This window comes from Eumetopias jubatus, unplaced genomic scaffold (genome assembly GCF_037043125.1).
Source record: "Eumetopias jubatus isolate StellerSeaLion01/CBP00866 unplaced genomic scaffold, mEumJub1_p1.0 scaffold_3, whole genome shotgun sequence".
NCBI lineage: Eukaryota > Metazoa > Chordata > Mammalia > Carnivora > Otariidae > Eumetopias > Eumetopias jubatus.
The window spans coordinates 187734332-188311047 of NW_028274809.1; the positions used below are offsets into that span (position 1 = coordinate 187734332).

Below are 576716 nucleotides of genomic sequence, written 5' to 3' on the forward strand. Positions count from 1 at the left end.
ATGACCTGAGCTGAAATCAGGGGTTAGACTGAGCCACCCAGACACCCCTACACTTGATTTTCTAATGTAAGATAGCATGAAGCAGATGATATTTACATGAATTTCTTAAAGACATCCTTTAGAATACAACCTAAAGAAAAGAAAGAACCCAGAATGTTATTCTTTAAAGTATTTTTATTTGCTTCTTATTTAATATGCATAAAATATCACTTCCCCAGGAACCAAATCAGATTTAGAACTGAGGTTTCTAGATTTGAAAATAGTGCCCTCTACATTATTATTATTTAACAGGTATGAAGAGCAGCTGTACTAGCAATTTTCAAAATAGTCTCTTTTACCAATGAAAGGCATCTCATATGTAAGTGGACAGAAAATAGGTAAATAAAACAAATATTCCCTGCATCCAAGGGGAAAATGTGATGGTGCAACGTAGAAAAGACATAAATGATGGTTGTCTACAGAGTGGCAGACTGCTGTTGAGGTAGGATTTAAGAAGAAATAATATGATAGCCAAAATACCACAGCAGCCAAGAGGGCAATCTCAGATGCAGGTATTCACAAGAAACTGAAGGAGGGGTTTCCACCATGGCTCTCTAAGTCCAAGCGGCTGCTCTGTGTGGTGGTAGTGTGAGAATAAAAATAACCAGTTAATGAAGATTTTGCACTTGAAATTATAGATCCTGGATCTGCAGATTCTCAGTAATTTTTTTTCAAATCTGCAATTATCATGTTAAATCTGATACATGTCAAGATGAAATGCTGACCAGCCCAGAAAGTTTCTGGTAATATGCTACAAGCTTCAATTGACTGAAAGGTAATGGAATAACATTTAAAAAACACAATTTGAGGATCACCAATAATAACTCACTCCCAGTGGGTTTACAGCTGAAGACCTTGTGTTCCAGCCTCCAGCATCCAGAAACCAACAAAAGTATTAAATGGAGCAGGCTTGTGATAACATCTTTCTACCACCCACCCTACCAGTGCCCCATCTAGTAAAAAATGCAATTCTCTGAGCAATAACTATGGATAAAAACTATATTATATTTTACCCAGGGAGGGGAAATTCCTGCCAGTATGTGTAGAAACAAATTTAGAGAGAGAGAAACCTCTGAAGGTAAACATTAGGTCTTTAACTTTCTTTGTTTCAAATGTCAGATATCTTAGAAGCTCAGATCTCCTGCAGCTCTAGGAGATTCCTGCAGACACTGGGAATTGACTGAGGAGCTATGGATACTGAACTGTGGCCTGGTTCATGTGTGCCAAGAGGGACTTAGATCATCAGGATTGTCCAAGGAAATATGCATGCTGTAGGTTAGTGAACAAAGGACCTGAATAGATACTCATTTTTTTTCCTGAATAACAACAGTATATAATAAGAAGCATTTTTAAAAAAGAGAGACGAGAAGGCCATGCCAAAAATTCTAGACAGATGTCTGAAAAAAGGGAATGCATTGCAGACTCCAGAGGAAAGTCTTAAAAGTAGGCAGGCTTGATAAGCAGTTGAGAGCTTGTTTGAGGTTCTAGCAGGGAGCACAGCTATATTCATATACCCTTGACCGAGGAACGGTCCTCCTCTATCGGGGAAGGTCATCCTCTTCGACTGAGCGCACAGCTTCGGGAGGGACGCACGTGGAGCAGTGAGGGAGTAGAGGGACACCCACCTAGCCAGCCAGATCGGCCAAATCAACCCTGGCGATCAATGGGGTGACAGATGTCGCAGCCAGATCGCCCTCACATCCACTGGATGAAACTGAAAAGTAGTTTCAGAAAACTGGACTACTGAAAACTAGTCCAAAAAGGAACACAAACAAAAAAGTAAAATCTTAAAAAAGGCCCAGTAATGAGTAATTAACAATATCAGTGTCAACACTTTATATTTCCAGTTGACTTTTATTTCAATTATAGATTTACAAAAGGAATTTCTTTCCTCCCCTAAAATGTTTACTTTTTCTAATTTTTGTTCTTCTTAACATAGAAAACTGACATGGTAACATGGATAATTTGAAATCTTTCTTAAAATTAACATTGAGTTATGATATTTTAGAAAGTATATAGCTAATGGAAATATTAAAAGATTCAGAATAGGGGTGTATAAAACAGATATGGGTCAATACTAGGTCTTATTTATAGTAAAACATAGCTCAACATTTCAAGAAAACAAGCATTGTACAGTATCGCTGCTTCAGAACACTGATCAACAAAGGAAATGTAGTAAACCTAATAATGCTAGACCCAGATAGGTTTAGAAATATGTTGAACACTACACAGCTCAGGGGCTGCAGAACGAAGGTTAGAATCCATCAGAGCCACCCCTTGGGTCTATATAGGTCTCAAGGCAAGTATGTCTTTGGCGACCCTGCCTATATGCACCTGATTTAAAAAAATATATATTTCAAAAAGATATTGAACATCACTAATTGTTAGGGAAATACAAATGAAAACCACAAAGAGAAATCATTTCACACCCATTAAGGTGGCTAATATAAAAAGACCAAACAAAAACAAACAAAACAAAAAACACCAAAAATGGAAAAGAACCAGTGTTGGTGAGGATATGGAGAAATTGGCAAACTTGTGCATAGTTACTGGGAAGGTAAAATAGTGCAGCCACTATAGAACACAGTGTGGGGTCCCTCAAAAAACTACAGAGAATCACCAGCTTGTGGGTAAATGCCCCAAAGAAGAGAAAACAGAGACATGAATAGATACTTGCATGCTCCCGTTCATAACAGCATTATTTACAACAGCCAAAAGGTGAAAGCAACCCAAATGTCCATTGACAGCTGCACAGATAAAGAAAATGTGATCTATCCATACAACTGAATGTGGTTCAGCCTCGAAAGGGAAGGAAATTTGGAAAACTTGAAGACATGATGCTACGTAAAATAAGCCAGTCACCAAAGGACAAAGAGTGTACGATTCCATTACATGAGGTACTGAGAGTCATCAAATTCATGGAAGCAGAGAGTAGAAAGGTGGCTGCCAGGGCTGGAGGGAGGGGAAAATCAGGACTTCGTATTTAATGTGGACAGAGTTTCCAGTTGCAAAGGTACAAATCTCGGGAGATGGATGGTGGTGATGGCTGCCCCACCATGTGGGTGGACCTGATGACACACTAAGTTAAAATGTAAATTTTATTTTACGTCTATTTTACCACAATAAAAAAGTTAAAAATGCATGGGCCATGTGAGACCTAGTGGCTTAATGTGAACACTTATAGCAATGGGTAGAGAAGAGGGGATTATGTATTTGCTTATTATCCAACCACCTTGTCTTCCTTGTCTGAACCGTCTCTTAGTGTTCTTCACCACCAAGAACAAGCCAGTGCCTGGCTGATTTTGATCATTCCTCATGACACTGCCTCGTCCACCAGGCTGCCTATGAATACCAGCTTTCAGTGACTCACTCATCTCTACTCGTTTGTTTGTTTGTTTGTTTTTGCTATATACCAATAGACTTTAATGTAATGAAGAGGAACATCACATAATCATAAAACATTTTTAAACAAGCAGTTTTAACGTTCTTCATCTGTATGTACCTAATGACCACAAAATAAGCAAAGCAGGAATCAACAGAAACACGAGGAAATACTGATAAATCAACAAGAGCAGGAGATTTTAACGTGCCTCTCTCAAAAATTAAGACTGCAAAAAATAGCTTGTAATACAAAATTTTAAGTATGACTATAAAATTCTAAATGTATCAGATATCCAAAATGTAAAACCTAGAACTCCACAAGTCCTAGGAAAAAATATGGATGAATTTCTTATATAAAAGGTAAGAGTAAGGAGAGCTTCCTGGACAAAGATTCAAAAATCCAATTTTTTGCTACAACTCAAAATTTAAAATTGGATTACATAAAGATTATAAATTAAAACTTTGCATGGCCAAAGAAATATCAACATAAACAAGTTAAAATGCAATAGTGACAAAAATGTTTTGCAACTTACCCACAAAAGTTTATAAGGAGCTTCTAAACACTGAGAAGGAAAGCATTAGGAAGCCAATAGAAAAAATGGTCATAGTTTATAAATAAAATGTGACTGACCCTTAGTCATCGAAAAACATGCAAATTCATTCATACATAGAGAATAATAAATTAAAATTGGACTAGGGTACCATTTCTCACGTATATTGTCAAATATTCAGAAGTACAACTTATTCTCTGCTGCCAACATGTCATGAAACAGGTACTTTTATACCTTGCTAACGGGAATTCAACACAGCACAACTCTTATAAATGTTTGGTAATGTTACACACAAATTCACACACACACACTTTCTGGTGCAGAAGTCATTTCTACATTGGATTCTATCCCAAAGATACACTGACAGAAAGAAAAAATGGTATCAGAAGAGAGTTAGTAGTTGTGCAATCATTTGTAACAGCAAAAGGCCAAGCAGGACCTAATGTCCAGTCGTGAAGAATTGGTCGAATAAACATGGTTCATCCATACCATAGAGTATGTAGATCTGGAAAGGGAATGAAGAAAATCTGTATTACTGATAGGAAATTATCTCCAGGATATATCTGTTGGAGAAAAAATCAAGTAGAAAACACTGAGTGAAATAACTTTTATGAAAAAGTAGAAATATATAACTATAGAAATGTTTATTTTCTCAAAAAGAAACAATGGAAGGATACATCAAAACCTAATGAAAGTGGTCACCTGGACAAATGGAGAGGGCATGAAAAGGAGAATTAAAGATGAGAATGTTTTTTAAGTTTTTATTATAATTCCACTTAATTAACATACAGTGTTGTGTTCTTTTCAGGTGTACAATATGGTGATTCAGTGACCCACTCAACTTTGATGATGACCACAATCCAAGTCCCAACCCAGAGTACTTCACAAGTGCGATCAATATTTCTTCTTCTGGTAGTATTACATTTCCAGGTTAACATTTCACATTCTATGGTAGAAACATAGGACAATAAATCTTCCAACCATGTCTCTCTGGAACTCCTTGGACTGTAACCACTATATTCCTAGATTGTCTCTTTCAGTGATTTTTTTAAACTTTTTCTTTAATTGAAGTCTAGTTAACGCACAATGTTACATTAATTTCAGGTGTACAGTACAGTGATTCGACAAGTCCGTATGTTACACTCTGATCGCCAGAAGTGTAGCGACCATCTGACGGACCTTTGAATGATGATTCCACCTCTGCCTGCCACACATCACCACCAGCCAGAAGGATAGTGAGGAGCTTGTAGGTGGAAGGAGAGCAGTCTCATTTATGCAGAAAATGGCAAGCTTTCATCAGGCCTGGCGTAAGACCACCCCACTCAGCATGACATCACCCCATCGACTGAAGTAAGAGAAGGCTTTTGGGAAGGCCCATTGATATTGTAGACAGCCATCTCAAAAGCCCTTAGAGGAGATGAATTCAGTCATCCAGGTGTGCCTGACATGTAGGGTTGAGCCAGCGTACAGTGTGGGTCACCCCCTGGGGCCCGCAGGTTAGCAAAGCCTGTGGACACCCACACTGGCCTTGAGTGTTATAAGCCAGAGATGGTTCCATGGTTGGCACCCGGGGGTAAGAATCAACACTCAGGCACATTGAAGGGTCATGGTGGATGGCTGCTGTCCCAATGCTCTGAACTTGCCCTGTGTCAACCTGTGTAACCAGTCATCCCAAATCAGCAATACTTCTGTGACCTGATCCTGTGAAAGAAATAGAAAGGCTGCTGGTGGGATCACTTGCATCCGCGTGAGGCAGTGGGGCTAGGAGGACCCCCAAGGAGCAAGCCCCAGGGTTCCTCGGGCATCTGGTTCAATCTGCCTACTAGATGAGTGTGCTCCAAAGGGGAGAGACAGGGACCATGGGCTCCATCCATCTGCTGGCCCCATTCACCATACACAACACTCCCGAGATTCTAGTTTGGCTGCTTCAGTCCGTGTAAAAGCAGTTTTGAAATGCATCAGTTTTGCCTTCTTAGGTTCCCTCATATAGCTCTGGTCAACGTGAGACCATTGTTCAGTTATTTACAAACCAACTAAACAGCACAACAAACTGTGCATTTATGATTAGACCCTAAAAATAAACTCTGCCCTTTCAATGATCTGAATTACAATGCGTATCTATATCTGTATTTTAAAACGGTCATTTCAACATATACAATACTTCTTTCCACAGACAAATGCACTTCCAATGAAGTTTTGATTTTATATTTGCATTTTTAAAAAGACTTTTAAAATGAGGAAGCAAGAACATGTTTGTATTTATCTCAAAACCTTCCACTTCAGTGGCATTTCTACTCTTAGATACCAGTTCAGGCAGAATGTGTCATCTTACTGATTTAAGTTTAGTTATTTGATGATAACACCGATTCTTTTCAGGAGGCAAATACCTTTATCAAAAAAATTATAAAATATTGCCTTTTTCCTAGTCATTAAAGATGTTTGCCTCTTGCAAGTATAAAAGAAACTTGCTGCATAAAATGTGCTGTTTGTAACCCCCCCCCACTTTCATTATTTTGTCATGAACTCTGCCTTGAACAGCTCAGCCCAGTCGAGGTCAGAGCCCCTCCTGGGGTTTGGAGAGAGCCCCCTTTGGGCATAAGTTGAAGCGCTCTCCTAATACACACTGCCTTTGTTGGGTCTAAAAGCATTGAGCTCCAGTACAGAAAGCTCATTACATCTACGGTGAGCAAGCAGCCTTGCTCTGAGACTCCCAGGCTGGGTCACAGTCATTGTAAACATGTGTACATCTGAGTCCTCCATAAGCTTTTCTCCACAAGGGATGCCATTTGGTAAGGATTAAAATTCTGTCTTCGTGAACATTATTGACATCCAGTCATAATAATTTCACCAGAGGTGATATATGCCATGTTCAAAAATCTTGAATTCCAAGGATCTCTGTGCACTAAGATTCAGACATTTTCCGTGAAATCTTAAGCTGTGTTTTCAGATAGTAGGTGGGCATTGAAAAGTCATTTAAGCTCAGCAGTGATGGCTAAAATCACAAAAAACATGATTATGATGGGTGAGACAGATAGATAGAGAATACCTGGATACCCACCTGTTTCTTGAACAATAGGGTACCATTTTTCAATATGTACCTTGTGAGTATGTGTATACATATGTATACACTGTCATATATGCAATCTCTGTATATACCTGAAAATTATATAATTCGAATCAATAAAATGTCAAAATGTGAATTTCATTTTCAGGCAACCTTCATAAATTTAGCTTTTGGAAACTGATATTAGAGTCATTCGTACATGTGGGAAATTTGGAGAAAGGTTTCAGCAGAGCAGACATCAGTTCTGGACGAAAACGTTACTGGGTTGCAAGTGATTGGCAGGACACACTCTGTTGGGCGTTTTGAAGAGAGTACATTCTAGCAATGATAAATGCTTCTGGGCACTTCATCCGCGTCTTTGCTCCAAAGTCACAGGCAGAGGTCTCTGGGTCAGAAGCTATAGAGATGTTCTCTTGTCTCATCGAATTCTGCCTATATTGCTGCACTGATCCAGGTATTTGTTGTTGTTAATAAAATAGCATATGTCATACTGAAATAGGTACTGAATTCTCTTTATAAAGTGGCGATGCATTTTCTTATTATGGATTTTTATATTTGTGGTCTTTGTTCTAGTTTATTCAAAAAGTGTCCAAATTTCGTATTTCTCACTTGCTTGTAAATAAAGCAGAGCTAAGGGTGTTATAGAAATACATGAATTTGATTATGTCGGTATATTTAATGATGATAAGAAGATGTCGTTTCGTGAACTAAATGTTTGGATCTATATAATAATATAGATAGTCTATATTTACTTGTACCCCAGTTAATCAGGGTAAGGGTTAATTAATCTTCTTTAAATTTCTAATCCCATTATTGAAATTCCGAGTATTAGCCAAATATGTTCAAAACAATAAAGATCAATGAAACTTTCTATGATTTTGTAAGTTCGTCCAACATTTCCAAATACTGGTTTTTATGACAGTTAGTCACCAAACGAACCCAACATCTTTCTCCAGGAAGAGAAACTCAACCATAAGGTAGCTAGAAGTTTTGAGGCAAATCACAATACCCACTTTGCCTCTCTAAAACATCCCATCTCAAAAACTCTTCCCAGGTAAAACTGATCACATCCAAGTTCCGCTAGGTGGTCAGTCTGCGGAGTTCGGAAGTTCTAAGGAGTTTCTGGTGATAGGGGAAGGGTGATGCGGAGAACTGTGGAGGGGAGCACAGGGGAGTGAATGTATATAACGTGTGTGTATATATATTTATAGACATCCATGTCCACATACGCATCCACACACATACACATCCACGAAAACATATGCACATGCACACACTCACATACACATACATTACAGGTAAAAGTGTATGTGGGGATGGAGACATAGGTGGAGATAGGTATAGGTTCCTCACACCTCTCAGCACTTTAGCACTAGTTTGCAGAGCAAGCAGTAAAAGTTAATGGTCCAAGACTGATTCCCTGCAGCTTGGCCTCCCAGCATCAGCCTCCTCTAAACCTCCCTGGAAACTAGCTCTGGCCCCGTACAAGGGACAGACATCAACCTTGGTCAATTGCAGACTCCAGACCCTAATCTCACCTGGGCTTCTTCTGTGTCCCACCGTCCACAGAAGAAGCTAGTGTTTTCTGAAACTTCAGTATTGCCCTGGCCAGTTCTCCAGTCACTTACCATGTCATATAGCTAAGGCAACAAGGCAGACAGACGCCTGCACTGGGTCATGCCAATGGAGGGGCCTGGAGTTCCCGCTGACATGAACATGGATCTAACAGTATGAGCCGGAAGACAAGATTCTTTTTCTGTTTTTTTTTTTTTTTAACTTATTTGACAGCGAGAGACAGCGAGAGAGGGAACATAAGCAGAGGGTGCAGGAAAGGGAGAAGCAACTCCAAAGTACTCATCACCACAACTACCCATGCTCTCTCACCCGCCTTTCAAACGGCAGCATGGCCTAAAAGCAAGTGGAAAGCATTTTTGTCTTTTAGAAAATAATCTAAAGTCTCTTTTTAACTATAATCCCTGGCAAAGTACCAGCACATGGCTGTTCAAAAGATGGTTTGGTATGAATGAATCAATCAATGAATCAATGCATCAAATGAGGGAGGCACGAAAACACTCTAATCGAATTGAAGCCCCTATAACAACCGTCAGTCAGGTAATATAGACTATACATCCTAACGCTCAGACTAAAAAAAACACAATTTCAAGTTTGTTTTTTTCTAAGACGCTATTGCAAAAATATCTCTTTTCATACAATTATGCAGAGTGAAACACCCTCTATAAAACCCTTGCTTAATGAGTTTTTTGCTGGATCTCTTTTGGTGGCAATGCCATGCACATGCCCACAGATGGGTATAGTTTACCCTCAAATTACCCAATGGTCTGTGGGTTCTCTGTGAGCAGAGACATTGTCTTATTTTAATATATTTTTTAAAGATTTTATTTATTTATTTGAGAGAGAGAGAATGAGAGAGAGAGAGCACGAGAGGGAAGAGGGTCAGAGGGAGAAGCAGACTCCCCGCTGAGCAGGGAGCCCGATGCGGGACTCGATCCCGGGACCCCAGGATCATGCCCTGAGCCGAAGGCAGTCACTTAACCAACTGAGCCACCCAGGCGCCCTGTCTTATTTTAATATTATTTCTTTGATTCCTACAGAGTCACTGGCTTCAGTCTGGAGTTAGTAGAAGTTCCTTTTTTCAAATGGACTAAAACTAAATAAAATCCTACAACCAAAATTTCTAAGTTTTTAATGCAGAACCTCATAAAAATAAAGAGAAAATGGAAGATAAATGGGGCCATAAAAATTATATTCCAAATGGGTATTTTGTCTACATGCTTCTTAAAGATAGGGACCTCATCTGATTTATTTCTGTAGCTTTGGGCCCTAGTCCCGAGTCCTGCATCAGCTACCCCATTATTTGTTTGGAATATTTATTAATATATTTAAACATTTTATTAATAAAGAAATAAGGAATGATTCTGTGTTCTCGTTTAGGCCTAAGCAATGAGATCTCGGTTTCTGTGTCGAGATTAACGTATCTCAAATTAGAGTAGAATGTCATAAATTGAGAAATATTCTTGACATTTCCAAGATTTGGTAAACTCGCAGGACTGTCAATATGGGTTCATATGGGACCAGTAGACGTTCTGGATTAAGCTACAAAGGTCTGTGATAGCCAGGAAAAAAATTAAAGGCCTTTGTTTTTTATTTAAGTAGCTTAGCCTCTCTGCAGGTGGAAATAGCAGCCGATTCTTACATAATCCTTACAAACTTAACTGAAAAGATACAATATTCTTGTGCACAAAATAGAAAAAAAAAAAAATGGGGGAGGACTTCCCAGCCCCCTGCAGGAAAATGTAGTGACTGGCATCATTGTGTCTTAACAATCCTGGAGCTCATCGTTTCCCATCAGGAATCCCCCGCGGAGTCTCTGGCTCCTTTTTCTTCCATCACTGATGGCCTTCTCAAGCTGCTTCCCCATGAACAGAAAGAAACGTTGTATCGTATGCAGAGAGCAAATCTGTGTTCTTAAAATCCAGGAAAGGGCAGTTTTTCTGATCTACACGTCCAGATAAAGTACCATGCTCGGTAAGCTTGGTGTCATTTTCTATTTTTCTTTTTAAAGAGTTTTTATTTATCCTTTTTCTTGGCATGAAAATTCATGGTGCCTACTGCCGGAGCCGCACAGACTCGCATGCTGGACCACCTCGTGCATCGAAGTGCTGAACTCATAACAAGAGAGTTTTTGCGGGTTTTTGAGGTCTTGGAACACCTTCCAACATGCAAAGAGGGTGCACCATTTAGTTTGAGACAAAGGCAGCAGAGTTTAGGACATGCCCTCTAGAGGCGCCTGCCCTCGGACGATGACAATCTTAAAGCAATCAGCTTTTACTAAACCTACAGGGATTGTTGTGTATGCATAGAAGAGAGGGTGGTTGGTCTATAACCATCTGGGCTAGAGTGGAACTTTTTCCTGGCACTGGGGGCCACCAAAACTGCAGACTAGGAAGTGACAAAGACTTTCAGCATCTCCGTCTCCCTAACCCTGCCCTTCTCCAGCGACCTCCTCCCCTCTGCCCCATCTCTTCCCACCTGCCAGAAAGAATGCAAATCTCACCTCAAAGCCATGACAGATTTCTCTGGGCAGGCTAACCAAATCATGGGAAAGTGCTTTTTTGTTGTTGGATATTTAAGGAGACTTGGGAGGGTAAACTGAACCCAGAGGAGGAGAATGAATTAGAAATGTTATGCTTTTAATTTTAATAAAGCATCTTGTGTCTGGATCTACAAACACAATGTTCATTTCTGAGGCTAAGAAGCACGGCTGCTGGGTGCCTTTTGTTTTGCGAGGTCAGTCACCTTTCCCTCTCTTGCAGACAATACCATATGTACAAGATTCCACTCCTACAAATGTACCCCACAGGAAAATCAATGCTTTTTCAGTCATGCCAACCTAGTTATTTTTCTTTAATGATTTTGGGCTAACTACACACAGTGGACAATGTTCACTAGAAATAGATTAACTCAGCCTTTCAGGGGATGTGAGCTGGCTTCCAATGTTGGTCATGAAGACAAAAGCCAGCCAGACAAAAGCTTCTCCCCTCGCTTTTCGGGGCTTTGATGCTGCTTTTCAGCCCTTCTGTGCCGTGACAACCTCATCGCTGGTGATTGATCTGAGAACCTGTGCAGTTGGATTCCTTGAAACATTTTGTCTTGGTGTCCCTGGCATCTACTTTGCATTCAGGTCCTGTATCTGTGACTTCATCATATCCATGTCCTGCCACCAGATACAGAAGGGCTTTGTTAGGCCTCTCTTCATGCGGGAGGAGGTTTTCCTAGAGGTTGCTTCTTGTTCTCAAACATGAAAATGTGTGAAGCATAAAACTCCAGCTGTGAATACTTACCTCCCTGCAGTGTTAAAAAGTTCAATATACAAAACACCTGGTTTCAAGTAAAATGTACATCAAGATATACGGCAGAGAGACAGATTTAATATACCCCATAGGGCCTTGAGGCGGTTTTTAAATTAAAGACACAACACACTTTCTTTTTTTTTTTTTTTTTCAGATGCGGTTTTACTATTTTACAAATAATGAACCAATAAACATCACACAGTTGAAGGGACAGTTGTAAGAACAGTGGAAAAGACCATTGTCATGTAAATGAGAATCCAGCTCTGAGTTACCTAGACACTTTGTAAATGTGTTCCTGGTCAGTAAAATTCTTTGTACCAGTGATAAATGTGGCCAAAAGCCTCAGTGATTTAAATTCAGTAGGAAAGTGTAGCTCTTTAACTTCCTGGGCCTGCTTAATGTTTAGCATGACTGTAACTTACTTACTAGGAGAGAAAAGTGGTAGAGGCGCCCTTTTAATGGGAGGCGCCCTTTTAATGGGAGGCACCCCCGTGGCTCCTACCTTCTGAGCACCCGAAAAGTGTGAGAAATTATTATTAAGGACCTTAAACCCTCCAAAAATTAAACTTCACGTTTTTGAGATGAAAAATAAAACAAAACAAAACAAAAACTATGGAAAAATATTGCGATTGGAAAAATGAAGATGACAGGACACATTTTTGTACGACTGCTACAAGCTGTTAATAGGAGAAAATATATCCTTCGTGTTATTCTTCTTGGTCTGAATTTCCCATTTCAAGGAAAAAAAAAGAGCAAAGTGGCTGTCCCCAGCAAGTCTGGGGAGCGTGGGCGTCTGGAGACACACAAGGACTCATCTCAGTGCATACGGTCTCCTTCGAAGAATGTGCCAGAAGCTCCAGCGGCAGCGGTTCTCGCTTCCCCTCCGTCTCCTTCACACCCGTGCACCCCCCTCTGGCTTCTCCCGCCTGCTCCTTTGGCCTAGACATCCGAGAACTGTCAGTGTCAGGGCCCGCCCAGCTTCCCACTATAATCACTGGGCAGTGATGCGCGTCACTCCCCATAGTCCACGTTAGAAACGATGGAAAGAAGGGGCCTCGCTTCAGTCCTGTATGTGATTCGGCGGCCGCCGAGATGCAGGTGTTAGAAAGCTCAGACCCTGCGGCTCCCGCTGAGTTCACGATCCCACGGCTGCCTCCGCTCCCCAGGGGCCCCGGGAAATACCCGTGCTGCGGGGTCCGTATCTGTGAACAGGGCAACCAACGGAGCACTCTCCTCACGCTTTGAAGAGGATGAGATCATTTCAAAGAGGAAACAAAGGTTTACAACAGTTCCTGTCACAGAATAAAACAGAACTCTTAGCTACCTCACCATCACCATCACAATCATCACCATCACCATCATCATCATCATCATCACCATCATCATCATCATCATGTTGCTTTTAGCAGACTTTTTGATTCTAGGGGATGTACACACCCTACCAACAACGCTTGGTTCTATTTTAATCTTTTGCTGAGCTTTTATTTAAAATATTTGACTGAAATGAGAAGAGATTGGTATTTTGTATAAAATACCGATTCAGCCATTTAGATACTCTCCTTTTGAACCAACAAAGCTTCGCCGGATTTGGAAGTTTGCATATCCAGGTGCCAGGATCGGTTCTAGTTTTAGTTTAGCACGGATAAAACTGATGTATCATTTAGCATCTCCAACTCGAAATGCCTAGTCAGAACCTCCTATGCTGTGTTGTCCTCATAAAAAGAACCAACACCCCTCCTCACTTTTCCATTTGCCAGAGTTAGGTCATCTTGCCAAAGAAAATAGAGGCCATTGGCTGGGCGGGCTCTTGATGTGTTGCGACCTGCATCAGCAACCTCTTTCCCTCTTATGAAACTAAAGACATTTCTTCTTCTTCTTCTTCTTCTTCTTCTTCTTCTTCTTCTTCTTCTTCTTCTTCTTCTTCTTCTTCTTCTTCTTCTTCTTTTTTGCTTAAGGCCAGTCTAAGAACATATGTTTCGATACTCTGTAGTCTCCATGTTTCCACCCTGCTTTTTCTCAACACAGCCAGTCATCTTGGTAGTCAGAGAACAACTTCTTATCTGCTGAGAACTTTCCAGCGACTCCATCGCGTTCAGAATAAACATCAAAGGCCTTCTCATGACCTGCAGAGCCCTAGAGCCACCGTTCCCAAGATGTGTTCCCTGGAGGAGCGGCATCTGATCCCCAAGGAACTTGCTAGAAATGCCTATCCTTGGGCTGCACGTCAGATGCGGAATCAGAATTTCCAGGGGCTGAGAAAGCTGTTCTTTTACTAGTCCTCCCGGTGATTCTGACACTTGTCTCATCCTTTATTCTGTTCTAAACTCAGAGCTCTCCTTCATTTTTATCAAACAGCCCAGTCATGTTTCCACCTCGGGGCATGTGTACTTTGTGTTTGCTCTGCTTCACACACCATTCACCCACTTTGACGCATGCCTTCATGCCTTGCCTTCTAAATGGATTGACTCAGATGTCACCTTCCCAGCTAGGGTTTTCTCAAACCGTCTATTTTAAATTTCATCTTCCCCATCTATATGCATTCTATCTTCCTTCCTTGTTACAATTTTTTTGTCCATAGCATTTATTGTCTTATCAAATACATTTTACTTATCATTTTTTATTTTTTTAAAGATTTTATTCATTTATTTGACAGAGAGAGACACAGCGAGAGAGGGAACACAAGCAGGGGGAGTGGGAGAGGGAGAAGTGGGCTTCTCGCCGATCAGGGAGCCCAATGCAGGGCTCGATCCCAGGACCCTGGGACCATGACCTGAGCCAAAGGCAGATGCTTAACAACTGAGCCACCAAGGTGCCCTTTACTTATCATTTTTGCCTCGTGGCACTACCACAGGAAGGAACGCCTCTCCTTCTGGTGTCATTTTCAGCACAGTTCCCAAGTCTAACCCCATGGCCTGGAACAGTGGAAAGTCTGTCCCAAGACTTTGGTTTTGTAGGTCTTATCTGAACTTCACCTTGTGGACAGCTCAGATTTTCTTTACACCAGGGCACGTGTATCTGTAGCTTTTGCCATAGCAACAAATAATCCCCAAATCTTAAGGTCTTAAAACAGTCCTGTTTTTCTTGGTCAGGGTCCCACGGGGACTCTGGGGAAGGTGCAGTTCTGTTAGGATCTGCTGGGTGTTACTGGATTCGGCTCAGCTCATTGCCCCATATCTTTTTACTCTGCGACCTTAGATGAAGGAGAACACTCAAGGAGCAGGGTGAGGTAGAGGGTACTTGCCCTGTCTCTAAAAGGTTCTGCTAAGATGGGACAAATATCCAGTCCCATCCCACTGGTTAAAGCTAGAGGCATGGCCAACACCAAAATCTATGATAAAATGAACATATTCCTTCAATGAGACTGGGTAGCAAGGAGAGGGAGAGGAAAATTTGGAAACAAATAATATAATCTACCACACTGTGGAATCCCTCCAAAGGTGAGGTAATCTTTCTTGGATTTCAGAGAGTTGCAGTATTTTTGAAGGAAAAAGACACAGTACTGGAGAGAATCATCGTGTTTTGAATACAGACAGGCTGGCAGGATACACAGGGAAATGGGAGCTTTTCCCTGTAAAGTTATGGGGACTTTCTTCCGTCAGGTAAGATTATGGGAAAGAAAGTATATCCTCGCTTTTCATTACAACACAGGTAAGGCTTGCTTAAAATTGTGGACAAAACCATATATTTTACTTTTGTAATTATTATTTTCATTGTGATAAAATACAGAGTTTAGCATTTTGTTGTGGTAGAACATAGATAGTTTACCAATATGTGTAAAGTTTACCATTTGAACTCTGTTCATGTGTAATTAATTCAGAAGCGTCATACATCTTCAGAATACTTTGCAACTATAACCTCTTCTAGTTTTAGATTTTTCTCATCAATCCAAATGAAAACCTCATATCTATTCAGCGGTCACCTGCATCCTCTTACCCTAGCTCCTGAAAACCATCCATCTGTTTTCTGTCTCTGTGGGTTTGCCTGTTCTGGGCATTTCATATAAATGGAATCCTATAATATATGGCCTCTTGCCTCTAGCTTCTCTCACTTAGCAGAATGTTATCAAAATTCATCCATTCTGTAGCCTGTATCAAGACTTCGTTCTCTTTACAGCTGAATAATATTCCATCGTATGGATGGACCACCAGTTGTTTATCTGTTCATCTGCTGATGACATTTGGGTTGTTTCCAACTGCTGGCTATGGTGAAGAGTGCTGCTGAACATTTGTGTGCTTATATTTGTTGCAGTACCTGATTTCAATTTTGGGAGGTTCTACACTTAGAAGTGGATATAATTTTTTAATGGGAATCGAGATAAGTTAAATGGATCTGGTAGGGCAATATTTTAGATGATGACAAAGTTTTTTTTTTTTTTTTTTAAACCACATTTTTCTTGTACCATTTTTCTTGTTGCCCATATTCCACCCCCCCGGCCCCCACACACCAATCTGTTCTTTGCTTTAGGAAGAGTACATATATAGCCTAGAATAAAGAGTTACAGAATAGATTCCTTTTTTATTTGAGCCAAACATTTCAAATGCTAGAGTCAGGCTCTTGAGATAAAATATCTTTGACATTCAGAAGATATATGTTTCAAATATCAGCACTGAAAACATGATGAAGTGGGGCATAGGAAGTATCTGTAAACAAGAGATTGGAAAGAACGTATATGAGAAGCCCATCTAGTCTCCCCACCGCCTCCCATCCCAGTTCCACTAACCTTGGGGTAGGGATAATGAAAAGGCGAACTTCAGTTAAGTTTTGGGAAAATCTCTGAAGATAAAGGACCCATACCTTGATTCTCTGGAAAGCAGAGTGATGTAGACATCTGGCTTCCACATGGAGCTGGCATGGTGAAAGCCAGTGGATTGGTGCCTTGTTTAAGGGGGTGGGCCTGAGCACATCCTCTAAGGCGCCCTGCCTAGGGTCAGGGTCACACCCTGAAGTGGCCTGGTAAGGGTTGGAAGAAACCAGCACAAACCTAGTGACTGGAGACCAAAGTGGGACTTCAGACATCAGATACCATTGGGAAGAAATGCTGGCTCATGACCTTCAGAGAACTCCATCATAGAAGTCAGGAAAAATGCCTGGGGCTTGCATGTTCCTTACAGAGTACAAACCAGTGTTTTAAGCACTTAAAATGTATTAAATAATTTAATATGATTACCAACACTATGGAACAGATACTGTTATTATAATGCTGCTATAGATGCTAGAAATTAAGGCATAATTAGGGGACAAAACTTGTCCAAGGTAGCCCAGATAGAAGAAAGACCTGAAATGATGTGTAAACAGCTCCCACCTTCCATTCTTATCCCTGGAGAAGGAAATGGGTTGGGGGATGTCAGATGAGTTGAAGCATCTGAGGCTGGATTTTACCTTGAATTGCAAGATTAAGTATTTTGCCATCAGTGGATATTTCCTTATTTATTTATTTATTTATTTATTTATTTATTTTTAAAGATTTTATTTATTTATTTGACAGAGAGACAGCGAGAGCAGGAATACAAGCAGGGGGAGTGGGAGAGGGTGAAGCAGGCTCCCCACTGAGCAGGGAACCCAATGAGGGGCTCAATCCCCGGACCCTGGGATCATGACCTGAGCAGAAGGCAGACACTTAATGACTGAGCCACCCAGGCGCCCCACCATCAGTGAACATTTAGACTTATCCACCGCACGGCTATCCACCTACCTCTCCATCCATCTATCTCTTATTACTTATCAAGTCCTACATTTGTTTCACTGCCTAGAGCAGTGCTGGCTTCAGCATAAGCATTGGAAAATGTGCTTGAGGAATCAACAAATAAAATCAAGGAGTTTATTTATTTATTTTTTTAATTTACCAAGATGCCTACACAGATCATTACATTCATGAGTTTTAAAGTAATTGATATAGGAGCAATGTAAATTAGCATTCTCTGGACTTTAACATGTCTTTGAAATTTCAATTGACTCAAAGGTTGAGGAATGTAGTTGAACAACAGTCGGTGTGAAAGCAACAGATTTTACTTGCTTAAAATTTCCAGTTTGGCAGAATACTGAATCACAGAATGTTATATCTAGAAGGCATCAATACTGTCCTTAAATAGATGAAAAAACTTCTGATGTACAATTTTAAGATAGTTCCCATTGCTAAATAATTACAACAAAGGTTTGAATAGGACACTGGTCATACAATTGTAAGGTCCCTGATCTATTCTTGGAGAGCTGGTATGTCCTTAAAATTAGTATAGCCTTCATGTTTTGTTTTCTTCAATCTTCCTCATAAAAGTAAAGTGTTAAATAGGCCAAGAGGAAAAAAAAAATCCTTAGACAGCCTGGCACTCCTGTAACTTTATTTTAAATGATTAGGCATGTAATCCCTCTCTACCCAGCCATTGTAAGCTAAGGAATTTTATTAGACCAGGACTATATATTTCTATTACATTAAATTAGACTAGTTGTTTATAAGGCTAAATAGGGCATGATTATGAAAGCCTCATGTTGTTCTATGAATCACAGCTTGGGTTTCTAACTAGTAATCTTAAGTTTAGCTTGCATTTACTCTAGCATCTATTTCCCTAAGTTCTGTCTTAGGTAGAGGAGATACAGTATTTATATTTTGAATGATATCCCACCTTTAAAAGTGGGACAAATTAGCCCTTGCATGAAGTAGAATGATTTGCCTATTCTCACCCTGACAATTAGTAGTGCATCTAGAAACCACTTTCAATAGCTCAATTACCAGGTTAATATTAAAATCATAAAAAGAACCCACACGAGACATTCTAATTCAATTTCATCTATAACTTGGGGGTGGTGAGACCAGGGCAGAGGTTTTGCTGCATGCTTTTTATATACAGCATCCATATCAATTTTGAAGAACAGTGTTTGAAGGCACATTTGGGAGGGGTGGGGGGAGTGGCGGTGGGTTCTGCCCAAATGGGACTGCAGAAGGATAAAGGTGAGGTAGAGAAGTCCTTTGTGTACTTCCGGTCTACACGATGGGTCTCTTGGGACAGGTTGTTTTCTGTTTTCACCTTTACCTTCTCTACATCTTAGTTCTTCCAACAGGATGTGCAGTGGGTTCTGTAACATAGAGTACACAGACGTTCTGAGCCTAGCAACACTCTCTAAAACGGTGACCGTCTCGTGAACTCGTTTCTCTGTAAGTGACAGCAGAGGCGGGCTCTACAGAAAAGACTCCAGTAGCCCATTCCAGGGAAAATACATTCCCTCATAGCTTGGTTTGCTCTGGGAAGAAATGTACAAAATCTGGGCAGAATATATTTTAGAATCAGTGCACCACACTGGCAGCCCATTCACAAACACTGCAGGCACCTTGACGCTTCCCAAAGCTGCTAAAAACACAAATTGGATTATGCCATCGTTGTCATTTAAACTCACAGTGGAAATAGTCGGATAAATATCAACCTGCCACTGGGCTGCTTAATTGTTCTATTTTGCCAGGAGCCAACATGATAAGGTACAGTTTATTCAATATAACATGATGGACAAACAAATACTGAACAGGTCCTGATTAAAATCTGTTGCCAAATAACAATACAGTTTCAATAGCAGTGGCAGCTGAACACCAACGTAAGGACTGCACGGATAGCTGAATGTGAAGAAAGAAATGGCTTGAATTTGAGCTCACAGTAGCTCAATACACTAAAATCACCTTACCGTGCATTCTGCTAGAAAAGTAAGAAGAAAAAGATTAGAATACAGTTGGCTAGAATTTGGTTCACGAGATGGGGAAACGTTGCAGCTTAGTAATTATTTCCATGGATACAGACTATGGGGAGGTGCATGCAGAAGGTCTTTGCAGGAGAACCACCTAGAAGAAATTGAAGAAGGCAGAAATGGACAGAGGGCAAAGTTCCTATGCAATATGGTTGCAGCTGGGCCTCCAAGAAGCTGTGGAACCTAGGTAAACCTTAAGAATTGTCCCACAATTGCTCAAAGGGGCTGGAGTCTTAAATCCCCCTATCTGCCAGTCGCTGGCCACGGGCTACCCCCTTGGAAGGGGTATAAACTTGGGAAAGGTATTCCCTGTGGCTGAAGGTGATTCCCAGGGAGAGGTGCATCTGCACTCTCTCTGAAGCCAATATCCACAGCATGTGGGAGACAGATATGGTGGTCCTGAATGGGGTGTCTGGGCAGAGTCTCACAGTGTATGCTTCTTATCCATATAAACTACCTTATAAAGGTGATAGGCGCAGAGTGAGACTTTACCCACTTGCCCGTAATCCACTAAGTCCAATCAGAACACAAATGGTTGAAAGGCAGAGTGTGAAGTTTAACACAGGATGGTGTGGAGGACCAGGGCTCTCTCACAAAGGTGTTCACTACCTGGTAAATGCTGACCTTCACTCCCTCTTTTCATAAGTAGACCAAACCTCTATGGCTAATGTAAACCATCTTTTTGACCTGTGATTCTATATTCTGGCTCATTAATAAACCACCAGTGGTGCACCTTTGTATATACATCTTCCATAATGTGTCGCCTGCAGGACATATCACAAGGTCATGCTTCATATTCTTAAGTTTGGAGTTCAGGTGAGATTCCTCCCTAAACCACTCAGACATTTCCCTTGTGCTCAACCCTGGTATGACCAGCACCTTGAGTCTATGCTCAGTCAACCATACAATATAGACACCATGGAGAAACCTACATTCCAGGCTGAATTCTTTAGCTTTTCTTTTGGTTTAAAGAGGAAGGACGTGCATTCCAAATGATCTCTGGACCAGAAAGCCTGGAACACAGATCATTTTAAACACAGCAGCTGCCTAGATCCTAGCCGCAGGAGTGCTGGTATTGAGACTGTCTGGCATATGAGGTTTTGAGGTTGAGATGAGATCTGGAGGTTTGGGGAGTAAGTTTGAGCATAATAACACTTGGGACGTCCCTTTGGATGCAAGCTGTAGTTTGAATTAACTGCATTAGTCATTTTGCATTTTGCTTTCCCACAAAGACATATTTGCATACTTTGGAATGAAAACAACATATCTAATCTCATATCAAACTCGGTAAGCTGTTACCATATGTAATATGTATGCCTGGGTACATATCAGTGGCCACAAAACTTGCTAACTTTCCAAGGCACATATAAGTTTCAGATGCATTAGAGCCCCATCATGGAGACTGGGCAGCAGTTGTGGTTGGTGCCTCCTGACGGTGATGACAAGTGTACATATGAAGTGGGGGGAGGGGGTTGGGTTGCTAGTGGTCGTGAACTTCTTGAAGACCAGGCTGTGCTTTATTCATCATTTATTCCTGCCACTGCACACAATATATGGGGAATAGCAGGAATGCTGTATTTTGTACTAAATAAACAGAATATTTCTTCTGAACTTTTGTTGGTTCCCCTTTAAAATGATTCAAGTCCTTGGGAAAACATGACGACTCTAAGGGTATTGAGAGCCAGATACCATACAAGGCTATGCACCTGTGAATATGCAATAAATCTTGGTTGACCGGTTGACTAGTGTATACAATACTTCTATGGTTCTCCTAAAGATCAAGCAAAGGACTCAATAATCTTGCAAGGTCTCTTCCAGTCTAATAATTCTGCTTTTGTCTTTCTAGTCACAGATGAAAGATGATACCAACAGCTATAATATTGCCTGTCTCAACATGTGACCTTTAATAAATGATGCATGGCACATTATGCTTTCTACCTTAAGCACACGTATAGATGGCCCTTTCAGTGGGAACTGTGGCCATGATGCCATTTTGACACCATGGGTCAGGTGCTTCACCTCACAGGCTTGCTAGAACTTTGAACGAAAGTGCAGTCTTAGACCCAATTGCTTCAGGCTAGGTCTGTGGTTGCTACTGCTCGGAAATCACAGCTCCTCCCAGGGCTGCATTTTCTTACATTAAACCTTAATGAGTGACAACAGGATCATTTAAGAAGTGAAAGGTCCGTGGGATTTGGTAGTTAAGAGAGGCAGCACCAAATGCTTCTTTTTCTTGTGGAATCTGTGCCTGCTCGCAGAATACCAATAAATTATTTTTTAAATCAGCAATCAATGATCCACAATCTCATCATCCAGAGGCTATCTTCCTCTGTTCACAATAAAGCATATTGCCTTATAATTATTTACATATACAACACGTGTGAGTTTCATAGTTGGTATCCTGTGTGTCAAATTTCATATCTTGATCGTTCACTTTATCATATCCTACACATTTTTGCCAACATTTTGGGTGTTGTGAAGGATTTTCTCCATCACAACTAGTCTTCTGGAAGACATGCTTTGCTTGCATTTCTACACCATTGTTCATTCTTCAACTCATTTCTGAAGTCGTCCCCACTCCCGTGAAACTGGCAAGTCCTCTATGCCCTGCAGGACACATTCAGTCGTTTACTTGAATTTTCCGATCACTCCCATCGTCATAGCACATGAGATAGTGCCCCTGAACCCCTGAATAAGCTAGCCTTTTCTTTTCCTTAATCTTTTTATGCTTGCTCCTTAATGTTGGTGGATCTCCAGGATTTCTTCTAGCTAATCTTTTTTCTATGTGACGTTGCTTCTGTTGAGGCCGACACTCTTTATCTTCCTCTTGTCTCCTTCTCCTGACACCAGTGTTTCCAAATGCCTGTGCTGCAGGTCATCCCCCCCGAGTCCCAGTCAGACTGATATTTATTGAGTTCTTGCCACTTGTCATGCATGGTTGTATTCCTTAGGAATTGGAAGGTAAGTAAGACATGATGCCTGTCCTATTCTGTGGCCAAAAGATGCAATTTCACCATCCTGCTGGATGTATGGCACTTAAAACTCAAAAGGTACCAATCAGACTGCATTATTTCCAAATGCAAAACTGTATCACACTCCTGTATTCCCTACCTGGATTAAGGAACTCCTCATGCACCGGGGCACTAAAGATCGCGCCCTCCTGTATTCCCTACCTGGATTAAGGAACTCTTCATGCACCCGGGCACTAAAGATCGCGCCCTCCGTAGACCCACTCTCTCCATTCCAGTGAGCTCGCAATTTCTCTTATGTCCATCTTTCTCTTCAACTTAACTCTCAGTATCTGATTATCTCTCTCCAGGATTGCTGCAATACAATTCTAAATGCCCTATCTTCTTCCTGCTTTGCTCCCAGGAATGTTTACTTCAAATTGCTAACTGAGTGAGACTCGCTATAAAAATGGTCACTTACCCACTTTTAAAAAGATGAACAAAAATAATGATGGCAAAATAATGGTAACTTCCCATCACCCAATAAATGATTCACAACTGCCTATTGAGCTAAGTATGAAGTAAAATTAACTGTAAGTGAATGAGTTTTTCTAACTATACCTTAGCACTAAGTGGTTTTAATAAATATTTCTATCTTTGAGAATTCAAGTCATATAGCTGTATGTGAAAACATGCTATTAAATTCTCTTTAGTCAGGTTAACCACCCTAAGGGAGATATTGTTTGAAGTGGCAGGTTTGCATAGCGGCTAAGATTTTATACTGAACCGGAATGACAAATCTGAATCCCAAGTTTGCCACTACCTAGCTATATAACTTTATTTTATTTATTTTTTTAAAGATTTTCTTTATTTAGGAGATTTATGAGAAAAAGAGAGGGAGAGCATGTGCACACATGAGTGGGGGCGGGGCAAAAGGAGAGGGAGAGAGAGAGAGAAAAGCAGAGGCCCTCGCAGGGCTCCAACTCACCACCCTGAGATCAGGACCTGAGCCGAAACCAAGAGTCGGAGGCTTAACCAATTGAGCCACCCAGGGGACCCTAATATAACTTTAAACAATTGATTTAACCCCTCTGTTCTTGAGTTTCCTCACTGCTAAGATAATGATGGTAGACATAAAATAATGACCTACATAATCAGATTTTTAGATGAATTAAACAAGTTAATACATGAAGGCAGCTTAGTTATGAGTCTTGCACATAGTAGGGCACAATACATTTGATTCCTCTTATACCCGGTGATCATTATAGAATTCATGAGTATGTATCAGGGAGCCTTGAAACTGCAGATGGGATGGAAGAAAATACCAACATCCTCTCAACAGACATACCTAAAGATATTTAGGATTCTTCTTGCTAATATTTAATATAGGTATAATTGACCTTTGAGAAATGCTACATTACCTAACATTGCGTCATTAACTAATACTAAAAAAGGAGGTATGGGCATCAAGCTCTAAAGGGCTGAGTTCACACCCTTCTTTACCATTTTCCTTTTTTTTTTTAAGATTTTATTTATTCATTCATTTCTTTATTTATTTGAGAAAGAGAGAGTTGGAAAGGAAGCCCGGGCCAGGGGAGGGGCAGAGGGAGAGAGCGAAGCTCAAGCTGACTCTGTGCTGAGTGCAGAGCCTGCTGCAGGCCTCGATCCCATGACTCTGAGATCATGATCTGAGCTGAAACCAAGGGTCCAACGCTCAGCCGACTGAGCCACCCAGGCACCCTATTCTTTATTCTTTTCTATCTCTAGCCTGGTTACTTAGGCTCTCCCGCCTCTGTGTTCTCATCTATAAGAGAGAGAGAATATCCACTTCAAACACTCCACACCTCGATTAAAGATAGTGAAAGCAAAGCCCATAATTCAAAGTCAGCACTAAATAAATGGCAGTTTCTGTTATCATTTTAGATAGAAGACAGTTTCTCTCATTGAGATCTGAAATTATAAAAAAAAAAAAAGACAACAGGCTATACAAATAAATAATGTGGCCGTGTTTTGGAACATTTGAGATGATGTCTAAACTTAACTGTTACTCAACTCAGGAAAGAGCAAAAAGACAAGTGGTCGCTTAAAACGTAGCTTAGACTCACTCACTTGTCTAAGATATTTTCAGGTGTTTATGATCTGGAGGACTGATAGCCCTGGATAGAAGGAGTTGAATTCTGCTGTTAGGGTTTTCCAATTTCACACCACCTTTGAGGGCTGTTAAGTTTGCTCTGCTCACCTTACAGGCTTCAAATAGTAGAATCTCTCAGGCAAAGATCTGGGGGGTTCCAAGCCAGATCTCAGCATTCACAGGGGAATAAGATATGTTTAGACAATATAAAGAATTTTATTATTTATTTATTTATTTATTTATTTGACAGAGAGAGACACAGCGAGAGAGGGAACACAAGCAGGGGGAGTGGGAGAGGGAGAAGCAGGCTTCCCGCCGAGCAGGGAGCCCGATGCGGGGCTCGATCCCAGGACCCCGGGATCATGACCGGAGCCGAAGGCAGATGCTTAACCAACTGAGCCACCCAGGTGCCCCAAGAATTTGGTTTGATTTAGTCCTGAATTTGGCGTTTCAGATTTAAAAAGAGAGAGGTGAGCATCCTATCAGTGTGAGCAGGTGTTGACCATGTCCCTTTCTCCATTTATTTGGTTTTCTCCCTTCCAAAGAAAAACATTGTGGATGACCATGTAGTTCATGTCAGTAGACTTCACCTCCCTTTAAGGGTCTGCTACAAGATAATAATCAGATGGTAACTTCTGATGAAGCAAAATATGTCTCTGAAGCCTTCCTTTTCATGACACTGATGTCATCAGGAAGACTTTCACAAATCCACTGACTTCTGTGAAATTAAGTTCAGAATAACTTCAGACTCTGACATGACCCTGGTCATGAATAAAGGAAATCTTGGGAAAGACTGGGGGCATTTGGTAGCTGAAACTGTCTAAAATCACATGATGGCATATGATTTAAGTTTATATTGCTTTACTACTTGAGAGTATTAGATTCTTCAGTGAAAAGATCCTCTTTATGATCTTAATTAAAAGTCCAAATACAGGGGCGCCTGGCTGGCTCAGTCCGGGAACCGTCTGCCTTCGGCTCAGGTCATGATCCCAGGGTCCTGGGATCGAGCCCCGCATCGGGCTGCCAGCTCTGCGGGAAGCCTGCTGCTCCCTCTCCCACTCCCCCTGCTTGTGTTCCCTCTCTCCCTGTGTCTCTCTCTGTCAGATAAATAAATAAAATCTTAAAAAAAAAAGTCCAAATACTGAAATGTATAACTGAGCAATAAGTCAATCTGAAATGGAAAACCATACTTGCTAAGATTGGGATTCACCTGAGACCAGACACGAGGTCTTTCATGGTATCTGCCAATAAAGCTCCTTCGAGCATTGTTTCCTCCCTACAGGCCTGGCTGCTAGCGGCACTGCACCCCACCTCACCTGTAAGCTGGGGGCGGGGATGGGGTGGGAGTGGGGCGTGGGGGTGGGGAAACTTTCAGCCAATCAAATTCCAGACAACTGTTTGTTCTCTCTACCTTCCCTAACACCATTGTGCATTTTTCTCCCCATCTACCAATTCCTTCTGTAGTATTTTAAAATTGCATTATACTTATAATGCTTTTCAAGATTCATTTATTTATTTTGGGGAGGGGCAGAGGGAGAGAATCTCCAGCAAGCTCCCCGCTGAGCACGGAGCCCTATGTGGGGGCGGATCCCAGGACCCAAGCCCAAACGAAGAGTCCAATGCTTGACTGACAGCGCCACCCAGGTGGCCCGATAGCATTACAGTTTCTGACTACATACGTGATAAAGTGAAGTAATTCACAGCTGTCTGTGGATTTCTCAAAGACAATTCTGGATAATTTAGACGAAGATGGTTTTGTTTTCACCAGCCCAGACTTGAAAAAAAAAAAAATCTTACATGGTTAATGCAGAATTCAAATAATAATAACCACACCACGTAGGCTGAGCCGATAACCTTGGGTGGTTTAGAAGAAAAGCAGAGGTCACAGGCTCTGGGTTGGAAGGCACTCTGGGAGTCTGAAGCCCCCTCCCTCTCCCCAAGCCTGCTGCACAGCGGGGCCAGCGGTTGCCTCGGCTTCCTTTTTCCAGCCTCTTGTCATTGAGTTAGTGCCTGGGTCTCAGCCCTCTAAATATGCTTCTTTCAATTTGTGCCGCTCACGCTGACGGCCAAGGCCATTTTCACTGATTCTACCGGCAACACTGACAGGCACATTCAGACATGGAAAGTGGATCTTAAGAGGAAAAGCCCTCAGTCCACGCCCAGCATTATCAGCCTTACACAAATTAAGTTCATGAAAGCTGGCATGACACAGGCACTCATTATTTCATGCTAAGGTAGCACAAAGTCCTACTTTCCTGGAGCTTTTACTGCCATTAGAGTCCAAGCTAACGAATGCCACCACTATCTTATTTCCGGTACAATTACTGCATTTTGATAAAATACACGCGGGGTTCTTTCCCAGAAAAAGGCCGTGTCAATAATTCAGCCTCATACTAATCAAAAGCAATTCTGGACAGAAAACATTCATTTTATGAATATAGGAATTTCCCCTATTATATTTGAGACAGAGTGTGGCAGGGGCATCCAGTGGAGCTGCAGGGCAAATCTTGAAAGTAATTTACTGACCATAAAAGAAAGTCTTAATTAGAAAATAAGGTTCATTTAGATAACTTTACTATGGAGTGAATGATGATGGCAAATGAGTGGGTTTTACTTTCATGTGCTTTATATTCTTTCCTTTCCTGGAATTAGGATTAACAAACATGTCTCCTTTCCTGTGTATTTTCCAGTGGTTCTTGAAAGAATTATTGGGTACTTTTTATGCCACTTAATTTTTTTTAAATTTTTTATTGTTATGTTAATCACCATATATTACATAATTTGTTTTGGTGTACTGTTCCATGATTCATTGTTTGTTCGTAACACCCAGTGCTCCATGCAGAATGTGCCCTCCTCAATACCCATCACCAGGCTAACCCATTCCCCCACCCTCCTCCCCTCCAGAAACCTCAGTTTGTTTTTCAGAGTCCATCGTCTCTCCTGGTTCGTCTCCCCCTCTGACTTACTCCCCTTCATTCTTCCTCTCCTGCTATCTTCTTCTTTTTCTTTTTTCTTAAAATATGTTGCGTTATTTGTTTCAGAAGTACAGATCTGTGATTCAACAGTCTTACACAATTCACAGCGCTCACCGTAGCACATATCTTCCCCAATGTCCATCACCCAGCCACCCCATCCCTCCCACCCCCAACCACTCCAGCAACCCTCAGTTTGTTCCTGAGATTAAGAATTCCTCATATCAGTGAGGTCATATGATACACGTCTTTCTCTGATTGACTTATTTCACTCATATGCCACTTAATTTATAACTGTCTTCAAATTGTAAGAATTTATACAGGCATATTTATACTAACATTTATTAGATATAAAAGAGGAAACAAATGCTCCAGAAGCTTTTTAGAGAGAAGCATTAAGGGATATCAGTACTAGTCTTTGCAATGAATGCTTCTGGATGTTTTACCATTTTATTTTGCTATCCTAAAGACAAATTTCAATTACTAAGGTAGGGTAGCTTCCTTCCATCAGATGGAACATTGCCTTTCTTTTTCTTTTTTTTTCCTGTATAATTTTTGGGAAGAACCAAGAGGGAATAATAATTAGTTCGCATTTATTCTCAAAATCTGAAAAGCATTTTTGTGCTTGTATTTCCTGTAAAAAATCCTTACTACTTAATACTGTATTCAATTTGCTGGTCAATGTTATCAGCTAATTTCCAATTAGTAACTCAATTCATGTTCACACTAATCCTTAAATGAATACTATTAGGACCATCATAGTCATACCCATTTAATGGATGAGAAGATCAGGCACAGAAAGCCTCACTACCTTGCCTAGCCTATGTTCACCCAGCTAATGAGCAGGAGGGCTGAACTGGAACCCATGCAGTATAACAACAAATTCATTTTTAATCCTTATTCAATGCCGATTTTTTTTTTTTTGTTTGGTGCTGACTCACTGTGATACAATAATATGTAACAAGGGAAAATTCCATGTCATCTTCTCCTTTTTAACAATAAAATAAGAGACTAAGAGGGGTTAAGTAATAAACTAGTTATTACAGAGTCAAAGTAGAGTTTGTCTAAATTCCGTAGTTTTTCCCCATAGCACCATATTACACCAGTGCTTGTGGCTTGGTCAGCCACACATATGATTACTGTATAATTATTTTGACTATCAGAAAAGTATTACTTAATATATTTTTATATACACTTCTACACTCCTTTAATAGTAGTAGGTTTTTAGAGGAGTTCTATTTCAAAATAAGGGAAAAAAATCCTGAAATATAATTAAGAATAAATCATTGGTATATTGGCATACTAAATGTGTGTGAATGAATTTAGTGTTTCTATTATGGGCAAAAAACGTGTGAATCACTAGAGGAAGATTCTTGAGTTAGATTTTTATGTTGAGCCCTGTCACTATTAATTGGTATCAACTGGGAAAAAACCTAAAACCAAAAACCAAAACAAAACAAAACCCAGAAGATTCCTTTCAACCATATTGGTTGTCAAGATGAATAATGTTCTCAGCAGAAATAAAACATTTTTTTATTTAAGTGTTTTAACAAAATTATGTACAAACACACACAAGAAATTCATAAGCAGTTAAATGAGAAAAACAACTTGCCAAATAGTACAATTCCACTGTGTGTGTGTGTGTGTGTGTGTGTGTGTTTACAGATATGTGTAAAAAATGATATCTGGAAGATTGACTAGTAGTCATTATTTCCACTGATTAAGTTTATATCATATACCTTGGTAATTTCTGCAATATTTGACCATTTTATGATGAAGGACACATTATCTTTCTAACAAGAAAAATAACTATATAATAAATAATTATGTATATACACATTTTACCAATCCAACACTGTGAAACACAGAAAGAAATAACCCTAAGCATTTTGTATAGGAATTAATACAGGCATGTACAGTAGGAGACATTAACATCAAGATTAACTAAAATTCAAGATGGATTTTTTTCTTTTGCCATATTTTCCAAATCCATTTCTTTTTCTGTTTTCAAGATTTATTTATTTATTTTAGAGAGAGAGAGATAGGGAGCATGCGAGCAGGTAGAGGGATAGAGGGGAAGAGGGGCAGAAGGGCAGAGGAAGAGGGAGAGGGAGAGGGACAGAATCTCAAGCAGACTCCCCGCTGAATATAGAGCCCGATGTAGGGCTTGATCTCATGACCCTGAGATCATGACTTGAGCTGAAACAAAGGGTCGGATGCTCAACCCACTGAGCCACCTAAGCACCCCCAAATCTATTTCTTCAGAGCACTACATGGTTTGTTAAAATTGTAGATAACTTTGGTTGCTGTTGTTGGGTAAAAAATATTTAACAGAACAAAGAAGAAAATCATCATACTAAAGAAGTAGTGGGTAGTACATTACAAAACTAATAAGATTAGAAGAAAAATAAAATCAAGAGAACTGTATAAAGACTTGCAGGAATTTCATTTTTGTTTGCATAAATACAACGAAATTCCACACTCACTTTATATTATAACATGAAAAAAATTAGCTGACATATAACTTCACCATATTTAGGAATCATAACAGTGAGACTTGAAGACATATTATTCTAATGAGAATTAAACTATTGTAAATATGAAGTATTTGACTAATTATAATAGCAAGCTTGTGTTGACATTTTCCTATTTAGTTTATGGCACAAAGTTACCTTTATATATTGAACATCCACATCTATAATCCAATTGTTTCTCCTTCCATATGGCTTATGCAAGGAGAGTAAAAACCCAGCCAAATGAGTACTGAGTTCATCACTGCATCAGTCAGGGGTTCTTAAAGGCATCAGAGCCCTGAGAAGTGTTGTGGGAAAAGAATACAAGGATTAGACCCTACACAATAGTTGGGAGACATGGAATAGTCGGGAACTGGAATGTAGGTAAGATCAGAGCAGGAGTCCTCTGTAGTCATCAGAGAATCCAATTATGCCCCAAACTGAGACCAAGAAGGGAAACTCAAGGGCTACATCTGGGAAGCTGAGACATCTGTGTGATCAAGACTCTGGGTCTAGAACCAAGTATATAATCATGGAGTTGAGATCACTACTGCCCAACAGGCTCAGTAGACAGGAGGAAGAGCCATACTTAGACCAGAAAAGAATAAGAAGCTGCTGGAACCCATGAGGCATTTCTGTGTTCCCTGACATCTGACTACAACAACCTCTAGGAAGCAGTGATGATTACTTGACTGCCTCCTTCCAAATTCATGTCGTTCCTCTTTTGAGCAACTTTTACTTGGAACCATGTGTGCCTAGCCTAACTAAATCCATGCCATCTGAACCACCACAGTCTGAGAGTACAGTTATATTGATAGCTGCTAATGAATCACACCTTCTAGTTCCAACTCCTCTTTACCAGCACGCCCAACAGTGATTCTAGCATGCTCATGTCATTCTCTTGGGACAATGGGCCATTAGCAAGCCTGATGCCTGCAGAGGCTTGATGAGTGTTGACTCCCTGGAACATGCATTCTTGGAACCCAGCTGCCGTGTAAGGATCCTAGGATACTGTCTCTGAAAGTCAAGGACCATGTGGTAAGAAAGCCCTTGATTCCACTGAGAAAGAGATCCAGCCTTCACAGCGTCCCAGCTGAACTTGGATCTGAGAAAATCTACCCAATGGAAACAATAACCACACTTATGAGTCCAGGCAGGACTGACAGAAGACTCACCCAGATAGCCCACAGAGTCGAAAGAAAAAGTCCTTAAATTGTCATTTGTTGTGAAATAAGAGGCAACTGAATCGATTACCGAACTAAGGTGAATTCTTCCATTGCTGATAAAAAATAAAATAAATATTAATTTTATCCCTGTCACAACAAGAAACTTTTTAAAAAGGCACAGAACTCAATTTACTAAAAAGGAGTCTTTAATTGAGGCTTAGCTGTGCCATTCAAATTATTGAATGGGTGACCCTTCAATGACTTTTCAACACAATGTGTGCCAAATCCTCTAGTAAGACCCAGTGTCACCATAACGGGAATGATTAACAGTTTTTGAGTATTTACTATGTGCCAGGTTCTGTATAAAGTGTTTTACTTAGTGAATTCTCACAACTTCACATTTCAAGGATGGTAAATATCCCTCAGTAAAAACAGAAGCAGAAATGTGAAGGAACTCACCCTAAGACACAGCTGGATTGACAGAGTAGTGGACCATGGTGGAGTCTGCACTCTTCACCCCCATACTGGAACTTCCGACCATGCCATGTCCTTAGATGTAGGGGACATCTCAGCTCTGGATCAATGCAGAAGCACAGGTGTTGAAGTCCTTTTACTTGCCAGTGGCACAGCATGTTTACCTGGGCATGAAAGGCTTATTCTGACCCCACCAGTACCTCTGGAAGTTCCTTCAAGGAACCAGAAGGAGTTAGTATAGGGAGTCCATCACAAGACTCTGTGTCATCTCTTCTTAGATGATGACAGGCTGGCTGGGCAGAGAGCTGGGGTTCTGCTCCAGCTCTATCGACCTTGTGAACATGTAAAAGTACAGAACAATCCGAAACGCTCCCAGGTCTCATTTATTTGGTTTGTACCTTGAAGTTCGTTGTTTTTCTCCTAATGAACTTTGCCGTTGATACCATCAGCGTTCCAGGAGTTAGAATGCTCTATCTTGGGTTCAAATGTAACAATAAGGAAAATAGAAATTAAGTAGTATCCTGCCTTTGGTCTCTAGAAAGCTAAATCGTTTGTTGGAGAAGCTTCAATACATGAAAGAAATATCTGTGGCTGAGAACTGGATTCTGAGCCTCTCATGGAGGCCTGACAGATCCCATGGGTTAAAAAGGAAAGAAATGGATGGAGATGAAGAAAACATAGAAGTTCTTTGCTTCAAATAGATGACCCATGCCCTGATACCAGGTGGACCTTTGGGTGAGGGGTTGGGGATGTGGAAGAAAGTCTCAAAAATGGAAAAGAGTTCATAGGAAATCCATGTAAAATGTGTCTTAGACCTCCTCAGAGAGCACCACAGCCTGTTATAATTACAAAACAGGGGAATAAACCTTACATATGATATTAAAGCATCTGCTGATTACAAGCAAACTGAAAGCAGGAACAGGTCAACAGAGCCCAGCATGGAGTGTTTCATGAGGAACTGGTTAACATGAGGGATTCTTAGCAAGTGTCTTCTTAGGCCAACACACAAGACCAAATGGCAGACCCACCTCATGTGTCTGTTTGAATGCGAACTCAACATGCAAACAGAGCTTATTTAAATAGAAATAAAGAAGTGTTATTTCTCTATTTCCTTAATGCTTTAGTTGTAGACATCACATCGTTTCTTATCTGCTATAGTCAGTGTACAGTTATGTACCCCACTCTACAAGGCAGTGAGTAGTTGAACAGATGGTGTAAGGTTAGCCTGTAAGAACAGAGGGCTGGATTATTTTCCTCAGGAGGGAGTTAGTGATGTGAGAGGAAAGCAGAGAAGAAGCAATTAGAGAGAGAAAAATAATTATCTATCTATCATCTATCTATCTATCATCTTAGGAAAATATGGTGTCAGGAAAACCAACAGAAGTCAAAAGCTTAGAAAGATTGGAATTTGAAGAAAGGGACTTATCCAATAATGTTAAATAAAGGAAAGTTTTAAATGGTTTAAGAAGAGACAATGTTTAAAAGATTGATTAAAAATGTTAAAAAGCTATAAGGTATGAAAAGAAGTCTAGGTTATCTGGTTATTCAGTGTTTCAGTCCCTTCAGCCTGCTATAACAAAATCCACAGCCTGAGTGGCTTACAAAAAATAGAACTGTATTCCTCACAGTCCTGGAGGCTGGAGGTCCCAGAGCAGGACAGCTTGTCTGGATGAAGACCCTGCACTGGGTTGACTTCTTCTTGTGCCCTCACAGGTGGGAGGGTAAGGGAGTTCTGTGGGGGCCTCTTTCATAAAAGCACTAATCCCACTCATAAAAGCTCTACCTTCATGACCTAATCACCCCCAAAGGCTCCACCTCCTAATCTCATCACCTTGAGGGTGAGGATTCTACCATATGGACTTTGGAAGGACACAAACTTCAAGTCTATAGCACTGAGATATCTGAATTCACAGTATGATAAACAGGAAAGATTTGACAAGCCATTGCAAAAAGGAATATGAGCTAAGGGAATGGTCACAATGAATATAAAAACACATGTTTAAGGGTGTGACTATTAAAGACATGACAAAATAGGATAGCCATTTGAAAGGGAGCATATCAATGGATTTTTAAGTGGAAGAGTTAGAAGGAAGAATGCATGAGGAGATTGGCACAAAAAATACTGGACAGAGAATACATTAAGTATGGGAATCATATACTTCAGGAAGCAAAAAGGGATGGGATTACTTGAAAGATGAGAAGAGACATCTCTTTTTCAGAACTCTTGCAGAAGTACGCAAAAGGGTGTGGAAATAAGTTACATAAAAGGAAAAGGTGGTGGGAAATTGGTAAACCAAACACCAGCTGTTCTTAAATTTGTAATAAAAAGACAGAAGCAAGAATACAGATCAATCCGTGGTGGCAAGTAACCGTGAATGCAAGTAAGAGGAATGTACTTAGAATAACTTTCATGCAAAATGGGGAAGAATGTGGGCAGGCTTAATGCCTGCCATATAGCAAAAAATAAATTAGTATTTACTGAATAGAAAAATTACAAATGAAAATGATTGCCAAACATAACTTTTTTTTTTTAAGTCCAAATCTCCTGTGACTATGGCTCATTGTTTATGGGAAAATCTTCAGTATCTGGCTCAGTGTTGCTTGATTACAAGGTGCAAGTTCTTTATCCACAAAATAGACATAAAAGCCCACATTTCCCAGGGTTGTTATGGGAGTTAATTAATGTTTATAATACCCTCTAGGATACAGAATCTAAAATCTGCTACTCACATAAGAACTCCAAAGACTCTGAAATACCTACTGAAAGCCCACTTGCCCACAATAAATGACAGCAATGATCTAACAGATGGAGAAATTTATATCTAGTTCTATATACTCCTACCTTATAAATTTGTATTTTTTTAACCATGAAATTTAAGGTATTGACAGATAATAATATAACCAAATTCTATGAAGACGGGTCTCCAGAACCAATGAAACTGGCAAGTTGACTCACTCAGGGCAAGTGAATGTTGGAACGTTTCATAATGCCAAAAACAGACGTGCCATGGGACTATGAAAAAAAACTAAATACTCCTAAATACTTAAAAGGCAACTTATGTTCATGAAGAAAAATAACTGTCACTTAGGAAATAACTTCTCATTATTATTATTACTATTATACTGTGAATCTAAGGGGATTAATCCATAAAGGTAAAAAAAAAATAACATACTTGTCATGCTATAACTACTTCTTTTGTCCATGATAAGTTTTGTGTTGTTAAATCCACCTAGAGCAAAGTTCTCCCTCAATCCTGCTTCTAGAGAGAAGGCATGTAAGCTTTGGCTGCTTTGAAAATCAAATTCTTCTAAACAAAACCATGATTTACAGTAATTGGTTATGATCCATTTTGTCAGTCCCATAAAACTGTTGTCAACCCTTGCTGGAGTCATCCTTTGTGAATGGGAGGAAACTACTTAAAATGCCTGCAATATTCCAAGAAACTTCAAATGCGGAGAGGGGAATTCGGAGAGCATCTCAGGCACTGGGGAAGTATGAGTGACCCCCTGCCTCCATAATTGTGTGACCACAAAGAAGGGAAAAACCATCCAAGTAAGATTACTGCAGAATCTTGGACTTAAACATAGGCTACCTTAATCGCTATTTCAAGAGATTAAGGACTGCTTCCCCAATTCTCAGATCTTTGTGGAATTGAAGCCAGAAATCGAAATGAAAATACAGCTTTTGCCTCTTTCTAACCTTTGAGTTTGGATGATCTGTTACTTGCAGCTTCAGTTTGCTCCTCTAGACAGCGAGCTGGTATTTGCCTTGCCAGGAGGCGAAGAGTGCTTTCAGTGGGAGAACGTGTGAAACCCGCACAATCGTGAAAGTGCTCAGTGTCTGTTTAGCTGTAACAGTTTGAAGGAAATGGGGACTGGTGGTCAGTTACAATTCAAAGCATTTTAGAAACCGGGGAGGTAGAAATAAATACATACCAAAGTTTTGTACCCAATACAAAAGTAGGTATACAACCATGGGCCAGTTAGTTTTCACCAACTTATAAAAAAGTATTGACAGGTAGAGCTTTGGAGTCATCAGTCTGATAGAATAAGAAGCAGCTGAACACAGTGACAATAAACATCTTTTCTTGAACCCGTTAGAGACCTGAAGTCCCAGGACAAACCGCACCCTGAAATCTGATTGGTGAGGTCAGCTTACCTGAATAGAGGTTGCTGGAGACACAACCTGGACGGAAGACCTGAAGGGCAGGGCTGATGAACTACAGAAGCCGAGATTATTGTTTTAAAGACTCAAATGATATAAGGAAAAAAAATAGATTATCTTAGAAAAGTTTGAGATTCTCGGGCGCCTGGGTGGCTCAGTTGGTTAAGCGACTGCCTTCGGCTCAGGTCATGATCCCAGGGTCCTGGGATCGAGTCCCACATCAGGCTCCCCCTGCTCTGCGGGGAGCCTGCTTCTCCCTCTGCCTCTGCCTCCCACTCCCCCTGCTTGTGCTCTCTCTCTCTCTCTCTCTCTGTCGAATAAATAAATAAAATCTTTAAAAAAAAAAAAAAAGAAAAAGAAAAGTTTGAGATTCTCTAAGGACTGAGTGCTAAGGGAGGACTAAACGCTTTCATGGGTTTGCAGCAAGAATCTTGCCAGGCTCTTTGAGTGAAGAATGGAGAAAAATCTCCTTTTGGCTCTGATGGGGGAGGGTAAAGTAGCCCTTATGAAATATGCTCATAGAGTTTTCCAGAACTATGGTCCAAGTGCAGGAAAAGAATTTACCTGGGGGGCAGGGGAGAAGGGAGAAGTCAGTGACCTCACTGCAGGCCCTCCAGCCTTCCTGTCTCACCTATGGGAAGGGTGGGAAAGCTGAACACAACACTTTGAGGGTCAAGTGTCAGGAGCACAAGCCCACAAACAGACTGAAAATCAATAATGAGTTTATAGAACAATTCCTTCTGCACATTTTACCACCACACCAGGAGTATATTTGCAGCTAGAAGTGGTGTGAGATATGGATGCTCTCTGGCCAGGAGGACATAGGGGAGCCCAAAGTCAACACAGGAGACAGAAACAAGGACATCAGAGGGATCTAAAGACTGGCACCTATAGCTCCAGCACAGATCCTGTGACATGCCTCACAGTATAATGGCTTAAGAAATCAAGTATGGCTGAAAAATGTAGTCCTAAATTTGCTACTGGCAAAATAGAGGGCGGTCTGAATCATAGCAATGTTGTTTGAACTCTATGAGAGTGATTTCAAAAAATCTAAGCAGAATCACATTCACCTTTTAGAATATGTCTGCAGCAGCTCTTTAGGAAATGAATTGGTAGTCGTTAAGACTGGTGAGCTGGGTGCGCGGTGAAAGAAGACGAAAGCCTCAACCGGGCCAGCGGTGAGCAGGGTAGGGTGGACAGAAGCACCTAGTAAAGAAGTCTATGGATGAGGTTAGTGTAGTCAGGAATACTGGCATCAAATTGGAGGGGTTCTGGTTTGGGCTACCATATGCATGATGGCACCAGTGTGCCTAGAAGGAAGTTTAAAAAGAAAAACTGATTTGGAAGAAAATATGATGGTTTCAATTCCAGATCTAGTGAGTTCTGGTACCCTCCAAAACAATCCCATAGAGATGCCCAGGGGGCCACTGAATACATATTTCCAGAATTCAGAATTTTCAGTGATAGCAATATGGAACATTGGTGATAATAAAACCATGCAAGATGATGACATTGCTCAAGAAAATTTTGTAGAATTGTATACTGACATTTAATTGTTGGACATGGGAAGTCAAAAGAAGAATTTAGAAACACTGCCCTACATAGAAAGCAAATAAGCAAATATGATGACAGGGATGCTTGGAAAACAGAATTTTATGTATGGAACTTCAAGGATTATAAAGACTCAAATGACATCAGGGAAAAAAATAGATTATCTTAGCAAAGTTTGAGAGTATTGCACTACCAACTTCCTATTTTTGCTAAAAATGTAATGAAAACTAAAATGACTTCTTCCATTGTTTCACTAATGCTCTGTCCTTTTAGAATACTTGACAATTTCACAAGCCAGTGAATGCCAAAAATGCAATGCTGACACACTCCATTCTTGGATATGTTCCCTTCCTCAGCGACAATACAAATTTTTCCATCAAAATGCTTCGATTCAATATTCAGAAGTTCATCTACAAAGATGCAAGAGATCATTTTAATTGAGAAACTAGGGTAGAGCTGTCAAAAATACAAAAAAGTAATAGAAGAAAGCGAGTTAGATTTTGTTAGCGTTCGAGTGATGGGTAGTGAGAGACTGCATGCTGAGATTGATGGGTGAGGATTAGCACACATTGCAGCTGCTCTTGTACAATGTGACTTTGACATTCCTCCATGCCCCACTCCTCTTGAATCCAGGAGGGCCTACCGACTGCTTGTAACCAGTACAACACAACAGCATTGCCTCTGTGTGATGCACGGGGCTAGGTTACACAAAGCGATGCAGCTTTCGCCCAGTTCCCTGGACCACTAGTTCTTAGAGCTCCAAGCAAGAAATCATGGGATTCCCTGAGGCCACCATGCTGTAAGGAAGCCAAGCTGCCTGAGGGTGCAACATGAGGGAGTGCTGTTCAATCATCCTAGTCTTCAGTTCGTCCCAGCCATGATGAAGGACCTGCGAGTGAACAAGCTTCTGGGAGATTCCCAAACCCCAAATTCCCAGCAGTGTGGTGTTCTAGATGAGCCTCAGGTGTGAAGGAGGGACAAGCCATCCCCACTGTCACTTCCTAATTCCTCACCCTCAGGATCTGTAAGGATGTTCATTTCATTGTTGTTCATTTCATTGCCTGTCAGTTACAAATAGACTCTTTTTACCTGCTCTCTGGTAATGGGGACAGGTTCTTCCTAGGCTCATCGATTAGTTGCTCAATTTGGCTTAAGTTCTACACGTCTGTGCACTAAAAATCCCTTCCTCACTGAACCCTCCAGGACCCCCGTTCTGACATTCCAAGGAACCTTGTTCATAGCTGTATGCTAATACTGACCTCCCTGAGTTTTAAGTTTATTTTTCCTTCTGATTGCCTAGATATAAATCAAGGATTTATTTATCTATTTATTTTTTTTAAGATTTTATTTATTTATTTGAGAGAGAGAGAGAATGAGAGAGAGAGAGCACGAGATGGGGGAGGGCCAGAGGGAGAAGCAGATTCCCCGCTGAGCAGGGAGCCCCATGTGTGAGTGGATCCCGACTCTCCAGGATCATGACCTGAGCTGAAGGCAGTTACCCAATCAACTGAGCCACCCAGGTGCCCCTAAATCAAGGAAGGATTAACACAGCATCTGACACCTAGCTCAATACATTTTGTTGGAAGAAGAATGAATGAAGTCCAAAGAATGAAAGAACTTTTATTTATTTCCCATTGCAAGGGCCACACACCAAAACCAATGAGCCCTAAGGACAATTCTGGTTAAAGGAGGACATAGGATTGCCACTATGTTATCAGATTGTGATTCATATAGTTACTACAATGCATGCATTGACACACATGGAATGTGAAAATAAAGTACTCACCATCTACATATGGAGTATCTGTTTTGTTTATATGTGTCTTATGTTGGAGTTAGTAAGCAAATTCAACTTCAGATCATACTTTTTTAATGGAAATAAGAAAGTATAACAAACCAGGACATCCTGATATCTGCAGTTCTCTAAAAACTATTCAAAACATGTTATAAGAGTGACCCCTTCCATGTGAATCATAAATTGAAAAATTTTAAAGCAGAAGTTCTTTGTTTAATTGATATAAAAACATGTCTTAGGAGAACTTATTGGGAGATATTAAAAATGTAAAGTCTCAGTATTTTAGAGCAAAAATATTAGACATCAAGTGCCTTTCTTTTCTTTTCTTTTTTTTTCTTTCTCTTTTCTTTTCTCTTCTCTTCTCTTCTCTTCTCTTCTCTTCTCTTCTCTTCTCTTTTCTTTTCTTTGTGTTATCACTCTGTCCTACGCAAGTTGGCCAGGTGAAACGGAAAGATGACATGCTTATTTTTAAGTCGTAAAAACCAGATTAGACCCCTGATTCTCCAACAGAGCAGTAATGTGGTACCAGAAATCGAATTTAAACATTCCAGCTTTTTTGTTGCCTCATGTGACAGCTGGTATCATAACACTGCTTGAAGGGGGTTGTTTTGAGATGGAAGGGGACACCACAGGTCATGGGGTCAGTGCCTGGTGTAGAGGAGACACTCCTGAAATCAAAGAATTAGTACCAGCCTGAGGGGTAACGAGGTGCATAGATCTTGAAGCAGACATCTCCCATCCAAGTACTAACCAGGCCTGACCCTGCTAGCTTCTGAGATCAGACGACATCCGCCGTAGACTAGAAGCAGACTTCTAATGCCACTGGGAAAATGAATGATGAGATTTACCCTTCTCACCCCATACATTTGATTAAAATAATGATTAAATAACAACTGTATATCGTAAAGCTTAAGAATAGAAGCTGGTCTCCTCTACTAAACACAATATTATTATACACAGTAATACTATTTCACAATAAAAGGACACAGGCTCAGAGGCTTAAGTTGAACTTTCCCCCTATATAAATACTATACATATAATTAAAATAATATTAACGATCATACAGATAATTCTAGTTTGAAAGGACGTATGTATAAGGCACCACCTAAATCACTCTGAGTTCTTCACAAAGGTTTTATAGTCACAACCTTGGCTTCTGCCCACCACTATGTGTGGCTGATAGTGGATTCATCCTCTGTCCAGAAGTCGTTTCTTAATTTCAGCATAATCTGCCATCTGGAGGGGCTAGGAATGAGGAACAGTTTTATTTCCAAACCCAGCAAACCCTGGCAACTTCACATTTACCAATTCCTTTTCCAGATTACCTCTCTCCTCCAACATTTATCAAAGGCCGTGAGATGAAGCCAAGTGGTTCTCAGATCACTGTCCTGCCTGAAAATCTCTTCTCTAGATCCTAGACTTAAGAATTTTTTTAAATTTTTTATGTCACTCAAGGCAGTGGTGTTACAAAACTTTCTGCTACTATATAACAAGGGTTTCCTTTTCACTAGCTTTTAATATCATTTTCTGATTTTCCTTCATGTGTGTCCCAAAAGCCTCCTTGAGACCCACCAGGTTTCAGCTCACACCATCTCCAAGACTCCCTCATGAACAGTGTCCCTAATACCCTCCTTGTTTCTGTCCACTGCCCTGTCCCCGAGCTAATGGCCCCATGCTTGGCTTCTTACTGCAGGAGCTTCCTTCTTGGTTCCAAAGTATGTTTCAATTCACCTTAAACCAGTGGCTTTGAACATCAAAAATCATTTTATCACTCACTAATCTGCTATGTGGGCCAGACTTGGGGAAGCTACCTTGTTTCTGTCCCATGAGGAACCAGCAAGAGAAGCTGGAAGGCTGGAGATGGCTTGACCTGAGGGACTGAAATCATCCAAGTTGCTCGTGCATGCCTGACAATTCACTCTGGATGTGGGCTGGGACTTCAGACGGGGCTAGGTATTAGTCAGCATACCCTGCTATAACAAAATACCATGGACTGTTTCACCTAAGCAATGCACACTTATTTCTCACAGTTCTGCATGCTGTGAGAGACTCCTGCAAGGGGCTGATGGTGAAAACCCTGGACGTCGATGCCACCTATGAGATCGCCAAGAGATCCCACAACTGGCTGAAGCTGAAGAAGGACTACCTCAATGGTGTGGGCGACACCCTGGACCTCGTGGTGATCGCGCTGGGAAGTTCAAGGTCAAGGTTCCAGCAGATTTGGCTCCTAGTGTGAGTCCTCTTCCTGGCTTGCAGATAGGGGCTTTCTCTCTGTGCCCCCTCATGGCAGGGAGAGGAAGCTCTGATGTCTCTCCCTCTTCCTACAAGGGCCCTAACCTCACCATGGGGGTCCCGCATCACGACCCCGGCTAAATCTAATTAACACCCAAAGTCCCACCTCCAAATACCATCATATTAAAGATGAGGGCTTCAACATATGGATTTGGGAAGACACAATCATTCAGTCCACAACAGGCTGTCAGCCAGAACACTCATGTATAGTCTCTATCCAAGCTGCTGTTTGGTTTTCTCCCCGCGTGATGATGGGGTTCTAAAAATGAGCATCTCAAGAAAACACAGTGGAAGGGCACGGCCTAGCTCTGCTCTGACTGGTTCTGCATCACCTTCACCAAGCTCTCTAATTTGGGGCACCCTAAATGTCACTCAGGTTCAGAGGGATGGAATTCACTCGCTCAAAGACAGCAGGGCAACACCACATGGTAAGAAGAACATGTGGAATGGGGCCTAGTGTGGCACCCACTTTGGAAAGTACAATCTACCACAGTTGCCGAGGTCCCCTTTACCTATAGTGAGAAATGCTGAACCCCAAAACAGCCTAAGAATTTCTAAGAAAAAGCTCCCTCCTACAAATATAAAAACACCGTCTCCTTATCGGAGAGCTTTAATTTATCTTGAAAAATAAATAAATATAGAAAGAAAAAATCAAAGAAGTGGCAACACGTGTCTTATAGGATTTCAGAATTGCTAGAGGCCACTGTGTGTCTCCTATTCTCCCCCTTCCAGAACAGGAGTGTTGAAAGTCCTTATTCTGTGCCTGGGTTGCCATTGAACACTAGGTGTGTGGTCAGGGAACTGGGTAGGGAACTTGTCTCTGTAGTTCACAGGTCTTCAGACTGGAAGGACATCGTCAAATAGCAGTATGGAGGAACTGGACCCGAGGAGCATCCTCCACACCTGCAGAGGACCTAGATGGTGCCATGGGAGAGTTCACAGTGATATCAGGAGGGCATGAGCCTGCAGGTTCTTGGGGGAGGGTTCAAACGTATTTTGCATGTGAGAAGGAAATGGATAGTTGTGGTCCTAGGACCGGCTGTGACCAATTGTATTTTCCAAAGAGGTCCTCCACAAGATTTCCCGCCTCACATGCTTTTCTTAACATGCTCATTGGCATTACTCCCGTCAAGTGGTGGGTTCTCTGTCCCTTCCCCTTGAACCTGGGTGGAACGCTGTGAGTAGAGCAGAAGGGATACTAGTGGCTTCCAAGGCTGGCATAAGAAAGTCATACTCATCCCCTTTATCTCTTTGGGATACTCACTTGGGAAGCTGACAAATGTGCTGTCAGGAAGCCAAGTAGTCACATGATAAGACCATGTGCACGTGTCCCAGCCGACAACCCCAGCTGAAATCCCAGCTGATTATCCAGCCCCCGCTGTCAGGCCAAGTGATCTGTACAGTGATTCTAGTCCCAGCCGTCAAATAACTCCGGCCCTCGGGCCGGCCCAGCTGATGCTGAGCTGTCTACATGGAGCCCTGACCACACTGCAGAATTGCCGGCAAACTAATCATTGTTGCTTTCATGTTCTTGAGCTCTGGGGTGTCCTGTTCTGCTGCACTACACAGCTAGAACAAACACAAAGGGGCTTCCTCGCATCCTCCCCGCTGACCTGAAACTCTCGAATTCCTATTGACATTATTATCCGGTATATTTTGATTAAGTAAACTATTGTTTCATAGTCTCCGGCAGCAGGATTGCCAACTTCAAACCAAAAGCAATTAATTTAAGTAAAAATAAGAATGGCGTGTCAGGGGGAGGGCATGCTTGAGTCCATTGGTTCATTCTATCTAATCTCAAAACCTTATTTTATCACGACTGACTCCAAAAACACATGCACCTGCACAACATGATCCTCAAGCATAGACTGCCAACTCGGATTTGTCCTATTGGCCTTATTATACAATCATATTACCAGTGTCATTTGGAAATGCTGACGCTAGAGGTAAGGCCTTCCTTTGCCATGTATAATCTTTACTTCCATACAAAATCTAGCCGAGAAGACTTTGTATGGTTCATTTTACATCATTTTTCCCTGAGGGAATTAATGTCAAAACATATATTTAAAAATAAATGGTAGAAACACAAAGTATAAGTAGTATAATCTATTTTAAAAGAAATATATATAGTGCTTGCTTCAGCAGCACATATACTAAAAGAAATATATATATATACACACACAATATATATATAACATAATGTATTATTTCATATATATGTGTATATATATATATATATATATATCATGTTCTTATTCTGGCTGTCAAATTTTGTTTCTTTTTTTTCCCTTTCTCTTCATCCATTCTTTCAGCTCCCAAGCATTTCCAAAAATTGTTGCATTTCAGATCATAACTCCAGCTGCATACTTTTCTGCTTTACTAATCTACAGACATCACTTACTTGATAACACTTCACACAGCTGTCTACCCCAGGCTTAAATGACTTTCTGATTTCTGAACAAGAAGTAGCTACACAAATAATGGCTCTGGGCCAAGGTCTTTGGCAGCATGGTTTTATCCACCAGGCCTGGCACAGAGCAAACTTAAGAAAAATGGCTTTTTAATTTCTATTAAGTGTCTACATTTTTATCCTATCAAGTGACAAAGAATACAATTAAAGACTTGTTATATGGCATGTCACACACATATCTTAGTTTTTTTTTTTTTTTTTTAATCTCATTTCACTTCCCTTGGGGGTTTATCATAGAGGCAAGCTTTTCTTTCTTTTTTTCTTCTTCATTTTTCTTTTGTTTCCTTTTTCTTTCCCTCTCACTCCAGAATTTTGGCAACATTTTCTCCTCCTTTTTGTTACAATCAAAATACACCTAGTCCTTCAGGAGGCTTTTAATTGTTATCAGCTCGAAAAAGCTATCAGAAACCTGGAGCTAATGCCCCCTGATATGGTGAGTCTCAACTGTGTTAGCCCTTTTAACATAGCCTCTGCCTCCTTTCTAGTACATCTTGTAAGGGAAGTTGTTAACTGAAAAAATAACGGGCTGAACAATTAAAATGTCATTAATTAAAATGTGCATTCAGAAAGCCAATAACAATGATAAATAATAAAATAATAGCAGCAACACAAAAAATTGATAAGAATCAAAGACCCTAATGGAGCTGGAATCACAGAAGATGTAACTACTCACCACTTTGTTCACCATTACGCAAACAACTCAATAAACAAGAATTGAAGCCTTTCTACCAAACATGCTGACAAAACATACCAGCCAATAAATGTTTGAGAAAAAAAGAAAAAACAAAAAACACCTTATTAGTGAAAAAAGATAGAACGAGAACAAAAATATCTTTTATAGACATTTTTCTGCCTTGGGAAGAGAAAAGGTGGTGCTTATTCAGAATCCGTTACCTTTTTGTCAGCTTGTGATGATTTGGCCACATTTGACTCTGAAAAGGGAAAATAGATTTCACGTGAAGGATACAAGATGACTCCAGGTTAGATCAGAGACAAAAGTGGACCATCAGAGGAGGTGGATAGTTAATTCCTAGCCTGCTCCATTAAGTTTTGCCAAATCTTACCACTGCAATAATACATCAGGTTTTTTTAATTCTCTTTTTGCCAGGTTCATTATAAACTGTACTAATAAATATGCTGGAAAGTGCATTTAATGGTAAAATGAATAATGGCAAATACCTCTGATAACCTCTTATACCACAAACCTTTTTATTAACATTTTTTTTAAATTTAAATAAAACCTAGAAAAAGAATTCACTGGAACTTTGCAAATGAACTTGAAAAAAGTATTATTTTTTTCCAAAATGAGTAGGCTGAATCTCAAAGTGCAGTTTAAAATCAGTCCATTGCATTCTCAATAATATCTTAAATATGGGGCAATTATAGTTCTCTCTTAAATCTCCTGACTTCTAGCAACGGGAATATTAAGCAAAATTGTAGATAGGTCTCAAAATTGGATTGCACTTTATCTTGCTCTCTAGACCAAAACCAAGATGAGCTGAGCTTGCCAATCACAGTCTCCTCTGCATATGAGATTATTTTATCAAAATAAGGGAAGAAAAGGAAACAATATGTCTTTTCAAGGACTAGAAACTATGCAAATAGCTTTCAACTGCCCCTTTATGATGGAAATGCAAAGGAAGGGAGCCCTGTGGGAGGGGCGCTGGTGATGCTGTATTATTCCCATTCAGGGGTGATCTTTCCAACCCGACTCTGTCCGTGTGTGACAGGGACACTGCTGTCTCACAGCCCTTTCCTTTCACAAGGGCTTGGTGAATATCACTTTCCTCTGTTGGCATCCTTCTTTGAAATTGCAAGCAACTTTAGTGTAAAACATACCCAAATCTGGCCCTTTTTTTTTTCCTGCCACTTTTTACTTTATGAATAAATGAAAAAAAAAATACTCCTAGGCACCTGGGTGGCTCAGTCAGTGAAGCGTCTGCCTTCTGCTCAGCGCATGCTCTCAGGGTCCTGGAATCGAGTTCCGCATCGGGCTCCCTGCTCAGCGGGGAGTTTGCTTCTCCCTCTCCTTCTGCCATTTGCCCTGCTTGTGCTCTCGATCTCTCTAAAAAAATAAACAAAATCTTAAAAACAAAAAAGAAAGAAAGAAGTACTCCTCAGTCCATACTACATGCCTCAAACCAGACTGGAAAGCAGGTAATCCTGCCCTAATCTCACTTGAAAATCTTTTTTTTTTCCAAGACAATATTACCACATTTGCCTACTCCTCAAAAATTATCCCTCCCTTGTACTCTAGTTGTGGGATAAATAAACATGGAACCTTGTGTTTTGTCTCACAATCCAGGACAGTGAATCTCTATTCTTCACCTTTGGGCATTTTGCTTTATAGCTTGTCACAAGAAGCTGTTATTTTATTGATGTGTTTATTTTTCATCAACTTGTATGTAAGCTGTATGAGGGCAGGGAGCTTTTTCTAATTCATAGCTGCATCCCTGTAAATTAGACCAATGCCTGACAGACAGTAAATAGTCAATGAACAATTATAGGTTTAGTGGAACAATGAATTATTGAAAGAATAGATGTACTAAACTCATAATTCATATTAGTCGAATAAGGTATAATGCAATGCCTCAAGATTCCAGGTCTCAAATGTCTTAGAATAAGTATTTTAAGAATATTGCCAATAAACAAAGGAATTAACATGTTTTGATATATCACCTTTAAAGAAAACCCCAGATAATATAAATATTATTCCTAATGCTCACACTGATGAGACACTGTGATTGGATGGATTTGATAGAAAAATATACATCCACAATCTTCAGTCTTTGGTCTCACCAGCCATTGTTCAAAGGAATCCTGTAAATTTGTCTGTGCCTAGGAGGTCCAAATTTAAACTTATTCATTAAATATTAGAATGTGAATTATAATAATAAAAATGTTAAAATTATCGTTTGATGACCCAGAATTCAGGTAAGTAAAGGCTGACTTTCACAGCAGGTAGTAAACTGTTATTATGAGAAGTTGAACAAGATGAAACTTTATAAATTATACTCAAGTAGAGTTTTGACCAGTTCATACAGTTCAGAGCTCCTCTTGAAAATTGTAAACTCAAATGTTTTACTGTGATGGAAATCCCTTCAGAATGTTCCCCAAACCACTGGATTGATTAAATTAGTATTTCCACCTGGTTTGTCATTCAGATTTTTTTTTTTATTTTTTATTTTTTTTTTGAAGATTTTATTTATTTGAGAGAGACGGAGAGAGCATGAGCTGGGGGAAGGGCAGAGGGAGAAGGAAAAACTGGCTTCCCGCTGAGCACAGAGCCCCACCTGAGGCTTGATCCCTGGACCCTGAGATCATTACCTGAGCTGAGGGCAGATGCTTAACGGACTGAGCCACCCAGGCACCCCCCTTAATTCAGTTTTTAAAAAACTTTCTTGATGGCCAGATTAAAAATATTCATTTTTCTAAAATCCATGTTACTTCCCATACATTTACTATGATAAGCTGTTTATCACCAGGACAGAGACAAAACAAACAAACTATCCTTTAAATATATTCAGAATTTGGGACACCTGGGTGGCTCAGTGGGTTAAGCATCTGCCTTTGACTCAGGTCATGGTCCCAGGGTCCTGGGATCCAGTCCTGCATTGGACTCCTTGCTCAGCGGGGAGCCTGCTTCTCCCTCTGACTACTGCTCCCCCTGCTTGTGCTCTCTCTCTCTCTAACAAATAAATAAATAAAAATTATATACATATATGTTTTTTTCTGAATTTTAAGAAATGCATTAGGGGAAAAAAATAAAGTGTATTTTGAACTGAAAGGAAAATAATTTAAAACTCCAATCTTAGTTAATTTAAAAAACAAAAAAAAATAACATTTACTGCACATGCATTTAAAAAATCTAAACAGACCCATGAATAATGGAATTTATATTGAAAACATCAGCAAATCTAGGTTCCTACTTTGCACTAAATAAACAGAGAGCATCCAAGTAAAATCCGGATAGGCTCCAGGGACCGGGACTTACGAATGAATATTTACACAAATCTTTCCAAGATTATTTAGGGGGGAAAGAAAAACAGAATAAAAGAATCAACTCCAAAGTTTTCTTTTAGCCCAAAGATCCATGTTATTCAAGTTCTGACAATGTTACAGCGAGGTCTGACCAGGCAGCTAACTGTGATTGAAAGACAGGTCTCCCTAATTAGCCATGAAGAAAGTCCTTGTGGAGGGAAGGAGATAGCTTTTTCTTTCCATAGCATGAAATTATAGACCTCAGGTCATCCAAATGACATCTTTTATTACTGCTGAATATAGAAATATGCTGTAATACAGAAGGTGCCCCTGGAGAGCTGAGTTATGGATTATTCTACCTCGGAAGAAGGCAGCCACACACTTTAAAGCATCACTCCAGCTTAAAACCAACAAGACTACATTACTTCTCCAGCTGGTACCAGCAAACACTGTGACTGTGGGCTTTATACACGTTCTTTTGTTATTGACCCAAATTCCCAGGGTTGATTTGTCTTCACGGTTATTTTAAGTCACACATGGAATCTACACTCACTGTACATAACTTGTCAGCTCAACTAAAAAGGTGTTTCACAAAATAGTACGGCACTCGTTAAGAGGCAGTATGGTCTTAAAAATGAAGCAACACATTTTTTTTTAAGTCCATTAAAAATAACATGAAGGAACTCACCGAACAGTCCTGGAACAGAGCAAGTTACATTCTTCTTTTGGTACCAACTTCATTTATCAAGTCTGGGCAGTTCTGATATATGCCATAAATGGTAGCCAAATCAAGTTCTGGAATTACTCACAAGGGCACACACGAGGGGAGAGACTCAATGTCATGAGAATTGTTGCCTTTGGAGGAGAAATTCCCATGACTCAGTTTTGATATTGTATGAAATTCAATCAACAGCATTTATCCAAAAACTTTGGTAATTTAAGATAAGGAAAATAGTAATTTACAGCCATTGTTTTTAACTGATTCCTAAGTATTCTCGTAATTCTCCCAGTGATGCACTTGTTTCTAAAAGTATGAAATCTTCATTTTAGTTAACACAAACAGGTGACAACAGTTGCATCTGTTTTAATAAAAATAAAGCAGTAAATGTTCTTTTTAAAGATTTCATTTATTGATTTTAGAGAGAGCGCAAGTAGGGTTAGGAGCAGAGAGAGAGGGGGAGAGAGAGAGAAACAGAGTCCCCACTGAGCACCAAGCCCCATGTGGGGCTTCATCTCAAGATCCTGAGATCATGACCTGAGCTGAAATCAGGAGTTAAGACACGTAACAGACTGAGCCACTCAGGCGTCCCAAGCGGCAAACATTTTTAATTTAATTTTCCCTAATGGCAGAGAAATAAAATGTAGTAGGGAAAAAATAATTCAGGAACAAATTCTAATGGAGGATCTAAACTGAACTTGGAAATAGAGAAAACTCACATGCATTTCTTGGACATGGGGCACACGAAGCATGTTGGAGATCATTGTAGGGAACTTGGAACTTAGGCTGTTGGTAAGTTCAGACATGACTATCACTCTGGCAATATTTTTTCTTTTGGCTTAATGAACTTAGACACACACGTTAGTAAGCAATGTCCTATTCAATTTATGCAGCAATGTAATATAAGTAAGTCCTTAATTGGAGCCACCCTTTGATAATGAGATCATGGTAATAAAATATCATCAATAGGGGCCAATGATAATTAACTATCTCAATCAAAGAAGAATGGATTGATTTTCATTAGACATGTTTTTCTAGACTGGAGTGGGCTAGGAAGAGAGAAGTTTCCCTCATAATTTTCCAATATTCTTTCCTAACATTACCTTACCCATCCCCATATTTTATTTTTTTCTAAAATAAAAAATATTTTTATATTATCTATAAAAAATTATTTATATTATTTATATTATCTATAAAAAATAAAAACATTATCTATAAAAAATATTTTATTTTTTTCTAACGCTATATGCTTGGGTAAGAGTGCAAAATATGAATGACTTTTCTTCCTTCTATACACAGAATTCCAACACACTCTGAACATTGGGTGCATGAATTAAAGTGTATTAAAGTTAGTTTTACAGATGAGAAAATTGAGATTTCAAGAGAGATTAAGAAAACTTCCTAACTTCTGAAAGCTAAAAAATGATGGAGTTGTGCTCAGGAGGTCTTCCCTTCCCTACTATTCATACAGAATCCTGTGTATAGGATGGCAAGAGAGGAGGTGCTGTCAGTGCTAATGGTAGTACTCATAAAAAGTCTGACATCCGTAGTACCAGCAAAATGATGCTCTCTCTTCTTAGCGCCTTAGCATCTGTCCTGAGGTGCATAGTCTCATTCCCACAGTCACAGCTACTCTGCAAGACTGTCCTATTTTACAGAGTACTGGAGGCTCAGAAAGGCGAAGCCAAGGGGCCATGTTCCCAATGTTACCTTGAATCTAAACTCATGTTTCCACCATTACGAAATAACTAGTCAAAGAAATGATTTCACAGAATCGCCAATTAAACTGGTTCAGCATTTCACGGCATTTTTTCCCGGTTTTTTTTGCCATTATTTTTAATGGTGAATTACTGAATGATCTCTAAGTAAGTGGACAAATGGTTTAATACAATTTCTTTATTGACACCCAAAACCCCATTCAGCCATTCTGACTAATTGAGTTTTTGGAACAGATCTGAAGAGTTGTTCATTAAGTGTCTTGGCTATTGGTTAATAAAAATTACATCATAGACTGCTTATTGAATCACATGTGAAGCAATCTGCATTGTTCACATTTGGGACCAGATAATTTTTTATTGTGGGGGACCATCCTGTGCATTGCAGGATACTGAGCAGCATCCCTAGCCTCTACCTGCTAGATGGCATATGTTCCCAAATCGCCTTCCTCTGGCAACCCCTGGGTTGCATTCCTGTCAGTCCTGTGATGCAAATGAAAACTGCAGAACCTAGAATATTTCGAACTCACTTTCTCCATTTCCAAGTTAGGACTGGGTTTTCTTGGGATCGAGTCACACTGACAGCATGTCTAGCACTACCACGAAGTTGTGGCGTCTCAGAGAAATTTGCCTCTCTTTCTTTGACCGCTGATCGAATTCAGTTAATCTTTTAGAGAGTCAGAAATCATAGGCTAAGACCATATTTCATTTATCTTTTTTTATCTACCTGGGCTTTACGCTGAGATTTGCACAAAGTGGATGTTTAATCTATTTTTTTTTTTTAATTCACGGTGGTAAAGTTAAACTGCATATATGGTTATGACCTGATGGGGAACACGTTAGAAACAGGTTATCAATTTTAAGCAACAGATGAAAATCAAGATGCCAATAAAGCCACGAGGTGCTTTTGAAGGAATATTATCTCCAAATGTGTCTGATTTAAGGAACAGGTGCACTGCTCATTCAAATTCTTAAATGGAAATCTCTTGCTTTGGAAAATCATAATAAAATGAAGGGGAGAGAGAAAAGAAAAGAGACGGGACAGGAAAGCATATACCAACATGATACAGTTGAATACAAGATGTGTAAGATATGGACTATCTCACTATTTTTTAACTTCACGGTTTTCTACTTGAATCAATATTTTTCCACTTGCTCTCTAATATATTCAGTAGCATGTGGCCAAAATGGACCTTACCTGAATTGCTTGCAAGAGGGAAACTTACCTAAAATGTAAATAAAATAGTCATTAAACGTCCCATTCTGGGCATCATTATTAGGTCCCGATTTTTTTAAAAGATCATTTGAGGGGCTCAGTCAGTTAAGCGTCTGTCTGCCTTTGACTCGGGTCATGATCTCAGGGCCCCAGGTCAGCTCCCTGCTCAGCGGGGATCCTGCGTCTCTCTCTCTCCCTCTGCTCCTCCCCCTCCTTGTGCTCTCTCGCTCTCTTTCTCTCTGTCAAATAAATAAATAGAATCTTAAAAAAAATAAATAAATAAAGGTCCTTTGAGCGTAAGCTATGCAGCTGTATGCTCCTTTCGGCTTCTTTCTCATGGATGACTCAGCACTTAGTGATTTCAACAATCACAAAGCAGTTGGAGCAGCTACCTCTGAAATACCTCTCTTTCTCCCACATTGGCTTTGGAAGAGTCTGTGGCTGCTAGCTGTAAGGACCACTTCCATTTCTTCACTCCCTAGTTCATTTCAGGACAGGAGCAGAAGTCCAAATGCCTCTCTGGACCCTTGTGAAAATTAAGCTGCCTGAGAACAAGAAAAAGCTTGACTCTCTTCGTATTAAAAAATACTAAAGTATTTTTTTTTTAAGATTTTATTTATTTTTTTGACAGAGAGAGACCCAGCGAGAGAGGGAACACAAGCAGGGGGAGTGGGAGAGGGAGAGGCGGGCTTCCTGCTCAGCAGGGAACCTGATGCGGGACTCGATCCCAGGACCCTGGGATTATGACCTGAGCCGAAGGCAGACGCTTAACAACTGAGCCACCCAGCTGCCCCAAATACTAAGCTATTTTAAAAGGTGCAAAACCTCAGTGGGAATTAAACTTGAAATGTTATCTGTATGTTGATGGAAAATAAGCAGACTTAGAACTTTAGTTATAATTATGCAACTATAGAATCATTCTCTGCACTAAAGACCCATCTCTTGATCCCACTTTTTGTTTTAGATTACTATTGAACTTTTAGATTTTAGAGCCTAATAATAAAGTTGAAAGAGCTAAAGAAAACACATTGTATCTTATCTGGAAACAAAGGAGACTGTTTTTACATATCAGCAAGTAGAAGTTTGTGGCCTAAGGAAACCATGTATGTGCTAAGCACACATGGAGATAGATATCCAAATTTAATTTAAATACTTGGCAAGTGCCAGCAATCACTGCCTGGCTGATACACACTTCAGATGTCTCCTGGTCTGCTCTGTGTCATTCTTCTATATGTTCAGACTGAGTCCAGCAAAAATGGTTTACAACCAGCATACACACAGCATCCACAATATTCCTTCATTTATTAAAAATAGCAGTGAACCTCTGGGAGCTGTCTCATGGTAGCAGAATCTTGCTGATATTAAGGGAAAAAAGACATTTTTGGTTTGATGGTTTGTAAAAAGAAAAAAAAAGGCATAATTTGATTTGGCATACCCAATCTAGCTATGCCCTTAATAGTTTTTTTTTCTGCAGTATGCATTTTTTTTCTATATAGTTTCCCTTTTTCACATAAATAAAACTAAATTGGCATCAGTAAGCATTTTTAAATTACTGGAAAGACCATAGTTTAGGTAGTGGTGACAAGAGAGTTTCATAGGCTTTCCAAATATTATATTTAAAAATGACATTTGGATCAGATTTTATCTGTTTTAAAACTAAAATTACAAGATAGCACCTATATTTAAGTGTTTAAGACCACTAACATGGCCACACTTTATGCTTCCAGGTTAATTAGTTTTTATATGCACCTCAGAACATAGTTCTTCCTGTCATCCCTATGCAAATATCTGAAACACTAGCAAATATGTCATTTATTAGCAAAGTTGTAACTCTGCAGTGGTCTTTCTTTACGATTTAGCTCTACACATGTTTGTGCATGTAAAATTAGTACAGGTGAATACACTAATACATCACATGTGTGCCATGGTCCATTAAGCATCAAGCGAGGATGACATCCATCTGCCCAGCATATGATATTCACGTGCGCACATGTCGGAAGGAGCACCAAATGGGTCTCGCCATGATGGCCAAGTATGGAAGACAGCTTTTGTTTTCAGTTTGGAGTGATTCCTGTAACTCCCTTTTACATTTATGACAAATACTTGGAGCAGTTTTTAGATCTCTTAGCCATAACATTTTGACACAAAATATTCAATTACTCCTCTTTTACTCTTTTGATTATTTACATTTGAGATGCCTCTGAGATCGTGAAGCAAGTTGATAGCAGACAGTTACCATTAGTGACTATAGACGTGTGGAAATCAAGGTCTTTTCTATCTCATACAACCAAAACCAAAGAAGGAAAGATTTAAAGGCTTGCCAAAAATATTTAATACAGAGACAGGCACTGCTTAGTGTGGGAATTATCACAGGGGGAGTGTCTGGGGAGGTTCTGAAGGGCAGAAAAGCACCATGAACAGATAATGTTGAGAATTATTTCAAAATATCAGCCATGGTTAAGGCAATGGCGTTTTCTTAAATGTCTCTCACATTTTGGGAGCATTTATCATGTTCCTGAAAGGTAAGTAATAGAAAGAATATGTCAAGATTTTAACTTTGCAGAAAATGATATTTTGCTTCAGTTTTGCACCCTGTATTTCCTTAGATAAAAATTAGCCAAAGCTGGAAAGTTCACATTTGGAAAGCTTGGAAAGTCTCTTAGAGAAAAATCAGAATCATATTTTTAATTCCGAATTCATTGAAATACGTACTTGCTGTTTAAGGAAAACAAAACTAGGAGATTTGAAGTACAATCAGCTCAGAAGTTGAGCTTCAAAACAGGAGTAAATGTTACCCAGATAAGGTAATGGGAGTCTTAGTAGGTAGGAACATTCCAGAGCTGCATCCATCTAAAAATGAGTTCTTGTTATTACAGGAGTAACTTTAACTCCAAGACTGTTAAGTCCAGTTTTAGATGATACCAAAATGTAAGAAGCTGCAGTTTAAAAATTAATGGACCAAGTACTTTTCAAAAATGAAAATCCTGTAAGAATCAGTCCTCCAGTCTTCGTTTGTAAGGAAAGGTGATCAAAAGTTTCCCTGGCCTCCATATCATCAGGAAAATGCAGAGGTTTACAAATCAGCGATGAGTCCTAGCTACGCACCTTACTTTTCTCAAGAGTGCTTCTGTCTGCCCTCTCCCAGCTCCCACCCTCTAAGAACACAAGACCAGGACTGTTTAATTCTTGCTCTTCGGGATCTTAAAACTTCAATATTCTAAGGACAGAGCCTTCAACATCACCTGAAGGGGATCATCAATTTAGACTGAAGCTATTTAGCTGTTGTGGGTCTTTCAACAACAGCAACGACAAAAAGGGTTAAGAATGTCTGAGTTCCTGCTTATACTAAATAAATATTAAAATATTTGGCATAAAATCTATACCAAATCAATATCTTGATAAGATTCTTAGGAAAGTATATAAATGGAATAGTACAAACTTACCTTGGCATTAAACTTAAAATCTCATTAATTCCTCAAAATGGAAAATCAAGACTCTTCCGGTCGTGTTGTGCATTGTTTGATGATGTGAGTCTCTGGGAAAGGCAAAACCAGGAAGACAATAAAAAGATCAGTGGTTTCAGGAGAGTAGGGAGCAATGGCGAGGCAGAGCCCAGAGGAGTTTTAGGGCAGTGACAGTACTCTGTGTGGTATTACAATGAGGGATATCCAAACCCACAGAAGGTACAACACCGAGAGGAGTGAATCCTAAGGTAAGCTATCAGCTTTGAGTAGTTGTGAAGTGTCAGTGTAGGTTCATCTGTAGTAAAAGATGTTCCACCCTGGTGAATAATGTCGCTAATGGAGGAGCCCACGCACATGGGAAATCTCTGCACCTTCTTAATTTTGTTGGAAACTCAAAACTGCTCTTAAAAAATAAAGTCTTAAGAAAGAAGGAATAAGTGTCTTAGAAAACTATGGTACACTAAAGGACAAATGATCAGGGAACAGGAAGTACTGCCTTTAAAAAAGAAAAGAGAGGGGGCGCCTGGGTGGCTCAGTTGGTTAAGTGTCTGCCTTCGGCTCAGGTCATGATCCCGGGGTCCGGGGATTGAGCCCCACATCCAGCTCCCTGCTCAGCGGGGAGCCTGCTTCTCCCTCTCCCACTCTCCCTGCTTGTGCTCTCTCTCTCTCTCTCTCTCTCTCTCTCTCTCTGTCAAATAAATAAAATCTCTAAATAGAGAGAGAGAGAGAAGACAGGGGAAAGGATAACACAGCCAGAGAGTAATCTGACCTCATTAAAAGATGGCCATAACAATATTTTCATAAAGGAATTGAACCTGAAGGAAACACAATACAATTTTAACAATTAGCAGTCCAAGAGCACAATTAAAACTGCGTTATCAGTTTTCATTGTATGAAAACACTAATACCAAACATCAAAAAGTCACATAAACTATTAATAAAACACTTAAACAGACTGGGGTGGGCAGTAGAAACAAGGGTATCTATGGCAGCTCATTCTAGAGGGCTGGCTCATTTCTCTCAGAGGGCCACTCAAATCAGTTCTATAAAGAATCACTTAGTTCCCTATCACAGATCATGTACGTAACCACATGATACCTTTTAAATAAATAGGGTGCTTCTGTGTCATTATTCGCGTTGTGTAGCAGCAATCTAAAACCAAGAGGGCAAAAGAAAGAACCGGGAAGAAACATTCCCATAAAAAGAATACTATATCATGATGTCACATGTGTTATCTTCCCCAAAATGCACTCGTGTAACACTGGAGGCAGAGGTCATGGGCAGAAAGAATGGGGCTTCGGGTGGGTGAGAGGGCCACAGAGCTGGTCCTCTCCCTGCGGAGCGTTGTCCAGAGTCAGCTTACCGATTGTCATGTTCTTAGGTTCCACGTGATGGGAATGGATACCAATCACTGAACTCATTTAAGTGGCAGTCGGTAAGTATAGGGGACAAATACCTGAGAGAAAGTTGTAAAGTTGTTTCCTCCGGTAGCTGCTGGAGGAGAGTTAAAAGAAGTTAATATGAGGTGTAAGAAGAAAATAAGCGTTGCTCATTGCTGTTAGTTTTTCTCGTTACCATGTCAACGCTGACTGTACATCTACATTAAAAATGCATTCTTTAAAAAAAATAAAAATAAAAATGCATTCTTTTTAAAAAAAGATTGTATTTATTTATTTGAGAGAGAGAGAGAGAGAGAGCAGGAACGGTGGGGAGAGGCAGAGGAAGATGCAGACTCCACACTGAGCAGGGACCTCTATGTGGTACTAGACCCCCGGACCCCGGGATCGTGCTCTGAGCCTAAGGCAGGCCCTTAACCGACTGAGCCACCCAGGCGCCCCTAAAAACGCATTCTTAATCACATCAGATATTCTACCTGACCAAAAAGTTTAATTTGTAATGTGGGTTACTGTGATTCTTAGCATTTCTAGAGGTCCACAGCAGAGAACTTTATATTCTTGTGCTCTACATCAAGCAGAAAAAATATATACGCATACCTATATATTCATATGCCATGTGCCAAGTAAAAATGCACACATCTAGATTCCGTTCTCAGATTTGCATGAAATATATAGACATAGACATTCTTGCCTTTTAATAGTATCTTTTGCCTTATTATTTCAAACACCAATGGTTTTAATTTTTTCTCTACCTCACTATCTTAAAATCCAAATTATTCATCCCCATTCTGATTTATTGTTTCTGTATTTTCTCATTAAGAAAATCAGAGGAAAGAGAAAAATGGAAGAGAAATAAGAGGAAGAGAAAAAAACTGAACACCTGAACATCCCTAACTATGTTCTTGGGCTATTTACCATGTATCCCACAAAGTATTGCAGCATATAGCTTGCAAAGATATTTTGTCCAAATTCAGTAAGATTTTGTTTAATATTTATGAGTGGTACTTTAAATTTTATAATTGAGACTTTTAAGAAACCACAATGCTTAAGAAGAAAGCCTAAACTACCTGTAGCTTTGTAAATAACCTCTACGGTACATATGCAAACAAGCCTTCCTATATGGAGGAAAATAATAAACCAGACGATGTTTTCTAAAGAACGACAGAAAAATGTGTTATTAGACACCTATTTTAATGAGTTCAATTACTCACCTACCCTGGATCTCTCTACTGTTAGAGATCAAACTATTCTAGATCTTAAAGGGTATTACTTTGCTTTCCTAATTCATAGCTGTTTCCTATCCGATTGCCAGGTTTTTTAAATAAAGGGATTGTGAGAATTTCCACACTGTTTTGGAAGCAGATGTAATCAGGCTTCTCCTCCAGCATCTAAAAGGTGGCCTATAACCTAATTGGAAACTCTTGCATAGAGGAATTTCCTTTAAATAGTAACGAGTGGAGTATCTTTTTTTTTCCCCCTTGAACAGCTGTAGAGTGTTAGCAAGAATAGTTTCAATTTATTTTCCCAAAATTTGTGCTAAGTGCTAATCAGATTACAAATTCAAATGATAAAATCAAGCTAAAGGGGAAACTTAAAAAAATACAAGAGCAGCCTAAGCAGTGAACAAATAGCCTTAACCTTAAAATTATTATTTTTATAACGTGTACAAAGAGAATATTCACTCTTTCCCTGAATCACAGTTGCCAGAGCCATACCTCTCAAATGGAGGTTAGACAACGTGGTCTAATTAATTCCATAGCTGTTGGTTGCAAAAACTATCAGACTATAGGTAATGCATTGATTTGACTTTACTTTTAAAGACAACAACTAAAAATTTAAGACAAAAAGGAAGCTTGTGTTGTATGGTAGTTGATTACTTTGGGAATTTACCAGTAGAATAATTTTGCTATTTTCAGCTTGTTGTTAAGTGCTTCTTCCCTGAATGCCTAGGTAGGCACAGAAAATACCTTTTAAAGCTTGGGATATTGCCATTTCCTGTAAATGTAGCCACATATTGGTGTGAGGTCTAAAAGTCTGTTTCTTTTACACTTTGACGGCTTACATTACGTGAGTCATACTAAAACCAATAGAAAAGCAAAGGAAGGAGAGGGACTTCTGGTCACCCTCTTTCCTCCCCTGAAGCCCATTAGAGGCTGCCTGAGTTCCCAGCAAGGACATCTGAGCCTTAGGCATCATCTTCTATAAAGAACAGTCTGTCTTATTAGATGGAGAAAGGGCATAGATATGGCCCAATGTTCTTGCTTTCTAACCGACTTCCTTGTGCATATTCCATGACCTTGTTACGGCTGTAACTTCACTCGTTTCTCAGTAGGTACGAGGGAGGCTGGTTACTGCTGTTTGCCATTATGGATGCTACTGCATCAGTACTTCCCAATTCCCATAAGAATACCTATGCACCTATGGAGCCTCTCTTACCAAGCGGAACTGGGCATGGGAACCAGGCATCCTCAGGAAACCCCACGGCACCTGTTCCTTCTTCATCCAGCATAACTCCAAACTCTGTGGTTCCCAATACCCACTATGCTTTCTTTCTCCCTTTCCGTTCTTCTTCTTTGAATATTCACCTAGGAATTATTTTTATATCTTGTCTTCTCAAGACTGAGCAAGCTACCCTAAGCCCAATCTAAGTCAGTTACAGTTAGGTTCCCTTTCTTCTCTCGTTTCATGTTGAATATCAGTTTTGCTACAAGTACTATCACTGATTATACTCACCCTATTTGAATATGTTGTATATACTTATTCTACTCAAACACATAGTATTGCTAAATATATTGACATTATTTGTTTATCAATTGCCTATAATATGCTAGTCATTGTTTGAAGACCTCTGGCTTGACTTTTAATGTTGACATCTCCAGGATCTAGCATTGAGTAAAGCACCTAAAAGATGCTCAGGAAATATTTGCAGAATGAGCTAAGACATATTTGGTTGCCAGAAGCCCTGTGTGGTTTCTAGCAATGGTTTCTTCTTCTTTAGGTAAGATTCAGACCCTCTTTCCCTTTTTCCCAGGTCTTTGAGAGTTGGGATTTTGAAGATGATCATCCAAGGACACTGGTTGTTTTCTTTGTCTTTTATTCTGGTAGTTTTACCACTTCCTACTCTTTATTTTATATTTTTATTTTGGAGTTACTTTTTTATTTTAATACTGATTCCGAAGTGGCTATAATAGAGCCCAGAGGAAAAGCATTTGTTTACCAGCTTGTTTCCCAGATTCATATTAGCACTATTATCTCAGAGATGCCCTCCTGAGAGAACGAAAAAACATTTTCTCAATAGGACTCAAGTCATCAAAGTCAAGAATCTATAACCAACACACTACTAATGAGAAGGGAAGCAATTAATTCACATGCATTGACACTTATATTTGAATATATCATGGAATTATATTGTAGTGCTCCTAACTGCTAAATTACATTTATTTTAATGCTAAACTGCCTAAGACCTTTTAGGGAGATCAGAATCAGTGGTAGGTTATGCAACTACTCTAAAATTAAAGGCTTGCTTCAGATAATCCAAATGCTGGTAAATGATAGCTAAATTGCTCTCATTCATCACCCCTAAAGACCTAGTATATTAAAATAGCATGTGGAGGCTGTGAATCTCAGTCCAAATCATAGATGTATAAGAATATTCCATTTTTCTGTATTCTATTGGATCAACTTAATTTTGAGGTTCATCAAGTACTGTTCTTAATTTCAGAGTCTTATAAAGTGCAAAAGTGTGTGTGTGTGTGTGTGTGTGTGTGTGTGTTTTAGCCCATAGGCAGGTGAGGACTGTGGTCATGGGTGTCCTGTTCAGAATAACATCACAATAATATTCACTTCCCCTTACCTTATGTTTCCCTGATGTCTTACAGCTTTTGTCTCTTTCTGTGCCATACTGAGGGCCAAAAGCTTTTTGTGAGGTTCTGCCTGCTCCGATTACCTAGTCACGATCCTCCTTGGCCACCAACAATAAGCCATAGATCCCCACTGCTCAGTGCTCTTTCCTTTCCCCTTGCTTGAGGAATATCTCTCACTCGAATCTGCTGATTCCAAGTCAACCTGTTTTTCCCAGCAAACTGCATTTTTTCTGTGCTAGCTCTTCAAACGCTGTAAGTGCACCTATAGGCTTAGGTTTTAGAAATACACACGGAAAAAAATGTGGGCAGTTTTTGTCCGTCTGAAGAAAGAATAGACAGAAATGCTAAACGAAGAAGTTAATGCCTCGAAGCACTATTCGTCCACAATTCGAATGGAAAGCGGACATTTACCTATCTGGTCTAAGTGCGGCCTTCAGTTATGCTGCTTCCTGCTCTGAGTTTCACAGGCAACCAGACTAGAGTATTTCAATTACTAGAACTTAAAGTGTGGGGAAGAGTAGTTCCAGAAACAGAAGGGAAAACAGCAAAGCAAAAATGTGCTCCAACTCTGCCCTGTTAATTAAAATATAGCAATCTTTATGACTAATGTCTAATATAACTGTTTAAAGTATGATGTAATTTGACCCAAGATCAAGTACTAATTTCCTAATAAGAGGAAGTTTGTCCCTAAATCCGAAATCAATGGATGGATCCGAAATTGGATCACAAGGACACCTGATAAGATACGAATGGATGAGTGAAAGAAAAATCATCATTGCCAGCCAAATAACTAAAAATATATTCTCCACAACAACGGGCAATAGGCCCATAGCATCGTCTTACTAAAATAATGGCACATTTTATTATATTGTATTTATTTTATATCTATTATATATAGTATTTATTATATAAGATGTAAATGAAGATCTCAAATGTCTTAAAACTTCTTAAAGCATGTATTGGGCTAATCAAAACCCTACAAATTAAAACTATCTGCAATCCTGGTTAGATCACCTACTGTGATGTTATTTTATGCATCAGTTTTCTGATCTATAGAAGGGTTAATAAAAGAAACTGCTTAGAGTGGGTAAGGTTAAATTAGCTAATACAAGTACTGTGTTTAAGAACAGTAAGTTCTGTATGAAAGTTGGCTATTAGCCAAACCAGCTTACAAACAGTCTGAGAAAAACAATGGATATTACGGAGCCCTTGTATAAATAAAAAAGGAGGCGGAAACCATCCTCAGCCTGAGCAGTAGCTGGAGCAGCAATCAAATCCTTTAAAGGAAGCATGGTGCCATTGTTCTGTGGCTAGAATCGCATGAGCTGAGACTTCTCTACATGTGTGTCTAATCGTGGCTGTTTTCACCCAACCCAAATGTTGAGCTCCCACTGAAAAGAAACACACTCGGCAATTCACCATTTTGAAAGTTATTATTTGGAGGAGGGAGTTAATGGAAAATGACATTCTAATATACCTAGTTGTGGGACCAGAAATCCTTTCCTAATCAAACATCTTCCCCTTCACCCTGAGAAAAGAAACATTCATGAATTGTATGCAATGCTCTACATTCTCCTTGAAGATCGGGGAAGAGGCAGAGATGCACACTCCTGACCTAAGAAGGTGAGACATGCTTCACCAGCACCTGGACTGCTGACTTTCTGTCTTCTCTCTTTCCTTTCTCTTCCCTCTACGTAGCTGGTCGTGAAAGTGTGTGCAGTTGGAGCCCTGGTGGTTTTTCCATCACCCCTCCCTCAAATAAAAAATGTGTCTTGTTGAATTTTTGAGAAGTCCTCCCTGACTCCCTTGCTCGGCCTGGGCCTCCGAGCTCAGATTGTGTGGAGAAGCCACTGTATGATAGAACCAGGATTGGTGTGGTGCCTGGCATTGGGCTAGAAAGAGAATTTGCATCTCAAGCTCTGGATGCCAACAATTAAACCCTCAAATGATGCAGACCATTGCAATTTGTGGTGGGTATAGTTTCCGTTAAATTGAGTGCTTGGAAATATTTTTCCCTCACCTAATGAGTTTAAAAAGAATGTGTTATTTGCTATCACAGCTACTTATGATCAGATGAAGCCACTAGCTTTATAAAACCTTTTGCCAAAATGGGAAGAACTACAAGAGGTAAATAATTGTGTGGGTCATAAATAAGAAAACACATCTAAGGTATTAAGGCGGGTGTTAGCTATGAGAGTCCAATAATGTTAATGGAAAACATACCAGCACATTCCCTCCATTTGGGAGAATGTCCTTTGCCATGTTTGGAATTCTTTCAAAAATGTGGAGGCAAACACTTAAAGAGTTTAGGGGCTGTTTTTATTTTTGCCAAAGTGTGACTTTTAATTGCCCCAGAATGCAAAACGGTTGTTCCAAAAACAACACGGAGTTTTAGAACACTTGTCTGTTTCTATAAAAAAAAGTAATATTTTGATCAAATGAAGATCTACTTGAATTAATTAAATTTACCATTTATATCATCTTAACATATACACACTGCACTTTAGAAAAAGTTATACGGAAATTGCACTAAACCAAGTGAAATAAATGTTTGCTGTTAAGAATAAATTTCACATTTTACCCGCAGCATAATACAGTTGCTGTGCAATTTGGGGTGGTGGATACACAGCTCACATAAGGATTTCTAGGCCCTACTTCGGTCCTGGCCTCTCTTTTGTGGAAGGAAAATAGTAAAAAAATGTACAGATGGAAGGAAATTTCAGGTATCAAGTATCAAATAGGAACATAAGAACTTACACAACAATAGTCCCCGTGTAAAGCACTTTTATTCTGTTTTCATTTGTAGGAAATTTTTACTTATACAATGTTGGATTCTCATACTATAACTTAAGCCTCATCTGCCTTCTTCATATATCTATAAACAACAACAGGTACTGTCCCATTTTCTCACTGAAACATGGGGCCTAACTACCTGTAGTTACAAACATGCCTGTCTTCCTCGGCACCGTCATATGTGTCTTTCCCTCTCAATGCCCCTAGCAGCCCCTAGACCCTCTCCTGGAAGCAATGTTCAAGGCTCACCAGCAGGTTTTCCTCTTCTCTAAAACCATGGTCTCCTCTGCATACCCAAGCACTGATGTGTGCTTTCTCGCCGTTTCCACCTCCATCTGCCCTGTGATTAATTACATGTCATTACTGTCTTGTCCCTGAGTGACAGAGTGACTCCTGTGAAGGCAGGTGCTTCTTCTTCCTCACCTGAATAGATAGCCCCTATGCCAAATGCACCATCTGTTCAGCATCTGGAATGTGGTAGATGCTCAGTAAATGTTTACTGTAATAGTGAACAATCAGGGCACGAGCTAAGACATTTCCAAACTAAGAAAGAAGGCTGAATTAGAATATCTATACCTACTTAACCTTCCAAGAGAAAATTTACATTTCAAACACGAACTATTTCATCCGTGCTCTAGGAATCTCACTTCTTAGTCATTCTCAAATGTAAAATATGACTTTTGGTTTTTCCTTCTACTCTAAGTCATTAAGCAGGAAGTAAATTCAGGCACTCAAGTATTATTTTTTTTTATTTTTTAAAGAGTCTATTATTTATTTAGAGAGAGCGCACAGACGGAGGGGAGGGACAGAGGCAGAGGGAGAAAGAATCTCAAGCAGACTTGAGGCTCAATCTCATACCTTGAGACCATGACCTGAGCCCAATTCAAGAGTCAGACACTTAACCGACTGAGCCACCCAGGCGCCCCTCAAGTATTATTCTTGTTTCTAAGATCTACTCTCAGGCTGACCAAACTGGAACTTCTGCTTGATTAGCATCTTTTAGGTGTCGAGACTTACATAAATTCTATCCATATTTTTCTCAATCAGTGAGCACTCTGTACATATTTAATGAACAGCACCTAAGGGTAACTTGGTGTTTTTTAGTACAGAAGATGCCAAACATTTGTCTTCCACATAGCTCAATGCAACTGTGACAATAAATGACTTGGAGCCTCGTCCCGCTGTGAACCCTGCGCCATTCCCTGGTCCCTCCTTCAAGCATTTGCACACAGATTTCATGGACTTAATGAAATTTTTAAAGAGAAGCTTGGCTTGCCTTTCATCACAAGATGTTAGATTTTTTGATGCTGTGTGTCTGCACAAAGATTGGCTTTTCATGTGCATAGTAGGAAATTAAACCAGACATTCACCACCTTTGACTTTCTTAGAGCCACAGTTTGGTGCCGCAAGTTGCTCATATTCTGAAATGAATTACATTCCCAACTGTTGAAGAGTAAAGGGTCCCCTGGAGACAGGAGGGGGAAATTGCAAGTTTCTCCATGGGCTCCCCAGGGACACTTCCCTTTACTGCAGTCAGCAGAGAATAGACTGATCACAGAAAATAAGGTATTTCATTTCTTTTTTTGGGTCTTTTTACCCGTTTCCCTGGGGGCCTTAGCAATCTGAATGAGTCTCCTTGCTGTCAGGGTCAGCCAGGGCCCAAGAGCCCAGAGGCTGCTAAGAGGATGTCACCCCTCCTAACTCAAGACTCAATTTTTCCTTTGGATGGCCCAGAGGGTCCCTAACTTCCCATGTGCAAGTACAATCAGAAGAGACTCCTGCAAAATGGTGACCAGCTCTAGCATCCACCGCTATATCTAAAAAACAACACTTAGGATAAACTCAAATGGGCCAATACTAACCACTTCGAGTCTCACAATTCCCCAGTCTGTGACTCTCTTCTACTGCCATTTAGAGTGCAGAAGTAATGATATTTCCTTAGGATTGAGCATCATAGAGCCTGCAGCACCTCCCTGGCTGTTCTGTGTACTTGGCATAAAACAGGCCATCGACATTCTCTTGCAATGTTTTTCCCCAGTCACTCTTTTTCTATTATTCATGGTATCCATACTTCCCATTATTTGTGTGTTCGCTGAAAAATCTCAAAGTTTCCCCCAGAACTGATCAGTGGATCTGATGCTGGAATTTGGGGTGGGGGGGTGGGCAGCAGGAGCACTATAACAAAACTAGCAGAGCTGAGGACACTCTTCCCCATCTCTCCCGTCCCCACACACTCCGAGGCGGGCTGGGTCTGGGCCCATTTCTGTTCACCTCCTGCCCCCTGAATGGTGAGAACCTGCTCCTTCATAGTTCAACTTCTGGACTGGGCGACGGGGGGCCAACAGGCGAGATCTAGTTTCGCCATCCCTTCATCCGGAGTTTAGTACCACACCCAGAAAGCCTCCCGTTTGTTCTGCAGACACTGGAGAAGGTGTTCTTAAAACAGCAATGCCTCATGGCTACTGCTAACTACCAGAGACATTTTCCCGGATGACTGTCACACAGGAATACCTTAAGAACAGAAGCTCAGTGAGGACGAGGCCCCTGGTCCCACTCTGGCTGAGCCAAGCACGCTCATAAAATTGTTCTGAGTTCTAAGCATTTGCCAGGCCCCATCTTGCAAAGGACCAATGATCTTGTAGAGGAATAACTCTGATCTTATTGTTTTTCACTCTCTCTCTCTATGTTTTTTTTTTCAAACTTCCCTTCCCTTTTGCGAAATTTTTATCTATCCCTGTGTTACATCCATTTTGACAAAGTCGCTGAAGGCCTTGCCCTTCACGTGGCTGGCATGGCGTCCAGCACTCTGCAGTCAGCGAGTATCCTGACAGATGCCAATGGCATCTGCTCATATGGAACCGAGATGGTTTCCAGGGTTAGCTTCCTAAAGCATTGTTTTGTTCCAAAAAAAAAAAAAAAAAAACAAAAAGAAAAGAAAAAAAAGAAAAACAGATCATTTTTAAGTTTCAAAATAAACATTCTCAGGTCAACAGAGAATCATAATTTCCCTGGCTGATTCCCATACAACATTTGTGCATGTGCATTGCTTGTGTACTTTTCTTGTTTACATTTGAATTTCTAGAGATAATTTTTGGGAGGCAATACAAATAGGACTGTATGTCCTCAAATTCAATGCCCGCCATTTATATTTGGTGATACTTTGAAAATTTTCTGAGTGCTCACCTTATTAGGCTCAAATTTAATTCTAGAATAACTTCCAGTTCACAACAGAAGCGAGAAGTGTGTCTTCTCCTTTTCTACTTGGTACCTAAGTTTCTCAGAGGGCCCGATCTTCCCCAGTACACATTCTCCCCAGTCCCGCCCCCTGCATCCGTGCGGCGCCCCAGCGGACGGTGCTCAGCTTCCTGTGGCTACTGTGATAATCCCCACAAACCTGGGGGCTTAAAACGACAGAAATTTCCTCTTCCAGAGTCTGGGGGTCGGAAGCCCCAAAATCAGCATCTCTGAGCTGAAATCATGATTTCACAAAGCCAACACTCCTTCCGGAGGCTCCAGGGAGAATCTGCCCCTTGCTTCTTCCCGCTTCCGGAGGCTGCTGACAGTCCGAACCTCTGTGTCCACATCACCTTCTCCTCTGCCTCTCTTAGGGGATAGCATTAAGGACCTCACTGGACAATCGCGGCTCATCTCCCCATCTCAAGATGCCTAATCACATCTGCAAGGACCTTTTTTCCAAATAAGGTACCATTTGCAGGTTCAAGGGATGAGGGTTTGATCTCTTCGGGGGGACGTTATTCAGCTTATTATAGAGGTGTAAAGAAAGAGAGTAGAAACTAAAGTGGCGATTTACAAAAACCTCCTTGGGACCCTGAACGCATTGGCTGTATTACTGCCAGATCTGTTTGTAATGCAGGAGACAATGCCTGTGATCCTGGCAGCGACCGTTTTGGCGTCGGCAGGAGAGGTTTCAGATCCGCACATCAGACACGAGAAGCCTCAGAACAGCTATCAGGGGGCATTAACAAGTCTCCTATGGACAGCGGCAGCCATAATTAGGCTGGGTATTGGCAATGGTGCCTCTTTTGTCGGACCACACAGTGGCAAAGGCATAATTGGTAGATATGAGTGGCACAGCTTCCAACTCAGGCTTCGGAATGAAGAGCACACATTATGACAGTGATTCAGAAGAAGCAAGGGAAAATAGGAAACGCAAAACACAAAACAAGAGAAAACGAGCTAGCGGAACACTGAAGAGACTTCTCAAACACACATGGTCTAAGGAGGAGGCTTCCAAAACTATCCGAAAGGATTTTGAAGGAACCTAGAATTCCAGCAGCAGAGATCCCAGAGCTGGAAAAAGGATATTTGATACTGTTTGCCCCACGGGCCAGGCCAGTTTGGGAAACACAAGTTATGTAACTATTGTTCTGTTCCTTTGTTTCTAGATGGTTCACTATCAGCCATGTCACGTCGTACGAGGGATTTCTGTGTAGACCATACATGTTCATGATGTCCTTAGCGCACATAATTTAGATTAACTCACTGTGCTGTCATGCTCTAAATCGAGAAAGTTTCCCCATGGGCAACCCATTGGCTTGGCACCAACAAACCCACATGAAAAGAGGTTCAGATACATTTGATTTTCTCAGAAGGGATTTCGAGGATCCTCTGAGTCATCATTGTGCCTCTCCACTCAGCTAGAGTTTCACTGCAGTGAGCTGGGGACCATGCACTTTTCCTCACTTGTGGACGAGACCCAGTGGGGTACTGCCTTTTCTTGTCGGTCCTGGGCACTCGGATGCTCTGGACCTTCACAGAGTCATTGATTCTACACTCGTGGAGGGCTCACAGATAATGACTTAAGGTTCTATGATAAAAAATGGTCTTCTCCTTACGTTGCAAGGTCTTTCGTGAAGTATGATACCCTCTACACAGTACGAAATCCAACCCAAGAATGAGATCATAACATTTGAATTTTTACCCCCAGAGCCTTGCCTATAATAGGTGCTCAACACACGTCTTTAAAAAGGAACAACTGGATATATATGGTCATGTGAATTACTGATTAGTAGGCAAGCCTCTGGAACTGGAAAATCCTAAACCCAATTTTTAGTTCCCCAAAGATGGAAATAAATGACAATTCGGGTAAAACTTTCTAAATGTTTCATCTCGACTCTCATCACAACTAAATCGTATATAATAACATAAAGATCCCCACACAAACTGCTAAACTGCCCTTTGAGATCTCTTTTTCTTAATGGGGAAGGCCCCTCTCTCTTAGCTTTCTTTTTTCTCACTGGAGCCCTTGCCAAGGAAAACAGATCAAATGTGGCCAGTCAGCAATGAAGGTGGGTTGCCAAGAGTAGAATTACGAGAACCAAACTGGGAACTCATTTGGAGACGCATGGCGAGTGGGCAGCTCCCCAAAGAAGAGAAGTAGAAAGATGTGGGAGCTACCACAAAAGGCAGAACGAGGGTCAAGGTTACTAGGAAAGCACAATGCAATTGGATCCCAGCGGACTGAGATTTGGAGCTAAGGAATTCCAGGGGCGTGGTCTTAGGACACGCATGTTACATCTTCACTGAGAAGGCAGGCCTGTCCCAGTACATGTATTATCCCTGTTACTGAGCAGAGGAACCCAGCCAGCTTGGGATACTACCTACCTCCTGCTTATTTATGACTAAATGATCTGAGCACAGGAAACGTGAGCTTTGCCACCCCCACGTAGCAAAGGGTAACATTTTCCTGGCAACATTTCCCCTAGAAGATGCTGGACCCACATACAATCATGCTTTGTCATTCCACTTGTATCCCAGAACAACAACAACAACAAAAACATAACTGAATAACACAAAACTTTTGCTTTTCTTTTTCCCTCTAAGAGACAAGGAAGAGGCTTTGGGTTCATGTGCTTAAAGGAGAAGAATCTGGGTTAATGATAAAGCATAGAGTGGTGTCAGCTCTACCCCTGCATCATGTGCCCCTCGAAACAAAGTAACTGCCCATTGCAGGGAAGTCTCCAAGAGGCCGCCGCTCTATTATATCAAGATAACATACTGTGTTCCTGAAGCACATGCTCAAGTGGGAAGAGTTTTTGGCTTCCGCAGCTTGTAGGGGGATGTAGGCTGAAACTTGCTTAAGGAATAAGCTGGTAATAGAGATAACACTACAGGATTAAATGATTTTCTTAACTACTTTTTTGCAGATACACAATACATTAAAAATCCCTCACATGTTTGCATAAAAATGACATACAATCAATTTACCTGAAATTTTTCGTGTTACCTTAAGGAACGCTTTCTTTCAAAAGGCTTCCCTCTGACCGCTGTCTCATAATGGTCGTGATATTGACATGTCCAATTAAAATCACAGTTGTCTGCTGTAAAAATAACAGTTAGATTTGGATCTGAAGCCGATCAGGGGGAGCGTAAATCCCATAGCTCTCCATGATGCAGGTATTATGTTTCCTTAGGGACTCACAAGGACTGCCAGCACCAGGCAACATGAAACACGCCCGGAAGAAGGCAGCCTCACATCCCTGCAGAGGGCCTGGTGGGGTAGGTAAGTGAAGTCTCCAGCAATACAAGTCCATCAGGCAGCGAGCTAGGAACGTCCTCGCAGTCCACCTATGGGGCACACATCTCCCTAATGCATTGAAAGTTGGTGTCTTTTTAATTCCAATATTCTTTAACCTCTGTAGATATCATTTTGCCCAATTGGAGATCTAGGAAACCTTCGAAGGAAGAATCTAGGAAAAAAAAAAAAAAAACTAGCTAATTAGCAGCTGACTGTTGGCTTGTGGAATTATTCTTATTGCCCTGGTAGAGAGTAATAATCTGAGACTAGACACCATATATTTTTCATGTATTCCATCATGGAGTTAAAACTTGATTGGCAAATTTGATTTCTGTGGGTTTTCCGATGGCCAAATGTTACACTACTGAATTTTGTTGACTTCTCTGCACTAACTAGAGTCGATTGCGCTCGGCTTGGCATTCAAGACTTTCCTCCAAACTGCTCAGCTCTCTCTGTGCTTGCCTCCCACTCCAGCTGTGCTTGAACTTGCGGACACACACAATCCTTGTCCCTGTACGATGCTGGTCCTATACTCATAATGCTTCCATCAGCCTCTGATGTCTTTCTGTATCTCACTAACAATTCAGCTCAATTGGGCATACGTGTATTGATCCCCAGGCCCATTATGGTGTGTGACTCATAGAGAGTGCGCATTTGTGTTTGTAAATAAATGATGAAATGGCTATGTACAAATGTTCTCTTAAGTGCTGCAGAGCATAGAATGATACAAAGGATATGATCTTTAACCTTAAGGAAATCACAAGCTAGACAGTAAAATAATACTGTAAACAACTATTAAAGATGCATGAAATAAGTTCCATAATCATGAAGATGACACACGAGGCTGGTCTGAAAAAAAAAAAAATGTTGCTGGGACTTCAGGGAAGGCTTTCTAAGACCCTGGCATTTTATTTTGGGGCATTGCTATTTAAATATAGGGAAAGGCATAGCTGGCTTCAGCAAAGCTCTGAGGGGTGCTTTATGGCATGAAAGTGTGAGGCAGGTACTGAGAACATTCAAGAGCTGGTTGATTGCAACTCCATCCTCAAAGCTCATGGCAAATCTCATTTCATCGTAAAGCTTTTCCTAAGTCCACACGCACTGCCCGTGCCCTCCCTATACTCCCCACGCTCGTGTGTTTATTTGAGATGTATCAGTCAGGTCAGGCAAACTGCGGTGCAGTAACTTGTCCACCGGAAGTCCCAGTGGCTTCACCCAGTGAAGGTCATGGCCTGCGAAGGCTCTAGCGCCATCTTAGGAGACCAGCTGGACATAATCTTCGCTGACTCTGAGGGCCTCCATGGAGGCCTCTGGTCGACCCTCTGCATTGTCCACCTACAAAGAGGGAGAATGCAGAAGACAGGCCTTGCAGAGATGCCCATGACTTCCACCACATTCTATGGCTGTGACGACCACATCGCCCCCGGAGTTGGGTGGGCCTGGGAAAGGCAGTGTTCCTGGGCACAAAGGAAGAATCTGGAAAAGGTCTGTGGGATACGCAATATTGTGTGTGCCACACTGAGTAGGTACTTAATTCACTCGGCACCAGTGACATACCTAAGTGTATTTGCCACCAGAGCAGATCAAGTCAAAATATCAACTGTCCTTCACGTGAGTATCTGAAAATATTATGAACAATAGATCAGTATTTCTCGTTCTATTTAATATTTCTGTTTGATCATTCTTATCCATGAGGAATTTCATAACTTTAAAAATATTAATATAGTTATATTGACAAAAATTCCTATTTAAAGTTATACAAGATGACCATAAAGAAAGTCTGGAAACAAAAGTATATAATTTGACAAACAGCCACTGATATCCTATTACATTACATGGTACATTCAGTATTTCCTCCTTAGAAAATGCAATTTGATGTTGGATGCAAAATTTTAATGAACATGGTACATCAATACAGCATTTCTATCAATATATAAAAATGTATCTGATGTGTTACTTCAGTAATGTTTTTTTCTGATTTTCAGTGAATGAGCTTGTGCTTCTGGTATATTTCACTAGAAGTAAGCAAAGAGACTTTAATCTGTAAAATCAATCTATCAACCAATATTAATAAAAATCTTAAAATTCACATGTTTTATGACTCTATGACCATGCTGTATATATTTTTATTACTGCCACAAAATATTCTGAGGTTATTTTAAGGTTTTAAGTTTAAGGTTATTATCAATTATTAAGATTAAATTTGCAACATCTGTTTAAGTCGGTTTTCAGAAACCCTGGGGGAAAAGCAAAGATCTAGGGGCACACAAGCATGGTGGGGCTGTCAGACCCATTCCATACTCTTAACTATCATATTGCTCTTCTCAACATGGCTCGGTCTGAGAACCCGTGAGACTTAGGCACCCTTCTGGCTTCCCCTCCTCAATTCCTTCGCAGTTGTCCTCCTCTGTCTACAGAGGAGCGGCATACTTTCACCTTTACTGGGTATTTATGCTCTTTTGTGCTCCCACCCATCAGCACAAGAAGAGGATTACTAGGCTAGTCCACTGACCCAGGAGGTAGATAAAACAAATTGAGCATATCCCACGCCCTCCCCGGATGTCCTAGCCTTTGATGGAGGAAGGAAATTAACTATAAAACACTGGCGACTTAGGACCCAGGTCCGATACATACCAACATAGAATGCTCCTTAGTAACTTACTCGGGGCTCTACCTTTATCTAAAGGTAGCAAGCGCCGGCCCCAAGTGAACGGCAATGAGAAGTACTTTTCCTGTTAAGTGTTAATCCTGTGAAAAGTATTGGGAAAAAATAAGAGTCCAAGCTATTTTTAACTGCCAGATACATATAAACATAATGAAAAATAAGCCGCCAGAGGAATAAAAACATGTGGGTCGTGGGATTATTAAAAATGGAAAAAATATCCATTTTGCTAAGATCAATTTAGTTTAATTGTCTGACCCTCTTTGATGCCTCACCACTGAGAGAAGACACTAATGTGACTGAGGTGCACACATTCCTACTCTGGAGGCAGAAAAATGGTCAAGAATCACTATTAAAAAAATCACAGGTTATGTAAGGCTCACAGCCAAGTTTTTAGTGGACAACCTGAAGTAGCTGGGAGCATAGGAGTAGCCGCACAAAATGCCCAATGAGGCAACTCCTCCATGCCTTCCCCAGCCCCTGAAGCTTTCGAATAACCTAAGAAATGATCCCGAAGTGCATCTGTAATATAATAAATCAAGGGTCTGAAAGCTAGAAGCCATGGGCCAAGCCTGTTCACAGCCTGTGTCTGTAAATGTTTCATTAGAACACAGCCACACCTGATGTTTCCATGTTATTTGTGGATTCTTTTGTAGATCAGCAGAGTAGCTGCAACAGACACGGGATGGCCCACAAAACCTAAAATATTTGCTATTTGTCCCTTTTCATAATACCTTCGCCAACCACTATTAAACTATAATTGCTCCACTCTGACATGCGTGCTTTAAAAGGCTTTGCAAAAAAACTATACTTTGGTCAATTTCCTCCTATATATAATTAAGTATATTTTGGAAACCAGTGACTCCCTCCTCCATACACTTCTAGTCTCAAAGCAGATGAATAAGTAAAACTTAAATTCCACATCGAAGTACTCTAGCTTATGGACTATCAGCTGGATGTTCCTTAATGCTGTCTCCAAAATAATGTGTGTGCTCTGACATGCTTACAGTGAACTGTGTCACATATAGATCCTACAACATTCTTTCCAAACAGGACAGAGAGAAAATCATCGATGTGCCATGAATCACTCTTAAATCCCATCAACAGATATGTAGCAAATGAGATGTGCTAGACCCATGAAATCCACATTGAAATAAAAGTAATTTTTTTTTTTTTTCTGTTCTCCTGAAGAATAAGCACTGCAACTTACCCAGTAAATCTGAAGTTACAACCATGCTCAGAGATGCCATGGAGCAGTACGTGGGGCTTTCAGGATGACGATGACAGGCAGCCTTGACATAGTGGATGAAATCTGATGAAAAGGAGGGGCGTAGGTCCCAAAATCAGAGTTCAAGCCTGAAGCCGGCAAGGAGCAGGGGAGGGAAGTATGCACAGGAGCACACAAAAGAGGGAAGATCAGGAGCCCACAGAATAAAGAAGGTAGCAAGGGCAGGCACCAAATCGAAAGGCTCAAGGCCTTGTCTTTAGTTCTGAGGAAAGCCTCCCAGCACAGTCTCTTGAACATTAATGAGAGCAAACCTCAGTGCTTCTCTCTTGACAGGTAATGGAGACATTTACAGACACAGAACACTAAGGATAGGTAGGCAATGGGTTGTTGGCAGCATTACTTCAATTAAAAAAATAACTTACTTTGAAGTCAAATACTTTAAAAAGAAAAGCCAAATTGAAACATGAACTAGAAACCTCTAAAACATACTTTTTTGAAATGATCCATATTAACAATATTCTAGGTGCCACAGGTGGCATGATCGAAGATAAACAACACACACTTTGCGTCTGATAGGCTGTGGTTAAAAAGGCAAACTGGTCTCCATATACATGTGTGTCTAGGTTCCAGGAGCTCAAGGACCATGTCTGAATCTCGGACATAGCCCAGTGCTCAGCAAAGGGCTAGCCACATGGTAAGTGCTTGGGAAAATTTTTCAATGGTTCAGTAGACAAGCTCTTTACATCATTTCCTAATAGGCAGTAAATTCCAGAGCCAGTAGTCAAACCCAGCGAAACAACTACCTTACCTCTTTGTCTGTGATGGAAAATAAAATGTCCATCATGCCTGGCTGGCTCAGTTCATGGGGCTGTATTAGGACCAAAGGAGATGTTATTATACGAGAATGCATTTTGTAAAGTATGAGCCACAGCAAAAACATAAGTGAGAGATGGAGATATAATAAATTTGTATCACTCCTTTCAAGTTAGAGTCAATATTCTCTAGCAATAGGAAACTACAAAGGAGAGCCATCCTAAGACAGAGTTTCCCCCCCTTTTTATCTAGGGATGTTCTGAAACCTCTAGCGTACTATTTCTTAAGAGTTCACCATTGTGTATTATAGGTTCGTGGTTGTTGACTTTTTCATTTTAATTTAAACCCAGGAGAGCAGGGGATCCTGTGTGCCTCAGTCGTTAAGCGTCTGCCTTCGGCTCAGGTCATGGTCCCAGGGTCCTGGGATCGAGCCCCGCATCAGGCTCCCTGCTCGGCGGGAAGCCTGCTTCTCCTTCTGACCCTCCCCCTGCTTGTGTCCCTTTCTCGTTGTGTCTCTCTCTGTCAAATAAATAAAATCTTAAAAAAAAAAATAAACCCAGGAGAGCATTATATTTTATTCAACCAGATCCCAACAAACTTCAAAAATTACTTTCCCTCCCCCAACCTATTCAAGCATTCAGCAAAAAAGAAGAGCATTTGCAGTTTGGGAACCTGCAATTCATATTTTTTCTGTCTCTGCCACAAGATAAAAACATCCACGAACTTCCTGGAGTCCGTTGTGATCAATAAACATCCGATGTCTGAGAGCATCACAAATACTGGAAGGGATTTTTCAGTTGTCCTCCAGATTTCACTAAAAGTTTCTCTGTGTGAGGCTCTAGTCAGTATACAGAGACTAATGCTGACACTTTGGAAGAAGTGTCTGATCGACTGCGGAGGAAATGTCTCAACTTCCCCATCCAAAACCTCATAATATTTCTGTTTCTTATTCTTTCCAGTTCTATAATTCTTAATTAGCCAATGATGCAGAATTTGAATATTAAGGAATTTAAAGTACTCCTAAGTAGCCAGAAACACACACACACACACACACACACACACACACACACACACACACACACATACACTTGATAAACTATAGATGCACCTTTTCATTTTGGAGTTGTTTTCAGATCCAATTGCACAATTTTTTGCACCTGCCGGTTTTGGGGTCACAGTCTCACGTGGGCATTGTCATTGTCACATGGTAGAGGCCACATCTCATATGTACTACATGATCCATACCTTCATTTCAGACTTTAACATCCACACAACTGGGCATCTTGTTAAAATACAGCGGTGGGTTGGACGGGCCCGGAGTAGGACCCAAGAGTCTGCATTTCTAACAAGTCCCAGGTGACGCTGATGCTGTTGGTCCACAGATCACACTTCTAGAAGGAAAGACCCACATCAATCTCCACATCAGACCCACATCTGTTCACTTTTGACTCTTCGACCTGAGCTGAGTTCTCCCTGGGAGCTACTGTTTGGCCTCTTCTGAGCTCTGAGTTCCATTCTGTTTGCTACATCACGTGAAGGAGTCTAATGATAATGCTGTTGTCTAGATTTGCCTAGAGTAGATTTGAAGGGTTTATTGCTTTTAACTGTTTTTCTGTATTTTTATTATGTTCTACTTTACTAATTTTATCATAAATAATATTTTCAAAATGCAATCATAAAACAACTAGCTAATGAAAAGAAATCCTATTAAAATAGCCCAGTGTCTGCGCCTACCAAAGTATATCACTTATGGAGTTCTTGTTTTGACATAATAAAAATCAAAAATTGAACCTAGCTATCTCAACTAAGTGAATTAATGTACTGGAAAGATGCCGGGAAAGGAAAGAATTGGTGTGACTTGGGACCAGATGGCAGGAAGTGCAGGTGAGGTCTCGGGCTGGCCCGTGGGTGGTTGTTTCTCCCTCTGCAGGGTCTCTCTAAGCTCTATAGTATTTTACAATCTTTGTGGCACTACCTCAAGACACAGAGTCCTGGTACTAAGCTTCTGATCGACAGGGTTTAAGTCAAGAGCTTACCTCCCTTCCCCGGCTAAGATCAGAGGAAATGTGGCTCTGGTGTGGGCAGCAGACCCAGGAAGCTGATTTCCTGCTGAGACCACACAAAACATGGGATACCCTCCCCCTCAAAAAAGGGGGGCTGTCAGATGAAGGGAGTGAATGTGGATACCCACCAGTGCAAAAAATTGACAAATGTTGCCATACACAGGTAATCAGATGTTGTATTAAAGTATGCAATGTCGTCACACAATTGTCATTAAATATCTCAGAAAACATACAATGTTAAAAAAAAAGAAAGTCAATTGTAGACACCTGCTTAAATATTACAGGAGGCAGGTTTTCATGGTTAAAGAAAACTACCTAATGTAAGACCTCTAATTCGTTGTTTTTTATTTTGTTACAATTACAAAACATACAAATGCTCCATTTTCTTCTGAGACTTTTTCTCCTTCACAATTATCCTGTTGGGTGAGAGGTGGATGCTGAGAGCATTTGCCTCCTTTTATAGCAAGTTCTACTCAGTTCGAGTCTGTTCAATGAGCATTGTGTTTTTTTCCCCCTTTCTAGTGACTATTAAAGAAAAGAACAAGGGAAAGGTGGCTAATTCAGAAAATCCTATCACTTCCATGACATGGACATTCCATTTGTACATGAACGGCAAACAGTGCCGTCGTTTCTGTTTAGAAGAAATAAAAATTGAATATATGTATTTGTATTGTTGGTAGTTTCCTCCTTAAACAGAAACACTTTGGTTGTCTTTACCATGTCTAGTTATTTAAATTATTTTTTAATGTGGCAAAGGCCTTGGAATTAATCAGCCCCATCTGCATACACAAAAGACATGACAGAGGGAACAAAAACGTCTGAGGACAAAACTAAGCTTCCTTTCACAGGCAGTGGGGGAAATTAGTGTCATCACTAGGTTGAAGACATAAAGAGATTCAAAATTAAAAATCCTTTGAACGCTTCCAACAAGATTCCTATAATCAGCTGAAAGATAAGTAATGATCAAAGCCCTTTAAAACAGTATTGTTCACTCCATTAGAACTGTTTAAATGTACCCTACTATTCACCAGAAATTATACAAGATTACTGCAGAAGCTATGCTATTGTTTCAGCAAGGCACCCAGATGTTTTAAGGATGGCTTCCCCCACCAACATAAGGTTAAAAGCCAAGATTCAAAAACAGCTGCTGTTATAAACCTTAATTACCAGGAACATCCCCCCACATAGGTGCTCAATTGCTCTGACAAATTGATTTATCCTGGAGAGAGCAGGCTGGAGGTGGTGTTTGCGGACCCAGGGAGGCGGATGGGACGATGGCGACTTCTTTCCTACATGGAGCCAAATTTTGGCCACTTCTTCCAACAAATCCTTCCAAAGCGTTCAGTAACTTTGTATCTGGGATATGTTAACCTCCTAAAGATTGCTTTTTCATTTAGTCCATATTATCCCAGCTCCAGGGTGATGGGTGAAAAGAGATAAGCACATTTCTACACACCTCCTTACCACTGTTATTTTATGCACTTGCCTGGGGATATCACACACAGCAGTGCCATGTTGGGATCTGAGAACATTCCTAAGCAGGAGTCCAGAATAATGAACATTTGACAGATTTACTAACTCTTTACTCTTACTCCCTGATGCACTGTGAGCTTTTAATAACAACTTTATTATTGCTTTTATTGATAGCAATTTGGAAGGGACATCTTCTGTCTCCATCCTTAAACACTTTGAAGGTTTCACATGACATGGTTTATCATCACTAACTGAAGATGGTGAGAGAATCAGCAAGGTTTTAGAAACTGATTTCTACCAGGCATTTTGGAAAAACATACAGCAACTTCCATTTCATGTTCTAGGCAATATCGGCTTAAATGCTGCGGCCTCCACCGAGTCCAGGAATGCACAGAGAGAGGGACATGTTACGAGCTACATATGAGCTCTGAAGGTGTGTGAACCAAATCAAAGTTAAGTAGGCAAGGGTTAAAATACGGTGCTTTTATTTTTTTAATTATTTTGAATTTTTTGAATTTTTTGGATTTAATTTTATTATGTTATGTTAATCACCATACATTACATCATTAGTTTTTGATGTAGTGTTCCATGATTCATTGTTTGTGCATAACACCCAGTGCTCCACGCAGAGCGTGCCCTCTTTAATACCCATCACCAGGCTAACCCATCCCCCCACCCCCCTCCCCTCTAGAACCCTCAGTTCGTTTCTCAGAGCCCATCGTCTCTCATGGTTCGTCTCCCCCTCTGATATGCCCCCCTTCATTTTTCTCTTCCTACTATCTTCTTCTTCTTCTTTTTTTTTTTAACATATAATGTATTATTTGTTTCAGAGGTACAAGTCTGTGATTCAACAGTCTTGCACAATTCACAGCACTCACCATAGCACATACCCTCCCCAATGTCTATCACCCAGCCGCCCCATCCCTCCCACCCCCCACCACTCCAGCAACCCTCAGTTTGTTTCCTGAGATTAAGAATTCCTCATATCAGTGAGATCATATGATACATGTCTTTCTCTGATTGACTTATTTCACTTAGCATAATACCCTCTAGTTACATCCACATTGTAGCAAACAGCAAGATTTCATTTTTTTGATGGCTGCATAATATTCCATTGTATATAAACACCACATCTTCTTTATCCATTCATCTGTTGACGGACATCTTGGCTCTTTCCATAGTTTGTCTATGCAGATGATATGATACTTTATGTGGAAAATCCAAAAGACTCCACCCCAAAACTGCTAGAGCTCATACAAGAATTCAGTAAAGCAGCAGGATATAAAATCAACGCACAGAAATCAGTTGCATTTATATACACCAAAAACAAGACAGAAGAATGAGAAATTAAGGAATCGATCCCATTTACAATTGCACCCAAAACCATAAGATACCTAGGAATAAATCTAACCGAAGAGGCAAAGAATCTGTACTCAGAAAACTATAAAATACTCATGAAAGAGACTGAAGAAGACACAAAGAAATGGAAAAATGTTCCATGCTCATGGATTGGAAGAACAAATATTGTGAAGATGTCAATGTCACCTAGAGCAGTCTACACATTTAATGCAATCCCTATCAAAATACCATCAACTTTGTTCAAAGAAATGGAACAAATAATCCTAAAATTTGTATGGAACCAGAAAAGACCCCAAATAGCCAGAGGAATGTTGAAAAAAAAAGTATATGGTGCTTTTAGTGTCAAACTGTAAACGTCTAGTCCAGTTTTGAATGATTGAGCTCTAGATATTTTTCACCCTCCTACTTTATTCTCAACCCCCAAATAGCACATCATAGGTGAAGTGAGGCCAAAATGAGCAACACTGCTGTCCTTAGAAGACACTGAAATTTGAGAACACAAGTAATGTTGGGGAAAATGGCAACGTGCAACATCACTGGGTTTGCCTTGGAGTCACAGAAAATAGCTGTCTGAGATTCTCGTATACATATATTTAACAATTACACGACAAAACAGAAACACACTGCATCCAGCCATGACTTGTGGTCTTCATTCCTCCACGTCCCTGCATGTGAACTCCACGCGAATTGCAGGATGGCAGTGTTGATCTTTTGTACTCCGAGACAGTGATTCCTGGACACGAGTTGCATCAAAATAATCTTCAGGAGTTGTTAACCCTAATAACCACAGTAATTATAATAATCATAACTTGCATTCACTGAGCACCCGGTAAGTACTCTGCTAACCACTTCTCAAGTATACCCTCTTTCAAGGACACAAAAGTTTTAGAAAATCAGAATCACTAGAGGTGAGGCCCTGGCATCGCCCAGATGATTTCAATTTATACCAGGCTTTGAAAACAACTGTGAGAAAGGGACATTACTCTCCAACTAAGTTCCCAGACCCGGGGGATGACTACTTATTGGTGAACAGAGGGTTTAAGATGCCTCAAGGAAAACCTGACCCATCTCCCCTAAAACCCACAGGAGCTTTTAAGTAAGTCAGAGAAGAGATTCCAAAATTTCTTTGGAAGGCCTTAATTTTTTTTTTTTTTTCCTGCTATGACTCTGGACTCCCACACTTCTCTGCCATTATGTTGTATTCTCAAGTTCCTTGGTAATTAGATACACTGGCCCAAGTTGATATCCAGTACCATGTTGATCCCAAACAGGCCTTGTGGTTAGCATGCTTGTTACGTTCGAAGATTCCAGGGTGTTTACTGTTACTTGTGGAGTTCTTTGCACTAAGTAAGGAGTAAGCTTTGGATGAAGACCTGTAGATTCCCAGTTCCTGACAAAATACTTCTTAAAATCATTTTAAGAAACCATGATCTTTTTTTTTATTAAAATGTTTTATTTTTATTTATTCATGAGAGTCAGAGAGAGAGAGAGAAGCAGAGGGAGAAGCAGGCTCACCACAGAGCAAGGAGCCCGATGCAGGACTCGATCCCAGGACCCCGGGATCATGACCTGAGCCGAAGGCAGACGCTTAACCATCTGAGCCACCCAGGCGCCCAAGGAACCATGATCTTATAGGCCCTTACATTAATGTCCTTCCACTTGGAATGGCTTTTCATTAGTTGAGCCCGTGAGCTGGTGAAATCTAAGTCACTGCTCCTGGGTCTTGAATCCTCTTATTATATTTTATAAATGAAATGTTAAATATCCAGAGGAGCCAGATTAGAGTATGACTTCCTCAAGGGCAGGCAATGCTTTTATGTATTTTTGTTTCACTTAAATATAGCATATGGAGTTTCGTTATAGTTGAAGAATCTAATATGCAATTAAAAAAATAGTTAATGAGTTAACTCTGGCAGTGGCTTCTTCCTACACTTACAGCACGATAAGCTGCATATAACACACGGTAGGAAAGATGCGTTCTCCATGAATGCCTTAACAACTAGACTTGAAAACAACCCATGGAATGAGCAGGTTTGCTCAGTGGCATTGCTCTTTCTATGAGAGTCACAAGTAATTTCTAGTCTTTTATTTCACTGAAACATATCAACAACTTTGAATAACAATAAAATGATTGACTTTGATGTGCACCCTAAGTAACGTGAAGACAGCTAATCAAAGAGCTTTTACATAACCTACCAAGTAATTTGGTGAAACCACTATGGTGAAAGCTAAAATTCTTTGAAGTAGAAAGTCCCTACCTGAAATTGAGGTGAAATGTAAAGGGTTAACCAGGACTGACTTTAAAACCACTTTTCCATGGGTAACATTGCCAAAAGCGAAAAGAACTGCTATTTTGCATGAAGTAAGTAATACATTTCATTGGAAGAGAGTTAAAGCGTTTTCGATATTTACTCTACATGACAAGCTATAGGCAATGTGGAGGGAGCTGGATTTTATTATATGCTTTTCACATTAGGCCCTAAAATTTTGATTCTGAATCTTCAAATATACACTTAAGATATCTTCATGATAGAAGAGAAAGACATAATAAAATCTGCTTAAAGCATGCCCTATCAAAATGATTGCTGCTGGCCGGGCATTTTCCCCATTATTCCATTTTAACTTAACCATGTCAGACTTGCACCTCCTAGCCATATTGGCAGGGGTACCTTAATGAGGTAAAAAGGAAAAGAAAAAAAAAAAAAAAGGAAAAGAAAGAAGGAAGAAAGAAGGGAATGAGCTAATGAGCTAGATGGCTTTGGTAGCCCTGACCTGAAAATGCTTTTTTCTGTATAGATTTGTTTTAATGAATACCGTGTCAACCTGCCCTTATTCACCTTTCTGTGAATCTTGTGTTTGAATATATCAGATAACAGCATTGGCGGTGCAATTTGCCCGTAAAAGTTTGAAAGGCAAACTCTCCCATTTGTGACATCATTCAAACTGCCACACAAGCATTGTGTTCAGAGTTACAGATAATATAACTTGAATTTTTTTCCTCCACAATGCATTTTGGAAAGAAAGAAAGAAAAACAAAACAAAACAAGGAAGAGCTTAATGAGAGATTCATCCCAGGATGAGGTCACCATTTGATGACTTGGATCCAACTCCAACCACACCTAGGTACGGTGAACTCCAACCCTTACCTTATGCTTGTGTGCATTTATTTTAATCAATTTTCTAAGGAACAAGAAACATCTGTCTTTTTGAGCCTCTTCCCAGCACCAATCCCTTGGACAGATGTTTTCCAAACACGTTGTCTGTGAACATTTAAAGGAATACTATATTTGCATAAACTCTGGGAATTCCAAGCTTCGTGCTTTCCATACTGTTTCAGTTTTTTAAATCAATATTTTTTTGTTCTGTACCCATCATTTTGTTTTACTCCTCATAAAGCAGACATTGTGTGCACACATCTGTTAAATCTGGGCTGCATTTATTACAGTTCTGTTCTTCCAGAAACAGGAAGGATTAATTACCACAGACTGGCTCTAGAAGCACCCCCGTGTTTCTTAACACACAAAATTAATTCAGAGTTGACAAAACTCTTTCAGACACAGCCTGCTTCCTGCTGATGACGCTTTATTAGCATATTCTTCCCAGAAAAAAAAATGCCTCATAGACCCTTTTTACCTCTCCTCGGAGTTCAATTTGTAGAGCACTGAGTGACAGGCAGCAAAATGGCTTGAATATATCTAAGGCAAGTTGCCAAAATTCTCTTGATAGCTGCACTTTGGAGCCTTTGTTCTGAGCACATTAAAGTCACAGAAGGTCCATGTACTGGAGACTGTGGGGCAGGCAGGATGTTCTCTGTAAGACAAAACAGCAGGTGATAAATGACATTAAATAACAGTGAGAATTTACCACAGACTAAATTAACTACTAGAGTGAAATGTTCTCAGCTCTAAGGCTATATTAACAGTGAATTTATAATTAGGCGATTATCATTCTTTTTAGTGTTTGAGGAAGTCTATATGTAAAAATGATGAAGACAGCTCTATTTGACTCTGGAGACACACTGCTGGAAGTGGTTCTGAAAACGCAAGAGAATAATTCTTCTTTCAGGCCGTATAAAGTCATTTGTAAAAATAAGTGCTTGGAAGTGAATTAGATTGCTGGATATCTACACACACGTGAGCATGTGCGCATGCGCTTACACACACACACACACACACACACACACACACACACACACATATGCACACACGCACATTTAAAAACTGCAGTGTCAAAGAACAGACTGCCAGGAAATCAAACTCTCCTAAATATAGTCTTGTTGGTGATCTCAAAATCAATGTGAGGTTGATTACTGGCATGAGAATTTTTAAGGTGCACATTAAGTTTTTCTCTTTCCATCAAAGATTGTATCCTCAAAAATACCCCACTCCTTTTCTAAACCTTAAGGAATTCCTTTATGACCCTTGTCATATTTGTGGCCTTATAAGAGCATTTCACCTTGGATTTTAACCTAAAGCCTCTAAGAATCTGAAGGATTGTAATACAATCTTTCAAAAAACAAAAAAAAGTCAGGGAGGGAGAATGAACTGTTAAATTTGTCATTGACTGGGTTCTCCTAAAATCACCACATGGCAATAGCTTTGTCAAATACCCTTAAACAAATTAATAAAAATAGAAAACTACAGTAATCTTCAAACTTCTTAAAACCATTCTTCTTTACACAGTATTTTTCTCTCCCAGACCTATGCTTATGTCCGAGGAATAGCGTTCATAGTTTCCGGCCTATCCATAAGAATCCCTTCCTAAAAAAAGGAACGAGTTCCAAATGGTGCCAGGAGCACATATGTGTCTTTGGTAGAATTCTCACCATGTAACATCTTGTGCACTTTCCACGAGGATTTCTCTTAAAGCTAGAACACTTCATTTTTGGCAACCGAGCCCCGTATGTCTAGACACATTACAGTGCTTGGTTACAATTGTATTTCCATAATAAACTAGTATCCATTCATTCATAACTTTCCCCCCAAAATTCTCCTTTTGGGCTTTAAACTCTCCAGGCTTAGCCTCAGCCAAAAGGTGAATATTTGGAAAGTTTCTGCTAAATCCATTTTATCAGATATTGACTTATATGACTCAAAAAATCATTTTCCATATGTCTACAAGAATTATTACCCAAGAAAGTAACCCATGAGGAGCTGGCTTCTAGAATTTAAGTCTTGAATGTGATGAATCTTTTGTGAAACAAACTCAAAAGCTGGAAGGAAAGATTCCAATTTCAAACCAAAATTGCCCTTATATGTATGCTTATTCCATTAAAGCAAAAACACTCATAAACACAACTCCACTTTTTCAGTTCTTGTGGACACGTCCGCATATGTGCATCCATTTCTACTTATTGTCTTGAAAGCATTATTAGTGAACTCCCAACTAAACTATGAGAAGTTCACAGCAAGCTGTACGTCTTCTGCATATAGGGGCTCTAGCGTGGATGTATTTTCTAATAGCATCTTAAGGTCCCCAGACAGCATTGGTCATGTGCACTGCTTTGCATCCAATCTCTCTCCGTGTCACGCAGAAGTGGGTGAGCTGTTTGTGCAGGTTACTGTTACATGGATGATTTTTTAATCTGTACTAATTTGAGTTATTCATTTTTCCTTTTTGACATCATTTATAACAGTTTTTTTTTAATTGAGATCAAATGACCTATAACATCATAGAAAGTTTGTAAATATATCACATGTGTGAAATAACTAAACATAGAATTTGAGCTTATTTGCTCATTCTGACCCATTTACTCTCTTTCAATTCCATCTGCTTCTTTGGTCACCCAGTGTACTGAGATTCTCAAGGGACTGCCTTTCATAATGGATTAATTAATAAGCACTAACTCAATGGTTTAATGAATCAGCCCTTCCAAAATTGTTTTTATTTAAAAGAATACTCACAAAAGCAAGGTAAACAATCAAACTAACAGTAGAATTTGAGGCACTTGGCTCCTGGACAAGGGTGAGGTTTTGTTCAAAGCAAACCCTTATATATTACTCATTTTTACTTCCCTGCGCCTCAGTTGCCTCTTCCCCCGAATAGGAAAAATAACAGTGTCTACCTATTTGGCTAATCATGAAACTTAAACAAGACCATGCATAGAGTTCTGAACTTCAAAGAGTTCTGAATAAACCTGTCCTCTGAAAATATGAGTTACCATCTATACTACTGTCATTATTCTGATTACCAAAGATGACTAAAAGAGCCCTGAAAATGTCCATTCTAAGCCTAAATCCAGTACTGACAATCATAGAAGTTGATCTCCCCACTTTTAAATGAATGACAATTCTGAAATGTAGATAAATATCCATTCTTATGATCTGGGTAAAATGTTTTAGTACAAGAACAGACATCTAGAATCCCTTTTCAAACTTACTGAAACAGACATTCACCACCAACACATGTCAGTTACTACAAAAGGCCGCATATTGCCATTGTAATGGCAAGTCTCAAGTGATCCCTTATGGATCCTTTATGGATCCCTTATGATCCAAACCAGTGTGTCCTCGGAGTGCATGTAGTAGAGCGGGTCTGGCATCACTAACCCACCCAATAGCTTATACCATCTACTCTAACAAACCATTTTCACTCTCCTCAATGCCCTACAGTTGTAGGTTCTTGAATCAAGGACCATGAGATATCCATTTAAAAGATTAGTCAAAGTATGCTTTCAGTATTTAAATGACCAATTGCTGCATGGTTTTATCTATAAAGAGAGGCTACAGGCAACATGACCTTAGATGCCTTTTAAGAACTTTGCATCTTTTGTCAAACTGAAAAGAACAGCCCGAAAGTTAAGAAAAAACATAATTTGGTGATGTCGAGGGAACTTAATTGATTTTTATTCTTTTTTTATGTGTATCACAATATAGCAAAGGTACTATGTAGATTTTATTTATTTTTTTTTTTTTGGCGTTCCCAGAATACAAACAGAAAAGAAATACCTTCTAAGACTATTTCATGGTAAGTTCCAAATAAGCTATTTTATAATGACTCACAGGATCATGAACCAAGATAGACAGGTATAACTTCACTGAAATATAGTAATTAAAAAACTGACCCATATCATACAGTGCAAGGCAGCAAAGTATCAAAAAACAAACAACCAAATATTGCAGGCCTTCCTTCTAAAATCAATCTTCTTTCTAACACCTGGTCAGTATGCATGTTTTCCTTTCTTTACTTTTATTATCAAAGGCAATTTCTACTCCTATGCTTAAACCCAAAATATAATTGAGTAAAAATTACACATAAAATGCATATTCTTGTTCTTTCTTAAAAGGTCAGTAATAACTTCATATTTCAATAACATTTACATAACACCTACTAGTTTATGAAGCATTCCTCTGCTCAAGAAATCCCTTCATCATCACCAGAACCCATAATGTATTCATTAATACCTTCATTTTACAACTGAGGTTAAGTGGCTTACCCAAACTCCTGCTTCTATAAATTACCAGAGACAAGAGGCAGACCCGGATCTTTAGGTCACAAATTCCACCATATCACATTCCTCTGTGGACCATTATTTTAAGCTACAAGTGACTGTACCTTTGAAATAACTCTTAAAAACAAACTATAGAGATTTCACAGTGTGTCAGGCAGCTCTGTGCTGTTTATGTGCATTATTTTAATTAATATTCAGAACAACGATCTGAGTTATGAGCTTTATTTGCAGCCTCATACAGGTAAGAAATTTCTCAAAATTATAAAACTTGCAAATGCCACAGTGGGAATAAAACCCCTATGTCTCTGACCCTAGATTCTGTTCACTTAGTCACGATCTTGGAGAATTATGTGAAATTGTTTTAAACGTGTTTTTCATGGGTCTTCATGGAAAATATGTTACTAAATTCTTGAAATGAAGGTGATATGAAGATACTGTACTTTGTTGACTGCTGAGCGCATGGTGTTGTTGAGGTTTATCTTCTGGGCTCATAGCCTCAAGGATCCTAGTGAGGCAGGAAGTCAGATGTGGGGATAAGGAATCCAAAGAGGGAACAGAATGACCATGGAGATGTCACACACTATATAAAAATTAGCTTGGAGCTAGTGTGAGGCTCTGCAGACAGGATCTGTAAGAAGATGGAGTCTAAGTCATTGAGTCTCTGCAGCGAGGACATCATTCTGCCGGTACCTATTTGGGAGTAAGTGCCGTGGTGAGGAAGAACACAAGACAAACATAGGCGAGGCTGTGGAGAACGATTCTAAAGTGTCGTGATCCTATTGAGTGGGATGGGGAAGAAAGTATGAGCAATGAACGAACGAGAGTTTGAGAAGTGAGACATCTTGGCCAGAAATAAGGCAAGGTCATGGATATACTTGGAGTCAAGTAATGTTAAGTAGTGGGGAATGAAACGGAGGGTTTTATGATCATTTATCCCTCTGGATTGGATCATGCGTAAGAGTAGGATTAGCTCAAAGTCAGAAAGGCTTGAAGCCAGAAAGCCAGAGCACCGCGAGAAAGACATTTCATTAATCTAAATATATTAGTTAGCCAGGGTCTAGACAAGGACTTTATGGATAAGAAAGTAAAGAAAGCGGTAATTTAACACAACAGAAATTGTAATGGCCATAACAGATTTAAGATAAGAAGCATCAAATTTAAATCCCATTTGCATTGGGAAAAGTGTAATACATTTTAATAATAAATAAAAACCATAGCAGTTCATTCCTTTTTTTTTTTTTTTTTTTTTTTTTTTTACCAGTCTGCCTCCCGCCTCCCTTGTGGGGATTACACAAAAAGTAAGATGGATGAAATCTCTTACGACTTCTATTCCCGTGGCATAAAGATAGTCTCTTTGCCGTGTCGGTGATGAACTTAACTTCCAAAAAGTGTAAGGGAATAAAAAGGAAGAAGGGATTTTATCAAATTTGTTCACAATGCTGACTGATGAAGATACGGATTTCTAATGTGCATGTCAGCTCTGCATTCTACAAGCTCGACCGTAGCATATTGCCTGGCAGGACAAATCGTACTTCGTAAATCATTTCAAAAGCAATTCAAAATTGCAATAAAGTCATGAATTTCGTAGTGTCCTCCTCCCGACTTATTTTTTCAGCATTCAGATGAGCATTTGGGGGCTTTAGGGGCTTTTTAATGTCTGCATTTCAGAGCGCCGACAGACTCCCAACCTTGGTGCTCAGCCACGAGGGCAGCTTACGTCACACACCGTCTTCTATCGGTTGCGCTCTGCGTGCAAAGCCCTCGCCATGCTCTTCCTGACGTTGGTTCTCCGCACTTAAACCTTTCAATTTCTGACATGACTACACACACAAGAACATGTTAAACGCCGGTATGCTGCTGTCCTCTGCTGCACACAGCCCTCCTCTTCAAGGTCTACAGGTCTTTGGTGAGGTTGGGGCGTGCATTTCCGCCCCAGGAGTTCCAGAGCACCTGCTGCACATCCGGGGCCCCTGCGGCTCATGCGGGTCAAGGTTGGGCCTCTGGCGCACGTGATCTCTAGAGTTCGCAAAGATACGTGGAGTCCCCTAACTTTATACGTATACTTTCCTCTGAGAAATCCCACAGAATTTCAAAGGAAATAATTTAGTCAATGTCATCTAAATTAAAGATAGTAAAACCAAGTATCAAAACAAATGGACAATAATAACAATTTTATATAATTTTGACCTGAGTATGAAGGTCAAAATACTCCTTTATCCCCCCAGACATGGATGACACAATATTATGTATCTATTTCTGCAAAAGGAGAGCATGAGAAGACAGTGACGATGTCAATGTCAAACAAGAATAGAAGAAATATCAAAATTATATATTTTTCTTAAAAAAATGGTTTTCTAAAAAAATGCAATTTTGAAAATCACATTGAGAAACTTGAACTGCAAAGAAAATATAAAACTTCAAGTTTATCAAATTATTTGCACATGAAATTTTATCATCTTAAATTATTACTACTACTTATTTTTAATTGTAAATATAGGAAAAAGTACTCAAATGCTCTTTGTGTGCTGTTGTCCCCTTAATCCTTAATTCTGTATGACACATTAAAAAAAAAAAAAAGGAATTGGTGTGTCGGATCAAACCTACAGTTCAGAAAACCTAGACATGAATTTTAGGATTCCTTTTGAATAGTGCATTACTAAATCCTTAGAAAAGGTATTATTTTCAGCTTCACCTGAGAAAACAAAATCTAAAAGAATTCAGAAAGCTTGGCCAACGTCACACAGCAGGATGGTGGAAGACATCAGGGGGAACACAGGTGTCTGAGTTCCTGTGTCTATATTCACGCACAGGGACTCCCGCTCGAAAAAGGCGGGACTCCCTTCCTACTGCCGAGCTTGGGAGAGGGGACCAGACACACAGGCTCAGCCTCTGCTGGGCTCTCCACCATGTCTCCATGAAGTAACAGTCAAGTTTGTTTTTTACGATGTGATAAATTCAGTGGGTCGGCTGTTGTCCAGAACTGTCGGGAATGGAGTGAGGTAGTCTGAGGATTTGAAGGCATACGTGTTAGGAGGCCAGTAGGGCCACAGAGCCCAAGCCTTATTCTCCAATATAACTTTTATTAGCGATAGCTCAGCTGTTTTAATCCTAGATCTCTGATCTCCTATGTCAATCTCTGGATTGGCTATAATCTTGGGAGGAAAGAAGAATTTGAGGGACTGGCTGCCTTCCCGAACCTTTCACAGACTTCAATAATAGAGCTGAGACTCAACCCAGGTTTTGTGATTCCAAGTGAAGGGACACTTAGGGAACCCTTGCTGTCATTCTGTAATTAGGAGTGAAATAAACTGTAAATATGAAGGGGAGCTCTGGGGAAAATGGTGATATGGGCACAGGAGCCCGTTCCATCCCTGTCTTTGCCAATCCTTCCCAGAAATAAAAGCCACAGTGAGATGGGAGGCCTTGCAGGACTGTTTTGAACACTAGGCAGGGAGAGTTAAGGGGCTTGGAAAGTGGATAAAGATGGAAAGAAGTGGGTGAAATGAGAAATGAGCAGAGCATAGGACAAAAGGCAAAGCACATGAAGAAGTGATTTTCAAGGATTAAGAGTCAATGACCTCACACATCCAAAAATTATAGCCCGTCCTGGTATATAAATGAACTACAATTAGGATAATATTAAGATATTATTTCCTCTACCTATTAAACAGCAAAGATTCTAAAGAGAGTGGGAGATCAGAGAGACAACATGCACTGGTCATGCTACTTAGTTACATATTAAAAGCCTTAAAATGTGCATATGTTCTGATTAATTTCCACTTTCAAAATGCATCTTACAGAAACAATCTAAATATGAAGTATGTATATATATATATGTAAAATATTATATAATATTAATATATATTTAAGGGACTTAAAAATTGTCAACAGGAAAAATTGAAATAATCTCCATTATGCACTTAACTTAAGCATGTAGAAGTATATGCATATGATAGAACGTGATAGTTCTTAAAAACTGTTGTAAAATAGTAGCTATTACTACTGGAAATATTTATAATAGACAGGTATAAAAAATTGAATTGTGATGTAATGCATTCTTTAGCATTATTTTTCAAAACCAACTTGAAGCACAATCATATACAGAGAACAAGAGATCTAGTATAAGAAAGAGAAGAAAAAAGCATCTATTATTAACATTTTTTCTTCCAGCAAGTAGCGTTTCAGTTAACTTTTTAAAATTATTTGATTTTCTTTCACTTTTCTGGGTTTTCTCAGTACTCGGTACTGACAATTTTTTTTTGTATAATTAGATATATATTTTCCCTTTTAAAGTTTAATAACTTTAAACTTAGTTGCCTGTCCAGTATCTATTCATTCATAACTTCTTCCTTACTAATAGATCCTTATTATTTTGTATAAAGTTGCAATGTACCCAATTTAAAATATGTATCTGCCCAGAATCTCTTGCAGATAAGGTTTGCCAAAATGTGTGAACATTGATATGTTAATATAAGTAACTGCTTACCTATGTCTTTTCGGCTTTTGCATTTTGTCCTTTGCTCTCCTTAACCTTCTTCCTATCAGAAATACAAGCATGATGGCTGGAGACATAGCAGCCATATTGCGAACATGAGGATAACAAGCCCTAAGCTAGGCAAGATAATAGAAGAAATTTGTGTCCTTGATAACTTCATCAAGCCATTGCACAAGCTCTGTACTACCTACATTTGTGTTTCTTTTACGTGAGGAAAAAAAAAATATCTCTCTACTTTGCAAAGTACTCTGGACCAATTCTCTTCGTATGTAACCAAAAGTAATCTTAACTGACAGAAAGCAAGAGAAGGAAAATTTTAATTTGCATTCAACTCTGAGTTGTAAATGATGATGGTAGAAAACTCCTAAGTTTAGAGACATTTGAAAGAAGGAGTTAAGAAAGATGAAAAGATTCCAGAAGATCTCCAGACTGGGGAATTTCTCCCACCATCTTCACCATATTTCAATACTTTGGGTATCAAAAATAGTTGAAGAACATGCATTAGTGTTCTATTCAATGTCAACCTCAGACTTGGGTTTCCCTTAAGAGCCGACTGTCAAACATTATGCAATTGCATATATTTTATTTCTGTTCCAAGGATTAAAAATAGGAATTTTCATGTAGTAAGACATCTTATGTCAAGTGACTTTAACAGTAACATTATATATTACCAAATAGAATTTTCAGATTTAAAAGTAGCATCATGAATAAAATACTGTCAAGAGAAAAGGGAATTTTGACCACTGAACACACTGCATCCCTGGAATATCTGTAGGACTCAAGCAAATAGGATTCATGGCTTTGATCTTTCTCAAGACTTAATCTGCCTCTATATGTAATTCTAACCCTGGGTCATTTCAAATGTAACCCCTGTTCCAAAAATCTCTATTTCTTTTTTCATACTTTACTGGAGTATTAAAACTAGCTTTTGGCATTGTCAGTATTTAGTAGACCCTTGTAGACATGACTAAAACACCCAGCCCTAGAAGCTATTCCATTAAAATGCAGCATTTTTCTAAATGATGGTTCAATGAACCATAACAAAATAGAACCTCCCCTCTCTGGAAGTGATCAGACAGGTTCAAAAGAATATTTGATGATATGCCAAGCCAGCACATTGCTGCGATTATAGAAGCAATGCCCACACCCAAAACAGCCAGACTTTTCTTCTCAGTTATAGACCAGCTGCCACCCATAGTGAGCCTGATTTAGCACAAGATCAAAAATCCCAACTCCCTCTACATGGGTTCAGTGACATTTCACTGTGGCACAGGATCCAGGTAAAACCATTTAAAAAAGTGATTTGGGACCATGTCAAGAAGAAATTGACACCTAGGGCCATATTTTTCCATATCATTAGACATTTTCTTACATTACACTGAGCTATCCATATAGAAATCTCACCGAAGTGTTGAAAATAAGCTGCCTGCTTCATAATTCATTTATACATTCATCCACTGAGCAAATATCTATTGAGCAAATATAATTAAAATGTGAGGATTGAAATGTTATACCAAGTTTTTTATCATGCTTCTGATGCTAACATCATGTTTTGTTGTTTTTATTGTTCCTTCAAACACCTTTTGTTCCTCTAAATGCCATCATATACCTGTTTTGTGAAACTAAGGTGAAGCTAGCTATGTTTTTACTTCATTCAATCCCATATGTTTCATGTTATCAGTACTTTAGGCACCTAAGCTGTATTTTCTATTTTATGTATTGTAGAACAACAAAGCCTTAAATTCTTCTGCATGTGCTAATCAATCTGTAGCACCATATCTAAGCTATTATGCAAGGATGTGATATATAATTAATGGAATAATAGAATATCAGTCAGGATGGACTTTCAAGGTAATCCAGATGAAAGCACTATCTTACAGCATAGCAAAAAAGCAGTGCTTTCAACTGCTGGATGGATAACATAGTTCTCAGAAAAGTAGTCATGATGCTGCATTGAAATCTACACCTGATGGTTCCTGTTCTGCCTTCAAGAGCCACAGAAAAGTCTAAATGTTTTTTCACGTAACACCCTGAAATATTTTGAAAGTAGCTCCTTCCAAACCTGTCAATCCTTCCCCACCCCAGTCTTGACCAATTTACCTCCTTTCAAGAAATACCTCCTCAGTTCTTTCAAATGATCCTCATAGAGGAGGATCATCTAGCCAATCTTTATCCTTCTTCTCGGGATGTGTTTGAATTAGTCTGCCAATCTTCCTCTTGAAGAACAAATGCAGCTTGTGGGTGGGATGTGCTAACATCTTGGAAGAGCAGGAACAATCCTGTCTTCCTCACTGACTCCTTGTTCCTCACATTGGCATTTCTTGGCCTTCAAAACTCTGTTGTCTCAGATTGAGCCTTCAGTCAATTAAGACTTAGATCTTTCTTATAAGGGCTGGTATTGCTCCATACTTAACCCATCTATAACTGGAGTATACCTTCTGGACTTAGTGTGGAGTGCAATAATTATATATAGTATATTGCATTTCCTTAGGTTGATTCTATTCTCTACCTTTTCAAGATCTTCTCAGTTTCTGAAATGTTTTAATGTGAGTCTAATAATTTCATGACTGCTAAAAAAAAAAAATCCCCAAAATACCTAAGACTATATCTGATTAGGGGAGATAGTCTTAGGTTAGGATTTAATCCCCTTACCTGATTTTTCCAGGTTCAATTCCAGATGAGAAGTTGCAGTTCTGAATTGTACTTCTATGGTCTGAGACGCCAGCCCCTTTCCACCTTCCTGTCAGGCTTAAAAAAAAAAAAAAAAAAAATCAAAGTCACATTTTTTTATAGTGAACCAGAGACCACGTTACCTACTAGGAAAGCTTCAGTTGGTGTGAGAGTCAAAGGAGGTAGTATTTGCTGAACCTTATTGAAAAATTTAAGCTTTAAGCAATTATAAGTTAACTGTCTTTCTAGGAAAGTGATCTGCTTCCTGTAAGATGTTTCTCAGCCTTTATATTTTAGGACATATACTATTAATTATCACTATATTTAAAGTTTTTATCACATCTCAGAAGTAAACCCATACTTATATGCTCAACTAATCTACAACAAAGGAGGAAAGAATATACAGTGGAAAAAAGACAGTCTCTTCAGCGAATGGTGGGGGGAAAGCTGGACAGCTACATGCAAAAGAATGAAGCTGGACCACTTTCTTACACCATACACAAAAAAAAAATAAACTCAAAATGGACCTAAATGGACCTAAAAGACCTAAATGTGAGAACTCAAACCATAAAAATCCTAGAGGAAAACACAGGCAATAATTTCTTTGACATCGGCCGTAAAAAGTTTTTCTAGATATGTCTCTTCAGGCAAGGGAAACTAGAGCAAAATTAAAACTATTGGGGCTACACCAAAATAAAAGCTTTTGTACAGCAAAGTGAGAAGGCAACCTAATGAATTTATTCAGTAGAATAAATGACAAGATAGTTTCAAATGACATATACAATAAGGGGTTAATATCCGAAATATATAAAGAACTTAAAAAATTCAACACCAAAAAAAATCTGATTAAAAAATGGGCAGAGGATCTAAGTAGACATTTTTTTTTTCCCAAAGAAGACAGACAAATGGCCAACAGACACATGAAAAGACACTCAACATCACTAATTATCAGGGAAATGCAAGTCAAAACCACAATGAGACATCACCTCACACTTGTCAGAATGATTAGAATCAAGACAAGAAATAACAAATGTAGGCATAAATGTGGAGAAAAGAGAATCCTAGTGCACTGTTGGTGGGAAGACAAATTGATGTAGCCACTGTGGACAACAGTATGGATTTTCCTCAAAAAAATTAAAAGTGGAATTACCATGTGATCCAATAATTCTACTACTAGGTATCTATCTAAAGAAAATGAGAACACTAGGGGCTGCTGGGTGGCTCAGTCTGTCGAGACGCTGCTTTCGGCTCAGGTCACGATCACAGGGTCCTGGGATCGAGCCCCACATCGGGCTTCCTGCTCGGCAGGAGTCTGCTTCTCCCTCCTACTCTCCCTCTGTTCTCTCTCTCTCTCTCTCAAATAAATAAATAAAAATCTTATTAAAAAAAAGAAAATGAGAACACTAATTTGAAAAGATATATGCACTCTTATGTTTACTGCAGCATTACTTAACAATAGCCAAGATGTGGAAGCAACCCAACTGTCCATCTATAGATGAATGGATAAAGAACATGTGCTACACACACACACACACACACACACACACACACACACACACAGGAATACTACTCAGCCATAAAAAAAGAATGAAATCTTGACATCTGCAACAACTGGGTGGATCTAGAGGGTATAATGCTTAGTGAAATAAGTCAGAGAAAGACAAATACTGTATGATTTCACTTATATGTGGAATTTAGGAAACAATAAATGAACAAAGAAAGAAAGAGATACAAAACAAACAAATAAACAAACAGACTCTTAAATACAGAGAACAAACCAGTGGTTGCCAGAGGGGAGGGCAGTGGGGGGTGGGCGAAATAGATAAAGGGGATTAAGAAAACAAAAAGCAAAATCAACCTGTACCTTGAATACCTGATTCCTTCTTTGAACTTAAATTTGAATTGTGACATTGCATGGTGCATTCTGGACATCTTTTCATGGGTACTAAGCCAGATCAACCCATGCATCCCTACTGGAACCACTTCCATCATATGGGAAAATGGGAAGCACCAATGATGACTATTAGATTCCATTTGGCTATTTCAATATTGTATGAAAATGTGAGTAAAGTTTATATCCAGATTTACCTAATGTAAAAATGTAATATTTTCCCTGTCTTCTGGCATCTCTCAGTTTAATCATTTTCTTATATTGCTTGTATAATAATGTGCATAAATTATAAATACATGAACTTTAATATTTGTGTTTACATATGTAATTCACTTGTACCAAACTAGTAATAGGAGAAAAATTCTAACAAAGGTTAATCTGTATGCTCCCTTGAGAATTTTAGAAAATCAGGACAAGGCATCAAGATATTTACTTATTAATAGGCCTAAGGTAACATGAATTAAATAATGAAAAATAAGAAAGGCATATTCGAAGGTTTGCAACATGTGAAGAATCAACAAAAATGAATGGGAGAAAGGGAAAGTAGTGAGGTTATATATATCTGAAATTCTTCTTATTTATTTACGTTGTCTAAAATAACACGTTAACATAGGCATGCATACTACTGACATTCTTTGCAGCAGCATGAATAAGATGCATAAATAATAGAGGACAATAGATCAACAAGAGCAATGCATTGGTAAATGAGTAAGACTGCAACAACAGAAAGACTTTAATGGTCTAATGTACCTATCATTTCCATCTTATCATAACTTACTTTTCCAAAGATTTTATTTCCCTAACACAGTTCATTTCCAAAAGACTGTTAAAGATTAAAAATTGAAGAGTACTTGTAAAATAAGACAGAGAAAGTAACACTAGGAAATTGGTAAAAAATATTCAGTTTATGGTATGGTTAAGGAATATTTGAAATTTCTTTGAGCAAACATGCAGTTGATTCATTTAAGTTATAATTATGTTAAAATATTTATTCTATAATTTTTCAAGACTGACAAATCAGTGTACCAATTTCAAGGTATATGACTAAAATAAAATATGAGATTGATTACTTTAAGCACTGGTTTGAGAAAAAAACATGAAAATGTTTATTTTCAAAACAAAATTTTTTTTGTGACACCATATTGCAAAATTTTACATTGACTTAGAAACCTACTAGTATAAAGGAAAACCCTTGTGTATTTTAGGACTAAGACCATATCTATAAAACTATAACCAAAAAATATGAGAAGAAAGAATGAATACTCATTCTATCCAATAGTATAAAATCTGTACATATAGTTAGTCTATCAAATATAAGTCTGGAAATATGAAAACAAGTATTCTAATTCACCATTTATCATACCCATATGAAAATGAATATATTAATTATTTTATGGTCATCCAAAAGTACCATAAAACTGAATAAGTCTTATATAAATATGTATTACTATCTCTAGGGCATTGTTTATGACATGAGAAAACTGGCAAAACAATCAGAAAAATTTAATCAATATGTTATAATTTAGACATGAATTTTTTTTTTGTCATTGAATGTCTTATGATAGCAGGAAATAATGAGTCATTTGTAGCAAGTACATCATAACAAAGATGGATTTATTTTCACAAAGATGGATTTTATTTTCCTCTAAAGTACTTGGTCTAAGCTCAAAGCAGAATGGTACCAAATCTATTGAACTTACAGCTATTCAGAGCCTTAAATTAATAGAAATTTATATAGAAAAATTTTTAAATGAAATTAGCCCTAAAAGTCAGTCATAGGATAAACTTCACACATGCTATTCTTAAAATAGTTTTGTATCATCTGTTCTGCTTGAAACTTGGAATTATTACCTGGAATAAAACCTACCTCTGGGTGGAGGTCCTGTTCTACTGCTGGCTATGCATTTGAGGGCAAGCCCATTGAATACACTGAGTACACTGTTTTCCTTGTTGTATATATTTATACCAGGAGTGAGCCCCATTATGCAGAGTATTATTCGTGCTCTCCACTCAGTCTGATTCCTCTGAGTTAACAGTATTTCTGGAGTTTGTTGTTTTTTTCTTTTAATTTGTGGACATTGGTCTTTTACAAAAAGAGAGGAGTCACAATCTATGCCTTCTTGCATTCTGTATTATCTATTCCAGTGAATATCAATCGTGGCTGTGCTTAAAATGACTTGGGAAGATTTTTGTTTTAAACACTAATGCCAGGGTCATGACATTGGAGAATCTGGTTCAATTTTGGAGGAATGGTACTAAGTCATCAGTGTGCTGTAAAGGATCCTCAAGTGAACCAAACTGCAGCCAGAGTTGAAAACTACTGGTATATATTCCTAGCACAATTCCTAGCACTTTTCCTAGCACAACAGATAACATAGAAAAAAATCACTAGATGTATGAAATGATAGTCAAAAGAATATCTCCTTAAAGAATCAGAGAAAATAACTCACCAAAATATATCTCCTGCAAGAAACAGGAGAACATTTCAAAATTGCTTTAAAGATCTCTCTCAACAAGATTCTAGAATCTATGCCATCTATTAAACAATAGTTTATCCTTCAAGTAAGTAGAGTGGAAAAATCTATAAAATTACAACATGGTATCAGGATGGTATAATTATTACTGTTGTATCCAAAACTTCAACAATAAGGCACACATTATATTTAGATTTATAAAGAGTAAGATGTTTAATGTTGAGGGATTTTTTTCATTTACATATTAAAGAAAATGCTATGAATGTAGAAATACTTCAAAAACTTAAAATAATGAAAAGGGGTTAAGGAACATTGGATAAATGAACTTAATATTAAATATTCAAAACAAATAATTCATCTATATTTTAAAAGAAAGGTAATTTTATCACACAGTTATTAATGTTCAAATTGCCTTAAACACTGAAGATGAAGAAAAGGACATACAGTATTGACTTATAATTCTCTGGCTATATCTAGACATTTGTCACTTTTTCCTTCTTTCTTTTCCTTTTCTTTTTCTTTTTTTTTTTTTTTTTTTTTTTTTGTATGTCAATGCTCTCAGCCTGCTTCCTACTTTGTGCAAGACTTTGTGCTACACGGAGTTCCATCACTCAAACAAAAAAACAAAAACAGTGTGCCGTCTCTTCCTTCCTATGCCCTTTGCAGTCAAAATGAAATCAGAAGATCCCAAAGGCAGTTGAATGTATCTTATCACCAAGTATTTTGAAACTCGAGTGGATGACATAAAAATAAAAGTTTAAGGTTTACATCTGAGGTTTAATATTCCAGCAAGTGATACACTAAGAAAGCTGAATGAATCCAGTGGCTGCATTCTCTGAATCTTCCCATATATCCCCATTTCACTAATCAGTTTCCAATTCTTTCCTGTTCAATGCCTCAACATTTAGGTAACCTTTTTTTATCTCTTAGGGTCCTTGAATGAAAGCACAATTAATGAATTTTGACTAGCATAAGCAGAAAAAGCAATTTATTAGGATAATAATAGGAAACATAAATGTGTCCATTTCCCAGCCTGTTTTAGCAGCAATGGCAAATGAGGGAATTACCTCAGACTGTGAAGACAATTCTCATCCCACTTCCTACCTACCCAATGTTCATTGTATCTCGACCTTGAATTTAGCTAGAGCTAAAGTTGGAATAGGAGCCAAGTATACACAGAAAAAAAAAAAAAATGACATAGCAACAGACTTGCTAGACTTATTTATATCAGTATTATTTGTGAGAATTTTCAAAGGAATGGATTCTGAGGGTGCTCAATCAGGAAAAAAAATTTCAAACTGGACCCTTATCCAAAGACTCTGGATAGACTAGTTTATCTTGAGCAGTTGAACTTATTTCTAGTTGTTTAATAAGCATGTTGGCTAAAAATTGGTCTCAGTGGAAACCCATGAGGGGTACAATGTCAGAAATCCATTGCATTTAATGTAGGAAGGATGTGAGGTCTTTGGAATATGGAATGCTAGAATGTCTGTCAATATTGTGACCTGCTTAACTATTCACTAACTATTATTCTTCCACATGATTCCTTTTATCAAGAGATTAGATAACTTTTTTTTTTAAGATTTTATTCATGTGACAGAGAGACACAGCGAGAGAGGGAACACAAGCAGGGGGAGTGGGAGAGGGAGAAGCAGGTTCCCCGCGGAGCAGGGATCCCGATGCAGGGCTGGATCCCAGAACCCTGGGATCATGACCTGAGCCAAAGGCAGACGCTTAATGACTGAGCCACCCAGGCGCCCCACATTAGAGTCAGTTTTAAAAGTGACCCTGAAAAACACTGACTCAGCTAGTCATTCATTTCAAGAAAAAGTTCATAGAGGTTGGGGATCATTTAGATTTGCTTCCAGCACAGTCCTTATCTTCCTGTGTTTGAACAGCTGATTTGAAATAAACAATTATAACACAATAATTATAAAGATGAAGAAAACAGAATTTGAATAACATTAAATCAGTCATTCTATATGATCATTTAAATTTTTTCTATTAAAATTTTTAACTGCAGGATTTTTTGAAACCAGTAGAATCAACCTCAAAAGAAACAAAAATATTGACAGCACTGCAATTTCTGGAACTTATTGTGTAATGTAATTTTTTTTCTTCAAAGATTTTATTTATTTATTTGACAGAGAGATAGAGAGAGAGCACACGTAGGCAGAGTGGTAGGCAGAGGGAGAGGGAGAAGCAGGCTCCCCACCAAGCAGGGAGCCAGACGTGGGGCTCGATTCCAGGACCCCAGGATCACGACCTGAGCCTAAGGCAGACGCTCAACCGACTGAGCCACCCAGGTGCCCCAGGTGTAATGTAAGTTTTTGACTCTCTGCCAAACAACTACCTAAGATTTTCCTTACTATATACTATATATGTATAGTATATAAATACATGTATATAGTGTATATATGTGTATATATTGTATTTATATATATATACACAGTTTTTAAAGATTTATTTATTTGTTATTTGAGAGAGAGAGAAAATGCATGGGGGAGGGGAGGCAGAGGGAGAGAGAATCTCAGGCAGACTCCCTGCTGAGCATGGAGCCCAACACAGAGCTTGATCTCAGGACCCTGATATCAGGACCCGAGCCAAAATCAAGAGTCAGATGTTTAATTGACTGAGCCACCTAGGTGTCCCAATATATAATACATTTTTTGAAACTAAAATTAATAAAAATCGTTTAATAAACTATCAACAAAATGACAAGGAATGTACTGAATGGGAGAACATACTTGCAAAGGATATATCCAATAAGCAGTTAATATCCAAATAATATAAAGAACCTCCAAAAAAAAAAAAAGAAAACAAAAACAAAAAACTTCTACAACTCAACACCAAAGACAAATAAATAAAAAAACAAATAATCCAATTTAAAATTAGACGAAGGACCTGAATAGACTTTTTTTTTTTTTCCAAAGAAAACAGACAAATGGCCAACGGGCACTTGAAAAGATGTTCACCATCACTCATCATCAGGGAAATGCAATTCAAAACCATAATGAGATATCAGTACACTGTCAGAATGGCTACAGTCAAAAAGACAGTAAATAACAAATGGTGGAGAAGATGTGGAGGAAAAGGAACCCTCATACACTGTTGGTGGAGAAGCAAATTGGTTCAGCCACTGTGGAAAACAGTATGGAGTTTGCTCCAAAAAGTTAAAAATTGAATTACCCTATGACCCAATAATTTCACTATTCCTTGCAAAGAAAACAAAAAACACTAATTCAAAAAGACACATGCACCCCTATGTTTATTGCAGCATTATTTACAATAGCCAAATATGGAAGCAACCCAATGTCCATCCATAGATGAATGGATAAAGAAGATGTGGTGTACATATACAATGAAATACTACTCAGCCACAAAAAGAACAAGATCCTGCCATTTGCAATAACATAGATCAACTTAGAACATATAATGCTAAGTGAAGTAAGTCGAAAGAGAAAGACTAATACCATGTGATTTCACTTATATGTGGAATTTAAGAACAAAACAAAGAAAAAAGAGACAGACAAAAAATACTGTTAAATCAGAGAACTGGTGGTTGCCAGAGGGGAGGTGGCTGAGGGCAGTGAGTGAAAAACATAAAAGGGATTCATAATACTCTTATTGTGATGAGCATTGGCAATGTAAAAACTTGTTGAATCATTATACTGTACACCTGTAACTAATATAACACCATGTTGATTATGCTGCAATTATACATATGTATGTATGTATGTGTATACATACATACAAATACATATATGCGTGTATTAGTAACTGATTATCTCCCAAAAAATAAGTTTTGTCATTCAATTATAAGTGAGGACAAATTGACAAGTTTACTAGTTTCTATTGACAATACATATGTGAAGACGATCAATTTTGACAAAATAATTTGCAACATCTATTGGATGGTGATTCAGAGCATACACAGAGTTCTGGAGAACCTTGTCCCAGCCCTGCAAGGTATTTCCACAGAACCTGTGCAGAGTCTTCAAAAAGTCATTCTACCGTTCTACCTGCATCGGTGGAGGAGTGTTATGGTAATACCAGTGAATTTCTTGGGCAAGGGCCCATTATCACACTTCTTTTACAAGGAGTAAGTTCCTTGCTTAGATGCCACGCTGTGTGAAATATCATGAGAGTGCACAGGAATTCTACAAGTTTCTGGTTGTTGTTTTGGCAGAAATATATTTGCAGGGATGGCAAATCCATATACAGAGTAAGGGTCTATTCCAGTAAGATCAAAATGCTGCCACTTCTGTGACAGAAGTCCAGTGTAATTCACCTGCCACCAGGTAGCTGACTGATCACCCTAGGGAACTGTGTCATATCGAGAACTCAGTGTTGATCTCAGCCACTGGCAGATTGGGCACACAACAGTGGTCGGAGCCAAGTCAGCCATGGTAAGTGGAAGTCCATGTTACTAAGCCCATGCATAACCTCCCTCTCTGCTGTTATGGTCATTCTGTTCATGGACCCACGGGGCTATGACAAAGGCAGCTGGCAAAAGAGAAAGACTGGTAGTCACAGAATGGGTCAACTTATCCACTTAATTATTAAAAACCTCTTCTGCTGAAGTCACTTTTGGTGACTTCATTAATTTGGCCACCATTATTTGATTTAAAAATTTAAAACATTTTTATATTAAAAACTAAAATATAAGCCATCAAGGTCACTTTTATTTTAATAAAATTGAATACTAATACATTCTATTTATTCAGAGACTTTAAATTTCACTTTGAGTTTGTTCTTCCCAAAGTTCACACAGATAAAGTTTGAGAGAGGTTGGGTTAAGACAGAGGAATCCTGCTACTCAGAGTATTATTCTTTTTTGAAAAAACCTGGGGAGGAAGCTTAAATTCCAACCTCAAAGTCAAGAAAGTCCATCCTGATCTTTCTGCTGTAGCCAGTTACTATCATTTCATCCAATAAAATCCATTCTGATTCTCCATCACTGATCTTTCCCACTGTGTCCAGTTACTATCATTTCATCCAATGAGGGGCTCTGATTTCATTTTCTTTTTCCTCTTTTTTTGTTAAGATTTATTTATTTACTTACTTTGAGAGAGAGAGAGAGAGCATGTGCAGAGGGAGGGGCAGAGGGAGAGAGAGAATCTCAAGCAGACTCCCTGCTAAGCATGGAGCCCTTGGGTCTTGATCCCACAACCATGAGATCATGACCTGACTGAAATCGAGAGTTGGATGCTTAACTGACTGAGCCACCGAGGGGCCCCTCTGATCTGATTTTCTAAGCTTAAGTATCTTTTTCAAGAGATCTATAAAATAATCATGTCCCTGTATTGATTACTTCCTTTGTATTGGTCACTGTGACCCTGCTTTCCTATATACAAACACCCTTATTCCATGCCAGAAATCTATGACATAGCTATGGACTCTCTTAGGAAGAAAATGAGACTAAGAAGGTTGAATAACTTGCCCCAAATCATGCAGGAAATAAGTAGAACCAAGAGTCTTTCATTTGTGTCTGTCTGAAAAGTCTTTGTTCTTAATTATCATGTTATATTGTCTCCCAATGTTATAATTCCATTTTATTAAATGCTAATCCCCTGACCATTTTTTATAGAGGTGTGTGTGTGCATGTGCGTGGATGTGTACTCTAAATGGCAAATATGTATATTTGTGTTCATATTCATATTTGTAATGTGGTAGCCTATACAATGACTGTTATCCTCCCTAGCACAAAGTGCACATGAAGGTAAAGGTATATCCCATAGTCAGGTACTAGCCTAGTCATTTTCACACATATTAGATACTTTACCACTCATTACAACCGTGAATGATAGGATTTATTGCCCCCTTTTTCCAGATCAATAAATTGAGTAGAGGGAATTAAAGTGATTTGCCTTGGCTGACATAGCTAATAATTGGAAGATCTGAAATCTAAGCCAAGGTCTATTAATTCCAAAGCTCGTGCACTACCTATAACACACAGCCTGTCTGGGTATTCATTATCTTGCTAACCAAACACCAGAAGTTTCTTTTAACTGGGGAAAAGTTACTCTTCTATGTCTTAAATTGCCAGATACAATGAGATTTTAAAGCCAAATTGAATTGAATAGTCTTGTACATTCTCTTGAGCTCCCTACAGCAAAGACTTGGTGAAATGTCAAGGTTGCCGTCAGGCAATCTCAACTGAAATGAACTTTGCTTTTTGGACACAGTTAGCAAAACCCAGAAATAATGATAATATAAAATCTGTAAGCCAATTTCTAAGGTTTTCACCCAATCTGTATATTACTTTAATTAAACAAAGAAATAGTCTTTTTTCACAGGGGGGAAATAAAAGTGTTACGTGAAGTTGCTGGCACTAACATTTTGCAGTAAATTTTATTAATGGATAATAGCATTATTATCCACCATTATACTATAACATACTTGTTTTAAATCCTGAGATTAATGGGTATTTCTAAATATAATGATTTTTCACAATTTTAACAGATTAAGAGTTTTTTTTTCAAAATCTGTATCCTCTTTCTACTAAGATAACATATTAAAAATACATCTTTGTATCTACTACATGCTTTGCAACCTCAATTTTCCATATTCAGAATAAGTTTCTTATGGTACACTTAGAACATTAAGATAGTTGGCATAAAATTGCTGTTATATACTATTATCAGATTCAACTCTGCAATAAAGATTTTTTAAACTATTTTATATATAAATGCCTCAATAGAATTTCTAGAACTATCAGAAGAATCTAAGCAAATTTAGTATATTCTCAATGAATAAAAATATGATCAAGCCACTTTTCCTCTGAAAAGGAATTGCTGAGATACTTTGATACTCTTCTTATGTACCCTTTTCCCCTTGAGTCTTTCTTTGGATAAATTTTTGGACATTTTTCTTTGGGATCTGAAGGTGCATGGGGTGTGATGTGGTGGGAGGTGGTACAACAGTTCATTTATTCAAGAAATATTTATTGCCAGGGGCGCCTGGGTGGCTCAGTCAGTTGGGCATCTGCCTTCAACTAAGGTCATGATCCCGGGTCCTGGGATTGAGTCCCGCGTTGGGCTCCCTGCTCTGCGGGGTCTACTTCTCCCTCTCCCTCTGCCCCCTGCTCATGCTCTCTCTCTTGCTCTTTCTCTGTATCTTAAATAAATAAATAAAATCTTAACAAAAAATGCAAAAGAAATATTTCTTGCCATTCACTGTGTTCCATTCTAGGGTGACAATGATGAAAATAAAACCGATACAGACAACACAGTGCCAGGAATTCCACACGAGTAGAGGCATCCTACTATAGCTTCGTTCTTTGGACTTTTTTTTTTTTTAATTCTTAGATAATAATGATGCAGGTAGTTAACTAGCCATACTTTGAGTACCACTTCTATAAAGAATTATGCTAGACTTGGTATGAGCTCTCCAGGGATAATGTCTTTAGAAGTCCCATCTGGAAGATACAGAGGATGGTAGAAATCGATGAGACTAGCATTATGCAAATCGTGGTAGTGTGGGTTGGTTTGGAACCTTAACTCCTTTTCATGTGGTCAAGGCACCACCCCTCTACAAAGTTTTGGAGAGAATTGCTCTGAGGTTTGGAAAAGAAATCACCAAGGCCTTGATTCTGGAAAGAGCTATCATATCAGCGAGTGAGTGGGATAACTGACTAAGAAATCATTTACTTGTTAACAACTACGCAGGAATTCAGGGCTGGCTCCTCTGTGCCTTCTGTTTCTGGAAGCAAGATAAATCCCAGTCTTTCACAAGCAGAATCTCAAGCTGATAAACACCTCTTTTCTTGGGCAGCCCTGGATAAGATACAGACATACACATTTGGGGATTCTAGTTGGGAGAGGTAGGAGAAGTGGAAAACTCACCATCACGCTGAGAAGCAAGACTACCTTACTTGTTTTAAGCACAGGTAGACTAGAAAGCTGCCACTATCAGATCTAGCCTGCAACGTTTCATCTGCTCAGTGCCTACCTTAACAGTTCAGTACATGTTAGGATTATGTCCTTTTTTTTTTTTTTTTTTGTATAGGGACTTGAGTTTCTTACGAGATGGTGTGCAGAAGTCCATCACCTCACAAGTGAAGAAATTCTCCAACACATGGAATTTAAAAGGGTTTTCTTGATAATGATACAGACATATCAATAATATTTTTCTATGTGAAACTATTCTAAATTGCTTGTTTTGGTGACAGAAGTTAAATAAAGGTAAATTGTACTATGAAAGCATTGCTTCTGGGTTAGAGAATAGACATTTAGATTACATAAAGTAGCATCTCAGCTTATATTTATGGAATACAATTGTATTTATGGAAAACCAAGTGTCTGAAGGGATTACTTTGAATCTTTCATTACATTTCTTTGTATTTTATGCAGGAAATTAAATTCAGTAATGTAATTCACAAATTTGGTGATTTATAAAGTACATATACATTTCATAAATATCTAGGATCTACTATAGATTCTTTATAAAAGTGCAAGTGTCTTACTTTATTTGTAATTATATTTCTTCTAAATTCTTTTTTTTTTCTGTTAACAAGAAGAAAAATTAATTGAATAGTGATTTAAGCCATAATGTAACAGGAAAAAAGTCAGCAGGATATTAAAAATTCCTAAGCCTCTCTGTGACTTTAAATATTCATTCGATTTCCATAAAATGTCTAAAATTTTGTAGCCAGGTGATATGCAAAAAAGAAAAGATTGACATTATTCACCAAGCCTGGTAAGCTCAAAATGTGTAGTTCACATAACAAAATCCACAAATTAGTTTTTTTTATTTTTTTTAACTCGATATCTCAATTCCTTTTTTTCCCCCCATTGACACCATATTTGCTCCGTTATCTTACAATTGCTTTTCTACACCCTATTCAGGCCAGTCTTTTTCAACACTCTGCTCACTTAACACATTCTTTCCTCATTTCCACCCAAACGTGCCCCTTCCCAACACTTGGCTATTAAGTTCCTTAAGGGAAACTTAAGGGAAAATTTCCTTAAGGGAAAGAGTAATTAGAAGATATTTTAAAAAATTACTTTACCAGAAGTTTATCAGCTGACAGTTTCATAAACAAGAAGAAGAGCCAATATTCCAAGGAAAGTTTATCACCACTTCCTTGCCATTTTGTTTATTTGGCTTCAGCAATTTGGAACTCCAGCTCACTGTGTGCAGAGGTTGGACTCTACACAGCATTCAGTGACTGCATTTGTAGATCTTAACATCATGTGTAAGTGGATTCCTCATATGAGAACCAACCCAGTCCCCATTAAAACAAATGAGGGACATGCCTACTTCCACAGATTCTTTCTGTCTGGTCAGGAAAATGTCTGGAGATAAAACCACTGTGAGATCATTGTTTCTATGATAAGCATATGGAGGGCAGTTTAACAGCGCTTTGAGAAAGAACAGATATGTATCTCTGTTAAGCAGATATTTGACATTGATATTTTTATCAGCCATTTCCTTTAGTATTTTTCTCAAAATACACTCAGCTTGCTAACATTCTAGCCAGGAAACATTCAAATGAATGGAGATAATCCTTAGGCACTTGAAGCCCACTTCAGCCACTGAGCTACAAGTAGCCTAAGGTTCTGGGGGATTTTGTACACGACTAGTTCCTTTTTCTAGTTGGAAAAAATAATTAAAGTACAGCAACTTGGGCCATGATGTAAAATTAATCCTATTATGAAGTTAATACACTCTACCGTCCTTCACAACTCAGTGACTAAAGTCAGGCATCTTGGCTCATTGACTAGACACTGAGAGAGAACACTTGCTTAAGACTTTATTTAGAACATAAAGAGCAGGGATAAGCACTGCCGAGTGAACTTCCATCCTGAAGTCTGTGGGAAGGGAATCTGAAAAGATGAGGGTAATATAAGATCTCATTGAAGAAGGAAGAGAATCCAAACTGAATTGAAACCAGTGGGGCTTGGTTATGCATGAATGGCATTCATGATACTTTCCCATACAGTACTGCAATCTGTTATCCACAGATTTTTAGTTGGAGACATTTTATACATTACCATTTTTTGTGTAATTACACACACACACACACACGCACACACACACACACACAGAGGTCAGGAGAGTATGACAAATAAATTTCAATCACATTTCAAGGCTAAAAGGTTTGAATAATTGCAATCAGAACAGCAAATACTCTCTGTTCCCATCTTCTCTTGGCCACTGAGTGTGAAGCTCCCACTAGAGAGCTAATAATCTTCTAAACCACAGATGTGAGACCACCATAGGAGTTTGTAAGTCATGATGGTGCCATTGTTTTCACAATCCATAGACTCAGAAAAATAGTTGTCCCTACTGGGCCGAATTAGCAAAGTCGGGAGAGCACATAACTCCCCTAATCACGATGACATGGCAGAAATATGTGCTAAGTTTTGTGAATGGATAGCAGCTTTACATAAATAAGCCATATGTTCCAAGTAGGCTAAAATCAGCACATAGATATAGGGGTGTGTGTGTGTGTGTGTGTGTGTGCGCCTGTAGTTACAGATGTGGATGTAAGTACAAATAAAGATGGATAAATATAAATATAGTTACATAGAGAGAATAGAGAGAATATTCAAAGTAATCACAGATTTTCTTCCTTTGAGACATTTGCACTGTTGACTTCTCATCCATTGACTTCACTGCCCCCAGTTGTTTCAAAATATCCCTCATCAAATAATCCTTCTCACTGAATGACATTACTTCATTCCAAAAATCTGTTCACTGCTATCATCCTTTGTTATAAAACCCTTTCTCAAACTTCACTGCCATGGACTTTAAGTCTCCTAATGCATTCACATCATTTATATTTTCCTCTAGAAATGGGTTAACATGTCCAGATTTGAAGCTCCTATGTTATTATGGAGAAAAAGGGACTTTGTGGGGCATTTTGATCCTTCCCTAAAATTCAGTTGCCTAATAAAGGAACTTATATTAAATCATTGTAAACATGTTAAGCACTCACAAACACAGGAAAAGCAATCACAATAAACCTCTGTATACTCATTACCCAGGTAAGTCAGTTATCTGGATTTTGCGAACCTCCGTCATCTACCTTTTTGTCATCTTGACACTTGTACTTCAGTAACAGTGACACATTCTATGGAAGACATAAATGAAATTAACTTTTTAGACAAGAACAATACTCCACCACTTTTAGGAATAGCAAAACATAAAAATAGCAATAGAAACAAACTAGAAATTCATTAATAAGAAAAGAACAAGGTAACTTAAGTCGATCCACAGATCAGAATTCCATATAGTTATTAATTAAATATGACAGATTTGTGCATGCAGCCCTATTACTAAAGAAAGGTGTATATACCTATTATATCCCTATTATATATAGGTAGCATACCCACTATATATGTTATATATACAAAATGTACACATTATCTAATGTACATATAATAACATATAATTAATATACATAATGGATATATATTTGTTATAATGGATATGTAATATAGTATGATTTTTAATAGAAAAATTAAAAAGCTATAAGTACTGAATGTCTTGGGAGAAGGAATTGGAGGGGTGGGAAAGGGGCTTTTTGTTCTATGATTTTTATAATTCTATACTGTTTGAATTTTTGTTATGTGCAAGTATCCTTCCTATCCAAAAAGCAGTAAAACCATTCTGACTTAAGATTGCTTTTGCTAAGGGGGCGCCTGGATGGCTCAGTTGGTTAAACAACTGCCTTCGGTGCAGGTCATGATCCCAGGGTCCTGGGATCGAGCCCCGCATTCGGCTCCCTACTCGGCGGGAGGCCTGCCTCTCCCTCTCCCGCTCACCCTGCTTGTGTTCCCTCTCTCCCTGTCTCTCTCTCTGTCAATTAAATAAATAAATAAAATCTTAAAAAATAAATTAATTAAATTAAATTAAAAAAAAGATTGCTTTTGCTAAGATCCCCACTTTTCCACTTATTAGCTGTATGACCTTGGAGAGTTTGTTACCTTCTGTCTTGAGGCTTCAGTGTTCTATATGAATGGATTATTCATTGCTACCTACTTTCCACAATTATATAATGATTGGCACAAGGTAAGAGTGAATAAATTATTGTTAGTTTTAAGAGTATTTTTAAAATAATACCTTCATCATTAATACTTCGTATAATTCCTTTCACCTATATAAATGTTTGCTCTAAATTTTATAAATTTAGATATAAATTTATATCCATATATAAATATGTCTCTATATAAGTATATATAAATATACAGATTTATATTATAACTAAATATATTTAGATATATACTAAGTTATATACAGTATATATTACATACTTTCTAAAATTATTTCTGTAATAAAAAACCATTCTACAGTAGCTATTGGATGTGGAAAGTTTAAAAAACATGCTTCACATTTCATTCTAGAAAAATCTTACCTACCATTTTACACTGGGTCATGGTTTGAGAATTTTAGAATGCTGGAATGCATTTTTTCACTAAAAAATGATCATTCATATCTGAAGTCAAAAAATGCCTAAGTATCATACATTATGCATTCATTCAACAAATAGTTTTGATCAACTACTATAATACAGATAAAAAAATAAGTTGGGACTAAGATACAAATGTATTAAAAAGAAAAACAACAACAAGAGCCTAAGCCGTGCCTTTAAGGGTTTGAGGTGGAAAGGGGTAATTCAGCATGCACTGTTCCTGGATCAATATAACCACTGAAATGCTATCTGAGCAGTGAAAATGACATCAGCACCAAAACAGTCCCTTTATCTCACAGCAGGAAGGGTATTCCTAATTAAACATAATATTTACGGCTCATGATTGAAACAGATCTAAATATTATTAGTGTAAATACAATAACATAAGTGAGAGATCTAAACTACTAGCATTCTAGTGAACTAGAAAACTGTAAAATAGCTTAAACATTATTGTTATTAAAATATTGATGCGCACCTTGGCCATGGGAAAACAGCTATGTTTAATAGTGTCAAGAGCAATAAAATCCCCGTAAGGTAAAGAAAACAAATATTAACTGTACCATCAAACCTTTTCTTCAGCACAAGGATATTACGATGAGTTGAAATCATTTTACACCTCGAGTAATGTCAAAGGACAAAAGTTGAGCATGCAGCCGTCTTCTCCATTGCCTGTGAAGGCCCACACTCTTGGCTAGGATGAAGTCTACAAACTCATGCCTTCCCAGCAAACTGACTGGGTGCCATAAGTGGCATCAGGAAGCTCTTATGGATGATGGCACTAATTTCAGAAGACCTCAGTGATTACAGAGTTGGAAGAGAAAGATTATGCTTGCTTCCCCGAAGCTTGAACATTCTCCTGAAATCTGTACACACACACAGTTCAGTGATTTGGGGCTAAAAAGGACTGGAGATGTGAGTAGAGCATGATTACCCAAGAAGATAGCTTGCCTCTAATGTCTAGATGATTCACCTTCAAACTCTTTAATTGACACCTCACCCATCCCCATCACCACCACCTTGCTGCATGGGCTTCCTTCAATCAGCTCTTAGTTAATGTACCCATTAGCTTGCCTCTCCTCTGAAAGCATCTGGGAATTTCACTTGAAGGAGGTTTTGGAACCCAAGGCTCCTGTCAGTACTGAATGCCACTAAGTGCATCTTGCAGTGCAATTCCCCAAAACTGCACTATGTCTGGAGTTGCTTGTACAATTATTTATAAGAAAGTACTGTGATATAGGGCAGTGATGAAGGGATTATTCCAGAAATCACTATGCTCTTGTTAATAGGTTTATTTTCATGAACTTCACTTTAATTTTTCACTCCTTTTGCCCTTTCCCAGTACAAACTTTAGGAACAGTATTTACCATGTCCATCATACCAAAAATGTACAAGTTAAATGAGAGACATGGTCCAAAAGAATGGGCTCAATTTCTAACAGAGCATAGTGCACAATCATATCCCTGTGCCACAGAAGTGGCCGTACGTGGTGTGTGCATGCGCACACAGGAACACATGCTCCTTGGTAAATCCTTAAGTCATTCAGCATTCCTGTTCAAAAGACTTAAAATTGTGTTGAACAAAAGCCATTCTGCTGCATTCATTTGCAGAAGGATATAATTAGTTGTTCTTTCAGTTTCCTGGATAAAGATGGCACATATAAAAAATAATAGGCTGTCAATACCCTAAAAGGTTAGCAGTATGAACTCAACAAAGGAATATCTTTTAAGGCAACAAGAGCTTACTTTTCCCTAATACCTGTGGTATTTTGGGATTCCATATGGCATGAAAGCATATGCTTAAAATGCAAAGTAAGTATATTTATATTTTATTTATTTTTATCTTTAAGTCCTAAAATGCTACTAATCCTAATTTTTAAATTAAAAAACATTACCAATAGTAAGTTTATAAAGTAGAATGACACAGAAGAATAGCTCTAAAAAGTAATTTCTAGGGTCAATTTTGACCCAGAAAATGTATTAACCAATTAAATTCATTTATTTGTGCTTCAACTAACTCAACTGATGGGCATCTATTGAGAAACTACTATTTTTGTCATAGTTTTTATGTACTTTTGAAAGAAAAAAAAGAAAAATACTGGGACAGATTAATCACAAATTCTACATTGTACCAAAGTAATGTGGAATACATTAAATTATGGTATGATTTTTATCTCACTACCCATCTATTTATTATTTGGAAGCTTAAGATCAGTACTAAGTGATTCTTACCACCTTTTGGACCACCATGGGCTTGAAGATGTTATGAAATCTTTGTTCAGAAAGTCAGAGATAGTTGGGAACCAAACTCCCACAGAATCTTGCCCCCACCGTCAGGGAGTTTATCTTCGAGGCCAGCAGAAGCAGCAGGTTGAGAACAGCAACCTTAATCATGAGAGACATGATACAGTTAGTGTTCCATTTCAATTCATCCAAATTTAGATAATATATTAAGATCTATTTATTTCTCCATTTTTTATATTAACTGTCACCAAAGCAGAGCACACAAGCCCATAATCCCAATTGGCAGCAATTGCAATCTTTTACTTTCAAGCATAATTTCTTTTGAAATTTCTGGGAAGGACAGGCCACTCCTGGGATTGGGTCCTAATGTTGGCAGGAGGCAGTAAGGACTATAAAGGTGAGAAACTGATAAGCATTCTAAACCAGCTGGAGGACAGGGAGAACTCTTTTAATGGCACTTTGTCAGGAAGCCAACTCCTTCCTACTTAAAAGGTAGTATGTTCTTATGAGCAAATAAATTATCCCTCCCACCATTCAGTTACTTAAGAAGACAACCTAAGAGGCCACCAAACCTCCTCCACATAGCAGGGAATAGCTTTTAGAGGAAATGATGTGCAAGAAAATGAACGCAGATGTGAGCCTGAAGGTGGGTTGCTCAAAAAGCCCTGTGTGAATGTCCAGGCTCACAAGGTCTTCTGTACTCCGAGGACAGAAGGCTCCACAGAGCAACCACAGCAATAGCTCAGAGGAGGTGGAGACGAATGGCCTTATATAGCGAGGACATATAGCATGCTAGAGAAAATTCCAGAAAGAAAAGAAGCATCAAGGGATGTGCCTATCTATTGAAGCCCTAATAGAAACTACAATGTTAAAAAATCAAGAGACAATGAGAAACACTCTACCATGTAGAGAAATATGAAAAAGGACAACTGACAAAGGAACTCAGAGGAAACCCCAAGAATCTAGAGCAGCAGTTTTGAAGTATGGTGCATGGGTCTATGGGTGCCCCTGGGACCAGTTAGGGGGCATACAAAGTCAAATCCACTCTTATGACTAGAGCAAAAGCGATAGTGGGTAAAATCTCACAAGAGCATAGATCAGATCAAGATGTAAGCGTCGCTATCCTAGTCATCACTGATGTCTTCCACACCATGCCTCTACTGGAAACAAACACAAAGCTTCCAAGGAGATCCTCAGTGAAGCAGTGAAAAAAGATTAATTGTATTAAATTTCAACCCTTGAGTACGTGTTATCAGTAAAGGCTTCTAGTCCACAGGAGGCTATTAGTAAATTTTGGGGGGAGTGAAAAGTTTTTCCAACTGCATGAATTTCCAACTGCATGGCAGGGGGCTCCCCCAATCCTCAAGTTGTTCAAGGGTCAACTCTATTTAAATAATGCTGTTATAGAACTTATAATCAAAGGTAATGTGTTTTTATTGTTGTATTTAGTTAATTTTTTTAACTTTTTCTCAGTTTTAATTTTTTTATAATTTTCATTTTTTTAAAAGACTTTATTTATTTGAGAGAGAAAGAGAGAGAGAGAGCACAAGTTGGGGGGGGTAAGCAGGCTCAGTGTTGAGCACAGAGCTCACAGGTCAATCTTACGACCCTGAGATAGAGTCAGTCAAAACCAAGGGTCAGATGCTCAACTGAATGAGCCCCTTAGGTACCCCTTACTTTTAATTTCTAGTATAGAAAATATTGATAGATTATGTCCTATATAAGCAAACGATCTATAAGGTCTTCAGTAATTTTTGAGAGTATAAAGGATCTTGAAATAAAAATGTGAACAACTTATGTTTTCTAGAATCTATCTTTATTTGAACCCAGGACAGTGCCTAGCACATAGTAGGCACTCAAATACTTAATAAACTAAGGAATTAAACACATGTTCAGTTTCGTCTTATTAGACAGCTGTCCGTAATCTTTTCACAAGAATAGATTGTTGATAACTATTTGCACACTTGTCTATACCTGTAAATATTTATAGTTGGCTGTTCATTTAATTCAGTGAGTCTTTTTAACACTTCTTTTTGCGACATAAGTCACACAAGATAAAATTCACCATTTTCAAGTGTACTCTTGAATGTTATTTTAGTACAGTCGTTGTGTTGTTCAACCATTACTACTAACTAAATCTAGAACATTTTTATCACACTCCCTGAAAACCCTAGCAGTTAGGCCAAATGCCTCTCTTCCTCTAGCACCTGGCAACCACTAGTTAGTCACTGTTTCTGTGGATTTGCCTACTGCACACATTTCCCGTGAATGGAATAGTATACTGTGTAGCATTTTGTGTCTGATTCCTTTCACTTAGCATGTTTTCAGAGTTCATATTGTAACATGTTCATGTTGTAACATGAACTTGTAACATGCTCCATGTCTTTTTGTTACTGAATAATATTCCATTGTATGGGCATTCATCAACTAGTAGATATTCATCAGCTGGTAGATAGTTCATTTTTTTGACTTTTTGACATTATTATGAGTATGCTGCTATGAATATTCACGTACATGTCTGTATTTGAACCTATTTTCACTTCTCTCAGACATGTATGTAGGACTGGAATTGCTGGTCCACATGGTAAACTTTAATTCTGAGGAAGTCTCAAGCTGTTTTTCATAGTTGTTGAACCGTGTGGCATTCCCACTTGCAATGTATGAGGGTCCCAGTTTCTCCACACCTTCCTTGTTATGTTTGTTTGATTATAACCATCCTAGTAGATCCAAGGTGGTTTGTCCCTGTCATTTTAATATGCATTCCCTAATGACTAATGGTATTGAGCAATTTTTTCATGTCCTTGTGAACATTGGTATGTCTTCTTTTAAGATTTTTTTATTTATTTGAGAAAGAGAGAGAGGAAAAGAGCACGAGCAAGGGGAGGGGCAGAAGGAAAGATTCTCAAGCAGACTCCTAGCTGAGTGCAGAGCCTAATGTGGGGCTTGATCTCACAATCCCGAGATTATGACCAGAGCTGAAATCAGGAGTTGGACACTTAAGTAACTGAGCCACCTAGGGGCCCCTGTATCTTCTTTGGAGAAAAGTCTATTCAAATACTTCACCCAGGTTTTAATTGGGTTATCTCTGTATTGCTGAGTTCTAAGAGTTCTTTATATATTCTGGATACTAAATCCTTATCAAATATATATTTGCAAATATTTTCTCCCATTTTATTGTCTTTCACTTTCTTAATGTTCTTTGATGCACAAAAGTGTTTTATTTTTTCTTTTTTTTAATAGAATCTCATTTATCTAGGTATGCCTGTGTGGGTCAGTTGGTTGAGCATCTGACTCTTGCTTTTGGCTCAGGTCATGATCTCAGGGTCATGAGATCCAGTCCTACATCAGGCTCTGCACTCACCAGGGAGTCTGCTTCTCCTCTCCCTCTGCCCACCCCACCCCCAGCCCCACTCACATGCTCTATCTCAAATAAATAAATCTTTAAAAAAAACTAATTTATCTAGTTTTCTTTTGTTGCTTGTGCTCTTGGTGTCATATCTAAGAAACCATGGCCTAATCCAAAAACACAATGATTTTCACCTATATTTTCTTCTAAGGGTTTTATATTTTTCTTTCTTCCCTTCAGGTCTTTGATCCATTTTGAGTTAATCTCTGTATATGGTATGAAATGAGATAGGGGCCCAGATTTATTCTTTTATAGGTGTAGATGCAGTTTTCCCAGCAAGTGTTATAATTTTAATGCTTAATCATTATTGTTCTCTTGTTATGGGATGAATGGCCTCAGAAAGATCCTCTGTGGTATCTGTTTTGTCTGCTAGACACACTTCCCTTTTTCCTTTTCCCTCTAATAGACTCTGTCCCTCTTTCCCAATCCGTCACTCAGGAAACTCTGCTGGGCTCCTATAATCGGGGTCCTGGAGGACAGTCTATACAAAAGAAATGATAGGCTGTTAAAACTTCTATTTTATATCATTAAAAATGAGGTATAGCATTTGTTAAGACACTGGATTTTAGAGGAATAACATGACACTATCTGGCTGTGAATCATGTGTAGGGTGACCTGAACATCTTCCAGCTTTTAGGCTATCAGAAGAAGGGTATCCATCTGGTCCAGCCTTCAGCTGTAGCAATTCTGCTGCTCAGCACCTACAGCCAACCAGACTAATAACGATGCCCAAAGGAACAGTAGGGTATTCATAGAACTTGTAAAATCTTGAAGAACCAGACTTCTTAAAAATGGTTCAGATTAAAGGTTTTTTTTTAAGTTAAGAGTGTCATAGTAAAGCAACAGATGTGTCCTACTGAACTATTGTTTTACTTTTTGCTTTAAACTAGAGGTGTACACAAAAACTCAGTGTTGCATTAGAAACATTATACAGGAAAAACAGACAAAATCTGGTTGATAATAAGCCTTTTCACATTTTTTTATCTGAAAAAAATTAGATCTGATACTGTATCTGCTTAAATTTTAATCTGGAAAGAGCAAGTCAATTCTAAGCTGTCGAAGTAGTCTTTGAGCCCATCTAAGTCCAGATGAAGAAAATAAAACCCAGAGGAATCATGTGAATTGTCCAAGAGCACATCACTAGTGAGTGACATTGCCATGTCAATAATAGTAAGATGGTAAGATGGAGAACTAGAAAAGAGCCTGTTTTGTTCTCACTCCCGATGATGTGCTTTCAACTATAGGACCTTGCCTATATTTACTGGCCCTGTGGAATTTTGGGATTTTTTTCTCCTTATCACAAGTCCCTTGTCTAAGAAGAAAGGCAAGAAAAGCAGCTACAATTTCTTTGGAAACACACTGTTAAACTGAGTCTCATTTTTGCAAGATTGCAGATTTCTTTTGAATCAAAAATTATAGTTTCTAAAAATGGCTATGAGTCTAAATTGTGCATATGATTTTTGTATCATGTAATATTTCAAAAAAATTAAAGGGAATGGAATCAAATCGTTATACCTCAAACTCCTTTGCCTTTACAAAAGCAATTTGGTCAAATTTATTCATTCAAAAAATATTTATGAGAAGTTTAAGATCTGAGCATATTCATAGTTTTACAATATTTTATAGTGAGTGAAACAGACAATTCAGTTTGCTAAAGCCATGCATAAATAAGTGAGGGTATTGTAGATTGTCATGAGTATAAGATATATGACACATACATTGAATAGATTTTTTGGATCATTAACCCATGGTTAATTTAAAAAAACTATTAAAAATAACATTTTATAGATCATGCATAACAAAATAGACATCCATTTTTACTCATGACATTACTTTCTATTGCTAATGAAATACTCAATATATTTTTTAAAGTAGTTTACATAATTTTGCTTAAAGAAGCAACACAGCTTAGAACTTAGAGCTTAGAGTGATACTAAATCACATTTTCAGGTATGCAGGGCATCTTTCTAAAATTAATACTAGGATGGTGTATAGAATGGTCACATGTCACATGAAGTCTGCATGCCCAGAATTATTCTAAATTCATAAGCCAACACAATTCTGACGAGGGAGAGCCACTATTCCTATCTATATGCTGAAATGCAGTCACAGAGTGTCAGGAGTGCACCCATTTTGTAGTTCACTTGTTCCACAAGCTATGAAATTACGCCAATCTCAAAACATGTTTTTAAATATTTTATTTATTTATTTGAGAGAGACAGAGACAGTGCGAGCAGGAACACAAGCGGGGGAGTGGGAGAGGGAGAAGCAGGCCTCCCGCCGAGCGGGGAGCCTGACGTGAGGCTTCATCCCAGGACCCTGGGATCATGACCTGAGCCAAAGGCAGATGCTTAACGACTGAGCCACCCAGGCGCCCCTCTCAAAACATTTTTAATTTGAGAGAGTTGCATTTTTATATATTGCATGTAGACTGAAAATCGATTAATTTTCATCACACCATTTGAAATGTGTGTATTTAAATATATATGATCTGTGGACTTACCTTAATTTGACGCTAGCACTTTAAGCTATGATCTGTGGGAGAAGCAACACCCTTACTAACACAAATAGCAGCCAGAGGAGCATTACAGCTCAGGTCATCAACTGGGACAGGGCTCCTGGGAGACATCTTAGGGTGGTGGCTTTTCTTCAGGCTGTGGCTTCCGGCTTTCCAGGTTGAAAACTCTACTTGTGGGAAACCCCGATATCAATTCCTCGGTGGACACCCACCAACAAAGCTCCCAGGAGAATGGTGTTTACACTGTACTGCAAATATGTTTGGTCACTATGAGAAATCAGTCTGCCAAGAAGATAAAGTGCCTGCATCAGCTGGTCAGTTCAGCTGCTCTGCATTTAAATATCTCTTTAAGCCACTAGACCTACGCCTATGGTCTAGCAAAACATCATTTATTATTTGTCAGTCCACAATTCATTCATGTGTTAAACAGATGTCAAAATATCTGTCCTGCCTAACTCAAAATACTTCCATAAAGGTAAAATAAGATTAATCATATTAAAATATGCATAATATTTCAAGAAGTTATTAAGCTGAAAAGAAAAAGTAAGGACTTTACATTGTGAGTAAAAACGAAATTTTCTGAAGAGAAAGAGACTTAACTATCCCTATAAGAAAAGATGTCTCCTTTCTTTGAATATTTCCCTCTATGCCATGATATTCAAATATACTTTTTTTAAGTTTTTCAGTTCAGGATATTAAGATCTAATAGTATCATTTCCATTATCATATATCATATTGACACTAGATTAAAATTTTTTTTTCAGATCTATGAATAGCTTTGGATTTAAGCAAACCTACATGTACTATCTGTATAGTCCCTTGATGGATAGCTCAGAAAAAAAAATACTTTAAGATTGCAAGTGGAAATAATTCAATCTATCGGTTAGAAGAGCACATACACTGAAGATCATATTAAGAGGGGCCAACAGGAGGAAGCCCATTTTGCCATGTCAGTGGACGGCGAGGGGTAAGAGTCGTGTCTGGGGGCAGTTAGCACAGTGGTTAGTTAATGGCAACTGCATGGAAGTCAAACAGATCCAGTTTCAAATCTTGTGTGTGACTTAGTAATGCCCAAGGAACTTGCAGAAGTCATTTTACATTTTTTTATGTTATAGGTGTTATCTTTCACTGATTTTATTTTATTTTTAATTTTTTTCATTTAAATTCAATTAATTAACATATAACGTATTATTTGTTTCAGGGGTACAGGTCTGTGATCCATCAGTCTTATATAACACCCAGTGCTCTTTACGACACATACCCTCCCTAATGTCCATCACTCAGTGACCCCATACCCCACCCCCCTCCCCCAAGCAACCCTCAGTTTGGCATTATATACCTAGAGCAAAGCATGTAAATGCAGTAAGAGAAGCAGAATGTGGACTGAGAAATGGAAAATGTCCAGCACCCCAGGCTTCCTTTTGCTTCTTCCTGGTTATTACGCAATAACCACGCCCATGGCCCCTGCCACCATTACAGTTTCTCCTGTTCTTAAGCTTCAACTGACTGGTTGCTAATGTTTCAAGCCCTGCTCAGCAGACCTGATCTTCTCAGTAATATTCGATATCCTCAACTTAAACACTTTTCCCTCCCTCAAAACCCCAACATTGGTTTCCAAAATTCTCTACCTTCCTCTTTCCTCCTGACCAAGTCTCTCTGCTATGGATTATGGGTCCTTTCTCCACACTTAAATTTTGAAAATCCCAAAGGTCCTCTTCCCCGCCATGATCCTTGCCCTTAACCTGCAGTGTGCTTGAGTGCCTTCCTTTCTCCTGGCCTCCCCTTCCGATTCTCTCCAATTGCTTCTTTTCCCCCTTCCTCAATCTCAGTAATGGGACCACTACTCATTCTTTCTCTCTCCCATGAAACCCTGGGGTCAACCTGGATAACCACTGCCCCCCACATTCCCTCCTGTCATCGGTTACCACATGTTTCGGATTCAGCTTAACAGACACATTACAATGTCTTGTGCTCATTCCCTTGTTAAAAATTCACTGCTGCTGCCAAAATTAGGTCCGGCTCTTTGCCTTACTAAGTTCCTCAGTGAGCCATTCCCCACAGGATGTCAAAACGAGCTTCCGCAAATGTATATCCAAACACATAGTTCATCTCAAAACCTTCCAATGAGTCTCCATTACTAACAGCGAGAAAGATTTTTAAAATTATTTAACTATAGTTATATTGATATGTAATCATCCTTCCTGATCACTTAGTTTTGCTCATTGAATTGAATGTCCCACATCCTTCCTGCTTTGTGTATTTGTTCTTCCTGCTACTGCCTCTTTGTCTTGGAAAACACTTCACTTCGTATCTGCAAGTTCACCTACATAGAATCAGCCATTCCCTTCTTAATACTTCTATTATACCTCTATGTATCCACTCTGATAGTTTATTCCAATTATTTTATGCTCTGATATCCTTAAGAGTGATGAATACATTGCATATAACTTTTTCTACAGGGCGAATATAATGTTGGCATATAATACATACAAATACCTTTTAATAAATGATAAAATCATGTCTTCTTTAATTCAGTTAACAATAACTGAATTCTTATTTTGCACAAACCACCCGATTAGAAGTTGAAGAGAACTACAGCTGAATAATCCTGCCTCCCCAGGAGCTTACAATCTATAAGGGTCCACAGAAACATATAGAAACAATTCCAATATAAAGCACAGAATTTGTCTCAACAATAGAGGTGTAAACAATGACTAAATGTAAGACCAAAGTGGGAGATGAATTTAAGTCTGGCAACAGGGTATGATTACAATGTAAACCACGTAAATGGTATAGTGATAAAAACAATTGGAGGAAGGAAAGTTATGAACTGCTTTAAGAATCATTTTGAGGGGTGCCTGGGTGGCTCGGGCAGTTGAGTGCTCAACTCTTGGTTTTAGCTCAGGTTGTGATCTCAGTGTCCCGGGATCCAGCACCTCCCCACCTCGAAGGTCAGTAGGGAGTCGGCTGAAGATTCTCTCCCTCTGCCCCTCCCCCATGCGCACTCTCTCTCTCTCTCTCTCTCTCTCTCTCTCTAAAATAAATAAATAAATCTTTAAAAAAGAAAAAAGAATCATTTTGAGAATCTGGATTTTATTGCATCTATAGCAAAGCCATCAGAAACAGGATAATCAGGAGACCAAGTTAAGAGATTATGCACCTAGGGCCACTGTTAAAGTGGTAATTCGTGTGCATTCTGTGACACACAATATGCTAAATGTTATAGAAGATAGAAATATCAATTAAAAAAAATTGTCACTAAAGAGCTTACAAATCTCTGGGAAAACTTATAACTAAAGCGCTGGATATGGGGATCCTGAGAGGACAAAGTTGGTGGCTTGGAAATACCTTTTTCTGCTAGAATGTATGCTCCCTAAGGGCAAGGGCTGGTCTCCCTCACCCTCCAGTACATCTCATTTTCTTGAATACCTGTCACATGCTTGTCTAGTGAAAGTCAATTTACCCAGAAAGTTTAGGGGAATGAAAAAATGGTTCTTCACAGGAAGTGACTTTCAAATTGAGCTTTGACAAAACGTGAGGTCTTGCTTGATGACTAGGAACCACTTTTCTTCTTTTCCGGCAAGAACCTTCAATTTCCTTGGGAAACTACTCTTCTATTCTGGACGGCCAAGCAGGGCACTCGCCCTGTCTTGGACGAGCAGGGTCAGTAGGGATTTCTTTCTCAGTATCTGACCCTTAAATGGAAGGATAAAAGGAAGGAAAACACCCACGTGGCTGATTCATCCCTGGGGAGGGGCCTAAATGGGACGGGAGCTGAGACCTTGCACAAGGATGCCTGGCTTAGTCTTTCTCCCGTCCTTCCGGGTGTAGAATCTGTAGCTGTTTAATTCTCTGGGCTACCCCTCATCCTTAACACATTAACTTTTTTGCTTTTATCAGGCAGGTACAGTTGGTTTATTTTATTAGTAGCTAAAGAACACAAACTGGCACAATAGTTAATAACCAAGAGCTTTGTCTTCCTTTGTCATATTTACATAAATTATGTATTTCATGGAATATGTCACAGTTGGCTGAACATGAAGGCATCACGGCGGGGGGGTGGGGAACACACTCATACACAGTTCCCAGTAACCAACTCATACATAACTGAGTTCCAGGGAGTCTTTGCACAATTTTGTTGTGGAATGTTAGACAATTCACTAAGGCCTTCTGAAATTTAGTTTCATAAAAGTTAACATTCTTCACTTGTGTAATAGTTATATGACTTGTTATCTATCATTAGCACGAGTTTAATTATGTTCTTTACTGGAGGAATGATTGTAATGGCTTTGATAGTGTTCTTGGGATGTGCTAGGGTGAAATATGGTCCCAAAGTTTAAGCCAGGCTTTCCACATGCCAGTTTAGTTTGTGCAGAGGCAGTGGGTGTACTGATGAGAAATCCCTTTACTGACCAAGTGCCCTTCACTGATGAATAGCAAAAGAAGTTACATATGAAACATTCTTTTCTTTTTTTTTTTTTCTTTAATGCTTCTGTTCTTTCTGGTATGCTTTTGAATAAAATACAGAAAAAATGTAGATTAAGTGGATGAATAAAGAATGTGTTAGTCTATAATAGTGTATCTAAGATTTTGGAAGTGAAAAAAAATACTGGACAGGATCAGGGAAACTAGTTTCCACATAAACACTCTTTGGTTTTCATTTTTCCATCTGGAAAATAAAAACTAATAATCATACGATTTTAATCAAAAGACTATTTGAGTCAGAGTAGGAAATATCCAAGTGCAACTTTCAGCTGATTCCTGTGAGTCAATAAAATGACGGGGACTCAAGGCACAGTTGAGCAGGCAACTCTCCATCTGCCTCTGCTTCTCCTTCATTCTACATAAGATGAAAATGATGTTTATGCATATGCTTCTATATTCAAATTGATCATGAGGCCATCAAAGATTATTCTTTGCAGTCAAATTATGTGTTTGCACATTCATTTTTCAGTTCCTTAGAGACACTCATGGCCCCAATATTGAAAATCATTTAGTTAATTTTCCATCATCATATACAGAAAATAAATCTTCCATAATCCCTGGGGAGTTCATCCTGTAAAGACTTCAAAGGAAGGGATTCTTTGGGCGCCAACTGACAGAACACATTTTTACACATAGTCCAAAGCCCTTCCGTTTTAGCCAAAGCCCGTATCTTCTTGTTCTAATATCCCTAAGTACAAAGTCTCATCATTTGTGCAATAACAGGAGACAGACAATCATTTATTTCATCTTTGGAATTAAATAATTTTGTAGTTAATTAACTAAGTAACTCTGGAATTAAAATAATTAAGAATAGATCAGATTCCTTAAAATTGGCATCTTACAGATATCTTAGTCTATAAAATAAAACTTCTATTCATCTTGGCTGAGAGTATTTTAAATATATATGAAAATTATATTGGATTTTATACACAAGATTTAATTCCTGTCTTGGTCACTTATTAGTTAAGAAATCTCAAATAAATTACTTAACCTCTCTGAATCTCACATCTCTCACTTATAAAGTATGGATAGTAATAATTATGCCATGTGTTTGTTAAGTGGCTTAAATAAGATAATATGCATGTTAATACAGTGGGTTGCTATCTAAATATCTATTGTTGCTATTATGGACAGAATGTGGAAATTGATATTGAAAGTGAGGAACATCTCTCAACAATTGACCAGAATAATCAACGATGATTTGAGATTTTCACATAATTGATATTCAAATCATAGGATTTTCATTAAGCATTTTTATAAACTATGAATAGATTTAAATGAAATCATTATGAATACACTCATATTTTACTGTAAAATGCAATCATATGGCAGGAATCTATGAATGTGAGTGCTTGAAAATAAAACCATTGGCATACACATCTAGTTAAGGCATGGCGCACACTGCAAAAATAAGCAATATTTCTCTAAAGAAAATGTGAGCCGCACAACTTGGCAGGCATTGTTGAATCGCGGCCTCTCCTCAATTATGAACTTATAAAGATGATTGTAAATTACACCCTACCCTCAGGAGTTAAACAAAATTAAAAAGAGAATAGCCATCAGTTTAGACAGCAAAGTCATATTTCTATTTTTAATGTTTTGAATTTAAATGAATATTTCTGTGACTAGGCAATCTTAGGAAGAGTAACTTGTTTTTAGGCCAGTCTGAGATATGGTGGAGGCTAGCCCCTAATAGTGTATTACACGGTGTTATGTAAACACTATTGTCATGTAAGATAAAAATGAAAAATTAGGAAACATAGAAATGTTGTTGAAGTTCCATGTGAACATAACAAATATATCAAATGAGTCTTGAAAGATGTGGTCACATTACAAAAAGATATATCTGTATTCTATTTTTGGGAGTGAAAACATTGTCTCCGTGACTAGAAAGTCAGAGCACACAAGAAAGCACCATATTAGCCCACTTGGCAGAAGAAATTTTGAAAATCATTACAAAAAATAAGTTTGAAGTCTCTTCTGAAATTTTGAGGAGTAATTGTAAAGAAATGTAAGAAGAATTGAAATCAGGCATAAAAACACCAGCCGACAATCGCTCATTTTCTTTGGCCCCTTTCCTCCCTATCCCCAGCAACGTTTCTGCTACTTGTAAAAATGTGACTTGACAATTAAGACAGGACAGAATTTTCCACCCTTGACAGTCTGATCAGATTATAATTCCTCCTAAAAAATGTTGATACTAGTTTATTGAAAGTCTGTAAGGACCAGATTGCAATTTCATATTCATCAATTAAACTCAGTAGTGTACTTTGTCCAAAATTAATGACATAAAATTTATAGGAGATAATGAATCTGAAAAAAAATAAATTATGGAGAGGTTAAAAATAGGAATGAATTTTACCACTAATATGGTAAAATATTTCATATTTTATATAAAAATAAAATATTGATAAAATATTTCAAAATGCTATGATTACCATTGCCATATAGTAACATATTTCAAACAGTTGTGATAAGTATTAGTACAAAATAGATGAATCGTTATTACATGTAGCTTACTATGAGGTGCTATCCCAAAACTACTGGCACTGAAAAGAATAAAGAATGAAAATTTCCTGGCACATCATGTTCTACAGAAGAGACACTAAATAAATCTCGGGTCTTTATTTCCTTCTCCCCTGAGAATTAGCAGAACTAGGTGAATTAGGAAAAGGTAGTCAATTCATGTTTTAAAATCCTCACTTTATCTGAAAGTTTGATGTTCCTAGGAGATCTCTCTCCCCTCCCCCCTCTGTTCATGAGTGTGTGTGTGTGTGTGTGTGTGTGTGTGTGTGTGTGTTGTGGTTCTAATTACATTGAAAACCCTATTATTAATTGAAAAGACTTCTTTCTTCAGTTGGTTGAAACAAATATTTATTATATTTGTTTTATATTTGGTGAGGACCAATCATTTGTCAGTGCTTGGGTTAAGGTTTAAACGTACAGATGGACTAAATCCCTTATGGAACCATAGCGTTTCATGGTAAAAAGCTTGGCTAGAGATTGTTTCAATACAATGTGACAACTGGTTAGGAGAAGGATTGTGCCAGGTGTTAATTGTTTATTTCAGTATATTTTTCTTCTTTGGCTAAACTAATTCAAACTCTTTTGTGCCACACTATATCACAATCACTTCCTCCTTCATGAAGATATCAGAGCTCGCTTTCTCGGTGAGATACTTCTGCTTTTTCCAGTCTTCATACGATATGATACTTAGAATACAGATGATATGCAATATAATTAATAATACCTGTAATGTAATCTACATGTATTTTTAGGACTAAAAATCCATTTGTCACGTGGGTTCTTACAAAGTTTTGGCACCTTAAGCAATGTATTGACTTTACGAGTTAGTTACTTCGCAAAGCAAATTATATATTTTCATCACCTCATAAATTGGTGATGATGGGGGGTGTGTGCATATGTATACACATGTCCCTTTTAAGAGATATGCAAAATGTTGAAAGACTTGTAAATTAAGTATATTTATAATATTTTTCATTATTCTTTTCCCTGCTATTAAATCGATAATAACATGTAATATGTATGTGTGTCTATAGACACACACACACACACACACACACACACATATATATATATACACGCTTTGTGGTTTAATGACATTGGCAGATGTAAGCATTTATTAAATTGACTTTTTTAGAAAACTGATGAGAGAAATATTAAAAATACACATACTCCTTCACTTCAATTATTTGAAGCCCCAAAGCTTGAAAATTTTGACAGGGAAAAATGGCCTTCCCCCTGAAGTACGGACAAAGAATGATATATTTGCTCAATGTTTCCAGATTCTGTAGTAACTAAAGACACTTTACAAAGGTTTCTGAGGTCAAGTGTTAAATAAAACAAAGGTAAAGCAATAAACACAGTTGGAGTTTTGTCAAGTCGGTGGCAGATAGCTATAATTTCACCATTTAGTCCTAAAGGGAAGGCTGTAAAAACAAGAAGTATATCACATTTTCTTGTAAAACCTAACTGTTCTATCAAGAAAGGTCAGGCAATTTTCACCCAAAAGAGTATCTGTTCAGTACAATGCAGTTAAATATATCGTATGTGTATATGAGGCTCATCTTGCCATCTGTCTTCATTCTCTTCACAAAGTTAGCTAAGTGGCCAACAGGTTGGGTTTAAGACATCTATTATACTTAGGAAAAAATTACTGTAATAATCAAAACATAGTGGCTATATATTCTGCTCCTATGCTATTGTTGGTGTTTGATCTATGCATCCGTTAAATCAAAACTCCAAAGGTAGAGCAAGGGATCATGTAATTAGAACATGCATAGCGTGTAATCATGTGCACGATTACTCCGTACTCATTACTAAGACGTCAAAGTGACCTCCAGAAATCCCTAGAAGGCTGATGCTCCCAAATATCTGTCTTGTGTAGGTTTGTCTAGCTTAGCCCTTCCTCCTGAAATGTGAAAAGTTTTCCTTGGTCTTCAACGATAGACAAATTATGTTTTTCAAAGTTTAGAGATAAACATTTGGATTCTGCAACATTCACATGTGCGGCCAGAGACGTCACGACTGTGGCCAAAGCCCCATTTCATCCATTGTTTTAAGTAAATCATATCTACTCCATGGGACTGGGGTGACATTCGCTTAAATAATATGCATAAAACATTTGGGGCGGCGTGTAATAAATATTGTGTGTTATCAGTATAACAAGACCATTTTGGTTAGAGTGGCCTCTCATTACTTCTTAGTTACTAGAGAACATCTATGCGGCAGGAGACATTTAGGTTTGAAAAGATCCTACTCTAGAATAGAGGCTGGCAAACTATGGCCCAGATGGCAAAGATGCCACTTGTTTGTGTAAGGCTATGAGCCAAGAATGGTTTTCCATTTTTCTACAAATGAGAGAACAAACAAGTAAAACTAACAAATAAAAGAATGAACTTTCATGACAGGTGAACACCACATGAAATTCTAACTTTCTATAATGTCTATAAATAAATATGTATCCATACATATATGATCATTAAATATAGTATCCATTAATAAAGTTTTATTGAAACGCAGCCCATCCCTTGGTTTACCATCGTCCACATATTCTTTCATGCTAAACAGAGCTGAGTAGACAGAACCCTTATGGCCTGTGAAGCTAAAATGTTGACATCTGATCCTTTCAGAAAAAGTTGGTCCCAGAAAGATTACAAAGCTTGTGAGTTGCCTGAAGAGGTTCTATAAGCTTTCTGTGAAAAGTGAGGTTTGAACTGAGTCCTTCCGAACTGGTGCAAAAAGCAGTCTTTGGAAGTCTAAACTAAATGATCTCTTCTCATTACTTACTCAGCTCTGTGATCTTGAAGAAAGTACTCATTTCTGTGTCATTCTTCTTCACTGTCTCCCTTAAATGAGTATTTTGAAAATTTAATGTCATTGTCAGTGTGATGTTTTCTTAGCCCAATAACTGGCATGCAGTTTGTGCTTAATGTAAGTTGGGGGTAGTTAGAGTACAACAATACTGTACCATAGAAACATGGAAAACTACAACTGGAAGGATTAATACCTTATTTTCCAGAACCAGGAATTTTAGAGTATTTAGAAATGTGAGCAGTGGAATTTGGACTTTCCTGAAGAAAGTTCCATGAGGGGGATTCTGGTATTGTTGGAAAGTCAGCCCATGCTCAGTTGACTCTTATTAGAGGCTCTCATGGCTGGAGTTTTTTTTTTTTTTTTCCCTGATGTTTACATAAAAAAGCAGATGGCAAAATAACATTGTACTATAATTTTTGTAAGGTTTTACAATATTAATATTTTTACAGTGTAATGTTTTATAATTTTTACTGTGCCAACCAGAGGCCGTCAGATTTTTTTTGAAGAAAAAAGAAAGACAATTCAGTTGTTTACAGCAAGCCTAAGTTCAAATTCAAGGAAACAGAAATGTCATAAATGTTACTCATGAAATCTAATTAACGAGAATAATGTGTTCACTCCATCCTCTGAATCCACACTGTATCTCTATTTTTTCAATATAATCAATAAACTATTTTATATTATTCACCATGTGCCTGTAGAATAAATATACTAGAGTAAATAAATTATGAGATTAAATTTATTACATTCATTTTTAGATCAAGGATAAGATTATGGCTTTCACCATAGAATTTGGCTTTAGCAAACATATCTGTGAGGAACTCATTTCATTAAATAATGTTTCCTGAAAATTTAATCATGTCTGTTTCTAAAAGTGGCTGTGAATTGTGTAAGACTGTTGAATCACAGACCTGTACCTCTGAAACAAATAATATATTATATGTTAAAAAAAGAAGAAGAAGAAGATAGCAGGAGGGGAAGAATGAAGGGGGGGAAATCGGAGGGGGAGACGAACCATGAGAGACTATGGACTCTGAGAAACGAACTGAGGGTTCTAGAGGGGAGGGGGGTGGGGGGATGGGTTAGCCTGGTGATGGGTATTAAAGAGGGCACGCTCTGCGTGGAGCACCGGGTGTTATACGCAGACAATGAATCATGGAACACTACATCAAAAACTAATGATGTAAGGTACGGTGATTAACATAACATAATAAAAAAGTGTTTTTTATGAATTGATCAAAACTAAAATTCATGGGACAAAATTGAGTTTTATAAATCAACATAATATGCTAACTAGGAAATTTTATTGTCTATTCCGTATTGTGGGTATTTTAACCAGTTTCACTGATTCTAAAGATAGCTACAAATGCACAGGAAGAATCCAAAGATCAATATGGAAGTACAAATAATCAAATATAACCCAACAAGCTATTTTCTTAACTGAGATTTATCAAAAGGTATAACAAGATTGAACTTCTGATACTGTAGAACTTGGACCAGTAAGGAATTTTTTTCAGGTATTTATGACTTTTAATCTTTCTCTACTCCAATGCATATTGGTACATTATTTTTTTTAAATTATTTAAAGAATTTATTTATTTGAGAGAGAGAGCCGAGAGAGAGCACAAGCAGGGGGGCAGCAGAGGGAGAGGGAGAAGCAGGGCCCCTGCTGAGCAGTTAGCCTGACGTGGGGCTCAATCCCAGGACCCTGGGATCCTGATCTGAGCCGAAGGCAGACGCTTAACAGACTGAGCCATCCAGGCGCTCCCATACTGGTACTTCATTTACTTATTCGAAACTATGAAATTATAATTGACAGTATTATTCTTGATTTTAGAGCCTGATGATTTATGTTTTACCTCTTAGCAAGAAGCTTGGTTTGAATCCCATGCAGTTGGTAAAGTTATATTCTGGGATTATCTAAGGAAAATGTCATCCTGGAATTTCGTGAATTTAATTTGGAACCACCTGCTGAGTTCCTAGTGGAGTATTCGATAATTCAGAATCCATTTCTCCTAGTTTTAAGAAGATCAGGAAAAGAAGAAACTTCATCATAAAGTCTCTTTCTGACTCTTCTCCCACAGCAAATAGATCTAAAATGAGTCTTGGGGGTGAATATCTGAAAGAAATGTTAGAATTTAAGGCACCATATTAAAACCATAAGTCTAGCAGAATTTCCTTTCCAAGTTTATCCTAAAGGCTCTGAGGTTAAGAAAAAATAATCAAATAAATAAAGGTATATATCATATTTTTTAAGGAAAATGATACCCTCAGTGGATACATTTTGACAAATTTGCTAAACTAAGTGTATTTATCCAAGATCCAGGGAATCTTGCTTTTCCCCTAACTTAAGCTCATTACACTAATTTCAGATGTGTTCTATTCCCAAAGGAATTCTCAAGCTATATAGAACTGAGCTACTATAAAAGGGCAGGATAGGATGAAAATCAATGTCTTTATAAGGCAGAAAGATGGCGCAATCGTTGGCAAGGATCTAACATGTGCTTTTTATATTATGGTTTCCCTCATTCCTCATGTGTCACTCCAAAAATTTTATGAGAATATTACTTATGCTATCAAAACATATCCTCAGTCAAGATATAAATTTTCACAGGACGGCCATATATTTAGAAGTTCTCCTTATTGATCCATGAGCATGTCTCCATATGTTTAGCATATCTACTTCTTTACCAGGGAGAATAATGCATCAACTGCTGGAAACTTCTTGTTCCCTATTCAGTGTGTATTTGGTCTGCCTCTTTCTCCCACTGTGCATACAGATTATTCTGCTCTAATGCTTGCTTATGCTGTCAGAGAGTTGAAATAAGACATGGCACATGAGACCGAAGAGAAGACATACCCGGAAGGAGAGCATCCAGGACAACTCAGAACATAAACTCAAACCAAACCCTGCTATGGTCTTGGAATCACATGCTGTGAATGTCTGGTGAAACTATTGTGTGCTTGCTCTGTCTACATCAATTTACCGCAAATACAAAATTTACTGGCAACTGAGAAGCAATGAGATTTTGAGCCCCACTTTAGATATTTCAATTTGGTTTTATTCTGCTTCAAGACTTTCGAAAAATTACTCAGTTTCACAAATCTGTTCTAGTTTTCCAAGCCATCTTCAGATTTGGGGGTTACAGTTAAAAACTAAGTAAGAAAAGAATGCAAAAAGATTAAAAAAACCAATCATGCATTAACTGGATTGATTTCAAAATATGTTCAGTATGCAGTTAGTTGTAGATTAAGTAGAGTCGTACAAATAAAAATTAATAAACAGTTTATTTTATTTTATTTTATTTCAAAGGCCTCAATTCACTTAAGAGTCAAAAGGAACACAAAGTCTAACTACAGTAAATAGCATAGGATTCATCTTTTACATAGGATTCATAGCATCACGTCCCGCTCCTTAGTAAATAGCTGGGTCATAGACAATATACATAAATCAGAACGTAGTAGGAACTGGTAAATCACTGCTTTCCTAAGGCTAAGTGCAGTCACATTTAGCAGCTCTTCATGCCCAAATATGGTGTTCTTGATCCATCTTTGGTACCTGGCCTTAAAGCATATTATTTCATTTATAAAATCTCACTTGGATTCTCTTCCAGCCAGGCATATTTATTTTCAATTTGGCAAAGCTGGCGTGAGAATTGCAACCTACTTTGTGAAAAAGGAAACACTTGACCAGCCCACATTGAATTGATTATAATAACTTACTTGTCTTTAGCATCAAGATGTTCAATACAGGTTATTAAGAACATAGATCATATTTTAAAAACTCATCCCAAGGTGCTAGACAAGAAATCTGTGTACTCAAAAATAAGTTAAGCACGAAGTAGGACAACATCCTTTTCTTTAACATTCATACCTATTCTGGTATGCCAAAATTTTGAAGCAGTTACAAGGGAACACTTAGATGAATGTGATGTTTTCAATTTGCCATCTAACATAATGCTGAAATTATACAATTAAGTGCCTGTTATCTAAGGACTTCCAAAAGTATTAGCGATTATTAACATACACACTAAACATTTTTAATCTTCCTCATTGTGTGAGTAGCTCTCCCTTTCCTATGTGAATTCACAAATTTGATTGTCAAACTCCTCTACAACTCCCATATAACCCTTCTATTCTGTGCTCACTCTAAATGAGGGCCTTCTCCTTTCTGAAGTTCCACCTGGGTCCCTACACCAAAGGTCTCAGACTCAAACACCCTCCTGTCTCCTGCAGAGGCTGAGAAGCAGCCCCTGCCTCACTTGGAACAACCTGTAGCTCCCAGGCCCTGGTGAAGGTATGGCAGATACCCAGTTCCTGCTAATCGTTACCGTGTGGGAACTGCAGATCTGTTCTATCAGAGTCTTTGTAAACTTGTTTGTTGTGCATCTCCCGGTACTTTTAAGTAAGTCTTGGCATTTGATTCTTTATTTTTCCCCCGAATATTTTATGGGCCGGTCATACCTGGAAATGATGCCTACCAGTTTCATCTTGCTCAAACTGCTTGAGATGAGCATTCCCCTTTCCTCTGGGTCTGATAGGGAAGGGTCCCTGACTGATGCTTCCTCTTTATCTTTGAGCTCAAACCCAGCCTGCTGGCCCGGTGTGCATGGATGTTCATAAGCAACCCTGATACTCTCTGATACAAAGCCATCCTTCATTTCCAGCAGTTGTCCCAAACTTCTCAATGCCAGATGACTACCTAATGCCTTTTTCACTTCTGGTTTCCTTATTCTTTCCATTTTCCCCATAATAACCCTCTGCCCTCTCCACTGAGCTCATTCTTACCCTTAATTTTTTAATATCAGCCAAAAGCCTGTCTAATCCAGGACTTCTCTGACCACATCTGATTCTCTCTTTCTCTCTCCCTCCTTGGAATCCCTCTGCCTTTATTTTCTGTACCATAATCACTTGACATTGAGTAGAATGATAGAAGTAGTAAATTCAGTCAGAACTTGGACACAGTGTAGTCCAGCCCTTTCACTTGCAGAGTGGTCCAGACCCATGAACGGACTTACCTAATACAAGTTAAAGCTAGAGAAAAACTGAAATCCTGCTTATAATTGCTTCTTCCATTCATCTTGCCCTGTCAGCAATATTCAAAACTCCACAAAGATAGAAACCATACTTTAGACATCTTTTATATATATCCATTTTATGACAATATCAAATGCAAATAGCTATAAAATTTATTTTAAACTTTAAGAAGCTGAAGAATTCTTACAACTTTGCCCAGAATTGAAGCACTGACTTTGGTCAGAGACAAAGAATGATCCTGTGTTCTATAGAGAGGTCAAGTATCCACGATCTGTGAGGCTGTAGGCTGAGCCACCATCCCCCACCTCCATGTGGTCTGGGACACCTCTGCGTGGCTTCCACCCCGCGCACAGCTGAACCCAGGCGCCACCTATCTCTGGATGAATCCCATAAATATGGATTCCATACCTGGGGGGGGACCACGGATGCTGATGACCGAGTCACCCTAGGCTGCTGGGCTGACTTCACTGGACTGGCTGAACTTGGATTGATCGACCTCCTACCCCTTTACATAGCTATAGTGGGCTATCTCATCTGGAAAACTAACCCTTTTCATGGTGAAATGTGGATTTGTTAATGCAGATCATACTGTTCACGGAGTGTTCTAATATAACTTTTGTGATAACTGCAATATGTATAAAATTGTGACAAACATAATTAGCATGCTTATGCACATCAGATGAGACCACAACGATACGATATATTGAACTTGTCAATTTGGTGAACCACCAGTTCCTGACCCTTCCAAACACTGTTTCTCGGTATAATTTTGATCAGTGAATTCATGAAGCCTGTTTTAAATTTTCTCTCCTTGAGTATTACATTAAATATCAGAGTACCTTTCAGGGTTATATGAACCATGTTTGTTCTTTCTTCATGCTTTTTGGAGAATGACAGAATATGGAGAGAAGGACTATGAACTTTCGAACTAGTCAGGCCCGAGTCTGAATCTCAAATCCAGTTTACCTGTCCCTACAAATTACAATTTGCCAAGTAGGTTACAATACATTACATCCTTGTTATATGTACACATATAGAGTACCCAACACTGGTACTAAATGAAGATTAAAAACATGCTTGCTGCTTGGTTTCCTCTCGGGGTTCACAAAATGTATTATGGCTCCACGACCACTGTATATAATGGGGAAATAGGCTCTCTCTATCAAAAACAAAACAGGGAAAATTTTAGCCAGAGCGACTTAGATTAGATAACAAAAAGGACTTCCTGGATGCTTACCCTAATCAACGGAAAGATCACTTAAGTGGTGGCTTTCATGCCCTTGGTGGGAATTAGTGAGAAACACACAATTAACTTAAGAGGCTCCCTTTTCTGGGCTTATTCTCACAAAATTGCATGCCTTAGTATCTCTACTTCTCCAAACGGACCCAGCCACATTTTAAAGAAGACCTGCCATTAAATGACCGGCACAAAATAGATTTTTTAAAAGCACAAGATGCAACAGCAAACAAAACAAAATATAAAAGCAAAGTCTTACGATCTCGAAGGGGGCCCTGCGACTCCGTTTCTATGGCTCACACACCTTTTTCCATTTTCACATCGGGATTTCAAGTATGAGCGCCACGCTCACCTTGTAAGGACATCAGGGAGAATGAAGACTTGTACCGGGGCCTCCGCTCCTTTGGTTAATCTGGTAAGTACCACATGTGGCGGCTAATACACAATTCTGTTCTTATCTTCCGAAACTCGCATGTCTCTGAAAACCAGCATACAGCAGAAAAACAACCTGGATTCTGGCCACAGCTCAAGAGCTAAGCCAGACTTTGGTTCCTGCTGTAGAATTTCCTGACCTGGGAGTAAAAATTCCATCCTTAAGCCATGCTGTCATTTAGATGAGTTCCATTGTAATGTCATATCTACAAACCAACATTTTCTGAAAAGGTCCTTGTTCCATTTGGTGCTTTCCTGAGGAAGTTTTATCAGTGTTCTGATGTACAGTAACCTGATAAGCCTTTACTTAGCACCCATATATCACTCCTTAACCTTTAAAGAAGACTGCAGGCAGCCATGCCTTCCCCATTTGGCTAATGATAAAGCATTCACCACTATTTGAAGCAGATTAACCGGGAACCTTTTTGGCAGAAACTTAGGTTTCAAGCTTTAGTAAAACCTAACAACAATGTCAGACTCTGCAGAACTACCTGTTTATATGTGCGAAGATTTGAAATCTTGCCAACTTAGGTATACATAGAAGTTTATATCTCACAGACACAAAATCAGGATCTGAGACAATTTTGTTAGGCTAAATGAATGTGTCTTTATAAGAAAGACTTGCACCTGAATGCATAAGCGAACTCTCCAAGAAAAGTCACGCTTTAGAAATAAATATATCTTTCTGTCTTTGGGGCACCTGGGTGACTCAGTTGGTTAAGCATCTGCCTTCGGCTCAGGTCATGATCTCGGGGGTCCTGGGATTAAGCCCTGCATTGGGCTCCATGCTCAGTGGGGAGCCTGTTTCTCCCTCTCCACGCCCCCTCCCCACGCTGATGCTCTCTCTCTCTCAAATAAATAAAATTTTTTAAAAAATTAAAAATAAATAAATATATCATTTATAATGACTTTTCCTCATACCTAGGCTATTTGCATTTTAAGTATGATAATGAATGATGTTCAGAAGTGTTATGGTCAACATTTTTTTTTGTGGTTTGGCACATTATTAAAATCCATCTCAAACATTCTCATAGACAGAAACATTTTATTAAAAATCATGATATAAAATGAAATGGTAACAAGTGAACGATGAAAACAGTTTATGATCCAAAATTCACACTGAATCTTGTACCCCCTAATGGAACGGACTCTCTCCTTGAGAAGCAGGTAGCAGCATCCTCAGGATGCCCATAAATTACATGATGAAACAATCCACTGTAATCAAATTTTGAGAGGTCCTCGTTTTTATTCACTTAAATTTAGTCCTAGGCAGTATTTTCCTTCGAAGAAATTTGCCTGGAACTTGCCTTGAAGGAAAGGTGATCATTTTTCACGCTACAGGTGGAGGGACACTCTGGGCAGAAGGGATGCTAAGATGGAACGGGAAAGCCTCAAAGACAAAGGCCGATACCGAGCTCGAGAACTGTCAGTGCACAGTCGAACAAGAGTCACGGGAGGACCTGAGAATGGAAAAGGGGGTTGGGCCAGATTTTCATGCTCCTGCTGTAACCTGAAATGGAGTTTTGGGCTTTGATCTGTTAATAGTGGAGCATTATACTCACTTTTAATCAGAAGATCAACCTGAGAATCGAGTGAGCATCAGCTGGGAAGTCGTTAGAACTTAAATCCGAGCCCACCCTCGGCTTATGGGGCGGGCAACCCCTAGTGTTTCACTAGGACCTCCCAGTGATTTCTACGCTCCCTGTGCTAGGGGATGTTTAGCCAGAGGGCTACACACAAAACAGAATAATTAAAAACTTTTCCACAAACTCAAATATAGACTTACTCCTTTTTATTTGGATGGCAAAGGCATGTGTTTGTATGAATTATCCTGGCTTGCATCCTGGAGTATGTCTACCAAACTGAAGCTACTCTATCCTCGTATTTAAATGCTATTAGCCTTCCTAGCAGTTAATATTAACGATAATGCATATGGTATTATAGGTTTGTCTGGAAAAAAAACTAAATATATACCCATATTTATAGATATAGATCCAGCACATTATTTAACTATCAGAAATCAGAGAGTGATCCCCTGTCCCTGCCCAGAGTCTTTACATGTGAGCAATCACATTCATTCACAGGTAGCAAGGTCACCAGAGGGTAGTCAAGCCTGGCTTGTGGCCACGGCGAACAGCGCCATTCTAGACCTGTGTCACAGCAGAATGGAAAGGTAATCCACGGGCATGTATTCAATGGAATATGACAAAGTAGTTAGACTCGCACATATTTAGCGTCTGGAGTCAACTCTACTAAACGCTATCCAAAGTTCTGATGGACTGCTGGCTCAGGAGGCATTCCACTTCTCGATTCTCTGAGCATCTCAAAAACCGTCCGGCTTCTCCCTGACTGCCTTTGGTTTACGTGAAGTATGCGCACTATGGAGATTTGAAGACCGATGCCACACACCTGTGAAACCTGACCCATTAACATCGAGGCGGGCCACTTCTAGTGACCTCCGTAGCAAAACATGGTGTTTCATTGTAATATTTTCACGGGCTGTCAGTCACCTTGACTGATTGGGTGTACGCACGTCCTCTTCTCCACCCCCTGCTGATGAATCCTTTCACTTCTCGGTTTGAGAGTCAGAGTGCACGGGTCGACTCTGACACAACTCACTGGCCCAGGTAGCCCGCGATGTTACTACTCTGTCTTCTGGTGCCTGTAAGTGCTTTCAAAGGCAGGGGAAGGAAAATGTTTTCCCAAATACCAGGCAGTTCTATTCTCTGAGTGTTTAACACATTAACACAGTGAATACGAATCACAATATAGATGCCTCCCCCAAAATTTTTTTTTTTCTCATCGGGTTGGTAGCTGAGCTGTTACAAATTACCGAGTAATTCCTCTTAGTTTTTCTGAAATTGTGGTCTGTGAACCATCACAAGTCCAAAACCTAACAGTGATGATAGGCATTTAGAATTTGCAGTTAACATCTTGGAATCTTTTATAGAAATTTGGCCCTGCCATGACACCCATCCCTTAGTGGATTTATCTCATGGAGTTGGACAAAGACGACTCAGGGTTTGGTTGAACCAGCAAATAACGTGTGTCGCAATCTGCAAACGTGCCATGTGCACTAGACCAAACATTGTTATGTTGGCCCAAAACAGAGTGGAAACGCACACAAATCAAAACTCGCTTCTTCACCAGAGATTATCTGGGAAGCCCGATCACTCTGCATATCAGAGGAAGAGTTCACCGTGAGAGTGGCAAAACCTACTTGCCCTTGCATTTTAATTCACCCATGTAGTTTAGATGGTAGTTGCTCCTTAAGCCAGAATTGGAAAGTACATGGGAGAAGACTGGAAGTTAAAGACTTGTGAAAGCTAAAGCCCACCTGAAAGTCAATGGATGGTTCTACTGACTTTTATAGATGTTTCAGAGAGAAGAGAATTCAAAAATAGATGAGTAGAGCTCAGCAGCCAATTACTAAAATATCGTGATAAGGTCCACCCTCATTCTAAAATTCTGTGATTTTGATGTCAAGCATGAATCTATATAAAACACCTGTAACATTAAATGAGTTAGCACGTGAAACATGTGGTGGTATTTCTGCTTTTATGGAAGATGCTTTGGCTTTGGAATAGAAGTGATTGAGAATTGATCCCCTGCTCCCTCATTCACTATTTATGGCAATCTGTGGCAAACCACTTTCTCTGTGTAATGGTTTCATCATCGACGATATGTGGATAATGTTTTCTATCGTGCATGGATCCTGTAGATAACCTGACTCCCAATATGTATTCAGTGAGAAGTAGTTTTGAAAATTAGAAATGTTTCTACTTTTATGTAATTAATGGTTTCATTATATTTGTATTTCAATAAGGGTTGCTTTTAGTATAGGACGTCAAATCCTGAAAACTTTTGAGAAGCTTCTCATTTTAGGAACACCATATTATTCTTGTTCTTTAGCTCAACTCAACCTTGGTGGGGGTCGAGGAGCAGAAACCAACCCTGGAAAGTTACATAGCTCTTGAACAGGAAGCATAAGAGGAGTAAGATTTGGTAGTGAATTGTGTTGTAACCAATCTTCATATATATGTTTACATATTTGTGTGTTTATGTTTGAAAGCATGTGTACATCTGTGTACATGTGAGGGTGGGAGCCCGTTAAAATCACAACCTCTACATATATGTATGTTGTGAAGTTGGGAATGAAAACTAAAAGAAAAAAATACATCTTCTTAGAAAGTACCTTTGCTCAAAATTCACAACCACTACAACAATTAGGCTCTGGTTTTGACCTGTCAGAAGGTAAAACAGTATCATTTGTGTGTGTGTGTGTGTATGTGTGTGTGTGTGTGTTAGAGCTTTAAAATCAAGACTGCATGCACTGTAGAAACTGAGCAATAAACATCCACGGCGAAGAGGTTTCTAATTTTGGTTTTTATATTAGTATCCAAGGCCTCATAAGGCTGTGAGAAAGAGATAATAAAAATAATGTGGAATGTTTAAGATTATATATTTCCCAGCTCTTACATATTTATATCATCTTAATTTTCCATCAACACTTTCAACTATGCTTTTATGATAGAAATTCTGGCATAAACGAAACTTACAGATTCATTTGAGGAATACTGTATCATTAGCCCATGGAACAGTAGCATGAAATTAAGGAGGACAAATACCTGAATTGGGATCTACCAACTAATGACTCCAATGAACAAAATTAATAAGAGAAGGAATTTAACAACTATAAGAAGTGGAACCTGTCTGGCTTGTTCTGGAGTAGAAAGCTTGAGGTCATCTTGACTGGAACCAGGCAAAGAATGAATATCAAATTAAACAAAAATACCTGGTATGAGGAAATTGGGCTCGCTCCTTATCGTGTGCATGAACTGTATCCATTCATGGACTTCCTGTTTCAACTCTCACATTCCCGCCATGGTGCTTTCCACAATCACTGCCTCTAATGTCTTAAAAGCCAGAAAGCACTTGTTTCACTCAATTCAACACTTTACTATTTGTTCGCATTCCTCTAGAAATATTTTACGTGTTGGCTTATCCTCTCACTATTGATCAAACTTCTTTGTAGGAAAATGTCATGTAAGCCTTTTGTATCTACCACAGAAACTCTGGAGTATCTGACACATGGTAGATACACAGAAAATGAATTCTGTGAAGAAAAAAAATCTGTCACAGCAGAACGCACTCTATCTATACTCACTCCAGAAAGTTTCGTTAATTATCACTTTTCCTAACGATATCTTTATGTATGGGCATGTGTTGGATAGAAACAAAAATCACAAGTCTTCGTAGTATATAATTTGGTTGCAAGGGTATAAGGAGAAAAAAAATTGAGTCATACTGAATACCCTGAACTCCTACCAAGAGCTGATCATAAATCATTTTTAGTTCTTACTAAATACTACTTATATGTCACTATATGAATGATTGGCATGTGGTTAGATTTACCTCATTCTATGCTAAGACCCAAGCTGGCTTTAAGCAGAGACAGAACAAGATCATATTTTTCACTTATCTCTGAAAGATGAGTTGTTAGGGAATAAAGAATGGGTAGAGTCTACTGAAACTATGGAAAATGTTAGTGTTTGGTATTCTATTTAATTCCCAGTTTGTTGACATTCCAATCTACCTCTACTTTCAGGTCACGCTCTCTACCTTTCTCTGTCCACACATTTTAAAGAACGTTTAGATATAGAAGAGATAGCTGTAACGTCCCTGTGCAAGTCTTCCTTTTATATAGAGAAAAAGCAAAACACAACAAAAGCAAAGAACTGCAACTCTTATGAAAAAATGGTATCTAAAGATAGTGCTAAAAGAACATACAGACTAGTCATAATGTATTAAGAACGCATCCATTTATTCATTCTTTATTTATATGTTAGCCACCATTTTAGAGAGATAGTAAAGAATGAAGGCATTTTTCTCAAAACCATTGCAATCCGTCCAGAGTGGATAGTGGGTCACTGACCCACAGCACAGCGAGTTTCAGACACAGCATGGACTCCATGGATGGGGCTCACAATGACCATCTGAGATGTTTAATATCAAGGGAAACACAGCCATCTTTTATCCTACAACATTCTAAGTCTTCCATAGATACTATAAGCTCTCAAACACCACCTTGAGCACACTGAGGGTAGTATCTCTATGCAGACATAGACTCAAACATTCTTTTGTGACATTTTTAAAGCCTACTTGAATAGAAGTTTTTGATTTGACAGACAGTGCACTTAATCTATATAGCTATGTGATTGAGGGGGGGGGGGGAAACAAGCTAAGACATACTGAAGACTCAAAGTAGGTCAAAAGCTATTACTAAGATTCATCTTCTTGTAGTAACTCTTTAGGGCCAGCTGGTGAGTGGTATAATTCTAAGGGGTTGAATGTCCTTGCTCTGCCCCCTCTGTGCAGCATCTGTCTCCTGGCTTTTGAGAAACCCCTCCTCTGCCTCCCCAAGGCTCTTCTGACTACTCACAACCCTCTGGTCTGCATTCTGCCCAGGAACACTTCACTCCAAAATAACTTCTCCCCACCAACTGCTATCAAAATTTCTATCTCTTTAATGGAAATTATATCAGGTATTTGGAGAAAAGTAATCTGATTTTTAAGCCATTCCATGCTAAACCGAAGGTGACTTTTCTGTAAAGCTTAAAATATACCAAAGGGTTGGTTGCATTTTAAAGAAAACACCTGTAGACCCAAATACATTTCTAGCCGGAAGGATTTCTTCAGGGAGACAGAGCTATTCTGTTTGCGGTGGAGACCTCTGGATTTCTTCACTTTACCCCTGTGCCAGGGAGCGCTGTGGACCCCGTTGAATGTGGCCTTGAAGCCCCACCCTGATCCATGTAGCACATGGTGAAAGTAGGTATAAATGTCCACTCTCTGCTTGTTCTATTTATTCAAACTGGGTTTCTTTGAAAGATATAAAGCTCTTAGAACCATTAAGAAAATCTGCATTTCTGCACCTACCAATTCTGACCACATGAATGCCCAGTTCATCTCCTGAGAGCAAGACTACCTGTTAGCATGTTGTTCGTATGTCGAATCCTCTCCCAAAGTTCCCACAGATGGACTGAGCCAGAGCTGGTAACTCTTACTTTGAAATATGGAAGGACACTTTTCACATTTTTATGTACTATCTCGTATTATAATTATATATGCTTGTCTTTACCCTATGCTAGAATGAAAGGTCTTTGAAGACTTGAAATCTAACTGACACATCTTAACACCTCTCTACCCCCTTTGCCTTTGTTCACACAGGCAATCATAAATATGTGTTAATTAACACAAGCATGGAATCCTTCTAATTACTTTAACTATTATACCGATCTGTTAATAGCAGCTTCACTATTTTAGGAAAATGCACATATAGTGCAACCTGTTAAAAATCTATCTCTGGCCAAATCTAAATGGAAGACAGAAAAAGAAATTACCAAACTGAATGAAGTTGAAAGGTACTTCTATCTAAGAAAAGGCCGATAAGCTCACTGGCTTGCAGCAAAATTGTATTTGGATGTTTCTCCTCCTCTTCTGCTTCTTTAAATAAAGAAGAAGAAATGTTTAAGAGTGCGGAAGCTCCAAAGGCAAGCTCAGGCCTTTCCTGTGATTATAGTTTGTTCTGTACTGTATTAAAAACAAGAGCAGAGATCACTGAAAATTTTGATTTAGCTGTTATGGAACACATCCCTTCTCTTCAAATGTCTTCTGCATCCAAAATGAGGCCATTTTATCCATTAGTGGGGAAAAAAAAAATCCATTTCACCTTTTTTTGGAGGGGGTTCATTTTCATCTCTGGGAAATAATACAAATCTTGGCCTGTGGCATTTCCTGCGGCATATTAACCAGCTGCACCTCAAGCCATTTTGTCCTGTCAGGCAAGCATTAGTTCCCAGGAAACACTTTTTGCCTTGATCATTATTGCAAAATTAAGACCATTTTGTGTTCCTTCAGTGTAACATATCAATTATTGGAGAAATAGAAGACTGGAAAAAAGTGATGACACTGCTTTATAAGAAAAAAGAAAAAAAAAGAAGAAAATGAGCATTTTTAGGAGTTTAATAACTGTCCTTCAAAAGAAAACTAACATCCAAAGTAAGTTGCTAAAGATCTTATTTGGATACTTCTACTGGAAAACTTGGCAAGATGGATAAACAACAAAGAATACGATAAAGAAGACACATGCCCTCAAATAAAGAAAAGTACTACAGAATGGGTCCAGTCCTTTGGATTGTAAACTGCACTTCTTTTTTCAGATTTTATTTATTTATTTGACAGAGAGAGACACAGCAAGAGAGGGAACCCAAGCAGGGGGAGTGGGAGAGGGAGAAGCAGGCTTCCCGCGGAGCAGGGAGCCTGATGCGGGGCTCGATCCCAGGACCCTGGGACCATGACCTGAGCCGAAGGCAGACCCTTAATGACTGAGCCACCCAGGCACCCCTAAACTGCACTCGTTGAATATCACGTCCAATGCAAGCAAGCAGCCAAGATTACGGAGATCTACTGGTTTAAAGAAAAAAAATTAATAAGTCCCCTTCACTTATTCCTTCTCTATATGATCGATGGACTTACTTTGCATTAGGAAGGTGAGTAGGGAGAAAAGGACCCTATTTACACACCTCTTGGGCAACAGCTTAATGCCTCTGAAAATCAGAGCGAGTCAGAGAGCAAGAAGCTGAAATCAAGGTGACTGAATCAATTTTAATAATATTCATAAGGAAGAGAATTTTTATTTATTTTTATTTTTTTTAAAGATTTTATTTATTTATTTGAGAGAGAGAGAATGAGAGGCAGAGAGCACGAGAGGGAAGAGGGTCAGAGGGAGAAGCGGACTCCCCGCTGAGCAGGGAGCCCGATGCGGGACTCGATCCCGGGACTCCAGGACCATGATCTGAGCCGAAGGCAGTCGCTTAACCGACTGAGCCACCCAGGCGCCCCAGGAAGAGAATTTTTAATCCAGGAAATTAATCTGGCCGTTCTAGTATTCTGACCAACTCCGCTTAGTGGCCTTCTTGTTGCCCCGCCTCCACACTGTGACTCATCCCTCCCCATTCTCCCCTTCCCTCCTACACCAAGGCAGAGAGCAGGCAGGCCCCAGTGACCCACAGTGGAGCTGTTTACAAACAAGGAAAAAAAAAAAAAGGAGAGAAAGGAAAGAACTGAAATGATTCTTTTACTTACGAAGGGAGGTATAAACTTCAAATGAGCAATATGGTCAAGCTGTCATTTGACATTTCATCAGTACATAGAGAATAGACTGTGTGTGTTTACATTTAAAATTCACACTCATAAAAATAAAAATTCTGAGATTTTTTTGCTTTGGGTCATTCTGTAAAAAGACATTCTGAAACACGCCTCTAGGGGGATTCCCTTCAATATGTAAAGTTGGTGCAATTTACATGGGATTTCTTTCCTTTTGTAAAAAAAGACTTTACTTATTTATGTATTTATTTGAGAGAGAGAGCGTGCAAGCAAGTGGGGGAAGGAGCAGAGGGAGAGGGACAAGCCGACTCCGCACCGAGCATCTGCCTGGCAGGGTGCTCCATCTCAGGACCCTGACGTCAGGACCTGAGCCAAAATCAAGAGTCCAATGCTCAACTGACTGAGCCACCCAGGCGCCCCAACAACTTACATGGACTTTCTACACTGGAGTCATTTTCTCAATACCAGGACAGGCAAGGTCACATCCTGGGGAGCCCTCTGGCCATTTCCCCCTGAATACTCATTTGGTCTGGCAGTTGAATATTGAGTATCAGAATCGGCTGCTGATTTTACAATGTTGGAAACTGTATGTAGAGTTTTGTTTTTAAAAAATCTGTAAGTAGGAATAGTATTCTCAGTTGGCTTCAGTTAAGGAAAACGAAGTCATGGCAACCGTTTATAGAGGGCAAAGGCTCCTCTGTTCACTGTGGTCTGCTCAGCATCCTATGGTCTGTCTATGGTCTTCCAGCAGGTCAAATTCATTCATTTATATTAGAGCTTGGTCACTGTGCGTTTGTATTTAAAACTGTTGATATGGCATTTCAAGCAATTTTGTTAATAATCAGTGCAGTAAAACCCATTAAACTATGGATCCTTTGATAAATGTGTAGCTTATATTATTGGAGCACATTACTTTGTGCATCGTAATCAATGTTTGTTAAATAAATAGACTGCGATTTGTTTTAAAGTACTTTCGTTGATAGCCCATCTAAAATTGTTTTGTGTTAATAAACAGGCTCTGAAAAGCACTAGATAGTTATAAATATTCATATGACTTTATATCTTCATCTACTTTCCAAATTCACAACATATGTCCCTGAACACTTGTGTGCCCAGTGAGTCAGCAAACCTAGTTCCAGGTCTGAGAGTCAGCTCCTTTCCTGTTGTGATACAATCAGGTCAGTTGTAGATGATAAAGCATTTTTACCTTTGCCTGTTAGTTTCTTCTACGCATGATGAGGAGTTCAGCAGGCAGTTTGCTTTGCCCTCATAAACTCAAAAATCACAATCTAAATAGCTTATCTAATCTTAAAATAGAATAATCTACTACAATCAGATGCTCCTCCTAATATCTGATTGGATATATCATCTTGACAGTACTTACTACTTGATTGAATCATAAATGGTTATAATCATAACCTTTCATACTTCCACATTTTAGCCAGAATAGACAATGTGAGATGCAGCCTACCGACTGTCAACTCTATATTTTTCAGCAAATAATGTGGATAGCTCAATATAAACAGACACTGTTAGAACAATCCATACATATGTATATAGATAATATAAATTACAGACACCCACACCCAGTGCTTATGCCTCTTTAGTTTCCTTTTCATCCATTATCAGAAGCTTACTAAGGTCTGTGTCAAGGTCAAGAGGCTTCTCCTCTGAAGCTTCCTTGGTATACTTTTTCTCTGTGCCTGGGGATTCTGTCATTCCTCCTTAAATTTCAACCTATTCTAACACCAGTCCTAGCTCAGACACAAACCTCACTGCAATTTAAATAGTCAGTTGTGTTCAAGAAATAGAAAATAATAGAAATAGGAGGGGTCACTGTGCCCCCCCCAAAGGGGGCAACGTGCACAAATCATGCCATCTCAGCTAACATAATCATTATAACAGGGAGTCAGTTAAGGCATAGAAACTTTTCAGAATCAGCGACCTTCAAAAAATGAGTCAACAACATTAATGCGCTAAAAGTCATGAGATTTCAGTTTCTTCATTTGAATGTTGCATTAAAATAGTTGCATCTTGGGACGCCTGGGTGGCTCAGTCGGTTAAGCGTCTGCTTTCTGCTCAGGTCATGATCCTTGGGATAGAGCCCAGCTTCAGGCTCCTTGCTCCCCAGGGAGCCTGCTTCTCCTTCTGCCTCTGCTGCTCCCCCTGGTTGTGCTCCCCCCCGACAAATAAATAAAATCTTAAAAAAATAAATAAATAAAATAGTTGCATCTGTAAAATGAAGTTTATGCGCCGAATCACATATGTGTTAAGGGATGCCTCTTTATCTCCCAAATTTGGGGACTTCCAACTAAGCTCTCTGACTATATTCTCCCCAAATGACTTGTTCAAAGGCTTTTTGAACTGAATAGTAGGAAGAGCTTAAAACAAAGTCCCACCCATAAATGATTTTTAATGAAATTGAATGACATTGTGATTCCCATCTACAACACGCACTGATTCTACATAAGCACAAAGAGAGAGAGGACACCATTATGTATCTTGATTAGATATTATAAAAATTTTGGTAAAATTATGGTTTACTAATATATATGAAATATCGGGAGGTGAAATATATTTAAGTCAGATGTATTTCCCCTAAGATGAAAATGGCTAAGTGTTTCTTGCACCCCAAACACCATTTGTTTTTGTTTTAGTGGCTATTGATTTCATCATCAGTGCTGGTCAGCTATATTACAGCTAGAGCTGAGTTATGGTAACTCATAAAAGAGCCAGAATAGGAAGACAATGAGGTTTCCAGATATTCAGTGAGGTGCTTTTCACTTAGCAAAACATACAATATTTTCTGGGTTTGGTTGCAATACTCTCTTTGGCATAAGTATTGACTCTGTGGTAATCTTAACCCAGTCTTGCTTATTAACAAAGACAAGTATTGTTTGTCATTTTTTTTTATGGGTGGGGAGCTGCACTTAGAAGCAGATCTCATCGAACTGCAGTAAATGTAGGCTACTCCAAGTCTGAATCTCTGACCACCAAGAGCATACAATGATCTTTCAACATTTTTACCTTATTTACATAGATTTAAGAGTGTTTTATTTTATTTTTAATTTTTTAAAAAATTTTATTAATTTATTTGTCAGAGAGAGAGCACAAAAGCAGGGGAGATTCAGACAGAGGGAGAAGCAGGCTCCCTGCCGAAGGCTCCGCAAGGCTCGGCTCAGGTCATGATCCCAAGGCAGACACATAACCAACTAAGCCACCCAGGCGTCCCTGAGAGAGTGTTTTTAAAATCACATTACCATGCAGAGCTGATGTTCAGCTTGCACACACCGGAGCATGTTCTGATTGGGCCAGTTTCTCATGCTGTCTGGGGGACGCTTATCCCTCTATCAGTCAGAAAATGCTCTGAAATGTGTGTCTTCTTGTAAAAACACAACCAAAGAGAGGTCATTATCCACTCTTCCCCTGCACTCCTGACTTGCCTCCCCTCCCCCATCCACTTTGCACCCATCCCATCCCCCCCCCCCCCCCAGGTACTGCAAGCTGAGAGCTTCAAATGCAAATCTGATCTGGTCCACACCAAGTCCCTCTAATGGCTTCTCAGTCTTTTGGCTAAATTTCAGCCTTCTTGCCTAGGCAAGCCCCTGGATTCTTTGGCATCACTGCACTCTGCTTTCCATCCATTGGGAACCGTTTTCCCTTCCTTGGAACGGTCAGGCTCCCTCCTGGTCTAGCTCCTCCCACAGCCTGCTTCTCCTCCTCAAATGCCCCCCCACCCCAAGCCAGGCTCCTGTGTCACATCTCAGCCTACAGATTTCTTGCCTCTCCATCAGGAATTCTTCAGGAAGCCTTCCCCAATCTCCCAGTTTGAGCCAGTTGTGTTGCCTAATCTCTTTCAGAATCATCGTCTGAATTTGAATCCAGTATACAGCGATCAATGTGCTTCTCTAATTAATACTGTTTTCCCAGATAGGATTGTAAACAGAGCAGGGAGCTCAGTTTTGATCGTCACCATAAACTCAGAGCCTGAAAAAATGAGGATATTCAATAACCGTATGGTGTATCAAAGCACAAATATTTGCCTTATGGGCAAGCAGAATTTTATAATATCTTTATTAATTATATTTTTCCACATAGGAATGACCTTGACAAACAAATTTTAAGTTGTGACACCATTGACTTATTTGTTCGGTTTAAATATGTTAAATCTGGGGGCGCCTGGGTGGCTCAGTCAGTTAAGCATCTGCCTTCGGCTCAGGTCATGATCTCAGGGTCCTGGGATCTAGCCCCGCATCAGGCTCCCTGCTCCACGGGGAGCCTGCTTCTCCCTCTCACTCTGCCCCTGCCCCCCTAACCCCCACTCGTGTATGCTCTCTCTTTCAAATAAATAAAATCTTTAAATATATATATAATCTGAAATTTATTTAAATTTAGGAAAATAGTGAATGGATTGGTAAATAACAAGTGAGTCATAAAGATTACCAGAGTATACCAAAAGAATATCATTCTCACCAAAAAAAAAAGAAAAAGAAAAAAAAAAGACAGACATTAGTTTTCTAAGAGTTTTTCACGTCTAATTTTAAATTATGATAGTGATCATTATAAAGTACCCAGTGGAAAACCAAATATATGTAATATTTTCTAAGCCTCCATACTACAAGTTTAATTGCAGAGAATGTCAACCATGTACCAGATGGTACTGGAATAGCACAGTGTAATGACATGATGAAAGAATAGGGTTTTTCTCCCTCTAAATCCTTAATGGATCTCTGAACAAATCACTTAAAGTTATAAAAAATAACTTATTTAATAATATTATTATAAATACTAAATTAGATACTGACTATGTATAAAAGTCTAGAGAAAAATATCAAGAAGCACTGGTTTTTTGTTATTCAAATACTGTCAGTATGATTTCAAAATTCTTCTTACTTTAGATTTTTGGACAATTAAGTAAAACAAATCAGCCAGGAGTCTGTAGGACCTTGTTAGGTTAAATTTAACCTGCTATTTTCATATCAAAAATACAATTTGGAAAGACCTGACAGATCTGAAGACATACACATTTAAATGGACAAGATCTTGCTATTTGTTTAACACTTGCTGAAGTTTCAAAGCTCTGCTCTTTTGGGTTACTTTTAAGTATGAGGATTCTATCCAAACCTTGAAGTTTTTATTTTTTTTAATTTTTTAAAAAATTTTTAGAATTTTTTTAAAATTTAAAATTTTATTTTATTTTATTTTGACTTTTTATTTGAAAATGCACATGCATGTGTATTCATGAAGGGCAGAGAAATGATGAATGTTCTCATATGAGTTAGAACTAAATACAGTGTAGGCAGCTGCTATGAGCTTTCTTATTACAGTTTTGGCCTGACATGAGTTGGAAACTGTTGAGAGTATTAAGAGGCTGCCCTGCCTCATCCCTGTCACCTTCAGCTATGACTTCCCCTCTACAAGAGACGTGGCACGTTACATAACAGGATTCAGGATGCATCCTCAGTCATTACTTGATTACTTTCTACAACCGTGATGGATTTTTCCAGAGCCTGATAAATTCAGAGACACTATCTGAAATCCTGAAGTGGCCAAAACCCCTGTGATCATCACCCTTGCTATTCCGTTACTCTTCCCGTACTCAGATAATTTTTCAAAAGAATTATCGTAAAGAGTCATGTTTTATAAAAGAGTTACTTTTCACAGTTGAAAGAAATGTTCTATCTCAAAATGCTCTGAAATTAACAATATAGGAATTTAAAGGAATACAGTCCTTTAGACTGACATCACATACATCCTGTTTAGATAATGATATCATAGGAGCATTATCTCATCCAGGGTTCAAATCATTTCTTCACTAAGCTGCACCCTCCTGTCAAAAATCAATGCTTACCTTTCATTGTCAGTAGGGATCTCAATGCAAGCAGAATAGTGATTTTTGTCCCTACAGGTTTTCTTTCCAAAGGGGGAAGAAATGGTAACTATTAATCAATACAAAATTTAATGCTGGTGGAAGAAATGTGTGCTTGCTTAAAACAATATTTTCAGAGCCCACATTTAATCTTTAGCATGGAAAGAAAAGTACCTCTGCCTAGATGATCATTCAGACCCTTTGCATTTCTAGAACCAAATGGAGCTATAATCTCTTTTCCATAAATCCCAATTCCAGAAGGTCTTTATTCCTGGAATTATGTTACAGTCTCTTTAAAACCAGATTTGGGTAGACGGTATACAAAAATTTTTCAATGAATCCTTAGCTAGCTTTAAATTTTATATGCATACTTTTTCCTATCTTAGATATTTAATACACAAATGGAATTTATTTCCACATATTTGGCAATCTTATTTCTGCACAGAATTATTATGGGTGTGAGTTTAAGAGAAGTCTTGCATTAAAAAGGCTATTTATAAAATTTTCCTGTAGACACTCATGAAGAGAATGGTATTAACCAACCATATTGACTTGTAACTCTAGACATGGTTCTCCTGTTAGCCTGGCTGTTCACACATAGACATTTTAGGTTTATTTAAAATTAAAGAATATTTGAAATTTTAAGATCAAATGATCAAATATTGGTGAGAAGTATACAAATTAGCATATGGAAAAGAGCCAAAGATATTTAGGGAGACTTCATTGTTTAATAAAAAAAAAATATTTGCAGTAAATGGAGAAAATTTAATGAACTGCTGGCTGATATAATCTTAAACTACATATTACATTAATTTAAGATGTGTACATTTTATATATTAATGTGATGATGACTATCTAATCTCTTTAGAACTTTTCAGTCAGTCTATATCCCTTTATTATAAAGAACATCTATAATTACACTGAGAAAAATTTGAACAGTATAATTGAGAAGAATCACTTTGTCCATTTCAATAGAGTCCTTTTAAATAATGAGCATAAAATTAAAAATATCACAAATACTTACCGAGAAAAATCCCCATTAAAATGTCTGTTTATCCTGCACAAATGTTTAAATGTTTAGACCAATGAGTTTTTTTCTTGCAGAAAAACAAAAGAATAGGCAATGTTTATTTTTTCATTCAATAAATATTAAAGTCCTAACCATATACCACAAAACCCACTAGAGAGGCCAAAATAAAAAAATAGAGATGTTATTTTTGACAATACACTGGGTTAAAAAAAATACAAGAATTGTAACATCCAGGGCTGTTGAGTTTGTGTGGCAACAGTTGGAGTAAAGAAGTAATAAGAATATAAATTGATACAAACCAAGTCAATTAATACATGGTAGCCCTTTGGCAATCCTATTTTTTATATGTGGACTATGATGCAGCAGTATGAATTTCAATACTCTAATCTTCAGGAGTGTGCAGTATATCACAGGTGGAAAGTATGGTAGACAGACTCATGGACCAACAAATAGAAAACATGGCTAGAAGCCCAGGGAGGCGCTGCTCCTTCAGGGAGGAAATGTACGCAAATCAGATAACCACTGACAGTGACTGACTGACACCTGGAGATACTACATAGCTGTTGAAAGGAATGAGCAGATCTATGCACACTGATATGGAATAAACACATGTAGGCATGGAGAGGGACATATCCATAAGAATAAAGAAAGTTTAACAAAATATATATCCCTGCTGTCAGACAGTAAGATATTTGAATCAGCAACATGTGAATTTGTTTTTTAAAATATTTCTCAGTATCAGGACAAAGACAGCTCTGAGCCAGGCCAGGAGGACAGGGCCTCTGAGGAGGGAACCAGGGTGGCAGACAGGAAGCAAAAAGTCCTAGAATAATAGAGATGTCTCCAACGAAGCCTGGCCTGAGCTGGTCCTGAAGTATTTACAACATTCAATTAGGCAATTTAGTTAAAATTATCCCTAAAATGAGAGAATGAAACCTTTCTTATATAATAATAAAAGACAAAGTCTGCTACCATGTATTAATTGACTGGCAAGTCACAAGGCCAAAATAAATAAAAATAAGTGATACTAATAAAAAATTATTTTCGTAATAGTTTTCTTCTCCTTCGAACTAACATCCAAACTTATTGAGAAGTATTTTCTGTTTGATTTTAGAGTTTGTAACAATACTAGTATTGTCTTAATTTGTTTCTCTTTGAAATATTTCTTATGCTTTTCTTTAACATTTTCACATTTTTGTGTTCTTCTCTTGAGTCTGTGGACTTTAAAAGTCAAGAATTACAGATAAATATTTAAAATCTCGGTTTTAGTCGTAACTTTTCACAGGTTTTTTGACTGCTGGCATTTATATTTGCTTTCTGCCCAGAATGATTGCTTCTTACTTAAAACCCTCTCAATTCCTAAATTGAAATATTGGATTACTACTTACAATGACAGTTTGGAAATCTCTTCAAGAGATGCACATTTTTCTATTTTTTTTTTTTTAACCTTTAAAGCAAACGAGTTTAATCATGTTGGGGTATATACTTCTGCAAAACCAAGTTGCCTCTGCAATTGCACACTCCTAATTCTGTCTTTCAAAAATAAATGTCCTTTGAGAAAAAGTGGTCAAGCACTTCTCTCCCCCCCACAAACTATTTCTTCCCCAGGGCACTATTTCCCAATTATCCTTTCCTGCCATCATCACCTCTTCTGTCTGGGCTCATCAACATTTCAGCCAAGTTCCTGGGCTGCAAAGTCACTGGGAAAATCAGGACCCCACACCAAGATGATCATCTCCCAAACACACAAAACAACAACGGGGCAAGAGAGATCAAATATTTCGGATAGAAGAGTGGGATGTTTGTCTCGATAGGTGGCCTAAACGTCTAGGCTGATAAGGAAAAGTTTTTTAAGCACTAAATACAACTTGCCTTAATATGGAATCCTAACAAATTATGAAATCATCTGTGCTGAACCAAGTGGAATGTAGGAAAAGAAACAGGACTCAAAACAGGGTCCATCATGAATACAAAAGAGCCAACTTTCTGGACAGAGGCAATTTTTTTCTTTAAATACATAAAACATGTACTTCATAGAAGACCGAGGTAGCTTGTATACGACATTTATTTTGCAGACACCTATGTTTCATTATCTGCCATTCATCAAGAAACGAGGTGGTGGAAAGAACTTCAAAGGCAAAATGTTCAATTTCAATTTTGTTTTAGGCAACTGGGGAAGTGGCTTTTTGGTATATTTCTGTAACACGATGAATGTATACCCTACAACCAAGGAGATGGTATAAATTTTCCCCTGGCATAGCTACTATTTCCAACACTACTCAAGAGGATATTTTATCTTCGCTGTGTGTATAAATATACATCTTCAACATTCATTAACATTAGCGTGTAGTTTGGTTCCTGTTATGCATGTGTATACGTGCTTTTATTTAATAATGTTAGTTAACATTTCCTTCTTTCTGTAAATAATGATAGTATAATTTGAAAGCTTTGGCCCAGATCCCAGACTTAGGTCAAGCTAATATATGAATACATGTAGTCCAGTTTACTTTTTTATTGGACTTTGATGTTAACTGACTTATTTTGGAAAAATATTATTCATGTTGTAAGTTCTAAAAATGATTCTAAAGAAGACAAAGACTTGCTGTTTTTTTTTCATAATTAACTGTAATAAGAAGGTGGATCTGATTTGGAAATTCTAATTTGAAGTATATATATTTTGGATAATGTGAGAGGCTTAAAATTATGTTGGGCATGAGAAATTTTTTCTAGCTTAGTTTCTGGCATTAAAGCATGTTTCTCTTTATTATTTTTGCTTGTCTTAGAGCTTTAGAGAAAGGAAAAGTATGCATCCACAACTAAAGAACAAGTAATAACAAATTTATAATATGTAAAAAATAAACCCATACTACTTCTTTTAATATTTTTGGTTTGGTTTTATCTCAAAATACCATCATCACCTTTATCTCAGACATGAAATTTAAAAATCTGAGGGTTACTGCTGATTCTTTCTTATACCTGGCTCTTCAAGGCATTTTGCTTCTTTTTATTATTTATACTCTCATGGATACAACTCAATGTTGTCCCTCCGAGCTGTTAATCTAAATTAATTTAAGAGTTTCTATTTGTTTTTCATAATTCCCTTTATCTTTTCAATCTATCATTCATTTTGATGCTGATGCAAACTGGGTCAAAATATTTGCTTCCTTTTAATTGTTTCTCATTTTCTAGTAAATCAAGTTCAAGGGAGCATTCAGGTGTCCTTATGATTAGTCTGGCTATGCCTAAAAATTACTTTTAGTTATTTTTAAAGATACCAATCTCAGGACCACATGCATGAGATTCAAATTCAGTATATTGGGAATGAACAGGGGTCTTGAGTTGCTCTCACAATTTATGGAATTTTACTGGTATAATACCACACTGGTCACATAAATCATGAGCTAGCTATTAACAGATGTTAAATATATACATATATGTAGAACAAATGGATTATAGAATCTTTGTATTATTCTTATATGCTTATTCTCAATGAAGCCTTTTTTGATCTCCTGAACATCAACCTCCCCCACCTTTTAAAATATTCTTCACAGAACTTAATACGGTGTGAAATTATCTTACATATTTGACTTCTTTTTTTCCTGTCATATCAACAACATAGAATGTAAGCTGCATAAGAGCAGAGCCTTTGTTTTTTTTGGTTTTTGTTTGTTTAGTTGGTTTTTGTTTTTTCACTGCGGAGTCTTGGTGTCTGCAGTAGCACCTGGTAGAGAGTAGGGTCTCAGGAAATATTTGCTGAATGGTTAAATGAGTCCTAGGAGAAGTGTGAACAAACTGGCTGGATGAGCAATTATCACAAGAATGCTCTCAAATTTTCTGCTATCCAGTCTGAAGGTCCAGCAACATCTCTAAGAACTAGCGGCTTGTGGAATTCTCCAGCCCAACCACACAGGTTGGCAAGCCTATTTTAGCTAAGAGCAGTAAGCAGAGTGTCACACTGCGATTGAGCATTTCAGTCCTCCACCTCACAAAAGAACCTGGCTTGGTTCTAGGGGAGTACTGTAAAACAACTTTCTGCAGCAATGGAAGTGGTCTATATCCGCACCGTCCAAGATGGCAGCAGGCGTATGCGGCTACTGAGCACTTGAAATATGGCTAGTGTCGCTCAGGAACTGAATTTTTAATATAAATTTAAATAGCCATATACTGCTAGGGGCTACCACATTAGACATATTGGTTCTAGAAATATCTTTCTCCCTCATAGTCAGATCTTATGATTTGGTCAAAACCAAGAGACTGGCCATGGTTCCTACTACGGATATGAGAGTTATATCCTTTCATAAAAGATATTCTGTTAACCACTTCCACATTTTGTGATACTCAGAGCAAAATCCTAGTTTCACTGAATAAGGCCGCAGTCCATGAAGACACCTGGGTCTTCCCCACATCTATTTCCCTTAGTTGAGAGTCTGTCTGACCACAATGCTTTCCTCTGTCTTCTTTTGCTTGCCAGTGTTGTGATGTTTGCACAGAGCCTTGTGCACGAAGTCAACTGTGGGAAGTCTCTAGAGATGGAATGAGCACCCCACCATTCCAACTAATGGAATGTATTCCAAGCCCTAGGAGTCCCAAGTCACCCTAATCCCTCATGAGTGTCTGGTCATTAGGCCTGCTAGAAGAATACACCAGTGCTCTTATTTCTAGCTCAGAGGTAGTTGCTAACTGATGCTACCCACAGCTGCCCGGTTGAGTCTAGAAGACTCTATAAAGTAAGTGGTCTGCCATCAACCCATACCAGAAATGGAACCACACAGATATCCTCCAGCTCTGCCTGCAATCATTTGCTTGGAAACTGCAAACTCTCACATGTGAACAATAATAAACACTCCACTATGCAAACAATCTCTCCTGCCAAAGTCTATAGGCCTATTCATTCCTGATTTTTTCCTTATTTGTCACAATTACATCCTAAAAATTGGTATCAGGGGTGGCAAACTATCATTTTAAAAATATGGAATCCTGGGAAAGACAAATCACTATAATCTTGACCGTCTACATGCAGGGTCTCAGTAAAATAACCAAACTGCTTTAAATGAGAATAATGAACACTTATTTAATATATCAGCATGTACAAAGGGATTAATTGCAGCAGTATTGATCTTGAGTCAATTTCCCAATTTATGAAGGATTTGGGATATTTCAAACACAGCATTACGTCCAGCAAAGTGACAGTTGGTATGCTTGAATTCATCCTAAAACGTGTGTCACTGACTGCAAGTCACCGGGATGAAAATGGAAACAATTAATTCTGGGTGATTCCTAAGTGACCCATGTTGGGCTCAATGGATTCCAACTATTAAGACCACAGACATTTGAATGAATGTCAGTTTGAGAGAAGAGTAGACAATGAAGCTGTGGACACCATTTTCTTTTCTCAAAATTCACTGGAAAACCAGAAAGCAGAGCAAATCAAGGAATGAGTATGTGAACAACCATTACATTTCGATGCAACAGGGAGCAAAGTTATCCACTACCTAGTTCTGATTATCTTTTGCTGCCTAACAAACTCCACCCTCATTTAGTGACTTACAGTCAAAATTTATTATTATACATCTTGATTCTGTGGGTCAGGAATGTGGGCAGGGCAGAGCAGGGAAAGTTTATCACTAGTCACAAGGTCTATGAGTTAGCTGGGAGGTCCAGAAGCTAGAAAAGGGGAGATGGCTGCCGGGCTTCTCCCTCCCCTCCCCCCTCCTCTCTTGCCTTTCGGGTTACCTTGAGATTCCTCACAGCATGCTGGCCTTTGTACGCGCAGACATCTTCCATAATGGCTCAGGGGTTCCAGAGTGAGTGTTCCAAGAAACAAGGTACAGAAGTCATCAGAGCCCAGTATCTGACATAGCCTTGATTCTGTCATTTTCTATTGCTCAAAAAAGAATCTGCCCAGGTATCTCCCCTGAGGAAGGAGAGGAGACACCTTACGTCTCCCTGGGAGGAGGGTCACAGATTGTGTGACCATTTGTAACCCACACAGGCAGACGGAGCTGTACTGTTCCAAACTCCCATTCTACCTGCCCGTACTAAGAGTTTATTCTCTGGCGTTTGTTAGCATTGTGTGGACATGGGGATTTTCTTTGTGTTTATTTTTCAGTTAAAAGCAGAGGCACCGGGTTGGAGATTTAACACAGCAAAAGTCTGGTAGTCAACGAAACCTGGAGGGAACTGTCCTGTTAGCCACTTACCAGCTGTATACTTGCACTGGTGATGACAAAATGGCAACCTCGGTTTTCTCAATATAAGAAAAGGAAAATTTAATACTTAATCTGGCAGATTATTGAGAAGATAGGACAGTACATGTGACATACAGGATACATATTATGTGCTCCATTAATGTTGGTTATTTTTACTCCCTTATGTGGGCTGGCTGTCTAGTAATCTAAACATTACCAATAATTACTTCAATTTTTAATTCAAATGTAAATTGGGTTAAATACTTCATAAGTTTTCAATGCCATAATCCTCTGAGAAAATCTAAAAACTCTTTAATCTCTATCACTATGTTACTTTTAATCTTGATATTAATTTAGATTCTTCCAGGAGCTAGATTAAACTGTGGTAAAACTTCATAATACTTTTGACATATTTTCAAGAGAGACTTCAATTAATTTGCAAGATATAGGACTCCAATCTTTCCAATTAAAATATAACTTTTGGGGGGTGCTGGAGTGTTAATAACCATCCACACTTATAGTTCAGAAAATGCAACCATGTGAAACATATAGATTTTTAGAAGTTTATAAACAGAGATAGCTTTCCGTGAAAAGCCAAAAATTAAATCCTTTCCCTTAATTTCATGCTCTATTTGTATAAGTAGGAATTTAAGGTAGTGGTTTTGCTTTCACATGAAAATCTGGAAAACAGCACCTTGTAAATATCTACATGCACAACCCAATCCTGGGTCTATCGCTCCTCACTTAATTATCTGTCAATGTTAATTTTGTTAAATCTCTAGAGAGTTATGATCTTTAAAAAAAGGAATAAGTTAATTATAGCTATTTTGTAGAGCTTTTCTAAACTATCATAATTAACTTAAAATATCACATGCCAAGATATAGCCTTATGTTAATTTACTATCACTGTCATAGCAAACTACCACAAATTTAGTGGCTAAAAAGCACACATTTTCATTATCTTACAGTTCTGTACATCACAAGTTCAACATAGTCCTCACCTAATTAAAATAAAGGTGTCACCAAGGCCCCAGGCCGCATTCCTGCTGGAGGCTCCAGGAGACAGTCTGGCTTCTAGAAGCTGCTTGCTTTCCTTGGCTTTTGAGCTCCTTCCTCCATCTTGAAAGCCAGCAATGTTTTCTCTCTCTAATGAACTTCCATCATTATGCCTCCCTCTGACCACAGCTGGGAAAATGCTCTGCTTTTTTTTTTTTTTTTTTTTTAGGGCTCATTTGATTAGATTGGCCCCACCAGGATAAGCCAGGATACTCTCCCCACCTCAAGATTAATCACACATGCAAAATCCCTTTTGCTATATAAGGTAATATATCCACAGGCATTAAGACCTAGACATCTTTGCAGCCCTACCATTCTGCCTACCTCTACCCTTGACAGCATAATAAACACACACTTTTCTTAACATTTTTCTAAATTCAATTCCATCTTGCCTGAAAGGCACAGACAATCAGTATTTGAAAGCTAAGTTTTAGATATTCAAACATTTGGCTCATCCTACTTCTAATTTCTGACCAAAATTAACGGTTACTTGAATACTCTGGCTACCCAAGCCATTTTATTTACTTTTATTTAGTAGAATAATCTTATTTCAATTAATAGACTATCTTTAACAACACTGAAAAATTATGTTAGCTGAGGGTAACTGATATGAAACAGATTTAAAGTCCAATCAATGCTGGAATAATTTGAGAAGCAAAATAATTAGAAACAATTTTCTTTGTAAGGCGTGCAGTATGTTAATTTCTTCCACTTAGCCTTTAACGAAGCTAGGAGTGTTGGAATGAAAACAAGCTTATTGTCTCCTAATGATGGCCATGCCTTGGAACACTGTTTCCTCCAGAGACTTGTCCCTAGTTTGCAGCATCACAATACATTGTTATGAAAATAATTGTGGATAAACAGAGTGAAACAGCATCAAAAGGAGAGGGATCTTGGAATAAATATCTCTTTCATGCTAATCTTGATAGCTGTGCAAATGTATGAATAAGGAACATTGGGATAAAGAGAACATTTTTCCAAGTGTATGTTTCCGTCAGATCAAGCCTCAATTTAAAAACAGGTGTAAAATTAGAAAAGGCACCAAAAGCCAATATGCTTCACACAAAGAGAAAGAAGTTGGTATCTAACTTTTTCTATAGGGAGCAGAGATTTATCATCCTGCTTAGGTACCGAAGGACCATACCAAATGGTTCAATAATATTAGTGCTAGACAGTATTTGAAAGCCAAAGCAGCTGAAGGGCAGAATTTTCTTTGAAATTCCCTTATGATTCCTCCAGTCTTAACCTCCTACATGCGTCCTGTTGGGCCCTGACTGCATTTCTCTTCTTCATCTTACAAACCTTCTCTGCTTTAAAATGAATTCTCCTATGTCCTATGTTTATGAGGGCCTTATGTTTTAATGGTGACAATGAGTGAAAAGTAACAGATTTTACAAACGCAAGCTTATAATTTGCTTTCCAATTATGGTTTCACTACTCAAGAATAATTAAAGTAGATTCAAATTGACTTTTTGGGTAGCATTCCTTCTTTTTCCATCATAGCCCTGATAAAAGAAGGCCCTAAAATTTGTAAAGGAAAAAAGGAGTATCAAACTGATTTCTGTGGGATACAGGGGAACAAACTGAAGAATATTTACTATAATTACCTAATTTATTTTCATCATATTTCCAAACACAAGTAACATTTAATTTTCTGGAAGTTGTGTTTTCCCAATTCCTGTTGAATGCAAAGAGAACCTCTCCATATCCTTTTATCACATACTGAGAAACATTTTTAAATTTTGTATTTCTTGAATGATCTCCTATTATTTGCTTTTATAATAAATTCCAACAGCTAGATCTTTACTTGGTTTCATCAGCCTAGCCATAATTTGATCCATTTTCTTGTCTGTAAGCTCGAGATCTTCCTTTGCTGAATTAATCCTCTTGCTCATTTCGAATTTTTTGTTGGGGGAGAGAGGCTGGTTTTGTCTATAATCAGAACAAACTATCGAGAAGAAAACAATCTCTTAAGGATTACCAAAAATGTTTCTTAATACGAAGCAGGTATCTTTGTTACATAATAAGAAGACTATAATGCTCTTACTCTCCAGTTTTTAGGGATTTAAAATTTCTATGCATAGCAGTTCTGGGATTATTTCTGTTTCCTTCCCTTTTTTTTCTTTTATCACTCTGACTAATAAGTAAATAATGCTTTTTATTTTATGACTGTTTTATTTTTCTCATTTTTAAATCAACCAGCAAAATAACAACTGACACACTCATTAATATTGACTATGACATATTAGATATTTATGGATTATAGAGACTAGATTTGTTAAAGCAAACTTCATTAACAAATCCTATCAGCACATACATGTAAGGTCAGCCAGAGTCCCTTCTGCTATAAGAATACTGTGTGATATGTGAATTAGAGTAATTATATCAAAATAATAGTGGTCATAACAAATATGCGGCAAATGTACTTCATATTTACAGAGGTGAAGGCATAGGGAAATGGTGTAGAATCTGGAGTAGGTGCCAGTTCTAGGACAAAGAGAATACTAGCATAGATCTGCTATGATAAAAATTACCTAGAATATGATATTTTCAAGGGGACTTTCAGGAAGTGTTCATGCTTTACTACTTAACCTAAGTCAGTGGGCTGAGAATTTTAAGTAAGTTTTTGTGATTTAGTAGAACGTAAAGATGGGAGTGATTATTAATTAGAAAGTAAATTAAATGGTGTTAAATAATAATATATTAAAACTGTTCAGTCAGGGGCACCTGGGTGGCGCAGTTGGTTGATCAGAAGACTCTTGGTTTTGGCTCAAGTCCTGTTCTCAGGGTGGTGAGATCGAGCCACCTCTTGGGCTTCTGCTTGGATTCTCTCTCCCTCTTCCTCTGCCCCCACCCACCCCCTCCGCTCGAAGGCACTCTCTCTAATGAATAAATAAATCTTTAAAAAACTGTTTAATCCTAAGTTCATATACATATAAAATGAACATATATCAAACATTTTACTTAAATCATTAATTAATGGGAGAAACAGCAAGATGTTACAACCATTTCAGAGGGGAATTTAAAGTTACATATAGGTAAAATAGGTCTCTTTGCAGGGCAACAATCAATTGCATTTCACTGGACACAACTGCAATTTTTAAAGAAACTCATTTGCATTAATATAATTGTCTTATAATTTACAAAGTTGTGAAATAACTCAAAAACAATGAAAGGCAGAGGCATCTTAGAAGATTGTGCTGGACAGATCATTTACTCATCTTTTTAATCCATTTCAATTCTTTCATATTTTTCCCTACACTCACCTTCACGGTCCATTCCCTTTATACATCAAAATTAAAGGAACAATTTATGCCCAGAAAACCTAAGATCCCCTCCAAAACCTGCCTATGGCCATCAAGTGAGGAAAGGCCATGTCATACGGAAGAGTAAACCTCATAGGACTCACCCAGGGAAGGGATGATGGGCCACTAACTCATAAGATATCAAACATTACAAAGGCTATGCATGTTACTTAAGTGTTGTTTGAGCTCTGCATTTCATGTAAAATGAAGGGGGAGGCAACACATTTTGCTTTTGTTTCTTGACATCTTGGTATTTTGTTTTACTATAATTAAATGATTCAAAGTGTAGTCTTATCCAGACAAAGGAGTCACTCTTAATTTTGGGTAAATCTCAAAGCATACTGTATGAATTTTAAGCAACATACTACATTTATTACAGTCATTTTCAATAGATATGTAGGTCTAACCAACCAACAGCTTCTACAAAATTAGGTAAACTGGAGAATCCCTATAATCTCTGCACAACTATTAAAATAGCATGTACATTAAAAAATGTGATATAGTTAATATCCATATTTGTCAATTTAAGTACTGCTACTGGAAAGGAGACAAGGAAGACACAGACAGGAAAACAGAAGAAAGGAAAGAAGGAAGGAGGGAAGGAAGGAAGGAAAGAGGGAAGGGAGGAAGGAAGGAAGGAAGGACATTGAGATGTTTATTTTCAACTGCAACAGAGACATTTATAGAGATGATTATGTATTCGAATCACTTACTCTTCATACCCGTTTATTTAAGCAGAAAATAAATTTACTTCATTTTAAACTTTGAAGCATAAGAAAACTAAGTGCTTAATGTTGAACTTTATGAAAACAACCTTTCAGGACTTTAATATCAGATAAAATTCTATTTTTAATTTCCTTCTAGCTCAAAAATTCTTTATTTCCCTAAAGTACAGTACACTTTGGAAAACAGTGTGGAGGTTCCTCAAAAAATTAAAAATAGAGCTACCCTATGACCCAGCAATTGCACTCCTGGGTATTTACTCCAAAGACACAGATGTAGTGAAAAGAAGGGCCATATGTACCCTAATGTTCATAGCAGCAATGTCCGCAATAGCCAAATTGTGGAAAGAGCCGAGATGCCCTTCAACAGATGAATGGATAAAGAAGATGTGGTCCATATATACAATGGAATATCACTCAGCCATCAGAAAGGATGAATCCCCAACTTTTACATCAACATGGATGGGACTGGAGGAGATGATGCTAAGTGAAATAAGTCAGGCAGAGAAAGTCAATTATCATATGGTTTCACTTATTTGTGGAACATAAGGAACAGCATGGAGGACAGTAGGAGAAGGAAGGGAAAAATGAAGGGGGGAAATCAGAGGGAGAGATGAACCATGAGAGACTATGGACTCTGAGAAACAAACAGGGTTTTAGAGGGGAGGGGGGTGGGGGGATGAGTTAGCCCAGTGATGGGTATTAAGGAGGGCACATACTGCATGGAGCACTGGGTTTTATAGGAAAACAATGGATCGTGAATCACTATATCAAAAACTAATGATGTAATGTATGGTGACTAACATAACATAATAAAATTAAAAAAAATAAAGTAGAGTATCTATTTTTAAAACTCTTTAAACATAAGTATTTACAAAACTATGATGAATAAAATCAATGAATAAGTGGAGAGATGGCCCATAATCATGGATAAGAAGATTGAACCTTGTTAAGGTGTCACTTCTCCTAACTTGACCTATAGATTCAAAGCAATCCCAATCAAAATCCCAGTAAGTTATTTTATGGATATCAAAAACTGATTCTAAAGTTTATATTGAGAGGAAAAAGACCCAGAATAGACAACACAATATTGAAGAAAAAGAACAAAGTTAGAGGGCTGACACTACCCTACATCAAGACTTATTGTAAAGCTATAGTAATCAAGACAGTATGGCATTGATGAAAGAATAAACAAATCAATGGGACAGAAGAGAGAGCCCAGAAATAGGGCCACGTATATATAGTCACCTGATCATTGATAAAAGAGCAAAGGCAGTACAATGGAGAAAAGTCAGTCGCTCAACAAATGGTGTTGGAACAACTGGACATCCATAGGCAAAATAATGATCATCATCATCATCACCACCAAATAGAGATATAACTACACCCATCACAAAAATTAAATCCAAAAAAAAAATCACACAGTTAAACATAAAACACAAAATTATAAAACTTCTAGAAGATAACATAGATGAAAACCCAGATGACTTTGAATATGTGGATGATTTTTTTTTTTAGATATAACACCAAAGGTAGGATCCATGAAGTAATCGATAATCCAGATTCCATTAAAATGAAAAACTTCTGCTCTGTGAAAGACAATGTCAAAAGAATGAGAAGATAAGGCACAGATTGAAAGAGAATTTTTCCAAAATCCATATCTATTTGATAAAGGCTATTAACCAAAATAAGCAAAAAAGTCTTAAAACACAACACGTAGAAAACAGACAACGTCATTTTATGGGCGCCTGGGTGGCTCAGTCGATTAAGCATCTGCCTTCGGCTTAGGTCATGATCCCGGGTCGTGGGATGGAGCCCCGCATCGGGCTCCCTACTCAGCGGGGAGTCTGCTTCTTCTCCCTTTACCTCTCCCCAAAGCTTGTGCACACTCTCTCTCTCTCTCTCTCTCTCTCTCTCAAATAAATAAATAAATAAATAAATAAAATCTTAAAAAAAATAAACAAAAAAACCCAAACAACCTCATTTTAAAAAGGGGCCAAAGACCCAACAGACACCTCACCAAAGAAAATATACAGATGGCAATAAGCATATAAAAAGATGTTCCACATCCTATGTCATCAAGGAAATGCAAATTAAAACAAGGAGATACCACTACATGCATATTAGAAATACATAACACTGATAAGACCAGATGCTGGTGAGGATGTGCAGCACCCGAAACTCTCATTCATTTTTAGTGGAATGCAAAATGGTGCACTTTGGAAGACTGTGTGGCAGTTTCTTACAAAACTAAACATCCTCCTACCATATGATTCAGCAACCTTACCTCTCAGTATTTACCTAAAAAGTGTGAAAACATGTCCATACAAAAACCTGCTCATGGATATTTACAGCAGCATTATTCGTAATTGCCAAAACTTGGAAGAAACCAAGGTGTCCCTCAATAGGTGAATGGAGAAATAAAATACATCCAGACAATGGAATATTATTCAGTACTAAAAAGAAATAAACTATCAAGTCATGAAAAGAAATAGGGGAATCCTAAATGCATCTTACTAAGTGAAAGTAATCTGAAAATGCTACATACTGCATGTTTCCAACTCTATGACATTCTGGAAAAGGCAAAGCTATGGAGGAAGTAAAAAAAAAAAAAATGGTAGTAGTCAGGGACTGGGAATGGGGAAGTATGAATAAGTAAAGCACAGATGATTTTTAGGAGATTGAAAATTCTCTGCCTGATACTATAATTATGGATACATGTCATTATACGTTTGTTCAAACCCACCGAATGTGCATCACCATGAGTGAAACCTGATGTAAACTAGGGAGTTATATAGTGATTTTAACATGTAAATTCAGGTTCTTCCTCAGTAAAAAAATGTACTATTCTAGTGAGTGATGCAGATAAGGGGGGGGTCATGCATGCATGCCAGAAGAAATACGTAGGAACTCTCAGTACCCTCCCCTCAATTTTGCTGTGAGCCTAAAACTATTCTAAAATATAGTCTTAACAAAAACAGAAAGACGGTAGTTATTGATTTCTTCATACTTTCTCATCACACCATTTCTGGTAGTTGTTCTTAAGTTTTGTTTTTTCCAAGAAGTACTTGGCAACTTTGTGAAATTTGTGGGTTGCCAGGCATTACACCTGCAGGAAATCTGGATCATCTGTTAAATATCTATCTTTATCAAGCACCCCGAGTGATTCCGATGCTGGGTCACACTTTGAGAACAACAAAGCTACAGAGAAATATGGAAATAAGCAGAAAGTCAGTTCCATATATACAACGATAATATGAAAAAGGAAAAGTACAAATCTCAGACTGCCTGCTTTAGTCTTTTTTTGTTTGTTTCAATATAAACTATTTAAGACAATTTTCCAGATTCTTTTTTTTAAAGATTCCATCTATTTATTTTAAAGAAAGAGAGAACAAGCAGGGGGAGCAGAGGGAGAGAGAGAGAGAGAAGCAGACTCCCTGCTGAGCAGGGAGCCCAATGTGGGGCTTGATCCCAGGACCCTAGATCATGACGTGAGCAGAAGGCGACACTTAACCGACTGAACCATCCAGGCGCCCCTTCCAAATTCTTTTCTTTTCCTTTCCCCACTAATACTCAGATTCTATCCAGCTACAAGAGGGATTACCCACCCTTCTCTTGCCCCTTATAACAATCTTTTAATTATTTATTTAGGTAACAATGTCTATTTTGCCTCAATAATGTTTTCTTTTTAAATTTCCTGTAGGTTAGGCATAGTGGAATGTAACTGAAATTTGAATAATTTCATTTTATCTTTTTAGACTTGTATAAAAAAAGAGAGTAAGCTAAAATCAATGGCAGAATGTGATTTTTAAAAATACTTCTGAAATTCAATGATTTATTTTTTCTTTTATTAACCACTGATAATTTAGTGTTGACTTCTCATGTTGTATCTGAGACTATTTTAATTTGTCATTTACAATATTCCTGAGGTCCTTCAGTTTGATACAGAAAAGTATAGCTTAGCGGCTAGAAAATGGAAAAGTCTCACAGTAAAATTATATTTATAGGCATAGCAACAGAACTATTACAGAGCAATTCCACAGTGATTTTTTAGTCATACTGATGAGCTATAATCTGTCTACAAAGTTGTAGAGGCTATAGTTTATTGGTTTGAAGCCAAGTTAAATTTAGACAAGGCCTATAAGAGGTTATTTCCACTAATTTTCAATCTTGAGCTCTAATCAGAGCTATCTAATCTTTGGACTACAGGAAAGTTACTTAAATAAATTCTCATTATCTCCAAAATGAAGCTAAATTCTTCAATTTTCTTACTGAAGTCTCCTTTGGAATATGGCGTTAGGCAAGAGCAAGCTGCAGGTACAATCCTGTGAAAATCATGGATATGCTAGAAATTTACTTGTCGAGAGAGTTCAATTTAGGATTCTCAATTCTGGAACAGATAATCTAACTTTAAAATATTTATATTTATTTTACTTCTATTCAGTAGTCCCATAACTTATTTATTATAAGTAATGAAAATGACCTTTGATACTCAACATATCTGTCGTAGCCAAATACCTGATGCCTATGTCTTTGATTTGTTGACATAAATGTCCATGGGGTTTTGATGTTTCACAATAGCCCTTCTCAAAAAACACAGTCACAGGTGCCTATAGGAAATACTTGTTTTAACTTGCTAGACATCCTTCAAAAAATGTATCCTCACAATGCTGCTCATTACCAGAAAAATACATATTTAAGTATGAATATTTTAAGAGTATGACCATTTGCTACTCTTAAATTAATTAAACAAGGAGCCCATTAGACTGAAGTGGCTTTAATGGTCTAGTAGCTATCTGTGTAAGCAAACCAAAACCTAAGCCTGAAATGCCTCAAGATTAAGAAATCACAACCTGGGCGCCTGGGTGGCTCAGTCATTAAGTGTCTGCCTTCAGCTCAGGTCATGATCCCAGGGTCCTGGGATTGAGTCCCACATCGGGCTCCCTGCTCTGCGGGAAGCCTGCTTCTCCCTCCCCCACTCCCCCTGCTTGTGTTCCCTCTCTCACTGTCTCTCTCTCTCTCTGTTGAAAAATAAATAAAATCTTAAAAAAAAAGAAAAAAAAGAAATCACAATCTAAGGATAGCCAATCACAAACAGCCAACTGGGCTTTCTCAAATAAGGCAACCACTTAGGCTACAACCAATCAAATAATTCAGTTGCTTTGGTTCTGCCTCTTCTTTCTAAAAGTCTCTCCCAGATCTTGCTGGTAGAGTGCTCCTACCCACTTCCAATTTAGTTCTGCTTGACCTGAATCAATTTTTGCTCACATAGACTCTTAAAATGTTTACCTAGGCCTCAGTTTATCTTTCAACAGTTTGTAGGGGTTACAGGTCGCATTTCAGCTGTCAACATTGTCCCACATTGTCTCAGGACAATGGGCAATTGATGAATAAATAAATGACAACGTTCTATCCACTTGAATTTTGTAAAATAAAATTAGACACTTCCACAAATTCATAATCCATCATTTCACAGTTACATGAATCCTTCTGAGGGTTTGGGGATGGAATCTAAAGTCAGTAGCCACATAAGTAAATATGATGTGATGAGATCTGATATGCATACATTTATAAAAATTATACTAGACAAATCAGCTCCAAGACAATATTCCAGAATCTGAAAAGTTAACATTGCAATTATTGTTTTGAACTTGGAATTGGGAGGGAGGGAGGAAAGGAAGTTGGAGAAGTGCCAGCGTCAAAACTTCCCTGAGAAATAGACAACAGTTGAAAGAGCATCCTTTTACAAGTGTCTTCAAGGCTTTGAAAATGTCATTCCCTTTCTAGAAATCTCATGACTTTTAAAAAGTAAAACTCAGGATAAAATCTAAAATTAAGCAGAAGATCGTATTTCCCTTTGCTGAACACTCACCTCATTTTTTTTTTCTGGGCAATTCCAATGTGATTCTAAATGGCAATTTGCACTGTCATTTTAAGAGCATTTCTCAGATATTTGCTAGGCATTTTATGGAAGGAGACACTGAGGCAAAGAAGTTAAGCTGCGTGGCTATAGTTAGATAAGAAAGCAGAAGTTGAGTCAACCTCAGAAACCAGATACCCGGACTCCTGGGCCTTACTTCTTAAGCCACGCTCCCATTTAATATATCCACTGTGGCTTTTACCATGACAAAAAAGTAATTGGATCCATGAATGCAGAGCTTTGGAGGGCGCTATCAGCATTACACGCTATCTTTCATCTTGAAATCTCACGAAGCTTTATTAAACTGTTCAAAAAGGAAATGTTATGGTTCCCATGTACTCTCTCTCCCCAAAAGATATCTCAAGTGGATTTATCAGGTGGCTAAATGGGAGTACTAAAGAGGTTAGATTTAATTCAGGGGGAGATATTTCCCTTATGAACAGAAGAGCTTTTGTAATGTTGGTGCTAAAATGGTCCCCTTGTCATAGGACTTACGTCCTATGAGGTCCTCCAAACAAATTTAGAAAAAAAGACAGGAAATTGACCACAGAAACTGTGTTTGGTACATTTGAGAATGAAAAAGTAAATTTTCATTCCATGGCACGCTCTCATGCGGGAAGGTTAAAGTGCCACAGATTGACCAACAACTAAATTATATTAATCAAAAGCCACACTCATGTAAGTAAAGTAAAGGGAAGAATTGGTTTAGAAATTATCTGGGTAATTTAAGCTGAAAAATATTACTTCATGTACCTTTAAGACATGAAATCCAAATATTTTTCATTTTTAAAAAGTTAAATACGTAGATACTATCTATTATGTTTAAGGCAGGAGGTAGAATGTCGGTTTGTTTTTATTGGAATATCTACTTACAAAATTTGAGTGGAAAGGTGACTATATAATGGCTTCAATTATTCACATTTATTTTATGTATTTGCTGTAAAGAAAAACTAAGAACTCTGAACTAATCTTTTAGAAACACACACATGTATGTATATACATATTTTATTAAGTCAACTAAGTAATAATCACTGGACATCCTCATTTTTATGCCAATTCACCAAAATCTTATCTCAATAATTTCCCACATTGATGCAATCTCTTATTAATTTTTTGAGGCCTTTCCGGGGACATTTTTACTCACCAGATAAAGAAACCAACAAGAGAAGAAAAAAGTTCTTATCTGAAACTTGAACTTAATCACAACTCATTTGTCTAGAAATTAGCCTGGGGATATCCAGGCACTGGAATTTCTACTTGTCCCCTTCCCAACGTTAAATACTGAAAGGATAAAGACATTTCCAAACGTCTATGTTCTGAATTTTCGAATAGACCACATTTCAAGCTTTGTGAGAGTGTAATAATTAGCTTACTCAATGATTCCAACGCTACCTAGTTATCTTTTCCATATTCATAATAATTTTCATCATTGGTATTTTAACAAAAGTAAAAATGATGCCTTTCCCTCCCACCAAAAATCCACTAGTCCCCAAAACACGGGTCTTTTGTTTGTTTGTTTTTTAAGTTACATGTGAGGTACAAAAACAGGGAGGTCATCAGGTCTGACTCTCCCCTGGGGGATCGGTGATGTGGATGTAGGAAGGGAAGCGAGTGTGAAAAACGAAGGCTTCTTGTTCCTCCTTCGGAATCTGGCGAACTGCTGTAAAGGGAGCGTGAACCTCCCTGCCAGCTACAGTCTCAGTTACTTCCAATTTTCTTACTCTCAACTCCTTTTATTCAGTTATACTATCTGGCGGGCCAGCTAGTATAATGCCCAATGTCCTGATCTGGCAGCGCTCCAATATTCCAGACACCTCTGAATGTTTTACTATCCCTCCGCGGCTAATGATTTTCTCTACAGGTTCTTCTGAGAAGCCATCAGCAACGTTCTGATGAAATGTGTTAGTGCCTGAAAGTTAGTCCAAGAACTCCACCGACCTTCCTTAGTGTTTTCTACCTGCCCCAACTCTCCTTTCTAATCCCAGCCCGATGTAACACCCCGTCAGGGGCATTTTGTACATCAGAAGCTCAGACCTCCAACTGATGGGACTTAAAACCATACTCCTCCCAGACCTGGGATCTGGCAGGTGTTAATCTTGTGCTTATTATCCTTCAAGGTTGTTGCGGCCCATCAACACTGAGATACCAGTTTGGGTGCAGCCCATCAGATATAATCTACTATTTTCCTAAATTTTACTTCCTCCCATTCAGATAGATTAACAATTTACAACTGGGTTATATACTTAAAATATTTTGGTTATACAAATAATTCTACTCAAATGAAGATAAAAATATTTTTAAAAGGTTCACATAAAAATGAACTTATGTAAATATAAAAATCATAAACTAAAAACATTTAAAAATTATTAATGGGGCATTTTAAAAGAAAATATACATTTTTAAAGAAAATATCAATAAGTATTTTAATAACAAATTAAATATGACAGAAAACCAATTTTTGAGATACATGGCAATATCAGAACAGTTTTAACTTCTAAAATAGGCACATGGATCTTAATATAATAGAGGGCTATAAAAATCATTTCCAGAATTCATAATTCTGTGCCTTGGATATTAATTCCTATGCCTGTCAAATTTCATTAAAAATCGATTTAACTGCTTCTATTTCAGCCTTTGCCCCAAACTGAAATAGAATCTATAATTCAAAATAATTTTTATAAGATCTCTACTGTTCAGTATTATTTAATAGTCTTTAATGGTAGTTCATACCATGAAACACATTTGGTTTCAATGGTCACTTCTGACCAATTAAGCCAAAAGCTGATTAGAAACTGAACTTTAAGTTGAACTATCTTAGAACAACATCTAATGATATAGTTGCACTTCTATTTGAAAAGACTATCATTTTTTTGCACAGATGTATCTTATACAAATGCATTTTTCAAGGGGTGCTTGGGTGGCTCAGTCTGTTAAGTGTCTGCCTTCGGCTCAGGTCATGATCTCAGGGTCCTGCGATCAAGCTCCATATCAGGCTCCCGGCTCAGTGGGGAGTCTGCTTCTCTGTCTCCCTCTGCCCCTCACCCTGCTTGTTCTCTCTCTCTCTCTCTCTCTCTCAAATAAATAAATAAAATCTTTTTTTAAAAATGCATTTTTCAAATAGATCTTTTCTTCAGATTCAGTAGAAGATCACAGTGAGTTACTTTCATTACCGAATTTCTACAGGGGTTCATTATTTGTAGCTTCATCCCCTGTATGAAGGCTTTACTTTTGTATATGTTCGATAATCAATGGGCACTGAGTGCTGGATCCTATGTTATTACTGTGAACAAACATTTTTAAAAGCATTACAGATGTTAATGATTCTGTCTCCAATACAGTTGTTGAAAAATTAACCAATAAAAAACAGCAAGCAGACCTGATTCAAGCCTAATGTGAACACTAGGTGTTTTGAAAGAATTAAAATCAATTATTAATCCTTATTTTTCAGATGAGGAAATTGAGGTATTGGGGTTAAGTATCTTTCCCAGGCATGCCAGCAGAGTAGGCAAATGTGATCACATCACGGCTCTTCTTGAAACTTGTAGTGGCTCCTTATTATTTTATAGGTGAAGCTGGGATTTTTGATATAGTCTCCAATTACTTCTTCTAAATTTTTTATAGTTTGAGGTCTTATATTTAGGTTTATGATCATATATCGTCATATATATATAGTTTTACACATATGTAGCCATAGATATGGATCAATACTCAATTACTTTGCAACAACTACTCAAATTGTTCCAGCACCATTTGTTGAGAGGATGACAATGTCCTACCAAATTGTCTTTACCTCTTTGTCTAAATCAGTTGTGCATACACATATGGGTCTATTTTGGACACTTTATTTTGGTCCATTGGTCTATTTTTCTATCTTAATGCCAATAACTATCTTAAAATTATTCTTTCCTCTTCTTTTAAAAATTATTATGACTATCTCATGTGCTTTGTATTTCCATGGAATTTTAAATTCAGCTTGTCAATTTCTACATACAACTTACTGGGGTTACATCAAGTTTATAGATCATTTTGGGGACAGTTTTTATCTTAAAAATATTGAGTCTTCTGACCCTAAAAAATGGATCTCTGCAATTTTTAAGTAATCTTTAATTTTTCTCTGCAGTGCTTTATAATTTTAACTATACAAGTGTTTCCCACATTTTGTCAGATTTATTCCTAAGTATTTCATATTTTAACTATGATAAATCACATTTTTTCAAAATCTCAGACTTTTCATAACTTTTGTTTAAAAATATCACTGATTTTTTTTATATTGAGTTTATATCTTGCAACCTTGCTAAAATCACATATTATTTCTAGTAGCTTTTTCAGATTCCATTCCATTTAGTTGTTCATGTGGATCATTATATTGTCTGGAGCTAAAATCAATTTACTTTTCCCTCTGTAGTCTGCACGGCTTTTCGTTATTTTTCTTACCTTACTGCTCTGGGGGGAGTCTTCAGTATCATGTTAAACAGAGCTTATAAGAGCAATCATCTATACCTTGTTCCTGATCTTAGATAAGCAGTTGCCTGGCTCAGTTTGTTTGCTTTGCTTTTTTGTTGACTTTCAGAGATGACTGTCCTTGGTTGCGTGGTGTCCCATGTCTTGTAAACCATCGTTTCAAATATTCTGTCTGGTTTTTTGTTTGTTATTTCATATGTCAGGGTAAATCTGGTCCCTATTTGTCCATCTTGGCCAGAAATGCTAGTTTGTTTTTGGCCTTTTAAATGTTTAATGTTGATATTAGGATTTCTTTTCTTCTGACTAAATATTGTCTTGATGGACAATGTTATTTACTTTCAGAGCTCTAATTAGCATTTATATACAAATGGCTCTCACATTTATATCTCCAGCCCAGATCTCTCATTTTAAATTCCAAAGGCATTTTTCAGTCACCAAGTCTACATACAGTTCCACAAGAAAATTTCACAGATGGGTCAAACATGGTATGTCAAAAATGAACCCATGCTCACCCCACTACTCATTTGATCTATTGAATTTCCTGCCTCCACAAATGGTATCATCATCTATTAGGCATGTCAGAAACTTGGAAGTCAACCGTAACTCTACTCCATCTTTCAAATCCCACTCAATCACCAAGTCCTGTTGAGTCTACCACCATAAATATACACAAAAATCTGTCCATGGGTCCTTTCAACTACCCGTCATCTCATTTCCTTGCGAAGCCCTCTGTTATGGGTTAAATTTGTCCCCCCCAATAGATATGTTCAAGTCCTAACCCCTGATACCTGTGAATGTGATCTTATTTGAAATAGGATTTTTGCAGATGTAACTAGTTAAGATGAGCTCATCGGGGTGGGCCCCAATCCAATATGACTGTTGTCCGTATAAGAAGAGGAGGAGAGATGCAGAGACAGATGCACGTGAGGAAGATCACGTGAAGACACACAAGGAAAACACTACGAGATGATGGAGACAGTTAGGAGTGACGCACATACAAGCCAAGGAATGCCAAGGAGTGCCAGCAACCCTACAGGTTAAAAGAAAAGCACAGAAGAAATTCTCCTCTAGAAACTTCAGAGAGAGCACCACCCTGCTGACAACCTGATTTCAGATTTCTAGTCTCCTGAACAACATCGTGTTGTTTAAACCACGCAGTTTGCTTTATCTTCCTTTGGCAGCCCAGGGAAATGAATAAACTCTCCATTACATCATTTCAACAAAGGCCACTTAAACAGTCTCCCTACGTGTCACCTGGAATCATCGTTAACCTCATCATATGCTACTCTCCACAAAGAAGCCAGAATGGGATTTCATTTTATTTATTTATTTTTATTTTTTTATTATTATGTTCAATTAGCCAGCATATAGTACATCATTAGTTTTTGATGTAGTGTTCAACGATGCATTAGTTGCCTATAACACCCAGCACTCATCACCACAGGTGCTCTCCCTTCTGTAACCCTCAGTTTGGTTCCTGGAGTCCTTTAAAAAGGCAAATCCAATCACATCATTGCTCTTCTTAAAACTTTCTGTAGTTTTTCATTATTTTAAGGATGGAGTTGAGGACTTTTAATATGGTCTGAATGTATCCCAAAGTCACCTCTCCAGCCTTATTTCTGAAATGCTCTCCTCTCTACTTCAAGCTTTTTCTTTTCCTCAAAAGAGTCATGCTTTTCTTGTCTCTGAGTTTTACAAATGCCATTCCCTCTGCTTACAATACTCGTTTGCCCTGCTGAACTTGTATACATTTTTTAGGGATCTACTGAGGTGCCACTTCCTCAGAGAAACCTCTCCAAAGTAACAGATAACAAAACTGGTTATTTAATTCTCTTCCATTCTCAATGTGCTTATTTATTTATTTCGTATAATGAATAAGATGCAGTACAAAGTCTCCTTCGGAGGCAGTATCCACGGATGTGACCGCGCTCTCAGCTTCAGCGATCTCAGTATCGTTCTGTCTATGTTCTTCACTGGGTTCCAGCTCTTCCCTCCTTGGACTTTTGTTGTTGTTCTTTATTGAGGCTATGTTGTTTGTTTGTTTTTTAACCTGATCTAATTTAAATAATAATATTCTAATGGAGATAAGGGATTATATAATTAGTTCTATTGTTTTATAAGAGCCTCTGAGTTCTGCACCCTATAGTGGCAACCACTTGTTTTAATAAAGATTTTATTTATTTATTTGACAGAGAGAGAGACAGTGAGAGAGTGAGAGAGGGAACACAAGCAGGGGGAGTGGGAGAGGGAGAAGCAGGCTCCCCGCGGAGCAGGGAGCCCGTCGCGGGGCTCGATCCCAAGACCCTGAGATCATGACCTGAGTTGAAGGCAGACGCTTAACTGACTGAGCCACCCAGGTGGCCCTGAAATTTGCATTTTAGAAATCATGTACTCCACCTCAAACCTTTGCCCTTTGTTCACACAAAATATATCTAATGTGATAAATAGAAACTGTGAAACTATGACGGGGGAAAATGTTTGCAAGATAATAATCAAATACTAGAGGGAATGAAGTACATAATCATCTATAAATTTGAAATGAAAACTAGAAAATGATTTAACCAATTTTGAAAATAAAGCTATGTACTATTTTAAATAAAAGTCTATGTAAAATACAGTGAACTTCAAAGATCTGGTTTGGGTCTAAAAATGAAATATTTAGAGGAAATTGATCATCAAAGCCCTGTTAAACACAGTTTCTATAATTGCCTGATATCTATTTCAACATTTCCAATAAAGTAAATGGAATGACCAGTGTCAACAGGCAGCATTTAAAAAGCCATTTCTTTGTGAGTTAGAATACTTTTGCCACCCCTGGGGACATGCTTTGAATCTGGCAAGAACATTAGCTGATCATGCTACTTCAATCTGACAGCTTCAGATTTTTAACAGGGGAAAAAGGCAGAACTAATGGATGTGAATAAGCTTAAAAGCAAGAGAACTTATCAATCACTGTAAACAGCTGTATTTTTGGAAGCTAATAGAGGTACTTCTAAAAACATAAAAAGTCAATAGGTATTTTTCTGGCAACTAATAATTTCAATCAGGTCTTCTTCATTTGTCTCTCCCCTAGCCCCCAACCTGCCCACCCTCTTTTGTTATTCCATATAATATTCTTGTCAGCATTGATTAACATGAAAACATTCTCTTTACTTGTACCGTTCCACTTTCCAGAAAGGAATAACACAGCATCTAATTTTATGAAAAGATAACTCAAAAGATGAATGAAGCAAATCAAATTATTAAAATGATTATAATCCATTTTCTTCCCCTTCTGATTGTATAATAGAGAATTTATACACACAATGCTATCTATAATTGGTACATTACTGGGTAATGACTATAACCATCTTTTTATTCAACCTGAGGCACATAACATTTTACATATATATTTCAAAGAGCTTGAAAGCATGATTATCTGTTTTGCTTTACAATTATTTCAAAATATTCTCCTATTGTATTCCTCCACAGAGGCATCTGACCCATTCTTTCCCAGAACAAATTCATTTTAGAAGGGATCACTAGTGTGACAATGATTGAGGTAGCACAATAAAACCCTGCTTACTCCACTGGAAAAGTGGAAAACATTTAATTTTACTCTCTAAAGGATTAGGATTGGGCCAAGTCATCAGGCCTTAGAATAATATGAAGAAAATGGCCTCAGAAGGAACCCCCAAGGCTACAAGCCTGTTTCAAATACCACGATGGCCCTCTCTCAAACTGAGAGGCCACTTTTCCATTAACATAGCTCGACCTTTTTTTGGTAGTACTTAAAAGGCATCAGGGTTAATTTCCTCCTATGCATCGATGCACAACATCGTCCGCAAGGGATAACGCAACACTTAAGACACGGTCATGCTCTAGTGATTTAACTGTTCACCAGGAGAGCCTAACAGTATAAATGCACCTGCATTAGAATGCCACTAGACATAGGTATTGTGGGCAGAACCCACGGGACCTTGCGGTGTGTCTAGGACATTTTGGGGGGAAAGGAATACTGAGCTAGGTGTTAAAAAATTGATTTTTTCCACATGAAGACAGTAAGATCTGCATATAAATAGGTAAAGTTTAAAGTCAAGTTCAATAGCATAAGCTTGGATGTCAGTACCTGAATTTGAATCTCTGCTCCAACATTTTCTAACTATGTGACTCTGGGGAAGATACTTAACCCCAATACCTCAGTTTTTTCATCTGAAAAATAATAATTAATAATTGATTTTTTAAGTCTTTCAAAACACCTAGTGTTTATATTAGGTTTGAATCAGGTCTTCTGGGCTTTTTCTATTGAATAATATTCCAACAACGATTTTGGAGAGAGAACCCTTAATATCTGTAATGTTTTGAAAAAATGTTTTGTTTTCCTCCTATAAACAAGTCAGATAGGTTTTTCTACTAGGTAAAGCCATATAAACACATCAGCTTTTTTTTTTTTTTTAACTTTCAAGTAAGCTAGACTTATCTGATATAATTTTCACAGACATTGTGATTAAGTATCCAAAATTCTTAGGTAATCCCCATAATTCTTATAAACTTCTGTCCCGGCCTAGCAGATCTTGCTCAGATTTACCCAGAACAAGTTTATCTAGAGTCTCCTTGTCACGGGGATTCTGTCCTGGCCAACTGAGGCAAAACTAACTTGCAGGATTGATGAAGCAAATGGCCATGTTGGAAAAGTCCTCCTGGCAAAGAACTCTGGGTGGCTTCTAGGGACTGCAAGCAGACTCTGAGCCTACTGAAAATCTCCTACCAGTGATAGGGTCAATCTTATAGCCACAAGGAAATGAATTCTGCCAAAGCCAAAAAAGAGTTTTGGAAACAGATTCTTCCCCAGTCAAACTTCCAGATGAGAAAAGAGTCCGGCTAGCATCTTAATTATAGCCTATGGAGCTTGGGGTCTTAATTGAGACCTGGAGGATGGGATCCTGCTAAGCCATGCCCAAGATTCCTGACCCATGGATGTTATGAGCTAATAAATGTATGTTGTTTTAAGTCATTAAGTTTAGGGTGATCTGCTACACAGCAACAGAAATTAATACAAAAGGTAATCAAAATGTTTCCTTTTGCTTGATAACATCCCATTAAATTATTATTCAAAGTTACATGGTCACACACATACTGTTTGTGAGCTATTTTCATCAAGCAAATAAACAATAGAAGTGCAAGAATCTTGTGAAGTGTTTGAATTGTTAGTGAACTTACAAAGAGAAAAAAATCAAAAATCAATTCAAAAAAAATTAATTCATCTCAAATAGTAATACACATCTCCCTTCACCATTGTTATAGATCTTTAATGTGTTACATTGAACATTACATGTTCAATTTATACTACTGAGGGACCCTTCCCTGCTTTTACAAATTCAAGCTATTGTTGTAGGGAGATTGCTAATGATTAAAATATTACTTATTGATTTAAAAAGTTACTCTGGAAATATTTGTTTCCTATGTCCTTTATAAGACTATTAGTACAATGAAAAAAAAATTACTTCAGAATTATGATTCACCTTCCTCCAAAGGAACAGTGACTCAGCACCTGATTAAGTAAACCAAAAAGGTAGAAAGAATTAATTTGCAAACGCCCATTCAGATTCAAACTGACTTATTACTAAAAACTCTTTTTTAAAAAAACCAGCACTTTTGTGAAAAGACGATTGGATTATATTGCAACTATGTGGTCAGTAAGTGATAAAATGCCATTTCTATGCGTCCACCTGCCCTGCGGATCTTCGTTTTTTCAGCGTGCCCACAAGGTTAACGACTGACTTTTGTTAATGATATGATTAATCTGCCTGCGTCTGGCAAAACAGACGATTTGCATATCTCACCTCAGCAAAGCTGCTTTAGCTTGGGCTGATCTTTGGTAAATACTTCTCCTAGAAAAAAAATGAATAAATAAAAAAAAAAGAAAAAAATGATGTGTCTAGTAAATAGCTACAAAGGAAGTCTTCTGTCCTCATGGGATCATGCCTTGTAGACAATGTAGACCTCACTCCAAAGATGCGGTGCCTCACTGCCTGTCATTTCTAACAACGTACCAGTTTTTATTGGAATTCATATATGTGCACATATGTACATATATATATAATTTTTATACATGTAACAATCTCTAACACACGTACTGTATTATACTACAAAGATTTTACAGATACGAGGTTCTATCTTATTTCAAGACAGTACAACGTGCGAGGAGTCCCAGATGTCAGGAGCAAGGATAAAAGTGAAAAGAGCAAAGGCATTTTATACACAAAATAAACAACGCAGTCATTTTTTTGCTGCTGGGTTTTGGTCCAGTTTCTAAACTGTTCTAAGCCACAATTTACACAGTTGTGAAATAGAGATAATAAAATGATTTATCTCACAAATCTTTAAATAAGATAAAACCTGAAAAATCTTTGGGCCCAGCCTGGTACCATAGAAAGAACTCAATAAATGTTAGCTGCTGTGGGGGGATTTCTGTATGCTATATATTATGAGTTGAGAGGCACTATGCTTAATAGATTGGATATGCTACTTTGCATTGTGCTTGGAAGGTTGAATTGTCTTGTGCAAAGACTTATTTAAATGCAAACCAGGTGTCTCACACTTATTCAGCCTTCAGGGGTGGGTCATGCTTGCCTTTAAGGCCTAAATAGCAATACCCCATGTCCCTTTGTGTATTATGGCAGAAAAATCTAGTCTTTTCTGGGGTTTCTCTCCCCCAATACTCCTGAGAATCCCCTGGAAAATGCTTACATAATCACACAACTTGCTATGTCATACTTGCTGCTTGCCCTTCGGCAAACTGATTCCAGAGCCTGTAGCGTTCCTTCACACTCCTTTGTTTTCTTTGTCTGGCTTCCTTGGGCAGATATGCTCCCTCCCACCATATAGCATCACTTCAAGATTGGACCCTGTCTTTTTGTGCCCCCAAAACACAGCTAAAAATCAAGCTTTCACAGGGTATGACTTTAATAGAAGCTTACAAGACAGAGCATAGACATCCATTGCATTAGTCAAGTTTCTACTGCATAATGTTGCTTTATAAACCGCCACAAAAAATAATTAAAAAAAAAAAAAAACCACCAAAGCTCACAGGCTTGCAACAAGTCAGTCCTTGCTCCTGGCCCTGCTGGTCAGCTGTGGCCCAGCCAGAGGCTACTGGGATTGGCTAAATGTGTCTCAGGGATAGGAATTGGGTCTCGCTCAACCATATGCATCTCGTCGTTCCAGGACCACGGTGACATGGGTCATGTTCTTCTGACAAACAGCAGAAGCGCAGGAGGCTGAGACATATCACAGGAGGTCACTTAAAGTCCCTGCTCACATCATGTCTGCTAAATTTCTAGTGGCGAAAACAATGAATCGTGGATCACTACATCAAAAACTAATGATGTATCGTATGGTGACTAACATAACATAATGAAATAAAATGAAAAAAAAATTTCCAGCGGCCAAAGCAAGTCAATCATCAAGACCAGAGGCGATGGCCAAGGGTTGTGCAATCAACATACCTTCCTGGAAGTTCTGCAAAGTCACATGGCAAAGGGAATGAAAGTGGCATCCTATTAATGAAGGAATGAGGAGTTGAGAATAGTAAGCTGGACATCACCTACGACTGCTCTAAGACTTCTTAGGCCAAGCCCTGTCCACAGGGGTTTCAATAATGGTCATTTCCACCCCCACACCCTCACTTTTTTGGCATATTATAAAGGCCAAATTACCAGTGGAAGTGCCTTCAACAGATTTCTTACCAGAAAGCTCTTTGTAGCGTCCAGAGAAGAATATATGGGTTTATGGATATATATAGTTTCCCATTAGAAATAGTGTGTCAAGATGGCATTGTACTGACAAAAAAAAATATTTTACAATGTTAACACGTTGCATTCCTAATTTTTTTTTTTTTTAAACTGACATGTTTCTGAAAAAAATGTTTGCTTTGTTTTGGAAAACCAAGTAACTCATTTTTTTCCCCTATCCCAAACAAAGAAACAGTGAACACACAATGGTGAATTCAAGCTAATTCTGTGGGAAGAGGCACCTTGTTGGCTGCCTGAATTGGCAGCTTTTCTTTATTTCCAGTCATTTGTATGTTTGAGAAATATTGAGAAATCTAGCCTCTGCCAGGATTCTCCATCGCAAAATGTTTCAGGTAATAGATCTGAAAAAGGGTTTGGCTAATTTAAGAAACCAGTTAAGAAACGAAAGCCAGCAAAGGTAGGTGAAAACAATGTACCTGCTCTATGGGTGATAATTGCAGCTCTCCTCCATGACTGGGAGGATCTTTGCTTTTCTGGGTTCTTTTTTTTTTTAGTATTTTATTTATTCATTTGACAGAGAGAGACACAGCGAGAGAGAGAACACAAGCAGGGCGAGTGGGGGAGGGAGAAGCAGGCTTCCCGCCGAGCAGGGAGCCCAATGCGGGGCTCCATCCCAGGACCCCGGGATCATGACCTGAGCCGAAGGCAGACGACTGAGCCGCCCAGGCGCCCCTGCTTTTCTGGGTTCTTTAGGAAATGAGTCTGTCCCCAGCAGAGTTACTGTGATGAACAGGTTGCCTGCACAAAAATATATAAACAGAGACAGAGGTGGAAGGACGAAGATGGGTTGCATTAGAATGGACAATTCTGTAAAGATTAGAAGAGATTGTTTCAAGATGAGATGGATAGGTACTCTAAAGTAAACACAGCAAGCCAAAGGTGAGTTCATTTCCCGAGAACACGTTCCAAAGCACCAAGTTGTGATCTTGGCAGCTTATGGGTTCTCAGATTAGCCAATTCACACTGCCAAGATGTTTGTCCTTCCTTGTGCTCTCAACGCCACCCGAACCCCTTGGGTCACCACGGGAGAGCCTTTAGCAGCACCACATTGAATCACAGCCAGATTTACAGTAAAACACAATAGTCTGTATCATATACTGAAAGATATTCAAACAAGCCAAATTAAAAAAAAAATAGAACACCAAATATCCGAAATTTGGAATAAAATAAGAGAAGTTTATTTATTTTTTATGTTTTAAAAGATTTTATTTATTTATTTGACAGAGAGAGAGTCAGAGAGCACAAGCAGGGAAACAGTAGAGGGAGCGGGAGAAGCAGGCTCCCACTGAGCAGGGAGCCCGATGCGGGACTCGATCCCAGGACCCTGAGATCATGACCTGAGCTGAAGGCAGCTGCTTAACCGACTGAGCCACCCAGGCGCCCCCTAAAATAAGATAATTTTATTTTCATTTTGTCAGATAAGTAAAGCTGAGAAGATTTGTGCTTATACAAATATGTACTGGTGACAAAGTCAGGAGTCAATAATAACAATATTAAAAATTTACAAATATCCATGGATGAAAAATAATAGGAAACATAAAAATCGAATATTCCATACAAATGAACTTATCAAAAAATACTTTTAGCAGAGCTTAATTTAAATTCTTTTGAGAAAAAAGTATTTCTATTACCCATGCAATTGTATTTATATTGTCTTTTCCTGCTCCCAACAAAATAACAAACGCAGAAAAACGTGGATCCTGAGATCATTCAGTATTAGTAAACTCCCCAGTGGTTTCCCTAGAGTCTGACATAATCCTTGGGAAATTGGCAAATTGCTTTGGGCTCTAAAACACAGGAACCTTTACAAAATCTGTTCCTAAAAGACTCCCCTGCATGTGGCTCAGATCTGCCAAAAACACTGCTCTGATGCACCAGGCTGGGGTGACAAGGGCAGAGAGAGCCTGAGCGGGAAGCAAGGCTGGCCTCTGAAAAGAGCCATGAAGGGGTACTGAAAAGAGAGACACAGAACGAAGAATCTCAGATTTTATTTTACAAACGTGGAAGATATTGGAGTTTCCCCGCAACAGTGCAGTTGAGGGGAAATGATGTCTTCTGCAGAAAAAAAAAAAAAAAAAAGACAATGAAGGTGAAGAAAAATGAAGAGTTAATTAGGTCAGAAAGAAAAAAATATCCATGTTTTGTTATGTTTTGTTTTTCTCTAAAAACGTACCTTCTTCAAAACTAATATTCATTCGTAGAATAGACCAGACGCCCGTTTTGGCGGCACCAATAGAACCCTCAGGGCTCGAAGGAGGATGGATGGCCATGACAAGGATGAAAAGAATGGCTAAAGTTTGGGGCGCCTGGGTGGCTCAGTTGGTTAAGCGGCTGCCTTCGGCTCAGGTCATGATCCTGGAGTCCCGGGATCGAGTCCCGCATCGGGCTCCCTGCTCATCAGGGAGTCTGCTTCTCCCTCTGACCCTCTTCCCTCTCGTGCTCTCTATCTCTCATTCTCTCTCTCTCAAATAAATAAATAAAATCTTAAAAGCTAAAGTTTGATTTTTCCTTCCCTTCTGCTGGGGAAATCTTAATGGGCTGGGTGCTAGGGGAAGCTGGCCAGTGGATGATGGTGGTAATTCAGGGGAAATCAACAATTAGTCATGCCTGGCATGGTGAAAAAATGAAATTGCGTAGAGAAATGAGAAGACAAAGTATGAACTGCAAAACACAGAAGCAAAGAGGCTGCTTTCGCATTAATTCACCAAGGGGATAAGCAAAGTGCATTTCCATATGCCCGGATCCTAAACACAGCCTAGAGTCTAGAAGGCTGGCAGGATTTTCCAGTCACCTGCAGAGTACATGCTAAATTCCTCTGCCTTTCGGAGGCAGGACCGACTATGTGTGATCTGGCGTGTCTACATAAAGGCACATCTAATTTGTGTTGTTTAGGGCGCCTAGAGATTTCACTTATGTACAACAGCAGTCTCTTCTAAAGCATAACATTGTATTTTTTTTCGAGAGGGAGAGAGAGGTAGGGGTGGAGGGGGGCAGAGGGGCAGGGAGAGAGAGAGAGTCTTACGTGGGGCTCAGTCTCACAACCTTGACATCATGACCTGAGCTGAATTCAAGAGTCAGATGCTTAACCCAGGTGCCCCCGTAACACTGTACTTTCAGTTCCCATTCTTCCTTATTTGTCAAAGTGTCCATGTTTGACAAATGCATCCTTCAGTCACCTTCATTTCTTCCCCTATACTCTGGCTTCTGATTGTTTCCTCTCTTTTGTTTAGTTTCTTCAAGTGGAACTTCTATTTCCTTGAGTGGACTTGTCGAGAATTTCCAAAATCACTTTTTCCCCAGTCTAACATAATTTCACATTTAAGTTGGTTTCTCAAATGATCCTCTTTTTGCAATCACGTTTCATTCCTCTCCTATTCTAGCTAGCATTCCCAGTGCAGAACGTCAGGTTGCACAGTTGATTGCCCATTGACTATGCACCGAAGTGTCACTGCATTGTCCACTGTAATATTCCCCGGAATGCTTGAAACTAGTAATTTTATTCAAAGCCACAAGAACAATGTTTTATTTGTATTAAAATGCCATCAATGTAAGTGAATATGCATTTCAGAAAGTCTTTCTTCATGTTTCTTTGTATGCTTTTTCATAGGTGGGAAATGATAACATCTCGCTGCATTGTGATTCATGTCTTATATTTAAATTCCACAGGACAGAAAATATTATTTGAATAGATCACCTGGGTCCAGAGAAATTCTCAGGTGTGACACCTACTACCCACAGTGTGTAGCCACACTTCACAGTTGTCTCCCCGAATTTAATACAGTATTTTAATATCACATTAAAAGTGGTTTCTCAGGACACCTGGATGGCTCAGTTGGTTAAGCATCTGCCTTCGGCTCAGGTCATGATCCCAGGGTCCTGGAATCGAGTCCCACATCAGGCTCCGTGTTCGGCGGAGAGTCTGCTTCTCCCTCTTCCACTGCCTGCCGCTCGCCCTGCTCGTGCTTACATTCTTTCTCTCTGTCTGACAAATAAATAAATAAAATCTTTAAAAAAATGGTTTCTCAAATAAATGTCTAAATTAAAAGGTAAATTCAATCAAACTCAATTATGAAGAAGAGAATTAATAGTTGGATTGCTATTTGGAAATTAGAACTTACGGTGATTATTGACTTTTTTCAATACCGTATCTGTGCCCTTTTCTGGTCACTAAATCCTCTGTTTTCCTCTAGAGGAAAAACATAACAAAATCAAATACATAGGTTATAATAATTATCTATTCATATGCATATGTATATATGTATGTATGTTTATGTACATATATCCAAATACATAATATTAAAACATTAGTCTAGTCATTCAGAATAAGAAGTTACTAGCCCTAAAGAACACTGAAGATATACACAATTTTTTTCAAACTGTGAAAAGTGGTAATTCATACTTAAATGTCTTCAACACTTTAAAAATTTTCATCTAAGGGTCCTGCCTGTGCCCTAAAAATGTCTATAATAGAGTTTAGTACCTCTTGTGTAATATTGTATGCATTGCATTTTGTTACACTTATTATACAAATTGAAATGAATAATAATTTGCAGTTTTACATCCCATGAATATTTTTTAGTATTCTCCAGCAGTAGTTAATATGCTAACCATCTTTACTGAAAGGCATACAGATGTGGAAGAAATCTATCTGGGGACTTTAATTATCACCTTGTCAAATTCAAATTATTATCTTGTGAGTTCATTTCCATAAAGTATTCCCTTTGCTGTTCCATGATTTAACATGTGTCTACTTTTTCTTATCTTATTTGTATCTATCTGGAGGCTCTAATCCTTTCAAAGGAGATACTTCTCTGTCAGATTGTGATCTTTACCATAAAGGATTTAGTCCAATTTTTTTTTTAATAAACACTTCATTTTGGCAGAAGAAAGGTCTGTACAATGTATAAGATAGTCTCATTATCGATAATGCCTCACACACCAGACTGAAAACTATTTTTTTACAAATAACATCCACTTCAAGGAGATTCTAAAAGAGACTATGATTTTCCAGACATCATTTGAAAGACCGTCATTGCTACGCGGTAGGTTACTGCAGGATTTGGAAGATTTGCAGGAGCTACAAGATTAAGCGATAGATGGGTTTGGTAATTTATGCTGAGACATACCTTTTGAGAGGGGGGAGTGAGAGTAAAGGCAAAAGAAACAATGAAATATAGGTTTCCCTTCCCTGTTGGGAGTCATTTCTAGTCAGGGTTAGGGTGTGGGTGGGGGTGGGTGGTGAGAAGGAAAGGTCAAGTTTTATCCAAGAAAAGAAACTTTAGTTCATTCCCTTGATCATTCATAAAGGGTCAGAACTCAACACAGTGATTTACTCAGTTCATTAAGTTGTACAAGAGATTTGTCTTGAATCAAAATCAAAAGTTAGTACATGTTTAAAAACGCTGGACAGCTTCTCTAATAAGATGGATGAAAAATAATACCTTGTTTTGACTTTCACATAATTTTGAAAGCTTTAACTGGAAAGATTTAGTGTCATTAAGTGGTACCCTCAATAATTATTAAAATGTGTTAAAGTATATCTTCAAGTATTTCAATAAGCATTGCAGCTAAGAACCTCTATTTAATCACCTGTCACAGGCCCCACCCCCAAAAATTCCAAAGGAAGGAATTAAAACACTTTAACTAATGAGGTAGTGGCCATAAATTAGTGCCTGAGAGATCTCACTCCCATAAGGTCCAAACCCAGAAATATACCTCACCTCCAAGGGTTTATAACAGAAGCTGATTTCCTCAAGTTAAGAGCATGTATCAAGAAGAGGGTTTAATAGGGCGCCTGGGTGGCTCAGTTGGTTAAGCAACTGCCTTCGGCTCGGGTCATGATCCTGGAGTCCCGGGATCGAGTCCCACATCGGGCTCCCTGCTCAGCGGGGAGTCTGCTTCTCCCTCTGACCCTCTTCCCTCTTGTGCTCTCTATCTCTCATTCTCTCTCTCTCAAATAAACAAATAAAATCTTTAAAAAAAAATTCAAAAAAAAAAAGAAGAGGGTTTAATATCATGTACTAGAGAAGAGAGAGGGGCAGGCAAAGTGTGTTGTATTAAGGAAAACACCTCATCCCTCTGAAGAGAGATCCTTAAAAAGAATAAGGAAAAACAGCCAGAAAGACTTGGCTTACGAAAAAGCAAGTGGGGCAACAGTAACCGAGACTGTAAGCCAGACAAAAATCAATCTAATTATCTTCCTCGAAGAAGACATGCCATTAGCACATCCCTTTACCCTGAGATCTGCAATGGTCATCATTAGATATTTACTTCCGAAATATATCTGGAGACTAGCCATGTTGAAAGTGGTAAATCAAAGTAATAGAAAATACTTTTTAAATAAACCGTATAGGAGCATCTGGGTGGCTCAGTCGGTTACGCGTCTGCCTTCGGCTCGGGTCATGATCCCAGGGTCCTGGGATTGAGCCCCATGTTGGAGAGCCTGCTTCTCCCTCTCCCGTTCCCCCTGCGTGTGCTCTCTCTCTCTGTGTCAAATAAATACAATTTAATAAATAAATAAATAAATAAATAAATAAATAAGATAATCAATAAAAAGAAATCTAGCATTATATAGTCCTTATTGCCAAAACTAATACAGTCTCTTTTCCATGGTCTTTATCAGGCAGAAACATGTAAATTTCCAACATCTATTACCTGCTTATTCATATAATATTTCTTCATCTTATAAGTATCTTGACTGGCATTTTCTCTCCTTCCTTCTTGAGAGGTTGTCTGATTCTCTCAAATACACTTGGATTAGTTGCCATGCATTCTTTTCTTTCCAGGCTGCTTGTCATTAATGAACTTACTCAGACGAGCAAAAGCTAATGTTATCACCATGGTTGCAAAGACCACTATTCTAATAAGCACACTAACTTCTCTACAAAGTTGCGTATCAGACAGATCCGGTTTCAGATTTTATTCTCAGCTGAAAGCAAACCGACCCTAGGCCACCAGAGCGAACAGATTTTTTTTTTCCCCAAAAAGTACAATTTATATGAATTTGGGGGACAGATCTCTCTTCCTTACATTTTCACGTGCAGACTTCGGGGTATCTTGCGAATCAAATTCCCTTTAAAGTATCCTGCGATTCCAGCTCCTTATCTGTCTCCTCACTGTATTCTCTTTGCCTTTCTTCCAAATTTCCTGGACCCTCACTTAATTCTTCCATGGTAACTCCTGGGTTCCCAAGGGTGAAACCATCGCCCCATGGTTTTGGAAGCATGTTAGATGTAGTGAACGATGCAGGTGAAATATCAACAAGCAAGCAAAAGAGGCAGTGAGACCTGCAATCTAAACCTGCCAGAGAGAAACCAGGAGGAGAGTGAAAACAGCTCATGCCACAATTCATTTGCACGTAACACATTCTCACATCCCAAGCAATCAAAATTAGTTTAAAACTATTCTTACATATTTGTAAGAAACCTTGAAACAATTTTTTTTTTCTTCCCTGTATGAAATGTAGAGGAAACAATACCAGCCAGTGAGTAGGGTGTCAAGCTGGAGTAGACGAGGAAACTAGGATGATTCTGGAAAGCATTTCTCGCGAAAGGAGCTGACATGAGGCTCACTTACACTTTTGAAGTTGCTGCAAATTTCCCACAGCAAAGCGGGGCCGAAGGGGGTGAGGGTGAAGAGTGTGATTTCCTTAATTTAATTTAGCCTTGATAGGCATTTGAGATATTTATCTTTAACTACATCCGAGACTAATAATTACAACAAATACAAGCATATACAGCTGAGATAAATAAAAACAGCTGTGAATGCATTTGAACGTGCAGAAATAATAGAGCTGTCACCTGTGTCTATTTTAAATTAAAGCTTTGCTAAATGCAGTCCTTTGTAATTCTGCGCCAAGTGGTACTTTCAGGGCACATGTTGGAGAGACAGCAGTGAAATGTTTAATCCACATTCCGAGTACTGATAATTTGCAGTTTGCCCCCATTCCTCCGCGCCTCTGCGGTAAAGAGAACCATTGACTTCTGCCAACTGACAAGCAATCAAGCATAAAATACTAGTAGCAGACATACCCATGGAGTAATTCCTGCTAATTCTTCCCCCAGGGCTCTTTCTGTAAGGAAACCATTGATTTGGACTTGTTTAGGTGGCTTTTCCAAAGTGATCCCTTTAAAGGAAAGTTTATATTCTAGACTATCTCAGATGAGGAGCCTAAATTCAATTGCATGGCTTTGGCGCAATGAATCGGACTTCTCAAGCTTTCCAAGCAGAAATTTTGCCTTGGGATTTGTGTTGTTTAAGGTAGTTTAAGGCCAATGGAGGACAGAAAAAGTATAACATTTTTTTCCCTCAGTTCTAATTTATGACATAAGAATGATTTTAAATGAAGGGTATGATGAAGGTAACTCTAGGTAGTAAATATAACTAACAGTATTTTTATATCTTACGCTTTAAAAGAAAAAAAGATCAATCCAAGCACAAATATTACGAGCCATTCTGTATTTGTACAATTCTGGAGAAGCACTCCAAGGGATATTTGAAAGAAAAACAGCAAGGCTCTAGTAAAAAAGCAAAGACTAAAATAAATAACATTAACTGAGTGGAAAAAAAAAATAAAACACCATATTCATCCATATGTGCCTCTGGGATATAAACAAATGCTCCAATTAAAAAAAAATTAAGAAGGAGGTTTAAGTTTTGCAGTCTTTTATAAATTCTTGATTCTTCCCCTTCACACCTACAAGAGGAGCACCAAAGCAGTGCTTTAGGCCATCACCGTGGCGGGGTTAGCTCAGGACGGGAGAGCACAGGATAAATGCAGTCAGGCCAAAGATGGCAAATGAGGAGTAGAGAGCCAGGGCCATGAAAACACCACAGAAGTGACAGTGTTTCTCTCATGTGTGACATCATGGAGTCACTTGTACTAACAGTGACCACCATTTCTTGAGTGTTGATGCCATGAGCCAGGCATGATGACAAGTGATTTGTTCATTCCCCACAATTATAATACAGGGTACTATCATTTCCCCTATTGTACAAAGATGCTGAACCACACAGTGGTCTCATCTCTTCTTCAATGTAAAACAACTATGAGGTGGTAGAACTTGGATGTCAAGCTTCCAGGTAATCTAACTCCTGCTACCACATTTAAGCATTAAAATAGCAATTTTCAAAGTGTGGTCCCTGGGCTGGCAGCATCAACATCATCTGAGAACTTGTTAGAAATGGAAATTCTGGGGGCATTTGGGTGGCTCAGTTGGTTAAGCGACAGCCTTCGGCTCAGGTCATGATCCTGGAGTCCTGTAATCGAGTTCCTCATCAGGCTCCCTGCTCAGCGAGGCGTCTGCTTCTCCCTCTGACCCTACCCCCTCTTGTGCTCTCTCTCTCTCTCTCTTTCTCTCACTCTCTCTCTCTCAAATAAATAAAATAAAATCTTTAAAAAAATGGAAATTCTGGGACCTCCCCACATATCTGATTAGAAATGCTGGAAGGGAAGCCTAGAAACCTTCCAAGTGATTCTGAGGCACAGTGTAATCTGAGAGACTGCCCTCGATTTCACTGCCACCAAGTACAGTGTAAGCAAACTGGCAATTTTGTAAGTGTTCACTCAACCAGTTGAAATGGCTCTTCATGAAACGGCATACCAAGGACACTGGGCTTATTTGCCAGTTAGGATAATTCTTATCCCACTGAATTAGTGGTGATCATAATTGCTTTGTAGGGAGATGGTGCATTAGAAAAGAAGGTAGCCCTTCAGAGAGCGTGAATAATAACAAATTACAGACATCAAAAATACATTTTTAAATGCATAGTATTTTCTAAACTTTTGTCATTCTGGATTGATCACATACTTCAGGATATTTGCCAACTAGCAATTTAAAAAATCCATTAATATAGTTTTCCTAACAAAATATTGTACATGGAAAGCAACTGAAAAATAACCCCAGTATTTACCAGGTGCTAGATCTGTCCAACTGACTCTGAGTGTTCTAGGAATCAGGAGGAGTGATGACTTTTCAGAAGAAAAGACACAGACAAAAAGACCTTGATTTATGACTTTATCAAATAAAATTATGTGATGACTTACATACCTTCCCATCTGTAATGGTTAATTTCATGTCAGCATGACTAAGCTTTGTGTCCAGTCGTTGGGTCAAACACTAGTGCAGATGTTGCTGTGAAGGTATTTTGTAGCTGCAATAAATAACTACAGTCTGTTGGCTTTATATAAAGGACAGTCCCCTCCATCATGTGGTGGGCCTCATGCAATCAGCTGAACGCTTAAGAACAAAACTGAGGTTTCCCAGAGAAGAAGGAATTCTACTTCAAGACAGTGCCCTAGAAATCTTGCCTGAGTTTCCAGTTTGCTGGCCTGTCCTATGGATTTTGAACTTCCTAGTGTTCATCGATCACATGAGCCAGTCCCTTAGATAAACCCCTCCTTCTCTTCCAGCTCTCTGATTCTATTCCTCTGGAGAAGCCCAACTGGTATACTCTCCAAGCTGAAAGCTCCTTTTGGACGATGACCAGTTCTGATTTAGTCAATTTTGGGTCCCGGTGCCCAGCACAACCCCTAGAACCCCAGGCATCAGTCAATGATTTTTCCTGTGAGGTACTGTAGCTCATATATAGTGGTGGCCTTGAAAGAAGCACTTGGAAATTCTGACGCTGGGCAAAGACCTGGATTTGAATCCAGAATTCACCCTGGCCTCACAAAGCCTCAGTGAGTTGGGGTAAATAAACCCCAGGAAGAGGGTCTGGAGCACCATAGCTACTAAGCAAACCTCAATGCTTGACACCAAGTCCTCAGGTTGTCATAGTATTAGCCCTAAGGACACCGAGGATTAGGAACAATATGCCAGTGACTTTATATACAATGTTCTATATCCTGCGAACTACTTAATTCAGTACATACTGTTTTCCTTAGTTATTAAATGAGGACCAAATAGCACGATTAGGCAATTTGCCCGATTTGCCACCGGAATGGGATTTAATGACTTTCTAATTTCAAGCATTCTATTTCTCTGCCTCCAAGAGATGGAGCCATCGTTTTGACCCTCCTCGGGCATCTCATCTGCACGCACTCCCTGAGCGGCCCGGCTGGCTGGTCTGACTCGTGATACTGGTTCTGTTACTCAAAGGAGACAGAGGGATGCAGGGGAAGTAATGTTCAAGTTCTGATGGTGAATACAACTCAGCCCCTCTCCTAATTCACCACGCTAATTGGGTTCACGTGTGAAATTAGACTTCTAGACACTAGTTTTTTTCAAATGAGTTTAAAATATACAAATGGCCTTTCAAAGTGTGGGTTCAAATGTTTAGGATTCATTTGTACATAATTGATATGGATCATTTGTGAGAAAGACAAGAGATAAATAACATTAAGTATGTGTGCATGGGTGAATAGAACACATTTTTGAATGCAGTTATCTTAAAATTAAATATAATATAAGCAAAGAATAGAATTATTTTGATGTCTTTAGAACAAGCACCACAGACAATTGCTCTATAAAAAGTTTTTGGTTTTGTTTTCTTTTTACATTTTTCTTGAGTGGCTATGGAGCTATTATACTAGTTGAGAATAGATTTTTTTTTTTCTATTGAGACATCTCTTTGGAGAAAAATATATTTAACTAATACTAATTTTATTAAGATCCTCAGGAAGCTGTGTAACATAATGGACCACTTTTTTAGATAGAGTGAGTGAGTTTGGGGTCTAAAGTGAGTCCAGCTCAACCATTCACAAAGGGAGTTTCCCTAGACCTATTAGTGTCTCTGCCTGTGTTTCTACACAGATAAAATGGGAGTAACATCCAGCCCACAGCTTTCTTTGAGCCTTTGTTCCCACACTTTGTCACTCATAAGACAGCCCTGGGGTGATTTAAAAACAGCCCAAACCAATCAAAACAGAATCTCTGAGGATAGGATCCAGGCATTAGTATTTTTTTTTTTTTTTAATCTCTTCACTGCTTCTCAAACTTGGGTGCACATTGGAATCTCCTGATAATTTACTAAAGCCTTTGCTTCGGGAGCACAATGTGAAGACCACTGATGAGAACAGTGTTTCTCAAACTTCAGTGCGCATAAGGACCATGCAAGATTTTGTGAAGATACAGATTTTGATCAGTCGGGTCTGTGGTGGGCCCGAGACTGTGTGTTGCTGACAGTCTCCCAGGGCTGCTGCTGGTTCGAAGCACACACTTCAGAGCATCAAGGGCGAAGGAGGAGCACATGGCTGGCTGCAGGTGTGCAGACATACTGATCCCTCATCCTCCACCAGCCACCTCCATCCACACAGTCATCTGTATGTGCTGGGTCAGCACTGCCACCTTCTATCTGAACCATGATGCAAAGAAGTTGGGAAAGATCTAGTTTAGATGTTTAAGTATACAACCTTATTTAAACAGTTACTAGCACATAGTAGCTGCTCAATAAATAGTCAGCCACATAAATTGAAGACTGCCTTCAAAATGGAACTGTGATAATTGCTTCATTCTTTTAATTAGCCTGAAGAAAACCCAGCTGGCCTGCCCCCACCACAATGATTCCACACTTCATGAGTAATTAGGTTGTCCCTAAGGAATGGTGGCAGAGAGGAGGAAGAGGGCAACACCCTCCTTTGGTTTGGTGTCCTCATACCCTGCGTGACTCTGGGAGCCCCGAGGATGTAGGGGTTCTCTGGAAATACCATAAAATTATATTCTTTATTAGAACCTCTTACTATGAGAACTCTGACAGGATAAAATCTCCCAAATCAATCCTGAGAGTTACATCTGCAATGACGGCTCCAAGTGAGGGGTGTAAATCCTGAAACTTCCCCAGGGCATCTCAGAAGGAATATCCCAAGTAATCATGAGGTTTGCAGCTCTACCACTAATCAGCACTATGTCCTGAGATAAATTACATAATTTGTTGAGTTCTCAATTACCCCATTTGTAAAGTGAAAGTAATATCTTCCCTGAATAATTCACAGGAAGAGTATAGAGGAAAAAATAGATATAATAAGTCTGAAAATTGGAGAACTGCATAACAACACATCGCCACTGAGGTCACTTACATTATTATACTCAAACAGAATGGAAGCAGCATGCTATTTATATTTGTTTCTTCTGGTTGCTAAATATATTCCTAGGATTATTCTGCATCAGAATTACTGTTCCAAAATAAATAAAGGTTGCATTTTATCTTTTTTTCTTATGTTATGTTAATCACCATACAGTACATCATTAGTTTTTTTTTTTTTTTTGAGATTTTATTTATTTATTTGAGAGAGAGAATGAGAGACAGAGAGCACGAGAGGGATGAGGGTCAGAGGGAGAAGCAGACTCCCCGCTGAGCAGGGAGCCCGACGCGGGACTTGATCCTGGGACTCCAGGATCATGAACTGAGCCGAAGGCAGTCGCCTAACCAACTGAGCCACCCAGGCGCCCCACATCATTAGTTTTTGATGTAGTGTTCCATGATTCATTGTTTGCATATAACACCCAGTGCTCCACGCAGAACATGCCCTCTTTAATACCCATCACCAGGCTAACCCATCCCCCCACCCCCCTCCCCTCTAGAACCCTCAGTTTGTTTTTCAGAGTCCATAGTCTCTCATGGTTCGTCTCCCCCTCCAATTTCCCCCTCTTCATTCTTCCCCTCCTATCTTCTTCTTCTTCTTTTTTTTTTAAACATATAATATATTATTTGTTTCAGAGGTACAGGTCTGTGATTCAACAGTCTTACACAATTCACAGCGCTCACCATAGCACATACCCTCCCCAGTGTCTATCACCCAGCCACCCCATCCCTCCCACCCCCACCACTCCAGCAACCCTCAGTTTGTTTCCTGAGATTAAGAATTCCTCATATCAGTGATGTCATAGGATACATGTCTTTCTCTGATTGACTTATTTCGCTCAGCATAACACCCTCCAGTTCTATCCACATCGTTGCAAATGGCAAGATTTCATTCCTTTTGATGGCTGCATAATATTCCATTGTGTATATATACCACATCTTCTTTATCCATTCATCTGTCGATGCACATCTTGGCTCTTTCCACAGTTTGGCTATTGTGGACATTGCTGCTATAAACATCGGGATACACATACCCCTTTGGATCCCTACATTTGTATCTTTGGAGTAAATACCCAGTAGTGCAATTCCTGGATCGTATGGTAGCTCTATTTTCAACTGTTTGAGGAACCTCCATACTGTTTTCCAGAGTGGCTGCACCAGCTTGCATTCCCACCAACAGTGTAGGAGGGTTCCCCTTTCTCCGCATCCCCGCCAACATCTGTCATCCCCTGACTTGTTAATTTTAGCCATTCTGACTGGTGTGAGGTGGTATCTCATTGAGGTTTTGATTTGGATTTCCCTGATGCCGAGTGATGTTGAACACATTTTCATGTGTCTGTTGGCCATTTGTAAGTCTTCTTTGGAAAAAATGTCTGTTCATGTCTTCTGCCCATTTCTTGATTGGATCATTTGTTCTCTGGGTGTTGAGTTTCATAAGTTCTTTATAGATTTTGGATACTAGCCATAAAGGTTGCATTTTAGGTTACTTCTCACCCATAATCGTGAAGAAATATCTTTAAATCTAAGTTTTTTCTTTTATTAACTTTGCTCATCATAAATAAAAACATTCATTGAGGGAATAAGCAGATTGTGAGGATGGTAACATAAAGTTCTATACAGTAGTTCCAGAACACTTGAATGCCTCATGTTAACACAGCCAAGTTACAGGCAATCATGTCTGTTTAAATTAGACAAACTTACATTAACTAATTAATTTAAAGGATACAAATGAGTCATATTTCTAGAAAATTCCTACACTAATTTTAAGTCTAAATGTGGATGGTAAGAATTAATTTTATAGTAATTAACTAGATTAACTAATTTCTTAATCTTGTGCCTTTATTTCTCTTCCATTAATTTTTTTTACATAGTAATACATCTTTCAAAGTTGAAAGAGATTGGCCCAAGTATTTTTTTTTTTGTAAATGACGCAATGACTTCATCATCACACATGGTCTTTCTTATATACATCTTATTGCTCATATGTCTGTGCTCACACCGTGAATCCAATGATATGCTATATTGGGAAGTTTGCAGTGGCTTATAATTTTGATCAACAAAATTTTGATCATCAAATTAAAAAAAAGAGGGGGGATTCTTTACAAATAAAAATTCCACTGTCTGTTTCTATGAGCTTGATGGTTTCCATATAAGTGGAATCATGAAGTATTTGTCCTTCCATGACGATCTTATTTCACTTAGCAAAGTGTCCTCCAGGTTTGTCTACACAGAGGCTAGGGAGGACACAGGGAGTTGCTGTTCACTGGGTATAAGTTTCTGTTATGCAAGATGAGTAAGTTCTAGAGACCTGCTATATAACTGTATCTCTATATTTAACAATACTCCATGGTTCACTTAAAAATATGTTGGCATACCTGGGTGGCTCAGTCAGTTAAGCATCTGACTCTTGATTTCGGCTCAGGTCATGATCTCAGGGTGTGAGATTGAGCCCCACATCAGGCTCCTTGATGGGTGTGGAGCCTGCTTAAGGTTCACTCTCCCTCTCCCTCTGCCCCTCCCCCCACTCACATGCACTCGGGTACACTCTCTCTCTCTCTCTGTCTTGAAAAAAGAAATGTGTTGGGCACCTGGGTGGCTCAGTTGGTTAAGCCTCTGCGTTTAACTCGGGTCATGATCCTAGGGTCCTGAATCAAGTCCCACATCAAGCTCCATGCTCAGCAGGGAGTCTGCTTCTCTCCCCCCTGCTCATGCACTCTCTCTCTCAAATAAATAAAATCTTTTTAAAAAATGTGTTAAAAGGATAGGTCTCATGTTAAATGTTCTTACTACAATAACATCAAAATTCTCTTGGGACTTTTTCATTTCAATAATGAAATTCTCCGGAAGCTGACTCAGTTGGAGAATGAACTCAGTTGAGAATTCTCAGGAGACCTGCCTCTGGAGGCTCAGTTAACATCGCTGAGAAAGGTGTGAATGATGGTCAGACAGATATCATAAAATGCTGATTGAGGAACCGCCTCTGAAGCAAGACACATTAGAAATAAAGTAACAGCTCGAATTCCCAGGACTATGGAAAAGACAGAAAGATATATCTGATAGACCAAACTCACTTCTTTTCTTGAGAAATCATTTCCTTTGACGAGGGTGACCACAGGGCTTCACCTCTCAGCCGTGACACTCTTGTCTTTCATTTGAGCCAATGCAGGTATTTGGCATATAAATTAAGAAAACCCACCACCTGCCCCTCACCATCTTCATCAATGCAAAGAAAATCTATACCGTACCTTCCGGCATTGGAACCCCTCCCTCCCACGACCAACACCCCATCAGGGCCATGGCATGCATCTCAGGCTCTGCCAATCAGCTGTCCCCCAGCTTGCAATGCAGGGAGGCAGGACAACCAAGTCTCCTTGGAGGTGGCAGATGCCAGGCGGGAGCACCAGCCATGGCCCATCAGTGGCTCAATAGGCACCCTCACCGCCCTGAAGTTTGGATTTTGGTTGGTTCTTGCCCCTGGTCTTCTGGTCTGTCTGTCCTGTGCAGAATCTGTCTGTCTGTGAAATTCCCCAATACCCTATGAATAAAATATATTCCCACTAAAACTGCCCAGAGACAGTTTTGAATGTTTGTAACCATTTGTGGTTTTGATGTTTGTTAACTGTGTAATGTTTAGTTAGAACTAAAATTGTTCCTCAGGAAACTGTAGGAGGTGGGGGGTGGGGGTGCCTTTCACTACATCTTGGGGTCCTGGAGCATGTACACAAGTCAAATTAAATGTTTCGATTTTAGTGGATCCCAGGAAGAAAATGTTTGCATTTCCAGTGAGCTCCCACAGACACGGATCCATCCCTATGGTTCCTCTTCACACCCTATGTCAGGCATAGTCCCTGGCATATGGTAATAAGTCATTCAAATGTTAGGTAGAAGTATCTGCAAATAATCTAAACTTTGCAGATTTGTACCTGCAAAGCTTCCACTGAGGTGTGTAAACCCTGAAACTTCAGTTATATGCCTTTTTCTTGCTTCCCAAACTAAGTTCCCACAATTAGGATTCTTGACCCTTTGATAAGTATCTGGATTTACATCTCAAATGTCTGGTTTTTTTCTCAAGACCAAATATGTTGACTAAAGTGGCTTTCGTGAGGCTCTCTTTTTGGCTGACAATTGGTACCTGACGGGGTGGCAGAGTATAATCTTCCCATCCCTGTGGGAAAAACGCTGTTCATAACGATAAATGACTGAAACAGTAAAAATGTGTACCTTCTTATCTCTCAGGTAGGCTGGGGATGGATAATATAAGAAGTTAGTATAAAGCACTTTGCAAATATAAAGTGGAAGAAAAATTTGAAATTCTAACAATAGTTTCACTTGCCTAAGATTCCACGGGGGATCATTTTATTTCTGCTTCAATAATTTCAGGAGTTTCTGGCAGCTTCCTTCCCTCGATGCACACCAACATTTATAGGAGTCATATGATTAATTCCTAACAACATAATGCCATTTTGTTTTCTAGAATTCCAGGTTTCTATGTCCCGTGGGGGAACTGTTGGCAAGTGATGTTTCCATGTGCAAGCTTTCCTTTATTTGCCCATTCCTGATACCTTAAACTTCTCTTAAAAGCTAACCCGGAAGGTAGCAACTTTCAAAGACATTCACATAGGAAGTTCCAGGGCCTTTCAAGTTCCTCTCTTTTTAGTAGCTTCCCAGTGGTCAAAGAGATAAGTATTCTGCCAGAAGCAAAGTTGTAGGAGCAAAAGGCTGGGACAAAGGCCACCCAGATATCTTATCCCATGATGCTTCCATGGCTGGAGCTCACCAAGGAGAGGATGCTGATGAGCTGAGCCGGCAGTATTTGACTGCCCTCCTTCCTCATACAGCTATTAGAAGAGAGAGGCCTGGTGTAATTTGCTAATGCATACTCGATTTATCCATTTATGCTATAGTGCAAAGTTCTCTTTTCGCCTTTCCCACTTTGTGGTTCATTTATTTAGCTTAAGGTCTCCATCTGCAGAAAAATGCGAGATGTGTATTTAATCATTGAGAAGATTAAAGTCAAAACTTAAATTAAAAATGTAATTTTTTGATAACGTTTCATTGTTAAAAGTACCCTCAGTGTTCCTTTATGTGTACGGATAATTATGCATGGTACTATGCTGTGTGTAGACACCCTGTAGTCTCAATTAAATATTATAACTACTTAATGAAAGGCAACAGGGATTTTTGCAGTTAGTAATTATAACCATAACCTGGAACTGAAACTCTCAATTCACCCTCAGACTGCTTAATAAGTTAGAAAATGAAATGGCTGTGGCCATTATGTCTCTGAGAGAACTTTTCATGACAGATGAATAATTGTAGCAGGCCGAGCATTTCCTACAATTGTTTTGGTAAAAGCATGCAACCTACCTTCGTCCTTTTCCTTAGTATTGTTAACAATATATTATCTGAGATTTTAGAATTATCAAACATTTATTATTTATTATTATCCTCTGTAAAATTAAAAGTGCTCCTTTTCCAATAATCCACAGGTTTTTAGGATTAAAAAGCAGACCTATTATAGATGAATTGGGTTGTTTTCTTCATAGAAAATAAAACCATAAAGATAGTATATTTATATATATATATATATAGAGAGAGAGAGAGAGAGAGAGAGAGAGAGTGAACATAAGCCTAAATTCAAGATTATGCATCTTGGAAACAAGAGGAAAAAAGTTAATGATAAATTCTTATATCTTTTGCTTTCACAATAATGATATTACAAATTTTAAAGAATAGCATGTCATCCTTTTATTTGAGAAAGCAAAAAAAAAAAGTGCTTTAAGATAGGATTTCAACAATACTTTTTAAGACAAAGTTCCTTCCAAACTCATAGAATTTCATGACCGAAGCAACTTAGAGTATCTTATCCAATCCCATAACCCCATGCCCAAACTCTTGCTACCTAATCATGGATTAAGATGCTGCTTCATGCAACGTCCATAAACAGTAAAGGAACCTGAAAGTGATACAAGTTTTGAAGAGAAGAACAATTCTTTCAATATCCAATTAGTGTTTTAATTAATATAGCCCTGACCTGTCCCTTGATCTACAATCATCAGCCTCAGACTTTCCCATTACAAGGCAGGGGCCTCTCTGACCTCAGCCAACAGGCTGGGCCACATTTGTGACGAGGCAAAGCTCTTGGCCAAACATCTGACTTGTTGGATGCAAACCACACAGAACAATCATGCCTGGAAGCTTCTGTACCAACACTTAACTGCTTATCCATGGCCTGGTAAGTTTTGAATTTGATATTTCTATTTTTTTTAAGATTTTACTTATTTATTTGAGAGAGAGAGAGTGAGAGAAAGAACGACCTGGAGGGGGCAGGAAGAGGGAGAAGCAGGCTCCCCACTGAGCAGAGAGCCCGACCTGGGGCTGGATCCCAGGACCCCAGGATCATGACCTGAGCCACCCAGGCGCCCCTGAACTTGATACTTCTAACTTACAAAGCATTTTTTACTTTTTCTTTTAATTCTTTCAAGACTCTAGCCTCACTATCTTCATATTTCTGATCAACTCAACGTATATATGTGTGTATATATATCTAACTGCTGTTCTATTCCTCTCCAACTTCCAGCCACGCATGACCTTCCGTTCTGTGCACCTGATTTTCTCAGTTATTAAGCTTTTGGATTTTGTGAGCAAGATTCTCTCACTAACCATGTTATTATATATTGCCTGGGAGCTTTAAAGTTATAAAAAGCCAAAAATTCCAAATGGTTATATTGTGACCTGGGCTATGTTTAAAAAACAAAAACAAAAAAACAAGGAAACACAAATAGGAGACACTATGTGGTGTGGTAGGAAAAGCCGTGAACTAGATGTTGGATGATGGTATTTCTTCAAGAATCACAGCCCTTAGGGCCAAAAGGAGGGAAACAAAGGGGGCCTCCTAACCATTTGGTGCTAATGGGGTGAGGGAGTGTCCTGCATCCCTTGGGAGGCTGATCTAAATGACCTCTCCCTGCACCGTGTCCCTTTTGAGTATTTTTAAGTACAATATTTTAGGGCTGATGTGGTCAGAGACTGAATGTTTTGGGCCAAATCCCTTAACCAACATGTATCTCTCTTTCCAACTCTGATGCTGGGCTGCTAATACCTGCCAGGCCACCTCCTGCTATAATTAGGGTAACCACTTTTCTGACTTTCTCTTGTGAACTCTAAGTGTGCGCAAAGTATCACTAATAATAAAGGGTGAATACTCGAATCTCACAACTAACCTACCAGCATTAGTATGGAAACGTGTGATAGTAAAACCGAAACCAGAGATGACTTTTTCCTCCAAGTTTCAGCTGGATGTGTATGCATTCCAGATTAAATGGCTTATTTCACAAGAAAAATAAACCTCATGTCAAGCTTTGCAGGCAATCAAATTTCAAAGGAACATACTTCTCTAGAGAGGAGGAATACATTTTTGAGAGCTTAGTGAAATACCATCCATGATAACTAAAACTATTAATAAGGGTAGAAAGAGTAAAGGGTAAAACACAATTCTAAGAACCTTAAATATTTACGACTAACATCATAGTAACTTTGTCATAGGGCAAAAATGACCCAGCGTGGCAAATGTGAAAACAGGAACTAAAATTTGTGCAAATGAAAGAGATGTGCAGGATAGATAAAAGATTGCAGCTGGAGCAGACAAGACAAGAGGAGCCCTGTCCTGTTCCCAGCCAGGGAAACTACCTGGACTAATAGGATTTGCTATACCTCGTGGAGGCACACTGGCCTTGAACTTCTCCATTTCCTGCCCCCCTCCCCGCAAAGCTACAGAGCGTGTGTAGTCAGTGAAGTGGTTGGGACTGCATTATTTTTATTTAGTTTTCATTATTTTCAAGGCATTCTTTTAACAGTAAAGCTAGAAAGTATTCATTATAATAAATGGATATTTAAAGTGGATATTTCCAAAATTATCATCTGATAAAGTCCTTAAACATTGTCTCAACTCCTCAATATTACATTAACCATTTTCTTATTATTTACTGAACCTGGACGATGAGCAAAGATGCGCCTGGAAATCAATTACTCACCGCCCGGCACAGCCTCCTCAGCCCCCACCCCGCTTTGGGGGTCAAACCCCTGCTGCTGAATGAATACAAAGAGATGCCACAATGGAGGGGCTCAGTTCCAGGTAATAAAGAGTCTCCTAGTCACTTTCATTCCCAAGAAACATCTCATTTTGTTAATTACATTTCCTTGTACTTGGTAACAATCAAAACATCAGAATCTGTTTACAATTACCTTCACAGGGTTTGCCAATCCAGGGGAGGAGCAGGAAAATTTCCTATGTTTCAGGCTGAGGCCCCCAGCCCCCACGCCCCAGCAGGACTGTGGCTGCCACAGGGCCCCAGGGAGAGGGGGTCTGGGCACTGATGACCTTGTTGACCTGCCCCCTTATAACCTGCTGTTCAACTCCCCCAAAAGTAATGGGAGGGTCCCTGCTGAACTCTCCAGGGCACACTTGGGGCTCCGCTGAGAGTCCTTCCCACAGCAGGTGATCTCCTGGCCAAGATGAATGCATCCACCATGGCTGTGCTCGTGAGATTCCTCCCTAAAATCCTGGACGTCTGGTGATGTCCTTCCAACTCCTTTCTGCAGAGCTCCCCTCCTCGGCCAGGAAGTCAGTCTTAGATAAGACTGACTTTGACAATCCCAAGCTGAACCATCTCACAAAACTCACATATGACTCATAAGAAAAGCGCCATTTGATGTGATCTGCTCTCAGTGGGGAATGCCATGACTTCCAAGCTGTGCCCCCCCCCCCACCATTCCCGCCCCAGCTGTGGGTCTCCTTATAGGTCTCTCACCCTTTAATGCTTTCTAGAGAATATCAGCACTTCCGTGGCCCCTTAGGTCCAAGGACATGCACGGTGTTCTCTGACAGGGAGGGGAAGCGGGGAGGCTCACAGCACATGCACTGCCTCTCCAAGGAGGAACTGCATCTTTCTTTATACCCTGCACCCAAGTGATGATGGGGCACAGGTCCGAAGCCTGGGTTGGACTCAGTGTAACTGTGACTCTCTTGAAATCCACCTGTCTCTTCTCCCAGATGATTTCTATTCTGTGTGTGTGTGTGTGTGTGTATGTTTGTGTGTTCTGAAATTTTACTGTCATTGTGTAAGATTCACAGGTTTTCTTGAATATATTGATTATTGTCATTCACCAGTTCTGGATACTTCTCAGACAGAGTCTGTTTCTCTCTCCACTGCCTTTGGAGCTCCAGTGAGCAGTAGGTTAATCCTTTACACTCTTTCTTCTGTGCATGTTAGGCTCTCCTTCCTGATCTTCCTTTCCTGGCTTGTCTGTGTTGTATTCTAGAAGATTCCACTCTGTGCAGGAAGTCTCAGTGGTGACTTTCCAGCTGCCACATCTAATTCCATGTATTCTTCTATAGCCAGACTGTGTTTTTAATTTTTTTTTAAGATTTGTGTATTTATTTTAGAGAGAGACAGCACGTGTGAGAGGGGGAGGGGCAGGGGGAGAGAGAGAATCCTCAGGGAGACGCCCCGCTGAGCCCGGAGCCCGATGCGGGGCTCGATCTCAGGAACCCTGAGCTGAAATCAAGAGTCAGACACTTAACCGACTGAGCCACCCAGGTGCCCCTACTTGGTTCTTTTCAAAATCAGCCTGTTTACTCTTCAGGTTTTCTTTTTCCATGATTATACAGTTGGCCCTTGAACAATGTGAGGTGAAGGGCACCGGCCCCCCACATAGTCTGTGTGTAACTTCTGACTCCCCCAAAACAACTAATAGCCCACTGTTGACCTAAAGCCTTAGTGATAACATACACAGTCGATTCACACATATTTGGTAGGTTACATATATTATATACTGTGTCCTTACAATAAAGTAAGCCAGACAAAATAAAGTGTGATTAAGAAAAATCACAAGGAAGACTGAACACATTTACAATATGTCTGTATTTATCAAAAAAAATACCCACATATAAGTGAGCTTGCACAGTTCAAACCCGTGTTGTTCAAGGGTTAACTGTATTTCCAAACTAGCCTTTTATGTTTTATGTTTTAAACCTATCACGTATAATTATATATTTTTATTTATATTCCATTGGTGATTGCAGTAATATCTGATTCTTTAATAGCTTTATTTTCAATGCTTTTTGGTTTTGCAGATTCTCACTCATTCTTTCTTTCTTATTTCTTCAGTGAAATTTGACAGTGAGTGTACATTTTCCCTTCAGGAATTCTTTGAGTTCTGGAATAAAATACTCCAAAGAGGATTTGTATTGCTACTGTATACTAAATTTACTTTAAAATATACTTGGAATTTGTGTTTTATTTTGACTTTTTTAATCATGCAGAGAATGTGAATGTCAGGTCCAGCTTTTTTCTTTTCTGTCTTTTTTTTCTCCAGGATTACTGGGAGGGGTGTGTGTGAGTGCATACATGTGCGTGTGTGTTTGTCTGTGTGTGTACATGTATTTACCTTCCGTGCGGTATCAAGTGTAAGGACTGCGTGTGTATTCTGTGTCACCTGGAGAAATGGGTCGACTTTAGTTTCGGTTCAGCATCACATCAAGGATATAGCCTCCTGATGGTTCCAGCCCGACTGAGACACTTTTCCAGAGAGGCCCCCACTCTTTTCAGGCCCTGTGTGTTCTGTCTTATTTCTTGCATTCTGAGAGGCCATGAAAACCAATGCGACACAACATTTTCGGCAGATTTCCTCAAGGTCAAACCTCTTTTAGGATTTTACTTTCCTCTCTAGGTTTCTTTCTGTACAACGTCATATCTCATCCTTCTGAAGAAATTATTTTCTTCCCTTTCTTTCATTGCGTCTCCTCTAAAGAACAGTAATCATAGTGCCCGTGGTTGGTCATCATCATCACCGTCATGTACACTCACCGTATTGACCAGTCTCCTCCAGGGCCTTCTTTTAAATTCTCAAGTGAGACTTCTTTCTTTCTTGTACATTGATTCATGTATGAAACATATGTTTTCCATGACTTTTAGGCTTTTTCTTTAGTGGAACGATCAGTGAAGTACCTTGTCTCCCCTACTGCCAGAAGTGGAAAAATGTACAGAGAGGATTTAAATGCAGAGAAATTTAATGAAACCTTGCCGATGAACAAATGCTTCACAAAATGTAGTCTTTGCCCAATGCCCCTTGCCTACTTTCAGTTTATTATTAAAATAAAGCAATAGGTTCTTGCTATTCCCAGATCTATTTAACTAAACCGTGAGCTTGCAATTTGACACAGATTTGGCAATAATTTATGTATTTATGTACTGCTTTAAAAATGTTCTGGAAGTATACTGGATAACTGACATATGCAGGTTTTAACAGCAACAGTACTCCAGTGAGGAGAAGCTGGTATATAATAATGAAGCACACTGCATAATTCTTAACAAATAAGTACCAGATTTCCATTTTATCAATTTAACAGATTTTTTTTTTTAGTGGTGGGATGCTTGGTTTTCTTAATTTTTATTTCTTATGAGTTTATGTGGCTGGCTATAAATAAGAATATCCTAATTGCTTTCATTATGGGCATTCTGAACACATTCTGTATGTCCCGTTCTACTATACAAGACCCATCCTTCATGGGTGTCAGTGTTTATAGCTTGAGAAATGCTGTCTCTCCACACTCAAGGAATGGAGGTATTATGATATTAAACTTAGCTAGTTCCTGCAACATGGTCATTCGTACCATGGATGGTTAATAAATATTTACAGACTGAGTGATCTGTGTAATTAATCTTCATTTCTGGTCCATGAATGCAGATGGACAAAGGAAAAGATTCTTATCTGGATCAGGTTCTTTATTTCGAGCTAATGCCTACCTCATACCAGCGTGCCTTTGCAGATGACAACCATCACTGTGACCTTACGGATGGACCTACACATAGTCACGGTCACTGCTAAGACACTAACTCAGGATAAGCTTCCTTGGAATAGCAACCCTTCGGATATCTTTGCTTTCGAAAGAAGAACACGGGCTGGGCAGCTGAAGCTATTTACTCATGCCTTGACCAAAAATCCCTAAGAAAACGTATGTATTCCAGCTTCCCACATTCATGGCAGGCATGGTCCACACAAACACTACTGAGGCATGAAGTCCCTACAAATTTCTAGTGTCCAAGTCCTGCTAAGCATTCAGCATCAGTCTGGAAAATTGAGCTCAGCTGTGCAGTCTTATCCCGAATCTGCTTCTCTCCTGCCTCCTGATTCCTGTTCCACAGAAGAGCCACTGATTTCAGCATACCCCACATTCCACCTCCGGTCCTCCACCCCAAGGGGGTCAGAAGATACTCTTTCCATCTCCTTCACTGAGGAAGTTGAAATCCATCTCACCTTCCTGGTTCCCACCAACAAGTTTGCAAATCTTGGAGTTTCCCTTCCTCCTCCTTCTTCTAGACCCCCCTCCTTTTTGTGCCTGTAATGGTTATGGTGGCCAAGATGGCAGAAAGGAATAGACTAAAATACAAATAAAGCCTGCAAATTTCCACTCAAATAGCATCCAGTGATATGAAAAGACCCTGCTTCCTTCCTCAGCATGGCTCACTTTCCCGCAGCAGATGGAGTGTGAGGCACCCCCACTTCATTAAAGCTGTTGCCCCGAAACATCACGCATCACCTTCAGGGCTAGACCTCAGTCACATTCCACACCTCACTGAAAGGACGTCTGAGGAACGAGTCTCGCTGGGGGAGGGACGGTCCAAAGAGAAGCGGGATTGGGTTTAATGGACACTCTGCCGCACCCCTGTCCCTGCCTGCGATACCCCACTCTCTCACACCTCAAAGCTTTGCTGCCTTGCTTTCTGCTTTGTCTACAATCACTCCTCCTCGCCTGGTTTCTCCTCAGCATATAAACAACGTCATATCTCATCCTTCTGAAGACATTATTTTCTTCCCTTTCTTTCATTGCATCTCCTCTAAAGAACAGTAATCACAGTGCCTGCGGTTGGTCATCATCATCACTGTCATGTCCACTCACCGTATTGACCAGTCTCCCCCAGGGCCTTCTTTTAAATACCTCTGTGAACCCGTATCCCAGGTCTCCGCCAATGGTACCTGAGGAATAACTATCAACGATCTTGCTGTCAAATTCCATGAGTTCTTCTTATTTTACATTTTGCTTTACAACTCTCCAGAATCACACACTGTTGACAATTCCTTCCCTTGTTTCCATGACACTGTAATCCCCAATTTGCTGTCTTGCTTATTCTGGTCAGTTTTACAGCCTCTCCCGAGGCATTTCCTCCAGTCCTCTTCCCTCTGCACGCTGACGCTCTCACCACGACTTTTTCATCACCTAATGACTTCAGCGATGACTCTCCTCAGGGTTACAGCCAAACCCATTATAACCCCATGCTTCGTCATTCCCCAAGTTCCAGCCCCCATGTTGGACTACCATCAAACACAATCAACCCGTTGCCTCGCAGATGCTTCAAACTCAACATGACTTCCCTAAGGTCATCGCCCTTACTGACCAACAGGTGTCTACTCCTCTTGGAATGCCACCCATCCCCCGGTCACCCGCGTTGTGGAACTTAATTCACCCTCTTGCTCATCATCGTGCAGGGTTACTCAGGGTGCGGTTGTGTTAGTGCTACCTTCTTGATAGCTCTGGTACCTTCACCTCCCACCTGCATTCCCACCGTCATGTTCAAACCATGCTGGGGCATCCCCTTTCCTGTCTCTCCTCTCTATTGACAACAAAGGCAATCGTTGAATACGTAAGACTGATTAAATCATTGTCTGGTCTAGAATTTTCAATAACTCTCATTCTACTGGGTGCATTTGGTTTCTCCTGTTGCATGACAAACAAATAATGCACTAAATGGCTTAAGATAGCCTGCTCTTATTATCTCACAATTCTGTAGATCAGAAGTCTTGGCCGGGGGAGCAGGCTGACTGGGTCCTCTGCTCATGGTCTCACAAGGCTAAAATCACTTGCTGGACTCTCAGTGGGAAACTCTGGGGAATATATGCTTTCAAGATCACTCAGGTTGTTGGCAGAATGTATAACTATGATTGTAGCACTGAAGTTCTTGTACCCTTCCTGGCAGCTGACCAGGGATCATTATCAGCTTTTAGAGGTCACCGGCATTCCTTGTCTTTTGGCCCCCTGCATTTCCCAATCATCATGGCATGCTGAGATAGCTCTGTGTTCCTCCTGTCCTTTATCTTTCTCCATTCCTCTCCTGCTTTTAACGGCTTCTGCTTTTAAAGGATCGTGTCCTTTATCATTCTCCATTCTTCACCTGCTTTTAAGGCCTGCCTGTAGTGTCCAGGATCATCTATTTTAAGGTTAGTTGATTAGCAGCATTAATTACACCTACAAAATCCCATTTGCCATGCACATCCCATAACCGTGAGTGTGACACCAGAAAGTGAAGGTCATAGGAAATAAAATTATGCCTGCTGGGTAAGGTTCAAACCACTTAGCATGGCATGTAAGAAGAGCCATACTGATTCACTTCCTACCTTACTAACCTTCCAGATTTACTGCTCACCCAATATCTAAGAAGACTAAATATCTTAGTTTCCCTTGGACAATTCTGGTTTTTACATATTATTCTAGGATAAGAGTGAATAGCATCTTTTTAATATTCCAAAGTGTCCCAGTTTGGACAATAAATTAAATGGTCACTGTTGCAGACTGTGTCATTCCAAAATTCCTATGCAGAAGCCCTACTCCCCTCTAAGGGAGTCAGGAAAGTTAAATGAGGTCATAAGGGTGGGCCCTCAACCAATAGTGTGAGTGTCCTTCCAAGAGGAGACAGCAGAGAACTACCTCTCCCTCCCGCTCTGTATGTACACACACTGAGGAAAGCCATGTGAGGACACAGAGAAAAGGTGGCCATCTGCAAGCCAGAAAGAGAATCCTCGCTAGAAATCAAATCCTGCTGAGCCTTGATGCGGCCTTCCAGCCTACAGGACCATGAGAGAATAAATTTCCGTATTTAAGCTCCCAGTCTATGGCCTTTTGTTAGGGCAGCCCTAGTGGGCTAAACTCTGTGTCCTTCCCATTGTTTCCTACACGCTGGTTTCCAGAAATCGACGGCCTTTCCATAATTCCTTGACTTACTTAACAGTTTCTGTTTCTTCCATTGCTCAGAATGCCCTTGTCTTGGTTGTCTGCCAGGAATTTTCTTATTTCATAGATTCAGACTCCTTTTCTGTGAAGCCACATTTACACCCACTCCTGATAATGCCTTACTCCTTCCTTTTTCTCATCCCTATATTTTCTATATCACTCCCATAGCAACTAAAACCATTCTGTTCTCATTCTTCTTTTCCCTTCCTAGGCTATCCTTCGCCCAGCCCATGCACTGTATCCTATCTAGCTCAATATTGCCACATTCTAAAAGACTCGGTGAATGTCTGGTCCTGCCAGTGATTCCATCTGAAAAGGAAACATGTGAAAGAGACACTGCACAGAAACTCGCTGTGTCTCTACTGAGTGATTTGGCAAGAAAACCCCAAAGGAAGGCTTCCAGTCAGGTGACTTAGGTATAAGTTAGAGCCAACCATTTCGGTGCTTCATTAATTGGGATGAAGACAGAGAAGCCGGCACTAGGAGAGCATCAACCATCAACACAGGGCAGGAGATGGAACTGCCCCACTCTAGGATGGCTTCCAAAGGGATCTGTTTCTGAAGTGTTTGGGGCTTCGGTTCTCAGACAAAGTCAGAGTAGTTTTACCATTTGCTGAAGTAAGGACAAGGTGGGTTCGTGAACGTACTGGTCGACTTCCCTTTGCGCTCCTTGGAGAGTGATGGAGTAGTTGGCACTAGATGGTCATCAGCAAGAATTGCAGGGAGGCTGGAGAAGAGAAAATGGTAAGCAAAGTCATGGGACAAGGTCCTCTGCCCTGTCCATTGGCGTTACAGGTCAGTGTGGAAGAATGATGCTTTCGTAAAGCCTATCAGAAAACAGACTGACAGACAAGCAGACGATGTGATGTCCCTTCCACTTCTGTGAATTGCCAGCCTGCTCTAAGCGCTGTACATTGATGATAGGGGTGTAATTGGCAGAATGCAGTAAATGTCAATTGTACGTAGCAGAAATAAAATTGCTGTGCATGGCAAACTTTGTGGAATGTGTGCACGCTGTAGCTTGGAGGTTCTATGCAAGGTAGATGCTAAGCTACATTTCTTAAAGCTCAGCAAAATGAATCAAAAACCTTCCTGCAGAGGAAAGCATTTCCACACTCCACATATTCTTAAGGAGAAAAATAATCATGATTTGCAAATACAGGCAAATGAATGTGCGTTTCCAAGTGAGACCACTCAGACAAGGTGCTTTGTAAGAAAACTCGTGCTTGATGTTTGGCTTTATTACAACCCTCCACCTCATTTTTGCCCCTTAGAGTCTGTGACAAAATTGTGTCTTTAGTGTATCTCTCCGTGGCATAATGGACTGAGTAGCTCCTTAAAATATAATAGCATTTTTGTACGACACAGTTGATAGTTTATTCTGTAGTCAAATTACAGCCTTTTTTCTAATATGGAAAAAACAAGGTGTGCTAAATTCTTTGTAGTTGAGAGGCTTATAGGTTTTTTTATGACAGAATTTCAAATCTCTACAAGCAAAATTGTTTAGTAAATAACTTATTACTATCTCAATAATTTTTACATTTTGTAAAACAACTACAACCTAGTCATGATTAGTCTTTAATTTGTGTGAGTAACTAGTGAACAGTGTACTCCTTGAGGCTGCACGGAGATGTGTTTTCCTCATATTCCAAGTGTCCTAGAAGGGAAAGAAAGAAGGAATGTGGCATTTACTGGACCCTTTTATATGATGCATGCCTTTACATTTTCTCATTTAATCCTCCATTTAACAATACATAATGTTTATTAAGTGAATCCTCGCTGCCTAACATGAGTGCTTCATATGGATGGTCTCACTGAAGCCTCGTAATCCTCCATGGGGCAGGTGATACTTTCATTATTTCACAGATGACATATGACATGTGACATGGGGAAGGTAAGTGGCATGAATGTAGCCTTTATGTAGCAGAGATGAAATGACCCTTGGTAGGTTTTTCCTTATGTTCAGAGATGACAAGATCATCTGTACAGTTTCAAAAAAATTGACAGTAAAATCCAGCATTTTATTGATTTTAAGTGGAAATTCCTGGATTTAGACCCTGTTCTGCATTGTGTTAAAATCGACGTTATTTAGGGGATGTTGGGGAACCTTGTTGGGAACAGTGGAGTGCCATATTAAGCTTCTAACAAGAGACACTGAAAACGTCCGCTAGAATCTGACACAAGAGAACTACTCCTACTATACAGCCTGTCCCAATAAGTCTTCTGTTCCAGTTTTTAGCGAAGATGCATTTATCTATGGAATCTTTGGCACCACATGGCATTGCTGGAACTCTGTCGGAACCTCAGGGGCAGACAGACTGGTCTGAAAAGTCAACATGGCTACTCTCACATAACCAGCATTGTAGCAGGACAGCTGGGATTCTGGGCTTGACTGGAGCTGTACATGAGAACACCTCCACATGTCCTCCCCAGAATGGTATTCTAAAGTGGCATCTCAGGTCTTATGGAAGGAATGTTCAAGAGAGCTAGAAAAAAGCTGCAAGCTTTCTTAGGATCTGGTCTCGGAAGTCCCAAAACATTATTTTATCCTACAGTCTGCTGGACAAGAAGTCACTAAAATGAGCCCACAATCAAGATGAGAGAACTAGCCTCCACATTTCTTTTTTTTTTTTTAAGATTTATTTATTTATTTGAGGGGGGAGGGGCAGAGGGAGGGGGAGAGAGAGAATCTCAAGCAGATTCCCCATTGAGCACAGAGCCAAATGTGGGCCTCGATCTCACGACCCTGAGATGATGACCTGAGCCAAAAATCAAGAGTTGGATGCTTAACTGACTGAGCCACCCAGGGGCCCCAAGAATTAGCCTCCACATTTCAGTGGAAGGAATAGCAAACAATTTGAGGTAATCTTCAATTTCCCAGGGGAGGAAAAATGTTATCAAACTGTCAGTAAAAAGAAAATTGCAGTCTTCATTACGGCAAAGTAACTGCTCCAGGACTAGCCTTCCTGCTATAAACAACCACTAATAACTATTATCGTGAGTATAATAGTGATGATAATAATAATAATAATAAATGCAATGAATTGTAACCCATCACATATCACCTGGCTAAAATACTTTTTTTTTAAAGATTTTATTTATTCATTTGACAGAGAGTGACACAGCGAGAGAGGGAACACAAGCAAGGGGTGTGGGAAAGGGAGAAGCAGGCTTTCCCCTGAGCAGGGAGCCCGATGCGGGGCTCAATCCCAGGACCCTGGGATCATGACCTGAACCAAAGGTAGATGCTTAACGACTGAGCCACCCAGGTGCCCCTAAAATACTTATATTAAAACTACAGCAATTAAGACAGTGCGATAGTAGCAAAAAGACAGACATATCCACCAATGAAACAGTATAGAGAGACCAAAGATAGAAACAGACAAACACTATTATTTGATTTTTGACAATAACAGAAACCAATCAAGTAAAGAACACACAAAACTTCCCTATAATTCAATAGGAAAAGAGCAGGGGAAAAATTACCTTTTTAATGAATGATAGAAAAACTGTATATCTGTATGGAAAGTATGAACTCCATCCTACCTCATACCATACAAAAGTTATCCAAAATTACACACAGATATCAATGTAAAAACTGTATCATAAAGCTTACTATAGAAAAAGTAGAAAAAAAAGAAAGAAAAAGTAGGAGAAAATTTGCAGATCCTTCACCTAGGAAAACATTCCCTAGCACATAAAAGCACTAAGCTTAAAAAAAAATTGGGAAAAATTACACTTTGTCAAAATGAAAAGCCTGCTCTTCAAAAGAGGGGACATGAAAGGACAAGCCACTGACTAAGAGAAAAATATTGGCAATGCACATATCCGATATAGGACTCACGCCCACAAAATGTAAAGAGCACTTAAAACTCAATAATATGAAGACAAAACCCCAATTTGAAAAATAGGAAGGAATCACTTGAACAGATACGCTACAAAAGAAGCTATGCACAAAAAAATGTTCAACACCATTAGTCTTCAAGGAAATTCAGATTAATCCTCACCTACCAGAATGACGCAAATTCGTTTTCTTACGTTGCTCATGGGGGTGTAAAATTATACAGCTGTTGGGAGATAGTCCTCCATGGGTCTTTCCCACGGCTACACATTTTCTGGGTATGCAAGAATGTGAGGGCTCACCTCTTTCTTTACCTGAGTCATTTCTCAGGGTTATATTCACAAAGAGGAACTTTGTGGGATGAAAAAATGTTTTTAGTCAGAACAAAACGCAAGCTTTTATATTGCTTCCCCTAAAAGGGACTTTCCCCAAATCACTGTATGTCCAGGTACCCATCTGGTCCGTCTGTGGTCATCCTTGTGGGACTTGGATTAAACCAACACAAACATGGTGTTCGGGCTGCTTGCTGTACTATGAATAATAAAGTCCTTTTTCTCTGACCCAAGTGTCTCCTGTCTTTTGCCTGCTTCCATAAAATATGAATAGGCTAATATATTAGCTTGTAAGTACAGTAAAATCCCAGACTCTGACAACAACCACCTAGCCAAAGTTTGGCATTTTCTATTACACTACATGACCTAGAAATTCCACTGCTAAGTATTTCTCTGAGAGAAATGAAAATGTGTACAGAAAAAGAATTGTACGTTAATTTTCATAAAACTTCATTAAGCATAATCCCAAATGGATGTATGATTAATTACTACTCAACCATAAAAAAGAGCAAACAACTGACACAACATGGATGAACCTCAAAACCATTGTGCTGAGTGAGAGAAGCAAGACATGACAGAGCACCTTACTGCATGATTACATGAAGTGCTAAAGCTAAAAACCTAATTAATAGTAATAGATTTCCATTCATGGGTGAAAAATCATGAGACTTGTTGTAGAGATAGGAAGTTTGAGATGTATCTTGAGACCTCCAGCTAAAAATGTTAAATATTCGCTTAATTATTCATTTGTGAAGGAACACATTTAAGGACAGATACTAATCTGGAACAGAAGCAGAAAAGATATGAAACTGGGGCCACTGAAGCCAAAGATGTTAGTATCTTAGGAAGGCTGGAGTGATTCAAAAGTTAAATGATAAGGGGTCCTCTAGCAAACTGAGAAATGAAAAAGCTCTGCCTCGAGAGGCACGTATATCGCTCAGTACATGAAACACTGTGTAAGTGCACGTGGGATGGAAACACAGCCAAGAAGGCGGAGGAGTCCACGGGAGCCGAGGAACTGGAAATGGAGAGAGGAAGACTATTTTTGTAGGGCTTGTTGTAAGCAGTTTGTCAGTAACAGTCACATGATGGACAGAGTGCAGAGTACTCTGGGTGGCTTTCAGTTTTTATTTTTCTTTTAAGTGACGAGACTTCTGCACAAGTGAAGCCAATAGCAATCATAATTGGAAATCAAGACTTGTCATTTACTTTATATCTAAGGGGGGGGTAAGGATTCCAACCCCCTTGGAAATATGCTGCTAGCATGCATCAATAGAAGGCTAATACACTAGATGGAGGCTGAATTTAAATAATAATATTGTCTGTTTTTGTCAGTTTTCCTTAGGTTGTGGTACATGATTCAATAACCCCCAAATCTCAGAGCCTACAACAATCATTCATCCCTTGTTCATTTTTCCTTTCTGCTGTAGGATGGCTGTGAGTTTGCTCCTCCTGCCTTCCCACTCTAGAATCCAGATCGAAAGAGTAGCCTCTGTTTGAAACACATGGTTCTCAAACAAAAAGGGGAAAGTACAATAGAAAAACCGTGCAATGGCCGTGAAGGCTCTTATTGTCGACATGGCAGATGTCTTCTTCTGTTTTGTGAAGTGACAATTTTCCAAGCAGTCCAGAAACGCAGAGGCTTACAGGCAAAGAGAACACAATATGCAAAGCCCTGAAAGCACAGAGTGAGGATCTTTCCCAGGAGAGAAAACACCAGAGAACCTTCGGAGGAGGAGACACACGGGCGTCATGAGAGAGATCATGGGCCCGCGACCGCATGGAGAGGTGGGTGATGCAGACGTGTACTCCGGCAGTTACAGCGTGCAGTTAAAACTGTGGCCGTGGAGCGACAGGAGACGTGATGGTGGTGGATTTGCCGAGGGGACCCTGCTGATGGGGGCAGGGGGAGATTACAGATAGGGAGTATTCGAACATGATCTGTGAAGGTGGATGTGGGGTCGGGTCCGGAAGAATGCTGTCAACTAGGGTGAGTAGTTTACACCTCGTTTGGAGGGCGGGGGCCAAACACTGAATTATTTAAACTGAAAGACATGATCTTGGTTCCATTGTAGAAAAAGAAAATCTCTAGAATGGGTAACAAAATAAAAGATGGGAAAAACCGAAGCGCTATGACTGTATTCCTGGCAAGTGATTACAGTGGCCTGAATCAGGCTGCGGTAGTCAGAATAGAGGGGAGTGAGCACACCTCGGGGCACGGAGAGCACGGGTCAGCAGCACTGTGTGACGAAATGACCGCAGGGGCAGTTGCTGGTGAAGCAGGGGGAAATGGAAGGTGAATGCCATGGAACAGAGAAACGGAGTGGTTGGGGAAGCCGCTAGGAGAGCAGGGCAGTGAGGGCAAAGGGGGGACTTAGTGTTTGAAGGGAATGGGTTCAGCTTTGACCTTTGGAAGGTCTGGAAGACATCCTGTAAATACGTCCAATTAGACCCAATCGAGTTTTTAGAAAGGGTCTGGTGCGAGAGAAGGACTTGGAAGTCATCAGCAATACAGGGGCAGAGATAAGTGAGGGATGGTCTGCGTGGTCCACAGTGAACTATGAAAAGCCACTGCAGGATTTTAAGCGAGGAGAGGATTTGTACTTTAGAAGGATTATTCCGATGGCAGTAAAAATAAGAAGAAAAACAAGAAAAAAAAAAAAAAAAACAGGTAAGAACTTACTCCTCAACTGACAGATCAAGAAATGAAATAAGTCTTAACCAAGAAAGTGTTCACAAGAATGACAGTGGTACAAAATGGAGTTAATAGCCTCAAGGAAGGTTAAGAGACTTTCTAAATGGGACTTGGCAGTGTAGAGCTTGAAGGAGGTGAAAGCTAAGTTTCTTGGCTGATTGGTTTTATTGATAGTGTTACAACCAAGGCAGGCCTAACATGAGGAATAGCAGCTTAAAGGGAAGGCATTAAATTTAGACTATCTTCTGTTTTAAAACCACGTGGGAAAAGCAGAAGGGGAAACCCCACAGAAGATGGACATAAGATACTAAAATTTTAGCCAGAAATATCTGAGCAGCAGTAGCATGTCTAAAATCACAACAGTACGTGAGACTGCCCAGGGATAGCATGTGGATTAACAGCTTGAGAGGTCAGAGTGCAAATTTCTGGAACCCTAACACACAGGGAGTTATAGGAGGAAAAAGATCCTGCAAAGGTCACTGTAGTAGACAATGTTAACTATTTAACCAAAATTCATTCAACTCTTTCTTCCTCATGAAAAACAAATTTTGAAAGAGGAGTAATAGGCCTGGCTAAAAATATTAACCTCCCCAGCTTCTCTTTCACCTAGGAGTGTCCAGCTTCCAGCCCATCATATCTGGCTGGTTGTAATTCAGGCAAATGAATGACATCTAAGAAGAATGTACTGTGGGGTTTCTTAGGAACACTTTCTCTTTCCCGATAAGAGAGAACACAGGGAGCTTTTACTAGTTTTTGTCTCTTGCTCTCCATCGTATGTAGAGACATGAGGACTATCCCTGGCATGTCCTGCAAAATTGCCACAAGGTAGCAAACATGAAAACAAAACTTCTGAAACAAATAACGCAACATATTTTAAGAAAAAAAAAAAAAAGAAAAAGAAGATAGCAGGAGAGGAAGAATGAAGGGGAGTAAGTCAGAGGGGGAGACAAACCAGGAGAGATGATGGACTCTGAAAAACAAACTGAGGTTTCTAGAGGGGAGGGGGTGGGGGGATGGGTTAGCCTGGTGATGGGTATTAAGGAGGGCACATTCTGCGTGGAGCACTGGGTGTTATGCACAAACAATGAATCATGGAACACTACATCAAAACAAATTATGTAATATATGGTGATTAACATAACAATAAAAATTTAAAAAAATAAAATAAAATCTTTAAAAAAAAATGATAAGGAAGATGAAGCAAGAGATGGAAAGTACCTAAACCTCTGACAAACGTCAAACAGCTGCACCAACTCTGAGCTCCGCAACTCCAGACTGAGATGGGTGAGAAAGCAATCTTGTTGGTTTGTTTTAGTCACTGTTGTTTTGTTTCACTATGTTGCGTTTTCTAGCCACCTAGGGTTAAAGCCATTCTTTACCACAAAGATCCTGAGAAGAAACATTGGTAAGTGGAAGAAAAACAAGGGTACACAGTTTCCCAGATTCCAAAGAGAAGTCAAAAATGGCAAGGCCCAAAATGAAGAGGACCCCCACGATGACTCAATTAGGAAGTCGCTCTTGCCAGGAAATTTTCAGGAAACGGGGTATGGGAATCTGATTGCAGAGTTCTGAAACATGAAACTGGGGACAGAATCTGGAAACCGTGAGAATTATAATCTTTTCTGAGAAGGCTGACAGGAAAAAAAGGAGGGGATTTACTAGAAAAATGAAAAATGTAGAGGAGTCACCGAACTATAGCCCCACTGGGTCACCTGTTTCTATGGAGATTTATTGGAAATAGCCATGCCCATTCATTTATGTATCATCACGGCTGTTTTCTCTACAGCAACACAGCTGAGTAGGGTGATAGAAACCAATATGGTCGGTCCACAGAACGAAAAATATTTACTGATTCAGAGCTTCAAGGGAAGGGTTTTGTTCCTTCCTTCAGGGTAAGAGTGGCATTGCCATAATCATAGGAAAAGGGAAAAGCTGCAGATAAATGAGAAGGATCTTTACACCAGTAATACAACCACCCCTGGAGGACAGGGGTAGATGGGTTACTATAGAACTCAATGTTAAAAGTATAGAGAAAGGATGACTTGTGAGCGGCAGATAGGAAGTTGAGAACTTCTTGTTTTCTTTGGGAAAGAAGGGTTGAGATATCATCTTACAAGTGATTAGCATGGTTAGCATGACAGCAGGTTCTCAGATGGCCATCGCTGAGGATGCAGCCTGGGGAGGACTGACAAATATGATTCTTTAATCAGGAAACAAACACACATGTCACTTTCACTTTAATTTTAAAGGTTTTTTTTTTTTTTTTTTTATGTTCCCAAAACACTAACTACAATATGTCAGGATTTGTCTCCGATTTCTTTGTTTTTAGACAAAAGTTGTAGATCTGAAAAACAGATTCCATTGTCATTAATCAACAATTATAAAAAGGAAAGAAGATTGTCAGAAGATTATTGGGATTTCCATAATGGATGAAAGACAAAGTAAAATTTTATTACAGGAATATGACAAACTCTTCTTAATGTTTTTATGTATTAACATTACAGATAATACAAAAAGAAACCATTGTGTAGTTATGTGTAGTTTAGTAACACAGATTTAATAAATATCATATTTAACTTAATCCATAGTGGTAGGTTATAGGATGGATCCATGGTACTCACCGCCTTGTCCCGCTGGAAGATCAATCCTTCTTACACTGATGACATCAGGCTTGACCATGTGACTGGCTTTGGCCAAGCCAATGTGAGCAGAAAGGATGGATAGTCCCTCGAGAGTCATCACGTGTTTCCTCTGTTTCTCCTATATTTTTTTCCAGGATTTCAGTGACCCAAGGAGGGGGCTACTGCTTCAATCTGAATCCAAGAGGAAAGAAGACACTAGGACCAAAGACTTAGTGGGTGAGTTGTGAACATATCCCATGAATGGGAAATAAGAATCTATTTTTATAAACCACTGAGATATGAGGATAATCTGTGTAAACTGATACATTTTATTTGAAGATTATTCCAGTATACCTCTATAGCACTTAAACATTTCCTTTATTTTAATTTTAACATTAAAGAGACACATAGATACACACACCAAGTAACACAAGGAAGTCTTACAGAGCTGATATAAAAGAACAGAGGTCTCACAGACTTCGGATCTCCTGAAGGACACCTGACCATTTGACATGAGCAAGAAGTAAATTTTATTATGTTAGTTCACTGAAAAGATGACATTTATTTTGTTGAGGAGATACTGTCTCCTTAATTAATACTAACTTCCAAGGAAGAAAGTGAACATTTGTACCCTGTTAGACGCTTAGTAAAATAAGATGGCCTGAACTGTTCATTCTGGGTCCTTTTTTCCTTCATGTATGTGTGTATGTAATTGTAGCTCATTCCTTCAGATTCAGGCTGATGAAAATGTATTACATTTTACACTCTCTTATGTTAGAACATGCACTAAATAACCTCAAGATACAAAGTTGTTGAAAACTAATTTAGGTTGATAAATATCACAAATCAGAGTAAAAACTATAAAAATTAACCAGTCTCCTGAAAACTTTAGCCCAATAATGAAAACGGAAAACAAAAATTAACTGTTATAGGGACTCATTTGGAAAGCAGAAGTGAAGGTAAAGGCAATTCATTAAAGCATCCAAAACTACCTAAGCAAGTGACCCAGAGTAAGAGTAAGATTCTCAAACCCCTTAAAATTGTAATGAAATATATTTCATAGGTACAGTTTACAATTTATCAGCATTTCCAATACAGGGAAGCTGTATTTTACAAGGAGCAGCTGTATTTTACTTCATTTTTGAAACATGGGCTGAGCTTTAAGATTCTGAGCAAAATTAAGTGGGTAGAAAACTATTCATATATATTATCTTGGGTTGGAGGACACTGATCCTTCATTGTATTACTTAGAGCTTCAAGGTTTCTTCAGTGATATTTTATGAGTATTTAAATCATGATATTCAAAACTAAGGTTGAGTTATATGAAACAGCAGGAATATAGATGTGATATAGAGCATGAGAAAATGTCACAAAATATTCAAATGAGCTGAGAAGCTATACTAGTGTACACCCTTAAATATTAAAAGCTGGATGTCAAGTCCTCTCGATCTGAAAACGATCTAAGTTTTTCATCAGCCATTTGAAAAATAAGACCTATCACAAATATGCTATCCAGTGAAGTTCTATATTGATTTGTGTCATCTTCCCAAATGGCAAAATCAGTAAGTGCAGGAACATGAGACTCCAGAAAACTGAGAAGTCTCTTAATATGTTGAGTACCTGATAGATGACGGAAACCATTTTTCCCACTTCATAGAAGAATTCAGTTATATTAAGTGTCCCCATCCCCCTCCTTATCCACTTATTTGGCAACAGGTCTCCATCACCTATTCAGAATGAAAATCGTGGACTTTCTCTTCCTTGCTCATGGAATTACTAAGAACTATTCATTCAGGCTTCTTGGCCTTCCTCCCGTCCCTAATGCCAACACTCTGCACTAGAACACAAGAGCTAGATGCTTTTTAGAGGTTACCCAGTGCCCACGAAACTAAAAGTCCTTGATCTTATTTTAGAGACACCGCAATTCATTCTTTCTGACCTTAACTTTCACCCTGCCTCTGTGAAAGCTCCATACCAACAAATCTAGGCTTTGGGGTTATCCTAAATGTGTGTTAATTCTTAGACTTCACCTAAGATTTCTTTCATCTTTTCATTTCCATGGAAAATTACTGATCTATTAAGATACAGCTCAAAAACCTAACTTTATCATGAAGCCTCCAGGAAAATTTCATTATAAAGTGATACTGTGCAATTACATACTTTCGTGTTTCAGGAATTTTGATTTCTTAATCTCCAACATATAAATTCCATTTGGAGGATTGTTGTCAATTAATTCCTGTCACCCTCAGTCACTTTCCAAAACACAACTGTAATACATGGCACATCTCGTCCTAAAATAAAATGCTGTTAAAACAACAGTCAGAAAACCATGTTACTAACAGGTTTTAGCCAATTTTGAGCATAAGCCTTTTGACTGAGAGGCTCAGATAGGAATGATACTCAGAAAAAATAAGTATCATTAATGACATCTCAAACGATTTTTTAATTCAGGATTAACAAAAAGAATAAGGACATTAAATAAGAGTAAATTATCTTACTATGAAAAGAAAGCTTTAAGCATATTATTATAATACTAATTGAACAATTCCTCATGAAGCCCTTAGCAGAGTTCCTGCTGTAAAGACTCTATAAATCCTAGCTGCTATTTTTATTTTAGCCCAATCTATATGTGAATGCTACATGGTGGAGTTATGGCTGTGACCTTCAGGGATATCTTACCAAGTACTGTGGAGAAACACTTTGGCAGGTATGGGAAAGAAAAGCCCCATTCAGGTGCGTTCTAATTCAGTTTCCACATTCTGCTGATATTTTACTTTTGAATCTCCCATTCTTGTCATAAACTGGTGCACGCACGCACACACACACACACACACACACACACACAGCTTGAAAGTATCAGATGTTATGTTGAAAATTCTTCGTTCATACTTACATACTTGCCTAAATTCAATTTTTCTGTAGTAGGTGTTTGTCAAAATCATTTTATGGAGGTTCCTTCCTGATGAACAAGTACAGGATTTCCACAGCCAGTTACCCACGGCCTTCATCACTCTCTCTACCACCTTCACTTACGTTCCCCATACAATCCCCACCTTCCCATCCTTTTCCATGTTGGAAGAGGAAATTTAAGTGTCTTTAAACGTCTATGACAGAGTGCTCTCTGGGTTAGAATCTAAGCAACAGTGGGCCCCACTGAACAGAAATGTGAAGGTCAAATCCGTACAGTGCCTACACATCACCCATCGGTGCTCTGCTACTTGGAGCACTCTATTTGCCTATGTTTTCCCTTTTGTGGTCATCTTTCCATTACAAGTTAGCTCCTGACCACTATTTTTATTTGTGACTTTGAGAATCTGTTCCACTCTGAAGGAACTGTTTTGCATTTTCAAATTTTATAGAAAGATCCCTACCACTCTACACTGACTGAAATGTGGTTCTTTTTCAAGGACATTTTAGTTCCTGTAGAGTCCCATCATTTTTGAGCCAGAAGAAAGGATTGCATGGTCTTTTCTCCCCATTCTCACTTCCAAACTCTGTCTTAGTGAATTTTTATGCACAACCCTTTCTCTTTGAGTTGTCTCCCCTTTCCTCATTGATGTCGTTTACTGAACCTCACGAAATCCTTTCCTTAAGAATGGTTCTAGTTTTTCTCCTCACTTTATCCTGTGTCAGTGTAGATCACAGGATCTCCGTCTTTACTATACATCAGAATGACATGGAGAGATTTCTAAAAATACTAATGCTTGGACTTCACCCCAAAAAGATGATCATTTAATTGGTCTTGTGGGGCCTGAGCATCAGTAAATATTTCTAACTTCCTGCAACACTTTTTTTGTCTGTTTGTTTGTTTTAAGAGAGGTGGGGGAGGGGTCAAGGGAGAGGAAGAAAAAGAATTTTAAGCAGGCTCTATGCCAAGTGTGGAGCCCGATTGTGGGGGTCGATTTCAAGAGCCCGAGATCATGACCTGACCGCAAATCAAGAGTCAGAGGCTTAACCGACTGAAACACCCAGGCGCCCTCCCCTACCCCTTTCCCTTTTTTAATGAAGCAAGATTCTTAAAGCAGTTGGAAAAGTTTAAATGGATTGACATTGACAACGGAATGGGTGATAAAATGGAAGGTAGGAGGAAGTATATAAATTGGTGTGATTCTAGGCGAGTCTGTAGGTGACGGGAACCCAGCTGCAAGTGTTCCTACCTGTATGTGTTTACTATCTCTGTGACATAGCCAGTGCAGTTTATTCTAAATCTGAAGGAAGGTGAGCTTGGGAATAGAATTTAAAAATCAGGGAATGTATGGCCACATCCGAAAATCACGGCAAATACTGAGCTAGCATAGGAAAATATTGTCTGTACAGCACTGTGGACTCAAGAAGGGTTTAAATCGTGAGAATTGGAATCAGAACCAATTTACATTAATTCCAGCACTGTGCCTAGCAACAATGTGTCGGAGGTATGGAGAGCAGTAAGAGAGAGCCTGGGGTCATTCTCCACGTGTAGGGTTTGGGGTCAGGTAGAGGTGAAGGACAAAGGGTGATGAGATCAATTATATTGACAAGAGAGAAGTGATATTGACAAGAGAGAAGTGATATTGACAAGAGAGAAGTGATTGGCATTCTTGACATAGAGGCTGAGAACAAAAGGGAAGGCTCCCTCGAAGAACTGAGAGCTCCTAACAATGAAAGGATCCAAAAAATGGAGGACTTGATGTAAAAGAGTTTATCTGCTTAAAAAAAATAAAATTATAGTTTATGTTTGGAGGGTAAGTTATTAAAGATTCTAGAAAGAGACTGAAATCAAGGTAATGGAATTCTAGCCCTGACCCAGTTTTCAGCTAGCTGCATAACCTTGAATAGGTCCTAACATCCTCTGCACCTTGGAATTTTGTTGCATGAAATACAGGATAAGGCTTGGGGATCTCTTAAGAAATCTTAGTGGCAGCATTGTGTGATTCTAAGAATCAGTGAATCATCTTAAAAAAAAAAAAAAAGAAAATGTTCAGTTAAGAGATCTACTTTCAAAAGAAATTTTAACTTCAGATATGAATCTGTTCTACCTAATGACTGGAGATGGGCATGGCAGGGTCTGACAAATACATGATGTGCTTTGACGGGCACATACATACCAATGACCCTCAGAGAGACACTTAACTCCTACATTCTTATTTTTCTACAGGCCTCTAGACAAATGTATTAAGCTGCCTATTAGACCTCCCAACATAAATGTCTCACATACTTCAAACTCGGTGTATTTAAAATGAAACTCATTCCTTTGCCAAGACTTTGCCTTCAAGTATAATCTGTTTCTATTAATGCACTACGCTACTAATCAACATAGTAAACGAGAGGATGAGATCACGCTCTCTTCCTTCTCTCTTCCTTGCCCACTATATTTAATTATCTCCCATAGACTCTATTAAAGAGCACTTGCATCTTTTTGTACCTCACCAAACCTAATATTGCCTTCTTGCTTTAGCCTTTGCCCTTTGGAATTTGCAGATAGTCTCCATACTGCTTCACTGATGTTCTTTCTACTGCCAAGTGATGCTCCACACTGTTGCCAAATGAATTCTCATATAGGTGAAAACAATAATGCTGATCATCTATGAGAATTCTTCTGGTGGTGCCCCACTCATGATAAAATTTACCTCCAGATTTTACTCAGGTTATGCAAGCCCTTCAAGATCTCATTCCTACCAACAATTACCTCTTAAACTCCCACACTCTCAGCTTAAGCAATAGAGTGACTTGCACTTTGAAAATGCCATGCTATTTTATTCTTCCTGTTGGCACTGCTTCTCACCTTGCTTTGGAGCTTTCTCCCATCGTCTGCATGGATGGTTTCCATTCATCCTTCAAGAGTTAGTGAGGATATTAATGCTTTTTGGAAACCACATTCTATAAATCCATTCATGTCCATATTTTCTCACACATGGCTGGCTCTCAGGACATATTTGACTACGATGGCATGTAGAGAGGCAAAGAAATATATATACAGTGTTAACTCATTAGCTTTAGACATGAATATGGCTAAAGGCTCAAATGAGAACAACTTGGCCATGGCTACTATGCGGTTATGTGGCCAATGGCTTTCATGGAAGGGAACTGTATTTATTGGGTGAGCTCTGAATCCTAGCAGATTTTTCTGATATGATGAAACAAAAAAGTAGACTATCTGGGGCCAGCTGATCTGGCTGATAATCATGATGTGTTTATGGTTTGCCTCTTAGCATGTATCCCCCAATTCTGTAACGGCATTAGGTTAATTTTGCTCAGGGAACCGATCCTCCCTCACTTGACATCTCTGTGTCTTGGGTGAAACTATCTCTAATCATGGGATTCTAGGTGAGCCAATTATCATACAGTTTTCCTGTGGCCACAATGATTGGTTCAGGGGTGTGCATCTGACCCAAACTGTGCAATCAGAAATTTTCAGAGTCAAAGATACCAGGAAAAACATATTCACTCTCTCAGAGTAAGTGCTAACAAAGAGGCACATTCCCTTAGAGGATGCTAGCAACCATTTCAGATGCATGAGGAGAGCCAGCCTTACTATGCAACCAACATCAAAAAGAAAAGAGCAGATAACCGGACAGAAACTATGCATTAAAACTGATACACCTGCTTTGCCATTAGATTGATGGATGACATTGCAAAACTACGTTTGTCTTGTTCCTTCTGACTGTACTCCTTAGAGTAATTCAGGGTCCAAAGACATTGGGATTGACTTGTGCTGTCAACACAAAACTAATGGATGTTTTTAGTGTGAAAATTCTTTGAAGGAATATCACCACTGTTTGGTGAGGAAGAATACTTGACAAATTATTTCTTCCAGCTGAGCATGCACTGACTGAAGAGGAAATCTGCACAAGAAAACTACAGAATATTACATTTCCCCTGAATCCTGTTTCTCATTATTTAAGTGTTCCACCAGTGGGAACAAGGCAATATGAAAATAATCAGAATAACAGTGGTTAGTATGAATACAGAAAAAGCCAAATACCTTAGTAAGATAACCCCACCAGGTCAACAAAAATCTAATCCCATTGTTGAGGTCACTTTCTCTTTACCAAGCACTGTAGTTGCATGAATCAAAGCAAAATTCACTTATTGTTTAATAAGATGCAGTTTTATATTGACATTTCAGAAAAAAAAAAGTGAATAATAAATCATTTTTCCCCAATTTAAGATATGGCAAAAACAAAAAGGAACCAGAAGTTGAGAAGTCAACTGCCCAGGATACATCTTACACTTTCCATGAACAATTGAATAAATCCTTCCTGGCAATTTTATTTAATGGCTCATAATAATGTCACCTTGATAATAGAAGTTGCATGTGTTTTTCTTATATGCCCTATGCCCTTTTCTGTGTAACTCACTGAATTTTTTAAACTAGAATGATCTAACTGATCATATTCATCAGATAATAAATGATCATTATCACCTTTAGGAAGTAATAAAATTGTTTGGGCTTAATTCTCCTGCCATTGTTAGCATCACCCACTTGTTGCTTTTATGTGTTCTGTTTTGTGACATTTTTTATTTTATTTATTTATTTATTTATTTATTTATTTATTTATTTATTTATTTATTTTTGTGACATATTTTAGGCAGTTATATTTGCTTTACTCTTCATGTTACTTGCGACTTTTGCTCTGGTGAATTCCTCCTATGAACTTTTTACGCTTTCCATTTACATAACTTGCTTTTCCCATCTTAAGTCACATCCTTTTTCACCTTTAACATTGTTCCTTAGAAATGTCACTCAAAGACTTCTTTCTAATCTACATACCTAATGAGAATGTCACCAAGGCTTTATAATGCTGGTGATGACAATCCTGACTTTAATGTGAGGTTACAGCAGATTCCCTTTGATGTCCCTTCTAAAGCTAGCATACTTTGATAGCAACTTTATAAACTGGATTAGACAAATTAAGTGACCTGACTCTTCAGTGATTCAGGCTCACATGTTAATCATGTTAACAGATGTGATTATTATTACTGAATCATTCTTTTGAACCAGCTATTGGAACACCCACATTGTATAAGTAAAGGCTCAGTCTCCCAGACAAGGCAACAGATACAAGAATCTAATATTTATAAAAGGTATTTCATGAGTTGAAAATAGGATACTTACAATGGAATTCAAGAGTCTAAAAAGTGGGGGAAGTTATGCTAATGTTGCAAAAAAATAACAATATTGAGAAAAATACAATTTTATATAACTTAATGCAATTTAAATACTGTAATTTACAATATAAGAAAATATAGCTTAAGATTCATGCCATTTGTATAAAAGTGAATAGTTACCTAAATTTCTTATAAGTTTTGACTCATTTTTCTAAAAGTAAATGGCTTTCTAAATTTCTCGTAGCCCCACACCATCAGTGAGTGGAGCTCTTTGTCAGCCATTCAGGGGACAAGAAAAATAACAGTAAATACAATTATGTCAATTCAGACATCGTGACAAAACCAAAGGGAATCTTTTAGCTCAGTACCTTCAAAGGTACTAACAGTAAACTAAACATGACTTCATCACCAAATAAATACTAAATATTGACTCTGTATAAAAACAACAGCAAACCCTACTCTCTCTAAATTAGTAAGAAAAAATATCATTTAAAAAGGCCTATGATACATGCAGATAAGTGTTAAGATCTAAACAAAGTGCTAGATAAACACAGGATAGTTAAGAATGAATTGTATATCAAATCACAGTTAATTCAGAGTCTGTGGCCTTTGTGATGACTGATGATTGTATTTCTACCGGAGATTAGAAAACTCTCCCCCAGGAGGAGCTAGGCCAGTGTCCCCATCTCAATTCCCAGAGTTCCTTAATTTCTGTTAGTAGAATCCTCTCTGGTCAACATCCCCTAGGAGACATGGGTCCAGCTTGGAACGACTGTTGCTGTATTCTCTTCTACCTGGAAGACACTTTCCCCATCACCAAAGCAATTTTTCTTTCAACGACTGCATACATTCTATAGTGATAACCCTCATTGTTTAAAAAAATACATTTGAGATAGACAGCTTAAGTTTTAAGTAGACCTTTGTATTTATGATTTCGTATGAATGCCATGAAGTTTTCGATACTCCCTTCTGCAGTAGTAGTACACATCAACAGCCTTGTCCTGGCTTCGTGACAGGTAGTATTGACTTCCTCAACCCTCCTCTTTTGACTTAGTCAAGTGGACTCACAGAGCATTTGGCCTGAGCTTCTGTCACTGCAGGAGAACATATCATGGGTTGGGCTGCTCCCATCACTTCAGACTCGTCTTAAACAGGATGCGCCAAACTCAGCCAACTTGTAGCCTGAATCATATCCACCCACTGAGCTGAGCCAAGTCAACAGTAGCCAAAACTCAGCCAACCACAGAATGGAGATCTTGAGAATAAATGTTTGTTGTTTTAAGTCATGAAATTTTTGAACCGATGATTATGCAGCATGATCATGGCAATATTCGATAAAGAAAGACGTACAGCTGTTAAGTTCTCAGTTACATTTCTTAAACTGACTTTTTATGTCCCTAATCAACTAACTAAAACATTTTTTTTTTTAAAGAGAAGTATTTAGCTTTTTTCTAATTGTCTGGTTTAAGGGGCCTTCTTCATTCTGTCTACCATCACATCTGGTTTTGTCTCTTAATACCTTAAACTACAATTTCAGTATTTTTGAAAGTCATCTCCCTTCCTTCACATACTTTTCTTTCTCCTACAAGCCCCATTACATATTATTATGAATCCTATCATCCTAAAGCTATAATTATGTGATGATGCCCTTAGTTCTGGGGGTGAGGGATAGTGCATTTAACTGTTTTAATTTCAAGGCCCTATAATGGAGGAACATCAAAAAGTATAGGAAAGGGGATTGAGAAACCAGGCTTGGAGTGTTTTGCTTCAGATGCTTTTTTCCATGAGAAGAATAAACACCTACCTTCTTAAGCCACCATCTATTGACATATGTGCTACATGTAGCCAAGAATATTCCTAACTGATATGGGTCTCTAGCGTACCACATGGTTGCCACAACCCGTGTACCCTTTCTATTGTTTTCAGAATAGTCTCATACCTGGAATAATGTAATCAAAACGTATTCTTACTGTAATCCCCAATATATCTTTCTTTCAAGAAATTAATCACAATATGCACTGCTGATCCTCCACTCTGGAGTGAACTTGGGACTAGACTGTCACTATCTTTCTCCTTCAGAAAACGTCAGTGTCGACTCTCATGCTCTGAGCCAAGGCAATACTACCCCCTCTGGAAAAATGACACATTGCCACTCTGTTTTTATTCCATTAAACTTTCCAAGACCATTTTGCATTTCAACAAAGTCTGTCTCTCTGTCTCACACACACAGGGCTTGAAGTTTTGTTTTAAGAGTTCACTAATATATTCCAAATAAATGTTTTCAAACTGTTCATCCTAGCCTAATGAGATTAGTTGAAGCTAACTTTCATCTTATGGATGAAACATCCTATTTGACCAAATATCCAAAATATTCTATTTGACTACACTTATGCAGGAAAACAATAAGGAACATACTCCCTACCAGTTCTTCTTAACACATTTTGTATAGCACTGAATCAGGAGTTCAAATAACATTTTCTTCTTTGCCACTAACACACATTACCTTTGGATAAATGATATAAACAAAACAAAAACAAAACAAAAAAACAGCTTTCTTTTTTAAATTAAGGAATCATACCAGATTGGTACAGATTCAATAGAATTACAGGGAATTACTTTCAAAACTACTGACATTTTTCTACCTAGAAGGTTAAAGGTGGAACCCAGAAACCTTTCACATAACTCCCCAGGTAATTCTAGAATACGCTTCTGTTGGCAAATCTATTGGGTTTAATCACTTCTGAGGTCTTGGTCAGATACATTATTTTATGATTCCAAGCTTACCTATGAACAAGGCGGGTAGTCTGAGATGCCACTTCATTTCTCCACTCTTAAATATTACAGAATTTTAGTGTCCCTTCTTAAGGAACTCAAGAGAGTCAAGGCAAAATTCTTTACACAAATCAGTGGCTGCATTACTTTGGATCAGAGAAAGCTGAGTGATTTAGAAAACTAATCTAAGTTTGGGAAAAACATCTCAGGACTGACAGATACCCAGGAAGATTCAGAGTGGAATAAAATTTTAAGAAGATCTCTACCAGATTTTAGGAAATACACTCAAGTACTATCCTCTGGCAGATCACTATACTTATTCTTTATACAAAAGGATATTGAGGTCTGTAGAATTAATCCAATAAAGGAGAAGAAAGTTTAAAATTAGAGTTCTTTGGGGAACAGCTTTTCTTACGGCATTGAATCTTTGACATTGAGACCAATTTTCATGAGCACATTCCAAATCTAATATCCAGAAAACCTGCACATTAAAAGAAATTATTTTCTGTGTTCACTTTTATGTTTATTTATTCATTGAGTACTTTCTTTTGTTACAAGAACAGTAACAAAGACTCTCTAATGACAATATAAATTCAATAACTGGTTAATTTTATTGTTCAGTGAAAAAGAAAGCCACCTCAGATTGTTATTATTATTATTAATATTATTATAATGTGCTACGGAGTCAGAAGAACATTTAGTGTCATGTTTAGTTGGGCTCTAAAGGGAGACTTGCTTCAAGTTAGCTAATAAAAAATATTATGTCTGGATAAAAACTTAGGGAATTTCTTTAGGATGAGGCTGGCAGTATCATAATTTGTGAAATGTGAAAGGCAGGTTTTCAGTTTATATTCAGTTGTAGGAAGAGAGAAAATGATAAAGAGTCAGTAGGGACCCAACACCTACCAAGGGTTCCAGGACCCCCCACACCAGGAGCACATTCATATTTAATGTACTACATTAAGGGCTCCCAAAGTAAATATTTTCCATTCTCCCTGTAGCCATATTCCCCATATGCAGACAAATTAATGAAGGTGTATTCTGGATCTGTACATAAATATTCAACTAGTGTCTGTATTTATGCCCCAGCTTACAAATAACTAATGGTTGGCTGAGCCAAAATAATCATATATGCTAGGCATGTAGGAAGGATGGCTGATTTCATTTATTATACCACCTGTGAGCCTCCTAGGGGAAGGGCAGTCTAGTGAAATATTTTGGTGTGCTGACACAATTTTGTACTTGTTTATGAGGCTATGCTAGTCTCTTCCTAATTTCCTGTTGTAATTCTTTGCTTCAAAGGCCAAGTCCACACATGGGAAGAATATTTTCTACAAACAGTCTTCTCACAACTCTGCTATCTGTGTCTTCAATTGCCTCCCTGGGTCTTCTGGTCCCCTTCATACTTGTATAGTCACGGGGGATTTAAGTTAACATTGGGGCCAGAACGAAACCAAAAGCAATGGAAGTTTTAGATCATTATGTCAATTGCTTGGTTTTGATTCTTCCTGAGTACAGGGGAGGAAAAACTCTCTTTCCTAATTCTCGAACTACAAATGACACTGAAAGAGTCTTTACTCCAGTGCTTTTCACAGCAAGATCAAGTAGAGACAAACTGATCTTGCTTCCAAGCTCACAACCTCTCTACAAACCTGTTTCTACCCTCGAGCAAAGTATCAATGAAATGTGGACAAACCCAAAAATATTAGTATTATTCCTTTAGTAGGCAATGACAGCATCATATCCTGAGGGAATTAGCTACTGCAGTTTTTAAGACTTCTTATTATAATGTGCTAATCCCAGCCGGGAAGCTCAATGTTACCAAAATTGGGCAGAAAATGTAGTCGTTTCTGTCATCGCATCTATCAAAGAATACCTGAAGGACTGAATATTATTATGACTTTCAGCTTTAAAGTACCCTTTGTCATTCACTAAATACAATTTCACTGTTCATTGGATCTATGCCATCTACTTAGTATTAATACTTATAGCTTGAAATGTTGATTTTTAGATGTTTGCTTCACTTTAAAAATCGATAGATATTGAAGAAGTGAGAATTTTTAATACTGAATGTCTGGATTTCCAAAAAATCAGCTAGAATATGCCAGTCCAGTGGAATCCATTGCTCAGCCAAAGACAAAATGAGCAATGAGAGGCTTCATTGACTTTTCCTAAGATTTTGGACAAGTTAGAAACACTGAAACAGTTTGAGTAGGAGGAGGAAAAAGGAATCACTGACATCTGGACATTCTCACTCAAAACGATTTCTAAAATTTTCTAACTACTGACAAACTAAAAGTATGACCTTATTAAACAATGACACCAATAATTGTGTGTACACCAATAATTGAATGTATACCAATAATTTTTCCATTCCTCGTTTGTCAAATAAATTCTGGCATCATAATAAACAGCAAAAAACTTAATAATACCTGGCCAATGGCTTAAAAAATTTTAGAAAGAAAACGAACATGCAAATAAAAATGATAATTAGAGTCCAGAGGGCACATTGCTTAACTGATAATTTGTTTGTTGTGCTGAAATATTGCAAAGGTTTCTGGTATGCACATCATGTTGTACCATATGTGATTCTGTTTTGCTTACAACAAAATAATTGTTGTTGTCTGGGCTTTGGAATCAATCTTCTCCTTTTTTATATATGCTCTGATGATCACATTATTAAAAATGTCAGTATGAGTGTACAGACTAACATTAAGTATATCTTCCTAAGTTGATTTTTTTTCTTGAAATGTACCCATTTTTATCTGTCTTTGAATATTTAAGGTGTACTTCCAAAACCATTCCCCCCCAAAAAATGAACTTTTTTTTTGTTTTATCTAATTATCTAATAAATTAATACAACAAGGGAACTCATTAAATGCAAACGAGGAAGAAGGAAAGGTGTTGCTAGAACCTAATTAGCAAGACACAAAGATACCAATTAACACCTATAGCTCAGGAAGGAAAAAAAGTTTTTTCATGTGGCACCATCAAAAAATAAAACCACAGCTGGTTACACATATTAAGTGGAGTGCAGATGAATTTTAGTCTTCTGTTGGCATTAGGGCCTCGGGAGTATGGGAAGAAGGAGGAGGGGGAAGCCAGAGAGAAAAATTTCTAGGCTAGCCAAGAAAGCACCATTTTGTTAATTTGAATGCCTTCTGTTCAGGTATTTGGAAGATAGTCTGCATTTTGGGGAAAATTTTACACAAACTCCATGCCAATGCTATTTTATTATTTTCAATAATAAAATGTCTCTAGAAATGACTGCAAATATGTAATTCATCATGATAATTTCTGTCAATCTTATCATTATTTTCTCAAATCTCGTGGCTTCTGTGATAAAATTAACTTCGTAAGACATAAATCTTCATGGTTTCCTTAGTTTAACTAGGTATGAACTCAACAGGCAGTTTTAAGTTTTCTAAAAGACTACGAATAGTGCAAAGCCATCACACATGGGTGTGACTGGATGAAAGGTAACATTTTCAAAGGTAACTGTGCAGTACGTAGAGTTTTGCAATTTTCAGTATCACTTCAACTGGGAGTCCACACCCACCCCTCCTAAGTGTGTAATTATGGCAGAGGGGTTAAGCGCCAACGGTGAACCCAGAGTGTGCTGGCAGGTTTCAATAAATAAAAGGAGTTTGGAAATAAGTATTAACCTAAAATAACGTTATGCCAATCTTCCCTGAGATAATATTTTTAAGCTTGTATTTGGAGATAATTTCAAGCTTATAGAAAAACTTCAAGAATTGTACAAAGAGTTGCCATAAACCCCTCAACCAGATTCACTGATTATTATGTCATCTTTATGTGCTGTGTGGGTGTGCACACATGTGGACATGTCACACCCAGCATTTGAGAGTAAGTTGTTGCTGTAATACCTCCACAGCTCTTACTGCTTGAGTGTACATGTCCCAAGAACAAGGACATTCTTTCTTAATGACAGTACAGTTACCATTTCAGGAAACACATTGATAGAATACTTTGATCTACCATACCTGGTCCAGTTTTGCAAATTGATCCAATACTGGCCTTTATACCAGATATTGCATTTGGTTGTAATGTCCCTTGGAGTCTCCTTTAAACTGGAATGGGTCCTCAGCCATTTTTTGTCTCTCATGGCATGGACATAATGGAGCTACCTGCCCCCATCAATCATATAAATTGTGATTACATTAATTTTGTCTTAGTGTATTCCTGTTTAGATCTATGAGATCATTTTAAACTTTGCTTTAAACAACATATTACATAGTCAGATGAGTCCCGTTGCAGATCTCACATGTTGATCAAACTGGATATATTTCCATGGCTTTAGACTTCTATCGGCAAACCCACACCATCCTAATACCAAAGTCTTCATTCCCATCCAGCTAAAAAATATTTCCAACATTTTTAATGATTATAAGATTAAAATGTATTATTGAAGTCCCATGGTTTTCAAGTTGGAAAGTTAAACATTTTGATCTGTTTATCACTTGTATCAATTTAATGTGTGTATCTTATGTCCAAAAAGACCATGTCAATTAAATTACACACTTATCAAAAGATTGACTATATTTCTTTACTATCAAAAGAGCCTTTTTACTAAGTTATCATCAATAAGAAGATGAAAGGTGGCTTATTGTCTGGTTGGGAAGATAAAACATATACATATAGTACAGCGTAGAATAAAAGCAATATAGTAACAGAGGTGCAGGTAATATGCCATTCTTTAACCAAATTATTCTTATCATTAAAAACTCAGATTAAAAAATTAAATACATACATACATACAAACTCAGATCAAGAATCCAAATACCCTGATCATTCTGGAAGTCATGTTACATTTTGTTTGCTATATTTCACACGTTCTTCTTAACATATGACCTATTGTTCTAATCTGAACTAACTGATTTCTAGGTCTGCTGGAAATTATTCTGACATTTCCTATCACTTATCTTCCAGATTAGAGCCACCACGCCTTGGTTCCTTATATATTCACACTTCATGTTTTCCCCTTTTTTCTGCTGAAATACATTCTCAAATTATTTTCTCAAAAATTATACAAAGTCAATTTACTTAGTGCTAAATTATTATTTCTTGTTCTTACACATTAAAATGATAATTTGGCTAAATAAGGAATTCCTAGAATTTTCATTCTCAATCCTTTCTTTTTTTAAAGCATTTTGCAGACACCGTTCCTTTGTCGTCTGGAATCTAGAATTGCTAAAGCCAGAGAGTTAAACATCCAACCAAGATATAGAATTTGAAAGTATGTTAGTAATACCCCAATAATAAGGAAAAAAGTTGAACAAACTAAAAAAATCACATTATTCTTGGATCTCAGCTGAGAACTAAGAATTCAGGGAAACCAAGTAGCCTAAAACCCAAGGGAAGACAGGCCTTCAGACGAGAGCTGAACATGAAGGATGACAGCAAGATGAGACCACCATGGTCCCCTTGCATTGAACATGAGGACATTTTATGACAGGGCTTCACAGACAGAAAATGTTTGAAGTAAATCTGGGCCAGTTTCTGTTCCCAGGCCCTAAGAAACTGGCAACCTCTACTTTCCCTCTTCTGGAGAACCTTCTCTCAGAATCCCTGGCTGCCATGCTGGTGGTCAAGACACAGAATGTGATCTGTAAGTATGAGCCATGTGACCTGACGCTGTTTGATATTCTTTAACCTAAAAATATAAATTTCATAAGTTTTAACCAAATATGAATCTTGAGATATGCTGGGATAAGAGTTGATCTCATGAGGAACAATAATAGCCCATGGATGGGGAACTAGTGGGAATTCTTCTAACCAGAAGTGGCAAAAACATGCCACCTACTTTTATGTCACATGAGGTTAAATAACATAATTGATCAAATAAAATACTGATTTTTCAAAACTGTGGAATGTCTGGAGATATTGCACACATACCCTTCCATTTTGGGAACAGGTTTTAAGCTTCTAGCAAGTTCCGGAGCCTAGACCTGGTGACAGTGCCTCAAGACTTGATTCTGAAATGGCTTCGTATCCAGATCCTAATTCAATGATTTTTGTACAGGTATCTGCCCTTAAATTTAACTGAATTCTGTCCTTTGAATCAGTTGTCCTCTGGCTTGAGTAAACATTTTATGCTATGTGCAGTCATGTCCCTGCTTGGTCATACATACTTGCGTGCACAGTAGAATCCAGTCTGAGACTGTAAGGAACGGGACCTCTAATTCCCACCTACCACAACATACAGAAGGCCAACAGTATCACAAAAATGACCTAATAATTATAAAGAATACCATGACCTTAAGTCAGGTCACATACAGAGCAGGCCGACAAGCTGCCCTTTCCTCTACTTTTTACTTCCAGTAGGCCGTGAGAATTTTACTTTGGGGCCCCACCATATACAGCACTAGTGGCCTGGACTCTCTTCAGACCGTTCACTCAGTTACTACCACAGACAACACTCTGGTATTGACTGGTGTAAATTCCAACTTGCTCTCCTCTTTGGGCAGGGACACATGGAGCTAGCCTGACCAGCACACTGTCCAACTATTCTCCTTCAACTACTTACACAGTTCTCATGCTCTCCATGCCCATCTGTGTCCATGAGCCCACAAATCTCTCTGGGTGTCCATGTGGAAGCCACTACTTGCTTCCTCTGCCTCCGTCTCACACATACTTTGGATGTGGCTTGTTACTTCCACCCTAACTTCTATATGCTTGCTGTTTTTTATGTATTTATTAAAATGAACAAAGATTTGAGAAGGTAAGTCAACAAATATGTATTGTAGGTCTGCCATTTTGAATTCAAATTTGCATTTAACAAGTTTGTATCATTTCCATAAGACTTGCATTTCAAAACACCACAGCTATTCTGTCTCTATTACAATGTCCGCTAAATATCTACTCATTTACTGAATACACACCATGCCCTAAGTGTTCTAGTGTCTGCCTTCTATGCACCATCCCCATATTGCTTAGTGCTCCAAAATTTAGATATTCTCCTGCTGGGTAGCCATGATCTAAAAGTTAAATATGCATTTGAAATGACCAGCGCTCAGAGAGAGACTGTCTACCTGCGTCCAAAAGAAGTTGAGACTGCACAGAGGAGGATGTGGGATTGAGTGTTGAAGGGTGAGAAAAATCCTGGCAGGTGAATAAAGTGAAGAAGGGAGTCGCAGGCAAGGATGCAGAGACAAAATGGTTTGTCTGGGAAATGAAAGCCTTTTCATGGGGCTAGAAAACAAGATGTGTGCGGAAAAGCTGTTGCAGAAAAGACTAGAGAAATGAGCATGGATTAGAACAACCCGAAGGATGTTGGTTTTGATTCCACAGCTAAGGCAGAACCGTGAGGAGGCCAGCTGATGCTGGAAACCAAGTGTCTGGTCCCCCCCTCCCCCGATCCGCCCGGCCCCTTCCATCACACAGCCCTCTCTAACCTCCTGAACCCAGGAGCACTGACGGTAGGTTGTGTAATTGTCAAGGGATTGACAAAAGAGTGGCTGAAAAAGAAAGGGGAGGTGTGGGGCGTGTGGGAGAAATGTTCTGAAGAATGCTGTGAAGGAATGGATCAAATTAAGGGTCTGGCTCCTAAGGAAAGAAGCAGCAGCAGGAATTAAAAAACAAAGTTTGAAGCTGCATGGCAGGCACTGGAGAATAAAAAGATGGGAGAGAGAGAGGATGTGATTTACTGGTTGCAGATATTGATCTCTCCTAGTTGCGCTGGAGAATTTCCTGGTGTTAACAAGGTCCCAGGTGTGCCCAGGAGAGTGGGTGGCAGACGGCCGAGAGTGCAGGTTACCGACAGGGAGGAGCGAACAGGAGGAGGAGCAAGGGCTGGGGCGAGTTAGGGAAGAAGAGGCGCACAAGGAGGGGTGTGAATCCCGCGGGGGTCTGCGTACTGCTGGCCACTGGCCGTCAGCAGAACACTGACAACGTGCTGATGTTAAAAAATTAACACTGAAAGAACGGGGAACTTTGAACTGTGTGTGGAAAACGAAGAGGCAGGGCGGTCAGTGAATAGATTCTGGATGTGCGGGATGATGAGGCATTCTGGAGAAAATGAAGATTTGGCAACAAAATGAAAAACAATGATGCAGAAGACAAAAAAAAAAAAAACAAGGAAATATCATTTCCAGGTTCTAATCGCAGCCTACTGGAAGAACTACTAAAGACATCAGACAGTGGAGAAAGGAGTCTGGAGTCAGGGGAACATTGCGAACTCAATTTAGACTAGTTATGTTTGTGGTTACACACAAATGGATCACATCAATATGACTCGAATTGGATGAAAGTAAGCAAGAACCACATGTGTGCACTTTTTATATTTTGTTTAGTTTGCAGTGGAAATAACTAGTAGCCAGTCTTTACCTTTCCCCGTAAAATATAAGCACAATAAGAAAACAATGAAAGTCACAGTTTTTTGTCAACCCTTGGTGTAGGAATTGGGCTAATATTTGTGGGTACTTTCCGTAATTAATTTCTAATACCTCTATGCAACCAGATTGTTTACTCACCCTCCACAGCTGGGATTGCTGAGTTATATACTCCAGGTTCACCCACGTTGCTGAACAACTCAGGGGTTAGGAAGCACAAGCCCCCTGCATGTTTGAAAGTTCACAAATAACTTTTGATTCCCCCAAAACTTAGCTACTCACAACCCATGGCTGACCCAAAGCCTTACTGATAATACATACACATTTTGTATGTTATATATATTATACACTATATTCTTACAATAAAGGAAGCTAGAGAAAAGAAAGTGCCATTAAGAAAACTATAATGAAGGGAAATACATTTATAGTACTCTACTGTATTTATTGAAAAAAATCCATGTATAAGTGGATCTATGCAGTTCAAACCTTTATAGTTCAAGGGTCAACTGTAAATTTGATTCTAAGCTCCATGGTTTAATCGGTCATACACAAAAGAGCACGTAATCCCAGAAACTCAATGTGACTGCTTCAAACTGATTTAACAAACTTCAGCTCTTTGTGGGATCCCCAGAGTTCAGATTAGCAAGTAAGTGAGGAAGGCAGTAGCTAGGAACATGGGTTTTACATAAGTTGCAAAGATCTGGTCTAACTTTAAACTCTGACATTTCTTTGCTGTGTAATCCCGGTAAAATCGTTAAAATGCTCTGAGCCTTAGTTTCCTCAGTTGTAAACTAAGGAAAATAAAAATGCTGACCTCATATTTCTGTGTGACAAATGAGATCATGTCTGTAAATTTCTTAGCACTGAGCTAAATCAAGATTAGCTGTTAATAATGGCTAATGCATTAGGCTTATTATTATATTTAGTTCTACAATATTTATTTCACTGGAATCTACACAAAATCTGTATTTTTACATTCTTATTATTGCACCAAAAAAGAGATATTTGGGTTACTGTAACATCTCGATCTGTATACACTGGACACTGAAAATTTTTGAGGTCATCTGCTGTTCTTTAATATTGCTATGTGAACATTGTAAAACTCCAGGACGCCCCTTGAATTTAATACACCGCTATTGGGTTGCCAAATCCGTTTCAGGCAAAGCGAAATCTGACTGGAGTTTCTTTAAATTTCTTCTAGACCAACCCTTCACAATCAAAAGGATTAAGTTATTGCTAATAAGAGAAAAAGCATTGGGTTCCATTAGCATCAGAATGAAGACTAAACTTTTCCATCAAACCAGGTGAATTTGCGCTTCAGGGATGATGGTGTTAATGCAAAGCTGTTACTATAAAAATGCAGACCACGTGTAGCTAAAGTTGATGAAAATTTCTGTAAATATCAAAAGCAAAACATTGCCAGAAAAAAAATTGCTTGAATAAAATGTCTGAGTTATCTGACTGGTGTGAGAGCACTGTGAGTCCTGGTGCCCCAGTGGCTGCCCGCCTCCTGGAATCCCCAGGGCGCTTCAACTAAGAACATCCCTCCTCCTATCCCCCTACAGGGGTTTGTCTTGGAGAAGGGCAAACACGCTCTGTGTGCTATAAGGATGCAGTTATTTACAGAAACTCAATAATTCAGCTTGAGCAGAGTGGAACAAAAGTATATTATATAAATGGATATTACCATTTTTTAATTAAAAGACGTAGTTTTTCTTGCACCTTATCTCTGCTCCCTTTTTCTCATTATCTGCAACAGCCTTTCTCCACCCATTCTACTGCACTCACAGACCTTTCTTTGAATGTCCTGGACGTCATAATGTCTCCTGTCCCTGTCTTAGTCATCTGGGGGCTCCTGTCACCAAAATGTCATAGATGGCATAGTTTAAATAACAAAGCATTATTTTTCATATCCCTTGAAGCCGGGAAGCCCAAGATCAAGGTGATGACTTGCGGGGTTCATGAGGAGAGCCCTCCTCCTGTGTGCAGATGGAAGCCTTTTTGCTGTGTCCTCACATGGCTGAAAGAGAGAGACAATCTCTCTCATGTCTTTTTCTGGGAGCACGAATCCCATTATGGGGGTTCCAGCTGCATGACCTACTGTAAACCTAATTGTCTCCCCAAGGTCCCTCCTCATAATACCATCGCACTGAAGATTAGGGCTTGGGCATATGAATTTTGAGGAGACACAAACATTCGGTCCATAGCACTGGCCATCATGCATAATAGTCTCTCCAAGGGAATGTAATTAAATGAAACCAAACTGCACCCAGAGGTCAGAAGCAGCATCAAGCCATACGGCCATTATGGTCATACAAAGGACAGAGAGCAAGAGAAGGGCTGTTGGTTTGCATGTCCATAAAAGGTCTAGGTAAGGGTTTCCTAACATCAGGTTTCACCCACCTCCTATGAGCTGAGAGTCTAGGTCCTATGGTGGTTGGCTGCCCTTGGAGACATGTTGCACAACAGCCCCTCATGAGCAACCACCCCTGCTGAGACTGTGGGTGAGCTTTTAATGTCCAGCAGAGTACCCTTAGGTATTTTCAAACACGAACCTGCCTGGAAATAGATATGTGGGCTTTTGACCAGAAAAAAAAAAAAAAAAAAAAGTATGAGGATAAGATCACTTCTACCTATGGTGTGAATTTTAACCCTCTTTGTTTAGGGATACAATTACAAAACAGCTATTTCTGAACTGCAGACACCCTTTGGGTTTTCTTTATTAGGATATAAATTCCAATGAAGAAAGTAAACTAAATGCTTAAAAGGGGCGTGGCACAGCAGAAGAACAAAGATTTTGGAACAAAACTGAAGGAGGTATCCCATCGCCAGTGAGGTCACTTACTAGCTGCATGACCCCGTCATGTCACTGAAATTCTCCAGCACTTTGCTTCCCGAGCAGGAATTGGGGGAAAACATCATTATCCAACCCGTCCTATGGTGAGAACTGTTTCAGAGAGTGCATTGGAAAGCACTTTTTATCCTATAGAATGCTGTGAAAAATTGGATTGCCATTTTGTTTTGATATTTCCTTTGGAACTGATAAAGAAAATACAAATTTGTGTCTGTGGAGTTTTTCCCTTCCTTTCTCCACATATCATGCTTCCACATACACACTTCTGTCTAATGATGTGTGTTTAATTGGTGCATATGGACTAGAAGAATGGAAAGACTTTTTTCAGCTGATGCCCTCACTTCATGCTGTGAACATGAAAATACTTAAATATACCCCCAAAAAAAGTGTATGGTTATGGCTTTGGCATTTATACACCATCTGCTGCTCTTCACTCAGATCCTCTGCATCGGCCTCCCTTGCCAACTTGCCATCACAAATATTATGATTACTCACCCACAGGTGCAACCATACAGCATGACTCTCATTAAAACCGGCATTGTATATAAAAGGGAAATAACATTAAATGCGATTTTCCTACATTGAAATTCATGCGTATGGATTCTATTGTCTTCCTCGATAATTCTAGCTTCTGCGATAAATGTTCTCAACTTCTACGCTGCCCTACTTTTTGGAATGAAGAATAACACTCCATGCTTTCTCTTGAGAATTACTTATCACAAGATTAAATCTGCACGGAGAGATTTAAATTCATCTGGAATTTTTTCTCTTCTTTGATTTGTTTGTTAAATCATGTGTTTGTTAAATCATCATTTGCGATTTCTAATTTGTAGTACTAATTGCATCTACTTTGAATTCTGTATGAAATCATCTTCATAAAACATTGTGCAATTTACTGTATCATATTTATATGAGCTTTTCATTGCCTTTCCTTTTCTGTTTCATATATTTTTAAAATGGTGAAACAAATTATAAAAAGAAAGTTTATTTCTCTTCATTAACTCAACATTTATTAGGCTTCATTATTAAAATAAATTATTAAAAATATTGAGCTATTTAGTGAATGTTCTTGATACCAATTATTTAGCTCACATTATAAAAAAAATTATATTTCTTTCTAATGATTTACATAGTTCGTGCTATGAGCCTGGCACTTTTCCATGTATGTTACAGTACCTCAAAGAAACCCTATGATACAGGTACTATTGTTATTTACATTTCATAAATGAAGAACCTGAGACCCAGAAAGAGGAGCTAAGTTGCTCCATGTCACATCACTAGTGTTTTTTGCAGAACCAGGATACAAAATGTACACAGTTTGTCTCTACACTTAGTGCTTTTAAAAAATAGGTCTGTGGTTCTCAAACCATAAGAATCATCTCAAGAGCTTTTTAAAACATGGAACATGGTTTTCTGAGCCCCATGCTCAGAAATGCAGAGATTCAAGGTGGGACTAAAAAATCTGTGTTTCCAACAAGTTCACAGATGATACTGTTACTACCGACCCAAGGGCCACACTCTGAGACCACTGAACCACCGATGTGGACTCTCTTAGGAGGATAACCAAAGATACCAAGATTATGAACCCACAAACACTAAAACTATATTTTGTTTTAGAAGAGATAAAAGTTCATCAACCAACATATATGTAATACTAATACTTAGCTTTATGTGAAAGCATCTTTCAGAAGAGATTTAGAGTCAAATGGCTTTGAATTTCAATTCTTTCTTTGACCGTCATGATACTGTGCCAGTGAACAAATGATATATCTTCACTAACTCCAATTTCCCCAATTGTAAAATGGACATAATATTGGCCTTAGTGTTTGTGTGGATTAACTGAGAAAATATGTGTACAGCATCTATCATAAGAACTCAGTAGTTGCTAAGCTAGATGTTATTTTCCTTCTCAGGTTATTCTAACTCAATAAAAAAAATCAGAAATTATTTAAATTCATCAATAATACACTATGAAGAACAGGGAGAAACAGCATTAAGAAGAGGGGTCAAGACATTAGAGGAGGGCGCCTGGGTGGCTCAGTCATTAAGCATCTGCCTTCGGCTCGGGTCGTAATCCCAGGGTCCCAGGATCGAGTCCCGCATCATGTTCCCTGCTCAGCGGGGAGCCTGCTTCTCCCTCTGCCCCTCACCCCACTTGTTCTCTCTCTCTCTCTCTCTCTCAAAAACAAATAAAATCTTTTAAAATAAAAAAAAATGTTTGAAAAAAAGACATTAGAGGATTGGAGGTTATATCCTGACAAACCTCTTGTTTGATTCAATTGGAAATTCAATTGATTTTGTAACAAAAGTAAAAAATTTGCTGGCCAGCTTTCTTACAAAGAGCTTGCGTGAGGTGATTAAGGACCATTATATTCTCCTGAAATAGTTGCCTCCCAACAGGAACTCAGTAAGCACTTTACACTATGGGACATGCTTACGAAGAATAGGATACTTATCATTGTTAAAAATAAATGTCGTGTCTCAACTCTCGCGGAATTAATCAATACATTGTTACATAGCGTTCTCTAACCACATATAAATTTAAATATTGTTTCCCTCTTCTTCTGATCTCTAAAACTTATTCTCCATCTCTATACTCTATATTCTTGGTTACAAGTTAGGGGGTCATGTTGTAAGCTTCTACTTCATTAAGTCTAATGTTGGGCCAAAATAGTGTGAGGTAACACTGTGGAGTCAAGATGATTTGGCTGCTATCCAAACACAACCTGGGTGACATTGTTTACTTCCAGGGCACTTTTGATAATCACGAAGAACACTGTCATGTTAAAACTGATTTGAAGCATTTGATTTTCCTCGGATCCCATGCTCTACATCTTGGTCAATGACTGATAGCTAGGAGAATGAAATGCACATGCAAGATCTTGTAAAATGGAAATGATAATATTGGCATGGACGAGTTGACTTCCAAAGAAGGGGTTAAACTAATCCATGGTATTAGAAGGCAGGGTAGCAATCATCTCTGAGATGGGGCACGAGAGGGATATGGTCATATTCTCTTAGTATCTTACTTTTATTGGCATCCTGGTTACATGGCTATGTTCATTTACAATCCATAGCGATTATGGTTTATGATTTGTGCCGTTTTCTGTGTATATGCTAACTTTCAATAAAATTTTACTTTAAGAAATAAAGCAAGTTCCTAAGCTCAGGGTATTCTCCCATGCTCCAATATTCCCTGTTTATAGAGCAGGCTAGGAAAAAGGCTAAGTCACAAAAAATATTTATTCACTCCTAAAAATTTTATTTTTGGTCTGCCATTCAAAGAGGCATCAAAAAGACAACTTTCTTTGAACAAAGTATTTTTTTATTTCATGGCCTGTATAAATACACATTTCAAAAGATTGTAAACTAATTCTTGTTTTATGGTAGCTCTTGGTTTCCATTTCTTTATACAAGTCAAAAATCATCTCTAAATAAAAATCAGTGACCTAAATTCAGAGGCATGATCCAGGACAAGCCCATCTAGTGCTGGAAAGATGAAAATCACCATCTTCTAGATTTATTTATCTTGTTACTGTGCTCCAACAGCATCATTTCAGTTTCTAAAGACTTTAGAATAATTTGTTTCCTCTAAACCAATTTGTATCATGTCAAAGTGAAATTGCCGTTTTACAACCACCTGGGGGAACGAGTGATCCCTTTCCATAAATAAAAAAGTGATCTGCATAAATATGTACTAAGATATCCCTACAGACTTTAGGAATTTTGTATATGAAGAGAAGAGGTGTGAATGGAAACAATTAAAAAATTATGTGAGGCAAGTTACAACCTTCACTACACTTGCCATATTCTAATTGTCTAATAAATTAGTATCAACGCTGAGAGCAGATTTGTACAAATATTCATTCGGGATTAGAGCCAGCTTATTCAGATAAACACATACCTTCCCACTGAGCTGCATGTTCCAAAGTAGAACTGTAGGAAAAAAGTCCTTCGGCAAATATGAAAAATGTGGTAGTCAGAAGATCCAATATATTGAATTTGAAAATTCGGAGTTATCTTGCATTGAACTGCTCATCAAAGGGTATTTTTTACATTAATCAGCCCTAAATGTGTTTCCTCTGTCTCCGCACTGCATTCATATTGAGCAGACAGATAGGGGACAGATAAAGCAGGGGTGAACGCCTTCCCATTGACAAGCTGTCAGAGGATATGGAAAACTCGGTCCCAAATGAGAGGGAACAACAACAAAAAAAAATGTTTTTTGAAATAAATGTCTTCATTAATCCCTTTCCAAAAATGGATGGTGTTTTGAGTATTCAGGTGAACACTTCAAGCCTGAATCAAGTGAAAAGCTATGCTCGCAGCATCTTTACTCTGTGACATGTTCTGCGGTCCCTCTCCTCTATCCTTCCATGCCGTCAGCGAGTGCGCCAGGACTGTGCTGAATCAGGAACCTGAACTTGGGTGTAATTATACAATCACCTTGAGCAAATGTAGCCTCAATTAGCAATCACTGGCGTTGCGTCACACTAGGAGAGCTCTGATTGTGAGTTTTAAATACTTCAACAACTGGCCTCTCCCTCCAGTGCACCTCCCGGTCTCTTGAAGCTCATCACTCTCTTGGATCTTTCACGAACATTCTATCCCTTTTGTGACACACCACATTTTTTGCTCCTGTGTGCTATTTCTACTTGCTCCACTCAAATATTTTTTTCCCCCTCCTCCAAAACACTGGCCATCTTTTTTCCTCTGGGACATCTCCCCTGGTAGCCTACCTCCTGGGGAACACAAGTAGAAAAGGAGATGGCTTTCTTCATGTGATTTTAAGCATCGGAAATTTTTTAGAAATTTCACCATTTAATGCCTGATGCCTTACTTCCAACTCTTTAAAGGGAGCTTTATCAGTTTTGACCATTTGGACTTACTAGTACTAGTCATTTATTAAAAGACATGGCTGTTACTGTGCTCAGCCATACAAAGAAAATAGAACTTGCTTCCTGACTTCATGTTCACCACTGCCTAAAGCGGGAACCAAATATGTGAACCAGTAATTGAAATGAAAATATTTTAAAGCTATAAGAATCAGTAGGGAGGGGCGCCTGAGTGGCTCATTGGCTGAGCGTTTGACTCTTGGTTTGGGCTTCAGGTCGTGATCTCAGGGTCCTGGGATCAAGCCTCCAGTTGGGCTCTCTGCTCAGCACAGAGTCTGCTTGTCCCTTGCCTTCCCCCTCTGCTCTTCCCCTCACTTGCACACTCTCTCTCTCTCTCTCAAATAAATAAATAAAATATTTTTTTAAAAAAAGAAATCAATAGGGGACCAATGAGAGAGCAATGCATTCTTTGAGAGAGTAGGGAATATATCGGGGATTTCACAAAAGAAAAAGACACTCGAACTGGCTATTCGACGTTAAATCAGAATTCACAAGGAAATGAGGCAGGCGAAGGCTTTTCTGGGTAGAAAAAAAAATGCAGAAGCATTTAGTTGTGGGGTTGGGGCAAGCACACTTAGTTTGGAGAACTGCAGCAGCTCAGAATCCCTGGAGATTTGGGGGAGCATGCAGAAAGACCACATGAGCTGGAACCAGATCCGGTGATCCTGAATGCCACTGTATGTGGTTGCACATGATTTGGTGAGCGGGGGGCCACAGAGGAGAGTACGGCAAGAGAATGAAGGGTGGGGGAGAAATCTCAGTGGGAGGAGCACAAGAGAGATGCTGCTGTCTCTTGCTTTCATCCTGCTAAGCTCTGCCATGGAGACATATCCCTAGTCAGCAGGCTCAGCAGGAGCTGGGGCCAACCAATCCTTCAGCTAGGAGAACTGTGAGTTCTTTCACCGGAGATCTGGTACTAGGGCTTTTTTTTCATGTTCTGTATGATTAAGCCTTTATCATGGACCCAGGTTATGATTAAACAACTCTTCATCCCTATCTACCATGATAGAGTTTTGTGCTTTGCCTCATTAAATTTTCCATAATGGAATCTTTCTTTGTGCCTGCAAACCTTCTCCGAGACTAGAGTAAAGTAAACAGCTTGGCCGATACCCTGCATTAAGTCATGCATCTAACCAATATTTATGGAGCATCTACTGTATGTCAGGTCCCATTTTAGACTCTGCCGGCAGAGCAGTGGACAAAACAAGTAGACATCCCTGCTGTCATGGAGTTGCCACTGTACTGTGGAGCACAGGCAATAAGCAAAATAATCAAGCAAAACATGTAAGTGAGATTTGGGATTGGTGCTGTGAGAAAAACAGACCAGGGACAGTAGACATGATGTGTGTTTGTGGAAGTGCAACTGAAGATAGGTAGCAAGGGCGGGGTGCCCGGCTGGCTCAGTCAGTAGAGCGTGTGACTCTTGATCTCTGGGTCGTGAGTTCTGAGCCCCACACTGGGCATTGAGATAACCTAAAAAAAAATAGGTGGCAAGGCAGGTTTTACTGAGAACATGACATTTGAATAAAGACCTAAAGAAGACGAGAGAAAATGATGAGGATCTGTAGACAATGGCATGGGATGAGCATAGTGCCAAGGCCCCAACTCTCAAGGCACAGCTAGAGGGTTATGGACAAGATAAAGGGCTGTGGAGGGGAAAGCGATCAGAATGGAGAGAAACGAAGGCAAGTCCATCTTTCTAGCTTCTCTCTTGACTATCTCTTCAGAGATTTAGTAGTTGCACTCGCTGGGCCATAACCTTGTCTACAGGTGTGGTGAGTTCAGAGAAAACGACATTTTGGAAGCATTCCAACTTCCAAGTTCGGAAAACTCTTAGCCATCAATCCAAAAGGAACAGAGTGAGGAATATGGGTAATTAGAATGCATGGGTAAATTTTAAGTCTCCTATTGCTCCTTTTAACCAATAATATCAATTTTTTCTTGCTAAATTTTAATACGCATAAGAAATATTTACATAGTAATTATCAATGCAAGTTGATTTATGATTGATGGGGAAGAGGAAGGTCTATGAGTAGGAAAATGAGAAAAAGAAGAGACCCTGGAGGTGACCAATGAGTTTTATTTTCTTGCGTTTTTTTCTTAGTAGTGTTCTGCCTTATAAGCAGACTCTTTCACATTCAAATTATGAATAGAATCCTGTTCACGAACATGCTTATTGTGCTTCCCTTTTTATCAAATGTCTCAGAAATTCTTTAGCATAGCAAACAGGTTTGATTTTCTCTGGCCTTTTCTAAAGCACTGGACTTTGAATTCTTCATTTAAGGTTGCAGACTTTAAAAAGTATTTGACCAAATGATTTAATGGTTGAAACAGCTTCTGGGCATTAGAAAGCTTGTGTTTATTCTAGAGTGCAGTCCAGTCAAGATTTTCTGAGATTGATCTGATTATCAATTATACTTCAAAAGATTACTTAAGTTCTTACTGTATTTTTTTAACTTTCCATTTATTGTAGCAAATCTGTTAAAGTATAACCGAGAGGGATGATACTTTCAATGCCACTGGTCTTTCCCTTTATATATACCATTTATATTTAGGTAATGAAATCTGGGATTCATTGGCATTATTATATAGGCATAATATAATGTGGTATTGGCACCCCTTCATGTACATAGAAAGAAATCTAGTAAAAATGTAGTGAATGCCAAATTATTTTTATGCACATGTAAGCTTTTCAAAGAAAATTTAGAAAATCATTAGACCTGGCTTTATACCTTGACAAGGAAATACGTTTTTGAAATGCAAGACTAAATCCTTAATAGTAAAAACTTGCAATTAAAAAAATCTAAACTTTACCAAATGATATTTTCTTAAATTGTACCTAGACCTTTGCCAAATGTCACCTAAAATTATTTTCTCAGGTAATGGAAGGAAAAAACAATAATACATAATTCACTCAACTTCAGTCAGTTCAATTTATAACCCTTTTACCTTACATCCATATCCAGAAAACTCCCAGAGAAAGGTAAAAGATTTTAGCACACACCTAATGTGAGAATTGCCTCTGCTGTTACCAGAGGCTCTGGTCACCATCGAAATGCCTTTATTTGTCACTGTGTTCTAGCATGACTGTGTAGATGTGACTAAAATATGTAATGCATTCTTTTCCAAGCAATTAATTCTTTTTTCAGTTAGTGTAGGCATAGTCTATTAGGCAATTAACTGTGGTTAGCTCAATTATAGAAAATATAATTCATCTGGTTTAGAAACTTAACTGACAAGGCGAGTGAACTTTGGCTAACCTCAGTGGGGCAGAAATGGAAAGTAACAAGACCAAAAGACCTCATCATACTAGAAGAGGAATCCACATGGTAACAACCTTAAAGGTACACAAATGGGTTGTGAAGCGTTTTGCATTTTAGTATGGTTTGGTTTGCAAGAATTATTTTTAAAAATAGATCAAGAAGTGTAAGGAAGTTTTTCTTTTGGAGGAAAGAATAAGTTACACATACTTACATTAATTATTGATTTAAAAAAAAAATCATTGGGTGTTTATCAAAACCTTTATCCAATAATCACTATGCCATTGCAAATTCTAGAATAGTGTCTATTTTCTTTAAAGCTTGACGAAAACATTTCACTATTCATTTTTACTTAGAGAATTCACCCTCTCACCATATTGAAGGGGAAAGCAAAATTTAATCTCTAAAATGTACCATAAGGTTAATATTCCAAAACTCTGCATAAGAATCATTAAATGTGGGGGCGCCTGGGTGGCTCAGTCGTTAAGCGTCTGCCTTCGGCTCAGGTCATGATCCCGGGGTCCTGGGATCGAGCCCCGCATCGGGCTCCCTGCTCGGCGGGAAGCCTGTTTCTCCCTCTCCCGCTCCCCCTGCTTGTGTTCCCTCTCTCGCTGTGTCTCTCCCTGTCAAATAAATAAACAAAATCTTAAAAAAAAAAGGAATCATTAAATGTGTATCGCATGACTCTTGTGAAAGAGAGAAAAACTAAATTATTTTGAGTTTTTTTTAAATTTTTGAGGCATAATTTTGTTATGTTAGTTCAATAAAAATTAGCTTAAAATTCTCTTTGTAACATTCAAAGTAAATTCAGAGGAAAGAACAGCTTCATAAAAAACAAATATTGCAGTAACACTTAACAGTTTACAAAATAATTTTCACAATTATTAGTGTCTTATAATTTTTATAATACTCAACATCTCAAAGGATTTCAATGATGGTCAAAACTAATACCAAACAGAGTTGGGAGAGGGCGCCTGGGTGGCTCAGTCGTTAAGCGTCTGCCTTCGGCTCAGGTCATGGTCCCAGGGTCCTGGGATAGAGTCCTGCATCGGGCTCCCTGCTCCTTGGGTGCCTGCTTCTCCCTCTGCTTCTTTCTCTCTCTCTCTCTCTCTCTCTCTCCCTCCTTCCCTCTGTCTCTCATGAATACATAAAATCTTTAAAAAACAAAAAACACAAAAACAGAGTTGGGGGTAGAGTTTATGTGTCCAGTACTCTTTTTCTTAGATTACATTTCAGACAATTCTCACTATCTAAAATAGTTTTGGTAAGTATGTGAAGAAAGAATCTGAAATAATGCACCAGATCTAGGACAAGGATGGGAGGGGATATTGGTGGGAGGTGGGGTATCTTTGAGAAGACCGTAATCTGAGGATGAGACGCTTCTGTGTTTCAAGGCTAAATTGTGAATTCCTCTTTCAGGCTAAAAGTTGTGTATTCTTTGCATCTCCATCTCCAGCATTCCTCAGAGCATTTGACCATATTACACAAGTCAGAATGACAGGCAAAAATGGGCAACTTGGTGAATTTAAACGTAGGATTATCATATTCATTACAGACCTAAATGTGAGACCTGAAACCGTAAAACTCCTAAAAGAAAACACAGGCAGTAAGCTCTTAGACATTGCCCTTAGCAACATATTTATGGATATGTCTTTTCAGGCAAGGGACGCAAAAGCGAAAATAAACTATTGGTCCATTTTTATGAAACTAAACACCAAAATAAGGAACCATCGACAAAACAAAAAAGCAACCCCCAGTACATGGGAGAAGATATTTGCAAATTATATATCTAATAAGGGGTTAACATCCAAAATGTATAAGGAACTTGTATAACCCAACACCAAAAAACCAACCTGATTAAAAAATGGGCAAGGAACCCAAATAGCTATTTTTCCAAAGAAGACATACAGATGCCCAACAGACACATGAAAAGATGTTCAACATCACTACTATTATATTAGGGAAATGCAAATCAATACCACAATGAGATATCACCTCACACCAGTCAGAACGCCTAATATCGAAAAGATAAGAAACAAGTATAGGCAAGGATATGGAAAGAAGGGAACCCTCATGCACTGTTGGTGGGAATGTAAATAGGGTAGCTTCTGTAAAAAATATGGCAGTTCCTCAAAAATTTAAAAATAGAGATACCATATGAGCTGGTAATTCTGCTACTGGATATTTACCCGAGGAAAACAAAAACATTAATTTGAAAGGATATATATATGCACCTCTATGTTTACTGCAGCATTATTTACAATAGCCAAGATATGGAAGCAACTGAAGTGTACAATAATAGATGAACAGATAAAGAAGATGTGGAATATATACACAATGGAATATTACTAAGCCCTAAAAAAGAATGAGATCTTCACCATTTTCAACAACATGGATGGACCTAGAGGGTATTATGCTAAGCAAAATAAATCAGAGAAGGGGAATACCATATGATTTCACTTATATGTGGAATCTAAAAAAACAAACAAATCAAAAATTGGAATCTTCAATACAGAGAAAAAACTGTTGGTTGCCAAATGGGAGATGGGGACATAAAGGGAATTAAATGTATATCTGTACCTATTTATCTATATGTATATATATATACATATATATATATATAATCAAATATATTTGAATAGTGGTGAAATATTCATATGCATAACATTTATTAGAATTGCATAACACATTTTTAAACTTGAATTTCCTTATATTACTTATCTTACTTCTTCAAATATTTACTGTAAGTTGGACATTCCATGCTCCCTCCCTATATTATTTTTCCTTTATACTTCTTTTTTTTTTTTCCTTTATACTTCTTGTGACAACATATTAGATGCAGTCAACAGCCTAAGCTGGCTTGTCCATTAGCCAGTGGGTTTTGACTGTAAAGATTTTCTCTGTCCGTGGAATTCTAATTGATTCAAGATCAGCTTCTTCTCTTAACTTCTATTTCTTGCCTCTGAAAAAACTGTAAGCAAATACAAAATAACTTACCTGGGTCTTAAAAGGGTATGAATTTAGGATTCATACATTCAGGTTACAAATTGTGCAACAGAGAAATCAAGAGCAGGTTAGTAGAAAGAGTTCAAAAACACATTAGTGAAAAGAGTCAGAAGTAGTGTCAAGATATCTAAACAGAAAATCAAACTAGAGGGGTGCCTGGGTGGCTCAGTTGGTTGAGTGTCCAATTCTTGATTCAGCTCAGGTCATGATCTCAGGGTAGTGAGACTGAACCCCAAGTTGGGCTCTGCACACTCAGTGGGAAGTCTGCTTGAGATTTTCTCTCTCCCTCTCCCTCTGTCCCTCCCTCCCACTCATGCATGTGCACTCTCTCAATAAATAAATAAATAAATGTTAAAAAAAAAACAAAAGAAAATCAAAATAGACAGATAACCATAATGTGGAAAGAGAAATGTGCCATGGAAATTTTAGGTTATTTGAGACTTCTATCCAGTTATTATCTTGAACTTCAATTTCCTCATTGACATATAATGCAATGAATTAAGAGTATATAAAATCTAACTTCCTTCTAAATATAAAGTTTGATAATATACTATTTGTAATATACCCAGTATCTTTGATTGTGGAAATTAAAATTATATAAACAATAAATATATAACACTATATTTTCTCTTACTTTTATTATGAACCAATGAATATAAAAATGATATCCAAAGAGATTATAGCCTTCAAAAACAGCAAATGATAATTCCTCTTCCTATAAATTGACATATTCCAGTGAAAATTCCCTCTTTGTTAAAAGCTTAAATATCTGAGATAATAAAATACAATTAGTGTCATGTGGAGGAAATAACATCCTTAATAGTCACTTGACCTTTGCATCTAAGGATTTTTGTACTTTCAAATATACGCTGTGATATTTTGCTTTTGTTTATGTACAAAGTTAGTCATGAAGAGAATAAAATGGTTTGTGCTTTAAGAAAAGCTAAGGACAGAAAGGAACTCCTTTTTATCAGCTATCTTTCATGTGCCTAGCACTGTATCAAAGCTAACACGTTAGTTCAGCTAGGTATCAAAGAAAGCCATAGACTGCAATCAGTAATGGCTCTTTTAAATAATCACAGCAACTGTGACACAGTCAGACCTCACTGTAGACAAAGCAAGTTACATGCTTATATAATTCATTACTCTTCATAATTTTTAGCATGAGCAGGAACAGCCCTTTTTGGGTTATCTATTGCTATGTAACTAAATACCCCTGAAATTTAGTGAATTAAAACAAACAATACTGGGTGCCTGGATGGCTCAGTTGTTAAGCATCTGCCTTTGGCTCAGGTCATGATCCCAGAGCCCTAGGATCGAGTTCCACATCGGGCGCCCTGCTCGGCAGGAAGCCTGCTTCTCCCTCTCCCACTCCCCCTGCTTGTGTTCCTGCTCTGGCTCTCTCTCTGTCAAAACGAACAAACAAACAAACAAACAAACAAAAAACAATACTTTTATTATATCTCAGGGGGTTTGGTGGGTCCAGAACTAGGAAGAATCTTGGCTTGGTGGTTCCAACTCAAAGTCTTTTATGTGATGCATTTCAATGGTGGCTGGAATCAGGGAAGTCAGAAGGGAGCAGGAGAGGGCTGATGGGGAACCTCTATATCATGATCTAATCTCAGGGCCTATCCACCTGGGCTAGTTTGTGCTTCTTCACAACATGGTAACCTCAAGATAGACAGAGTGTTTACAAGGTGAGTAAAGGCCTCCAAGAGCAAGTATTCTAACGACCACAGCAGACACTTCATCACTTTTCACAACCTAAACTCAGAGTCAACTGTTTGCAAGAGAGCCACAAACTTGACCATACTGAAGATGATGGCAATTAAGCTCTACGTCTTGATGGGAGAACATCAAAGTTCCAAGAGAGCCTGTGGTACAGAAGACATTATGGCAGCAACATTGGGCTAAAGCAAACCATAACAATCTTGATTTCTCCTTTATGCATCTTCGTTCTTCCCAATCCTCCCCACATACTCATTCCTAGGAACAGAACTTGCATGGTGCTGGCAATTATACCTTTCAATAAAGAAATACACAGAGCCAATGCCATCATCTATCTCATTCACTATAATCTTGCACTGATGAGTATTTCTTTGTACTGTAATTTTCTTTCTGTCCTCTCCTCCCCTTTCTGCTCCTCTCCATTCTCCCCTGTGCATGCTCTCCCTCTCTCTCCTGTATGCATGCACACACAGAGTTTCTTGAGGAGGGATTATGCTTTATTTGTCCAATACCCAGTTGGTAAAGTCAATTTCTATATGAATGTGTGAACGAACGAATGAATGAATGAATGAAGTAATCCTTGCCTAGAAATAAGAAATTTTTAAATGTATATATTAATTCTCTATTTCTTTAACCAATTGTCACAATCTCAGAAACTTTAAACAAGATACATGAGTCACAAGGCCAGGTACACGTTGGCTGGATCCTCAACTCAGATCTCTCTTCACATGCCAAAATCAAGTCATTGACCAATGCTGGGATAATGATGGATCCACCCCATTCTTGGCACAATTCATTCCTTTCAGCTTTGGAATGCATAGTGGCCTGACTCTTCAGGGTCAGCAGAAGAGAGAGTAGAGTCCCTGTTGCTTCCTACCTGTTACAATTTAATGGCCCCTGGCTTCTTTTAAATGTACACCTGATTAGATTAGATTCACCCAGGAAAATCTCCCTCTTGTTCAAATTAAAGTCAACTGATTAGGGAGTTTAATTACTTCTGCAGAATTTCTTTACCTTAGAATATAACATCAATACAGTCCATCAGTTTTGCCATATTCTACTTGCTAGAAACAAATTACAAGTCCCACCCACACTTAGGAGGAGGCTATGGATGATAAGGTCTGGATCATTGATGTCATCTCTGAATTCTTCCCACTGCAAGTCACAACATTTGAAACTACATAAAATGTCTCCCAAACTGCAAAATAAGCTTAAGATAACTAGAGTTGAGTCACCATCTTTCACACATGGATGCTAGCTAGCATTGTTTCTTTTATGTCCCCACGTTTTACCACCACATACCTGTTTAAAAGAATTGGTGGTACCCAACTGATGCTTTTCTAATATTCATTATTGAAAAAACTAATATAGGAAGTTGCATTGTTTCTGAATATATTTGTAAATAACCTTAAGACTAAAACTAAAATGCATGGAACTGTTTCCTTTTCTCAGGAAATGCCAGAAAACAAGAAGGACACAGAATGATATCGAGGGAAATAAAGATTTCTGTGAAAGGAGAAGGCAATGAATAAAAATTAGCTTGAATGTCACTCATTATGTCAGAACAAGCATATTCTAAGAAGAAAATTCTGATTGATTTCTGCATAATCACTCTGATTATATACAATCAACCTCAGCCACACACGTGCTATCTCTTCCACTTTGCCTGTTGGCTGTGCCTACAAACAACCAAGAAAACATAAATCAGGGAGAGGAAATGACTAAAGTATGGATTTAAATGTTTCTATTTTTACCAAACCTTTGGCTCCACATCTCTGTCGACCATTTCACTGATACCTGAAACAGGATGGGCCAGTCATCCTTGCTGCCTGTTAACCTCCTCTGCCCCTCACGGAAATCAGTTTGTCTGTACTTCATGATCAGAGAAAGAATCTGTCCAATTTATTCTTGACTCTTTCATTAGAAAGATAGCAATAAAAATTTGTATTTTCTGCAGTCTATAGAGATGAGTTTTGAGATGAAGCATTCTCTCAATAAAATTTTCTGTGAATATATACAAAATTTATAGTGGTCAGGTAAGAAACTTGGTACAAAAAAGAGCAATAGCTGATACTCAAAAATAAAAATTCACAAATTCACAGACCCATTAAGCTTGGCTACATAAGAAGGAAAAAAATACGGGTGTGTGTGTATGTGTGTATTTATATATATTTTCATATTTCATCCACTCATTATTCATCTGATATTAACATTTACTGAGCATCCTTATGCGCTAAACATAGTATGCATAGAATATTCAATAGAATTTTTAAAGGCTGATATGTATACTTCAATCATAATTTTAAAATAGAACTCCTCTTTGTTACAAAGTGACAAATTTATATCCCGTAAAGGCTGCATAACTGATATTAAGAAACCCGAGCTAATGTGAAAGTACTGGGTGATACCGTATGTGGTAGGTTTCATTAACATCTTTGTTAACAACAGTGCAAAATCTCAGGGATTTTGCTAGGAATGCCAGAAGTCATAAACAGCACATTATACTAAAAGACACGTGCTTTGACCACTGTGAATAAGTACTTGATAAATATTCTGAAATTTATAGACATTTACAATTTGAAAAGAACCTTAGTGCTTATTTAGCTCAACTTTTACTTTATACTGTGGAAATTTTAGAGATGTGAAAATATTTTATGGAAGTAAAATAACTTGTTTCAATCTTTACTATAAAGCAACCATCTCCCCATTAGAAGAATCATTCAAATATTTTATTTGTGGAAAACATCTGCTTTTGCACACTTTACGCAACGGCAATTTCTGAATCAGAACCTAAGGTAATTCATGTTAGACCTAATAGGCGTATCTCACAGTACATGGTATTCGTAGATACCTGAAAGATATTTTGTCCAGTAGGTACTTCTCTAATACCAGCCTGAAAACCCCTTACTACTTTTAAAACTCCTTTCCTACCACTGTCAAGAGCAGAACAAAGGTTTTGTCCCCAGTTATTTATTTCCTTTAAAAACAAAACTGGGGATTTCATATTTTCGAATTAAAGAAAAAAAAAACTTTTTTAAAACAAACTCTTACCCATTTATCGAATATGAGAACACAATGACCTTGTGCTTGCTGTTGATACTAGTGAACAGGCTTTTATTTTTTTTTTTACACACTAACACCATTGTAAGACCACTATTAATAACAGATCACTGTCCATAGAAAATATAACAGAATTCATACAATTCGTTTGCTCATTCCTTTATTTCTTCATTTATTCATCCAATTTATTGGGTAAAGAAAAAAAAAAATGCCCAAATCAGTGATTCCCAACAGAAAAGTTGGCTGTTGGAAGATATTGTGTTGGTAGAATAAAAGAAGAGCTTATGAAATAATCTGGAGAGTCTTGATTTTTTGTTGTTGTTTTTAAGTTTAATTTATTTATTTTAGAGAGAGTGAGTGAGCACGGGGAGGGCCAGAGAGAGAGGGAGAGAGAGAATATCAAACAGACTCCCCACTGAGCATGGAGCCAGACTCAGGTCTCGATCTCCTGACCGACCCTGAGATATGGACCTGAGGCAAAATCAAGTCGGCTGCCCAACCGACTGAGCCAGCCAGGTGCCTGCGAGAATTCTTTGGAAAACATACATGCTAACCACCCCACCTGGTCCCAGTTACATCAGAATAGGGAGGAAATTACTTCGGAGCCACATTTTAAGTAATGAGCATGCTATAGCCAGGTAGGGCTTTGTGTATTTTGTAAAGAGCAGAGATCACTCCAAACCTGAGGAAGAGCATGAGTTAATGGAAGTGTCAGTACCCTGAGACCGAGAATGCAGGAGAGGCATAAGCAAAATGAAAGGAAAAGTAGTAGTTCAATTTTGGGAGGTTGAATTTAAAATACCAGTGGGGGGGGGGGGCGCCTGGGTGGCTCAGTTGGTTGGGGGTCTGCCGTCGGCTTGGGTCACAGTCCTAAAGTCCTGGGATCGAGCCCCGCATCGGGCTCCCTGCTCAGCAGGGGGTCTGCTTCTCTCTCTGACCCACCCCCTGTCGTGTACTCTGTCGCAAATAAATAAATAAGTTTTATAAAATACCAGTGGGATGGCAAGTCGACAGAGATACCGCAGGAAGCAGTTGTACAGAGGATCCTGTTTGAAAGGAGGACGGGGCTACTGGACAGAGGCATACGGCAGTCTTCCTTAGGCAAACAGTGGTTTAGAACATCGGAGCCAATGCTATCTGTGGGGCAGAGAAGAATGGAGGACTAGCATGAAATCTTAGGAGAATCTAACATTTACAAGATATTTACAGAATGAATAACCCAAAAAAAGTTTTTTGAAGGTTGGGAGAAACAGAAAGACAAGGAGAATGGGGAATTGAAGAGAGCAGAAAGGAGCAGGCAGTTGGAGAGGGTGGTCGGATCCATAAGAATATGCCAGTAAAGGAAGCAGCAAACATTGTCAGTGGATAAAACGATGGATTTCATTTATTTATTTGGGAGGGGGGAGAGCGAGCGCGCGCGCACCAGCAGGGGCGTAGGGGAAGAGGAAGAGGGAGAGGCAGACCCCCCATGAGCAGGGAGCCCGCTGCGGGGCTCGATGCAGGACCCGGGATGGCGACCTGAGCCGCAGGCAGACGCTGAACGCCTGAGCCACCCAGGCGCCCCTCCTCTAGTGAATCTTTAGTGCAGTTGCTGGTATGTATATGTAAGTGATACGTGTTTCACAAAGAAACAGCAGGACGGCATGTGAAGGGAAGTGAGGTTTCCAGGGGGCACCGTGGGAATTCAAGCCTGACGCTAGAGGTGATGGCACTCGGCCGCCACGTCTCATCTGTCACATGGGTTCTGTCCTCTGGGTACTGTTACCAGATGTGATGCTTTGCATCGCCACACTCACCTTCCTACCAGCCTGAAGACGCAGTCAACACCGACATGGGTGACTAAAATGATAGGCTCTTGTAGATATTATTTAACTGGTGAATCAACCAACTCTGAGGGTAGCCTTCCCTCCCAGGTATGTGAAAATTAGTTCTCAGCACTTAAGTCGTTTGGTTCTGGGGCACCTGGGTGGCTCGGTCTGCTAAATGTCCAATTCTTGATTTTGGCTTTACGTCATGCTCTCAAGGTTGCCAGACTGAGCCCTGCATGGGGGTCTGCTCCGGGCATGGAACCTGCTTACAATTCTCTCCCCCTCTCCCTCAGGCCCCTTCCCACACTCATGCACATGTGCTCTCTTTCTCTCTCTCTCTCTCTCAAAAACTAAATTAATTCATTAACTAATTAATTAAAATTAAATAAAATAAGTTTGGTTCTAAATTTTTGCTACTGACAGCGAGGTACATGCTGTCTTACGTAAGAAGGAATGCTCATTTTTACTGATTTTTGATAGTCATAAATTTCAGGAATACTTAAAAATTAAAATCGCATCAGTAACTCTACCACAAAGTAAAACTAACAGCAAGATTTTTGAATAGGAAATATATCTAGCGCTTTCCAGTCGTGATCTAAAAAGCAGTGTCGGGGGAGGTGGGTGGGAGGTTGAAGGAAATAGGGGACGGGGAGTAAAGAGTACATTGATCATGACGAAAAGAATAAAAAAAAATTAAAAAATAAAAAGCAGGGCACCTGGGAATCTCAGTTGGTTAAGCGACTGCCTTCGGCTCAGCTCATGGTCCTGGAGTCCCGGGATGGAGTCCCGCATCAGGCTCCCTGCTCAGCGGGGGGTCTGCTTCTCCCTCGGACCCTCCTCCTCCCTGTCACGCCCTCTCTCTCATCCTCTCTCTCTCAAATACATAAATAAAATATAAAAAAATAAAATAAAATAAAATAAAAAGCAGTCTCTTGGCAGTGCTTCAGAAGGCATCTTCATACATTGCTGCCATGAATATAATTTTATACAAAGGCATTTTCCAACACTTCAGTGTTGTGTTTCCAGATCCATGATAATAATGGTAATATTAATAAAGGCAATAATGGCATTCAATTATTTTGCATTATTGATATATTGAGCTATATTGATATATTATTTCAATCAATATTCAAGGCAGACATTATGATTCTTTGTTCTTTTTAGGATTTAATTAATTAATTTATTTGAGAGAGAGAGAGAGAGAGAGCACACATGAGCAGGATGAAAGGCAGAGGGAAAGGGAGAGAGCAAGAAGCAGACTCCCCGCTGAGTGTGGAGTCCAACACGGGGCTCGATCCCAGGACCTTGCAATCATGACCTGAGCTGCAGGCAGATGCTTAACCAAACTGAGCCACCCAGGCGCCCCACTGTGATTCTTTCAGAACTTATTGCAAAGGGATGCCTGGCTGACTCAGTCAGTTTAGGATCTGACTCTTGATTTCAGCTCAGGTCAGGACCTCAGGGTCCTGACATAGAGCCCCGCACTGGGCTCCATGCTCAGTGGGGAGTCTGCTCAAGATTCTCTCCCTCTCCCTCTGCCCCTCTCCCCACTCACACACACTCTCTCTCTCTTTAAATAAATAAATAAATCTTTGAAAAAAACTTGTGGTAATATGTTGGCTTACAATAATAAAATAATAAACCGATGAATGCATAGTTAAGAGTAGAACAGTACTGTATTAAAGTCCTTTAAAATTTTTAAATGTTTTTCACTGAGAAATTCTACAATTGGTAATCTATCTTATAAAATAACCCTAAAAACTCCTAAACTTTTATTGCAACATAATTATGTCAGATAAATATTTGAAATCAAAGCTAAATGTAAATAATGGAGGAATGGTCTCTCTAATTTTGAGGTGAATAGGATGCAAAATCATATATACAGAATTATCAGCAATCCTATCATCTCTATATATACATGTATGTTCTATATACAGATCTTCCTTGACTTATGATGGGGTTACATCCTAATAAGCCCATTGTAAGTTGAAAATATTATAAATTGAAAACGCATTTAATACATCTATCTACCGCACATCATAGCTCAGCCTATGTGCTCAGAACACTTACATTACCCTACAGTTGGGCAAAGTCATCTCGCACAAAGCCTATCTGATAATAAAATGTTGACTATCTCATATAATGTATTGAATACTGCACTGACAGTGACAGACAGAATGGCTATATGGGGACAGAAGTGTTCTTGACCTTCTGTCACTCCTGACCACATGGCCACCGACTGGGAGCTGTGCTGCCCCTTGGCCCGCATCACCAGAGAGGATCGGACCACATATCACTAGCCCAGGAGAACATCCAAGTCCAAACTCTGAAGTAGAGTTTCTACGGAATGCGTACCTCTTTTGCATCATAGTAAAGCTGAAAAATTCCAAGTGGGACCATTATATATCAGGGACTGTCTATCTATCACTCTGACCTTTTGCTATCCATCCATTCACTCATCTGTCTACATTGAGGATGCACAAGAAATAGAAGCAACGTGCTAAAGTATCAGTTGCCATTGTGTGACAGTGGCAGATGTGTGATTTTTTTTTTTCTTTCTTCTTCACATATGTTTGTGTTTTCAAAACCTGTATGGACTATTTTGTGAGTAAAAAAGATAATTTGACAAACTTTTGCGAATGATACGTGAGCTCTGGCTTCCCACTAAAATAATCATAAAGCTTCTTGACTTCTGACTTAAAGAATGTAGAGGAAAAACACACGGGTTGTCCTGTTCCACAAAAACAATACATCAAACACTGGAATACTTACACACTTATTATTAAAAATAAATACCAATAAACAAAATCAGCAAATTCCAGCAAAGCCTGACCCTCACTCAAGGAAGACCTACACTCAAAAAGACTAGGAATTAACACATTCTTCGCTTAAAATGTCAAGTCTAAACTCATTCACACTTTTATTCCAGCCCACACATGACATAAAATGTAATCCATATAGTTCCAAAAGAATTTTCTTAATATTCTGAAAGGTTCCAAAATGGACTACTCTGTGACATATTATCAAAATTTCCCCTTTCTACTCATATCCCCACTCAAGTGAAAATCTGATTATTATTGTACAAATGCAAAAATAATTTCTTACCCCATTGATGTCTTTCTGGGCTTGTTTTGAATTAGAGTGAACAAGCCTTGCAGACAAGAACAGAGCTGAGGTAGAAGTAGGGCTTTAATGAAAGTCAGTCCCATGCCTCCTTCTGAAACCTGAAGACTGTGATTTTTGACTTTTTGCCTTTTTTCCCCACATACTGAGCCTAGACTTTCGTGAGTAAAGGTCTTCTCTCATCCCCCACAGCATCTGCATGTGGCTATTCATTTCTTACGTCACATCAACATCAGCTTTTGTAAACCTGGAATTAACCTTCCACCACCAGGCAACATTCACAAAGTCATGGCTAATGCTGATCTCTTTTTCTCTTTTTTTATCCTAATCTTTAATCAACACCATGGAAAGATACTTTTAGCTAATTTCCAGAGAGGAAGAATCTAAAGATCAGAGAAATTAAGTGCCTTTTCCCATTCTGTACAAAATACTTCAATATTTTCATCTATTAATAACCCACTCAACATACCATAATGTATGTAAATTACATGGTGAACAATAAATTAACACATGGTTGTGTAACCAAGATGTCCAGTAGGACCTCCCTCCTCTGAAGACTTAAACTTTGCTCAAACTCTCAGTTTTATGTCCAGAGTCTCCCTGTGATTTCTAATTATGAGGATTTCCTCTCTTATGATTTCTTCTTCATCGGGTTCCTGTTCAATATGTGCTAATCCACAATAGGCTGTGTTAACTCAAATTCAGGACTCCTTTGGGTTACCCCCTAAAATGCACTCATCCAAAAGCAATAGTAAATCCTGCAAACTTTACTGAAGACTTATCAGAAGAGAAGGTATGTCCTACCCCATAGCTCACAACATAGAACTGCTTTGTAACAGTACTGTTCCTCCAAAAGTAGCTTCCAAGTTGGCCCACCGATAGTGGTGTCCGGCCAAAGTCCAGCAACAGGGTCTCCGGTAGGGGGAAAGCCCTTATTGGTAGTGTCTGTCACTTTCTGTTGTGTAAATATCCCATTCCGGTCATTTTCAAGCTATCAATATGACATCCAGTGACTCAGAGTTAGAACTGAGAAAACCTGTGGATAATTGGCTCTCACAAGCCACTGTGGGCGGGCCCCAGCACAGCAGTGATCATTACCAAAGGTTTTTCTCACCGGGCTTCTCCAATACAGGTCCCATCTTCTCTTACTTCACTTGGATTGTACTGAGCCATCACTACCAGCAAAAGCCATCTACTTTCGCTCTGAATACAGAGCCTCACAGCTTTTCCACACTCTATGGAAGTTTTAAAACGTGTCCATAAATCCTTCGATCCACATCCCATGAGGTTTATATCCACTCCCCGTAGAAGTGGACCAACCTTAGTAACTGTTAGAATCAAAAGAACGCAGCAAAAACAACTCTTTGTAACTCTCAAAACTAGTTAAAAATAGGCCATAAGTTTCTGCCTTGATTTCCCCTGGCCACTCCTTCCAGCCTTAAATAATAAAGTATTTGAACATTTAAATATGTTCGTTACTGCTCACCCCAGATTTGTGGTCAATTAAGTCGCTCACCTTATCTAAACATTTCCCGGGAGTGAGGAACAGGATGAAGGGCTAAAAGAAACTCTGATGCTATTGTTGAGGCAGGGGTATGGCAGCCAATGAATGGGGACGACAAGAAAAAGTAGTACTTTTTGTGGCTAGAGAATCCATTACCACACAGATAATGCCAACAGTCTCTCCTAGTTGTAAAATTCACTGGCACACTCTTCTTCATAGGTTTTCTGATACAAAGCTTCTTGAACTTGGTTTTCCTGTATTCTGTGTAAGGTCTTTTGAAAGTTGAAGGTTGGCATTTTTTTTCCCATTTTAATTCAAAGGGAGATTTCCTTTCATTCTAACTATAGGCTCAATCTTAGCCTATAAACCTCCCAGATGAATGGAGATGAAGTTCCTTGTGTGGTTTATGGAGAACTAAGTTACACACAGAATGCCATCCACAACAGGCAAGCCTCCCCCTTAACAGCCTGCAATCCTTTGTCAAAAAATGGCATAAATTTAAACTGGAATCAGGCCAGGTCCTACTGGTACCACTTTAACCAAAGACTATACCCAGTGTGTGAAGCAGAGGAGTCCCATATTTCTCTGGTAACACTGCCTGCAGGATGCTCATGATAAGTGGCAGAAGCTCCATTTCCATAAAATGACAATGCCAAATTAATTCTAATTATCCTGATCATTGAACATTTAAATGAAAATGAAGACATTAAAGGTAACTAATGACTAGGAAGGCCATTTCTGAGGATGAATTAGAAAAGATTTTAAACAAAGACATTGTAAAACAATGGATTTCAACTGCCCAAATCTTGTCAGTTTGTTTATTTGTACTGATTACACTGAATTTACACACCAGAAAACTGGGAATTATTTGGTTGTTAAAAGAATGTGGAAAAGGCTCTGTGGAGAAGTGCCTCCTCATTTGTGTTTCCTAAAACAAAAAGTCACAGTTAATTATTTCCAAAGTGGTAACTTTATCAATTTTCAGATGCAAATACAAATTAGGAACAAAGGCTATGAATAAATGTGAGAGTTAGGAAGAAAACTTATCTCTGAATAATTGTCGCCTTCATGAATTTGCTTTAACTGAACAACGAAGTGGCAATCGTTCCGGAGTCATCGTCATTTAAGAGGATGGCAAGGAAAGATGAAAGGAAGGTTGACTTATTAGAGGACTATTGATAATTAGCAAATGAAACAGGAAATCCACGTTTATTTAGGAGAAAACCCAAAGTTGATAGCATATTGTCTTCCCTTTTTAGTCTAGAAGGATAACTTCCTTATTTGCATTTCTCCAACTTACCCTTCAGAAGGAATTCCAAAATAATACCCTCACCTTCTAGAAAAGGAAATAAAGCTCCACTTGGCAATGTTGTTTTATTAAACAGCTGGGAGGTAATCTAAAAGGTATAATCTGAAAACTGGTTTTGATTCAGTTCAAACATACTCCCTGCCGGTTCCCAAATACCCTTCACAATATAAATATTTGGGCCCAAGCAGAAACTGAAAATGAAAAAAGCAACTCTGCTTTATTGTGATACATATCAGCATTGCATTGCCAAATTTAGATTGAACAAAAAGTCGAATATGGGAAATACTAATAGGTAATATGTTTATTTTCAATTACTTATATGCTGACTTTCTTAGGGCCCCCTTGGCTTAAATTCAATAAACGAATTCTTTATTTTCTTAAAACTGACATGAGAGGGGTGTTACACTTTCACTAAGTTCCACTTCAGATTCTCGAGTTTAACAATATACTCACAAATGCATAGCACTCCCTGCTATGATTCTTGCCTTAGTCCCTGGTTTCTTGTGGAACTGAGCCCAATTTAATTAAATCACTTGAAGTGAAGGAGCCACTGGGAAACCTTAGAATACTCTTCACGATGCACTCAAAGTGCTTTACTCTTCCTGTGTCGCTGCATTTTGCACTCGCTATTTAGATAATCAACTTCCCCTACCATTAGTTGAAACAAATGAAAATGTCAAAAACTATAAAAGATCAGCAATATCATATGCTTGAACCAAAACATAGAGGAAAGGGCCATTTCTGTCTTGTCCACTGGTATGTTTTGGGGGCTAATGTCACATACAAAATGTTCCATCATCACTTGCTTTATAAATGCAATTCCAACGTCTTCTGCTGATACTATTTATTTTTTGTTGTATTTTGCATACATTTATCCATCTTTTACCTTGTCATTCAGTCAGTCAACAAACAAACAATGCTGAGTGGCCATTAGTCAGTCAGACAGGATATTTATTATATTTGGAGAGTGTACATTATCATTATTATTTTTTTATGTAGGCTCCACGTCCAGTGTGGAGCCCAAAACAGGGCTTGAACTCATGACCCTGAGATCAAGACCTGAGCTGAAATCAAGATGCTCAACCGACTGAGCCAACCAGGTGCCTCGGAAGAGTGTACATCATTAACGGTAATTAGTACAAATAGAATATCTTAAACCACAAAAAGTGAGCTGAACCAAGAAAATCCAGTTAAATCTTTATCTGCTAGAGCAGATTTTTCAGCTGATGTAAATTGGGGCCTTTCATCATCTTAATGCTATAATAACTACATGCAAATAAAGTGAATAGACATTTGGGACAGATCTACAGGAGATTAGGTAGTTCCACCTTCAGGCAGGGTCAGCAAAGAAATTGGGGAGAAACTGGTGCTGTGGACAATGGCATGAGCCAATGCGTTTGGATAGTACTAAGCTTCTGTTCTCCCTCTGAATCTAATCAAGTCATTGTAGGCGATCATGTGACTGCATACTTACAGGGTCTCTCATGTTCCACATATTGAAATCACTACCTGGAGAGAACAAGGTACTAGGAAAAGGTGGACTCTCAGTCTCGTGATGCCTTCAAGGGGACTGGGTCTAGAGAAATAATATGTTGGGATCTCTCTCCTTGGCCCCACTACCATAGCTAGGACAGTTGGGCCTGGCCAAGGGAAGAGGTAGAACAGAGGATCAGCACAAACTTTTCTTGAATAATAGGTGGTATGTAATCTGCTGAAGATTCAGCATTGAAGAAGCACCCTCACTAATTACTGTCAATAATGGATGTTGATGTTTTGCTGGCCCCATCAGTAACCTGGTGGCAACAGAAAACCTGCATATGGTTTGGGGTAACCACCAACTTCTCTGCTTAGGTCAAGCTGAACATATCCCCAGCCTCAGGAGATGGAAGGAGGCTGCAATGTGCAGGGCTCCAGGGAACGTCATTCCCATAGACTTGGAGACGTGATCTAATTTGGGAATCAGCACTTCCCATGTCTCTTTCATGACTGGTTCTGAGCTGGACACTGACACAAATTAGGCTGATCGGAGCCTCTAAGACTCCATTCTGGGATTTTTAGTTAGGGATACCAGGAAGTGCCCCTCTCCTTCCAAAGACAGGTGCTGGGGTCTAAAAATAGAGCTCACGCAGATGAAGCTTAATGAATAAATGTGAAATGACAGCAACAGTATTCTGTGATGACCTCTGTGCCCTTGAATTAGCCCCACTTAAAAATCTATTCCTGAACTGTTAGTCATACAAGTCAATAAAGTATTGTATTTTGCGTAAGCAAGGTTGAGTTGAGTTTTCTCTCACTTGTAACAAAAAGCATCCTGACTCATGGTCACTGATACACTCCATAATTGCTATTGATCACAACTTCTACTTAACAAGTAAGGAGCTCAGATGTGTTGGCTTCACCTAATTTATCACGTGCACGTGGTCCCTAAGTGTGTTGCCGACCCTAGCACACATTTACTCTTGCCCACTAGCTGATTTCTCCTGATCTTAATGTTTTTGTTTTTTTTTTTCTTTTAAGTAGAATAACAGCAGATTAAAATAGTGGAATAATAAATGTGGAAGGATTATCATGAGATTTTAAGTGAAACCACCATTGTAATTATATTTTTTAAGTATTTTAGGCTTTGGTTTATATATTTTCTTTCTATTTTAGGAACTAAAATGGCTATATATATATATATTTTTTTTTCTTGTTACCTGAAAATGTGCCCAAAGGCTAGAAAGCAATGAGGAGATACATTAACTTTAGTAAGTAAATATCTGCTTCTTGTCCTCAAAGTACCTGAGGGCTTTAGTGATAGGTACTAGGCAAATGTATAAGTGGCCTGGAATGAAAATAGCTTCGAGCTCTCTCAAAGAGCAAAGCTATTAACCCTAGGGTTCTGGTCAAATTCTAGCTCTGGCAAGTTTGCCAAGCAGATTTTAATCAGTGCCATTTTATTCGAAAGCAGTGTAACTCGGAGCGCATCCTCTCCTGCAGCATTCCTGTGCCTTATTGCTAGTTGACATTTAATGCACTCCACCATACCAAAGGCAGAGGTGCAATGTGTATTCTTCAACACAATGTACAGAAGAGAAATGCAGGCTCTCCCCAGGGGGCTTTTGCTATTGGTGCCCATGAACTGAAGCTCTAGAGACAAGGGGAAACTGATGCCCCAAACCCAGGAGCCACCTCTATGCCACGGTAAGAGAAATTCAGGTTCTGTGTTTTTTAGATTCCCTTCATTTCTCTTATGTCTTTAATAGTTCATAAAACAAATTAAAAGTATAGGGAATGAGTTGGATTTAATAACAAGCTACCAGGTAGTGTTAGGAAATTAAGTAACTGGCTTATACTTAAACATTTATAACTAACTGCACTCCATTTTTTTGCATATATTATAGAGAGAGAGATTGAACTATTCATTCTAAAAGAGACACTGATGGGAGGTGCAATAGAGCCAGAAAAAAAAGAGAAAATGAGTGAGTGCTCAGAGATCTAGAATGAAAACCAGGAGAATCTGTGTTCAAAAAATGAAGACGGGATACCTCAGAGAGGATTTGAATTATAACATGAGAAAAAGCTACTGAATCCGTTTATAAAATTATTCTTGATGACATAAGAGAAGGTACAGCAAAAGGATGAGGTAAACTCCAGGTGCAAAGTGGCTACTTAATGATCGAGTGACTGGTTATTAGGCATAAAAAATGAAGATAAACTTGAATGATTTGGGGAAAGCCTCCAGGAAGTCTGGATGTGGGGAGAAAGAGGAATGGCACTGAACAGCAATCCATCTAGAATGGCAACATGGCAAATTCTGATACACAGGACACAGTCCCAAAATTTGAGTCCAACGTGGTCTGAAAGACAACTTCCTCCCAAGAGTCAATATGGAGAATCTTCTGCTTTTCAGCAGCTCTGAGCCTTCCTAGGAGTTTCCAAAATAATGCTAACAACTCCCTCATCACCTTAAACCTGGTGGATAATTTGTAATACATGTGATAGGCCATTTTATTTCTCTCTAAAGAATAACGAAACCATTTATTTGGTTTGGAACCACTACTCAACATGGCAGAACTGTCTATTCTGAGTAAGAATCTTCAATAAAACCTTTCATTAGGTTTTTGAATATGCAGAAATTTGTTGCCTAAGCAAACATTTTGAGGGAGACAATTGTTTAATAACAATTACAGTGACAGTTAAGTCAAATTGGAAAAACATGCTCTCATTTGTAATTTGTGATATACACTCAGGAAGTTTATGGTACATCTGATGAAGAACAAGAATGTGTACGATAATATCACTGTAAGTGATGAAAAGCAGAATGTTCCCCTTATTTTCTAAGCTCAGATTTCCAAATAAAATATGCTAATTTGTATCTCTTTTTTAAGCATTCAAATAAAGGTTCAAAAATAAACCTAAAATGAGACTTATTTTTTCTTCCAAAAATATTCCAACAGAGAGCCCTGCCACGTTGTGGAGGGTATATTTTAAACTGATTTTTTTTTAAAGCTAAGGGATACAAAACAAGAACAACAACCAATAGCAAAAGCAACTTGGGGTGGGGTTTGTGTAGTTCACAGAGAAATCTGGAGTTAGGAAACAAAACGAAAGAGCATCACCTAAGTCACAAGCTCCGGTTCCTAATCCTGGGGTGGGTCCATCGGCCTTAACTATGCTCAGTATCCCAAACCACAGCCTCATCCCTGCTCCTCATCTCGCAAACGCGTATCTTTAATTCCAAGGACAGCCCAGCTTGAGAAATCAGATCTGTAGCTGTGAGTGAAGCCACATGAGCCCTGTTGGAGAAGCAAATCGCTGTCATGACCTGTGGAACAGCTGGTCACCCAGAACAGCCCAATTGTAAAGCATGAAATTTAAAAAGGAAAAAAAAATTTTTTTTTCTTTCTTTTTCTTTTTCTTTTTTTTTTTTTTTGCTCAACTACAAATATTGCAAATATTGGCTGGAAAGCAATCCCTTAACTCACTGTTACCCTAAAAGGGCTGACTTAATGGACTATAACCTTCTCCCAGGTAAATAATGCAAGGTTTTGTGTATTGTGTTTTTATATAGACTGAAGGTTCTCAGAGGTGATAGGGGGCCCCTTTTCTTCAACTTTTATTTTAAATTCCTTTTGTGCGTGATACCCAAATTCAAGGGCCTGAGATTTAAAATTAATGAGGAGGTCTATAATCTTTCAGGGCGATCTTAGTAGCTCACTAGTCACAAAAAGACTAAAAGATGGCCAGACTAAAATGCATTTTTCTTCCTGCAGCATGGTTCATGATTTAAAGTCATGAAGAAATAATTTTTTTCTTAAAGAACAAATAAAAGCCTTGTGCTCGCTTTTCCTTCACATTTGAATATGACTCTTATGCTGTTGGTCTAAATGAAATTTGTCATGCATCCTTACACAGATGGATGTTGACTTTCTGTTGTGCAAAAGTATTCATCCGGTGTTAGCGTAGACCAGGCTGGTATTTGGAAGGAGCCAAAGGTTCCAGCCCTTGGGAGACATAATACATGGCTTGTCCTGGCTCTCTGGCAGAGGGAAAGAGTGGGGAACTATATTTAACTCACATAACTGAGCATAAACCCTCACTAGAAACATCAACCTTTTCCTCTGTCCTCCAGCACATGAATTCATTAAAAGCTCACTTCCCACGCAGACCATAAAAACCACCTCTGATTGCAAGTCCTTGCTCATGTCACATCTCAGAGGGGAAGGCCCGGAGCTCCTCCCATAGCACAACTTAGGGTCATTTGTCCAAACCTGGACCTGGGAAGATACAAACCAGGAATCTCTGCCCAATCTACAAGTGAGGAAGCAAAAGCAAGGGGTGGTTCAGTGACCCGTTCCTGGGCTCAAGAGGCTTTATTTTGAGATCAGTATGTACTTTGTGGTCCCTGAGTTTCACCTTCTGGTTTTTCCAAAGAAGCAGATGAAAAATATTTTAAAAATGTATTGCTGTTGTTTTTCTAGATCCTGGAGTGACTTTTAGAAAACTTCATTTTTTATTACCTTCCCTTAATAAAAAAAGCAATTTTAAAAACTCTTAAAAAAAAAAACAACAGAAAGGAAATCAGAGCCAAAGGCATTTAATTAGTCATGAAAATATAGGGCTATTAAATATTACCATCTTAATTTTGGAAAAGAAAATAAAGTTTTGAGATAGTTTCAATGCCTTCACTTCAAGATCAGATAAGAGATCGCTATAAGGAAAGAAAGTAAATCAGGGCTGTAACCCCCCCAGTCAGTGACCCTTGTATGCCAGGGGGCAGTTCTTTAAACATGAAATAACAAACACTATCACTCACTGGAGGAAAAGGCCCATAGATTTAAAAATTCTGGTAACTGTTTGTAGCACTTATGGTCAAGAAAGTAATTAACATTTAGAGAAACATATATATCCCATGCTTATAACTTTTTTGTTTTTAAATTTTTGACGTCACTTCATTTTCAGGAGTGGGAAGTTATTTTGACCTTTTTCTGTATTATATTTTTGAAATTAGCTCATCAACCTTCCCTTAAATATTACACTTTTCTTTATTCTTTAAATAGAGTGTGTAATTATGAATGCAAATTGTGGGCTTGAAACCTGAAAGATGTGTTGCCTTTTTCAAGTATTTATCCTTTGAAATGTTCAAAATAACATATTGACAAAGGTGTATGCTTTAGAGAGGCTTTAACAAAACATCTGTGATATGATTGTTGCTATGGAAACTGGTTTATTAAACATTAAAATTAATAACTCTGAAAACCATTTAGGCTGACATGAAAGAAAGAACTTTATAAATGTAATTGAGGCATAATAGGAAAATAATCTCAGAGCAGAGGGACCTCCTTCATGATGCCTTCTGGGACCAGAAAGACCTGTAGAACAATGTCACGGCTGGTCCTCAGGGGCTGCAGGAATATGAGAAAGTGAATTGTGGTAGACCCCTGGGACATTTTCAAACATTTGTGTAGGTTTTTATTTCTTCCTAGGTTTTTTTAAGACTGCTATTTCCAGGTTTATGTCAACCCAGGGTCACATTATAACTTTTGTGAACCCTAGAACTTTTGCCTTCCTTGGACTCCACCATCATAATACTATCAATATTAAAAAATTATTTTTTAAGCATGTGAACAATTATTTTTTTTCTATTTTAGGCAAAATTGAATAGATTTTTATGGCCCCTGAAAATTGCATTTGATTTTGATGTGGGAATAACATTAAAACTTTCTTTAAAAAACAATAACAAAAAACCTTCTTTTTTTTTTTTACCCTGAAGCTTTCTTTCTCTTTTTGATTTTAAAATAAATTAAAATATTTTCATGGGCCCTAAAAATATCATGGTCCCCACACCAGTACAATGACCCCAGCTTAGTCTGGGTGCCAGTGCTAGGAAAGAACTTCATTCTTATTCATGTTTATTCATGTATCTGTGTTTTCCAATTTATCTTCATTAAGTGATATCAGATAATAACAAAAACATTTTATTAAAACTATCATATCCTAGAAAAGATAAAATAAAAATATTAGTCAACATCTGGACAAATTATTATGAAATATCAAACTCCTGTCTTATGCTAAGACATTATTAGTTCAAGAGGAAACCTGCTGAAACTCCCATATTGATAATTCCTTATTCCAATATGTCTGGTTTCAATCAAAGTGAAGAAATTATCCAGCTTACCACATGCAGTGAAAAAACTATGTTAGGTAAAGCAAAGGCAGAGGCATTTACTAAATTTTGTATTATGGAAATGTCACTATTAGAGACTGAATTGTGTCCCACCAAGATTCATACGTGGAAGCCCCAATTCCCAATGCGACTATACTCGAAAACAGAGCCAGCAGGGAGGTAACAAAGGTTAAATTAGGTCCCAAGGATGGGACCCTAACCTGATAGGACCGGTGTCCTCACAAGCAGACAGAGAGACCCCTCTCTCCTTCCCCCATGCACACAGGAAAGGCCACATGAGCAAGGAGGGAGGCTGCCCCAGACACCAACCCTGGGGGCACCCCAAGCCTAGGCTTCCAGCCTCCGGTCCATGGTATTTGGTTAGTGGCAGCCCAAAGTGACGACTGTGGTCACTGATGAAATATTTTATCCCCTGCCTGTGGCTGACCAGCCCTGTGGTCACCTCAGGGCACTCCTGTCCAGGAAGTGAACGTCACACCAGTTTCTTTCACTCAAAGTAATGGAAATAATAGCTCATATATATTCCTCCTTAGGGTAGACATTTTAATGCAACCTTCATAATCCTAAGAGGCAATTACTATTATTTTTTTATTTAAATTCAATTAGCCAACCTATAGTACATCATTAGTTTCAGATGTAGTGTCCAATAATTTATCAGCTGCGTATAACCCCCATAATGCTCTCCTAAATGCCCTTTATCCCCATTTTACAGATGAGAAAACAAGCATATTAAAATCACCAGCTGGTGTGAGGTTGCGCAGCACAGAATTAATGGACCTGCATTTTAAACCCAGCGGTCTGACCACAGGGGCAGTCTCCTTTTGTTTTGCTTCATTAATCCAGGTTAGTGTAGGACCTGTTAATGGGTAGGATTGATTAGAAAACACTGAATATCAATTTTTCAGTGTGGACCTTTGGATAGGTTTATCTCTTGTTTCTCAGACCATGGATTAGGATAAGGAAAGAAAAGCATGTGCCCTTCTGTCCCACAGCACACAAGCCCGTGTGTCCTCAACAGGCACTAAAATGGAATTCTAACAGCCACATCCATAAAATCACACATGTTTCAACGTTGGGAGGGTCTTCCCTGCACTTGTGACCAGCCTTCTCATTTTACTCCTGGAAAGGGGCTTTTGGAGACACGGAAGGACCTCTCCGGCAGCACCCATTTGCAAACAGGTCTGACTTCTGGCGGTGCAGCCCCACCCTCTTTGCAGGATACCACGGGCTTGTCAGATTTCTTTCTGAATTCATCCCCGTGCCCTCCAAGAAGGAAAACTAGTCCTTCTCATGCTGAGAGAGGAGTGGTAGCTTGCTCCGCAGCACCTGGTGAGAACTCTGCTCTTCGGGCGCCTGGGTGGCTCAGTTGGTTAAGCGACTGCCTTCGGCTCAGGTCATGATCCTGGAGTCCCGGGATCGAGTCCCACATCGGGCTTCCTGCTCAGCAGGGAGTCTGCTTCTCCCTCTGACCCTCTTCCCTCTCGTGCTTTCTATCTCTCATTCTCTCTCTCTCAAATAAATAAATAAAATCTTTAAAAAAAAAAAAAAAGAACTCTGCTCTTCTACTGAAGAGGGTGTTAGTAGGTGGTAACACACCTTCAGGTCCTCCGCAGGGGATGGTCCAAATTCTGCTCTTGTTGCCAGGAGGCTCTGCAGATACTTCCGAGATACTCCGTATCTAGGCAAGACCTACACAACGTATCTTGGGAGGAATCCTGGTAAGATCCAAGACAAACCCCTTGAAGTCTGAATATTTCCATTGGAAATCATGCACACACCTAGATTATTTACTGTACAACACTGTAGATGCTTCGGTACCAGATTTCCTTATGTTGGGGAAATCTGGTAAGATCATTAACTAAAAGCTCGTTACTGTTCAGTGATTTTTAATAAAAAGAGCTTCTCCTCTGAGTGTCAAAACAAAACAGCATCTTCCATATGTGTCAAAATAAAAGAAATAAGATGGGGGGTGTAAATTCCTATTATTACATTGGATATTTTCAAACATAAACTCATTTATTAAATAATCACTGCAAATCACTGAAGCTATGGTAACAGACCTCAGTTTCCATAACAATATTTTTGCTCACAGCACTGAGGGAGTCCTCTTGCACATTTTAATGAAGTATTTGAAAGAGTTGTGGGCATCTAAGCAGAAATCCCACACTCTGCTATCCTGACACACACAGTTTATTTTTAATAAAACTCTCAGTATGACAACAGGCAAGGTTAACTGGGTAGTTTCCTATTTATAGGACAATCAACACCAGGGTGAATATGAAGACTGTTTTCTTTCATCTTTAGCACCGATGCAACAAGTCAGCAAAAAGCTTCTGCCCCAGCTCTGTTAGGTGTTCTGAGATCAAAAGCACACAAGAAAACAAATATCAGATACTCACAGGGAGCATGTTATTTGCCACTTCAGTGAGACTTGCAATCACTCTCATTTCACGCTTCTGCTTTAAAATTCTGTTGCTCATTTTCCCTAAAAATAGATTCTGAAATCCTGTAGCTCCTTATCCTACACGTGGCTGAAATGTCTACTAGCTGTGGGGAGAAACGTTCAAAGCCCTTGGCGTAACAAAGAACATGTGGTTAATTATCATTACTTTTTAATTTATGGCTGAGGAGCTCTGTCTACAAGACAACCAAAAACCAATTTGAAAATGAAAAGGTAAATTGTTGATGGGGTTGTTATTAAAGACAGCTAACCATTAACATGTCTTGATTAAATGTACTAGTTCTACTTTTTTTTTTTTCTTGCCTATGTTGTTTACTTTATATCCAAACAAAAGACTCAAACCCACATTACGGTGGGAAAACTGGTCAGATCAGTGTTTCCCCACACAAGTTCCCAGAAGTGCCTGCTCGGCTCGTGGCTGGAGCAGCCTGACCACTTTACCTGGCACGTGGTCTGGCCATCCCAACTAGGGTCACTCCAGGCAGAGGGTTGCTTTCTATAGAATCATTATTAGCCAAATACGGGACTGACCTACAACATTCAATAGCCAATTGACATTCTGACCCAGGTGGGCAACCAACCACCACACCAACCAGTCTGAGGGAAAATCTGAGATCACGTCCCGAAGGAAGCGTTTCGGCCCTAGGGTGGGGCAGGGTTAGCTAATATGATAGAGTCCAAAGAGAAAAAAAAAAAGAGTAATTATAATCTGTGGTTCATACGGACACATCTAAATTTCTTTCAGAAATACATCATATCCAATGAAATTAAATTTTATAAGTAGTAACTTGTTACCTATTGGCCTTTAAAAAAGGATTTTTTAGAAGGGCACCTGGGTGGCTCAGTCAGTTAAGAGACTGCCTTCGGCTCCGGTCATGATCCCAGGGTCCTGGGATCGAGCCCCCATCAGGCTCCCCGCTCAGCGGGGAGTCTGCTTCTCCCTCTGCCCCTCCCCATGCTTGTGCTCTCTCTCTCTCGCTCTCTCTCTCTCCCTCACTCTCTCTCCCCTCCCCTGTCAAGTAAATAAATAAATAAATCTTAAGGAAAAAAAAGGATTTTTTTAGCAAGATGTTTTAGCTCAGGTTTGACCTTTGTCATGAAGTTTCTATTCAGTTGGTGAAGACATACAATAAATGAACACATCCATATTATGTCAGTGGTCATAGGTACATTAAAAAAAAGTATAAAGCAGGTACATTAAAAAAAAAGTATAAGACAGGAAAAAGGATAGGCTCCAACAGAGCATGGGGGCCAATTGTATTTAGGATAAGATACTCAGAGTCCTCTCAGATAAGATGATTTTTGAGTACAAATCTGAGTAGAAGAGAGATTTGATATTGGAAAGAAGAGAATTTCTTCCAGAGAAAATAGTACGTTCAAAAGGCATCAATTACTCCCTATGTAATAGAAATGACATATTTTTGAGAGGAGGCAGAGACAAAAGTCTAATTTGTGGGCAGATATAATTAGAACTCTAAGACCCACCAGAAGATCTTATAGACCACTCTCAGGAAAGATAGCATCAAAAAGAATTTTATTAAATTTGAGACATAATAGAAGTATTCATAAGGGGTAAAATAATGTCAGCTTGAAGATGGGATCAAAATATAAAAATAATGAATAATTAAAACTGGGACCAGAAACAAAATTTCAATAGAAACAAATTAGTAAGAAACATAAATAACAACTCAAGAAGTAATTTCATGAATTTTATTCAGTTCTCGTTAACAACTCTATGAGGTTGGCATTTGCCATTTCACTCTCATTGAAGAAATCATGAAAACGAGATTAGGAAAATGACCCCAGGGGTTAAACTAGAGATGGCACAGATTCTTTGCTTTGAGAAGTGAATCTGACTGGCCTTAGTGGCTTGTTTATCCAATGGAATTTTCCAGAAGTTCCTTTCTGGGACTTCCAGCACTAGTTATATGCAGCCTTGCATCTGCTCTCTTGGAAAATCCTCAGAGTATTCCAAGCTGGCATATAGGATAGCCTGAGTCCGCCATGCTGGAGAAGGCATGTGTAGGTCAAGTGGTTACCAGTCCCAGGCAAGCCCAACCTTCCAGCACCCATCCCATGTTGCACCCTCCAGACAAGAATAGCCACCACCTATGCATCTCTACGTGGCCTCCATGAATACACCTGGAACAGAAGAGGCACATAGCGGAGTCCTGCCCAGCTCCTGACCCACAAAACTAAGAAATATAATAAAACAATGGTTGTTTATTCTTTAGAACCACTATGTCATGGGGGTGGTTTGTTAACCAATGATATAAAACTGGTTCACCTGTTTCTAAGTGGACTCAAATTCTGCTCCTTAAACTATAAATGTGGGTCCTTTTCCCTGCTTCTAATATCTTATTAATTCAAAATAAAACATGGAACGATGTGGTTAGAAGCCTCAGGAATCACTTCAGAGGAGCTAGGCACAAGAAAATAATTGTAGTAGAAAGAAGTTATGAAATAGGGATGTCTGAACAACAACAGAGGGTGCCAATGTAGATTTAGAAGATGACGAACTAGGCCAAAGAACGGAGAATCACAAAGAAAGAAATTTGTCAGTGTAGACAGCACAAACCATGGAGACTACTGTTCCATTCTTGGGGAGTGATTCTGAGGAAGTTTCTCAATACCAGATTGAGTCATAAATTGAACTTTCTGTAACTGCTGTAAAATCCTTTAAAGACGATTTAGTTCACTAGCAGTTCTGAAATCTTAGGTTGGTTTTCAAGACCAATCATTACCAGGAATTGGGGTCTTACTAAATAGCTCTTCAGAATTCCATGGAAGTGTGGGGCGCCATGTCTGTCGTTTGATTTCGGCTCAGGTCATAATCTCAGGGTCGTGAGATGGAGCCTCGTGCTGGGCTCTGTGCTGGGTGTGGGGTCTGCTTAAGATTCTCTCTCTCTCTCTCTCTCTCTCTGCCTCTGCCCCTCCCACCCCCCTTTTGAGAGAGAGAGATCTCTCAAAAAAAAAGAATTCCTTGAACGAGACTTTTGTGGCTCAGTCTGCCTAAATCAAGTAAACTGGAAGACATGAAAAAGGTAAGTAAACACCTTAGAACTCATAAAATTGAAGGACAGCACTCCAGAGAAACACAGGGTTAGCTACACAGGATTATAACAATGCTGCATTGTGGAGCCAAATTATTTAGCCAATAATTCATTTAACAGCAAATAAATAATTTTAATAATTTTTATAATATAAATATAAATAATTTTTAAATAATTTTAAATTAAAAAACTCTTATTCACTAAAATGTCAAAGAGTCTAGTCATTTGCTTTTGCTTTTTAAATTTGGTTAACACCACAGATAGAATATTTCTAGAAGACCATCTCCATAATATCAGAGGCACAGGGAGAACCTGATGATAATTCAGAGGAGCCCCACAGATAGGCTTAACGCATTTAGGACTGTAAAGCAAGACCTAACCTAGTAGGAAAGGTCGTTCTCTTTGTTAATAAGCAAAGGAATTACAAGTGCAGATGAGCATAAGGAAAAAAGTTACCCAGAATCCTGTAATGCCGTACTGTTCCTTCTGTGCCCAGGACAAGACCCAGGGTGCCGTTTCCTGGGGGCCCCAGAGAAGGGTCAGCCTCTGCCGGCAGCTATGATTCAGCTGATGGATGGCCCCTCACAGTCCCGCAATCCAGACACCAGGGAGATCTTCCAGAGGCAAACTCTGTAGGTAACTGATGCACCACCCACTTCAAATCCCCCCACCCAATTTTGGATCACACCCTCGACAAGGCTTGCAGAAGACTTCCCAAGCAATGGGAACTAGTCACTTGCAAGGTATTTTGTAGTGAGATAATTAGGTTGAGTACACTTCACAGGAAGACACCACCCCCCACCCACCATTGGTTGGCAGTTGTTGAGAGTTGTTTCTAGGATAGCAGCTGTAGATTTACAGGCAATCACTTATTATTTCTCTCAAGTGTCCCCCAGTTATCCTGCTGATATTTCTCCAGGGCCACTATGGACCATGGCTTTGGGAGCCCTCCCAACTGGGCTCTCCATGGCGGGTACAGTGGCAGCCGGGACGCAGCCTTGGCCACACTTCCTGCCCTCCGCCCCCCTGGTCTCAGACAGTGCCTCTGCCCGCTCAGGGCTTTCTGTCTCTAGCCCTTCATTGTCCTCGGTTTTCATCTCTGTCCAACCCTCTGTCCCTTCAGGCATGACAACCCCTGGCTGTGCCGTCCAAAAACAAATTAACTGGGAATTTATCAAAGACAATGTTAGATCTGCTAGATAAACCATTTAAATTGAGCCAATAATGTGTTAAATACAGAGGGGGTAGGTGTTTGTTTTTTTAATTGTTGAAGCCAGCTTCCATAGGGAGAACCAACATTGTAGCGGCTTTTATCTTTGGTATTTAAAAACCTTAGTTTTCTGGAGTAGCAGCTCTTTTGCTGAATTTTCATTTGGTTGATTTTACCTGGATACATCCTATCCAAGTGAAACTTCCACATTTTAACTGCCCAGAGTATCACCTCCAGACTTTTCTTCTTATATGTCATTGACATCCAGCGGGCCACTGAATCCCGACCAGGCTCCCCTGCCGCTTTTCCCCAATCCCTTCAGCACAAGTCATCTTCCACAAGGACCTCTGAAATCCACGTCTTATTGACTCTCTCTATTGCAATCTACTTGTTCACCATCGGCAGAATTATCTTTCCAAACCAAAATGGGCTCTGTCACTTCTCCAGCTAACTTTGGCTGTCCCCACCCTCCTGCCAGCCCTAAGTAGAGCCTAGACATCTCAGCACAAAGGTGGAAAGCCTTCAAGGTCTGCCCCTGACCACACCCGTTCCATTCATCCTTGGCCATTCTCTTCCCCGGAATAGATTCCAACCACACCAAAAAACTCTTCCCTTTCCCAACTATCAAACTGTCAAACTCTCATCAGCTTCCATGCCTTTGCTCATGCTATTTCTTTGCTTGGCAAGAATTTCAAGACCCACATTTGTAAGTCTTCCTGAAGCTTTTTCTAGCTCACCTATGTAGGCATCACTCATGTCCCTTTGCATTTTATTCACACACCCCAGAGAACGCATGACATGGTGGTGAAATTATCTAAGTGTTTATCTCCTGTCCTCACCTGACCGCAAGCACCTCATCAACAGTTAGCATCCTTTGCTGTGTAATGTAGAAAGCTTCACAGTGAAGGCGCTCACTAAATATATAGTGGTGGTGCCTTTTTTTTTTAAGTTTGATATATTCAATTATGAGTGGGCTTTATTTCTTTCAAGCAATATAATGAACTTCATGGAATAGGATCTCAATGCTATTGATATTGAATGAGTCTGAACCATGTCATCTTTATTTTTTTAATCCCCTATGTATCATATAGGACTTAACATACGTTTAGAGTTAACGGTATCATTAAGTGAATGAATGGATAAGTTTTTCATTATTATTTTCTAAATTTGATATCGAATATTTTTTAAAAAACTGCATGAAAATGAATTTCTCCATTACATATGTGTTTCTAAAACAACCTTAAGAATACGTTTATCCTCCTAAGAAATTCCTTAGAAACAAATGATTAACTGATTTCAATTTTCTCCGCTGGAATGTAAGTTAATGAGAATTATTTTCAAGTGAATTTTTCAGGGAATTTCATGCCAAATAACTTCCTATTTCCTGAAAATTAATCTAATTATGTTTAAAAATTATAATTTTAGTTTCCTTCTATGAAACCATACAAGAGAATATTATATGATTGCCACACTAAAAATGTATTTTCTAAGTAGCACACAGACACATACAATATTCTCAAAGGTTAACATGTTTTTTAAATCAACACAATAATCAAAAAAAAAAAATTAAGATGGGAAAAACACCAAGGACATATAATAGTTCAGTTTCACCAGAAAATTTTAACTTTAGCAACAGCACAAATTATTAATTTTGTTATCTCAATGCACATTTGAGAGAAGGTAGTGGATTATTTTTATACAGTTCAGTGACTTCCACCAAAGAAACCCTTTAACAAAATAGTCTCAATGATTAGCATTATCTATTTACCAATTTGAAACCTGGGGGCACAGTGCCTTGTTTATATTTTACTTCAGAAAACAGTCCTTTCAAAATCGGAACATATTTCAGAAAATTCTTTCAATTCCCCTGGCCTTTACCCCAGCCCACCTACAGACATCCCAACAAAGTCGACTTGGCACGCAAACTCCATTAGGAGGAAAAATATTCTTCCTGACGTTTATGGGTTTATTTTTAAGGAGAAATTATAAAACTTTCCAAATATGTAGAAATCCATTAAAAGTGATGGTGTGCCAGCCAGGACTGGCTTTTATGTTACTGCATGTCACTGTTCTCCTGCTCTCACCACGTAAACCTGATTTCCAATGAGACCGAGGACTGAAAGAATCAGGGAACACATAAACATCCTAAACACATACTGAACATGCCACTTTGAATTTGCCACCAGCCTGTTACGATATATCCATCAAATACTGCAAGGAAGGAAGCCACGGTGCACTGCAGAGACATTTAGTAACGTTTCACTCCAACTTCAAGTACTTTAAAAACATAGCACGCCCCTAATGCAGTAGATACACATTTTATCTTTCTACTTTTGATGGCGTATCATTTTCGGCCTTTGATCTAATATAATTTAAGGTGTGTCAGGATGGATTTTGGCAGAGTAGTCTTGAGGAAAGCGAGGCTTAGCGCTATGGTTCCTGGAGATGCACATCCCAGACGCAGGTTCTGGCAAGCGTGGGGACTGTATAGTCAGTTTGACTACAGGAAATAAAAGAGGTGCTATTTCAGGGAAAGAACTTAGGTTAGAAGGGAATTGCTGCCATAAAAGATGTTCAACTCACATTGCCATATGGCTCTTTTGGAACAATTCCCATGTATATTAGCTCTATTCTTGGCACTTGGAACTGCATTTGGATCTGGGACATGCTTTCGCTGCTTTGAAGCTCGCTGAAGGTAATGTATTGCCACACCTTCACTGTAAAAAATCACTGACAATTTCAATAATAAGATCTGGATTAAAAAGTTCAAATAATTCAGCTTGTTGCCTTGGTGTCTGCATCTATAAATATAGCGTCTGATGCAATTAAACATTACTCTGGAATTTAAGATCATGTATGCTATTAATTGATATGGACAGTGAGAGAAAAAGACTTTTTTTATTTGGGGAATTTACATAAAATAAATACAACATGTATCAAATTTCAGGAGATGTGAAAAAATCCTTCTATGTCAGAGAATGCGTCCTTGAAACTATATAAAAATAAATCTCAAGTGAATTCCAGATCAGACTGCATATTTCAAAGGCAACACGAATCATTCATTCATTCTCTCATTCTTTCAGTCATTTATTCATTCGACAAATATTTACTGAGCACATATCATGTACCAGGCACTGTATTTAGATTCTGGGATTCATGTTAAAATTTTATTTTTTTTTAAGTGGCTCTACGCCCAACGTGGGGCTCCAACTCACAACCCTGAGATCAAGGGTCCCATGCTCTATTGACTGAACCAGCCTGGCGCCCCCATGTTAAATTTTATTAAAACAGTTATATCCAACTCTTTTCTGTTATATTCTGTTATTGCCACATTTCACAGAGACCCAAATATATGGATTTAAAAAAATAGTATATAGAAGTATGAAACATTAGAAGAGGCTGGATTTTGTAGTGAGATCTGGATTTAAATTCTTTCTCAGTCAATATTTGGACGGTATGGGGAAGGTAGGTAATTAGGCTCTCAGAACTTTAATATAACCACCTATAAAATTATGATAATTCCCAGCAGCACTCTCTAATATGTGCAGTTTATAAGAACAGAGGTACTTTTATTTTAACTATGTTTTTAACTAAAAAATAGTACTGCATCAACTTTTTTAAAAATACACTTATTTTGCAAATACTAATACATGTGAGGTAAGATTTAAAAGGTGGAACAGGAGAGAATAAATCTCAATTCTCACTGCCTTGGCTACTATTCCCAAGCACCTGCTTTCCCTCCATATGGAGAATCATTTTCCTGAGTATCTCCCCAGGGATCATCCCAAAATTTTACACATATGTCTGTGCATGCATGTATACTCATATATTTTCCCCACACAAATGGCAACGCACTCACTAAAATTATGTCTGGAAGATAACTCCATATGGGTATAGAAGAGCTGCCTTATTCTTTTTAAGGGATGTCTAATATTTCATTGAACAGATGTCTCATAATAATTACCCAATCACCTATATTTACATAAGGATCAAATAAGGCTGCAAAATTCTTGTTCCTCTCTAATTTCACACATGTGGGGGCAGACTTGTGGACTACATACTAACTAGGAGAATCAGTAGGTAAACAGTTACTCACTTTAAGTTTTGATGGCTATTGTCCAAGAGTCCTGCAGAGAGATTACGAATATTTACACTCATGGGTAAGGGATCTGTCTCCCCCCAGCCCTGGCACAGGGTGGCTTCACTTTTTGCCAAACTAATACATTAACTACTTTTGCCTTAATTTTCCTGCTTCTCTTAATGTGAGAAAGCTTGAGCACCCTTTTATATATTTGAAAGACTTGTTTGGAAACTTTGTGTTCACATCTTTTGCCCACGATTCTAGTGAATTGTTTTTCTTTGGCTAGATTTTTAGGCTCTCTTTAACATATTAAAGTATTAAGGAAGTCAGGCACTTGTTTAGGGCATGTCTCAATTTCTCCCAGTTGTCACTTTAAGATTTTATATTTTTTTCACTATAGTCATGCTTAATTTCACGTGGTCGAATATATACTAATATATACCTTTTATACTTTTTGTGTTTTATATTATACTGGAAAGGGCTTTCCTTACTACCTCATCATTAAAAACAAAGCAAAGAAAGAAAGAAACCAAAACAGCAACCCCCATGGTTTCCTCTTGTACTTTTGTTTATATGGATATTTTGATGTTGGGGGAATGTATTAGATGTAAGGGGTGAAGTAGAAGTTCAGTTTATTTTCTCCAGGGCTACACAGTATTCCTTTTACCATTAGTTAAATAATTATTGTTCCTACTGTGTCAAATGCTACAGTTAGCTTTTAAGAAATTGCTCCATGTATTTAATACATATATACATTTTATGTATAGATCTCTTCAATTTTCATATATTTGTGTACTTGAACCTCATTGTTCTACTTATTATAGCCTTATAAAATGCAATAATATCTAGTAAGTTTACTTCACTCTTATTTACTCTCTGTATTTTTCACAATTTTTGAGTTATCTCCCTTTTTTCTTTTTCTCTTATCTTTGTGAAAAATCTTTGTTTATGCTTAGAAAATAGATACAAATCCTTTTGCATTTTCTACCAACAAATTATGTGCTTCGTGAACAAGGACAAATTTCTTATTTCCCATTCCTTATACATTTTCTTCTTTCCCCCTTCACCTTATTATACACTAGTCAGCACATTGTAATATTGAATATGAAAGGGAAAAACAGACATCTTCCCTTTTCTTGAACTCCAAGAAAACTTGCACTGGTTCATAGTTGTGATGCTTGCTCTAAATTTTTATGTACAGAATAGAAATTATCTTCTATTTCCTATTTGTCAAATGACTTCCCCAAAAATCGTAAGTAGATAGGAAATGTGATCAATGTTATTGCATCCACTAAGGCATGTGTAATTTTTAACATTAACACATTGTAATGAAGTACAGTGATCAAATTTTGCTTTAGTGTGTATTTTTCTTCTTTCTTGGTGTTTTTATTTTGCTCTTACAATTTCTTTAAATGGGGCATTGTGATGCATTTGTTTTGTGCCACGCTGACTCTGCGGAACTACAGTTCCCAGAATTCCCTCTCTTGTATGTTTCCCTTCAGGGTGGAGAGTCTCCCAGGGATCTCTGGGGGAGAATCGGGGAAAGGAAAGGCGCTGCCCTTAGATGGTGTTGGTGCACCTTTTCTTGTTATCCCATCAAATGCTAGTCCAGGTGCTGCTGTGAAGGGATCTGCAGATAAGACTGAAGTTGATTTTGAGTGGCTGATGTGGAATATTGTCCTTCGTGGGCCTGACTTAATCAAGTGGAGACTCTGGTGAGAAAGACCAAGTCCTCCCTGAAGGTCAGAGACTCCAAGCAGCAGCCGTGCTTGCGATTACTCTCTTCCCTTCCTGGTTTCCTACCTGCAGACGTCAAGCCTAAGCCCATGCTTCTGGGATTTCAGCCTGCTGTGGTATTCCTTCCTCCCCTGGTCCTACTTCCTTGATTGAATAATATGGTCTCATCCGACAAAGTTTTCAAAACCTGTGAATTACATGCTATACTTTTTAAGATTTTAGTTATTTATTTAGCCCAGGTGGAAGGGGCAGAGGGACAGGGAGAGAGAGAATCCTCAAGCAGACTCCATGCTGAATGCGGAGTCTGATTTCACGACCCTGAGATCATGACCGGAATTGGAAATCAAGAGTCAGATGCTTAACCCACTGAGCCACCTAGGTGCCCCTGTGTGCTGTATTTCTATTCCTTATTTAGAAATTTTATCACATAGACTTAATTTATCTTAACCTACAGTAAATGGATATCTTTATACTCCTCCTGAATAACATAATGCCACAACAACCCTTTTATTTCTATGCCTCAGTTGGATAAAATGCTGTGGGCGACAATATTTTAACTCTACATTGTGCTCATTTTTACTTACCTCATGAGGAAATATGTTTGGTTTTTCTGATGACAGTTTACTTGGATTCCTCCCCATATTTAACCCCATCGGTTTCTGCGGGTGTTTTTTTCTTGTTCCATCTCAGACCTTCCATCAGGGTTAACCTTCCTTCGGCTTGAAGTTCATGATATAAAACTACATGTAGTGAGGTCCTGCTGGTAACATGCCTTTAGTGTCTTTCTCTTGGAGCCATCTAGCTTTTGTCGTAACGTGTGCACCTAATTTAGTGTAGAGTTCTGAGGTTGGAAGTTGTGGTGTTGGGCTCGTGGAGGGAGCACTCCTCTTCAGCGTACATTGCTGTTGTTGAGACATCAACAGCCGATTTCACCGTTTCTCCTTTCAGATCAGCTTCTTCTAATCTCTTATTTTTACTGCTTAAACACTAAAATGTTTCAGCTGGTTTTGGTATTCTGCAGTTTTATGCTGATATCTCTGTATCTTAATTTCTTTGCATTTATACACTTGGAATTTTTGCAGTTCTTGGGACTGAGTATTGGTGTCTTTCCTCAGTCCTGGAAAATTCGCAGTCATTAGTTTCCCCAAGGATAATCTCAATCTATTTTCTCTTTTCCTTCAAGGACGCTGATCCAACATCCATCATAACATCACTGTTCACCATGTTTCTTAACTCTGCTGCTGTATTCTTGTCATTTCTTCTGATGTTTTCTAACTCACTAATTCTATCTTCATGTATTTCTAATGAATGCTGATTTTGTCTATTCACTTTATTTATATTTCATTTATACAATTTCCCTTCAATCTCTTTCAAATATTTTAGATCACCTATATTTTTTTCACATTTCCTTACCTATGCTTACCTTTCCCCCTTTAAATATAGTAAACGTTGTTTTCTAGTGTCTGATAATTTATACACTTTTATACACACTGTATTTATACACTTTATAGGCTGTCCCTGTTGGTTCTCATTCACAGGGAATTCTCCACATATACCAGTCAACTTACCCTTTGTGCTGCATGTGATATTTAGAAACCGATTTGAGGGGCTCCTGGGTGGCTCCGTCGGTTAAGCATCTGACTCTTGATTTCAGCTCTCAGGGTGGTGAGATCAAGCCCTGCGTCGGGCTCTATGCTCAGTGGGGAGTCTCCTTGGGATTCTCTCTCTCTTCCTCAGCCCTCACCGCTCCCCCCATGCTCACTCTCCTTCTCTCTCTAAAATAAATAATAAAATCTTAAAAACATGATTTGAAAAAAGGGCAGCCTATGATAGAACTGTCTTATTTCTGTATTAACTGACTTTGCCTCTGTCTCACTCAAGTTGGAGGCAGTATCAACCAGCAACCACCTTAAATTTATAGTTTGAGGGTCCCTAAACTACTGAAAGTAATGTGCATCTGGGTTGCAAATTTTTGGTTAACTTTTGATACAGGCTTAGCTGAGAGAGAAGCCTTAAGTTTTCTGCTTAATTTGGATAAGGTCTTCTATGAGAATCTCCAACTTTTGAGAGATTTAAAATTCTGTCCCTCTGGTCTCATAAATCACTCAATGCAAAAATTCAAATTTGCCTGAGCTCAGGAGTACCACCATGACAATAACAGTGTCTGTGTTCAGCTTCCCTTCAGTTCTGGCCTAGATCTTTCTACCCTGAACTCTTCCCATTCTTCCTCTGTTGTGACCCAAACACTTCTGAACATATGAATACATGGAGATGGACGTACAGATGGAGTGTGGAGGGAAGACACACGGCTGTGATGGGCACCAGTCATGTTTGGGCTCCCTCGGAGCCAGCCGCAAGCACCCAGGTCTGCCTGATAGAGGCAGACAAGGGTATGGGGAATCAAGATGATTGACTGGCTAAATACACATGAACTCTGTTCTTCTGATCTCGGGCTGTATTATCTCAGTCTATATTATACCTTTGGATAGTTTTCGTTTGGACTTGGATAGCTTTCTGATTTTTATAATCTCTCCATTTTCTGTTCCACCACACCCATACCTTTAAAGCATTATAATTATCAGAGACGGAAATATTTTTTTTTTTATCTTTCACATACCCCTTACCCTCTTTTATTTTTTCCCCTTTGCCCTCTTTTAAATGGATGAAACAAACAAACACATAAGCCAAGAATTCCTCCATTACATCCTTTATATTGTAAACACCGTTGATCAGGGATAATGTTTATTTTCTTTGCCACTTTATTCTCTACTATCTGGTGCATAGTAGGTACCTAAACTTGAGAGAGAAATAGGGAATAGGGACAATTAATATCTATGCAGTAAGAGAAGACTGGATAGTCATGGTGGGGTAGGAAAGTGTTGTGTGGACTTTATTTCCAGACCATGTTACAGAGTCTCAAACGTCCATCTACTTGGTAATCATATGCATATTAGAATTCCCACTGTACCATATTTTAAAAATCCCCGGCAACATATTAGCTATAATAAAAATATAATGATGATAATCACTCCCTCATTTTTGAATTTGTTACAGTTCCTATGTCAGGTCTTAGCCATGCATAATACTTTATAATATCATCTTTGCTCTTCACTAGAACATGATAATGTAGGATCTATTATTTCCATTTTATAGATGAAGAAATAGAATCAGAAATAAGTTGTCCTAGAGATGCCAGCTGAAAAACCACGACTTAAACTCAGAGCTGTCTTGTTATTTGTATCTATATGGAAACTCAAGAGTTTGAAAGTAAAAACAAACATGAGGATCTCTACTTAGGAAAAATAAAAATCACATTGCCAAGGGGTCCCCACGTCTCTGCTTGTTCCAGGCTTTGCCTGGTTTGAGCAGGCTGCTGTGAGAAGTAACCTGGAGGACAGTTTGGTTTCTTCAGTAATTTATCAAACTTTTTTACATGTTAAAGATCTCTGCTTAATAATGTACATGATTATTAAATAAACAAACAACCATCTATAACCCTGAAAATGGCTATCATCAAATGTCACTCTCAAGTTCACATGCCTACAAAATGTCTAAATGAAGCGTCATGAACTATTTATCTTAGATAATCTTGGTGAACACATTCATAGTTTTTCATCAGTTTGGCAAAATATTTCAGGTGTGGATAGTCAGAAACTTATCTGGGAATGATGTTGTTTTTCTACCACAGGTAAGTTCAGCTCTGTCTCACGTAGAGCTCAGTAACTATGAAAATAGTTCTGTGTGTCTGTCTCCATAGCAGGCATTACCAAGCGTGCTAGTTAACATAGCTGTCAGAATGTTAACTCTGGACTGTTTTTGCTTTCCTGTGTTTAATTTGGCAACTTTAATGTTGCTTTACTACACTTTTGCATCTAATTGCCTAGAATTTTATATTGAGCAAAAATGTAATTCCTTTGGAAATATGCATTCAAAAATATATAGAGAGTGATATCATGTAGAAAGAATTTGCAAAGGGCAGAAAGAAACTTCAGCAGTTAATGTGTAGCTTTTCTGAATTTTATTTTCCACCAAAATGATTTTCCCCTTATGACTAATTATGATTCCAATTTAAAAATGTATTGCTAAAGGGATTTCTGCATATTTTACTCTAATCTTTTTAAGGAATCAAATGACTATATTCAAAAATATTTGGGGGAAAATGTTTAAATTAAAATGTAACAAAAATAGAAAATATAAAAAACTGTCCATTAGAAGATTTTAAACTATGAGTTCTATGCTAATTCATTCAAAGACAATAATTCTGGTTTAAGTGGTTTCTCAGAATTCCCAATTATAAATTAGTTTTATTGGAAATCACATGCATTCTTTTCATTTATTCGGGTACCTACCACTTAAACTTAGTTCACTCAGTGGGTCTCCCAGTGGCCTGGAAGAGCTAATGTAGCGACCAAAGTGACTTGCCCAAAATTGGGGAAAACCAGACAGAAGGTGCACCTGCCTCATCAATCAAAACTAATTCTAAATAGATATGTTATTATTTAAATGTATTTACATCAGTAAGAAATGGAATATCCATTAAAATCAATATTATGCTAACCTGCTAAGTATAAAATACACTAGAAAATTTATAAATTTAAATTAATGCCAAGTATTTAGATTTTCCCAAACTAAGTTTTTCTTTATTAAATACTGTTGAAGAAAGTTATTATTTTTATTCTGCATGTGTGTGACAAAACTTATGAATCACCATGAAGATTATTCCACAGCATTTCAGTTTTGTAAGAAATCATCTGAACCTGACACTGCTTTTTTGCAGCCATTTGATATAGATGCCAGTTCTAAGTGTTTATATAATTAATGGCATCCCAACAGACTTGAATTTAATTTGCTAACTACAATAATCGGAGTTAATGTATTAAATTTACAACAAAATGCTATACAAAAATTATCACAATTTTGACTTCAGGTAAGTAAATCTGTTGCTTTGAACCCTTTTTGATAAATAAACCAGCTGTGTGTGTGTATTTATTTTTTTGTATATGACCATTAATTAAGCAGGGACTTGAGTTGAAGTTCATCTTGCTTAGATTCCCATTCAACATAGCAATCTCCTCATTGATATCAGTGACCAATGGCCACTGTGTCAATACATGTTTCCAGTGATGTGAAACTCAATATTTTTTTAAAATTTGAAATGATTGCAGTTCATTAGTAGACAGATACATTTTTATGAGTCCCTTTGTGTTATTCCACAAAAATAAAAATCATATCACTCTTGTGGATAATATGCCTATAAATGTTTCAACAACCAATTTCTAGCTCAGTGATTTCTATTGATAGGAGGAAACTTTTAAGTGATCCTTATTCAGATGCATGCAGAATGAGAAAACAGGATAAAGTATATTACTCCCTACAGACACATAAAGTCTGCCTTCAGAACGAAGAATATACATGCTCACTTCTACCAACCTTATAAGCCAAAAGTCAACAATTTTGAAGGAAGGGCCATCAATTTTGTTCTTAAGCATTTGACTATCCATGAAATGCAAGAAAATAACTGAAACGAGAAGGAATCTAGACTTAATCACTAATACTTTTTTTTTAATGAGATCAAAGAGAAAAAGCAGCCCTCCCTCCAAGGTCGCCCTCCGTGTCGGAACACGAGCACAGGTTGGAGCCGGCTCAGTTCAGGTTAGTGTTTGCTGCAGCCTGCTCATCTGCAGGCATTGGCTGGAAAGTGCCCGCAGGAGAACCTTTGCTGAGACCCTTCCGAAGCCTCCAAGAGCTGATTTAGAAACCACCCTCCAGCACGTTTGGTAGGTAGGGGAGAGAGCAGTGGATGGATCATTTCTCTGTGCATTCCCACTCCTGAGTTCCACCTCCATATTTGGAAGGAGGCAGATGAGGTGGGACCTGGCTCATGCTACCCTCTTCCCACTTTGACGAGGAAAGTTCCCTCTTGTGCTTGTGTTTATATATTAGGTTAGCTTAGGACAGATTAGGTTTCCAAGAAAAATGGGATTCAAAAGAATTATGCTGCTCCCATAAACATTTGGAGCAGCTCCTACATTTGCCTGTGAAGAACTTTAGACCTTCCACATAGCAGGTCCTCTGTTAACGTTTAAATCGAGAGACTTGAGTCAGAAATGCCATATAATTTCTGTTTCCTAGTGGTTTACTTGTACAAACATATTCAGACGCATGAATCTCATTGATCAATGTACATCAGGTATACCAATAATTAATTTCATTTTATTATATTTCTATATAATGTCGTAAAAAGGTTCTTTCGTGCAAAAATCTTTTGTAGATTCTTCTTCCCTTTCAGCAAAACCACAAATGGTTAAGAAAGCCTACAGAAAGTAGAAATTGAGAATCACTTTATAAACAAAACACCCCGAGGCTTACAATTTAAAATAAAGGAAATAGGAAAAGCAAATAAACAAATTAAAAAACAAAAAACAAAGAAGTACCAGATACAAAAACTTCACTATTAGGGGACCAGGACAGAAGCCACAAAAAATAACTTTGTGAAAATATTTGGCTTCAGATTAAAGGTAGGGTGGATATTCTGGGTGACCAAGCCTTGTTCTATCTGAGCCCACACTTTTATCCCTCGCTGTTACCTTCTATTGTTCAAAGATGATGGTGTGTAGGGCGGATCGGCTGTGGAGACACAGTGCAGACCTGGCCTAAGAATTTATCTGCCGCAACCCTGCATTCCTATAATGTTTCTGTGGGTGCCCTCCAGAGTCAAGTGGAAAGGAAATCGCGGAGTGACTCACTGTGTGATAAATGAATGTACCCAAAAACATGAGCCTGTAGTACCAGCCAAAATTACTGATTCAGACTTGTCAAGAAAAACACGAAAGAAAATAGAAAAGGTTTCTCACAATGCCAACTTAATCAAAAGCCTTGAACATGATAATAAAAACATTGGATGGGAGGAAAAAATGAAGATACCCAGCTGGTTTCCTGAGTGGAATGAGATAAAGTTTGGAGGAAATGTGGATTCTGTAAGTAAAGGGTGTAGATGTGCAGTCCAAATTGCTTTGCACCTCAAAATAGTCTTTAAAGTGAATTATAACACCAGTACTTATCTCTCAGTTTATCTGGCATTTGTAAAATAAATAGAATCATTATTTTTAAAAGCACATCAACTGAGCTCAGCTAGAATTTGAGTTTGGTTATAGGGAATTTGGGATCATTCTTCTCTAAAGTTATTTGCACGCACTGATGGATTCACAGGAAGAATTATGCCGTCTGTTGGTCTTTCGTGGGGCGAGGGGAGGATTGTCTGAGAGCAGATAAAGGGGTCTGAGGCACCAGGGGAGACCCAAAAGTAATGACGCCATCCCTGTGCTTTCTTTGAGGGACTGTCTTGAGCTTTCTTTCTTTCTCAATAGAGAGAAAGGACAAATTAGAAGTTTGGAGTGGCTACTTTCTGATGGATTTGGGGGTCTCTGGCAAGTAAGTGCTATTTTAGGGTACAGGTGATGAACAAGAGCACAAAGAATGGGAGAGAGGAGTTTTCCCCCTTGTGGATAGTGTCAGGTGTCACTATCCATGTGGTGTCTCTGGGACACTGGGAGCCAGCAGCACCAAGGGCCTCAACAGTGCTATTCATCTGGAAATATCTAAGAAACAACAGTAAGAAGGAGTAAGAAGAGCCCAGGGGAGACACCATCCAAGCAACTGCCCGGAAGAAGTAGGGAATCTGCCTCTCCAGACAAACCTCAGGACCTGTAAGGAGAATTCTGTGCAGGTACCTCTCAATGCAGACCTACTCTGATGGTTTGTTTTATGTGTCAGTTTGCCTGGAGCAGAGTGCCGAGAAATTTGATCAAACACACCAATTCAGATATTGCTATTAAAGTATTTTTAAGATGAGATAACATTTAAATCAATAGATTCTGAATAAAACAGATTACCCTCCATAACATAGATGAGCCTTATCCAGTCAGCTGAAGACCGTAAAAGAAAAAGAGTAACCTCTCCCAAGGAAGAGAGAATTCTGCCTCCAGACAGCCTTCAGATTCAGGCTGCAGCATCATATGTTCCCTGGGTCTACCCTCTACCAGCCTGCCCTGCAGATTTCACACGTGCCAGCCCCACAGATCTTTTCGGTTCTATGTCTTTGGAGAATGCTAATACACCTACTATGGGAAAGCTCTTTACACATATCATTTCTAGCCTTTAAGAGCCTGTCAAAATACTCGTTATGCATCATCACCCCCCCTTTTTATTAAGATTTTATTTATTTATTTGACAGAGAGAGAGACAGCGAGAAAGGGAACACGAGCAGGGGGAGTGGGAGAGGGAGAAGCAGGCTTCCCGCGGAGCAGGGAGCCCCATGCGGGGCTCGATCCCAGGACCCCGGGATCATGACCTGAGCCGAAGGCAGACGCTTAACGACTGAGCCACCCAGGTGTCCCATTAGCACCCCGTCTTAGTGGATGAGAAAACTGAAATTCAGAGACACTAAGCAACTTGACCAAATCATAGAGCTAATAAATTGTGGAGAGAAAATTAAGGCCATGTGTCTCTCACTGCAGAATCTCCATGGGCTACATTTGCTAAGTATTTTACTAAACAAGAGTCTGTATCGCTGTAAAAGTCCCCAAGTGTCTATCTTTATTATTACATATGCTATAAATATCTCTTATTAGATTAGGCTATGTAAATTCTGGGTAACTCATTCAGGAAATTCACCAAAAGATGACAAAATATTAAGCAAAATAATATTAACAAGATAATCAAATAAGGAGATGTTTTTCTCCTGTATTTATAATGTTATTTTATTATATATATATATATATATATGTATACTTATGCCACATAAGTCCAACAGAAAGAAGATACTACGCTGCAGGATGGGTGCAACTACCTTTCCATTTCATTAGTTAAAATTATATTTTAAACTTTATGGAAAGAAACTCTTCCAGGGGAAACAATTCACAATAAAAAAAAAATCAACCTATTGGGTGTACTATGTACTATCTTCAATCATGTGGATCTCCATGGGACTTTCTGCTGACTTCATTTAAATTCCATGAATAAAAAACGTATTATAATAAGTGCAGGTGACATGGTCACCTGCGACCAGGAGAATTTTGTGTTTATTGGCCTTCAACCCATATGACTGCTTGGGGAAATACACATACATATGTGCATGTGTATATATAAAATCAAATATCATAAATTATATATACATATATATATGCCATATGTGTATGTATATATATATAATATAGATTTTATATATTTTTATATTCTTATTTAATGAGTAGAGGTAAAAACACAAGTTTCATCAGATTTACAGCAAAATTATGCCTTGAAGATAGCAGGTCCTCAGGAAAGGTTGAATGAATAATCCATTTCTATAGACATCCAATTCTTAGTGTGAACAGAAAACTCAAACCCGGGGCACAGTAGATTTTTCCTCTTTCTACTTTTAACAAAGCTTACTTTGAAAAAAAAAAAGAAAGGAAAATTATTTTTATAAATTAAAATATTTTTGTATGACTTCACGTAATATGCATTTGTCTATGTTTACCAAGACATACGTTCATAGAAATTACAGAAAATATCCTACTTTAGCACGTCTCTTTAAAATTTTCAAGATGTCTTAAAATATTTAAATACTTTAAGGATACAAATTAAAAACTTTTAAAGACAAAAAATTAAAGAGAAAGGAAAATTTTACAGAAGAATGCCAGCTAATGAATATGAAGGATATGACAAAATCAGAAATTAATGCCATTTTTTCAATCCACAATAATAACCTTTTTTGGCAAGAACCAACCATTAGATGGTAAAAACCACTGGGTGGAAGTTTTAGGGATAAAGGACATTCACACTGCCACAGGGCAACAACATCTCACTTACCCTCTGCCTCCCCCCCGCACCAAAAAATGTACTTTCACAGTGGAGGTACTGGCAGTCACCACTGTAACCACGTCATCAAACTTAGAGTCACCAAGAAAATTTAACAATCCCACCAACAGTGGGCACCACGAAATTATGTACCTCCTGTTACAATGCCCTTGGTACATATTTCACCTACGAAGTATTCTTACCAAAAATGTTTTATTTTACTGTAAACATAAGGACACAATGAGACATATCTAGAATGCAGGACATTCTGGAAACAACTCTTATAGACTTCAAAAAGTCCATGTTTTGGAAACCAAAGCAAACCAAGTCACTGTACAAATGAACAAAAAGCCATTCCCCACTGAAAGAGACTAAAGAGAAAGAAAAATAAAACAAATAAACAAAAAATGCATGAACCTTGATTTTCATCCTGGATCCAAAACAAACGAACAAACAAGACAAACCTATAGGTAAATGTGTACATTAGACAGTATTATTAAATTATTACTGATTTTCTTATATGTAATTAAAAGCACTTTGGTTATCTAACTGCATATTCTTATTCTTAGGAGAGGAGTATCAAAGTATTTAGGGGAAAAGTGTCATGATTTCTACAGTGAACATTTAAAGAGTTTAGAAAAATACATGTGGTTCTCTGTTGTGTGTGTGTGTGTGTGTGTGTGTGTGTGTGTGTATGTGTGATATAAGATAAAGAACATAAAAGAACATCAAGCAATAAAAATGAGGAGGCAATGTATCCAAACTGAGAGCCTTCATTTTGCTTGGGGATTTCAGATCTATTTCTAGGAAAGAAGTGGCTGAGGAGTATCCGAAATGTGACGCTGAAAGTGCCCTGCATGTGTGGGTGACAAAGTCAGCACCTGTGTTCTTGGAGTTCAGTCAAGAATCAGCATAGAATAGTTCTGCTGTGCCCTCCCCTCACCTCCCCGATAAAACCCTAGTGTGAGGGCAGAAGTCATTACCTTACAGGAGCCAATGGCTTCATGGAGAGTGGAGCTCTGTCCTCAGCTTCAATTTGTACCACAGGAAAACACTCTGTTCCTATTGTTGGTTATGCATTGAATACCAACTTTGAACGGTCATAAAGGGCATCACACAAAACGGAGTGTAGAGCTCTGTGATCATTATGATAGCTGGAAAAAGAGAACTCACTCAGGTTGTACATCTGCTGAGAAAGTTCATTATCTTAAGTAAGCAAAATCGAGAGAACAAAAAGGCATCGTAAGAGCCAGAAGCAGCAAAGAATCCCTTTAGAACTGGGTAGACCTCCAATTCAGTACCATCCATCAACACACTCCTCAAAATAAAAAATGTGCTCAGGCTCATGAAAGCCAGAATCAATGTATCAAAGGCCACTTGGAAGGGATGTTATTACTCAGAATTATGGGAGCATTTCCACTGATAGAGAGAACAGCTTACACTGTTATCAATTTAATGGGAAAATTTACAACTTTAATGGTCCTTTTGGGTCACATCCAAGCACTAAGACCTCTTTTTGGTTTTGCTTTCTTTTCTTTCTTTCTTTTTTTTTTTTTTTTTACTATTGTGTTTTCATTTATACAAGTTGATTTACAAAGTTTATTTAAAACCAGTTTTCTATTACTGAAAATTCATTATAAATGTAAGCGTTCATCAGCTTAGGACTGATAAAATAAGTACAGACAAATAATGAGTGAAAAATCAATGAAAACTTAAAAGTTTCCTGAGCAAAGGTTATATTCTCTGAATTGACCCCTTATTTACATATCAGGATCTTGTATGTCAGGGTCATAGATACACAGTGACCAAGGACACCATAGCACTCAGACCACAATGCTGCTTGCACCGCCATCTCACACACTAAGCCAATCCATTACTTCCTGATTTAATGCAATACATAAAGGAAGCATTTAAAATACCATATATTTCAGGCTTACAGAAATGAAAAAGATATAGATCATACCATCTGGTAACTTGCCCAGTGCCTTCAATGACTTCAGACACCTACGTGAACTTCCCAGAAGTATCAATTAAATGGGGTCATTTTCCATTCTTGATTTTATTTAGTTGTTTCACATCACTGATGATCTATTAACAACTGCAAATATTGATAATTCTTCTTCATTGTGTTTAAGAATTATAATCCAACTCTGATATCACGGTACATGAATGTATTTTTATAGACAAATCCATTCTGAAAAGATATCAATCATTACAATTATGATTTTTTTTTCCAGATACCTTTGTCAGGCAACAATGCAGTCATAAATAAAAATATCCTACCTTTAGAATAGAGATAATATATATTCCTGCAGTGGTCAAATTTGCTTACCAAAATCTTTAATGTCCTACTAAATACATAAAAATAAATTAATATATATTAAAGATAGTAGAGTCTTTTAATTAAAAACTAACCTGATCTATTTAAGCTTGAAGTATCTCACATAAAATTCCATGAACGAGTGTGATAAATAGATGAGAGAATAGGGTAGAAATTTAAAAAGAAGTCAGCATAACACTGTTCATGGTTGTATTTCTTTAAATCTACTAATAATCAATTTATTTCTCCTACCTGATATCATTACCATTTCTCTGAAAACAACCAAGCAACAAACCAAAGACCCATGATGTACAAGAACCATTCCCTGGCAATCATTCATCTTTAAGAGAGAGAAGGTAGTTGAATTCTTTTATCTTTACCTACTTTAACAGTGGCCTCTAGTCCTGCCAGGCAGTGTTGCTACTGAACATGGGGATCCACACAGTCTGAAGATCACTTGGCTTTTCTGCTCCCACAGATTAAGAGTTGCCACATACTTGGGTTCCATGATCAAAACTTTAAGAATGTGCATGCAAGTGCTCATGCATTTATCTTTCAAAGAAGGTAGTGTGCCAGAGTGGGTGGTGCTTGAATTCTCCAGAGTCAGCAATGCCACGGACCAGAATTAGGAGTCAGATGTTAAATTAAGTATCACTCTGGACTCTTGTTATGCTCTTGGTGAGTTCTCCGGAAGCTTCTGGGTTGTACTCTTGGAATGCTGTTCCAGATATAGCTTCAGTCCATTCCATCAATTTCTCAAACTTTGTGAAGATCACAATCATTTTGCTTGCAGGAGACCCCTGAGATCTTTGTGCAGATGAGTTATCCCCTAACCTAGAGCCCCAAGAAAAAAGACGAAAGATCCTGTGATCTTGACACAGGACAGACATATCCAGGAGACCACTCAAGTGATACTTTTTTTCCCCATTAATAAAAATCTGTTCCAACGTGACTTGCTATGTGAACCTTTTAAAAGGTTGGCATATTTTTTTAAACTCTATTTCCCCAGATTTCCAATTATTTAAAAGTAGAAAAATAATAAATATTTGGTAAGATTAACACCAAACATCATTAACAAATGAGACAATGCAGCTGTCAGGGGTTGACTGAAAAAAGGAAGCCTTCATTTCCTAAACGATGTAGCAAGGATGAAATGCATTGAATCAGATCTTTTGTGATATCCATAAGATGAAATGAAACCTTTGTTTAGACAAAGAAGAGCCTATCCTTTATAATGAGAGCATTGTTAATAAAAAGGAAAATTTATGTGTTACAGGGGATGACTTCTTTAAGAATGTCCATTCAAACCGGTGCAAAAAGAAATCGTATGTGATGTAATCATGAAGAGTGTACTGAAATGATATATGCATAAGTTAATATTTTGAGGAATGAACAGCCTTTAATTGTCCATTTATGTCAAAGGATAGATTGTCAAAAAATGTGAGGGGTTTGAGATTTTGATTAACTTGCAGAATAAAAATTGAGGCGGCCCACAGCTGTACAGATGCTGATAGGAGACAATGAGGCTCCTGGGTATGACATAAAAGACAGCTTATTTCTCCCACCAATAGAAGTAGCCAGAGTATGACCATTTTCTCCTGGTTCCCCAGATCTCAGTCCCATAGAACAATGTGAATAGAATCAGATGGAAGCAGTACTCACAGGAGGTCACATTCTGGGAGAGAACCTGAGCTCAGGGAATCTGAATTTTTATAATGTGGATGAAGAATGTCTACCTTTTGCTCCACAAGGAGACACCATCTCTTTTTTCTCAAGCTGTTCACTATATATACATCCTTGAAAAGATAGTCCAGAACAAAAGGGGAGTCAATGCCTGACTTGAAAGATGTCCAAAAATGTGAGGGATAAGTCATCTCCCAATGGGATATACCTGGAGAAAGCAGAACAAGCTAAAGGTCTTCACTTCGAGTAAGAGTGGATCAAGATTAGAAGATGTCTGTGTCTGGAACTGTGTTAATTTGGTCTACCGCACAGACAGAATTAGATTAGGAAATTATACAGCATCCAATGTATCCACTATAACACCATTATGAAAAGATTAATGCCACTGCTGATTTATGACAAATCCTTCCAATTGTCTAATGTGATATTAAAAGAGAGCACCTGTCCTGCCAGTTACATTAAGGTAGATCAATGATTCTCAACTTATGGTGAGTTAGCAACATCTGAAGTTATTTGGGGTTGTCACGGCTAGGAGTGCTACTGATATCTAGTAAGTAGAGGGCAAGAATGCACAAATCCTACAATGCACAGGATAGCTTCTGACAACAAAGCCTTACTCAACCCAAAGTCAATAGTGTGAAGATTGAAAACCGTAATGCATACTTGGTTCAACTCAATAATTATGCCCAATTTCAAGTAATCTGGAATAATATTCTTGTTCAAACTACAGGATCTTTGGGAAAGTATTGACCCAGAGGGTTTGTATTTGTCTCTAGTGAGCAAATAAAAATATACATTTTACTCTTCATTTTACTCAAATAAAAGAGTATTTACAAACCACTTTTAGAAACTTTTTAGATAGATTCTGAATGCAGCAATGTAAATAAAGATTATTCCCCAATTCATAATTAGATTTCATGTTAGACACACATTGTAATGGGATGGAAAAAATATTTAACTCTCAATCTTTTTTGAGATGGAATCCTAGAATAATCACCTAGCAGGTGAATGTCCTTAGGAAGATGACATACATTTTTGACCCTCAATTTCTCAGCTTTCAAATGGGTCAATCACAGTATGCAATATTAATATTGACTGTGAAGACACTGTGAGAATTAACTGAAATATGGAATGGAAAAATGCTTTGTAAATTCTAAAGCTGCTAATACCAGCTGAGATTTTATGGGCAATTTTTTTTTTCCCTTGACATCAAAGAGACAGAGTAATGATAAATGGCCTCTTCTCCTTCTGCAGGATCATTGATTTTTGAAATCCTCAAGGATTGTAATAATAGTTTTTTTTATTCTTCTTCAGTGGGTTTTAGTTTACCCTGTTTTGAAGGCCAGGTATAGTGCAACTGTGTAGAGTAACCTGTCAAAAATCAGAATTTTGATGGAGCTTCACAGCAACATATACCATGAAACATCTGAAAGCCTCTCGAGCTGGGAAAATTCAAGACAAAGTATGCACCAGAGCCCACTCAGAGAAGCAGAGTTACATATGCCATTTTCATCCACTTGTGATATCATGCTTTTCCTTTTCATTGCAAGAGAAGCAATGTTTTGACTGCCTCATGGATTTGATTAATTAAATGTATCTTGCTCAAATCCAGTTTTTACAAGAATGCAGTGATGGTGAAAGAACAAAGGAGGCTTTTAAAATCAGTGGACTTGGCACTGAAATGTTGTAAAACCTACCAGATCCTCTTCCGAGGTAATGGATCCGTTGTCCAGATTCGACTTTGCTGGTGTAAGTACAAGAACAGTGTGTACTGCTTGCCCAGGAATATTACACTGGCTGACCACAAATTCTCTGTGTTGCTTATACTGGCTGACCACAAACATTTAAGAAGTGTCCAAGAAGACCACAGGGCTCTATTTTCAGAATTACATATAAAAGAATCCAACACCCAATCTGTTCCATGGATGGTATCAGCCCCAGTGGCTGATTAAACTGAGGACCAGGAAGAGTCTACATAATAAACCTGGAGGGACCTTCTCTTCCAGCTCTGCAGACCTGCAGGACCATGCTGATTAATCTGATTAACACTGAATGAGGAAAGTTTCCTAATATCATTCCACTATCAATTGTGGAGGCCACCTGAATTTACAGTGACCTATTATTCTCCTTATATTTATATTTTGGAGTCCATTTACAATCATTAACAGGATGGAACAAAACTACAAAAAACAGATGAGGATTAAAATGATCTCACACACTTACATACATTTACGTAAAAAGAAGATAAGACTTTGGTTAAAGTTTTTAATTTGTGAAACTGTTTTAAGCAACACACCCATTGCTTTTCTTTGCACATAACAAAACTGATAAACAAACTGAGTAATAGAGATAATTGAATTCATTCAACCCATTTATTCTCAAAGATGAGAATTCCCAGTATTTTCCATAGATTATAGAATTCAGTGGTACAACTGTACCCATGAACTTACCTCTTCCTTTAGAAGACGACATTTCATATTTCCTGTCATTTTTTCCAAATTGCTTAATCATGAAGTGACAGAGCTGGAACTGGTCTGAATTAACTCTGTACTTCTGAATTAGCCAAATTACTTCAGGTTTGTGGGACCAAGACCTGAGCTAAACAGTGATTCATAATCATCATCAGTGTTGATTAATAGAAATATCTAGGATAAATACTATACTGTTCTCGTGGAATTGTATTACCTTAAGGGGTATCCTTTTGAAGATTTCAAGTGGGTCTTAAGTCCCCTATCTTCCCAATGTTTTTTCTCTCTTATAGAGGTTGATGCCAATAGTTAAGATCAATAATTATGGTATGGAAAATAGACTATACCGGGAGGAATGAATTCCTTTTGCCAATATTCTGTATTTAAAAACCCCTTTAATGTAAGTGTTTTCATAGATACATATAGATTTAACTTTTGGTATCCTAAATAGGTGATCACGGTATGGTGAAAAAGAAGTTGTCATTTAATCTACAATTGCAGCCTATAGAACAAAAGAAAAAAAAAAAAACAGTTGAGCCCCTCCTTTGTTATGTGAAACAGATAGTGCCTATCTCTACTAGGGCTTAGTCACAGAGCAGGTGTGGGTCTCTCGCTTCCTGTACAGAGCTTTCTGATACTAGTAACGTGAGCAACACTAGCCCCGAGGCTCAGGCTCAGGTCCTGCGGCATAGGTGAAGATTCTGGCCTCTCAGCAAACCACCGCAAGCAGTACTCGCGACGTCTGGATGCTGTCGGGGAACTGCAATCAAAGGATCAGTGTTCAGCCTATGGCACAGAGGGAAGGAACACTGACACACAGTGATAAGGGACTTCATATGCTACTAATACACAGCCACTGATAAGCACAGACTTTAAAGAGCGAGAGAGTGCCCAAGACTGAGAAAGAGTACTGATGAACAGTGGGAAGCATTTGGAGGCCAATGGAAAGAATTTAAGGATGTTTAATGACAGACGTACTTCTGTAAAAAAACACAAGATCAAAAAGAGACTGTACTGATTTTATCTGGAAATGAAAACATCCATCCCGCATATTGCAGTTGGGAAATAAACCATAAACAGGGAATCTTCAGGGTTTGCTTGTTATTTTTTTGGGGGGCGGGGAGGTGGTTGTTTGTTTTTGATAAATTCTAGAAACCTAGTATTTATTTAGTTTCAATGATTCTTAGACCAAATTAATTGCATGATTGTACACACATACACACTTCAGGACCAGAGATGTCTGTATTTGATTTCAGGTTTTCATAAAGGAATCCTCTCTCTGGCTTAGTTTCTTGGGGGAAAAACATGAGAATAAATATTCATGCCTTGAAATGCAATTAGAAGGTTTAAATGTAATAACGTATGAAAGCATTCCATGTTATTTTCTTTTCTTTCAAATAGAAGAGATATTCAGTAATATGCATAGGGAAGTCTACCATTCCTCCAAAAGATTTTGGTATTTTATTCATTGGTAGCAAATATTTGAAGCTTTGAATAAGTTTAAGGAACAGAATGGACATTATCTATTGTAACGTAAAATAAAAATAGCTATATACCAATACCATTGCATATTCTATAAACATATTTTATGTTTCTGGTAAAGTCTTGCCGCACAGTACCAGCCACAGGGACTATGCAATGAATTGGTGGCTGCAGTCACAAATCAAATCAAAACGAATAGCAACTGTCATCAAAACAGCCCCTTATACTTGTGTAGCACACATTTTGGGGTGCCACGCACACCCTATTAGGGCTCCTTCAGGGATCTGCAGGCGCTTTGCCAGCTCCTGATCTCTGAGTACTGTGATTACTTTCACAGTTAGATGAAGCTTCTTAAAGAAGTAAGCAATGGAGTGTAGCTGGGAAAACCACAAAGGTGAGAGAGGAGAATATGGATAATGTGTGATTCCAGGCAGTGTGCTTCTTTCCTGGGCAGAAGGCTTAAACCTGGAGGACCACCCTGGTTCAAAACCTTCCCACCTCAACGGCCAGCCCATTTGACGGGTAAATACGAATCAACAATTTTTCCTTTAAACAAATGTTTGTATATTAAGAGAAGGCTCACTGGCAAGTGAATTGCTCTATTTGGTTAAAACCTAGCAGAAATCAGTAACTCTCGGAGAATGGTTATTTCTTGACGGGAAATGAAGTTGAAGGACACAGGGACATTCCAGCCTGGGGCAGGGAGCTTTGTTTTTGTTTTTAGTAAGCTTTACATCCAATATGAGTGGGGCTTGAACTCAAGGCCCAGAGATAAGAGTCTCAAGCTCTGTGGTCTGAGCCAGCCAAGTGCCCCAAAAGTTGGTTTAGGATTTTTTTTTTTTTTTTGAAGTCGGCTCTACACCCAATGTGGAGCTTGCGCCCAAGACAGGGAGTTTTGAAACTCTGAGGTCAGCCTTTGAGCTCTGACTCTCAGGAGCATGAAAGGGGCCCCAGAAACGGGAAGAAGAGAACTGAAAGTTTTTTAAAGATAGCTTTTTTCACCCCCTCACTTTAAAATAGAGGCAGTCAACTCAGTATTATGTGTGCTGTGCATGTTATGACTTTAAATTAATGCATACTTGTTTCAGATTTAATACACTGTGTGTTTATGTTCTTCATTCTTAAGGTACAAGACTTGAAAGTGACAGTAATTAGTAAGTCCTAGTATTTAAAACAGAAGGAAATTAAATGTCCATATCCTTTAAACATAAGGCACTTTTCCTAAATAAAAAATGAAAATCCTCTGGGGTTTCTGGAATGTCTCTTAAAAATAATTGGCTTTTGATGAGTTTGCTGGTAGGTGTGTTTGTGCCGTAAGCTAGACTCCCTCAGGGCCTGGAGCAGAGCCTGATGTGGACAGTGCACTTGCGCAGTTTCCTTCCCTCCTTCTTCTGGGCCTCCTGGGCCCTCGTTAGGGTCTGAATAGACACACATATTTTGCACATGTGGGTGTTTAAAAAAATGCCTTTTGATGATAATGATGATGATTCTCTGAAAGTGAGGGTTTTTCATCAGAAGACTATGTGAGCATTGGAGGCTTTGATTAGATTCTCTTGATCTCTTTTAAAAATAGGATGGATTTGCTCATCGCTGGGGATGGTTAAAGAGGAGTCTTGTCTAAAGGCAGAGAAAGGATGGGACGCCTGCAAGGTCCTTTCTAACTGTGTGAGTCTCTGAAGTAGGATCATGGCCTCTGAAGAAAAGGCATGTAGAAGATGGTGACCGGCTACACCCTCTCCTCACGGATGCCAAAGGAGGAAATGTGCTTAAACTTGAACGTGAGCAATCGCAGCTTCAATGGGAGAATTTCCTGACACCAAGGGAACGTCAAAACCAAGCACGAGAGAAGCAGAGACTGTAGTCGTTCACCTTGCCCCACTGGCAGACTACTTACTCAAGGTTGAGGACAACCCTTTCATAAAGCAATGTAAAGTGCACTTGAATTTCTTTTTTTTTTTTTTTTTTGTCTTTCTCAACATTGGTCTCATATGTCTTAAGACAAGTTACAACTCTATGAATTCTTCAAAAGAATCCCCAGGGAACATGGTGATGTAGCTAAACCCACAAACCCCTGGGTGTCTGACACGCATTATGTAGAATTTGTGAAGTCACCCCAGGGTTGACGGGTAGAGCCAGGACCCACTAGAAATGACTTTAATGTGCTCTTACGCTTTCAGGACCAGGTGTGGCATAAGACTGATCACGTGTTATGAATTGCCCTGATTTTATTAATTTCAGATGTATAAACTTGGACATTTAAACTACTGTATTAAAGACATTCTCCCAATCTTCTGTATTAGGTAAAATTACATCAATTCATATTTTTATTTATTTATTTATTTTCAATTCATATTTTTAAAAGTTCCTTTTTTTCTTGGGGTTTTTACAAATTTTATTTTAGAAATGCCTGAAAGTAAGAGTCAATTATCCAGAAATTGTACTAATATTTTGGTCAGGAATGTCTTACTAGCCTTCTGGAAAAAGAGAATAATTGGTAAAAATTATTGATAATTAGTTATTATGAGGTATGAAACAACATGACAATACCCAAATAATTAAGAATATCTATAAACCTTATAGTAAACTGATTATTTATAATATTATTTTCTTTAACAACTCAAAAACATCTTTTACAAAATATCAATATCAAAAGAACTATAGAACTTAACATGTACACCTTATGAACAAAGTAAGGTCTATAAATCCATATGGACAAATAGTCATACATATATGAATTCATTGTGACATTATTCAATCCTAAAAAACGTATCAAATAGTCAGGATGTAGGGTTACCATTAGAATCCAGAGCAAAATTCTTCTAAGCATTACTTAAGGATATAACACACACAAACACAGACATACACACATACTTACACACAGTATTGCTTGAGACACTTTTTTAATCACTAGACAACAAAAACCTATATTTCACTTGAATGGACATGGATTTCAGAATATTTGAATATGGCCCATTGTATTGGTCAGGGTGCACTGAGCTACAAATAAGAGAAAATAATTCTGCAATGAGGAAAACATGTCCTATCTCATCACTAAAACAACCTAATTAGGGTGGTTCAAAGGTTGCCTGGTTGCACCACCATCTGCAGCCCTCATACTCTCAATGGGCTCCAAACTTCCAGCCATTCCATGAGCACATGACTCTATCTGGCACATGAACTGTTCCCCTACCACGTCCTTCTGTTTGCCAAAAGGAATCTTCTCTGAGAAATCCTCCAGAAAAGAGGGTTATCCTGAATGGCTTCAGGTAGTTGAATTTACCCATGGACTGGGGATGATGTCACCTTCCATAAACACATGGTTACATAGAGGACGGTGAGGGAAGAAAAAGGGAGGCTGCTGAGTAGGTAATAAGGTACATATTTCTTATTTTATTTGTTAAGCCACAGTAGGATAGAAATGTTACCTTTTATGCATATCCATACAGATATACCAAAAACAGTAAAAACGGTAATAAAAGCAAACCAATGAAATCATACTAATCATAATCATTCAGATCAAGAAACAGACACCAAATCTCTTCTAATTCCATTTGCTTACTGTACCAGCTAGATCGAAAGTTGCTTTTAAATTACGCCAGACTTTTCAAACCATCAAACCAAGATGTAGTTACCATTTTTTTCTATGCTTTGCATCAAGAACTAAAAAACTTAAAGTTAATCTTAATAAAACCAAATTCTTTATATTTACATTTATTCAGTGAACTAGAAAATAGCTTTTAGCAAAGAAATACTGGTGTCTTTGGATGTTTTGTCTAAAGAATATGATTATAAACCTCAATATTCCATCTATATAATTATGTGTTAGTACTATAAGATTATAATTTGATCCTGATTAAAGAACATTTTGTTCTTAATGCAATATGCTATTTGGTAATTTTTGTACAAGCCAAAGAAAACAGATTGTTTAAAATTCACATAAATTTGAAATGTGTTCGTATTTTAGACATGATTGGCATTGGTATTTGCTCTAAGTTCCATGGATGTCAACACTATTCCCATTCCTGAATATGCATGTGGGTGGAGGGAGGGGAGGTGGATGAAGAAAGGAACATTGATGATTTTACTACAATCTGATATTTCCATTTGTGGTCAGGAAATAAAGAGACTCTTGCTTTTTTTCTAAATTGATAAAAATACAACAAAATCAATGGAAGACTTAAAAGATAGACAATATTACCATCAAACTTGGGGGGAAAAAAGATTGCTGTAGATATTAAATTGATTTTTATCCCTTTAAACAGCAACAGACATATATATTGGATTGAATTGCCCCAGTACAACTATTGAATATCTAACTTTTCATAGTGAATTTCCAGAATCAGGTAATACAATTCAGAGCACCTAAGCAGAGTAACAATGACTATTTTCTACCTGATATCACCCCCCCACACACACACCTAACAGATGGGAGACGACTGGCTCAGCCACAGATGATGCTCATGCTCCCACTTTCCAAGCCTCTCACTTAGGCATGGCCAAATGACCCAGGCTCTGCCAATAAGATATAAATGGGATATAAATGGAAAACTGTTAAGAGGGTTTCTAGGAAGGCTCTTTACTTTCCTGAGGAAGCAGAATCAGTGACCCTTTCTCCTGTCTTCTTCTTGTTTTGGATTTGGGCATGAAGGCTAAAGCAGCAGAGACCCCTGTGTTTCAGTCCTCTGAAAAGGACAGGGAATTAGGATATGATGGCCTTGACATCACTGTTACTAATCTAATGTCAAAATCTGCCTGTATCCTGGGAAAAACAAACCCTCATTTGTTTAAAACACTGTGAATCAGGTTTTCTTTTCCTTGTAACTGAACGCTCTCCAAACTGATACAGATAGTTTTAATTACATAGCTACAAAGCTGTAAGAAGTATTGTGCATTCATCTATTTATAAAAATGCAGACAGTTATACAATCCAGTCATACAGATCATATCAGAATCAGAATTTGTTTTAAGTATACTCACATGCAAACTGCCTCATGAAACACAGAAAAACTATTTCGTGGATTTAATTTCATTACCAAATTCAATGGTAAAATCATAATTTTATATTTGGCCATTATTGTATCATTTTATTGTGTCCTGAAAACACAAACTTTGGGGGGTTTCATTACATGAGGGTACATTTTTTGAGGGGGCATTTTTATCTTCCATCAGAATTTAAGGAATTTTAAGTTTGCCATATTGTATAAAACAAAAATTTCTCTTAGTCTAGCATACTGTCTATGGCATTTATAATAGCCAGTATATAGGAAAAAAACACAAGATATCGCTACAGACTGAATGAAATACCTATCTGCCATTTCCTGAGAACAGTATCTTACTGCTTGCTTAATGATTCACTCACAACTATGTGGTGAGGTAGAAAAGGGGTCAGGAATTTAGGCTCAGGAGTCAGACCCTTAATTATACACATGACCTCAGGCAAGTTATTTGCCTTTTCAGTTCCCTTTTTGCTCATCTCTAAGCAGGGACTAAAAGTAGAAATACATGATTTACATGGTGTTTGGGGGAATTAAATGTGTTAGTAAAGGTATAGCACTTAGGACAGTGACTACTTTATTGTATTCGCAATTAGAAAGACAGGAAAAAAGATAGCCATTTTAAAAAAGCTGGTAGTCCTGTGAACTGATCAACTTAAAGGATGATTGGATTCCTTTTAGAAACAGAGTCTCTCCTTTTGTTAGACAAAACAGACTTGCAGGCACTCATTTACAGTAGAGATTCAGTGTGTGTAAAGCCTGGATGAATTGATGGATTTGTCGGAGGAATGGTGCTAGCTACAGGAGGAGAAAGAAGGAAAGAAGGAAAGTTGCTCTAAAACAGACAGCGAGTGAGGGTGAAGTGAGCACAGACAATATAAAAAGTAAAATTATTGGTGGCGCCTGGGTGGCTCAGTCGTTAAGCGTCTGCCTTCAGCTCAGGTCATGGTCCTGGGATCGAGCCCCGCATCGGGCTCCCTGCTCTGCGGGAAGCCTGTTTCTCCCTCTCCCACTCCCCCTGCTTGTGTTCTCTCTCTCGCTGTGTCTCTCTCTGTCAAATAAACAAACAAAATCTTTAAAAAATTAAAAATTAAAAAAACTTTAAAAAAAGCAAAATTATAAGAGATGAGGCAGATATCTAGGAAGGAGGAACAGGAAGTACCCGTGAGAACATGAGCCAATGGTGGGAGGTATAACGGTGCAGATTTGGGAAACCATGCAGGCTTCCTGCAGAGCATGGTGGGAGAATGCAGGCAACCGTTGTATCTCTCCCTTATAAAAGGGAAAGATTATTATAGCTGGTTGGAAATATACATATTTATTTATACTTTACTATATGTGCTTATTTCTACTACTAATTTCACTCAGTGGCTTCCCACTTGGGCTGTACTGTGATTATACAGACCTTGCTCAAATAGTTATTCTTGACCATCCCCATTCTGTATGACCAACAGTCATTATTTTGACCACTGCTCCTTTGGGATGTCTCCTTGTACCATCAGTCTCCTTGTACCATCACTCTTCTCTTTGGGCCTTTTCTTGTTTCATCAGTCATGTGTTTGCCTGTATTCTCTGTGCAATATCTAGACTGGACAGTAATGATCCTCTTGGACAAAACCAAAAAAGATTTGGAAATCCATTCCAATATAAATTCCCTGATAACCCAATAACTTGACCTACAAATTTGTTAACACACTGTGTGCAGGGGGAGGTGTGGAAAGAGTAAGGCATGGAGATTCCCAGCTGGATCTTAAACTGAAATTCAGACATGTCTTGAGATACCACATAAATTTTTTCCAGAAGCTTAGTTACATGGATGACACTCCAGGAAGACAAAGCACTTACATGTTGAGAAGGTGCAGGCACAATGAGACTGAATGAACAACATAACTTAGGTGGGAAAGGCAAGGCATGTCTTATGACAGTATGATATCTATCATTAACATTTTTTCCTGGCCCGTTATTCACTGGGTTCATATATGACTCCTATAAATAGAAGTGGACAGCAATATAAATAATAACTAGCAGTTTTCACTTCTGGTTAGGAATGAGAAAGCTGTAAGAGACCTAAAAAGAAGAGCAAGATAGATGACCTGAAAACAAACAAAACCTAAATGAACTAAAATACAGAGAGTAATGAAACCTTCCTATACAAGAAGCACTGACTGCTGTCTTCTTACTGGGTAGAGTGATAGAAGAAGGAATTTGCCAAGGAACAGAGTGCAAAGAAACAGGCCACTGTGTTAGAAGCCCATAAGGTTTAGAGTGGTGGTTTAGATGCCTGAAGAAGCCCAGGTGAAGAAAGATCTGCACCTGCTTACCTCTCTGTCCAGATGGCTGTCACTGAGTGCATGCAAGTTATATACCCAAGTTCGGGGGCAAGACAGGAGATCTAAAAATAATCCTCATTAAGGCTTACAGAGCCCACCTGAGACTGGGAGCAGATGAGGATAACCATGAGAAATCCCTCTGAACAGATCTGAGACTTTGCCCACTGCGAGGCTGCCACCAAAAACTGGGGTTAGGGCAGCGGAACAGCAAGAAATACCTACAAGTTCCCCAGGATGTCCCTGTGTACACTTGGCCTTCTGAAGGCTCAAAACAGAAAGTGGAGCACCTGGCTGGCTCAGTTGGTGGAACATGTGACTCTTAATCTCTGGGTTGTCAGTTTGAGTCCCATGTTGGGTGTAGAGATTACTTAAAAATAAAATCTTTAGGAAAAAACAGAAAGAAAGAAAGAAGGAAAGAAGGAAAGAAAGAAAGAAAGAAAGAAGGAAAGAAGGAAAGAAGGAAAGAAAGAAAGAAAGAAAGAAAGAAAGAAAGAAAGAAAGAAAGAAAGAAAGAAAGAAAGAAAGAAAGAAAGGAAAGAAAGGAAAGAAAGGAAAGAAAGGAAAGAAAGAAAGAAAGGAAAGAAAGGAAAGAAAGGAAAGAAAGGAAAGAAAGGAAAGAAAGGAAAGAAAGGAAAGAAAGGAAGAAAGAAAGAAAGAAAGAAAGAAAGAAAGAAAGAAAGAAAGAAAGAAAGAAAATAAACAGAGAGCATCAGAGCAGAGGAATCTCCTGAATGTAAAAAGCTGATTGTGGAAATGGGAGAACAAAGAGAACTTACCAGAAGACCCAAATCAGGAAACAGGGAAATAAAAAGAGAGAGATGCCCTTCTATTCAGGAAACCAGTAGTTAGGTTATAAAGTACAAAGAGAAAACTGGATTCTCACTGGTGCTTAGATCTTAAGACTTGCTAAATCTGAAGCCAGTAATGAACTGAATATATGGAAACTAAAATAAACCCCAGAGATCAAATACATGTTAGATGGTGTAACCCTCTATCCCCCAACACTAATGGCCAAAAGAAGAAGGGTTGCACCTTTTTCTGTAGCTAAATGCTATTGATTTCCATCTATAATGTTATTTTGTTCACAATAGTCATCCTAGAATGAAAGTTGCAAGATATGTGAAGGATATATAAAAACTTTAAGATATATGAATAAAAATATGATGCACGGTCAAGAGAAGAAAGAGAAATAAAAACATTCCCACATACGATATAGATATTGAGATTATTAGACAGGAGATTTAAAATAAATATGATAGATAAGTTGATATTTATGTTAGATTTAACATAATTGATCTCTAGACAATTTGTGTGAAAAAAAAAGTGGGAAATAGTACAGATCTGACCACAGTGAAAAAAGCCAAATGTAGGGGCACCTGGGGGGCTCAGTCAGTTGGGCATCTGCCTTTGGCTCAGGTCATGATCTCATGGGTCCTGGGATCGAGCCCTATGTCGGACTCCCTGCTCAGTGGGGAGTCTGCTTCTCCCTCTGTCTCTCACCCCCACCCCTATTCATGCTCTCTCTCTCTCCCTCTCTCAAATAAATAAATAAATAAAATCTTTAAAAAAAAGAAAAGCTAAATGTAAATGAAAGAAATAAAAATACCATACTAAGAAGAAAAATTAATGTTAGTAGTCTATCAACAGACTGGCCATACTAGAGGAAAAAGTCTGTGAACTTGAAGACAGATAGAAATTATCCATTTTGAAATCAAAGAAAATCAAAGAGTTAAAAAAAAAGAGAGAGAGAGAGAGGGAGAGAGAATGAGAGAAAGAAGAGGAAAAAAAGCATATGACATCTCTGGAAAATATCATGCAGCCAAACATATTTGTATTAATGGTCCAGGAAAGAGAAGGCATATAATGGAGCAGAAGAAATGCTGGAAGAGTTCAGAGCTGACAAATTTCCAAAATAGATGAAATGTATCAACCCACATATCCAAGAAGCTCAGCAAATAAATTTAAATATAACAACAGGTAGGCAAATGATAATCAAATTGACGATGAAGACCAAATACAAATGTAAAATCTTAAAACGAGCTAGAAAAAAAAAGACACATTATACATGTAAAAGGGATGTCAACCTCTCATCTGAACCATGGGGAACAGAAGACAATGGGACATCTCTATAGTATTGAAAGATAGCAAAACAAAAGAAATGTGTCAAAATCAAATTCTATATCCTAAGAAAATGTTTTAAAAAACACTAAATGAATATTTTTTATAAAAAGAAAAAACTGAATTTATCTATAGTAGATCTGTTCTATATGAAATGCTAAAAAAAAAACAAAAACAAAACAAACAAAAAAAAACACACTTTATATTTTTAGGTTCAAGAGAAAAATACTAGTTGGAAGAGAAGGAAAAATCTCAGAAAGGTAAAATCTGGGTAAATAAAAGAGAATTATTAAACAAATAAAAAGTAACTAAATATGTGAGTAAACACAATGACAAAGTTTCAAAACACATAACCAGCAATTGAAAGAACAACTGAAATCATACAGAGTATAATTCCTGATTACAATAGTATTATACTAGAAATCAACAACAGTATATTTTAAAAATTCTCAAGTTTTTGGGAAGTAAACAATGGAACTTTAAATAACTATATGTTGAAGTGGAAGTCACAAGGGAAATTAGAAAATATTTCAAATTGATTGAAAATGAAGAAAGCATATCAAAATTTGAGGGATGCAATTTGAGGGGTATATCGAATCTGCCATAAGAGGGAAATCTGTAACTTTAAATGTCCACATTAGATGATAATAAAAATCTAAAATTAATTATCTATGGTTCTAGTATAGGGAGATAAAAAAAGCACAAATTAAACCCAAAATAAGTAAAAAGAAGGCACTAAGAATGGTAAAAATCAGTAAAACAGAATAAAGAGTAAGGGACTATTATGATAAATTTAAGGTTGTACCTTCAGAAATCACCATGGGAGCCTGCCATGATGCCTACTAAGGCATGGGGAGTGCTGCTTGTCCAACACTTTTCATATGTCACATAGACGGGGCAGGACTCCCACCCACCAGGGAGGCAGAGGTTCCTGCCCGGGTCTTTACAACCTCCCATGCTAAGAGTTTACTGCTTCTGTTCAGAGATGAAATAGAGTCTGCCTGACTCAGTTCCATCTGGGTTTCACTCTTTTTCAGAGCCATCCTGTCCACTGGACATTCAAATTCTTTGCTTCTCAATGCCATAAACTTCCAAAGGCCAGCACTTCATGGTCATTAAAAATAAGCCTGCCAATTTAGTAATATAATCAATTCAAGGGGAAAAAATGGAAAGCCCAATTGTATGATCATAGTGATAAGCTGCAGTCTCTAATTTAGCTTCAGCAGTAATGAAACTGGTGTTTTAATCTCCAGGAGTGTGTGTTCTCCAAAGGTTCTAAATTTACAAGACTGAAAAAGTCTTAATTAAAACCCCAACACTAGATAGGTCATGGAGTACTCTGTACTTCTTGTTCTGAGTCTTTCTGCCCTTCTTTCTCTTGACCCTCCATCCTAAGCTCTTGGCTACTGACTTCATAGCCCTCTACTTCTCTCCTCTACATTCTCTGTTGTAGCCAGAGAGGAAAGTCACTCATCACATAAACCACAGAGGAGGGAGGAGTCAGGGAACTCTGAAGCAAACAGAAATTTGCCCTGGGGTGAAGCTGAGGGTTTTAAACCCACACAGCTTCTGGCCCAGTGACAAATACCAAAACCTGAGCTCCAGGAAAGTGTGTAGATGTGATCCGTGATGCTGAGTTAGGGCCAGTCCAGTAATTGTGAGAGAATGCAGGTGCTATGCCTTCCTATTTATTGATGGAGGTTGAGTTTTGAGGTTATTACTTCGTAAATTATTTCCATTTTATAGACAAGTGGGGGAATTGAGACTGAAGTGCGTTGAGGAAACGTGTGGGCATTTAGGTGATAACTCAAGAGTGTGAAAAGTGGAATTTTCAAAGCAAATCGTCCCCCAAGACTGAAACAACAGAACACTCCTTGGTGACTTCTGGACTATCAGTGAGCATTCTGGAGCCCCAAAGAATTAATGTAGATCAAACAGGGCAGCATTTGAATCCCATTATCAACAGTAACTTCCAAGGATTGCAGTTTCCGATCATGCATGAATGACTCCAGTGCAAATGGAGGTGTGTCAGGAGAGATGAATCTCAAAGTGTCCTGCAACCAGCTGCCCAGGGACCCTGAATATGACTAACACCAAATCAATAACAAAACTGAAAATGTCATCCTTTAAGAGAAGATGGGTTAAAGAATTGAGATTTCGTTAATATTCAGCCTCAATAAATTTCTTGCTAATATTCTATTTAACAGAACTGGTGAAGGGACAATAAGATGCTTCTAGACAACTACCACCATGATGAAGGCATTACCAAAATATTAGGTGCAAAGCTAAAGTCAAGTTGTCAGAGTTGCATGTATGGTTAAATACTAACCACCTGTTTCTTGTTTAAAACTTAGAAGCATGGCAGTGTTTAGAACTGTAGAGCAAAGATCTGGATTAAACTGACAAAAACAAGGAAATTCAGAGTTAAGGTTGTCACATCACATTTGGAATCCCTCTAATACAAAAATGAAATAAAACCACTAATGTTTGATGTCATATTTGTAAATAATTTGAAATGTGAAATCACTCTGAAATGCGAGTGCTACTATTTTTGCCCCAAATTTGTTGTCCACTTCTTATTTACAATTTAGAGTACTCTGACAATAAAAGGCAATTTTTACAAGGCACAGTCAGCCAGTCAATTGAAGAGCTGAAATATTTGATGTCACTGTATCATCTAAGGCAGAATGGGGTTGAATCACAAAACACATGGAAATCATTTCCATCAAATGGTAGGACAAGAAAGGTGTCCTTGGATAGCTCAGCATGATGAATTTAAACTGAAAATCAGGAAACTGATCTCTAATGCAGGTGTCTTTTAATTTTTCCCCAAGGTAAGGTCATTTATGACCCATTGTACAATAAGACTGTTAGGGAATTAGGCTATTATCAAGTGTTTCTTCTTCACAAAAAAAAAAATCCTACTAGAATATACTACTTGTATGTATAAATAGAACAAAGGTCATGTTATAATTATAATACGAGTATGATAGAGTAAAATGAAACTATTCTCTTAAGCACTTGTGAATAATGTTAACACTTGAGGGCACAATTGTCAACAGTAAAAATATTTCTATTCTCTCATTTCCAAGAAGAGAAGCTAGTACTTTTAAAAAATATATATTAACAACTCACTTAAAAAAAATTCTCACCAACAAGTTAGAGAAAAAAATTATAATAAATATGCACTGGTTCAGCAAAAATAGATACCCTGATACACACACACACACACCCATATATGTAATGTACATGTATGTATGTGTGTATACATACATAAGATACACTTATGTATATAAATGTATATATAGGTGTATGTACATATATATACAAACAACGGTGTGTGTGTGCACGATATAATGTTTCCTTTTCTGTTCTCCAAGACACATTTTAAGCACCGAATGAAAGGGAATGTTCGGCTTTAGAAATACAGTAATGTTAGCTTCAGGAAAGGCGAAAAAATAGTGCTACTCAGAATTTCACCTCCAGGTTTATGTTTTTCTCCTGGTAAATATCTTTAATGCCTTCCATATTTTTTATCCTGGTAAACATCTCTTTGGGTTTTAAACAGTAACAATTCGCCACTTTTCTGTCACGGCAGACAGTATTAATGCTCACTGATGTTCATGGATCTCCTTTATTTCCTGGATAGACAGCTGAATCCGCTTCCTTGCCTTCCCAAGGTTAGGCTTGGGTATGTCTGTGTACTGGGTTTTGGCCAATAAAATGTCACTGGAAGTGATGATGTGTGTCATCTCTAAGAGGAGGTATTTCAGAGCCAATTCTTGACTATCCAGGCTCCCTGTCCTTGAAACGTAAAGCATTGTGTTGAAATGCACGTGTCACAGATTGCTGAATCCAGGTCATCCAAGCGGAGATAATCTGCGGGTCTCTGGAACCCAAAGTGGACAGTGTGCGAACCAGAGTTACTTTTGTGGTGTTCAGTCTCTGAGGTCTTGGTGCTGGTTTTTGTCTTGCTGCATAACTGATCCTTTTTTTACCCTACTGATCCAATCCCTCTCTCTTAGTTTAATATTTTAAAGCATTTTTCCTGCTAGTTGTTTGTGTGTGTGTGTAGTAAATCTAAATCAACCTTAAGATATGACTTTCTTTATAAGTTTTATTGTCTTTGCTAGTATAAATCTTAAAAATATGTGATTTGCATACATTTGGAAAGCAGCAATCATAAAATTATAAATATCTATATTTTAATATCATATTTTAATACCTCTATCTGTATAAATTCTGAACAAATTCATCTTCTTCCTTAAAAATTAGTTACTGTTCTATGGATGGATGGAAGGACGCATGAAAACACAAAGGATGGATGGACGGACAGACGGATGGGAGGATGGATGGACGGACGGATGGATGGATGGATGGACGGACGGACGGATGGGAGGATGGATGGATGGACGGACGGATGGGAGGATGGACGGATGGATGGATGGATGGTGTACTAGCTGTTTCATTACATGCAGTAAATACAATTAAATCCCTGAAACTCCTTAGCTTACAGAGAATATCTCTCTATCCTTTGAACTCTAAAAACACATGTATTTTCATTACCACTTACTTACTTTTAATCATATTTTAAATCAAATACATTGTTTCTAAGTAATATTGATAACCAGTAATAATTCTAAGTAATATTTCTAAGTAATAATGATATTGTGTCTTTTTTCCCCATTTAGACTAAAATTTTTGAAAACAAGAACTATGCATTACATTTTCATATTATATTTCTCTGCAGAAGGCTACATGGAATCAGAGAAAGATTTTGAAGCCAGTAAGAGCTGGATTCCGATTGTTACTCCACACTTGAATTCTGTGACACACTTAAATCCTATAAATAAATTATTTAAGCCTCAATTTACTCATTTGGAAAGGACAGGTGATACCTATCCTACCCATGTGTTTATATGTAACAATTCAAAGCATTTAGCAATATTAGGAGACCATCAACTCTTAGGTTTTTTTCTCAGTATATCCCTCACACATATGCTTCATTCAAAGTAGTGCCTTTAAAAAGAGTTGGATTAATAGATTAATTAATAAATAATTAATACAACCACTCAATCCATCATCATTTGTGAACTAATTTATTACTTGAGACAAAATGTTTTAAGTTGACAGATGTTTGCCTGTTCAACCTAGTCTGTGAACTATAAATTTTATTTTTCTCGCTAGGGATTTTACTACACATTTAACAGGTCTAAGTTATTTCCAAAATTTAGAGAAAAAGAAATAGAAGAATTGTATAAACTGGAGTGTCTTTTTTCATAGAAAATAGTACCTGCATTTTAAGAAAGGGATTCAGGATAATTAAACCTGAGAACATTGAGGAGTGCCTGGGTGGCTCAGTTGGTTAAGCATCTGCCTTTGGCTCAGGTCATGATCTTGCAGTGCCGGCATGGACCCCCCCCTCAGTGGGGAGTCTGCTTCTCCCTCACCCTCTGCCCCTCCCCACCATTCGTGCTCTCTGTCTCTCTCTCTCTCAGATAAATAAATAAAATCTTTTTAAAAAATGAATAAACCTAAGAACATTGAAACACACGAATTTTAATGCCAATCATCATTGGTAACCTCTTGAAAATGGTATAATCTTTTAGACTAGACTAAAAGAAACACGTGCAAAATATATCCAGCCTTACATTTATAACATCAGGGACAGACTTACAATCACCCCCTCTCCTCCAGCAAGCACAGCTTAAGACAGAATGTTAGTTGAGGGAAAATTGTCGGATTGGTGTGAAATTTTTATACATCTGGCCAAGAATTCTCTACCTGCTTATTTCAACTGAAACAAGAAAATAATACAATCCTATAGAGAATAGCTTAAACTGGGCCAGTGATTTGAGAGAAAGGCTAGGGAAAATTCAAGAGAACTTCTGGAACTAGAATTCATACAACAGCATGATGGTTTTTATGCCAGGGAATAGGAGGGGTCAGTTAGGAATAGAGCTCCTAGCTCAGGTGACTGGGGAAAATAACTCCTGCCTGCCCATATTTCAAACTTTGTTGAATTATTTGGCCTCAAAAATTTCTCCTTGGACCCCCCTCTTGACTGCGTAATTCTCCATTTACTATAAAGGGCTAGAAGGATTTAAAGTGCAAAGACTGGATCAACTAACAACCAATCAAAAAAAAAAAAAAAGTTTATCTTCGAAAAAAATACTTTTGCCAAAACCTTTTGTAAAGCAATGCATAATTACTGAGTAGGAAAGGGGAATGTTTCAGACTATGTTTATCTGGATTTGATCCTTAGGAATGGAAAACAACTGGAAACCATACTCTAACCCTCCCTAAACACAAAGATCATTAAATCACCAATCAGCTGCCACCTCTCCTGGATAAAGCACATGGATTTCTTCACTCTTCATTCAAGACCTTAACCATTTTCATTATTTTCTTTTAAACTATTATAAAATGTTATCTAAATTCAGACTCTTCTCATCTCTATATTTAGCTCACCTAGGAAAACCTGTGGGTGACCAACAGGTAATACTTCAGATATGGAGTTTTAGAATGAAATCACCAGCACAGTGATGTGCTAGAACCAGCTCAAATCAGCTAGTGACAACCAGTTGTGCTCAGAATTTAATTACATCATTATTTATGAGTAACTCTAAATCAGCCACAGTCGGAATATTTATACCAAGGAAATTGGCAAGTGCTATAAATCAGGCCTTCCCAACCAACCATGAGAGAACATCATTAAATGTTTAGCAGCCAACTGCTGCACAGGCCACAAAAGCAGTAGACCCCTGGCCATTCCTTCCATTTTAGTGAGTTGCTCACAGTTATCTATAATTGATTCCAAACTCCATTGGACTTTGCCTTGAGATTAGGCATGAAAATCTTTCCAAAACCAAGACTCTAATTTGCCACTAACAGGTGATTAGAGTTGGCTCCTAAGTGAAGACCTACTTGATAGTTTAATGTATCTACAGTATTTATAAGAGACACTAACTTGGATAAATAATGAACATTTAGATAGTCAGTAGAACATACAAAGTGCCTTGATCTTGATCCAAAGGAAACTTCTCTAGTGTTATCTCCATAATAACATCCAAAGTGTTTTCATTCAGCGAAGAACCACAGGGTCTTCAATAGTACTTTCAAGTTAAAGAAATCAAGCTGTTTATGCTTTTTTTTTTAAGCTTATCTGACAATGACTCTCCTCTAAAAACAGCTCTATCATAAACTCATTCTAATAAAATGCAAGTTCTTGGGACCATGACCTTGGTTCTTTAATGCTACACACTTCTTTTGATTCATGTAAATTCAGTCTCATTGGTCAAGAGATCTTTTGGGATCTCATACACTCTAGTCAACTCAAGACCCCCATGACACAGGAAGGAGTAGTCACTCCTCTTCTCATGGCCTGATTTCTATCATTAATATTTTCATTCCTTCTGTATCTCGGATTAGTTACCAGAGAAATATGTATATTCAGACATACCAAAAAAATAGAATGTTTCTGTAAAAAATACTACACAGTATGCTTCTGCAAAAGAAAAGTCAACCCAGATGGGAAAATTAGGCTGCAAGACATTATGCTTGATTTTGTCCAGAACCTTAATTGATATTTTGTCAGAGTATAGAATTCTAGGATCACACATGTGTTTTTTTTTTTGGGGGGGGGGTTGTTCGTTTTTTGAGAGAGAGAGAGAGAAAACACGATTGGAGAAGGGGCAGTGGGGGGAGAGAGAGAATCCTAAGCAGACTCCACACCCAGCACAGAGCCTGACAAGGCTCTGGATCTCAAGACCCTGCGATCATGACCTGAGCTGAAATCACGAGTAAGATGCTTAACCAACTGAGCTATCCAGGCGCCCCTCACACTTGTTTTTCACTTCCTTTTTTTCTTTTCCTTCTTTTTTTGTTTTTTGGCCAAAGCATTTTGAAATTATTTCTCCATTGTCTTTTTTTTTTTCCTAATTCAGGTGCAGAAGAGAAGTGTAATTGTTACTTCTTTGTGGGGCAGTGCTTTTTCTCTCTTGTACTTTTACAGAATATACATTTTGATGTTGTGCAACTTATTATTCTGTGCCTTTGTGTGGATTTATTTCATTTACTTTTCTCAATATTCATCCCACACATTTGACCTGAAGTGTCATGTTTTCCCCTCAAATGTGGAAAATTCCCCACTTTTTTTTTTTTCAAATAGTGCTTCCCTTTAGTTTTCTTTCTGCTCTTATTTTGGGCATATGTTGGAGTCTCTCCACTATACTCTATTTCTGAGCTGAAAACCTATTGTTTTCAATACGTGTGTATGCACACACACACCTGGGCACATAACGCCTTAGTATAAGCTCCAGCACATTCTCTACACTGTATGCGGGTGATTTCTTTCCTGTGTCCAGTTTAGAAACTATCAAATATTTTTGTGACAATATCTTTCATTTCTAATATGTTCACTTTATTTTTTCCTGCAGCCACAAATTCATTTCTGTATACGTTTATTTCGTAACCTTTTTAATTTTTTTTATTTGAATATAGTTGACACACAATATTACATTAGTTTCAGGAATAATACTGTGATTCAACTTCTTATGCTCTGCTCACCATATGTGTCCCTACCATCAGTCACCATACAGTGCTATTACAATATCACTGACTATATTCCTCATGCTGTACCTTTTATACCTGTGACTTATTCATTCCATAACTGGAAGCCTCTATCACCTCCTCCCCTCTCCCATTTGCCTGTCCCCCCAACCTTTCTCTAGCAACCATGGGTTGTTTTCTGTATTTGGAAGTCTGATTCTGCTTTGTTTATTCCTTTGTTTTGTTTTTCAGATTCCACACATGAGTGAAATCCTATGATGTTTGTCTTTCTCAGTTATTTTATGACCTGTTTTGTTCTTTGTATGGATGCTGTTATAAACAAATCAATATCCCCCCTGCTCCCCACTTTCCAACCTTGCTCATGCCATGTCCCAGAAACTGTAAAAGTGTTACACTGTATGGCAAAAGGGACATCCTGGATGTGATTAAGAATCTTGAGATGGAAGACTATCCTGGATTATCTAGATGGGTCCAAAGTATTCCAAGAATCCTACAATACGGAGGCAGGAGTGTGAAAGGAGGCTTAGAGGAGGTCATGGTAGCAGGGGCCCGAGCAATACACTTCGAAGACAGAGGGAGAAGCCAATGAGCCAAGGAATGTAGGTGCCTCCAGAAGTTGGAGAAGGAAAGGAAACAAATTCTCCCCTAGAGGTTTCAGAAGGAAAGAGATCTGCTGACACCTTAAATTTAGCCCAGAGAGACCCATATTTGGACTTCTAACCAACTGTAAGAAAACAAATTTGTGTTGTCTTAAGCCACCAAGTTTGTGATGATTTGTTACAGCAGCAACACAAAACTAATACTGATGTTATGTCTTTTTTTTAAGATATTAACGTATCTTCATGTTTAGAATCTTTCATATTCATTTGTTTTATTATATTTATTTTATCTGATGCATACTAATCTCTCTTTCTCCTTTTCCTAATCTTGCTCTTTCTCATTAAGGATATGGGTCTTATAGTTTTGCTTTTGCCTCCATCCTGCCCACCCTAAGGTCTCTATTCCAGACCTATTTATTGGAATAGTGCAAACCTTTCCACTGTGATATTAGGATATCTCAGATCCTGTAGCACAACCAACAGACATTGTGGCCCTATCCTGGCTACAGCTGTCAGCTTCCTCCTCTTTCCTATGTAAACCTTACTCCCTAAACCTTGGTCCTGGGTGATGGTCAGCATTACATATTCCTCCAGCATCATTTCTCAAGCTGGGTAACCGAAACCCAGTGTATTTTTAAAAATATTTTATTTGTTTATTTATTTGTCAGAGAGAGAGAGAGAGAGAGTGCACACAAGCAGGGGGAGAAGCAGGCAGAGGGAGAAGCAGACTCCCTGCTAAGCAGGGAGACCGAGGTGGGACTCCATCCCAGGACCCTGGGATCAAAACCTGAGCTGAAGGCAGATGCTTAACCAACTGAGCCACCCAGATGTCCTACCAGCGTATTATTTTAAGCAGTGTAACTGTTTCTGGTTACTCATCTCGTACGTGGTATGCTTCCCGGTGCCCCAGAGGAGACAAACACGCCGCCGCTTATGCCTGCTTCCAGACCTGAGCCTGGCAAGCCTGTGGCTTTAGCTCTATTTATCATTGCACTTTCTTCCTTATTTCTGGCTCATTGATGATGTGCTTATTTTGCTTTCGATTATTTAAATTTTCTCTTTATATTCCATATCTTGTTGTTGTTGTTTTATGTAGTTGGGGCAGCGGGGGGGTGTCCATGTCTCAAAACAAGAACTTAAAAAAAAAAATCTCACCACAAAGAAGTACCTTTACTCATTGGCTGACAACAGTTTCATTTTAAAAAGAAACTTTGGTATGAGACGAAAGAAAATAAGTACTATATGGCAGCCTGGCAAAACAGTTTTCTCTTCCTGTGCCAATGCAGATTAACACGTAATGCTTCCTGGAGCCCTGTACTGAGAACGATCCCCAGCTTACATCTGTTCTCCTTGGGAAAGGGTGCCATCCTTGGTTCAAGATTCCTGCCTGAGTGCTGAGGTGGCATGTGCCCCCAATTCACACAATATATTTGTCCTGAGGCAGATGGAGCCCTGTTGCAGGAGTGATGGTTACTTAGCTTCACACGACATAACTAACCCTGAATTAATTCATTTTTGAAGCAAATTTTTATAAAGGTGCTAGACACTCAGAGGTCCAACAGGGGCTGGGGAAACATTCTTTGGATGAGTCAGGGTAGTCCACCTCCCATCACCCCCTCAGCATTTCAGTGAAGGGTCACATTGTCAGTGTGTCGGCAAAACCTTATAGAAATGGTGTTGGTACAAGAGTTAATTGTATTGTCTCCTACAAGGCAGCACACTTCAAGTACAGTCCTGGAGTCAATGGAGAATACACCATTGCAAGTTTAAGGTTCCTCCAACCTATATAGAGGTCCAAGATCAATATTTTCACACTTTTTATAGTGTTCCAAATGGATCCTAAAGAGGATGCTCTAAATACTTTAAATTTCCTTTTAGTCTTGTTAAACAAATAGCAGCAACAAGATGTGGAAATTTGGCAGACCCAGAAACGTAAGTAGATTTGTAAATACAGGATATCTTTTGTGGTCTGGCAGTTTTAATAGGCTTTACACATATGGGATATATATTTCTACAGGTCTTTGGGGATGGATTTATTTTTTCAATACGCATGTATCTATATGTGGATATATCTGTATCTACATATGTTGTTCAAGTTAGAATTCATATCTATAAGGACATTAAGGACATTAAAATAACTTTGGTGATATTAAAATTACAGACTATTCATTGTTATTTCAGAAATAGAACACTTTAATCTATAAAAAATCATGTGGACATTGATCTCAAAGAAATAAAGGAAAAATAAAGTTATCTCCTAACTGAAATGAGCATCGATTTAAAAACTTAGCTTAGGTTGAAAATTTACCTAACAAAAGTTTAATTAGGATATTATTCCCACTATGAGAAATAATTTAAAGATAAGTAAAATATATAGCAAAATGCCAATATACTCTTAATAATTCACATGCTGATAGGAAAGTTATAATTGTAGTTATAAATAAAAGCTTTGAGAAGGCCATTCAATTCATTCATTGGCAAGCTCTCCTGCTTTGCCAAGACCCTTAAAAATAAAAGACTTGCTTATACCTTAGATTTGATTAATACTTAAGTGATGGCACATGACAAACCTGACTGCAAATGTTTCAATTAGTTAGAAATAGCATTTCTGATGATATATTGTCCTTCTTATATATTCTTTTACTATCGACTGGGTCTTTTTACATGAGGCATTGATTTAATATCTCCAGCTTGAAATATTATACTTCCCTCTCAGTTCATTTGGTTCCATATTACAAATCTAATCTGAAGTTTATCATTGACTCTTGGATAATATAAATTCTATTCACAAAGAAAGCAAACTCAGCCCTCTGTTCTTCCACATATACCCGCACAATTTCTTTTTCACTTTTTTCCTCAAGGCCATGAGCACTGAAAAATCCTAATTAAAATACAGGGTTTGACTCTGTTCTTTTCAAAGATTGCTGAAGCTCAGACAGTGAAAGGGGACATGGATTAAAAAAAAAAAAAAAATGTTATCTAGTTCCTGACGAAGACTCCCTCCGAGTTTCACACTGTTAACTTTCCTTTTCTCCAAAGTCACGCGCCTTAGGAGGAAAAGAGTTATTGTGAAACACTGGTGAATGCGGACATCATTCAAGCTACTTTAATGCATACATGTGAATATAAACAGAATTTCAAATAAAACATCAAAGCAACCACCCAGGCAGAAAAGAGCCTTGTTACCTACTGACTTTATGGAAATAAGCATATATGTTCACCTGTATGTCTGCATGTCCTAACAGCCGAAGTTGGGTTTCTACAGAAGAAGAATAGCAGCCAGACAAATAAATAGACATTGCAAGAGCTAAGTGTCAAGAGCTACAGATCAAGGTCAAGATCAATATAATAATAACTTCTTCATGATACTAAATTATCAGTCTCTTTTTGATGAAAAATTCTTTTTTTCTTCTGTTTTTTTTTCTTTCTACTCTTAGTGAGATTGTATGCATATCAAAAGAAAAAGAAATGCAACCCTGTATAGTAACACCTGGTTCTATTATTAAAAAGTCAAACTGGCATATTGTATGTCCTTTCCTCATGCCTTCGCTTGTTCCCTTTGGTCTTTTATACGAATGAATTCTCGGCCTCATTCAGTCCTAAAAGGTCTAATACTAATACAGAAAAGAACTGCCTTGATATCCTTAGTTTGTATTATCTACATTTCCTTAATTTTCAGTTTTAGTAACCCTCTAAATTAATACCACTTGCTTCTATTATCTTTTAAAACTCTATTTCCACCAAGGAAAGGTGATTCAATTGAGAAAAAGCGAAGAACAAGAGTCAGCCTTTCTAAAGATAGTGGTACATGCACAATCACTGGGAGAAATCATTAAAAAACAAAACAAAACAAAACAAAACAATCAAAAAACAACTTTTGAGGCGCCTGGGTGGCTCTGTCGGTTAAGTGTCTGCTTCCGGCTCAGGTCCTCATCTCAACTCTCCTGGGATCCAGCCCTGGAGTCAGGCTCCGTCTTCCTCTCCCTCTGCCTCTTCCCCCCACTCATGGGCATGCTCTCTCTCATAAATAAATAAAGTCTTTTTTTTAAAAAGAACATTTAATTAGGTAAAGAATACAGGAGAATGAGATCAAGAAATAAGCCTGAGTACTTTTCAGAGTGTACATCACAATGTCTAGCTTCATAGAAATCAAGCCCTAGACTTGGTATCACCACTCAGCTGTTTACCAGGGACTTTTTGCTCTTCCCCAGCATAAGAGGATTAAAGAGGTTGTTTATATACTTGAACCTTTGATAACTTTGAATTACCTGAGGATATTTTTTGTAAGTTTGAGTTCATTTCCTTATCCAAATTCCATTTCATTATACATCGCCCTAAACCAAAAGGCTAAGCTTCTACAAAGGAAATGTTGAATCTGTGCTCATTCATTTTCACAGTTATGTCTGCATGGAAATAATCTCTTTTATCAGCACTGCAAATGCCAGGCTCCACTTTCTGCTTGGTATAGCTTTGGGAAACAGCAGGTGCTAGAGCTACCAGGAACACTAGAACTCACAGGTTAAATGACCAGTCCAAGAGCACACAGGTACTATCCGCTACTTTGCAGGAGATCCCATATCTCCTCATTGCCACTCTCAAAGTATAACTACAAAAACATGCTATCATCAGGGATAACGTGAGCTATATGATGCATCCTGGAAAATTAATTTTAGGCTTTTTTTTTTTTTTTGCAGTTAAATCTGTTTTGTTAAAATTCTGCAGGATTGGCCAAAAGCTACATTTAAACAAAACAAACATAACCAAACAGAGAATAGGTAAAACATCTACAGCATTGACATCATATTGATAAAGCAAATGTTTTGGATGGCAGCCAGAATTTTGTAATGTTCATGCAGGTGCTGTCTGTTGTCAGACACTTATTTTTCTTTTCCTTTCATGTTAATGCTAGTATGTCTTCTTATATTTGTCTAATGCAATCTCTTTTCTACTATCTGTCAAACACTACATAAGTAGCAGGGGCAAGCAAATGAAATATTAGCATTCAATTTACCAAAATATAAAAGCTTTACATCTATTAATAATTTTCATAAATCAAGAAAAGTGATTTAAAAATGTCACAGTACACAATAATGACAAACTCATGTCCCGTCATATGACAGTGAAGAAAGACAGTGAACTCACTTCCTCTTGCACAGAAGACAAGGGTGCACTTAACTTGGGACCATACTTTTTTGCAGAAGGGTAACCAGTCTGAATTGAATTGAAAGCTAAAATGGCTCTCCATTTGGAAAAAAAAAAAAAAAAATGAGACGTTACAGCAACTCCTGGAGAAGAGCATTAAACAGCTCACCCCCAAAAAAAGCACTGCAGGGGATGGTATGATATCTGTAAAGTTTATGGAGAAAATACTCACTTTCGCCTTAGCGAAAAGCATCACAGTGATGCTGAGCCCCTATGTGGGACATCCGAGAGTCAGATGCAGCTTATCGAACGGCAAGGGAGTTCTCAGCCCATCGAATAAAAGGAAATAGAGAAAGGAAAGCAGACATAGCCTAAAAATTAAAAAGGCCATAGCAGACATCACATGCATAAAATAAATTTTAGACAAGAACGCACTAATGGCTAGTTCCTACTATCTGAGGGAAAAAAGAATAAACTAAAATTTATGTAAATTCAAGGGTAAGGACTACATAATTTATTTGATATCAAATCTATTTGAGGTGTATTGTTTATAAGCTGAATCCAAATGGAGTAGTCCTATTTCACAAAGCTCTGATTATGCTTATCTATGACTGATTGTATTGTTTGGATAATTCAATCCATAACAAGAGTCCAGTGACCCAGGAACATAACTGTACTTCCCTGCTGAGGCACAGGTGGATATTTGTTATCATTCCTTTCCAAGTTCTTGCAGTACCCAAGTTTTCCAAGAGTAAATGTTTCCTCCATAAACTTTATGGCTCTCATGCCATCCTCCGAGGTGCTTCATTTAGGATGAGCTGTTTAATGCTCTTATACAAGAATCACTACAACATCTACATTTTTTCCAAACAGAGAGCCATATTAGCTTTCAATTCAATCCAGACAGGTTACTCTTCTGCAAAAAGTATTTAAAATGCCATTTTCACTCACACACCCACACCCACACCCACACACACCCACACACACACACACATCCCACTGAGCAATGCTGCACAGTAACTACACTTTATTAGAAGAACCAAAGTTGGCAATAGAATTTATAAAGACTTGGTTTTAAAATTTTATTTGAGCATGTGCCAATGTAAAAACCAAGGCATTCTGAAAGTAGTAATGTTGATTCTAACACAAGTAAGAGATGGGGTCCATGCACAATGGTTTGGAACAAGAACCGTAAGTGACCCATGGCAGAGTCTTGACAGAATGCGGATGGTATAAGAAGACATGATGCCCTGCATGAGAGATTTCATCAGCCCACTAGGGATGAGAAACTGGAAGTTAGTACCAGAAACCCACTAGATATTATGTACACTGAATACATAAAAACAAAGTAGTAAACTCTTTATAACTCATATGATATTATATGGATTCAAGACATCTCGAGTTATTCTTTTGTGACCTATATAAAATGGATAGCAAGAAATGCCTTTGGATTATTACATATGAATACTTGGACTGTGTGGATGCTGCTTCACTACGAAAGTCAGGTTTTGATGCAAAAATAGGACAAACCATATTAGCGACATCCCTTAAAAGAGATTTCCCAGAGTGGGTTTTGATCTAAGTGTCCTTCATATGACTGCCTTGGACAGTCCCACTACACCACTATTATACTGGAAGAATTATTGATAACAACTTCTTTTACTCTCAATTTTGTTCTGGTTTTGAAAATAAATTATGTGGTAAGTATATTCACAGCCAACCATTTTCATGGCGCCTTCATTTTATACTGAAGATTGAATGTTTAAACAGCTATCTCCAGCCTGCAAACATAAAGCAGGCAAAAAGCAACCTAAGAAATTGTTTCAACACAGATTATTGGGCGACAACCCCAGATATTATGTTATAAAAGTTTGAGGAGAGAGGATTTGGGGATGATAAAGGAGTAGGAAGTATCAGATAGCTGTTTTCCCACACAGACAACAGTTACACTGGGTGAATCTGATACAATTATGTTGCAACTCTGGAGTCTAGGAAGGCTTGCAACATCCTGAGGGAGGCGTGAACAGTAAATTGTGGTTAATCTCAGTCACTATAAACTCGTAGCACCCTGGCAGCTACCCACCCTCCACCGCTCAGCTCTGCGGCAGGCAGCTGTACACATATTCCTAGAGCAGCTGTACACCGCTTACAAAAGCCAGGGTGGGCAAAAAAAGGTACCCTACGTACCAGACACTGGGGATCTGTGGTCTGATCATGGATTGCTGCTTCTGATCACAGAAGTGAGCACCAAGGGGCAGCAGTTATGGCCGCAAGCCATCCCCTCTGGCTGAGGTCTCGTCCAGGGGATTTAAGGGGCAATATCTTTAATTTCCCCCTTCATTCTTATCTTTTTCCCCTTTTGGGAGCCAGATATGGAAGAGCAGAACACTTGAAGGCAACAGTCTATATGAGGAAATTAGAAAGTCCCCAGGTGTGCCCGGGGCGGGGGGGCACAGGCTCAGGGAAGACCTCTGGACTTAGGTTAACACTTGGGCTGATGCTCAGCACAGAGACAGCGGATAGCAATCCGAAAAATAAGAACAAAAACAAGATAAAAAACAACAAACCCTGGAGAAGGGAGAGGATATGACTTCTAGAGTTACCATGTTATTAGATTCAAATGTCCAGTGTTCAACAACAACAAAAAAATCACAAGTCATACAAAGAAACAGAAAATTATGGCCCATTCAAAGGGAAAAAATAAACCAACAGAGACTGTCCTCAAAAAAAGATCAGATGGTACATCTACTAGACAAACATTAAAAAAAAAAAAAAGCTGGCTTAAAGATGTTTTAAAAACTAAGAGAAGATGGGGAGAAAGTCAAGAAAATGATGTATGAACAAAATGGAAATGTCAATAAAGACAAAACCTAAAGAGAGATCAGGCAGAAACTCTGCAGCTGAAGGGTTCAAGGACCAAATAAAACACTCTCGAGAGGGAGTCAAAGGCAGATGTGAGCAGGCAGAAGGGAGACCCTACCAGTTTGAGCACAAAACCAAGAGGATCACTGGGTCTGAGGAACAGAAATAAAAGAATTAAACAAGAGCGAACAGAGCCCAGGCGACCTGTGGGGCACAGGTGAGCAGACCAGCCTAAGCTTGAGTATCCCACAGTCTGAAAGCAACCACTCCCCCTTGCAGAAGAGCCCCATACACTTAAGACAAAGTGTTTGAATATATCTTTGATGTGATCATTCTGATCTGAGGTACTACCAGGGTGTATGGGAAATGATAATTCCTAAGCAAGGATTTATCATTTCTCCACCTCTGCCATGCCAGAGTGAGTTCTTATTCCTCATGCCTTCTCTCTACACCTTATAAGCACTAGCACCAAATGTTCTCTGTGTCTGTCTCTAAAAATGCCTCTGTCTCTCTATCTCCCACTTACACACATTACTTGTCTGTCACCTGTCTTTGAGCACAGAGCCCACTGTTCTGCTTATGTTTGATGCAGTTCCATCCAAAACCTTCAAGGAGAAACATGAAGTTACAAAGATTCTCATTTCATACTGAACGTCTTTACAGCAGGTCATCTCAAACATGGGCCTTGGAAGCTGGGGCGAATTGGGGAGGAAATAGTGAAGCATTCTGGGTTTACAACTAAGCTGTCATCCAGCAACTGGAGGGAGGAGCTGGGGGAGGGGAAAGGAGGAAGTTGAAGAGAAGAATCAAGTGCAATGAACAGTTGCAATTACAAATTAGGTAATTGGGCATGGAAACATTTGCTTTAATTTGAACATCTACTCTGCATTCTGAATTCACCACTGTCTATTTGTGTCAATGAATCCCTATTTTTTGTTCCTCGGTTGCTTTAAAAAATAATTACATTCAGCTGGAAGTAAGATACGGTGTGTGATACATTACATAGATGAAACCACATCACACATCACCATGTAAGGATAACCCTTTCTGTGTGGGTTGTTAGACATTTTAGAAAGTCTAAAACCAGAAACAATCCTCATCTCCTGACAAAGGAATTGATTCTGGAAATTACGGAATAATTTATGTTATGTTATGTTATAGTTGTAAAACTAGAACCATTAAATATGCTTAAAATTGAATAATCTTTTGATTACAGCTGTAGTTTTAAATATGAGTCCTCGAAAAAATTGGGAAGAAATATTTCACCCACTGAGACTGGTAAAGGAAAAACTATGTGAACGAGCACTCCTAAAATAATAATCATAGCAACAATAACTCCTGAACTCATAACTATGGTGCAAAATAATTTGGACCTCCAATGGTAGGATGATTCTCAGCTAAATTCTGATACGCTGGTTACTAAAAACTATTTTCTGACGTATTCTTAATTAAATGAGTGTGAAGGAGGCCAACGACTACCCACAAAATCCTTCACCCATAAAGTCAAAAAGGACATTTTAGGCAACTGTAATTAGTAGGATAGATTTTTATTTTCCTCTCTTAGGAGGGGCACTACTACCAAGATCTTTGATGAGCTAATTGCTCTGAAAAATCCACGGCATAATTTAATAAGAAACTGTCAAAGAAGCCACCAGCTTCTGAACTGTGGCAACTCCTACCCATACTGAAATACACCTGCTAAGAAAAACCTTCCCGTCATAGTAACTTCTCTCCTGCTGCTGGGTGTGTGGGTGTGTGTGTGTGTGTGTGTGTTAGAAGATCTGAGGAGGCCTTTTACTTCTAGATAATATGATCAATATAAACAATTATATCAAATAATTAGGCAAAAAGTACTAGCCCATTAAAACCTGAGCTATCTGATTTTGTTACACTCTGATTAAAGTTAAATGGAATTTAGGACATTGATTTTGGATGTGAGAAAACAAATTGTTTGGAATGTTTTGTTCTTATTTTTGCTTTTTGGGTTTTTTTGTTTTGTTTGTTTCATTTTGTTTTGTTAGTTGACGCTAGCTTCTGGAAAGATATGTAAACATTTAGAAGATATGTAAACAAAACAAGTATAAGAAACACCGAGAATCATTCATTGAAATATACCTGACTCTAACATCATTCTGTGCTATGCTGGTAGATCATGGTATTATTCGCAAATATTCACTGTTCCTCTCTGCTCTGATACCACTAACATCAGGGTTAACGTGCCACTTGTTCAGGCCAGGGAGATGTGAGCAGAAGTAATATGTCACTTCCAAGAAAACCTTTTGAGAAGCAGCACCAATGTACTCACGTGCTGTTTCTCTCTGATTAGCAGCCACCTTCGAAAGAGAAAACGCTTGAGGCCCAGAGTAAAGGTGATATGGGAGCAAAGCTAAAGACGACTGGTAAAGAACAGGTAATAATAAGTGAGAAATGACCTTTATTATAAATTACTATGATTTGAGGTCATTTGTTACCACAGTATAACTTGGTATATCCTGATTGATAAGGATGGTGACATCGATGAGGCACATGGCATTCGGATAACCAGATGATCAAATGACAAACATGTTAACACCACTTGTTGGTTAATCCGCATCTGAAATAATATGCCCAAAGAAGCAGACACCATTACCTTCTAGTTATTAAAGAAATTCTAGGGGCACCTGGCTCAGTCGGTTAAGCATCTGCCTTCGGCTCAGGACATGGTCCCAGGGTCCTGGGACCAAACCCCACATCCGGCTCCCTGCTCAGCGGGGAGCCTGCTTCTCCCTCTCCCTCTGCTGCTCCGCATGCTTGTTCTCCCTCCCTCTCCCTCCCTCTCTCTCTGTTAAATAAATAAATATTTTATTATTTTTTTTATTTTATTTTATTATGTTATGTCAGTCACCATACATTACATCATTAGTTTTTGATGTAGTGATCCATGATTCATTGTTTGTGTATAGCACCGAGTGCTCTATTCAGTACGTGCCCTCCTTATTTTTTGATTTTATTTATTTGACAGAGAGAGAGACAGCCAGAGAGGGAACACAAGCAGGGGGAGCGGGAGAGGGAGAAGCAGACTTCCCGCGGAGCAGGGAGCCCGATGCGGGGCTCGATCCCAGGACCCCGGGATCATGACCTGAGCCGAAGGCAGACGCTTAACGACTGAGCCACCCAGGCACCCCTAAATAAAATATTTTAAAAAAAGAAATTCTAGTGTCTCCTTCTAAAATAACGCATGCTGCTATTTATTATTTATGTAGGCCATATGATAAAATAACTATAAACATTTATAAATATAATATCCCCAGGGCACCTGGGTGGTTCAGTGGCTTAAGCATCTGACTCTGGATCTCAACTCAAATCTTGATCTCAGGGTCATGAGCTCAAGCCCCACAGTGGGCTCCATATGGAGCCTACTTAAAACAAAAAAAAAAGTAATATTCCCAAAACTTAGAACAGTAAAAATGTAAATTATTTCAGGTTTAAATTTTAGAATTATCACAGCACTTAATAACCAAAGAAAAGTTGAGATAAGATAGGACACTGATAAATGCCTTCTATAGAGAAAACTTTTTATAACAGATGTTCCCGAGCCTGCAAATTAAATGAAATATATCCATTACCAGCCACATTTATAATAAAATTTTAAGAAAGCAAGAGTATTCCACATTTTAATTGTAAATTGCAATTTCCCACATAGTTAGCATGTACCATTGACTGAATAAATATTGAACAAAGCATTGTTAATCATCTGTGCTTAAACACATGATCCCTGACAAAAAATAATCATTTCTATTCCCAGAGATTCTTTCAAGCACCAGAATGTTCTCCCTGTGCATGCTTAGTACCTTAACAAAAATATTTTGTGTTTTGCATATATTTTGTTTAACTCATAGTATCATCACAGAAATTATTGAGCATTAGTATTCACTTTTATATATCTGTATCAATGTGTGGATCTTCTCTTTTAGCTAAAGATATAAACATGGATTTAGATATTCATATATATATGTATGTACATACATATATATGTATATGAATACACACACATACACACACACACATACACGTACGTGCAGGAAAGTTACCATGTAAGCTTGAGTCAATGTGCACAGGGTCTGGTTTGGATATTGTCCAACAAGACACAATTTTTAGTACTCAAAAACTTCGTGGCAAGTACCCCACAGTGGCATAGTGTTAAAATAACAGTATACAAGCATTTTTAGATTTATTCAACTCAAATACTAAGGGTTGATTAACCTCCTCCTAGAAAACTCCATCTCGTTCAAAAGTTAATTACAGAAAACCTACTTGATTTCCACCACTAGGAACCAAGTCAACCTGGAAAGACAGGTGAGACTGTCAGCAAACATCTCAGACTCCGTGTCTGCTTTGCCTCACTGATTTAAATGATGAACAAGCTTGTGTCTTAGCACACCTGCAGTACTTAGCTACAGCTTTTCCCCCGATGAGTCTCTGACCGCGACAACATGCTTCAGCTGAACGGCCGTGGCCCGCATAATCGGCCTTTTCAACCATCTTATTAACCATAGGCTGATTAAAAAATTAGATCAAAAATCTATTTTGAATATTTACTCATTACAATACCTAAAACTTTTCTACTAGCTTTAGCCTATGCTCCCAGGTATAGAATGCATGTATTTGAAAAGAGGTATCAAAAAACCATTTATTAAGCATAAACACTGTGGCAACATTCAAGTTCATGGCATCACATGATCTTGAACTTGTACTCTGCTCATGAATTATAGGTAATACCGGACATAGGGCCAGGGATAGTATGGAAAATATCACGTTATGCTTTATTTTTTAAGCTAACCATCCGTGAATTAGTTCAGGAGGATTTTATAAGAAAAATACCAGTATAATGAATACTTGCGATAGTGAATGCAGCTATTTTTAATAAAGTTTAATAGAAAAAAAAGAATGAAGAAAAAATAGACTCTATAGCAGAGAGAGCTTTTAAAATTTGTCAAGTAATGTGTCCAAAAGAGGAAGAAAAGATCATTCAGATGCAAAACCTGACTATAAGCTTCAGTGGCAAGTTACAAATTAGAAAGCTTTGGTGAGGTGGAAAAAAACTGGGGGAAGACCAGGCTAGTGTGGTTTCAGAAGGTGGGAGAAAGTAGCAGTGGTTAAGACCAAGGCGAGAAAGGTGAATATGATGTAAAATGTATGCCTTTTATAAATTCATATTTCTGTAAGGAATGGGGCTGCAATTCATAATGTATTAGTTGCATAAAACATGGGAGCTTGGAATGGGGAAAAGAAGACAGCTGCTTGCAAATTATCCAAGGCCAATGGCTTTTTCCGTCCGCATGGAGTCACAATTTTCAGGATGCCCTCAAACGATCCTTAAATTATTCTAATTCTCAACAGTGCTTTCACTTAAAAGTAGTTTTTTTTGTCAGAAATTTAGTAGATTTGTTAGCAGCCATAGCAGACTGCGAGAATCCATTTAGTCCCCTAGGGTGAGTAGTAGAAGATCTGTGTGTGTGTGTGTGTGTGTGTGTGTGTGTGTGTGTGTGTCCATGTGTCCATGTGTGTGTCCGTGTGTGTGTCCGTGTGTCCGTGTGTATATACATACATATGCATATACATGTGTGTGTTCCTGTAAAAGATCAATGAATGCTTCTTCAAATTGTCATTGAATTGAAAACAATAATATGAAAATATATGGGAAAAATAAAGCTTGGTAACAGAATGATTTCCTAAAATGTGTGCTATATTAGAAAATACTAAACATGCCCTTTGGTTGCAGAAATTTTCAGAGTAATCGATGCCCATGTGTCCCTGACATGTAATATATAATTTCTGCTCCCAGACATGTAGATGTCTGAAATGTCCGAATTTCTTAGCTCTTAGGCATTACACATTAAATGAAAGCTACCATTAGGATCTTGGAACAATTTTGATTTTTTTTCAATGATTATTTCATAAACAGATCTAATGGAAAAGTTAAGTGATAAATCCAACAGCCCTAATTCTCACAGTTAATGAGTGGCTAACACTTAAAAGTCTGTGTCCCTTTCTAGAAACTCCTCCATCTTTCCACTGCCCACACTCTCTTTTATGCAGTCACCAACATCAACATGTTGAATGCCAAGAGATAGAATGATATCAGAAATAAAACGGCTTAAAACGTTTAAATTGATAACTGTCCCACCCTCAAGATCCTTAAAGTCGAGTGAGAATGAAAGATTTACTATGGATTAATCCTACACATACCCCGATGCTGCTGTATAATCTTAGGAAAAGGGCAGGATGGGGCTCATAGGAGTAAGGTGGGTGGGGAGGCCTCCCAGGACTGAATGCTAACCTGAGGATGTTACGCAGAATTCCTTCAGGCTTGTCAATCTCTCGGTATGCAAAACTCAGACTACTTTGCTGCTACCCTGGTATAGTCTTTGGGAAATACCACTTGATATTTTCAGACATATAAAGAGGGCAGAGAGGTGCAAAATGCATGGTGTCTTTACTAAAAATTAGGAAGAATACTACTTGGAGAAATATGTTTTTATCAGAAAATGTAAATTCCAAAGAATTCCTCATAAATTAAAGGTAGAATTTTTCACAGCAGTGATGGGATGTGCTTTCCAGTTGTTTTGAAATAGAAGTTTAAGAAAAGCAGAAACCACTTGCAAATCATCTTTGCTCCCTGTCATCAGCACACTTAGGTGCTTTTACAAGGGCAAAATCTTGATATGAGCCATGCTAAGCAAGATGGCAATACCCACCCCTCTTCCCTGAGAGCCACAGGCTCTTTCAAAACCAGTGTGAAAAAACAATCCAATGTTAGGAAAGGTCAAAAGCCAGGATGAAGAGACATTCTGATTAAAAACCTTCCCTGAAGGCAGCAGGCCCTCTCCCTGTCCTCTAATTCAAACATAAAGGCATTTAGCCCACGCTAGTTTCCTGCTTAATTTTCAAGAACATGGTTTGCTTAAGGATCAGAATACTGTATGAACTTCAAAAGATTTGAAAGGCTCTGCCTGGACCCACACGGTTCGGATTGGGTCCCCCTGCGAGTGTGGTGCTCATTCTTTTCTTTTAATTTCTGCTTTTCTCCCTTCTTCACATTTCTTTCTGACATCCTTCATGGTTTTAAAAGACTCATTTTTTAAGCTACATTATTTAAGACAAAGAATTTCTACAAAGCCTTGGAGGAGAGCTGAGTTCTTTCCAAAGATGCGAGTAATACAGTATTTTTTTTAAGATCAGTAGCATTAATAGAGGAACCTCAAAAAATTTTAAAAGCTTAATTTTTATCCAAGCTACTGTAGTGCAGAAAACCTCAAAAGATCAAGTTTTCTTTTTATATTCCTATTACTTCCTGATTTCAGCCAGACCTGAAATACCACAAAACAGCATGACTTAGATTTTTTTTCTTTTTTTTTTTTTGATGATACAAAAGTTTCCAAGTCTGGACACGGATGGAAACTCAGATGTCTTATTTATAAGATGTAGGAAGCAAAGAAGAAAAGAGTAAATGAACAACATTTCTAAGGACAGACAGTACCTACAGACTCATGAGCTGTTGTCAGGCCCCAGCCCTCATATCTGCAGGCCCCAGGGCTTCACAAGGGAGACCCATGTACCATATATGCAAACAGTATAAGCTAACACTGAGGAAACAACTTGGGAGTTCCTTAAAATGTTCAACATGTAATTACCACATGCTCCAACAATTCCCCTCCTAAGTATCTACCCAAAAGAACCAGAAACAGGGACTCACACAGATAACTGTACACGGGTTCACAGCAACATTGTTCGTAATAGGCAAAAGTTGGAAAAAGCCCAAGTGTCCGCCAAGGGATGAATGTGGTATCTATGTACAATGGGACATTATTCAGCCAAATGAGAAAGGGAGTTCTAATACACACTACATCAGGGATGAACTTTGAAAACACCGTGCTAACTGAAAGAAGCCAGATACAAGAGGTACCTAGGATAGGAAAAATTCTTAAGGACATCAAGAATAGAGAAGTCAGCAGGGCCTGGGGTCAGAGAAGGTAGGGAGCTAGGGTTTCATGGGTATAAGAATTTTTATTTGGGATGATTAAAGTTCTGGAAAAAGATAGTGATGATGGTTGCACACACTGTGAAAGTACTAAATGACACGGAGTGATACACTTAACAATTAAAGTGGTCAATTATAGGCATATTTGGTATATATCTATATGAGTAGTTTACCACATAAAAATACATTATTAAGAAAACAAAGAAACAATCTGTTAAATATGTAAGTTATAGCCTTTTCTCTTATCTTGATAAATAGACCTTTTAGTGTAATTTGAATTTCGGCTCGGTGGATTTCTCTGTTTCCCATCTGGAATATGCTGGTAGTTGGGGCGGCCTCCTGGCAGCGTGGCCCCATAAGCGAGCAGCATCCTTACCCCCCTAGAGGCACATCCTGGTGACGGTGTGGTCTGACCTCAAGAAGAGGAATCCACACAACAGGCCTGCTTGCTCTTGCAAATCCACTCCAGACTGTGAGCAGGACATTTCAGGAGCATCGTATAGAAGCCGGCGCAGGCTGACTGTGGGCATGTTCCCTTGGCCCACAGGACATTCTGAATCCTCGCTCCCCGGTAGAGGGAGGGAAGACTGCACACAGGTGTGGCAGAGTGGGGCCTTCTCTGATTCGGGGCCGCATGTGCCCCTCTCTCGTGAGGAATAAGAGCAGAACTGGATTCTGTGTGTGATTCGAAGCCTTCCGTTTAGCCTCACCAGTCTCACTTCACCACAGACCCATCTGATCCAGAACAGATACAGGAAAAGTCTCTGGGCTCACACCAGTGTGTCCTATCTTCCCTATTTTAGGAAACAGCTGTGGTGTTAATCCATGTTGAATTAACACCCCCAGCCTTCTGCAACGCACCACCTTTTGACTCCCAGACTGGTCTGTTTAAACACTCTTTGTGGATGCTGCCCGGTTGTTTCTCAAATCTGACAAACTTCTGCACAGACAGGCAACTGAGACTCTACCCTGGGGTCCCGGGGTGGATTACTGACTTTGTTCAACAGCTACCACACTCTTAATTTGCATACCCTTTTTCTCTAATTTAATTCATCTGCCAGTAAGTAATGAAAACCCTAATCATCTGACTTTAAAAAAAAAAAAAATTGCGACGGTGATTTAGAATGAATAAAGAATCAGAGCCTTCTCCTCTCCTGGTGAAAACAAGAAGCAAAACCGATCCCTCACAGCGTAATGAATGCCACTCACTTCTCTTGCCATCTCTTCCAGGGAAAGAAACATGTCTATAGCAATTCCACCATTTCCCTGAAGATTTACCGGACCGAGGAAGAGACTTTAGGTACAGGATTTTCGTATCTTCTTTGGATTTTGTAAGCATCTGTAGTAGTTCTTCCTGTTGTAAACAGATTTGGTGGTTTTCATATTCACAAGGCTCAGGAACATTGCACATATGATCAGAAATTCAAGAAATGCTTTTTGGTTCCCTGTATGAAACCATATTGTCCCAAAGTGTTGTGTTTTGTTTTGTTTTGTTTTCATTTTGCCAAACAGATATTCACATTTCCATATTAAGCTATGGATTTGATTTCTGTAGTTTCTCTTTGATTCATTTATATGTATCTATAGAAGTCATCAAATCACTCTTAAAAAAAAAAGTCATCAAATTGAACCAACACTACAGAAACAGACTCATGGCGGTTACAGGCAAAAGGCATCTATTGATGCTAAAGTTAGTGGGCAAATGTATGGAACACAGGAAATTTCCTTAGGCTCAAAATACCTCTCCAGAAGACACTTACCAATTACACAGTTAAAAATAGTTGCATATGTTTTGTCATGGTGTGGTCTCCAGGGTACAGAGATGTAAACAAGGCAGATGCCATCAAAATCAAGGAATGCAGATTTACATCTCACGCACCCACTAAGACCAGGCGAGGGAAAAAGCACGTCACCTTGGCAACTGTTTTGCATAAATGCATAACCCCAGCCGAATCATGAGAAAACATCAGAAAAACCCACACTTGGGGGCATTCTACAAAATTACTGACCAGGACTCTTCTGAAGTTTCCAGGTGACAAAAGACAAGAGTAAGATGGGTGCATGTGGGGAAATACAGACGGACACAGTGAATGACGGCATCGCGGGGCCTAGAGCTAGAAAAATATTAGTGGCCAAACTGGGAAAAACTGTAATAAGGTCTATACATTAGTCAGTAGTACTGCTGAGTAAAAATAGTAATGGGATTGTTATTAATATCCTATATCACTATATTTTACATTGTATATTATATATTATTTTATATTATTAATGCCACCATTATTAACAAATAAGTAATGGTATTATGAGTTAATAGAATAGTTACTAGTTACAGTAGTTATACTGTTACTAATAGCAATCAGTTAATTAGTTCATAGTAAATGCTAATTTCCAGATTTCACCAAATACACTATCGTTATGGATGGTGCTAACATCAAGTGAAGCTCGGAAAAGAATATAAGGGAAATCTCTACTTCTACTTTTCCATAAGTCTAATTTTATTAGAAATCAAAGCTTACAAACACAGAAACAGGGCAGCTTCAGCACGCCCTTTTTGTCCCTTGTCCCTGTCGCATCCCCGTGGAACGCAGGCTCACCGTTTCGAGGGCAGCAGGTTAAGGCAAAGGGGACGAGCCGGGACAGCGGTGCCGAGACAGCCGGAGTCTCTGACCCCTGCGGACCTCTAGCCACTGCATCAGCCTGCTCTGCTTGCCTGTCACCAACCTCTTGTCAGGTGGGGGAAACGACACATATTCGATCAAGCCACTCAAAAAATAAGAAAATAATTCTGATTGTTTAACTGCCCCTCATTCTCTGGGAATTAAGTTTGCATTATACAATGACTGTTCTCCATGGTTACAGCAGTGTATGAGTGTTGCCTACTAGGCTGTGACAGTCTGGATTTGCACGTTTCCTTCTCCAAAAGAGTCTGCACTGCACAGCTGTCTGCCCAACGTGGAGGTCATTGAGTGGGATGTCTTCAACATATACCAAGGCCACAATAAAATAACATTAACAGTGCACTGATCCTACTATCTGTTTTTATCTTACATATGTAAAACAGGTAACATTTTACAAAATATGCTACATGCATCGTCTTATTTAATAGCCTCAACGATTCTCCTAGTTAGATACTGTTCTTTTGTGAAGGAAACTGATGTTCAGAGAGGCTGTATTAATCATTACTCACGTAGCTCCTGCGGTGGTTTAAAATATACCCATATATACTCTTTGTCATTCCTCATGTCCAATGATGAGACCTAATTCTCCTGCCCTGGAGCGTAGCAGACCTCCATGACTTGCTTCCAATTAATGGAGTATGTAAGAATGATGATTTGTGGCTTCTAAGACTAGGTCATAGAGGCGTGGTGGTTTCTCTCTTGCTCTCTCTTCTCTGGGAAGCCCAGTCTCAGGGCAGCCAGCTGCCAGGTGTGCAGACGGCCAAGCTGCCAGTGAGGAGAACAGATTCCTCCTACCAAAAACCTGTGAGTGAGATATTTGGGAAACCAATGTTCTAACCCAGTCAAACCTTCACATGGTGATGGCCCCAGCTGCCAGCTCAACCGGCATCTCATGAGAAATTCCAAAAGAGAACCATGCAACTAAGCCACTCCCAAATTCCAGATCCATAGAATCTATAGGAGGTAACACACATTTTTTTCTTTTAAGACACTAAGTTTGGGGATCATTTGTTACGCAGCAATCAATAACAAATGTAACTACTAATGCTAAGGGCTAGATGTAAATTTAACCAGCTCCTCCGATCTTAGATCCAGAGTTCTTTTTACTATATCACAGTTGCCTTCTTTCTGACAAACTATAAGCCAGTCCATTATTTGCTGTGATCACGAATAACTCAGATATAAAAGTCCCTCTGTAATCATTGCTCTCAGTAAGATCAGGAAGCATGACATAACATTTCATGGTTAATAGGGAGAAGGGGTAGAGAAATTCTCTTTATGCTGTGGAATCCATGAAATATTCATGGAATAAAGCATGACAACATCTTAAGGTATACTTTATTTATATAATACATAAAGAAGAAAACTTGGTCCCTCATAGGATTTATAACTGCGAGAGTTTGATCACTTTAGGATAGGCAACTACATCAGAGTGGCTCAGTTAGCTATCCTATTGGTACAGAATTTCTGGATCTTGCATTATTTGTGCTTGTCTCTATGATTTCTCTGTAGGTCTAAACACAAAATCTTTAGGATTGAGCACAGTAACAATGAATACAATAGGGTAAGTTATGTGCACATGAAAATTATGAAGGGTATAGCAAATTTCATTATAGTTACTAATCACTAAACTATACTGCTTTATTTTAACAGAGCCTCCCCCCCCACACACATTCTTGCCCCCCATGCACATTTTGATGCTCCTTCTCCCCAAAGTGCTAAAATGGACCCCAAGGCAGCAAAGTGCCCAGAGTGGCCTGAAGGCAACTTCAAGGGGAAATGATGCACGGCTGGCAGGTTTTATAAAGATCTGCCCCATGTGTTCTCAACTTGAAGTCAGTCATTCTTATGGTCCCATGGCATGTGTGACTCAGGACAGATTCTGTGTGGAAATACATGTGTTCTAGTCATGGGGCTTACATGCAAATGGGCCATTCTTTTCAACAGAACTTGACGTTTCAGGCCACATGGAAGAGAAATATCAATGTCAGGATGAACAGCGGCCTGCCACTGTCCCACTCTCGGAGCTGCTCTCTGTCCTCCTTATGTGAGCTCAACGAAGGCGCTAATCACTTTAGTATGCAGATGTGCGTGCCTGAGGGTCCTCAGTTAAATGTGGCCAACAACATTTTTTTTTCAAATATATCTTCCACTGGTCCCCTGCTGTGCTTCTACTCTAAAAGCAGGAATAGCTCAGAAGTTAACAGGAAATTTCTTCCTGGTGTTCAAAGAACTTCATACTGGGCTTCATACAAAAAGAAAAAAAAAAAAGAAAGAAAGAAAGGGATTGCCCATAACTGTTTAAATGAAGAGTTGCCTCCAAATTACTGACATTATTTTTTGTTGTTGTTGCTGTTGGGTAGATTCACAATTGCCTTTAGAACTGTAAATAATTATCATTTATATTTGCTCGTTATCTGCCTCTGTCAATTTTCTATTACATAGAAATAAACAATTAAGACCTCAAGGACAAACATTAATAAAACATATATGAGTAGGAAAACAATAAGAAATTTTAGAAAGCAGGATATGAGAACTTCCAGTCTGTGCTCTGACGCATGAAGCCCAGGGCTTCCTCACTCTTGTCCTAACAAGAAAAATCAGTGAATTTTCCTGGATGCATCAAAGAACTGAGGCTACAGAATAAAATGCCACCTCATCCAGACAGACACAGCCAAGACCGGCCTACCTGGAATAATAAGTGAGCCCAGCAAGGCTGCGGGATTCAGAGTCGATATTTAAAAAGCCCATTGCCTTCCTATTTATGAGAGATGAATACTGCAACTTGAAATTAAATAAACCTCACCATTCATAAGAGCATGCAATAAATGGAATATTTAGATATAAATCTAACAAAGTATGTACACAATTTGTATGTGGAATAATTTGTATGTGCGTAAAACATTGATGAAAAAAATCAAAGAAGTTCTAAGTAAATGGAGATATATTCCATGTCCATAGATGAGAAGGATCCACATTTTTAAGATGTCAATTCTTTTCAGTTTGATCTATATATTCATTGTGATGCCAATAAAAATCCTGGTAAGCTATCTTTCCGATATCAACAAATCACTTCTAAAGTTTATACAAATGGCAAAAAAATCTAGATTAACTAGTACAATATACAAGAAGAAGAGGAAGAAGAAAAGGAGAAGGAGGAAGATGGCCAAAGGGCTCATTTCAAGCCTTACTATGAAGCTAGCATAATCAAGACCGCATGGTATTGGCCACAGAACAAACAGATCAGTGGAACAGAGAACCCAGCTATCGATACACTCAAATGTAGTCAATTAGTCTTTGACAAATGCGTAAAGATGACTGAGCAAAGAAAGGACAGAGTTTTCAACAAATGGTAACAGATTAATTGAATTCCCATATGCCAAAACAAAGCAAACAAACAAACAAAAAAACCTTAGACCTTACACATAAATGACCTCAAAGTGGATCAAAACATATGTAAGATGCAAGCTATAAAACCTCTAGAAAAAACACAGAAGAACATCAGCATGACCTTGGATTTAGTGATGAGTGTTAAATACAATACCACTAGCACAATCAGAAACAAAAATATGTTGGACCCTATTAAAATTAAAAACTTACACTCTGAGAAAGACACTGTTAGGAGAATAAAGATAAGCCACAGACTGGGAGAAAATATTTGCAAAACAGTATCTAATAATCTAATAAAAGACTTGTATAGGGGCACCTGGGTGGCTCAGTCGGTTGAGCGTCCAACTCTTGATCCCAGATCGGGTCTTTTTTTTTTTTTTAAAGATTTTATTTATTTATTTGATACTTTTATTTATTTGATACAATTATACTATTATTTATTTCATACTTGTATTTATTTGATACTATTTTACTATTTAATCTAGAGAGAGAGATACAGTGAGAGAGGGAACACAAGCAGGGGGAGCGGGAGAGGGAGAAGCAGGCTTCCCGCGGAGCAGGGAGCCCGACGCGGGGCTCGATCCCAGGACCCTGGGATCATGACCTGAGCCAAAGGCAGACCTTAATGCTTAATGACTAAGCCACCCTCAGCTCAGGTCTTGATCTCAGGGTCATGAGTTCAAGTTCCACAGTGGGCTCCACACTGGGCATGGAGCCTACTTTAAAAAAAAGAGTTGTATATAAAATATACAAAGAACTTTTATTTTTTTATTTTTTTTTACAAAGAACTTTTAAAACGTACCAAAAAGAACATAACACAATTTAAAAAAAAAGGGGGCCTAATTTCTGAATAGACACCTTGCCAAAATAGATATACAAATTGTAAATAAGCATACAAAAAATCCATTGTTTGTCATCAGAAAATGAAAATTAATGAAATAATCCCTATACATTAAATGTTTAAATGGAAAAACAAAAAAACCTGAGATAATTCCTGGCAAGGATGTGGAGAAACAGAAACTCTCATTCACTGCTGATGAGAGTTCAAAAAGATACACCTGCTTTGGAAGACAGTTTGGCAGTTTCTTACAAAGCAAATCGTTGCCTCACCATACAATCCAGCAACCATGTTACTAAGTATTTAACCAACTTATACGAAAACTCATGTCCACACAAAACCCAGCAAACAAGTACTTACTGCAGCTTTGTTCATAATCACTCAGAAGTGGAAACCACCGAAATGCCCTTCAGTAGGTAAATGGATAAACAGTAGTACATCCATGCAATGGGATAGTATCCAGTGATAAAAAAAAAAAGATCTATCAGCACATGCACAGATATGGATGAATATTAAATCAATATTACCAAGTAAAAGAAGCCAGTTTGAAAAGGCTACATACTGTATGATCCCATTTTTATGACATTATGATGGACAAAAGTACAGAGACAGTGACAGATCAGCGGTTGCAAAAGTTTCCATGGAGAGGGGGGAGCACATGGGATTGGGGCAGGAGGAGTGAAACTATTTCGTGTAACACTGTAAGGGCGGATTTATGACACTATGCATTTGTCACACACTTGGAGAAATGGCTGGTACTGGTGATACGTGAAATGAGCCTAGAGCATGTTGGTGTGCCAGAAAGTAAGAAACGGCACCCCAAAAATCCATAATAATGTCAAAAGGATATAGCAGCCCACTGAAAGTACCAAATGCAAAGCTGGAACAATTTGAGCAAAAAGAAATAAAGTAGGATTGGATAATTCCCCAGATTTAAAATAAATATCCATGAATCTACATTAATATAAATAAATGATTGAATAAGTAAATAAATTGGAGAGAAAGGATAAATCTCTCATTAAGATGAAAACCAAATAACTTAATATTGATACTTTGTTCTCAGGAATATGGAGCATCATTCTTTACTCTTTAAGCATGGGCGCTCGTAGTGACTTCCTTCCAAAAAATACAGAATGGAAATGAAAAATAGTAACAGTGAAAACACATGACAAACCTTACCTCAACCAGGTGATTAATTAACATTGGCGGCTATAAGCCATGTTGATAATGTGCACCCGTGATATGATCTGATGAAAATGGTACTTTGCCTCTATGATCCTCCTTCCCAGAACCTCTAAGCCTAATCTCACAGTGACAAAAATATACAAAAAAAAAAAAAAAAAAAAAAAAAATCTCCAGAAAGGGACATCTCCAGAAAGGGACACCAAAAACCTGACCAATACTCATGAAAACTGTCAGTCATAAAAAAACAAGAAAAATTTCAGGAACTGTCATGGCCAAGAGGAGCTTAATGACACAAGATGATTAAAAGTCCTGTGGTATCCTGGGTGGAATTCTGGAACAAAAGTAGCAACACAAAGTATTAGGTAAAAGCTTAAAGAAATCCGAATCAAATATGGACTTTAGTTAAAAATAATGTATCAACATGGGTTCATTAATTAGAATAAGTACCATACTAATGTAGGATGTTAATAATATGAGAAGCCAGGCTGGGGTGTGAGAGCTTTCTGTACTCTCCTGATTTTTCTATAAACTTATAACTACTCAAAACATAAATGTATATTCTTACGAAATGAAAATAAAAAGTGGCCTATCTGTGAAAGAGGAAAATTAGAAAGAAAAGGAACAAAAGAAAGTGATTTTTAGGCACCTTCTCTCATTATTCTACTCTTACGGAAACAGTTACAGACATTTAGTCAGAGTTTATAAGAAATATTGAGGCATAGCAAATTATCTACATGGACCAAACAATTCTGGTTTATTTGCAGTAGCATACTGAGTAAAAAGTAACAATCAGCTTCAATAATAAATATTTTGTACTTTGTCATCTCAGGTATTCTAAGGTTTATAGAGTCTGCCCTTCATATTGTGTTATTACAAAAAAGAAAAGTATATAGATATTTTTGAATGGAGTATCATAGCTTCAGCTAATAGAGTGGCAAGGTAGGAAAAGTGAGGGAAGTGGAAGCTTCCAGCCCATTTAGTAGTGCAGAATCTGTTAAAAAAAAAAATTCAACTGAGTAAATATTAAAGAAATTTTCAAAATTTAATGTAAATGTTAAGGATCTTACTGGTTTTATTCAGTGATTCATGAATCAGGCAGCATCCCATCTAGCAAATAAAAAGGAGCTCTGAAGAGCTATACAGAATGAAGGACTTCCACAGGAGGAAGGGGTGGGACAAGGGAGTTATTCGAGCAAAGAGCTGATTGCATGTGGCAAGGTCACCTTTCTTTAGGAGATGGATGGGGTCTATCAGGAGGCAGATCCCCTGCTATGCTGATCAGGTAATTCCAGACTGACTGGTATAAGATTCCATTCCTGGGGAGGCTGGACTATAATTAAGTTAGGTATTAAGTCTCCATTGGGTGACATGGAGTTTAGTACAAATGGCTTCATTTGGGGACCGTTGTCTCTTTTTTAACAATAGTAAATCATTTATGGTTCACATTTCTCTATGAGAACAGCATATGGAGATCTTTATACAAGCACGTGTCCAACTACTAGAATGAAAAGATCTGCACCCCAGGATGGTTTAAGTCCATAAAGCTATTTTCTTGTAAGAATGCAGAAAGATGTAAAGGATGCTTAAGTATTTGGTAATAGGTTTCAAAAGTTGTCCTTGAAGCTAGTAAATTCTATTATAAATAAAACTGAAAGATAATGAGGGCCTACAAAAAAGCAATGACTGCAAAAATAACTGAACTTCCCTTTTAAAAGAAGTGTTTTTCTAGAGAGTGTTGGTCTCGAAAATAAGGTCAGAGTATGCTTATTTTAACTTATTACCTCCTCTTATTTTAACAAATGAGAAGAGCCTTTATTCTTGGCAGCCTTCAGAAAAGAAAATATTTTTCTCTCTCTTGTCAAGCTGCAGTTTCGGAATTCAAAAAAATAAGAGTTGCCTATGCAGTTCAAAAATGAGAGGCATTTCTTTTGTTACTGAAAATGCTTACTTCACACTAGCTCTGAATTGGTATTTGTCCTCCAGGGACAATCTTTCTAATGGTCTTACTCTGTCCCAAAAGGAAACCACCACGTTCATTTCACAGAACTTTTCAAGATGGTGGTTTGCAAGTCTATATGTCCTCCTGGAGGACAAATACATAACAATTAAGGCAAAACTAACTTCCCACATGTCACAGAGATGGGGAGCTGGTGGCATACCCCCCTGAATGTCTGGTGTGACCACCTCACTCTGGGGTAAACAAGTCATCCACGGTAGGTGTGGCAGACACTAGCAGTTGACGGACGCACCTTCTCCTTCCTTCCCTGCTGCCTTGTCCGTCTCTGTTGTAGAAACCTTGGAGGCTAAAAACTTGATTTTCCCTCCTCCCGGGGAACGAGAAAGCTACTGAGACCACTTCTTCTCTTGCTTCCCTGCCCAGAGGTGCTACCCCCATTGTGGGAAGTTACAAGGGATCTACTTTCTTGCTGTCAAGACCTTGCCTACCCATCCCTGTATTTCCTGTTGCACAAGATAAATAAATAATCTGTTTTTAATCCACCACACCAATTTCCTGTTACCAGGCGGTGAATCCAGTCCTAACTGATGGGATAGTAAGGTAACAGTTAAAGTCAGTGATATTTCTTAAGTGGTTAACCCTCTCTAGGCCCAAATGAAGAACATCCGAGATAGTGAAGGAAATCTGAATGACAGGTGACACTGAAATGCTCAGAGTACTCAAGAATTATTTGAATGCATTCTTCAGTAATTCTCAAAAAACATCTGTATGAAAGGTGATATCATTCCCACGATCTTACTGAGAAGACTGAGTTTAAAAGACGTTTCAGGGGCGCCTGGGTGGTGCAGTCAGTTGAGCGTCTGATTCTTGGTTTTGGCTCAGGTCATGATCTCAGGGTTGTGAGAGCAAACCCTGCTTTGGACTCCATGCTCAGTGGGGAATCTGCTTGAAATTCTCTCTCTGTCCCTCTGCTTTTCCCCCACCCGGTGCTTACTCACTCTCTAAATCAATCAATCAGTCTTTAAAAACATAAAAGACATTTCAGTAACCTGTAAATATAGAACTATGCTCACACAACTGGTGAACTACACACTATGCTCTCATAATAGAAGGAGATATAGAATGAACATGGCCCTGCCCTCCTGACACTTACAATGCTAGGTTAGAGAAAACGCTCAAGTAATCACAAAAGTCAGTGTAAGATTACAATGACTTTTAAGTGCCATGGGAGGAAGGTGGGTATCTGGCCTACTCTCAGCAGTCAAGGAAAGAGCCCTAACAAGGTAAGAAATGACACGAACTCAGGTTGATTATAGGTATGAACCCAAAGTGGGAGAGTGAGGAAAAAACATTACAAGAAAACAGCACCACCAAGATCCCATGGTGGGAAGGCACTGAAAGACATGTAGAGAAATTAGTGAAGCTTGAACCAGAAAGAGGGGGAGCCTGGCTCATGATGGCACTGAAGAGAAGGAGAGAATAACCGGTGGCAGAGTCAGAGCCTTGCAGGCAGGCACAGGGCCACAAAAGGCTTTGAGTAATGGAATAAATAATCAGATCCACATTTGGCAAGTATCATTGTGGCTGATACATGAGAAGTGATTTGGATGGATAAGAGGATGCCCCAGGTAGTGGGGCAATGGGCAGAAATGGGGCTAATGCTTCAGTCTGCATGGAAAGGTATTGGTGAACCACAGACGATGGTGGCGCAGGATCAGCGAAGACAGGAGACAGGGAGGAGGATATTTAGAAAGTGAAATCCACAAAACTCAGTAACAGAATGCACATGGTGACACACATAAGTATAGGGGGAAGTAGAGTCTTAGATTTCTGGCATAAGTAATTTGACATACAATGGAACCACTGTCAGAAGCAGGGAATGCTGGAAAAGGTTTGGGAAGAAAAATCCTGAATTCCCTTTTGGACATGGTAGAATACGAGCGGCATTTAGGACATCCCGATGGAATGTCAAATAAGCAATCACTGGAAGGACTTGGGTCAGTGGAACCAGGGGTTGAAAACAGAAGTTGGTGAGAACTGATTTCAACATCTTACTGGTTTCCTCATTAACTGAGAAATTAAATAAAATTTTGACGTGGTGATTTTAAATCTGCCTGAGAATCATGATTTTACCTTTTCGAAAAGTATGTATTAACAAGTTTAGAGGTAGGTAGGTCATCTGTCAAAATGCTCAGCTGCTAACTTCACAGTTAAATGGAGCGGCTAGCAAAGTGCCCCTGATGCTTGGGTTAAGCCTTGACCATGTCTCCTGCCTCCCAGAGAGAACCACAAGCAGCAATAAAAGCTGAGCCTTCGTTAACTCTGTTTCTTTCCCATTTTTTCCCTACTGACTTTGCATTTTGTTTTGTCCCTGGCTATGCCATGCCCGGTAATATATTCCTTACTAAAGGAAACAATAAAGAATTTGGTTTTATGATCTGACAATTTTGAGTATCTCTGTAGATGTACTCTTTACTGACTGAAAGATAATTTCATTTATTAGGTCTGCTGTCTATTTTTTCATTTGGGAGCTCGAATCAACTAAGGATTTCCTATGTGTTGGGAAATACTACAAAAGCTCTTTGATATGTGTCTGTATCTGTGTGCGTATTTTTGGCCTGTGGCTGAAGTGTCTTTATAAAGATAAATAAGCACTCAATATGTCCGCTATTCCCAAACTTCAAGGAAAATTAGAAAAATTAACTTCTAGTAACTTAGACTAGATTAAAAAAATTAAAACTTGTACTTCAGAAATATTTTAACATTCCAGTTCATATAACTGAATAAATCTCTGGCAAATTAAAGTAATGTGTATTTTTTTTAAATCTAGAGCTCTTATCCTGGCATCAGGAGCTGAACTGTGCCTCATTTTAATGTGAAGTCTCCCCACCAAGTGAATATGGAATGCGTGCTACAGACATGTTTGCTCAATGCTCACGCTCCATCTTTCCTCATGAACAGTCGTTAAGTTCTTCCGCCCTTTCATCAATATGTACGTAATCCCCACCCCTATGATTATAAAAAATTTGTTCTCTCCCACTTCAAGGAGGGGGATTTGAGGCTTGCCTGCCTGTCTCCTTCTTTGGCTGCCTCATGAATAAACCCTATTCTTGTTGCATACCCAATGTCTCAGTGATGAGCTTTGCTGTGCTTTGGGCAGACAAATGGGTTCTGCTACAAATTCTTTAGGTTTTGCCTAAGACTGCATATTAAATTATGGAAAAATAAAATTCTGTATATCTTTTACACCTAAAACTATTCTTCGGGGTCTCTGGGTAATGACAAAGATTTGTTCTTTACCTCATAAAAAGAAAGACAGTAGAAATAATTAGATTTGACATACTCCCTATTTCTTAACTCACCTCAACACTGCAGGAAGAGTTGTTAAATCAACGGAAATGCTACACAATCACCCGATAAAAGTTTAAGCAGGAAACTATTATGGTATTAGTCTGCTGGGGCAGCCATAACAAAATAACCACAGGCTGGATGGTTTAAACGGCAGAAACACATTTTCTCAAAATCTGGAGACCAGAGGTCCAAAGTCCAAGATCAAGGTGTTGGCAGGGTTGTTTTTTGGTGAGACCTTTCTCTCTAGCTTGTCGATGGCCACCTTCTTGCTATCCTCACGGGGCCTGTTTGTGTGGGGATGAACATCCCTGGTGTCGCTCTCTCTTCTTGTAAGGACACCAATCATATTGCATCTGGGCCCCATTCTTCCAATCTCATGTATCCTTAATAACCTGCTTAAAGACCCAGTCTCCAAATACAGTCATATTTGGGGTTAGATCTTAAACATATGAACTTTGGGGGGACACAGCTTGGTGCATAACAATTATTAACATAAATATTTCAGAAAGTATACAATTCATGGGAAGACCCAAAGATTTGCCAATTCTCTGGCTATCCATGATATAGTCTTACCTTCAAGGAAACATTCCAAACCCAAACAAAAGAGTTATGTAGTGTACCCTAATAAAGAATCTCCCTTTCCTCCATTCTGATACTATTAGCTACTATAATAAATTACCTACAGACATTCAGTTTTTGCAATCCATAGTTACTTTTTACATTGCTGCTCATCTGAAGACTCTGATACAAGCCTCACACCAGAGTTGATGTCTTCAATATAGAAGGACAGTCTCAGAGCTTCATGGAAAAAAGTCTGTACTCAGGAACTTTTAATTACTGATACTTCTAAAATGTTCTCTCTGCTCCTAAGATGATAGTGTCACCAACTGGACCCCAAGACCTGACCTTTACTGCCCACCTGCTTGTACTCACTGACCTTTAGTTCCACATTTTTCCTTAAACTCTTCTTTCCAGATTATCTCTTAATTCAGGCAAAAGACCTGACAGGCATAACATCCCATGATGGAAACCAAAACTAGCCCTCAAGCAGTAACAACTTCCCAGACCACCAGACCGGTTTGAACTTAACCCCCCAACTCATACCTGAGCAGACAGACCATGGAGTGGCCCATAAAGTGACTGACAGTTACCTTTACCTCATTATAATACTAAAATCTCTGCCCAAGGAGGAGCACAAGCCTCATTTACATAACATACAACATGTAAATGGGCATGTTTCCTTAGGGCACATGCCCGCCTCTATATATGATGACAAGTCTGCTCTAACAATTCACTGTAACCCTAAGTAAGAGAAACCCATTCACCGTTGCTCAGGGAGTCACGGCTTTGGAAGGTGCTCCCTGTGATCTCTTTACTCAAACTCATATTAGTTTGGTTACAATAATGCTTCACAATTCTCAGACAGTAGCGGTAAACAAAGTCAGACTTTCCAGGATACTGGATGATCCAAAGTAGACTTCCTTCTGAAACCAGGAACTCACAGAACAAGTATTGATTACATAGGTGTGAACTAATAAGGGAAATGAAAGTTTTGGGGGGAATACTGCTAATGTTATTTTAATGTTCTAAAACATATATAACAAAGCCCTTTCTCTTTCTTTGAAGCAAATCTAATGCTCAATCTTGTAAACTCTGCTTTTAAAGATGAAATGAACTATTTTTAAAGGAGTCTGATTCTTACTCCTCACAAGTCAGAAACCTCACTAAGTCTCCTAATGTTTTATGGAAATGCTGTGTGGATATTTCCATGAGTTCTCTAGGAATCTATCTTCCATTTTACTTGGATATAATTGGACAATTTAATTGTGCAACGAAGACATTACTTGGAGTACCATATTTGAAAATGATTCTCACTTAATCAGGCCTAACAAGCCCACTGTTAAGCAGCAGGGTTGACTTTATGTGTGGAGCCAAAGCCTCAAAGCCTTTCCTGGAAAAGCATTCTGGTACCTGGCTTACAGGTTCTTAGCCTCAGGTGATAACACAGGTCACTTCCTGGCCCATCACAAACCTTAGCTAATTTGAGGAATTCATCCAAAGGTGCCAGAAAGACAGGCTAAGTCTGGGGAAGAGCGTTTCTTAGGTTTGGTTTGCTGGGTTTGTAATAACAAATCACAGAGGCTTTTAAAATCCCGATGCAGGATTCCTCATGAAAACCCCCAGACACAACGTTACTTCTTAATAATTGATTAGATTTTGATCTACAAAGCAAACTCAAGGATGCTCATATGGTTAATTTAAATTTAGCTGCTTTTATGTAAACAGGTCAAATCTAGTGAGACTTGTCTTATTGTGGTCAAGAATCCTTTAGACACTAATTTTGTCAGAGTGGAGAAGTTCAGGAAATGGGCAGCAGAAATTACTGAGTGTCCTTTCAGTGAAATGCTGGGAGTTAGTCCAGCAGAACCTGTGGGTGATTATCGGATTCTATAGGAATGTGCATCTTTGGTTGTTTTACAATTCTGCAGAGATAGAACTTAAGTTGTAACAAATTGGTAAGAATGTAAATGTTTCCTTCCATAGGCATGCAAATAATTACTGTTCATGACACTATAAACGCATCGTGTCCCCTAGAGAATAGATATCTCTGTGCGTCAAATTCTCATGAAGCTGGTTATAACATCTTACTTATTCCCTCATTAACATGTCTCCAAGGAGACAAAGCAGGAATAGTCAGAACTGGAGAAGAAAAACAAGGAAATTGCGGTATTACAGTTTCCAAAGAGAGGGCCTGCTTTCCAGAAAGATAAAGGGTTACCTGCTTCTGGTGCCCCTAAGAGGTTTAGGTAAAAAGAGAAGAGACAAAGGCAGAAGAACTGTCTCAGTGGAGTGAAGGGGCAGAGGGCAACTGTCAGTTGAGGAGTGTGTAAAAGAAAAAGAGTGGAAATGAGTATTGACAGATGTGGCATATACATTCGGGATTTGTCCCCAGATCCTGGCACAGAGCTCTGGAAACCCTCGGAATTTCCTAAGTGTCTTTGTTATTCATGATAAGCCAGCCCCCTTCTATCACAGCATCCTTTATGGTGACTGGGTCAGGGGCTGAATACCTTCAGGATGGGGGCTGGTGACCAGAAAGACCAAACTCATTATTAGAGGGTAGGAACTTGTAACCCCACCTTTAACCTCCAGGGAGGGAAGGGGGACTTGATGTTGAGTTATAAAAACTCTATAAAAAAAGATCCAGTGCACTTCTGGGTTGGTGAACACATGGATGTGGGGAAGGTGGCATAGCCAGAGAAGGCATAGGAGCTCTTATCCACTCCTCCCTCCCGATGCCTTGTCCTCTGTAACTCTTCAGTTTGAGTCTCCTGACTTCCACGTTTTCCAATAAACTGGTAACTGTTAAGGGTAGCATTTTTCTGAGCACTAGGAGTCATTCTAGTAAAGCATCAAATTTGAAGAAGGATAATGGAAATCTCAAATTTGCATTGGCTGAGAAGTGTGGGTAGAATGGGCTCCCCTTTGGCACCTGGTGTCCATAGTGGGGGCAGTCTTGTATGAGACTAAGCCTTTCTTCTGTGGGGTCTTCTCTAACTGTGGTTGTTAGTGTCAGAATTGATTTTAATCGTTGAACACGCAGTTGGTGTCAGAGTACTGGCTGGTCTTGGAGGAAACCACACAACTGCTTGTTTAAGAAGTCTGGGTTTCACAAAAGGACAAGATCCTGAAGTAGTGAAGGCAAATATAGGATCAAGGGATACGTGTATAAGCCAGTGATACTACATACTGTGTATCCTTTTCAAAGGACTTTTATAGGTATTGTTTACTTGATCCCCATGAAAGTCCTCTAAGGCAGGGGGAGATGACATTACTATTCCCAGATTACAAAACAGAAACAAGAGGTCCCAGGAAGTAAACTTCATCAAAGCCACATAACTATTAGACAGTGAAACTGGACTATCAATCCTAATCTGCAGATGATTTCAACGTTCCCTTTGGCTCTAAAAAGTATAAGATTTCAAAACTGTCAACTCAACTTCAAAGAAAGCCAATTTAAAATATAGAATCAGGGAGATCTAGCTCAGCACCTAGGAGTATAACTTGAAATTTTTTTTTTTATGACACCAAGACAATCGCCAAGTTCCTATCAGCAGAAGCAGCAGCTCCTGTGTGGGCAGACCTCAATGGGAAGAGTGTGCACAACAATGCCCACTGCTTTTGGAAAGGGTTGTGGACAAAAGTCACAGGGAGCAGAGAAGAGAGTTTGGAAAGGCATGTTGCCCAGACACCCTGCCACATGGGGAAAAACAGGAAGAAAAAGAAAAATCATGGAGCCAAAATTGCTTTTAATAATGTAAAGGGCTGCGGTGCCTGGGGGGCTCAGTCGGTTAAGTGTCTGACTCTTGATGTCCACTCAGGTCATGAGCTCAGGGTCATGAGATGGAGCTCCTTGGGCTCTGCTATGAGCATGGAGTCTGCTTAAAGAATCTCTCTCTCCCTCTCCCTCTGCCCCCACTCTCTCTCTCTCTCTCAAAAAAAAAAAGAAAAATGTAAAGGGTTATTACATAGGAATAGAACATATTAAGTTTGTGTTGCTCTAGTGGACAGAACATAGATCCATTGATTCAAGTGAATATAAAAATGATTTTCTAACAACCCACAAATGTACATGAGTGAAATGAATGGCCTAAGAGTTACTGAGGCCTCTGTTCTGGGAGATATTCAAGGTGACCCTGGTTAATAAAATGGAAGAGACAATCATAGTGGCTACTTATACATTTCTTGGAAGCTTATACTACCATTGTTCCTGTATTTATATTCTGATCCTATAAAAAGTCATTGGGACTGTAGGCATTAAAAGAGATGTTTGTCTAATCATTCAAATTGGAATTTGATAAATCAAATTTAAAAATATCTTTTATAGAGTACAGCACAGTTTAAACTTCCCATTTTGGGGAGGTGACAACAGTATTTACTGAAATGACTGGTGAATTTTATTTAAAAGAAGTATACTAGTTTCTGACAACTTACCATTTATTTTGGTAAGTGGTTTAGTATTTATATATTCTGCATTATTTGTGTATTGAAGCTGAAATCTGTGGGGAAGGCAGGAGAGACAGAAGCAGTTCAAGCTTGTTTAACTTAAGTAAACACACTAAAATATAAGAATATAGTCATCAGTTCTGGATAATGGCAAAATAAGCCTTTATTCAAACATTCAGAATGCAGTAAATTTCAATGTGTTATGGAATGTTTGTGTCCCCCTCAAGTTCACAGGCTAAAGCCCTCCCCACCACATAATGGCCCATTGTGACAGTATCTGGAGATGGGCCCTTTGGGAGGTGATTAGGGTGACATGGGTCAGGTGGGGCCCTCAGGATGGGAGTAGGGTCTTTAGAAGAAGAGACACTGAGACTCACCTTCTGCCTCCCCCCGCACCCAGCACACAGTAAGCAGAGGTTCTGGGTGCACACAGACACCTCACCAGGAACCAAAGCTAAAGCACCCTGACGTGGCAGTTGCAGGATCCAGAATGGTGAGAAAATAAGTTTCTGGTGTTTAAACCACCCAGTCTGTGCCATTTTGTTTTGGCAGTCCAAGCAAACTGAACTATTTTTATTTTTTTTAAGTCAAACTTGAAGCTGTTAAAGATAAACTGATGATCCATTAAAAATGCAAATGAACTTGGGGCACCTGGGTGGCTCAAGTCAGTTAAGCCTTGGACCCTTGATTTCAGCTCAGGTTGTGATCTCAGGGTCCTGAGATCAAGCCCCGCCTTGGGCTCTGTGCTCTGCTTGAGATTCTCTGTCTGCCCCCCACTCCCCACTCTCTCAAATAAATAAATAAATAAATAAATAAATAAATAAATAAATAAAATATGTTTTTAAAAAAATGCAAATGAATGTAAAGTACTAGAAGAAATCTCAAGCACAGAGTGTCATCCTCTACTGGGAACTGCAAACTCAGTTGCCCCAAGGGCCAGGCAGGGTCCACAGCAAGGAAGGGAGAGAGTGATAGACTCATCATTGCCAATGTGTTCTGAAGCATCTCACTGTAGCATCATTCATTCTATTAGGCTCAAAAACAATTCTATTGGGATTTCTTTTTCTCATTCATAAAACTGCATCATGCATCCTTTCCATCCACTGTGTACAGCTGTCTTAGTCTATTTTTCATATCTTCCCTTTGGACAGAGACATGGCCACAAGAAATATTTCACTTTTCTCCTAACTATAAGAAAAACAACAGCACAAGTCAATAACTGAAAATGTCATATGGTCAATGTCAGCCCAGGGAGCAGAGAGGTGGAGAGAACATGCCCAGTCTCAGAAAGATGCCTCTGCACATGGCATCACCATTGGGAGCACATGGACCAGAACTGGGAAAATTTACAATTTTTAAAGAGAGTCTGGAAATCCAGATTTTTATGTAAAATCACCTGCTCTTTTAACTGAAACACCTAATTCAACTAAAACAATAACCATACTATGTGGACCCCACAGTGCTGTCAAAAATCGAAGCCTTATCATTTAGACCTTGAATTTGGTTGGACCAACATCACAGAAATTGTCTGTTAGTATTGTAAGAACAAATCAAAGCCAGAGAGACCAACAATAGGATTGTTGTTAAACCCTTGTTTGACTTGTTGATGGGTCTGTGGAATTCCTTAATCAGGCACTTATAACAGAATAAATAATGCATGTTTCTGGACCCTTTTTTAGTTTGGTTGAATGAGGATGGCATTACATGAATTCTTATACCATTATGTTCCTATAATCTCAGGCATAAATAGATCTCAGTTTCAAATGTACTGCATATCATTTGATTAAAATAAGACAGCTATTCCTCAAGGAAATTTCCAACAATTACCCAGGAAAGCCTCGTCTTAGCATGCTGACACTTGTAAAGTAAAACTTAGTTGTTTCGTGGAAGCCCTGCTTTCGTCTAGCCACACTGCCCTGCCCAGATTTCTCCTTCTTGAAGTGCTCTCCTCAGCACCATGAGCCGCAAATCATCTTGTCTTCAGTTTTTAGTTTCCTTAATGCCACTGGTTTATAAAATACAAATGATGGAAAGACCATCTATTGAGTCACTGAATGCTATATTTTTAAGGCATCAGGTTATAACAGATGTATATAATTGGGCCCATTTATTCTTTACAATAAATTACTCTTAACTAAAGAACATAGACACATACAAAATGATGGTTAAAATAAATCTCTGTTGTAATTCTATGAAGTCCCCCTAAAACAAATTTAAGAAGTACAAAGAACATTACTGAAAAGAAAATGTATTGGTTTTGAACAATATTTTTTTTTAAAAAAGGCAGGATCATGAGATCGATATACACAAATCGAAAGAACACACCAAGTACATTATTTTAACTCTGTAACTAATGAGCGGACTAGGAAGATGCTACAGTTGGTTAGAAGTGGAATTCAAAACATGAAGCACACACATATCAGTCAAAGGAAGCAGAATCTGCCACCTCAAAATATACCTCTTGGGCATACTGATTTTTTTTTTTAGGCTGATTATTTTTGAGACTACAGACACAGGAAAATCTCAGAAAACAGAGCAGAAGTAAGGAACATTTTTGTAAGGAATATTTACAGTTATAAGGCATATCTATAAGGATGTCTCCCTCTCTGTTTCAGGAAGAGGAGCATGCTCAGTCTCTAGAAACTCTTATCAATGGAGAAGGCACTGACTTAGATCTGCATACATCCTACCCCTATTTCCTTTGCTTCTCCTGGGTGACCTCCCATTAACACCCGTGTACCATCCCTACTCCCTGCCAAGATCTGCCTTTGTCGTTTTTTTTTTTTTTAACTGGGTATTTTATTTTCTTGTACTTAAACCTATAAACCAATCAGCCAAACTGGTACTATTATCATGATACATTAAAATACAAAACATCTCTCTACAAATACTAGAATAATGAACAAATTACCAGTTCTAGTAAAACATCACAAGGGACAGAGGAAATCAATGAAGCACATTATAGCTTAACCCTTCACCGTTAACAACTGAGGTTATTAACAAGAAAAGCCTCACAATCTCATAAATACAAATTATCCTTCATCACACGTCTTTGTATCTTCACTTCCTATTCTTGAGGTTAGAGTTTAGAGCCTAAAGAGATCCACATTAGGATTGTATCCAGTCAGACCTGGTGCCCCCAAGCCTGGAACAATCAGCTCCAGAACTGTGGAGAGGAATCCCTGCAGCCCCAGATCCAGTTCCAGCAAAATTCCATCAGCGATTTGGAGTCCATCTTAGAAACTTCTGGGGAAAGCCATAGTGTAATACAACAATCTGCTAAGTATTTTAGTACCCAGCAAATAATGGATTTGTTCCCAAATTACTCTGTGAACATAGAGCCTGAAGATGTGTGACGATAAGTATATTATTCAATCTCAATTTGGGCGGTGGCTGTATTACTTCTCCTAGGCTTTGTCTTTTAGGGTCCTATAGATCTCTGCCTCGATATTCTGTTTCCCATTATTATTACTGTGTCCACTGAGGGGTTACGATCGAAGTCAAAGAGGTTTCAGTAGCGTTGGCTGCTATGGACAGCATGACCTGCCTTTGTCTTTAACTGCAGGCGGTATTCAAGGTGATGACTTGGGCCATCAGGGAGTTACTCCGCTTTCCTGCTTTCCTGAATATCTCCCATGTATATTGGAGGTATACATGCTACAAAGCCACTTTGTTTTTCTCCTGTGAATCTTCCATTACAGGGGGTCCTAGCCAAGAACACAGAAGTATAGAGGGAAAATTTTTTTCCACTACCACACAGGTAAATTAGAAATGCTCAAATGAATTTACAAATGGATGGAAAACTGGCTTTTTTCATGGCAGTGGGGAGTGTCCCAGAATCAGTGTCCCTTCTAGAGACAGAATCATTTGCATTTCTACGGACAGAGGTCGCTTTAATTACTGTCAGTTATCTGCAATTTATGTAGTTCTACCAATTCACAAAAGGACTACACAGATAACCTGGAAGATTATCCTGTAATACAAGGGAAACTGTCTTTATTTTTCCTTCCCCCATTTCTTTCTTTTTTTTTTTTAAGATTTTATTTATTTGACAGAGAGAGGCACAGCAAGAGAGGGAACATAATCAGAGGGAGCTGCAGAGGGAGGAGCAGATCCCCAGCCAAGCAGGGAGCCCAATGTGGGGCTCGATCCCAGGATGCTAGGATCATGACCTGAGTTGAAGGCAGACACCTAACGACTGAGCCACCCAGGTGCTCCTTTTCCCCCCCATTTCAAAATCTTTCACTGGCAGTGTCTTTCCTGACAGTGAAGAATCTCTATGTGCCTGCAGCTGATGCCCACACTCCGTGACCTGCCAGCCTTTTGGGTCCCAGTCCAGCTCAGACAGCCCCTCATGCCGACCTTCACATTAGTTTTATCTCCCTTCAAACAGGATGAACGGCGTCCATGTTACAAGATTTTATATATGTTCTTTGCTAAAACCAAATCATGGTGAAGAATCAGTGGGACAACCCCCACCCCCTCCCCCCACACCCCACACATACAGGCTCTGGAGTAGGACCCTTCAGTTCTATTCCCAGAGACGACACTCTTCTGCACTGCACCATATTACGGTGAAAGTTCAGTTACGTAGCATCTGTACACTGTCCGCAGGGGAAAAAAAAGGATCAAAGTTTCAGATAATTCTACATTCCCTTTTTGCCAAGACCTTAAATGCTACCTGTAAGCTGAATAGAAAAGTTAGTGTGTTTTCTTTCTTTCCTTCTCTCCCTCTTTTTCTTCATTTCCTTTTCTCTTTCTTTTGAAGTCCTCTAAAGCAAACAAAGAAGAGGGGAGGGATTTGGCAATAGGTCAGTTAATTTCATAAATGTAGACAAATTAGCAAGCTGAATTGTCCAGATTGACCGTTTTGACTGATTAAATTAAATCAAGGAAATGGCCAGTTCTCCACTTTACTTGGTGGTGTATGCAAATACAGCCTCAGGTGTAACTATGTTGTTCCTGCTTAGAAAATCATCACTGGGAGAAGAGGTAGGGAGGAAACAGCACACAATTCCAAACACAAACCAAGCACTAGCATCTAGTACTTTACAGTTGTCATGCCCTTTTATATTTTTAGGTTTGTTTGTACCTTTAATTTCAGCCTTTTCCTAAAAATAGAAAAAATAAATTCACTTTATGTACCAGAAGCAAAATAAGTTTTTTTTTTAAATCAGGAAAATGAGGTAAGTGATATTAATTTTTTTTAAAGTAAAAAGCCAGAAACAAAGTTAATCCACAAAATTTGCCTGTGAGGTCATTGTCCTTCCTAACGGGGAGCTTCAAGGTCAACCATAATTTTCAGCAGTGGAGGGAAAGTGGAAAATACTGGCAGTTTTCAAAAGCACAGTCCCTGTGTAAGAAGCAAGCCAGCTGATTTGAAATGAAAGCGATCGCCTATAAATACTAAAGAAAATAATTTTCAGAGTTCCTCTCCTAAGGAAGACACTGTGTGTGACCTAATGACTATCATCTTTAAAAACAAGTTTCTAGGGTGGTTTCTAAAAATACCCTTCCAGATAAAGCAATATCACTGCAAAGTCTGACTTAGCAAAAAGTCTTTAGGGAAAAGAGGAGAAAGGGTGGTAAATGATGTCAGATATGAAGGTCTCTGCTGACTTAACCCAGGAATCATTCTGGAACAGCTGGGGCAGCATGGGTTTTAATTTGTACCTCTTCTGTATTTTGTCTTTGTATGTCTTTGTTCAGTTTTAAACCAAGACTTAACTCTTCTGTGTTTTTTCTTAAGTGGCTGACAAAATCAGACCCTTAAGATTACCATTGTAATCTTGCATACACCGCTGTAGAGTATCTTAATGATATCATTAATATTCTGTCCTAACCACTGGAGAGAGAACATAGGTTCCAGTAGAACTGTTTGTCAATATCAACAAACAAGTTTTCTCTTTAATAAATTCCAAACTCTTTCTTCCTCCTGTTATCAAATTTGCCAAGTAACTAGTCTCCATTTCTCCACCTGCATTCATGTCCTGCTCTCCTGTCATCTGGTTTTTGTTGTCTGCGCACCACCAAACTCATCAGGAAACAGCCTCCCATGAGCAAGGTGATGGACATTTTCCTCACTGTATACTTAAACTCTCTGGTCCTTCTGATACTATCGCCAACACCTTCCCTGATCCTCCTCATTACTCTTGGCTCCCTTTCTCTCTCTCTGCTCATCCTGTGAAGGGCATCGTTCCCTGTGAATCCATCTTCAGCCCACACTTGTCTTAATGCTACCTAGTCAGCCAAGGGCTTAGCATGAAACAGGGGGGCAAACTCCCACAGCTTTAAATTACTGAGGAGCGTTTATAAGGTACAATCTACAAAGGGGTAGGCAGGGGTTAGGGAAATCAACAGAGGGTAGTTGAGAACTGTGAGGCTCGCAACCCCAAGAGGACCTCAATCACCCGTAGGTCTGAAGGAGTCTGGGAAAGAGAGGTTAGGGGGACTCCCAGAGGGAGCTGTGGTCTTTGACAGAGAATTATAGTCAATCTTCAGTGATTCACTGACCCAGTAGGGGGGGGGAGCTCAGGAAATAAATATGTATTCACCTTCTTTCTATCTCCTGATTTTTCCCAGTGTCTCTCATTGGCAGACTGCAAAACCCAGAGGGCAGGAGAGCCCACTGCTTTGGTCCACTCGGGCAGTGTTGTTGGGACCAGAACAGTGACAAGGGCTGATCTGAAGAACAAATAGAAGGCATGAAGCTACAATATACACTCCCTGGATGATCTCATGCATTCCTGTAATTCTGACTACAACCTATACACAGATGACCCCATACCATTAACTGCACACCAGTGGCTCCCAAAGCTGAGTGCACCTTATAATCACTTGGGAATTCTTTTTTTTTTTATTAAAAAATAAAAACAAATAAAACCACGTCCATGTCCTATCCATAACAATTTTTATTTAGTTGATAGGAAGCTTAGCCTGGGCTTTCGTAATTTTTAAAAGTTCCCTAATGAGCAATTATTGTTGAGAACCAATTTTTGGCCTAGTATCTGTAACATGTTTCAAGACTACTTATGCAACTGCCTGCAAAAACTCTCCCCTTGATTTCCAATATGCATTGCAACTGTACAAACGAAACATGTTATTTTCCTTCAAATAGATTTCCACCATTAACCTGTTTTTGTCTTGGTCGGTACAGTACTGTGCAGCCAGATTCTCAAAATAGAAACCTAGATTCACCAACGACCTAAAAGTTGTTCGCAGTTCTCTGGAGTCATGATGGTCTTTCTTACTGTTAGCTGCACTGCCCTTTCCTTTGTATAAATAAACTCCGCCGCCGCCCTTAAAATGTGACTATCACCTCTAAGTGGTCACAACGGCTCTTTCACTACAACTCTTAAGGTGCTTTCAAATTTTTATTCAACATTTTTACCTACAAATGATGTTCCTAAAAGTATAATTAAATTTATCATGTGTTCCCCAAAGGAGTTATAAACCAAATTGTACACATTAAAAATCATTGACATTAATTCCAATTTATACTGATTGTGAAATAAATTAATTTTATAAATTTAAATTTATAAAAATACAAAGAAGATACTGTTTTTACATGTTTTAAGTTATGTGATAAGGTAATTATGTATACTATTTCTGCTTCAGGTAAAGAAAAGTTTTTACTGCTATAACTGTTGAAACGCCATTGTTCTCAGTTGTGAGATCAGAAAAAAGCAGGGAAGAGATGCTTTAAGGGCAAAAGAGCTGGGGAGTGATCCACTGGGTTCTTTCTTCTGGTTTAATCCTCACCACATCAAAACTGGTTCAAGCCTGTGGTGCATTTACCCAGCAACAGGTTTCTGAAAGAGACGACAACAGGATAGGTAGGGGAGAACACGGCAGTCCCTCTTCATTCACGCTGAAATGTTAGCCAATCATCTAATTTCCCCCAAAATCCAACACAGCACAGGAACCTTTAGATTTATCTATTTTGTAAACCAACACTTCAAAACTATAGAGTAATTAAGAACACAGATTGATGGGAAGTAGAAAATCTTGGCATTACTCTTAATTAAAAAAAAAAAAAATACTGATCCATTTAGATGCGGCATCTAAAGTAACCAAATTCAGAGAGAAAGAAAGCAGAAGGGTAGCTGACAGGCTGAGGGGAGGAGGCAGGGGAAGCTGTTACAATGGGTAGACAGTTTCAGTTTTGCAAGATGAAAATTTCTGCCTATCTGCTGCCAAACAATGTGAATATAATTAGTACTACTGAACCGTACACTTACAAATGATTTAGATGGTAAATTTTGTGTTATGGGTTTTTTACCAAAATAATCAAACAATCTTGAACAAAAAGACATCACAGCACATGGACTCTTTCCTAAATAAACCTAAACCAGTTAAGTATATCATTCAGTGGTCAAAAATTTCTGTGATGATCTTAGTTGCTCTTTTACAAATTTTGTAAGACTACATTTTTTTTTTAATCTGAATCTCTGCTCTCTCCTATAGGACTTTCTAGAGTTTTCAGTGGCAGCAACTAGTTCTTGTTGATCTTGGTAACCCCAACACCTAGCACCCTGCATACTGCACAGTAGACCCTCAAAGATGTCAAGACTGAATGAATGGGTGAATGATTCAGATTTAAAACATCAATCCATATTCCTCAGAAACTTTTACAAACACAGCTATGAATGCTTGTTCATTTGACACTTTTCATAGCTATTTCAGGCCATGATGATGTGGATAGTCACTAACCACAAACCGGAGTGGGCCTGAAGGATGTTAGGTGATTATGGATCTCCCTATAATGTCATGTTTGTTTGGTTGTTTTTTGTGAAAGCAACTGTTTCTCCAGCCATACTGAACACATGCCCCAGGCATCATTCCAGGTGATTTTACACAGTCTACTTGTTAATCTAACCTTCATGTTAACCCTAAGAGGTAAGCATTCTTTTCCCAAAGAGGGAATTGAAGAACAGAGAAGAACAGAGAAGAACAGAGAAAGGTTGTCCAAGGTTACAGAACCAAAAAGTGGATGACCTTCAATTTTTTATATAAACATACTGAAAGTATAAATCAGAGTGATGAATTTTTCAAAGTAAATTCAGTGTAGTTAGAAGCAAATAAAAAAAAAAGATAAAGTCTCACTCTCATCCTAGAAGTTTCCCTCAGACCCCTACACCATTACACTGACCCCTAAAGGTAAACCACTTCTCACTTTTATCATGGCAGTATGCTCACGCTTGTGGTTGAATTTTAAATAAATGCCCTGTATAGAGTGCAGTCTTTTGTTTCTGGCTTCAGTCACTCAAGTATGTTTGAGTTTCATCATGTTGTTGGGTGTGTAGCAAGAGTTCCTTCATTTTTATTGCCTTACAGCATTCCATTCTATCGATATACCACAATTCATCCATTCTATTGTTGATGGACATCAGGACTCTCACCCATTTAGGGCTAGCCCAAATAATGCTGTCACAGTCATTTTGCACATGTCCTGTAGTGCATGTATTTATACATTTCTGCTGTATAAATACCTTGGAGTAAAAGTATTGGGTTGTAGGACATCTTGAATTTTACTTCAAATAATTTTACTCAATTCCAGGGCTTTTGGACAACTCTGTGCATACCCTTAGGTTTTACTACAGGCCTCAGGCATAACTTAATACTTTAGCCATTTAATCATTTACAAATGCATTTAACTATCTGGTGCACGTGCATGCATGTATGAGACAGAGGGAGAGAGAGAGAAGTGATACAGCTCATTATGTATGAAGCACATGAAAGTCCTGGGGTAGAATAATAAAACCATCCGAGCCGGTTCCTTACCTTCATGAAGCTTCACAATCCAATAGTTTGATTCAACAAGAGGCAAAAAACAAGAACAGATTTAGCATTTCTAAAACTCCTGTCATTCAAGTCAATTGTACTAGCTTAAACAAATTGAAATGACAAAAAAAAATTTTTTTTTGAGCATGTCAGACTCCCTTACTTTTATATAAACTGAACTATTTAATCCCACTTCTTCCCTGTTGTTAAACCCAAGAGAATCTTTATGTCTGAGGTGCTTCTTAGGGTAAATTCCCCTCAATACCAAGAACTTGGGTATCACAGATTGCCAATGATTCAAGGTTTTCCATCATCTTAAAGAGATAGTGTAACATATTCAGTAGAAGGACCAGTAAATGGTGGGTCCAAAGAATTACAACCAACCACCTGATTTGGTCATGGCTCTGTCACAGCCAGGATGTGTGACCTCTCATTACCCACTGGAATTTTCTGGGCCTCTGTTCTATGTGTAAAAGAATGAACGCTAAGAGATGCTTCTAGCTCATGCATTCCACACTTCGGTTTATGGCTTACGGTTCTCAGATTATTTGAATTATGATGCAAAAATTCCACTCTTAGAGAAACTATTTATAATACCCTCAACTAACAAAGTCCTTTAACAGAAAATCTGACTGGGTTCATTTTAGAATATACTGCATAATATTTTAAAATTGAAATAAACTTCTAATACTTTCAGTAACTAAAAGTCCATATGTACCTGTTAACCCATTTTATTTAATACAGATTAGGAAGGTCTAATGAGCAATTAATACCCAACTTTTCTTACTCATCATGTAATTATTTTATCATCTTTGGGATTAAATGTCTCAACCAAGGCTGCACACATTAAGTGGACAACAAAGAAACACCTAAAATTTGAATGTCAGTTACAGCACATGCATAAAAATAGTATATCCGCTTCTGTATCTTCAGCACTCATAAAGATGATTTTTCCTACATATTTTTTTCTGGATGCCATCTTCATTCAATAAAAAACACATTTCTGAAGCATTAGTGAGAGTTGCTCTTTATGCCAGTCAGTAATTCACATCATCTGCAAAAAACATGTTTGGATCCTTCGACACCCTTTAGAGATGAAAGGAAGGAATTTTTGTGCTAAAAGGGCTTCATGTGCCCAAATCATGCAAATTCGCTCCGCCACTTCCTAAGATTTGCAGATGTGTAGATTGCTTCCGTTTTTGTTTTTGTTTTTTTTTGTTTTTTTTTTTTTAAGAGTAGGTATACAACGGTATGAATCTCAAATCAGCTTTTGTCCTACCTCACGGTTCTTCAAATGATGATAACTGATTTATTACTGAGACATTGTGAAATTCTGAATGGAGTCTAATCTTCCATTTTAATCTTTTATGAGGCGACTGGGTAAAAATAAATTACAAATGCAAAAGATGTGTGTCAGGGTATGTCTGCACACATGTTTACATAACATATGCATATATGACACAGTGATGGGCATCAGACCTCTTGGAGAGTGGAGCGACTTGAAAGAAACCTTCAGATTTGGCAAAGAATAGGAAAGAAATTGTGTTTCACAAAAATCTGGACAGCATCACGGGGTTCTACAAAGTGCCTGGTACATGGAAGACAATTACATGTTTTTTTATTATCACAAAATCCTGGGATCACTCTCTCTGGAAGCACATGGAATAAAGAGGGAATGTTGTAGGTTATTAGATTTCGTAGGCCTATTGTTTGCACTTATTTTTTATATAATATACATATAATGACTTCACCCATTTGAAGAGAAATCACCTTTCTAAGATACCAGAGAACCATTTAATTCTACGGAAGAAATGTTGTTTTGGAAGATATCCACCACGTCTTGGAAATAAACTGTCACTCTGTCTCCTAGTGGGTCTGTGGTGGCCCTTCAAATCACAGCCCTTTCCTTAACACATACAAAATGATAGAATGCTGTGGGGTTTAAAAGCCACTTCGGTGAAAAATAGTAAGACCACAGTGCTTGAGTAAAAGCATGACAAACCATGTGCACGTTGGTGATATTGACTTGCCATGAGGATATGGATGAATTCCGACTGCCCAGGAGCCATCCTGGCCTGAGCAAAAGATCATAATGCCTTTGTGTTTCTTTCCCAAAGAAAGAATTAAAATGCAGTGGAATCCCCCGGACCCCTTTCCACATTTTCTGAGTAGGTCCTTTCCTGTCTTCTCCTATATAGCCATTCACACTGTTCAGCAACTTTCTGGGTCATGAATAAAATCCACAAAACTGATAGGAACCTACAGTGTGCTCTTTGTAACTGGAAACAAGGTTTTGGGGGAACATATAGTGGGAAAGGCACACAGAATGGCTCATGCTGGATAACCGTTTTCTCTCTGGCCTGGAGCATACCTACCCTCCAGTTTTCTGAAGGAAGCCCCAAGCATTCCCACTGCACCCTTCCCTGGGACCAGCAAGCAGAAGCCATGAGTAGGCAAGGGCAAGAGCTGAGGATCATGGTCCTTTCTCCAAAGGGGGAGGCACACTAGGGATGCTCCCTTTCTAACGGTGGTTCTTGAGCAGCTCTGCTGTTAAATGGGGTTTGAACTGGAATCACTTTTGTGGTGGGGAATGCAATTCTCTATCCCTCCTTGAACGTACATAAAAGTATCAGTAATAAACTGAAAAACTTAAACCCATTTTTTCCCTCATTTTTATTTTTATTGATACCTGTAATACCCCTCTACACTTAGCTCACAGGATGGACTCACTTAATCCTACATCAAAAACTATGAGTTTAAATTGAAAATATACCACCTTTTCTAATGGTGCCACCAGTGAGGATCTCATCGATTCATTGTTAAATGCTCAATAATCAAATAATCAATATTACTCCAGTGACAGACTCTTTCACTCTAAGAATATTATAAACACAAACTACTGCAGAAAAAAAAAAGTGGTAAATTGGGGTTTCTTCAAATTCAGCAGGAATTTGACAAACATTTCATGCCACACTATTTTGGGGCTAAATATTGCTATTGAATATTTTTGGTCTTCTAAAGCTAAACCTTTCTTTGCCAAAAATGTCAACCACCTCATTTAAGCATCTTTTTAAAAACCCATGTTTCTTTCTAGCATGTCCTCAAAGACTTCTGGCCTAAAATAGAAATGTACAGAAATCTCTTCCAAGAATTCTTTCCCAGAAGTACAAGTCTCACCTGCTGCTTCCCTTTTTTTCCTCAGGCTGTCTTGGTTTCTGTGGCTGTAATTCTTTCAACTGCTCCTAGATGACTAATGACACCTAAGCACCAAGCCAAGGGTCTCCTCTAGGCCATCATTAACCTTGGGCCTCCATAGCAGCTCCCATGGCTGGGTCATGGGAGGTCGGCCTCCTACAAATCTCACCTACATTGGCCTCCAGGGATCTTAAATTTCCCAGTTTATCTTGTCTCACTCTTTTTAACTTCCTCTTACAGACTTTATTAGTCTTTCTACCCCCCAGGCCCCCACATTTTACTTTCTATGTGCTAATTCACTCAGTGAGTGTACCTATGACTTTACATTTACGTGTCTGGTATTCCTGCCCCATCTAACTGTCTAGATAGAAATCCCTTTGGATAATAACTGATTGTCATCCCAAACCCAATGTGTTCCAATGTGAACACATCATCTTTCTCCAAAAACTGACTTCCCCTTAAAATTAACAATCGATTTCTGCCTATGGAGTCGTTGCTCTTTTAAGTTCATTTTGGAATCCTCATTCTTTATCCACCTTTCCCCCAATAATATCATCCCAACCCATTTATGTTTTTCTCTGCATCTTTAAAAAATGATTTGTGTTGGGGCACTTGGGTGGCTCAGTCAGTTAGGTGTCCAACTCTTGATTTTGGCCCAGGTCGTGATCTCCAGGTCCTGGGACAGAGCCCTGCATCAGGCGCCACGCTCAGCTTGGAGCCTACTTGAGACTCTCTCTCTCTCCCTCTGCCCCGCCCCTCAACTCACACTCACTTGGGCTCTTTCTCTCCCTCTCTCTAAAAAAATAAAAAAGCAAACAAGATTTGTGTTGAACCATTTCTCTCTATTCCTACAGCTACACCCTCATAACTGATCACCATAGTTCTGTAATTCCACATTTACATTATTACACGATTCTCCTGCCAAAACCATTTTGCCTTCCAAAACCTACCAGTCTTCCCTCAATAACCTGGCAGCACCTCCTAGATCCTATGGCTTCAATTCTAAATCCTCTCTTGTGCGAATCAAGCATGCTCTCAGCTAAGGTTGTTCTGATTCTGTGTGGTTAAAAATTGTCACATTGGAAATAAACACAGTAGAGTCTTTATTATATGTCTTTACACATGCTATTTTTTAGAAATTTTTTTTAGCTGAGTGATAATTTCATATGCTTCTGTATAAAAATGATTTATTACCATAAATTTAATTTGCGTTTTAACGACTCAATCCTTGTATCTTTTAGCAGTTTCACAAATAGTTCCTATGAAGAAAACCAGCCTCTTCATATTTATCTGTTTATCATTCCTATTTCATTATCTTCATAACCCGTTCCCTAAACCAGACATGAAACCTAGAACATCTCCCATTATTTCTTATGCTCAATCACTAGGCAAGAATGTAATTCAGGAGCCGCCAACATATTTTAATGCTTTTAACTTTTTTCTCTTACCACAGTCTGATGTGAAATTCACTCCATCTACCAATCAGTCCATCTTTCATCTTCCTGGGCTCATTACCAGGGCCACTGAGGCCAGCCCTCCATTTCCCCCACTTCTCCCACACACCTTTCTCTGAGTCCTCGAGCGGCTCGAGCTGCCCGAGCTGCCCGTTCAAGCAGCTCCTCCCTTCTCTCCTGTCAGGCTCTTTTAACACATTGCCTCCTGAGCTGACTTCATTCTGCTCTCATTACTTCAAGCATCTGCATTACCTAACTCAAATCCAGATGGACTTACTTACATGCTCTTACATTTTCATCCTGCTCACTCCTTTATTGGCCCCTTCCATATCTGAAACCCCTTGAATAAAGGTTATCTTGTAATTAATTAGTAGCAAGTTAAAGTAAAGGAGGTTCATTAGTTTATTTCATCTAGACAACAATATTGGAGCCTATTATTAATCAATAAATACCATATGGCACTGGAAATAGCCTCAGGTTAATAGTATTCTAGAAGATTAGAGATACAATGTAGTCAAATAAGTATATTCTTATATTCTTAGGTCAAGAAAGATACTCAAATTTAAGGAACACTGCTCAAAGCTTATTTCATCCAAAGACTGATAAGCAAATATGTTTAACAGAAGGTTGCTCCTCCCCAGCTCCTCAGGCTCTCCTATCCAGATCCCCATACCGTGGCCCCCAACCCCACATGTTTCAGGCAGCATATCAGCTAATGAAACAGATTGTCCTAAGGCTCATGGCATTTCCTGTTGGCTGTCTAAACATTTTTGTAAATCAAATGCTCTAGATGGGTAGGTTAAATTCAACCTCAGTATAAGTGTGGCTACAGAGAAGACCCACTACAAAAACATCTAAATTCGTTTTTTTTTAAGATTTTATTTATTTATTTGAGAGAGAGAATGAGATAGAGAGCATGAGAGGGGGGAGGGTCAGAGGGAGAAGCAGACTCCCCGCTCAGCAGGGAGCCCGATGTGGGACTCGATCCCGGCACTCCAGGATCATGACCTGAGCCGAAGGCAGTCGCTTAAACCAACTAAGCCACCCAGGTGCCCCCAAAACATCTAAATTCGTAAGAGAATCTAGGTTCCGCTTGGAAAATCCGGCCTTACTATGAAATGACAACCGGTTTGAATACTTCTGTCTCAGTGTGACTTATCTGTGTTCCCACAAAGCACACTGCATTTTTATAATGGAGAATTTATCTCTTTGTATTATAATGAGATTCGTATATATAGGTCTTCCCTACCAGTTTTTTTTTTTTTAAGATTGTATTTATTCATTTTTAGAGAGAGAAAGTGTGGGGAGGGGCTGGGAAGAGAGAGAGAGGGATAAGCAGACTCCAAGTTGAGCATGGAGCCCTATGCAGGGCTCGATCTCAGGACCCTGAGATCATGAGCTGAACCGACTGAGCCACCCAGGTGCTCCTTCCCTACACCAGTTTTTTTATGTACCTCGAGTTATTCACCTAAGTTTTTCCAAAGACCTTAGGTATCCAATGTGTGCTTTGTAAATGAAAGAGAAAGGATGAGTATTTGTAACTGACTTTTCTTTACAGAAACTTCTGAATTACTATTCATTTTATCCCATTAAAAAAGATATCAGCTGTGCAAAGATATCCTCTCCAAAGAACACTGACATAAGATTCACTGACATGACTTTAATCACTAGTCATTATCAGATGTTGTCCAAAAATATCTCCAGCCTATATCTTTAATTTGAGCTTGAAATCACATATCCAGGAGTGCCTGGGTGGCTCAGTCCATTAAATGTGTCTGCCTTTGGTTAAGGTCATGATCTCAGGGTCCTGGGATCGAGTCCTGCTTCAGGCTCCCTGATCAGCGGGGAGTCTGCTTCTCCCTCTCCCTCTCCCTCCTCTCTCCTGCTCATGCTCTGTCTCTCTCTCTCTCTCTCTCTCAAATAAATAAAATCTTTTAAAAATTTTTTAAAATTTAAAAAATAAATCACATATACAACTGCCTAACTTAATCTCATCTTGGAATCACTGCATTGATATTGACAACTGGAGACATTAGGTTTTCTAACACCATCCCCAGTCTATGCTGAGTGGAATGATTGGTACCTTGATCTACAAAGTGACTCAAGTCACAAACCATATGCTTCCTTACTCCTCCCTCCTCCTTGTTCCCCAAGTTCACAAAATCACTAAATTGTACCCTAAGGGCTCTCTATATCCATTCAGGTCTCCACTTTCTTACTGGCCCTATTCTAGTCTAGGCCAAACTATTTCCCACTATGGTAATTACTCTCCTCTCTGCCTTCATTCTCATTTCCAACCATTCTCCGCACTGCATTCTCCATACTTTCTAAAAATGGTAACATAACTGTCATTATTCATTTTAGAACCATACATGTTCCTCCATGAGCTAGCCTTTACTTCTCACACTGTATTTCTGACTATTGCCCAATAACTCCCCATTCCTAGATTTCTGCTCCCATGTGAATCTCAGGGTCTTTTAGTACCTTGAACACAGCATGTTTTCTTTGACTTCTGGGCCTTCTCAAATATTGTTTTGTTTTGTTTCTTTCCTGATTAAAATCTTCTCCACTACCATATCCTTCTTTCAAACTAATCAGTCTTCAGGTTTCGGCTGAGACATGACTTCCTACAGAAAGCTTTTCTTGATTCCTGGAGTCTTGATTCCTGAAGTACCCTTCCTATGCATGCTCTTCGACCTGGTGCTTTCCTCATCAGAGTACTGATGCTTTAATGCCTCTTTGTATGCCAAATTACTCGAAATCAATGAACAGCAATTACAGTGTCATGGTCACATAAATCTCTTTAAAGAGCCAACTGGGAAATAAATATGTATTTTCATTTTTATGCAACATTTTGGTTTTCTTGGAATTTCTAATTGCCTATCCTTCCTTCCTTCCTTTTCTCAATTTCTTTTACATTATTACCTTTTATCATATCAGTTATTTATTCAACATCATTATACAATCAAGTATCTTACAAGAATATTGTTCTTTAATATTTTTAGAGGCCTCACTCCTGAGGGCCTTCAACTTCTCCTTCAAACTACATTGATTCTTAAACTGCTATTATCATGGGATTTCCATTTACTCATTTTCCTAATTGGCTTCCACTTTTTTCTATATCCCATATCACACTATTTTCTTAGTTTGTGTCTGTTTCCTATACCATTCTAAACTCATTATCTAAGAAAATTTTGGTAGAAAGTAAATTTCCAAACTTTTTCCATATTATGAAGATATCATGATTTGGTCCTCACACTGGATTGATAATGTGACTGGAGAATGAAAATGAATTTCTCTCCAGAATTTTGAAGACCCTTCTCTACTATCTTTGAGCATCCAGTGTTTCTGGTAAGAACTTTTAAAATTTCATATGGAAATAATGTTAGGTTTACAAAATAGTTTCATAGATAGCACAAAGCATTCCTATATACCCTTTTCCCCATTTTTTTTCTAGGGGAATCATCTTACATAACAGTGTTGCATTTATCACAACTAAAAAATCAATACTGGGGGACACCTGGGGGGCTCAGTTGGTTAAGTGTTCAACCCCTGATTTTGGCTCAGATCATGATCTCAGGATCCCGAGATTGAGTACCGCTTCTGGCTCCACACTGGGTATGGAGGCTGCTTAAGATTCTCTCTCTCCCTATCTCTCTGCCCCTCCTTTGCTGGTTGCTCTTTCTCTCTCTCAGATAGATAGATAGATAGATAGATAGACAGACAGATAGATAGATAATCAACATTGGTATAAGGCTATTAACTAAAATACAGCACTCAGATTTCAGTAGCTGTTCCACTAATGTCATTTTTTTCTGTTCTAGGATCCCATCCAGGGCACTGCATTGTATTTAGTCCTCATGTCTTCTTAGTCTTTTCCAACTGGAGATGGAACCCCAGTCTTCTCTTGTTTCTCATAGCCTGGAATTTTTAGAGTACTGGTAAGGTATTTGATAAAACATACTTCAATGTTGCCTTGGTTGGCATTTTCTCATGATTAGACTTGGGTTATGGATTTGCTAGAAGAATGCCATAGAAGTGAAGTGTCCCTCTCTTCAAGAAAAAATGTTGATGGAAGTCTGATTCTTACCTCTTGTAGACAACCAGATTTTCCTTTGTGGGTGTTTTCTGTGATTTCAAGTGATGTTTCCATGTAAGGATCTTTATATTCATTGTGCCAGGTCGTCAGTGAATTCTCTTTGATGTGATTTTATTTTTAAGCTTTGGAAAATTCTGTTATTTCTTCTTTGATATTTCCTCCTTTATCTTTATCCTTACTTAATCTTATTTATAGGAGAATTTATTAATTGTTTGCTTATCCTGTATCTTGAGTTGCTTTCCTCTTCCAGCAAATTCATTTTGAGGATAACTCACTAACAGGAATTGTCTCTTACATATCTTTACCCAAAATTTAAGAAGTGAAACAAACAGATTTTTTTCTTTCTGATCTCCACACATTCAAAACCGAAATACAGGGAGGCATAATTTTGGCTTCTTTTTCTTCTCCTTTATATAATTATATTTAAAAAACTCTTTGTCCTATTTTGGCCTCTGAATACTTGAAAGCAATGACTCATAATTTTCAGCATTCTTCATCTCCTTCTGTCCCACAGCTGACAGGGTGGGCATACTGTATGTATGCCTTGGCTTTCTCTCCACAGTCCTAAAGGGATGGGAGCCAAGAGTGTGGTCTTTCTGACACCAGACACTATAAGCAAAGTGTGGCTGTGTTTTCTCTGGCAAATGGGAAGATGGACTACAGTTGACATTGACAAGATGAGTTTCAGTTACCAGCTGCTCGGCTGGGTCATTTGGGTTCCCGTAAGGTTCCCCGCCACCGGCATGAGGCAATGTTCCCTTTGTCATCAACAACACTTTTCACAACCAAGTTTTAGACTGTTAGATAAAAGCTAATTTTATGATTTTCATTTCCTCATTAAAATAGGTCATATGCAGAAAATGTAAATTGGAGACTGTCTTCCAGATTTTCATGTTGTGGTTTACTCTGGCTTCCCCAGTCCATATTGAGTTACTTCAAAAAAAAAAACACGAGTTTTTGAGTCCCTTTCAAAAATTAGTCCATCAAATACATACAACTTGCTAAGCAAATTAAGGATTTTTGGTCTAATATAAATCTTCATTCTTGTAACTAGAGCCAACAACAGATTTTTTTCAGCAATTCAAGAAAACGGAGAGGCTGTTTACCCATGTTATACAATGTACCTATATGGCCCTGTGTCCCTCAAGCTGCCATCTAGTTTTAGCTTTATCAGTATTAGTAGTTCCATAATAATGGGGGAAAGGTATTCATTTTCCTCCTTCTGAAAGCACTGTTTAAAAAAATTAATAAATGACAGAGTTCAAACAAATGGCTAAAATAATATTTTAGATTATTCATGGATTATACTAACTGCTTATCAAATATTAATGACTACAACGAAGCTGTGCTATCTTTATTTTATGCAATAAATCTGGATAATTACATGGCAAGAAGATTATTTTGTTAGTTAAAATGATACTCCACAAACTTTCAGAAACTATGGCAATCTCCTAATTTACAAACAGTTGCTGTCAATACAGCATTTATTTCAAAGTATAACTTATTCCATAAAATGAAGATGCAAAACCTCATAACTGGATATGGAGGAGCAGGGACCTGAATGTCTCAAGAAGCCTTCCTCCTGTTTTATACCTCAGAAGAGCAGGCTTCTGGGAAGCTAGAGCAGAATTCTTATGCCTTGTAAATAATATACACTCTGTAGGCATTAAAGTTCTCAGCCCTTCTTGTCTCCCTTTGTCTGTGACGATACACTAGGTAAACACTCCCATTTCCCTTTCACATCTTTCTTTCTTCCCTTCATTCTAACAATGACCTGGAACTACAAGAAAAACTACTGTCAGGTAAAAGCCTTTTTAATAGATGCTGCAATGAAAATTATAATTACTTTAAAGCGGTAAAATTGTAATCCTAACAATACTCAGAAATGTTCTTCCTAAACATTCTTTTAACTCCTCAGTGATATTTTCTGAAGCTCTGAAAGTTTCCCCTTTAAAGAACTAACATATAAAATACATCCACTCTCCAACTACAGATAAGAGCCACTTTAATCCCATATTTTATTATTGTAGGGATAGATAAATGGAAAGATAAATGATGTGAAGCACACAAATGATCAGACCTATAAAGGGCTATATATGGGAAGTCATAATTTTCCAGACCTCTCCAACATATGGCCTATTAGCACTCCACAGAATAAAATGCAAAGACACAACTCTAAGAATTAAGGTAAAAAAAAAAAAAAATTCAGTTGAGTGAACACATAGCTGTGGTCTCTAAGCCGGCTCTCACTACACACTGCTGATACTGGATTTGTCTATGTGACATTTAATATTCAGCTCCTGGAGGGCCGGGAAAGGTACATTGCTAAATTGTGTGGAGTTAGCACTTCCATAAAAATAAGAGTTAACATTTTATTTTAAAATTATGTGTGTGCCAGAGGTGCTAATTGCTCTACATAGATCATTTAATACAGCCATTCAACAGCTTAATGTTTTATGTATTATTAACCCCTTCATTTTATTTTATTTATTTTTTTAAGATTTTTATTTATTTATTTGAGAGAGAGAGAATGAGAGATAGAGAGAGCAAGAGAGGGAAGAGGGTCAGAGGGAGAAGCAGACTCCCTGCTGCGCAGGGAGCCCGATGTGGGACTCGATCCTGGGACTCCAGGATCATGACCTGAGCCGAAGGCAGTCGCTTAACCAACTGAGCCACCCAGGCGCCCTTAACCCCTTCATTTTAAATATGGAATCCATAGTTTATGAAGGCTAGGTTATTGGCAACCCATGGGCATTCATAATAGCGTTCACAACAGCTAAAATGGGGAAGCCACCCATGTGTCCATCCATCCATGATGGATGAACAGATAAGTAAAATGTGATATGTGCATACAGGGGAGTATTATTCAGCCTTAAAAAGTAAGAAAATTCTGATACATACTACAAGGCGGATGAACTCTGAAGACACTCTGCTAAGTGAAGTAAGATAAATACTGTATCATTCTAGTTAGGTTCACAAACTCATAAAGACAGAATAGAATGGTGGTTTCCAAGGGCCAGGGTGAGGGGACCATGGAGCTGTTGTTTAAAATGGATACAGAGTTTCATTTTTGTAAAATGAAGAGTTCCAGAGATGGAACTAATGGAGGTGGTGGTTGTACCACAATAGGAGTGTACTGAATACCACTGAACGATACACTTAAAAATAACTAATACAGTATCTTTCATGTTATGTGTATGTTGCCAAATTTTCAAAATTGGGGTAAAAAGGCTAGATAACCTAAGCAAACATGATCAGTAGTCGGGCAGTCTAAAACTTGTACCCGCCTCAACATCATGGCTTTATGCTGTCTTTCCGTAGATAACGCATTGCCCTGGGCTTGAGAGGGTATTCTCCGAGCATCTGCAAGTAAATCTTTTCCCTTGGAGTCTTTGAAAGAAAACTTGGCTCTCTGGTAAGCCATAAGAATTTTTTGAAAATACTTTGAATATTGCCTTTTTATTTTGTGGTGCCTCCTTGATCTGTATATCAAATGTTGCCTGTTTATCAGTGAGTTTTTACTACCAAGTATGATACAGAAGATCACACTGAGTTATTTAGGTTTTTAAGACTATGCTTTATACTTGATTATCTAAAACACTATTTTACCTCCATCCAATAAATACTTATTGAGTGCCTACTGTGTACCAGGCCCAGATGCCAATATAAGGTATAAATAATGATTATGGTCTAATGGGATAATATAGACCATGAAAAAAAGGAACCCAAAAGGACATTCAGCTCACCCTGGAGGGAGAGGGAAAGTGCTCCAGATCTACTGACACCAGAAGGACATGTGTGGAAGGATGAGTAGTGGTGAGCCAGACAGACAAGGAAGTTAAAAACATGCCTAGAATGAGGCATATGCACGAGCAAAGGCATGGGCCAGCCTGGTGCATTTCTGGAAGTATCAGGAATGCAGTATGATGGCAGGGAAGGCTACCACGAAGGGTACGGAAAGGCTAGAACGGTAGGCAGGTAAAGATAGGAGGAGCTACGCTAAGAGGTTAGGCTTTGTAATGGAGAGAGAGACTGGGTACTTTTAAACGAGGAAGCACCACGGTAATATTGAAGTCTACAACGTATCGCCATGGTGAATGTGTGGACGAATCCGAAAAGAGTGTTAATGCAGTTCTCCTCTCCTTTGCTTGATTCCTCAGTGTACTTCGGCTGTGTGTCTGGCCAAAGAGAGCCTTATAAAATTAAAGACCAATGAAATGATTTCAATACAGGGAAATTCAACTTAAAAGAAATAATGGAATGAACCAATGGGAGAGGGAATGCAGCCTGGACATCTTGTGTTCACCTCAGGAGGGATAAGGAAGTGGGGTAGGGTGCTCAGATGGCTCTTCAATTAGGCCCTCTCTCATGACCTATAGCCACACCCCATGAAGCAGAAGAGATCTATCAGCTGGACCACCCAACTGCTTTCACAGGGCTCACCGACACCACTGAACAATTCAGAGAAGATTCCTTTAACATATGCAGTCAGTGTTTAAGCCTCGCTAACCTTTTTAAGCACTGAACCTTTTTGAAAAGGGTTCTAAAAAAATAAGCATGAAACTAAATCTCTCCAATACCTCATGTGGCATACACGTGTGTATAATCTAGAAGGTACATCTAGGGAGATGCAAAAGGAATTGCGGTGCCCACAAGCTGCAGAACCTTGATATAAGCCTCTGCTATACTCAACACTTCATTCCTCTTCTCCTGTATTTCACTCCTTTGAATATTGCAGGTCTGTTCTCTCCATCATCCACACATTTGTGTATTGTGGTCTCCTCTGACGGGATATTCCAGAGTATTTTGGCATTTCTCATCGAGTGCCTAGAACAGTGCTCTGCCCTCGGGAGCAGGTCTGTGAGTATTTACTAGTAAAAATTAAAGCCTTAACCTAATTCAAATGCCTGAGCCAAATTCCCACAATAATGTGAATTTCTCCCTGTAATTCATAGTTTATAGCTAGAAACTGCTCTGACCTCATCATGGTTAGGGGTCAGCAAGGTGGGAGAAAGAAGGAGTGTCCTGAGGACAGAAGGAAGGTGTGGCGGCCAGGAGAAAACCTAGTGTGGGGGACTTTCTATGTCATGTCTGCATTTGTTTCCTGCTGTTGTTTGGGTTTGTTTTCCTTGTTTTTAAGAGCAGGTGGCTATCTCCTCACATGTAATTAACTTCCAAATCTCCATTTTTTTTTTTGGTGTATACTCTAAAGCTGGTAATTTATTTATTGGCATTCGTTCTGTCTTTACCAACAAAAACTACAGTGAAGACAAAGGAAAAATCAATGACATTTAAAGGTAATTATGGAATTCAGACCTAAAAGTTTTTTCCTCTTCTTCCCATCTATTTATCCGTAAAATTTGTTTTTATAACCTTACGCTTCGGGGCACCTTTCAATCAGCTCTCAAAGTTCTCCAATTCGTGGGGCTGTCTGGACACGCCTATTTCCCCCAAACATAACCCTCTCCACCTACACACACACACAAACACACACTTCTGTCTTGAAATTCCCATATTTATCCTTTTCATATGACTTATCACTCTCTTGTTTATTAATGATGTGCTATGATTATTGAGTATGTGCTTTGTATCAAGTTCTGTATCATGTACTTTACAAAACATCATTCAACTTAATTATTTGAAATAATTTAGTTAATTGTCCTTACCTTGTGACCCTTTTTCTGTATGAGGGCATGAATACAGAATTTGTATCTGATTTGTCTTTTCCAAACATGATAATGTCTTCATATGCATCCTTTCTGAAGCCAAGCACATAATTAAGTATTTGATGTGTGCCTAAGTGAATAAATGAGAAAGTCTTTAAAAGAGCATTTGGTTTTTATTCTTAAACCAAATATTCTATCGGTAAACCTTAAGTTGTGGTTATGCAGAAAGATACAAGTTCTTTATTAAACACATAAATTGGCAACTATTTTTCCCAGTCTCTGGCTTTTCTTTCATTCAGTATCTTTTGAAGAGAAGTTTTAATTTTGATGAATTCCAATTTACTTTTTTGGATCATGCTTTTGGTGTAGTAAGGCATCGGTACTTAACTAATTATCAAAATCACAAAGCACTCTTAGCAGTTTTATGGTTTTTAGTTTTACATAGAAGTTCATGATAAATTTTGAGTTAATATTTTATATCCAGCGAGGTATGGATCGGAGATCATTTTTTTAGGTGTGGATATCCAATTATTTTAACATCATTTGCTTAAAAGACTATCCTTTCTACACTTAACTGTCTGTGAAACATTGTAAAAAATCAGTTGTCCATATGTGTATGGGTCTGTTTCTGGAACATATGTTCTAGTCCCTTCGTCTATTTGTCTATTTTTATCCCAATACATCACCATCATCATTACTATAGCTTTAGAGGAAGTCTTAGAATCAGATACTTTTAGTTCTCCAACTTGGTTCTTCATCCAAGTTATTTTGACTCTTTTAGATCCTTTGCATTTCCATATTTTAGAATGTTTATCAATTTCTACAAAAAAAATAGTCTGGAATTCTGATGAATAAACACAGTTAAGCTTCTTTCCTAACCTTCATTGTTGTTTTTTTTTTTCTTCCTTTTACTTCCTTTTACTTTCCTGAGTTTGTAGACTTTCTTCCAGTCAAAATGTTCAGTAGAAATAGTGAGAGTGGATCTTTATTTTGTTACTCATCTGAGTAAGACAAGACTCAACCTTTCACCACTGAGTATGTTTTTGATGACACTTATCAGATTAAGTCATTTCCCTTCTAACTTTGCTAAGAGTACTTATCAGGAGTATATTTGGTTTATTAATATGAAAAATTGGTTAATTTTCGAATATTAAACTGAACTTTAATTCCTAAGATAAATGCTTCTTGTTCATTATGTAATATGTATTATGTTTTGTATGTTACTGGGTTTGATTTGCTAAAATTTTGTTTAGAACTTTTGCCTCTTTGCTTTTAAAGAAAATTATTCCTGTTTTCTTTTCTGGCAATATCCTTGGTTATGGTATTATGTGAAGCTGGTGTCATACAAACATGTTTGGAAGTGTTTCTCCCCTTTAAAATTTCTGGAAAAGTTTGGACAGAATAATTCTTTTAAATATGTGGTAGAGAATACTTACGAAGCTATCTGAGCTGGAATTTGTCTTTGTGGGAAGATTTTTAACTATACTATAAAGGGCCTTTCTTTGAGTGAATATTGACTATTCTTTTCAAGTAATTTGTCCATTTTTTTCCAAAGGTGTCAAATTTCCTGTCATTCAGTTGTTCATGACATTCTTTTTTGCCTTTTGTGGATTTTTATTTTATCTCTTAGTATCTATGGTATCTATAGTGATGCCACCTCTTTTTTTTTTTTTTTTGGTTTTGTTTTGGATTCTATTTTTTCCAGATCATTCTATCTAGATATTAATCAATTTTATTGATCTTCTTAAATAGCCAGCTTTAATTTGTATTTTTCTCTACTTTTTTGTTTCCTATTTTATTACTATTTTGATTTTCATTATTTCTTCTATTTACTTTGTGATTTGCATATATTTTTCTAGTTTCTTAAGTTGGAAAGTGGAATTATTAATTTGAGGCCTTTCCTTTTTCTAGTATGGGGGTTGAGTACTATATATTCTGTCTAGACTACTTCTTTAGTAGCATTCCACTTACTCAGGTATGTTGCATTTATATTCAGTTCAAAATATTTTCTAATTTCCATTTTGGTTTCTCATTTGATACACAAGTTCTTTAGAAGTATGTCATTTACTTCCCAAATAACTGAGTAATTTCCAGAGATCTTTCTGTTATTTATTCCTCACTTAATTTTATATCCATGAGAAAACATATTTTGTGTATGAATTATATTAAATGTATTACGAACTTGTTTGCTGTCCAGAATATGATCTACCTTGGTAAATGTGACACGTGACATTAACAATAATGGGAATTCTGCAGGTGTTGAGAGGACTATTATATTAAATATTAAATTATCAAAACGTAATTGTGAAATTGTCTAACTCTCTCAAGTTCATGAGTTTTTACTTAATCTCTTTTTATTGTGGTAAAAAACACCACTTAAAATTACCATCTTACCCTTTTGTTAAGTGTACACTTCAGTGGTGTTAAGTACATTCACATCGTTGTAAATCAGATCTCCAGCACATTTTCATCTTGCAAACCTGAAACTCTATACCCACTAACTCCTTCCCTCTCCCTTTACCCCAAGTCCCTGGGAACAATCCTTCAAAACTCTCTGTTTCTACAATTTGACTATTCTGGGTACCTCATACAAGTGGAATCATACAGCATCTTTCTTTTTGTGACTGGCTTATCTCAGTTAGGAGAATGTTCTTAAGGTTCATCCATGTTGTAGCCTGTGACAGGATTTCTTCCTTTTTAAGAGTAAATAATATTCCATTGTATACATCCGCCACATTTTGTTTATTCACCTGCCAACAGACCTTTGGGTGGCTATAAACTTTTGACTGTTGCGAATAGTGCTCCTCTGAAGATCTCCTCAGGATCTTGCTTACAATTATTTTGGATCTATGTCCAGAAATGGGTTGGCTCAATCATATCGGAGTTCTACTTTTAATTTTTTGAGAAATTTCCGTAGTTTTCCATAGCAGTTGCACCATTTTATAATTCCATCAAAAGTGCAGAAGGTTTCCAATTTCTCCATATCCTCATCAAAACTTGTTTTATTTTTTGTTCTTGTTGTCAATGTTGCTGTTGTGTTTATTTTTTAGAGTAGCGATCCCTAACGGTTATGTGGTGATATCCCATTGTGGATTTGATGGGCATTTTCAAAGGATGTTGAGCATCTTTTCATAGGCTTCTTGGTCATTTGTACATTTTCTTCAAAGAAACGTCTCTTTAAGTCCTCTGCTCATATTTTTTTTAATCGGGTTATTTCTATTTTTATTGTTGAGTTGTAGGAGTTCTTTATATATTCTGAATATATATTCTGGTTTATCTCCTTATCAGATACATGATTTGCAAATATTTTTTCCCACTCTGTAGGCTGCCTTTTCATTCTGTTGATTGTACTCTTGGATGTACAAAGGTTTTTAAGTTCAATGTAGTCCCATTTGTCTATTTTTGCTTTTGTTGCCTGTAAGTTTTCAACTAGCCTCTAGAGTTCTCACAGAAGTATTCTGATCCATCTATCATTGTTAACTCAGTGTTGCAGTTGGGGAAGGAGGGCCTGTAGCTTCTTAGTCACATCATGCTGATGTCACTCCATACTTAGTGAATTTTGAAGCTCCGTTATTAGGTGTATGAGCATTTGGAATATATCTTTTAATGAATTCAGCCCTTTCATCATTATGAAATAAATTCCTGTGTCTCTGACTATATTCTTTCCTCTGAAATCTACTTTTGATATTAACATGCTGCTCCAGACTTATTTTGATTAATATCAGTGTGGTTTATTTTCAATTATTTTTAATGTCTTTTTGTCTTCATATATAAATGGCATATGTTATTGGCAGGATGTAGTTGGCTCTTGCTTACCTTAATCAGAGCATTTAGACCACGTACATTTAAGGGTAACATTCACATGCTTTTAACTCTTTTATCTGACTCTTTGTTTTTTGTCTCATGTATTTTTGTTAACTTTTACTCCTCTTTTTGCCTGCCTTTAGATTAACTGTAAGTAATTTTTTTACGATTACATGTTCTCTCATTTGGTGGTTGAATAGATAAAACATTTTGTTATACGGTATCAGGTGGTTACCTTAGGATTTATAATATATAATGTTAATTTGTCACAGCCTACTTTCAGGTGATATTATATTACTTTTTCTGTAGTATAAGAGCTTGTATTTTTAACTACCTTTTCTCCCTTCCAAAACTTCGTGCTAATGCCACCATGTGTTTATCATCTCTAGTGTTTTTAATACTTTTATGGAGATTCAAAGTTGTATCTGGTTTTATTTTTCTTTTACCTAGTCATCTTTTTACATCCCTTGTAGTGTAGGCGCAGTGGCAACGAATTCTTTCAGGTGTTGTATGTCTAGACACGTCTTTATTCACTTTAAGTTTTGCAAGACAAACCTTGCTGGGTATAGAATTCTAGTAGGGCAGGCGTCTTCCTGTCAGGACATTAAAGAAGTCGCTCCACTCTTTCCTCACTTGCACTGATCCCTTTGATAAATCTGCTGCCACACTTACGTCAGTTTCTTTTTCTCTCTGGCTTCATTTAAGATTTTTCCTTTTTCACTATTTTTAGTAAATTGATTATGCTTTGGGCTCTTAACCGTCTTGGATATATAGCTTGATAGTTTTCATTAAATTCTGCAAAATTCCGTTACTTCGTCATTTTTGTTCCTCCCCTTTTCCTCTCCTTCACAGCCTCCACTCGCACACACAGGCCACCTGAAGCTGTTCCATAGTTCAATGTATTCTTTTAACTTTATAAAATTAACTTTTATGTCTTTGTTTCATTTTGCATGGCTACTATTGCTATACCTTCAAGTTCACTTCTCTTTTTTGCAATGACTAATGTTGACCCTATCAGTGAATTTTTCATATAAATCATTGTAGTTTTTATCTCTAGTAGGAGTTTGATTTTGGTCTTTTTCACATCTTCCATATTTTTATCTACTTTAACACAGGAACACAGTTATAATAATTATTTTAAGGTCCTTGACTATTGGTTCTAACATCTGTCATGTTTGGTTTAGTTTCAACTGATAGATTTTATTATGGGTCGCATTTAACTGTTTTTCTGCATGCCCGGTAATTCTGTATTAGATGCCAGACATTGTGAATTTTTCCCAAAGTAGATATTAAACATTTTATATTCTTATGAGTATTCTTGATCTTTGTTTTCAAATTTAATTAAATTACTTGGAGACACTTTAAAAATATTTTGGTCTTGCCTTTATCATTTGTCAGGGAATTTGAAGAAGTACTCAATCCAGCATAAATTATTTATGACTAGTGAAGCAAGACCTTCTAAGTACTCTATCCAACATGTAGTAAATTATGAGGTTGTCCAGTCTAGCTCATGGCCATAAGTTCTATTCCTGTGTGAGTGTCAAACAATGTATCTCTAGTCTTTTCGGATGATTCTTTCTCCTGCCTTGATAGTTTCCTCACCTACAGTGCTGATCAATATTCAGTTGAATACCAAGGAGGGCTCTCAGAAAATCTCAAGAGTTTTCTCCCTCTGTCCCCTCCCTCACACTCCCTCTCTTAATTTCTCATCTCTCTGGAACTGGGTCCTGAAAAGTCTACCTGCCTTGGTCTCCTTCTCCTCAACTCAAGGATGACACTGGATTTTGGCCAGGTTCCTTTTCCATGTGCCACGACCTGAAAACTCTCTTAAGGTTTTAATCCGGGGAAACTGTAGAACTCACATGGCTTATATTTAATCTCTCAGGGATCACTGTCCTTTGTACCCGGATGTAAAGTGTCTTGAAACGCATTGTTTTATACATTTTGTTTATTATTTCCTTAGATGTTTATAGTGAGGGGGTAAACTTACTCCCTGTTTAATCTATCTTATAAAAAGCTTTTTATTATATGAGTGGTATTTTTTTCATTCCTCATTAAATAGTTTACCCTATAGATAACACCATGTTAAACCATGATATTTTCTTTGTAGTTAAATATTTCACGACTTTCTTGATTAGATAATGAATCTGCATCCACTGGGATAAAAACATATTTATGACTTTGAAAGTTATTTCATTTTAAAGATAACACCAAAAGAATAAGGGCAGGTATCTTTGCATTTAATTTCATTACCTTGCTAAGGACCCATGGGATGCCATTTGCAAATAAGAAAACTAAAGAATAGCCTTATCTTCTAGCACTTTCAGGCAAAGAATTGGTGACAATTAAATAGGCATCTTTTGCCAAATAAACATAAATAAGAAATCATTGCTTGTTGTCACTGGTGAGAAAAGAATTTCACCAAGTAATTACCTCTGTACAATCTTTCTTTTGTTCACTAAAATATTCACATCAGCAAAAACATACAAGCAGCTGATGAAAAAAACTTTATTTTTTTCTCTTTTAAAGATATTAAATACATTTAATGGTCTGGGAATTTGTAATTGTTGACAAATATGCATCTATTTATTAGCAAATTTGGAATTAACTTCAGGAATGCCCATTTTGATTAAAAGACTTAAGTCATAGATTTTGGGATCACATATTTCCAAAGATTCTTTGGAAAATCACCCAATAAAACAATCTCTTCCTGACAGGGATTAGCTTTGGTATTTTGACTTCTTTTTTGGTCTTTTATGATGAATTGGGAGACAAAGGTGGGAAATGGGATTCTTTTCTGTTGATATAAGTTATTTTAACTGATAATAAAATATCAAGATTTTTTTCTGTGCTTATATTAGAATCCAGCACTGTTAAGATTTTTCTCTGAGATCTTAAATACTTTCTACTGCAAGAATTTTACTGCATGCAACTTTGCTGGGAAACTCTTTCAGTGTTGTCTGAAAATACCATGATGTCTGGGTCTTGGTTTGTTTGGATGAAAGACAAAAGGAATGATGTAAGAGAAGCTATTGTGAGAAAAGGTCATTATTAACATTACAATGAAACTGAGTGGGCTGAGAAGGTTCACATCTATGTTGAAATAGTTAGTGGAGTGACCTTACTGTTTTACACCAGGAAATTTAATATGGTCTTTAACTTACTAGATATAACTGTTACTGTAATTCATATAAATTATCATAAGAGCTAACTAAAAGGGAACAACCCTAGTTATTATTGCTATTGTCTACCTTAGACATCAACAGCATAAGTACAGAACAAAAATTCCATGTTCACAAATCACGTATATTGAAAAGACTATTACATATCAGCTGAGGACTTGCTCAATGACAAAGGGGTATTAGTGAGATTCCATGAGGTAGAGCCATAAAAAAGAATGTAAGTGAATAATAGCATGTGCTCCAAGGTGTTTGACTCACCACTTTTATTCGAGAGAGAATAAAGTTTAAAGAAGAAAACTAAGATCCAATTTCTGTCTGCTATAAAGGAGAAAAAGTCTTGACACTTACTCTCCAACTGAAGAATTTCAAATACACGAGGAGAAAGGAGACAACATTCCATGCAATGTTCTTCATTTAAACTTGTCACAGTTTAACATGTTTATTTTTTATGCAACATCCTGCATCAAAATACAGTAACACTAAAGAAACAGAATGCTTGAGAGACTACAGTTTAATAAAATTCAACTTTTTTGGTTTGTTTCCATCCTTACTTGTTTTACTTTGCTCATTTTCCTGTTTGAACAACTAAAATATAGTGATTATTCTTTAATTTTTCTTTGAAGATTAAGTTTCTGAGCTTCGGTTCTGGATTTCAAGATTCACCGTACTGTACAGTAGACTCAAAGCAATATAATTAAATGGCCGTTTGCCCTGTTCTGTTTTTGTGAAATAATTTATATGTTTGTGTACGTGTGTGGTAGGACATGTACGTGTGTGTGTGTGTGTGTGTGTGTGTGTGTGTGTGTGTGTGTGTGTATGTTGGGTGAAGTAATAATTATCTCTTTTGGCTAAGACAGCACAACATAAGAACAGTTCCAATTAAATGGTTATTTGAGTTCTGGCTAAGTATGGTTCAGTATTCAAAAAAGAAATCAAATTAAATGTAATTTCCTTATGCTCCATAACAACTCTAGCATTTTGGAAAGCATAGGAGTCACAGCCTTGCTGAGACCTAGCTACTATTCAAAGGTTAACCAAAGTGAACATTTCAGACATAAAAAGTCCCATCAGGAGGACAAAGGAGCAAAGATGGCAGAACTATCGTTTCCCATATTGCCTTTCACATAATATTTTTTTTTTTTTAAGATTTACTTATTTATTTGAGAGAGAGAGCTTTTGAGTGTGTGAGCGTGGTGGGGGGCGGGGGGGGCAGAGGGAGAGGGAAAGAGAATCCCAAGCAGACTCTGCACTGAGCGCGGAGCCTGATGCGGGGCTCGATCGCATGACCCTGAGATTGTGACCTGAGCCAAAACCAAGAGTCCGACACTCTACTGACTAGACCACCCAGGTGTCCCAACGCAGAATTATTTTTGAGCCAGGTAATTTCATGTCAGCCAAATACTAATTGGGTAGTACAACAGAACTGTAATATGATACATTTTATCCTAAAGAAAGGCAGAATGTCTTTCACGTTTTATCTTTCAGGACTTTGGACTGGGAATTGCCCGGGGAAGGAAGCACTTAGAGAGAACGGAAGTTGTGAGCCTGCTTTCTCTGTAGCCCTCTCAGTGTCGGCTGTTTTTCTCACAGCGGTGCATTCCTGAGCCCAGAGACGAGGCGCATAGTCCCCTGGCTCCTCATCCCCGCTTCCAGACAATCTCCGCTCCCTTCCAGTCTAGCTTGGAAAAACGTGCCTGACGCTTCCTTGTAGTCCTCGTTGCTGTCCACTTACCAAGTCTCAGGTCCCTCTCCCTCTTGTCTTTACACTAGAGACTTTAATACTTGTGCAGATGGGATCCTTCCAATAACTGGACTCTCAATTTTTGGGAATCCTTTCATCCAGTGTACTTGTCCTCATGCAACTCATCATTCCTCCCACAGCCATTTCTAGCTCTGATCTTTGCCCAAGGGTCAAGCATCCTTCTCCTCCACTACTACCTACTAGAACCCTGGGTCCCATAATCCTTTGACTTTACAGAAACCTATTACTCATTAATTATACTATATTTTTCCTCTCTCCCACCATCCCACACTCCTCCTTCTATTCAGAATAATTTCTAGGGCCAGTAGATATAATCAGCGCCTCCTATGTATTCGCAACATCTATTCTCCCCTCTCTCCATCGCAGGTGGTTAGAAACCACATTCTGGTCTGGATTTTATCCAATTTCTTTCTCCTCCGTTCCACTAGTCACGCAACCACTCGTGGAACTAACCGTGACTGGAGAAACACAAACATCAGTGCTGACGGTTCCCATTTTCAGTTCACTCTTGCTACCCCTCAGTGGGCCCTCATACTGCCCAGCAACCATGACCATGCTGCATCTCCCTAGTGTGAGACAGACTCCCCTTCTCTCTCAAGTGTCCCTTCCATACCTTTTCTAACTCTCCTCAAACTTCTGGCGCCTCCTCTCCCATTCTCACTCTGCATTAGTTTTCTTGATTCTTACTTCAGTTAGAAAAGAGAAGCAGTCAGAAGGTACTCCTCCACATCCCACACCCCCGTGAATGTGAGCCTGTACATTCTGCCTTTCCTCTTTTTACTGTGGCGGCCCAGCCATGCTCCTCTCAGAGGATCACTCCCCAGCGCACGCTAGATTCTGTCTTCTCTGACGCTCGAGGGCATGGCTCAAGTCATTCTCTTCTTTCTCCTCCACGTCAAACACAGTTTCCTTCACTAACAAATCATTCTCATCAGAGTACAAACATGCTATTATTTCTTGCATCATAAAAAAATAACCTTATCATGGTCTCACCCTCTAAACAGCAGATTCTCTCAAAAGTGTTGTTTATACTGGATTTTCTCATTTTCTCTTAGTTTCATTCTAAACAAATTCACCTCCACTCCGTAACCACACACACTCAATGACCTCTACATTACTAAAACCTAAGATCAATATCCATATCTAATTTATCTGTGCTGCCAGAAGAACTGGACACAGATGAATATTTTTATGAAAGAGGAATGGTCTGCAAGTAGAAATGAGGAACAGGAACACCTATACTATTTCTCTCTCCTTCAAACACATTCTTTAGTTGGGTCCCAAGATACTACCCTCCCTGGTTGTCCTCTCACCTTACTAGCTCATCTTCTCAGTTACCTTTCCCCTTTATATCTTTATATTAAATCCTTATAATGTGGAGACACTAAAGGCTCCATCTTTGGACCTCTTCTCTTTTCTAGAAGTACTCACTCTCATGCTAATTCCATTCGGTCTTATAGCTTTTAATGCTTTCATATCGATGCTCTGAAATTTATGTCTCCAGCCCTCCCTTGTCCTTAGAATTCCAGACTCCCGTGTCTAACTGCATATCAGCATTCCATTCATTCAAAGATTCGTTCTCAGGGCTAGTTGGTTCCTCAGTTCAATGCTCAGATGTTCAGATTTCACTTCTTTTACCTTTGTACTCTGACATCTCTGTGCATCTTAGACATCATGGGTATTAAGAAGATTTGATCAGATCTGCGCAGTGATCTCAGGATCATCTCTGGACTCTTCTGAAGAGTAACTGGGCTATTCAACTCTGGATTAGGAAACTATAGCATGTGTTTGGAAAAGTGGATTAAGAACAGGGAGATGAGTGTGCCAGGATCCCTTGATACAAGGATTTTTTTTTTTCCCCTGAGAGGTATTTTATCTCTGCTATTTTCAAAACAGATTTGAATGGTTGTATTACTGTTTTAAAATTCCCTTGAAGCATTGTTCTCCCTTATTATCTGCACATGATGCTCTACCTTACTATTGCTTTCACCAAACTTACCGATTTTTAAAAAAGATTTATTTATTTTAGAGAGAGAGAGAGAGAGAGCACAATGGAGAGGGGCAGAGGGAGAGAGAGTCTTACACGGACTCCACACTGAGCACAGAGGTTGATACAGGGCTTGATTCCAGGACCCCAAGATCACAACCTGAGCCGAAACCAAGAGTCAGATGCCCAACCAACTGCGTCATCCAGGTACCCCACCAAACTCACTGATTTAAAATAGCCTCAACTTTATAGTTAGTCATAAGAGGTCTGCATAGCCCCCATTCAGGGTGGACAGTGTAGGGAAGGGAGAGGGAAGATGACCAGAGCAGGTGAGCTCCTCACAGACCTCACCGTAATTCACTCAGCCTAGAATGCCTACCCCACAGATTGTCAACCCTTTTAGTATCTTCAGTGCACTGTCCTTACCTTGTTTTTGGGGTCCCCACCCCTGGCAAATGCTCGCTTCTCACATAAATCTCTCCTTTACATATGCCCATAATTTCTTTTTCCCTTCTCCCTCTGGCGGGCAAGCCTGGCCAAACACCAGTTTGGTTAGATGAGAGCAGGTAAATATGGCTACAGAAAAATGTCTGACCATTCTGACAGAGCACACTTAAGATCTCTTACCAGAAAATTAAAAGCATACCCCTGGCTGTGCAGAACAACCCTACCTTTAATTTCACTCACTAGAGAACTACTTCCTGACTCTTCTCTCTCCTCCCATCCCCAACAGCTTTTCTTCATTCTTACATTCAACTGATGACTTGGCCTCTTATTTCACTGAGGAACTACTGGCATTCAGAATAGATTCAGGTTATTACCCCTTTACCAAATTCACCAACCTACTTGTGTCTGAACCATACATGCATACTCTATCTTTGCTCCTAAAATAGCAGATGAACTCCCTGTATTCAACACCCCTGGAGAAGCAGATCACAAACCCCCTGTGCCTAGTCAAGACCTTTGCATTTGAAGTTTGCGTTCACTCTGCTATTTCATCAAGTATTGCTTCTATTTGATATTTTATATACTCATTTTTATATATTGTTCAATCTTTCATTATAAAAACAATAACAAACAAAACTTCCCCAGACACAAACCATCTCCCATTGCACCATTTACCACCACTTTCCAAGAGTTGTCAATTTCTCATGTTCTACTTCTTTCTGTTGTTCATGCATCAGGGTGGAAACACCTGCCAGTACTCAGAACATATTTTCCTTACAACAATACACAGCTCATCCCATCACTACTTCATCCAGTTCTCTGATCAAATGCTATTTCTTCAGAGAAGTACTTTGGTCATCTTCTTAATAAACAATGCCTATTTCCCATCGAACTCTCCATTAATCTTCTGAATTTTCCTTCTTATCACTTACCACCTCCTAAAATCTCTCTCTCTCTCTCTCTCTCTCTCTCTCTCTCTCACACACACACACACACACACACACACACACACACATATATTTAGGATATAAATATCCTAAAGCCTGGTGACTTGGATTACCATGTTCAGGACTAGTTTTTCAGAAGAGTGTCTGTCATAAGTTCAGCCCACAGTATTTTTGGTAAGTGAATGAATGAACAAAACACCTTATATTATTTATTTTTTGTATTGGGATGCTACCAACAAATTTCATTTGTAACAGGGTGTTGACAGCCCAAAAGTTTGAAAACTTCTGTACCAGATGATAAACTCCCCTTTCTACTCTTTTTCTATTAATATCTTTAGGTCTTGACCACACTGATTTCCAGGTTTTTAACTATAATTCTTTCAGAGAACTTGGTCAAATATATAATCAAATTAATTACATTACAAAGGAAGTTAAAAAAAAAAAAAAAGCTGAGTGTCCCTAGCGTATTGATACTGCAGGTTCAATAATCTACACTTGGAAGAATTCTAAAAAGTGAAGAGCTGTTCAGTTATTTGAGAGGACATTTAACTATTTTTAATGAGTCATTATCCAAAGTCATGTTCTATGTCCCCTATAGTGCAGATGAAGTCTACTGGAGAGAGTCCTGGAGACCAGTATTCAGATTCAAGCTTCTCTTCTGGCATGTGAATCTGGACAAATCTATTTTAGAAACTTCTGTAAAATGCAATAGTAGGCAGCGCAGTGGACAGACTGGAGGGTGGCTCTCATGTTTATGTTCTGTCTCATTGCTTCCCCTTAAATGCAACTGGAACCTTTGACTTGCCCCTCACTGATAGAACATGGCAAAAATCATGGGATGTCACTCCTGTCATTTGGTTTTATGCTACATTACATAAGACTTCCATCTTAGTAGACTGGAAGAAAGTTAATCTGGCAGGCTTGATGAAGCTTGCAGTCAGGGTGGGAACACTCACAGGGCAAGAAACTGTGGACTGTCTCTAGGACCCATGCGCAGCCTCCAACCAACAAGCAGCAAAAATCAGGGACCCTCAGTCATACAGCTTCAAGCAAAAAATTCTGCCAACAACCTGCATCAGAGTGGAGGCAGACTGTTTTCTAATCAAGCTTCCAGATAAGAACACAGCCTCGTTACATCACGCCTGTACTCCCGATTTACAGAAACTGAGGTAATTAACATAATATGTTTTAAGCCACTAAGTTGTAATTTTTTATGCAACAGGAAACTAATACACCATTTAGTAAGCCAATGCATGTAAAGGCCACCATACTTGGAATTATTAATAATGGATAAGATAAAGGAATGAAGAATAACTTAGGCCACCACTGAGATACTCATCATCTTCTAGGAAGGTCAGTGGAGAAAGAGCTCCCTTTCCACTCACTGGGGCTACAGGTAGAAATGGTTGAGGGGCCCCAGAGTGGAAACTAAACTTCATTACTTGCATTGCCAGTGTACTAATATGAAAGGAAATAAGAAGCCCCTGCTCTATTTCTAGCTAACATTTAGGTGACTATGCTCTACCAGGTTAAAAGACATTGGGAATTTTTTTTTTTTTTTTTTTTGCCTTCCCTGATTCCCGAAATAGTATTTTGGGGATACTATTTCTGGAATAGTATTCCCACTGCAGCATTTTTAAGCACTTCGTACAATTATAATAAATTATTTGCGTATTTATATATGGAATGACCATTTTCCTTTGAGATGGGGACAGGAACGTCATCTATTTTCTTGTAACTGCTTAAACTTAGTGATTTCTCAATACATGTCTGTAGAACTGAGAAACACAAGTTGAACTCTCCCGAATGCTCACAGGGTAATTCAATAACCCCATTTCCAACTCTCTGCTCGATCCTCTATAGATCCTATGGAGAAGTTTTACGAAGCATCATCTCTATTTCTGGCCCATGAAAGTGTGCTCAGCACATTTACTGGTGTGCAGCATGGCAGAGATTCACTTAGAAATAAAGATGATCCTGCAGATAATATACAAAGGAGAACTTGAAGCTGTGTTTCTGCTCATGTCCCAAAGCCACTCGGGCACTGGTTATTCTTCAGAAAGCTTTAGACAAAAAGCTACAGACTTATTCAGAACCTCTTGTTTGATAAAGCCTGCTGGAAACTCTACATAATAAGAGCAGTCTATACATAGATTTTTTTTTTGAGCCACTGTTCCCTTCTACCAGCACGACAGATATTATCTTTGATGTCTGTGGGTAATACTTTTTATGTTACAGGAAGTCTAAATATAATACTAGAAATCAGGGGGAGAGATTAAGAGTTTATTTTATTCTCAAGAAAAATGTCCAAATTCGTAAGACAGCATTTGTTGTGTTGGTCCGTGCCCACTAAAACACCCCGGAAGACTTGTCAACACATCCTAGTTGTGTTGTGTTGTGTTGTGTTGTGTTGTGTTGTGTTTTTCTCTCTCCACCCTCATCCAAGGAAGCCATGTATCCCTTGTCCCTTCTGATGCAGGAATACTTTGGGTGGGTGGGTAGGGGAATACATTCTCCTTTATTATTAACAGCTATAACCAAGGAATGATTTGTAAAATTGGATAATTAGCCTCTTTCATTTTGGGGAAATTAACAATATACTATCCCAGAAATGGGGGTCGGGGGATGAGACCCACGGGTGGGGAAACATAGGCAGGATAAACCATTAAAGGTATCTGCTTTCATGGATATTGACCTTTACCAGGACATTAAATCAAGTCTTCCCATTTTTCAGTTCATTAATAGATTCTACGTAACATCCCTGAGAAAAACAGTACTAAATCATCTAAGCTTTTCTTCAGAGCACCCAATGATTACCTCCAAGGGAGGACTTCTGAACCTTGGCGTTACCATGGAAATATTAAGCTGAGGCTCAGAATCAGTTCACTTTTCCCAACCATCCAAATGTTCCTGTTTTAAAATGTCATCACTAGTAAATCTACTTTGTTTGGTTTTACAATGTGTGTAGCAGTAATCCAGGGAAGTAGTAAGCCTTTTATTAGCCTCCAGGATGGCAATCCTAAAAGTACACATAGATAATAAATATATAGAATGTTTATACATTCTGTCCTAACAAACATGTCTATACGAAGAAATTTTCATAATTTTTTGTGATAAATTTCTATTCTACCACATTAAGAGCTCAAAATGATTTTTCTCAGAAGGTTGAAAGGAGCTTAACAAAAATATGTAAAATATATGTATATGTAATATATATCTTATTATGTTATATATTTTATATATATATTTATGGTTTTCCCAAGCTCATTTACTCTAAGACAAAAATGGGTCAATATACATTTGAAGTACAATGAAGATACACACATTTTTATTTTTATTACTTCCCATGTCTGCTTTTCTCTGCATTTTTATGATGCCTAATTAGAAACACAAAAAAGAAAGAAAAACGGTTTTAGCCCCCATCTTCAACAGCTTATAAACCTCTTCAACAATGTTAAACTCCCAGAGGAATGAGGATCATTTTATCTTACTAAGGATATAATAGCTATATCCCCCGGAGCTGCTGGGAATAATTTTATAGAACATCATAATATAAAAAACATTTTTAATGTATTCAAAATATGGCACAGGAAGAACTACAGCCATATGTACAATTCACAAAAATAAATCACGTCATTTCTAGCTGTTAATTAAGTCTGTTTAAAAACTTTTCTCTCATACTTAATGCATCTTTCAGAATAAAAAGAAAATCTTATTGAACAGAATATGCTAATATGCAGTTAATTTAAGAGGAAAATCAAAATTTTCTGAATCACTATATATCTAAAATTAATTACTGATGGGGCAAGGTGTTTTTTCAGTTTGACAGAAATAGCCAATTATAATTTTGTACTTAAGTGCTCTGTCTTTGAAATATACAGACTTCAAAATTCATCCAAAGCAACCTTATTTCTCAAAAGCAAATTTACCTTGGAAAACATGTCTTCCCTTTGTTAGCTCACCAGTGGATTAAATCCTCTATAAAACAGTCTGTGGTGGGTGAAAGGAAAATAATTCCATTTGAATGATTTTGAAATATATTTAAGGACTTGATGAAGACATGTTCTCTAGAAAACTCAGAAGCCATAACTCACTGTGATTTTTCTTAAGCTCCTGTCAACTTCCCAAGAAAACTTATTTTGAGCTCTTAACGTGGTCCAGTGGAAACTTATCACTAAAATTTATGAAAATAGGTGTACATAGACATTTTTATTAGGACAACAGGAAAAACTTCTGCTCATATATTGACAGCTTATCAAGCATCCTAACGAAAGCTTTGGTTTCTCTCTTCCACTGGTGGCCCCGCTGCTCTCCTGGTGGGAAATCACCTGCCATGTGCAATCTGGAGGTGGCCTGGGAGCCTGTCTCTACTCAGCTCAGTGAGTCAAAAGAGGGGAGGCAAGAACCGGTGAGGCAGACACTGTGCCTGATGAAACCCATATAAACTCCTCCTGGCCAGGCGATTTGGCTGGAGGGCATCAGAACTCTTACAGACCCTAACACCTAAAATGCTCAGACCAATCTGGCTACTTCTTTCCTCAGAGGAAAGCTCATAGGGCTGTTTACTGTTTTTCAGATTTTTCACTTTGCACAATTTTAGAATTCTATATTACTATTTTAGCTTATAAAAGAAGAGTTAGAGAAGCATCCAATTGAAGGGAGGACAAAAGGAGAGAGTTTGAGGTTTTTGTTTTGTTTTGTTTTGTTTTGTTAAGATGACAGCGTCTGAATATTAGGCTTATTAGTAGCATTGTTCCAGTAGCGTACACGTTTTTACTAATTTATCCCTGCAACTATCTGACAGATCAGGAGATGGAGGTAATAGAGAGAGGCCAATAATTAGCCCAAAGACACATCTAAATAACACAGCATTTAGACCCAGCATTCCAGGCTTGGAGACAATATTTTCCACAAATCCATTATACTTTCCTTCAGTGGTCAAATAAACCAATTGAATTTTGTTTTAATTTCATTTAATTGAGTAAGTCTGGCATTATTCAGGTCCAGCTTCAAACTAGTTCCACAACCCATTTTATAATATAGTGATTGGGTATTAAGAAATTACCTAGGCTTTCTCTAAATTCATTCATTCATTCATTCATTCATTCATTCATTCATTCAATGAGCTTTAAAAATTATGTGTCAGATCCTCTGCTGAATTTGGGGCTATTTTCTGCAACAAGACAAGTATGATTCCTGCTCTGAACTCTGCACTCACATTCTAAGGGAAGAATGAGAACCAGCTGTCATACATGGGATGAACAGAGCAAAAGGGGAAGCAGAGATTGGTGTAATGCCAGGAAGCATGTGTGTGGTGGGCATGGGGGCTGCTGAGGAATACTGGAAAGGCCAGCAGCAGCGAATGGGGATCATGCTGAGATCTGAAGGCAGGAAGAAGTTAACTAGTCAATGTTGTGGAAAGTGGCTGTATCCCAGGACTTACAGACCTCACTGAATGAACAGGACAAGAAGAACAAACCCCAAATGAGGCTGGCAAGAAGGCAGGGATGGGTTACGCAGGGCTCTTCAGCCGAGCTGAGGATCAGGGACTTCATCAGGTGGAAACTGGGGAGCCATTCAAGGCTTAAGACCTAGGGAGGGTCACATACTAATTAGAGGTTTTAGAAGATGTCTCTGGTTCCAATCGTAGATGAGAAGAACAGATGTGTACACCGTTGGGGAGACTATGACAGTTGGTCAAGTTCAAGATGGTGGTGGCTCATCCTTGAGGAAGAAGGATTAAAGAGACGCTCAGTGTGCTGAGTGAACGGGGCTGAGTGACTAGCCAGTGGAAAAGCAGTAGGATGAGGTGGTGAGGGGAAAGAGAGAAGCCAGGGACAGTTCCCTTGTTAACAGCATTAATGTATTACTCTGTTCCCTTCTAGATTAAGTCTCAAAACATGATATAGCCCATAGTACTTATAAAACTACTTCTCTGATTTCTGCAAATATTTCTAATATTAAATATTTTCTCATATTCAATGGGATCTATGTTTATTTTCCCATTTCTGTAAGTAAAGCCCTAATAGAATAAAAGTGATGCTTTTAATTCTTGTCAGAATACCATAACACACACACAAAATTAAAATAGCGTTACATTTTTTTACATTCCTATATTTACATTTATATTGAACTTTATAGGGACGAGTCAGAATCCCCCACGTGTTTGTACCAAATGCACTGTTTAACCATGCCTTGCCAGGAAAACTGTCCTGGAAAGGGCATGCTTGTTTAGTTTCCTGGTTGTTTAAATTAACTGTAAAAAGGCTACGGTTCTTCAATATTATTGAATAATTTTGCTCAGGCTTTTCTTGGGTGTCACTCAACTTCCATAATAACATCCCTAGACAAAGGAGTTAGTTCTATCCTAAATAATGGTTAATATCGTGAAAATGCCTGTCCATCAGTCATACAGACAAACCATTCAAGACTGGAGAAATAGTAAGTGATCCTTTCAGTGCACTGAGACCAAGCTATTGATGCAAAGGTAAGAATGGCCAACCTAAGTGGAGCGCGTTCTAGATGCCAGGCGCCAAACTAAGAATTTCTCACATATTAACTCATTTAATCCTCCCCAAAATGTAGACAGTAATATTTATATCTCTACTTTGTGGATGAGAAGTGAAGATACAGAAATTAATCATCCTGCCCAAGGTCAAAAGCCGGGAAGGTATGGGAGATAGGATTCAAAGCAGCCAGACTGCATGGGCGGCATACGTTACCAGAAAAACACAGACGTGTCAAGCGAAAGTTCCAAATGTATATCTGAATAAGCACACCTTCAAATAATCCCATTAATGCACACATACCGTGTCTTTTCTCTGGGAAAGTTAACATGATAAAGAAGATCACCTAAAATAGAGTAGCTGCCATGACTCGAACTAAGTCTACTGCCATTTAGCAGATAACCTTCTCATCATGCAGAAAAACATCAGGGCAGACAAATGGAGCACAAGGGAAATGAGACCATCAGCAAAGAAGATAAAGAAGCTTATACAAAGCACCTTTTTATAAATGGATGGCTGTCAGTTAAAAATCAATTTCCCATGGACAAGACCAAGAGCAAGCAAGAGGGAAATAAACATGTTTAAACTCCTGGAGAGTCCATAATTTAAATACAGATTCTTCTGTTGAGTGGTAGTGTGTATTGAATCAGTTCCACGGTGGCGATAACAAACGTCATGCTGCATTTCAGGAGGCACGAGAGAGGAAGCAGGGGTAAGAGGAACGAATGCATGATTGATGCTGAATATTTGGGGTTGCCTCGAGCAAAGGAGGTGGGGGCTGCACAAAACCAGATCTTTGAAGATTTAATAGATTCCTCATTCTGTCAGTTGGGCCTTTCAGATTTGTGAAGAGTGAGCTCTGTTTTTCCTTACACATAGGTTTTTGAGCTATGGCTTTTAGGTTGAAAAAAGAATCGGGTCAAATTTAAGTGATGAACAATAAAAGTTTGGGATTAGAGATACTGTTTTATTCAGCATCTAGGTGAGGATCTGCAGCGAATTCAAATCTTAAAAATGGGGATGTTTTTATAATGACACAAGCTGTATCACTGTGACATGTTCGTAGAAGGAAAATATTTGAAACTGTTGACATTTGCATGATAAATTGGAACGCGTGGAATAGGCAAGGGAGAAAAATTAAGGCACAATGGTGAAATTAAAGGTTACTTGTTAATAGTGAAGGCACAATTCTAGTTGAACTGGAAGGGGGTAAGGGTTGCTAATTATTTTTTTCTATAGATGGAATATAAAACTATGTGTAAAAATTTCCTGAATGAGACTCAAAGATTGGCATTACAGCAAATTCAATGATTTTTGAAATGCATGCTTCTACAAAGAACACACTATTGTTCCGTCTAGACTTCATGGCACAGTAGAATAAACAAAGACTGACAGCATCAGTATATTTCATAAATTACTGGAATTTACATTATTTCTGACTATTAATATTTTCTGGGCTACCCTAGGTTAAGCAATGTGTGTATCTTATAAAATAAAATCTATTGGCAATGCCGTTTGTTAGCAGACAAAGAAATAATAATGGCATTTATTTCTGAATATATTCATCTTCTTAAGTAAACCTAGGAAATCTGAACTTGGACCCATAGATAATTCATTAGCTTCAGTCCATAGGTTTGTTTTCTTAGAGTCTTCTCATACATATAATATCCTAGCACAGTTTTTGTAAGATTGCTTCAAGGGATTTTTTTTTTTTTTCCTGAAAGGGTATATCTCGTATAAAATAAACTATGACGGATAACTTGTAAAGCTATCGATGACATGGAGCTGAAATAAATTCTTTCTAAAAAATTTTCTTCTAGAGATATACACATTTTTGAATGAAACCACTAGAAACAGATGGAGGTCCACCAACAGGCCTCACATTTTTGAGTCTAACATTTCCTAGAGCTGTGGATACAGAGAAGACAACGGAAAATATAATTTTGGAGAACAATTAGTCACTCTCAGGAAATCTATAAATACCATGAGAAAGCAATATGGTATAAACATTCTGCCCCACAGACAAGATGAGCCATATAATATTATATCATGTCATGATTTGCAATTTTGTGTGATGTAGACATGTTTCACCATTGTTTTTGTTTTTTGTTTTTTTTTCCTACTTTTAGTTTTAGAAATCACTACAAAGGAAATAATAGTCCCTTTGGCTGAAAGGTCTGTGCAGAACATAGGAATGCCCCCCGTGCCTCCTGCCCCTGCACTGGCAATCTCTCCAGAAGGTTCCTTCACTGCTCTCACTTGAAGATGAGAGCTTTTGCCTGCTCAATCTGATGAAGTTCTTCTACAAATACACATTCTTATGAAAACAAACCAAAAGGGAAAAAAAAAAAAATGGAGCTGGAGAAGCAGAGCACATGGTGTGTGCTTGTTTTGCAAAAAGAACTGGCTTGATTTCTCAGAGATTTCGGGATACTGACTGGCACTTAAGTCCACAGATACAGTAAAATCATGTACACATCTATGCATGAGTGTGGCTGGGTGTGTACCAGGTTTTCCATTCCCCAGAACTTGGTGTTGCTCTAGGCTCTTGCATACAGAAACTATAATAAAAAAATTAGTGAATAATAATTAGTAACATGTTGTGCCATAGGATATTGCCAATATTTCTTTACAGAACAGCAATTCCATATAGCTCTTCTTAATATTAGTTATTTAGAGGTGTGGTAGGTAAAATAATACACTGTGTTTATGTTTTTCAATTTGTGCTTATATATGCTGTTTCTTTTAGTGCTCATTAGGAATTAATTTCTAGAATATTCTCTCCAAACTCCATGCATGATTTAATAAAAGTTAATATTCTTGGGTTCAAATCTATCCTGATTTTCTTACTGAAAACCAGAGCTGAAAATTCATATTGAATATGTATAAAAAGAGGCATGAGAAGAAAATTGTTGTTATTGAAATACAAACCAAGGGACTTTTGGTATTGATTTCAGACTCATGATTTAAAACAGCAGGAACAAACTACAGCCTAATGACAAAAATCCAGCCCAGTGCCTGTTTATATAAATAAAGTTTTATTGGAACACAGCCACACTCATTTCTTCCCATCACGTCTTTGGCTGTTTTTGTGCTACACAAAGTTGAATAGTTGCAACAAAGGCTCTAGCCCACAAAGCCTTAAATATTTACTGTCTGGCCCTTTTCAGAAAATGTTTGCTGATGCCTGGTTTAACACAAGGGTAACATTTGATAATGTGAAACCAACCCCTGACTAGGAAAGTCTTGGAGTACTTTTGTATCTGTCAGGATGGAGTAGGTTACACTGAAGTGACAAAGAAACCCAAATGACAGTTGTTAAAATAGCTCATTTGTTGCTCATACTAATGGCCATCACCGAGTTTGGGGGGCTCTGCTCCATGCAGTCATCAACCTCACTGGACAGCTCAGACAGCAGGTGTGGATGGAACAGCCCTCTGGAACTCTCTGCCAGTAACCTTGGCACAGGAAACAGTGTCTCAAAAACATGCACAGGTCCTTTAAGCTTGTGATGGAAAATGACATACATCACTCATACATTCTTGATCAAAGTCCTATGGTCTGGGGGCACCTAAATTCAACAACGTAAGAAAGGGAAGTCCTGCAAGGAGAAGTGGATACTGAATCACAGCCCCATCAACAATCACAACTTCCCATAGGATGTTATGTCTGCATTAAGTAACCAGTTCGGCATAACGGGATAGGGGCACTTCTATTCCAGAAGTTGCATGTGTTACAGTCTGACTGGAGAGAACAGAAGGAGAAGTGGCAAGAGAGAAGACTGGACATGTAGGCAGGGTGGACCCTGGAGGGCCTTGATACAATGCCAAAAAATTCACCTTGACTCTCTGGAAGCCACGGGAAGCAAAGATGATTTTTTTTTTTCCTTTATGTTAGAGGCCTATTTGGAGATAGTGAGTATCAATAGAACTCTTTGTAAAACTTAATAAAACTGTGCATGACTTGGTTTGTACCCATCTGAGAATGTTTCTTTTTAAAGCTCTTACAGTGAGACTTTGATAGGAACCCTAGATTGAAAATGATTACTGAAAAGGAGGAGTCCCACACTGACTGTGATTGTCAGTGTTTTCAAACATACTCAGGTATAAGATGAATCTATCACCTTCATTCTAGACACTCCATGGTTTAGTCCTGTTACTCTTCAACAGAACTTTGATTTGAAGAGACCAGTCTCCTCAGTTAAGAATTCACTAATGTCTCCTCAGTTACGAATTCATTTATTTGAATTCTTCAGATTCAGTCCTAATTTTTATTTCTAATAAGAAACCAGAGCAGATGTAAAATAAATAAGTAGACATGTATAGATCTCAAAAAGTAGAAACATGCTTAAAATATCCTTCCATTCACTCTCAAATGATCTAAGTCCGGTTTTTTGGTGTGTGGTTTTGTTTTGGGGTTTTTGTTTTGTTTTGTTTTGTTTTGTCTGTCTTTTTTAACCTGAAACTCAGCTCGAACCAGACTTTTTTGATAAAAATCTTACCTGTCGTGGACCTCTGGGTCTGCCTTCCCCAGGACTCCGTGGGCTCGGAGAGTCGACGTTGTGGATCCGCTTCTGCTTGGCGCCTAGTGCCCCACCTTCTTGCCGGCCCATCCGGGTCAGGCCCCTAGCTCTCCCTGCCGGCCGCAGCCGGGTCTACACGACACCCCGGGTTCGAAACGCCAGCGCGGAGGCCCGCGGGCCAGAGGCTGCGGCCTGGGCCAGGTGGCGTCGAGTTTCCCAGAAGGCCAAAAGAGCACACCTGGAGCCGGCAGGGTGCTGCTAGGTGGCTTCGGTGTGGGGGGCAGGACGTGCAGGACCCGAGGTAGGTGCATAAAGGGGACGGTGCCCCGAGCTGCAGCGGCAGAAGGGGCAAAATCAGGCGTGAGGCGCTGAGGCCCACACACCCTTCCCCGGGGAGCCGGATCTCGCAGGGCTTCGGGAGGTACACGGGCTGCCGGAGTTCTAGGACAACAAACACCTGCTGCCCTGGGACCCCGGCCCCTCCTCCCAGGCTCACCTGTTAGAGGAGTCTGGCCCATGCCCCTTGTTATGTAAACCCCAGTCCTTGTGGACGCCTCCTTCCCACCCGCAGAATCACAGCGCAGGGCTGGCCAGGTGCGGGAGAAAGGGCGCTGTGCTGCGCCAAAGGCTCTCCAAGCGCCGCACCTCCCAGGCCAGACGGGGCAGTGAACTGCGCATGCGCGGGCCGCCCAGGGCTGCTTTCCAGGAGGGCGAAGACCCAGGGACCACGCTGGTGGGGTGCCAGGGTCCAAGGCCAGCAAGGAGAATGCACCCTCGCATTGCGCAGCCTTGAGCCCGGTTGTTCCTCTTGTCAGCTTGGATCTGTCTAGAATTCATCCCAGGAGATCATCGCTACCCGTTTCTCCAGCCTTTCTCTTGAAGAACAGCCTCAGGAATGTGGGGGATCCCAGCTCTATGCTGCCTCTGTGGTTAGCTCGTAGGTCCATCAGTAAGCTCCTTGCCTTATCAGGATTTTACCTCAGACGAGCATGGGAATCAGTTCTGGTCCAAGAACCATATAGGTAACACTATTTGTATGCTTCTAGGAATATGTCCTGGCTCTTGAGAACCACCGGAAGATATAGATGATAGATGTTAGATAGATAGATCGATAGATCGATAGATAGATAGATAGTAGATGATAGATGATAGATTGCTTATTCATTTCTATTAGTTACTTCTTCCTATTCTTTCGTCCAATTATTTCGTCTTTCTTCTATTTTTTTGTTTTTGCTAAATTCAGTGGTATCCAATAAACTCCCTAGAAAGATGTAGATTTTCTATATCTGTGCTGTCCAATATGATGGCTAATAGCCATCTGTGGCTCTTGAGCCTTGAAATGTGGCTAGCGCCACTGAAGCATTGGACCTTGAATTTTATTTGATTTTTGATTAAATGTAAGTGGCCACATATGTCTACTGGTTACCACATTGAAGAGCACAGTTCCAGATAGTGTCATGCCTGGATGTAAGGCCAGTGCCATACTACAAACCTGTGAAATAAGACAGTAGTGATTGGTAAAAAGGAGCGATAGAGAATCCACATCTGGTGCATCAGTGAACCTCTCAATGAACAAGCTCCAGTGGCTAGCCTAATTCTGATTCTTTATTAGGTATTTATAGAGTTCTTTGTGACTTAGGTTTGGATTCCTAATGCATAATTTAAAATCTCCTAACTAATACAAATTAGCCCTTAATTTTATACTACCCTATATTCTCCATCCTTAGTCTGATTAAAGTGTAAGCAATTTCACTACAGGAGTCATGCCTTATTCTTCCTTTGTATATTCCACAATTCTTGCAATACAGAACTCCTACATTGCATGTGTTCGTTGAAAAGCACCCAGAGCAGGCTTAGACCCTTTTCTGGCATTTTCAGCAGTGGTCTCTAAGGGGCAAATTGCCTTCTGAATGTAGCTAGTATGTCCAGTAACCATAGGGAAATAAAAAGTTCTCCCCAATACTTCTCTCAACTGCTTTCCCATGAGACATAAATGTGATCATCATCGGACAATCTTTCCACCATCTAAAGTAGCGATTTCTTGCATTATTTTGACATGATTTTCTCCTAAATAAAATTTACACACAAATTCACTGCAAAAGACAGCAGATGGGGTGCCTGGGTGGCTCAGTCATTAAGTGTCCGCCTTCGGCTCAGGTCATGATCCCAGGGTCCTGGGATCTAGTCCCGCATCGGGCTCCCTGCTCCACGGGAAGCTTGCTTCTCCCTCTCCCACTCCCCCTACTTGTGTTCCCTCTCTCACTGTGTCTCTCTCTGTCAAATAAATAAATAAAATCTTAAAAAAAAAAAAGACAGCAGATGAACGTACAGCTGTGGGTAAAGGCGGTGGTGAGAGGCTCCAAGACCTCCCTTCCTCTGGCCTGACCGACACCTTTGGGCAGACCTGGAGGTACTTCCCAGCCGAGGCTTCTGTGCATCGAGCTCAGTTTGAAAAACTCAAATCTATGTGTAAATTTCTAACTTGCTAAAATGTAAAACTATAAATAAGGATAATTAAGTTCTGTAAGGCAGTCTTTATGAAATGATCTAGCCATGTTTTTAAAATATGTAAAAAAACATAGAATTAACAATGTATGTTTAACATTTAAAAGAGTAACGCCCTTCCTTGCTTTGCTTTTTATGCTAGAAGAATTGACACAAGGCCACTGTGAAAATGTTGCATATGAGCTAGAATTGTAAAACTCTGTAGTCCTCAAACACATATTTGTCTCATCTTCACTTGTCCCTTTTCAAATACTTTTTTAAACTGCCAGCATAAAAATAATGTATATTTGATAAAATATGGAAAGGCAAACAATTTTTCACCTATAACTTTACTGCTAACAAGAGTAACACTGTTAAAATTTCTATTTTTTCCAATCTTATTCTATACCTATATTTTTGCAGCTGTAATCATAGTAAATATGCAATATTGTTTCTCCACATATAATTAAGAACAGTTTTTCTGCACTGTATTAGCTAAGAAGACATATTTCAATTATATATATAGCTAGCTAGTTCTAAAACATACATTTACATACACACATATGTGCGTGGGTATGTCTATCTTAATGGTTATTTCTCTGGGAAAATAACATAAATCCGGGGGGGGGAGGAAAATTAGAAGAAAAACAGAAAAGAAGACTTTTTAAAAATAATTGTAATTCTGTTATCAGCAATAAATGGGTTGAACCTTGAAATATATTTAAGTAGATTATGGCTACCATACTGGAGAGCATTATTCTGGGTACGGGGTAACAGTCAGGCTCACAAGCCTGCAGACGACAACAGTGGTAAGAAGGAGCAGTGGAGAAAACCCATGTCCTTGGTGCATCTTTGAAGCTCTTAATAAACCAGTCCCAATGGCTACCCTAACTCTAGATTCCCTGTTAGGTATTTATAAAGTTCCGTATTATTTAAAAAATAATAAATTAAACATATAAATAAGTAAAGGAACAAAGAAATCAAGTTATGTATTATTTACATCAGAATTTCAGTTGCAGCAACCTGAAAGCATCCTAAATAGCACAAATTTCCCCTTAATTGTATGAGCTGGACCCAACCCTGTCAGCTCTACACGTTAGCATTCCAAAAAAAAAAGAAAGAAAATCTGCAATAGTGGACTGACAAAAATAAAGGAAAATTTAAGTTGTGAGCCTGCTGCCCGTGGGACACCATAAGTCTCTTCTCCTTACTATCTCAATCCTTGCAGCAATCCAAGAGTTGGTATTCCCGCTATCCCTAATTTGCAAATGAGGAAAGGAGAACACAGGACCTGGTGGGGTATGGACTTCGATACAATCAGACTCAAAGCCCAGCATTCCTTGCATTTTCCACCAATGTGAGACAGTAAAACAGGATTTCAGGTCTTTGCTCATAGGTCTCCTCCTTGGGGGGGCCTTCTTCTTGAGTCTGACTTAGAATTGCTCTTACTGCCACTCACAAGGTCTCGCCTTGTACATCTCCCTGCTTCCTTTCTCTCTTCTGTCCTCCACAATGTCTAACAAAGAATGCTATGTATTTGTTTTGTTTCATTTCCATCATCTTCCACAAGAATTGGAGCTTCATGAAGATTGAGATCTGTTGCTTGTTTGCTTCCTGCCGGATTCCCAATGCCTGCCTATTGACGAGGACATTCAAAACTCATGTGTTTAAGGAATGAATGAGTGTTCTACTTTGCTTTTCTTTGACTAATAGTGCTATTAAACTTTGAAACTAATGATCTATCAATTACTTTTTTGTTTTTTTTCCGAGTTAGGCCTATTTCTCCTCTGAGCCACGTATTGAATCCTCTGGTTCCTGTTCTAGTAGTTCAGTTTTGGGGTGTTCAGGCTGTGCAGAGGGATTCGGAACCACTTTTCCTGGTGTGTGGGAAGTTGGTACAGGGCTCACTCCTGGTCTCCCCATCCTCAGGACAGCTGGAGTTCGCCTGTGAAGCCTCTGAGGGTGGGGCCAGCCTGCACAGGCCCAGGAAGGTCAGGGCATTAGACAATTATTTGTTTTGAGCCTCTCGATTGGCATTTTATGTTTTAACCCATAATTTTTTGTTTACCTACTTGCATTATCTCTCTATAATAAAAAGAGTAACTTTTAATTACCTTTGTTGAACACACTTCTCCCCTGTTCTCACATTTATCATATAACTTGCCACATGGATTTATTTCTTAGAATTCTTTTTTCTTATAAACTCTGGATTTTCTCTAACCAATTATTAAATCTTTACAACTCATTCCTAACTTTAACTTCTTGTCAAAATATGCACATTTTTTATTCACAGCTTGTCCTGGACTAAAGTTCTAATACTCTTTAGTAAGAAGTGTATTCTTAGATTTTTGAGTTAATAATAATAATTTTTTAAAAAGGCATGAGTTAGCTAGCTAGATTCTTCAATATTAGTGGAAACTTACTATATCTGTCTAAGGGACGGATATAGTTAAGTTTTTCATGTCTAAGGGATTTCCATTTCAGGGTTTAAAAAATCTATGAACGAAAGTCATCTTAAATATCTTTTTATTTCTGCGAATGCATGCCAGCGTTATGTCTGATGCTGGGGACAGAGCAGTAAGACCAACGGTAGCTAGCCAATGAGTCTTTTCCTTCCAGGCACTACATATTTATTTTGCGTACAAATTACATATGAAAATGTGTGCCAGGTGCCGCCAAAGGGCACTGAGACACAGACCTTACAGGCTCTGTCTTCTTGGGATCAGGTCTTAATCCCTGCTCTGTTACTCGCACACCTGTGTGGCCCTGGGGAATTTCCTTAACTTCCCGCATGTGCCATGTCTCAAACTTATGTTTAAAATTAAACTCTTCCCCCGTCTCCCCATACGGATCCTGCCTCAAAGTTTCCCCTGTTGGTAAACGGGATTTCAATACTTCCAGAGGCTCAGGTCACAAACCTTGAAGTCATTCTTGACACCTAGCTTCCTCTTAGACAACTCATTCAATCTATTAAAAAGATATACCATCAGCTCTGTCTTCAAGATAGGTCCAGAATCTAATACGAAAATCACCACACCTATTATGTGATAAAAGACAACATCCTTTCTCACCCGCACAATGCTATCATTTCCCAGCCTAACCTTTCTTTTTCTACCTTCTTCCCCTATGGTTTAATGTCCACAGGGCTGCCAGTTATCTCTTTTTTTAATAGACTTTATTTTTGAGAGCAGTTTTAGGTTCACAACAAAATAAAGCGGAAAATACAGAGATTACCCATATGTCGCCCACCTCCACCCTGACACACAACAGCCCCCACCGTCTACATGCTCCACCAGAGTGGTCCGTTTGTTATAATTTGTTATAATCGATAAACCTACATTGATCCATCATCATCACCCAAAGTCCATAGTGTATATTTGGGCTCACCCTTGGTGCTGTACCTGCTATGGGTTCCAACAAATGTATAATGACATGCATCCACCACTGTCATATCATACAGACCCAGCCATCTTTTCAAAGTGGGGTTGATTCTCCATTCTCTCAAGACTCTTCAACACTTTGCCATCTCCCTCAACATGGAACTCCAATTTTGCCATAAACTTAAGGCTCTCTGTGATGGGGCTCCTTGTCTCCTTTGGTTTCCTCTGTCTTTGCTCCTGCCTTGTTCTTGCTCTCTCTAGATGCTCCCAGATGTTTGCATTTACCCTTCCCTTGGCCACACTGCTCTTCCTCCAGGCATCAGCTCAGCCTGCCCCTCGAGTAACACCTTGCTTTCACTGGAGCACCACCTTGGCAGAAGGGCAGGCATCGCAGCCAACCCCGCTCTGCTAGAACCCTCTTCATTCTCCGAGCCCTTATTCTGCTTTCTTCTTTCTTGCACTTATCTTCTCCAAATATTTTATGTATTTTTTTGTCTATATGTTTGTTGTCTTTATGTTCCGACATAATGTAAGTCATGAGATTAAGGACTTTACTCTTTCTGTTCACCATCACACTGAATAAACTGACTTCTCTGTGCCTCAGTTTTTCCATCTGTAAAGTGGATATAATGATAGAAACCACAATATAAGATTTCTACAATGATGAAACAATGTCAAAAAGCAGATAAAGTTATGCTGGTATACCATGTTTACTACATGTTAGTTGTACTTATTTTTGTCATTTTTGAAGATGATGTAAAGAGCTCATGGTCCTTTCCTCTGGCTCTTTTTCCTCCTTTTAAACTTTAGTCTCTCTGTACTCTTTCAAAATAGTGTCCAGATCTTATGAAACTCTGCCATTCTATGTATATTAATAGCCCTAACAGGCCCTAAATACTTAGCAGCTGACGTTTTTAAAATACACTAGTATAGTGTTTTAAATGGCAATATTCTTCCAATACAGAAACTGAATGTGGTTTAAAATAGTCTTATAATAATACAGCAACAAAAATCATAATACCCACTTTATATTGAGAAACTACTATCTGCCAGAATGTTTTTAATGTGTTTTCTCTAACACTTAAAATAATCTTGCAAGGCTGAGATTATTTCACTGAGTTTTGAGACGAGGACACTGGATGTCAGAGCAGTTCTGACCACATTGTCTCTTTAGACCATAAACCCAGCAAGAGGTGGACCTGGGATCTAGGATCATCATGCTCTGGTTTTCAAGCCTTGCTATTCTCACTAGGACACAGACGAGATTTTGAGGGACTGTAACTCAGCATAAGCTAGCTTCTACAACAGCCATGGATGTGAGGTTCAGAAATGCTGGCAGTCCTTCGTAGGGCAGGCCCAGCCATGAGCAGGGAGTCCTGGAGGGCCTCGCATGGGCCACACTGCAGTGTCTCGCAGAAAATTTACCTGAAGACTGAGTTACTAAAAAATGTGCGATTTCACAGCTTTTGTAAAACCGTGATAAGGGTGAATGAACAGCTGGTATTTTGTGTATGGAAAAGTAGAGACCATCTACTCCAGGTAAACTGATACATCCTGTAATATAATATATACAATAATTTCACATGTCATCATTAGAATCTCACTGTTTTTAAAATACCTGATTGATTAATTGCATTCAGCTTCTTTGCTTATTGTTTTTAATTCTGTGGGGGGGGGCGGGGAGATTGGTTCTTCCTCTCTCTGACTTTGTGCTGCGTTTTTGTGTAGATCAATATTTATACTGTTTTTTTTTCCTTGAAGTGTATATTATATTGGTGATATTTTAGAAGTACCATTCACAGGGAGATTTTTCTCGATTAAAGCAGTATTAGGAAGGTGATGGTAAGGAATTCACTTATTTTTGCTTATAAAATGAATTCTATGCAGTCATTAATTTGTCTATATTCAAAGTCAGTTTCTCTCCCCTATACTAAGACAATTCCATCCTTTTTTTTTTAAATGTTGATATCTCCTTTAAATGTTGACATGTTTAAGGAAACCAGATTCTTTAACAAAAAGCACAAGAAAAAAATAGTCAAGACTAAAGTGTTAAGCATTTTTAGTGATAGACTCTCCATTGCTTTTTACCCCCATTGAAAACTAGAGGTAATCTTTTAGTCTGAAGACTTGTTAAAAGCACAAATGACCACCAAAATGAGTTACTGAAAGAACAAATGAAAAGTTAGTGACACCCCTCCTCCTCACAAAATCCCTAATTATACTACAAAACCAGTTATTGAACTATTTAATCCTTAATGTAGAAAAATCCTTCCAGAAGGTAGACACACTTTAGCATTTGTAGCCAGCTGCATAAAGAAGCACATTGTAAAAAATCTCAGTTTAGAATGGTCTTCGATTTTACTTGTTTCTTGGTATCCCCAAATGCTGGTGGATTTGACAGTGTCAAAAACCAAACTTTGCACAGTAACTAGAACAAAGCAGAGAGATGAATTTGATGTGATGGTTTCAATCTCAAAACCAGGAAACTCAGGGCTATAGGAGCAATGAGTTCTAAGTTACTCAGAGACTAAGGGATTCTTATGGGACAAATATGGAGGTGATTTGTCTTTTTTAACTGACTGGTTGCCTGATGATCTTTCTTACTTTAGATCAGATTAGCTGTCAGATGAAGAAGGAAGTCCAGTGATGGCATGAACAGCCTTGACATTTGGGGATTGGCTGATGCCCTCTGCTAATTTCTGAGAACTGTAACTTCCTTTGAGGTTGGGTTAGGTTTCCTTCATCACCTGCACATATGTGACTCCATTTTAGTTTTGGTCTACAACAGGCACAGGTAAGAAATAAACATTAATGAAGCAACGGCCACACATGGGGCATTTGTAAATATCACCTTACGTAAATCTCACCAATGGGTAAAGCAAGCCATTTTCTACCCCTTTTACAGGTGAAGAAATTGAGTTCTGAGTAAATTGCCAAGGTCACAGAGATAGGGATGTCGCATATACTCAACATTGGTTTCTCCCCTTAAACCATGGGACTATAAGGGATGGCTATTTTGCCCCCTGGCATGATCACTAAAGATATATAGTGTACACACAATGATACAAGATCAAACAGTACAGAAATATATAAAGTGCCATGCCAAGACATTGTTTCCAAATCTCCTTTGCAAAATTTATCATTGTCATGATTCAATGTACAATTTTCTAAATTTTTCAATGTCTAGACAACCAAGAGTTACCATGGCTGGGCCAAGGTTCACCTACACATCTGTTTTGCTTGGCTAACACTGTATTTTTAAAGCATTTAAATGAAATGAAAACATTAAACACATACACAAAAGCATACATTAGCACCTGAATCTAGTTTGCCTTGTCTTGAGAAACATAAGCATCTAAGTGGGGCACTGGTTCCAGCAGGGCACCAGTTGGCAGGCACTGGGGGTCCTGGGCCTCAGTCCACATAGCCCCCCTCCCCTCACATGCTCACGGTCACCTGTCCTAGGTCACACCTGGCCTGATCTTACCTGGTTGGCTTCTTTGAGTTTGCAACCTAGATATTTATCCATTAAATATCTTTTCCCACTTACTATTCTATTGGGACTATCTTTCCATATCTTCCCTTCATTTGTTAAATACCTGTCCACTAGCCCATTGTTTGGATACAGTATCCTTTATTCAACCCTCTTAATACAGATGAAGAGTTAGTCTGTTTCTGATTTTTGCTACTGGAATGCTTTAATGACTGTCCTTATACATATATTTTGCCACTTGTTGCAAATAAGATCTATGTTGCAAGATAGATCTAGTCCTAGAGGTGGAAATTGCAGGGCACAAAGGTATGAATGTTTCATCCTTTGATGAATTGATCAAATTGTCGTCCAAAGTTTGCATTGAATGTATTACGTGTAAAAGCACCTATTCTCCAGTGCCCTCAAAAGGGTCAAGTCACATAAGAGTAGACACTCAATTTGGAACCATTTTGGGGAAAGTGTGCATTTTTAGAACATGAAAGAAAGTATTATGAACTTTATTTTAAAATCGCTTTTAAAACACTTATGTCCACCTTGAACTTTATTCAAGATGCCGCTGTGGGATATGGTACAATGGCTCTTCATCGTAGAGCAAGACAATCCTGAAGAAGCCACAAGAAACTGCTCTGCTCTGCTCAGATCCTCTTTGGTAAATGCAGTAAAAAACTCAGGAGAAGCGTACATTGCTGTAGGAAATTGTACTGAGTGTGGTTTTTCTATTGTTCCTAGCTTTTGACCTATTGTTTGAATAATTTTAAGGAAAAAAAAATCCCTCCTGAGAAGGAAATACAATAAACACCACTTAGGAAATACGGAGATATAAATATAATTATGAGAAGAATGTGCTATTTCTGCCAAATTACTGGTGGAGATCTAAAAAGGAAATTAAGGCTTTTTAAAACCCAGCAAAAATGTTCACTTTACAAAGAATAAATCCTGCTTAAACCTAACCTGAAGTGAGATTTGTGAAAGATTGACTTGACATCCATCTCCTAAGACAAGAATAACGAGAGAGCCTGAGCACAGAAGTATTTGTGACTTTGCTCTTTCTAGAATATGATCATCGATCTAAGTATTTTTCTATGACAACAAAGATCATGTCTGTTCTTTTATACATTTCCTCCTTAACAAGTAATTTTAAGCTATGTATAAATATATATATGTGTGTATATATATACACACACATATACATAAACTATAAACTATATGAGGAAGATATACACACACACACACACACACACATATAATAATACATCTTCCTCAAGCAGAATATAGAGACTGACCCTTACCTTCATTAGGGTTTAAATACATTTCTCTTTATTTTCAGAAAATAAGTTCCTTGTCCAAATGATCAACTCTACGGAAAACAAAATTCAATCTTTATCATATAAGAACACCTCCATGACAAGGATTTTAAGGTAGAAGCGTAGAAATTCCCTACCCTGAAATAGAATCAACTTTTCCATATCTTTTGAATCGTTATTTTCTCACCTTTATATGCCCCATTTTTAACTTTTCACTTCTCGTTTCTCTCTGAGTAGTTAATGAAAAGCAAGTGACTTTTATATGCTTTGGTAGAGATTCAGGGAAAAAAATCAATATATTACTTATGCCTATCCTTGATCTGCCAAGAGAACATTTCACCGTCTTCCCTTGCCCCCTTATCCTTTGCAAAATGAGCCAGATCAGAAGAAATATGGGAATAAATACACCACTTTACAAACGAGAACAAGTGTTATGCCTATCCAAGTGGGCTATAGATCACATTTTGCTTAAAATATCCTAAATTTAAAATTCTCCCAAAAGACTGAAGCAATAGAACATTAATTCATTCAACAAGTACTTGCTCAAGATTTACTATGGGCTAAGCTTCTAATAAGGTGTTGCAAAGATATTAGGAAGTATCAGATAGTTTCTTCTTAAAATCTGAGTGAGAAAGTACACATACATAACTATGTGGAAAGCCCCAAATTATTGACCCAAACTGAAAAAAAGAAAGGGGCCATTGACAAGTGTAAAGCTCTCCACTTAGTTTAAAAATAATCCATTTCATAGGCTCACATTTAGAAAGAACTGAGAACTGGCTACAAACTGTAACAGCTGCTAAAATCCCGAACACGAGCCTCCCTTTAAAGTATCTATCATCGTCCCCAACTGAGACTCAAGATGTAAAAGTGCAACAGAATTCTCACAATGAGTGAGAAATCCTGGCCAAAATCAAAGTGGGGAGGAAATGTCTGTGTGCCCAGCACACAGGAGATGCTCAACAAATTGTTGGGAAATGAATCAATAAATGAACTGTCTTCAAACATGTTTGCAATAAATACCTGAGGAATAAAGCCATGTTGTTCCTTATTTTCACTTTTCTAGGGCAGAAATAAGCACTGTGAAGAAGAACTGAAAAGAGAGAAGGTTTCTCAACCTATGGTCTGGTTTTGTAAATAAAGTTTTATTAGAACACAGTCACACCCACTTACTTACCCTTCTCTAGGGCTTCCCTTAAAGCTTAAATTATGTACTATCTGGGCTTTTACAGATCTTTCCTGCCACCAGCAGGGCAAGAGTAGGCCCCAGGGCAACCTTGTTAAGATAGTGATGATGATTTTATAAAATTAAAGGGTGCAGCATGACACAGGGAAAAGGAGAGACATCAACAGTGCCTTCCCTGTGGGAGCTTCTTCATTCTGTTGCAGCATGCCCTGAACTTATTTTCTTGCTTTCTTATGTAGGAGGATTTTCAAAAAATATGTGTTTCTGTGACCAACCACATTTAGAAAAGGCTATACCTAACAACCTCTTACTGAAGATTCTTAATAATCTATAAGCACCTACTTACTCTTATTCTGAGGTGACCTATGGGCAAGGAGCCAGGGTTGCTTTGTCTAACCCATTATTTTTCAGTCATATTTAAGGAAGGAACTCCTGTTCTCAGAGCACCCTTTAAACTCACCAGTGCCAGAATATACATTTCCTTAGAGAATACCGCTCCCTTTCTGTACGTAAAGGAATTGGCGGAAGTGTCCTAAGTGGTGTGGACACGCACGGTAAAAGATGATCATGATGACAAGAACATTACGTGCCAGACATGAATGTTTAGAATCCTAACAAAGCATGTCACAAACTATAGATAAACTTGGTGTTTAGAACTTTGTCTATAGTAGGATGGTGTTTTTCCAAGCAGCCCATGGACCTTCAGCATCAGAATTACCTGGGATACTTGTTAAAAGTGCTAACTAACTTCATGGCTCCACCCAACAATAAATCAGAATATTTGTGGTGGTGATGTGGATCTTGATTTTAACAAGTCCCCAGGCAATTTTCAAATGCCTTATTATTAAAGAACCAAGGCCTCTGGAAAGTCAACGGAGATCTCTGCGAGAGAATCCCAGGGCCCATTTGTCCATGATATTCCTACTTGCCCCAGAACTTTGGTAAAGCTGTATATCATCCAAACCCTACTGCCTCAGGATAACATCAGTGAAGCAATGTAAGCAGATTGATGCCTTGGGAAAAACCACAAAACAGAGATTTGTACCCATCACAGCAATCTCTCTACCAAATTGTAAGAAATCAAGAACATTTGCAAAGAAGTCTCAGCTTCATTTCTCACATTTTCCATAAAGCTTTCCTCGTATCCTTCAGTCCTCCAAGATGTCTTTGTCCCTTGAACTTGACTGTAATTTAGTTTCCTCCCCATTATTTCATAAGTATTTATATTGTATTGAATATCATAGTATTCTATTATTTTATATTTGATGATTCTTATCTGCCCATTGCATATACTTAAAAACCTGCTTGTACATTGTGGGACACAGTGGAGGCAATTAAATCTGTTTTAATAAATACGTGTGGCCTGTTTGATTTACTGGTAATTTCAAGTAGATAGCAACGTATGCATCAACCTTGTCAGGAGCCTTGTTCATTGTCAGCTATGTGAAACTAACAGGCAGAAAAAGACTCCTGACCATGTCCAGCCATTTCCCCTCCTCCCTCCTGATTATAAACACTGGTCTCAGCGACTTCATGGGTGATCTTTAGGGGAAAGAGCAGTTCCAACATCATATAATATTGGGAAGTGATGGCTAAACTATGAAACTGAGAAAATAGAGCTTAGAGTCTGCTTGTTTCACTAATCAAATAGGCTCAGGCAGGAATTTCCCTGCAGTCCTGAGGTACAAGTTAATAGCTTGAGTTACAACAACAACAAAATTGTTGTGCACAGAAGGAATGTTTTCCTGCGTGAAGAACATGGTAAAAACTATGTATCCCCAAGGTCATTGAAGCAGCCAGGCATCATGAGCCTTAATTAGGAGAAGAAGTATTGAAAAGAATTCTCTTAAGGTGCTAATACGAGGCACACATGTCCTGTGGGAGGGAAAGGTGTGTATGATCTGCAAGGTGGAGGTGGGGTTTCAGATAGCTGTGCGGCAGAACTGTAAAGAACGGAGGGAATGTGTAGAGTCAGAAAGGACACAGAATATCATAAACCCTTGAAGGCACAATTCTGTAGTGCTGGGGAAATGGTCAACAGGAGATCAGAGAGATTTCAAGAGGAAGACCAAGAGGAAACCCAGAATATACCATCTCGGTATTAGTTTTGCAGGCAAAGAAATAAGAGGGTATCCACATTCAAATGGTCCAATGAAAAAGCCCAGGACTTCTCTGAGGAAGATCTGGGGCCACCACTGGGTGTGAGGAGGGGGTTTGGCGTGGATGTGAGGAGGGGGTGTGAGGAAGGGTTTTACCTGCAGCCAACCTCAGTGGGGTGGTGCCCAGGTGGGTGGCAGGCACACTTCTGCAAGAACCTCTGTGGTCTTCAGAAACTTTTCCTGGGCTTGAAGGTAAGTTTGATTAATGAGTGAGAGGTAAAAACAGAGTATCTCTTTAAGGCTTAAAACAGTCTATCACAAAATGTAAATTCAACAGGTCTATAATTTCATAAGGACGGGAACCTGTCCCATGGCCATAGTAGACACACAGTAATTACATTTGCAAGAGAATATAATTTTCCACCGAACTTTCTCACAGGAGCAAAAATTAGTTATGCCTTTGAATATCTTCTGTGCTAAATTCAGCATAGGCAGCCTGAGGGGATGAGAGGTACCACTGCTAAGAAGGAAAAGCTAAAGGAAGATCCAAGGGTTTTCGATGATCTGTACCTTTTTCTATATCAATACCTACATCCATAATAGATCTAAATATTTTGCACATGTGTATATAGGAGATAGATTAACATCAGTAGCCATCTGTCTATGGCTCCTACCTAATACTCCTTTTCTGTATTTTTCCCCACTTCTGTTGGATTGTGGCCACAGAAAGCGACGTACATCCGAGCTACCTGGCCAGGCAGCCTACAGTCTGGAAAATAATTAAATGCCTCTGCAGTTGAGCGTTCATATTCCTGGGATGGAGGAGGTCTGTGCCCTGTTTTAGTGACCGCAAAAGAAGGAATGTATTCTATTAGCTAAAGTACTGAAACTTCAGAGTGAGGCCTCCAAGGATTAGATCGTGTTTGTTTGTCTGTTGTTCTGTTGCTTGTTTGCTTCTGATAATTTGCTTCTCCTGCCCTCTCTCTGAGCTCTTTCAAGGTCAGCAGCTTCTAAGAGCCCTCCTCTTGTGACTTCGCCAGTCCACACAGATGAGTGACGTGTCAGAGTTATTCCCAAGGAAGCTTTGGTTGCTGATCAAAAGTAATAACTCTACTCCTCTCATGGTACATTTACTGAGAATTTGAGAGCAGTCAAATGTATCATGAAGAGTAATGAGCTCTAATTTGGAGTGAATTGAACAGGCAAAATGCTGTATTTGTCTGAAACACTATCCTACAGAAACCTTGTTTTGTGGTTCGATTTTATTGCCCTAAGACCCTATTACCCTCTAGGTTGATTCTAAGCTATTGTGCTCCCTAAATAGGACAGCAAATATGCCCTTATCTAAAATTAAATTTCACTAAATTTAGTTTTCATTTCCTTCCATTTTCTTTTTAAGAATTTTATACCAACTTTTTTTTTAAGGATTTATTTATTTATTTGAGAGAGAGAGAGAGCATAAGCAGGGTCAGAGGGCAGAGGCAGAGGGAGAGAGAGAATCTCAAGCAGACTCCCTGCTGAGTGTGAAGCCCAACATAGGGCTTGATCTCACAACCCTGAGATCGTGACGTGAGCTGAAAGCAAGGGTTGGACGCTTAACCTACTGAGCCACCCTGGCGCCTCTACACCAACTTTTAAGGTACCAGCTTTCAAACTGTATTTGAAAAGGAGAAAACAAATGAAACCTTTTATGAAACTATGATATGCATGCTACTTTAAAGATGAACACTTCCCTTCTACCTCCACCTTACCGACCTCTGTGGCCCAGTGCACCTTTGTAGAACCATAAGATGTCTGAACAATGCCATTGTGCTCTCATGGCTTCCAGGTAAGAGTATTTAGTGGGACTGAAACTAGCGTTAACATTGTCACCCGTACAAGTCCCAGTTAGAGAGTGAAAGCTAAGGTCCACTCAGAACTTTCCTATTTACCTTACTGTGGGCAAGAAATAGCCTTTCATCAAAAAATAATTCTAACTTTTTAAGTATTTATTTGAGGACTACACATCTGTGGCTGAAACTAACCAACTGAGAGAAACCAGTTAAATCATGTTCATCTGATAATCGTTTTATTATATTTATGTTTTGTTACAATTTTGATCATAAATTCCAGCTCATCATTCTTTTCTTCTCAGAAAAATCTGTTGAACTTGGAAAAAATCCATCTTCTGAGTGAGAATATTCTGTCTGCCAAATGGTGATGGTTGGCATTTGAAGAAAAAGTAAACAGAAAGTGAAATAGTGAGATAATTATTTTTATGAAAAGTACTATCGGTAACAATATACCAAAGTTTGTTCTTCAATTACTTTGGACTATAAATAAGCAATCAGAAGAGGATGACAGGAAAGACTATTCCAGATTTCTATTTGAGTTACACTAGTTCCAAAATGTAAAATTATTTCATATTCTCCCAGATATTAGCGCAATTAACCAAACAGCAGATGCCCTACTTTATGGATGCTTGCTTATGTACTGAATGAGAAAGATGCAGTAATTGGCTTGATCCAGATGTCCATGTGAAGTAATTGAGATTCAGAAATAGTAAAATTTCTGAAGAAATATGAAAGGGATACTAAATCAAAAACCATTTTTTTTAAACCATGGGAAACAAATTCAAGCAAAGAATAGTGCTTTAAAAAATGCGTGATTTTAAAAATGCACATTCAATAATTTCAGATGGCATGGGTTTAACACTAATGTTGCAACTGTACATTGTTTATAAGATACTTTAGTAGTTAAGATCATAATAACACTATTTCTTTAGAGCTGCTGATTCCCTGGGCACAGTCAGATCGAAAGTGATAATAAATATGTTACTCTGTAGCTCCAATCTTTCAGAATTCTTACTATCATTCATTTCCAGTCTGAGATGTGTCACGAAAATTCCTATGCAGTTTCTTGTTCTATCAAGCCTCTAAAATCATGTCTAGCTATTCTCAAGAAATCTAAATATACAAGCCTGACATTCTTGTCACATAGGGCCAACCCTTTGTCAATCAGGACTACTGTTTGGAACAAAAGAAATGAACTTGGTTAACAGAAACGGAAAAAAAAAAAAAGGATCATAGAGGGGTACAAATAAATCAGAGAATCAATAGGAAGCCTAGAAAATCAGATTTGAGGACTCAGGTCCAGAAACTCATGGTTAGAAATAACAAAAATTAATGTCATGCACAGGGACAACTGTGGGAGGGTGCCGTCATGGCAAACTCTAGACCACCATGAGTGCTGTCTCTGGACCATGGATGCTGCCAACTCCAGGGGGATAAATTCTAAGTCCTGCTTGCCATTACATATGCAAATGCCCAAGTCAGGGCATTCACATGGACACAATTAGGTCCCCTAGCCTTTTTGGACCTAACAACGTCTTGGGGAGCAAGTATCTGCTCACCCTTCCTTCCTTCCCTCCTTCTCTCTTGCCTTTTGTGTCTTTTCTACTTTTTTTTGCTGCAAGGTAAAATTCAGAAAGCTGAGACACTGGGCATCCAGAGGAGTGAAAAGTGCTCATAAACATGTGGTGTCATTTCTCCACTGTACCCATCCAGTGGTGTGGAGAGGTAATCTCTCAACTGTGGCCACTTTCTACTCAGGAAAGAGCCCTATTGACTAAACTTGTACTGTTTTGTTTAGAAGAGATTTATGAAACATAATTTATATTATTATTGTCAAGATTTCATGTGTTCATTATAAAATAATCTGAAAATGGATAAGCAAAGAGGAAGAATAGCACTCATGACTCATCCAGCCAGAAATGAAGTGTCAACATTTTGTTGTGTAACTCGAGATTTGAAAAAAAAACTTTTAAAATAAAAATGTAATTGTGTGTGTGTCTAAATGTATATGCAAATGTACACGCATACCACACAGAAACATAGTTGGATAGCTTGAGAATACAAAACAACATATCTCAACATGTTTCACATTTCACAGTTTTCCTACATTATTTCTATTTACTCACACAAATTCCATTAAATTACTATATCATAATTCATTTAATGCATCGGCTATTTTTGCCATTCAGGAACTTCTCCTCACATGTCTTTCCTGTGATAAACAAGCCTGCAATGAACATCTTTAGAGAAAAGGTATAATTATATTCTCAAGATAAATTTTTAGACTTGGTTTCTCACAGGATCAAAGTGGGATATCTAATTGCCTTTTCTAGGAAAGCAAAAGCTTCAGATTATCTAACTCTGACAGAGCTAGCATCCTGTCGTTAACAGCTGCGGACTTATAATTGGATCCATCCGAGGAACGTTTTTATAAAGCATAAACATGTTTACAAGACAAGAGTCTAAGTGTTTTCCCCTCTCTGCATTGTTTGATGAAGATAAGGCTCAACAAGAAAGTGAACCCCCTGATGGCCAGATTGTCAGAATGGAGTGGGGTCATTAGGGAGCACATTTAGGATGGAAGAATTCTCTTCACCTCTCTCTACCCCCATCTAATTATGTTTAAATCCACTTTATCCATCCTTCAAATGACAACTGAAGTACCGCCATTCACAAAAGCTTCTTTCTCTGGAAGTGACCCCTCCCCGGTTTTCTCTTCCTTCTCATTTTTCCTGGCACAAGCCCCCCCCGCCCACCAGCTCACCAGCAAATTTTGCTTGGGAAGTGCAGTCACTCTATGTCTTTATGCCCTCATCCCCCTTATATTCCGTGACCAAGACACTACTTTTTTACCTACCATTCTTTCTTAACTGACCTAGAAAAAAATGATTTTCATTGCAAATATAATGTGTGCTAAATTTTTAAAATCCATAATTACACAAAAGTATATATTAGAAGATGAGCATGCTCTGTAATCCACTCCTTACAGAGAATCTTGCTTCCTAACTGCCACTGTTCCCCAAGAGTGTTTCTTGGGGGCCCTTGTCTTCTCTCAATATAGACCAGTTTTTTCCAGTCAACATTCATAACCAATAGAGTCAACTAGTCATTTGCAAATGATCGAAACTTCTTTCTTGATTTCAGGACGCTTATTCTCAAGTGCCTGTTGCATTCCTTTGCCGGAAGGGTTGTTTTGTTCTGCGTCTGTGCCTTGGTTCTGAGGCTAGAGCTGCTTTTGACCACAAGATGTGATCTGGCGCTTTCCAGTCTTGCGTTCATCCTCGTACAAACATTTTTGTCTCAGTTCCTGGTGTGTCCTGAGATTCATTCCGGTTGTTCTACTCCTTGGTCAGATCTACTCCTGATCCCTTAGTAGTGTCTTGATAAAGAAAACGTGCAAATTGGCTCATCCTGATCACTTGTTCTTCCAGTTGAAGAAGAAAGATGAAGATGAAACAGCTTCCTCAAACCGCACAGCTGACCATGAGGAGGAGGGAGTGACCTGTCAAAAGATTATGGGGACAAAAAAATGCATGTTTGGGGCACTCAGAAATATTTAAATTCTTGAGTGTGGCCTTCAGGCTTTCTCAGTGCTCCTTTGCGGCTCCTTCCCCCCCCCCCCCCCGAGAGGGGGTTGCAGAGGGAGAGGGAGAGAGAGAATCTTAAGCAGGTTCCACACCCAGCACGGAGCCTGACATGGGGCTTGATCTCATACTCCTGAGATCATGACCTGAGCCGAAAACAAGAGTTGGACACTTAACTGACTGAGCCACCCAGGAGCCCTTGCAGCCCCATTTATAATCTCAGCCCAAACTAGACGGCTCGGTGTTTTCAGAAATGGAATTCATTTTTTTAATTATACTTCTAAGGCTTGGCTTAAGTTGTTCTCTTAACTGAAATATTATTTACACTATATAGGTTTTCCTGGCCCTTATCTCCACTACCCCATCACTCCCTCAAATAGATACAATTGCTTTTGAATCCATATTTCCATGGCACATTGCAAAACCCTCTGTTAAGGTACTGATCACATAGACTTGCAGGAATTTACATTTCAGTGTCTCTTAGTTAACTGTGAATTGCCAAGGTTAAGTCTTAGCTTAATAGACCAGGATGCCGAAGAAAGTGCTTTAACTAAAACACAAACTCAATAAACATTTACTAAATTCAATTTTTGTACACTTAGCAACAGAAATATCTCAGAGTTGTTCATATTATTTTTGTTAATTCAATCAGCTTCAACCATACAACATAACCACGTGAAAAGCTTCAAGCTATCCCACTATCACTGACGTATAAAAGCATTGAAGTTATTGGTTGGTAAAAAAAATGCAGTGAGTGGTTGGTACAAAAACAATTTGTACCACAGACTATTTCTTTCTAATCAAACATTTATTGAACATCTAAGCACAATGCACAATGCTGGAATCAGAGGTTGTTGATGTTTTGTATAAATGTGACAGTCGTGAGATTCTCTTCTCTCAAAAACTGAGTGCTGTGGATAGCCATCCATGATGCAAGGCCAAGAGGGAAACACCCCCAAGACGGTGAGATGGTGATTTCTCTGTGCACAGATGATACAATTCCGAGTTGCAATGCACTCCATTAATTAAACAAGTCTGTGTGTCCATAATTTAATTTGCTGAAAGAATTCACAGGAGGGATGGGAAACCAGGTTCCCTTGCTTCCCATAAATGTAATTGACATAATGAGCAGCTTTCCCTTTTGAGTCACAACACCTTACAGTAATACCTGCCTCACGTGATACCCAGCTGTCCTGGAGTTGCACAGAGAAATAATTTTCTAAGTGCAATTCAGCTCAATGGAGATAGATATCACATAGCATCAGAGACTTCAGAAGTCAAGAAAATGGAAATGACTTCGGTGAACTTGGTGGGTGGAAATAGTATAATCTGAGTCAAATAATAATTCATATTAACTCATACGACATATTTCCCTCTCACGCTAGGTATTTTCAAAGTTGGCAAAATTCTAAATGGAAAGGAAAAAAATCTTAGACGGAAATGTGAAATACCTCACATTGTATTTTGATTAGCAGTTTTCAAAGCACTTCTGAATGCCCTACCTTGGTGTTTTATGCATTGAGCTTATGAATGAGACGTGTTTTATCTTCCTCCTCATCATTTCCTTTTATAAATGATAAGACAGGTTATTCAGAGGATTTCATAATCTGACCTTTGTGCTAAGCTGTTTCCACGATGTAATTTTAAGACTGTGTCAGCATTTATCACCAAGTCAGGATCACACTAGATGCTCAGTAATCATTTACCCAGTGAATGGATATGATCACATAAAAACTTCTCTCTTGCCACTTATTCCTAAAAAAAATTTAAGTTATTTTTAATGCTGACCACTATGAAGTCAAATATCCTTATAACTCCAATTTCTCTAAGATCATAGTCACCAATGTTTTTTTTTTTTATTTAATTTGAAAATGGCATTTTTAGGCCTCCAAGATAAAATACCAGTAAAAGAGGAAAAGAGAGTCTTTGATTTTGTGAATGCACTTTAAACCTCTCCTTCTATCAGGGTTTAATTTCATTCTTTTGTTTCTCCCATTCACCTTCTTGTTAGTGGCTTTTTCCCAGTTAATTATTTGTAGCCGTTAAATTTCAAATGCAATCCCTTTCTTCCCTTCCTGAGCTACGTTGTTAACAATCATAAAGAAAAATAACCAGGGAGCTAATAAATGTCATTTTTTTACATGTTATATAAAGTATTTGTAAAACAGTAAGCACTGTTCAAGCATCCTTAGAATTGGCCATTTAAGACTTTAATATCTGGCACTGAGAAAAATAGTACTTTGAAAGCTTTCATTTTATACCTAGGCTATAGAAATTTCAGCACCTACTGATAGGTTGTGAACATTTACAAGTGAATGAAACAAATTAAATGGCAAACGCCTACCAGGGTTTGAAACATAATATTTTAGTGGCTGCTTTATTTATCAAATAAAAATAGAACACTGAGCAACTACTCAATTAACTTAGTTTTAGAATTCTTTGAAACAACTTGGCTAAAAATTCCATTATGTGTAGGAAGATCCATGTTGTATTTTTCATTAATTCGGTCTATTTCTCAAATCCCTAAGTTCTTATGCCAGAGTCTCAGAGGATCACAGAGACTAGATGTTTATACCTACATATCTGGCTCTATATGCATTACACCCTTCCTTTCGAGAAGGTTGTTTGGAAAAGTTAAGCTGGGTGTTCTTCATCTACAGTACTCTTTTGTCTCCCCTCCACTACTCCAACTCATTTTAGTTAACACTTTAGGCCTTAGAAGGCAACTAGCTCAGAGAAGGAATGATACAGCAAGAAAAGGAGTCAACTTCAAGCATCATTTGAAAGAAAGGTTTCAAAAGCATGGCCTTTTGATGCGAAAGGACTCCCAGCATAATACGTGTGCGTGTGCCATAGATAGGAATCAGTTTCTCTCCTCTGGGTTGGGAGCTTCCTATTCCCCATCACCTGCCGCATCAGCAGGATTTTTGCCAAGGGGAGAGATATCAGAATCTAGATAGGTTTCAGAATGGGAAAGCAGGAAAGAACACTGTTCTACTTCCTACGTAGAGATGGAAGAACAGAAACAACAGCTTTCCGGGGCTCTCTGACAAACTGTGCATGGGCATAAAGGGTGCTGCATGTGGTATCAAGGCACTAGAGGCCTGCAGTGGCCCCACAAAATTCACTAGTATCCCAGAGTGCTCCTGGAAAGTAACCAATGTTTCCCATCTCCCCCAGGATGGGTGTGCCCGTTAGAGACAGCACATTTGCAGAGAGCTCAGGATTGGGATGAGGCACTGTGCTTGCAAATAACAGTGTGGGCCATAGTCCAGATTGTTGGCAAAATCAAGGTAAACTCGGTGGGTGCTCACAAGGGCCAGGCAGGACAATGGCATTTATGGGGATGCCAGTGTGGTCCACAAACCCAAGATTAGACATTCAACCTACTTCTACTGTTATTATAAAAACAGAATTAAAAACAAACAAAAAACAACTCCAGAATTGTATATCATTCATTCCTAAAGAGGAAAGGGGATTAGAGAGAGCCAAATCCTAATTAATTCCATAAAAATGTCTTCCATTGAGGGAAATGAGCTCCAAGTAAAGATGAGTTTGACAAGATGAGCTTGTGAAAACTTGCATACCCGAGTTTTCACTGTGAAAATATTGTGTTCTACCTAAATCCAATCTAAACAGTACTATAAGGTAGTGAGCCGTAAAGTTCCCAGGATACAAATCAAAGTTTCAAAGTAGTTCAAGGGTAAAGCACAAGAAAAAGAATTAGGTAAAAGTGAAAAATTAACTTAAGAGATAAACTCCAGGCAAAAATTCAATGGAGTTTGTATGGTATATTAAAATCACTGGACTTTTATCCCATTAGAATAATGAGAAGCTACTGTAAGTTGTTGAATATGGGGATGACAAAATCATATCTATGATTTAGGTGAATTTTGTAAAAAATGTGAACTATGAATGTGAAATTTAGAGATGAGAATGTTTATTGAGAGGCTACTGCACTTGTCCATGCAGGGGATAATAAGGCAATAAGAGTAAAATATGAGAGGTGGATATCAGAAAGATGGAATTAGCAGCATTAGATTTGACTGGTGATTAATTATGGAGAAAGTACGTTGTCAGAAAACAACTCAGATTTCAAAAACTAAGCATAATCCCGAACATTTTTAGTTTTAGGTGGTGGAAGGACATCTAAAATGGCAGGTAAAAGATGAATCAATAGGGGAAACATCTAAGAGAGATGATTGTTGGAGATAGGAGGGAGATGGGGTTGCTGAGGCTTAGAGTATAGGAAAAGCAACTTGCCTGTGCGTAGGGAACAAGAAGAGAGAGAAGAATGAGCACAAATGGTAGAGAGATGGGAATTGGCAGAACGCCAAGATGCCAAGAAATCCATGGAAATCATCCCTCATGACTGTTGAGAGGTCAGTCGAGTAGTCAATGTGACTCACTAGGACACAGTTGGTTCTTAGACTTACATGGATAATGTAGGAGCTTGCAAGTGTCTTCAAAGCAATTAGCAATACTGATGATGACATTGGATTATGCATGTTCCTCCTGCTGGATTTTCCAAGACCAGTGCTTTTCATTGCTGTTTTTTCATGTTTGTTTTAATTACGATGTCTATGCACACTGTTTCATCCTGAAATTTTTATTTTCCAAATGGTTTTCCATTTTAAAGAGACTAAATAAAGGTTCTGACTGAGCTGTACTTGTGGGAATTCCTAGATCTTTTTATAGGAAGTTATTTTAGTGGAATGGAGTTGGGAATCAGATTTCCAGTTGGAGAGAATGACAGAGACATGCAAATTCAGAATATAGCTTTACAGCACCCTCATGTTAGTGAAGAAAGAAAATTTTGACTCATCTGAATAGTAACCGCTAAACATCTGAATATTTTAAAGGATTGAGAGAGAAAAAGAAAAATAAAATCCTGTATGTTACTCATTTTATTTAATTTAGTGAACTTCAGAGGGCAAAGACATTGATGGAGACTGCTCTTTGCTCATCCAGATCCAGGGTTCCTTCTGCTCCTGGACACACAATGAAGCTTTCTGGCTCAGGGTCCCTTGCAGGTAGCTGAGGCCAGGAGACTGAGCTGTAGCCAATGGAGTGTCAGCAGAAATAATGGGTGACAGCTGCAAGCCTGATTCTCTAAACTATAAATACCTTCCAGTCATGATCACTCATGTTTTTTTTCTCATTGGTCATTTGGATGGAATGACCGTTGGCATCTTAGAAGCTAAGGATGGAAGGTCCCCTACCAACCTGATTCCTCAGAGAATTATGCGGAACCAAGCCCCCATCATGTATCTGGAGCTACTCAGGCTGGACTAGAGAGAAAACTGAATTCCCACTGTGTTTGAGTCATTATGCATTTTGAAGTTTATTTGTTCAGCAGCTTGTGATACTTCTATTCAGACACCCCCTACTTCAGCATCACTGGTGAGCTTCCATTCTTGTCCCTTCCCTCCTGTCTCTCCTGCTGCCTCTCCTCCCCCCCCCCCCCCCCCCGCCTTCCTTCACTTAACTATTATGCTCTTTCTCCTCTTGCAGTCCTCATGCTGAGATCAAGAGGTGGGAATACTGGCTCTGGGGATACTGTTCTTACTCCTTATTGTCAGACCAGTCCTTCCTATAACGGGCTCTTGTCATCTTACCAACTTCCATGTCATGGCCCTGCATGCACCGAGGTGTTGACACAAAGCTCACAATCATCCAAGTGTCTGGTTTGGGAAGATGTCTTCCAACACATCTAGCTTCAAAAATCCTTGTCATCCTTTACTGCTACTTCATTTATGCAACCCACTGTCATATACACATTGACGTCTTCATCTTTACCTAAATGTGTTTGAATACTTTAAAATCTGATATTCTCTTTTGGGCCACAGCTTCCCGCTGCACTACCTTGTTCACTCTGTACATACATGCTCTCTTCATTCACCATATCATCATTTCAATGGCCTCTGCTTATTCCTCTGCGCATAAGCTTCACTTGATACAGTGTCATCCAGTGTCTAGTGCGTAGTCTTTGAGTATTAGTGTCTAGTATCTAGGTCTTACAGCCAATCACTTCAACTACTATTTCACACTAACAATCCCCCCCATTTCCTTCGATATCCACCAATACTGCCATGTTCATTCACCACATAGTGGTTGAGCACCTACTGTGAATCTGGAGATCAGAGGAAAGGTCCAGAATATAGTTATAAGTGTAGGAGTCATCAGCACTAGAGGGCACGTAAGGTCATAGGACTAGAAAAAATCTCCTAAGTGTGAGACTGTAACTAGAGAAAAGGACCCAGAATCAATTCTAAAATAACTCTTGAGGAAGGGCAGGCAAAAAAGAATAAAGAAGAGAATCCAGTGAGGTATAAAACAAAATCCAGGAACATTTAGTATTACTGAAGGCAAAAATGTTTCCTTGATTTCAAACAACAGAAAACAGATTAGGCTAACCTCAGGAAACCAACTGATGGGGAAAGTATTTTAAGGGACACAGAATTAAAGAAAAACTGGAGAAAACTCTGAAACCTTAGGTGGTCTAGGGAAACTGGAACTTATTTATGGTCTTAGTGCATCTGCTAAAGTCTAAATATTTTTGGTCATTGCGTTGTTCTGTTTAAAAACTACATACGCAAGAATTTGTTATTCCAGGGGAAGAGTAGAAATGAAGACCCACAAACTATGTGATTAAGTAAAAAACATTATAAATCTAGGTAATAAATTAAAATATATTATTTGCCCCTACCTGGGCAAATATACCTACAAATGGAGAAATATGTGTAACATATAATTTTACTTAGCTGAAATTTGGCAAAACATGGAAGATGACTAGACCATATTATTGAGCATGTTTAGATGAATAATGACATTAAGACACACAATTTATAAATTATTATATAGTTACTCACATAAATCATTTTTTGTTTTCATTTCAGAAAAATAGTAATTAAATCATTATGATCATTATTTTTACATAATTTGATTTTTATTGTGATATGAAATATAAGAAAATGTAACTATTCAAACATATAAACTTAAAGATTTTCATCAAAATTGTATATTAGAGTATATGTAAAATTTGAAGGATTAAGACAATTTTTTCATCTTTTTAATGTCATCTTTCTTCAAAGGTATTCAAAATTATCTTCAAAACATAAAAGGTAAAATGTAAGTTTTAATTAATATCAAAATATAGTAAGTCATTTACATAAACTAAACTTTATCTACATTAAAAGTAATTAAATCTAAAAAATAATTAAATCTTAAGTAATGTTGATAAAAACAAGAGTACTTACAATTTTAGAATTTAAAATCTATCTGCCAAAATGGGAATTAAGTATCATGCCTCACACTTGGTAAATACAGACCTACATGCATCAAAATTTGAATAACAGGGATTATTGACAGTTACAAATGTTTCTCAACTACCTCATGCAAAAACACACTCACACATAAATAGTGCCATACTATTACAGTATGCCTCTGGAACTATGTATGGGAACAAAAAGTGAAATAAGAAAATAAGCATCCAGCACTACTGGGAAATGATAGCTCATTATCCAGTCCAAACCAGCGTCGGTTTCTACACCAGCAGTGGTATAACCACAAAACTTCATGACACTTAGACACAGTCATCTTTTAAGGATGCTGGGCAAGAGATATGGAAAGATTTTGCTTGAAGCCTGAATTGTGTTAGGCATTAGGGCACATGTTGGGAATACAGATTCTCCTTGGTCAGTGCTGAGCACTGGATTTCAAGTGATAGAGATGTCTATATATTCTTTAAACAACAGAACCCAGAGTAGTGAACTTCATGCCTGTATCTCAAAGTGGTCCTGGTTGGGTGACCCCCTAAAGTAAAATTAGGGTATACTAATTAAATAAGGGGGACTAAATGCAGGTCAAGCAAAAATACACGAAGAAAGAAATGGTCAATTGGTTAAATGTGGCTTAAGTAATTTAAACATTGGATATAGAAGTATTCACTTGAACTTAGCAACTTGGAAGTCACTAATGACTTTAGCAAGATCAGTTTCACTAAAACGGAGATGAAGGAAATCCAATTGAAGTGAATTGAATTGTGAATGGGAATGAGAAGCGAGGAATAGAGACAGTGAGGCTTAACAAATCCCTTGAGAAATTGTGCAGGGAATGCTGAGTAGAGGCATGGGACAGTCATGTAAGGGGGATATAAGGTAGGAGCCCAGTTTTATAAAATAGGAGATACTGGAGAAATGGATTATACTAAGGAAATAACCTAGCATAAAGGCATAAATGGGTGATTCGGAAGATAAGGGAGGGGTAATTAAAAGAGCAAAGGCATTGAACAGAGGAAGACAGATGGAAGCCAGAGAAGAAATGGAAGGACTGATTCTCAGTATCAGAGGAAGGTGTGGCCAGAAGACCAGCTGGACACATTACAGAAATTAACACAAGAAGGTTAGGGAACTAGGATTTGTTACATAGATCCAAACCTTTCCCCCCAAAAATCAGTTATGATTCTAGGGTACTGTGGCCCAAGACTTTAAAGGGTGACAAAACTCAAGAAGGACAGAGGAGATCTCAAAAATACACAACACAAAATCAGATGTCTTTGCATCCGTGATGAATGAATGGCTTTGAAAATGGGAGGAAGTCGGGATGTCTGGGTGGCTCTCTCTGTCTCTCGGACAAATAAATAAGATCTTTAAAAAAAATGGGAGAAAGAAACCATGAGAAAAATGGTACTCTTAGCAGAAACAAGAACGCAAGCTGGATTGAGTGCAAATCTTTCTAAAAACACTAGAATTGTTAGAAGTGATAATGAGATATCTAAGTAGAAATGCCTTTGGGCCATTGCTTCAGAATTTAAGACCAGATATTGGAATCTGGGAGCAATCAGCAAATACTCATAATCTCCTAACTCTTAGCACATTAAAAAAGGGGAAAAAAAGAAGCAAAGAAACCAAACACTTTAATTTTGTATGTATAATGTGAACACGTTATAACAAAATAAAACATGTTTTCTAAAAATAGATTCCTACATGTTTTCTTAATTCTACATTAAAAACAATGTGACCTTGTTTTGTACTTTTTAGTAGAAAAACATTCATAATATAAAAATGTACGCTGGAGAGTAGAAGCATTAACTAAATGTGTAATAAGTTTAGTTTATTAAAAGCATTTTTATTGGTCTCTCTTAAAAGCAATGTCTCAACTGCCTACGCAAAGTGAGTTTTAGTAAACTAGTCTAATATAACAAGATGCAACTTTTACGTTGTTTGGATATATCTCAAACCTTCTGGTTTATGGAGATGATCATGCTTTACCTCCTAAATGAGTTAATGTAATTTGTGTCACTTAAATTATCGCTGTGAAACTAGGAGATAAAATTTCAATCCACATCTAACTGGTGAAGCTTAAATTGCTAAGTACATTGTTGAGAGATTCAAAAGTCTGTAACAAAAGAATTAAGAGAGAAAAAATAAAGGGAAGTGTCAAATAAAAAAATATATTGAAAATATATTTGGAGGAGTCTGTAGAAGTAATAACATTGTGGTGGTCTAATCTCTCTCTCCTGGAACCTAGTAAAATGTCAAGGAGGGGAATAGAGAATATGTTATATTTAAAGTGCTCTCTAGAAAGTTTTAAGAGTTAAAATTACAAATGAATGAGAATTCAAATTTTCTATAAATGGTTGAGACAGAATGGACTAAAGTGCTATCTTTTTTTCCATTTTAAAAATTTTAAGAATATTTTTGCCATTTTTAAATAAATTTTATTTTTTAGAATAGTTTTAGACTTACAGAGAAATTGTGAAGCTAGAACAGAGGGCCCATATACTCCACACTGTTTCTCCTATTATTAACATGTTATATTAGTATGATACATTTATTACAATTATGAACAAATATTGCTACACATTATTTTTAAATGAAGCCCAAATTTTGTTCTGCTTGCCTTAGTTTTTACCTAATGCCCTTTCTTCTGTTCTGGGATCCCATCTAGTGTACCACCTTATAATTGGTCACCCCATCTCTTTAGATGCCCCTTGACTGTTTCCCAGACTTACATTATTTTTTAATGACCTTAACTGTTTTTAATGAGCACTGGTTGGATGTACTGTAGTTTGTCCTTCATTTAGGATTTGTCTGATTTTTTTTCCCATAACTAGACTGGGATTATGTGTTTTGGAGAGAAAGAAGAGAGAGGCAGTTTGTGTTTTTTGTCACATCATATTAAGGATAGTTGGCGTTGGCCTTAATCACTTGGCTGAGATAGTGTTTGTCAGGTTTCTTAATTGTAAAAATTATTTTTAATATGTTTTTAAGATTTTACATATTTATTTATTTGAGAGAAAAAGAGAGAGACAGAGAGCAAGGGGAGGGGTAGAGGAGGGGAGGGAGAGAGAGAGGGAGAATCTCGGGCAGACTCCATGCTGAGCACGGAGCTTGATACCTGAGCCAAAACCAAGAATCAAATGCTTAACCAACTGAGCCACTGAGGCACCCCTAAAGTCATTCTTTTTTAAAACCCCTTTTCACAATGTGTTCTTTAGGAGGAAGCAAAGAATCAAATGCTTAACCAACTGAGCCACTGAGGCACCCCTAAAGTCATTCTTTTTTAAAACCCCTTTTCACAATGTGTTCTTTAGGAGGAAGCACTATGAGCAGCCCATGCTGTAGGGAGTTATGCTCAGCCTCCTTGAAAGGGGGGGAGGGTCTCTACGTAAATTATTTAGAATTTCTTCTGCATGGCAATTTGTCTCTTCTTCCCCACTTATTAATTTATTCAACCATTTATTTATAGCAGTGTGGACTTATGCATATTCATTTTATTCTTTGGATTATAATTAATGTATTGTAGTGACTTTGCTGCTCAAATTATTCCAGTTTGGCCTTTTGGCTCTTTCAGTTTGCTTTTATGTCCCTTTGACGTACCCCATTAATGTGGGCTGGGTTTTTTTCTCTTGAGTACGCCTGTACCTCCTGACAGTTCAAAATGCTCCAGGATCATCTTGTATTGTCTTCCTAAGTCCTAAACTCACCCATTGCTCCCAGGAGCCCCGGTTCTACTCCACAGAGAATGGAATTAGAGATGCATACTGGGAGCTGGTGCACTCATGTGCTGGTGCTGGTGCTTCTAGTCCCCGTCAGCCCACAGAGCAAGGAATATATGCGTGTATACTAGCCTGTGCATGTATACACATCTACAAATATTTCTGTATGTAGCCACGTGATCTACATCAAGCTAAATATGAGTTCGTATTAATGATGCATTCAACTCTAAACTATGACCACACAGATCATTCTAGACTTTCCCCATTGATTACAGGGATACTTTAAAAAAGGAACAGAAAAGATATTTTTTAAATATCTGAAAGAAAAATAGAGATTGTGCTTGAGCCAAAAACTACTCCTAGCGCATATTTAATTTAGAGACGGAGCACATAGGCAAGTGGGGGTACGCAAAGGGAGAAGGAGAGAGAGAATCTCAAGCAGTCTTGCCGTTAGCACAGAGGCCCCATGCGGGGCTCAAGCTCACAACCCTGAGAGCATGATCGAAATCATGAACTGAAATCAAGAGCTTGACATTTAACTAAATGAGCCACCCAGGTGCCCCGCTCCTAGTGCATGTTTAATTGACATGGGTACAATTACTTAGATGCAAGCTACTATTAGCCTAATTTGCATATAGGCTAATATTGTGCATGGAACTTTGCATACAAGCAGACAATGTGGATGTCTTCAAGGTATAATTTGATACTTACCACTACCCTGTCTATGTGTAATTTCTGAAATCTCACTGTTTGAGAGACAACTACCTTGGTTTTATGCATTTTTGGTCATTATGAGATCTCTGTGAAAATGAAAACAGACCTAAGGAATATCACACAGTTTATTACCGTTTTAAAAGCAAGGAGGATTCCGAATTCTCATGCTCTGCCTTTGCTGACCGTCAGTCGGTAGTTAGGCAAAGAATTAGGAATGCCAAAGAATTGACTTAATTTGGAGTAGAGCAAGGGTAAAAATATAGATGAAGAATAATGCCTTGTAATCTCATGCAATGTGAGACTCCAGTGCCCAGAAGGGAACATGAAACCACGAGGAAGGCCTCTGGGTCTGCAGAAGCTGAGGCAAAGAGAAGAGTTCTCAGTAAGGGTCTTACAGCCTAAATGTCTTCATTTCAATTAGCATTGGTGAGACAGATGATTCATTTAAAATCAGTCAGTGTAGTAAATGTACCTTGTGTGAATTAAACATTATTCGATGACTGAGAACATTATTTAAGTTCCTAAAAATTGTATAACAATTTCTGTGATACAATTGTAACCACAATTATTTATTAGTCTTCGCAGTCAATAAAAGGTATAAAGCTCTGTGCTATATATATCAAATGAGCACCAGTTAATATTTAAACAGTCCCCATCTTTTGCAAAGCACAGACATCAAGGCCCTGGACAGAATCACGGTGTTCTCGGGAAGGGAGTGGGACACAGGAGTCGCGTCCTCACGTAGGCAAGAGGAGAGAGAAAGTAAAAGAACTCCATGGAATTAACGCTCCTCTCTTTGATAACTACCCGTGGAAAGAGAGAGCGAGAAAAAGTCAAGTAAGGCTGGCTGCAGGAGGGAAAAGTTCACATCCAACTCACCGACCTATTTGTGAATTTCTGAGAGAATCACTTCAGGGCAATTGGCCTTCATCCACTACTTCCAAATATATATTGAAATTTTTCCCTCCTGCCCTCCCCAGCTCACCTGTGTTCTCTGGATGTCTCTGCTCCTCCTGAACTACTTCTGTGCATTTTGGTGGATATTTTCAGGTACAATTGTTTCTCTGAATGAGGATAGAAGACAGGAAGAGAAAAACAACAGTCACAAAAACCTGGTTACCTTCCATTTTCCCCTGTTCTCTGTCTTATTTTTATGACAGGACAGAAAACACAAAACTTTAGTCTAGAGTATCGGGTTCATTTGCCAGGCGTGACCAGACCCAAAAGTACAGCTGAGTCAGAGAAGCCTGGCAGAAACAGGTCATTGAGAGCTCAAGTTTTGGAACCCACACGAGGTTGGGCAAAATCAGATACTGTCGGCACAGACGGGCCAGAATGGGAGTCTAGAGAAGTAAGCCTCGGCAAGCATTACAGGAGAGTTTTATTTCTCAGTGTGGCCTGCAGACAGCCTGGATTACCCTCACTTGAAGTGTTCATAAAAATGCAGGTTCTGTGGCTACCTACTGACTCACCGAGCCACATTGCTAAAATCATAAATTTAAGGAATTGGCATTTTTAGCAGTGTGCTCAAGTTTGAGAATCACAGTTGCAGAGATGAGAAGACTCAAAATGCTTTTCCAGAAAAATCCGAGGATTCAAGAAAATGTATACAGTTGCCACAGATGGAAAAATGTAGCTAGTTAGCATCCAAGGTCTAGGGTAGAGCTATTGGAGCTGATAAGCAGAACACAGTGAGTTCTAGAGGAAAGGCTGCGGACCGTCCACCTGCTCAGCCCCCTTCGTGGGAGACAGGAGCCTCAGCATTCAGGAGTCAGTAGGGTGCCCTACGTGTGCAGAGACCTGAGATCAGGCCCTTCCCTTTCCTGAAACAGGGGCAGGAATGTTGGAATTACCTTCTTCTTAACAAAATGAATTCCTTCCAATTTGAGGACTTAAGGAGGGAGAGAGAGAGAGAGAGGCAAGAAGGGGGAGCCCGCACAAAGTTTTGCAGATAAATTACCACTGGACCTCAGATTTGGGTTTTCTTTAGCACTCACCCAAACTGTCCTTCCGCACACAGAATTCCTTGTTTCCTTTTCAGAGGAGCCTGTTAGGACGGAAAGATATGTGACAAGGGATTTTCGTGATTTTTTTTTTTTTTTTTAATCTAATACCCCTGAGAAGTTTCTATTCCAGAGGACTCTTTGACTAGGGGTCTGCAGAATCCTAGTGGATATTTGTGTTTTTGTGAAGGCCACATCTTTGTTTATACTCTCAGCCCCAGGAAGGCAGACACTAACAAAAGGCTGTCTTATTTCACCTCTGGGTGTCCTTTGATCTCAGCCTGTCAGCTTCAGCAGTGTCCTGCCATCCTTGGGGGGGGGGGGGGGGGCGGGGAGGGCGTCTGGGATAGCCCCAGACACAGTCTCCGCAGAATGCCCCTTCCACCAGGTTGCAGGATCATGGCTGAGAGCCCAAATCTCTCCTGCATATCATTTGTTCATTTTTAGTACATTTTAATTTTTCTTCCTCATTGACCTAGTGGCATGAAAACATGCTCGATTCTATCATCATTCCCCAACACATTGCACTCTCTGGCACTCACTAACATGTAGCTCTTTGCACTTTGCATTTCTAACAGAGCCTTTATTGACTATCTTGGGCCATCCTTAGCATCACTGTCATTATCTGCATGCCATCTCAGGATCATGCTAGGCAATTAGCCAGTTCATTGGATCAAGGTTGACAGGCAAATGATTGATTAAGTCTCCTAAGACACCTCTGTCTACACTGGTCACTCGGAGAGGGTCTGATAGTAGCGCATCTGAGTGCTAGGAGTGAGTTTTTTGAGTTCTATTCAGCTCAGTTCACGATTAGCCTGCCGAGACTGATGAACGGTTGGAGCACATCACATCCCTTGCTGACTGCACAGCCACACAATCTGGAAATGGCAAATCCCATGGAACAAATGATCTGGATGCATCCCTTTCTGCAGCAGGACGTACTGATGCTCTTAGGAGGCATGACCAACCTGAGAGGTGCGCTCGGAGTCCCAGGGGAGCTTCTCTACTGAACGCTCACTGTGACCTGTGACGTATGTCTCGTCACAAACACAACCACCTACCCGGGAAGCAAAAGAGATTGAATAGGCTCTCCAAAGCCACAGAGCTGATCAAAAGAAAGCCCATTTGACCTAGGCCTCAGTCTTGGTCAAGCGCACCTTCTTCCCACCGTGCTACCTGCCACTCGAAAGGCATCTCTACTATCGCTTGAGCTGGAAAAGCATACTCAGTCTTCCTGTTTTCCCTCATCAGACTCCTGGCTTCTCACTTGCAGGATAATTGTACTACCTGTTCAAAGAATGGACCTCACGCAAACTGAAAAAAATGTTCCCTATACTCTAGACCATACCATTTATTTAGGGCAATAATTACCTCATTCGAAATTAATTTAAAGATTTTTCTCACGTATTCTCTAAATCCCAGATCTTTTTGCCCCGGTGTTCCCCTCTTGGGTGTTTCCATTTTAAGAATATCAGAGAGGCAGTCACCGTAACATAATTATTAATTACCTTTAATAAAATGGGGGTGATGACCTGCATCCCAAGGAGATGTGAGGGCGGGCAGGTGTGGGCTTTTCCAGGCACTGAGAACAAGCTTGCAAGGAGCCCTCCCTATTTGCACAAGTCTGACCTTTCCCAGGAAGAAGAGTTTCTAGTTAATCCACCCACTGATCTGCTCAATGACTTCCATATAAACAATAAAACCACCTTAGCTTTCTGTTTACAAGCAAAAGCCACCTGTGGTCCTTGGTTGCCCAGATCTGATCACCAGTTACATTAATCCTCAGAGTTTAAGACAGGAAGGGAAGTGGGGGGTCAGGAGACAGGAATTCCACAAATTGATTTAACATGAAAAGAGCAAGGTTAATAAGAAGAGGAGAGAGAGGGAAAGAGGAGAGAGAATATCCTTGTCTGCTCTTTTCAGTTCAATTTCAGTAAATAGGAGCATTACCTTCTCGGTAAATAGAAACATTCCTGTTTCGCCTCCTCTTTCCATTCTTTTCCTTTTTTTTTTTTTTTTGGCCCCCATAACATTCATTTGACTTTAGATGCCAGGTGTGAAATTTGGGCCTGAAATTGATCAAAGGAACATCCAGGTCCCCTGTGTTTTGTGCTCTCCAGTTTTGTACAAAGTGAGCAGAATCACACTGGGTTTTGTCTGCATCTTTAGAAAAGATATGCCAAAGAAGCTGTCCGTGGCCCACGAAGCTCTAGCTTCTATTTCTAAAGGATACGGAGCTGTCGATGCTGTGTGTTTCCCAGAACTATCTTTTTGGGGGAATTTGGTGTGTTCCTATAAGAAGTCTGTTTCTTATGTGTGAGCAGCAACTTCTCTGTACAAAACTCTCGAACTTCCCGAAATCTGTGTGTGATCAGAGAAAGCACACTGAATTAAGTGATAGCAACACTGGATCCACTAACCTGCTATGTCACTCACTTAGTACATGTTAACTTTTCTGAATCTTACCCATGTTTGAAAAATGGGGAAAATATAGCAGTGATACTTAGCTTATGGGGTTGTTCTGCTTTTCAAAGGAGGTGAGGAAGACAGAATGATCAGACTCTCCAAACTACTATACAATCGTAAAGGGAGCATGTATGTGGTTATTCGCTTGGTCATTAACAGATACTAACCACATATCTGTAGTAATAGGCACTAAGGTAACTGCTGGCCTTTGCCATTAAGGACCTTATGTCTTGTTCAAAAATATTAGGACAAGGAAAGAGAGTTCCTGTTTACCTACAACTTGCCAGATTTCAAGAACGTTATATTAGGTGTATCACTTAATCTTTCCTGTCACTATCACCAACGTCACATCGACCCTCATTTATTGAGCATTTGCTAGGTACCAGGTGCTAAACTGAACGCTTTCAGTTAGCTTATGCAATCCTGGCAAACACGAGGGGTGTATATTAGTTTCCTTCTCACAGATTAGGAGACAGGCGTCTGTAGGGGTAACTTCCTTGCCCATAAGGTTGTAATGGCAGATTCCAACTCAGATCTGCCCACTTCTAAAACCTATGCTTTCATCACCAGCCCAAATGGGCCTCACGCAACTCAAAGATAGCAAATCCAAGATCCTGGGGATAAAGTAATAGTCTAAGGCTGTATAACACCAAACAGGACCAGGAACTGAACTGGATATCATTTCCTTGCAAAACTCTGTTCTTTCTACCACGCCACTGCCCAGCATCCACATGTCATGACCCCAAGCCAGACTGAGCTGTAGAATGATAGCATTTCATTGAAAGAGCAGTTATTTGAAACGGCCCTCAGAAAAATGGTTTCCTTTGAAACGTTTTCTTTTTAAAGACTATAGGAAATCTTATTTATAGTGTTTAATTTCACTCATTTTATTAACATGACTGAGGTGGTTATTTTTCCTTTTCTGTTATAACCTGCTGATTTTGTAGTCTGTATTATTTTATGATGCATCCTTTAATTTTTTCTATTATTTCACACTGGGTGTTTTAATAGGCTTTCAGAAAATTTCCGTTCCTTTCTCAAAAAAAAAAAAAAAAATTCTTTCTTAGAAAGGTTTTCTTTGGTGCATTTCCAGCTGAGGAATAGTCTCCCAAGCTATATCAAATGTTGTTAGCTCTCTGTTCTCTCCTATAGGTCTATGGAAATGAGCTTTTAATATTTATTTCTAAAGGCTGTTTTCTCAGTTTATACCCTGCTGTTGAAATGAGCACTTCAATAAACTTCTTAATGAAGGTGGTTGAAGAATTTCCTTTTGCTTTCACTTCTATTGCTTTTGAGATGACAGTGTGGTAAACACTTTCTGGGCTTTTAAAACTTTCTGTGAATTTGAAATGCTCTAATAAATAATCCCAAAATCATTAATTGGCATAAAGTATCACTGAGTTTAGAATTATAATGTTTTTAGCAAACAATCATGCTTTCAAGCTTATATTATCTCTAAACTAAATTCTCCTACAATTCAATCTCCATAAGGCTTTTGTGGTAAAGGCTACATCTGGCATTAAGGTTCATTATATAATGAGTATTGTATTCCAATGTAAAATAGAGCTCCAATCCTGTGACATTAAATCAGTAATACTTCAGCAAAACAAAATTGTTAGAGGCAGAGAGGAAGATTTCCTAGAGGCTTGTGAGAGTCCTGTTACACCACTAATCTGACTCCTAAATATGTATTATTTTTTTATTAGAATCTCCAGGGAATTTCAAATAGGTTAAAGTGTTTTTCAAAGTGTAGGCTCTGGGAAAGTCAAAACTGTATCTTGCCTAGTGTCCCACATCAGCTAATAGATGTTTACTACCTGTCTCATACTCCCAGTGAATAATCTAGTCCCTGGAAATAAATTGCCCACACTTAGAACAGTTTCTTTAAGAAACAAGAATAAGGTCACCTTTTTCAGCAATGATACTCTATTGTCTTAAAAATAGGTCACCTCTTCAAAGGTAGGTAATTGTCCACCAAGTAGGAATTATTCACTGGGAATGGGCATGCTGGGCTATCTCATCTACCTGTCCATCGAACTGTGTCACAAAGGTAGAGAGCTCTATCATCTATCTGTCTGTCTATCTATCTGTCTGTCTATCTAGTATCTATCTAACATCTATCTATCTAATATCTATCTATTTATCTATCTATCCATCATCTATCACCTATTTATCTGTCCTCTATCTATAAACTCCCTTTATCTATCGATCATCTCTCTTTTCTGTCTGTCTATCTACCCACCTATGTTTCTATCTATCTACCTACCTGTCATCACTGACTTGAAGGGAAGAGTTTATTCAATTGAGAAGTTGTCACTGCTGTATCATAACAGCATTATTTGAGCACATATACCATATGATGATTATAGTACAAGTTCTAAGAGATCCAAAACATAGATATATATAAGGCCAAAAAAAAAAAAATATGGTCTTTTTAAATTGCTTATGACCTACTAAAAATCAAAACATACATCTAACATGCATTATAAGAGAGTAACACTAAAACAACTGCTAAAAAGTGAAAGATGATATGGTCTTTGTTTTTGTATTTTTAAGGCTAGTCAAGCAAAGCAGGAGGAGTGGAGAAGGAACTGAAATCTATTAAGTGGCTGCGATCAGTTAGCTGTAAACACCACTGCACTTGGACCACCCGAAAGATGATATGTTTTAAAGCAGCAACAACTGGAAGGGAAAGCGCCATGAACACACAGACCAACCCTCAGAGGTGGGATGAACATGGGTAACTCAGGTAAACTTCTCATATGCAGACCTGTACTGCTCTTAGAGCTGGACCGGGAAGGTGAGTTAGGGCCACTGCTCTGAGCTACCCTAGGAGAGGGACTGTTCATCTGTATTCTATTCTCTCACCCATTCCTCAAACTGAACAGGAGGGGGACTGAGCTCCTGTAAGTCCTGCAATTCTCAAGCTTGACTCAGCCGGGCAGGTGGAGATGTTCTTCTTCTGTTGCTTTCCTACCCGGCATTCCTCCTGCAGAAGATCATACAGTCAAGGAGGGGACAGATTTTCGGTCAGGGATGAAGAAGAAATTTCTGGACACCCCTGTGAAGATTCGGTCTCCAATTCTAGAAACTTTAAGGTCATCTGTGACTACCTTTCTCTTATGCCTGACTATCAAAATGTCCTGAAGGGTGTCTGTCTGATCTCCTACCACCTCTTTTATTAGAGTGGCTTAGTCCTGGTCTCAGTGCCCAGCCCCCCCAGACCCCATATGGACATCCATTCTCCTCACTGAGGACCATCTACCCGAGTCCAGATTCACACAAGTAATTATTCTGATTAATGATTCTTCACTGCATAGAGATTAACCTAATTGTCAAGAGCAGTGGTTTTTTATTCAGACTCAGTCTCGTAACCCTAATCAGGTTCCTAAATCTTTCCATCCTCACCTGTGAAATGGGAACAATTCACTCACTCACTCTTTTGGAAATGTTCACTGAGATCCTAGTATGAGGCAGATGCTGCTCTATTCATGAGGGACACATCCATGAACTAGACAGGAAAACCCCCGCCCTCACAACATATACTCTCATGGGTTCTGAAGAGAACAGAGACAAGCCTTTCCCTGGAGGATCTCAGAGCGACGAGAGGAATAAACACAAAATAGGTCATTATCTAGGTAAATAAGAACACTTAAAATGCATAAAATCTCTTCCGTCTTCAATATTTGCTCTAAGAAGTTCTGAATTATGCATGTAAATATGGTAACGATGTACAAAAGAATCCAAATGTGCTTAAATCTCCCTAGTGAAAACCCTGCTCACCTCGGAGAAACTGAGAGTAACTAGTTCATAAAGTTGTTGAAAGTAATAAATGATAACATCCCATGCAAGGAGCCTAGCACAGTGTTTGCACACAGTAAGAATTCATTAAGTCTTAACCAGGAGTAGAACACGTCTTCAACTCGGTTTGCGCCTCCCTTGTGAACCCTGTCCTCAGCGAACCCACCCTACCTCTCCCCCACGCAAAACCACCACCGCAGCCTCCGTGGATCAGAGGCAGCCTGGCTCCTCCATGTCCTTCATTTTCTGCTTCATATTTACACATTCTCCCCTCCCCTTGACATGGTCCTCAAAACCGGGAGATCTTTAGTTGTTGGAGAGAAACCATATAAGTAGCTTATAAATCAGAAAATTATATTTTTATATTGGATGAAGCTGAATGGTTTAGAATTAGCTTTTATTGCATTTTAAAGCTTTGAAACATTCACGCTGCTGCAGACAGAAGATGAAAATAGAAATGCAGCCCAGACACCTGTTTTGTTTGCCTCATACAGAGCTTTACAATATTGACTGTGAATGCCTTCACATGGGGTAAGTCCCTTCCATTCAGCTAATTTCCCACCAGGATCTTCTGTTTTACTCCCAGAAGTCTGCACTCATTAAATTTCCTCCTGTCCCCCGTGGTCACAGAAGATTGCCCATCTCGGATATAGTTAGATAAATGATAACCCTCTCTTAGCCAGTATGTTTGATTAAAGAGAACAGTACCATTTTTGTTTGCCAATACCTACCCACCTCAAAATAGAACCCCAGAGAGTACGGGCTGGATGTGTTTAACTTTAGACTTACTAGAAATTCTGGTAGGTTTGTCTAAAGAGATGCTCAGTCCTCTTGCTTATCTACACCGTATGAAGGAGAATCTTACCGAACTTTAGACTTTGGCCAAGTTCTTGGAAGGGAAAGTGAATTCTAAGCATCAAGGAAGACATACAACTGTGGCATAAAACACTGGATTCTTAGTCCCGCTGCAAATAATACCATAAACCCTAAAACCACCCTATAACATTTTGGATAATGATGAAACACATCTCTAAGCAAAAATGGAAACATTTTATAAACTATCCTGCTTTACAAGGCACAATGTATGAAGCTCATAAAACCGAGGGGGGTTTCTCTGGGAGCGCTATTTTTGAGGCCATGATAATAAAACTTCCTGGTGCTCTCAAATTATATTAGACATTTGATGTCATTTATGACAAAAGATGAAAATAATCACATGGCTGGAGGAAACTCTTTCCACATCTTGAATTCAATGACACCAGAAATTTCTAGAAAGTGAGATCTAAGGAATCTCGAACTGGAATTTAAGTGTCTGCTACTGAAAGGAGATTGGGACCAGTTTGTGAACCATTTATGATCAAATTATAATGAGTTAAGAAATGAGAAAGCAAAGCATTTCAAAACTTTTATAGCAATTTGATTTTGCTGTAACATTATATCGTATTTTACAAAAATAAGAGTCCTCGATGGGCTGGAAATGTTATAAATGAAAACAAAACCCCACAGTGTGCAAGTTCCTCTTTGAGCTGGTAACAACCCATTAGTGTCGGTATGGTACATTTCCTGAGCGCAGGGGTTTGATGTCAGGCAGACCAAGGTCACTTCCGGTTCTGCATAACCAGCCCCTGTGACCTGAGGATGCTCATTTCACTGTCTGAGACTCAGTTGCCCCTGCCAACTGAGGGTGGAAATTGTACTCACTTTAAGTGATCCTTTGGGGGAATAAAAGAGATAATTTTTTATAAAGAAATTGGCATATTTCCCGGGATATTTTTCTAAAAACCCTGTTACTGCCAGAGGAAAACGCAACCTTTAAACTCGAATTGCACATACTGAGTATGTGAAGAACTTGCAGGGAAAAAATAAGTTAGTATCATTTCAGAGGATTGATTACAATGATCCAACAGCTCCAGTTTGTATGTGGATGTTAGATTGCCTATCAAATGAATACCATAGCATCTAGCATTAAATGCATAATCAAATCACTCTAACACGAACATTGCTCTATGGGTAAATCACATTTGTAGGGTTATCTTATATGTCAGATGCTAATCTTTTTTTCCTTTTTCACTCTGCCACAGAGATAAATATAATATGCATACATGTGCACACACACATGCGCATATATGCAGCTCCCGTGTATTTTTCTTGCCATTCTTGGTCAGATCAATATCCCCTATGCAATTTTTAAAGCAAGCATCTTGTGCTGCAATAGGTAATTTTCCTTGTCCACTTCAACTTTCATATTTTTCACTAGACCTGTCCACAAGCGTGTTTTATGGCCCCACTACCCAGTCCCCTTAGTGAGACAGATGTCTATCCTTGGGCAATTGAAGCCAGGTTACCCATTTGTATCAACTATGAGTCAAACCCCCAAACTCTATGCGTGTGGCCAGCTCTGCCTCAAGAAAGAGCCTCCTGAAGCCTCTTAGAGCCCTTCTAACTTATGGAAACTCCGTCTCCTCAGATGAGAAGAATAATCATAAATTACTTGTATTTTACTTAGAACATCCAATGTGCTTTTATATACATTGTTTTATTTACTCCTCACAGCCCAGGGAAAGGAGATGACTGATCTTCTTCCCAGCTTCTGAAAGAGTTCTACAAGCTCCAAGACAAGATTAGCTTAGCTGTTAGGGTCCATATATCAGTCCTAGATGCCTTTGGACCAAAGAGTTGTCAGGGTGACAACTGCTGGTTCTTTTTTAACAGATTGCTTTTTGCTGAAAGACATTATGTACCTCCAGTACACTGGGCTATATGCACTTCTCTTCATTCTATACTATATTTGATTACCGGATTTTCTTTTAATGAAACATTCATAATCATTTCCCTTAAAACATCAACGTTCTCAGTTCCAGGAAAAATAAAGATTCATTAAATTATCAAATGCCAGTAATCGTTTTATTTAAGCCAGGAAGGCCATATACATATAAATACCCAGAAAATATTTTAAGTTATCAACAAGGCTGTTTTAGTCAAGAAGATAAGCAGAGGATACAGACACAAAGCACAAGTATGCTTTGCCTGTGTATGTTTCCTAGATAGCGAACGTGAACTAAGAAAGAAATGGATAGGCAATTTAGACAAACTTTAGGAAGTTTGTCTAAAATTGAACTATTTTGCAGTGTATCCAAAAACTTATATTTGATGTATTTTCCTCTAGGGGATAACAATAAGCAAGTGGCAGAGTCAGGCCTGCACCAGACTCCAGACACGATTTTCTTCCTACCCCTCTGCCAGGCAGCCAACGATGCTATATTCATGACCTAACTCCCACATCTTGCCAGCACGTCCCACGTGTAATCCAGAGCTGTCTACCTAGGATCGCTGGTATGTTGAACTATAGAATCCGAAAAGCCGAAGATTGTGTTTGCTATGGTTGAGATTTAAGCCTGTCTGAATATGCCACTCTCTAGCCAAACGAACCAAACCCAAACGGAGGGAAATCTGCCAAGACAAACTTTCAAACCCCAAGTTTAAAAACATTGGAATTACAGTCGTGTAGCGCTCCAGTGTAAATGTTGTCACATTGGGCCAGACCGTCAGTTTCGGAGAGGCCCCAACTGTGGGAAGGGTGGACTGAAAAATTATTTCTGGTGTCATTGACTAGTTCTTGTTGACAACGACAGAGAACGTGACTTACTCGCCCCACTGTCACTTCCCTTCTTCCTCCTTAACAAAACCCTGCGTTTTAGCTGGACGCATCATTTCCGACCCAAGAGACTATAATTCCCAGGAGCCTTCTTCCATACGAACTCGAACTGCTTTGATTCAAATCCCAACACTTCTGGACCAAACTGATGGCAACAACCTTCCAACTATTTTCCCTGCCCCCTACCCTGCCTACCTATGTATTGCTTTTCACATCACTGAGAGCGCTCCTGACAAAATCCAGATCCGTTCCTATTCATCCTCCACTCCACATTCTTTAATGTTCTTTATGATTTAGAAGACAATAAGACCAACTCATTATTAGCTTGGCACAAAAGACCCTCAAATGCCAGACCATGCCCATCTTTTCAGCTCTGTGCTTTGCCATTGTCCCCCAAAATATGCTACACTATAACAATAGCGTCTTTCCCAAACCTTCCCGAAAGACAAAAACCATGAAACTGTTATTCCTTAGTCTTTGTAAAAACATTTACTCACTGTTTTTGAAATGTGAAAGCGTCTCCTGACCCTGCTCCTTTTCCTGGGCAGAAGCTAATATTCTCTGCTGTGTTCTCAGAAAGGATTCTATGTATTTCTTTTGTACAGCTCTTTTAACGGCTTCTTTTATAGCTGATTATTTCTAAAAACTGTATGTGTCCTTCTTGGTTCATCCGCATGTCTCAGGGCCTTCTGAAGAATCTCAGACAGTGTGGGCAGTAAATACACATATAATTGCTTAATGGTAACAGATGGCTGGTGACTTTGGTAAGATGCTGATCATTTTTACTCTACTAACATAACTTTCTTGTATCTTCCCTAGGAATAGGAGATTCACTGAGGTGCCAAGATGTAGTAAAGTCCTCCTTTAACTGTATGCCCCAAGTTAAGATCCTGGACATAAATCCCTTCTTAGATAGTAGAACTTGGAACTGGGTCACATAATGCTCTTGAGATTGAGACAGACTGGGATGGAGACTCCATGGTCTGTGTTATTTAACGTAATTAGCTTAATTGATACTCAGAGTAATTCTGTGAAATAGATGGTCTTATTATCCTAATTTCGTCATTATTAAAATATCTTTTATGTACTCCTGGTCAGTCATTAGCTAAGATTTACAACATGTAGATTCCCAAATTCTCTGCATGGGAACAACCTTCGATCTGATATGGTTGTTATCTTTGAAGGCAAGTTTTTATCTCTTCCAGCTCTGTTCTCACATATCTGTTCTAGCATCTCTTGGAAATCCTTGACCTGTTCTACAGGGCATCTGGTATTTAATGACAAGAGATGGATACAGGGGAAAGTCACGATCTGATATTACCAGGTTTTCTTAACCAGTAGCCATAATCTACCAGCTATGCTCAAAGCCGTAACTAGAACTTTCCAAAAGCAGGTATCATAGCCATACATTTGTTTCTTGCTTTCCCTTTCTCCATGATGTATGGAGATTCCAGAGAGAAAAGCCTGCCAGTGCTGCTCCGTAAGTCTACCTTCTTATCTACTCAGATATTTACATATTTCAAGTTTGTTGTCAAGGTTTCAGTGAGGAAAAAAAATTAACTTTTTATCCTAGAATAATTGAGAACATTTATCCCAATCACAGGTTCATATAGGGCACAAGTAATTACATCAAATGGTATTATGTCATTTGGAAGGCCATGCTCCTAGTTAAAAGGATCTTGCTCATTGTCTTAATGCTATATCTAAAAGTTTATCATTACATCTTTGTTCCAATGTGGTAAGACTTTTAAATCCTCAACAACTTCCTTTAAAAATAACTAATTGTCTTTTGAGTATTAAAACACTGTCTGTTTACTAGTACTTGAATGGGGTTCATTAGATCACTTTACAGAGCGGTCACAGACTAGATCAAAGCAGGGAAGAATGGTTCAGAGATACGCAGCTAGAAGCAAGGGTAACAAACCAAAGTATGACATCACAATGAGGTACGCAGGTTGCTCCTGGAATTAAAGGAATGATAACAAGACTTCTTGAACGTCTATTTCAGCCCAGAGACTATTCTAAGGCAATTTATATGTGTTACTTATTTAATTCAACATCCTAAAATTAAGGGTAATAGCCTGATTTCATAAAGGAGACACCTCGGGCTGTAGACGTTTGAGTATCCAGCCCACATCACAGAGTTAGTGTAAGCATTGGTACTGGAATTCAACTTGGAAACACTGGGATCTGAAACAGATGGTTTTTGCTAAGCTCCATGGGGTCCCTCGATAAGGCGTCATCAAGTGCCAGCACCAAGAACAGCCCATCAGACCCCAACTATTTCATAAAGCAGAGGATGTCATGCCTTTCTTTCCCCTTCAACAGATACCTATTAAGTACCTACTGTATGTCAACACCCTTTTTAATTTGCTAGACATAAACAAAATTGAAAAGCCTGTTTTCTTATCAAGTTTATATAATAGTGCGAGTGTCTTTGGTTTTATTTGTTATGCTTTCTGCTCTGTCTATAAATATTTCCAAATATTGACAAAAATACACCACATTGTAGACTCTCTAGTGTGCCTATTTGAAAAACTCTATATATACTCCACAAATGGTAAACAACGAAAATGTACTTGTGTTTAAATTAGAAAAAAAAATTATCCTGTGGAAGAGCCATGAAGAGGATACATACTGGCCAACTGAACTAAAAATATCAACTAAACTGTTAACACCTACAGAGTTTAGTGTGAACGTTGAATTCTCAAACCTGTTAAATAATGCAGTGCCTGATACATGCTGCATACCCATTTACATATGCGCATTTGTATATGTCTTAGCTGAGTCACCAATAGACTTAATGTGTTTTTAAAGTTTTTAAAGAACAGATATCCCATCTCACAGTTGCAAATGACCAAGTATATATATCCATATCTATATATATCTCTCTCTATATATATAGGGTTATGGCTCTATCTATATATATCTACTATGATTGTGATCATTGAATGTATCAAAATAAAATTGTTTTCCAACTTCGATGTAATTTTTCTTGAACAGCAGGACTTATGATGATGACAGCCTCATCTCTAATTTGCATTTCCTAAATTTTAGGACACTGGGGTTTTTTGAAAGAACTTACTACATAAAATTCATGGAAAGCTACTACATGAATGAGAAATAAATGGTTTTGTTTAAGATAATGTTGCTACTGATCTATCTAACTCCCTTATGTTTATTCCATCTCTTATATTCTCTGGAATAAAGGAAAAGAAAACAGTATAAGTACCAGGAAATCAACCTCAAAAAAAATTTTAAAAAATCAAATTTTCAGAAACTAAAAGCATTTACATGTTTTAATTTTATGCTTTTCTAATTTACATTGCAAATATTGACAACTAAAAAACATTCTACAGCCTCTGAGAGGTCAAATAGTCTAGCAAGTGTTCCAAAAAGGCATTCTACACATATATCAATAAAATGATTATAGTGAATACATAGAAAGCTAACGGTCACACCTGTTACAGGTAAGCACTTTTAGCAAACCATTTATTGGGCTCAGCCTTACACTTTCATTAGCAATCTTGCTCATTGCTTTGAAGTCATACTCTTCTAGTTCACGACTATGTATCAGTTACAAGAAAACTCATTATTGAATTGTGTGTGTGTATATATACAATTTATATGTATTCTATATAAATTCACAGACCTGACATGTATTAGGAAAGATCACATGCCTGTAAATTTTATGTGCATTAATAAAAATTTTAAGTGGGGACTATGGTCTTATTTATAGTAAAAGAAAATAAAAACACTGTTTTTAACCAGAGATCCACCAATAGGAATGTAAATAATAAATATACAAAGATAACAGGCACTTTACACATTGAAAAATATAGGCAGAATTGTTTGGTCTTGAATTGTCAGGAACAGGGGCTCATGCAGGTTGTAAGGCTAAGGCATGACGTGATACAAATGGTATTTATTTTAAAAAAGATTTGTCCAACGGATCAGGGAAGGTGTAAGAGCAAAAGAGGCTCAGGAGTCATTAGGTGGCAATTAATGTGATAAAAGAGGTGAGATGAGCCTACGTGGAGATATTTAGTGGTAAGAGACGGATGTTAATCCTTCACACGCACCATATTCTTAGACATTTGCACAGTGGTGCTTGTTTAGCTCAGAGAGATACTCGTCAAACACTACTGTCTCCATTTTACTTGAGACTTAAAAAGAATAATAATCCTTAAGATGTTCCACATGTGCTTTTCAAAAGCTCTTGTCTCTAAGCCAATAAACCAATTAGATCAGCCTAAACAAATTGTTACCGTTTTGAGAATTTCCTGTACCTTACGCATGTGTAAACATTTAAGGCATTATAAACATTGTAAGAGTAGAGAAACACAATTCAGGCATCTGTTTGTCAAATGAAGTTCTCCCAGTTTTCTATTTCCACAGGTTTAAAAAAATTTTCATGGAGAAGTATCAGCAGATGAAAACAAACTAATCCAAACAATTGTGGATCTACCATGTGGACAGTAAATTGTTATCAGCACTGTAATTCCATTATTTATGAGCCCTAGATGCCAATTCATGTGCTACAGCTTAATCTGAGAATGCACTACGAAAGGGAAAGACCTAATTTTCTTAAAATTCTAATTATACAAACACACATATGTATGTATACACCTTCGCAGGTCTTATAAAAGAAATATTTAATTAAAGGGTGTTCTCTCTAACAAAGACAAATCAACCAATCTAGAATGCTTTAAATTAAGCACCAAAAGATGAGCCATTTAAAAAAACAAAAAACAAACGAACAACAACAACAAAAAAAACAACTTCGGGCCATCTAGGTGGCAGAGTCAGTTAAGTGTCGGACTCTTGGTTTCAGCTCAGGTCGTGATCTCAGGGTGGTGAGATCGAGCCTAGCATCGGGCTCCATGAGGAGTCAGCTTAAGTTCCCCTCTCCCTCTCTCTCTGTCCCCCCATGCTCACACACACTCTCTCTCTCAAATAAATAAATGAGTCTTAAAAAAGAAAACCTTCTATTTGTTCTGTGATTTATATTTTACAAGCATCACTACATACGTAATATTTGGTCATGATGATGGTGACCAGGATGAATATTTCTGTCTTGTCCATGACAATGACTTGGGTTCCCAATAGACACAGTTTAAAGGGTCCACTATAGACAAATATGTACCCTTTGTTAATATGGGACGTTGACTTTCAAGCATTTCCCTCATCTCCCCTCCATGACCTCCCCAACACCATCCCCATCACCCCCAGAGTCTAATGCATCACATTGAACATATAGCGTTCTCTTGAAGCCTTGTTTTTATCCTGAAAATTTATGTGAGTTTCAAATATTCTGTCATAATGTGTCCATATTCGTTGTGATATAGATTGTTCTCCCCCACCTCCAAATCTTTCAGGAAAATGTAGCGGGTTGATCACATGGCTTTGAGGACACCAGCACACGATGTCACATATGGCCAGCTCAGTTGGAGAAGCACTTCTATAATGTTGAAAGATCAATCCCAGTGGACTAAAAAGTAGTTGCAAAGAGAGTATTCAGCCCCAAATCTCCATCTCTCTGCCTATTACCTTGGTACCCACTTAACCTTCTGGTAGCAGTAGGAAAAATATTAGGCAGCAACTCTCAAGGGGAGGAGAGCTTCATCCTTTTAGTTTACCAAACATACGGACTTCCCAGGGAGAGGTGAGCAGAACAGTGCAATCCAAAAGGAAGATCCAAGAGGATAAGACCCCAAAAGAAGAACAGAGTTGACCTACTATGGAAACAACAAAGCTATTGATTTCTCTCTCCATTCCTAATTTCAGTCCTCACTTCTTAGTGCTATAGCCATTTGCCTTTACTCATTAAAATGCTTCTCTTTAGGGATTGAGTAGGACCCTTTTTCCCCATTCTGCCCATGATCATTCCCCCCCATTTTGAACTTTCTTCCGTTAACACAGGGAGCTTCCTAGTTAACCACAGATGCTGTTTTCTACTAAAGGGAAATTGACACAACATGCGATAATCCTATCTAGAACATTAGGAAGTTAATTCTCCTTCTTTGCTATTTCTTCCATGAGTTAGCCTGGAGCCAATGGATAGCTCAGCTTTTTTTTTTTTTTTTTTTTAAGGTTTTGTTTATTTATTTGAGAGAGAGAGAGTGGGAGCAGCAGGGAGGGGTGGGGAGGGGCGGGGAAGGGCAGAGGCAGAGGGAGAAGCACACTGAGCAGGGAGCCGGATGTGGGGCTGGATCTCAGGAGCCAGGGATCATGACCTGAACCAAATGCAGACCCTTAACCTTTGAGCCACCCGGGCATCCCCGGATAACTCAGCTTCTTAATGTCTTCCAATTCTCTCCTTTGGGGTACATCTAGAAGTTACTGAATAGAATCAGGTCATTGCTTTGATAATTTTCACCGCAGCCCTACTGTACATTCTACCAAAAAATCACCTTCTATTTATTTGTCATCTCAAGTCATGATGTTATACCACCAGTTCCATTAGACATTTTATGCAATGCATAGCAGATAATAAAAATACCCAATCAGTGCCAGCCCCTGGGTGAGTGCTGGGGCTAGCATCCTGGGCATGGGTTGGGGGCCAAAGGAGCCGAGCTTGAGCCACCTGGAGCCTCCGCTGTGCATCCTTGGGGCCCATCCCCCAAAAGCTGTGCAGAGCCAGGGCTATGGGGCTACACAAGAGGGACAACCAGGCGCCTATCCCACAGTACTGTGCAGGGGCCCAGCCTTTCTGTCCTGTGCCGGACCACCTGGATGGGGCATCTCCAGGCCCTCCCCGTGTGGCCTAGCCCAGCCTGCCCCGAGTCGTCCCACCAGTTCTACCAACGGGTTAGCCACCGCTCGCCCCACCCCCACCCCACATCCTGTCCCGGCTTGCCAAGGATCGGGGAGGGGCAAGGACCACCTGGCCCACTCTGGAGTCAGCACTAGGTCTCAGGGGAGGCCCATGATGATCCATAATGGGAATCAAGCCAATTTGGGAGCACACTGGACCCAGCTTCATTCAGCATTACTACTAGTTATTTCATAACGCCAGAACCATGGGAGGGACAACAATCCCAGGGGAAGCTGCCGTTGTGGAGAAATTGCCTAGCCTTCTATTGCAGAAAATCCAGCACCGCACCACAGCGCGGGACCAGCAGCCCAGCCAGAAAGGTGCATCCTCGGCCTAGTCGTGGGCCAGCTCAAGGTGATGAAGACCCCATCATGGGCTTCCACCAGATGTTCCCACTAAAGAACATCAACAGTGCGTGGGTTTGCACCAACGGCATGTTCAGGCTTGCCCTGCACGACTTTGGCTGACCTCCTCCTCCCAGCCTAGCATTCTTGCTGTTTCCTCCTCCTCCTCTTCCCAACACTACGCACAAGTGTCCAGATGCTCGGCAGACCAGCCACAAAGGAGCGGGACCGCGGTGGGCGCGGGCACAGCGTGCATCTACTCCAGGTGTCCTGCGCGATGTTTGGAGGCTGGATTGCTTGCAGCTGACAGAAGTTCGTGTTGTTCTAGCACCTGCCTTGGAAAGACTTAAGTCATGCAAAAGGTTGTCTTTTTTGTTGTTTTTGTTTTAATCTACTCACAAGTTGCTCAGTAACCCAAAAATGTGAAGGAGAAAGCATCTGCCTCACTGGCCAGATATGGATTTGTTCAGAGCTTTCAATGCCATATTATACAAAAACAAAACAAAACAAAACCATGAAAATTTTCCTAAGGAAAAACAAAACAAATCAAAACAAAACAAACCCAAACCCTGTAAAACAAAGAATGCGGTAACATCTCAGCTGGATAAGTAACCATATTCACTGTCATTTCAGGCTCACCAAATGGAAGTTCATTCAATTACTCCAGGGATTCCCACTTACGAGCAGAAGAGCCAAAATTCAAATCCAGGTCTGATGGACCCTGAAAGGGAAGGAAGTCCTTGATCATTTTACTGTCCTGTGTCCTTCCCGTTAGTACTCATCCCAGATAATTTAAACTCTTAAATTTTCTTTTCCAGTGTATGTAATACAATGCCTCTTTCCCCAACAATGTCAGCAAGTAAATGAAAAATCAAAAATAATTTAAAAAAAAGAATTGTCTATTAAGGAAGAGGAAAACCAAGAAAAGTAAACCTTTGTACTGTTTAAATATTTTTCACTATCTTAAATTTATTTTCTGAAAACTAGTAAGCAAAAAAGTCTAATCAATTCTAGCCTTTGGCCATACTACTTACAGAAATCCCCCCATGTGTTCACTATAAGAAGATAGTACATTGTTGCCAAAGTATATTTTCGCCTTAGAATTACAGTACAACTAGTCTTCTCTGTAACAAATTTCAGAATTCCAAGATGGCTTTTAACTCTGCTTTTAACATTATAAGAAGTTTAGAGACAGCTTAGGGAAAATTGAAGAAAATTTGTTTGGCAAAACCACTTCCAATAGTAAATAAAAGGACTAGGGTGTAGGCGTGTGTATATGGTCAGAGAGCATCTAACTGAACCCAAAAGCTCCCCAAAGCAGCAAGGGAAGAACCTTGCCCTTTAATAATGCTGATCAAAACTCTTGTCATAATTCATCAAAATTGTGGCTGATTGGCTAAGTACTTCTAAAAACCTAGAAGTCCGGTCAGGTCAAAGTTGAAGTATGCTAAATAGACTCAGAAAAAAAAAAAAAAAAATACCGCTTTCATCTTTAAAAAAAAAAAAACTTGTTTTCTTTAGTGTCACATAGCAATTTCCTAAGCACCACATTTTTTGTAGGATGATACCTTACTTTTTGGTTGTTGATGTGATCATCGTACTGTTGTCCTTGTCACTGTCACCCTCACTGCCCCATGGTACTTCCCATTTTCCTTCTGTTCAGCGGACATGTCGTTTGTCGAGAGTGATGCATTATGGTTGGGTAACTTCACGTCTATTACCACGTGGCTTATGGCAATAACAGTACTTATGTTCTCAATGATTTTCAGAGTCACATAGCATGATATTAAGAAACTAAGACAAAGAGTAAGAGTCTATTTTTTTGAAGAAAGTGACAAAAACAATATAGAACTTCGAATAGTATTATTATACATCTTTATGATCCATTTCTAGTGTCATCAAAATCTTTAAAAAGTCTTTAAAATTCTTTTTCAATGGCTCTTCAAACATGTTTGAGTAATTCTAAATTAAGCTATTTACATTTTACAGACTGAGTTTATATCTTCTTTCTCCGAAAAGAAAATAGACAAATGTCACAGTCTATTTTTATTAGAAAGAATGTTCTAAATGTACTGGCTTTAAGAAATTAAGAATCAAATTGCTTAGATAGTAGTATATCCAAGAGCCTTTCTACAGGAAAGCTAAAGATTTATATTATTTCTTGTTTACAATTTCTTAAAACCACTTATATAAACAGACGTGACCCACAGTATGATTTAAAGTAATCTGGAGCACATTGTGTGTGTGTGTGTGTGTGTGTGTGTGTGTGTACATATATTTGTTTTTAATTTGTTATATATGTGCCTGTTTGAGACAGTTCATTCTCAATTACTAGTTCACTGTGTTAACAGACTGAAGACATTCATGAGGAAATGTATGATGTATATCCTCTGCACAGTGATGGCAACAGCAAGCAGTTTTGGGATATGACTTATGTTACAAAGAACCATTGGTGTGCAGGTGGAATACATCATTCAACCCATTTAGAAAAAAGTATATACAAAACAATATGTTTTCCATAAATATCTCTTTGGTAATATTGAAAATGTAGTTAACATATTTGCAACATGCCCGCCGACCTTATTCTCTTCGATTGCCAGAACTCTTTTGAAGTTGAACAGCATTAAAGCAATAAGGCTGAATACAAAGCAGCGTGAGGGGAAAACACCTGAATGCAGTGCTGTGCTCTAGAATCTGTGTAGAAAGATTATATGACAAACAAAAGAATTCCAAGTTATATTAACTGTACATTTTTCGCTTTCCCAATTCTAAACTAAAACTAATCAAATGCAGCTCTTTTATTCCCTACAGTCCTATAAGGGTTCATGCCTGGATCTTGCTCTTTACCTGAGAACTTGCTCACGAGTAGATAAATATTTCTAAACGTTGAGATTCCAAGGTGAGTTGCGGCAGATGCCATGTGAAACTCTGACAGCGCAGATGGTCTATCAACAGTTAATTAAGTAGCAGGTCCTAAAAGGGCAAGCTGCAGACCCGAAGGCGGCAGTCAGTTCTAGGGTCCTATAAAGAGGAAACCAAAACTTTCTGGGAGCTGGCCTCAGGGCTCTGTGACATCACTGGGAGAACTGGACAGCAGTGCACACACCAACACATACACACAGGCACACGCACTCCACGGTACAGACCAGAAGAATGACGTCAAGTCAAAGACAGCGGCTTGGGATACGGGTAATGAGAGCTGAAGTCCTCAGCACAGATCTTAAGTCTTTGTCAGCATCTTTAATCTTGTTTAATGCAACTGGGACGAAAAGTCATTAGCCTTTCCCATCTGCTCACATAATTATATAAAACAGGAGTGGGGTCCACGTCCTATATGCCTGGATACCCCTGACTACACTCCCTGGCCTCTAGGAGGGTCCCACCCCGAAACCTTTAGAGTACACTGAGGATATGAGAACAGGATTTCATAATAATCAAAGCACACTGTTTTGTGTGAAAATGCACAAGCCATTTAAGCTCTCTGAGCCTTGAGTTCTCCATCTGTAAAATAGTGTTACTAGCACTGGGGTATAGGTAGAAATATGTGAGGACAGAATGAGCTAATCCATGTGAGAGCAGAGCCACGTATGTTATAATTGCGGAAAAAAGTATAAGCTGTTGCAATGATGATGAGGATGTCCTCCTCAAGGTCAATTTCTAATACATCATTATTTAAGTATATAAATCGGTCCTTGGCACACAATAGGCATTAGATAAATCTGTGTTGAAAGAATCAGCGTATGTTGAATATAAGGGCATGATTTTGTGGGATGGGTACTTATATGTCACGTCACAAAGAGAATGAAGCTCATCCTCAAGGGGATTAGATGAAGAACCTGACCCGGCTAGTAACCATTAGCAGTGGGTGAGCAGAGGTGTCCCCACTCTACCCTCTTCTATCATGATGTCAGTCCACGGTCACTGGGGCAGGTCTTGCTTGATCAACACAGCACACCCGTGAAGCAGAGAACAGGTTTGTACTTCAAATGCAGTTGAGTTAACTGATGTCCAAAGGATAGAACACTTTGCCTTAGATCCTGTATATGTCCTGGGCAAAAGGATGGTAAGCTGATTTTAGTGATGTGGGTGAGGGACTGCAGAATAATTTTGGTCTGGCCCCAGGATTTCCAAGATCTCAGTGATGACACCTCTGGGCAAAAAGGAGTGAGAGAAATGACATGTTATATCCCCAGACTTCATTATGGCTGTCATTTGGCCCTTTAGCTTGTGACACAATGACGCATACTATAAAGAGGTCATTATTCCACTACAACCTGCCTACAACCATGAATATTCTATTTTGCACTTTAAAAAGTACATCATTGTGTATTTAAATACAGCTTCTTTCCCTCTTTTTTTTATTTTTTACATTCTACTGGAATAAGATGTGACAAGCATTACAAATGTTGCTCTCCTATTGAAAATCTTTTTCACAATGACTTTGATGCAATAGAACATGATTCTTCAAAACATGTTGTGATTGCCAACCGTGAGAGGGAAACAAGAGACAGCTCTGTCTAGCTGGTCATGGATCGTTCTTTATTAGGATACATTTGACAACAGAGAATATCTCTGCTTTTGAAAGACATATTGATAATAAAACTAATATATAAATATGACTAAACTGTCTTGATGGACTTAATATGCATGAGACATGCTCCAGGCAAGTTACTCCCATACAGAGATGCCGGTTAGTACCTTGCTCTCGGTCACACAGCTACCGAGGAGCAGAACTGGGGCTGAATGCAGGTGTTTCCTTCAGAGACTGCGTTCTCTCGTGGTTACAACATTGGGGCTACACTTTGCAGGCGCTTAAGAATGCCAATCACTAAAAAAAAAAAAAAAAAAAATGCCAATCACTCTTTTAGGTGTCGACAGTTTGGCAGATAAAGTACCTTCACGTCTTCATGAAGCCAAACACTGTGCTAGCAGCTTTTATAAAAGATGGCTAGAACATATAGGCATAAGTGGAACATCACTGCCTTCTTTTTGTAAAACTGCTTTTGAAGACAGCCTTTACCATGACATTCAATATTCCTTATAAAAGACATGTGGGAAAACTCAGATTAGACACAAAGTTGCCTCTCCTGATTAATATAGTTTCTTTTATGAGAAGAGGGAAGCTATAAAACATCTGATTTTCTGTTTCTCCTGGCCACCAGGAAGCTCTGAGAGAAGCTTTAAATTAATTGTAGTTGCTTTACAAAGCTAAAGTTTTTTTATTCTGATTATTTTCTTCTCTTACTCTCTATTACTTGACTCTGTTATTTTCATGAATGCAGTTGCTTTAATGTATTCATTTTTAGTTTTATTTTTTATGTATTTTAGTTTTCCATCTGGAAACAGATCCAGTCTTTCAGAGAAGCAACCAAACTGGACTTTAGTGGGTGATTTTTGTATACCACTTTGGTGGAGTGAATGCTGGGATTTTAACATTTGCGTTATTCACTGTCCTGGACAGACTCACTGTTTTTCAGAACCCCAAAAGGTATAGACGTGTTTGAGAAAAGAATATAATTTTATCTGACATCTTTCAACAGACTCCTCTTTTATTTCAAAATTATACTGAACATGTTACATGAAATCCAAAGGGATAATATGACTATTATACATTATGAAAAGTCATACACATAAATCAATCACATTAGATTATAATTATAACCCTTATTCACATCAGAGTAATAAGAGGGTTGATCTTTGACATATAGCTCTAGGCAAAATCGAACCAAAGTCCTAACTGCAATATAAAGGCTTTTTGAATAAAAACACAATATGTGACTTGGTTCTTAAAGAAGTATGGGGAATTATTTGGCAGACTTGATCAAGATAAAATGACTCTTGATGAGATTTAGAAAAAACAGAACCTCTTGATTCATTTAAATATTAGTATGACACACAGAACATTTAGCATCACGTTTCTAAATATCAATATCAATATAACATAAATAAATAAAAATAAAAATAAATAAAAAATAAATATAAATATAAAAAGTTCAACACAAATGAATATCAAACGTTTTAGGAACTTATGGATTCTTTAGGAATTCTTGCTAATTTGGATGGGCCCTCAATTACTAAAAATATAAGAAGCTAAAGTACTTCATTATATATTTTATTGTTATGTAATCTGAAAGCAGCACATTTTTAAAAGGGAAAAAGAAATAAAAGGTATCTGTGGGCATCTATTATTTTATTTTCTTCTTATTCTTTATTATTATATTCCTATTCTTTTGTTTTCTTATTATATTTTCTTATTATTATGTGTTCTTATTTTTGTTTCCCACTGACAAAAATAAGATACTTGATTCATTGAATAGAAAAAATAGAACTTCATATTTTTCCCCATTAATACTCATAGCCGAAAAGTTAGAAATTATAAAATTCTAATATACAAGCCTCTTTATTATGATAAAGTAGATAGAGTCCCAGAGAGACAGAAAATGTACCATGTGAGTTGGGAGATCACGTCTCTTAAGGATTTTATTGCTATTCAGCATATTTTAATACTTAACACAAGTAGTGATAATTGTAGGACATAAACGTTTTTCTTACTAAAAAAAAAAAATAGTGAAAATAAGTAGGACACAGTGGAGAAAATGAGGTACTTTCCAGTGTGAGAGAGTCTTATCACCCCTTCCCTGGAGGACGGGGGGTGGGGGGTTGGTTGGGGAATTAATGGGAGCAAGAGAGGAAGGGGAGGAAGGACCTATGGTAAACCCAGTCATAGCAAACAACTTCCAAATGAAGCTATTTAGTTGCTATTTCTCTTTGGAGGAGGTACTGAACTTTGAGTTCCCACAAATTCTGCCAATAAATGACTTTGAGATCCCCTTTTCTATCTATATCCAAATGGAACTGTTCAAATGTTACCATTTGCATGAGAAATTAATCAGATACTGGTTATCTGGTGACCCCAACCCTTGGAATTCAGCCAAGGAACCCCCACAGGAATAAAAACACCAATTAGTATTAGCAAGTACAGTTTATCAGAGTGAAATAGGCATAACTTTTCTGAAGCTAAATAAAGGGAAAATACATAAAAGCTACAAAAAGTTGCAAGCCTGGGTTGCAACAATTCCAAACCTAAGAATGTTTTCTACAAAAAGGACCAGAGATGTGTACAAAGAAACTCCAACAGACTGGGACAATAGTGAAAAGCTGAAACAATACGAATGATCAACAGCAGGAGTTCGGCTGAATATGCAGTATCCAAGATCAGGCAAACACTGAATACTTTCAACAACCAAGAAACAAATGGTGACATGGAAGAATATTCATGATACATTTTTATGTGAAAGAAGCCATAGAGAAATGAACGATGATTAATTACAATCTATATTAAAGTGATGTGGGTTGCTATATGAAATAAGTCTTGATGTTGCCAGACTTCCAAAAGCAGAAAATTATTTAACTTGTAAAATCACATTGTTAGGAAGCTTTCCCTTATACAGTCGTTTAGGGACCCATTTTGATAGAAATTCCGCCATCTTCAACAGGTTACTTTTCTAGGTCACTCTGGACAACCATACCCAACCAGCAACAGAGGGAAGAAAGAGCAGAGGGTCAGGCAGCATTGTACAATGGGCCAGTCCTGGAAGCGGTTTGAATTATTTCCACTCTCGTTTTTGTTAGCCCGAACTTAGATCCTAGGCCACACTAGGATATGTAGTCTAGATGTATCCGAAGAAGAAATAGAAGATTCAAACACTTAAATGTACTTGCTCAGCAGGGTCTGCCCTTCCTCTAAATCCAACCTCCATAGTCGGGAAAAATGAGGTGGAAGGCTCAGACATCTTTTTCCGCCTGCTTCTTAGATTAAAGTGCCCCCAGGTGCTCAGCTTTACCTGTGTGTGTGTGTGTGTGTGTGTGTGTGTGTGTGTGTGTGTGTGTGTGTGATTCATATTCATGTATATACATACATTTTCCCTTAGGTAGTAGGATAATGACATTTTTATTTTCTCATTTATACTTTTCCATATTTTAAATTTTTCCAGAATTTGTATATTACTTTCATAATAAAAAAGTTAAAAAAACAAGATATCAGTGCTGAGATTTCATTATGGAACTACTTTATATTTTTCTTTTGTCCCTCCAAATTCACCTAATGTGAATGTAAAGGTAAAAGTAGAAATATCTAATTATGGACAAAATATATTTTCTATAAGTAACCCATATCTGAATTGAAGTGGAGTTTCAAAGAAAGAGATTGTTCATGACATAGAAATAAATTCTGGTATATTTTTATATATAACATATTATTAATTAATTAGCAAAAGCATACTTTTGTTTTATAGAGAGCAAAAATGAATATATTACATACATAGCAAAAGTGTTCATATATTTTATATATATTACATATATTATATATTTATGTACATATATGGAATTACGTATATATACACATGATTATGTATATATGCAATATATGTACATAATTCCAGGCACAGCTCCTTCGAACCACCAATGGAATGTCCCATTAGAAATGTTCACCAACAAGGGGCTCCTGGGTGACTCAGTCAGTTAAGCAAAAAACTCTTGATTGCAGCTCAGGTCACAATCTCAGGGTGGTGAGATCGAGCCTGGCATCGGGCTCCTGGCTCAACATGGAATCTGCTTAACATTCTCTCCCTCTGCCCCTCCCCACACAGCTCACCCACATGCTCTCTCTTTTCTCTCTCTAAAAAAAAAAAAAAAAAAAAAGTTTACCAACAAGGTGCATCTCTGTCCCAAAGCACTCTCCACAATTTTAGAGTACAGTGGTTAAAAAAAGTATAAAGGGACAGAAAAAAAAAAAAAAAATGTGCATGGAAGAAAGGGTACATTTTAAGAGATCAAAAGTCTTCTCTAGCATTCTCTGAGTCAAAAGTGCCAAGTAGAAACAATGAAGTTCTGTGAAGCAAGAGAGAACATGGCTTGAGAATGTCCCAAATCTCAAAGCCTGGGGGATAAATCCAACCTCCATAGTCGGGAAAAATGAGGTGGAAGGCTCAGACATCTTTCTCCACCTGCTTCTTGGGTTAAAGTGCCCCCGGGTGCCTAAATCCCCTGCTTTCCTATGAGGTCTTAAAGAAAAGCAGTAAAATAGGAGTGCCAAAGGGCGTAGAAAAATTCCTGAGGACCCAGATGGCTTAGGTTTATAACACTGACCAGCCCGACTGATTTGCCTGTGAAAACAGGACACAAAGTCCAGAGAAGACCCTTTTCCCTTCACTAGATTACTTTCCCTTGTCCTGAATGGGGGCAAAAGCTACTGCTTCCAGATGTGGCCAACTTCACCTTGGCCGATGGTTTGGCTTTTACCCTCCTGCTTGTGGGGACCACGTCTACACTGGGCTGGAGGCTCAACTTGATGAGCTCCAGGAAGGGAAAGAGAATTAAGGGAGTCTGGCTGGCATGAAATATTTAAGGTCATGTCTGTGGGCAAGGCCTCTGTTCCCTGCTGTCACTGGGAGTCTTCAAGAAGCATTTGTCCGGGAAGGCTTTCATCTGTGTGGGCATTGCTTCTGCTCTCTCCAGAGACCTTCTGCTGTTCAATGTACTTCACAAATATCAGTTCATACTTTGGCAGCAACCATTAGACCTTTGGTTTTTTTCTTTTTCAATGTTAAAACTTTTATACATCTTTTTTTCATAGAGTATTAGAAAAGCCACTAAATGCAGAGAAAAACCCATGTGACCTTTGGAAAGGAACATACTGTACTGTTTATTTTCCTTCTTTTAATTAACACTAGCACCTGCCTGTCCCTTTGCATGGCTAGCCCGCTGCAGACTGACTCGTGCAAGGTTATTGTGTGCAATCTCGGGAGGCAAAAGCCAGAGGGAAGCCTTTAAAACAGTGGCTAGTTTGTTCTCTCGACATGAGTGATCCACATAAATATGAGTAAAATAGGTGATCTATCCCCATGGCCTGGAGAGGATTCTCTTTGGAAGCTGTGAAAGAGATAAGTACATTTGGGAACAATGTAACCTTTTTACTACAGGGGAAGAAAAAAGATGAACATTATACACTGGAGGTAGCAGCATAGAACAAAATGCTAGAAATTGTTCTTCTAAAATTATTTAAAAGTAATTATTGGCAGTATTGTGTAATTTCCTGGGGAAGAAAATGAGGGCACATGCTTTTAAAAGAGAGGTATCCTGATTTGCACACACTTAGTATTATCATGTGTGTCACCCACATAAGCTCTGGGGTGAGGGAAAAGAACAGACTCAGCAAGGAAACTGAAAACCACATAAAAGCATGTGTTTACTTTTAAAGTTCATTCCTTTTAGCCCATCCAACTTACAGTTTCTCTTTAAAGTAGGGTTTATAGACAAGTGGATACTAAAAAAGGTCAATTTTCCAAGTAAACATTTATCTTCAAGTAGAGTATTACAGAAAGGCCAGAAATTCTAGCTCCTTTTTCTTTAATTTGGACTATAGATGTTGGTGTACTCTCTCACAGACAAGGGAATTTGTGTCTTTTTGGGGCAACTGAGTTCCCAAGGAGGTTGCAGGGTATGTTTTGGTCCAGCATGATGCTTAAACTCAGAGCTGATTTACATCCCCCCTACAGCATTCAAGGCTCAGGCTTTCTGGTCTCTTCAATCGTGGGTGACGCTGGTGTCTTCAGTTGTCAGTTGTGTGAATTTTAAAGCTAGGGGAAACCAGATGGCAGGGCCCTAGGAGCCAGGCAGGGAGGGAAAACTCAAAACCGTGAATTCTGTTCTTCGCTCAGCCAGCGACTCAAGGTGTGATCTCAGACAAGTCACTTAACCATTATTACCTCCTTAATTATTCCATCTATAAAAGAAGGCTTAGTGAAACATGAGGCAATATAAAACTTCAGAGAGAAAATTAGGAATCTAGGTCTATTCAAAGAAGCATTTGGGCAATATTCTCAAAGGTAAAAAATTGAGCCTCCGACTGCTTTTTTATTTTGCTGTCAGTCTCTGGGCTGGAAGAGGATTTAGAATTCACTGGATTGTAACTTTCCCCAGTGGTCCATTTAAGTGATGATATCCAATAGCATCTTGGTAAATCAGGTCTTTTGCTTTCGGCTGAGGAAAAGTTCTAGGATTATTTTCAATACCTCAACTAAGACTTCTCAATTGAGAATATGCAGGTTTCTCTCCATATTTCTACAAACTTGTACCAGACACTTGCTATAATAGTGCACACAGTAATTTTTTAAAAATTTAATAAAGGTGAGGAACTCAGAGTATAAATTAGATCTAGAAGTCACTATCAGTCCTGTAAATCAATTCAACTGGCTTTTAGTTTACCCATAAGTGAGGTTGATACATACAGCATGGGATGCCAGTTAAATTTACGTTTCAGATAAACAATGGGGATTTTTTAGGTTAAGTACATCTCATGCAATGTTTGGGATATGTTTACACTAAAAAAAATCTTCATTTTTGTGACATTCAAATTTTACTTGGCATCATGTAATTTTTATTTGCTAAGCCTGGCAATCCTCTTCATAAGTCAAGTGTTCACCTTGATCCCTGTTCTAATTTCTACTTTGTGTCACTGCACCTTCTCTCCTGAGGTGGCACTGGACCCTCTCTTAAGAACATTTGACAAGGGCGCCTGGGTGGCTCAGTTGGTTAAGCGACTGCCTTCGGCTCAGGTCATGATCCTGGAGTCCCAGGATCGAGTCCCACATGGGGCTCCCTGCTCAGCAGGGAGTCTGCTTCTCCCTCGGACCCTCCCCGCTCTCATACTCTCTTGCTCTCTCATTCTATCAAATAAATAAATAAAATCTTAAAAAAAAAAAGAACCTTTGACAAAACACAGTAGAAACAAACAAGGTTGTTGGGGCGGGGGGTGCTGAAGGGTTGGGGTAACTGGGTGACAGGTGCTAGGAGTGTGCATGATGTAATGAGTGGGTATTATATAAGACTGATGAATCACTAAACTCTTCTTCTGAAACTAATAATACGTTATATGTTAAATAATTGAATTTAAATTAAATTTAATTTTTTAAAAAAAACCCTCAACAAAACACAGTAGAACCTTTTGCTTATTTGTCCTTCTCTCTCATCCTGGAAAATAAACTTCCTCAGAGCAAAGAACCACATTATATTTGTGCCATCACTTTGAAGCCCAGCCAGAAATGTACAGGTCCTTAAACATAACCTGTGTGGGTAAGACAGTAATTCCCAGTGACACCGTCTCAACTGCTGTCTTGGGCCCCAACTTTCTTCTTCTCTGCCAGCAAATTACAGGCACTTACCCTAGAAAGAAGGCAAACAGACCAAGGGAAAATTTCTCACCTCCAGTTTTGGGACACAAATGTGCATTGGTGTTAGGTACCAGAACAAATATTGTATTAACAGTAACAGTTACAATATCAAAGGTTGAGAGTGGCTTATATTTTGTGTGACTTTTTTCACTTATTTTTTCATGTATACAGCAAATAATTATTACATATATAGGAAGTGCCTAGCCACTATTATTTATATATCAATATATATCATATACATCATATATATATGTATATATATATATATTTTCTGCAGTATTGAGCAATGAAGAGTGGGCCTCTGGAATTAGAAATATGGATTTAAAATGCACTTTGCCTCTTCTTAGCTTCTAAGCCTAGTTTTGCTCCCTTACTGACCTGGTGTGAAAATTAAGAGAGAACACTTATAAGAGAGTTACTTGCCTGGGCCAGAGTAAGAACTCAAAAAAATGGTAGCTGGCATTTTTGTTAGAACACAATCAAGATTACCTCTTTGAAATGGCATTACTTACATAGGTTCAAATATGCTTCCTTGAGTAGACATGAAAGGGTGTGGTTCCAGGTAGGATTTCCTATGAGATAGCCACACACAGACATTGACGGTCATCTGTCACATGCCATGCGAGAGGAAGTGAAAACAAAAAAAAGTTAAGAATAGTCCAGAAAAAGAATGGCTCAGGAGTTTTATCCACTTGGACTGTTGAACAACATCAAGGATTTTCCTTAACCTCATGGAGCCTCAGTACCTTCACCTGCAAAGAAAACATATCAACTTTGTTTTGAAAGGTGAGTAACTAATGAACCTAGAGCGCCTAGCCTAAATTCTGCAACACGCACAGAAGTCACTTAAAGATGATTTTCTTTCTTTCTCCTTCTCCCTTTCCTTAAAGCATAAATCCTATGCTCTCGTCTTGGTATCAAGTTTACCTACAGTAACAGGGGGTTGCTTAAGCCCACACTGAATCCCTTTGAACAAGACCTCCTCAGGCTTAGTAACTCAAGCTGAGTTCATATTCTCTGGACCTTGTGCACCTTTATATTCCTGGGCACAGTTTGTACCACGTTCATCAATTTCACACTAATGTAGGGCCATGAAAGTCAGGAAACATACAAAACTCTGACATGCTCCTCCACGGCCAGCCTCACTAGTCCATCCCTGCACCTTCTTGCCCTGAGCTGATACCCAGCTCCTTGGTCTCCCTTCTCTTGATGCATAATCATTGCCAAGCAGTCAAAGTTCCAAACAGGTAAAGCCTCTTTTCATCTCACTTCTAAACACCCTGTTGACTTATTGATTTATTAGTTTTCCAAAGTGCTTCTGGGTCATCTCCCATTTTTTTTCTTGCTCTCCTTAGTCCTCATGTTGACCTTAACTGTTGGCGTGTTCTATAAGTGTACATATAAAATACAGTAGTTTTAATCACTCTGATCTTTCAAAGGTTATGCTCAAGTCATAAAAATTTGGGGGGGAATTTTTATGATGTTTTGTTTTGGGCACACATGACTCAGATGTTGATAGCATACCTAAAAGGGTCACAGAATGAAAACAAAATATCAGAGAGTGAGAGAGAGAGAGGAGAGAGAGCAAGTGAGCACCTAAAATGCTAACACACTTTAAAAAGAAACAAATTTATTTTTTGATTTAAAAGAGAGAGAAAGAATTTTCTTTCACCCCCATCTTTAATCTTCTGCATGGAGCACTATTCATTCTTCAATGAATATCTTCCTCTTGACACATTTTAAGAATCAGGATAAATGTTTTTAACTATTTATAAAGATGCATTATTTTGTCCTTGTTAAGAAAGCTTCTTAAGGGACGCCGGGGTGGCTCAGTCATTAAGCATCTGCCTTTGGCTCAGGTCCTGAGATCGAGCCCCGCGTCAGGCTCCCTGCTCCACGGGAAGCCTGTTTCTCCCTCTCCCACTCCCCCTGCTTGTGTTCCATCTCTCTGTCAAATAAATAAAATCTTTAAAAAAAAAAAAAAGGAAAGCTTCTTAAGATAATTTCCTTATACTTGATGTAGCAAAACCAAGATATTAAAGTTTTTTGAAAGACTAAGAAAAGATTCAATTACTGCTTCTTCTGTTAAATAATGGGCAATTTGTGCCTATACTCTGAGTATTAAATGTCATTCTCATTGCTTGTTTTTTTTAATAACACACCCTTTCATGCAGGAAAAAAAATAAAAACAAATTAACAGTAAATTAATAAGTATTTTTATTGAGAAAACAATAATAAAATATCATCATTGTTTTGTATTGCCCAACGTCTTCCTGATTTCTTCTATAAAATAGGCACAGGCTTTCACTTTGCTATAATCCATGTGAATCAGAAGTTTGGGTATGCTTCTAAGTCTATCCAAGCTTGTTGACCCAAGTCTCTGCTAGTTTTTAATACACAAATCATGACCAAATTTTCTGTGCAGAAGTGAGAAAGTATCCTTTACCAAGTTTTACTTTTTTTTTAAATCAATAGACCAAAATTCAGTCAATAATGCTCATCCTTGGTGTTCAGCAAATACTGTGGCCATGGTGATTGAAAGAGAAAGTAAAGAATTAGGGAAGGAAGAAAGGGAAGAAAAAGAAGAAAGAAAGAAAGAAAGAAAGAAAGAAAGAAAGAAAGAAAGGAAGGAAGGAAGGAAGGAAGGAAGGAAGGAAGGAAGGAAGGAAGAAAGAAAGAAAGAAAGAAAGAAAGAAAGAAAGAAAGAAAGAAAGAAAGAAAGAAAGAAAGAAAGAAAGAAAGAAAGAAAGAAAGAAAGAAAGAAAGAAAGAAAGAAAGAAAGAAAGAAAGAAAGAAAGAAAGAAAGAAAGAAGAGAAGGAAGGAAGGAAGGAAGGAAGGAAGGAAGGAAGGAAGGAAAGAAAGAAAGAAAGAAAGAAAGAAAGAAAGAAAGAAAGAAAGAAAGAAAGAAAGAAAGAAAGAAAGAAAGAAAGAAAAAAGAAAGAAAGAGGGAGGGAGGAAGGAAGAAAAAGAAAGGGAAGGAAGGAGGGGAAAGTAGCCTTTTAAAAAATCTCCCAGCATGCCCTCACTTACCTGTAAATGTTCCCGTGGATACGTTCATTCCATCAACCTCTGATCTCACTATCAGCCATGTGTCCAGGGCAGTCCTGAGTGCTGGAGATAAAACTGTCCCATTCATTCTCCTTAATTGAACTAACAACCTAAAGGAAGCACTAAGGATAGTCACTTTTTTTTTTTAAATGAATGGGAAGACTCTAGTAACTTGGAAAAAAATCCTAAATTCAGAATTCTTTGGGTGTCCTCAGATGGACTATTCAAAGGACAAGTCATCTATGTCTTGAAACAAAAAGGCAGACTCTAGAGGGTAGGAAGGCATGTCTAGGAGATGTTGGCCACTGTCCTAGGATACAGGTCTCTGGGAGGAAGTTTGCTCTAGTGGTGAGACACGGGCTGCAGCACACAGATCAGCAATACAGAGCCATGGCCAATGGCACAAGTTATTTAATGTTTTTAAGAATAATACTGACTTATTTTGGAAAAAGTAATTTTGCTTTCCATGTCATAATTGTTGTATCTAAATGAATTGTTCAAAGTGTCTTATTGAGACAATGAGCAGAAAACTAGTGAATATTTTGGTGACTTTTTTGCATGCGCATACAGGACCAATAATACAAACTTGCCTCTCATTTGTGGCCCATAGAATTCCCAAACTTCCATATTCTTCACAGTTTTACTGCACAGATAATTCAATGATTATTGTTCAACTTTCTATGCACTAACCACTTGAAAATGGTATTTTCTGGATCTCTTAGAAAATTAATGTATGCTTTTGGAAATAGAAATGTCAAGGACTTTCATAATTTACTTCTCATATTTCTTATAAAATAGTTACAAAGACGTCTTATACTTTATCTGTGTCTTAGTTTTATAAAGGCTCCCAAAGTGCCATTAATTGGGTGTCTTAACAGAAATATATTTTCTCACAGATCTAAAGGCCAGAAGTCTGAAATCAAGGGGTTAGCAGAGCCATGTCCTCTGGAAGGTTCTAGGGGAGAATCTGTTCCATGCTTTTCTCTTTGTTTCTGGTGGTTGACAGCAATCCTTGATGTTCCGTGGCTGCAACTCTACCATCGTGTTCTCTCTGCCTCCATTGTCACACGGTGCCCTTCCTGTGAGTATCTGTCTTCTCTTTGTATAAGGATACAAGTTATATTGGATCAGGGTCACCTAAATGATCTTATTTTATCTTGTTTACCTATGCAAACATCCTACTTCCTAATAAGATCACATTCTGGAGTACTAGGGGTCACTACTTTGATATGTCCTTATGAGGGACAAATTCAACCCGTAACAATAAGTAATGGTGATGTCACAGTTCTCTTTAAATTGGTTCAGGGAGAAAAATAGGACATCCACATTAGGAAATATCTACAGAAGAGACAACTATCCTGTAAACTGGACATTATTGAGTATTTAATACATAAAATACTGAACAGACACAGATGACCCCTTTTAGGAGTGACATGGTGAATGTAGACATTTCAAATCAGAAAACTTGATGCTTTGAAGCTTAAAATCAATATGAAGGTTATAGATAGAGAAATAAGTGAATAATTTCAGAAAAAGAGCAACATTTTAAAAAATTCATCATAGTATTAAGAATTCTGAGATGCAAGAGCTTCAAGTAGATTTACAATTATGTTGTGATTGTTATAAGTTTGTCTTTTTCCCTGTGCATTCCAAAATGGCCACCATATTTTGTATCTAAAAACAATCAATCAGCATCTGTACTAGTTTCCTAGGGTTACTGTAACAAACTACCACAAATGGGTGGATTAAAGCAATGGAAATGTGTTCTCTCACAACCCTGGAGGCTAGTTTAAAATCAAGTGTCAGCAGAGCCATGGTCCCTCTGAGACTCTGGTAGGATCTTCTGTTTGCCTCCTCCTTACTTCTGGTGGTGGCCTTCAAGCCCTGGCATTCCCTGACTGGCAACTTCGTCCACCCAGTCTCTGCCTCTGTCATGACTTGACTTTCCCCCTGTGTGTCAGTGTCTTTTCACCTCTTCTTATAAGGACACCCGCCATATTGGATTGGTACCCACCTTAATCTTAGCATGATTATATCTGCAGAGACCCTATTTCAGAATAAGGTCATTTTCACAGGTACTGGGGGTCAGGAGTTCTATGTAGCTTTCTGGGGGGGCACAACTCAACCCATAACAGTCTGCCCTCTGACTTGTAGGCGCTACATGTTCTCTCCTTTAACAACGGAATATAAACTAACATGGATTGCCTGAAAGTTGATCACTTGGCATTTTGAGTGATGCTTTGGGCACCAATGAGGTTCTTTCAAAATGTATTTTAAAACCTTTTTTTTTTTTTTTTTTGAGTAAGAAATAACGTCTAGCCTATTTGGAACTGAGAGTCCCTCTTGATTGGGCTGATCTGGAGGAAGTGCCACTGCTAGCCAACCCCCCACCATTTCACAGGGTCTATGAGCTAGGTACCCATTTTTTTAGGTAAAAGAAAACTAAGCTGAATTTCATTTAATACACTATTTTGATGATGCCTTTTCTTTCAAATAACTGGAAACACCAGAAGGTACCCAAACTACAGTTCAGACTTATTGGTGCCAGAAATATCTTTTTGTAGGAATAAATTTCTGACTATATATTAGAAAGTGAATGATCCAAGCCTTTGATATCTTTCTCCCCAAAAATTCTGTATTTGATTCTGCTTTATGCTTTGTCTATCTTAAAAAACATTTTTAGTGATGTCTGTGAAGCAGAAAAACTACCAGCTCTGAAAATGGCATAATGATAAATTATTTTATTGTTAGAAGTGGCCTCAGATACCTCTGAATAATTTTAATGTACCAGTTATTTTTAAAGATTAACATGAGGGTATTTTTGGATGAATTCTAAAATTTTGAGGTAAATTTCTGAATCATTTTGGACATGAAGTTGAGTAACATTCGATAAGATACCCATTTGCACCGATATTAATCGTTCAACAAATATCATGCAAATTACTTTCCTCAAGAACTGGAACTTCACTTCTTATAAATGTGGGTTTATACTATGTAAGTAAGAAGCATCAATCTGCCTTTTTCTTCTGGTCCACAGGGCCTCCCCGCTTTTGTCATAAGGGGAGATCTCATTAATTATTACAAGCTCTGGCCTTAGGTGACTTCCTCAGTCTCTCAATTGCTCTCCTGTCTGTAAGACAAAGGGAATTGGATTAGGTGCTTTTCAAGCCATGAAGTGCAGAGACACTACCTAAATCAGTTTTGAAATACTTGTGGATAATCTTGCTTTATAATAACACACTTGGACAGTTAAGTGTTTAGAGACAGCCTAATGAAGAGGGTGTAGGAAACAGCAGAAAGCGCCCAGGCCGATTCAGGCATGAAAAATTATACAGTGAACCAGAGTGGCACACCTGCGTCCATTCTGGGAACAAAAACTGTGTGTGACTAACCAATAATCCACCCCAACATTTACAAGGGCGATTAATTACTGGGAATGCATGATTCTTGAATACAAACTTGTTCTGATTCAATGTGAGTCATGCAATACAAATTAATGTTGTCTCATAGACTTAGGATTCTTAGGAGTCAATGCCAAAAGACCTGCGGTCTCCCATTGCCCCATCCTTTCTAAAAAGAACAGATCGTACATGAAGAAATCTCAGCAGGTCGTGTCCAACTTCACTCAAGCCTCAGCCCATCCAGCCCGTGCCATATTTTATCATTATCATACACCTTAGCTCAGTCATTATGCCCGTAGGTGTCCAAAGGTATTTAGAAAACAAGACAACTTCATTAAGATTGGCATGTTACCAGAAATCCAGATGCTGAAGGCAGCATGCACAAAAGGGCTGGCAGACACCAGTATCTGTTTCATTAGACATCCGAGGCGATCAGTGGAGTCAGGAGCATCCATCGGGAACACGTTACCCAGTGGCCATGGTTTAGGAGGGGATGGTACCATAGCACATAAAAGGTAACTGCTCAAAAAAAAAAAAAAAGGTAACTGCTCAGTGAAGTGGGTGATGGGGACTGATATTTGAAAGGTGCTTGGAAGTCCTCAAGCCCTTTCTTCTACATTATCTTATCAGCCCTCCACAGCCGTTCTCAAGGGGAACCTCATGCACGCGTCTGTCAGAACCAGCAACATGTCCGTGGAGACCCCAGTGAGTCAGGGCCAGAGCTGAGATGAGTACCTGCTCCCTCGCCTCAGGCGCCCTAAACCTTCCAGACTGTTTGAGAAAACAGTGCACAGGTAACACTCCATTAGTAAAGCAAAATACAGACACTTGAGTCCCATACGGAAATACGTTGTCTTGATTACCTATTTTTAATCATAGTTAAGTTGTCCAGATATTTTCATAACATTTAAATTATCTAGAGATTTGAATAACATTCAAATTATTTACATACTTTAGAAACATTTATTTGGTTTGTACCGTTATGGAAAAATTACCTCAATTCTCAAAAGTCTGTATTAAACAAAATGGAAAAATCAGCAAAGAAAAGCAGCCAACTGCATGTGATTACCAGACGTCCAGATGCCCTGGACTGACCCCAATACGAGGGTGGAGTCGCTCTAGCAAATCACCAGGAGTGAACGTATCTTTGTGTAAGGTATCTAGAACACCTCGATACTGTCCAAAAAAATATTATCACCTTAAAAGGATAAGGAAAACCAGAGGATAAATATGTAACTTCTCAGGTGCTTCTTGACCAAGTCACCTGGCCACAAAGCCACCTCTACAGGGATCAGGGGCGGGCAGAGGGGACAGACGCTGCCGGGGGCAGGCCACTTGGGAGGCATGGGTTGGCCGGCTGATACACTGGCCAGCTTCAGTCACAGAGCTCTCTGGGCCTCAGTGTTCTCATCTGTAAAATGAGGATAGCAATGGGATGAACTGCAAAGAGCTACAAATAGAATAAAACCCAGTGAAGAGCCTGATCCATGCTAGGTGCTCAATAAACTTCAGCTACACAGTGACAAGAATTGGAAGTCAAGTTTAAAGATCAGTGGGACACAAAGATGTTCTCTCCTCTGAATCTGAAGGCTTTCTGCGGTGCATAATCACTTTGTAGTTGACTTCTTCACCACGTCCTTCTGATGAGCTCATGGACACCCTCCAGCGTCTTCTTATTCCTGCAGAATTGGCTCGTGCAATCAATGACTTCTTGGAGTATGTGCTAAATAAACTTCCTGTGTATGGAATCAGCTTGGAACAATAGAATCATGTGAAATAATTCAACTGGATTGAATTTAAACTCACCTTTCTCCACACCACTCTGAATATTTCTCATTAGCATAAAAATGGAAACTCTTGGAGAATATAATCAAAACTATGGAGAGGTGCATCATAAACCTATGGAATCTGACCCTGGGTTTGAAAATATAGTGCCTAAAACATGCAGTGGATTTTGCAACAACAGAGTTAAAAATCTGTTTGCCTCACTTTGGGCCTTCAGTAATTTGCCAGTGTTATCAGTATATGACTCGGCAAAAGAAAAAGGTCAGCGGACGTGCTGATTTTATTTACTGTTTAAGAAAGCTAACTTATTTGTCTTCATTTTGGGTTGACATACACTATTGCTTTTCTGAATAGTTATGAAATTCACTATTATACATCAACAGCATATGTTAAGTCCTAAAGATTTTTTAGCCACCGGCAGAGAATATCTTTTTCTAATTCCTGAACTCAAGGCAATTAGGCATCGATTTGGGAATTAGAGGAAGAGAAACAGGTGAGACCATGAGCCTGTTACTTAACATTCGGTGTTTGTCCCAGAGGACACGCAGCTCCATGGAGTGACTTCGCCAGCGTCAGATGGCTCCCAAGATTGTGCAAATCGAATTTTTCACTTTTCTGTGTCTTTCTTTTCTTCCTTCTCCTTAGTCCATCAGTGTCTTTCTCTTCCTGAAACGCTGACCTTGTAGCTCAATCCCTTCAGAATCCCCTCCATCTTTACATCCTTCTTGTTTCCATAAGAGCTAAAAACCTTCCCTCTGGCCTTAGGCTGATGATGGTGCTTCTGGTATCGACCCAAACTGGAATTAACAGGGTGTCACCCAGCAAGCTGGCAGCCTACGATCCAAAAGAGTGTTTAGACCTTATTTGGAGCTGCCCTAGGCACAATGGGTTGGCTCCGATTTAAGTCATGTAAATAAGCAACAAGTGCTGCAGGGCTGATTTTCTTTGAACTTGAGGGCCCTCCCTGAAAACTCCCATCCTCAGGCAGGTCAGGATTGTCTAACATTCCTCCCTAGGATGGCCTTCATCAGTGCGAATGAGATCATTCAAAGGAGCACTCCACAAGCCATAGTTTCAAGAATTATTACCACAACATGTGTCAGCACTCCTGACTGGAGAATGCCTGCCCCAGCTCGAGGGGATCCTGGGTGCCTGGGTGTGGAAAAAGCACAGGCAAGTTCCTTCTTAAACTTGGACTTGATCCCGACATATCCATGGATAAACAATGCCAATAACTGGAGCAAAAAATGAGCATCAGAAAGGATGAGCTCTTGGATATTTTGTCACGTGGAGGTCTGAGCAGCAGTTGAAGAGGGAGGACGGGTGGGGGTCCCGGTTGGGGACTGTCTGCCCCGCCCCCAGCATGAGGCTGGGCCCCGCCTTCCTCAGCTGCACATACCCAGTCCGCGATGCTTCCCTTCGGCCTGCAGGCTCTGCCTTGTCCGGACCCCAAGAAAACACCGGCCCCGCCGGGCTCCTGAGAGCCACCCCCAGTGTGGGGCAGAAGGCCGTGGGATGCGCCACGCAGAGCAGGTGTAAGATGGGAAGGACGCTCAGCGAGCCCAGTACTCACCTGGGCACGCTGGAGGCCAGCTGAGGGCACTCTCAGGTTCACAGGAATCAGCAAAGAGTCTGTCCCTGTGTAGCGTTGTTTACTCCTTCCTCCTACTAAACACACACATAGCAAGGGGGGTCGGGGGGCGGGGAGAGGGATTGGGCCAGCACCCCAGGACTGGGAGGGGCGAATCAGGCCCGGGAAGATGAGCCAGGACGGAAGTCAGGAATGCAGGGTCAGAGAGTGGGGAGCAGGAGGTGTGGAGCTCCCTAAGCAGTATCTACACAACGTAGAGACAAAGCACTGAGGGTGAGACGCGCCAGGAGTTAAGGATGAAGGTGGAGAAGCAGAAGGTGCCGGAGCTGAGGGGGGCCAGCGGCTCGGCTTTGCTACTTTTTAGTCGCAATTTCCTTAGCTAAATTAAGTCCTTTCTCCCGGTCTTCTCCCACTTAGGATGCAGCAGATTGCCTCTCACTTGCTGGAACTAATCTAGGGCGTCGCGAGCATCTCGCCTGATGGCTAATAGGCTCTTCCCCAGCACCAGCTTCCTGGTAGGAAGCCAGCCTCCGCGTGCGTGCGCTGTGGACTCGGCTTGTAAGTCGGGCTGACTGGTGGGTGTGAAGGTGCCTCGTGCCTCTGATGGGTCTGCAGCGGGGACACAACCAGGCTTGGCAATCTAACAGTCATGTGGGGAACTTGGTAAAAATCATTAATAAACAGAAAGACCTCCCCCTCAAAAAAGTCTAGAATATTGCTGGTTTAAGACTAAAATGCAAATTGATATAAAATGTAATTCCCATCTAGGACCTGCGAAGAGGAGAAAATTAGCTTGGTGTCATTTTAAATACCGAGATAGCATGACAAGTGGGGTTGCAAAGTAGCTTGGGTATTTTGGTGGAAGAGGCTTGGAAGTTGGAACCAGGTGCTGTCAGTCCTGCCCGAGAGCCACGTGTACCATTTTAAGGTCGTTGCCCGCCACTGTCAACAACGGCCATCCTCCACCACACACACTGGTGCACACGGACACCCTCCCAAGATGTCCTTCGCCCAGGAAACTTCCAAAAAATTGATTTTTGTTCGGTTGAGATCAAATGAGATTGTATAGACCTTGTTTGTGCAACAACAATTGATGATGAAATATAATCTGAGGTATACTTCTTTAAAAAAATATTTATTTATTTGAGAGAGAGAGTGAGCGAGCACAGGCTGGGTGGGGAGGGGCAGAGCGAGAGGGAGAGAGAGTCCCAAGCAGACTCCCCGCAGAGTGCAGAGCCTGAGGCAGGGCTCGATCTCAAGACCCTGAGATGAAGACCTGAACAAAATCAACAGACAAAATCAACAGACAGATATTTAACCGACGGAGCCACCCAGGGCCCCCCTGAGATATACTTCTTTATAAAAACTATGTATTTGGAGGCAGTGAGTTTACTTCCTCACTAAGGTAGGAAATGGCAGGGCTTTTAACTTCAGAGAAAAATAATCCCTGATGGTCTGTAGTGAACAGTGAATTTACAAGGAATTTTAAGCCTAGAAGAAACAGGAACTGTACCCTACTGATGAGTTTGCTAAGAGAACGTCTGCTTCTGATGTAGGGGACGCAACAGTTGGCCCTCATAGTATCTCCAGACATTGGTCCAAAATTCTTAGCTGCTTAGGCTGGAATGAGTCAAAAGCATCTCTTAAAAAGATTTTTTTAAACAGTTTATTATTTTGTAATTCTTCAACATGCTCTATGGGATGAATGTTTAAAACAGGAATTGTTATATTATAATTAAATATCAAAAAGTATAAATTTACATATAAAATATGATATCATCTGTCAAAACTGCTATAAAAGAGTAGTCACTGGATCATATCCCAGCAGACTTCTGATACAAAGACCATGGTTGTCCAGGGAACAGAGTATTAATTGCATTTAATCTGTTCAAAAGCTGAGTTGTTAGCGCCACACTAATCGAGTCCAGATTTCTGCCTACTGTTACATTTCTTTCTTGTTCCGAGTGATATGTTTCAGATATATGTTCCACTCCAGGACAATAACCTGTCTCAGAGCTCTCAGCATGTCAGGGGCTATTAGTGACAATTGCTGACCATCTGCTTACGCCTCAGATAAAATAGACATGGATGCCCGCTCACAAGAAGAATGGAAGAGAAATTTACAGCGCTTAGAACAAATTATATATGAATCAATCTGAACAACTAATCATCACAGAATAAAACTAGAAATCTAAAATATCACATAGGAAAATGCAATCCTGAAAATCTGATTTGCAAAGTCTTGTTTCTGTTTTAATACGCACACTTAATACCTAATAAACTTAATACTTAATAAACACACTTAATAGTGAAACAAGCCACTTAAAAAACAAGGCATAGACCTGGATAGATGGACAGATCCTACAATAGCATCCTGAGTCAGACCTCCAGGGTTCATATCCAGATGACGGTGCCAAATTTCTTATGTGTGCAGAGGTCTCTCCCAATCTGTAAAAGTGAGATTTTTATGCTACCAATCTCACGGGGTTGTTTGCGAAGTTTATGAAACAATCTATGTAACATTCTTCACCTACTACAGTGCATTGTTAGCACTCAACAAGCTAGCTAGCTATCATTGTTACTATCTTATTGATTTACTTTGGGTCACATGAAAATTGCTGACATATGACTTACTCTCAGCAATCAAAATCATATTATTGTTTCATTGTGTGATGTTTTACAATTGAAAGGGCACCTTACCCATAGAAGTTCAGTTAAGCTTCACATGAACTCTGCAGAGTAGATCGGTATCGAATCTAATTTGGAAGATTCTCAGTGTTCTTTTCCCAATGATTGTCTGCTAGCGAGGCTAGGAAACACAACATCCTGGAAAATTAAGGAGCTCTCTCAAAACAGCAACTCCAAGGAAGCAGTGCAGAAGTGAAAAGTCACAGTAACTCACTGGCATGGCTTCTGCTACACAATAGAAGGATCACGTTCACCCATGAATGAGGCCCCTGGAACTGAATTATGGAAATGAACTGGGGATCAAGTTTCATCTATCCAGTTTCTCAGAATTCTTTATGCACCAAGGAGAGACCTCCTGAATCTTGAATTAGGACAAGCAGGCAAGGAGGAAGAGGAGTGCCAGTTTGGGAGCGGACAGGCCTGGCCTTCCTTCCTGCCTCTGCCACTTTTTACCTGAGTGACCTTGAAACAGTTTCTTTACACTGTCTCAAAATTCATATTTTCCTATCTGTAAATGTATATGGTGGATGTCGTTGCTTATCTCTTGAGTTTGTGACAAAGACTAAATAACGCCACTTGTGCCAAGAGCTTAGTGTAATGTTTAGAACATATTAGATACTCCATTACTAGTAATCCTCATGGTACTGTTAATATTTTGTAACTCAAATATAAGAATGAGGGAATTGAAAAGGTCTAAGAGCCCCCAATCAATAAACAGTGACACAACAAGATATCAGCACATCGCCACATGGTACATGATGCCGGGGACCTCCAGTCCGAGGGACACCAAAGTCCTCAGGACACCCAAACCCGGCCATCACCTCCCCTGTCCCAGAAGTGATCCCGCAAAGGGACCCTGCTATGGCCTTCACAGTATGTTCAGACCAACTTGTGAGATGGGGGAAGACTTTAGGGTCCATCTTATTTCACAGGTAGTTGGAGGATGTGAGAAAAACATGGGGAGAAGGAAGGAAACACACATGTGGTGTGCTTGCTATGTTCATTGTTCATGGATTTCCGCATTTAATACCAGTCCAGCAGCTCTCGCTGCTCCCGTCTCGCTCATGAAAAAACTCAGGCCCTGCAATTGAGGAACAGGACAGCCTGCTAGTACAAGGAGGACCTGAGAGTTGACTACTGGTGTGGGAAGCATCTGAGTAGTAGTGAAGAGATACAAAAGTTGGAGTTTCAAGGTGGATCTTCTGAGAAGCGAGATGAATGATATTTATTCATACAGTGAAGCTCTATTTGGCCCACCTTGATTGCCATGACACCTCACCCCAGCCTCTTCCCTCACACCTCCAGCTCTGCTTTGAGGCTAGTTTGCTTGCATGGCCTCCCTCCACCTCCCAGCCCAGGGTCAGATCCTGAGGGCTGGGCGGGACCAGATGACCCAGTTCCCCCAAGTGTCTGATGGCAACACGTCTAGATGTAACGGTGACCAGGAGAAAGCTAAGAGTCAGAATATCCCACCAGAGGACAGGCAGGGGAAAGTTATCAGATGAGAAGACACAAACATTAGGGCAAGGTCAAAGAGCTGGACAGGAGACAGGGAAAGTGCTGTGGGGTCGGCAAGTCCAGAGATGAGCAAAGCGCAAACCGTGGTATTCTTGAAGGGCGCCACACTACTCAGAGACTCCATTCACCCCCCACCCCATCTCACTGTGTCATAATCCCTGTGGCGATGTCCAGGTCTCTGGTTCATAAGTCAACTGCCCACCCGATGGCTCATATGGGATGTCCAGATGGCGGGTGGCAGCACAACCTTCTTAACTCCCTTTGCACCCCCCCCCAAAACAACATCTACTTCCTGCATTATTTTCTCTTCCAGCTTCTGTAATTTCTCTTAATGAAGCCATCAGCTTCCCTGTCACACAGGCTAGAAACATCAGTCACCTGAACATTCCCTTCATTTCATTCCACATCCAAATATTGCCCAATCTTCTTGGTTTTCATCCAGGCACATTCTAAAAACTGGCTTCTGCCCACCCACCCCCCACAACTCCCAAAAATCCAGCTCTAGACTGTGACATAGTCTGGACCTCAAGAGCTGGCCGGCCATGTGCAGGTTCTTTCCTCTCCTTTCAGCCTCCAGGGTGGCCTTGCCAATTGTCACATGGAATCACATCCCCTCCATCTTCTCCTCAGTCCTTGGGCTCCCTCTGCCTCCCAGCCTGAAGGTCTGAGCTACAGTGTCACACCCCCATCTCCAAGAGCTGCTCCAGGCTCGGCCCTACTTCCTGCCTCACTCCCCCACTGCAGCAAAGCTCTAGTGCTGCCGCAACACACCAAGACCTTCGTGCACTTGCTTATGCGAGCCAAGTTCTGTGCCTGGGACTGCTTTCCCTTGATAGGATTCTAGGATGCTTATCAGACACCAAGCTCAGTCCTCAACTTACTGTCTTCCTTAATTTAGACAATAATCTTCTGGGGTCCCTACTTTTTTCTCTTTTTCACACAAATGAAAATACAAGGAAAGAAAGATTGAGTAGATTCCGCAAGGTCATAGTACTAGTAAGAAGTGGGGGCCAGCCTCCAACCCTGGCTCTCTGGAGCACCCTCACTTTCTACAGCTGGAAAACCCCTATGCACCCTTTTATACCCACATCAAGTATCATCTCTGGAAAGCCTTTATCTAGTGCCTAGGCAAAATGATCAATTCTGTCTTCTGCTCTCAAAACATTTTGTTCCTTTTCCTATTATGTTTATCATATTATATCATACTTATTTATTTTTGTGTATTTACCCCCTACTAGATGTATTTATCCCCTACCAGAAGGATTTGAACCTTCTTAGTCTTACCAGAAATAGTCCAGATCTCCTGACACTGAATAATCAATAAATGTTTATTAAGGTGAGCAAATGGATAATTGAATTAAGAGAGAAATTTAAGAAAAACATCAGGTGTCATTCATTTAAATTCTTATTTCTCTAGATCTGGTGCTGCAGATTAGAAGTTTCATGTTTTCCCCTTTGTTTCCTATTCCCTAGCTCTGCACACTCTTCTCTGGCTTTGCTTGGTCCTTTTTAGAGATGATCCTTTTTTCCCTATTCTCGGAAGTCAATAAAAGATTGTACAAGAAGAATATATTTATACATATATGTATATATACATATATATTTAAATCCAGTGTAAGTTGTAAAGCTGAGTTGGAACAAGAGAACTGCGCTGGGTGAAGTTGCTGTTGTGTCCCAGAAACACCACGAAACTGACAAAAAAAAGCGTCATAAAACCCTGCCCCTCCTTCCTCATGCTCTAACTACCACCCTTAACACGCCCTTCTGTCCCTGGCCAACGCCACACCTCACTCTCAGAATGTCCCTCTTTCCCATGGGTATAAAGCACACTCCCTTCTGCTTCAAAGAACCAGGGAAGGTCCATCTCCTCCACCCCAGGAACCCTTTTCCACCAAGAGCTCCAATGGCAATTCCCTGGCCACTTCACGGGAAAAAATGACTCATACTTGGAAGTGGGAGAATTCGCTCATTACAAAACCCCAAATGATGGCTATTCTCCCTGGTATAAATAATAATTTGTTTGTTCATCCAGTGGCCTCAACAACAGGATGTACAGTCTCCTTGGAGTTTGTAAATTCCCCTCTGCAGCTGATATTGTTTTTAATTTGTTTGGATTGAAAGCAAGGATTATATTTGTTAAGTAACCACTCATCTTGGATGGCTGCTGAAAGGCCATAATTGCCTGGGCCCTACTGTACAACACACTACCTTCGACTTCCTGAGAAACAGTAGTTGAATATTTTGTGATAGGATCTATGAGGTGTTATTTACCTAAATACATTTCAGCCTTGGGTTCTGCTAAGGATTTTATACTGACCCACCCAATTCTCTTACAAAGTAACCATTTAATGAGTAGCAAGATTGCTACTCTCTATTATGGTACGGTGCGCTATGCGTGAATTGCTGAAGTCAGATATTTTTAAGAAGAGAAAGAGAACTGGAATCACAGAGCCACCTCTCATATAAACACAAAATAAATGTCTTCCTGCAATGGAAAGTAATGGAAAGAGGAGTACACAGTCTGCCAAGTTCATTTACTCCTGCCTTGCTTTTAAAGAGCAGGTGCAAGGCCAGCTGGTTGTTGCCAACACCTGTCTAGCACATGATCACCGGGATGATTAAGTGCCTATCTTAATAACCCACAGATAGTGGTGGTAAAGTAAAAACAATTGATGATAAACATCTTAAGGGGTTGAATTCTTGTGTCTTTGTCCCTGAAATGTTGACGACAGAGGCAAGATTTACTCGAGATGTTTGACTCCTGACATTCCCAACAGGGACAGGCAATTCTTAAAAAGGGGATACCCTACTGCTTCCAGAGTGTTCTCCTTCCAGGCTTTCCAACTACCCCAGGATTCTACTGGGATGCAGGGCTTTCATCTGTCAAATCCCTCCTGCCTAGGGCCAATGTCCATGACAGCATTATTAAAATTATATAATTATATTATATTATATTATATCATATCATATTATACTATATTAACCTGGGTTTTAAAATCACACTATTGCATGTAAAATATGGAGCATGTGTGCAAACGAATATAATGTGGTTTAGAGAGCATCTGGCATCTTGTAAGAACTGGACACAGCTTGGCAGTTATGGCTATACCATTATTCCCACTTCTTCAGAGAAGACGGTGTGGTGAGGCCATGCCAACATTGATAGATCACTGCTGGGGACCAGTCCCCATCCCTGTGACCACTGACATGTTCCAGGAGAGACACTTGTGACAGCTCTCCTTATGCTCCTGGGAAATCATGAAGAACAATATTGACCTCCATGAAACAAAACATACTTTATAGATCAAAAGCACTCAGATTTCTCACCTGATTTCAGAAACAGATGTTTTGCTTAACTCCCACCCCTGCTTAACCCAAGACCTCTATTCACTCCCCTGGATTCTAATCCTGAGCAGAAATACCTGACAAAATTCACATTAAGAAGGTCGTTTCTCCTACTCTTCCACTCTGACTCTGAGACATGTTCTCCTTTCATATGGATTTCTCAGCTTGGCCCGGCAGCCTGATTTCCTATTTAAATGCCCACCATTTGAAGCTGGAATAAATTTGGGACATGAGGCCTGTTAATGCCAGCAAAGTGACTGCCCACTTCTCAAGGGCAGAAGATGCTGGAACACACAATTGCAAAGAGAAGACTTTATGTCACCATAGAATTACACAGGGACCACATCCCCAATCTTCCCCGGGTTCAGAGCCCATTTACACCTGCATCTTGGCACAGGGACAAAAATTGTCCCTTTCACTCTCAAAAGTGTCAGCTTTCGATAATACCTATGAGCTCACTATAATTATAATAAATGCTGATAATGTTTCCTCTGAATTGTTAATTAAGGACCAAACTACGGTCAGTCATCTCTTTTAGGAAGGTAAGAGAAGTATACGATCATTCTTGGCCAGATCCAAGTTGGGTTAAATATTGGGTTAAATATTGATTGAGCAATTGTGTAAGCCTCAATTATCTGGAAATTCACTGCTTGGAACATGTGTGTCCCAGAAGTTGTTATATTAATGAAGTGTTACTGTAAAATGCTCAGATTTTGCTATCAGTTTGCTTAATCATGAATTTGTGATTGTACTTTTAGTGTTATTGCTCACTTGGCTTGAATATGTAATTTTTGTTCCTCATGACTCTTCCTATCCTAATTTTTGTCCCTGACTTTTTTTTAATTTTATTTTATTATGTTATTCTAATCACCATACATTACATCATTAGTTTTTGATGTAGTGATCCATGATTCACTGTTTGCATATAACACCCAGTGCTCCATTCAGTACGTGCCCTCCTTAAAACCCATCACCAGGCTAACCCACCCCCTACCACTCTCCCCTCTAGAACCCTCAGTTTGTTTCTCAGAGTCCATAGTCTCTCATGGTTCATCTCCCCCTCCGATTTCCCCCCCTTCATTTTTCCCTTCGTACTATCTTCTTTTTTTTTTTTTTTTAATTTGTTTCAGAGGTACAGGTCTGTGATTCAACAGTCTTACACAATTCACAGCACTCACCATAGCACATACCCACCCCAATGCCTGTCACCCAGCCACCCCATCCCTCCCATGCCCCACCACTCGAGCAACCCTCAGTTTGTTTCCTGAGATTAAGAATTCCTCACATCAGTGAGATCATATGATACTTGTCTTTCTCTGATTGACTTATTTCGCTTAGCATAATACCCTCTAGTTCCATCCATATCATTGCAAATGGCAAGATTTCATTTTCTTTGATGGCTGCATAATATTCCATTGTGTATATATACCACATCTTCTTTATCCATTCATCTGTCGATGGACATCTTGGCTCTTTCCATAGTTCTGACTTTTAATGTTGCCCAAGACTTGAGCTTCTTCTGAGATCATCATTGTCTTACACCGAATAAAACCACTTCATACAAGGCCATGCCTAACAGAAGGCCAGCATATCATTGGTCTTCTGTAAATGTTACATTATAATGACAAAGACACAAGTTATTTTGGAGAGAAAATAGCTAATCTCACTTCCCATATGGTTTCCAAGAAACATTATCCAGAAGCATTTCCATTGAACATGCTAAATGTCTTCTCTGGTGACCAGGGTTGCTTTCAGCTAGATGATATTAGTTTTACTTCTTTTTCTGTCACTTTTCTCCTGCTTCAGGTACTTTAAATTTCCAATTATGATAAGATTTATGGCTTGTTGAAATGTTCTTGCTCAGCTGCCTCCCCCTACCCCCCATCTCATCTGAAAGGTTATATGTGGCTTCACGTAATGCCATTCACGAACTGCTCACGTGGGCTTCTATAAACACACATTGTATGTTTCAGTTGGTGTTATTTTCAGAAGCTGGGAATGGTTCTGGGTTCCACTGTCCACCCTCCACCTGTAGAAACCCACACACCGTTGCTTGTTCCTCCCGTGGATGATCATAATACCAACAACAAAACTTGACATATGCTTTTAAGGATTAGATTTTTTTCAATGCAAGAAATGGGAAAATTATAACTATGTAAAGCACCGTGGGGAGACCAAAACAAAAGTTAGATCAAGATAACAGTGATGGACCATTTCTACTGAGCTAAGAAGAATCCATACTGTATTATTCCATTTCTTTACCCTGTGTGATCAGTATAGTTGTCCTTGCCTTCTAAAATTGATGTCACATTTTTGGTTTTATTTATTTGGGTCCTTTCTCTTTTCTTTTTGATAAGTCTGGCTAGAGGTTGATCAATTTTATTAATTTTTAGTTAATTTAATTAATTTAATTAATTAGTTTCATTGATCTGTTCTATTGTTTTTTTAGTTTCCATATCATTTATTTCTGCTCTAATCTTTATTATTTCCCTTGTGTTGGCTTCAGGCTTCACTCATTGTTCTTCTTCTAGCTCTTTTAAGAGTAAGGTTGGGTTGTTTGAAATTTTTCTTGCTTCTGGATGGAGGCCTGTATTACTATACACTTCATTCTTAGGACTGCTTTTGCTGTGTCCCTAAAGTTTTGGACCATTGTGTTTTCATTTTTCATTTGTTTCCATGTATTTTTTTAATCCATCTTTGATTTCCTGCTTGACCCATTTTATAGTGGCATTATCACCAATAGCCAAACTATGGAAATAGCCCAAGTGTCCACTGACTGATGAATGGATAAAGAAGAGGTGGTGAATATATATATACACCCACATACATACACAATGGAATATTACTCAGCCACAAAAAAGAATGAAATCTTGCCATTTGCAAAGACATAGATGGAGTTGGAGCTAGAGAGTATTATGCTAAGCAAAATACGTCAATTGGAAGAAGACAAATACCATATGATTTCACTTTTATGTGGAATTTAAGAAACAAATAAATGAGCATGGGGAAAAAAAAGAAAGAGGCACACAAAGAAACAGACTCTAAACTATCAAGAACACACTGACGGTTACCAGAGGGGAGGTGGGCAGGGGGATGGGGGAAATAGATGATGGGAATTAAGGAGGGCACTTGTGATGAGCACCGGGTGATATATGGAAGTGCTGAATCACTATATTGAACACCTGAAACTAATATTACATTGTATGTTAACTACCTGGAACTTATTTAAAAAATAAAATAAAATTTCTAAGAAAAAAATGATGTAAAATTTTATTTCAGGAGAGTAGGTAAAAAAAAATCACATTTTGATACTAATCAGGAATGACCAAGTGTTTTTATACAGTATTGATTTTTAAAATTGTGGTAAAATATACAGGGTATAAAATGCACTGTATTTGCCATTTTTGGATGCAAAAAAGTTCATTATTGTTAAGTACATTCACATCGTTATGCAACTAATCTCCAGAATTCTTTTTGTCTTAAAAAACTGGTGCTCTGTCCCCATCAAACAGCTCTTCATTTCCCCCTCCCCCAGCCCCTGGCAACCATTTTACTTTCTGTTTCTAGGGATTTGACTATTTTAGATACTTCTGATAAGTGGAATCAAACAGTATTTGTCTTTTTGTGACTGGTTTGTTTCACTAAGGTGAAACCTCAAGCTTCCTGTATGTTGCAGCACATGTCAGAATTTCTTTTCTCTTTAAGACTGAGCAATATTCCATCGGATGTATAGGCCATTGTTTATCCATCCATCTGTCGATGGACATTTGGCTTGCTTCCACAGTTTGGCTACTATGAATGATACTGCTTTGAATGTAGGTACACAAATATCTCTTCAAAACCCTGCTTTAAATTCTTTTGGATGTATACTCAAAAATGGAATAGCTGGATCTTCTGATAACTCAATTTTTATTTTTTTGTGTGTGGAACCACCATACTATTTTCCACAGCAACTGCACCTTTTTACATTCCCACCAACAATGCATGAGGGTTCCATTTCTCCACATTCTCACCAATAATTGCCATTTTCTTTTTCTTTTTTTAGAGTAACCATACTAAGGAGTGTGAAGAGATATCTCATTGTGGTTTTGATTTGAACTTCCCTAATGGTTAGTGATGTTGAGAATCTATTCATGTGCTTGTTGGTCATCTGAACGTCCTCTTGGGAGAAATGTTTATTCAAGTCCTTTGCCCATTTTTAAATCAGGTTATTTGGTTTTTGTTGTTATGTTCTAGGAGTTCTTAATATATTCTTGATATTAACCCCTTATCAGATATATCATTTGCAAATATTTTCTCCCATCCCATAGGTTGCCTTTTTACTGTTGATTGTGTCCTTTGATGTTCAGATGTTTTTAATTTTGATGTAGCCCAATCTATCTCCTGTTTACTTTTATTGTCTGTTGTCCACATCTTAAGGAGAATGAGTGCTATTCATAGGTAATTAAAGACTTCCCTAAAGTCATACTAGGATACAGAGCTCAAATTTGAATCCAAGTCTACCTGCTGTGGAATCTCATATGCCTTCTATTATACTTCCTGGCTTCATTAAAAAAAAAAAATACATAGGAAGCCACAAAAATGGTATCAAATGAAAAAAAAATTTGAAGACAATATGAATGTAGTTGTTGGAAATGAGAATGGACTCATGAAAGAGATCAGAAAGGGAAAGACAGATAGGAGTAACATGGCTGAAAGCAGAAAGAGATGTATACAAGAATGTTCACTATAATGTTATTTAATATAATAGAAAACTTTCTACTGTTCTGCAATAAGATGGATTAAGTATATTCATGAGTTGAATATTATGCCACTGATACAAATTATCTTACAGGAAATGCAATAAAGGGGGCTGTTGATGGATACTTTCCCTGAACCCCTTCAGTGCACCCCCTGTGTTACAGCCTTTATCATGGGATTACCCACACACATCACTGCCACCAACACACCTGCCCTACCTCCCATCCACCAATCAGCATGCTCCCATCCCCCTTGCCACAGAGACTGGCTCAGCAAGTAAACTAAGGTAAGCTGCTAAACCCAAGGTGTTTGAACCCAAGACTGTGGACCCAAGGATTATTCACAGGTGGTAGTGAAACCTGTGGTGGACCCATCAGATGAAGGAATCACTCTTACTTTCTCAATCACATGAGCTAATTACTTCTTATTATCTAAGAGAGTTTGTGTCACTTTCTGTTACTTGTAACTGAACACACAAAATAATACATAGTATGTGTATTATTATTCTTAACATAACATATAAATTAAGATAGAAAATAAGACTAAAGGGGCACCTAGGTGGCTCAGTGGGTTGAGTGTCTGCCTTCAGCTTGGGTCATGATCTTAGGGTCCTGGGATCAAGCCCCATGTCGGGCTCCCTGCTCAGTGGGGAGCCTGCTTCTCCCTCTCCATCTGTCCCTCTCCCTGCTTCTTCACTCTTTCTCAAATAAATAAATACAATCTTAGAAAAGAAAAGAAGACTAAAGATACACATATCAAAATGTTAACACTCCTAAAGGAGGGGAAACAGGTAATTGTTTTTTTTTCCCCTATATTTCAAAAATGTTCAACATTAAGAACACATTTATTTTGGGGCGCCTGGGTGGCTCAGTCGTTAAGTGTCTGCCTTCAGCTCAGGTCATGATCCCAGGGTTCTGGGATCGAGTCCCACATCGGGCTCCCTGCTCCGCGGGAAGCCTGCTTCTCCCTCTCCCGCTCCCCCTGCTTGTGTTCCTGCTCTCACTGTGTCTCTCTGTCAAATAAATAAATAAAATCTTAAAAAAAAAAAAGAACACATTTATTTTGTTATTAGTGATAAAACCAACTTTCTGCTGGAGCATTTTTGCCCCCACATACTTTACAAATATTAGTTAATTTAATTATTACAACAGCACTGTGAGATAATTTTAGAGTCTGGGAAACTGAGACATAGAAAGGTAAACTAGCTTACCTAAGGTTTGCTCAGCGGGCAAGGTGGCAGTGGTAAATTAGGACCCAGGTGGTCTGGCTCCTTGCCCTACATTTCAGCTCATCTCCTCTTTTTGGTTCCAGTTATCTCCCTGAGCTGGATACCCAGATTGGTCCTAAGGAGGTTTTATCACAGTAGTTTCCCAATGAAGGCAGAATAAATAAAAGTGTTCCTGGATGTGCCTGATAAATAAAATGCTCTCTCTCTTGTAATTGTGAGGAAAAGGGTTAACTTAAAAATTATTAAAATCTATCAAATATTACTAGATTTACCAGGTTATTTTATCAAAGGCAGACTTGGGGCTCTGTGGTTAGTGGTTGGGTCAAACTCGGAGGGGCTTCCAGAGAGAAACCTGCCCTGTGGTCTGGGATGGGACCAATCAAGCCTCCAGGCATGAAAAACCATCCCCGTAGGCAGTATGCAATGGACAGGGATGATGGCGACAGAGCCAGTTAGGGATCGGCAATCTTCACAGGGGTTCCTGCCACAGGTAAAAGGGTCTTAGCCCCAGGATGCCGACCTCTGGTTCCAGAAAGGACAAACAGGACACTAACAAGAGGAAGTTAGTGCCTGAGTAATGGGTCCCACGGTGACTCTCAAGAACGATGCTCCAGCATAGAGAAACGAGATAGCGAGACAGCAACACTACAGACAGAGAGGCGTAAAGTGGAAGTGAGGTTAAGAATGAAGTAAATAAGAGGTTCCTGAGCTCAAAGCAGTGCTAGTAACAGGTGTGGTCAGTCGAAGAGACGGTTACTGGGCACACTTCCCTCCGTCCACATACAGGCGGGGACTGTAGCCAGTGCTTTTGGGGTTCAGAGCTCGGGGGCCTGAACGTGTTGGCATTACTTCTTCTCAAATATCTTACAGAGTTCTCAAGGATAGGGATGGTCTCCCTCACCCCTGGCTTCCCGGGGGCCTGGTGCAGTAAGCCTGTGTATTGGGACCTTAGGGACATCTATTGGGAGATAGGACTCTCCCTTAAATAAAAGTCCCACTTTAGGGGCGCCTGGGTGGTTCAGTCCGTTAAGCATCTGCCTTCAGCTCAGGTCATGATCCCAGGGTCCCGGGATTGAGCCCCACATTGGGCTTCTTGCTCAGTGGGGAGTCCGCGTCTCCCTCTGCCTGCTCTGCCTGCCGCTCCCCCGCTTGTGTGCTCTCTCTCTCTCTCTGACGAATGAATAAATAAAATCTTTTAAAAAGTCCCACTTTATTGATTCTGTACGCAATAAACCAAAAGATTGGAATAACCATTTCCTCTTTCTAGGACACCAAAAATAGTCTTTCTGAGACATTTGTTTATTCCAAGTATGACAAACTCTCCCCCCATCCCCCCCGACTTGATATCCAAGTGTTTACTATTAAAGATACAAGACGGATGCACACTTTTATTCCCAGTGCGTACATCGTTTTCCAAGATAACTCATATATGTAGCTAATCTGATTTTGAGGCTCTGCTGCGTTCTTACATTTCTCAAGGGATGTGACCACTAAAGAGCTCAGTTTCAAACAGTCTAGTAAAATAACATCCTCTGCCCTCAAAGGCGAGAGGGGCGGTCTTTGATCACAGAGTTCACTGGAGGAGGAAGAGGTGCCTTAGGATGTGCTTAGCATACAAGGGTCAGAGGGAAGAAGAGTGATCAAAACCAGGCAAAGCCTCCAAATGTGCATCCCGGTCCATCCGTTGTCTCCTGGAACACGGAGCCCAAGACTGTAACCAGCGGCGTATAACTTTCCAAAAGGACATTAGTATGTACATGCTCTTCACATTCATCTATAACCAGCACAACCTAACCTTGATTTTACAGACACAACTATAGCACCAAGACAGAAAATGCTGTGTGTATTTTGGCTAAAAGCAGTGAACTGTTTTTTGACAGCTTTTAGAGTAAAATCTTGAGAAATAAAACCTTAGGGCTTTTATGGAAATGGGTTTTGGCGGTAATAATTTTTGACCTTGGCTTTTCAACTCTGCAACGTTTCTCCACGTTCTTCCCTGTAAAAAGCTTTTTATTCCAATACTGGCTATAATGTGCGTACTAGAAAAATTCTGGGCAGGGGTTTAATACAGGCAGCTGGTGGTAAAGCCCTTTCAACTACCCAGAGCTGAGGGAGGATCCAACTTTTTCCAGCTAACGTGCTCTCTCCCAGACCCTTCCTTGCAAATCACCGTCCCTCTCCATGCTCCCTGCTGCTCTCCCTGCCCGCCAGCTCCCCAGGAATATGCCTTTCTGGAAATGAGGCTATGCCCTTGTTCTCCTGTTTATTGCTCGATTTTAAAATTTAATAACGTTGTGTATGTACCTCGTTCTTGTGCTTAAGGTTTTTTGTGTTAATGAAATATAATACTCAGTTTTCATTTATAACAGTTTTTTTAATTAATGAAGTGTCCTCTAATGTGTAAATCAAGTTGAAGACAAATATTAAGTGAAAATAATACAAGTTTAAGAAGGTAGGGGGAAATTTGTGGCAGTGATGTGTTATGACTGAAATTTGGGCAATGTGCATTAAAAACTGAATGCTTACTGGATGGAGAGAAGAACTGATTATAAGGAACAAAATGGGTTCAGAGAGTTTAAGAGTCCCCTGCGCACAGGCCCACTTACACCATATTCCAGGCGAGTGACTTTCAAACTAGAGTCTCCAGTCTGTGTTCCTCAAGATCTTGCTGGGCAGTGTCGACGCCTGGGACACAGCATCCTTTTTGGGTTTTCCTTTGTAGGAATTATTCCTTTCCTTATAGTGCTTGATAAAATAAGATACGTCCTTATTAGTCTCTCATGAGAACTAGCATCTCCCTTCTCATTTGCTCTGGTGGTTTTCCTGTTGGCCCAAGCTAGGGATGGCCCTCCTGAGCTGAAGAAGTTTGGAAGCAAGTGACCTGCCTAGAGCAGGCTGGGTATGGGGCAGCCACAAAATCCTAGAGAGGCACAGAGTCTCTGTGGGGATTCTGCCATTAATAAAGGAAAAGAGAGTGCCTTCTTTTTTTTTTTTCAATTAAGAATTCAAACTTAGCCTCACCACACCGAGAAGAGAGAGTCCTCAGAGAATCAATGAGAGATGTCAGCTTGTAGCTGGACAATTCCTTCCTACCTTCCTTGGTCACCTTGCCATTCTTCTCTTTTGCCTGTTTTTCTTTTCTTCCATCAATATCTTTTCTGCTCAACGATGTATCAATTATTTGCATCTTTATTCATGCCATTTAATCACTTTATGTTAATTTTGCTCTAATACCGAAAACATACTTGGGTTTTCAGGCATCCAAAACCGCAATACACGTAATTGCCCACAAAATTGCTACCAAATACAATGAATTAGAAAGCTACTGAGTATTCACCAGATTCTATTAAATCTAATTATATGAGATCCTTTGAATTACAATGAGATTGTTCATAGTTAAAGTCACGGAGTAGTGCATAGTTAATTTGTTAATTCCTAAAATGCTACTAATTTTACATGGTACTATTACTGGCTTAGCTAGTCGTAGGGGTAAATTTACATCCTGCTCTGAGGAAGGCGAGCTCTGCAGTGAAGGCGGCCACGCCTGCTTCTGTCCTCAATGTCTTTATTCTGTAGAACCATTGTCGACATGAAGGGAACGTCACAGGCCCCGGGGCAGGGCATTGGTTGGCCTCTGAGGACAGTGAAATGCACATATTAATAATTTTCAAGATGTTTTTGTGAGTCATCCCTTCCTTTCCATCAACAGTCACGTTCACCTCTTAACTGCTCTGTTGTGGGTATTTGTTGGGGCAAATTCCTGATTCCAGTTCAGCCCCTCTCTAGCATGTGCTAGAATTAGAAACAAGGAATGAGAAAGGACAGTATTGGATTGTACTGAAGAATCAATGAGCTTGTGCTGCTGGTGCTCAGGAAGTATTAACCGACACGACTCAGATCGTTTAAAATAAAATTCAAACCCTGGCCGGGACGCTCCTTCCCCGGAGTATTTTGGAGCCGCTGCTCGGAGAGACACAATCAAGGTCATTCTGGAGGAAGCTGGACGCTGCAGTGAGGCTCTTGTGTTCGCATGGCCATGGCGGCTTCCTCTTCCAAGGCGTGCAGCAAAGCACATGCTCAAAGGATCAAACAACTCGCTCCCCACTAATGGAAAACAACTTGGCCCCTCAGGGGGCCAAGGGGAAGGAGCAGGAAGCCAGAGGACCTCTTTGCTGGGATCAAAATTTCACAGGCACCAGGCCTCCTGGGGCGGATGCCTTGGCATTTCCATGTCTGTCCCACCTCGTTTGGTTAAAGTAAGCACAGTCAGCTGGGCTTACGCTGGATTAGAGTCGGGCAACTGGGCTGGGAGCCGTGGCAGGGGGGGTACAGGGAACATCTGGCTCTGAACCCACTGGCTATACCAGGTCCATGATGTGTGGCGGGCAGGATATTAAGCTTATTTGGACCTCACTTTTCTTCTCTCTTATCTTAGCTCCCAAAATTGTCTTAAGGATCCCGTGAGCCAGGATCAGGTAAGCCCTCACAGGGGCTCAGGAGCCACGATCTCACTGCCTCTCTCCACGCTGGGTTTGATAGAATGTTATTAGTCAAGAGGCCACCTAACAGTCACCGCATGCACAGATTGGAAATGGCCAGTTCTTTCCAGAGCAACGCAAAAGGGTGATCAAATTCTCTCAAAGAATGTCTTGTTAATTCTCCCGCATCACTTTGCAGACACTATTAATTCTCACACTTAAAACTAGACTCTGGAGAGGATGCTACTGAGGCCTGGAGAAGGTCAGGGACTCGCCAACTATGACAGTGACAAGAAACAGCAGAACTAGGGGCCCAAACTGGGGTCTCTTGTCCCCTCCCCCCCCCGCAGAAGAACAATCTGCTAAGTGAGCCATGCATCCGCCTCCATGAAGGTCTGTTTTTCTAGCAGAAAGGGGGCAGATCAGGAGGGGAAAGTAATTGCACGTAAGCTAACGCCCACCATCGCGTGCACCCTTGCCACACACATGTGGGCTCCCAGGGCTCGGGCAGGCTGCGAGTCCTCCCACAGCTGTCAGGCAAATCAAAGGCCCACATGCAAAATGCAGCCCCGGCAAATGCTATGTGATGTGGTTTTCTCACACTTACTACAGGCCTTGGGGTCTATAAAATAGACCGAGAATTAGGGAACTAAGGACCCTGAGAATAGCATTTTCATCTGTGACAAATGTAATCCTGGAGGAAGGAAAAGATAGTTTTCATGTCCTTTAAAAGAAAATGGGGCCCACTTAGAGCAGCCCTAGATTTCTAGCAAAAGAGAACTCGCTGCCATCTCTTCAAACCTCATATTTCTGTGATGGATGGAGGAGCGCCGTTTCTGTGTTCTGTTTGACCAAAGGACAAGAGCCTGTTTTAAAGAACAGTCCAGAAGGGAGACAAGCCTGGGTGTGGCACTGGACGTGGTGCCTGAGGACACAAGCGTGGGGTTGGAAGAGACTCTGTCACGAAGCAGTCCCTTTGTGAAAGTGCCACCACGGAGGAGCTGGGTGACCTCATAAACTCCCAGAGCACAGACCAGGTGATTTTCTGAAGCAGCAAGCACAGCCCAAGCCCAGCTTCTGAGTCCACTGACCGCGGCTCAACACCAGCAGGAGTAGAGTTGAACTGTGGTTGGAAGTGGGCTAAGCACCCAAGTTTTCAAAACCATTATTACAGGGATGTGGAATTGGAGAGGGGTGCAGCCAGCCCTTTGTGTCCCTGCCCACACCCCCATGAATGTGCCACATGAGAGCAGTACTAGATAGTGATACTCCGTCACTGGGATAAAAGTTCCCCAGCCACGTTGGGGACAGGGTTAACTGCTGAAAATGATACCTCAGTGTAACCATGTGAGGTGCCCCCGAACCTTCAGAAAGGCCTGTTTTTGTTATCTTCAGGAGAGAGTTTCCCTAGACTTATTGTAGGCAAGAGTCCTAGGGCCAAGTCTGCACCGTGACTCAGATCCAGGAATGTTCTTAGGGAAACTCTGCCTGGGTGGGAATCTATTGGCTCAAGTCTTGTCCAGATCACTTCATCTCTGCATGGCAAGATTATCATGACTTTGATTTGAAGCTATTTGAACTGGAAGATGCATCAAATCTTAATTTTTTTTTTTTTTTAGGACTCCAGAAAAAATAGCAGCATTAAATATGTCTGAAAAATATCCCTCTGAACCATCACACTAAGCCTACAAGGTGATAGATGATCAGTTCTTCTTAGGAAGACAGAGCTGTGAAGGCAGCTTCCAAACCTGGGCTGGTAACTTCAAAGGAAAAAAGACATGGAAAAAGAGTAGGTGGAGGATGACAGATCAGCCTAGGAGCCGCGTCGCCCATGCTTCTTCTTCTTCTTCTTTTTTTTTTTTTTTCCTAGCTCCAATTCCACAGAAAGAAAAATACCACTTGTGTGGGGTTTGAGGCAAAAGAACAGGTGGTGGAGGTCTGGATCCTATTTGGCCCCAAGGTGCCCGATAATGAAGCACGTGCGTCCCGCCTGGGTTTTCACTCACAGGTGTACTGTGCTCTGCCTTCCTTTTGAAGTTCCACGTCAGCTCCTGGTCGTCGGGGTACAACGAGCTGCAGAGAAAAGCCCGCACCTCGTGCTGCCTCCCCAGCGCTCACAGGGACAGAGCCTTGTGTTTGGGATGTGTTCCCAGCGCTCCGAAGAAAGCCACGAAACACGGGTAACCTCTTTCTTGACAGAGCCTTGTCCCCAAGTACAAATGGCCCTATTAACATTCAGAGATTCCTCTTGGTGAAGGCTGTCAGCCTTGAAATCAGACAGTCTGTAAAAGCTCCCTTTCGGAGGTCTTGGCACACCTGGCCGTGGGGACGGCAGCGTGATCTGCACCCACGAAAATTCAACCTGCGAGACACACGATCGGTACAAACAGCTCTCCGATTTCCACGACAGCCACGACATGCTGCACCGCAAAGGTTCTGCATTTATAGATGATGCTAGACCCACCGTCCGTGTGTCCAAACCCAGTCGTCACTGATCTGCTTGGCCCGTTTGCGACCCACCCGAGACTGCAGGAGATCCACACACTGGCAACTACACACTTGGCCATAGCTGTCAGGTTTCGGCTTCTTAAAAATGCTAAGGAGAAAGCTTACGTTGAGCCATGTGGATGTTTGCCTTTTAACTAGGTCCTGTGCATTTACATACATGCTATATATATATATATAGTGTGTGTGTGTGTGTGTGTGTGTGTGTGTGTGTGTGTCTTAATACTTCTGAATATTGAAGGGCAATATTTTTTCTCCCGATATTTGTAAAGACACTGCTAAATATCCCATAACACACTTGAGCAGAAAAGAAAATCCTCTGTATAACATGCTCATAGACATAAATGGCAAACTAAGTATAAAAAGACTACGCTTGATTTGTTTCATTTATCATTCGTATAGCGTTTTTCATTCTTGCAGTGCTAGTGTATTAATACACAAAGATTCACAGAAACCCAGTAGCACTGTGTCATAGGCATGTTTTATGGATGCGACAATTTAGCTAAGGCGATCCATGACCTCATATTTTTCCTATTATTTGAGCTGAACTGAACTCCTTGAAACTTGGAAACATTCAGGAATCCCACTTGTAAAAATATCCAGGGATTTTAAGTTTGTGCTAAAATGAGCAAAATCCGTAATTAGCAACAGGCGGCCTTTTCTTACCATGATGTTTCTGGCAAAAACAAAACCAGGAAGCACCTACCCAAGCAAACCCAGTCAGGCCCTGAAGGTAATTATTCTATTCATTCCAGACACTTATCATTCATCAAAGGTGTGAGAAATCTTGATTGACAAAACAAGGTGCTTCCCTTGCTAAAATGGAATGTCAGAATGCAAATTCCTTGATTTATCACTTTCTGCTGGATACTATGTTAGAGCAAGTCATTGTGGAAACCACTGATTTTTTTTTTTTAGATGGCTTTTTCACTTTCAAACTTACTTTAAGGTAAGGAAAATGCTTTGATAATTTGTTTTCAGTGATTAAAACAACAAGCAGCACCACCACTGCAGGCCACTGTGTGCAAGGCTTAAAAGAAATCCGAGAGGACAGAATTAGTATTCATTCACTCATGCATTCATCCCTTGAATAGTTATTTATTGAATACTGACTGTGTGCCTGTCACTATTCTAGAGATTGAGAAACAGTTATTTTAAATTATATATGTAGTTAAGTCTCTTACTGGTATGTGGGAGGGAAGGGGGAGGTGACTTGTGTGAACCAAATAAACATAGAGGCTACTTAGGTAAAATAAAACAGGAGATGTGATGGAGTGTGGAAGTACGTGGGTTGTGGCACTTAGGAAACGTGTCTAGTATAAAGCAAGGCTTAAACCTGAGCTCAGTGGTAAGCAGGAGGAATCCACGTGGTCAGTGGTAGGACCTGGTGTGCCTAAAGGAAATGTGGCCTAAGGGTATGGCCAGAGGTGGGGGACAGGCAGCCAGCCAGCTCCTGAAAATGCCCATTCACTGTTGGGTCTTTGCTGAGTCACTGGAGAGCGCCACGAGATGAACAGGGGTGACAATCCCACGTGGGGTAGCCAGAGAGTGCATCTTTGAGGAAGTAGCATTTAAGCAAAGATCAGAAAGACTGGATTCAGGTTTGGACAATGAGAGTTGAAAAGAACATTCCTGGCAGTGGGAACCATGTGTGTGGAAGCTCTGTGATAGAACAGGACCTCAGGTGTTTGGAAAACAGAAGGAGGCAAATTCGGTTCTCAGGGCTGATGGAAGAAGGTACTACCAACTTGGCTTGAAAAACAGAAATGTCTTCCCTCACTGTTCTGGAGACTAGAGGTCTGAAACTCGGGTGTCAGCAGGGTCATGGCCCCTGAGGTTCTGGGTCAAATCCCTCCTTGCCTCTTGCTGGCTCCTGATGGTGCCTCTCCGTCCCTGTCACACAGCCTCTGCTTCTGTCACCATATGGCTCTATATCCTCCCACGGTGGTCTCCCCCTCTTGTAAGGATACCAGTTGTATTGGGTTAGGGCCCTTATCAATGTCCTCCTCTTAACTTGACTGCATCCACAAAAGCACTATGTTTAAATAAGGTCATATTCACAGGTACCTGGAGTTAGGACATATTTGGGGGGGAGGGGCACAAGAGCACCGTTCAACCCACAACAGGAGGCTGCCATGGCAGAAGTTGGTGAGCAAGCTGAAGAATGGCATGAGTTCACTCAGAGGAGATAGGCTTTGGCTGCAACTTTGCAGCCTGTGGTGAGCAGCCAGGACCTCATTGTACGTGAACAAGGAGCCCTCACATAATGGAGAAACATGGCACATTCTTAATGGTGCCTGGACTTGTGAAGGACTAATTCAGATGGTAGTAAGAGTGATGGAGGAGAGAGACTCCTGCAATGGGTTAGTCCTCCAATGTGCAGATGAGGGTTGGAGAAACCTCAAAGCTGCCCCCTCGGTTTCCAGCTTGAGCAACCGGGCGGCTGGTAGTACCATATACTCAGAAGAGGAAGACAGGGTGGGAGCTGGTCTGGGAGACAGTCAGATGTTAATCTGGATGTGATAAATCTGAGATGCTTGTGAGACATTCGAGAATGCATTTCAAGAAAGCAGCCAGCCCGATGAGTCTGGGAGACAGATTTGAACTGAAGATAAGAATTTGAAAGATTTTGGAATATATGAGAAATATTAATGGATTCTATTTTCATTGTTAATACTTTAATGCACTATATTTTCTCGATTCAGTTATAGTTGTGTGTACCCACGTTAGCTTAAACTGACATAACAGACATATTTAAGTCTAAACGGCATTAGAAGGCAACCCCGTGACACAAAAAAAGGTGATAGGGTAGTGCTCCTGGTACTTGCAAAAAATTAGCACATGGCCTGAAGTACCTCTAAATCTTTGATTCTTCTATTATTGGGCAGTCTTTCTATTTGTGTGTTACTTGGAATGCATTTCAAATTGAGTAGGAAGCAAAGAGGGTATTACAGTAATAAATATTACTAGGCAAGTGGAAAGTATGATGCCCCAATTCTATCATACTTGGTTTTTGTGATTTTTTTTTAAAAACTCTTTGCAAGACCACCCCCTTACAAAGGCATGACTCAAAGCCAAGGCTTCTCGATGGTTGAGGCCAAGACGTGTATCAACTTGTAAAATGCTTTTGCTTTGTACATAAATTCTCCGGAGGCCAGACTAAAGAGACCCAATCGCTAAAGTCATCTATGGAGGGAAAAGACCATAACCGTTACGCACATGGCTTTCCAGTGCTGCAAACATGAACTGTAACCTGCTCATCTTGTGTTTCCTGCCATCACCTACCATCCACGGGATGAAGAGTTAGACCTCAAAGAACAGAGTCTTGGGTCAGGCAAATTGTGTTTTAATTTGTATTTCAAAACATATCTATTTTAACCTAACAGCATGACAAAAGAGACAAAATAGTTTGAGCCAGCAACAGAGTACCAAAAATTTAAATTCATTTAGTTGGTGGTGTTAGAACATTGAATGCTCAGCAAAATTTTGGGGAAAAAATTTATCTTGTATGTATATATATATATATATGTATTAATTTACATCTATAATATATTATAGATACATATGTATATATATATATAATATCTGTATGTATTTTTTAATTTAAGCGAGGGTAAGTTTATTTTGCAGTAAAATGATTGCCTAGACCTAAAATCAATCTGTCGCCTTACGTCATATATTTTCAGAATGGAAAATTTTCCATTTTTGTTAATCTAGGGAGATGGTGAAGGGCTTTCAAATGTTATGTATTTAAAAAATAGATGATCATCTTGAAGACTTTTTAGGGAGAGGGGAGAGTGCTGAATTGCTCTGTGAAATATGGGGGTTAGGAGCCAGGATAATGTGGTTATTGTGGCCATGGATTTTTGCCTGGATCAAAACCACACGTGTCAAGAGCAAGTAGAGTTCCAAATATCACATCATTACAATAAATATAATTAACTACTGTAAAGAGGCCAAACTCAGGATTCTGGGAGAATCTAAAGATATTGAAGTCTATTATAAAATTATTTTCAAGAACAGAAATTATATGGTTCTTGAAAGCAATGCTCACACTCCATCTGATTCCATCCATTAGAAAATTCATCCTGAATATCCAGTGTCTCAAGCGAGCCCATGTGGCATCCAATCTGGAGGAATTTGTTTGTTTGTTTTGGGTCTGACTTTAACGCTGGGTTATATTTCATCATTAGAATCAGCTATTGTAACCAGTTGGCATATGACTGGCCCTGATTGGCTTTGCCTGGTTTAGTTTAATAAAGGCATTTGATTCCAGTGTTGGCAATGCTGATGGAATTGGATAGAATGGGGGGGGGGGGGGAGGAGGCTTGATAAAATCAAACCTTGCCAGAAAGGTGAAGTACAGCTGTTAATTTAAAACATCTTTGGCAATTTTGTCATCGCTTTACATTGTATGTTATTGTAACCAGAGACCGAACAGACACAATACCAAAAAACTGACAACAGAAAATTTGCCTGCAGCAGTTTTGATTCCAAATATAAAAATCATGATTCTAAATACTGCTTTTGAAATGCAACTTCTTTAAACCCAAATCCTAGCTCAGAAATCAAGTGCTTTCAACACAGTACTACAAAATTAAAACTTTGCAGTATTTAGGAAATATTGCAAAGCCTTATCACCTTCTAATTTCTCCACAGGCACCGAAAATCCGCATGAATGAGCAGGCCAAGTATCCCATGTTGGCTGATTAATTCAGACATCTCCTTAAAAAAAAAAAAAAGTTTATAGGGGCACCTGGGTGATGCAGTCTGTCAGACCTCTGACTCTTGGTTTCGGCTCGGGCTGTGATCTCAGAGTCCTGAGATGGGGCTCTGTGCTCAGTGAGGAGTCTGCTTGAGAGTCTCTCTCTCCCTCTGCCCCCTCCACTCCTGCTCTCTCTCACTCTCCCTCTCGAAATCAATCACTCAATCAATAAGTCAATAAAACGTTTATAAATTCCCTGTTGTCCAGACTTCTCAGCCAAGGATCCCACTTTGCCTGAATTTTGCCGACAATTTCATTTAAAAGTAATTTTTTGCTGTCTCTCATTCCTGGAACAATTGTGTACAGGCATCTTGCTCCTTTACTGTAAGAAGCTGATTTGATACCCATTCTCCTCCAACACACAGACCTCACACACTCAGCCCATCTTGCAGCGCGAGTGCTTTAACCACACCTTGATGCACATACGGATCTTGTCAAATGTTGGTTCTGACTCAGTTGGTCGGGTTGGGGCCGAAGCCTGCGTTTCTAACAAGCTCTGCATGAAGCCAGTGCTGCTGGTTCAAGGATCCCTCTTTGAGCAGCAAGATCCTGGAAAACCCAGTGTTTGCTCTTCCTGGACGTGCTTTTTGTCCTGCACTGCATCTTTCAGACAACAGCACGGTTATGTCTCCATCAGCACCACTCCCCACTTTTCTTATTCCCAGACCACACGCATTGCCCTCCCCTACCTGCGCGCTTATAGACAAACCCTATTTGTTGCCAATTCCTGTGAATTCAACCTCGGAGACATCTGGATTTGTGCCCTCCTCACTCTCTCTTTCTTTTTTAAAGACTTATTTATTTATTTTAGAGAGAAAGAGTGCACGCACAGGAGGAAGGGCAGAGGAAGAGGGAGAGAGAGAGAGAAAAACAGATTCGCTAATGAGCGTGGAGCCCGACACGGGGCTCGATCTCATGACCCTGAGACCATGATCTGAGCTGAAACGAAGAGTGCGACGCTCAATCAACCGAGCCACCCAGGGGCCCCTAATTTGCCACTCTCTTATATGTGACATCAGAGTACCCAGACTTTTCTAATTATCTCCTACCAGACTGGTCTTCTCCCACCACTCCCCTCCCCGTCAATTCTCCCCACCTACCACAGCCAGCTGACCTTCCCAGAGCCCACACTGCCATCACAGGAGCACATTGCTCCAACGCCTTTCCCTCGATCTAGAGCTTTTTCTCTCTCTTTCACACATGACAAACTCTTGGCTCTCCTCCAGGGTTACCCCACCGTTGCTTCTTCTTTCAAAGCTGTCCATCTTCCATTCATGATATAAAGAGCATTGTCCCCTCAAGGCTCTGATAATGTTTATTAATAGCTCTTTCATGGAACTGGTAACATCTTATAATAATGACTTATTGCATATTTGTCTACTTTCTAGAACTTAAAATGCTGAAATGCTGGGACTGGGTCTTTCTCATTTTATTCTCAAAATTTGGCACGGTGCTTGACACTGAGTAGACTCACAATAAATATTGGTTGAATGGGAGACTTTTAACAATTTAAATGACCTAATTGATTTAACATGAAACTGCTCTCCAATTTTAAAATATTAAAAAAATGTTGAATATAATTCATTTATATCCATGATTCAAACAGCTGATTCTATAATTTGAGGATAAATAGCTAGTATTTATTAAACACAAACAATCTGAGACAAGGATAGTTGGAAATATGAAATCTTAACTTCCCAAAAGTACAGTCTTGAATATTTCATTTCAAAGCTGCAGATTTCCAAAATCAAATTAATTTGAGTCCTTATTAATAGTGAATTTCTATAAAATAAGTTCACTTGAAGTAAGGTATGACTCTGTAAAGTGCTGATATGTACCCATACTACACAATGAATTACTTTCAGTACATACTTTTCATCATGTGCCTACCATATTTCAAACACCAGGCTGGTGCTAGAAAGAATGGGCCTGGTGTCTGCCACTGAACTCCTCACGGGTGTTATAGGTGAGGCTCTGTGTTTCACCCCGTCTACTCACTCTTATAACAAGGTTTACAGAAAGGATTGACTCATGGCCTCTTTCAGGGGTGTCCTTTGAGCACGAGAAGGGTTGTAAAAGTTTTTGGAAGGAAAGGATGGAAGATGGCACTAACAAAAATAGGAAACCATCAGCCACAACACACACACCAAACTAATGTCCATAGAGTGAGCAATTTCCTTAGAATAGCTGTTTACGATCCACACCGTATCCTCATATATTCCCTTGCTCATTTGATCCTGCCAATCATTCTGGAAAGGAGGTGGAAAAATGTTATTTTCACAACTGGACAGAGACATGGATAATTAAAAGGTCATGTCCAAGGTCATACAGGTACAAGCAGAACCAAGACCCAACCTCATTTGTCCATCTGTTGGCATACTTACCTTCTACCATGGTCCCCTGGTCTGTTCCATGTAGTGACTTTGAGACTTTTCAAGGTGGCATCTAGAAGGAGTGTGATCACTGACATACTCACCAGCCATCTGAACAGGAGCATATCAAAATACTGCAGTTTGACTTGAGGGAAGCTGTGTCCACTTGGAACCATGTTGTCGAACTATTTTTGAAATTCTATTTGTTTCCTTTTGTTTTGGATTTTTGCCTTCCCACTTGGTTATAGCTGTCAATGAGAGGAAGTAAAGGGTCTGTGATAAGGACTTACATGGAAATATTTTATATAAGTTAGGGACAGGAGGAAGCGAATGGAGTAGGAACAGGGACATGGGTCAAAGTGGAAATGGAAAAATTATCAAAATCGTCAGTAAGTGGCATTAATGACAAGTGCCCTGCGTTGGCATTTGTCCTAAACAAACAAACAAAGAAACAAACAGGTTCAGTCATCTCAATAGGGATTCATAGTCTGATGTTCATCTTTAGGCAAGAGGTGTCTGAAATAATGAAGTTAACAAAACAAAGATAAAACAAAGATGGTGTCAGGCACCATCTCAAAAACGTATCATGGTGACAAGCACAGTTTTTGCAGGTAGCAGTTCAGAATTGAAAATCAATGGGTTAAAATTTTGAAGGACATTTGGAATCTGGACTACACCATTCTTTCAAATTATTCTTCATCTGCGTTTGGATTTGTTTTCAAATCACTGCCTCAAAACAGCTCTCTGGAAGCACAGGAAAAATATGTGAAATCCTAACGTCCACAGCTCTTATCCTGGCCTGTTTAATCACTTGACCATCTAAATACTATATTTTGATTATAAAAGTAGTCTCGAGAGATATCAGATTGAAGCCAGGTAATTTTCTTTAAAGGAAACAAGTAGCATAAACAGAACACTGACAGGGCAGAAACCCACATCGTCAGAGCCCATATGCTTTTATTTTTAGAACAGGATGCAGCGAAACAGAAGGCAAAGGATCTAGATAAATAAATGAGACACCGTTTGTGACAAGCAAAAGCTTTTTTTACCTATTGAACAAACACGAAGACTCCAATAGTCTTTGGCAGGAACTTCACAGGACAAAGCCAAGACAGTCATGCTATTTATGTAGTGATCCAATCCTCTTCCTGAATGTCTTTCTATATAAAAGGCAGACCATTAACAATAGAATATTAAGCAATTTAAACGTAATCGCTTGCCCATGTGGAGAAGCTGCTGCTGAAATGTATCTTAACCATTACTGAGGGGTCTCTACAGCTCTTTGTCTGAAAGAGGGAAGCAGGAGCTGAGACCACATTCTTTTTTTCATCTCCAATGATCCATGATAGATATAAACAAGATGATGATGCTCTGAGCCTATTTAATTGACCTGACTGTAATAAATTGCAGCTGGATCTTTTCCCTTTATGGCGTTCTAAAGTCACTCACACTTCAGATGTTCGGAAGTCCTCATTTTGAAAAAGGCTTATCTCCGATTCGGAGAGCGGCAGACGGCTGGAGCTGCAAGGGGCTTCATTCATTCTTCTTTTCCTTTCCCAGAAAGCCAGGTTTGGTCTTGGCCGTCCGCCCATACAAACCTTCCAAACAGCTATCCAAGAACAAAATGGGATTTCAAAGTCTACATAACAGAATCTATAAAAGCTTCCATTATTTATTTTTTAAATGTGCAAACGGCAACAGCATACAAACGTTTCGTGGATATGGTTTAAAGCGAACGATAAAAGAACCGAAAGAAATCTCATTGTTGGCAACTAATAAGGTGTTTGTGAATAAACAGATAAACTAGATCGCTGATACCAGTCTTTTTTTTTTTTTTCCCAGCAAAAACCCCGACCCACATCTTGTTACTGCTTTTAACTTCGCCTTGCATTTGAAAGTATGAACATAAATATGTCTACATAGCAAAGTGTGTCTTAGGGTTGCGTCTACCCGAGGCAATGACGCTGAGCTGGGACCGTGAGCTTCGGTTCAGTTTAGCCAGAAGCTCCCTGTCTGTTTGCACAGATGCCAAACAGCACAAATTGGGACTTGCACAGAGACATTCATCACGAACAGGAACATGCCTGAGCACAGCCTCATCTAATCTGGAAACAGTCAGCTGCTCCCAGGAAACAGCCGTAACACCGGCACACCCCGCCCCGAGCGGTTCCACCGGCAGGGGCTTCCCTCTGAGCTACCTCCTCAGCTGTTCACCAGGCAAAGACACGGGGCTGAAGGTGTGCACAAATCTTCAAACCATTCAAACAGCGGCTGGCTATCGGACACGACGGTATCCATGTAGAGTGCCGTGGTTCAAATACCAACTATCTTAGGCACATTCAAACACACGTGGAGTCACTTGGTTAGCAGCATTATCTCCAAATAAGGATGGGCGGCGAGGGCGTTTTCTCTGCTCATTTCCAGCTTTTGAGTGAAGCGTTTTAATTTATAGTCATGTGCTCTCAGGGTATCATAAAAACTTTAGAGTTATGCGGCCCCAAGTAGCCAGCAGCATTACACATGGGGCCAGTCCCAACTGAGATGTACCACACTTACAAAATACCATGTGGGATTTCAAGGAGTCAGGATAAACAATGAAGTTAGAATATATAATTAATAGTTGTCTATTGATTGCCTATGAAAATTCTATTTTGGCTGTATCAGGTTATACAGAATATATTCTTGAAATTAACTTCACTAGTTTATGTCTTTTTAAATGTGGCTGCTAGAAAAAATTAAACCATATATGTGGCTTGTGTTTGTGGTTCATCTTATGATCCTATTGGACAGTTCTACTATAGATTGACCAATTTTCAAGCCTACAGATGTCAATTGTATTCATTTTCACAGCCATGATAGATATAATTTAATTTTTCAGCTGCATAATAAATTAAGCCAGTATTTTCCACAATCTCAAATTTTTAGGTTGTTGAATTATGGATTCATCAGTTTTAGTATATATCAGATAAGCTATATGACTTTTGCATGTAATTAACATTCTCCGAGAAAAATGTATGACACTCCATGGACATATACTAATTAAACAAATCCATGTATTCATTAAAATTAAGAACAAACAAACAAACATGCCCTGCATGCTCACTTTGCAGGAGGCAGTTTGCTGTGTTCTGGAGAGGGATAAAGGCATAAGAAAAGTACCCCACCTTCAAGGAATTCTCAGTCTAGGGGAAGGGACAATTTTGCACACAGGAAAAATGACGACAGAACAAGTGAAATGAAAGCAGCGCAATAAGAACACAATGTGCATAGAAGTACCTCGCCACCCTGTGGAATTGTCCTTCTGGATGCCTAGCACTATGCGCAAACATCCCCTCAGTCTTCCCATTGTACAGACAAGAAGGTAGAGGATGTAGGGCTGAAATTATTTGTGTAGAGACGGTGGGGAGCCAGGATGCAAACCACACTGAACTGACCCTGAATCCCATCCGTGGGCCTCTCCACCACAGAAAGGCGGATGACAGGAGACAGGCAGAGGGAAACTTTGCATAGAGGAAATGCCATTTCTAAGAAAGTCAACTGAAAAGCTCCAGGTGTCTAGGAGAGGGGAGTAATTCTGCCTGCTAATCATATCTCCTGAAATAAAGCGAAGGCACAAAAATCTGTTGCATTCTTTGCAAAGCCACAATTTTCAGACTTTTAAGATTCTCTGCCGTGCTGAGGGTCCACACGCCCTAACATTTAGGTCCACCAACATCCCAAGAGGCAGTTCTGTTACCCTGGCACTCACGCGTATGAGCAGGCCACTCACCAGGGACGAAGCCCTGGAAGCCAAAGTATTCTCTCCTCCCAGGGCTCAGGCGTCAACGTCCTCGATCCTCTAAAACAAGATCGACAGAATTCTTCTGCAAAGGGCCAATAGTAACAATTTTCAGCTTTGGGGGATATTTGGTCTGTGCCACCTGTACCCAGCTCTCCTGCTGTAGCATGAATGCAGCCACGGAAATGTAGAAATGAATGGGCATGGCTGTATGTATTTCAATACATTTTATGAATGGACAAAATTCCAATTTTGTATAAATTTCCCATGTTACAAAACATTATTCGTTTGAGTTTTTTCCAACAATTTAAAGATGTAAGAACACTTTTTGCCATGCCACCCCTAAACACGCCTTCTCTGCGACAGTTGTCTTCTGCAGGGAAAGCTCCCACCCCTCTCCTTGTGTTTTGGGTGAGGTCGTTTTTGAGAATCTTCATCTTTCTCTCCCCCTAAATGCAGAAGCATCCAAGGCTAACCTACAAGCACATACTAGCAGGTTAATACTCCTCTTAAGTGTGGCAGCAAGAATTGATGAAAATCCTCCCAAAATGGTCTTCCATGGCTGGCCACAGTGGAATACAGTGTTTCATTAACAGTCCAAAATGGTGTTTGCACTCTTCGCTGAACCATGTTTAGAAATGCTCAACGAAGAGTCTAAACTTATAAAACTGTTATTTTCCTTCTTCTTTTCATGCTAGTTAGTATTCCTCAGCTCCCCAGAGGAGGAAAAGCATGCCCATGGATCCCATTTCCATATGCACACTGCCTGCCAGGCTCCCAGAGTGCCTTCTATTTCCCCAGGAGGTACAAGTAACATAACTCTTCTAAAAGCCGTTTTATTTAATGCTTGTAACAAACCTGGGAGGTAGGTCTTACTACCTCCTGTTTAGAAATGAAGACTCTGAGGCTGGTAGGGTGCTGGGCACCCTTCTTCCTCTCCCTGGGCTGTCTCTATGCTCCTTTCTCTACCTCTGCCCCACAGCCAGCAAATGCAGCTCCCGGCTCCAAACCCACCCCAGAACTAGCAGGCTGCTCTAACTCCTGCCTCGGCAGCAACAGCTTACAAGCCAGGAAGAGGTATGACAACAACCCGCTGCATTGTGAAGCAGAATCGCCCTCAGAGAGAGAGAAGAGGGGCTGCAGTAGGGGCAGGGAGGGCAAGAAAACATGAGAAATGAGAGAGGAGAAACATAAAGGAGGCAGGAGATTGAGAACTTATTTTGTCTTCTTGTCTTTTCATGCTTACTACTCCTCCAGGCCCTAATCAAGTGTTTTGGTTTTTTTACGGAAAGGAAGTTCAAATGGAAGAGGCCTCTAAAACCAGGACAGTCAACGGGTCTGTTTTAGACTTATTAACCCTGAGGGTTTAAGCCAGAAAATAATATACTTAAGAGCATGTCAACGTAGTTTCAGGACAAAAGTGTTGCTTCCCTGTACTGAATCTGGAATGTCAAATTTTCATGGCTCTGGACATTGGCATTTAAAAAAATCACTTTAACTTTATTCAATTGTATTTCTTTCATATAGAAGAAATATTTCCAATACAGACAAAGGAGTTTACATTGTAAAGCCAGGAAGCTTTGATGGTTAATACCAGTTGATTGCTCTAGTGTATTATCACTTGTGAAAAAGTTAACTGTGATAATGTTACCATGTCTTGCCAACCTGTCATTAGTAAGGGGTTAGGAGAAATACTTTTAGCCCAATTATCATTCCAGCTGCTTGTCAATGTCAGTTGTATTAGCACAGCTGAGACTTAGCATTAAAGCTGAGCTACAGTCAAATGATTATTTTGTCTTTTTTTTTTTAATCAGACAACTGTTCCCCTCACATAGACTGATATGTGAATTCAGATGATTGAAAAAATATAAAGCCCAGTTAATGTTAATATATATGAAGGGAACATTGTTTCTCTGAATTTAATCAGACACATCAACATTTATTTGAATTATTTGCATTAACAGAAAAAATGCGGAAGGAAGCATTCACGGATAATCCAAAATGAATTATCCAAATGAACAATCTGAAAAGGAATTTATATTTTGTTTTATGGTTTGACTGAAAACTTGCAAAAGCTCAAAACTTTGCATTGAAGGAAACTTGCAAAGAGTTTTAAGATGACCAGGCCCACTTGGTTTCAATTCCGTCGAGGCAATTTTGATTTCTAACAGCCATGGTAATAGATGACAGCATCTTCTTTCTTTCATTTGACATGAATATTTGAAAATATGAGAATCCATTTCAAAAATGGCCAAGCCATACTGTGAAGTTCTGACTCAGGCTTGTAGTACCGACAGCCTGGCCAACCCGTGGCTGAAATGTTCAAGTCTCTGAAAGAAGCTGGGGTCTCAGGGTATGTGGACTGAAGCAAATTTTCAAGTAAGGAATTTGAGCCTGGAGACCCTCACTCCCACTATGCCTCCTGCCAAATTGTAACCTCCTAGGTCCCCAGTGTGGGGACCAGAGTGCAGGCACTGGATCCATAGGAGTAACGGAACAAAATACCAGAACATCTATTCAAGTTTTTAATCTATAAGAGAAAAAAACTAAGCTTTTATCTAAAGTGTGGATTGACTAATTACCTTGCTCTATCCGTGTTTGCTAGTCACCGTTTCAGTGATCATAAGACCTAGCATTAATAAATCGACCCTTACAAATTAGACAGTGCCTTCCTAACGCAAATTCCAAAAACACCCCTGCAGCCTCCAGATCAAAAGTGATACTAGAAATGCAAACACATATGAACAATAAGAACATAGTGATGCAGATCACAAAGCGGACACTTCTCTTACTTTAGATGGAAGCCACGTGCTTCATCTGCTCCTTAGAAGGACTGGTAACTTTTCAATAATGTTTGCTTTTTAAAAGAAACTTGCCAAGGGGATAGGCTTTTGAAAAGTCTACAACATATATTTAATATATCTTTGGAAATGCAATGAACTACATGATTCTTTTGCTGGAAACAAAGTGTCACATAAAATTTTAATTTCTGTGTACTTAAAAGCATTGAATATAGGGGCACCTGGGTGGTTCAGTGGGTTGAACGTCTGACTCTTGGTTCTGGCTCAGATCATGGTCTCAGGGTCCTGGGATCGAGCCCTGTGGGGGGCTCCAGGCTCAGTGGGGAGTGTGCTTGAGATCCTCTCTCTCTCTTCCTCTGCCCCCCCATTTGCACACACACTCCCTCTCTCAAATAAATAAATCTTTAAAAAAACCTTGAATATATAATTTTTTACTAACCTATTAAAATAAATCTTCCAAAAGTTGAGTTTCAGTGAAATCTGAATTTGTCGAAAGTAAAAAAGTACAAACCACATCTTCCAATGAATTTGAAGAATAACCGATTGACATCAGGGAAGATAGCATTTGACCCTCCTCATGTCAGCGAAACCTTGATGTTAGATGAAGCCAGTCCTCACTTCTTCCTTGTTGCTGCTCCTATCTGTGTGATGTCAGCCCACATCATCTTTGGTGCCAGGTGGGAGAAGTGTCAGGTGAGTGGAAGGATTTACATACTGATCTGTCCAACTCATATTCTTGACCAAATCACTCCTGCTTTTTCAAAAATCTCCTTGTAGTGAGGCAGATGACCTGTCGTTTAAATTTGAAAGGTATGTTTATAATATGAGGTAGATAAGTGCATTTACTGTATCATCAGGGTTAAGATTAAGATGACTATCTACTTGCAATACTGAATATTAAAGATGTGAACACAGGGACATTTCGCTGAGGAAGTGACTTCCAAAGGACCAAAAAGCGAGTGTTGTTGGGACTGGTCCCAACACTGCATCCTGAGCAAGGTAGTAGAGTTTTGACTTTGTTTTTATCACCCTATGTATCTGATCTAAATGCACATCTAAAATCCTAAGGACACTTTATATTTACATATACACTTGGAAATAAGTTTAAGGCAAAAGAAAACTGAAGGGAAAATACAACTTAAGTTCAAGACTGCCATCATTAGGAGATATGCTGAACTTCTAAGTTGACTATACACCATCCAAGTGCTTTCAGCATATTGTCAGCAGCTAGCCCTGGATGGGATAAGCTTTACTAATAACAAGTCAGTAAATACAATCTTATACGCCACTGTCAAAAATGTATCGCTTATATTAGTATTCATTCATTAATTTCAACACATTGGCAGAATGAATTTTAATTATTTTACAATTCAAAGTGCTTGCGTAATTATGAATGCTGATGTTATACAGCAAACGTGGAGTGCTCTGTACCTCTTTCCAAAGCTCTAATTGATTAAAATGCCCAAAACCAATGTACAAAATGTATTACCATTTGGAAGACAGTCACATTATCTACACTCACAAATGAAGACTAAAGCCATACACATTCATTCCTTTACAAAGAAGACAATTGTTTCATCCTAGAATACAAAACATCTTTCATGAGATTTCTCTTTCAAATGTAATCGTTAAAAAAAAGTCTGGTCCTCATTTTTGAAGGATGTATGGTTGGGTGTTTCTAAAATGTATACTATGAGCAACTCTATGCCAGCAAATTAGATAACCTGGAAGAAATGGGTGCATTCCTAGAGATGTATCAACTACCAAAATTGAACCAGGAAGAAATAGAAAACCTGAACAGACCTATAGCCACTAAGGAAATTGAAGCAGTCATCAAAAATCTCCCAAGAAACAAAAGCCCAGGGCCAGATGGCTTCCCAGGGGAATTCTATCAGACATTTAAAGAAGAATTAATACCTATTCTCCTGAAACTGTTCCAAAAAATAGAAATGGAAGGAAAACTTCCAAATTCATTTTATGAGGCCAGCATTACCTTGATCCCAAAACCAGACAAAGACCCCATCAAAAAGGAGAATGACAGACCAAGATCCTTGATGAACATGGATGCAAAAATTCTCACCAAAATACTAGCCAATAGGATCCAACAGTACATTAAAAGGATTATTCACCACGACCAAGTGGGATTTATCCCTGGGCTGCAAATTTGGTTCAACATCCGCAAATCAATCAACGTGATACAATACATTAACAAAAGAAAGAACAAGAATCATAGGATCCTCTCAATAGATGCAGAAAAAGCATTTGACAAAGTACAGCATCCTTTCTTGATCAAAATTCTTCAGAGTATAGGGATAGAGGGTACATACCTCAATATCATAAAAGCCATCTATGAAAAACCTACAGCCAATATCATTCTCAATGGGGAAAAGCTGAGAGCTTTTCCCCTAAGGTCAGGAACGCGGCAGGGATGTCCACTATCACCACTGCTATTCAACATAGTATTAGAAGTCCTAGCCACAGCAATCAGACAACAAAAAGAAATCAAAGGCATCCAAATCGGCAAAGAGGAAGTCAAACTCTCACTCTTTGCAGATGATATGATACTGTATGTGGAAAACCCAAAAGACTCCACCCCAAAACTGCTAGAACTCATACAGGAATTCAGTAAAGTAGCAGGATATAAAATCAATGCACAGAAATCAGTGGCATTCCTATACACCAACAACAAGACAGAAGAGATACAAATCAAGGAGTCGATCCCATTTATAATTGTACCCAAAACCATAAGATACCTAGGAATAAATTTAACCAAAGAGGCAAAGGATCTGTACTCAGAAAACTATAAAATACTCATAAAAAGAAATTGAAGAAGACACAAAGAAATGGAAAAGCATTCTATGCTCATGGATTGGGAGAACCAACATTGTGAAGATGTCAATGCTACCTAGAGCAATCTACACATTCAATGCAATCCCCATCAAAATACCATCCACTTTTTTCAAAGAAATGGAACAAATAATCCTAAAATTTGTATGGAACCAGAAGAGACCCCGAATAGCCAGAGGAATCTTGAAAAAGAAAACCAAAGCTGGCGGCATCACAATTCCGGACTTCCAGCTCTATTACAAAGCTGTCATCATCAAGACAGTATGGTACTGGCACAAAAACAGACACATAGATCAATGGAACAGAATAGAGAGCCCAGAAATGGACCCTCAACTCTATGGTCAACTCATCTTTGACAAAGCAGGAAAGAATGTCCAATGGCAAAAAGACAGTCTCTTCAACAAATGGTGTTGGGAAAATTGGACAGCCACATGCAGAAGAATGAAACTGGACCATTTCCTTACACCACATACAAAAATAGACTCCAAATGGTTGAAAGACCTAAACGTGAGACAGGAGTCCATCAAAATCCTAAAGGAGAACACAGGCAGCAACCTCTTCGACCTCAGCCGCAGCAACTTCTTCCTAGAAACATTGCCAAAGGCAAGGGAAGCCAGGGCAAAAATGAACTATTGGGATTTCATCAAGATAAAAAGCTTTTGCACAGCAAAAGAAACAGTCCACAAAACCAAAAGACAACCGACAGAATGGGAGAAAATATTTGCAAATGACATATCAGATAAAGGGCTAGTATCCAAAATCTCTAAAGAACTTATCAAACTCAACACCCAAAGAACAAATAATCCAATCAAGAAATGGGCAGAAGACATGAACAGACATTTTTCCAAAGAAGACATCCAAATGGCCAGCAGACACAACAAAAAGTGCCAACATCGCTAGGCATCAGGGAAATCCAAATCAAAACCTCAATGAGATACCACCTCACACCCGTCAGAATGGCTAAAATTAACAAGTCAGGAAACGAGAGATGTTGGCGGGGATGTGGAGAAAGGGGAACCCTCCTACCCTGTTGGTGGGAATGCAAGCTGGTGCAACCCCTCTGGAAAACAGTATGGAGGTTCCTCAAACAGTTGAAAATAGAGCTACCATACGATCCAGCAATTGCACTACTGGGTATTTACCACAAAGATACAAATGTAGGGATCCAAAGGGGTACGTGCACCCCGATGTTTATAGCAGCAATGTCCACAATAGCCAAACTGTGGAAAGAGCCAAGATGTCCATCGACAGATGAATGGATACAGAAGAGGTGGTATATATACACAATGGAATATTATGCAGCCATCAAAAGGAATGAGATCTTGCCATTTGCAATGACATGGATGGAACTGGAGGGTGTTATGCTGAGTGAAATAAGTCAATCAGAGAAAGACATGTGTCGTATGACCTCACTGATTTGAGGAATTCTTAATCTCAGGAAACAAACTGAGGGTTGCTGGAGTGGTGAGGGGGTGGGAGGGATGGGGTGGCTGGGTGATAGACATTGGGGAGTGTATGTGCTATGGTGAGCGCTGTGAATTGTGCATGACTGTTGAATCACAGATCTGTACCTCTTAAACAAATAATGCAAGATATGTTAAGAAAAAAGAAAAAGAAGAAGATAGCAGGAGGGGAAGAATGAAGGGGAGTAAGTCGGAGGGGGAGACGAACCATGAGAGACGATGGACTCTGAAAAACAAACTGAGGGTTCTAGAGGGGAGGAGGGTGGGGGGATGGGTTAGCCTGGTGATGGGTATTAAAGAGGGCACGTTCTGCATGGAGCACTGGGTGTTATGTACAAACAATGAATCATGGAACATTACATCCAAAACTAATGGTGTAATATATGGTGATTAACATAACAATAAAAATTTTAAAAAATAAATAAATAAATTTAAAATAAATAAATAAATAAAATGTATACTAATGGATAATTGGCCTTTAAGTCAGTGCTTTAGTGCTTTAAGTCAAAGCCCTTTGATGACACAATCTTCATTTGAGGTGTAGAACTCTGCTTTGAGGACAGCAAGAGGGAAGGATCTGATGTACAAAATTCTTTTTCCCCAGACCATGCTCCTTCAGCCCCCTTTGCCCCTGTTTGCCCAGCAAATGACCTACCATTGAAGAAGTTGTCCATCTGGCATTACCAGCCCCTTCTTCCCAGCCACATCCTGTCTGTGCTCACATCACTAACCTTTAGCCAGTGCCTGGCATCTTGAAGATATCACAGATTAAATGTTTGCAAAATAAATGAATGTATGAATGAAAAAATGTGAAAAGCATAACTTGTTCTAGGTAGGTCCTTCAGTATCAGAGACTTCAAGAATATCCTTTATTGAGAATGTACTTCTAAAATTATTAAGGAATCAAAAATTTTAAAACATGTATACTTATGGGGCTGATGGCTGGAAACAACAGAGGAAGGGCAGGACATAATGATTTCATAAGCCCTGGTTCCTAATGATTCCCAAGGACATCTTTAAGACAAGAATTTTAACATTTGGGATGGTCAATAAACAATGTTAGTTTTTAAATCTCATAACACTTCCAGGTTCTCCAGCTACTTGGTGGAACTTGTAAAAGTCTATCTCTGCTTCCCAGGTTCCTTTGAAAAAACAAGATACATTTCAATATATGTAAATTCCGAAGTATTATGTTATTTTTCTTCCTTTATTTTATTCTCCCCTTGGGCTTTATTATCTCAAGTTATATAAAAAATAGATACAGGCGTAGAGAGGAGGCAATAAAGTCTACAAAATCTCGTTGTACAGGATGTTATTCTCCACAATAGAAAGGGGAGGGATTTTCAAACTTCTAACTTCTGTATCTAACATTACTACCCGAGAGCCAGTTCGGCTAACAGCCAAAAAGGAAAAAACTCAGGAGAAGATTTTCTCCTTTGTACCTGTCTTACTGCATGAGAGGAGGAATGAAGGAGTCAGTGATGGTGAATTATGGCTGACAGAGGGAAGACAGACCTTGAACCTAATAATACATAAAAATGTCTCCTTCAGGATTGAAATGTAATATCTCCTACTGCCATCAGGAAGAAAAATAAGGCATGGGAAATAGGGAAACAGGTTTTCAGTACAGATCGGGAGGCTTTAAATGGCTGGGGTAAAGCATAACTATCATTTTGTCCGGAAGTCATAGACTAACGTTGTCAACTGCAGACTACAGAATGTCTAGTTTCTCACTCACTGAGGCATAATGGGATTTATTAAAGAGCACTAGATGCCTCAAAACATCTCTGGTGGTGGGGGTAGGAAGTTGCACTTGGATGTAGTCACAGAAACTGAGCTGGGACTGATGCTCAGGGGTGCCCTGGGGAGTGTTCCTACAGGAAGGTCACTGTTGCTGTGAGCTGCTGCCCAGCACCGAGCTGTTGGGAATGGTGCTGCAGAGAAAGCAGACACTCCAGCACAAGCCTGAAAACACATACCCCATGCCCCATGCATCTCCACTGCTTCCTAACCTTCATGTCTACATGCGAGCTCATTAGGTGCATCTATGTGTAGAAACATAGCCAGATACGTGTCTTTAACTCTCTCACACCAATGCTACATGGAGGCAAGCTAGAGGGTGTTGAGTGAAACCTGGGTGAGCCAACCGCATGGTGTTTTTCCCTGTTCTAGGATCTTGAGATACCTCAGTGAACAAGACGGAATAATGTTACTACCCATTTGACTGAGACCATCTTTGGGCATCACAAAGACTGTGGAGAGCACAAACTACCCACAAGGAGACTTGGCTCCTAGCCTTGTTCTCTCCTGGACCCCATGTGTGCCTTAAGATAAGTCCCTTACTTCACTGTACTTTAATTTCCTCAACAAAATTAATGGCTAATAAAATATGCCCAGTTTTGTCGGTCAAGGTATAAGCCGGAAACAGAATTCACTCATGATGGATTCAATGAAGATGTTAATAAGGGAACTACTTACAAAGGTGTGGGCAGATTTAAAGGATGGTGAGGCACCCAGGACAATTCACAGCAGGACATTGTTACCAACCCTGGAGCCGAAAAGATGAGCAAGAGAAATTGTGAGTGGAGCCCATTGAGCCCCAGGACGGTGGAGACAGGAAGGCATGGGGAGCCCTGGTTTGGGGGACAGCCACTCCCAGAGGATGGCACCTGAGCCCGATCTCTCCCGATCTGCCCTGAACTCCTCCCAGTGCCTCCTGAAGACCAAGCCAGAAAGCCCATGGCAAGACAGTCTGGTGGAAAGAGAGCAGGCAGGGCAGAAACTGCAGAGAAGGGACTGGGGAAAAGACAAGAGGAAAATAACCAACACACCTGAATATTCCACAGAATCATTACGAGGGCTCCAGAAGATCACACAGACACACATACTTCAGAAAGCAGTTGAAGTGTTGTTTTTAAAGTAGGGCAATATTTGTATTATGGAGAACCTCTCTTTTGGACATGTTATTCTTTATTCTGTGCTTACCAAGGAATTTGTGATTTTTCTAATTAGTTCATGAGACATGAGGAGCAGTTGGAATGAGTTCAAAGAAAGTAAATGAAGGAATAAGTTTGAGGAGGCTAAGTAGTCGTGGAAGTAGGGGCCAGGGACAGTGTCTTGAGGGAAAAGTTGTAAAACAAAGACCGTTGAGGCCAAATGGATAGGAGATGAAGGGCTGTGGAATTCAGCCATGTGTTAGAAAAGATCATTGCAATAAATCCTCCTACTTCTCGCTTTAAAGTAAATATTATTCTCTGGTTTTAATGTAAATAAGAGAGCAGTAATGGGATAGTAATGACAAGCAATACAATCAGTTCTTCAACTTACACTCTTCCTCTGTTTCATACAAGGGAACTATTTCTTAATCGTGAAAAAAATATTTTTAAATGAATAGCATTTCTTCACAGACTAAAAAAAGGAAAGTGGAACTCCTTAGTTTGGTAGATATCAATGTTACTAAGGTAAAAATGAGCTACAGAAACATCTCCCTCACGCTACAGATATTTGGAACAAACTCTTTCAGGGAAGAAAGACGAGCCGATGTGAGTGGTGGCAGAAATGGCAATGACTGGAATCCTGGCTCAGAGAAGGCGTGGCGTTTGCTGACTGGCTACACTGTTCTCTATAATTGTATTCTTCTGCTGAAGGTGAGTTAAAAACAAAAATGAAACATGCAAAACTCTCTGAAAAGAAAAACCTGAAATCCAGGCATGTTTGTTCATACTTTGGTCAGATGTCATCTGGGCATCTGCAGTTGGACACATTAGACTAGGAATGAGACAAGAAAGAGACACTCCATCATGTTCTGGTAGCTTCTGTTGGCAGCGGGGTCTGAAACTTAAATAGAATCCTTTGTTATTGTGGTGCTTCCATGAGAAATGAAAGCGTGAAACTAAGCTTTAAAAATCCCCTGTAAATCTGCCTTTTCAAGACTGTTAACTTTGGGAGCTGAGATAACGCTGGGCATTGTCACAGTGGCCCTTTGCCAGTGCACAATGAGCCCATAAATCTCAGGGATAATGACCAAAAATACTGAAAGTGATTTCATGATGTCAAGAAGGCACCAACTGGGTATTAACCGGCTCACTAAGCCTCAATACAACCAGGTATATTTACTAAGCAAGAGCAAACCAGAGCCACATATGGAGATCCAGGCTAGCAGAGAACAAACCTAAGGGTAAAAGCGAGATTACTCCAGAAATTATTCGCGTTAAAAAACGGGGTACTGGTGTATGGTAGGATCATCGTTTATTTTATAAGGACTGTATTAGCTTAAAAAAATTAAAATCTCATGGCTACCAAGATACAGGTTTTCCAAAAAGCACTGACAACAAACGTATGTTCGCTCCCTGATGACTTGAAACTCGGCTTTTAGCCTCACATTCTTTAGTGTAGATTTGAAGTCAGTTCCCCACCATGCTACAGATCTGTTTCAGGTCAGCCTTATGAATGGACACCATTTACGCCATTCATCTAGCTCCTTGCCTTTCTTGAGCAGAATGAAATATGAAGACTCATTGTATTACACTCTGAAGGTAAAAGCTGTGGCTAGATTGACGAAATAATTATGTAAATAATGGCAGACGTCTAAGGAAGACTAATGGCTGAAAAAGCTGAATAACATTAAAAAGTTAATATATTTAATGTTAACCTTTGTAGCTTTCAATAATAATTCAAATATAGGAAAATTGTTGTAGAAAGCATAGTAATATTAAAGCAAAGAGAAGAACGTCATGGTAATAAATGAATCCCCCAGTTTTCCGGGAAACTAGCAGGATATTATTTTACCTTAACACTAAAAGCTAAACACAAGATTTTATTAATATTGAGTGCCATTCTTCCTTGTTGTGTTGGACTTACCTGGAAAGTGGAGACTTAATTTCTGATTATTTATTTTGATCAACAACTTAAAGATCTCAACGTAAAGGCTTAAAAACCAAAATTGCTACAATATAAAAGAGAAATAATAATTTAAAGATCCAAATGAAAGAGGCTTAGTTGGAGTTTTCAAGAACACACAGTGAGTACTTTATTAAAACTACCCGGCAATATTATATAATCACACGTAAATTATATTCCCCCCCAAAAAATATTAGGGCCCAAAAATAACACAAAGACAGAATGAGATTAAAGGGGTGGTTAGATGATGTTCTTTGTGTCCATCTCACGGATGAGAGATGGTTGGGAGTGAGACAAGGAGCAAGGAACTTCACTGAGAAAAATAATGGTCTCCGGAAAAAGTCTGGGTTATTGGAACAACCAGGCCAATCCTGACATGGAGAAAGGGTTTGATTTCTCATTAGGTTCTTTCAGGTAAGACTGGAGATCATCTCACAGAGAGAGAGAGAGAGAGAGAGAGAGAAGGTGATTAGGAGAAGGTTGTTTTCATCTGGAAAGATCTAGAATACCGAAGATAAATATTTGAGAGTCTACAAACAGGCCCTTAATTCTTTTGCTGATACTTCTCCTCTTCGCATTTGTATTCTCTGCCAAGGAAAGCCAAGGAAATCACTCACGTTCTGAAAAGGAAATGTGTAGAGCTGCATTTTTTTATCTCATCAATAAGACAACAAAGACAGCAGTTACTGGACCAGCCTGTGTATAGCTAGAGTGCTCTTGAGCCACTTAATAAGATTTTTTGGAATATCCATAAGTTTACTAGCATTTGATTAAAATCAAGGTGTTGCCTGTGACCCAAAGAGCCTAAAAATTTGTCTCTCGTTTTCCATTTTAAATAACAAAGTATCTGTGAGATCAGGGAAACAGATCTGTTTTAGGCTTTGTATCTTAGAGGTAAAAGCCAAAGTAAATTCATTTCTATACCAACAAAATATATGGGATTGAATGGGTTCCATAGGCTTCTGTATTTTGAGAGACACATTTTCTCCCTTTGGGCTCTTAAGAACAGCAGAAAATAAGCAGGTCATGGACAACGTAGACATTTGAGAACACACTTGACTTGCTTACTGTTGAGGATTCTGGACAAGTAAAACTTGCTTACTGTTGAGGATTCTGGACAAGTAAAATATTAATGCCACACCTTTGTAACAATGCTAGAAAGCTAGAAACATATGATTTGCTATGACAATCTCTCCAGCAAGGAGCCATATTGTAATGCAGGCTCTATGAGGAGCATATCCAGTTATTATTCCCCAAACACATTACATTGCTTGGTTCTAGTCTGCTAGCTTGAATGCGTATTGCTCCCTGGAAAGAACTTACAATTCCCGTTACAATGCATTTACAGTTGATTAAAGAATGGATTTGCAATTCAGAGTCTATAATTAGAGCAAAGGGTCTCTATAATTTTAGTTACCCTCATCCACTAATGATGATGTTATGGAGATTAGCCACTATTATAAGGACCCTTGGCCACTAAAATGATTACTGGAAAACATGTACTGAGGTTTAGTAGCCCATTCTTTTACCACAGGAAGCCTATTATAAACAGTGTTATGCAAGGCTACTAGACAGGAAAAATGAGATTAACAATTAACACCTTGCTCAAAGGATTAGTATATCTTTTATGCCGTGATGACTTGAATTCTAATTAAAATCCTCAGAGGGTGTGTGTGTGTGTGTGTGTGTGTGTGTGTGTGTGTGCACGTGCGCATGTGTAGACGTGTGCCCACACGTGTTATGTGTCTTTTTCCAGGTGCTTGCCACTTGCTTGGAGTTTTAGAAAAAATGGATTGGTTCATGACATAAGCTGGAAGCACACCTGTCTATGAGGAGGGATTTCTCATTGCTCTTTAACCAGAAACCAGGTACTGTCTTCTAAGGAAAGTCTCAATATTAAAGCATTTACCTCTCCTATAAATCTATTTGGTTTTCAGATATGATGCAATTTCACCACTGATTTAAGTAGTCTTTCCTATGGGGTTGTGCAGTTGCAAAGATTCACAACATTTTATGTGCCCAGGGTCTATAATGCTTCACAAATCATGGTCCGTCCACTCCAGAATTAGGGGCTAAAAAACCATGGTAGGGGCATGGGCAAAAAATGTAAAATTTCTATTTCTATTGTTAAAAATTCATCTTTTTCTAATTTCTGTTTGTGACTCTTAAAGTGCATGTAGAATTGGTATAAGAGCACATGTTATTATATAATAATAAATATATACTTGCATATATTAAGTGTGTGTGGGGTTTCTTTTAACAGAGGAGTTTGCAAACAAACAAAAAAATATTTCTCATCTTTTTTTCAATCTTTGTCAGCCATGTGAACTTATGAAGAGACCCCAAAATGTTTCTGCTCTCACCCCTTTTCCTTTTCTGAATTCAAATCGGTAGGAAAACAAGGAAATTTAAATTCATTTTCTCCTCAAATTCCTAGTTATTCTTGGATTAACTGACTTAGAATTATTCATGTTCTGGTGAAGCCATTCCATTGCTGGGGTGAAAATGATAATGAGAAAGAAGTGTTATAAATAGTATACATTAGGTGATGATTAGGTGCCATGTTTCGGGGAAGTAGAGATTATAGGTGGAATGAAGCTTTACTTTAGGCTTCATTAAAACTTTGAATAACTTCTATATAGTCTCAGTTAATGAGAAAAGGGAGAGGTCACCAGACAGAAGAGGCAAGAAAAAAACCTTCTTCAAAACTGAAAAAAATCAAACAGATTCAAATCTGAGACCATGGTTTAGCCATCGTGGTACCTCTTGGCTTAGCACAGCGCCTGGGACATGTGTCTCCTAAGTAAATAAATGAACGCATCTATGATATCACTGTAAACAATTCAGAGATTTAAACACATATCAGAAAGAGTAATGTAACTCTTGATGATTTTTTTTAAGTTGAAGATAAATAAGCTACAGAGTAGAGAAAGGGCAGACCAGGAATTACATGTAGCTAAGAGCTGCTTCACAATTTGGCCGGCCCTGAGCAAGGTTCAAGGTCCAAGAGAACTGCAGAGTATCTTCTCTAGAAGACACGCATGCTTGAAATAGCCATATCTTTCCCCTCTAATTTTGAGGGGGAATTTTCTATATATTAAATGTAATTCTTTGAATAATGACAAAGAAATAACACAACAGAAATCTGGTAATTTTTCACTTCTGTGGATGAGCACAGACATTCTGCATGACATTTTGTTTAGGAATTTTTGAAACTATGTACGTCAATGACATTGCGGACAAACAAATGACTATTTTATGAAGGAAACAGGAACGAGCGCAATGAAAATGGTCTGTTAATGATAAAACAGACTGTGTATTCAAACAAACATAGGCACAGTAATATTTCTAATGATAGGTGGGAAAGATCATTTAAAACAAGATCTAGGATTGATGGAAGGAGAATTCCAAAGTTATTGTAGGAAAAAAAATGAACTGTCGTAGGATCTCCTGAGCTTTAAAAAAAAGGAAAGAAGGAAGATCACAAGCAGAACAGTATGAATTGTTTCCTTAAGAATAATAATTAAATTTTTTTAATTATAGGTAAAAGAAAGTTAATAAAAATAGCTAACAGGATAAAAATTGCTTATGTACAAGTATGTTTACCCTTTTTTAAAACAATGGTATTTAACAGAATATTAGTTATTATATCAAAGGTGAAATTATTCCACTCTTTCCATTATACATGAACATTTTCACCCTTACATAATGTGTAGTTAAAACATAAACAGATGCAACAGAGCTCATAGCAAAATCTCAGCTGATCAAAGTATAGAAAGAGGTGGTGTTGTTTTTTCCAAGTTAGGAAACTGGGTAAGTTCTGTCTAGAAAGCATGAGTGAGGAAGAGATGCAGCAACTGTCTGGAAAAGCTTTTACAAACTTAATGGAGTCAATAAGGCCAACGAATCATTCCTGGCCCCCTCAAAGGACAAACTAGTCACGGACTGAGAGGACGTGAGAATAGTACCACTTAAATGCACCGTCACGGGCGCCTGGGTGGCTCAATCGGTTGAGCCACTGCCTTCGGCTCAGGTCATGGTCCTGGAGTCCCGGGATCGAGTCCCGTGTTGGGCTCCCTGCTCGGCGGGGAGTCCGCTTCTCCCTCTGACCCTCTTCCCTCTCGTGCTCTCTTTCTCTCATTCTCTCTCTCTCAAATGAATAAATAAAATCTTTAAAAAAAAAAAAAATGCACCGTCATGCTCCTCTCACATGAACACGTGAATGAGAATTGATCTCTCGATTGCTTTAAAATAATATTGGCATTCCGAAAATTTAAAAATAAGGGGAAATAATTTTTTAAAATGTGTTTGATTATCCCAGCCTTCTACAATATTTTAGGAGATGCTGCACAAAACAAAAAGAATTGGCCCATTTCATAAGAGGAAAAAAACAATTCTTCCACTTTAAAATGATCTTTTAATACAAGTTGTGTTAAATTTGAAAAACAGGTTTGCCTTTTAAAATAATTTTATTGTAAAGTTAATTAATAATCAAGATAGAAAATTTATTAAATAAATAATAGGATATTTTTGACAATAAATACACACTTCTAATTTCACCACTAAGAAATCTGTGAAGAAACAGTTTTGTTTTGTTTTGTTTTTTTCTTTTTCATTTTAAGAATTGGTTCTCAACCCAAAGCAATTTGGCCCCACCATGGGTGTTAGTAAGGTCCGGAGCCATGGGATGATACTGATGCCTAGCATTGAGAAGCCAACTATGCTGCTAAGCATCCTACACAGTGCAGGACAGACCCCACAAAAGGTAATCATCTGCTCCAAATGTCAATAGTGGGGAATATTTGAAGTAATAACATAAGCATTTTCTTATTGTTTAACTTATTATAAAATATTTCAATAGTTGCATGAGATGACCTCATGATTTATCCTAACACACTTCAGCCTTTCACATTTGTTAAAACAAATGGTATTTTACAATTTTAGTTTTCTCAAATATTTGTCAAATATCAAATCTGATTTTTTTTAATTTTTATTGTTATGTTAATCACCATACATTCCATCATTAGTTTTTGATGTAGTGTTCCATGATTCATTGTTTGTGCATAACACCCAGTGCTCCACGCAGAACGTGCCCTCTTTAATACCCATCACCAGGCTAACCCATCCCCCCACCCTCAAATCTGATTTTTTGATTTAATTAGACAAAACTCCATGATTTTTCTTTCACCCTCTCTTAAGTCTAAAGGCTCTGCTGAGTTCATATTGTATTTTTATTAGATAATGTGAAGTTTGCTTCCCAAATGCTTAAAGAGAATTTCAGAATATTACAATCCCCTTTAGTCTTTCATAATTTCTAAAAACACCCATTTACATTAAGGGCCTGATACTCATAATACCCTCAGCTGACTAAAAAAAAAAAAAAAATTAATAGATTCTAAAGTTGGTTTGCTTGATAAATGAAATGACTCTTCGTATATTCTCAAGTTAAGCCATGTTACAGTCATTTTATCAAGCCTCAGCTAGTTGCTGCTTTGTTCCTTCTTTTCTGAAGCAATATAACATCATGTATAAAGAGCTCACACTCATGTCTCACCAAAAAACAAAACCTAAAACCAAAAAATTAAAAAACCCAGATTGAAGACATGATTGAAGATTTTGGATATTTTCACCAATACACAAAACCACTTATTTTCTCCCACCCCTCTCCATTTTCCTACATGTACAACTTATCAGTAGGTTTAAACCACTGTTTCTATATGCCATACAAATCATTAGAACACAAATAACTTAGAAAAAAATGGTTTTTTGCATCAATGCATAAATGCCAATGTGAAGGGTGTTTTGTAAGAATTGTAACATAGGTTTCTTTGTGACGTTTTGGTATTTTTCTGATGACGTCGTGCACACTGATGGTATTTATCATGCCCTACTTCTTGAACTGAGATTACCTTTTCCCACAAGAGCTGAATCAGATGCTTTGATGGGAAAAGGTGAAGGAGAAACAGGGCTCATGCCCCTTCCCTAAGTAAAAACCATCAGAATAGAGCCCCAGTTGGAATTACTGCTATCTGTGGGGGTCCTCTCTCCAGGGGCTCCCCAGAACAGTCTGGAGCCTGTAAAGACAAACCAGCATATCTGTGAGGCCCCACATCAGTTTCAGGAAGTGGGGGAGAAGAGGCAAAAGGTAAGTATAGGAAAGGTGTCATTTCTGGTTAAATGTTTCTATCACCTTCCCTGAGTTCAGACAATGATTGCAGTGAATGAGTTCACTGCCCCATTTCTTTTCTGATTTTTACCCACCTGAACATAAGAGTCTTGTTCAGCCTCTCTCATACACATGATAAGATAAAATGGAGTAAGAAGAACTCGTGTACCATATTCTTTATCATAATAATTTTCTGTTGTCCGTGTGTGTGTGTGAAACATCAATATATGTCCAACCATATTAGTGATTTCCTTTTGCTAGTGTTTGCTGATCCTCTTCGTTACCTCCTGACCTCATGGTCTGATCGATATCTTTGAAAACAGTGAGCCTATTTCCTATTCTGCTATGCCAGCTAAAGTCTTACTGTCTTCCTTTCTCTTTGTGTCCAGTTTGGTTGTGAAAGCATCATTCTAATCAGGGTAGAAGCTCTCTTCCAGGAGGAAGTGATTCAACTAGGGTAAGGGATCTGAAGTATGCGCAGCCACGCTGTATCATCCCAGAGTTCACCAGGAGCAGGCCCCTCCCATGGACCTTCGTTTTGCTCTGAGGTCTGATTCTCCGTAGCTGTCAACTCATCAGCAGGAGGCTGTTCTTTGCAATTTGACATTTCCTTCCTTATCAAACAGATTGTGTTTTTTCACTGTAAACTGTATCTTGCATTTTAAGTCAATTTTCAAATTAAGCATAGGTGCATGTGACAGAGATTTACCTCAAACTTTTATCCTTGGGTATCTTAGATTTATCTCTTCATTACTTTCCACTATTAATATTTTTCACTGTAAAGGATAGGTCTACATATTTACAATTGTTTTAATTAAATGCATTGAGAAACTTTAAATAAACAATATTGAGAGCTGTTTTATTTAGTAGATTGCTGGAGACATTGGCAGTATTGAGATCTAATATAGTACATATCCGTTGTTGTTCACAGATCATTGATCATTAATGCGGCTCTGTGTTAGGTTGAAACACTCCCCAGACCCTCACGGGGAGGAGCACTCATTCGTCTACCACTTCTGGTTTCTCTCTCTGCCTCCTATCTTATGTCAATTGTGAGGATCTTAGCAGACTGGGAGTTTAGGTGTAGAATGGGGACCGTCACTCCACCCCTCTCCTTCTTAGGAGGCCAGGGGTGAACATTCTGGTGTCACTCTCTGTCAGTTAGATTTTGGGGTAAAGGTGCTGCCGTCAGATGAGAGGTCAGTAGTTCTGCAGAACCTCCTGAAATTGTGTGGTTAAGTCTGTGTGATGTAGAGTTCAGGGTCAGAAATCCATTGCTACCACACACCCAAGGCAGTCCTACAGCCTCGCCTTGACCCGGAAGGAAGGAGTCATAGGCATCTCCATCTCTATGCTCCTCCGTCTGTTAGTCGGCTCTTGAGCCTCTTCAAATACCACAGCAGCTTCACTGATGAGCATGTTCATTGTGGATTCTAAGCAAATACATTCTTCAAACTAAAATTCCTGAGGGTGGCTGTGAATACTTATACTTATGAAATAGCACTTTTCCTGCCCTTGGATTCACAAACTTTAAGCAAATTTCTGCTGGCAGAATTCAATTCATTTCTTCAAAATCTGTTTGGATCTTGAATTACAAACATGCATGCCATTTCTCTCAGCTTAATTTCATCTTGAAATTTGATTGGAATGAGCTTTATGTCTTTGTCGACGTTATCCACATCAGTGGTGACTAGGACCGACCTGCTGAGGCTAAAAATGCTCACAGAAAATGTTCTCCATTTTCAAGTTCAATCTCTTTATCAACTGTCTCTCTTACAGTCCTCCCAGCTATTAAATTTGTTTTATAATTGAAGCATAACTCATATGTTGTGAAATGCACAGGTCTACAAGGAACATTTTAATAAATGTGACAAATGCACACATCCTTGTAACCCAGGCCCAATCAAGATACAAAACAATTCCTCCCTCCAAAAATATCTCTTGTGCCCTTTTACCAGTCAGTTCCCTTCCATGGGGGCTACTGCTGTTTGATTTTTATCACCATAGACTGGTTTTGCCTATGCCCTTCTGACCAAGATCTGCAGGGTCTGTGAACCCTTGCCTGTGGGCTCCGCTCTGGTCTTCATCTTACACAAGGATGGCGCTGAAGAGTTACTACTCTATGTCTTATAACAAATGGCAGAAATCCCTGATCGGCTTGAGAACTTACTCAAAAATCATCCTAATACCGAATTGTGGTTTTGACAGTTGTTTTGAGCTTGGATTTATCTAACCTGATCTACAAAATACCTACCACCCATTCCTTATTATCCCAGAAATGAGGTTTCATTTTCTAGGAATGTGTATCCAACTCTGTTTTCTCTCTGAATGCTGCTCATTCAGCTGGCTGTGGATCCTTCCCACAGGGGATGCCAAACTTGGAAAAACAAAGACAAAGCAAACAGAACGGAGTGCTAAGTTAAATTTGACGTTCTGACAAACAACTAATAATATTTTAGTCTAAGTATGTCTCAAATATTGCAAGAGACATACCTACCTTTTAAAAAGTTATTCATAATTTATCAGAATTTCAAATTCATTCTGTATTATATCTGAAAACCCTCTCCCACATGAGTTGTGTTCCACTAATCCTACAATGAGGAGACAAATATTATAATCCTTTTGGCAGGAAGAGCAACTTCTCTTAGGAGTACCAAACTGAAAATAGATTTTTCCCAACAGGATGAATCATGAGGCATGATACGTCCCATGTAACACCATTAAACATGATACTGGCTGCAGTAGTTAATTGGTAAAACCTTTAACTTTTTCATGGGACTCTTTCCTGTGTGAGTTCCATTATCAGGAAGTTATACAGAAAGTGAACTGAAGTCTACACCAAAGGCCCCCAGCTCCGCTAGTGGCTCTTGGAAGACTTCTTAGAGTAAGTCCTGCTGAAATATTGATCTCCATGTGCTCCCATTCCCCCTGTTACTACCACTCATGCCGTTGCTATGACTTATCTTCAACCCTCTATGCAAGGCTGCGTTCTCAACACTGTGTATTGGAATCACCTGGGGAAATTTCACAACTCCCAATATTCAGGCTCAATCTCAAATAAATTAGGTCAGAAGCTCTGGGAGTGGGTCTAAGGCATTTTTAAGCTCCATGGGTCACTGCAGTATGCCACTGACCCAACATGCTACATTCCATACATTTACAACGGATGAGGGTTAGCTCTTGCTCCAACTAACTGCCCCCTCGCCAGTAAGCAATTCACAGTGATCTCTTAAACGCTTGCTTTTCTTTGTTCCCAGTCTGCTTCTTTTATAATTTTGCTTCCTTCTGATTAATGACTCTATCCCTTATTTCTAAATTTGGTGTTTGAATGTGATCTCCCCAGGTTCTGACTCCCAATATCTCTCAAGGGCTTGGCTCAGGTTCACCTCTATGGCTTTCCCTCTCCAAATGCCTTGGTATTCTCTGCTAGCCCACCCATCAAGACTCCACTGCTGGGTCTGCTGATAGCTAGGATCATGCCACAGCACAGCCAACCTACCCAGGCCCTGTGCAGAGAGGAATTTCGGCAGTTCCGTTCTACAGGTTGCTAACATCCATCCTGTGATGGCTTCCTGAGCACTTATAAATATTCTTTCTAATTAATCATAGGGAAGATTGAAGCCCTATGCCTCCCTCTAAGGATGCCAGATAATAGAATTCCTGGTTCATTACAAATTCAGTCACAAATTATGTAGTAGAAGAGCAGACCACAGGAAAACAAAGAGCCAAATACCGAAAGGTAATCACTCAGATTTCCCAAGCTACTTGTAGCTGCCCCATTCGCACGGCTAGGGAAAAGCTGCATTTCTTTAATAAATAATGCAGTATCTATGCAGCATTTGAAAGAAAAACATTTCCATTCCCACCCCCCCATTCTCTCTCAGTCTTGGTAAATGAAGGACATTTTTTTTTAAAGATTTTATTTATTTATTTGAGAGCGAGAATGAGAGAGAGCACGAGAGGGGGGAGGGTCAGAGGGAGAAGCAGACCCCCCGCTGAGCAGGGAGCCCGATGCGGGACTCGATCCCGGGACTCCAGGATCATGACCTGAGCCGAAGGCAGTCGCTCAACCAACTGAGCCACCCAGGCGCCCATGAAGGACATTTTTTAATTAGCACTTGTTATTGGGGCTTTCAGTTTAACAGAGAAACTTACATAAATAAAACAAACTTGTAAACGGAAAGTATTAGAAAATTTAGCTAATCAAACAGAATAGGCGGTCAAGTAGGACCATTTCTACCAAAGAAAATGTTGAAAGGGGTAAGTTATTGCTTTATACAACTTTCAGGTGGATGACAAAAGGGAAAAAAAAGAAAGAGAACAAAAGAAACAGCAAAATTTCAGCCAAGTTGTCTTTTTAACACTTGATTTGGATAACACATAAAACACATGTCTCTCTTAAATGAATTTTACCATATATGGATTTTTAAATGTAGCGACTAATGCTCACATTTCTGAGAATTATTCTTGGCACTGAAGCTATTTAGATACCACCTTTAAGCCAAGAGAAACACTCACCATCGTATGCCTTCTTAGATATTGTACACAAAAACACTAAAAGGTGCACCATGGGTTTGGATATAAATGCTATCTTATTTTTAAAACCTAAAAGGTTGCTTTGGAATTACATTGAAATTTATTTCTCCATCATTATGCATAAAAAAGTGCTTCTCTATAGTTAAGAAATAATAATCTTTTACTGCTCTATGTCACTTTTTCTCCAAAGAAACACAAATAAAAAAAAATTCCACTGCCAGTTACTTTACACACATGTATGAAAAGAAAACAGAATTAATATAAGCTAGAAACATGTCCATATCCTGAAATGCTATTAGTCGAAGAATGGAGTGATTTTTGACTATTTATTTTCCCCTGTATGGCTAAGAAAATGTAATATTGCCTGTACATTTAAACAAAACTTTCTCTATGGTGGAACATACACATATATATTCAAAGTTTAATTCAAGGTGTTGACATCATCCTTTACACCACTCCATACAGTCTGGATCTTGGTTTCCGCAGAGATTACTTCAGCAATAACTAGTAAGATAACTTGGCTCAGGGCACTGCCTCTAGTTGAAGTATTTATCCTGAGAATCAAGGCGTAAGTGTTTTAAACTGGGTTCCACCAGGGACACTCACACTTAAGACAAATTGTCAGTTTCCTGTTTTTCTTGGTTTCTCAAAGGGACATCCTGCCCCCAAATAAAGCATAGTTCTAAACTAAGGGAGCAGTTACTTTGAACCCTTAACTGAAGATCCGTTCCTTACTACTTACTGGGATGGCAAACCTTCCTGACAGAGGGCTGTAGCCAAGGCACACATGGAACAGTGATGAGGAGCCAAATGTGAGTCTATCCATCCTGCCAAGTCAATAAAATCAACTTTGGAAATAAGGAGATATTGGACTTGTATGCTTATGCCTCTCACCTTTACTCTTCTGTCCCACAGGACATATGGAGCATCAGTATGTTAGTCCCTGCACTGTGGGTTGGGTCACACTTCTGCCATTTTAAGGCTTTAGTGTCATCCTGTGTCAATGTTCACTAAGCAATGGGTCAAAAGTTCATTTTTGAAATTTCAAATATTCATATACTTTGTTTAAAAGAGTAAGCAAAATGTCCATTACCAAGAAGCTACCTAATACCTTGATGTATACACTTTTTAAAATTTTAGACGCATACAAGCTTGCAGAACGCAGGTGATGAGATGGTCCCTGAAGATGGACTCTTTTATAAGAAAAATGAGCATGTACTGGGGTTGTAAAATTAACTATACATCCTGCAATTGTCCACCAAAGAGGGAAGAAAGGAACTAATGAACATTATCAAACAAACATGGTGGAACTGATATTAAATGATGGTTTACTCAAACCCTAGCCACTGCTTAGCTTATAGCAGATGATATAAACCAACTGGCTGCAAGGGTCTTTGGTCAAATGTTGGAATTGGCACATGGAGCACTCCAGATTGTTAGGGTTGTGGCTCACCTGTGGAGGGTGAGACCTTGATCCATATTCTGAAACAGACCTTCGGTTTAACGGGGTTACACCCAATTCCTCTTAAAAGGCAAATCTGAACATGGATAATTAGAATACATAAAGATTTCAAAATGTTTTGGAATGGCAAGGAGCAATTCTGCAAAATGCTTGACATCTGAGAGGCCTCACACAAGCAAAAACTTAGTAGATAATCGGGAAAATGACAACCAGTGTTGGCACTGAACCAGTCTCTTCACTGGATCACTGCTGCTCTGACCAGAAAGGATTTTCCATACTGCCTCTGCCATATTGTCCAGTCCAGGTGAATGCATGCAGTCTCTCTCTTAAAATTCAGAACTTATTTGATCAAGCTAACAGTCACTTAGAAGAAAGGCAATGGCAAAAAAGACTAGCACAAGTTTTCTGAAGAGAAGTAGGTGAATCAAAATGGGGGAGGGGGGGACTGACTAGAATGGCAGATCCAAAAGAAACCAGCGCAGCCAGAGTGTCCTGAGAAGCTAGGGGATAAGACAAGGCAAACAGGGTCCTGAAGACAAATCATGGAAATTGCCAATTTTGTCTAAGACTGGGGAATAAATCCACTTTGCATCTTTCTTGGAAACTTAAAAACATCTCAGCAATACACCAGGTGATATCCTCCGGTGAAACTGGTTTTTCTTTTCTTGAAAATTGAACTCAGTAAAATACCATACTCTCTCCTTTAGTTATTTACTCTGTGGCTTGAAATCCCACTTAACTATTTTCCATAATTTAGAAAAGAATGATATTCATTTTTTTTTATTTTTTTTTCTTTCTGAGTTTTTACTTAAATTCCAGTTAACATGCAGTGTAATAGTAACTTCAGGTGTACAATTTAGTGATTCTTCACTTTCATATAACATTCAGTGCTCATCACAAGTCCCCTCCTTAATACCCATCACCCATTTAACCCATCCCCCCTGCCCACCTCCCCTCCCATAAGCATCAGTTTATTCCCTATAATTAAGAGTCTGTTTCACCAAAAACCGTAAGATACCTAGGAATAAAGCTAACCCAAAGAAGCAGAATATCTGTACTTTGAAAACGATAAAACACTGATGAAAGAAATTGAAGATGCCACAAAGAAATGGAAAACCTTTCCATGCTTGTGGGTTGGAAGAAAAAATTGTTAAAATGTTATACTACCGAAAGCAATCTACACAATTAATGCAATCCCTATCAGAACACCACCAGCGTTTTTACAGAGCTAGAACAAACAATCCTAAAATTTGTATGGAACCACAAAAGACCCTGAATAGCCAAAGCAATCTTGAAAAAGAAAAGCAAAGCTGGAGTCCAGGATCACAATTCTGGGCTTCAAGTTATATTACAAAACTATAGTGATCAAGACAGTATGGTACTGGCACAAAAACAGACACAGAGATCAATAGAACAGAATAGGAAACCCAGAAATGAACCAACAACTATATGGTCATTTCATCTTTGACAAAGCAGGAAAGAATATCCAGTGGGAAAAGATAGTCTCTTCAACAAATGGTATTGGGAAAAACTGGACAGCAACAGGAAGAAGAATGAAACAGAATACTTTCTTACACCATACACAAAAATAAATTCAGTACGGGTTAAAGACCTAAACGTGAGACAGGAAACCATTAAAATCCTAGAGGAGAACACAGGCAGTAACTTCTTGGACACTGGCCGTAGCAACATTTTTCTAGACATGTCTCTGGAGGCAAGGGAAACAAAAGCAAAAATAAACTATTGGGACTGTATCAAAATGCAAGCAAAGGAAACAGTCAACAAAACTAAAAAGCAAACTTCTGAATGGGAGAAGATACTTGTAGATGACATATCTGATAAAGGGTTAGTATCCAAAATATGTAAAGAACTTACAAATTTAACACCCAAAAAACAAATAATCCAGTTAAAAAATGGGCAGAGGACATGAATAGACATTTTTCCGAAGAAGACATCCGGATGGCCAACAGACACGTGAAAAGATGCTCAACATCACTCATCATCAGGGAGGTACCAATCAAAACTACAATGAGAGATCACCTCACATCCATTGGAATAGCTAAAATTAACACAAGAAACAACAGGTGTTGGCGAGGATGTGGAGAAAGGGAATGCTCTTGCAATGTTGGTGGGAATGCAAACTGGTGCAGCCACTCTCGAAAACAGTATGCAGTTTCCGCAAAAAGTTAAAAATAGAACTATGCTATGATCCAGCAATTGTATTACTAGGTTTTGCCCAAATGATAGAGAAATACTAATTTGAGGGGGCACATGCACCCCAATGTTTATAGCAGCACTATTAACAATAGCTAAATTATTGGAAAGAGCCCAGATTGATGAATGGATAAAAAAGATGTGGTATATGTATACAATAGAATATGACTCAGCCATCAAAAAGAATGAATTCTTGCAACAATGTGGAGGGAGCTAGAGAGTGCAATGCTAAGTGAAATAAGTCAGATATCATATGATCTCACTAATATGCGAAATTTAACAGATACTTGTTTTTAGAACAAAAAATGTCAAGAGCTTAGCAGAGAAGAGTTTGGGATGACACCCTAACGGTGGCAAGAAGTATTCCAGGCAACCCCCAAATCTGTTTCTATGGGTTCATTCTTTGTCTGGATTTGTCACATTGTGATTTCTTCTGCTACCACCAGATACTTTATTCTCATTATGAAATGCCTTTGCCCCTTTACATTTTTGATCTAAAATTGGACAAAAAAAATTAACAATAAATAAAATAAGACCAAGAAATCCCTTAGGACTGCAAATAAGCTGGCATTTTCAAAACTATCTTTAATAAATAGCAAGAGCATAGAAAAAGGAAAAGAAAGTTGTGGAAGACTTCCTGAGTATCAACTCTGAATCATCAGAGCAACCATCCTTCATTTCCAAAGGGATGATACACCTTCCTTAGATACAACCTCTAGAAGCTGCTGGCCTTTGCACTGCCTGCCTTTTCCACTAGACAAGAGCTCTCTTTTCTCCTTCCTCAAACCACTTGCTAGCCTCAAGCAATCTCCAAATGTATTATATTTGACTGTAAGACAGGAGCATGATCATGTGATTAATATTAATGGCCATGCCAATGCCCTGTGCATCTCTGGAATCTACCTGAAATCATTTTCTAAAAGCCATATTTAAGGAAGCCAAACTGGTATTTGGTGTTCACGGGGGTGTTGTACTCCTTGGAATCCCTTCATATGAAAACGAATATTTCCACGTTGCCCATGCTTTGCTACTAAGGAGCCCAAGCAATTTGACATCTTTTCTGTTTTTCCGCTGTAGAATAGGCAATTACCATGAACTGATTGGATCCATGATGATAATCTGAATCAGTAAAAATAAACAGGTATGCTATGTTTGGGCTTTGTATTTAAATGAGAATTAAGTCATTTATTGCTTTATAATAATACTAGTAATTGCTCAATAATTACCTTTTGTTCAAAAGGGGGTGCGGGGGTACTTAGATGCTTGCATAGCACCTGACGTATCTCACACCAATGCCACTAATTTAACAATAGAAAAAAGAATGTATTTTTATCTACAGCAAAGGCAATTTTACTTCGGAGAATACTTTACAGAAAAATTTTTTTTAAAGAAGTCTAAAAATGGCTAAAAACAGATTTACAGTCATTAGCAAAGGGAATCCCTGTTGGCAAATGATGTCACATTTCAACACACAAAAGTATATATAGTCAGGTAATCACATGCCATCATGTTTCCTGTTTCATTCACTAGAATTACAGTGAGGATGTGGGAACACTGCATTTCCTTTCATTATTTGCTTTATGTTCTGTGAACTTCCCCTCTTATTGTAGTGTTTGCAGGGGAAACAATGGTGTCATGAAAGCATAGCATATTCTTCCCTTTTCTCTTGTTCATAACCTTTACACAAAACAATCCCTTTTCAGATTACATTTCAAGGGTTGGTCTTAATCCAAAGGCAAATTATTCTGGAGAAGTTGAAGAAAATATAACCAGATGTATTGGATTTACATGATTTTTAAAACACACCTTGTTGATTTAAAAATAATCTAAAGCATACAATACTCTGGGACATTGATAACTTAGAAACAAGTACATGTATTTTCATCAAATTGTGAGAACCATAATTTAAGTAGTGTCAAGATGAGAAAAGCGCTTCCAAACGTTGTGATTTTGAAACTGTAAGTAGAACAAAAAGAGTCACATTGTCCCCTATGTGGCACTCTGCTCTTTCTGATTCCATGGAAGGAAATTAAAGAGTAAAGTTAATATTAAAAAGATATAATAGAATTTTCTTTTATAAACAGTAAATATGTTAGTGTTTATCATATATTTTAATAGTAACAGTTTTTATGAATCACTGGCTAATTAAAGGAATACATTTTTCTGTATTGAATTTAGAAAAGCAAGAACTGAAACTTTTTTCCCATAAGTTCTGTTTTTCTGCATACTCCTCTTTGATATTACAAAAACCTGCTTAAAAGGAAATGTGAATGGAAAATGCATATTCTGAATTCCTATTTTAACATAATGTATATCTGAGACTATTTGTTTCATTGAAGAGATAGTGGATAAATTATTCTTTTTTTTTTCTAAAGTACTGTTGACTTTATTTTTTTTTAAAGATTTTATTTATTTATTTGAGAGAGACAGAATGAAAGATAGCACGAGAGGGAAGAGGGTCAGAGGGAGAAGCAGACTCCCTGCTGAGCAGGGAGCCCGATGCGGGACTCGATCCCGGGACTCCAGGATCATGACCTGAGCCGAAGGCAGTCGCTTAACCAACTGAGCCACCCAGGCGCCCAGTGGATAAATTATTCTTAGAGTAAATATATGTCCTACCTTTTATAAATGAAGCTGGTTATCTGGAAAAATTGTTAATTTTATATTTCTCTCTTATTACAGTGTTTTCAGGAAAATACAATGATCATTAAAGCACATCATACTACACTCTGCTTTTTTCACTTATTCATAATTTTTCCACAAAAAGATCTCTTTCAGATTAACTTTCTAGGCTTGGTTTCAATCCAAACCTAAATTATTCCAGAGAAGCAACATTCTTTCCAAACCCAATTGCTCACTTTAGCAGGTGGATAAGGATGAAAAAGTTTCAATGCCTATTATATATCCTCCACCTAGCCTCTCAGATTGGATTTAAGCCTCAACGAGTGGAGGGCTGAGAGCCAACAACTCTAGGGACCATTTTCAGGGGAGAGTGGGGTCTCAGGGACCAAACAGTTCTGCTCTAAAAAATGAAGTTTTCAAGGAACTGGTGAGAAGACCCATCACCTCATTTCTATGTAAAACCCAGAATTTGTGAGTATTAACTGACTCTGACCAGTTGGGATAGGTTATAGCATTATGCTGTGGTAACAACCTCGAACAACCCCAACCCCAAATAACCCCAAAAGGTTTTTGTTGTTGTTAGTTGTTTGTTTCATTGATTTTTGGTCTGTCTTTTCTCTCCTTAGCTCACGACTGTGTTTTGCCTGGGGCCTCTGCTTCCCTTATCTTCACATTAGGACCAAGGTTGGTGGAGGGGATTGTATAGACACTATTGCCTCTCTTGAGAAGAAGAAAGAGATAGTAGTTCATGATAATTAAAGCTTCTGCCAAATTAGTACATGCATTCCATTCACCAAAACAAGTCACAGGGCCGAGCCCTATGTCCACAGAGCAAAGAAATGTAACTGTTCCTCAGAAGAGGTAGTAAGTTTTTTTTTTTTTAAAGCAATGATGGTCTACTACATGGATATCACTGAAGTAGACAATGATGAGAATCTTTCCAGCAGTATCAAAGGGAACAGAATACCACTCTTAGACCTAGAGTCCCTACCTGAAGTTTAGAGACCCCTAGTCTGGACTCCTTTTTGATGAGGCAAAGAATTTAAAGGGCCAAGGGAAAATTAACAAACCTGAATATTAGTTTAACAAAAATGTTTTAAAAACTAAGATACTGTTAACAAGATTGATGAAGAACAAAGAGAGAAACCTGAACAGCAATATCAGGGACATAAGTGCGAAAATTGTGACAGATCCTACATACATTACAAGGAAAATATGGGAATATTATGACTAACTTTATGCTATTTAATGTGACAATTTAGATGAAAATTACAGATTCCCTGAAGGACAAAACTGATCACAATTGACAAACGGAAGAAAAAAGTGAAATAAATGGAAAATACACTATGTTCACAGGTTGAAGACTCAGTATTAATAAATGTTGACTCTCCCCAAATAGATCCATAGAGTCAATGCCATTCCAATCAAAATGCCAACTGTTTTTTTTATTTTATTTATTTATTTATTTTTTAAAGATTTTATTTATTTATTTGAGAGAAAGAGCACATGAGAGGGGGGAGGGTCAGAGGGAGGAGCAGACGCCCTGCTGAGCAGGGAGCCCAATGTGGGACTCGATCCTGGGACTCCAGGATCATGACCTGAGCTGAAGGCAGTCGCTTAACCAACTGAGCCACCCAGGCGCCCATTTTTTTTAAGAAAAGAGCAAGTTTTTATAAAATATGAGGAAAGGCAAGAGATCTGTATCAGCCCAAACAAATCTTGACAAAGAACAAAGTTGGAAGACTCACAAATAAAGTTAATTTTAAGACTTAACCATAAGGTTACAGTAATCAAAAGAATATTTTTGCATGGATGGAGAAATAGATCGATGGAACAGAATAGACACAGAATAGACAGTATATGAAAACATGTTCAATTGATTTTCAACAAAGACACCAAGTGTATTCAACGGGGAAAAAGCATTTCCCTAGAACAACTAGATAAATGTGTGTTAATAAATAGATCTCAGTCCTTACCTAACATCTGTGCAAAAAATACCTTGAAATAAGTCACTGAATTAAATGTAAAACTAAGTGTGTAAAGCGTCAAGAAGAAAATAGTAAAATATGTTTATATTTTGGGGGGATAGGCAATATTTTCTTAAACAAGAGACCCAAAACATACTTCGAAATGTTTTTATATTTATGTAATGTTTTATGTTTAAATGTTATGTTTTTCAACATAACAGAAAATTTTTGATACATTGGACTTCATCAAAGTAAAGAAAACACCTATGTATCAACAGAAAACTTTAGGAAAATGAGAAAGCAAGCCACAGAGAAACAGAAAATACCGTTAAGGGACATGTGTATACACAGATCTGACATAGAATTGCATCCAAAATATAAAAGGAACTACGAAATTAATGACAAAAAGTCAAGTAACTCAATAAAAGAAAAAAAAATAGGCAAAAGACTTGAACAGTTACTTTGAAAAAAGAAGATGTATGTCCAAAAAGCACATAAAGTGCTCAACATCATTAGTCATCAGGAAATTCACGTTAAATCCACAATGAGATACCATTTCTCACTTACAAGAATGGCTAAAATTAAAGAGGAAAACACACGAACATATTAAAGTTGTAAGGGTACGGAGCAAGTGGGACTCTGATATATTTTCATTTGGGAGTATAAAATGTTACAATGACTTCAGAAGATGTTTAGCAATTCCTTATAAAACTAAAGATACACCTACACTCTGATTCAGCAAGTCCTCTTCTTTACATTTATCCCAGAGAAATAAAGATATGTGGATCCAAAAGACACGTACAAGTATGTTTATGTCAGCTCTACTCCTAACAGCAAACACTAAAACTAAAGCCAATCAACAAAAGAATGGATAAGCAAACTGTGGTATGTTCATACAATGGAAAATGTGTCAACAATAAAAAGAAAAGGAGTAGTGATTTACAAACCAGTATGGATAAATCTCAAAAACATTAGGTTGAATGACAAAAAGGCCAGACACATAAAGGTTCTTACATTGTGAGTCTATGTATTTAATGGACATAAACAAGCAAAACTAAAATATAGTAGTAGAAATCAGAATAATGGTTGCTTATTAGGGGTGCATTTGTTCCAGAAGAAAGCACTATGGAACTTCGAAAGTTGATGATATATCTTGATTAAGAGGGTGGTTGACTCAAGTGTGTACATTTATCAAAGTTCACTGACCTGTATACTTAAGATCTATACATTTCACCAATTCACTGTATAAAAACTTATCTCAAATCATACACACATATCTTCTCAAGTGCACATGGTGCATTTTTGAGGATAGAGCACATGCTAGGCCATAGAAAAACCTCAAAAAGTTTCAAAGGATTGGAATCATACAAAGTACATTCTCTGGCCACAATGGAATGAAATTAGCAATCAGTAATGAAAGAAGATTGGAAAATTCTCAAAATGTAGAAATCAAACTATATACTCCTACATAACCAATAGGTCAAAAAAAAAAAAAAATCACAAGAGCAATTAGAAAATACTTTAAGGTAAATAAAAATGAAGACCCAACCCATCACAACTTTTAGGATACACCCAAAGCAATATTTAGACAAAATTGTATAGCTGTAACATCCACATAAAAAATAAACAAAGATCTCAAAACAAAGACATAAACTTGACCCTGAAGAAAGAAGAGTGCAATAAGTCTAAACCAATCAGAATTAAGGGAATCATAAAGACTGGAGCAGAAATTAATGACATATGGAATAGAAAACAATAAATAAAATTAAAGAAACCAAAGTTATTTAAAAAAAACAACATATTTGACAAACCTTCAACTAGAATGAGGAAGAGAAAGAGAGAAGACAGAACTCAAAGTACTAAAATCAAATGAAAGAGAATCATGGCCAAGTGTAGTTTGTCTCAGGAATACCAAGTTCTTATAACACATGAAAATCAATTAACTTCTGGGGCAGCTGGGTGGCTCATTCTGTTAAGCATCTGCCTTTGGCTCAGGTGATGATCCCAGGGTCCTGGGATCAAGTCCTGCATCAGGCTTCCTGCTCAGTGGGGAGTCTGTTTCTCCCTCTGCCCCCCACCTCATATTCTCTCTCTCTCTCTTTCACAAATATAAATAAAATCTTTAAAAAAAATCAATTAACTTCATACACCTTATCCATAGAATAAGGAACAAAAACCACAGGATCATCTCACTAGAGGCAGAAAAAGCACTTGACAAAATCCAATGCCTGGTAATAATAAAAACACACAACAGTTTAGGAACAGAAGGCAACTTTCTCCACTAGGTAAAGAGTGTCTATGAGCAACTTGCAGCTAAGATCATACTGAATCATGAAAGAATGGAAGGATACTTTCCACCTACAATCAGAAACAAGACAAGATGTCTGCCCTTACCACTACTATTCAACATTGTGCTGAAAATTCTAGCCTGGGAAATTAGGCAAGAAAATCAAACAGAAGCACCCAGACTGGAAAGGAAGAAGTGAAAACTATCTCTATTTGCAGATGACGTGATCTTGATTATAAGAAATCTTAAGGAATTTGTTTTCAAAAAAACAAAACAAAACAACTATTAGAACTAAAACAAACAAACAAAAACCAAACAAACAAACAAAAATCTTGAGCAAAGCTGCAGGGTATGTGGTCCATATGCAACAATCAATTGTATTCCTGTGCACTGGTGATGAGCAACCCATAAATGAAATTAAGGAAACAATTCCAGTTGCAATAGCATCCAGAAGAATAAAATAGGTAAAAAAAAAAAGAAAGAGTTAACAAAAGACGTGCAAGGTTTATACTCTGAAGATTATAAAACATTGTTGAAAGAAATTATAGAAGACTTGAATAGAAAAAAATCTGTGTTTATGGATCAGAAGGTTTACTATTCTTGAAAAGGCAATACTTCCCAAATTGACCTACGTATTTAGCACAATCCTTATCAAAATCCCAGCTCTTTGTTTTACAGAAATTGACAAAATGCTCTTACAATTAATATGAAAATGCAAGAGCCCCAGAAGAATCAAAACAATCTTGAAAAATAACAAAGTTTGGAGGACTCACAACTTCCCAATTTCAAAACTTATTACAAAGTTATAGTTAATCAAGACAGTGTGGTAGGGGCATAAGGATAGACACATATATTTCAATGGAATAAAATTCAAAATCCAAAAGTAGACCATTACATTGACTGTCAGTTGATTTTTAACAAGGGTGCCAAGAAATTTCAGTGGGAAAGAACAGTCTTTTCAACAAATAATGCAGGGACAACTGGATAGTTTCATGCAAAAGAATGAATTCATACCCCTTTCTCACAGAATACACAGAAGTTAACTCAAAATGGATCATGGACAAAGATGTATGAACTAAAATCATAAAGCAGAAGAAAACACAGGAGTAAATCCTAGGCAAATCTAAAAATGACACCAACAGCACAAGTAACAGAAGAAAATGGAGATGAATCAATTTCATCAAAATTAAAATATTTGGTTCAAAGAACACCATCTAGAAAGTGAAAAGACAACCTACAGAGTGAGAGACATTATTTGCAAACTATATATGTGATAAGGAACTTGTATCTTGAATATATAACTTTTCACTAAAAACAAAAGACAACCCATTTTAAAAAGTGGGCAACAAGCACTGAATAGGCATTTCTCCAGAAAAGATAATACAAATGATTGATAAATGCATGAAAATATGATCAATATTAGTAATTAGGGAAATTCAAATGAAAACCACTCAAAAATACTACTTCCCTTCCACTACTGTTGGCTTGCAAACGTTCCTTTATAGCGAGGACAAGGAGAGACCAAAGAAAGAATCGGGCCACTCTGTATTGGTAGGTGGCAGGTTTGACAAGCAAGGGAGCTTACAGGGCTTTTCTTGAGCAGCTACAAAATAAGTAGATCTCTGTATCTGCCTGCCAGAATCTTCAAAGTCTATATAGACACCTTGATCGAGTTCAGTCACGTATTTAGTATAGACAGTCTGAACAACACCTCACCCTCTCAAAGCTGCAGCCCTGAGGAGCTCCTGGGTGGCTCAGTCGGTTAAGCGTCCACCTTTGGCTCAGGTCATGATCCCGGCATCCTGGGATAGAGTCCCGCATCGGGCTCCCTGCTCCGTGGGGAGTCTGCTTTCCCTCTCCCTCTGCTGCTTTCCCTCTCCCTCTGCTCATTCTCTCTCTCTCCCTCTCTCTCTCTCTCAAATAAATAAATAAAATCTTAAAAAAGAAAAAGCTGCATCCGTGAAGCAGCTCCTGCTGTGGGGAGGAGGGAAATGGAGAAGGGTCTCTTCTGTGAATAGGGATAAAAACGTTCTAAAACTGGTTGTGGTGATGGTGACACACTCTAAGTAAATATAGAAAAAAGACATTAATTGTACACTTAAAATGGATGAATTGTATGGAATGTGGATTATATCTCAATAAGGGTGTTTCACACACACACATCCACAAGAGCAAAATTACTCTTCCAAACTCCGTTAAGGAGAAGTTTCTTAAATAGGAATAACAATTTTCTCAGATTGGAGCCTTTTCTAGGTGTGACTTCCTCCTTGTGTCATCATTGAGCACAGGAAAAATGACGGAGTAACAATGTCAGGAGGCTTGGTTTGCAGTCGTGCTGAGCTATCTAGCTGCACTTTGGCAAGCCCTCTAACGTCTCTGGCCTTCAATGATCTCACATGTAATACAGGGTGTCTGGACCTGAAAACCTCTGAGGTTCTCCAGCTACAAAATTCTATGCATTTTCCAGCAAACAACTGGATGTCCATTTTCATTAACAGAATGCTACCTTCCTGTTCAACGTGTCTCCTAGTTTTCTCCATTTAATACTAAACTATCTGAAGCTTTTTTCCTAAACAGATACAGGTGTGATCTTGCTTCTAAATCAGGACGAATAGTGATCTGTTACTGGAATGCCCACTGCAGTTGTTTGCTACCTGCCAATTTTCTTGGAACGGAAAGTCTAGTTAGAAGAAAAACGCCGAGGCGATGAATAGTCCAAAGGGCTTCATATGACAGCCACAGAGGTGTTAATTTTGGATTTAGCAATGTTTTTGAGAAATCAGTCCCCATGCTCACGATATTTGCTCAGATGTCAGAGCATCTGAATATCAGTTGGCCAGCAACACAGATACTTATTATTCACACTCTTCTTGACACATAATACATTTCCAAACATAAAATAGCAACTTCCAACCATGCAGAATAAAGTGGTTTCTATGCATTACTAAGAAATTGAATACTGTGTCGGCAGAGTAGAGAATGGACTTCAGATGGAGGATATGTTAAATTGTGCGTAGTTGTCCATAATATTGAGTCTCAGGCAGGAATGGGGGCAAACTGTTTAAAGTCTTCTCAGTTTGGCAAAGGTCATTGCCTCCATAAAATGGGAGAAGATGTACTTCAAACAGTTTATTACTAATAGTTGAGTCCATTATTATGTAAGTTATTGATGCTTACGGTGGAAAGCCTGGAAATTGAATTCCTGAATTGAGTTTCACGTGAAACCACAGAAACTTACACCAGAAGTTCTTGCATATTGGTTTAAATGTTCTTTTAGAATGTCTGTCCTCTTTATATTTCTTTTATTTTCCAATTATTGAATAACAACAAGAATAGCTTGCATTTTGCTGAAGCATCTCTATTTGCCCAGATACGAGTTTCACAGTGACTACGTTTGTTTTATCTGCCAAGCACGTATTACTTCTGAAGCTCAGTTCCTCTCTCAAACGTCTGATTCTGTGACCTGCAAGGGAGAGGTCAGGCTGCCATAAACCCTTAGGGGAAGAAGTACGCTGAAGTTCTACAGGAGGTGACAATAAAGAAGTCCTTAGTCAGGAATGGAGTCTCCTTAGGGAGCATGGGGCACTTGAAGACATAACTCTGTCGGTTCTTCCTCCCTCATTCCCCACTCTGAATAATTATACATAAATAAAACCAAGCCATAACATATACTCATCGAGGGCCTGAGTGAGGGAAATGTTATAAAAGGAGGTCTATCAAGGTAAGAAAAAGAAGGAGTCAGGCCCACACTTTTCTCTAGATGATGTTTACGAGTTGATTGTCCACGTAGGAACTGTAGGTTAATTTGTTCTCATTAAGTGACATCAAGGCCCATCCTAGTAATTTTGGGACTTCACTGGGGAGAGGGATGTTGCTAAGTGCACAGCTCCCAACAGTCATTTCAGCCTTCCAGGACTGATAGGAAGCTTTGCTTACATTTGGTAATTTCACTTCTAAAGAAGTATGGAAGTATGGAAGAGGAGGATTGTCACTTATTACTATTCCATGGGTCACATTCCTATAAATTACTTGAAAATCTGCCCCAAACTAACACTTGTTCAAAATAGGTACCGGGTTTATCATATCACGCTTCCTTATGTTTACATAAAATTTTTCATAAAGAATTAAACACCTATCAGTATGACTACAGTTCCCTTCTTCATTCGTTAGAGACTTTTTACAAATGTAACCCTGTGAGCAGAAAAAGGCTTAGGTCTGCCTGCTAAAGGCATACACACCTGCATCACAGAAATTAGCAAATCAGTCAGCAGAACTCACCAATAAAGGAAGAGACACAGAATCTCCACTGTGAGCCAGAAACGTCTCCTCCTGAAATGCAGAAATTCTGTTCATACTGGAATTCTGTAACCCGAAACGAATTTAAGAACATTTTGAAGTGAAAATGGACAACATTATTAAGACCTTTCCAGAATTTTCACAGTATTTATGGCATGTGTCTTCAACGTGTTCCACGGCCTTTTGGAAACAGAGTAGTAATACACACAAGCAGTTAAGATGAGGTAGTACAGGTGGTAGGTAGCAGGACAGGCCCCTAACCCAGCATGACTGGCGTCCTTAAAGAAAAAACCCCAGTTACTGAAGGAGGGTGATGGGAGGACACAGGAAGCACCACCTCTCTAGGGAAGCAAATGAGCAGCAGCTGCTCGGGGAAGGGCTTGGAATGGCTTCCCCTCAGAGCGCCCAGAATGCACCAACCCTACCCATACCTTCATCCCGGCTCTCTGGCCTCTAGACTGGGTAAGCCTCCCTGCCTCCGGAAATTAATACAATACCCATTGTAAATCTCTCCACTAAGAATGGAGATTAGTGGGAATACACCTGATATTTGACTGCCTCTTGATCTTGGCAGCATTTCAAAATCACTCTATAAGTCAGTTGAAATTGAACTCTCAAAGGTCACCAGTGATAACTAATTTCCAAATATGGGCCCCTTCTTCATCCTGCATTCTTTTACAGCACTGCTGACCTTCCCCTGACTCTAGAAACCTCAATAAAGATCCATTCACTTTTTCACTCTGCACTTCCTCTTCTTATTCAGCAAAATGATTTTACACTCATTTTTAAAAGTATCATTATTTTAATTTTATGAACCTAACAACTCCATGTGATGAAATGACTCCAAATGCTTCACTCTCAAACTTTAAATCTACCACTAGATATTGCAGGATCTTTGTCTTGCAGCTGCCGTAATCATTACCAACCTCGATTAAAGACTTCTCCTGAGCATCTGCTAGATGTAGCAAACTGCGTATGCAGCATGGTTCACTGAGCCTTTTCAGATTATTTGGCCTCTGTGATTAATTACTCTGTGTGTAATTTTAGGTGTCAACTTGACTGTTCTATGGGGTGCTCAGATGTGTGTCTAATATTATTCTAGGTATGTCTGTGTGGATGTTTCTGGATGAGCTTTACATTTGAAATACTAGACTGAGTGAGGCAGCTTGCCCTCCCCAGGGTGAGTGGGCCTCATCCAATCAGTTGAAGACTGAATTGAACAGAAAAGCTGAGCTTCCCCAGCTAAAAAGGGATTTCCTCCTGCCTGGCTGCTTTAGGCTGGAACATCGTGGGGGTTTTTTGTTTTCCTGTTGTTGGTTTTGTTTTTTTTTTTTCCCTACCTTCAGATTTGAGCTGAAAAGTTGACTCTTGGGTCTTAAGCTTGATGACTTTTGGATCAGAACTTACATCATCTGCCCTCTTGGTTCTTGGGCCTTTGGACTCAGACGTTAACTACATATAGACTCTCTTGGGTCTCCAGCTTAATACCGCAGAACTTGGGATTTGTCAGCCTCAATAATCACATGAATCAAATCATTAAAATAAATCTCTCTCTCATTCTCTTCCCCATAGTGTTATGTGATGATAGAAAGATAGATAGATAGACAGATAGATAGAGATACACACACACACACTATTGATTATGTTTCTCTGGAGAACTCTTAATACAACGTCACAGCTCTGTGGGAGACGTACTATTGTACTTCCATCCTACAGATGAAAAAATCACATTGGTCCAGTCACATGTCCAAGGAGGACCATTAGATCGAGGCTGAACCAAGATTCAAATCTAGTTCTAACATTATATCTCAACTCTTCTTTCCTTTACCTGAACATATCTAAAACCCAACTGCTATTTCCCTTAGGGGTATCATGGGTTTTCTGTGTAAGTCAACTCCAATCCTCAGAAAGAACTTTGTCTCCTTATCTAACACGAATGCATCTTCCAAATCTATTCACGTGTCTCCCTTCATTTATATTCCAGCTGCTACAACTCTAATTGAGTCTCGGAACACATCATGGTTGCAAAAATCAGGCAAACTGGAGTGCATGCCTTTTTCATTTCCATTCTTACACCATGGTTTATCAGGTTTTTCTAAGAAGCATGCTGATTGCATCGTTGTGCAGTTCAAAAGACCTAAGTGTACTCCCACTGCCTTACTGAGACCTGTGGCAGGACTATCACTCTTCTGATTACCCCCACTCTGATGGGTCAGGGCCCATGCTGTACGGATGGTTAAATATTGTCAGTGTCACTAGAGTGCATCAACATCTTTCCTGGAGAGCGTTCTCCATCCCCACATCTCCACATGCATGCCACATGAAATCCTTAGGTGGTAATGAACATCTACGCTTCTATTCTCTTTATTGTAATTTACAGTTGTAATCTACTGATGGACGGACGGATTTCAAGCTGGCTCCACTGTCATGATCTCTGTTCTGATCTACTTTTCCAGCCTTTCGACTTACTGTTTTACTACATAAACTCTCTACTCCAACCTCTGTGAGCACACCCTTTGATTTCTACTCTCTATACATTTCTATATGCCAAACACGTCACTGGAGGGGCCTCTGACTCTTTACTGAAATCCAACCCATTCTCAATGTCTGTCTCAAAGCCTGCTTCCTTGGTGAATCTCTCTAGACCATCAACACTGAAAGCTATCCCTTCAACTACTTGACTCTAATTGCTCCACCGCTCACGGGGTGGTCCCGCTGTGCCAAGACAGAATGTAACATGATGCCCTCGAGGTTAAAAGGCAAGTAAAAACCACACAGGTAAGACACCAGGATTTGAGGTCACTGAGAACAGACATCTGTACCAGGTTCATTCAGGGGGTCCAGCATTTACTTAGAGCTGAGGAAAGAGAGCACACAGAGCCTGCTCCCTACACGGTGTTACTCCCCGCCCCCAGCCAGCGGATCCATTCCAAGCTGACCACACCTCCCACAGTCCGCTGCAGTAGAAAGACCCCTCCCCTCTCCCTGTGGGGTCTGAGACACAGCAAGCAGGGGACATGCCTGGGGGTCACTGATGCAAGAGCTTAAGCAGAACAAAGGAGTACAGAACAGAGAAAGGTATTCCCTTAGGAGTCCAGAAACCCAGCCCAGAATGTGAGGGCTCTTTATCTCCAGGTAAAAAAAAAAAAAGTGTCCCAGGCCCTGTCTTACCTGGCTAAGTGGGAGTTACCTTCCCCAGCCCTGATAGTACTTACTGTCCTTACAGTCTGAACAAGAGCAGGCTATATTGTTTAGGGTTATTATTCATGTACATATGTCTTTTCCCCTCACCTAACTGCACCCCACCTGAGTAATGTCACGTGGTCTAGTTTCCTTTATGTTTCTCAAAGGACCTTGAACGTGGAGATATCCAATACATCTTTATCACTCAAAAAGCTGAGGACGATAGTCCAAGGTAAGTAAGCTAGTACTGTGCATAAGCACTCTATCAGGCCTCAGGGTGAGAGGGACACGGGCTGCTGATGTGTGTACAACTTGGTGCAACTTCAATATTTTTACAACCGTGAGCCTCCCTCTCCCATCATGCCTGTCTGATGCTGCCTCCTCTGCCAATTACAGAGGTCCTAGAATCCCCCTTCTGCACCTAGAAAAGAACTTTCACTTTCTTTCCCAATTTAATAAAAAATAATAAATGATGTAAATTTTCCTTTAAGTTGCATAATGGACTTACCAAAAATCATGCAGATCACTTTATTGCCTTAGCTCTTCTTGTTTCTCATGAGAAACACCTCAGGAATAATGGGATCATTTATGACCGGGTGAAATATTGACTGTCACTTTATGCCAAGTTGAGATTTCAAAGTTAGTGACAGACTTTAATGAGGACAATTTAGGGTTCACGTAGCTTAAATTTCAAGTGAGGGAGAAGAATTTCAACAGCTAAATTGTTTTTGCTATTTCAGGCAGAAAATACTCCCCCCAAATTATTTTCTAATGCCAACATTTATGTTACCTGCCTTTATAAGACCTTTAGAAATTGGTTTTTTTCATAGCCTAAAGGTTTCCTAGTTTCAAATCACCACTATCAATGGTTTGAAAGGAGATTAGGGTCTGGAAATTGAACAGTTTTATGCTAAGCAACTGTTTCCTCTTTGACTCAGCCCTCCAGGGGCTAAGCCAACATTTACCTGTTCTGACTCATTTCAACTTATGCCTCTTTGCATTTGCTCTAGCCAACCCCCAAACTGTCAAACCTTAGGGAGTCTTGGGCTCAAGTCTAAACTTTGTTTCCTTGTACATTGAAACCACATCCCTTCCCACTTATTGACTGTGTGGGTTGAAATAGTTCAGGTTCATCTTTCAAACCCAGATTCGAGGTTCCAGTGACTTGCGATCAGAAGTTACAAAATAATTATACCCAACACCCCTTTGAGAAGCCCCACTGAGGTAAGAATGGCTGATTATTTCCCCATTTTATTCATGCAAAAGAACCATTTAGTGGAACATCTTGTGGCTGAGTACCATTGTTAAAGCTAGCAGTTGACAAAACAAACTACTAACTTAAGCTTGGATTTTAGAAGCTCTTTTTAAAAGAAGTCTCTGGGCAACAGCCTTTTCATTTCATGATGGTGCACAACTCAGATTAAAAAAAAAAAAAAAAACTAGATTTTCTTCTTAATCTTCTCCTCACTCTTGGTTGCCCTTCTGGGGCCCTAGTCCACCTACTTGTGATGTAGCGCTACAGAGTTTTGGGTCTTTTTTTTCCTCCCATTTAACTGTTCCACTGTACTGCCTAAAGCTTAACACCCGGGAAATTTTGGCAGAACCTTCAGCAATGTCTTTATAAAATAAAAAAGCTTTCATTGGAACAGACTATCCATGGCAAGCATAATTTTTGCTGGTGTAAAGAGACAATACTAGTTTCCAATTTTTTGATGATCCCATATTTTGCGAACTGTTTTTATTTTTCACTTGCATTAAAAAAAATAACCAATGTCCACAAGCTCTCTCCTCCACATATCTAGCAATGAGCATATTCACAAAAGTCTCCCATCCAAGACAGAGCCATGAACTTCTAAGTCTTCCTAAGAGAACTGGCAAGTGGCAACTGGGAGAAGTAACAGTCACTGTGCATCGTCTTCTAAGTGGAAAAATGGAGTTCCCTTCACGTCCTCCCGAAGGGGGTGTTGACTGGGAATTGTGGATAAAACTGACACTGCTTACTTTAAAACTTAACCAGCTCCTGTCATGTGAGCACTTCTTCAATTCTCTAGTACGTACTGGGGGAAGAGTATGGACATACAATGCCACTCTGAGACCACATTAGACAGTAATAGTCCTAATGAGAGAAGAAAAAGTTGGAGAGGGAGAAGAAGGGGGGGCAGGGGAAGGAGGAGGAAGAGAAGACAGTGATTCTAAAATCACAGCATCATTGGCCATTTTGTGTAGGAGCAAAGAGCGCCTCCAAGTCATACCAGTCTTGGAATATTGCGATAAAATGCTTGCTGTTTATAAAAAAACTTTGTCCATTGAAATATGTATCACAGTATTAATTCAGTGAAGTAAAGAATACATTTAGGAAGAGGACCATCAAGTTACTGATGTAGGTTTTGACACCTCAAGGGTGATGACTTAAGCCATAACATCTTGGAATTTAGAAATTAAATTCTTGATGGCATAGTTGAGGTCTCATCTACTAGGATATTATTCAGTAAAATTCTACAATTACTCTCTCACAGTCCAGATTACTCTCTAGAACTGTTATCCATGCTGCTCTGGTAGAGGGAGTGGGAACAGAGAACACTTGAGAACTCCATATTTTAACAAATCTTAATATTGATAATAGAAACACATATATATTGGCCACTGTTCAAGAAACTTCATGTACGTTAACTCACTTAATCTTCACCATAACTTGATGGCATTAGGTCTTCTCTGTTGCCCCATTTTGAGATGAGGAAGTAACTCACAGAGAGATTAAGTAACTTGCCCAAAGTCTCACACTGGACCATCTGATACATGTTTTCAAGTATCAGAAAGTTCTCTAATCTCCAAAAAAAAAAAAAAAAAAAAAAAGAAATTAGCGCCAGGTTCTTTGCTTTAAACCCTCAGTGAATTTAAATCTAAATGTTTATAATGTGTGGCTTCGTTGGCTACTGCCTATTGAATTGTGTTAAATAAGAGTTTCTGTTTCTTCTGAAGACAGAAAACATTCTACTCATGCATTTATCTTTGCTGTATCTTTCAAGGGAGAGTGGTAAAAAAAGTGAGATTTATCAGAATAGTAAATTATGACATATTAAACGATTTTTGTAATTAATTGTTGAGTAACTACTGCATACTACACATGTAATTAATTCTGAGTACCTACTGCATACCTTTTACCATCTCCCCACCTGGTGGTCGCTTAGACACTGCAAACATACATCGCATCTACAACCCAATAAAATGCCTGCATCTACTTTAACTTCTGGAGGACACTTAGTTTACCCAGGTTACAAATGCAAATGACTCGTACCTGGGGGACATTGGTCCTACCGGCTTAAAAGGAGAAGCGCCGGTATGCCAATCCAAGCTCCATAAATCAATCATGCTTAGAAATGATCAGCGTCTTGTTAAATTTCCCTTTATGAGCACGTCATCCACGTCCAGTAAGTTTACTTGTTGGTGAACAAAAAAACATTATTTCGGGAGTAAGCAAGTTTATTATATCTTGTATCCTGTATCCAAATTTTTTATTCCAGCAAATGGTGAGAAGAGTCTTCATTCATAAGCAAGAATGACATACTCCAGAGCTCAGTTTCATAAATGAAATATCTAAATAGCCTGTTGTCAAATGAATGGGGCGTCTCTGGCCAAACTGGACAGAAAGCAGCCCGCAACATCTAACAACAATAGTACGTACATATTTACCATAGTGGTAAACTTTGAAGTATTTGAAATTATTTTTAAAATGTGAGGCTTTTAAAATAGAGTTATCTCTATAGTAATGAAATTGTATCATTTTTTCAAAAAAAATGGCTACCTAAAAATTGTTTTTAAAAAATCCAGTTCACATTAAATAATGGAAATCTTAGGCACAAGAGGACCGCTTGGCAGAAGTGATTGAGAAATAGTTTAAACTATATAATTTATTTCATTAAAAATACCTGTAACAGGAGTTCTATCTCCAGAAGGAGAAAACCTAATGTAGAGACTAAATGATCTATAGATTATAATTACCTATCGTTTATAGTCTAAAGATTAAATACAGTTTCAGTTTTTAACAGATGCGTGCCTAAGAGTTTTAAACCACTTTGATAAACAGGCTTTGAGGCCTTTTTATAGGCCTGTCTTTAAATAACCATGAGAAAGACAAGACAAAGCCCCCCCCCCCCCCCCCCCCCGCCCCATCCAGCCGGGCACGGCATGAGATGCAATGACCCATCTGTAATTAACCTGTGGATTTAAGCAGAGGAACTGGGCAGTCAGGGTAATTCCAACCCCAGTAATCCGCGTTTTCCTCATCCAACTGACTAATTGAAAGAGGATTTAAGACGGGCGGAAGGAGATAAAACAGGGACGCTCAAGTTCACGAAGCTATGGGACAGGTGAGAAAGCACAGGCCGTGTTGCCTCTGGTGGATATGCAGAAACAGCGTGCAAACACACAGCCTGTGTCTGCCAGCAACATTCTGCCTGTAGGAGACCCAGGAGGCAATCTGGGTGTGGAAAACAAGCTAGCTCAGGAGAACCTTGTTCAGACCAGTCCGTTCACTAGCTAGGAGGGGGGAGGTTGCTGATTATCTTCTAGATGTGCTCGATAACTCTTATGTAAATAATGCTTTGACACAGAAAGAAAAAAAATATTTTGCTACCGATTTATGAGAACTGCCTTCACAAGATTATTAGGCCTTCTTGGTTCCAGGGGCTGATATTCAATCCTCTGACTGTATTTATAAAGGAAGGCAATGAGAACAGACCACGGCAGGGGGGAGATTGAATAGGAACATCTCAGGGAAGAAGGGAGGTGGACGCTGGCGAAATGTGATGCAGGCTTGCACAAAATCTGTCAACTCCCTCATCGGAGCTCTCCTGGTTCATAATGCACCCAGTGATTCATTCAGCAAGTACGTTTGAGGTACCCTCTACAGCTAGGGGACGGATGTGAAGGAGATACGGTCTCTGCCTCGCACTTCCAGAATACAGACTCGCAGAATTGGAAGGTATGTTCTTGCCCAACTCTCCAGCGAAGGCATGAATCCCTTCCATAAAGTCTCTGCCAAAGTTTTATATTATCACACTAGAGTTAGCATTAGATACATAGATGTATCTAGTTAGATACATCTTTGTATCGCCTCTTTGACAAATACTACTGCTAAACCACTTCCTCCTTGTCAGATGTATGCAGATTTTGTTTGTTTACATTGAAGTGCACTATCTCACCTCCACCCCTGTAACGTACCTTCCTTTAAAAAAATTGTCCTGTGGTTCTAGCTTGTTAAGAACTTCTTGGAGCCAGACTATTCATTAGGCCTCCCAACACTGGGTTCTGTGCACGTGTGACAAGCAGGCCCATCATAACTTCATCTAGGTCTTCATAAAGATGTTAACTAAGGCATTCCCAGTCCTGAAACACGGCTTGTGTGCCAGGCTGACCCTCTGTTTTGAGCGTCTGTGGTTGGGTCAGCAGGTTTCAACACCAAGCTCTTAACTCCATGCTACTTTAGAAACTCATCCACCGCCAAATCGTGAAATAAAGGCCTTTAAGAATCCCTACCAATTAAATGATGGTAAATTATACAGAAAAGAGACTGTTTAGTTAGTCCCCAAAATAGACCTCAGGTATATGTAGAGATTAATTACATGTCCCGATCCACCAAGAAACCCCAGTTCACACCTGGGACCCTGATTCACTCTCACAATATCCTGAGGTGGATAATAAATTATTATTTATGGCCCCCTGAGTTATTGAGCCAACGAACCAAGTTTTTATAACCATCTTGCCCTGTAAATCCTTTGGTCCCCTCTCCAGCAGGTTTAAGGAAGTGATTTTCTCTCTTCCTTGTCATAATATCTGTGAGTTCTTAGGCACTTTTGCCACCGCAGAACAATAAATACTTGAGGGTTGCGATCAGTCACTGCTTTCTTCCTTGCGGCTAGTGTGGTTCCTGGAACATACAGGCACTCAATACATTATTTATTGGGTGAAAACTAAATTAATGAATATTTCTGTTCCTCAATGTCCTAATCTGTCCAGTGTGATTCTGTGACTTAATGACTATGTTCTTAGGCTGGTGAGGATGTGTGGGTGCAGATGTGAATCTTGCCTATGTGGACTTCCTTCGCCTCCTTTGGCACATCCCATTTGGAGGGTTTTATTTACTCTGCTCCTTCATGCTTTCGGCCTGTCAGCTTGGCCTTCCGGGTGACAAACGGCCTATTGCCTCCTGGCCTGAGGCCTCTATAGACTTTCGTGAAGCAATAGATCCCCTTGCAAAGGTTCTGGGAAACGAAGTTAGCAGGGCATGGCTTTACCCCTTTGCTCCCGGTCTCCCCACCTATAGGACTAAAGCATTCAGATTCAATGACAGGATCTGTAACATGGGACTTCTGGTCAGAGAGGAAGATCCTTTGTTTCTATTCACTCGTATTTGTCTGCCAAAATGTTCGTGATCATTTAGCAACCTATTTCATTCGTTTCCCATGATATACATAAAAATAACCCATAGAAAGAAAAAAGATACTTTGAATATGACCCATTCTAACTTAGAAGAAAAATCCTGTATTTGGTCTCCGTAATTATCCTCTGTGTTCAGGGGCCGTACTCATATTATTATGTGATGCCTTTCAAAAGACATTTAGTTTAATTAAAAACTCATTACTGAGTGCCTACTGTGTGTGTAACACATATATCTCCCTATACCTTCTGAACAATAGGAAAAATGAAATATTCCGATGGCATGGCATTTTTCTCTGAAGGGGAAAACCTTATGAGATGAGATCTTTGTGCATTGGCTAGCAGATGCCAGGAATACAACTTATTTTTAGAATAATTTTAGGCTCAGTACAGAAAACAGTTGAGTGCATTTTCATAAAGTCCTCTGGTTTCCATGGCAAATGGGGCCATTATTTCTTCTGAAATGGAAGGCTTTTACTTATACTTTCCAAATGCTTTTCATATTGTGCCAAAAACTCAAGTCAGTCCAGAAACAAGTACACTAGTGGCTTATTGTTAAAAGCAGTTCTTAAGTAAAAATGTGCAGCAGGTCAAAGTGACTTTCCATTCAGCCCTGTGGAGAACATGGAATAATACACTCCAGTCAAATGGCATGCATTCATCTCAGATGTAGACAGTGGGGCCTATGAAGAGTTTAATGATCCAAAGTACTTCATCATGATGAGATCTAAACACAATAAGTTTAGACATATGCCATGAAAACTATAATGTTTGTTTCTTAAGTTGCAAGACGTGGGCTCTAAAAATCACTGATATGCAAATCTGTTTAATACCTAATATTCATTATGCATATTAAAACATAAACTACAAAACCAGATAATTTTGTAAGCTCTGCTTAATTTCACGGTAGGTGATGATACTTCTTTCTTAGAGGATCACAGATTTTTTTAATATTGAATATTAAATGGATTTTGGAAATGCAACTAATTAGACCAATAAATTTCGACATATTTATATTGTCTAGTGGTTCTCTGCTTGTAAAAAATTATACTATTACTATGGGAAATCAGTTACAAATTAAAACTTCTAGACAAAATTGAATTTGAATCACCTATTCCTTTTAGCATAGAATATGGTATACAGTATCAATTTAAATTAATGGAATTAAATCTACAATAATTTTAATGCTAAATCATATTCTTTCACTTAATATCAATGCTTATTAGCCACCCTTTAAACGTCCTGTTTAACTATATTGACTGCAGTATGTCTCAATGGGAGATCCAGAACCATTAATATATGACTAATGTTTATATATAGCAAATATATAATTAACCAAGGATGGGCTATTCAATTATTAAATCCTTCTTTGATATGGAACCTGAACAAACGAGTTGAGTCAAGAAAGGTTAGCAAGCTCTTCTGTCTACTGGCCACTGACCAACAAAACATAGATTTTAATACAGGTTGCTAATTTTAATACAGTTGAGCACTAGGCTAGCTCAACTAGCCTTTGGTCCTTATTCTATGTGCTAAGCTTGCAAGCCATTGCTGTCTCTCCCCTCTGCCCAACCCCCCCATGCCCGCGTAAGCAGCTCCACTTTTCATTCTCTCAAGATCTCAGATCACATCTGAAGATAAACCAACCTGAGGCTAGCCTTTGTCATTTTCATTTTTGTACAAATTAAATCATTCTGGATAGATTTTAAAACCATGGCCAATTCAATATGGACGTGCTAGGACTGCTAGTGCTATATGTTACAGAATAAACATAAGTTATAAAGAGTTGACAATTCATGTCAAAAATGTGATTCACAGACCTACTTTGTCCACTGCAGCCCTCAAGATGAGCCGGGTCAATGCTCAGTAACACCAAAGGTAGTCCAATGGCAATATGAAAAGGTCTACATTTGACACAATGAAATGATTTCATTTTTCTAGTGAATGTCCCCTTCTGTGCCATACTTAACATCTTTTTCCCAGAGTAGGTATCTCCCTTAATGTTTATTGGGCCAAAAGACATACTTTTAGCCACTTTGAGTTATTTGAATAGCATCATTTGAGTATTTAGGACATGGTCTTTTTCTTTTATTGTATGGTCTTCCATTTGACTCAAAGCACTTTTCTTCCCTTTCCCCGAACAAGTAAGAATAAAATCTATAGGACTTACAGGGTTTGACAGCAGGAACTGGGCCTTGTTTCCTACCTCTAACTGTTCTTGCTCTTCCAGCATGAAGTGGGAAGGAGGGAGTGAGAAACAGACAAAGTTCTTCATTTCCTGGGCAAAGGTAGGATTTTCTCTGTCTCTACTTCTTTAACATCCATTGCTGCCAAAAATGTCTGCTTGGCATGTGTCCAATGCTGGCTCTTTCCTCTTGAAGTCCAGATGTGTCTTCTGCTGGAAGTCCTGTGGGGGCCTCATAATGCACATTTTCTTAAAATGAAAGCTGTCTCTTGTTACCGCTTTCAGCTCTTCCTCAGTTCCTACCATGGGAGGGTCAACCTGAAATCTTTTGCTACCTTTTCAGGGTATCTACGACGTGGATCAATCCCAGTTTTCTCCTGCAATGTCCACTGACAATGAGAAATGCATGTCTCCTTGGGGTGCTGGCTTCTTCAATGATATGACTCTCTTAGGAAATTCACACTAAGATGTGTGTGACGGACAACATCTTAAGAACTGTTTTTTGTTTGTTTGTTTGTTTACAAACAAAGGCAGAGATCTTTTAAAATGACAGTTCAGGTAGTTAGCTAGAAATGCTTTATGAGGCAGGGAGGAGCAAGCTTCCTGGGATCCATAACACCGTTTCCAGCCTTGCATGAGGCTAGCTTCTCCTCCATACATTGGTGTCTCTACGAAAACTTCATCGAGACCTTTCCAAAGAGCCAGGCAAAAACAATAGTGTGATCTGATTTATTCCAGTTTTCCTCCAGATAAAATGCTAATGGTATTCTTTAACAAGCTTCTCATTTCTGAGAACAAAACAAAACAAAACAAAAACACAATTCCAAACAGCCAGCCAAGGCAGTGCTTGGTTAAGGATACTGATTGGATGTGTCTCATTAGAGGCACAAAATCACTGGGACAAGAGTCTGGCTGCAGCAAATAGATGGGAAAGGTGACAATTTATGAAGTACTTGGTAAGTAAAGATCCAGTGCAGGCCAGCATGGCGACATGGTACAATGTGCAGTAGGACAGAGACGGTCCAACTTAGCGTTGCCTGCCAAATTTCTATTTGGAAGGAACTTAGGGGCAAAAGTGCACTTGGGTTGGGAAGAGGAGAGTGACAGCTTCAGTGGCTTCCCTTGAAATGCATTACCTTAGTAAACTCCGTGTTTTTCCCCAAATCACACGTGTATTTGGGTGGCTTGCATGGACCAGTGAAAATTCTGAGGGAGCCAGAACTTCTGACCAAGCACTCCTTATAAACACAACAAAAATTAAACAAATCTACATCACTCCTGATCAGTTAAGCTATATGAGAGGTGGGGATGGCAGAAGGACCAGACCTCAGGTCAACAGAAAGCCTTAGAATAGCTGAAACGGGGCGAGTACATATAGCTGAGCATGGAGCACTAGAGAGCGAAGATGAATCAGGTGCCTTGGCATTCGAGAGGTTTGTAAATCACGCCATGAATCTCTTAGAAGGTTAACTAGTGGAGGAAGCCTCAGCAGACTGAAGATTGTCTGGAATTTTAATACTAGAAGGGAAGAAAATACTGGATCATTTGTTTTAACTCCCTTTTAATTTAATAAATACCCACTACAATGGCTGTTGTCCCAATTGGAAAAAGAACAAAACCCTGACGGCTTCAAGAAATAGAATATATAGGTTTAGAAAGATGCTAGAAGACACACACTGTCACTCTTCTTACAGATGAAATATTAGGTATGGAGAGTATATACTACATCTGGAGTTAAGAATTAAAGGGTCAAATGGAGATGTTCCAATTTCATCAGTGATAATGTTCTTACTTGGAAAAAGGGAAGTCTGTAGCCTGTGTTTGAAAGTCAACTTTTCATGAATCCTTGTTAATGTTTATTGCTTGTGGTCCTCATTCACTGCCTGCAGTGTGTCTACTCGGACTAGCTTATTCACATTGCCAAGTTCTCTGCATTGAGGCACAGAGGGTCTGGCAGACAATACAAGTTGCGTTCAGCACTGAAGAGAGGAAGTATCATTCGATACACACATCTTGGCAAAAGTGACAATTTCCCACTACATGGCTCAAGTACCGCCGAGTCCATCAGATTGGGGAAAAAAATAAAAATAAAAGCCCAAATACTTATTTAAGGATTCTTCTTCAATTAAAGGAAAAGCATTAAAATCAACCAAGCAATCTGCAGTAGTTTCGAGATGCCTCTGTAAGGGCTGACAAACAAATTGCTAAGGAACTCGGGCTGCCGAATCTGATCTCTGCTCACTAATTTGATCTCATAGAGAGTATTACTTCATAATCAAAGAAGGCAATTAATACAGCTGCCAAAGAAAAACAGAAATACGTTCACGGCTCGTGTGGTAATAACTTGCCAATAAATGATAACAAGTCAGTATTTGCCTTCAATAGTTTTAGGAAAAGCTCTACCCGAAGATCTTTTGGTTTAGCTGGAAACGGAGAAGTCCTAGCCTAGGTTCCTGCTGCCCAGTTTTCCTGACAGAAGAAGGGGACTTCCTTTAAAGTCTTACCTCCTTTAACAATTGTCATATGGATATCTAGGTCGTCCACAAATTACGTTCCTTTGTTTCCCACACAGAGAAGATATAATAAGCACATCTTTTTTCCTTGTGCTCAAGGCTTTGAAAAATGATACTGCACCTACGACTTTTTCCACGTCCGAAATATAAGGAAACATCTTAGTCCGAGAGGAAATTTTGACTCATTCTCAAGGGCCAATTGAATCCATGCATCCCAATGGACAGGACAGGCATCCTAACTAGACTATCACATTATACTTCACTCTTTCCAAAAAGAAAAAAAAAATAGTAACTCTCAAGTCTTAAAAGTACTGAAGTAATATTAAACAGGGTGTATGTTGACTTTAAAACTAAGAATAACAATCTTACAAAAAGAAGCAATTTCCAAATAGATTCTATGTTATGTTACAATATCTATTTATTAGCAATTACATATTGAAGGAGATTTATGTGAAAGGGGCACACACACTTTTATTAACTGTCCTTCCCATTTATACCATCCTCCTCTTAAAAAATAGTTTAAATAAAAAATGTGTATTTCTGGGCACCTGGGTGGCTCAGTTGTTGAGCGTCTGCCTTCGGCTCAGGTCGTGATCCCAGGGTCCTGGGGTCGAGCCCCGCATCGGGCTCCCTGCTCCGCGGGAAGCCTGCTTCTCCCTCTCCCGCTCCGCCTGCTTGTGTTCCCTCTCTCGCTGTGTCTCTCTCTGTCAAATAAATAAATAAAATCTTTAAAAAAAATTTTAAAAATGTGTATTTCCTGAATGCCTGGATAGCTCAGTCCAATAAGCAGCCGACTCTTGGTTTCAGCTCAGATCATGATCTCAGGGTCCTGGGAGGGAGCCCCGTGTTGGGCTTTGCACTCAGGACAGTCTGCTTGCGATTTTCATTCCATTTCCCTCCGCCCCTCCTGCTCATGCTCTCTTGCTCTCTCTTGCTCTCTAAAATAAATAAATAAAAATCTTTTTAAAAATGTGTATTTCCAAATGAAATAATATGATAGCATTTTAGAATTTCTGCTCTGTAATATACTGTCTCTGCCTTCTCCTGCAAACTACTTCAACTCCCTATGCTTCAGTTACTTATCAATATAAATAAAGATAATAACACCTATTATACAAGGATTCTGTAAGGTTTAATAAGAAAGATGTTTGAAAAATGTTTAGTGGAGTTCCTCGTGCTTGGTAAATAATGGCTATTATTTTTGTAAAACGAAAGTTGGATTTTTTCTTTTTTAAGATTTTATTTGACAGAGAGAGACACAGCGAGGGAGGAAACACAAGCAGGGGGAGAGGGAGAGGGAGAAGCAGGCTTCCTGCGGAGCAGGGAGCCCGATGCGGGGCTCGATCCCAGGACCCTGGGATCATGACCTGAGCCGAAGGTGGATGCTTAATGACTGAGCCACCCAGGCGCCCCTGGATTTTTGAATATATATATATGTATATATATATATATATATATATACATATATATATATATGTGGCTTTGTTCAAGTTCCTCATAGAGCTCAAGTGATAAAATTGTATTTAGAACGCTCTAGAAGAAAGAAGAGTTTAAATGTTCATTGAGAGAAAAATAAAAAAAAAAATTAGTATAGAGCCTGAACGAAGAAATCTGCAAATAGTAAAAAGCACTGGGGCTATTTTTCAGTGCTTTGGATAAATGATGTACATAAGCTAGGATTGCTAGCTGTAAGTGTACTATAAATAGAGTCATTAAGAAAATCAAAGAAATGTTTTTAGGAAGTACTGGAACAAAACAATAGAGATATGGGCTCTTACTATTTGTGCGCGCACACACACACACGCAGAAATAATCTGATGAATCAAATATACATGATGATGGAAAACATTTAGAGAGGAACTCTACTTAATATTTCTTTGTTCAGTGTCGTAAATGAAAACAAGATCATCTTATCTCCTTAGTCCCACCATAAGATTAGTTCCATTTTATGTTGCCAGACACAAGATTTTTCACTGCTTTTGAAAATCATCAAAGATCTGAAAACTAGATTGTTCAGTGCAATCCCAAATTGCACAGATTTTTTTGGAGAAAAAAGTTTTCCACCATTGTTCTCATTAGTTTATTAATACGTCATGATTTGTTGAATATTCTCAGTGGCATTGAATTTCATAGAGAAAAAAATTCTGCATGTCTCCAATCACTATATATGTATACTTATTTTCTTTTCATCACTTGAAATTTCACCATTCATTTTATTAAAAAGCTCTGAAGCTGTTTTGGCTTCTATAAGCAATCAAACTGGCAGATAATGACACCACTACTTTCTCTCTGTTCGTTTGCCTCTCTTCCTCTCTCCCTTTCTTTCGTGTGTGCACGTGCTCACACACACACACACACACACACACACACACACACACACACCACGTTCGACGTATAAACACATACACACAGCTGTGTGACACTCACTGGCCAAAAAATCAAAGGATGTTGTAACTCATTACAAATCCCTTCCTGGGGCTCTTTAATGCGACTAAAATTAGAGAAATCCAAACTAAATTCAGAGCAGCCTCCTCACAACTGTACTCAATGACCCCAGCTGGTGACTTCAGGCGAAAACAAGTCCTCTGCAGTGCTGGGATCCACCACAGAAGCCAGTCTGAATGGAGGCAGGCAGTGGCCACCCAGGGTGGGCTGGAGAGGGTCATCTGTATGCCAGTCGGCTCCAGTACTGATACGGGTCAATCTCTTTGAGCATTGCCCTACGAGTGACAGAAAATACCTGGGTATGCCCGCTCATCCTTGTCTTATTTTGTATCTTCTCTGAGGCACGAGGACCACAAACTCATTCTCTAGGAGTCGTTTCATCATTATCTTAGGGGGTGTGTGTGTGGGGAGGGTTATGAACAAATATCACTTAGCTCACTGGCCTCCTGGCATCCTGATGGCCAGTTTACATCCTGTATGAATGAATTCCCTTGGGGGTTACACAGAGTGAATCTGGCTCTGAGAGCAGCCAAGTGCTTCTATTATCCAAAATATCTAAGCAGTGGAGGATTCTGGAAGGCTTATTTATGGCTGGCACCCATTTGGCAATATTGTTCTAAGTCTCAGATTTCTGCAGAACCTTCCAAATAGCAAGTTGCAAAAAGTGAAACTGTGTTTCCAAAAGCCTTCCAGTGGATAAACTTATTTTTCAGTGCTTTACCAGTATAAACACAGGTCACTCTTAAGAGATAAAGTTCAGTATTGCACATGCTCCAACAAATGTTTATAGACCAGTGATAATGGATATAACAGGTAGATATACTTTTAAATTAGTCAAAAAAATGGGTAATGCAAGGAGCAGGCTGTTTATGTTTACCAGAGTACCATAACTGTGCTAAACTTTCACAGCTAATTGGTCATGGTTTACACGCTGGAAGTCACAAGATCCTACTGGTCCAGTTGAGGTTGACACAGCCCCTGCTCTTGGCTGGGGTTGTAGAGAGAAAGAGGAGGACTCATGGCTCAAAGAACATGAGGAATCAGAAAATCTGAATTCTAGAATCTTCCATCTGGGGTTGGCTGTGTGTAACTTTAAGCCAGTTACATTTCAGGACTTCAGCTCTCCATCTGTCAAGCAGACATCGTAAATCCTGTTCTACCTGCCTCCCAGCGCTGTTGTGAAAACTAAAGGGGGCATTTCATGTGAAGCCACACTGCAAATTACCAATTGCCATAGAAACACCATTTAGGATAATTCACTCACACTTGCAAAGTTAACCCATGCATTAATTTGGCAAACTTTCATAGCAATTTTGTCATGTGCTGGGCTGCATGCAGCCTACTGGACTGGTCCCTCTTTAGACAATTCCAATTTCAGGACCTCTTTGAATGACCCCCAAATCTGCTCAGAAGCCATTTGTCAAGGCTGAAAACCATGCATTTTAAATATTTCCTCAAGCCTGCAACCCAGCAGGAAAGCTCCACATACCCACTGCTGTTCATATTGTTTGATAATTCTCTTCCTGTAACAGGAACAGGAAAATAAATGGGATGGGTGATCCCCACAAGCAATGAGTGAACAGAATAATGACATTAAACCTAGAGATGAAGGAGAGGAAGGATGGAGATCCTGAGATGCTTGAGGCACTAAATACACAGAAGCCATCAGAGCGCTAAGAAGTCAAGACTTTCTACCTATGGATGAAACACGACACACCAAATATACAAGAAGCTTACGTATTCAACATATACAAAATATGCACGAGCTTTCGGTATTCATAAGGTCTTCACTCAGCCACTCTTTGGTGACAACCCGTTCTGTCCCCAGAGTGTCCGACCCAAGAAATACTAATAAATCTCATGGCTCCAGCAGGCTCTTTGACAATCTACAGCCATTGTCCAGGCTTATTTGTCCCTGTGTCTCTCCAAGAGAACAAGTCCTCTGTCAGTGACCCGGGGCCCCTTGTTCACACCCCAATCACCACATCTGCAGGAAAGACTGAGGAGGGAGAGAGATGGAACACGTGAACATCACATGCCCTGCATTCTACGTAAAACACTTTAGTTATCCTGTCAGCCTACCCCATGTCTCCTTCCCTTCACATCTAGCTGCATGTTTTAAACAGATTAATAAAACAGATTAATTAAAACGTGTGAGCATTTTAAGTTGGTCTATGAGTTTTGTTTTTTGTTTTTGTTTTTGTTTTGTTTTGTTTTTTTCTGCTCCATGACTCCCTAGGATCAATTTCCTAGGGCTGCCAAAGCATGGAGGTCACTTCCCACATGACACCAGACTTTTAAAGCAGCGGCAGCTTGCAGTTGGACTCTTTATATTAATCCTAATGATCGGGGACCCTTTCACGTCCCCACTGCCTGGCTACTGCTACATTATCTCCTGGTCCTGTTTCTTAGCTGACAACTCTTAAACCATACTAGTGTCATTGCTAATTCTAACGCCCTACATGAATTGAGCTTTGCGCCAAGCCCTTTATATCTATGATTATATTGATTCTTGTGAAAAACCTAGGAGGTTGATAGCATAATTATGCTCCTCATTTTTAAGATGAAGGAGCGGAGATGCAGGAAGTTTAAGCTGTTTGCCTAAGATGTTTGCACAAGGCCACGCAGCTAGCAGGTGGGAGAGTTGAGATCCAACCCGAGCAGTCTTGCCCAGGAACCCTTGCCTTAACCGTCATGTTGAGAGCTGTCTGTAACCTGCATGCATGGCCTTTGGACTTCCCAGTCTTTTAATGCACTCTGTCCCCTTGAGCGGTCAACAGAGCTAATGTCTTCACATTCCCTACTGTGCAGCCTAAGCTGGGTGACAGTGTAAAAAATGTGGAGGCTATTTCAAAGGAGAAGACTGAGGAAAGATGAGAGGCCCACGTTGAGGACTAGAGCACAGCTTTACACCAAGAGGGTACGGACAGATAGGAGTGATTTTAGAGCAGCTACGCCCCTGAGGAGGGTAAGACAGATGCAGTGCTCCCTTGGTAGACGATTCCTTTCCTTTGCAGCCTTCACCACCCAGGGAGGCATACACACGTGGTTTAAAGAGAAGGAAGCTGCGCTACAACATGCAAATGACTCGAGAAGCTTCAGAAGAAATTGCAACCCTTTTCTGCTCTAATCCAGCTCCATAAGGCTCTTCCTGGCACTTGGTACGCGTGATTGCATTCAACCCACACCCCAGCCTATAAGAGGCAATGGCTCTATTTTAGAGATGAGGAAGTGGAGGTCCAGAAACACTCTGTAATAGCCCCAGAAGGCAAAGCTAATAAATTGTAAAAGTGGATTACCAATTCAGGTCTCAATGACAGCAGAACACATATTCTTTCCATTACATTTCACCACTGGTGAGCCTCCACCGGTAAGAAATGCCAAGAGCCACACTGTTACACTGCCCTCTCACCCCATTTGCCAAGACATTCCCTGACGATGATTCATTTCTTTTCTTTTCTTTTTTTTTTTTTCCTTTTGAGAGAGAGAGAGAGAGAGAGGCAGAGGGAGAGAGAGAATCTCAAGCAGACTCTGCACAGAGCCCAACACGGGGCTCCATCTCATGACCCTGAGATCATGACCTGAGCCGAAATCAAGAGTTGGATGCTCAACCGACTGAGCCACCCAGGTGCCCCGACAATGATTCATTTCTTGGCAGCCCTGCTTCTGCAGGGTTGGGTCTGACTGGGCTGAGCATCCGACTGAACTCCTGGGAGACCAGAGGGATGCAGATATGAGCAGAAGGCACAGGAGCCATGGACACAGTTAAACCTCGGATGTAACTTTTCTCAGAGAGTGGTTGATTTCTGTAAGTTGTAAAATGTTTCTCTGCCCACCTCCAACCCCACCCACAGCCCTTGAGTTTTTGGCTGGATCAGCTTATACAGCAGTCAGCTTTCAAAAATATCTCCTTGGCCACGTGTGGCCCAGATTTTCAGACATTCCGGAAATGTCCCGTTTGATTTGTACATCCCCACACTTAACAGATCACTCAGGCAGCACTGACCTGCAGAGCGATTCCCCTCAGGTGTCATCTACCATCTGTGCTGACCTTGTCGCAAGAGACAAGAAAATTCAGATGATTTGTTCCTGAGTTATGGAAACACGACCATTAGTGGGGAAAAATAGCACTGACATGCTATTAAGAAGGGGGCAAATTACGCCTATAATTCTAATTTATCAAATTGGTTATCATTCTAATTCTAGTTATCAGTTAATTGGTCATAGTTTTTCTGTGGATTGTAAAACAAGTAACCTGCCTATAAAATTAGTAAACATTTCATAATACTAAAGTCGTACAATTCTTATAGATTGTAAACTTCTTTAATAAATCCCTCGATGGAAACTTTCTAATTAAAATCTAGATCAATGGACCCTGAAGTGTAGGAAAGAGACCCCAGGGAACTTTGAAGTTATTGCAAGATTTCCAAGAATCTATATAAATTGAAAAAGAAAGTAATAGGCTTTGTGCATGTATGTATTACTATTTTTCAAATGTATGCTTATCAAAATGCAAATTTTCACTGGAGAAAATTGCGAATTCACATATAATTGATTATATGGCAATTTATGGCAATTCTTGTTCTTAACCATTTATTTAATTGATTGATTCTAAAGGTGTATTTCCTGTTACATGGAAAATTCTAGAAGAAAAGGCATTAAAGAGGCATCCTTGCATTCTAAGAGCCTGGGAACCATGGATCTAGCGGGATTATCTTTTTTTGGTATCGCACCCATTCGAGTCATCAACCGGGAACCTTTGACCCGAGTTGTCAAGATTTCTTCAGAGGCATAAGTGATCTACATCCGGCCTGAGTCAGATGATTCAGGCTGACTGGGAGTCCTCTGGTTTTTCCTTTTCCTTTAATTTTATCAACACCAATCAGCACTGTAAACCCTTTTCCAGTAGGCTGTAATGGAGGCCCGGGGCAAGGGTCACTTCCCCTTTGGAGTCTCCCTGACCCTGCATGCAAAGCTGCTGTCTGTTCTCTGCCCCAATGCCATGCCTTATACTCTTCCTATTATACCACTGAACACACAGCACTTCTAGCATCTTCCCTCATACCTCCGGTTGAGCAAAGGCACAGAGACCCACCCCCTCCTTGCCTTAGAAAAGGAGGCTACTGATCCAGAAGTCCCCCTATAGAAGAACTAGAGTGACTATCACAGACGTTTCATCTAGAAACTACTGGATGAGTTACGGTAATAATAATAATTAATTCCCTTCACAGCATGTCTTCAATATAGCCCCCATAACAAGATTTAGAGAAATAAACCAGTAAATTGAGAGAGCAATGACACTAAACACAGAAAACAGAGACCCAGGAAAAGGCCATGGGGTAGGGCTGCTCTCATGTAGAGAAGGAAGGGGATATATAATTAAAATAATAATAATAATGGTGTGGCAAATCAGGTGAAAAGTCTGGAGGCAGTTGGATGGGTAGTAATATCCATTCTTATCAAGTGCCTACTATGACCCTGTCCTGTTGTTCATATTAATGTAAGCACCAACTTATTTCTCTGAAAAACCCCATGAGATATATGCTATTATTATCCCCATCTTGAAGAAAAGGAAACTTAAACACAGAGATGTTGAGTAACTTGTCCCAAATCTCATTCACAGTTAGAGTGAGTAGCAGAGGGGGATTCGGATACAGATGAGCAAGCATGGCTTCTGCAATGGGGGAACGTGGATTTCTTTAACCCCCTACACCATCCCCAGTTCTTTAGCATAGCCTCAAAGTCTGGAATGAAAGACTGATTCAGAGAGGGAAAGACAGTCACTTGGGGACACTTGTTCTAAGACACGTCCATAAGCAGCTGTAAGCAGTGAGTGAGGGTGAGAGTGTGTGCCTAATTCTTATGACAACCCCATTGGGAACATATCGTTATTATCTCCTGTTTAGAAACAAGGGAACTGAGGCAGGGGAATTTATTAATTGACCCAAGACCACACTGGAACCACGTATTGGTTCCACAGAGCAGAGACGATCTTATTTATCTTCATCAGGCAGCATGATGCCTGGCTTAAGATAAGTGTTCAATAAAGCATTTTGTAAATTAATTAGGTAATCACTTTCAAGGGCAGACATGCCCTCTAGCCACAGGTAAGACAGTGGGACTGGGAAAGAAGAGAGGCAGAGAGGCAGGATTTCTCCCTTCCTCCCTCTTGCCATCCTTCCCTCTTTTTCTTTCCGGTTCCTTTGAAAAATATATATTGAGCATCTACTGTTTCAGAAACTCCAACAGAATGTCTAACAAAATGTGGCTCCTTAAGACCCAATGAGCTTGTAGTAACATGGGGACAGAAACCTGCAATCAAACCATAAAAACGCAAAGATGCCGTGGATAAATAATGACATAGAAATGTCCGTGGGTGGTGACATTTTAGATGACGCTGAAGGACCAGCAGAAATCAGAAGGACAAAAAGCAGGAGGGGCGAGTGTACCATGCTGACAACACAGGCATGAAGGATGAACTCACACAGTACAGAAACACAGAAGTTCTTCACGTGGTTGGAGGCTGTAGAAGGATGGAAAACTGGGCTGGAGGACCCCCATGCACTGAGCTAAGGAGTCAGAATGCATCTTGAGAAGCAGCAAGATCCACCAAGGCTTGCCATCAAGAGAATGCAATAATGATCAGAGAGGCAGTTAAAAAATCTCCCTAGCATGGGGCGCCTGGGTGGCTCAGTTGGTTAAGCGACTGCCTTCAGCTCAGGTCATGATCCCCGAGTCCCGGGATCGAGTCCCACATCGGGCTCCCTGCTCAGCCGGGAGTCTGCTTCTCCCTCTGACCCTACCCCCTCTTGGGCTCTCTCTCTCTCTCACTCTCTCTCTCAAATAAATAAAGTCTTTAAAAAAATCAAAATCAAAATCTCCCTAGCAGGACTGTGAAGAAAATGGTGGTAGTGGAAAGTAGGGACAAGAAGAGCAGTTGGACAACATTTCTGATAAAGGCTGGGTGGTCGTGGGAGGAGTGTCACAGAACCACAGGTCATGGGAAGCGCCTTCACGGAGTACTCAGGCTCTCCAGGGCACGGGAATTTAAACACTGTCTCCAACATGTCTAGAATGGAAGGCATAGAAAAGATGGAACTCAAATAAACTTAAGATCGAACATAAAGCTTAAATATTTTGACTTTTACTAGAAATCACTTCAGATTATGTCTCTGGTTATATCTTATCTCTCTGGAACTTCTTTTTAATGAGGGAGGAATAGGAAGAAATATCTTAGAAGTCTTAAGAGGGATATACTGCAGTCATCGATGCAACAAGTAGGAATAAAAAGGAATGGATGAATCCCAGCGGCACTAGAAGTCAGGCCCCCAACACTTCTAAAGTCAGGCCCCCAGCACTTGGAGACAGTGCTAAGATGGAGCTGAGGAACAAAGAGAAAAAGGCCGATGTGGCTGAGGTTCCCGCAAGGGGATATGAGCATTGGACAAGCAGCAGGTGTGGAAATGCAGAGCGAGAGCCAGGCTGCGGACCTGCCACGCTGGAGGTGCCCACGGGACCTTCACATGGAGAGAGGTGGAGGCACAGACCAGAGTCATCTGCATGCACTGGTGGTTGAAGCCCTGGGTGAGAATGAGCTTCATCCAGGAACACGTGTAAAGTAATGAGAGAAGAAAACTAAGGTGCGCTCTCAGGTAACATGGCTCTTTGAGGTATGCACAAGGGAGAATGAGAGAGTGAGTGAGAGGAGGAGGAAGATTTCAGAGCGATAAGAGAAAATCAAGGAGAGGGGCATCACAAAAGGTAAGAAAAAGAGAACAATGCCAACAAAAAGGGGACGTCAAGTCTGTGAGTTGAGGTCAAGAGGTCAAGAATGGCCCCTTGCTTCGCCCCCTGGAGAGCGACAATGACCCCACACCAACAGTACACTGAAATGTGCCGCAAGGTGCAGTGAGCACTGTGGAGGGAGCCGAGCTGGAGTCGGGGCTGGACCTGCATGGAGCAACTGGGAGGAAGGGCAGCTGCGTGCGTGCTCATAGGTGTCACCTGCCATTTCTTCTGAAGACCAATTTAAAGTAGTCATGCAAAACGCATAAAAGTATGTCCTGGTATTGTTTTCCCAAACTCCATATACTTCCTTTTCCTCTTAAAGCTAGAGGAATAACACTCTAAACACTGCCTTTTTTAGTGTTCCTTGGGCAATGCCAGTCCAGTCCTGGAACTTGGATTGAATGTTAGAGAGCTCCTCAGAGGACTTCTTGTTAATCTCTCCAGATGTGAAATTTTAAAAGGAGAAACCGTAATAACCCATCTCTAGAACAACGAAACAGAAGAAAATTGTGTCCCTGAACTTGACATCGCTTAATAATGAAGAGGGTTGTGATCACTTTCCCTAACAGCTTTCCTTTGCTGTCACTAGCCTTAGCCCCATTAAGAAGGTGTCAGGAGCTTGACTCTGCGATGAGCTGTGTCCTCCATTTTCCACACCCCAACAGTGTTGAGCTCATTGGTTACTGGCAGTGTTTGGATGGAGACCTCGTTTATACCTAGAAGCCCTGCGTTTGGTCTCGAAGTTCAGTTGCCCTAAGAACAGCCAGGTTCAAGTTCATAAAGCTAAAGAATACCGACCAGGCCATCCAAAGTGATATTTATGCATCTCTGGCAGAAATCCACCAACACCCTGTAAGCACTTTTATTGCTGTAATATAATGGTTTTTTTTTTTTTTTTTTTTTTTTGCAAATGGCATAACACAGGGAGCAACCAAGGTCATGTTCTCACTGTCTGCATTTGGACTTGGGAAGAACTGGCAGGACTCACTACACTTCATGGTAATGGGGACTGCCACTCCCACTTCACTGGCATCACGCCCTGGGGGAAAGAGCTTGTCTCAGTTGTTGGCAACATCCTCTTCTGATACTGTTTTTCAGTACAGTATTAGAATTGCCTGAAGTTGATAATCATCTCTCCCAGCTAATAACAGCTCTTTTTATTTCTTTCTCATTTAGAAGGAGAACTGCAAAGTGCTACTGTCGAGAGAAATTGCGAGTTCTATGCATCAGTATGATTCTTTCATGTTTTCTTAGCAACTCACTGAAAGCCTTCAGTCTAATCTGGGCTCACGGCACCATCTAAACTCGTGCGTTAGAAGTTTGCTTCACCACTGCCATCCCTCCACCCCCAGACACGCACTCACACCCACGTGCACGCAGGCATGCCTGCATGGTTCTCGTGCATCCGCCAGAAGGTACAACTGTTCTGTTTGTACAACCACTAAGGCACGACTCATGAGCCATTACTGGGGATCATTTTGTCTTTACTAGGTGGCAGAGGTTGTAGGGGCACTTGGGCAATACGGCTCTGTTCTCAGCATTGTCAAATAGGCATAATCTCATTTTCTACGTCTGGAGGCTTTTGCTGCGCAGTGACTCTTACATAGTTAAGAGGATTGATATGATATGTACAGTAGTTGAGTGATTAGGTCTTAGAAGGGGATTTTGTGTGCGTGTGTGTCTTGTTTTCCTGTTCTATCACGCACTGCAGACTTCCATGATACCTTGTCAAGTAACACTGACACATCTTTGGGGATCTTCCGCAGCTTTTCCCCATGCTCTTTGAGACCCTCCATTAATCTTACCATAGCCAGCCTTGTTCTTTGCAGATCATTTTTCATCAGGGAAATGTTCTTTTTTTCCCCATTTTCCATGGTCGTCTTATGTAGCAAACACTCAGGAGCCTACACTTTTCTCTTCCTTTTAATTTAAAAAGGCACTTGAATCTCTTTGTTGGGCACAGGGTCAAATTCTTAAAAAAATAAAATTTGTTCTCAAATTCCTCCGTGGAGTGAGGGATAACTCACTATCTTGTGTTTTGTTCACCTGAACTTGTAAAGTGAATTTCATTTTCTCATAAGAGATGATTATACTATTTCAGTGTTTTGAATGGGATATCCCTGGACTGATACTGTCTTTCTTGCTTGGCCTGTTTTGTTTCCCACCCCCCACCCCCCCGCTGCTTTTTTTTCTCTCTTTCCCTTGAACACACCTTTTTTCTGAACTATTTTTTGAATAACTCAGTGCACTGTTTCATCATCAGCATTTAAAGCTACTAAATGTGTCTAAGACTGATACACCAGTTTTCGCTTTAAATCTACCTTCACACTCCCAAGTTGGCGTGAACCCCTCACATGCTAACACTTTTTGTGGGGATACCAATTACTCATGTATTTCTCAACTGTACCTCATGCTGGTTTCAGTCAAAAAACAAAAATTTAACACAAACACCCCTGAGGCCTTGAAGATGCCAACTCTCAAATTATGATAATCTTGTCTACCCTGTGATAGTGGTTTGCTAGGAAAATCCCTTTTGGGTGATGCTTTTGGCAGAACAATGACACAATAATTTGTAGCAAACAACATCCCAGGTAAGAAGGGAAAATGCCTGTGAAAGCAATAACAAGATTAAGTAAGAACATGGGAGTTCCTTACAACCAAATATCTAAATGTCACTCTGTAGTGTCAGAGGAAATTCAGGGAGCACAGCCTTACAGAGGACTTTTATGTCGGAAAGCAGCTTTAAATGTATACAGCTCAGGGATTAATAAGATCCAGAACAAGTTGTGACTCTATCCCTACAGTTTTGTACTGACAGTTCATTCTCTCAGGCAAATCGAGAAAAGTTCTGGGCTTGAAAAAAGGGCCCACCTGAATCTTAACGCAAATGAGTTTATACATTGCAGTACTTTTGGACAATTCAAGATGAAATTTTTGTTTATGCTATGACTTTGAGTTTTTAATGCTTAGGAAGAATGGGGGGGAGGGCCCCAATTATTTAAATGTAATGTTTCCCCCCATGAGAGCAGTGGTTCTCAATCCACAGTGATTCTGCTCCCCGTTCTCAGGAGATGTTTGGCAAATGTCTGCAGATGTCATAACTGAGAGGTGGTACTCCTGGGTATCCAGTGCACAGAGACCAGAGATGCTGCTTAATATTCCGCAATGCACAGCATGGCTGCCCACAACAAATAGTTATCCAGGTCACAATGTCAGCAGCGCCAAGGATCAGAAACTCCCGTTTATACCGGCAGAATACACAGTTACGTTATTTTTTAACCTTAGGATAGACAAAGATCAAAGCATAAGTTAATAATCAAAAAGCTACTCTGCAGTTTCAAGTGCTGCTTCTATAAACGTCATGAGCACTGTTTTCCGTTTCTCTAGCTCCTCAGCTGATGCTTCCTTCAATCGGTGTGAGAAAGAAAATAGCATTTCGGTGATACGGAGAAATTTACAAGGTAGGGTTTCATCAATCAAGCTTAACGCAAAACTAATTTGGGGAGTGAGTTTTATTTCCTCACTGATTTTTAAATAACTTTTGTGTTCATTATAATTAAAACTTAATAATGTAAATAACTGTTTTTCTCCGAAGATATAACAACACGTCAATTGTTCATCCTCAGCACCGAATGACAGAAACAAAGAAACTAAGCACTTACTTTTCTCAAGCAGTAGCTCAGTAATTTTTAGAGACTACAAAAGGAGCAGGTATATGTTCCTAATGGGAACTTCGGAAATAAGACCTGAGACATTGAAAAAAATGAATTCCAAATCACTCCGTTCTCATATTTGAGAGCACTTTCTTATCTCAGTCATCAGTGATGACTATAAATCTTTGCAAGGTGATGAAAATGTCTATTCTCTCCTGAGTTGTTAAAATCTCTAAATCGGTTACTTGCTAGCTATGGTTTTCATGTCTTTAGCTTTTAAATGGACGAGACAATATGGGTATTGAAATTTCTAAATTATACTGGATCTGGTTTCGGAAAGGGTAATATTACATATTAGAAAAGCATACTGTGTCTTATTCAAATCAGTCATAACCTCATGCCTTGCTATAATTCTCAGAAGACTTGGGGCCATAAAGGCTTGGTCCTGGCCTAGGTCCTTCAACAGTGGGGTGTCATTTGCCCTGGAAATCCCTGTTGAGGATGGGCAGGTCTCTCAGGAATAGTTGGTATATGTTTGCACATGATGTTTGAACATCATGCTTTCCCAAGGCAGCTTCTTTAGATTTCTCTGTGGGATTGTATGTGGAGACGTCTCAAAGATATCCTTTCATACAAATTCCTGTCTAAAATACTCACAAACGGACATCTGCTGAATCCAAGGTTCCAAAGAAAGCCATGTCACAGTGTTCTCTAGACTGAATTCTGAGCCCACTATTGTGGGACAATAGAAGCGGGTGTTCCTTACTCTGCTTTCTCTCTGGAAAGACAATTGTACTTTTGGTGACTGCCATCAAATGATGTTCTTCAATAGGCAAAGGCAAAGAAGGTACCACTAACCACCTGTTCAGTGGTCATGTGTAGAGTTCCCATTACCCTTTTTCCTTCCCCTGCATGTGATAACTTCCTCTGCCTCACTCTCTACATCAAATTCCTTGTTCTTAGTCAAAACCATTTGCAAAAAGTCAAAGTTTCCAAGGGTCCTCCCCAAAAATTATTTCAATGAACATATTCATTGAACTTGCCCAATGTTGAACATCTCAAAATGGCTGGGAAGTAGCACAGTGATGGCGGCACCACTACCTCTCCAGATAATGTACAAGTGTGCATAAGAACATGCTTCCTGGTTTAGTTTTCAACATCATGTTTTCCCAAGGTAGCTTCGTCAATGTTCTCTGTGGATATTGTACATGGAGACATATTAAAGACATTCTCTCATCTCCTGTCTAAAATACTTACTCACAGGGTCACCTATCTCCATCACTCTGTGGTCCACCTGCTGACAGTGGCTGGTGGCAGTTCTGGGATCACACCACACTATGCTCACCTTAGGAGATGGATCATTCCCCTCCCCAGCACTTGCTTTGGGCTTGGGCTCCCCCAGCTTTCGCTGATACTCCGGGCTGACCAGGTGGCCTCAGTGAGCTCCTCTGTCTGTCTTGCAGGCTTCCGGTGCTAGGGAGACTCTTTACAGTTCTGTTTTCTTGGGTCGAGTACACTGCCCCACACACAGGAGACAGTGTACCATCACTGAATGAATAAAAGAATGACTGGATGAGGCCTCGACCTCTAAAAGAAGTTACAAAATCAAACAGGGAAAGCTAACTATTGAGCAGGAAAATTGGAAGGGTAATGTTACGGACTGAATTGTGTTCCCCCCAAATTCCTACAATGAAGCCCTAATCCCAAATGTGGATGTATTTGGAGATAGTGACTCCAAGAAGACAATTAAGGTTAAATGGTGTCTTAAGGATGGGGCCCTAATCCAAATCCGACTGATGTCCTTATAAAAAAAAAATGGACATATACCGAGATACTGGGGATAGCTGAGCACAGAGAAAAGGTGCTCATGTGAAGACACAGGAGAAGGCGGCCATCTGCAAGCCTAGGAGAAAGGCCTCAGGAAAACTGCCCTGTGCACCTTCATCTCTTGGACTTCCAGCTTCCGGAATTGTGAGAAAATACACTTCTGTTGTTTAAGTCCCACAGTCTGTGGTCTTCTCTTATGGCAGCCCCAGCAGATGGATCCAAGTGAGAGCACAAGTACTGGTTGAGTAGCTACTGTGTGCCAAGCCTGGTGTTGGGCTCTGTAATATCCTAGCTCATTTTAATAGTCACAGCGTGTCTAGGTGATGCTAACAAAATAAATCACTGAAACAATGTCTTATGAGATCATTACATTCATTTTCTTATGATTGTATCTATTCTTTTGAAAAATGAAGTTCTAGTTTCTACTACCCAAAGTCATTGACACCCTAGATTAATTAGATCGCACCCTAGATTAATGCTTACATTTTGTTGGGCAACACTTTTTCATTGAATTAAAGCGGAAATCCCTTCCAATGTGGTACAAAGAAGTCCTTTGAATTGATCATTAGATCATTTCTAGTCTTTTGATGTGCCAACAGTAGGTGTTTAAGTTATAAACTAATAACTTAGATTATTAAGTTATCCTTCTTTCATACACTTATGGGAATTTGACAGCATCTTTATATAGACCATAGATGCTCCTGAGTGCCCCTCATCCTCTATGCTTTGCAACATTATTTATTATTATTCATTTTCTGGCTTGCCCACTGGACTATATTTTATGGAAGTGGGGACCATATTGGTCAGTGTCTTCATCCTTAAAGTGGGAATTCTACAAACACTTGCCTCGTGGGCTTAAATGAAATAATGGATGGATGTAAGGCACTCAGCGCGATAACCTGGCATTCAGCGAAGACACGTGTTAGGTGACTTTGCAGTTCTGTTATTATTATCATTATGTTACCTCTCATTATCCTAACTGTGCCGAGTACAGTCCCTGAGCCATTGTGGATCCCCTAGTGTTTGTAGGATGAATGAATGAAAATCATTCTGCCTTCAATTGTGGAAAAGGGACATCAGTTCACACTAGAAGAGAGGCTAGGACAGGGGATGTTTTCATTTGTTTTTTACCTTGTTATTATCCACCAACTAGCCCAGTGTTGGGCATTGAGTGAAAACTCGGTCAACATTGGTTGGGATTCATTAAAAGCCTGAGCAGTGTAGGCACACACAGGAAAGATTTCTGCAGATTATCCAGGGGTAGAGAAACTTTCCTGACCCACTTCCCTCCCAAATTAATAAGGGCAAAACACATAGAGGTAATACCTCCGGCAACTTTATGAGTTAGTTACTTCTGGTTTCCTGGGAGGTTTCTGCGGTAGTAACCTCATCTCTGTTTTGCTTCTTACTCCATTAACCAAAGACTAGGTATGTGACAAACATTATTATTAATTGGCATCTCTTGTCTTCTTATATTTATTTTAGAATGTCTCAAGAGTTCTATTGATCTGAATTCAACAGATTTATGTTGGTATGTTATAGCTTTAACAGAGTGATCTTTGGCATAGTAGGTGACAAAATATGCAGCATTAACTTAAAAATAGGTCAGTAACTTATTCAGTATTATAGCATGTATTTAAGTGCCATGCAATAATATTCATAACATTTAAAGACAAACTTCATCTTCTTTTATCTAACAATGATACATGCTTCCATTTACTGTTAAATAATTTAAAAAACTAATGCGTTTTCAACAAATACAAAATTGCACATTGTATCATTTTTGGTTGGGTACTAAATGTGTGCACATGTATGTATTTTAAATAATAAACTGAAATTTAACTATAATTATAACATCAAATATGTTTTCATAAACTGATGCTTGTAATCCTATTTCTGAAAAAAGAGGGTATATTTTTATAGTTTTTGTGTGTTGTTTCTAAATTAGGGAATGGGAGTCTTCGGGCTGCTCTTTGCAAGCTCCTTTCTAAAAATAATACATTGAGGACATGGAAAGTCTTTATTCTCAACAACTGAAAAGACAATTTGGATATAATCATCACTACATTTTCCCCTTTCAACATTTGTTTTTAAAGAGCTGGAACCATCCTGAGAAGCCACATAAGAATTTGGATTAGATGAATGCTAAGTATTGACCTGCTCATCAATTCATCTTGAGGCAAATTTGCAGAATTAATGTCATTTTGTACACTTCAATACTTATTGTATTTGACCATCAATGTTTTAAAACAATAACACAGGCAGAATGACTATTATCATCCAGTACATATTAGCAGCACTCAGCTGCGAGCTTGATTCATTTTGATATTCATCTGGTCATGACCACATAGTACCCAGCAACAGAGGTTCTCAAATAGCCCACTTTAAAAAAATAAAACTCCAAATCATTATTACGACCACTTTTGTAGAAGGCAGACATTGAGATGGGTAGTATTACTATCTTTGATAAGGGGGAACCTCTGGAAGTTGGAGACTCTCCAGGGGGGAAGAACTTCTAGGTATTCTTCCTCCCGCTTTGAATGGATGCTGTATTTCAAGGACTCAAAGAAGGTGGCCTCCATTTAAAGTGAATAGGAGGGGGGCGCCTGCGCGGCTCAGTTGGTTGAGCGACTGCCTTCGGCTCCGGTCGTGATCCTGGAGTCCCGGGATCGAGTCCCGCATCGGGCTCCCTGCTCGGCGGGGAGTCTGCCTCTCCCTCGGACCCTCCCCCCCTTCGCGCTCTCTCTCTCTCATTCTCCCTGT

General features: G+C 39.0%; 1 pseudogene; it reads left to right on the top strand.

The window, feature by feature from the left end:
• The first annotated feature begins 452671 nt into the window (after positions 1–452671).
• LOC114215814 (nuclear transport factor 2 pseudogene) lies at positions 452672–453014 on the top strand (annotated as a pseudogene).
• The last annotated feature ends 123702 nt before the right edge of the window (positions 453015–576716 follow it).